This window comes from Homo sapiens, chromosome 6 (genome assembly GCF_000001405.40).
Source record: "Homo sapiens chromosome 6, GRCh38.p14 Primary Assembly".
Taxonomy (NCBI): domain Eukaryota; kingdom Metazoa; phylum Chordata; class Mammalia; order Primates; family Hominidae; genus Homo; species Homo sapiens.
Window position 1 is genome coordinate 7,662,290 of NC_000006.12, and position 495,467 is coordinate 8,157,756.

Sequence of the window (495,467 nt, forward strand, 5' to 3'; positions counted from 1 at the left end):
CCTAGAGACTCCGCCAAAAGGCTCTTAGAACTGATAAACAACTTCAGTAAAGTTTCAGGATACAAAAATCATTGTACAAAACTCAGTTGCATTTCTATACTAATAACATTCAAGCTTAAAGCCAAATTGAGAATGCAATCCCATTTACAACAGCTGCAGAAAAATAATAAAATATCTAGGAATACATTTAACAGGGAGGTTAAAGTGTTATACAAGGACAAACACAAAACACTGCTGAAAGAAATCGTAGATGATACAAATGAAAAAACATTCCACACTCATGGTTTGGAAGAATTCATATCATAAAAATAGCCATACTGCTCTAAGCAATTTACAGGTTCAGTGCTATTCCTATCAAACTACAGGCATCATTTTTCACAAAACTAGAAAAAACTATTCTAAAATTCACATGGAACCAAAAAAAAAGCCTGAATAGCCAAAGCAATTTTAAGCAAAAGAACAAAGCCAGAGGCGTCACACTCCCTGACTTCAAACTATATTATGAGGCTATAGTAATCAAAACAGTATAGTACAAATGGACATGTAGACCAATGGAACAGAATAGAGAACCCAGAAATAAAGCCACGTACCCATAGCCATCTGATGTTTGACAAAATCAACAAAAAGAAGCAATGAGGAAAGGACTTCCTATTCAATAAATGGTACTGGGATAGCTGGCTAGCCATATGCAGAAGAATGAAACTGGACCCCTACTTTTCACCATTTACAAAAATTAACTGAAGATGAATTAAATATTTACATATAAGACCTCAAACTATAAGAATCCTAGAAGAAAACCTAGGAAACACCATTCTGGACATCAGCCTTAGGAAATAACTTACAACTAAGTCCTCAAAAGCAATTGAAACACAACCAAAAATTGACAAATAGGATGTAATTAAACTAAAGAGCTTCTGCACAGCAAAAGAAACTATCAAAGAATAAACAGGCTGGGCGTGGTGTTTCCTGCCTGTAATCCCAGCATTTTGGGAGGCCAAAATGGGTGGATCACTTGAGGTCAGGAGTACAAGACCAGCCCCTGGCCAACATGGTGAAACCCCATCTGTACTAAAAGTACAAAAATCAGCTGGGCATGGTGGCAGATGCCTGTAGTCCCAGCTACTTGGGAGGCTGAGGCAGGAGAATTGCTTGAACCCAAGAGGTGGAGGTTGCAGTGACCTGAGATTGTGCCACTGCACTCCAGCCTGGGCAACAGTGTGATTCCATCAAAAAAAAAAAAAAAGGGTAAAACAGACAACCTACAGAATGGGAGAAAATATTTGCAAACTATGCATCTGACAAAGGTCTTACATCCAGAATCTATAAGGAACTTAAACAATTGATCAAGCAAAAACCAAATAACCCCACTTAAAAATGGGCAAAAGACATGGACAGACACTTCTCAAAAGAAGACATACAAGCAGCCAACAAACATATTTAAAAATGCTCATCACTAATCATCAGAGAAATGCAAATCAAAACCACAATGAGATACCATCTCTTACCACTCAGAGTGGCTATTACTAAAAAATAAAAAGATAACAGATGCTGGTGAGGCTGTAGAGAAACAGGAACACTTAATACACTGTTGGTGGGAATGCACATTAGTTCCGCCACTGTGGAAAAAGCAGTTTGGAGATTTCTCAAAGAACTTAAAACATAAACCACTTGAAACTTAAACATAAACCATTTAATCATTTAAAACTTAAACTATTTGACCCAGCAATCCCATTACTGGGTATATATCCAAAGGAAAATAAATCATTCTACCAAAAAGACACATACAATCACATGTTCATTGCAGCACTATTCACAATAGCAAAGATGGAATTAACCTAGGAGTCCATCAATGGTGGACTGGATAAAGAAAATGTGGTACATATACACCGTGGAATACTATGCAGCCATAAAAAATAATGAAATTCATTAAAAAGAATGAAATCATGTCCTTTGCAGAAACATGGATGCTGTTAGAGGCCATGATCCTAAAGGAATTTAATGCAGGCACAGAAAACCAAATACTGCCTGTTCTCACTTATAAATTGAAGCTAAACATTGGGTATGCATGGACATAAAGATAGCAACAGGCCAGGTGAGGTGGCTCATGCCTGCAATCCCAGAACTTTGGAAGGCCAAGGTGGGAGGATTCCTTGAACTCAGGAGTTCAAGACCAGGCTGGACAAGATAGCAAGACGCCATCTCTACAAAAAATAAAAAATTAGCTAGGCATGGTAGTTCACACCTGTGGTCCCAGCTACTAAGGAGGCTGAGGTGGGAAGATCGCTTGAGCCCAAGAGGCTGAGTCTGCAGTGAGCTGCAATTGCAGCACTGCATTTTAGCATGGATGAGAAAGTGAGACTCTGTCTCAAAAAAAAAAAAAAAAAAAAAAGATGGAAACAAATAGGCTACTAGAGAAAGAAGGGAGAGAGGAGGGCAAGGGTTGAAAAACTAACTATTGGGTACTGTGCTCCGTACCTGGGTGATGGGATCAATTGTACCCCAAACCTCAGCATCATGCAATATACCCAGGTAGCAAACCTGCACATGTACCCTCTGAATCTAAAATAAAAGTTGGAAGAAAAAAACTTCAAAGCAGCAGCCCTATTTAACATTCTCCCCAGCGTGTATGAGGGCTCCAATCCCTCCACATCCTCACCGACGCTTGTTATTGTCTGTCTTTTTGAGTACAGTCTCCTAGCAAGTGTGATGTGGTCTCTCATTGTGGTTTTGATTTGCATTTCTCTAATAACTAATGATATTGAGCATCTTTTCATGTGTACATTGACCAGGCCATTTGTATATCTTTTTTTTTGGAGAAATGTCTATTCGAATCCTTTGGTCATTTCAAATTTGGGCTGTTTTCTATTATTCAGTTGTAAGAGTTTTTATGTACACATAGAAGTTTTTAGATACAAGTCTCTTATCAGATATATGATTTGCAATTTTTTTTCTCATCCTATGGGTTGCTTTTTCACTTTCTCAATGGAGTCATTTGGTATGCAGAAGGTTTTAATTTTGATGAAGCCCAATTTATCTATTTTTTTCTTTTGTCATTTGTGCTTTTGATGTCATATCTAAGAAGCCATTGCCTACTAAATTTATGTTTTCTCTGAGAGTTTTGTAGTTTTAGATCTTACATTTAGGTCTGTGTTGCATTTTGCCTTAATTTTTGTATATGGTGTGGGGCAAGAGTCCCACTTGGTTCATTTGAATGTGGATTTCCAGTTGTCCGGCACCATTTGCTGAAAAGACTATTGTTGCACCATGTAACTGTCTTGGTCACACTTAACTTTTATTGGCCAGTTTTATCATTTTCAGCTTTTCATTATCTTTTTTTCCAGAATTGAACTGACCTTGGGAATAACCATCCGATTCCATTGTCCTTATAGTTACGATTTCATCCAAATTTCTTAAACAATATCAATGCAAAAATTCTAAAATATTAGCAAAGGGTATTCAGCAGCACATTAAAGAGAATACAACCAATTCAGGATCATAGGAATGCAATTTATCATGTACTTAAAAAATTCTGATTAGTATTTTTGTTGAAATTATAGTAAGCTCTTTTTATTTTTTTTGAGATGGAGTCTTGCTCTGTTGCCCAGGCTGGACTGTAGTGGTGCGATCTCAGCTCACTGCAACCTCCGCCTCCTGGGTTCAAGCAATTTTCCCTGCCTCAGCCTCCCGAGTAGCTGGGATTACAGGTCACCCCAGCTACTTTTTTGTATTTTTAGTAGAGACGGGGTTTTGCCATTTTGGCCACCACACCCAGCTAATTTTTTGTATTTTTAGTAGAGACGGGGTTTTGCCATTTTGGCCAGGCTTGTCTTGAACTCCTGACCTCAGGTGATCCACCTGCCTCGGCCTCCCAAAGTGCTAGGATTACAGGTGTGAACCACTGTGCCCAGCCGAAATTATAGTAACTGTATAGATTCATTTGGGGATAATTGATATTTAATAAAATTAGGGCTTCTTGTTCCAAAACAGTGTATCTTTTCTCATCTGTTCAAATCTTACTTGACAAATTTTGCTTATATATATCTAATATCTTTGACATTACTAATTTAGATCCAAAACTATAAAACTATAGATGAAAAGAAAAGAGTAAACCTTTTGAACTTGGCTTAGGCAATGGTTTTTTATTTCATGTTTAATTATAGACATGTATATATTCTGAGAAATGTGATTTTGTCATTGTGGGAGCATCTTAGAGTGTACTCACACAAACCTAGATGGTACAGCCTATTACTTTCCTAGGCTGTATGGTATAGCCTATTGCTCCTAGGCTATAAACCTGTACAGCATGTGACTATACTGAAGACTGTAAGCAATGGGAACACAACATTAAGTGTTTGTGTATGTAAACATATCTAAACATAGAAAAGGTAGGATAAAAATATGGTATTAAAATCTTATGGGACCACCATTGTATATGTGGCCCATTATCAGCCGAAATGCCATTATGTGGTGTATAACTGTATTGGAAAATAGAATTTTCTTCCGACTTTTTCTGGACTGGTCTCTTTGTATGTAATTAGCCACCTTCTGTAATATTTTTGTGTTGTTTGTTATATGTTTCAATTGATTTGCTCCTGTTTTATAGCAAGATCATATCATGCGTGATTACATTAATAGACTTCCTGATACTAATTTTTTTTCCATCAATATTCCTATGTGTGATTGGCCTGGAGTTTTCTTCTATTATCTTAAACAGATTTTTATATGAATGCAGGGAAACTTCATTTACAAAAAAGAATTGGGATGTTGTCTTATTTGTACTTGCTCCAAAAAGTTTAAATAGGTTTGGGGGTTATTTAATCCTTACAGATTTAGGTCTCTGTGAGGCCATCTGAGCTTTTCTGGGTGTGTATATGTGTGTGCACACACCCCAGTTTGGTTAGCTCTTTGACAGATGTCTTAATTCCTCTTACGGTAATTAGTCTGTCATTTTTTTCTCTTCTGAGGTTGGTTTCACAATTTACACTTTCCTAGAAAAATCACCTATTAGAAATGTGCATGCACTGAGTCGAGCACACACCTGCACTGGCCTTCACTGGTATGCCACCACGTGCGCCTCTGGTGAAAGCTTCACTGACTTAGTGGCTATCTTGGACCCGGGACGATCTGTGCTCCTCCTGCTGCTACCTACAGTGGGGTCCTCATTGGCAGCTGGGCAGGAGGTGATCCAGCTCCAAATTCCCATCTCAGCATCAATGTTTTTTGGTTATCAGACCCTCCTTTAAATGCACGGGAGTCAGTATACCTTTAAAATAACACCGGCTGGTGCTGCTTCTTCTCTCCCCCTCATTTGGCTTCCTTAGAGTGGAAGCAGGGCGGGAGCCTTAGACAGTGTAAGATGGCTCTAGTTTACCTGATTAGTCCTGTGAGCTGGCACAGGTTCTCCCCGGGGTCTGTATTTGGGGGTGGTGGGGGCAGTAGAGCTGATCATCTCATCTCACTCTGGACACGCTTGGGAACTATGCAGGAGGTAGAAATCCTAAGACTGAGCTCATCATGGCAATCCCATTCTCCTCGTAGGTGGCTGGTTCAAGGGAGGGCATGTATCCCTATTCTGGCCAATGGGACTTGAGAAGATGTCCTTGGGGCGACTTCTGCACAATGATCAGCAGCCCCTGTTCTGTCTACACAATGTGTCAGTGGTTGCTACAGCCATCTTGCAGCCAGTCTCAGGATGAAACCAACACATGAAGCCATGAAAATCACAGAAATGAGCTGACGTCCTGATGGGCCTAGAGCTGCCCTCCTTGGGTGCTTCTTATGTGACATATTAAGCCCCTTATTAGTTGTATCAATGCCAATTAGGATTTTCTACCACTTGCAGCTGAAGACATCCTAAGGACTATACTTGTAAGTGGATTCTAAGTGCAGCTATTTCTGTTTCAGATTCAGCTAGGTCACCACTATAGCAGATGCCCACTTCTCTGACCCGCCGAAGGAAGATCGCTATGTGGGAATTGTAAAAGAGATTTCCAAAAAGCAGTTTTGTAACTTTTGGCCACGTGTCTATCCAAGAGTATCAAAGAGTTGAGGCAGTTATCCAGGAGGTCTGAAATCACAGAAGGTGTTTGGAGAGCGTGCTTAGCACTCTGTGACTTCTGCTCACACTTCGTGGGGAAGGGATGGAGATGCCTCCTCCCTTTCCCTCACTTCCAGGCCAGGGAGGGGAGCTTTAATGGGATCTCAAGGAGCTAGACATTTAATTCACAGAGCCGAAGGGGCATGGTGGACTGATGTTTTATTCATGCCTAAAAATTCTAAAGGGTATGAGAATGTGATTGTGGATGGCCTGGACTCATGGACAGAGTTCCACAGAGCAGGTATGTACCTGGCCTTGTGATAGCTCCTGTGGGGTTACTTTAGATGCTGCCTCATATGGGCTGAATTGTGCTCCCTCCATCACTAAATTCATGCGTCGAAGCCCTAAACCCTAGAACTTCAGAATGTGACTGTTTGGAGATAGGGTCTTTAAAGAGGTAATTAGGTTAAAAAGAGGTCATTAGGGTGGGTCATAATTTAATATGACTGGTGTCCTTACAACAAGAGGGAAATCAGGACACAGAAATGTGCATGCACAGTGGGAAGACCATGTGAAGACATGGAAAGAAGACAAGCTAAGGTGTATTAGCTTGGGCTGCAATAACAGAATAGCACAGACTGCATGACTTCAACAACAGAAGTGTATTTTCTCACAGTTCTGGAGGCTGGAAGTCCAAGATCAAGGTGACAGCTGAGTTGGTTTCTGGTGAGATATCTCCTCCTGTCCTGCAGATGACTGCCTTCTCACTGTGTCCTCATTTGGCCTTTTCTCTTTGTTGTGTGGAGATAGAGAGAGCCCTGGTGTCTCTTCCTCTTCTTATAAGGAAACCAGTCTTATTGGATTAGGGCCCCATACATATAACCTTGTTTAGCCTTAATTACCTCCACAAAGGGCCTGTCTCCAAACACAGTCACATTGCGGGTTAGAGCTGCAACCTATGAATTTTGAAGGGGTAAAATTCAGTCCAAGGCTCAGCCTGGTGGCTCACATTTGTAATCCCAGCACTTTGGGAGGCCTAGGCAAGAGGATCCCTTGAGGCCAGGAGTTCAAGACCAGCCTTGACAACAGAGCAAGACCCTATCTCTCCAAAAAAAAAAAAAAAAAAAAAAAAAAAAAAAAGTTTCTTTGTGTCTGGTTAATTAATTTAAAAATAAAATGAAAAAAATGTAGCCGGGTGTGCTGGCACAGTTGTAGTCCCAGCTACTCGGGAAGCTGAGATGGGAGGATCGCTTCAGCCCAGGAGCTAGAGGCTGCAGTGAGCTATGATTGCACCACTGCACTCCAGCCTGGGCAACAGAGCAAGACTCTATCTCTAAACAAAAACACAAACACAAAAACAAAACATAGAAGAAAACACCAATGCAGTATCACAGAAGGTAAGAGTAGGGCACATTTTTATGCTACCCCGAGGCAGGGATTCTCAAATGTGGACATGGCTAACATTTGGGGAGATTATTCTTTGTGCTGGGGGCAGCTCTGCGTTGTAGGATGTTTAGCAGCTTCCCTGGCCTCTTCCCACTAGACGCCGTAGCACACTCCACTCTACCCAGTTATAACAACCAACTATATCTCTGGACATTACCAAATGTCCTCCTGGGGGCAGAATTGCCCCTGGTTGACAGCCACTGTTTTAAGGAGGCAGAGGTTAAGAAACAGAGGTTTGGGCTTTACTTTTAACTCCATGTTTTTGCAGTGTGTCAATTTTTTGCAGAATACAAGTATTTCTTCTGTTTAAAAAATTAGGAAAAAAAGGAGTAATAATTTGGTCAAATGCTGTAAGCATTTGCAGGTGGCCCAGAGGTGCTGTTGGTGACCTGTGGCATGTTCAGAGGTATGGTGGGGAGATGACACCAGGTGACCAGGATTCAAAAGGGCCGGGAGAGAGAGGAAGCTGAGGTGGTGGAGGCCCAGCATTCGACAAGGAGAGAGGCGAGGAAAAAGCAGAAATAAATGAGTGATCATAAAGCTTCTCAAATACTACCATTTTCCCTAATTTTAAAATCCCAAAGAAAGGCTTTTCTCAATTTGCTTTATATAAGACAATTTTGGAAACATCTGAAGTTTGGCAGCAATTCCAGGAGAATTTGGCTCTGCAAATCCCAGTAGCTAATTGTACTACTGTTTGCCAGGGCCACAGACTAGGGTCGTTACACAGGACTTTATTTCTTCCCCGTTCCGGAGGCTGGAAGTCCAAGATCCAGGTGCCGGGAGGCTGGAAGTCCAAGATCCAGGTGCCGGGAGGCTGGAAGTCCAAGATCCAGGTGCTGGCAGGGTTGGTTCCTCCTGGGGCCACTCTCCTGAGCTGTAGATGCCATCTTCTCCCTGTGTCCCCACCTGGTCCTCCCTCTGTGTGTCTCCGGGTCCTAATTTCCTTTTCTTATAAGGACACCAGTGAGATTAGATTAAGTCCCACCCTAATGGCCTCACTTTCACTTAATTACCTCTTTTAGGGCTCCATCTTCAAATAGAGTCAAATTCTGAGGCACTGAAGGTTAAGATTTCAGCATATGAATTTTGGGGGGACATAATTCAGCCAATTGCACTAGTGACCATCTCAGGGGTCTGTAGAGCCAGCTGGTTCCCTACAACCAGTGCTCCCCATCTCCATTACAGGAGCCACTGCAGGTAGCCCCAGGTCATGGTGGCCACCACGGACCACTGCCTTCAGCACCCTCCCTCCCTCCTCCATCTCTTCTGTCATCCCCCACAGTGACACACACATTACTCTCGTGGATCCTAAATGTGAATCGACTGCTCCTCATTCATCCTGGGTGTACCCAACATCTTCGAGTCATCTCAGGGCCACTCCTATTTGTTGCTTCGATCTTTGGCTACTTGAACTTAAAGGGGTCAAATAAACAGACTTCAAAGCCATGGTGCATATAATAACGTTTGGAATTCAGGATGTAGACAGGGAACCTCCCTAAATGTCACAATTCTCTTAGCCCTATAGTAAGGCATGCCCCACATTAGAAAATAACAGCTCAGAGGAGGTTTTTCCCTGGGGATAGCTATGTCTCTAGGAAAATGTCCCATTCACGATGAGTCACCGCTGAGAGAGCATCAGCTCATGTTTTTGGTAATTTACTAATAAAATGGTATCTCTATTAAATACATATATAGAAAGGTAAAAATAGATTGAGCATTTTCTAAATAGCTCTGGCTCAAGGTAAGGTGGTGAAGGAGTTGTTAGTTCTTTTGGAGCAAAATAAAGCTGCTCTTCCTTCATCCCCAACCACACTTCAACTTCATCCTAGGACAAACAAGAAATCCTCCAAAGAAAGAAAATGAAAATGCTGTTCTTGACTGGATTGCTTCAGAAATATGCTTGGACTTGAGAGTTCCAGCTTTTCTGGGATTCATTCTTACAGAGTCTAACCCTTGTGGTTTTTTGGTAGGAGGCAATTTCTGTGCTGGTTATGATTTGAAGGAGCTGGCCCACAGCTCAACCTTGCTTAAATTGGAACAAGATGTCACCAGTGGTCTTGCTCCCATAGTAGGTACTAGAAAATAGATTCTTGATGGATGAATTTGAGGCCATTCCGGGAGACTCTTGTTAGTTTCCATGACTAGAAATGACACCACCATTCTGTCATTGCGTTTCAAGTGCCTTGTACCACGCAGGGAGTGTGAGTTGTAGTGGGTGGTTTTTTTTTTCTTTTCAATTTTTTTTTATTTCAAGCAATGAAGGTAATGGCAAAGAATTTTTCATAAAAACAAGTGACAAATTTCACTCGAGTTACTGACACATAGAAGGAAAAAATTAGTTTTTGCTTTGAAGCTAACCAGAAACAAATGGGACTGTTTCTCCAAAGGAAAAGTTGGAGTTTAGTTATGATACATCCCCTCCCAGAAATCTAGGAAATTATACATACTGTACCCTCTGTTTATAAGAATATGAATAACATGATTGTGTGCACAGGGTCAATTGCAGTTCAGATGAGAATTTACCGCTGCTGAGCTGCAAATGGATAAAGACAGAGAGAGCTGCTGTTAACCCCTTATTAACACAGCCCAAATGCCTTTCTTTAAAGGAAAACTTAGACCAAAAGCTCCTTGAGGCCAGGAAAGATGTCTTCAATATCTTTAGATATTTCCCCACCTCCAGTGCGGGTCCCGGTGGTTGGCACACAGTAGCTGTTCAAGTGAATGAACGAATCACTTTTGATCAAAAGAAGAAGCAGGGCTTGTTTTTCAAATTGAGAAATGGGAGTGGTTGTATTGTAGCTGCATTGTTGAGTCTCCTGTGTGCCACGTGATCCAGCAGGAGAATCATAACCGGGCTGAGCCCACTCTCTCCCATGCTGACAGTGCTCTTAGCAGCCGCGGCCACAACACGACCTCAGTGACAGCAGCCACGGCGGGCCAGGATCTGTGCTAAGGGTTTTCCATGCCTCCGTTGCACGTACCCTAACAACCACCCAAGGAGGGGGTGTTGTCTTTGTATCCCAGAACGGTTAAGCAGCTTACTTGGGATCACACAGTAAGTAGCGTGGCAAGAACTTGCACTCAAGCTTGTCTGAGTCCAAGAGCCACCCCAGCACACTGCTCACCATGGTCTTCCCAAAGGGATCGGGCTTATTCAGAAAGCCGATCAATTGGAAGGACCACGTAGTCACCGTAGAAGAGCTTGGGAAGAGTGTCAGGCAGTCTCAGGGGTATTTAGGGTCTCCAGGGTCCACTCCCTGGCATTCCTGGAGGGCTCTAGTGAAAGCGTGATTATCCCGGGCAGCCTTCAGCAGTGGAACAGCAGGGAACGCCAGGGTTAGGAAAAGCCGTGGGAGGGAGGAAGAAGCTGGAAGGGAGGGCATGCCCGCCTGAAGCCTGAGTAGCCTCGGGGTGTGCAGGGGTGGGGAGTGGTGTTTTGGACGCCGGCCTGGCCCCACCCTGCTGACTGCCCCTGTGGGAGGAGGGTGGGGCCGTGAAGGGAGGGTTGTTTATAAGCACCTCTGGCCTTTGAAAAACACCAGCTGATGGCGCCACTTCCTTCGCTTCTAGTGTAAGGCCCCTCGGAGTCAGTGTCACTCCAGCCACCTGCAGTCCCCAGCCCGGGCTGGGGCGGAAACGCAGGGCAGCAGAATGAGCGCGGGTTTTGAAATCCAGCTGTGATTTGGACCAGCTGTGGGCAGATTACTTAATAGCTCTGTATCCTTCTTGGGAGTAATAATACCCACCTTATGCAGTTCTTGTGAGAATCAAAATGAGTCCAAGCATGTGAAATATTTAATGCCTGGCATTTGAGAAATGTTCAATAGTAGTTTCTATTCCAAACTCGCCCATCCTCAGCCCACAGTCAGGGTGGCTGTTCCCCATTGTAACCCTCTTGAGTGCATTACTGATATGCTCTAGGGTATGCTTGAGAGAGGATATGGGAATTTTCCTTCCACTCTTCACCTAGGTTTTTACATATGATCCTTATTTGTGGAGTGGTAGCAGTAAATCCTTGAGGGCATGCATGCCCACGGTTCCGCTCCATGTTTATTAAAGACCTACTATGTGCAGACACTGCTGGGGACAGAAAAATGAATATGACATAGCCCTGCCCTCAAGAACCTTATAGTCCAGCTGAAGAGATAGACATACAAATAAGCAATTTAAATATTAGGCGTTAAATGCTGTGATGATGGTGTGTACAGAATGCTAAGACAGCACAGAGGAAGGACAATGAGCATAATCTTGGAGCTGAAGATAATGTCCCCAGGAGGGTACGGTCTGAGATGAGTCTTAAAGGAGCCAGGAGAAGTTAGCCAAGGTGGTGACCTTGGACTTATCCAATGAACTAAGCTGGAACCGCATTTCCCAGAATTCCCTTCCCTGTGTGGCTCTGGGCTCAGACTGACCCCATGAGAAATGTGCACGAGGTCTGGAGGGTAGAAGGAAGGCAGCAGCTGTGTAGATGTTCCTTGTGTCAATGTGGAGCCGGGTAGCTCACGCTTGTTTTTGCAGATCCACAGACTTCCCTTGTTGAGGTGAGGCAGCGCCTTCGACGTCTCTGACTCCTAGGCCAGGTGTGTGTCTAGCTCCGTGATGGAAGGTGCCAGCTTCCCTTGTAAGTGACCAGCATGGGCTCTGCTTCACCCTTCCGGGCTCCCAGCTTACCCAGGTGAGTTCTGGTTTGCTCTGGCTCTCCCCACTTCAAGCCTCTTTCCTTCCTAACTTCCTGCCCTGCTGACTTCAGGCCCAGAGCCAGATGCAGAAACAACAGATGTGTGTAAACTGTTGAACCAGCTCCTACGATTGCATGGGTGGGGGTGGGGAGTCAAATCCTGTAATAAATCCTTTGTTTGAGATCACATTGAATGATTCTACTTCTCTGGTTGAATCTCTTTTTTTTTTTTTTTGAGACAGAGTCTCGCTCTTGTCACCCAGGCTGGAGTGCAATGGTGCGATCTCAGCTCGCTGCAACCTCTGCCTCCCAGGTTCAAGTGATTCTCCTGCCTCAGTCCCCCAAATAGCTGGGATTACAGGCACCTGCCACCATGCCTGGCTACTTTTTGTATTTTTAGTAGAGACAGGGTTTCACCATGTTGGCCAGGCTGGTCTCGAACTCCTGACTTCAGGTGATCCACCCATTTTAGCCTCCCAAAGTGCTGGGATTACAGGCATGAGCCACTGCCCCCGGCCCTCTGGTTGAATCTTGATGGATGGACCAGTTAAGGATGGCTGAGGAAAAAGGTCCACACAGGAGGAATAGAACGAGCAGAGTTATGAAAGGTGGGGCTCATGCAGGGAACCACAGGTGGCTTGGCATTTCTAGAAACAGAATGAGAAGCAGAGAGAGCAAGAAGACGCTAGAGAGGGAGGAAATGGCTGGGCCGTGGAGGAACTGAATGGCATACTGAACGTTTGGCCAGTGCAAGATACAGCTGAATGAAGGAGGCTTCTGTATGCGTGGCGATGCTGCTGTGAAGTTTACGTGACCTGTTACGGTATTTGCTGTTCTCTGAATAATGTTCCACATGACAAATTTACTTCAGAATACAGTCCTTTTAAAAATGTTGATTCCTTTCTACAGTCAGATAGCAAGAATTAGGTGATATATTCTATCAGGACAGGGTAGGTTATACTGTCTAATAAATAAACCACCTATTTCAGTGGCTTCGTGATAAAGGGTTTGTCTTCCTCATGTCATGCTGGGCAGATGTTTTTCTTTGGTGACTCTTTATCAAGCAGTGTCTCAGGGCCCCAGGGTCCTTTTATCTCGTGACATTGCAAACTTAAATGTGTGGCCTTTGAGACTGCCAAGAAAATGAGATCGCAGATTGTGGACAATCTTGCCGGTCGGGGTGGGGTGGGTCACCGCTGGGCCTGAGTGTGGCTTCTGTAACTTCCAACAGGTCCTCACAAGTAGCACCCAGTCACCCGTCCCTAACTGCTAGCAGGCTGGGGAATGTGGGCTGGGAAAAGGAAAATAAAATGAGATCTGATAAATACATAGCATTGTATCTGCCGCTATTATCAGTTTGGAAGCTTTTCTTTACGGCTCCATCCCAGTAAAACAGTAACGGTGCTGGTGCATAGTTGAAATGTGTAGGCTTCCTTTTCCATTACACCATTTAGATCTTCTGTCCTTATTTCCATGCTTTTAGGTATTCAAAGACAAAAAACAACTTGAATTTTTCACATCACAAGTGAGTGCTTCTATTCTTCCATTTTAAACTACTCCTCTACTTCTATCTAGACGGGTGGCCCTAGCTTAACAAAGAACCTTTATATGAAAACACATGGTTGAAGGTTCTCTTTTTTCTTTTCTTTTCTTTTTTAATTGAGACAGAGTCTTGCTCTGTTGCCCAGGCTGGAGTGTGGTGGCATGATCTTGGCTCACTGAAACCTCCACCTCCTGGGTTCAAGCGATCCTCTTGCCTCAGCCTCCCACGTAGCTGGGATTACAAGTGCGTGCCACCACACCTAGCTAATTTTTGTATTTTTAGTAGAGACGGGGTTTCACCATGTTGGCCAGGCTGGTCTCGAACTCCTGATCTGAAGTGATCCGCCCATCTCGGCCTCCCAAAGTGCTGGGATTACAGGCGTGAGCCACTGCACCTGGCCCCAAGATTCTCTTTCTAGAATGCTTTTCTTTTGTGCCCTGGGATGAATACTTGGGTTCCAGGATTGTTTGGATTACAGAATATTAGCTAATGAAAATGTAGAGTGGTTGCTTTTCATAATTATGCAAATATAGAGAGCAAAGAAGTTACAGGTGACCAAGCGCATCATCATCACCCTTCCTATGTCTGTTTGTCTTGAGTCTCCCCAGTCACAACTCATTTACAGGGAGGCCAGCACAGGCAGGATATTACTGGTGTTTTGATTCATGGTTTAGAATGTATTTCCCCTTAGACATAGGGTTACAAACAATGATTAGGTGTATCTGAAAGAGAACCACAAGTCTTATCATCTTCAGGCACATGATGGATTAAGCAGGTGAAATAAAACCATTTGTTACATTAACTGTGGCAATTGTATTACAAGTTCCAGACAAAGAACCTAAACTTTTGGAAAAGGTGCTTTATTTATTTATTTTTTTCAATTTCCAAGAGGTTCTAATTGCAGATTTTCAGGCCATAATGTTTCAAAGATCAAAACAATAATGTAAAATGCTTTGAATTATAAGATATTACACAAAAGATAATTCTGTTCTAATTTTTTGTAGAGAACCTCAGATTGAGCATTGTGATATTGTGATGGTTAATTTCATGTGTCAGCTTGGCTAGGCCACGGTACCCAGAGAGTTGGTCAAACAGCAGTCTAGATGTTGTTGTGAAGGTGTTTCATAAATAGATTAACATTTAAATCAGTAAAGTATGATTAAAGCAGGTGACTGTCCATGACATGGGTGGGCCTCATCCTATGAGTTGAAGTCCTTAGGAGAAAAGACTGAGGTTCCCCGAGGAAGAAGGATTTCTGTCTCTAGGCTGTCTTCAGACTCAAGCTGCACTGTTATTTCCTTTCTGGGTCTCCAGCCTGCTGGCCTTCCCTGCAGGCTTCAGACTTGCTAGACCCCGCAGCAGCGTGAGTCAATTCCTTAAAGTTATCTATCCATTATCTATCTATCTATCTATCTATCTATCTATCTATCTATCTATCTATCTAAATATCATCTATCTATCTAACTATCTACCTACCTACCTATCTATCTATCCATCCACCTATCTACCTATCATTTTCCTACATTCTATTGGTTCTGTTTTTCTGGGGAATCGAAATAGAGACATATTTTCGAGCAAAGGAAAACAGCCAATATTTACTAATTTGCATCTAAAAATATTAAAAATTGTGCATCCACATACAAAATGTTCTTTGAGAAACACAAATCCAATTGATGACGGAATTTGTTATTTCTTTGTCGTCAGCCATCTTCCATCTTCTCCTATTTTCTATAAGTCCTTTCTGGGGTCCCCCCTGCCCCCCACTTCTGGGTTCTTTGCTTGAGCGCACAGCAGGCAAACACTTTTCGATGGGAGAACCCATAGTCCAGTAATGAATTTAGGACTGTTCACTTTCAAATCTATGGAGAGGATTATTCTCACTTCCTCCTAACTCTTATTTCACCTCTGATAAGGAATTCAGTTCACGTTAGGTACACATTCAGTACCTTCCCAGAGACAAAGGAAATTGGTGCTAACAAATATTAAATAGCATTTAGGACACAAGCCAGTGGAAGAAATGAAAATTTAAAATATGACTGACACCGTCTCTGACCTACCCCTCTCCATCCAAGTTTGGCTGGACTCCTGACGCTCTGTGTGATGTTCCATACTTGGGATATGGTTGGATATTTGAACAAGTAAGGTTGCACAAAGAATAAAATGTCAGCTTTCTGAAGGTGATTTGTATTGTGTGAGGTCATACCTCCTAATGAGGTACGTAGGAGAAACAATGTCCTGTGAAGAACTAACGCTGCTCATGTAGCTGTCCTTGTGGTGTGTCAAAAAGCGCTCATGTCTGTTGAAAGAGTCCAAATGAAACAAAAGTAAGAAACAGTGAAGAATTACACATAATAGAGGTCAACTTGCAGATGTCCAGTCTAGGATACATTTTAGGAAGCGTTCCATTCTTTTCCTTATTATGTTGGAAGACAATAAATCTGAGAAGATTAAAAATGAGGGGATGTGGGGGAGGCTAGATTAGGAGTTCAAATCATTCTTGCTACTCCTTCTCTTTCCTTGTTTTAGAAGCTGGGAAGATAGTGTATATCTTCTAAATTGAAATGGCCCATCATAAACCTCATAATGTTAGAAATTCAAGTCCTATTTATCATCCACATTAAAGACAAAAGATATCGAGTATGCAGCTGTCACTTGGGCCAGTGTTAAAGAAGTTAAAAGTAAAAGCAGACGGCAATGTAGGCATTGACTTGTGTTTCAGAAGGCACAGGAAAGAACAATTAGGGGAATAAAAATGAAATTTGCCTATACAGAAGAAATATGGTTAGTTAAACCATAAACACTGAGTAACACTGAATCAGGGAATGAGGATCTCTAAGGTCCCATGCAGCCTTGCAGTGCGGGATCTTGGGAGAATGACAGTCTACTTTCTGCTTTCCTACAGATAACTGTTTCAATTTTTTTTTTCTTTTTTTTTTTTGAGACAGAGTCTTGCTCTGTTTCCCGAGCTGGAGTGCAGTGGTGTAATCTCAGCTCACTGCAGCCTCCACCTCCCAGGCTCAAGCAATTCTCCTGTTTCAGCCTCCCGAGTACCTGGGACTACAGGCTCATGCCAGCACGCCCAGCTAATTTTTATATTTTTAGTAGAGATGTGGTTTCACCATGTTGGCCAGGCTGGCCCCGAACTCCTGACCTCAGGTGATCTGCCTGCCTCGGCCTCCTAAAGTGCTGGGATTACAGGCGTGAGCCACCGTGCCCAGCCAACTGTTTCAATTCACATGTTTGTAAGGCAGGAGATATCCAGGGGTTCTTCTGGGTTCCCACCCCTGGAGCGCAGTGCCTGGGACCCAGGAGGCTCTCCATATATTGCTGAGAAATCAATTCCTCAATAGATATTCTAAAATTAACATATCAAGGTTGTGCCTTAATACGCAATAGGATTGTCAGAATTAAGTCCTAGGGAACTTGTTCTTAGTCTCAGGTTTTTGCCTCTAATTGTGCGTCCTTGGGCAAGTCAGTAATCTCCCCAGGACTCAGTCTCCTCATCCGCACAATGAGGAGTGTCAATTAGATGGTCTTTATATTGTCTCTGGTACAAGCATTCTATGACTCTGTGAAATTAGCTTAGGTTACCCAAAGCTTAAACCACATAAATCCTACTTTACAATTCAATCCAGTTCAACCATAAACATTTAAACAAATATTTATTAAGTACCGCCTATGTGCAAGACACACCATCATCTGCCTGAGGTACGTGAGGATGAAGGCTGCCATCCGCTCTTGTCCTCAAGGAGCCTACCCTCAGCAAGGGTGGAAGACAGGACATGAAGTGAGTACTGGAAGGTTCCAGAACTCCTCCAGGGCAGCACTGTGTCCTTCGTATTGGGATGGTCATGTTCTTAGAACTGGGGGAGGGGCTGTGAGCTAAAAAAAAGGAAAGTCGAATGACATTCAAAGGGTAGTGAATTCACCTATGGCCAGAGCAGGAGCAGAACTTCTCCACGGAGGGAAGCTCAGTGTGTGTTCGGGAAAGAGCAAGCGTTACTCTCGAGCTGAATTACAGGGCATGTGTGGAGAAAAAGGGAAGGGAAGATGGAAATGGTAAGTGTTGGCAATTTGCAGAGGGTCTTGAAAAATGCAGAACACAGAGACTGTACTAAATTGCTGTAAACGTTTCCCAGGAAGGGCAGGAGAGGATGTTACATGACAGATCAATCAGACAACAGACGGAGGGGGATGGGGGCATATCCATTCAGTTAGACAGAACTTGGGGATGGCTGGGGATAGGACAGCTTCCTTACTCTTGACCTGGTTCAGCCACAGGGTCATGCTGTAAAAATAGCAAATGGTGATGAATGTGTTACTGGAAAGGGGTCCAGACCCAGACCCCAAGAAGGGGTTCTTGAATGTCACGCTAGAAAGAATTCGGGGTGAGTCTATAGAATAAAGCAAAAGCAAGTTTATTAGAGAAGTAAAGAGACAAAAGAATGGCTATTTCATACACAGAACAGCACTAAGGGCTGATTGACTGAGTACGTTTATGGTTATTTCTTGATTATATGTTTTATGAGTTTTCTGGGAAAGGAGCAGGCAAGTCTCGGAACTGATGGTTCTTCCCCTTTTTAGACCATATAGGGTAACTTCTGGATGTTGCCATGGCATTTGTAAACTGTGAGGGTGCTGGTGAGAGTGTCTTTTAGCATGCGAATGCATTATAATTAGCATATAATGAGCAGTGAAGATGACCAGAGGTCACTTTTATCACCATCTTGGTTTCAGTGGGTTTTGGCCTGCTTCTTCACCGCTGTTTTATCAGCAGGGTCTTTATGACCTGTATCTTGCGATACCAGTCCTGCTGACCTATCTCATCCCGTGACTAAGTATGCCTGGGAATGCAGCCCAGCAGGTCTCAACCTTATTTTACCCAGCCCCCTTTCAAGATGGAGTCACTCTGTTTTGAACGTCTCTGACAAAGGCGGTGATGGGACGGAGCTGCTACGCAGACCCTGTGCTTCTGAAGGTGTTTCCTCGTTTTGCTAGGGTCTCCCCTGGAAGTGGTTTTCCAAGCCTGTTATTGATGCAGCCTGTTGGGGGGAAATTCGGCTCTCCTCCTGGCTGATTGCCCATTGCTGGGATTTTGACCATCCAGCAGCGGTTTGGGACACGTCGGGGTGAAATGGCTCTGAAGGGAGTGGCCGTTGATGATCCTTTTTTTAATTTTGTTTTTTTGTTTTTTGTTTTTGTTTTTTTGGCTCCAGCAGGACATATCACATCATAAGGCAGTGTTGGAAATGGGAGAGCCAGGATTATCTCTGGCTTTAATTGTTAACTTAATTGCTTTTTCATTTTTTGGCTAGCCTAGATGGTGAAGCAAATGGAGTCGAAACATATATTCTTTGCCATTTATTAGAATGGCGATAATGAAACGTTCATTACTATTAGACCAGAAAGATAATGCTACAAGGAATTTCATCTCCTGGTTTCTTTATTTCTTTTTAACCTGCCTCCTGCCTGATTTGTTCTTTGTTTGTTTGTTTTAAGCAACTCCTAGCATTTTGTATGCCTTTTTGACATGGCAGCCCCAGAAATTTCATATAGCAAGCAAACTTCACGTAGGGCAACAGTCCTGGATAGTGAGACTTACGCTGCAGCACACTGAATAGTACTGGGGAGTGGCTCTGGTAGGGAGACTATGAAAGGTTACCGTCCTCCTGTTCACTCCTGGATGCAGAGCTCCCTGCCAACTCCATCTGTTTAACTGATCCCTCCTTCTTTTCTATTTTTGTTTTTGGGCAATTGACCCACTGAATGGCCTTTCCTCATCTTGCCGCTTTCTTCCTCAGGATTTTTGTTCTCTTGTTGATCTTTGGCAAAGTCTCTGTGTATATGTTTGAGTTTTTATCCAAAGATTTCTTTTTTCCTGCCTTTTTTATACCGTATTTTCATTTACATTACAAAGGAGCTTGCCCTTTTGCCGATTAAACAATGGATCATTCATACTTCAGTTTTAGATGTTTGGATATCTCGACACACATGTAAGAACAGATGTTTTCATGCAAGTATGACTGTCAAAGTTAATTCAGCTTTATTTGCAACTGCTATTTTAATAAAATTTGGATTTTTTTTCGACTGTCACTCCTTCCCACTTGTGGCATTTTACTTATTTGGAAATACAATATTCACTACATAGTAGAATTATATGTTATTCCCTTGTGGTTGATATCTTTGCCTCTAAAGCTGACTTTCTAAGTTTTCAGCATTCTTGAATGTAATGCTTCTGCAGTAGGCAGGAAAGCGCAGTGTACGGTAGTTACAGTCTTCTAAACAGCTGCCCTAGGAATGATGTACCCACAGTTTTCAGTAAGGTTAACATAGTGCTTTATCTGGTGGGTCTCATGCACACACACACATATACCACAATGCAAACCTTATGCTCAAGAAAGAAAAAGTTATGGTGCACAAGAAAACAAAACCGAAGAGATAAAAGGCAGAGCAAAAACCTCCTCAAAGTAGGGTATTTGTTTAAAGTTGCTAAATTACACATTTTGGACCCTAAAAATGTTTGTGAAAAGTGCTCTGAAATTATCAGACCACAGTACTCCTTTTGAGTCTGAAAAACATCTTGAGGTTGGGTGACATGGTGCATGGCAGCTGGGCTAGCCAAAGAAGGATGTGTAGTCAAGAGTGTTGATGGGAGACAAGAGGGTGATGGAGAACTAAGGGTCTGTCCCTGCAGGTTTACAGACTGGGCATGATGGAAGCAAGGGGGTGACAGGGCTCACAAGATGAGCACTTTGGTCAGAGAGAGGAGATGTTGGCTATTTAATGCTTCAAAGGAATCTCAAAGTCTTGTGTGTGACATTGGGTGTGGGTAGAGTTGGCGGGGAGTGAAGTGGAGGTGAAGGTGGCTGGAGCTGAGGTGATGAGGGACCAATGAGGTGGGCAGACTTCTAGATGGTCTGTGTGGATGCTGCTGTCACCCATCATGTTAGCAGCTCAGGATAGAGGGCAGAACTGTGAGCCGAACACTGTGCCTTTTCCCATTGCCTTCCTTAACTAATTGTCAATCCATCATTCATTCAACATTCATTCAAAAATGAATGTGCATTAATTGTGGATCATATGGCATTGTTCATTACTGAAGTTACAAAAATAAATCTGGCCAGGCACGGTGGCTCACATCTGTAATCACAGCACTTTGGGAGGCCAAGGCAGGCGGATCACCTGAGGTCAGGAGTTCAAGACCAGCCTGTCCAAATGGTGAAACTCTGTCTCTGCTAAAAATACAAAAAATTATCTGGGTGTGGTGGTGCATGCCTGTAGTTTCAGCTACAGGCTGGAGGCAGGAGAATCGCTTGAACCTGGGAAGCAGAGGTTGCAGTGAGCTGAGATCACACCATTGCACTCCAGCCTGGGCTACAAGAGCGAAACTCCGTCTCAAAAAAAAGTAAATACATTTAAATAAATAAATAAAATAAATAAATCAGACGCGGTTCCAGAGCATGGAAAGCTTACTGGCTGACTGATAAGGGTGAGCATGTACTAGTTATCTCAACCAGAGCCTGTAAACCCATAGGGCTGCAGGGGCCAGGTGGGGCATGGAAGGATGAAGCCAGCAGGTGGAATAAGGAGGAAACGTTTGGCAACTGTAGTGAACCGGAGAGCTCATAGCTCACTTAAGGCAGGCAGCCATTATCCATGTTGGCGAATCTTTCAATTTAAAAAAGAAAAAGCCAGACACAGTGGCTCATGCCTGTAATCTCAACTAGGCTGAGATAGGAGAATCACTTGAGCCCAGGAGTTTGAGGCTGGAGGGAGCTATGTTCGTGCCACTGCACTGCAGCCTGGGTGATAGAATGAGAGCCCATCTCTTAAAAAAAATAAATTTAAAAATAAAAGAAATGCAGATATCTGGGAATGAAATTTCCCAATTTAAAAACTTTAGCAAGCAATTAAACTAATAAAAATATAGTTAGTATGGGCCAATGGTTTGTGTCTTCTGATTTAAATAACTGGAACTGCAGGCCAACTTCGGTTCTTGTTCTGATTCTACCCCTAACTTGCTAGTCAATCACCTAACATCTCTGACCCCAGTGACCTCTGAAAGGGGCAGGAAGCTGTAGGGCATGAGCTCTAGGGTCTTTCCCAGTTCTCTGATTATAATTTCAGTGTCCAAAGAGACTGCTGATTAATTTCCTTCTGTCAAGAAGGGTGAAAAGTATGGGACCATATCTTTTATGTTTCTTCCTCTGAAATGTGCAGTGTCAACAGAGGGCTGTCACTCTGGGGGAGTTCATTACAGTGACTAATATTGGCCTCACTGGACTCTGAGAAGGAGCTAGGTTTGGAAGCCACCATGATGAACTTCTGTTTTCCTTTCTCTCTCTCATGCTTGTGGTCAAGAAGGGAGGCAAAGGAATTGTTTAGACAGACATATAGTAGAATCCCAGGTCTGTAAGTTAATGATCTTTGTGATTGGGCAAGTCGTTTCCCCTGAGCCTTAGATATCACTGGCTGTAGAGCTAGAAAAGAGAATGTCCTCCCATAAACATGTGGATGCTTCCCTCTTCCAGAGGAGAAACATATCACCATATGTCTATTTGTTTTTTTGTTTTGCCTCGACTGCTAGTAAGTTGACCAGAAAGCAAAATATCTGGAACAAGTTAGTTTAATTCTCTGAAGAATTGCTTTGACTAAATTATAATTGAATGTCATCTCAGTATGTGTGTGTGTTTTCTCCATATTGTCTTCAAAATTGCAGTCAACGGCATTTTTCAAAATGGTTCAGCCTGGTCAACATGACAAAACTCCATCTCTACAAAAAATAGAAAAATTAGCTGGGCATGGTGGCATGTGCCTGTAGTTCCAGCTACTGGGAGACTGATGTAGGAGGATCACCTAAGCCTAGGGAGTTTGAGGCTGCAGTGAGCCATGGTGGTGCCACTGCACTCCAGCCTGGGTGACAGAGGGAGACCCTGTCTCAAAAAACAAACAACAAACAATTAAAATGTTTGCTCAGTATTGCTTACATGGTAAGATAAACAGAGAGCTCCTGTGAAGGAGGCTGGTGGAGTTATTTGGTGGCCGTCTGGCTCCCCGCTGAGCTTTTGTTTTGCTGAGTGAGGTCTGCAGGGGAGCACACTGAGCTGAATTGCTTGGACCAATAAAGAGGATTTGTGGAAGCTGTGTGACGAGTGGAAAAACGGGAGGAAAAGAAACCTAGTTAAGGGCCACTGGAGAAGAAGCCTTGGGATGGATAAGGACAGAGATACCTATTATGCAGTTGGATGAGGTTTGCCATGTGCTATGTGACATTATCCCCTTCTTCATCTCCTCACAAAAAGACACCACTTACCAGTGACTTTTGGTGTTTTTTGATGAGCCAACCTCAAGGCATGCTGGAGATGAACAGAGGCCACCTAAATGGTCCAACCACCCTTGGTTTACACTGAGAGAGGGCTACCATAATATCTTCTTGCCAAATAGTGTTGCCAGGAAACAGTATGTCTTACCAAATAAAAGTATATGCTTCCTTCTGCCTAAAGAGAGCTATGTGATTCATTGAATATTACGTTTGTTTGTTTAGCTTTAGCTAAACAAGGTTAGAACAAGATGTAGTGCTCAATTGTATATCAGATTTCTTTGTTCTCTCTCATATAATTTCTGATCTCTCTTTGCTATGTTTTTTTAAACTGCATATTTTGTATGTTTTCAAGACATCTTATATTTGGGTGTTCTAAGACACCCCAAATGGTTTGTGGAAGCCAAGGAGGGGCTAACCCAGCGCTATGCAATGGAACTTTCTGCGTGATGGAAATGTACTGTATCTGTGCCATCCAATATGGCGGCCACCACCACACGTGGCTCTTGAGCACTTGAAATGTGGCTAGTATGACTGAGAAACTAAATGTTCAACTTTGTTTAATTTTAATTAATTGAAATTTAAGTTTAAATAGCCACCTGTGGATGCCCTGTTGGACAGCACAGTCCTACACCATTTATAAATAAACAAATGCTTCTGAACACCTGGAAAGGGTTTCGTCTCAAGTTCAAATGTTCTTTACGTGATGGATTTATTTAGAAAAATCTTTTTGTGTAATAAGAAACAATTATTTGTATTTGTATAATGAGGAATGATAAGGAAGTTTAAACTCCATTTACTTATAAAAGTAACAAAATTAACCGAGTACTTTATATTCACTGGAGCTTTGGTAGTTTCATTATCAATTTACATTCAAACTTTTACTAAATAACTAAAAATAGGGTTGCCTAACCATCAGAACTAGATGATAGCTCTTATTTTAAATAGGAAGTCTGTGAGAGACAACTTTAAAAAAATAAATTTTAGTTCTATTGCTTGACCTGGGTGGTATTTACCCAGGTGTCCGACTTTATAACTGTTTGTTTAAATGTTCTTACATATCATATGCACTTTTTCTGTATCTGTTAATTTTCACAATAAAATATAAAAATGACAGTCTCTTCCAATTTTAAAAGTATAATGTGTTGAAATTGTAAAAGTATTCATGTCATAGGCTGATTAAGGAAAAATCATAGAAAATCTAGAAATAAACCAAGAACAAATGGGAACTTAGTATATAATATATGTGGCATGTCAAGTTAGTGGAGAGAAATATGAATTTTAACAACTGGTGATGGGAATATTTTTATCTGTTTTATAGAATAACCCTATGCATTGGAATTTATATTTACTGTAATCAGGTTGTTGTTTGAATTTGTTTTTCTTAATTAAAAAAATGGTGTTAAGATACTGTTATAGCTATTAAAGATCAAACTATGCCACTTACATTTACATTTAAGGCCAGGAGCAGTGGCTTACATCTGTAATCGTGGCACGTTGTGAAGCCAAGCCTTGAGGATCCCTTGAGGCCAGGAGTTTGAGACCAGCCTGGGCAACATATAAGATCCTGTCTCTAAAAATTTTTTTTAAAAATAAATTTACATTTACATTCAAATATGTAAGTTAAGAGCAGGCATTGATATCACATTTCCCCAGCAAGTCTGTATTACGTTCAGTTTTAATTAAAACTGAAAAAAGTAAAAGATCTCCAAAGACTATAAAGTTGGAATGTGGCATCATATGAAAGTGATTTTACAAACCTAAATTTAAATTATCCCTTTGTTAATCTTAAAAAATGTTTTTCAGCTGTTACCTGCAAATTTTTTTCTTACTTAATTTTAATCTCGTTAGGTTGATATTCTTACTTTAATTAATTATGAACCCCAAATTAATTCTAGATAGAAAAGTGTTTACACAGAAGAAAGTGAAGTCCTAAGAAAAAAAAAGGAAATATTGGTGAGAACTTTTGAATAATCTTTGAGTGGAAAACAGCTTTCTACCATACTACCAAACTCAGGAACCACAGTGGAAAATAATCATAAATTTGACTATAGACTTAAAAAAACTCGTTGTAGCAGGAATCTTCATAAAGTAAAAGCACAAACAAATGTATTTACAACATAATGGCAATAAACAGTCTGATTTCCATAAACTGTACAAAAAGTTCTTTTAAATTTGTTTTTAAAATAATAGAAAAATGGGAAAGGGAATTCATATATGAAGAAATACAAATGGCTAATGAATATTAAATACTCAGTATCAATTATTAAAGAAAATCAGATTAAAGCTTTACTTTTGAAAATAAGTTAATTATTTACAAGGAAGTGTAATACTTTCAATCAACCAGCCGAATTATTTTATCTCTTCCTGAATTTTCAACTTGCCATGCATACCTTTAGCAGAATCTTCAGGAAACGATTTCTGTGAAAATGACCCCTTCAGCAATTAGAATGACTAAAAAAGAGAAAAGATGATCTTATAGGTTCACAAGGGTGCAGAGCAACTGGAAGTCTCATTCATTGCTGGTGGGAACGCAAACAGCTCAACGACTTTGGAAAACACTTTGGCAGTATCTTGTGAAGTTAAACACACATTTTCCACACAATGCAGCAATCCCACTCCTAGGTGTTTACCCAAGAGAACTGGGAACTTTTGTTCATATAAAAATTGTGCGTGAATGTTTCTAGCATATTTATTCACATTCATCAAAAGCTGGGAACAACCCAAATATCTTCAACTGTTGAGTGGGTAAACAAACCGTGGTATGTCCAAATAATGGAATACTGCTCAGGACTAAAAGGGAACAAATTACTGATTAATGTAACAACATAGATAAATTTCATACTAAGTGACAGAAGCCAAACTTAAAAGACACATTTTGTACAATTCTGTTTACATGACATCCTGGAAAACACAAAATTATAGGAACAGATCAGTGGTTGCCAGGAGTCCAACATGGGGGCTTGGGTTGATTACAAAAGGGCAGTGTGAGGAAATTTGGGGGGTGATGGAACTGTTCTGTCTTGATTATGGTGGTCTAACTGCACGCACTTGTCAGATTCACAGAAATACACATCAGAGAAGTTAATTGTATTGTACATAAATTAAGTGAATTTAGAATTTATGTCTTTCTAAATTATTGTATTAGATTGAGAGCAAAACAGGTTGTTATTTCTCCATTTTTTGACTTAGATTTGATTATCTTTGTTCCTTTTTTTCTGAAGTAGACTTCTACATTGATGTATAACATACATATAAAAGTGCACAGATCATACCTGTAAAGCTTGATGAACTATTACAACTGTCATGTGTTTAACCAACTGCCACCCAGATCAAGAGACAGGCTGGGCACAGTGGCTCACTCCTGGAATCCCAGCACTTTGGGAGATGGCGGTGGGAGGATTACTCGAGACCACGAGTTTGTGACCAGCCTGGGCAACACAGAGAGACCTTGTCTCTACAAAATACAAAAATTAGCTGGGCATCGTGACACATGTGTGTGGTCCCAGCTACTCGGGAGGCTGAGATGGGAAGATCGCTTGAGCTCAGGGAGGTCGAGGCTGCAGTGAGCTGCAATTGCGCCACTGCACTCCAGCCTGGGTGACAGAATAAGACCCTGTCTCAAAAACCAGACCAAAAAAGACAAAAAAAAATAGGACATTACCAGAAGCCCCTCCCTCACCCCCTTAATCTTCCAGAACCAGTATTCTGACTTCCAACACTAGAGATTATGTCTGTTTTTGAACTTGGTGCAGATAAAATCATACAGTATTGAATATTGCACTCTTGATAGGTTTACTTATATTTCAGGTTAGTTTTGTGTGTAAAGCAGCATAGATATACCAAATAACAATAAGGAGACTAGACTGGTCAAGCACTATGATTACTTCTAGGTCTCAAATGAAGTCTGAGAGTTGAGAGAACTCTGACATATTTTTTGTTTGAAATACATTTTTGGCCAACAAAATAGCCTTTTTGTTGTTGTTGTTTAAAGCTAATCTGAATGCATTTGGGAAATGCACACCATACTGTTTCTTTCTGATCTCCAGAAATCTATTTTTCTCCAGTATTATTTTTCGTAGTATGGGTAGACATCAGTCTTAAAATTGGCCTGACACCCTGATCCTGTCATACGATACATCCTTGGTACTTCACCCAGTGATGATCTATGAACTTTTCCTGCTTTGTTCTTTGGAGATCAGGCTTGACTTTTGCTCGGTTATATTTAAAGCTGTGGGGAGAAGAGACTTCTTGAAAAATATGGTACTGAAGCCTGCTGTAAACTTGAATATTTGGAAACCTCTAGTAAAAGTAAATCCATATGGCAAGTCGGGTCCCAGCTTGATTCCTGCATAATTGGGTCCAAGATCCTTCATGAACTTGTGTGAGTGTGTGCGCACAATCTTGTATATGCTCTTTGTTGTGGAAGTCAGTTATGCTGGTTTTTGTTTTTGTTATTCTTTCCAGTGAGAGAACCTGGAGTATCAGTTCTGAGTTTCAGGGTTGGGGCAGGTTTTATTTTCTTAACAGTAACCAAGCCACAAAAGGGAAAAACAAAACAATCTCTGACAATCAAAAAATGTCTTGAAAAATAATATCAATAACAAATACTAACTTTTAAGAGATCAACAAATTCAAAACCTAAATTAAATATTACACCCTTGGATTCTTTTTACAAGCCTGATGGACCGGAGTCAGCCCCAACCACATAGCTCAAGTGAAGGATGCCCTCAAGCTGGGTGTGACCAGCGGGGCCACCAAACCATGGATTCCTTGGTTATTGTAACTCAAAAATAAAAGACTGGCCTTTGTGAATAGGGCTCAGCCAGAAGATTCTTCATTGTATTCACTCATTTCCTCTCTCCACCTTTTGTTGTTAGAATTCCAACTCTAACACTTCTCACTCTTCACAGTGAGAGATTTAATGCAAAAAACTTTTTTTTTCTGTTGTTTATTGTTGTTAGTTTCCAAGTTGAGATCTTGGCAAGATTCACTGATGAAATTATAAACTACCCCTATGGGACTCAATACAAGTTGGCACTAAGGGTCTACAAATAAAGTCATAGAATGTTAGTGTTGGAAGTCTAATCGGTTTCATTCTGCAAAGGAGTGACTGGGCTCAAAGAAGGTACATGGCTCGCCTAAGGTTCCATAGGTAATTAGTGGTGGAGGAGGACCAGTATCTTGGAAGCCTCCAATTTTCCAGTCAAGCACTCTTTTCCTGTTTTATTTTTCATTCTCCCAGAATGTACTTAGGTGGGTTGGATTGTTGCAGTTGGAAGCATGTGCGTTGGAGTCGTGTCTCAGGGATTTTAGTTAAGATGTTTAGTTAAAGGGATTTATTGGATCCTGTAACTGAATAGTCTGAGGGAGGGTGAACTTTGGGATTTGGTTTGATTTGGCAGCTTCATGACATCTTCCAAGACAAGGCTTCTCTTTCACCTTTCCATTTAGCCTTCATGGTGTCATCTCTTTGTGGTTAATATATGGCTGTCAGTAACTCTCTGGTCTTCATGCTTCTTCATGAGGACCCAGTGAGTGCAGCGGTCATTCTGGAAGCTTCCAGAAGACCTCATCAACTCTTTCTCCACATCCCACTGGCTTCCATGGCAGATGGGCCCATTTCTGAAACTTCAGCTGCAGTTGGGGGATCAGGTTATACTGATTAACTTAAGCCTGAGTAAATGTATTGTTCTGAAATCAGTCCCCTTCTCCTGAAGCATGTGAATGGGACTAAGAAGTGTGAATAACAGTGAAATCAAGGTAGTTGCCAAGAAAGGGAAAATACATGTCAGGAGGCAACTCAATGTCTACAATAGTTGTAAGTATCAGAAATCAACTCGAACTAGCTTAAACAAGGGTGGGAATTTATTACACAGATGCAGGTGTGTCTCATAGAGCCTGAGGCCAGGGAAGCTGCCGGGTATGGGGGGAGGGGTGGGAGTCAAGAACCAGAGAACCATCAGGAACCCAGATCATCACTCTGCCCTGCCCTCCCTGCTCCTTTTTCCCCCTTCCCTCTCCTCCCTTCCCCTCCTTCCTCTGTCCACTGACTAGCTGTCTCAGAATTCTTTTTTTCCTTCTTTGAATTTTTTTTTTTTTTTGAGACGGAGTTTCGCGCTTTTTGCCTAGGCTGGAGTGCAATGGCACGATCTCGGCTCACCGCAACCTCTGTCTCCCAGGTTCAAGTGATCCTCCTGCCTCAGCCTCTGAGTAGCTGGAACTACAGGCACCCAGCACTACCCCTGGCTAAGATTTTGTATGTTTAGTAGAGACGGGGTTTCACCATATTGGTCAGGCTGGTCTCGAACTCCTGACCTCAGGTGATCCGCCTGCCTCGGCCTCACAAAGTGCTGGGATTACAGGCATGAGCCACCACGCCCGGCCGCTGTCTCAGATTTCTGATTCCTCATTCCTATTTGGCCAGCCTGGGTCAGGTGTCCACCTTGGGATGAGCAGAATGCACTAACACAGATAAGGCTGCCTGCCAGGCCCCTCCGTGTGGTGAGATGACGGCCTGGTAAGCACGTAGTTCTTAGAGCATTGAGGCTAAGATGGCCCCCACTGAAGGCACCGTGAAAAGGGGATTTTCAGCCCTGGGTCATGATCCTGCTCCAAGGTGCTCCGTCGTTCTGGGTTGCAGCCTATTGGGGAAATGCCTCCATGGGCGAGACATCTGTTGCCAGTGCCACCCCCAGCTCCTCCCATGGTCCTCAGGTGTGGAGTGTGAAGGGAAAGATGTCAGGAGGGGGAGAAGCAGATGACATGGGTAAGAGGAGAATTCTTACTTCTACGTGGCTCCAACGGAAATTTGCAGCCATAAAACCCAAAGGAGGTATTTGCTGAATCACAGGCACATTTTTCTGGCGTTGAAAGCTGAACTGGGCAAGGACGTTAATGAGAACTAGTCCACAATGATCTCTTTCAAACCCGAATCTCTGTGCTGGTGATCTCCACAGGAGCCAGGGAGCCGCCTCCCCGAGACGAGATAGCACATTCCCAAGCTTCTCAGACTCAGGTGCCCGCTCTCTGTTGACTCTCTGCATCCCCACCCTTTCCTCCGGGAGGGTGACTCATGGTGCTGGGGCGGCAGTGTCTGAGGTCTGAGAGCAAAGTCAGAGATGACTCTTTTGGGGGCTTGAAACTGTCTATTGCAGCGAGGAGTCCTTTCGGTCTCACCCTTGAGGGTGCATCTATCAGAGCTTTTGTCTGTTTTACAACTTCCTCCTAAACCTAGAACAATGGATTTAGAAAAGGGCAGGAAATCTATGCCTGTCTACTCCAGGGAAGGGGGCGTGAGTAGCATGGTTGGTGCCTTTTAGGTTAGGTCATTTAATACAGGCTGGGGCTAGTGGGTTTGAAAACTGGAAAATTTCAGGAGGGTCTCACCCCAAGTGCCCTCAAACTTCCCACAGGAGCAGGATCATTTTGAGACTAGCAAAATGTATATAGGAGAGAAAAAAAAGTAAAATAATAATAATAATAATAATAACAATAATAATAATAATAATAAAGTATATAGGGTAAGTGGCTCAGGTTAGCCAAAAGTTAAGGGCTTATAAGAAAATGAAAAACCACAAGGAAGACCTCATTAAAGAGTGAGGTTTTATTAAGGAATTTGGCTTTAGTGCTAAAACCCGAAGGAGTTTGACAGAAGAGGAGGAAAAAGATGGGATTGATGACTGACATTGTTAAGCATAAACTATGGATTTATGGATTGGATACCAAGAGCAACAGCTGTGCAGTAACTTTTAATAGTACCTCGGACTTTACAACACTCTTTTTTCACATTCGCAATATTTTATCCTCAAAGCCACATTCTGAGGCAGGCATTATCTCCATCTTGTGGATGAATAAAATGAGGCTTGATAAGGTAAGTACTTTGTTTCAAGTCTCCTACCTGGTCAGCTTTGGAGCTGGGATACAGATTCAGGTCTTCTAATGCGTTATCCATCCTAATACTCTGTCATTCATCACAATTAAGAAAGCCCTTCAGTCTTCATTATCCCACTCTATTTTCACGACACAATAGCACAGGTATGTTTATATCTCTTCCGGCTAAACGGCAATGATATTTACCAGGTAGTGACTCCTTATTCCTTATGACGTGTCAGGCTGTGCACTGAGTTCTCCACAAGTATGATCTCCTTTGACTCCTACCACAATTCCATGATCCTTCCTTTTAAAGGTGGGGAAACTGAGGCCTGGAGAGGCTGGGAAATTTGCCCAAAGCTGCCCAGCTGTGGAGTGTTGCAGCCTGAGTTCTCACTCCAGACCCATTGGTCATTAGTTAGGTCTGCCGAGTTAGGTCTACACAGGATGGTACTGAACCTTGAGTCAAGGTTTCCGAGTCTTCCTACATCCAGCTTATTGGATTACACTTTTTTTTTTTTTTTAAAGATACAGGGCCTTGCTCATTTGCCTAGGCTAGAGTGCAGTGGGGCAATCATAGTTCACTGCAGCATCCAACTCCTTGGTTCAAGCCATCCTCCCTTGTCAGCCTCCAGAGTAGCTAAGAGTACAGGTGCACACCACCATGCCCAGTTAATTTTTTAATTTTTTTTTTGTAGAAACGGAGGGGGGGGTCTTGCTTTGTTGCTCAGACTGGTCTTGAACTCTTGACCTCAAGTGATCCTCCCACTGCACCCATCAGAATTATACTCATTTAATGGACACTTACTGAGTTCCTCTTTCGTGCTGGGTATGTTGCTAAGTGATAAGGAGGAAAATTAGCACAGAAGGTGCTTCTGTGCTCCTAGAGCTCTCGGAATAACGGTGAAGTGCCACAGCAACGTTCACACTGTGTGACATTCACACTAAGTGTGACAGTGGTGTGTGTGGAGTCCTGGGTGCCCGGGGTCACCGGCACACCGCTATGTGGAAGCATGTTTCTGAGAGGCAAAGGCGTCGTCATAGTCAGGGCCTGCTTGCACACTGGGTACAGGAGGCACAGTGCCGAGGGCCCATGGTACTTGGAGGAATCCACAAAAGGGTTTTTCTTTCTTTCAAAATCAGAACAAAAGTAAATTTTTAGGCCAAAGGCTTGGTCTTCATATGTCAGATTCATTATATTTGTCTATGCCAATGTGGCTGCAAATTATAATTTATACATGTACACTATTTCCTTTTTTTGGTGGAGGAAAGGTCTAGGAAGACAGAAATGCCCAACGGCCCAGTAGAGTCCTAATGCACCCCTGATGATAGTAATTTATTGGGAGGCAAACTCCTGCCTGGATTCTGGACCTGGTTTCATTCTGTGCTGTGGGACAGGTGACATGGGCTACATGCTCCTTCAGTCCAACTTCCAGGTTCATCAGGGTATTTACCTTCAGGCAGTGCAAAGGCAGCACTCAGAGACAGCAATTTTTTTTTTTTCTTTGAGACAGGGTCTCACTCCATCACCCAGGCTGACATAGGAAGACACAGCCTTTGGCCTAAAAATTTACTTTTTTTCTTCTGATTTTGAAAGAAATAAAAACACTTTTTGGACTCCTCCAAGTACCGTGGGCCCTCAGCACTGTGCCTCCTGCACCCATTGGGTATAGCGCAGGAGTACAGTGGCGCTATCTTGGCTCACTTCAGCCTCAACCTCCTGGGCTCAAGGAATCCTCCCACCTCAACTTCCTGAGTAGCTGGGACCACAGGTAAGCACCACCATGCCTGGCTAATTTTTTGTATTTTTAGTAGAGACGGGGTTTTGCCATGTTGCCCAGGCTGGTCTTGAACTCCTGGGCTCAAGCGATCCTCCCGCCTCAGCATCCCAAAGTGCTAGGATTATAGGCATGAGCGACGGCACCTAGCCGAGAGCAATTTTTAATAGCAACAATGATGGTAATGATGGTAGCTCCATACCAAGTGCTAGGCACTGCGCTGAGAGCATTCCAGTCATTATCTTTTCAGCACTTGCTAGGTTTCGGGTGTTTTCCTAATATTTCACAGCTGCATTGGGCTCTACTGCAGGGCCTGGCTTTGTGCATGGGGGTTGAGAAGGAGAGCCTGGTATACCTATTGTCATCTGATAATAATATAGGGTATATAGAGAGATATGTAGTATATATACTCTGTATAGAGAAGATATATATATATAGTATATATAATATATAGTCAGATGACTATATATAAATATATTTATATAATAAATATAAATATATATCTATATAGAATAGATGACAATACATACAAATATATATATTTGTGTATATATGTATATATAGAGAGAATCAGATGACAATATATACATATATATATAGGTATGTTTTTAATTAGAAACAGGGTTTCACCATGTTGTACAAGCTGGTCTTGAACTCTTGGGCTCAGGCAATCCTCCTATCCCAGCGTTCCAAAGTGCTGGAATTGTAGGCACGAGCAACCACGCACAACTGGCCCCCTTCTCATTCTTAAAATATTTTTAAAAATCTTAAAAAGCACTTTTTCCTTGTAAGAACTCTACTCACAGTTTTTATTATTATTTTTTTTCTCAATGGCAGGACATCTTATGGGCGTGTCTTGGAGGCTTTAGCTGGTAGGAGTTGGGCAAGGAAGAGAGAGAAAGGCACTCAAAGCAAACACTTCCCAGGTGTTGATAATAATCTGGATGCTGGGACCTGCACAGGTTGATTGTGGAGGTTCCTGAGGAAGTCCGCTTGGAAAGGGTGGAACTTAGAGGTCTGCCATAGCGAGCCGACTGTCTCACTTTAGAACATCTGAAGGCTGTTTCACACAAGACAAAACGAAGCACCTGAATGCCTTCGTCCTGAGCACCCACTAGCCTGGGCTCTGTGGACTTGCTCTCATGCTTGCATTTCCCTGCAGGTGTTCCATTCAGAGACGCCCAAGACCTGAGGCCGCTTGGGTTCATTGGCCTATTGATGGCCTTGGATCTGTCTTGCCAGAGCACCTCCACAGTGTTTTGGAAACATGTGGGTTGGGATTGACCAAAGCTGACGTGACTAATGGCAAAGTGACCACGGTTTGGGTCAACGTTCTCTGACCATGAAAAGAAGAATCGTTGTCTGTCCTTGCTAGGAACCGCACATGTGCCAAGTTTATTTGTAATGTGTTGCTGGGGATATTCCTACCAATAATGAATAATTAAGCCCAGAATTCATTTTTGGGTCTTTGTTGGGTTTTTCTTTTCTTTTTTCTTTCTTTTCGTGACTCAACCATTAGCTTGTGTGGCAAATATAAAACTGAAATCTGGTAGTCACCCACTACTTAAAACACCTTTAATGGCTTCCTTCTTTTCTTAAGAGAAAGGCTTAAAATAATTGATCAGTGGCGCCCAGTCCCTAGGTAGTCTCTGTCCTACCCAGCTCTCCAGCCTCACTCCTGGCCCTGTACCCACTCTGGCCTCTGCTTTGTCCCTTGGACTACCCAGATCTTCTAGTTCCACAAATGCACCCATGCTCTCCTGCGCAGGGTCTCCCCATCAGAAAAGAGCAGTCCTCCACCTAGATGGCTCTTCCTCCCTCTTCACTCCCAATTAATTCTGTCTCACCCTTTAAATCTCTGCTCAGATATTCCTTGTTTGGAGATACCTTTCTTAACCTCCTTGGTTACGTGGTTAGGTTCAACCCTCTTAACCTTATGTTCTTTTTTTTTTTTTTTTTTTGAGACGGGGTCTTGCTCTGTCACCCAGGCTGGAGTGCAATGGTGTGCTCTCGACTCACTGCAACCTCTGCCTCCCAGGTTCAAGCGATTCTCTTGCCTCAGCTTCCTGAGTAGCTGGGATCACAGGCGCGTGCCACCACACTCAGCTAATTTTATATTTTTAGTAGAGACGAGGTTTCACCATGTTGGCAAGGCTGGTCTTGAAATCCTGACCCCAGGTGATCCGCCAGTCTCGGCCTCCCACAGCGCTGGGATTACAGGCATAAACCACTGTGCCAGGCCCCTTACGTTCTATTAAAGTGTGTTGTTCCCCTTTATTGGAACCTTTATCCCAATTGTTTTGTCAACACAAAATTGGAGTGTTTATCCCAATTGTTTTATCAAACTTATTTTGTGATTCTTTGATTCACGTCAGTCTTTCCTACTAAATCCCCTGCCACAAGGGCAAGCACTGTGTCTGGTGCCACTGACTACTGTCATCCTATAGGATGATAGGCATTTAATCAATATTTGTCCAATAAGTGACAAAATGACAAAATGAACAAATGACAAAAATGAATGAAAGATCGATTAGGGCAAACCAAACCCTCGTTGAGAGATTACAAAACAAAAAATTACTTGAATATACAAGTCATTTATTTAGAGAAAAATAGGGTTATCACCATGATACCTAAATTAGTCATAGAACACACAGAGTTTTCTGGTGGGGAGGGGAGAATCCCATAACCAAGCAGCCTCACATACAAGATGATAGATGGCTATTATGTATTTTTTCCTTCTCTGTATTTTTCTTCACGGAAGCAAATGGAACTTTCCAAATATCACTGTAGGATTGGAAAAAGTGAAGCAGTCCGTAGTGCCATTTTGGGGGAAGGAGGGGGAAGAAGGGGAAAGGAGTCTGAAAAGCGTTTATGTTTGCTAATGGAAGTCAGATGTAGTACTCATTTTATGTTACTTAAGCAACGTGCTACATTTTCTCCATTAGTGGTCTTGTCAGGCATAGGATGTTTACAGGAAGTTGCACTAAGATAAGTGTGTCCTTTAAATTCTGTATCTTTCAGACCTTAGCAGTCTGCTGACTCCAGCTTTCAGCAGAGCAGAAACAACGCCTTGGGAAGACTTAAAACAACTTTGAATAAGAACCTGCTTGAGAAAGATTTGCCTTACAAGCTAAATGTTACATTTCCACTCAACAGAAAGGTACTGCTGTGTGGCCGTAAAAAGCTGGCCAAAACCCTGTAACCTTTGCAGTTAGTCATGTTATTTTTGGTTCATGCCAACATGGATCACAGCTGTGACTCAACAGAGCCACTGAAGCAAGAATTCAAAGAGTTTAAAGAACAGCAAACTCAGAAATGACTTTTTTTTTCTTATGGTGTCATTACGCAACATTTCTTGTCGTTTACCTTTTCTAATTTACCAACTCCATACAGATGAGCTCAGTCGTTGTTTGGCAATTGAAAATCTGAGTTGCGTCAGCACACTTCCCCAAATCCCACTGCAGGCGGAGGATGATGAAGCTTTCCTTTCTGGGGTGTTTGTTTTACGTAAGTAGTGACTTACTTTTCAGAGGTAAAAAAAAAAAAAAAATCTGTGTTGATATATGTCTCCCTCAAACCAAAAATAGGACTGGGGATTGATTTAAACGTTTGCAGTTCCCCATTTGAAGATGACAGAAAGCCCATATCGACTGGTTCTGCCTTTGTTTTTGTTTTTCACTAATTTATATTCACAAAATGAAGCCATAAGCTTAGACCTCACCGAATGGAAAACAGGCATGGACTTCAGCAGGCAATATATTAGCATATTTATCAACATCCTTTAGATTTTTGCTTTCATTTTTTAAATTACCATGTAAACTTGAAGATAACCCCAGTTTTCCCATTTGTGGGAACATAAGAAAGGGAGATGAAAAAAAATAATATTTGTCCCTTATCTATGAAGTGCTTTTATTTTTTAAATTTTTTTTATTACCTGAAGAACTACATTATCGTCAATATGAAGTGCTGTTTTTTTAAGCATTATGATTAGACTTAAGGATTCTAAGGACTAAAGTATTAAGGTGTTTTTTGTTGTTATTTGCTAATCATTAATCAACTGTTTTACCTGATTAATTTTCTCTTTGGGAAAATAGATTGAGATTGTGATCTGGGAGACCAAAGTAGACATTACTTTATCAATGAAGAAGGACCTTAAGGTTAACGAAACAAAAAGTTGGCCAGGTGAGGTGGCTCACGCCTGTAATCCCAGCACTTTGGGAGGCAGAGGTGGGTGGATCACGAGGTCAGGAGTTCAACACAATCCTGGCCAACATGGTGAAACCCCGTCTCTACTAAAAATACAAAATTAGCTGGGTACGGAGGCACACACCTGCAGTCCCAGCTACTCAGGAGGCTGAGGCAGGAGAATTGCTTGTACCTAGGAGGCGGAGGTTGCAGTGAGCTGAGATCATGCCAGTGCACTCCAGCCTGTGTGATGGAGCAAGACTCCGTCTCAAAAAAAAAAAAAAAGAAAAAAAAATTTTACCTATGGATTGAGAGCTTAGGGCCCAGCTGGCCTTGCGAATTTCTAAATTCCTGTAAGAAAATCCACACTCTTGCTAAACTCCCTAACAATAGGAGCTATTGGGCAAATTATCCTAACTCCAATTTGCAATCCAGACCACTACTATTCTGATTGGACAGAGGACAGGCCTTACAAACATTCTTTTCTGATGAGCAATTGCAGACCTTAAGCCAGTTTCAGCCAGCTTATAGAGGCTGCACACACACTGTCTTTGTGTCCTATAGTTCACCTTTTGCCCCAAAGTGAATATGGGATGTATATTACATGTTTGTTTATTCATTGCTCCTGTGCTTGGCTCTCCTCATAAATATGTATAGCTTCTACCCCAAACCTGCTGAATACGTATGACTCTATTGTGTAATACAGACTCTCAGAGGAATGAGACCCAACCTGTCCTTCCCCTGTTTGAAGAGAGAGCATCTTTGGTCCATGCTGGAGACTTTCTCTTCCAGCTTGCAACTGATATCACCAATAAAGCTCTTCTTTCTACTATTTAGTCATCCTGGTGGTCTTTTGGATTATAAGTTTTTGTGTCCCATAGTTATACCCATTGCTTAAGCTTGCCATATAGAAAATGCCATTCATAGACACAGCTCTTCATTTGAGTACTTAAAGGTAAGTTTAAAATGTGGAAACAGGCTGGGCACAGTGGCTCACGCCTGTAATCACAGCACTTTGGGAGGCTGAGGCTGGTGGATCACCTGAGGTCAGGAGTTCAAGATCAGCCTGGCCAACGTGGTGAAAACCCATCTCTACCAAAAATACAAAAATTAGCTGGGCATGGTGGCACGCACCTGTAATCCCAGCTACTCAGCAGGCTGAGGCAGAAGAATCACTTGAACCTGGGAGTCGAAGATGGCAGTGAGCTGAGATCATGCCATTGCACTCCAGCCTGGGTGACAGAGCGAGAATCCATCTCAAAAAAAAAAAAAAAAAAAAAAAAAGTGGAAACACCATTTTGGAGGTTTTCTTTCAATAACAAAGATGTTGCCCAAAAGGAAATACATTTCTACGATACCCTTTGGGTGTGACAGGGAATTTTATACACCTCCATAAGGAAAGTGTATAACATTCTTGGGAGCTACCTTCAAGCATTTACTGTACAGGGAAAATGGAAGATGGTCTACTGAATGAGTGTCTCACTGTGGATTGGTCCAGGAACCAGTTCAGCACATGGTAGCAGCTATTCCTTTTTAAAGTAAACTGATGGAACTTTTGTTTCCTTTTGTTTCCTGAAACCTTTTGTTTCCTGATTCTCTTGTTTTTGGCAAATTCTTACTTGAAAATATTTTTGAACTAGAATGTTTTGAGCTCGGAGAACCTGCAGAAACCATCTTATTTATGGATGCAGAAGGTAGCACAGAAAGGTTAAGGAACTTACCTAAAGTTACACAGCTAATTTGTGGCAAAAGTGGGATTCACTTCCAGGTTTAGTATGTCATTTGAATCACGTCATAACCTGCTTTGGAGAACAAATTGATCTAAAGAATTGACTGTTCCAAAGAATTTGGTTTATAAATCTTAAAATCATTTAGATCACAAAATGTCATGAGAGAAAACACTGAGAATATAGAGAAATGTTCAGAATATTAGAACAAATTGAAGTTGTACCTATTTCAAGAAAAATAAAATCTTTCCTATATCTTTATGTGTATAATGATTTTTAGATTATTTTTTAAATTGCCAAAATTCAATTTGGCAAAGCAGTGAACTTTGAAACACATGTTAATAAACTGAAGTTTTATTTACTGATTTTCTATAAACAAATAAACACTGAAATGTTATCTATAATAATGAATATTCTTGTGTTCCTGGAACACATTGAAATATTGTGTTGTAATAAAATAAAAATTACAGTGCTGTAGAGGTTAGCATTGGAGGTTAACGTATTATTTCGATGTATAAAATATAGTATTGAACAAAACAGACATAAATCAGCATATGGTGGGATTCCATTCATATGAAATGCAAAAATGGGTGTATTAGTCTGTTCTCACATGGCTATAAGGAGATACCTGAACCTGGATAATTTATAAAGAAAAAAGGTTTAATTGGCTCACAGTTTTGTAGGCTGTACAGGAAGCATGGCTGAGGAGGCCTCAGGAAACTTACAATCATGGTGGACGGTGAAGGGGAAGCAGGCTTATCTTATATGGACAGAGAAGGAGGAAGAGAGTGAAGTGGGAGGTGCTACCCACTTTTAAACCACCAGATCTTCTGAGAACTCACTGTCACGAGAAGAGCAAATTGGGAAATCTGCCCCTTTGATCCAGTCATCTCCCACGAGGCCCCTCCTCCAACACTGGGGATTTCAGCTCAACATGAGATTTGGGCAGGGATGAAAATCCAAACCCTAACAATGGGCAAAACCAATTTAGACTGTTACAAGTCAGGATGGTGGCTGTTCTTGGGATGGGTTCCCGGAATTGCTGGAACTGGGTGTGAGGGGCTGGTCATGTTTCTTGATCTAGGTTCTGGTTACATATGTGTGTTCAGTTTGTGAAAGTTTATCAAATTGTGCATTACTACCTATGTAGTTTTCTGAATATATATTATACTTCAATAAAATGTTTTAAAAATATGTATATCATATATCATTTCATCTTAGAAACAGAACACGTTAATAAGTGACTAGTTTTTGGAAGAAATTATTATAGCATAAGTTTTAAAAAAAGATGTTGGGGTGGGGTTTTTAACTTTCCATAATGCTGTAAAGTTTGCAACACTCACACAGTCATAGAACAAATAGAACTTTGACTTTGGTTTCAAAATTTATGCAGCTGCCTCCATATACTTTTGACAGTTTAATCACATATTTAACAGTTACAAAGCATGTTTTAGACATCAAGAGGATACATGGAGATGGTGGTAGGGCTTATATACCCATGGTCGTGTAAAACAGGAAAAATGTCAGCAAAAATAAACTATTATGCTGGTCTATTGAGTGACTTTGTCAGCTTTATAAAGGAATGAATATATAGTGTTGAAGGATAATCTTTCTGAATTAGTAAGTTATTTTTTAAAAAGCACATCTAAATCAATACCTTATTTTAGAAGAAATGTAATGTTAGGCATACTAACATGTATAAAACATAGTTTTTGAAAGAAACAGCTGATACCCTTTAAAGCTTACAGAAGACTAGAAATAATCTGACTTCCAAATGCTCCCCTCTTTGGTTGAAGCAGGAATATTCTATGAGGCATTTAAGGGAAGAGAAGCAGGGATTGTGAGTAAAAAGGGTGTGGACAATTTCCTCAAGTGAAACTTGCTTGGATAATCGGTGGCTGAACTAAAAAATTCACTTATTTAGACTTTTTACCAGTTTCATAACTAAGTTCTTCTCCAAGGGAGGCTGATGTATATTTATGTAACCATATTTTAGGGCTTAAAAAGTTCACAATTTAAAAAGACTCCTGCAAGGAAACAGGCCCTATTTTTTCTCCCAAATACCCTGAACTTTGGAGCTAGATAGCTTCTTAGTCTAACTGTTACAAAGGAATCCTTTTGTTTAAGATTTTTGTTCATTCGACTTTTGATATTTCTTGCTTTTGTCAACAAGTTAAATTCTATGTGAATTCATATCCCAGTATGATGTTCTCAATAAGCTGATCCAATTATTGCATCAAAAATGCTCCTTTTAAAAAATAGAGACCTGTCTCAATTTCTTCTCAATGGAGTGTGCAGTGTGTATTTCTAAATGAATTGAAAAAATAGATGTCAAGTAGAAGCAGGTGGCTGCTACATATTTTTGCAGTACTTAAGCAACTAATTGGCTTATTTCTTTTTAAGAAAAACTGATGAGGAAAACATCCTTTTCTAAAGAATTAAACAGCATCATCATCATATTATGTTTACTTAGCACTTTCCAGTTTGCAAAGCATGTTTCCTATTTTTGTCGTTATTCAATCATCACAATAATTCCATTAGTACTAGTTAGGTATGATTGTTACTCCTGTTTTACAAATGAGAAAACTCTGACTCAGAGGGCAGAGCCAGGGCTGTCTGCCTGTGTGTTTAGCTGGGTGACATCCTTTCCACGACATCATAGGGACCTGTGATCAGAAAAAGGAAGAATTTTTTTCTAACTTTTTTTTCTGAAAACAAGAATTTTTGCAAACGATATGATAGAATATAATTGAATTTTAAAATTAGACAAGGTTTTTCAAAATAATTATTCACTTTATTCAGCAAATTAATTTTATTTCAAAATAGTAATTTCTTTTATTCGACAGGTATTTGTTCAGTAACTCCTGGGAGCCACAAATAATTCTGGGTTCTGGGGTGAAAATGCGCGTGGTATAAGTTGTATGGAAGGTATCATCTGCCCTCTTGAAGGTTATGGAGTTCTCAGCAAGATGCCCATTAAACAATCACACACAAATGGATAAATGTTTAAATCGATGGTACATACTAAAACAAACTTTGGAGGGAGCTGTGAGAGTTGATTACCTGGGAACTCAATTTAGACAGGGAAGGCCTCTTGAAGGAAGTGGCATTTAAGCCTTGAAGTAGGATACAGCTGGGTGAAGGGTTGGGGAGGCGAGGGAAGAGCATTCTAGATGGAGCAAACAAAGTGTGCCAAGTGCCTGAGGCAGAGACATTGGGACCTCTAGGAGATGGAAGCAGCCCAGATGTTAAAAGAGCACAGCGGATGATGAATGATTTTGAGGCTGCTGAATGTGGGGAGGCTATTAACATTTTTTGAGGAGCGGTACAGTTTACATTTTAAGACCATCATGCCTGCTGCTGGAAAAAGGAGGGGCGAGGAGTTGGAAGAAGGGATAGGATAGACCTGGAAGAGGAGGACTCCCTCAAAACCATGCCATGAGAAGCTTCCAAAGCAGCTCTTGGACCTGACAACGGGGGGCCAGTGATGACCCCACAGGGTGTGGGGTGGAAGCTAGTTGGGGTGAGTTGACCTGGAGACACTACTGGCAGACCCACTTAATAGGAATTTAGTTGTCAAGGGAACGGGAAAGATGGAGAGGGTGTTGGACGGTCTGAATGGTTATGTTCCTCCCTAATTCATCTGTTGAAATCCTAACCCCCAAGGTGATAATATTAAAAGATGGGGTCTTTGGGAGGTGCTTAGGTTGCAAGAGAGAGCCCTTGAGTGGGACTAGTAACCTTATAAAACAGGCCCAAGGCAACTTGTTTGTCCCTTCCACCGTGTGTGCTGGCCGTGAGAAGATGGCGGTCTACGAACCAGGAAGCAGGTCCTCGCCAGACACCGAGGCGTCCGCTGGTGCCCTGATCTTAGACCTCCTACCCTTCAGAACTGTGAGTTTCTGTTGTTTAGAAACCACCCAAGTCTAGGATATTTTGTTTTTTATTTGTTTTTTTGAGACGGAGTTTCGCTTTTGTTGCCCAGGCTGGATTGCAGTGGCACGATCTCGGCTCACTGCAACCTCTGCCCCTTGGGTTCAAGCAATTCTCCTGCCTCAACCTCCCTAGTAGCTGGGATTACAGGTGCCCGCCACCACGCCTAGCTAATTCTTTTTTTTTTTTTTTTTGTATTTTTAGTAGAGACGGGGTTTCACCATGTTGGCCAGGCTGGTCTCGAACTCCTGAGCTCAGGAGATCCACCCACCTCAGCCTCCCAAAGTGCTGGGATTATAGGCGTGGGCTACTGCACCCAGCTCTAGGATATTTTTGTTATAGCAGCCTGAACAGACTAAAGACAGGGTGTACATAGGGCAGGGAATTGAAGGAAAGTGGTGGTGGTGGTGTTTTCTCGTTTTTTTGTTTTGTTTTGTTTTGTTTTTTTGGGATGAGATCTTGCTCTGTTGCTCAGACTGGAGTGCAGTGGCACGATCATGGCTCACTGCAGCCTCGACCTCCAGGACTCAAGTGATTCTCCCACCTCAGCCTCCCGAGTAGCTGGGACCACAGGTGTGTGCCACCACACCTGGCTAAGTTTTTGGTTTTATTTATTTTTTGTAGAGACAGGGTCTCCCTCTGTTGCCCAGCCTGGCTTTAAACTCCTGGGCTTAAGCCATCCTCCTACCTCAGGCTCCTAAAGTGCTGGGATTACAGGCCTGAGCCACCATGCCTGGCCTGAAGGGACGATCTTGAAAGTGGAGCACGCTGAAGTATCTGGGCACAATAATGAAAGTCATTCATCAGTGAAGGAGAGATTGATGATGGTGGCAGTGGTGGTGTGTGAGAAAAAGAATCTCAGACAGACATACACTGTCAGCTAATCAAAGAAGGAAAGCCCTTGGGCAGTCACAAGAAGATGTGGCCAGAATGCATGCAGAGCATTTTACACTGTTTTACGCTGCTCCTGGGATAAGAGAGACACTTCCATTGTGGTAACAAGAAGGAAAGGCGGAGAAGATGGGTTTACAGATTTGGTTTGGGAAGATGAAGACATTTCATTCCAATGGTTGTTTTTTTTCCCCTGCCTTTAGGAAGCATGAAGTGGGGTCAGAGTGAAGGGCAAGAGGAGAGCTGGGGTTGGGCAGACTGAGGCTGTCTGGATCGATGATATGGCCTTAGTGTGGAGATGAAGAGAGAGCTTGCTAGGCAGTGTCCTTGGAAATGGGTGAAGATGATCTTGACACCAGTCCCCGTACTGGGTATTTTTCCTCAGCAGCATTTAGCCCTGCAGTGTATGGGGTTCATCTAGTTTTGGGAGACTATTGGAAGAGTTATTGGTTGATTCAGATGATTAATAATTGAATTGGGCATGCTTTCTGAAATGCTTACGATTTCTATCAAAATATTCGATGTGAATATGATGCCACAAGGGGAACCCCTGGAATCCATGGCACTTCCACAGCACTGACATGGCCTTCCTGGCTTCTGTATTTCTTTTATTGGTAGCAAAGGTAGAGACGGAGACAAAGAACTGGAATTTAGACGTTGGAGATTTAGTTTCTGGCTGCTAAATTCCACTGCAGTGTTACATAGTTCAGAAGGCTGGTAAGTAAAGTACAGTGAGTCCCATGACCAGTTTAGAAGTGTGCCTCTCTGGAACTCACCGTCATCTCAGAGCACACAGCTGCAGGAAGCTCACAGAGTCACTCTCAGGTCACTTCTCTGAGTTAAAGTGGAACCACCTGCCCACCCCTTGCCCACACACACCTTCCTTCCTTGACCCTGCACCCCTCCGGCTTTCTTATCTCTTTCTTTCCTTCACAGCAGGCCTTCTACTTCTTCTGCCTCTCTCTTTCTTCCCTTTCCGTGAACTCTTCGGCGCCTTAAATGCCAGCTTCTACCTCTCTGCAGCTGCACCCCCCGGGCTCTCAAATGACCTTCTGGTGGCTACAGCCGGTGGAAACTCTCCAACTGCCATCTTACTTGATTTGTCCTGTATTATTTCCACTGCGCTCTCTCCTGCTTGGTGAATTCTATGGGCCTATTCTCTCCTTAGTTTCCCACCTATCTCAATGGCAAATTCTTCTTAGTCTCTTTTGTGGGTTCCTCTTCCTCCTCTCACTCCTAAAACATCATAGGTCCCTCGAAACTCTGTCCTGAGTCAAATTCATGTCTCCAGCCAGGCTGACCCTGAGGGCTATTCCTGTCTAACTAGGCAGCTCCATGTGTGTGTGTTCTATAAAGGCCTCAAACTTCATATGTTCAAAGTTGACCTCATCATCTTCTGCTGAACTCTGTTTTTGCAAATGTCACTGCTGTTCACCAGGTTCCTCAAGTCAGAAACCAATGGATCATTGTCAATTTCTCCTTCTCTATTTTCCTGTACATCTAATTAATCACAAAGCCTCATCCAGTGTGTATCTTAAACACCCCTCACCTCTGTTTGCTTCCCACAACACAACTGCCATCACTCTAGTACAGGGGCTTCTCCCCTCTCATCTGAAACATTAGTAACACCCTTCTTTCCTTCCCTCCTGTTTCTAGATTCATCTCCATAATCTACCCGCCACAATGTCAATAGAATCACCTTTCTAGCATGCAGATTGTCTTGTCACCTCTTTGCAAGAAATTCTTCAGTGACTCTGTCTCACCTATGGCACATAATTTTTACCCTTTTAGAAGGACACAGAGGTGTCTTTACAACCAGGCCTACACTTGGGACCCAGGTCTTGGAGCCCTTGCCAATGAAGCATTTTGATCTACTTCTCAATAACCATGATCTTGCATGCCTCTTGGTCTCTGCATATGCCGTTCCCATCCCCTGGAATATCCTCCCATGCTTGTTTGTCACACTTGGTGAAACATTTGCCATTTTCCTGGCTCGGTACCTGGAGGTCCAAAATGGAGGCTAGAGAGACAATAAGTACCAGAAACTGCCCACATTTAGAGTCAGACACTCCATCAAGGATTACTAAAGAGTCTGCACAATTTCCTTACAACCCTCAGCCATGACTCTTATCCTTCCCTGTGTTCCCAAGGAGGGTAGAGAGAGGGAATCACTGGAGTCAGTTGTCACTGGCCTGGTGGGGGAATGCATGGCTTTTCCACTTCCTCACCATGGGGTAGGGAGGGCTGTTGCCCTTAAAGCCGAGTGTGTGTGGTGAGCAGCAAGAGAATCACTTGCAGAGATGAATCACAAGAAGGGAAGGCCGGTGTCACGCTCCCTGACTGCATGCCCATGAAGCTGGAAACCTATTGGCCCACTCTTGTGCTGCCAAAGAGCAGAGGGGAGCCTGGGGAAGGGATTCCTGGGGGAGCCTGACATGTGTCGTGGGAGTTTAGGAGTACACATGTATGTATGTAGAAATGGATGCCTCCTCTGCCTGGAACTCTAAGGCATGAGTCTTTCTGGAATAGCCCTTGCCAGGAAAGGGAGTAAGAAACACACAGTTTAGTGTGTTTTATCAAGCTTGCCCAACCCATGGGCCACATGCGGCCCAGGACAGGTTTGCCTGCAGCCCAACACAAATTCATAAACTCTCTTAAAACATTATAAGATTTGTTTATGAATTTGTTTAAACTTATCATCTATCGTTAGTGTCGTTAGTGTTAGTATATCTTTTTTTTTTTTTTGGTGAGACAGAGTCTCACTCTGTTGCCCAGGCTGGAGTGCAGTGGCGCTATCTCGGCTCACTGCAAGCTCCGCCTCCTGGGTTCACGCCATTCTCCTGCCTCAGCCTCCGAGTAGCTGGGACTACAGGCGCCAGCCACCATGCCCGGCTAATTTCATGTATTTTTAGTAGAGACGGGGTTTCACCGTGTTAGCCAGGATGGCCTCGATCTCCTGACCTCGTGATCTGCCCGCCTTGGCCTCCCAAAGTGCTGGAATTACAGGCGTGAGCCACTGCGCCCAGCCCAGTGTTAGTATATCTTATGTGTGGCCCAAGACAATTTCTTCCAGTGTGGCCCAGGGAAGCCAAAAGATTGGACACCCCTGCTTTAAATGAAGAGATCTCATTTCAGTTCTCTTTGGCCTTCGGGGTACGTGGAAAATGACTTCAGAGACTTCTATGGGTATTGAGCACAGAAGTTAGGTGAGAAACAGAAAGGAGAGTAATTAGGAGACATCTGAGGCAAAAACAGGACCAACTTTGAGAGGAGATTGAGAGTATGGGCCACTGTCAGAACCAGACACATGGCTGCCCCTTTCTGAAGGGGTCATCAAGGATGGGGAAGGCAGAGGTGAGCCTGAACTCGCCCCCTAAAACCACACATGCTGCGTTTGTAGAGACCACCATATCAGTAGAGGGCACCAGCATCAGATTGAACCAGAGTGGACCAGAGATGCATCCCATCACCATCACTAGTGGGACAACAGATGCTCAGCATAGCCTCAGGTTTCCTGTATGTTTCCTCCAGTCTTCATCCTTGCCAGAGGCAGACTCAGGAGAGGGAGGAGAAGCAGGTGTTCCATGACTAGATCACACTCTTCTGTCCAAGTCAAGGTGCTGGCATGGGAGGGTACAGAACGGAAGAAGAGGTTTAAATTGCACATGTGTGCATGTGCCCTACACCCATACAAACACACACACAGAGTTTTAGGCATCAAGAAAGGACTTGGAAAGATAAAATTAAATGATTCTGGTGCTTGAGAGTTTCTATAGGCCAACCTATCCTAGGCTTTCTTAAATCAGAACATACTGATATGATAAAATGATACAAAATTAGCAAGGACACACAGGATATTTTGCAAACTTGGACTAATGTAGTGAAATACTGGCTCACTGACTAGTTAATTCCTCTAAGAAATCATTCCAAATGTATTCATATCTGTGTTAGTTCTTTCAGGCTGCTATGACAGAATACCATAAACTGGGTAGCTTATAAACAATAGAAATATATTTCTCAGAGTTCTTGGGGCTGGGAATTCCAAGATCAAGGCACCAGCAGATTTTTGTCTAATAAGGGTTTGCATTTATCTAATGAGGATCATAGATGACACCTTCTAGCTGTGTCCTAAATTGGTCCAAGGAGTGAATGAGCTCCCCCGGGCCTATCTTACAAGGGCACTAATCCCATTTATGAGGACTCTGCTCTCATAACTGATCACCTCCCAAAAGGCCTCACTCCCAATTACCTTGGAGGTTAGGATTTTAACATAAAAATTTGGGGGGAACATGAACATTCAGACCATAGCAATATCCATTTAAACATAAGAGATATTAAAGGAAGAATAACATATCAAAAGGGTTGAAATTTTGAACAAGATATCTAATATAAATCAATGATCATCAAATCAAAATCAAGGTGTACCTCAAGGCAATAGTAAATTAAGAAACATTTATATTCACCAGTAAGCAGATGGAACGCTGTGGATTCATGCACCAGCCGATCAAACTCAGTGATTCCCAGCATTTTCTGATGAATCACAGCATTTTTTAAAGGCAGGCTATCAAGAATTAAGAAACACACAACTTTATAATGCAGTTAAATATTTTTCTTATAGTTGTACTTTAAATGCCTTCTAGAGAAAATAAAAGTAGTGTGAGATTGTTGCTTTGTTTTGGCAGAATTTTAAAAAATAACTTAAGGAGCTGTACTATTCTGTGAGATACCCTCTGTGACCCATTGTGTGGTTTATAGCACTGATTACCCAAGTCGTGGCCCAAACAATGGGTTTGGGATATTCCTTCAAAATCGTAGTCAGATGTTTTAATGAAGAAATCAGACGGTTAAATAGTATGGACTTTTAAACTGAAAGCGAGTGGCAACTTACTAAATCTTCCCCAATGTGTTAAGAGATGGGAAATAGGGATTTGAGAGAGAGTACAGTTGAATGCACAGATTGGAGAAAAATATAACATGATTTACATTTTGACCCCCCCAAGTTAATACTTCTAAATAAACCAGTTATTTAATACTGTTTGTCAATAGTTCTTTAGTTAACTGAATTTCTTGTTGTTCAAGATTTCTGTTCTTTGCTTTTTCCTCTATATTAGTTTTCTATTGCTGTATAACTAATCACCCCAAAATCTGACAGCTTAAAACAACAAGCATGTATTATCTCATGGTGTCTGAGAGTCAAGAATTTGGATGCAGCTCAGCTGAGATTCTAGGACTCCACGTCTCGCATGAGTTTATGGTCAAAGTGCCAGCTTGGGCTGCAGTCTTATCTGAAGACTCAAGTGAAGGGAGATCTCTTCCAAGCTCCCTCATGTGGTTGTTGGCAGGATTCAGTTCCTCATGAGTTGTTGGGCTGAGGGCCTCAGCTCCATGCTGACTGTTGGCTAAAGGTCTCCCTCTGTAATAGGTGGGCCTCTCTACAGGGCAGCTCACAACACTGTGGCTAGCTTCCTTCAGAATGAGTGAGTGAGAAAGTGCCAAAGAGAAAAGTCACATTTTTTTCATAACCTAATCTCAAAAGGGACATCCCATCACTCCTACCATGTTCTATTCATTAGAAGTGAGTTAGCACATCCAGCCCACACTCAAGAGGAGGAGACTGCACAAATTCATGAATAACAGAAGGTGGGGATCACCGCAGGTCATCCTAGTGGCTACTAAATCCTCTCTCCCATACCACTCCCTTCCCTCCACTCTTTTCTCCATAACTCCCAGTCTCACCCAGTGACCTGGCCTCTTACTCTTTAAGAATAGGAGGTAAGGTTTTCTTTTATCTGTTTCCAACTAAGTCTCAAATCTTCTTTATCTTCAGCCATTATCTTCTTTCCTGTTGTTATCACTGACAAATTGCCCTTCTTTCTGCCCTCACCTATCACAAATAAAAATGTCCCTAGGCCTCCTTGTTCTCCTTGAGCCATCATCTCATTATTCTGCTCCCTTGTACGTAAACCTCTTTGAGCAAGTTGCCTTTACATGTTCTCTCAACACCTCAATTCCCATTCACTGATTTGCCTTAATCATGCTTCTGCCTCATCACTTCATTGAAATTAGTTTTGTCAAGATCACCGATGATTTCTATGTTGCTGTATCCAAAGAGCATTCATCTGTCCTTGATGACATTCAACATGATTGGCCGTTTCTTTCCTTCTCTCTTGGTTTCCATGACACCACACTTATGTGGCTACATATTTTTTTTCTAATGACTCTGGTCCCTCCCTTCTAGACTCTTTTGTTGGCTTCCCTTCTATCCACGTTCTAAATATTGGTATTTTTCAGGGCTCAGCCTGTGTCTTCCCTCTTTCCACAAGTGATCTCATTCATTTCTGGGGTTTTAAGAACCACTTAGATGTGGATGAACCTGAAGTTAACTTATTCAGCCAATACATCCTCTGAACTATAGAATGGGTTCTTTAACTGTTTACTTGATAACTCCATTTGGATATCTGAAAGGGACCTCAGACTGAATGTCTATAATAGAACTTCCGGGTTTTCTAACTTCCCTCTCCCTAACTTGTTTCTAGAATTCCCTGCCTCCATAAATGGAGCTACCAGCCAACTTGTTTGCTCAAGTATAAATCCTTGGTTCCTCCTCTTCCTCAATCTTCGATTCCAATCTATCCACCAAGTCCTGTAATTTCCCTATTTTCTAAATATATGTCCAATATATTCCACTATTTCCGTCCTAATCTAAGCCATCTTCTGTCACCTGGCTCACTAGAGTAGCTCTCCATTGACATTCCTGCTTTTATGCTCTGCAAAGAAGCCAATTAAATAGTTTAAAATAATTTATTGGCTTATATTTCTCTTGGTGAAAACCCTTTGGTGCCACCCCTCTATCCTTTGAAAATCTAAATTTCTCAAGGTCACATATGATACGTCTCTTGCTGATCATGCCAGCCTCAGATCACCCCCATTCACCCTGCACTTACTATGTGTTAGCTATATTAGCTTTCAGCAGTTCTGAAGCCCACCAAGTCTCTATCATTTCCAGGCCTTTGCACATGCTATTCCTTCAGCTTGAAATGCGTTGCCTCCTTATTTCCCCATGGCTGGCTCATGCATTTACCAAAATAAGTAATGTTAGATTTATTCATTGTTTATTTATTGCTCACCTCATTAGACTGTAAACCCCATAAAGACAGAGACCAAGTATGCTCTGTTCACACTTGTATACCCAGCACCAAGCACTTAAAAAGTATTCAAAAAATATTTGAGTAGCCAAACAATCTCACAGTCTCACATTCATGCTCCAGGTCTCAATTCAAATCTGCCTCTTTAACAACCTTCCCAGCCCATGAAGCCTTCCCAGATTCCTTCCCAGACTGACCCACGGATTCCCCTCTCCTATATGTTATTTATATATTTTATGTGCCTCCACTGGAGCAGTTGCTATGGTGTTGAGAGTTCCTTGTACGTCCCTCTCCATGATAGCCTGTAAACTCATTGAGGTCAGGGGCCTTATCTTTTCATCACTAAAACCCCAGGCCTGCTTTATAGTGCCTGGGGTCCACCCAGCAAGTGCTCCACGCATGTTTGCCTAATGGTGTTCTGAGGGTCCTTGACAGCAGCCCTCTTCTGGCCCTTGGATGAGAAGAAGGAAACTCTTTTCCTGGCTCAGGCATGAAACCCAGGCCCCTGACTGCTGCCAGCTGCCTCCCTCTGGAACCTGCCGCAACCTGAAGCCAAGTCTGAGCTTCTCTGGGAAGTGCCCCTTTGAGGCCCTGAGATTTTGCTGAGTGAAACATACTTACAGTAGGAAAGAACATAGTCTTACAAAGAATGTTTCTTGAGCGTCTCTGCTAAAAGGTAAGAGAAAATGACCTAGGGCAAAGGTAATTATTGTAAATGGTTGACATGGGGCACACACTTTCCTAAACTTGTAAGTGATAATAACATCACTTTATTAATTGGATTCAAGTAGCATCTTTCTTTTCCTTTGGTTCATTTCAGATGACAGGGACAGACCCCACTCTTTCCTTAGCAAAGTGTGCCCTGGTGACCGCAGCCCCATCCTTCTGGCATCATCTGGAAGAGCTCCCTTTAACCAATGCTGGGGAGTCTGAATTTGAAGCAGGTGTATGAATGCATTTGAAAGAATCTCTTCCAGATGCCAGAAGATTCAGTTCTGGAGAAGGACGTGAAGGAAAATTATGAGAACAAGTGTCCTATTCACATGCTAGGAAAATAAATGTTTTACTAATCCTTAAATAACATTTTACTCTGAGGTGTATTGGCAAATTTCAGTTTTATTTCGGTATGAAAGTCTCATTTTTAGGAGTGTGATTTATACACATTTAAGCAGTAGAGGTGACTCCTAAAATTAGCTTCTGTCATCCCATGCTAATGTCTGTATGGGAAGAGAATAATATAATTTTAAAGTCCTGACATTTTTGTTATGTTTAGTGGATAATTTACTATTTATTATCATTGGATACAATGTAGTTTAATCATTAAAAATGCACACACTTTCCTACGTTTCGCAGCCTTCTCATGGTAGAGGAAGTATGCCATCAGAAAGATGGCCTATGTGTTCTGTTTCTCTACTCAAGGCTTAATGAATAAAATTCCATCATTAAACAAATATTTGTTTAGCACCTTTTTGTGTGCCAGGCACTGTGCTATGTGCTGGGATACAACAGAGCTTACAGTCTGGATTTTTGGCTAGATGGAAAGTGGGGTGTGGTGGATTCTCACCTGTACAAATCAGACTGGATATCTGAGGAGTGACTTAAAAGTTAGCTATGTGTTACCTGTTCTACCCCATTCATTCGTTTATAGAGTAAACTCACAAGCCTCCATAGCAAATTTGGGAAAATAATACCATCTAAAAGCCCAAACAGTAGTTTCTACTTATATGGAATATACCATATGGATCTTATTGGAGTAGATTTGGCATATTGAATGTATTTTATTCAAGTAAAAGGAAAAATCAGCATGTACTCATCAATGCAGAGAAATAGTGACTGCATTCATTACATAGTCATTAGAGGAAACTGTCCTGGGACTAAAATTTTACTGCAATTAATAATATGATCTGTAGATAGTAAATTCTCCCTGGACAGTAAATTATCTGGGTATTTAGAAGTTGACTCCAGGGAAGCCCCTCATCCCTGAGGGCCTGACTCCCCTCTCCTATCAAAAGACACCTGGTGGCCTGGGCTGGGGAAGGCCCTTCTGTCTCTTCAGGCAGCACCAGCAGGAATCAGTGGGAACCCCAACAGCAGCAGAGAAACCAAGCAGACCAAGATAACAACACAAAGCCTCAGGAAATTAAATTGCCTTTGGAACCATCACCCACAAAATTAGGCCAGGACCTGCATGCAGAACCTAAAAAGGACAACTGCCTGATAAAATACAATATGTAAATATAACTCCGAGACTGTTAACATGATAGACAAAACATCCAGGATACAATAAAAAATCACCTTCATACCAAGAACCAAAACTTCCCAACTTAAATGAGTAAAGACAATCAACTCTTCACATCATTAAGTCATCAAGGAAATGCAAATTAAAACAACAATGAGACACCACTACATCCCTGTTAAAATGGCCAAAATTCAAACAATGACAACACCAAAAGCTGATGAGGATGTGGAGCAACAGGAACTCTTACTTATTGCTGCCAACCACTGTGACAGACAGTTTGATGGTTTCTTACACAACTAAACATTCTCCTACCATATGATCTAGCAATCACACTTCTTGGTTTTTATCCAAAGGTGCTGAAAATTTATATCCACACAAAAACTTGCACATAGATGTTTATAGCAGCTTTATTCCTAACTGCCAAAACTTGGAGTCAATCAAGATGTCCTTCACTAGATAAATGAATAAATAAACTATGGTACATCCAAAAAATGAAATATTATTCAGTGCTAAAAAAATGAGCTATAAAGCCATGAAAAAACATGGAGGAAACTTAAATGCATATTACTAAGTGAGAGAAGCCAATCTGAAAAGACTATACACTGTATTGTTCCAATTAGATGACCTTCTGGAAAGGCAAAATTATGGAGACAGTAAAAAGATCAGTGGTTGTCAGATGGTGGGGAGGAGGGAAGGGTGAATGGGTGGAGCACAGAGAAGTTTTAGAGCAGTGAAACTACTCTGTGTTATACTATAATGGTGGATACATGTCATTACACATTTGTCCAAATCCGTAGACTGTCCAACACCAAGAATAAACCCTAATATAACTACGGCCGTTAGGTGATTATGATGTGTCAGTGTAGGTTACTCAGTTGTAACTTCTGGTGCAGGATGTTGATGATGGAAGAGAGTATACATGTAGGGGAGGCAGGGAGTATATGGGAACTCTCTGCACCTTCCTCTCAATTTTTCTATAAACATAAATACTCTAAAGAATAAAGTTTAAAAAAAGACAATCATCTGACGTCAACACCAAGAACAATCAGATGTAGGCGTTATCCCACATTATCCAAATCATCAGGAATTTTAATGCAGCTGTCATAAAAATGCTTCCACATTTAATTACAAATTGTCTTCACACAAATGAAAAAGTAGAAAATCTCGGCAAAGAAACAGAAGCGATTAAAAAAATTGAAATTATGGGGGGGAGGGGAGAGGGACAGAATTAGGAGATATAGCTAATGATAAATGACGAGTTAATGGGTGCAGCACACCAGCATGGCACATGTATACATATGTAACTAACCTGCACATTGTGCACATGTACCCTAAAACTTAAAGTATAATAATAATAATAAAAAAATGGAAATTATAGAACTGAAAAAAATATAATTACAGAAGGAAAAAAATCTTCTGGATAGGCTCAATCATAGAGTGGGACGACAGAGAACAGAATCAGCGCACTTCAGAACATATCAATAGAATTCGTCCAATCAGAAAAACACAGAGAAAATAGATGGGAGGGGCAGTGTGTGTTGAGGGGAATCAATAGAAACTCAGGAATGTAGAACAATAACACAAGATGCAACAATTTACTGTCAGAGTCTCAGGAGGAGAGGAGCAAGAGAATCAGACTCAAAGAGTATTTGAATAAATAATGGCTGAAAACTCCACATTTTTTGAAAAACACACACGTACATGTTCAGGAAGCTGAGCAAATCCTGAACGAAATAAACCCAAAGAAATCCACGTGAAGACACATCATAATTAAACTTCTGGGAACTAAAAGTAAAGAAGTCTTGAAAGCAGCCAGGGAGAAACAATTCGTTACTTCCTAGGGAAAAACAATTAGAATGATGGTAGATTTCTCATCTGAAACCATGGCGGCCAAACAAAGTGGCACAACATTTTCAAGAACTGAAAGAAAAGAACTGTCAACTGCAAATTCTATATCCAGTGAAGCTATCCTTCAAGAATGAAGGAGAAATAAGCTAATTCTTAGACAAAAGAAAACTAAAAGACTTTGTTGCTGGTGTACCTACCCTTAAAGAATGGCTAAAGAGGCCGGGCGCGGTGGCTCACGCCTGTAATCCCAGCACTTTGGGAGGCCGAGGCGGGCGGATCACGAGGTCAGGAGATCGAGACCATTCTGGCTAACACGGTGAAACCCCGTCTCTACTAAAAATACAAAAAATTAGCCGGGCGTGGTAGCGGGCGCCTGTAGTCCCAGCTACTCGGGAGGCTGAGGCAGGAGAATGGCGTGAACCCGGGAGGCGGAGCTTGCAGTGAGCCGAGATCGCGCCACTGCACTCCAGCCTGGGCGACAGAGCGAGACTCCGTCTCAAAAAAAAAAAAAAAAAAAAAAAAAAAAAAAAAAAAAAAAAGAATGGCTAAAGAGAATTCTTCATCCAGAAAGAAAATGATAAAAGAAAGACTCTTGGAGCATCAGGACGGAAGGAGGAAGAATTTAAAGGGCAGAAATATTGGTACATACAATCGAATATGAATTTCCTCTTGAGTTTTAGAAATCATATTTAGGCCAGGCATGATGGCTCATGTCTGTAATCCCAGTACTTTAGGAAGCCAAGTTTGGGCAAATCACCTGAGCCCAGGAGTTTGAAACCAGCCTGGGCAACATGGCAAAACCCCATCTCTACAACAAATACAAAAATTAGCCAGGTGTGGTGGTGCATGCCTATAGTCTCAGCTACTAGGGAGGCTGAGGTGGGAGGATAGCTTGAGCCTGGGAGGTCGAGGCTGCAGTGAGCCATGAGCATGCCACTTCACTCCAGCCTGAGCGACAGAGAGAGACCCTGTCTCAAAAAAAAAAAAATCATATTTGATGATTGAAGCAAAAATATAACACCATCTTATATGCAAGACAATGAGATAATAATATTCAATAGTGGGAAAGTAAAGGGAACTAAGTGAATTGAACCTCAACTGAGGTAGAAATATGTAGAAATATGTTGATACCAATAGACTGTGATAAGTCACAAATGCATATTTTAGTAACCTGAGCAACCAGTATGAAAGCTATACAAAAAGATAACTAAAAAATGCTATCAATCAGTCAATCAAAGTGGAATCCTAAAAACAACGTGCAAGTAACTTACAGGAAGGCGAGAAAAGTTGACATGAAATTTAACATCTTTAGGTAATCCCATAATTTTGAGTTAAAAATGAATTATGGAAAAACTCAACACTAAGTGGCTTGAGACAATGTGTAAGGAAACAGTAAATTGGGAGCTAAGAAGCTTGGCTTTAGTAATAATTGATTTAATATAGATTAATAAATTCAATCCTGAGTAAAAACTTAGCGATATAATTTTGTCATTACTAATCTAATTGGAATAAAGGCATGTATTACTTTTTTTTTTTTGAGACAGAATCTCACTTGTGTTACCCAGGCTGGAGTGCAATGCTGTGATCTCAGCTCACTGCAACCTCCGCCTTCCAGGTTTCAGCAATTCTCCTGCCTCAGCCTCCCAAGTAGCGGGATTACAGATGCCCACCACCACACCCGGCTAATTTTTGTAATTTTAGTAGAGACAGGGTTTCACCATGTTGGCCAGGCCGGTCTTGAATTCCTGACCTCAGGTGATCTGCCTGCCTTGGCCTCCCAAAGTGCTGGTATTACAGGTGTGAGCCACCGTGCCTGGCCCAAGCATGTATTACTTTCTACAGCAAAGGAGGTAACTGAGCTTGAATTATTACATCTTAAGATTAAAGCTACAAGAATGTTTTTTTAAAAAATTAGCTTTAATTTTAGCATAATTTTAAATCTACAGAGAAATTGCAAAGATAGTACAGAGAGTTCCTGTATATCTTACACCCAGTGTCTCCTATTATTATAACATGACATTTTACATCATAATTAATGAATCAACATTAATATAGCATTACTAAGTAAACTCCATACTTTATTTCAATTTGATTAGCTTTTTCTTAAAGTTCTTATTTTTCCTTCAATAACTCATCCAGGATACCACATTTATAGGAGTCCTTTGAAAATGAATACTTAACTATCCTGGCTAACATGGTGAAACCCCATCTCTACTAAAAATACAAAAAATTAGCCGGGTGTGGTGGCGGGCACCTGTAGTCCCAGCTACTTGAGAGGCTGAGGCAGAAGAATGGTATGAATCCAGGAGGCGGAGGTTGCAGCGAGCCGAGATCGCACTACTGCACTCCAGCCTGGGCGACAGAGCGAGACTCCGTCTCAAAAAAAAAAAAAAAAAAAAAATAGAAAATGAATACTTAATGGCTAAACTTCATATCTTGGAAGAAATTTTATGTTCAGAGATGGAGCTATTATGTTACTACAGAGGGAATCTTGTGGGAAGGCTATTAGGGGACTTGTCTTGAAGCTGTTCTTTCCCGGCAAGCCCTCTGTTTATTATGAGTATTATGAGTGGTTTTTTGTAGTGTGGGTGCTGATGCCAAAGCTCCTCCAAGCCACTTTTTGGCATGGTCAGCATATTAACCCACAGTCATTAGTGCATGAACACGATCTTCCTCAGCCATAGTAAATTCACACTACTACCCCAGGCTTTGTGCAGTGGGAGGGACCTCTACAGAAGGAGAAGTTGTTGCATGGCTTGTTTTTCCATGCAACATGCACATCCTCTTATCATCGGGGTTTGCCTTCAAATGTGTCCAGAATCCAACTACTTTTCTGTACCTTCACTATTTCCATATGAGGTCCCCTACGAGCCGTTATCATTTTTTGTCTGAGCATAAACGGTTTCCTGACTAGTGTCCCTGATTCTGCCCTGGCAACTCCATAGTCTGTTCTCAACACAGTGACCTGAGAGACTCTTAAAATTTAAGTTGGCTCCTGTCACTTCTCGCTCGAAACCATCTAACAGCCCTCCCATCTCACACTTGTTTGTTGTTGTTCTCATACTTATTTTTTTAAACCAAAGTTTTTATTGCAAAGTAACATACGTACAGAAAGCGTACAGAGCCTCTGTGTAGCACTCATGAAATGATTAAAATTGACTACACCTGTATAACCACCACCCAGGTAAGGAAATAGACCAACTGTTGGGAAACCCCACGTGCTGTCATTCAATCAATACTCCCACTTGTCTCTCCAAAGGGAACCACTACGCTGTCTTCTAGATTAGGTAAGCCTGTTTTTGAATTTTGTGGAAATAGAATTACAGTATGTGTTGTTTCTTATCTGGCTTCTTTTCCTCACTGTTATGTTTGTGAGATTTTTCCATGTTGTGCCATCTCACGCTTTTTTAAAAGCCCAAATCTCCTCCAAGGTGTCTGGCGTCCAGAACTCTATAGCACCTTGGCCCCAATTCCCACCCTCCCTTGGCTTTCTGATCCAATTTCCTACTGTTATTCCCTCTCATGTCCTCTGTTCTAGCCTCATTGGCCTTCTTGTTCTTCTCAAACTCACCAGGCATGCCCCTGCCACAGGGCCTTTGCACTTACCATTTCTACTGCCTAGAGAGCTCTGTCTGAAGGTATCCCCATGGCTGGCTCCACAGACTCTGTCAGGTCTCTGCTCAAGTGCTGTCTTCTCTGTCAGGAGGTGATGCCTTACCTGACCATCCACACACTCCCTAGCCCCCTCCCCTGTTTGAATTTTCTCCGCAGCACTTACCACCCTACTATATATGTGTTAGTTTCCCATTGTTGTCAAAACAAAATATCACACATTTAGTGGCTTAAAACAACACAAGTTCATTGTCTCAGGGTCCCACAGATTGGAAGACCAGTAGGCTAGGCTCCCTTCTTCGTTCTGGGTCTCACCAGGCTGACATCAAGATGTCACCTGCCCTGGCTCTTATCTGGAGGCTCTAAGTAAGAATCTGCTTCTAGGCTTATTCAGGTTGTTGAAAGAATTCAGAATTAAGACGGGGGTTGCTATTTTCTTGCTGGCTTCCAGAGGTTGCCTGTATTCCCTGGCCTGTGGCCTCTTCCCCTTCAAAACCAGGGGCAAAAATCATGAGGGCCAACATCCTGCCTACCACAGTATACATTCCTAGTTATTTTGTTTACTATCCATTTCCCCATCTAGAATCTATGTGGACAGGGATTTCTGTTTGGTATCCCAAAACCTAGACCACTGCCTGGCACATAGGCATGGAAAGATGTGTTGAATGAATGAATGAAGACTGGGTAATTAGCCTTTCTCTTCTTTTTAAAAAGCTGTCAGTGACTTTCATTTTAACCTGATTTTACCACCAGTGTGCTTTTCCCTGGCTCCACATGCCACTGGTTACGGCTTTGCTAGTTAAGGGGATTACTAACAGGATAATGTCATATTTTTATGTTACCTCCTAGTGACACAGAGACACATCCTGGACAGGAGGTACAGAGTGGGGTCACAAAATGGACTGAAGCTCAGAGGCCAGCACAGGCCAGGGAGCCTCATGCACCCCAGTTAACTAAGTGTCCAATCATTTCTTGGAATAAAACTCTTCAGGGATAGTAAAACTAGTCATGGAAATGTGTTAAGCATTGTTTTGCTCAGAAAAAAAATTGAAGACTTAGTCTGCACATGTTAATTACTCAATGAAAATTTCACAAACGATTTAATCATCTGGATGTCTCGAAATATTCTGTTGCTTAATATTATGTAGACAGCCTAAATCCTAGGGTCATAGAGATCTGAGCTTGTGTGAAAAGCTTGAAACACGTACAAGTAACAGATTTGCTATTTGGGTTATGGTGTGGAAAAAAATCTCTGGAAACAGATTTATGTATTAGTTTTTCACTTTGCCACCAGATGTCCTTCATGAGTAGGAAAATATGATGACTTGAATGATATTTTGAAGTGTGAATGCCCAGCATTTTTGAGTAGACAGTGAAAGCGGAGTGTGACTGAATGTAAATGTTACCACAGACTTTTGGATGAGACAGGTCTTTTGAAGGCTGTCTTACAGGTGTAGCTTTCAGAAGCAATACTTATTTCACTTGCAAATTTTCATTTCTCATACTTTACAACCATTTATCTATTTTCTTTTCACTCAACTCTAAATCGATATTTTAAAAATTTGATCGAATTATTATACTTTGAAATTAACATTAAGAAGTACTCAGGTCCTTATGCTAATAGTAAAGATAAAAAGTTGGTCTTTGGAGTGGAACGTCTCAATAATTCAAGGAGGCTAGACCTCAGTCTTTTAAACATGACAGCTACACAGTTTACAAGATTTTTTTTTTTTTTTTTTGAGACAGGGTCTTGCTGTCACCCAGGCTGGAGTGCAGTGGTGTGATCTGGTGATCTGGGCTCACTGTAACCTCCACCTCCCTGGCTCAAGCGATCCTCCCACCTCAACCTCCTGAGGAGCTGGAACTACAGGCGTGCACCACCACACCCGGCTAATTTTTGTATTTTTTTTTTTTTTTTTTTTTTGTAGAAACAAGGTCTTACTAGGTTGCCCAGCCTGATCTCGAGCTCCTGGGCTCAAGTGATCTGCCTGCCTCAGCCTCTCAAAGTGTTGCTATTACATACCTGGCCAAGATATTTTTATTAAGTTAATTCTAAAAGCAGCAACTTACATCTTCAGGAAATGCAGTTGAAAGGGACCAATGTAAAATTTAATATAAAATCCAAGACTGAAGTTGCAGTTTATTGCTAATAAGGTAATATAGAATATGTGTTTAATATGTCAAATTAATAAACAGCATGTTTACAAAATAGAAGCTATTTGGTCAAGTGTGTTATAAATGTATAACAGAAACCCTCAGAATATATAAGGAACAAGGACAACTACAGGTTTAAAGGATTTGTTGCGTGAATTACATGGTGCCTTAATAAACACTTGGAGACAGAATTCCCGTCCTATTCCCACTATCACTGGAAGTATGGGATGAACCTGTGCTTTCTGGTGAGGGCTCCTCATTTCTTCATTAAGTGGGGCAGGGAGATGGGACAGGCAACGTATTGCCAGAAAACTGAAGGCCATCTGCATGAAATGTCAGCCAAGCAACCAGATGTTTGATTGGATTGGCTCCCACATCCGGCTTCTTGATCGAATTCCTCCTCTTTCCACCCAGATGTTTTAGAAACACAGAGAACTTCATGAAGCTTGTTCCGGGCCCGCAGAGGAAGGGGCGGTAATATTTTGGTGTCCTGCAGGGGGCGAAGTTACCTCTAATTTTATCAAGTCGGTTCATACATTCCAGCGGACTTCAAAGCCCAGATCTGCTCCTGTCCCTCCAACTCCACCCACCCCATGCCTCCTCCTCTTGAATCACATGTGGACGTTGTCTAGCTCCCTGTCCTGAGGCTTCCAGGGGAGCACTCGGGCTGTCTAATGGGGAAGGGTCCCAGAAGCAGGGAGTAGACAAGGTGGGGGTTAGGGGATTTTTATCCACCTAGAGGTCCAACTGGCTTGGAGAAAGAGTAGTCCCAATTTCAAGGTTATTAAAATCCTAGAACTGTATCTCTTCCTGTCCCCTTTGTCCCAATGGATACAAGGGCTTGCCTGCATGTGTCCCGCAAACATGATGTGCACATGTTGGGAGCCATAGTGGACAGAAGAGGAGCACATCCTCAGTTGGATGTCACTGTCCTTATGATCATTGTAATGTCTCACTGCACAGTTTTTTTAGGAGCTTCTTCTGGCTCTTAAGGGAGATGTGCGTTCTCATGTTCATCACCTGGAGGTACTCTCGACACCTCCTCATTCTAGCCCCATTCGACAGAAACTGAGAATCCATCTTGGTGGAGTGAGGAGCCTGCAACAGACCTGAATCAGAGTTGCTGCTCAGATGTTTAGTTGATAGTCACTTTAGACTCATGTCACATGAACCCATCTACTTCTTAGTGTCTAAGGAAAGGGAGAGATGGCGTGCGTGTGTGTGCATGTGTGTGTGTGTCTTCTGCACTAGGTCCACCCCATAGATGCATACACAAGTTGAGTATCCCTTATCCAAAGTGCTTGGGACCAGAAGTATTTCAAATTTCAGATTTTTAGATTTTGGAATATTTGCATATACATAATGAGATACCTTAGGGATGGGATCCAAGTCTAAACATGAAATTCATTTATGTTTCGTATATATCTCATATACATAGTCTGAAGGTAATTTAATACAATATTTCAAATGATTTTGTGGATGAAAATTTTGACTGTGTTTTGACCATGTCCCATCCTATGAGGTCAGGTGTGGAATTTTCCATCTGAGGCATCATGTCAGCTCTCAGAAATCTTTAGATTTTGGAGCATTTTGGATGTCAGATTTTTGGGTTAGGGATGCTCAACCTCTACAATAGGTGGGTCACCCCTCGATTTTGTGTTTTAAATGACATAGCCCCACCAAGGTGCCCTCATCCATGCTTGAAATGTTGAGTTTCCTGTGTCTTCCCCACTGCCCTCGTAGGTAGAAAGTCTTTTACTCTGCCTGCATCTCACCAGAAGTCTTATGAGGAAGGTGCAACTAGGTTTAAAAAAGGAGGCTCTTGGCAGGAAGCCTAGGTGTATTTGCTGGAATTTCAGATCTTCTGAGCAGAGCTCTTGGCTGCTGTGGGGCACTGCAGTGAATTTATGTCCCTAACATGTTCCCTACAGAAAAAAGAAGTGACAGGGCTCTTGAATTCTGAGGGTCCGGGCATCCCAGACAAAGTATCGTATTATCTTTTCGGATGGAAGAAATCCCTGTAGAGATGGTTAAAGACTGGCATTCACATAAGTTTTGTGCCCTGAAATTCATAGCTATCAGATATTTGTAGAAATAAAGACTCTTCTAAATGACCACTTGTGTCTGGGCCAAGGCAGAACTAGAAAGAAGGACTCAGTGGGTAGTTGGAGTCAGTGGTGGTCTCTATTTACCCATGAGAAATAGATTCTTGGAAATAGGATAGGAATGCTTATAAGATTTGGACCAACAGAAAGCCTATGATCTCATAAATTCATGAATCCCACAGTCTATAATCTATTTGACTTCACTCTCAAATGCCTAGGACCATTTGGACTAAGGCTGGCAAGTCAGAAAATTGCAGTTTTTATTTTCAACTCCACACAATTTTCACCAAGTAAAAAACCTTCATGTTTTACGTGAATTTGCTTCTACGATCCATAGATGACTGGATGTTCTCGGGCGGGGTAAAGGCAAATGAATTTGTGTCCTCATTGGCAAATGGTGTTGGTGGTGGTGTTATCTTGTCTAAAATCCACAGGAACCTGTGTTTCAGGACCCTGTCTATTGTCCTGACCATTCAGAATGCATGCCAAGCCCCTGCTCTTCCTGGAGTTATCTTTATCACCTCTCCTCAAGTTTTATCTTGCACCATATAAGTCACATTGTATTTCAATATTAAAATGCAACATTAATAGATAAGCTGGAGAATCAAGACATTTCCAAGAAGACAGGGGACGCCTTTTCTAATATATCGTCTGATTACACCCTCTTTCTTTTGGGTGCTAGCTTAAGAAGCCAAACCAAAGCACAAATGAACAGAGAAGTCAACACATCCGACCCCAAACCCTCAGGACGCTGGCTTGGGTTACATGTGGCCCTCTCTGTGGTCAGTTTGTGAGTAGCCTCCCCGGAGGGTGTGTCCCAACTTCCAGCAGCTGCCGTGGAAAGCCACGTGTCCGCTAAACGCCTACATTACATCAATAAGAGAAACTAAGGAAGGGATGGAAAAGCTATCATTTTTCTTTTCTTCCTCAGTTCTGGCAGTATAGTGATTTAATCGCTGTTATTATTTTTATTTAGTTAAAGCATCAACTTAGGCCTTTTAAATGATGGTAAAAGAGAAAGCTTCAGATCGGGGTATTGGTCAGATCATTCTTACTAGCGATGACCTCTTCGCCTTTGGCACCTCGCGGCTCTTCGCATGCCTCCAAGAATTCCCGGGTCTTGAAACCTACGCGCGGCGGAGGCGACGCCTCTCGGGAGAGGGAGGGTGAAAGAAGGGGCGGGGCTATTTAAATAGCCCGCGAGCTTCGCGTCCCCATTGGCTGCCAGCCTGTCGGTTACCGCGGGGCGGGGAGTCCCGGGGCTGGAGTGAGGTACCTGAGCCGGGCGCGCAGCAGAAAGCCCACGTTGGCCGCTGCGGGGAGCGCGGCGTGGAGAGGCGGGAGACCGAATTCCGGCGCCGCCGCCGCGGCCGCTGCTCGGTGCACTAGCCCCCTTCCTTCCCATCCTTTCTGCGAGCGGGTTTGCTGGGCAGCCGGGCGACCGCCGAACGGAAAGCAAGATCCTCGCCGCCTCCGCTTGAGGAGGCGTGCGGCGCGCGGAGATTTTGAGTGGGAGCGACGGTGCCCGAGAGCTCAGGGGCGCGGAGTTCGTGAGCGAGAAGGAAGTTAAACCTCGCGGAATAGACTGGCATTTCGGGACGCCTTGTCGCCGCAGCCTGGGCCCTGCAACGGGGTAAACTTCATGGTGGCCCTGCGATCTGGGGAGGGGCGTGCGCCACGGTGATGCCGGGCATCTCCCGCAGCTCGTGAGCGGCCCCGCTCCCCGCTGCCCCGGGTCCCACTCAGTCGCCAGGGAGAGCGCGGGGCAGCGCACGTGTGCGGCCAGCGAGGCCCAGAGTGACCGCGCCGCGACTCGCAGGAGCCAGGGCGCAGGCTGCAGTGCAGCCCGGACTCAGACGCACCTGGCCTGGACCGCGCGCCTCTAGAGACCTGCGCGAGGCTGTGAGGCTCCCCTTCCTCCCCTCCAAGCGGTTCTCCTGGTGATCGCCCCTTCGCCACCTCTCTAGCCTGGGCAACTGGGGGCGCCCCGGACGACCATGAGAGATAAGGACTGAGGGCCAGGAAGGGGAAGCGAGCCCGCCGAGAGGTGGCGGGGACTGCTCACGCCAAGGGCCACAGCGGCCGCGCTCCGGCCTCGCTCCGCCGCTCCACGCCTCGCGGGATCCGCGGGGGCAGCCCGGCCGGGCGGGGATGCCGGGGCTGGGGCGGAGGGCGCAGTGGCTGTGCTGGTGGTGGGGGCTGCTGTGCAGCTGCTGCGGGCCCCCGCCGCTGCGGCCGCCCTTGCCCGCTGCCGCGGCCGCCGCCGCCGGGGGGCAGCTGCTGGGGGACGGCGGGAGCCCCGGCCGCACGGAGCAGCCGCCGCCGTCGCCGCAGTCCTCCTCGGGCTTCCTGTACCGGCGGCTCAAGACGCAGGAGAAGCGGGAGATGCAGAAGGAGATCTTGTCGGTGCTGGGGCTCCCGCACCGGCCCCGGCCCCTGCACGGCCTCCAACAGCCGCAGCCCCCGGCGCTCCGGCAGCAGGAGGAGCAGCAGCAGCAGCAGCAGCTGCCTCGCGGAGAGCCCCCTCCCGGGCGACTGAAGTCCGCGCCCCTCTTCATGCTGGATCTGTACAACGCCCTGTCCGCCGACAACGACGAGGACGGGGCGTCGGAGGGGGAGAGGCAGCAGTCCTGGCCCCACGAAGCAGCCAGCTCGTCCCAGCGTCGGCAGCCGCCCCCGGGCGCCGCGCACCCGCTCAACCGCAAGAGCCTTCTGGCCCCCGGATCTGGCAGCGGCGGCGCGTCCCCACTGACCAGCGCGCAGGACAGCGCCTTCCTCAACGACGCGGACATGGTCATGAGCTTTGTGAACCTGGGTAAGGATTTGGGGTAACGTAATGACGAGAACATTTCCCCCTTTTCAGTGTCCCGGGCCCAGGGGATGGAGTGAGGGGGTGGAGGAGCTCCCGGCGCGCGGGTCCCGCCTGGTGCGCCAGAGAACGCGGGGACAGGCAGGCTGTGCTCCCGCCACCTGCGCGGCGGTGGGCGGCACATGCGCTCCCCCGCGCCGCGGGCAGGGCTGCGCGCCGAGGCCCCCAGAGGCGGCTGGCCGGCCGGGCCGCGGGGCTCCGGGAGCGCTGTCCCCAGCGGGCGTGTATTTGCGGACTCCCTGAGCACGTTCCGCGCTTTTTTTCACTTCTGCCCAGCTCTGGCCAGGTTAACTCAACTGCAGCAGGAGAGTCCAGCCCGAGTGTGGCCATCCTGGGAAGAGGGCTCTTCAGTACGATTTTCCCCTCTAAACTGCCGCCTTTTGCCCCCTAACTTGGAGTGCAGTTTTCCCACCGAGACTTTTAGGGAATCCGACAGCGGCTGGGAACTTTGAAAACTTGGCATGAGTATGTTTAGAGGTATCCACGGCACTAGGGGAGGTTGCAGAGGGAAGTCCCAAAAGGACCGCGGAAGGCGCTCGGATCCCGGCCGGGCGGGGCTCGCTTCTGTTTGGGGCGGGATGAAAGCTCAACTGGGGTAATCCATCCTGTGCCCCGGCTCACATGCCCTTGGCCATTGTCCCCAAAGGCTGAACCTTTGATCAATGCAGCCCAAGCTGCACGGGCAGAGAAAGGGTGCGGGGTAGGGGCCGGGGTTGGGCGCTGAGCTCCTCTGAACCGGTTGCCAGGCAACAGAATGGAAATTCACGGGCGGCTAAATGGAGCTCCGCCACAAATGTTCTGTGGCAAACCCGGACCCAGTCACATCGCCCTTTCTCCCCCCTCCCACCCCACTGAGTTTTCTCATCTGTAAATGAGAAGGGTGCAGAGAAGACTCTTTTCTTCGGAGTCAGTGCCTCCGGTTTGCACTGCTTTTCATTCATAAGCTGACTTAGTTTAGCGCAGACATAGGATGGAGGGACGCGCTGTCAGCGGACAGATCATGGGTGCACTGGCTACGCCCGGGATGGTTGCAGCTGCGCGGCGGGGTGGGGCTTCACGGGCCTCCTTCCCATGTGAGACGGTGGTTGTGCCCAGGCCCTGAAGTGGGTGAGCAGACACTCGCCAAAGGAGCACACGGGTCTCCCAGCCACGTCAAAGACGCTCATCTTTTAACGGCATTACTTACTGGAATGATTCCCGCGTAGACTATCTGGGTGATTTCTTTACCAGCCTATCTATGATTCCCAACTCCACTGAGCTTTGAGGGAGAGAACATGGGGGGTAAGAGCCAAGGGAGGGTGTGGAGGCAGGGCGATTGGCATCCAAGTGGTGCAGAAATCCTCCTGGGAAATTCGTGAAACAGAATCTCACAGGAGTCCAGGCTCAGGGCCTGCCAATCTGGCTGCTTGCACTGCCCGGGGTTCTGATTGGACAAGAATTTTCACAATTTATTGGAACCAAATCCAAGGTTGAGCCACCTCCAGGAAGCATTCTAAGGAAATTCTCATGCCAGTCAATAAAATTTGTAGTGGGTGGGGGCCAGGGTGGCAGAGGACCAGCGCTGTTCCTTATTCTAACTTTTCTGCTGCTTCTGACTTAGTAAATTCCTCCCCTTGCTCTCTTCCTCTCCTCTCCTTCCACCCTCACCCCCCGCCCCCACCCCGCCTCCAGGTTTCCTGGCAGCTCTGGGGAAATGTTTTATTGCCTCTTGGGGGTAGTCCTAACCTGGACAAAGGGGAGGAAGACTGGCGCTCCTGGCTACTTCACAGAGAATCGTGTTACAGTCCCTGGGAAAACAATTCCTGGGCTTGAACCGAGGTTCTCAGCATTAGCTGCCCTGTAGTATCACCCGGGGGACTTAGAGTTCTAGGGTTATTAGGGCCGCTTCGTGGGCCCAGATCAGTTAGGTCAGAATCTTTTGAGGGTGGGGCACAGGCATCATTTTTTTTAAGTACCTTAGGTTTTTCTAATATGCTACCGTGGTCAGGAAACACTGGCACAGGAGATCCCAATGTCTGAAGGAAATGGATACATTGTCCCAGTAAGAGATGAAGAGCAAAGCTTTCAAACATTGCTACACATTAGAATCACGTGGGTGTTACGTGGGAGGTAGGGGGGAACGCCTTAAAAAAACCCAGATGCCCAGGTGGCACTCCATATCAAATCAGAATGTGTGGAGGTGGAAACCAGGTAGCAGTATTTTTTTGTTCAAAAATAAAGAGGATCTCCCAACGTTGCCCAGGCTGGACTCAAAACTCCTGGCCTCAAGCAATCCCCCTGCCTCAGCCTCCTGAGTTGCTGGGAAGATAGAAGTGTGCCACCATGCCCAGCAGTGTCATTGTTTTGTCAAGATCTCAGGTGATGTCAGTGTTTGGAAACCACTGCCTTAGATGGTATTTGAAATTTCAAGAGCTGGGCCTAAGGCGAATTTGTAAAGTATAGTCATATTTACTGTATTTAGTGACCCTCCAAATTCCCCTTATTCCTTGCTTCTCTGACTTTTCGTGGGCTACAGGGACACACTGCCTCTGAGTCACACTGCTTAAAGCTGGCTGTCAGCTAATCCTTGCTAGGGTGATGGTTTAACATAGTATCTCCCTAGGGATATTGACATTTTTCGTAAAGGATTTTGAAAGATCTAAAAAAATCCCCTAAAAATTTTTAAGAGAACTCACCCAGTAGTGCAATTCCAGGCCCCAAGACAGGCTGACACAGAACTGAAAGAGAATTCTAGGATGGGAATTCTATCCCAAGCCCCTCATATTCCTATCACTGGGCTCCTTGTACAAGTTATAGCTACTGTAGGTCCACTTCTGGACTCTATACTGATAGTGTGAAGAGAAAACCTTTTGCGGGTAAGTAGAATCCAAGCAGCAAGCCATGCCACCTGCCAATGAAGCAATTCTATTTCATCTTAATCCATGTAGCAATAGGAAAGGGGTATTTCATCATCAGAGGCTAGAATGGGGTAAAATCTGATTGCCATGACTCTGAACATAGGAAGGACAGTTCATTTGAACAAAGTTATTGCGTACCAATGTTGGATTCTCTATATAGGGATACTAGAGAATTACAGATTTCCTAATTGCTGTCAATGCCATGTTAACTGCCACATTACCTGACTCATCTATTAAAGAATCTACAGAAAGATAAACATGACAGCGCTGCGTTTTAAAGTACGCTTATACCTACTAGGTTAAGTAAATTACACACTGGAAGTACAAGGGAAAGTATTACATAGTTGTAAACATCCGACTTCCCTGGGACTGGGGGAATAATTTACTCATGAAATACATTTGAAACACCCCGAGCCTTGTAAGCCAGCCGGACTATCAGGAAGTGTGAATCAACAGGATAAATTTCTCTCTCATAGCGCAAGTGCTGGTCATCCAACCAGCTCATTGTTGTTTATGTTGACTGTTTCAAACTCTTTCTGGGTGAATAGGCTGGGATGTGTCACCTTCTAAATGCTAACCGTCTGCTGCCTGGGCTGCTGGTGTGCAGAGTGCCTGGGTGAGCGAGCTCGTGAACTTGCATTCACTCAGGGCCACAGATGCCATTTTCTATTTGTTTTCTAATGCTAAAAATGTCTTGGCAGCCTAGTCAGCATCCCTGCCAATTTGGTGACCTTGGAGAGGTATCCTTCAGGTCTTAGCTTAAAATTCACCTAAGAGAGACCTTCTCTGCCACTCTATATAAACTGGTCATGCCTCCATCCCACCCACTTCTGTACCATGACAGCACTCTGCTTATTTCCTTCCTTGTACTTATCACAAGTTTTTCTTTTTTCTTGTTAAATTTGCTTACTCATTTGTTTGTCTCCCCTGTAGGATGTCAGCCTCCAAAGGCGGAAACCACGCTAACCCACCACAGTAGCCCAAGTGCCTAACATAATGCTGACCACATGGAAGATGCTTTGAAAAGGCTGAATTAGTGAACATATAGACATAGCCCATGCTTCAAATTCATATTTCACTGATTTGGAAGATTTGATTATTTAGAAAGGGTATACCTGATTTTTATTGAGTAAAATGTTTACAGTGAAGACATTTAGGACAGGGAGGTTCACAGTATTTGAGGTAAATCATCGTGCTTTATTAATACACCTTTTTTATTAGTCACCCATATGTATATTAATTTGTAATATGCATTACATTTGAGAGTAGTAAAAACATTTAATTAAATATCTGCATTTCAGATTTCACTTGTTTATTTGAATTCACGAGGTATTTATCTCCAAATGCTAGGATTAAATGGCAATTTAAAAAACTCAAATTGTGTTCAGAAAAGGGAATCAGTATATATTAGTACAAGCAGCAAGAAACTTGTGCTAAAAATACTGGCAATTTTCTGAACAAAATTACTCTTGGGAAACATAAATAAGAAGAAAAATGGAATACTCCCTACTTGTATTTGTAACTAGATATAATGCGCTATCTCTTTCTCCTAAACATAGCATCAGTAGTACTGTTTTTCATTTAAGCTACCTGTACTTAAGAAGATTTTTGTTAGCAGAAAATAAATCCATGCCTGCAAGCTACTCACAGCAAAAACAGTTTGGAGAATTTGGTTGCAAGAGTGTGATTCAAAGAAGCAGTAGATGTTCTTCTAAAGAGATTACAAAGAGTAAATTTGAAATTCAGTGGCATTTCAACAAAAAAAAGTTGTACAAAGTGTTCTTAAACTAAGATCAAAGGGCAAGCAGATACTATTGTTCAGACCTCAGATGGTGTTTCCTCTGGGTGTCCTTCTAAGAATGGGTATAAATCCTTTTTAAATGTGCTGAATCATGGTTAGTTCCTCTATTTGAGAGCTTACCTCTGATCAGCTTGGAGGAGGGCTTCCCTGGGATAAGAATCTGTTTAAATACAAAAACAATGCTCAGTGCTTGCTTTAGCATATAATTTGTTGCCTCTCTGTGTCTTCAGAGAGTAACTACTTTATATGTTGGATTTCAAATTGATATTTTACTTGACTATGAATACTGGCTAAATACTGGCTATCAAATGTAGTATATCAAACGTAGTATATCAAACGTAGCAAACTAAAAGATAGCAGCTCTGCTGTCTTTGCCTCACTCCTATTTACGAAGGTGAGTTAGACAAGGAAAATGAAGAGGGTACAATGTCTTGCATCATGAAGCAGCTTTCTGTAACTTTTTCACAAACCAATCCTTCACTTTCTGCTTCCCATCTTATATCAAAAATGAACTATTCTAGGGAATGATTTTTTTTTTTTTTTAAGACAGTATCTTTTTCTGTCACCCAGGCTGGAGTGCAGTGGCGAGATCTCGGCTCACTGCAACCTCTCCGTCTCCTGGGTTCAATCAATTCTCCTGTGTCAGCCTCCAGAGTAGCTGGGATTACAGGTCTCCGCCACCACACCTGGCTAATATTTTTTTTTTGTATTTTTAGTGGAGCTGGGGTTTCACCATGTTGGCCAGGCTAGTCTCAAACTCCTGACATCAAGTGATCTGCCTGCCTTGGCCACCCAAAGTGCTGGGATTACAGGCTCACGCCACTGCGTCCGGCCAGGAATGACTATTGTTTAACTTAGCACAACGTCGTTACAGTTTTAATTTTTCTACTTCGATCTTTATTCTATTTTTCTTCCTCTTCTGTTCAGAATTTTAGTCATTTTGCCATCTTTGGTGCTTCCAGTAGTGGGAAGAAAAGTAGACAATATTTTAATTAGACAATTTTGTTTTTCACTAGTTTTCATAAATATATGAGTAAAAGGAGTAGAAATCACCGCAGAAACTCCCTAAGATAGGAATAGACAATTTACCAAGGCCCCATTCACGTAAACAGCTGTTACACATTAACCATCCTGTCCCCCCCTCCCTAGGCCACAGCATAACCCAGCCATGTGCCCAGCAGCTGGGCTGCTCCAGCCGCAGGGTGTCACCTGGGGGGCAGATATAGGGCATAGCTGGCATCTTCTCTTGTGTTCCCCGCAAGGAACCAGTGCATTATGTTGTTCTTATTTCCCTGTTTTCATCACGACAGCGGAGTTAACTTTATTCAAATACACTTTCTTTTCTGATCATACCCTTACCTTCTCTTCAACACCCTCACTCCCATCTCTGATCCAGCTTTTACCCACTGGAAACGTGTGAGTCGGAAAACGGCACTAGTCTCTCCTGGAATATATGAAAGTGGTGATAGTTGTATGAAGGGGAAGGAAAGCCATCACCACTTCGGTGAAAATTAGAGTTAACTCTAATTTTTCAGTGCCATTAACCTCTGAAGTTTCGAGAGTACCAGAAATTCTCAGAACCTGCATTCCCCCTGTTCACCTTTTACTACAAGCATTAGAAATCAGTAACACATTGTGGGTCACTGAAATTTATCAGATTTTGTGTTCAGTCACTAGTGTTTTGAAGATTTTGTTGTCTATACTTTTTTTCCAATGTGAATATGTAGTATTTCAGCACCCTATGCATAAAGTTAAGGGTCTGAAGCCAGGCTGGGAACACAGCTACCATCCCTAACATGGTTTTTCTGGGGACACGTATGCCCCAGCAACAGAAAACCCATTTGGGGTTTATTGGTTAAATGAGTTTGGGATAACTGGTGAATGTATGTTCGCCATAGATCATAGAATTTAGAGCTTGAAAAGTTCTCGCATATCATCTAATCTGTTTGTTCGCAGTTAAATTTGTTAGATGTTTTCACCACCATTTTCTCTTTACTGCTGTTACCTCTTAAGATTGAGGGACAATCCATGAAAACACACAGAGATCCTAGTGCATCAGAGCAATAGGGCTGTTGGCCAGGCTGGAGTGGATAATGAAGGAGAAATTACAAAAGCAGGCAAGAGCACAACCCTGGAAGAGCCGAGGAAACCCAAATCTGGAATTGTTGGGGTTTTCTCTTAGTGGATAGCATCTTCTCCAAGAACTCTACTTTTAGAAAAGAAAATGCTATGTATATCTATAAATGTCCAAAGGACTGTTGACTCCAAAGAATTGTTTTCTGCTCCGAAATTGAGTTGAAAACCACGTTGCTCTGAGTGGCATTGTTCCACTGATATCCACTGATTCTCTTCCTGCCCTTCCCATCTCCATTATTAAGGAGATTGGGACCATAATAGAGATGATATCTAAATTACATCAGTTAATTCCTTGATGGGTCCCCACGGTCTCGTTATCTCAAGCACAGTCCCAGATGACTGGGTCGAAGAATCTCCTTCAAACATTTTTGCAGGATGAGGTTCTGGTTCCAAGTGGGAGAGCCTTCCTGACTTTCAGATTTATAGGCATACGCCCTTGATGACTGATCCTCCTGCTGGCCAGGTCAGGATTGTCCTAGGCCTAAAATGTCCTTGCCACACAGTGCCGATTATATGTTCAGATTGTTTTCATATCACCAAAGAGCTCAGCTGGCCACGGGGGGAAGTGGAGTGGAGTGGATTCACAGGGCGCAGAAAACAGTGCCCCTCGGAGGCAGAGCCCCGGAGCCCGCTCCACCCTGACCTCCGATATCCGCCACGGGCCTTATTATCACTCTCCTGCCGCTTGCCCTTTCACCGTCCAGAACGTCTGCGTTTGTTGATTGTTGTTGCTGTGTTTACAGTCCTGTTGGTTTCCTGTACGTGAACATGGGCTGGAAAAAAAATTCTGATTTGTGTCTCAGCAGAGCATGAGTGAACCATATCATTGGTAAGAGCTGATTAGGCCAGGAGATTTCTTATAATATTAGCCTTGCTTATTCTCTGAGACCAGTTATTTTCCCTCCCTCCTTTTGAATCTATGAATTACATTTAAATAGTCCAAAGACTGAGTTTTGTAAACTACAAAATTAAGGACTAAAAGTTTTTACTTAATTTTGATTTTTATTCAGATTTTATTTGTAGACTCCCATATCGGAATAAGTTAACAACGGAGAAGCTGTACATTTTTTAGAAAGAGAGGGTTTTTTTTTAAGATCAGTTTGAGGTTCACAGCAAAACTGAGCAAAATTTTGCAGAGATTTCCCAGGTACCCCCTGCCCCACAGGTGCACAGACTCCTCCATTATCACCCAGCAGAATTTGGTATCTTTGTTGCAATTGATGAACTTATATGGACACATCATTGTCACCTAAAGTCTGTAGTTACATCCCGGTTCACTCGTAGTGTTGCAGATTCTGTGGATTTGGACAAATGTGTAATGATGTTATCCACCGCTATAGTATCATGCCGAGGAGTTGTGAAACTACTCTGCCCTACAAATCCTCTGTGGAGAAGCTGTACATTAAACAAGGAAAAACAAGTCAATGAAAGTATAAAAATTCAAAATACGCAGAGTTCGGGGAAAGAATTATAAAATACCTCAGTTGAAGAATATTTTGTTTCTGGGGTTTTACTAAAGTGGTCCCTAAGGAAGTAATTTTGATAGTCTATGACAATGTGGGATTTATTTTATAGTGCTTCTATGTGTTGACAACAAATCCATCAGAAATCTTTCTTTTTTCTTTCTTTGTTTTTAAGTCTAGGAGTTTAAAAATCTTTTTTCCTCCGCATAGTTTGACTGAGGTGTCTGTCACCATAGTACCTAGACAATCCCTCAGGCAGAGATATGAGTGATTAAATTTCTCCCTGGCTTGTGCCCTGTTTGATCCATGCTAGGCAGGATTTGGGGGAGTAAAATAAAGAAGCCTGAAGAATGAACAAGAATTATAGGAATTTTGTGCTTGTGAATTATTAAAATTTGGGGGGGTTATTAGGGGAGAGGTTAAATATTTTTCCTTTCTGAAAACTTACATTAAAACTTAATGTGACTTTAGAATTGAGAAACTGACAAAATATCGTACTGGCCCTAAGGGCAGGATCAGAGGACTTTAAAAGGCTTCCTCAGGAGAGACTATTTAGATCAGAGTAAAACTAAATTAACAGAGACTCCATCAATTCAGAGGTCTTTGTAAGTGATATATCGAATAGGCTTATTTGCCTTTGGACTGTTTTCTATGACAAAGCTACACAGGTTAATGGTAAATAAATATGAGAATACAATAATGGAGACAGAAATGTGGTAACTGAAGAGCAGTTCGTTTGAGGGATATTAGGGGTTTGTGTTTATTCCTTTACAAATATTGTGCAGGTGAGACATTTAGTGAATTCTCTCCATCTCTCTTCACGTCAGTTACTCATTGTAGTGGGGTATTACTGAATTCCAGCTAATTTGCCCGCCCGTTATCTCCCACCCTATTCTGCTCCCTTACAGAGGAAACCTCTTAAAAATGGGGAAGAGGGCCGGGCGCAGTGGCTCACACCTGTAATCCCAGCACTTTGGGAGGCCGAGGACGGTGGATCACTTGAGGTCAGGAGTTCAAGACCGGCCTGGCCAACATGGCAAAACCCTGTCTCTACTAAAAATACAAAAACTAGCCAGGCGTGGGAGCACACCTGTAATCCCAGCTACTTGGGAGGCTGAAGCAGGAGAATCGCTTGAACCCGGGAGGCAGAGATTTCAGTGAGCCAGGACTGCACCACTGCACTCCAGCCGGAGTGACAAAGCGAGACTCCATCTCAAAAAAAAAAAAGAGCTTGGGGCCATGGCACTGTCACTGGGCTTGAGAAATTCAGCCTTGTCTCATAACATCTGACTTAGGATGTCCTGTGGTTTAATACTTCTCTGTGGGAGGATAGGTGTTTAATGGAGCAAAAAGAGAAGTGATATCCATGGGCAGGACTAAGGTGTATGAAGGGAAGAGTAAGAAAGCCATAGGTGCCTGGAGCCAAAGATATCTGGAGAGTTGCCTTTCCCCCCATGGAGAAAGGCCATGCATGGAGCAGGCCTTTGCATTTTTATGGGGTCTGTTTAGGGCAGAGCCTTCTAACACCAACTCTTGATTTGTTGAGATTGTTTGACCCTGTTGTTATGCATGCACATACCTGTCATCGTAGGATGATCCCACGTAGCTGCAGGGGTGAAGGAGGTATCCAGTGGATGTTAGAGTCCCTTTCTGTCTTGCTTTCCCTTTTTTTTTTTCTCTTCTTTTCCTCCCATTAATAAAATTGGCAACTCCATTGCACTTATTTCCACTTTCGTATGTGCTCTTACCTATAGTTTTGGAGCCTTTGCTATGGATCTAGCAGAGCAGATTATACACGTCCATGGAGTCTGGGAGTTTTCTACCACAGAAATGACTCATTTTCACCCACTGCAATGGTTAAGTAGCTGGTTTTCTTGACAGTGCTGGAAGATGCTTATGATCGGTTTATTATAGAGGAAAGAGAACTGGATTAATATCCAGGAGGCTTGAATTTGGGCTCTAGTTCTTAGTATTATTCTTTTTTGTAATATTTTCTTCTTTTTTTTTTCTTCTTTTTTGTAATATCTTGTTCAAGCCACTTAACCAAATTTCTAGGTCTCCTTCCTTGTCTGGAAACTGTATTGGCTAGATCAGCATTTTTCAAAAAGTTACTACTTTTCCAAAATGTTCTGCAAGAAAAGGCCGTAGAAGCACTTTCTATTCTATTCCTCTCTTTGAGGTTTACAAATCTTTCTCCTGTTAATGCCCTGACAAGGCCAGAAGTAAAGAAGCCTGCTAACTTGGTTCAGCAGAGTTTGAACTGACTTTTACTCTCTAACCCCTTTTGGCTGAAACCCCCTTGTGTCAGACCCAGGCCTCTCTGCCCCCACACCCACTCCTGAACCTTCTCCTGTTGTCCTCATAGATCAGGGGAGGGACCCTAGGAGGCTGCGTTTCCAGCTGCTCTGCTCTTCTGTGGCTCCAGCTCTCTCTGGTCCCCATCTTATGCTAGGGACCCCTTGGCTCTCCTCCCTCCTTCATAAGAGGGAACGTGGCTTCCTGCAGTTGCCAATCCATGGGCTGCCTCACCACGACCTGCTTGGCCGTGTAGCCCTCCCGCTTCTGTGCCACCAGATCCCTGCATTAAATCCCCTCTGTTGTAAACTCTTGCAGAAGGTTCTCTGTTCCAGGTTGGACCCTCATTGCTAAAGGCTCTTAATTCCCTGGAACACAGTTGAGAAACCCCAGGCTAGATAATTCCCAAGACGATTCTTTTTAAATTTTTTGGTAATGCAGCTTAATTTGACACATTGACGTATAAGGAACAGCTTAAAGTGTACAGTTCGATAAACTTAGACATAGGTAGGCATGGCTGCAACCATCATGGCAGGGAAGATGGTGAACACATTCTGAGCTACACTTTAAAGCATCTCCTGTGCTAGGGAATGAAATCATCACTCCCAACACACAGGAAGTGCTGTGCAAAGTCCCATCTTTCATCGACACCTTGGCTCTTCTTGCTTTTCTCTTACGGGCTTTGTACATCCTTAAGAATGGAATTTGCTGAAGATCCTCATGGCTTGTTTTCTTGGATCAGAGAACCATGGGGTCAAATCTTCATAGGGTCAAGCCTGCTCTTGGCAACTGTGATTGACCTTTACCCTATGTCTCACTTTCCACATTGATTTTGGGAAATAATAATAAAAATAGGCAGACTTCTTTTCTAATTTTGGAAGCAAGTGTCTGGGGGTAGTTTTGCGTTGTGGTGACCCTGTCAGCATTTTGTTTCTAAAGACTGTAATTTAGAAGATTTGATCCTGCCGGAACACAGCACAAAGATGCTTCCCTGTGTTTCTGTTTTAAATTTGGGCAATTTGGGTAGGGCACAAATCCAAGAACTCTAGGAAAGTAGACTCCAATTTACCCCTGACATTTTCCCTATGCTCATCCTTCTCCAAATATTCTGGAAGCTTAAATAGAAACTGCATTTTTTTCTGCACAAAAATACAAGTACTGTATTTCTTTATGGCCTTTTGCCTTAAAGAATGGCTGATGTCACTTATTATCCTATTATCTCAGCAAGGCAAATACTTACACTTTTACAGCTGCAGATACATAAAAGTTCTTACTTTTACAGTAAGAACTAGTAGATAGTAAGATAGGGGAGAATTTGGAGGTTTTTGGAGAAAACTAATATTTAGAGCAATGTTAACTGAATGTTCCAAATAGCACCCAGTCATGTAATAGAACAGTTTTGTGAAATAACTGTCCCCTACCTGCCCACCATTTGGGGAGGTTACTCTTTCCTTCCCACTGTCTTCTCTGCCCTTGTGGTCTGACTTCCATCCCCATCCATCTGCTGAAAGTGTTTCGTTGAAGGCAGCTAATGACTGTCCTGAGTCTTCATCCTCCTTTCCAAAAGCCTTGATCATGTTGACGATGCTTTTTTCCCTACTGGGCTATTTTTTAGCGCTTCTAAAAAATCCTCTCCTTAGTTTCTACAACACTGCCTGCTCACTCTTGGTTCCTTTCCTGTCTTGAAGACTGCTGCTGTATTTGGGGATATTTTCTGAAATACAACAAAAGATTCAGAAGGGTTGGCCTGTGGCATGAGACCTGCACACTGGGCTGAGACAGGACACAGGCAGGGAGCTGGGCATAGGGAGGAGGTCACACCCAGTTGCAGGAGTAAAGAGAGAACATGTGGCCATAGGTCAGGATGATGGGCAGGTACCAGGCTCCCAGGTGACCTGCCACCAAGGCTCGGTGGCCTGGTGGTAGCTGTTGGGTTCAGAAAGTCAGATGCATCTGCAGAGATGTCCCCCAGCTGTGAGTGCCTCCTCACGTGTTTGCCTTCTCTCTTATGACCCATCTGTTCAGAGCATGCGCCAAGTGTGGTCCCATCCCAGACTCATGCAGCACAGCTTTTCTCAAACTTTGTGCAACAACCACTTGTTTTTCAAATTTTTTAGTTTTTGTGGACCCATACTTTTGGGTCCACGAAAATTCATTACAAGTGCATTCGTAGAAAAATGACATGGAAAAAAACCCAAAATATGTTCAAAATCAAGCCTCAACTTTTAATCATTAGATTCCATTTGTAGAAAGTTGTCAGTCAGCTTGCTGTTAAACCATCTAAACACTCCATTTCTGTACTCTCATTGCAAGCTGGTAACAAAGTTTGTGGATCAGCACAGATCTATTAACAAGCAGCTTCTTGGACCCCACCCTGACTCGGGGGATTTGGGTGTGGGAATCTGCACTTCGACAAGCGGTGACTGAGGTTTGGGAACCACAGTGCTAGTTACTCAGGCTTAACTTCAATCTTTGCCCTCTCGCCCACATCAAGTCAGTTGCCAGGCTTAGTGATCCTGCTTTTGAAATCTCTTACTCCCATCTTCCCATCATCTTTTCCATCTATCCCTAAGTTCCCTGCAGAAGGTCTTTATAATCGTTGGCCTTGACTTTTGCACTGGTCTCTCTGCTGTGAATCCCTCCCTGCATCCCTGACAGGCTGGCTTTTCTGTGGTGCAGGTGTGATCTGTTAGTCCTCCTCCATCACCTTCATTGGCTCCTGTGGCCACTAGATTAAGCTGATGTCTCTGAGGTCCACCCTGTCCATCTCTTCTACTCATCTTTCCATATGCTGTTATCCAGCCAGCACACTCTGCTCTGTGATTTTGCCTATTTACCTGGTGAAACTGCCCACTGCCACATTCTCAATTCTGTTTTTTAAACCCCAGTTCAAATGCCATCTCGTTAAGAAAGGCTTTCTGAAATTTGCTTACCCATGTGCCATGGCTCTTTAGAAGAACATTTGGGGCCAAATGACAGGGGACTTGTCCTATGCAGAGAGGCATGGAGCAGCATTCTTTATTATCATTATTATTATTATTATTTTTGTAGAGACAGGGCCTCTCTGTCACCCAGGCTGGAATGCAGTGGTGCGATTATAGGTCACTGCAACCTTGAACTCCTGGGCTCAAGTGATCCTCCCACCTCAGCCTCTTGAGTAGCTGGACTACTAGGCGTGTACCACCATGCCTGGCTAGTTGTTTTAATTTTTTGTAGAGATGGGGTCTCATTATGTTGCCCAGACTAGTCTCAAACTCCTGGGCTCAAGTGATCCTCCCACCTCAGCCTCTTGAGTAGCTGGACTACTAGGCGTGTACCACCATGCCTGGCTAGTTGTTTTAATTTTTTGTAGAGATGGGGTCTCATTATGTTGCCCAGACTAGTCTCAAACTCCTGGGCTCAAGCGATCCTCCTGCTTTGGCCTCCAAAAGTGCTGGGCTTACAGGCATGAGCCACCAGACCCAGCCTAGAGCAGCATTCTAATTTCTGATGCCTGTTTGCAGCTGAGCTGCATGAGGCTTCAACGAAGGAGTTGGAGGTCTGAAGTTCCAGCGTTGGCTCTGCTACCCCTCAGCTGTGGGATTTGGTGAATCACCTTCAACACTGACTTCTCTGATTCCTATCCTATTAAAATGTTTTATTCATCTTTGACACATCCCTCCTCCCCCCAAGTGCCTAGCATGGTGCCTTTCCTTCATCGATACCCAATAAGTGCACATTGAATAAATGTCAGTTTCTCAAAAATAAAACTGGTGTATGCCGTCTCCTTCCATTCTCTCATTACAAATAACATCAAGCATTTGAACGAGAGAATTACAAACTGTGAAGCATGTGTGCTATTATAAGAAATGCTTATTAAGTTCTGTATGTGGCAGTGGTTATAAAAAGGGAAAAGAGAAGTTACCTTCTTGCAGGGTTTATGTTCTGTGACTTTCTAAATTTTTTTAAAGGCTTTGGGAAGAAGAAATATTATTTTCCTTCTATCTGATGTCATTATGACTTTAATAAGTATGAATACAAGTCAGAAAGACATGCCGCTGAGTCTCAATTTAAATTTCCTGGTTGTGCCAGGCAGAAAGCTTCGAGCTTTCATGCATGCAAGGAGGCACGACTCTTCACGCAGGTGCCGTTGCAGAATACTTATCTTGTCAGCTTCCACTTCAGGCTGGTAGGCTTGGCATACATTGTGAAGGTGTTAGACATTCTGTTTACATAAGGACTGAGGGGTGACATAATGTCTATTGAAGCAAAGTCACTTAGCTCCCCGCTAGGCAACAGGGAGCATTTAAAAACTGAAAACTGATCAAAGCCATGGGCAGGATTGAGATACCTTTACCCAGGGGGCGGGTGGTCTCTTGGTTCGTTGCCCGAAACAGATGTGCATTATTGCTTCACTGTATTTCCAGACCATTGGTGAAATGAATCAGGCAGAATTAAACCCTGAGTGGCCAATCCGGAGAGCCTGCTTAAGTGGGCACAAGTGTGTCCAAATAGGTTGGAAAAAATGTCAAATCAGAGTAGGCGCATACAAGATGTGATGTTTCTCTTTTTATAGACTGCTATAAAAGTTGTTTAAAATTAAACAACCCTTCAGTACTTAAATTATGTATAATGAGACAGGTAGGTCCTGGAACAGAGATCTTTCCCCCCCTTCTTATCCCACTTAAATTTTGCACTCCCTACCAGAGTATGTGAGATATAAACACTTTCATTTCCAGGATATAGTGTAGTCTTAGGATGGAGCAAAGGGAGAGAGAGAGATGGCTTGACATAGACCACAGAAGTAGCAAATATCTTTCACATTTTATTCCATGAACTTCAAGGATGTAGCCAAGGGAAAAATGAAAATAATTTCAGATGCATCTGTCCTATCAAGTGGTAATCTTCTGTATTTTACACTTCCAAAATATATGTAGATATAGAGGAAGGTGTATTCTATAGTGTATACTCCCTCTACCCCCCTCCCAAATAAGTAGTTTATTGCTGTTTTGCTTTTTATTTTGGGGGGCTGTATTTAGGAACGAACAATAGTATATAATGTTGCATTATTCAGGGTTGACAAGGTTAATGTGTCTTGACAATCGAAATATCTGTGCCCTTTTTTTCCATTTGGCCGGCTTCTGTTAGAATCATTTATCTTGTGCCTGTAGGATGCAATCTAACTGGGGCACTGCTATTCTCCTCTCAGTGTTGGATGACATGAGATGCTCTTTTCTGAAGCCAATGGATTGGGCATCTCTGATTTCTTGTTCACCTAGAGGACTTTGTTTTCAGGGCAGGATAAATGCTTGTTTATTCTCATGCATGCATGCTCTCCCTCCCTCTCTCATTGAACGTGATGTTTTCGTGGCCCCTTGGTGCTTGAGACCTGGCTCATAGGAAGCTGAACTCAGAATCAAAACTTCTCCTGAGGTGCCACCTAGCATCACTAACCCCAGAGATGACCGGGGTAGCCCTGTTAACACTACACAAATAAAATATGTCACCAGAACATTTCACTGAGATGAGGAATTTATTTCCATGATTCTCTAAGGTTCAACTATAGTACATGCTGCTTTTTCCTACTGGGCAGCAAACATGTTTTACTAAACTCTTACCTAAGTGCTTTCTGTTTACAATTCCACAATGAATTCCTGTCTTCCTTCATGTTGATTTCTACAAATATTGTGATTTACTTCCACACCTTTTTGAGGAAGCAAATTCCAAGTTGTGATGCATCTTTTAACTTTTATCAGCATTTTATTGTGAACAAAATTTCAACATATGGAAAAAGGGGAAGGTTTTACAGCAAATATCTGTATACCCTCCACTTAGATTCTATGATTAACATTTACTGTATCTGCTTTATCAGGTATCTATTCTGTTTATCCATCCATTTTCCCATTCAGCTGTCCATCTTTTTTCTTTTTTGATACATTTCAAAGTAAAGTTGCAGACATCACCGGACACGGTTGCTCACGCTTGTAATCCCAGCACTTGGGGAGGCCGAGGGGGGCGGATCACCTGAGGTCAGGACTTTGGTCTCAAACATGAAGCCTTGTCTCTACCAAAAATACAAAAATTAGCCTGGTGTGGTGGCGGGTGCCTGTAGTCCCAGCTACTCGGGAGGTTGAGGCAGGAGAATCACTTGAACCCAGGAGGCCGAGGTTGCAGTGAGCTGAGATCGCACCACTGCACTTCACTCTGGGCAACAGAGTGAGACTCCATCTCAAAACAAAAAGTTGCAGACATCAGTACACTGCTTTCTAAATAATTCTGCTTGCCTGCCATTAAAGTTCAATGTTTATAGATTTTTGAGGTAAAATTTCTATACAATGAAATGCACATTTCTTAAGCATACCATTTGATGAGTTTTGGTGTGTGTATACACCACTGTAACCCAAACCTCTGTCAAGATACAGAACATTACTAGAAAGTTCCCTCAGGCTGCTTGTTATCTGCCCTGAGCATGGGTGGTCCAGGAGTCACCCAGAATTTAGGACCATAACTCTCTTCATCTTTCCTTTCTGAGGTTCCCTTCCTTTCTGGGATGCCCCAGATCTGTTCTCTGATTCTCCGGGCAGAAAGGCTGTTGGTTTCCTGTTGGCATTCCTGCTGGCCAGCCTGGTGCAGACCAGGCCCTCCCTTTAAGCCAGAAGTCATGAAATTGGGAAATACATACAGTGCTGTTTCCCGCCTCCAGTATCAGTGCCCAGAATGTGCCTAGTTTTGGTCAATCTCCAGTGCCTTCAGGTAGCTGGGTGTTATTTTTTAAAAATCATTTTTGCCAGAGTTTATGTTTCTAATCTGTGGGAGGGTCAGTCCAATAGGATCGTATTGGCCATTGCCAGAAATGGAACTCTGTTCATTGTTTTAATAATTTTCTGTGTGTGGAATGCCCAAAAGATCTATTTATAAAAGGATTTCAAATAGCCTATGAAGGAAAAAGTGTATAGGTCCTGTTGCTGCATTGTGTTATGTTCTGGGAGATGCAGTGACAGTGTGTCTCTAAAAAAATGGCATCTAAGGACTACTTGACACACCCTGAACAAAGAGTCTCACTCTGTCACCCAGGCTGGAGTGCAGTGGTGCAATCATGGCTCAAGGCGGCCTCAAACTCCTGGGCTCAAGCGATCCTCCCACCCTAGCCTCCTGAGTAGCTGGGGCTACAGGCGTATACCACCACACTCAGCTATTTCTTTTTTTGTAGACATGGGGTCTCACTATGTTGCCCAGGCTGGTGCCTTAATTCCTGGCCTCAAGGGATCCTCCTACCTTGTCTTTCCAAGGCACTGAGATTACAGGCGTGAGCCACCATGCTCAGCCTTGAATAAAAGGTTTTTAAACTCAGGGAGTGTCTTCAGTGTTAGACATGACAGAGTTAATTTGGTTGTCCAGTGTTTATTGGTCCCTTTCAAGGCACTGTGGTGAGTACTGGCTGCAGTAGGGAGGGGGCAGGATGAGGATACAAATGACAGGAAGATGTGGCAGCTGGCTTGAGGGAAGGAGGAGATGCACAGACAGCTGGCCCAAACAGAGCATGATGGTATCTATGATAGAGGTGAAAAAAAAAAGAGGCCGGGTGTGGTGGTGCCTGCCTGTAATCCCAGCTATTCGGGAGGCTGAGACAGGAGAATCACTTGAACCCAGGAGGCGGAGGTTGCAGTGGGCCGAGATTGCGTCACTACATTCCAGCCTAGGTGGCAAGAGCAAAACTGTCTCAAGAAAAAAAGAGAGAGAGAGAATATTGAGGGAGCACCAAGGAAGGTATGGTTAAGTTCAGGGTACATGACATTCAGGCTGAGCGTGGAAAGAGAATTTGGATTTCCCTTGGTAGGTATAGAGGCAAAGGCATTCCCGCCGGAGGAATGCATCAGGGGCAGTGTTGATTCGATGGTGCTGCGGGAGCCCTGAGAGGTCCGAGGTGCCTGAATCCGAGCGTGAGTGGCTACTGGTGCTGGCACAGTACTCGGCAGGGGAAGAGATTGCAAAGGTAGGCTGACGCCAGATGCTGAGGGATAATGAAGCCAGTCTAAGGAGTTTGGACTTTATTTTGTAGGCAATGAGGAACTATTTACAACTTTTTAGTAAGACTGTGGAATGACTGATGTGTGCTTTGGGAGATATTCCTGGCTGCAGTGTGGAAGAGGCCTGAAATGGGAGACGAACTGGGGCATTTTTGCAATTGTCTAGGTAACATCCCCCCTCCCGTTTAATCTGTATTTACAGCATTTGAGGGTCTTTTTGAAATTTTAAAATAGTTTACATTTTTTCTTTCCTGCAATTAAATTTAGACTGTTTAACCAAGAGGGGCAATTAGGTGACAAATTTGTGAATTGCACCCAAGAGATGAAAACTTGTGGAAAAAGTACTAATTCCAGTAACTAAAATCTGAAAGGTTACGATTTAAATAGACATTTAAATAGACTTAACCCGATCCTCCTGGAACTCTTTCCCTCATTCCTCCTTACAATTAAAAACACACCTTTGTGAGCTGGTTGCTTAGAATTAGGAGTGTCATCTGCCGTCACGGTGCAGACGGTATTCGCGTCTTTGAAGCTAGTTGGCCCACGGGAAACTTCATCAGTGAGCTGGGCCTTGTTCACAGGTGCTCAGCCACCTGAAATGACCAGATTGAAATCCAGCTTCATTTTCCACCTGGTTTGTCTCCACTCTGTTGGCCAACTCACACCTGTTCCAGGTAGCGTGAGAGAGAGCTGTCATCTCCTGGGGGTGGGGATTGGTCAGTGCCAGTTCAAACCGGTGACACACTCTCCTCCTTTCTACCTTCTGAACGAATCCCATAAGGCCTGGCTCTTAAGAAAGTTTTATTTACCGAGGACAATCCGCAAAACTTCATTACCTCGGTTCACAAAAACAAGGGCAGCCCTGCGTATGGGAGATGATTTAGAGAAGTTTAGATGTTCGATGTCAGTGTTTGCGGTAGGCAGGATTCCAGCCCCGTGGGCTTCGCCTCCTGGTGTTACATCTGTGAATATGCCACCTTATATGGCAAAAGGGAATTATGGTTGCTGAGCAGCTGGCCTTAAAATAGGGAGATTATCCTGGATTATTAATCACATAGGCCCTTATAAACACAGAAGAGGAAGGCAGAAGAATCAGAGGGATTTGATGGAAGAAGAGGCAAGAGGGACTCGAAACATGAGCACCTTTGAAGATGGAGGAAGGGGTCCCCAGGCCGAGGAATGCAGTGGCCTCTGGAAGCTGGGAAGGGCCCTGAGCTGACAGCCAGCAAAGAAATGGGGAGCCCAGCTCTGTACTTGTGAGGAGCTGGATTCTGCCAACAACCTGAATGAGCAAGGAAACATATCCTCCCTCTTCCCTCCAGATAGGAGCACAGTCCTGCTGACACCTGGTTTTCAGCACAGGGAGACCCCTGTTGGACATTTTTTTCTTTTTCAGACAAGGTCTTGCTCTGTTGCCCAGACTGGAGTGCAGCGGTACAATAATGGCTCACTGTAGCCTCAACATCCCGGGCTCAAGCGATCCTCTCGCCTCAGCCTCCCCAGTAGCTGAGAGTACAGGCATGCACTACCTTGACTAGCTAATTTTTTTTTTTTTGTAGAGATGGGGTTTCTCCATGTTGCCCAGGCTGGTCATGAACTCCTGGCCTCAAGCGATCCTCCTGCCTCAGCCTCCCAAAGTGCTGGGATTATAGGCGTGAGCCACTGTGCCAGGCTATGGACTTCTAACCTGCAGGCCTGTGAGAGAATACATTTGTGTTGTTCTGAGCTGCTCAGTTTCTGAAGGCAGCAATAAGAAATGAATACAGTGTTATTTATACAGGGCTTTGTTCCCTTGGAACCTTTTAAATTGGAGTGATCTGGGATGCTGGCATTTGATTGGCAGGTGCTGGAGTCAGACTGTGTTTGAATATGGGCCTTACCCCTTAGAGAGTGTTTGGTTTTCGGTGAGTTTTCCTCTCTGTGCTCCAGTTTAGCACTGTGAAATGGAAATAATAAATGCATTGGGTTCTCAGGGTGGTTGGGAGGATTGAGATAATACATGTAAAGAGCCTAGCCCAGTGGTTGGTACCTCTTAAGTACTCAGTAGTTAGAAGCTTTTATTAGAGTTGTTTGCAATAAGGGGCCATTAAAAAGATCTTCCTGTTCCATACCTGTCATACTATTTCAGACATCATTCTCTTATGCTAAGAGCAGGAAACCATCAAAAAGAAAACTGGAACAGTTTAGGCAGTGCTTACTGGGTTTCTGAGGTCTAGAAAGCACTTATATATGATGGACCCTCTGGCACTTGAGCAGCTCATGCTTATGAGAGAAACCTACGAGGCTGAAGCATTATGTCAATGCAGGGGAAAATGAAGTAGAACCCTTGGGGGCTATGCCAGTTTGGAGGACCACAAATACCCCGTGAATAAGCTCAGTTCCTACAGTCAGCTTCTGACTGGGGCGGAGATGTTTCCCATTATTAAGCTTACCGAGGTGAATGATCAAGATTCATTGCCAGTGTCCAGATAATCATCATGTCCTGAGAAATATTTCCAATTCCTTAGTCGTGCAATTTCAGAATGTCATGCTCCCATAATTTCCATAGTCCTCTAATGCTCTTGCATCTCACCATACCCCCATCTCTAGGATTGTGAATTTCCTGCTATGTTATGATGATGTCCTAATCCTGGAATCAGTAGAGGATGAATCTGTCAAAGCAAAAAATCGAGAAATCCTGTATTATTTAGCAGCATCAGGTGTCTTGGTAAAAGAGGAAAGACCTGTAGTACCACCATTTTGATCTTCCACATTGATGCTACTAGTATTCTACCCTTCAGGACAAGAGCTTAGCGCTTTCCTGCAGATTTCCATTGTCCACAGTGTGTTTCATCTACAAAAGGCAATCACTGATGAACCCTTGTACCTCCACCGGGGAGGGGTGGAGATCAGGATTCCACGTCACCAATATGATTTGCAGAGTATGAAGCTGTGCTTAGCTCGGATTGCCAGTATCAGGAAAATTCAGTATTTTTCTAACCAACTGTTGTTTTATCTTATGAATATTGAGACTCTTATAAATGAACATGTTTCTATATTCTTTGGTCACTTCAAAAGTCAGATCAACCTCTCTTTATCATATGGTATTTAGTATCCTATATTAACTGTATCTTATTTTCTTGCCCCATTTTCCCTTCATTCCTATTTCCACATATGTTCAATGTTTATTCCATAAAATGGTATTTCTATAAGTTGTCTCAGATCTATTTTCAGAACGAGGCAGGAGCAAAACGAATTACTGCTCAAAATCAATAATAAATGGTCAAAGGAACTATAGCCTGTTGTCATGGGAGCCAGTAGGTCCCACACCTATCTCTATGGTCATGCCTTTGGGACTCTCCTCTGAGGATGAGCCTACACCCTGTATTATGTCACCATATGTGTGGGGCTGGAGTCTTTTGCCAAGTGGTTATGTGTCAGGCACAGCCCTGAGTGCAGACGGGACACCGTGACATTGCCTGGTTGATTCATTGTGAAGGCATCACTACCAGGTTTGACTTGACATTTAACTTTCTTAAAGTATGGTTCATGGATAATGAGCATCAGAATCAATGGAGGGGCTTACTCCCAGAGATTTCAATTTAGTATGTCTGATCTGGGACCAAGGAATCCGCATTTTAAGAAGCATCCCAGATGGTTTTTAATCAAGTGGTTCATGGGCCAGATTTTGAGAAGTACTGCCTTAAAGGGTTGGTAGGATTTAAAGAGGCAGAGGTGTGCACTTCAGAGTATAGAACGGGTGGAAACAGAGGCACAGATTCTGGCAATGGGCACAGTGGGTGAGACAGGATGCTTAAGGGTGGGTGCCATGAACCCTGAGGGTGCTTTTACTCACTGTCAATGCCATTTGTAGATCTACATCAACATTGAAACATTCAACGTCAACATTTGAGCGTGCTAGCTCAAACATTTAACATGTTGTGTGCCCTTGAACATCTGCGTGCCTACTGTGTGCTGGCTGATTTGCCAGGTGCCAAGGATCCTGAAATACTAAGGCCACATTCGTCTAAGAGCATGCTGTTCCAAAGGAGAGGCTGACGTGTAGATACATGGAACTTCCGAACTGCAGAGGTACCATGATAGAGATATGTTTGGGGGAGTATCAATGAGGAAACGATAAGGGCAGGATGAGGAAGCAGAGGAGATCTGAAACTGAAAGCCGAGCAGATATTTTTATTCTTTGGAGTTTCTGAAATTGTGCAGTGCAGTGTTTTAGCTTAACATTCTCACAGTGACTTTTGCAATAACGATAACTTATTTTTATTGGATGGTTTGCTTGTGTGTTACCTGTCTTTTTGCTGCTTAATTAAATGACCTATATAAATATAGCAGCCATGACTAGGTGTATCTTGAGATTTTTCCAGCTGGTTCTGGAACTTGAAATTTTTTTTAAAAAAGTTAAAAGTCCTCTTTGACTTTTTATTCCCTAGTCTTAAAAACAAAATGACCTTTATTTGAAAGATTTAAAATGGCAAGATTTTAAATAACTTGGCTATTTTTTATTTCTTTTTAAGTCAGGTTTCCATGGTCATCAAACACTTTATGACTAAATATAAGATAACTTCCTCACTCTTGTCCACTTCTGCCCCATTCTGAGATGTTTGAGCTGTAATTCTGCCCACCTTGCTTCTTGTCCTGAACTGTATTAGCAGTGATGTTGGATGGATCCATCTCAGGATACAGCTTAAGTGACTCTAATTTAGAGTGAGAGCTAAAATTCTCAACCTACTTATCCTTGGCTACAACCCAAAGTTTCAAATGTTGTTGGATTACTCTCTTCCCGGCCATATTAAGCTCAGTGCCTTTGATGTAGCTTCAAGGCAGACTTGACCAAGTGGTATTGCCTCCCGCTGATATTTAGGTGGAAGCCAACACTATAAAAATGAACGTTTTACTAAGAGTACTCGCTCTACTACCTGCAAACCCAGCCAGTTGCTCTGCCAAATTGGTCAAAGAAAGAACTGGCTTGAGAATTGCAAAGTGTGTTCCTCTGGCAAAGAAATGGAGCTCAGATCAATCTCATGGGGCTCCCTAACTAAAATGTAGTAGACATGTCAAACACTTTAATTGGAAACTTCCCAAAAATACCCATCCCAAATGCTTAGTTTATTATAAAAGCAATTTTGTTAAGAAATGAATAACAAGGATGAATCTTTGATATCTTTTTAAGCCTTACTTTATTCTTCCACTAGCCCATGCACCTGAATTTCTAGGATACAATACCTAACAGTGCAGCAGATATTTCAGAGTATATAATTGGGTTGACACATATATTTTCTGCCTCGGCATTCTCTATAAGGTTGCAGAAAGATCTGGCGATCTGGATTACACAGAAACATCATTAAATTATATTTACAAATCTCTATGGAACAACCGTAGCATGTTAAGACCTATAATGGCCACAGAATTAGACATGGCTTCTGTCCAGTGGAGTCACTTCATTGGGCCAATTACAGATGAACTGGCAATCAGAAGATGCCCAGGGATCTCCTTAGCCTAATTTTCTTAGTTAGAATGTAAGATGTTTTCTTTGTTAGTCAAGTGAGACTGTTTTTCAAGAAGTCTAATCTGGACCTCTGAGTAATTGATGACATAAAATGATGCAGAATCTCAGAAGTTATTTAATGGTGTACCTTTGAATGGTGTATACATCTCCTTCAGCACAATTCTAAGCTGGGGTCCTTTAAGAGCTGCTTAAACGCTTCCAGCTACAGGAAACTCACTACTTCACAAACACACTTCATTTGAATTTTGTACTGTGATAGTTGATAGCTTTCTACTCAGTGGAATAATTTTCTACCTCCTTAAAACTTATTGGTCCTTGGTCATCCTTCTAGAGCAGGAGTTGGAACATTTTTCTTAAAGGGCGAAATGGTAAATATTTTCAGCTTTGCAGGTGTGATCTTTGTCTCAGCTACTCAACTCTGTCATGGCAGTGTGGAAGCAATACTTCAACAAACAGACATGGCTGTATTCCATTGAAACGTTATTTATAAAACTAGGTGGCTGGCTCATGAGCTGTAGCTTGGTGACTCTCATTTTAGACCTGTGTAATCTAGGTCCTGAAAATGAATTACTCAAACTCTTAATTCCAGGTGGGTTCCCTGACATATAAGGGGCACTTGCTCTCCCTTTGTATAGGCTTGATGAGTGAACTAAGAAAGTCTATCTAATGCCATTCAACTAATCTTATCAAAGTTTTTAAAGTCCTAGTAGAAATGCATTTGTAACTGGAATTATCTGTGGTTCTAAATACGTACCTCATGTTATTATGGAGTTCAACATAGGTTTTTTTTTTTTTTTTTTGCTTTTTAGAAGGAGGTCATTTTAATGCTATATAATTTGTTGTGTGTGCCAGAAAGCCATAACTTCAGGAAGGTGCTTTTAGTGTTCCATCATTGAGCTTTCTGGGATGGGAGGTGGCAATCTGGAGGTGAGAAAGATACAGGTGAACAAAAATCTTTGCCCTAAAAGTGTAGACTATTTTTATGGTTCTGAATACAGCCCTCCTTTCAGATCCGTGGATTATAATTTAGATATCAGCACAGAATAGCTATCTGAAGCATTGCTCATGTGTTTTCCCCCTTTTCTCTTGGCTCTTCTGTAGGGCTGTGGTAGTGCCAGCTTATTATCTGCTGGGCATAATAAACACCTACACCTAGCCTCCAGGGATCAAGAAACTGGGTCAGCCAGGAGTCAGCCTATCATGCTGCAGAAGCTGGTAATATTAAGCCCAGAACCAGCCTCATTTTAAGATTTTACATTATATAATGGTAAGAGCAATGCTGATGTTAAAAAAAAAATACTGGTTGGAGTCCAAAGTAATTTTAGACATTAAAGAAAGGTTTCAGAACATTTTAAGTAATGTTTATTAAAGCTAGCCCTGACCTCAATCAAGCACCTGCTACTTAATTGATCAAATGGTCACTGGTAAGCCCTGTCTCTTCTAAAGTGACTTCGCCCCAAGTCATCCACTGACCTTTGCTCAGCACTTTCTCCAGAGACGAGAGAGTGCACAAGAGGAAATGAAAAAACAGATTTGGTGGGAATTGTTGTTCCTGGTTGAAATGAAATGTATGTATCCCTGCTACCCAAATGTGGTCTGTGGACCAGCAGCAGCTGCCCCACTAGGGAGCGTGTCAGAAATGCAGCATCCCAGGCACCTTTAGATTAGAAACCTGCATTTACAAGACCCCTAGGTGATTCATAGGCACAGTAAGGTTCGAGAAGCACTGATCCAACCCACAGCCCTCCTTCTGCACAGCGGTAACCCAGCAGGGCCATCTTTGTTTCAGAAGCACCCATATTACAAAGAGCTTGAGTTATTCTGGGGAGGTAAGGTAAAGGAGAGAAGTCATACTTCAATGGCAGTGAGACTTTGCCTAGAAATCTACAAAATAACATTACTCTGAGTGCTAGAACTGTAAGTACTTCCATCACTCTGCTATACAGCCTTTTCTAAATAAGCATTAAAGGATATAGGTTTTCGTCTAACATCAATTTTTTTTGATATGTTGTGCTTTCTATTTGCATTCAGCTCAAAATATTTTTAAAATTCCCCTCGTGATTTCTTCTTTGACCTGTGGATTATTTAGAAGTATGCTGTTTAATTTCGAAATATTTGGGGATTTACTGATTTCTAGTTTAATTCCGTTGTAATGAGAGAACACTGTATGATATCAATCATTTTTAATTTTGGTCTTATTTTAGGGCCATAATATGGTTGATCTTGGTGGATGCTTCCTGTGCCCTTCAAAAGAATATGTGTTCTGTTGTTATTGGGTAGAGTGTTCAATAAATGGCGGTTAGGTCAAGTTAGTTGATAGTGTTGTTCTTTATTGTCTTTTTTTCTTTCTTTCTTTTTGAAACAGAGTCTTCATGTGTCATCCAGGCTGCAGTGCAGTGGTGCAATCACAGCTCACTGCAGCCTCTCCCTCCTGGGCTCAAGCGATCCTCCCATCTCAGCCTCCCGAGTAGCTGGGACTACAGGCACGTGCCACCATGCCTAATTTTTGTGTCTTTGGAAAGATCAGGTCTCTCCATGTTGCCTAGGTCTCAAACTCCTGAGCTCAAGCGATCTGCCCTCCTCGGCTTCCCAAAGCGCTGGGATTAGAGGCATGAGCCACCACGCCCAGCCCAAATCTTTACTGGCTTTCTTTGTACTTGCTCTATCAATTACTGGATGTTGAAATCTCCAACTATAATTAAGGATTTGTCTACTTCTTTTTTCAGTTCTGTCATTTATTTTTCCCCTTCCTGTGTTTTGAAGCCCTGTTCCTGGGAAATCCACATTTAGGACTGTTATGTCTCTGGATGAACTTGATTATTCTCTTTGTCCTTGATAATAGTCTTTGTTCAGTAGTCATCTTTGTCTGAAATTAATATGACCACTCTAGCTTTCTTTTCATTTGTGTGCACACGGCATAATGTTCTAACCTTTTTTGTTGTTGTTGTTTGTTTGTTTGAGACAGAGTCTCGCTCTATTGCCCAGGCTGGAGTGCAGTGGTGCGATCTCGGCTCACTGCAAGCTCCGCCCCCCAGGTTCAAGCCATTCTCCTACCTCAGCCCCCTGAGTAGCTGGGATTACAGGCACTTGCCACCACGCCCGGCTAATTTTTTTGTATTTTTAGTAGAGACCGGGTTTCACCGTGTTCTCCAGGATGATCTCCATCTCATGACCTCGTGATCTGCCTGCCTTGGCCTCCCAAAGTGCTGGGATTACAGGCGTGAGCCACCGCGCCCGGACTAATTTTCTAACCTTTTTAACTTTTAACTTATCTGTGTCTTTAGTCTTTATATATAAAGTGGGTTTCTCATAAATAACATAGAGTTAGGTCTTGTTTATTTCTTGAAGCAACCTAACAATTTCTGCCTTTTAATTGGTGTGTTTAGAATATTTACATTTAATGTGATTATTGATGTGTCTGGGTGTAAATCTACCATCTTGCTATTTGTTTTCTATTTGTCCCATCTGTTCTTTGTTCCCTTCCCCCCTTTTTCTGCCTTCTTTTGGATTGTGTATTTTTTGTGATTTTATTTTATTTCCACTACTGGTTTAGACCTTTATGTTTTATTTATTTTTAGTAGTTGCTCTAAGGTTTATAGTATATGTGCTTAACTTACCACAGTCTGTTTTTAAATATTTTACCACTTCACGTAGAATGTAAGAATTTTACAACAGTATACTTCAATTTCCTTCTTCTGTTCTTTGTACTATTGTTTTCATATATTTTATTTCTGTTTATGTTACAAAGCCCATAATACCCTGTTAGTGTTTGCATCAAGCAGTCAATCACGTTTTAAATAAATTAAAAATGAGAAAAAGTCTCTTACGTATACCCACCTATTTACCATTTCTCACACTCTTTATTCCTTTTTGTAGATCAACATTTTTTTTTAATCTAGAATCATGTTCCTTCTGCTTGAAGAACTTCTGTTAACTTTTCATGTAATACTTGTCTACTGGTGATAAATCCCCTCAGCTTTTATTTATCTGAAAAAATTCTCTATCTGTGTTGTGGAAAGATATTCACTGGGTCTATAATTTGAGATTGACAGTATTTATTTCCCTTGCAGCACTTTATAGACAGTGTTTTACTGACTTCTACCCTGGATGGCCTGATGACATCTTGGTTCCTTTGTACATAAATTGTCTTCTGTTATATGGCTGATTTTTAAGATTTTCTCTTTATCACTGGTTTTCAGAAATGGTTTTATCATGTGCCTTGGTGTTGTTTTATTTAGGTTTCTTCTGCTTGAGGCTCTTTGAGTTTCTATCTGTGAGTTTATAGTTTTATTTAAATTCAGAAAAATTTGGTCATTACTTCTTCAAGTCACTTTTTGGCTTTCCTCTTTCGTCACCTCCTTCTGGGTTTCAAATTACCCATAGGCTGGACTTCTTTATATCTCACGCTTCAGTGTTTTGTTTTGTTTTGTTTCCTCTCTGTGTTGTCTCATTTGGGCAAGTTTCTATTGCTAAGACATCAAGTTCACTAATATTTTCTTTTTCAGTATCTAAACTGCTGTTAATACCATCTAATGCATTTTTCATTTGACTAAAAGTTTCATTTACTTATTTTGTGTGTCTTTCATGTATTTCCTTCTCATGCTCATGCTTTTCTTTGTATTCTTGAGCATATATTTATGATTTATAATACCAATTGTAAGGTCCTTTCCTTAGTCATTCTATCACCTCTGTTATTTCTGAGTCTGTTTTTATGGATTGATTTTTCTTTTAGTTATGAGTTATTTTCCTACATCTTCAAATGCTCACTAATTTTTGAGCATGCAAAGATGCTGTGTGCTGGATTTTGTTATATTCCTTTTTAAAAAGTGAGCACGCAAAGATGCTGTGTGCTGGATTTTGTTATATTCCTTTTTAAAAAGTTAGATTTTATTCTTCTGTGCAACGAAGTAACTTGCAGATCAATTTGATCCTTTTGAACTTTGCTTTCAAGCTTTGTTATGGTGGATTCAGACAGGCCTTTATTTTAGGATTAATTTATCCCCTCCTAAGACACATTCTTTTAAGAACTCTACCTAATACTCCATATATTATGAGGTGACTACATTCTGGTTCTCCAGCACGCAAACTTTCCCCAGCCTTGTGTAAACTGGTAATTTTTTTTCCTGCTGCTTTCCCATAGTTCTTTCCTTGCCTTGGAGGTTTTCTTTGTACACAAGCAGTTCAGAACTCAGCCAAAGGTTAGAGAAGACCCCTCTGTAGATCTTTGGAGCGCTCTCTCTATGTAGCACTCTCTTTTCCAGTATTTAGCCCTGAAAATTTAGATGCCTTGGCCTTCCCAAACTCCAATCTCTGTCTTCTAAACTCAATGAGATTGTTGGACCCTATTTGGTAGCCCTCTCCCTGGGCTGCCACGTAAACATATAAGTATCCTTCCATTTGTAAAATACATAGCATAGTGTGTTAGTTTCCTAAATCCGCCACAAGTGGATGACTTTAAACAACAAAGTTTATTCTCTCATAGTTCAGGAGGCTAGAAGTCTGAAACCAAGGTGTCAGCAGGCAGTGCTCCCCCTGAAGACTCTAGGAAGGATTTTGTTCATGCCTTTCTCTGAGCTTCTGGTGTTGCTGGCAATCCTTGTCTTGTAGAAGCATCACTTCCATCTCTACCTCGGCCATCATAGGACATTCTCCCTATGCCTGCTTATGTGTCTCTTTTTCTTCCCTTATGAGGACATTAGTCAGATTGGATTAAGGGCCCACCCTACTCCAGTATGACCTCATCTTAATTATATCAACAAGGATGCTATTTCCAAATAATGTCACATTCTGAGGTTCTGGGAAGGACGTGAATTTTGGGGGGACACTATTCAACCTAGTACCTATGGCAACTGTGAGTCCCAAAGTTGCTTTGATCCCTTGATAAGGAAATTCTTTATGCTGAGATAAGACTAGTTTCAGATATGCTGCCTGCATCATTTCCAGACTGCTCTCCCTACGTCTCTGCACCCTACCTGGTAATCTGTGAGTGTTCTTTCATAATTATACAATGTATCCACAGCTTCATCTTCATAGATCAGGAATGCCCATTTCCTTGCAGGTTCCCTGTCTATTCCTGAACTTCAGGGCAGTGAGAAAATTCCATCTTGTGTGCCACTGAATGCCCTTCGTAGCTTCAGTCATAACTGTTCATCATCACTCTCTCACCCTGCTAAAATGCCCACTCTGAAAGTTTGTCTATTTCAGAATCTTGCCTCTAATTATCTTCACAAGTTTCCTTTGTGATGCACTGCCCTAGAAGTGGCTCATTTTCCATATCAAAGTTCTGCAGATGAGAAACAGAATTATAGTAGATTACTCTTGCTAGTAGAGAAGAATGCCCCTGCATGGGGAAGATGCCAATCAAACATAACATTTTCCGCAAACGTTTTGCATATTGCCTTATGTTATAGTCCAGCTTCTTTCTGGAAAGATGACAGTCCATACGGGCCCCAGCATCTTTGTGAATTCGTACTGAGAATGTGAATTCGCAGATTGAGTAGCCACCAGACTTAGACAAGTGATCTCCCAGCTATCCAGGCAAGGAGCTGGATAAAGAGATGATGATGGTCACCAAGGTCAGAAATAACTGGCAGAATCAGGAATAGATTCAGTGAGTTTTGGCTCACAACTCACCACCAGGCATTTTTTTTCAAGACAAAGAAATCCATCTGGGTTTCTGTTGGGTCCTTGCAGGACCTGACTAGATTTGTGTTTGGAAAATTGCCATACCAACAACTACGGTTTGCAACCAAGCCTATTTAAAACAAGATCAACAAAACCCCTCTCTTCCCTACAGTGCCTTGTGGTATTTGAGTGTTAATTTTGACTTCTTTTGAATAGCTGTGGTGGCAGTGGCTAAAGGGTGAAGCTTTAAGATGCCTTAGAGGATCAGTCATAGAAGGCGGCTTGCCAAGCCTGACACCGAAGAAAAACGCAGCCCTTGGGTCCGGCTGTGCCTCGCAATTCTGGCATCCAGTCTTTTCTCTGACCCAACCACAAACCCCTTCACCCTCTCTCCACCCCCTTCCACATGCTCACACGCACATGAGGTGCAGCCACTGTCCCCTTCTCTGTGTGCTCCCTTGTCCACGGATGCATTTGTGGTTGGAGGGGAGTCGGTGCAGCCATGGTAGAATAGAGGTCCTCGTGTAAGACTAACATGAGTGGTCTATTTACTCATCTGTGCTGCCCACTAGACCAAGAGCTCCTAAGAGCAGAGACTGTCTTATTCTTGTTTATATCTTCAATGTCCAGCACAGTGTCTGCTCAGGACAGCCATTGAATTATCTCCTGAATGGTTAGATGGTATAAGGAAGGCTTCCCTTAAAGAATATCTTGCCGCTGTCTTGGGATTTGACATTCAATGAATCAGGAGATGATTCTTGAAGTTTCATATCCGTTAAGTTCCTCATTACCATATATGTATGTATGTATGCTTGATACTAGTAATATCATCAATCTTACCAGGAACGTGGTGTCCCCAGGAAGGTCATACATTGCCACAGAATCTGGCCAAATGGTTCCTTGAGCAGTTCCACGTGGAGGGGACGTCTGTGCACATGAGTAGATAAAAAATGCAAGCAATGTTGTTGAAAGTTAGAACTCAGCTTTTTTCCCCTTGAGGTCCTCGGCCACCACTCAGCTGCTGAAATCCAGAACACTTTGGTTCTAGTCCTGGTTCTGACATGAATGCCCTGGTGACCTTCGATTCACTTAACCTTTCCAGACCCTAGTTTTGCCTCATCAGCAAAACACATGCTCTTTAAGGCCCTTATAACCCTAAACTCTTGCCTTGAACCTGCTTTGAGTTTTAAGTAATGAACACATGAGACTAAACAAATCAGATTTTAAAAGCTTGAGTGAAATAAAAGAATTTAAAAAAAAGAAGTGAATTTTAAAGACTAATTTCTTTCTTCTTCTTTTTTTTTTTTTTTTTTTTTTTTGGAGACTGAATCTCACTCTGTTGCCCAGGCTGGAGTGCGGTGGCACAATCTCAACTCACTGCGGCCTCTGCCTCCCAGGTTCAAGCAGTTCTCCTGCCTTAGCCTCCCAAGTAGCTGGGATTACAGGTGCCAGCCACCATGCCTGGCTAATTTTTGTATTTTTAGTAGAGATGGGGTTTCACCACATTGGCCAGGCTAGTCTCAGAACTCCTGACCTCAGGTGATCTGCCTACCTTGGCCTCCCAAAGTGCTGGGATTACAGGTGTGAGCCACTACACCTGGCCTCTTTCTTAATTTTATCTAAGAAAGCAGAATTTCACATCTTAATTTTTATTTTTCAACTTTTTTTTTTTTTTTTTTTTTAGATACAAGATCTCGCTCTGTCACCCAGGCTGGAGTACAGCGATTATAGCTTACTGCAGCCTCGAACTCCTGGCTTCAAGTAATCCTCCCACCCCAGTCTCCCAAATTGCTGGGATTATAGGAATGAGCCAGTGTACCTGACCTTCAAGTATATTTTTTGAGGTGGTATGATAGACTAGTGAAATTAAAACAGGAACTGTGAAATTATAATTTATTTGTTCCTTTTCCTAAATACCTTTGTCAGTCTGCATGTGAATTAAAGTAATTATTTACTTTATATCAGAGTAGAGCAAGGAACACCGTCTTTCCACCTTGACTTTGCTGCTCTGGGTGACTTTGGGCAAGTAGTTTAGCTCTCTTGGACCATAGTTTTACTTATTTATTTATTTATTTGTTTCTTTGAGACAGAGTCTTACTCTGTCACCCAGGCTGGAGTGCAGTGGTGCAGTCTCAGCTCTCTGCAACCTTCACCTCCCGGGTTCCAGCAATTCTCCCTGCCTCAGCCTCCCAAGTAGCTGGGATTACAGACGCCTGCCACCACACCCAGCTAATTTTTGTATTTTTAGTAGAGATGGGGTTTCACCATGTTAGCCAGGCTGGTCTCAAACTTCTGACCTCAGGTGATCTGCCTGCCTTAGCCTCCCAAAGTGCGGGGATTACAGGCGTGAGCCACCGTGCCTGGCTGGACCGTAGTGTTTTAACATGTGAAAGTAGATGTCTGGTGAATAAAAGTTAAAGTAAAGTTTTGAATGCATCAAAAACGTCTCTTTGAAATAAGTGCTGTTATGCGGAGCCTCCAAAATGAGTTTTCTTCACCTCGTGCTGTAATTAGTGAGTAGAAAGTCTCCAGTTAATTTTGTAAAATATAAGCCATTACGGACATTGTTCTTTCTCCCTGGATTAACAACTCCAGCAGATCTGAATGGCAATAGCACATATTAGTTGAACGAGGGTCAGTTTGGCCTTTGCCTTATATTCGGCATTATCGTTACAATGCGATACAATATCCTCTTCAAGATTCAAGCTTTCTTCTCTTATTTTATGCTTTTCTATGTCACATTTCTCCAAGACTATCTTTGGATTACTTATACACACAGCTGTTTTATGAGACTCTGTTGGAGCTTATGAGTCAGATTACTGTTACCAAAATGTTTGTGAAATCACTTCTTAAGTCATATATTTGCATCATGTACAACCTGTTTGACAATCAAAACATTATGCCCTTCAGCACTTGGCTGGTTATGATAGTAAGTTTTCCAGTAGAGTGTTCCAGCAGAATATAATTGGGCAGTAGACAGAAGGAGCACAGTATATTATTTTAACATAGAATTCCAAGTGCATTTCTCTTCTTGTAAGATTGAGAAGGACACATAATATTCTGTAATAGACTCAGGGTGATCAATTAATAGCATAGAGAAATTCCAGTGCAGCTGGGGCATTACCAAGTGCAGCCCTGGAGCCAACAGGGGTGGATGGAAGGATGGAATGGCCGGAACACAAGACGCAGACATGGCCACTGACACAGCACTGCCTGTCTGTGTTGGTCAGTATCTCAGGCACCTGCTGACACTGGCTGTTCTTTACCTGCTCTTGGCCAACCTTCAAGGCCCATCTCAAATGGTGGCTCCTTCAAAAAGGCTTCATTGATATCTTCAGAGTAGACTTAGAGACTCCCTTTCCTCAAAGTCTTTACGGCATTTTCTTTGTACTTTCTGATCGCTCAGTTGTCATTTGTCATTTGTTATTGTCTCATTGCCCCCACTTGTCCGTAACTTCCTTGAGGACAAGGAATGTGTCTTACTCCCCTTGGATTTCTTTTCTTTTCTTTTTTTGAGACGGAGTCTGACTCTGTTGCCCAGGCTGGAGTGTAGTGGTGTGATCTCAGCTCACTGCAGTGGCGTGATCTCAGCTCACTGCAACCTCCACTTTCTGAGCTCGAGCAATTCTCCTGCCTCAGCCTCCCGAGTAGCTGGGATTACAGGCGCCCGCCACCATGTCTGGCTAATTTTTGTATTTTTAGTAGAAATGGGGTTTCACCATGGTGGCCAGGCTGGTCTCGAACTCCTGACCTCAAATGATCCACCTACCTCAGCCTCCCAAAGTGCTGGCATTACAGGTCTGAGCCACTGCACCTGGCCAACCTTGGATTTCTTAAAAGGAAGGGGTTGTATCTTGATTAAGGTGTGAGTGGTCAAATGTCAATGCAGTGTTATTATATGTCATTTTTCAAAGGACACATCCAAATTCAGCCAGTGACATCCTGGGTTGACACTTGAAGGTCTGCTTTAATGATCTTGAAGGTTTGCTTTAATGATCTTGAAGGTTTGCTTTAATAGTCTTTCGCAGTAGTCCTGGGCACTGACTTTTGCTAAGGCATGACGTGGGGGAATTCAAACTTTTATGCAGTCAGCCTTGCCCTCTTGGAGTTTATGATATTATCAGGGACAATATACAAATATATAACATATATACATATGTCCTAAGTGCTAGCTGAGTAAAACGGCACATAAATTCTATAGAAATATAAGCTTCATCCCCAGCTTACTAAATAAATATTCTTTCTAGCTCTGAACATAATTGCATCTGTAACAATCCTTATATTCTGATTAAATAAAAAGATGCAACTCAATGTGCATGTCTGAGTGTGTGTCCACGCATTTTAAGTGTTTTTCCAGTGCCCATAATATGTCTTATCAACATATTGATTTTCTGTCCATATTCTCGCAGTTCTTCTCCAGGGGATAGGAGTATGTTGCTAGAGGGGATCTTAATAGTTGGCTTGATGTTTAAGCCGCCGTGCGACGCAGATGTGCAGCCAGCTGAAGTCCGTTTTGCAATGACGGTATCCTGGGAGTCTGGAGGAGAAACCTTTTAACGACTGTGAGATGTAGCCACAGCCCATAAAACATGGCCGTGCGGCAGGCGCCCAGCTCTCCACCTGACCTGTAAACTCCTATGCGCCTTTGCATCCCCACACTCTGCTTTGCAGATACTCTTATGAATTCTGCAAGTCTTGGTAAATAGGTTAGCTTTTAGAAACCTGTGTTTTAAAGTACAAAGCATGCATCTCAGATGCGAGTTTAGAACTTGGAGAAAGTTCTCCCGTGTTTTCAGCCTCCACTGTCTGCAGCCAACCCCAGGGGAGGAATAGTATGGAAGAGAACTCAAAGAAATGAAAGCACAACATACCCCTTTACTTTGAAACAAGAGGCCTGTAAGTATTCATGTAAAAAGTCATGGTAAAATTCTGTGTTCTTACAGAATGATGATCCTCTTATTTTCAAAGTTGTGGGGAGGCACTCTTATGGGAATAAAAAGACTCCAAAAACAAAACAAGAAGAAAAAGTATTTTTCTACACAGAAAAACTTCAAGAAAACATCCCATCGCCTTTTATGTCCTAGGCTTTTATCCTTATTCTTTTAAAACACCCATTAAAAAGAAAGAGGCTGGCGGGTTTCATGCTAAAAGCTATTTGCTACAGGGGACAATTTGCCAGATATGAAAGTGTGGTTTGTGGGTGTTGACATTCGGGTTTGTCCTATCATGGCTGGGCAGAACCTCTGATGGACTCCACTGGACTATTTACTGGGCTGACCCCTCTGAGAAGTGGGGACACTGCCCCTCCATTTTAAGGAAATGGCAGGCTCAGATGGTGAATGCAGGTGCAGTCCTTGGCCCTGCTAAAAGGAAAGAAAAAAAAATCTATAGAATGTGGAGCAAATAATACAAGTTTGCCCTCCATGGTGACCTTCTCTCTGCCCACCCTCTTGGCTCACATCAATGGCAAGTTATAATTGGACTACAAGGACCAATATATTGTGTAGTCTAGAGGGGAAAATGCCAAAAGAAAAACTCCGTTGGATCAAGCGTATGTGTCCTGCGTTCATTTCTAGGTCTGTAAACAAACACAGCTGTTGAGTGAAGGATCCGTCTTCAGAAATGGTGAAAAAACAGCCATGCCCTGCCAGTGAGAGCGCAGCAGGGGAGAGTTGTTCCAGGGCTTGGGAGGAGCAGGCGAGGCGCAGCAGGGCCGGGACCATGTGTCTCCTCCGTATTCCAGGAGAGGCCATTCTGTGTTTTCAGCTGAGGCTGTTGGAGCATGGAGAATGATGAGTGTGGGAAGATTGGGAGGGAAGAGGATTCTGAAATTTCATCTGCTTTCCTCAAATTAAACCTTTGTTTAACATACAAGACCTTGGCTGCCTTTTTCTGGAGGTGGTGGAAGGGAACTTGTATCTTTTTCTCGACTAATTTTAAAATAATCTGCAACTTGGAGCAAAAGACATTAGAAACTCACGGGTCCAGCAGCTTGTATTTATATCAGTTATTGCTAATTTATATCAATTACTGCTAAGCTGAAGTTTTGGGCCTCACTCCTGTCTCTTTTCTCTCTCTACAGCTAAAACTTAGGTAATATCTATATTGTGTAGAGAACGTGCTACTGCGATGGACCTGCCATTTGCACATCAGATGTTCGTTCTGATGGTGTTATATGGAGGTCAGATTTCTGCACCATGATGGACCTCTGGCTTTTGGTTGCCTCCCAGTCCCCAATTCTTTTTATTAAAAAAATTTTTTTAGGGGCAGGGTCTCGCTATGTTGCCCATGCCGGATTCAAACTCTTGGACTCAAGACGTCCTCCCATCTCAGCCTCTGGAGTAGCTGGGACTACAGGTATGCGCCCCCATGTCCGGCTGCCCTTCACATTTTTATTACCGGAAGTGCAGGTCCCTCAGCAGTAGCTGATGCAGGACGAGGCCCAAGGGAGAGTAGGGGAGTGAGGTCGAGGAGGGATTTACTTTATGCCTGGAGATCTTCTTAGCTTGGCAGTTGATGGCTTGAGGCTTCCCTTCATGCCTTCATTTATATAATAGACATTTTCATAATACTCTGTGCAGGTAATTCGTTGACTTCCTGGCCAAATTTTTTCTCGATAGTGGGAGACTGGTCGAAAGTTTGAACTTTGGCTTTTTGCAGTTGTATTCCTCCCTGCTCCCACTTGCAGTGTCGTTTTGAGTGAATCACTGCCCAGGCATGGACCATTCCCGAGACTTGTAGGCCTCGAGTTTCCCAGTGATTGGTTGATACTTCTGCCTTCTGATTGGTTGGGTGAGTTGGCTGGTGCAGGGATGCTGATGAGCCCAGGATTGTGGATTTATTCCCCCAAAAGTTTAAATTAGTTTCCCAGAGAGGGGGAAACCCCAGTTTGACCACATTTATTATTTTATTTGCTGCCTCAGGATTGTAGGAGGGACAATGTAATAATGTAATAATCTAATAATTGGACCAACTCAGCAGTACAGGTAAAGAACAAAAGATTCCCCTCAAAAACAAAACAATACAAAGCTAGGTCAATCCTTGCTTGGTGCAGTTAGGTACCTTGCCCCGTGACCACACCTGATATTAATAAGGGATGCGTAAGTGTATCAAAAACACACATTAACCAAGGTACATTTCTCGCCATGTCAGCAGCATCATCTCCCAGGGGGAGGGACCACCCTGATTCCTGCTTCTCTATCACTAATTGGCTTGACGCTCTTTTAGCACATGCTGGTAGACGGCAAGCATGTTTCTTGTGGCTGCTGTCACAAATTACCACAAACCTAGTGGCTTACAACAATCCACGGTTATTCTCTCACAGCTGTGTAAAGCAGAGGTCTGGCATGAGCCTCACTGGATTAAGATCAAGGTGCCGGCAGGGCCGTGTTCCTTCTGGAGGCTCTAGGGGAGAATCCATTTCCTCGCTGTTTCCAGTTCCTAGTAACCGCTTGCATTCCTTGGCTTGTGATACCCTCCTTCAAGTTCAGATTTCTCTCCGTTACTCCCACTTCCATCACCACATTTCCTTCTCTGACTCTCCTGCCTCCTGCATTCCCTTTGTGGGCCCAGCTGAATAATCCAGATCCTTTCTCCATCTCAAAAATCTTACCTTAAGCATTCCTGGAAGATATTCACAGCTTCCAGGGATCAGGATGAGGACATCTTTTTTTGAGCGGCAGGGAAATGGCCTTTCTCCATCGGCCACAATAAACTTAATGTCTTCACAATGACTCACAGTTTTTAAAGGGGAGATTCTTTCTGCATTTAGTGTGTGCTTCCAGTTTTTTTTTGTTTGTTTTTTATTTGGCAGATGGAAGAAAGATCCTATGAATGTTGAGGACTGTATCTTGTCTGCTGATTTTCTGAGTGGCTTTGCAATCTACCTCTAATAATGAGCTAAATAAAGTGGATTATAAGAAATCACTAGGCTGGGTGTGGTGGCTTACACCTGTAGTCCCAACATTTTGGGAGGCTGAAGTGGAAGGATTGCTTGAGACCAGGAGTTTGAAAACCAGCCTGGGCAACATAGTGGGACCCTGTCTCTACAAAAATGTTTTTAAAAAATTAACCAGATGTGGTGGTGCACACCTGTAGTCCTAGCTACTTGGGAGGCTGAGGCAGGAGAATCACTTGAACCTGGAAGATCAAGGCTGCAGTGAGCCAAGATCGTGCCACTGCACTCCAGCCTGGGCATCAGAGTGAGATCTTGTCTCATAAAAAATAAAATAAATAAATAAAAAGAAAACACTAATTAGAAGGTATGTAATTCATAGACAATTTCCTTGCTCCTAAGTGTAGACTTGTTTTAAAGAATAGCCTACATCATTAAATAAAATCAGTTATATATTTTGAAGGCCTATCTTCTATGTCTTCATGGTACATGTGAAGACATTTTAGCTATCATTCCTATCCTATTGGTGAATTTATTGCTCTATTTCAAAAAAGTCAAACAAAATCAAAAAGAATCAAATACCTTCAGACACTTAGGATTGGCCCAGTAAGGTATAAATCAAATGGATATGGAATAGTATAATTTTTATTTTTATTTTTTATTTATTTATTTATTTTTTTAAATGATAGTTTGTTTGTTTTTTTTTTTTGAGACGGAGTCTCGCTCTGTCACCCAGGCTGGGGTGCAGTGGCGCGATCTCGGTGCACTGCAAGCTCCACCTCCCGGGTTCACGCCATTCTCCTGCCTCAGCTCTCCGAGTAGCTGGGACTACAGGTGCCGGCCACCACACCCGGCTAATTTTTTGTATTTTTAGGAGAGACGGGGTTTCACCGCGGTCTCGATCTCCTGACCTCGTGATCCACCCGCCTTGGCCTCCCAAAGTGCTGGGATTACAAGCATGAGTCACAGCGCCTGGCGGAATAGTATAATTTTTAAAGATGTTTTATGCTTATTGTGCTTTTTATAAAAGATAGCAACAATCTTCCAATGAGGTCATTCATTTCTGTTGGTACAGTTAGAATGTGTGTCTCTGGGTTGGTCTCTTTGAGTTTCTTTTGGCATAGAGCAGTATTCTCACCCTGCATGATCATCAGAGCACCTGAGATGCTTCGTAAAGTGTAGGTCTGAGCCCCACCACGGAGATTTGGATACAGTAGGTTATGAGGGGGGAGCGTCGAGCTTCTCAGGAAACCTAGTTCTCAGCTGTTTTTCTCCAGATACAAATCTGTAACTTTTTGTATTTATCTTAGGGTGAAGCTTTCATACTGTGAGCTCATTCAAGCCAGAGATAATTTCTTATCCAGGAACCAGTTGGCAAATCTTTTGTACCTGCAGTTAGTCCTACTTATTTTAATTTCCTGATTTGATAATTCCAACAGCCCTGCTACGTCTGAGTCTGCTTTTGGTGCTTGCTGTGTCTCTTGTGTTTTTTGCTCTTAGTGTGCCTTGTAATTTTTGTTGAGAGCTGGACATGATATCCTAGGTGAAAGGAACTGCTGTAGCTAGGCCTTTGGTGAAGTGGAGGTAAGGTGTTGTGGAGGGGAAGCCCTCTGTGGTCTATGATTAGGTCTGGGTCTCTAATGAGCCTGTGCCCTGGTCTCAGCTTTTTTCTTTAATGACCCTGTGCCCTGGGCTCAGTGGGTCTCAGGTTTTTTTCTCCCCGCTTGGGTGGGACAGGATGGCTGGAGATAGGTATTTTCCTTCTCTTCCTGGGGAGGCAAGAGCGGGCAGGAAGTGCGCATGTCCCTTCCTCCAGGTGGTTTTGGCTCTGGTTTATTAGTTTTTCCTGAGGGCAGGCCTTGTTAAGAAGAACGGAGTGCTCTGGTGTATTGCAAACCATTCCCTTTCCTCTCCCACTGTGAAGTATGAAAGGATTTTTCTCCCACATTCACTTGGAGGACCTGGTCCAGCTCCTGGAAGTAAAACTTGTGAAAGCATGCCCCTCCCATGACTGGGTCGCCCTGGAGTTTTTCACTCTCAGTCTTGTCCACGCTGAGCCTCCAGCAATTCGCCACTTAGGATTCAAGGTTTCTCTGGCGTTGGTTCCTTTGGAGGTTTCTGCTCTGGTAAGTTTGAGTCTTTGTTTTGCCCTGGGCAGAGTGGGGTCCTCTGGGTGTTTCCAGGCCATGGGTTCTGGTCTCTTTGCTTCTATGTCCCAAGGCTGTCTTCTGGTATTTGCCACCTGCTTCTGAGCATGGGTCTCAAGCCTCGAAATGGCCTCACCTCAGCGTCCTCAACATATGTGTTCACCATTCTTATTTTTGCCCCGTTCTTATTGACTGTAGTGGTTCCTCTGAAAAAAAGTCGCTCCACCCAGCCTGGCATCTTTTTCTCACTTCTGTCCAGTCTGCACAGGGACGCAAGGTGTTCCTCTTTATTTCAACAGCTTTCTAAGAGTGCCGATTTAATCAATCCTGCATCATTACTTTGAGCGGGAAAGGAACATTTCTCCCTCTCTTGAATTCCCCTAACACTTTGTGGCTTTCTTGTTGTACTCATCACAGCTTGCCATGATCTGTCATATATTATAGTTACGTGTGTCCTTTTCTACCACTTTATGAACTATAAAACCAGGAGGCCAGAGACTGAACCTTAACCAATTGCTGTTACTTCCAGGGCCAGAAATGATATATTGCAGTCAACTTGCATAACAGCTTTACTGACTAGATACAACAGTTCAAAAGGAGTATACGCTTCTCCCCAAAACTAAGCACATTCACTGAGTATGTGACGTGTTAATATGCTACTGCAGGTAGGAAAAACAAAACCCAAAGCAAAAAAGTTTTGCAAATGTCCCAGGTAATTTCTAAATGAGACTGGCTAAAGGTAGGGGAATTGAGCTAGCTGTTGGGAAGGACAAAGTGGAACTACACCGATCAGCTCTTCAGAGCCCAGACTTACCAAAATGATGAGCAACCTGAGAATTGTTTCAGCCAGTGCCTCCCAAACTTTGTTGGAATCACCTGGAGAGCTTTGAAAAGCCCAAGTTACACCCCATCCAAATCAGGATGCCTGGGGGGGTGGGAGTTTGGCATCAGCATGTTTAAAAAGCTCCCCAGGTGATTCTAGCATGCAGCAGAGTTTGCTATCGCCTGGCTTTTGCATCAGATGCATTGAGTAGGGGTCGAGTTCTGCACAGGTGTATTTGACCTTACGCCCTTGTTAAGACCTCTGCAGTGTTTTTGTTTTTCAGCATTTTCTGGCCTTTGAATTTAAAACTTGAAAGACTTAACTGGAAGGATCACACGTAAATCAAGCATAGGAAAACCCTTATGATAGTTGCCTTAGGGTTTTGGAATTTCAGGGGGAAGAAACAATTTAGAAAAACAATTCTTGTTACAATGTGCAAATTGTAATTTCACAATTATTTTTAAAAGTCAAACGACAATCTATGATGTAAAGAGGTTGATCTTGAATTTTTGAGTCCTACCGCATGTCTGCAAATGCAGATAGTTTTTCTTTCCAATATTCCTAACTTGTCTTTTCATTGTCTAGAACCTTGTCAAATAGATCATAATGACAACAGGCATCCTTGAAAACAGTGACTTGTGTAAACAGATTTTCTAATGTTGAGTCATTCTTGCATCAAAAACCCTTAGTCATCATATATAATTATTTTAGTAGACTACTATTTTAGCATCTTTGGATGTAGTCAGATGAGGTTGCCTATGTCCCCTCCTCCAACACCACCCCCCTGCACCTCCCCTCGCCCCCTTTTTAAATGCTGCTTGTCAGGTTTTGATATCACGGTTATATAACCACTTGTAAACTTCAAGAATGAGCTTGGAAACTGCCTTTTTCCTTTTTTAAAAAAATGCAGTGGAGCATTTTAAATGATACAGTGTAAGATTTATTTAAAATGGGAAAATAAGCCACATCCTGTTTTTAAGCGGTTGAACATACTTTCAAGTGAATTGATATCTAAATGCTTCTTCAGTGATGTGAATACAGCTTACATCATTGTTAAATACTAGGTCCTGGTGGTTTGGTTCAAATAATAGTGAAAGAAAAATCCCTTAAGGAATGACTGGAACCACATGTAACAATTGGTTCTGTCTCTGGGCCTTGTGACCTACCCGGTAAAGATTGCATAGTCTCGGGACTGGGAGTTTTTTTCACGATTTGTCTTCATCTGAGTCCTGGACATAGGTTGGGACTGGAACAAAACCTCAGTTGGAGGGATTCTGGATTAACAGATGTAAATATGTGTACTTGGAGTCATTACTGTCAATTTGACATCCCTGTTGATTTTATGGTATTACCCACACCCGGCCCTAAAAGCGCTCCTTGTTTTCTGAACCTTTTGATTCTGTACATCACCTGGGGTGCTCGTAAGGATTCCTGAGCTCCTTTCCAGATTTACTAACTCAGAAGTTCTAGGAAAGGGGGCTGGGAAATCTGTGCAGTCAGCAGTTACACCAGGTGATCCCTATTATTTGAAGTTCATCACAGCAGTGACTCCTAACCTTGCCTTGCATTACAATCACTTGGAGTGTTAAGAATCTTGATGCCCAGGCCTCCCTTATTGAGTGAATCCATCTCTGTAGGTGGGGCCTGGGCATCAGGATTTTGTAAACATTCTGCCAGCATTGAGAGTCATTGAGTTTCAGCATTCTTAGGAACTGAGTGGTATTATTTGAGATAATTGTCAATTCCTTGGCTCGTTGGAAATTCAAGACTGGGTATAACTGAGTAGAATCTGTGTTTTTGCTTGTAACAGAAATGAGACTGAGATCCTCTTTCTGCTCTGATTTTTATTTTTTACCTCCTCTTCTCTCGGATTTAATTCTACTTAAAATCATACTGGTCAGTTAAGCCGCTGCAGAATAACAGATATGTACCTGACACGTAGTAAATGTTTGATAAACGTTAATTACTGTTACTGGAATCCAGATGTCAGCTGGGCTTGTCCAGCTCCTTAAGCTGACTGCATTGAATCTCCAGTCCATGTCCTCAGAGCATCTGCTAATTTGATGTTTGTGGGACTCTACCGGCCTCTGCCTTGGTGTCTGCTGCTGTGCCTAGAGTTGTTCTGCACTGAGTTGACCCAGATGTGAAATCACCCCTCCTTCACACAAAACCCTCATAATAATACCATGTGTATATAGCACCCACATAAGGTAATTGCTGTCATTATCCCCACTTTGCAGATGAGGAAACTGAGGCAGAGAAGTTACATAACGTTTTTCCTAGATTATCCAGTAAGTGCGTGGTGGAGCGGACATTAAGCCCAGGCATATTGACCCCACAGCCTGTGTTGAGGTTTCATGGTCGTATTTGCTGGCCTCTCAGCAGCATTCTACTGAAGACTTAGGCAGGGCATGGAGGGGTGTTACACAGGGTGGTGCAGGGCAGGCTGTATAGCAGAAACCCAAAACTGCGCATCAGCCATTCCTTTCCTTAGAAGTCCTTTTAGGTCGGATGCGGTGGCTCATGCCTGTAATCCCAGCACTTTGGGAGGCCGAGGCGGGTGGATCACCTGAGGTCAGGAGTTTGAGACCAGCCTGGCTAACATGGTGAAACCCTGTCTCTACTAAAAATACAAAAATTAGCCAGGCGTGATGGTGGGTGCCTGTAATCCCAGCTACTTGGGAGGCTGAGGCAGAGAGAATTGCTTGAACCTGGGAGGTGGAGGTTGCAGTGAGCCGAGATTGTGCGATTGCACTCCAGCCTGGGCGACAGAGCAAGCCTGCCTCAAAAAAAAAAACCAAAAAAACAAAAAAAAACAAACCCAAAAAAACCCTTTTAGCTTTCATGCTTCAACCTCTTAGGGTCATCCTTGGGAACCCCACACTCCCCTCCCTCTATTTTACAGACCACTCTGCTCTCAATGTGCATAACCAAACTCATTCAGGTCCTAAGCCAACAGAGTGGCCTCCAGTTAACGAGACACCCTGTGTCTTCTTGTCATTGTTCACGGAAAAGGCATAGTCCTGTTCGTTACTTTTCTTGCTTTCTCACATACAGAATTATACCTGTTGGGATCTTTTCGTTGGTGAATTCAGAACCTGTCTTAAAGGCCCACGGCCCAATCTGTCAGTAATGAATTTATTTATTTATGATGAAATTATAAGGACTGAGGGGGACCAGACCACTCTAGTCAAACAGCCAGAACACTCTCTCCCTGTAGATGGGGCCAAAGCAAGCCAAATCCCAAACTCAATGCCAGTTTGTTGATTTACAGTGAGAATGACAACTGCCAATGGGACCGAGTACCATGCCTTTCTGCCATTGCATCCTCTCCCTCAGGGCCAGTGCTATGGGGGTAAAATTATAACCAAGAGCTGGTTAGGCAAAACCAGAACCAGGATGCAAGAATCAATGAGACTTCCAAAATTTGGATTTCTTCTCAGAATCCATGAGGCTAAGTCTCCTCTCCCCCTGGACACCGCTTGGGGAGAACATGTCCTGTCTTTGTCTCTGGACCCTTCTATCTAAGGTCCCATGGCTGGCAGGTGACAGATTCCCCTCCCCTAGTTGGTGTTCCCATTCTCACATTTCTTCTTTAGCTATTTTACTGAACATTTGATCTGATTACTTTCATGCTTGACAGGACTGGGACCCAATCTATCTCCTTGTGGTGCTTTAATTTGTCTTAATTGAGTTCATTAGGCGTTGATTTTAAAATGCAATTTTCTGAGGGCAATTTTCTCTTATTTCCAGAGTCTTGGAGGGGACTCTTCCAAGGCCCTCCAAGGGCCCTATGTGCCATTAACAGTCAGGAAAATGGCAGAAGAAAAATGCTTAGATGAACGTAGCAGATGCTCTGTTACGAAATTTTGCCCAACTGATGCCTGATGCTGTTTCTGTAGTGCTGTTTCTTGTACCTGCTCCCAAATGGTGCACCTAACACCCCAGTGTGACCCTCCCTCTGCCCTTCATCTCCATGTACACACATGTATACACAGCCCAGGAGAACTAGTTCTGTAGATTATGCCGTTTTAGGCAAAGCCAGATGAGTTCCCATATTCCAAAAGGAATTAGGGAAGGGCCAGAAGAGCAGAGAACACCTGTTGTTAAGTGTTCATTCGCCCCGGTGCATTTTCCTAGTGAAGGTGGTTAGGCAGGGTTCTAGGGAGAGACTGGAAGGCAGAGGTCACTGTGGAGAGTATCCTATAGACAAGATCAGAAATAGGGGAAGGGATAAGCCAGTCTCTATGTCATGCATAAACATAGGCTCAGAAAGGATATGCAAATGACTCATACAATAGCAGAATGTGCACAGTAGCTCTGTTTCCATTCAACGTATTTTCTTTCAGAAAAAGCATCCAAAAGTTTTAAAAGGAAAGGGATAAAGAAAAATGTGAACAATGGTTAAATTTAAGCACAGGACTTAAAAATTTAAATATTCTAAGGGAAGCCTTCTAGCTTAATTGAATCATGTACATGGGGCCTTTTCAGAAACAGCTCACTAGATTGCTTGGGATTTCCACGCGTTTACTACCTGACTTTTGGTCATCTTGTTTAGGCTAGGGTTAATGGGACAGGTTCTCTTCCTCATTTCTCCCTCTTCTGAGTGAGCCTATTTTCCTAGGCTGTTTGGAGTTTTTGGATAATGGCATTTTATCCACTTGGTCGTTATTCCCTGGGAATGTATGAAAGGGCCAGGAGCCCTGAACATCTTTGACCATCACCTCTGTTATTTCCAGAGAGACGTGGTCATTCCAGCCTCACCTGCCGGAGGAGGTATAGTCCTGGGCCAAGGTGGGAGTGGACTGCAGTTAGCAGTGGCACCTGGACTTCACGAAACGGGTCTTAGAGGCTAGAATAAGGTGTTTTTCGATGAAGAGAGACACATGGAACTCAATCCACGGCAGGGTTTGGGTGGCTCCCTCAGCCTGGTGGCAGAGAAAATTCTCAGGTTGCTTGCTCTCATTCCTGCTTTCTGCCTTCCACCCAAGAAAGCATAGCAGGCTGGCTGTGGTGGCTCACGCCGGTAATCCCAACACTCTGGGAGGCTGAGGAGGGTGGATTACTTGAGGTCAGGAGTTTGAGACCATCCTGACCAACATGTCGAAGCCCCGTCTCTACTAAAACTACAAAAACTAGCTGGGCATGGTGCTGGGCACCTGTAATCCCAGCTACTCAGAAGGCTGAGGCAGGAGAATCACTTGAACCCCTGGGAGGCAGAGGTTGCAGTGAGCCAAGATCGCGCCACTGCACTCCAGCCTGGGCGACAGAGGGAGACTCTGTCTCAAAACAAAACAAAAATTAGCCAGGTGTGGTGGCACATTCCTTAGTCCTAGCTACTCGAGAGGTTGAAGCCCCACTTGAAGCCAAGAGGCGGAGGTTGTAGTGAGCCCAGATCGTGCCACTGCACTCCAGCCTGGATGACAGAGTGAGACTCCGTCAAAAAAAAGATCAACACAATACATTTTCCTGGACCCTCAGCTTTCCTTCCTTATTGAAACAAACATGGATATTGCCTTAGTTCTTTTTTGGTTGCTATAACAATGCCACAGGCTTGGCAATTATAAAGAAAAGAAAATTGTTTGACTTACAATTCTGGAGGCTGGGATGTTCAAGAGCATGGCACCATCATCTGTTTGGCATCTGATGAGGGCCTTCTTGTTGTATTATTTCATGGCAGAAGGTGGAATGGCAAGAGAACACTCAAAGGAGAAACAGAGAGGAAGGGGGCTGAACTTACTCTTTTATCAAAAACCTACTCCTGAGTTCACTGACCTACTCCCACAATAATGGCATTAATCCATTCATGAAGGCAGATCCCTCGTGACCTAATCACCTCTTAAAGGTCCCGCCTCTCAACAGTGTTGCGTTGGGGATTAAGTCTCCAACACATGAACTTTGGGGGACACCTTCAAACCATAGCAGCTATATTGAGGAATACAATGGAAATTAAGATGAATGTTTGAGATAAGGCACAAGGTGTTAACAAAATTGTGGACTTTTGGCTAAGCTGGAGATCTCTAGGATATATAAATTCTCTCTCCTTTGCTCCAAGGATGATGACCTTGGTAGTGAATGTTGAAGGTCACAGAGCTGCTGAAGTGGTCCTGAATGGCTGTGGAGACCAAGCTTTTATTTTGGAAAGATACAGAACACCCATGGTGTTCACCATGAGCTTGTGACTTAAAAAAGAATCTCCTGCATGCTCTCAAAGCATCATGCAGATTTTGGTTTTTATCCATAATACATCCCTGTTTATTGTAATGTAAGAATAATGTTTGTAATTATCTCCTAGTGATTAAAATAGGAGGAAGATGTGCTCATTAGTCTGTGTGTCCGCCTGCCTGTTGTCAAGTAGTCAAGGGACCGGGTTCATGTCCCCAGTTGTAGAATGTGGTAAGGTCAGCTCTCTGATTCTGTTACCCTATCCCTTGCTTGCTTCCCAAGTCAAAATTTCTTTTTCTTCCAGGCGTCTGGGGTCAGGTTAGTTCTTCTTGATTGTTGGAGATAAATTTGCTGATGTTCTTCATCAACTCCAATGACTTAGTTCAGTATTTATAATCTATTTTCTGTGATTCCAAAACTAAACATTTGGGGTAGCAACGAATATACCATTCTCTACCTTCTAAGAAGAAATTATGTTTGTTTTCAAATAACTTTACTTCGCACTCATTCTACTTACATTAGAATGAAACAGCACTTCCTCTACGTCCATACCACCCTGAATGCACTTGATCTCGTTAGAATGAAACAGCACTTCAAGTACACTTTCTGTGCTTTTCTTTAATTAAAACAACTAAAACACTAGATGATGTTTGTTTTATAAGCAAGAGAGAGAGTAGAAGGTAAATTTTGCAGCACTTGGAAATTGTTTGACTTCTTAGGGGCAGTTACCTAAGTTGAAGCAGAATTTAGAGCTGAGTTAAAGAATTTAGTCACTGAGATAGTTGCCCAAGTTATACATGCAGACGTTGAGCTCAGAACTTCCATCACTGCCTCCCTTCCCTCAGTTTTCTCACTTTGGCCCAAGGGCTTTATCTAGTTGATCCTGGACTGGAACATTTAAAGGAGATTTTATAGAGACTTTGATTTAATAAAAGATGAATCAACAGTAACATGAAGCAAAGTTGTCTGGCTTAGATGTATAGCTTCTTTCATGGGTCTCCAATAAAAAGGTTGGTTCCCAACAAATCTTTTATTTAGTTGGCAAGTCATGTGCCCATTTCCAGTCTTCTAGGAGGAAGAACCTCATGGTGTCAGTCAACCATCTAGTCATTAGGGTGGCTTCCTCAGAGTCACTGGTTCTCTAAAACTTGTTCCTATGTGTGTCATTCCCCAACTTTACTATTGGTAGTTGTCAAATTAAGAGAGTATTAGGTACGAATACTTGTGTTTGTGTGTAAGAGACAGGGTCTTGCTCTATCACCTAGGCTTGAGTGCAGTGGTGCAATCATGATTCACTGCAACCTTGAACTCCTGGCCTCAAACAATTTTCCCACGTCAGTGCCCCAACCAGCTGGGATCACAGGCAGATAGTATTTTAACATTTTTATTGATATGGGAAGCTGCTTAGCTCTGTACCCCAGTTTACCTTACAATAATAGCAATGAAGAAAAGGTGAGAAGATATAAAAGAAGACATATAGTAGGGTGAGAATTGGATTCTTAAAAATACTGCTCAGTCTGGCTACAACTCAACTATCTACGCCCAAATGTTTTCTTTGAAGATCAAGCACCTACATTACTACAATATGGGGAGGACATAATGAGAAACTTTGTGGTATAGAGCTGAGAATGGCTCCTAAGCCTTCTAAATCACAGCCCTTAGGGCTCCCATGGGGAAGTGGAGTTCATATGCCATGATCTAGCAAGGATATCTTCCACCTGAGAAGGTCATCCTTGGAACTGGCAGGTGCCTTCTGGATCTGTGCATGTGGTGAGGGGAAGGAGGTCAGAGGTGCTGGCTGAGTCATTCGGATTAGCCCTAGTGGTGGCAGGTGGCCTTCATGTGTGTTTCAGCTGCCAGACCTTAACAGACGTGCACATTCAGGCACATACTTCAAACGGGCAGCCTTCAAGGCAAGGGAGAGGGGCGTGGATACACTTTTATGCACTGTGGTTTTCAAAATGTTACAAGTAATACATGAATACTTTCTTCCAAGTATTCTAAAGCTCCCTCAGAGTACCTCTGTGTCAGTGGAATGCCCCCCTCTGGCTCCAGTATGGGGACTGGAGAATCGAAGATACAGAGGAAATTGAACTCCCTTGAGGCCAGTTGGGTAAGAAGGAAGTGCCATGTTTCTTAGAAGACTTCTGGTGTTTGTAGATTTGAGAAGGGAGGTGGGAGAGGACTTAGGTGAATATTAAAACAAACACATAAACCAAATGAAGACCTCTATCTTTCCGGCATCACTAATAAAAAAAAAAAAGGGAGAAAAAGCTGAAAGTAAAGCATAAAACCCCAGTAAACACATCAGAACTACCAAATTAGTCCTCTGCACAAACACACCTTTATATTTAGAGCTGGAACCACTTTGGGAGTGACCTTTCTCGGAGGTTGCTGGCTTGGGCGGCAGTGGGACTCTCCCAAGCGACAAACACTCTTTAGAGCCCCCGTCCGGGACACCACTGTATACATTAGTTCATGTTTTCTTTGGCTTAAGGAATAGTGATGGCATTGCCCTTCTGTTTTTCCCCCTTTCCCAAAATGAGTGCTAATAACTTTTATATAAGGAACATTACCTGTTCGTTCAGAAGTCTGGTTACATACTCCCAGGCAGAAGTGCATCTCCCTGGAGAGGGAGACTGTGCCATTTGGAAATTATTTTAAATTACTGTTTACTGACTGTCGGCGACCATCAGAGCACAGTAGGAAACTTTGTAGGGAGAGGTGTGTCATAAAAGGCGTGACGTATCTTTTACACCCTCCTCTCAAAGCAGTGGGTGTACACAGGATAAATGCACGTTGTAGAAAAAGAAGTGTGTATGGGTGCAGAACTTTAAAACAAATATTACTAACAGCTCACATGTATTGAGGGTACTTGTTCCAAACATCGTACTCTGTTCTTTAAAAGTGCTCTCTCATCGAATTTCCTCAATCCTTGAGGTAGTTGCTGTTATTCCTATTTTAGAGATAAGGAGACTGAGGTTTTAAAGAAGTTCAGTGCCTTGCCCGAAGTCACACAGCCAGCAATGGCAGAGTCCACATGTGTTGTGTCTGACTCCAAATCCCGTCTCTTGGCCACAAGAGGATTCTGCCTCTTTCTAACTGAGCACATATGGGGAGCTGCTTCCTAGACATTGTTTCTGTGGTGGTAAACTTTGGAGTTTCAAAAACCGAGGCACAGGGTAGACTTGAAGGAGAAACTGGAACTGTGTCATAATTTTAGGGTTTCAGACCTAGAAAAGAGTTTGGGATTATCTGGTCTTCACCTTCACTGTTTTTGCTGGAGTCTGTATGAAGTGACTTCTGAAAGTCACTAAATGAGTCAGTGGCGGAACTGGAATCGAGTCTGGACACCAGACACCACCTTTCTGCCATTTGGCCTTCATCCTTCCCATTCCCGGAGGGCACTGTCTATCATTTCTGTTACCTCTATTCATCATTTGATGTTTACTCATCTGGCCTCACTGATTATTTTCTCCAGTATTCGTATCCTATTTCTCCAACAAGATTATACACTGAGGACAGGTGCTGTGCAACTTCTTTTTCACCAAGCTCACAGTCCACTGCCTCAAACAGGTAGGCATTCAAATCCTGTGATTTTAGTGTTGCATTAGGTGTGCCATACAACTGTGCCTTTCGGGAAGCAGTGTTTCTAGACTTGGCTCTGGATCCTGAGGGTCTCCCCAAGGAGCCGAGTAGGAGGACCCATTCTTGCCCTGTGGCCCAGGCTATAGCCCAGCAAATATTTGTGGTGGGTGCCCAAGAAATCCAGTACGTTATTGAAGTGTCCCCAGTGCCAGGCAACCATGGTGCCCTCTGGGGGATGCTCAAGTTATCAGCTCCACTCTACACCTGGGTGGATTTAAGCTCTAGTAAGATTTTAATTTGTAAACTTATTTATTTTTTTTTTTAAATTTCTTGAGATGGAGTCTCGCTCTGTTTGCACATCCCAGGCTGGAGTGCAGTGGTGTGATCTTGGCTCACTTCAACCTCCACCTCCCAGGTTCAAGTGATTCTCCTACCTCAGCCTCCCGAGTAGCTGGGATTACAGGCGCCCACCACCACGCCCAGGCTAATTTTTATATATTTGGTAGAGACGGGGTTTCACCATGTTGGCCAGGCTGGTCTTGAACTCCTGGCCTCAAGTGATCTGCCTGCCTCGGCCTCCCAAAGTGCTGGGATTACAGGCGTGAGCCACTGAGCCCAGCCAATAGTGCACTTATTAAGAATGATAATAAAAATGCCATTACTCTTACATAGAACATTCTCTTGGCCCAAGTGTTCTCAGGTGCACTATTTCATTTCATCTGTACTGAGCTCTCATGAGGCCATTATTCTTATTTTAGAGACAAGAAAACCAAAGTGAAGGGGGAGAGGGGTACTCAAATAGCAAAGAGATGCCATCTGAGGTCAGGAAGGGATTGATGAGAAACAGCCTTTTCCTGGTACCTCCTTGGGGCTTGCTGTGTCTTTTTGTGGTGTCTGGTGAGTGTGTTTGGGTGTGTATGGGCTTTCTTCCCTGAAACCACAGGCCACCTTTGGGAAACCAATTTACAGCTCCGGTTCACCTCACTGTACCTTACTCCATGGGCTGTGTGGTTGAGGATGTGTTTGAGTTAAGTAGGCTCTAGATAGCACACACACTCATTTATTTCCGTGCTTCCCTCACTTCACTGTAGTGCTCATTTGTCCAGGCTTATTCTAGGGAAGCAGGAATAAATGTTCTCGCACTTGTGTTGTGTTTCTGTGATCAGTTTAATTCTGCATCTCCTAGTGGGTGTTAGACTGTTCACCCACCACAGTGGCACCTCTAATTCTTTTTAAAAAGCAAGGGAGGCTGGGCACGGTGGCTCATGCATGTAATCCCAGAACTTTGGAAGGCCGAGGCGGGTGGATCACCTGAGGTCAGGAGCCCAAGACCAGCCTGGCCAACATGGTGAAACCCCATCTCTACTGAAAATACAAAAAATTAGCCGGATGTGGTGGCTGGCCCCTGTAATCCCAGCTGCTCGGGAGGCTGAGGCAGAAGAATTGCTTGAACCCGGGAGGCGGAGGTTGTAGTGAGCCGAGATCGCGCCATTGCACTCCAGCCTGGACAACAAGAGTGAAATTCCATCGCAAAAAAAAAAAGCAAGGGAGACTCTTCAAACTTAAATTTCTTTTAATCCTTGACTTAATATACATTTTTTTTATATGTCCCCCAGACAGCTTCTAACTTAGTAAGGGATCAATATATATTTGTTAAATGTGACACAGACAATTCTATTTTTATTTTATTGTTATTATTATCATTATTATTTTGAGACAGTCTCACTCTGTTGCCCAGACTGGAGTGCAGTGGTGCAGTCTCAGCTCACTGCAGTGTTGATCTCGGGGCTCAAGCCATCCTCCCCGTTCAGCCTCCCAAGTAGCTGGGACTACAGGCACCCCCTACCACACCTGGCTAATTTTTGTATTTTTTGTAGAGATGGAGTTTCAACATGTTGCCCAGGCTGGTCTCAAACTCCTGAGCTCAAGCAATCCTCCTGCCTTGGCCTCCCAAAGTGCTGGGATTACAGGCATGAGCCACTGCGCCCAGCTAACAACTCTTTTTTCAATCTGTACCTCTTAACGACTTCCTAGTCCACACAGTACAGTGCATCGTGTTGCTGTCCTTTATTTGCCCTAACACTATCATTAAAGCTATGTCCATGGTTACTTCTTGTTCCCTCTTATTGAATATTTAGTATTCAGTAGCCAAGAGACTGTTTATATTCTGCTTAATCCTCACCAAATTTCTGCAAAATAAGTAGTATCGTTACTTTTATTACCACTTTACAGATAAGGAAGCCAAGGCACAGAAAGATTGAGTGATGTGCTAAAGTTCACATGGCCAGTAAATGACAAAACCCATGCTCGTTCATACGTACCATGCCACTGTCTCTGTCAGCTTCAAGGTGTGCTTCTTGGGGATGTGGGCTGAGGCTTAGTGAGCTCGTCTATTTTTGCTGTGTTTGTACAGATTCAGCCTCAGCAAGCACACAGCAGGCCTGGCTGTGGGAGGCAGTGTGGTTTAGAGCAAAGAGTATGATGGCCTTTAGCATTTGTTAGTCTGGCTTTGGCTTGTACTCTGTCACTCACCGCCTCACCACATTATTTAATTGAGTCTCTCTCCATTCATTCATTGTTTCATCCCCGTGTTCACTGAGTGCCTATTGAGTGTCCGGAACTATGCCCAGTGATACACTTAAATAAAAAACAGACATGGTTATCAATCAAGTGATCATAGTTCTGAGTATAATGACAAACTGAGTGAAGTTCCCTGAACGAGCAAAAGCCAGTAAGGAAGACTGGGAGGTCTGGGAAGGTTTCCTGGAACAAATGGCGCTTGGTCAGAGGCCCCATGTCAGTGGGGGAATATGAAACTCTTGGAGAACTGAAAAGATAGGTGAGAAGTGCGAGGTCTTTCAGGCCATATTCAGGGTCTCCACCTTCTTTCCAAGAGCTGTGAGTAGTCATGAAACGGTTTTAAGCAACTGTGGTGAGGATGGTAGGGGCTGCCTTGATCACACTTGGAAGGGATGGAGTGGACACAGGGGCCCCATTTAGGAAGTTTTTAGTAGCTGGGTTGAGAAATGGTGGTGGCTTGAATGGCAGAGGAGGTGGAGAGAAGCAAATGAACTTGAGAGAGATTCAGGGGGCAAACTGCCAACAAGACATGGCGATGGATAAGATGTGAAGGAGTGCCAGAGGGGGAGGCAAGATGCACAGGCTTCCAGCTTGCCAACCTGGAAGGGAGGGTACCTTCTTCATTGAGATAGGGAACTCTAGGAAGCCCCCCACACCAGATTGGTGGAGGGAGATTGTAACTGGGGCATGCTCGTGTTGAGTTTGAGGTGTTTTTGAGACATCAGAGGGGGATTGTTGAATAGGCTTTGGTTGACAGAGTTCTGGAGGCTGAAAGAGAGGTGGGGTAGGGATAGGACTTGGTGCTCTGTGTGTACAAAGTAACTGAAGCAGCCCAGGCACGGTGGCACATGCCTGTAATCCCAGCACTTTGGAAGGCTGAGGCGGGCAGATTACCTGAGGTCAGAAGTTTGAGACCAGCCTGGCCAACATGGTGAAACCCTGTCTCTACTAGCAATATAAAACAGGCCAGGTGAGGTGGCCCACGCCTGCAGTCCCAGCTACCTGGGGGGCAGGAGAATTGCTTGAACCGGGAGGCAGAGGTTGTAGTGCGCTAAGATGGCGTGACTGTACTCTAGCCTGGGTGACAGAACAAGATTCCATCTCAAAAAAAGAAAAAAGAGAAAGAAAAAAAAGTATAGATGAACTTGCCCAGGAAAGGAGTATAGAGCAGACGAGACAGCCCAGGACTGAGTTTGCAGAAGAAACTAAAAGGGAGCAGCCAGAGAGATAAGAGGAAAACCGGAGTTCTGAGAAAGGGCTTGTCAAGAGGAAAGGCAATTAACAGTTTAAAATACTGCTGCTGAGATCTCGGTAATATGAGATCCTAAAATATGAGAACTGAAACTTGGTTATTGAACTTTGCAACATGGCGGTCACTGATCATTGAGATCCATTTGGTAGAGAGATCTAGGCAAGAGTCAAATAGGAAAGGGTCAGAGTAAAAATAAGAGATAGGGAAATGCAGACATAGGGGCAAGACAGCTTTTATGAAATCTGGCTGTGAAGGAGAGGAGAGAGAAAGGGTTTGCACTGGAGAGGATGCACAGCAAAGAAGCGTTTGTGGCATTTGTATGATTAGAGAAGGTGAGATCTGAGTGTATGTAAATACTCCCCGGGAAGGAACCAGTGGAGACAGAGGAGCTCACTCTCCAGGAGAGAGAATGGATGATTGAAAAGGTAAAGTGGAACTATCTTCTCCATAAGACTGTTGTGAAAATTAAATGAGATAACATGTAAAGTTATCCGGAGCAGTTGCTGTTCCTGTCCTCTATGACGCTGTATATTTTTATTGGGTCGCTTCAAAGGTTCCATTTTTCTGGGTCTGAAAAGTCTTAACTATTTTTTATTCCTCTTTGCCACTTATTTTCTTTCTATAGAAACATGCTTTCTTTTCATTTAATTAGGTCCATTTTAATAAAGGGTATAGGAGTTTACAACTCAAAACAATTCGTAAGAACTATCAGATACGTACGATAAATCACGCCAAGGGCGCAATAACGTAAATCCAGTGGTCTGCAAATCAGAGGCATTGTAAAAATTGTTAAGATTGACTTTCATGTCTTCCCCCTCCTTTCTCTTGTTCACAGCCCGAGATTATGTACATATTGTTTTCTGAGGCCTGATGACCTCAATACTCCTTCTGGCTGGGGAGACCTCCTCATTCAGTCCATTCCAAATAGTCAGCAGAGGGAGTTCACCTCTTCTTCATGGAATGAGCATGGTCCTTGTCCTTTATTATTTGGTTTCTGTCTCCTAGCAAATGACATTAAAACATTTTGCAGGCCTTGTGGAATTCTGGTCACTGTTGCCCTCCAAATGCCACACATGAGCCCTCAGGATGAGCCCTACAGAGTTTCATCCTTGTAGATAGGAAGATGTGTATTTGGGAACGAGGCTAAAGCCATGGCCGATTTCCCCAACATGCTTTCTATTTCTATTTTCGTTAATCTTTTTAAGTTCAATTTTTAAAATCATCTAAATGAATCTAAACATTCTTTAGCAATTTGCTTAAATCATCTTGTATATTATATAGAAATGTTAGATGCATTTATTTCTAGCCTGCTTACTCTGTATTTCACATAGGAACCAAAAATAGTCTTTCCTTCTTCCCAGTTTCCTTTTGTGATTGTTGACATTTTTTTACGTTTCATCATTAAATTTATGACTTATCTTCTTGTACCTCTGCCCTTCTTATTATCTAAGTCCATCCTATCTATTTTTAAGGAATATGAAAGTATGAAAGTAATCTTCAGTACCAGTTCTTTCCAAATGAATCGACTGTCTTTTCATGGTGCTCGATGGGTCTGTGTGTAGGCGTCTGAGTGTGTGTAGGCGTCTGAGTGTGTGTAGGCATCTGAGTGTGTGTTCGGATCACGTGATAGTAAAGTGTTCACAGTGTTATCACAAGTGTTATTGCAAAATAAAGCTTCTCTGTGCCAGGATAAATTTTTTAAAAATTCATGTCTCAATTCAGATATTTTTTCCAGAGTTGCTTTAAAAAAAAATTAACACATTTGGCAAAATTCATTTTTTCTTGCAAACTCCTTTGAACTTTAAATGACAATGTTTTATATGAGCAAGGGGGAAGATCAAACACAAAAGAGAAGGAAGTGTAGTAAGTTGATCTTGGACCATACTTTGAAGTGGTCTGTTTTCTCAGTAGGATGCTAACCTACAGCTAATAGGAGCAGCTGAGGAAAGGAGGGACCAGCTGTCCCCAAGGAGCTTGGCAGCCTTCTACCTTGGGATTGCACAGTCACCTCCTCCTTGCTGGGGCTGCAGAGTTTACGCTGAGGAAGTGAAAGAAGGTTGTGTGTTTATTACAGTTTGAGGTGTACTTTTCACTCCAGGAAGGGGAAGCCCCTAGAACTTTTCCCATTTGGCAAGGGGTAACCAATGCTTGCAAACCAAGAAGTGTAGTCATGGAGATGAGAAAGTTTAGATGAATTCTGATCTCCCAGCCCCAAGCACCTGTTCCAGGTAGCTAGACGCAGGGGGCCCCTCAAGGTTGAAGGTGTATGGTAGTACACCAGATAGCTTTTATGGTGGTCCGCTTTTAGCATTTTATAAAAAGTGACTAGTACTTGTCTTCTACCCACTAGTGTCATAAGAAGCAAAGAAGATAGCGGGTCTACTAAGTTGGATGTTCTTCAAATAGATGATATTTTAAAGTGCAAGGAATTATTGCTGTAATTAATATAGCTGGGAGTGTGGTGGCTAATTTGCTTGTTTCTCTCAATTTCTTTTCATGTGTCATAACTGAGTGCTTGTTTGTAGCTTCCTTTGTAAATCAGAAGAGTTATTTGGTGTTAGAAACTCAGAATTGTCAGACACAGTAAGATTGGTTGTGTTTTATTATAGGATTTAATGTCAAGCCTGTCATTTTGAGTGATGAGAAACTGGGAAAGGCGTCCTTCACTGACATAGTAGGAGAAGGAGGCACTTTTGTTTTCAACTCCAATTTGGTCTGAAGCTATTAAAGGAATAAATGGAGGTCGTGCAACATGTTGATTTTAGACTCTTCCCATGTCTGCTGCTAGAAGGAACGTGAGGAGCAGCTTAGTATTTTGTTGTGTCTTGCAGACTTCTTTTGCCTTAAAAAAAAGTCTGTTTATGGAGGGAGAGGACATGGCTGAAAAAACACTTGTACATAAAACAGCTGTTAAGCGAATCTCCACACACTGAGATCAAGAGAACGTGAAGAAATATGTCCTTCCAAGGACCCTTTTGCCAACTTGGAGCCTCCTTCAGAAAATAAATACAGCCACGCTACAAGTTTCTGGTAACTTAGTTACTGAAAAATAAATTGAGCTACTTAGACCCTTGAACCTTTATTAAAAAAAAAAATCTCTGAATTCTATTGCAGTGATGCAAATGAAGCCAGAGAAACTATGCAGAATGTTTCTTTGCCCTTGTATTAACGAATGTGCCCCTGAAGAGTCTTGAAAATGCAGGAGGCAGAAGCCCCGGCCTCCTAGTAGAGGGAAAGCACGTACACGCGTCTTTGGTCTCTAAGCTCCATCTGCAATAAGGAAAGATTTCCTGATAGTGAAGTTTTCTCTGGATTTTTTTTTCCTTCTCCGTGACTTGCTGTGGTAAAGGACAGTTGTGCTCAGTGGCTTCCAGAAAAGCTGGACGTCCCACCATGATGGCACATCTGGGCACACCACACCTCTCCTCTCTACTACTGGGAACACTGGAGAGGACTGACTGCCTGTGGCATATGCTTTGTGCTTGGAGTGTTGCTTATGAAAGATGAGGCCCCTTTAAAACCTCATGCTCACACTTAGAGAATTCTGGTCGTGTGCTACAGATGTTTTACAGTTTATTTCCAAACAGCTGCTTTTCCCTTCTTTAGTCTGTTTTTTTTTTTTTTTTTTTTTAAATAAAATCCCTCTGGAAACCTTTCAGCTCACATCCTTGGCAATGCTTCCTTAGTACAAGTCCTTGCATTCTATGCCATGACATTCTCCCAACCAGCACCTGTTACTACAGGCAGGCCATCGACTTAGCTGTTCTGTGAGTTAGAAGTACTATTGTGTATGTGGATCAGAACTGTAGATTCAATCAGCCTAGAACAGACAGCCCCCAGTGACAAGCCCTCCCTAGCACTTCATGAGAATACACAGAAAGAAGAAGGAAAAACTTGACTTATAATGTATGTCTCCCTCGGAACATCAGGTAGAAAAGCCCCATGCAGGTGACTCAATCCAGGGTCAAAGCAGGGAGGGTTTCCCTGAGGGCACAGCAATTTGACAAGTTTGTCCCATTTCAAACTTCCCCAGCAGCCAGCTGTCAATAATATCTTTGACCTTCAGAGGTAGGAAGAGCAGGAATAATTAAGATCCACAGATGATCCCCGAATCCTGGTAATGATTTTCACATCCTTCTTTCTCATGATCCTTTTCCCCAGAGCTGCCATTTCTCTAAACTAAAGTGACGAGTGTAAGTTCAGCCTCCTTTAGTTTCTTTTCCAATAATCTTCTGATAAAGATATTAGGAAGAAGTAAAAGTCCAATTGAAGAGGGCAGTATCAGGGAGGGAACAGAAGTAAAGAGTTTGGGAGATCATTCCTTGAATAACTAAGTGTTGATCGGCTCTTGGGAAAATGTGTTGATTTGTCTTCTGGCCAGTTGTACATATGCAGATACACCATCTGTACTGAAAAATATGCGTGAACTTCTCTGGAAGCGCCTGAGTGAGTCAGTGTCTGAAAAGGAGCTACACCTCTAAAACAGTTATCAAGTATTTAGGGATGAGGTGCTGCAAAGCCAAGAGAGTGAAAACAATCCTTAAAGGCGTGTTTGGCCAGCTCTCAAAAATCTTAGACAGTTGCAACACAGTCCTTGGCTCAGACACTGGATTTTTCCCATTCATGTACTTTTTTGACAGATGAATTGTTGCAGGCTGCAAAAAAAGCTCGAAGAGGAATCTGTTAGACTCCTCACTCAGAGCAGGGATCTATTTGCTTGCAATCCTGTTAGCAAACCAAGGTGCCATTTGCTTTGTGTGGTGTGCTACTTGGCCACTTTTTCTTAGCCGTGGCTGCTCTGTCTGAAACGGTCATGGTCTCATTCAGCTCTAGCATATTTGCGTGTTAGGTTGGCATGAAGATTCTCAATTTAGTAAATGCTAGACACTAGTATAACTTCCCTGAATTCCTGCCTCTCAACTCCTATGGAATGTTTATGGCTTTCATTATAGTAATAACAAGATTTCTTGCACAAAAACTCACTTGACCTTGGCACTTTCTTTCTAGAGCCATCCTTCCTTTTTGCTGATAGGTGGGTTTGCATTTATTTTTGGCATGACTTTTTCACCTTCTGAATTGCTGACTATGGTAGATTGATTTTTTTTTTTAAAGAAACGCAAGTCATTTTGATGAAACGATCAACCCAGCCTGATATAACTTTAAGTATAGTTTCACACCACATGTAATAAATGTGACCCTTTAGAGATATTAGAAACTGATGATGAATGTTTAGTTACAAGAATAGTTCAGACCCTCAGGTATGGGTATTCTTTGCACAACTCTGGAATATATTTCTTGAATCACTGGAAGAAGATGGAGTCCTTGGAAACATGTTGTCAGGGGCTCAATTACCTTTAGACCTTTAAGTGTTCTTGGCCAAAGGCTTGGTAGTAATTATTTGAGGGCATTAGTGATAGACCACATGTTAAGGCTGTAGCTGAAACCAAGAGTCATCATATGCATCCTGTATGGAAAGAACTGGGGATCATACTTCAGTCTTTCCAGCCAAACTATGTGTATACCATCACTAACTTAAGAAACACAGTGTATGCTATTGTGTGCTGGTACACAATGGGGAAAATGACTGGCTGCCTTCAAATCCTGTCTTCTATGTCTAGGCTCAACAACGGGGGACCCCTCTGTATGTTTTTATGCCGAGAACTAAAGAATTTTAAAAATAAACTTGGATAGTTTTAAAGGGTGTAATATCCTATGAATTGTAACACTGTATATATGCTTTAAGTGTATTATCAAAGAGTCAAAGTTATGGACTTTTCTCCTTCATACTTGGAAAATGTTCATCATTGTAAAACAAATGGCAGCAAAACCAGTCCTTAGGATGAAGCAAATCAGAAGGAGTGACTTTGTTTTTAAAATTTAAGTAAATGTGTTAACATGTCATTTCAAATAATCATCTTGCTTCTGAACTAAAATTCCTAAGATACGTAGATAGAAAAGGCAGTGAGTTTGTCACCTGGTAGAAATAAGATCCCTCCCACCCCTTATTCCATCCTATCTCTGTTTTTTTTTTTTTTTTTAAAGTGTTCTGTGCTTTGCTCTCCAAGGTGCTTCCTCAGGAATGCATTGTCAAATTACTCCTTGTATTTGGCAACCCAAGGAGCTTTTTCCTCCAGCTTTATTGAAGTATAGTTGACAACTAATTGTATGTGTTTAAGGTATACAACTTGATGATTGGCCTATGTATACATTGTAAGATATCCAGTACAATCAAGTAACATATCCATCACCTCGGTGTTGTTAACTATAGTCAGCATGCTGTATGCTAGACCTTCAGAACTCGTTCATCTCGCACAGCAGGGATTCTGTACCCCTAGCCCTACGTCTCCCCAAAGGCTTTACTACACTGGTCAGTAAAGGGGAGGAGGAAACGAGAACTGAATGAGCAATCTCAGGCTAATCGGTTTCAGGAAGGAGTTCATATGGAAACTGAGGTTCTGGAAATGTAATCTACTTTTAAGAATCAACCACACCTGTGCCTCCTCCAGAAAATCTTTGTAGTGCATGACTCTTACCAGGCGTATATGTAGAGGAAAAGGTCAAAGAAAAACATTTCCAAAGATACTGTGAAAAATAAAATTGTATTTTATCATAGAATTATAAAAGGTATAACTGGGGAAGTTTAAACATGGGTAGAAAAATGGAAAGAAGAATGAGACCCATGAGACGGTAATTCACATGAATCATTGATGTGAAAATATGTGGATGATATTGAGGGGCAGATGGACAGACAGGTTGGCAGGTGCTCCTGGAGTCTCATGGAGAGGGGGTCACTTGCTCCCAAGCAGCCAGTTCCAAAGTGTCTTGACGGCTTCCTTTCTGGAAGTACTCGGGGCTGGTTAGTAATTATTTCCCAGCTTATGGGATTTCTTAGACTCTCCCTGGCTGGCCTTTTAAAAATGAATGACCCTCCTATCCTTTCAAGATGAAGCAGGCTCTTTAGGCCCTCTGATACCCCTTGCCAGCCCACACTGAGCCTGTGGGACCTAGAGACAGGCAGCTTTTCACACCTTCTGGATTGCTGATTATGGTAGACTGATTTTTTTTTAAATAAAATCAAGTCATTTTGATGAAATGACCAACTCAGCCTGATATAACTGGGTCTGCTGCAGGAGCAGGCTGGCTGGGTTCTGTGTCCAAAGACCTGGGCCTGCTCTGTTGCTCCTTCTCAGGGTTGCCAGTGCTGCTTGGCACTGTTCAGTGTCTGTGGAGGTGTTGTCTAGGGCTGTTCCCTCTGTCCATTTTCTGTGAGCAATACATGCCCCCTGCTCCTTTCCAGAAACCACTTGTATTTTACTAATTGCTACAGTCAGCTTTCTGAACGTGGGCCGCTTATTTTGATACTGGCTTGAGAACACACACAAGGCTGGGTGCAGTGGCTCACGCCCGTAACCCTCACACTTTGGGATGCGGAAGCAGGCGGATCTCTTTAGTCCGGGAGTTTGAGACCAGCCTGGGCATCATGGTGAAACTCCATCTCTACCAAAAAAAATACAGAAATTACCCAGGCATAGTGGCACACTTCTGTAGTCCCAGCTACTTGGGAGGTTGAGGTGGGGGGATGACCTGGGCCCTGGAGGTGGAGGTTTCAGTGAGCTGAGATCGCACTGCACTCCAGCCAGGGTGACACAGTGAGACCCTGTCTCAAAAAAAAAAAAAAAAAAAAAAAAAAAAAAAAGACACACACATATACAGCTGTTCTTGTTGGGGTGTGTGTATATTAAGTTTGTTTTCAAGTAAGCTTCTCTGCCTCCTGCCCTTCTACTGGTTGATAATTTTTCTAGTATCTATCAGGGACAGCAGGTTGATGGTGTTGGCAGAGTTTGTCCGTAGCATCATGGTCCTTGAGGCTTTTGTAGTACAAACAAAACAGAATACCACACAACTACCAGTTCTCTCACTCCATAGGACATCGCCACATGGCCCAATACTCCTTCTTGCAGGTCTGTCCTTGTCACACGGAGGATTCTAACATGATTGACTCTGTTGGGTCAATTTCTACTCCCAGCTCTTCTAGCCTCACAAATCCACTTATCTCCCTTTCCATTTGCATGTTCGAGTCCACCCTTTCTGTAGGCTCCTTCCCATGAGCATTTATACACGCTTGAGTCTGTCTGACAGAAACCTCCCTTGGCCCCTTCACCCTAAAGCACATGTGTTCTCTCCCCTCTCCTCCGACAAAATCCAAAAGTATGGTCTACACTCATACTTCCCTTCCTTCTCTTCTGCTCCCCTTGACTCCCTTGCCTCTGGTTTACCCCACCAGAGGGTGGAGGGGGCATGGTCACTTGTATGAGAGGATGGCAAAGTTCCTTCTTTCTTAAAATATGTGACTTCTCCATCATCCCAGAGCAAATCACATCCTGTTCCACTACTTATTTAACTAATGTCAACGACTTTGGACGATCCTAAAGCATTTTCAGTAGACCTCTGAGTCCCTCCTCTGTGTTTGCGTCCACTCCCACTGCTTCGGTGAGATGGATCAGTGACTCTCTCATTGCCACATCTTCTTCCTGTGGGGAGCAGCATCTTCCCCTAGCTTCTGTGCCACCCTATCTCTGTCTGTCACCTCTACAGTCACTGCCTCTGGCCCCTTAAATGTTAGTGTTTTTCAGGCACTGTCCTTGGCCCTCTCTGCTTCTCCATCTTCATGGCAACCTCACCTCCTCCCAGCGCTTCAGTTGGTCCTTGAGCTGCTGCCCCTTAACCCAGAATTCTGTCTCTGGAACTTTTGACTCTCCTAATGGCGCTCTGAACATCACTACCTGGAAGTCCCAGAAGCCCCTCAAATTCAGCATGTAGGAAACTTATTTCATTGTGACCCCCATGCCTGCCACTCTTTCTGTGTTCCCTCTCCAGCGAATGACGTTGCCATGTACTCAGCTTCCTAAGCCAGCAAAAAGGGCTTTATCTTAGATTCCTTCCTACCTGTTGTCTTATCCCCAGTTTCAATGGCCAAATCACATCCATTCTACCTCAGTATATTTTATATCCGTCTACTTATTTTTATCCTTTGCCACCCTTTGCCTCCTACTTAAGAATCAAAAACCCTGTAAGACTTCCTTGACCTCATAAGAACAGGTTAGATTCTTGTATCAGTCAGAGAAACAGGACCAATTGGATGGATGGATGGATGGATGGATGGATGGATGGATGGATGGATGGAAACTTATTTTAAGGAATTAATCTTGAGGCTGACAATTCAAAATCCATAACTGCGGGAGGAGGGTGCTAACAATTCTGAATCTGTAGGGCAGGCTGTAAACTCAGGCGGGAGGTGATGCCAAAGTGTCGAGGTGGAATCTCTTCTTACCTGGGAAACCTCCGTTTTTGCTCTGAAAGCCTTCAACTGGGTGGATAACACCCACATTATCAAGGGTGGTCTCCTTTGCTTAAAGTTAACTGATTGAGGATATTAACCTCATCTATAAAACACCTTCACAGCAACACCTAGATTAGTGTTTGATTACATAACTGGGGACCGTACCCTTGCTCAGTTGACACGTAAAACTGACCCTCACAGTTCTCCCTCTGGGTGGATATTCCCACACCACACATCTTCTAAACAGTATTTTACTATATTGAAGTGGGCTGTGTACTCACCTGTGTCCCCCACTGGACTGCAGGCAGGTATTATGTCTTGTCCACCTAATGGCTGCATAAAATAGGAATACACACAGACATACCCGACTCAAACAGATACAAACACATAGACAGGCACACAGGCATACCCAGATGCGTCTACATATCTGAAAGTGAATGAATGAATGTTCTTAGCCTTCTGTTTTTTCATGGATGGTCTGTAGGAAGCAACATTCCAACAAGGCAGAGCCAGTAACAGAGGATGCTTGATGGCAGGGAATGGTTGTCAGATATGAAAAATGTTTCAATGGGCCCTACAACCAACATGTGGAAGTTTACTCTAGCCTAGGTCTTGATTCAGCCATAGCAGACAAACTGCAAGAGGGAAACCAAAGACAAGATGAACCCCTTTGCAGCTGAGTGTTTCATACTCAAGGGTCTAGTAACATAAACTAACTGTTGTCTACCATGTATCAGATGCTCAAATATAGTTACGTGTTTTTTTCATTATGTAGCAACTGTGCATCTTCATGTCACAAACTTGCAAGAAATAGAATTTCTTTATTATCTTATAAATTGGTTTGTCTCACTTGTCCCACTTCTGCCTGATGGGAGAAACTTGATATACAGTTAATGCCAGGAAAACTCAGTCGATTAAGAGTTTTTTTCAGGTAAGTCTTAATATTCCTGTAGATGAATGGATAAACAAACTGGCACATCCAGACGATGGGCTATTCTTCAGCACTAAAAAGAAATGAGCTTTCAAGCTACAGAGGAATATAGAGTTTGCTCTACATATTGTTAACTAAAGAAGCCAAACTGAAAAGGTTACATACTATATAGTTCCAACTGTACGACATTCTGGGAAAGGCAAAACTGTAGAGACAGTAAAAACATTAGTGGTGGCCAAGGGTTTGGGGGAAGGAGGGATGAATAGATGGAGCCCACATGATTTTTAGCACAGTAAAAATACTGTATGATACTACAATGGTAGATGCATGTCATTATACGGTTGCCCAAACCCATAGACTATACAACACCGAGAGTGAACTCTAATGTCAACTGTGGACCTTGGGTGATAATGATGTGTCCGTGTAGGTCCACCGATGATAACTAATGTACCACTTTGGTGCAGGATGTTGATATGGGGGAGGCTGTGCTTGGTGGGAGGCAGACAGGGGGCATATGAGAACTCTCTGTACCTTGTGCTCAGCATAGCTGTAAACCCAAAAGTGCTCTAAAAGATAAAGCCTATTAAAAAACAAAGTCTTATTAGTCCTCCTCCATGGGGTTGCTTTTCATTTATGGGGAGTTCACATGGCTTCAAAGAAGTGAGAGGCGTGTGACCATCCTCAGTCGCCATGATTCCAGATATCCACGGGCTGTCAGTCTTCTCATCTTGTCCCCAGGCACTGCCTTCCCTCAACCCTGATGCCTGCTGATGTGTCTGTGTTTCTGCCTGAGCCCCAGCCACCTAGTCCAGGCTCGCATCTGCTGCTTTCATACTGCATGGCATTTTCAGAGCTGCCAGCTGCCTATTCCCCAGCACAGGATCCACAGGCCTATCTGGGAGTTCTGTTGCTCTCATTCGCAAGCTCTGTCCATGGGTAAGGCTCGTACTCAGAGGCCTGTGGCACTGATGCTCTTCACTCTTGCTCCTTATGGCCCCTTGACTTGGAGATTCTTTTTGTGTCTGGGAAGGAGTGGAGGGAGGTACACCTGGCTCAGCATGTGTTCTGTCAAACCTATTACTTATCAAGGGTCTTGACTCTTGAAACTTGAAAGCCAAAAGTTGGGCCATTTGGTTCTCTTGTTCTGCTGTAAGGATTTCTGTCTGGAATAATGGGTTGCTTCATGTCTAGTAGCCCAAATAGAAAAGTGTCATGGGGTAACAACAAGAATGTACACTTTGGGAGAGGCCAAGGCAGGAGGATCCCTTGAGCCTAACAGTTCTAGACCAGCCTGGCAACATAGCCTCTCTACTAAAAATTTTTTTAAAAATAGCTGGGTGTGGTGGCTCATGCCTTTAGACCCAGCTCCTCCAGAGGCTGAGGCAGAAGGATTGCCTGAGTCCAGGAGTTCCAGGTTGCAGTGAGTTGTGATAGTACCACAGCACTCCAGGCTGGGTGACAGAATGAAACCCTGTCCCAAAAGAAAAAAAAAAAAAAAAAGGAGAAGAAGAATGTAAAGGGTATGGGAAAGTAATATGTTAGTTGATACCTTACAATAAATTTGCCACATTTACAACCTTAGGAGATCGTATTCTCAGCCCTAGGTTGAAGGTGAGGAAATGTGAGGCAGGGAGTTGGAAGAGCCTTCACTTGCCCAGGGTCGTAAGTGATAGGACAGGGATTTGGACACAGGTTGGTCTGACTTCACTGTGCCATACTGCTCATAAGAAGAGAACATGGAGGAAGGATCACTTTCTAAGGGATACCCAACAGTGTGAAAAGACCCATTTATAGTATTTCTGAATCCTGGAAAGGCTCTCCCTATTCTATAGAGAAATTTTCCAAGACCTCAGGATTCCAGTACTATCCATGGGAACACAGGAGTCCTTGACAGGAAACATTTATGTTTTTCCAGTTTATTAAACTGCAAAATAACAGCCACCCAGTTAAGGAAGGAAAGCATGTTGAACATCTCTTTGCCAGGCACGGGAGATAAAGCTCCTGCTGTGTTCTGGGTTTTACAGACATAAAGGAAATGAAGCATAGTCCCCATGTCTGTAACCTTTCATGGGGAGAAACACAAGGGCAGACAATTTTCATTCATCCCCACTCTTGAGATTTTGAAAGAGGCATGTGCAAGGGCAGCCAGAACCACAAGGAAGGACCCTGGCCTGGTCTGAGATGGTCAGTGTGGGTTTTTGAAGGACAGAGTCAAGTCCTAAGAAGAAGGAATTGGCCTGGGAAGATGATCTAGAGAGTGTGACTGGGGAGTGCTCCAGGCTGAGGGGATGGAGGAACAAAGCAAGGCAGTGGTAAAACAGCCCTGTTAGTTCAGGGATCCCCAAGGCAGAGGGATGTGGCTGGACAGAGAGGCAAGGTCCTGGCTACAAAGGGCTAGTTTGTCATGAAGCCACTTAGATTCAACCCCACAGCTGATGACAAGCCATTGAGGGAGTTTAATCAGGAGCGATGTGACCAGACTTGTGTTTTTAGGTACACTGCTGGGTGGCAACGAAGAGAGTGCATGGGATAGAACTTGGAGAAGGAGGGCCATCACATTGTCCAGCAGAGAGATGAGGGCCTGGGCTAAGGTAGGGATGGAACAGAAGGAGAGCAGAAGACAAAGCCAGAAAACCCCGGGGAAGTCAAATGAGTGGGACTTAGTGCTGATTGGAAAGGGGAGAGCAATGGTAGGGAATGAGGTGTTGAAGGTGACTCCTGGGCACCCATCTTGAATGTATGGGTGGATGGAGGCGCCTCTAAATGAGAGAGTGAGGAGCAAAAGTAGATTTGGGGGAAAACATGATGAGTTCAGTTTGACATATGTTGAATTTGAGGTATCCTTGGGAGATAGCAAGTACGCAGTTGGAGTCAAATCTATCATTTGTAAGAAAGGTGATAGAGATTTAGGATTGGAAGTCTATAGCCTGGAGTAAGAGTTAACACCATGAGGGCAGATGAGATTGCCCAGGGAGAGCACCCAGGGTGAAAATGAAATAGTTCTTGAGATAGACAAAGAAGCAAGCAGTGAAGAGGATCCTGGGGAGGAGGTTGGACACAATCAGACATCTATGGAATCTCAAAAATGGAGGAGGCCAGTGGGATCAGTAATGTCACATTCTGCAGAGAAGTCCTTAAAAAGAAGAGTGCCATCTGGATTGCCAGAGGGAACACATTGGTGGCCCAAGGGAGGAATGTTTTGGCAGATTTTATGAGGATGAAGCCAAACTGCCACCCTCGTGGCCAAGATGGCCTTGATCCTGTCGCAGGAAAGTCCCTTCTGTGCTTGGTAGAAGAATAGTACTTTTTTCACCCTGTTCCCCACACTGTTGCATTAAGCATGCTAAATAGCATCACCCCCTTCCTCATCTATAGGAATATTAATTTTAGGCTTTGTCTTGCTGTCACAATATTTTAACTAATTTTTCCTAAGTTCTTATCAGGTACATAATGGACATTCTAATTAGAAAAAAACCATCCGTATGCCCTAAACCTTACCTCTGAGGGTATCTTCATAGTGAAGAAGTTTCTATTTTGCCAGAAAAAAAGCGATACTTATAAAATAAATGTTTTCTCTTTTACTACTTAGTAGAACCAATACATAATGGAATTTTAGTTTCATTTCATAAAATATTTACTCTGTAAGCAAATTAAAGTGACTTTTTTTAAACAAAAGAAGGTTGCTGTATTCACCATTGAATCAAATCTTTAGATTTCCAAATTAGTGAACTAATTCTGTGAAATAATCATCTTATTCAAAGCTATTCAAATCTTTCTGGATAATTCGTTCTGTTTCCCAGGTATCGGCACAATCATAGGCTCATAAACAGAACTCCAATGCGTTGTTTCTGTTTCTCTTTGTCATGTGATTTAGGGTTTATTTTTGTTTGTCAATTTAAATTCTAAGAATCTAGATCTCAGTGTCTCCTTGAAAGAATACTTTATTAAGTACTACCTATTTGTAATATGTTTCAATGTAGACTAACCAACCCAATAATGAGTATTTGGTAAAGCAATAGGAAACTTTGCAGTAACTACAACAAATATACGTCATCATACTCTTTGTGGAGATGACACGCTGGAAATTTCAGGTGGTGCTTATTTTTAAATGTATGCTCTATTTAATGTGTCCCTAAGTTCTCAGTCTCCAAAATAAATCTAACACGGGCAGCACCCCCCTCCCATCCGCCACACAAAACATGAGCTGTTACACATCCCGAGTAATGAAGTGTATAGTCGCTTCAGCTTTCTCTTGGCATCCGAGGCTAAGGAGCTAATATTCTAAGAGGTGATGTATTTTAATCCTAATAAGCACCTAAGAATTCATTGAGTGAAAAGTTAAGGTTAGCAATCAACCTTGGCAAACTGATGCTTATAAATTATACCAATGTGAAATTGTGTTTGAGGTGAGAAACAAGAGTGGGTGCTGAGAGGGAGTAATAAACCATCCAACTGCAAATGGCGACATTTCATCACACCACTGTTCTCATTGGACATTATTCACAAGCATACTTTTGATTTATTTTTCTCAGTGGGTCTGTAAATCTCTTTCTTGGAGTGCAAATTGCATGAGTAGTAAGTTCCATGTGCCAGGAGATGGCTTGGTTCATCTCTTAGACCTTGACTTTATTAATAACAGCAACAAAAAGAAGAGACCGATACAAGTTATAGAGAACCTCAAAATGAAAAGCAAATTTATTCTAGATTCTACCTTTTTGTTTTATGTGTGTTTTTCTTTTACTAAACAATCTTATCTGGTAATTTGTTCCATCATGATGCTTTGAGAAACATAGAAACTGGTTATTGAAAAGATCAGATGTATACGTTGATTTTTGTAAAGATCAGATGTCCTTCCCCTAAGATAGGGTGACTTCTACTGCCATTGTGTTGTAGATCTTGTGCCTGTCATTCTTTCCCTTAAGCTAAATATGCTCTAGTACTCTCTCTAAGTCTAATCTTATAGTCTGTTAACTAGTTGACTTGTTTGGTGGGGTGTGAAGTACCAAGGAGACCAAGTCTTGGATTTAATGATGACAAAAGTCAACCTATATTCCACATATGTCCTTATTTCTGTAGAGTCCATTAGGCTTCTTGTATTTGAAGGCCACAGGGTATACCTTTAGGCCACTCAGCCAAGTTCTTGCCATGAGTCACAAAGCAGAACCAGATGTAAGACCAGAGGGTGAGGACTTCGAGCCCAGCGGGGACCACAGGGATGGTCTGGACCACTTTCCTCACCTTACTGATGGTGAACTGAAGCCAAAAGAGGTCAAGTCCCTGTTCGCAGTCATGCAGCCCCTTAGAGTTGGCTCTGGGTGACCACCCTTCCAGTCCAGCACTGTTTCTGATACAGTGCGCATGAGCATCTCAGCAAGTATCTCACATCATTTTTGCAAATGAGCAAAACCACACTAATTTAGGGTTCGTGTTCTACCTGTTCCCAACAGTCTGCTTCCTACTTCCAATGCCAGTGACACTTTGCCAGTCCCATTCATCTTGGGGACAATCCTCAGATGTTCCTTCCACACTCACTCACTCGGCACTGCTGCTTGCCACACACTGTGCTTTGGTTGCAGGAACAAGGACAGACCTCCACCTGTTGAGAAAAACTATTTCAAAATAATCCTTGCCACCACACCACATGTAGCATAAGGAAAATTATAAAGTAATTCCCTTAGACTTAGACTTTGTAATAACCAGCTCAGGAACCAGAGAAACCCCTGCTAGGGTTAGAGGTGACTTTATTTCACAGATTCCATGGCCAGACGCCAGAGTGATACAGAGAAACTCGGAACGTGGTCACCAGTGGGCCTTCTGGCAGGCCTAGGGAGATTGGATCATCTCATTACATCATTTTTAATTATTACCTCTTGACCTCACTCACTTTCTCTCACCACATCATGTACTGGTTTTAATTGGTCAGTAGCCGAAGAGTAACAAGCTTACTCGAAATTTCCAACATAGAACATGAAAACTTTGGCTACTGCGAATTCCAAGGTTTTGGATGGCAAAAATCTGGCAATGACTCCAAAGGAGGGAGAGAGGAGAGAGCAGCTTGTTCAATGGAATAACCTCATTTTAAGGCTGGAGTGCCAAGCTAATTTGTTAAAATTACTATACTCCTTTCTCAATTATCCATCTCAAGGTTTATTTATGTTGTGGATTTGTGATGGTCGCCACATCTCAGCCAATCAAAGTAGGGGACAGGGTCAGGTGCGAAATCAGTAATTCTGTATAAAGTAGAATTCAGAAAACTGCTAGTCACTTGGATTAATTCAGGGAAGTCCTGTTCAGATTATTGAAAAGATCAAAGTTATGATTTCTTTTTTTGAAGAAGGGCTATTTGATTCCAACTGAATGTTAGTGTGCCAGTTATTTAACTCTTCTGGGCCTTCCTTATAAATAAGGAGTATAGACAATGATGAAATTAAGGTCTCTTCTAGGCAGGCATCCTATAAGATTAGAACTATTACTTTGAAATACCTACAGCAACTGGTAATGAGCTGGCAGAGTAGTCCTCACCGCTCAGCTTACTTTAATAAATAAGCAGCCATGATTTATAGTTGACAAGAGCACCAGCCAAAATCTATTCTCCTTGACTTATAGTTACACTGATTATAAAAAAAAAAAAAAAGATAATGTCTCTGGTGCTTAAAAGCATATTATCATAGAGTCTTTAAAACTTGAAAGGATTTTGATTTTATTCTCTACTCTCATTCACAGTTGAGCCTGTGCCCTGACCTAGGTGTCATCTGCATTTGCTTAAGGAACCGATCACTTATTGATAGGTGCAAATGTTGAAGGGTCAGGTGTCATCAATAAGCATACATTCCAAAATCATGAAGTCCTGAATTGATGAAGTTCTACTGCACGGTTCTTTTGGAGTTGTTTATATTAACTTTATCAGGATATCTTCTCTCATCCAAAAGAGATGAGTGTTATTACGATAAAGGAAGGGGTGTGTGTGTGTGTGTGTGTGTGTGTGTGTGTGTGTGTGTGTGATCTAAAAGAAGCCACCCTGGCATATGATTTCTTCCCTCCTCACATACCCACTTCCAAACATGTCAGATTTACTGCAATCCTTTATCTCAGATGCCTGTACTATAAAGTGGGATAATCCTTATCTTTGCTACTTCACAGTGAGTAGTGGAGACAAATGAGATAGTAAATAGGAGCATTCTTTGAACTCTTATGGAGAGAGCTTTTAAATACAGACTTTAAAAAAGAGTCAGATAATTCCAGTGGAAAATTTTGTAGATAATCAATAATGTCCATAAAATGTTACATTAGACCTCACATCTCCTTCACAGAATGGCCTTTGTCCCTGTAGCCTGAGTGTCTCACAAAATCTCTAACATTTATATCCTGAAAAAGCTCTTCTTCTGTCCCTCCCCTGCCCATGGTGTCTGGGAGGCCCAGTCTAAACCATGTCTGGGTGGCAAGGTCTTTGTTTTCTTCTTATTAAGCTCTGGGGGTTTGATTGTAGCTCTCCCCTACTATAAAAGCACCTTTCTTTTCCTCTAGGGTTTGGGGATGGATTGATATATTTACTTCTAGTTATCCTGGGGTTCCTTTTATTATTCTGTCTTATTTCCATATGCAGGAGCATGATAGAAGTATTTATTGGACTTTGTTTTACAAACCAACCAATAAATTGATTCATTAAAACTTCATTAATTTAAGGAAATTATATTTAACCCACATTTTCTAGGGTTCTAGGGCCAATGATTTGTCATTTGAACTGGCTAGGGTTAGGTTTTCAGGCTGTGGTCATAAAATAAAGCGGGGGGAGGGGGGGGCACATGTCCTTGACCTTGGCTCCAGTCAGTCAAGTTGGTCAGTGCCACCATGTGTACTTCCATGAGAGCTTGCTGCAGGTACCTAAGTTTTTCAGAACTGAGACTGTTCTCATCTGGCCACTTAATTTGGAGGAAGATATGTATCTCAGTTCCAGAATGTAGTAACGAAGGCAAAAATGAAGCAAAATATTTCTAAATTGATGCTCTCTCCTGCACAAATGAATAGTATTCGTTCACTTTGGGTGGCTTGGCATCAACTTTTTAAGACAGCATTTATTAACTTGAACCGAATCCTCTTAAAAATTTTCTTGCATAATTTCCAAACTGCTTTGTTTACTGTTTTCTTGAAGACCAGTCCTCTTGTTTTTGGCATTGGCTGATACTATTGGACTTCAATCCAGTGCTTCATCGCTGAGCGGTGACGCACTGAGAAACTCGATAGAGAAGCACCTGCAGTTAGTGACGCTCGGGTGGACTCTGCCAGGCTGGATCTGAATAAATCCTTAAGAGCAAACCCAGGTGAACAGGAAATCATTTCCTTCTGGTCAACATTGAGCTCTGAGATCCATAGTGATCAAATGCTGAGGTCCAGGACAGTTGGGTGCTGCCAAGTCACGTTTCATCCACAGGCTTGGCATCACCTTGTGACCTCAGTGGGTTCTGTGAAATAGCTCAGGGGCTGAAGAAGTCTGTCCAGATAATAGAGTAGTGTCAGAGAAAAAATTTCCCACCACTTTTCCCTCCCAGTCTGGGAGATGTGTGCCAAATTGGGGTGGGTGGGAAGCTGAAGTGGCTTGCAGAATGCAGCATGAACACAGATGCCTTCTGCCTCTTTGCAAGGTTTATGGAGAACTGAGACATGGGGGTGCTGCTCATGATTTAGTGGGCTCCTGAGCCACAGTAGACACAACAGATGTTGTTCTTGTTGGCAGAAGCAACGGCCTGATATCAAGCAATATGGGGTGCAGATGGTCCTATACTACAATTGATGAATCCGGTCAGCTTGCTCTAGGTCAGGGAGACATAGGCACTGCCCAGAAATTCATAGAAGGCCCCTTCTGTCAGGGAGATGTGGAGTGCCCCCAGCCAGACAGAGATCCAGAGGGTACATTCCAAATCTGCTTCCTGAACACAGAGGACCTGCCAACAGGCCATTTAGAAGGCATTTGGTGGAATGCTCAAGAGAAATGCAGCCTGGATGAGAACCTTATGTGAGCCATTTAATTTGCTACCTAACTCAGTTCATCTCTTTGTGTCTGTTATTAAAGAAAAAGCTCTAAAGAAAAGCTTACAGATATTTTGGATTTAAGAGAAGAGTATGATTGATTATATAACGGAGCCCAATGGGAAGAGTGTCTTATTTGATGTTTTCCCTCATTCAATCATTAAATGTTAATTGAGGACCTCTGTTCTCAGCACCAGCTATGATGGTAATGAAACAGGTATGATCCCTCACCTCTCCCTTGAGGCCCATTCAGTCATATGATGGAGCAGCATTCAGAGACCAATGATGGGCCCAATAGCTGTTCTTTATTGAACTGTTTCCCAGACGTTGTAATCCTCACAAGTAAGGGGTTTCTAATAAGGCAGTCAAAATTAATGGAACAGGCCCACCGTTCAGCATGACACTAGATTTGTGGCGGGATTGAGTGAGGACAACACTATTTGATGGGCTTGCATCAGGGAGGGAGGAAGACAGGGCAGTCACTTGATGAGGAGGGATGGGTGCTGCCATCAGCAACAACCTATGCACCTTCTGAGCAGGTCACTGAAAGGAGAGGAAGGTGGCAGTGTCCTTGGATGGACTGAGACTTGTCCTTTGATTGTCACCTGACAGTGAAGGGTTTCCTCATCCCAGAGAGACATTCTTAGGCAATTGCCTTCTTTCCAGATGGTGAGACTGAGTAGGTCTGGGGCCCATCTGGCCTTCTGGCTTAGAGCTGAATATGCGGTAGGGAAGGAGGGGGTCAGACACTCATTTATTCGTTCACCGAATGCTCATAGAATGCCTGCTCCCTGCAGGTGCTGTGGGATACAACAGATGCTAAGAGAGATATGGTTGCTATACAGATGAACCTTTCTTTCCAAGGAGGGAGACAAAAGCAAATCAACCTGGGAAGAAAAACACTTGAAGTTGTGATGGGTGCTAGGAAGGAAGCCTGCAGAGGCTTGAATGGGAAAATAGTAGACTCGGGATGGGGTTGGCCAGGGCAGGTCCCTTCCTCCCAGGGAAGAGTGGCGCAGGCAGAGGGAGCAGCGTACATCCACCTCAAGGTAGAAAGACCGTGACTGGCTCAAGCTTGGCTAGAGCATCCGTGGTCAAGAGCAGTGGGACAGGTTGGGGAGGGAGGTGACGGCCAGATCATTGAGAGTTTTAGCTTCCTTGAAAAAAAGTCTGGGTTTGGTCCAACTCAAATCCACTGAAGGGTTTGAGCATAGCTGTGATGTCATCCTAGACACCACTACCACATTAATGGTCTCTGTGGGTTATGATACAACACTCAAATCTTAGGGGATTCCCCACTGCCTTCTCGTTGGCATCAGCTTGTCTTAATCTTTCATTTCTTCCCATCCTGCACCTTAAGCTCTAACCTAATGGCAACCTCTACTCCCTACACATTCACAGTCTACTTCAAGCCTTTGTCCATGCCACTGTCTCCACCTACAGAAAACTCCCCACCCTGCAAGGCCTGGTTCACGTGGCATCCCCTTCACCATGCCTCTCTTTTGTAGTTTTCTCGGCCCAGATGTGATCGCCCTTCTCTGCCAGCCCTTTGTAACTTATGAATACCGCTATATTTCATTGATTTCAAGATGCACCATTTTTTTTTCACATTTAACTTGCGAAATCAGGTCGGGCCTAACAATTGCTAGTGTATTGTTTAATTGGCCATGCTTTTCCTCTCTTAGCAGTTACATAAATGAACGCTGCATTTTACTATCACTGGCATATTAGATTGGATGAAATATGGTAATTAATTTTTACCAGGTACTACAGTAATCAATATAATTGCATTTTCCCCTCTTGAAATCAGATCTCTGAGCATAGGAGCACATGGTCCCCCTTTCAGTATCCCAAGGTAAGCACACTTTTTGACATGCAAAGTTGGTGCCCTCCAATGAATATAAAATGCTAAATGAGAGGAAAATGTGCAGGAAACAATAAGGGATTTGTTCCAGCTGGATCTGACACACTAAATTGGAGCATTATAAGAGATGGAAATGTCTAGAGTGGGATGAGTGACCCGTTTAGTAGTAAGCCCAAATGTCAAGCTAAGGAATTCTGATCTCTCAAGGATTATCCCACACTGTAAATTGCAGGCAAAGCCATCGGGTAGGAAATTAAAGCAGAGGTTAAAGTAACTTTTTTTTTTTTAAACTCTCACTTAAAACTTACATATTTTTAAAAATTACCTCCTCTTCTCATTAGCCATCTGGCCATGCAAACTGGCTTTCACACTCCTTTCTTTCTTTCTTTCCTTTGCTTTTTTCTTTATTATTCAGTAGAGGTGCTGGTTTATACATAGTGATTGTCAGGACAGAGTTTTCAGGCAGCTCTATGACTATTGGGACCAGTCGCCAAAGTCCTTCATTTAAATGACCAATTTCACATTCAGTCTGGACTTCAATGGGGATGAAGATTTTAGAACCCGAAGACACATGGGTAATGCTGGAAGTCTTTTTCTCTTTCCCTATGAATGGAAAATTCATTCATTCATTTAGCAAACATCTGGTGTCTTTTACGTGCCAGTCACAGTGCTGGGTTTGAAGAATACACAGATAAAAATATGCTCGGTCCCTTCACATAGCTTCTATTCTAAACACAAGGAGAGTTTGTTAGTAGATTATTTCTACAGTGTCATGTATAGATGTATAGACTACCTTCTGTACTGGATTGGTTTAAATTAGATGATTTCCATGATGGGACTAGAGGATTTTAAGAATATTTTCCAACGCTTTCTACAACTGATTTTTTTTTTTCTTAGTGTATTAAAAAACACAGCCATTGCACAGAAATAATCTCCCACTTTCCAACCAACCTGATGCTTGTAAACTCCCTCTCAGGTCACACCAGAGGGACGAAATCATTTATAGAAAGCAAATTACTATTAAATCCTAAGCAATTTTATTGTTGAAAGTTTAACCCTATTTATATAATACTGTCATTGATGTGATGTAAATTTCTTTGCCCATTTCAATGTTTTGTCCCTAGTCTACAGATTCTATTAGATCCAGTAGACAGTGACGTGAAGGATTATGAATCCTCCCTGAGGTCTTTTCCGTGTAAAAGAGCTCTGTTGGTTGCTCATCTTTCATCTTTTCAGTGCAGCCAGAATAATCGCTGAGCTCACTGTCCGTATCTTATACAATGCGGACTTCATAAATGTTATCTTTTGGATTACAGAGCTGCACACTGACACACAGGTATGTGAAGAGATCTGTATCTATTCAACACACACACGATTATTATCTTGGTTGTAGTCACCTTAAAAAGTAGAATGAAATTTGTGTTATTTTAATGAGAGATACTGAGATGCTGCTATTCTTTGTGGTTTTCTATTAGGTTCATTTAAAGAAGCAAGCCTGTCCTGCTGTCTTATTTTAATGGTTTAGGACGGATGGAATTTTAATTGTATAGATGCAGCAGATCCTTTGGAAGGAAACCGGATCTACCCCATTAGAGTTTCATAGAGGTTTCAGATAACAGAAATGAATGTGAATCAACTAGCGCCTATTTCATTATGACTGGGGAAAACAAACAGTGTCAATATTTGGTACAAGAGCTCTTCCGTTTTAAAAGAGCAACTTGTAAGAGCCATGTAAGGCAAAATAAAACCTCACAAAGAGAATTCTGAGGGTCGGTAGAGATGATAAAATACTCTAGCACAGAAATCAAAAGACCATTAAAATCTTAAATATGCCATGATTTGAAAAACGTCCCAGTGAGGCTTCCCACAGTAAGCGAGGTCATCATAGAAGGCACGTTTGAATCTGTTTATCTCGGGTTGGAATGACACATGACTGCAGCCACATTCAGGCTCATTACTGCTGAAGTGTGAAGTGTCCACTTGGAAAGAATGCATTCTTTCACACATAAAGATTGCTGCATTCTGAGATGTGGGGTCAGCAATGTGGTTGGATGTTTTTTAGGAGATTAACATCGAACATATTTTCTACAAAGCCTGCTCAACAAGTTAACCACTTGGTGCCAGCCTCCTGGGGGCCCCGACATGGGGCAAGCACTGCTCTGGGGATTTCCAGCATCCTGAGACTTTCCCTCACCCTCACACATAGCAGATCAGGGTCTTCAAGTGCAGGTGACACATACATTGTGATCCACCTCAACCTGATGAAATTGATTTCTCTTAGTACCTATTGCTTCTACATGTGAATAGGCAATCTATAAGTTACATTCCCTGTGTCCCATTTTTAGGATTACTAACCAGCTGATTGCCCATGTGAGGACATCTTTATGAGTGTTTGCATTATCCTGGTGAGAATTTATGTAGCTCTTCTAATGTGTAAATTGCTAAACTTTTTCTTCCCCTACCTGAAATTTTGACTTACATGTGTATGGCTTTTGTAATTGCGTGAATGTATTCTATTGGCTATTGATGGTTTCTCTGATTCTAGGAAACACATACTTCTGCTGATCCTGACAACCAGAAAAAACAAAAACAAAAACAAAAAAAAACAAGTGATTTAAACAAAGCAAGTACAAAGTCATTACAGAGATTTCTTTTTTTTTTAGTATGGACTATTCTTAGTTATCTTTTTCTTTTCTTGGGTTGGATAATTTTAAATATTTTATACATCCTAATGAAATTAATATTTTCCACTTAAAATAGCTTATCTTGTTGAACTGTGATTGGATTGCTAAATAATTTTTAAAAGAAGATTAAAGTTTCATGCCTTGTCAAGAGGCCAATTAATGTAGCACAGCTAGGCAGGTAGGAAAGAAAAACTTCACCTGTCACAAGATAGGAATGTGTTGGTTGATACTCCCTGTCTTCCTTTGAAATCATACCATCGAAATGAAAGTTGTCCCTAGTTTTAATAACCTCCTGACAAGAGGATTCCACTGTTTCTCTGCTATCCCATTTCAATATTTAACAACTTTCTAAAAGTCTGAGCATCTCTTGCTTCAGATTGTCAATTTTTCTGTTATTGTTAGGAAACAGAGGGTCATTCTCTTACGTAATACTCTCCTTATGATTGTGGTCGGGGAAGAGAATGGTGCCCCACAGGAATCTTAGACCTCCTGTTCTATCTCCATCCTTTCGATATACAAAGGGCAGCAGTTCTCAAAGTGTGGTCCATGGACCAGCAGCATCAGCATCTCCTGGGACCTCGTTGTTTTTTGTTTGTTTGTTTTTGTTTTGTTTGTTTGAGACAGATTTTTGCTCTTGTTGCCCAGGCTGGAGTGCAGTGACGCACTCTCTGCTTATTGGAACCTCCACCTTCCAGTTTCAAGTGATTCTCCTGCCTCAGCCTCCAGAGTAGCACAGGCCACCACACCCGGCTGATTTTTGCATTTTTAGTAGAGACGGGGTTTCACCATGTTGGCCAGACTGGTCTCGAACTCCTGACCTAGTGATCCGCCCACCTTGGCCTCCCAAAGTGCTGGGATCACAGGCCTGAGCCCACGCGCCCGGCCGGGACCTTGTTTAACATGCACATTTTGGGGCTCCATCCCAGACCTACCAATTCAGAAACTCCAGGAGCGGGTCCCAGCAATTTGTGTTTCTACTGGCCCTCCAGGTGGTTCTAATGCATGCTAAGTTTGAAAACCCTTGTTATGTTGGAGGTTAGAGTCAGTCAGAAAGAAGACAGAGCAATTCAAACTACCCAAAGAGGAATGGACAGCCTTCACCTTCCATTACACTTCAGGTACACTTTGAAGACAACCAAAGAATGCAGACATTGGCCTGCAAATGCCTGTGCCTGCAATTGATTGCAGTTCTTTTTGTATTACTAACGGGAAGTCTTTACTTTTTTTTTTTTTTTTTTTTTTTTTGAGACGGAGTCTTGCTCTGTTGCCCAGGCTGGAGTGCAGTGGCACGATCTCAGCTCACTGCAATCTCCACTTCGCGGGTTCACGCCATTCTCCTGCCTCAGCCTCCCAAGTAGCTGGGACTACAGGCACCCGCCACCACACCCGGCTAATTTTTTGTGTTTTTAGTAGAGATGGGGTTTCACCGTGTTAGCCAGGATGGTCTTGATTTCCTGACCTTGTGATCTGCCCACCTCGGCCTCCCAAAGTGCTGGGATTACAGGCGTGAGCCACCGCGCCCGGCCTTAAATGTTAAAAGGAAAGAAAATATGCATATAAAGAGATTGCACTTAAAATTAGTCAGCTTGTACTTTGGTTGGTAGAAAACAAACTTCTGCAAAATCTGAAGATTTACTGATAGGTGGATGAGGAAGTATTTCTGAAATGTGTTAACCACTCATTTCATTTACCAGAAACTGCTCAGAGCCTCTTGGGGGGGCGATCATTGCAAACTTAACAAAACCAATCGCCTGACATTTCTGCATTGCACATAACTTCTTAAGACTGCCAGTTCTGAATTGTCCATTTTAAACTTTGCATTTATTCTTAGGACATGGGAAGTCTAAAGAAGATTTGGATGTTCCCCGAAACGCTTTCCTTCTTCATTTCCAACTAGCACCAAACTTTTGTCTGATTTTATTTACCTTCAAAAAGTTAGGCTGGGCACAGTGGCTCATGCCTATAATTCCAGTGCTTTGGGAGGCTGAGGTGTGAGGATTGCTTGAGTACAGGAGTTTGAGACCAGCCTGGGTAACATGACAAGATCATGTCTCAAACAAAAAATTTAAAAATTAGCCAGTGTGGTGGCATGCTTTTGTGATCCTAGCTACTCAGGAGGCTAAAGCAGAAGGATTGCTTGAGCCCAGGAGGTGGAGGCTGCATTGAGCTATGATAGTGGAACTGCACTCCAGCCTGGGCAACAGAACAAGACCCTGTCTCTAAAAAAAAAAAAAAAAAAAAAAAATTGGTGAACATTCACCTACTCTGATCAGAGGCATCCGCTTCCCGTGAGCACTTCTGTGCCTTGAGGATCCTGAGCACATGTGATCATAAGGAAAATTTAGGGCTAATTTTTAAAAACATAGGGGTTTGGTGAGGGCTCCATTTCTTCCAATGGGCGTATAGTACCCCCCACCCCCCCCCAAAAAAAAAACGCTTTTTAAACATGTTGACTAAAAAATGTAAAAGTGATAACTTCCTTTAAAAACTTTGGGCTGGAGTTTATTTAAGTGGAACTTTCTGGTAGCTTTTTGCAACCTGTAATAAACTCATTGGAATGAGTGGGAAATAGATATCATGTGTTTCCTGAGCCTTCCTTGGATCCGTGGCCAGGAAAAAAAGCTGCTGTTCAAGGGGTTAATGGTGTCCAAACCTTATTTATATTTGTGTGATTAGGGATGTGCAAAATGTGCCTCTTGCACTCAATCCAGGTTTGTGGAAGATTAGCTGTTCTAAACAGAAATGGAAGAACAGCCCAGAAGAATTGTAAAAAGAATGCGTAGCATGAGCAACAGGATTTTTTTTTTCCTGTGTGTGGCTATGTAGAGGCGGAAAAGGATGAAATGCGGTTTAAAAATTAAATGCAGACTAACTGCTTTCCTCCTCTGAAGAATGCCAGAAAACATTTAATCCAGGAGATACTCCTGACCATTGACCACATTCCACCCACCACCATTCAGTCGGAAGCTTCAGACTCCGTAAAATAGGCGAACATGGTTATTACTGCAAATGCTATTTGTTGATTTTTTAGGGTCGACAGCCCAATGGCTGAACAGTGCATGATTGAGTATGAATTCATACTGCGTTCAGCTTGCAAAAAAGACTTGCTATGTACAAAGTAGCCTCATCGGTTTGAATGCTTAGGAATTTTTCTAGGGAACAAAACATTATCAAAGACAGCAAAATTAAGGGAAACTGAGTGAGATTATTAAAATAGATCATATTAATGCCAAAATCTCTTGTACAAAGAGACCACTTATATATTTATTCACTGAGCAAATATTCATTGTTACCTATTCTGCACAGCTAGAGAATGTTAGCTCAAAGTTTTCAAACCATTTTTTTAAAACAAAGATGTTTATATATCCTCTACAGATTCCTAAAGTTGGATCTTATTTTCTTGGTTAATTGTATGTATTGATGGGGAAAATTTTTTAAAGTCATATTCAAATAGATTTCTTTGATTCGCTGGAGAATAAGAATTGGACATTTGCTCCAGGCCAATTGTTCATCTTATCGATAAATACAAAATGATGTCACTCAAGTTGTGGGATAACCCCCCAACCCACCCTCAAAGTTTAAGAAAACAGCTACGTAGATAGCATTATGGAATTCTTAAAGCTCCGAGGGGTATGAGAAGACATCAGTTCAATATCTTGAATTTGCAAAAGAGCTCACTGAGGCCCAGTAATCTTAGCTCAAGTGACTTTCCCAAGGCTCCAGAGGCAGCTGGTGGCAGAGCCAATCCCGGCAGCCATGGTCGGTCTTTTCTTGTGTTTCCCTCCAGGTCTTCTGCGTGCATTAAACTCTTACAGAGGTACTGACTTGGTTCCAGACATGTACCTGTACATGGGAAGTCCCTGTACTTGGGTAGCTCATGGTATTCATATTTGTCTTAGATCTTTCTTCCTTGGATATTACAAAGTGGAAGCTTATGAAGTGTGAAAATTAACCAAAGGATCTTAGAATCCTTCAGATTATTTTGAGTCATTCACTATACTTAATAATTGCATTCATTGTATTTTACTAAAACTATGTGTATGAAGCATGAAAATACATTTGTTCTTGAAAGAAGGGAACACTCAAAGTATATGGTACATTTGGCTCTTTCTTATCTTGCTTCTCTGCTACCTAGGCCAACACTGATTCTTGGCGATGGGGTCTCTGAGAGGAAACATCCTTAGCTACACGATCCTGTGGGTATGACAACAGTGGAGTCAGTTGGGGCTGTGATTCAAACCCCGCCACAGCCATACTTTGAAGCCTGGGTCTGAAACTGGGCCCTCATTGAAGTATCTTCAATGTGTAGGGCCTGATAGGTACCCCCATGTGGCCCCCAGGGCCCCCACCATGGCCTGATAGGTGCCCCATTACCTCAGGACAGCTCATGCTTTGGGACGAATCAGTCCCACTTGGTAAATCTCAAGGCTCATACTCAAGGGCATCAAAGGCCAGTGTGTAAATTGGGGCTATTCTCGTCTTGAGAAGGCATCCACCTGTCACTGTGTCACAGGCTGCTGACACCTCTCAGCCTACATTCTCAGTGACTGTAGCAATGATTCCCAGGTGAACAGAGCTGCTCCCCCAGGCCCCCTTGCTTCTGGCCCCAGAAGTCCAGGACACCTCTCCTAGGTGCACGGCTTCCCAAGCTCCTCTGGGGGTCTTGGGTTGGGATATACTTGCTTGGGGGAGAAAATGGGAGACTATCTAGAAGGAAGGTCTGATTTGGAGGGATGTAGCGCTGGCATGGTAGTTGCTATGTCCGCCTTTCGACTGGTTGCTATGGGGTTGAGCCCCAGTTCGGGCAAATGTATGTTCCCGGAGAAAAGCATTTTCAGTCGGCAATTCCTGACCCACCCTTTGAAATGACTTGATTCAGATACTGTTTATGAAGCACTTTCCGTTCTGAAATGGGGCCTAAGTTCAGGGTAGTGTTCTTTTCTGCTGTTTCATTTGACTGTAACGGGAGTTACACAAGTAACACAGGGTATAATTTGACCTAATTGATTCCAGGCCTCTTCATTGTCGCTCTAACATCTTCCTCCCTTTATTAAATTCACATCAGTTCACATTTCCCTTCGTTAAACTTCCAGTTAAACTCTTGCAGAGATGAGAATGCTTTCTGCAGATAACTTCAGTAATGGAAGCACCTAATTTTCTGTTTGGGTGATAAAAAGCCTCTGGTGATGAAAATATTTACTTTAAAAAACTGGGATTCTTAACTAAGTGAAAAATATATATATGAAAATTACTGTTCTGCAAATAGTTAGAACAGGGTAGCGCCTCTGCTCATAGCTTTGTATCAACATAGGCAGGTGTTCAAATGGAGAGAGCAGGGTGGGGGGCCCAAAGCGAGGAGACTGAGTTTCCAAATTCAACATTTAGCTGTTTTGGGTTAGGGTTGAGTTAGATCAAGGCTTGTACATTTTATATACTTTGACAGAATTGTGTTATTGGATTGAGAAAAATGGAAGGACTTTAGGGAGAGGGAGTAATCAGTGAATCCATCTGCGTGTTCTCAGAACTCAGTGAATTAATTCCATATAATAACTATTTTAAATTTTCAGTCTTAGAAAAAGGTTCCTTTGGTTTGCTTGAAGAATACTATCCATTCCAGTTCTTAGGAACATTGGCCTAGACACATTTGAAATTCAGTAGACTTTGGGCAACTGAAATTTACAAGATTAAACTATTACAAACTAGAAGAAAATAAAGGTGATGGTTTTAACTGGTCTCTCAATGGAGAAAAGCTTTCTGGCTATAAGTAATAGGAGACTGTATAATGTACATGTACACATGTAGATACATTTCTTACACATACAGTATATGTAAAGAAATACCCAGATATTAGATGACATAAAATTTTCAGACACATGTCAAAATATAAACAAAATTAAACATATACACATTAACCCTCTGGTATATTTGTTGCAAATATGATAGACAATAAATATGGCAAAGACCTATTCTTATATAAAAAGCCCATATAAATCAAGAAGAAAAATATCAAAGTTGAATGTAAAATATGTAGAACACATGAAAAAGAAACTGAGAAAGAACTATAAGTGCCTGTGGTGTATTTTCAACAGCTCTGTGAATTTCATTATTATGTTTCTGAAAGTGCCGTGGTGACCTCACCCACATGATTGACATGGTGTCCCATTTGTGAGGACACACACCAGGATCTCCCCCAGGTCTGGGCTTTTCCTGGGCTACCTTTCTCTGAGTTCTGTAACTGGCCACGTATCTGTGTTTTCAGTGATTTCTACAAAGGTGAGGAAAAAAAAAACATGCTGGGTCAGGTGTGATGGCTTCTGCCTGTAATTCCAGCACTGGAGGCTGAGGCAGGTATTCAAGATCAGCCTGAGCAACATGGCAAAGCCCTGTCTCTACAAAAAAAAAAAAAAAAAAAAAAATATATATATATATATATATATATATATATATATATATATAAAATTAGTGGGCATGGTAGTAGATAAGGGATCTTCATGACACATAATTTGTATATCTCTGATTGTGTTTTCTCTCTTTAGTTTCTCATTTATTTTTATGATGATATATTATTTGATTTTTATAAAACACCTCCAATACTTTGTGGAATGACATGGGTTTTAAGTAAATCATTACATAAAAATATATTTGAGGCCAGATATGATGGCGTATACCTGTAATCCCAGCACTTTTGGAGGCCAAGGCAAGAGGTTGCTTAACCCTAGGAATCTGAGACCAGCCTGGGCAACATAGTGAGATCCCTGTCTCTACAAAAAAAAAAAAAAAAAAAAAAACTATTTAAAAAACTAGCTGAGCATGGTGGCATGTGCCTGTAGTCTCAGCTACTAGGGAGGCTGAGGTGGGAGAATCATTTGAGCCCAGGAGTTCAAGGGTCCAGTGAGCTGTGATCACACCACTGCGCTCCAGCCAGGGTGACAGAGTGTGACCCTGTCTCAAAAAAAAAAAAAAAAAAAAAAAAAAACCCACCAAACCCAGTATAGAAAATATATATTTGAAAATTTCTATAGATACTCCATAGCATCTCCTTGCAATTTATTAATTTATCTTTATAATTCCCTTGATTTTGAATACCTGAGTTGGAAACAGTCACTGTATAAGTAGCCACCTAAAGAGTGACCCCCTCACCCCTACTGCCCCATCAGTCACTCCCTTTTCTGATTTCCTCTACGGAGGGAAAGCCCAGCTGTTCTTAGATGTTGCGACCACTGGTGGCCAGCTTGGGGACATCCAGGTAGTCCAATCCTTCCTTTCAGGTTGTTGGAAGAATTCAGTTTTGCAGTCATAGGACCGAGGTGCCCCTTTTCTTGCTGACTGTCAGCCAGGGCTGCTCTCAGATCCTAGAAGCTGCCTGTATTTCTCACCAAGTGGCCCTTTCCATCTTCATAGCCAATAACAGCTCATTATGCCTGGGATCCCTCTGCCTCTCTCTTCTGTTACCAGCTAGAGAAAACTATGTGCTTTTAAAGAGCTGCTGAGATTCAATTAGGCCCACATGGGCAATCTCCCTTCTGATTGTACTCAAAGTCAACTGATTAGTAACCTTAATTATATCTGCAGAATCCCTATTGCCACGTAACTTAATCAGGACATGACATCTCATCATGTTTATACTCCTGGGAATTAGGGCAAGAAATCTTAGGAGTCCATTTTAGAAATTTGCTTAAAACAGCCAGATGTCAAAAACTCTTAGCTTCTCTTCATTCATAAGGTTGTATTTCTTCCACTCCCCGATTTCTGTCTTCCTGTTGTTTGCAGACTTTTGCTGTTCTTTAGTTTGAGTGTTTTTTTTCTTCTTTCACATACAGTGTACAATATCCTTTTAAATCTTATCCTTTGTTACAGTCTCTGAATTCTTCACTAATAACTGTAGGAAGTATCTCTCTCTACCTTTCTCTTCCTCTCATTCTCACTCTTCAAGCCATTGGCAGGAGACATGTAATGATGTGAGGGTCAGGAGGCCAATACACCAGTTCCTGTTCTGTCCCTACATTAAGTATGTAGCTTGATCTTAGTGTCTTGGTCTCCTCAATCAGTAATAACTAATAATTATCTCTATTTAAATGAAAACACATGGACACAAGGAGGGGAACATCACATACCGGGGCCTGTCGGGGTGAGGCAGGGGAGGGGGAGAGCATTAGGACAAATACCTAATGCATGCAGGGCTTAAAACCTAGGTGACAGGTTGGTAGGTGCAGCAAACCACCGTGGCACATGTATACCTATGTAACAAAAGTGCACATTCTGCACATGTATCCCAGAACTTAAAGTAAAATAATAATAATTTTCTCTGTTTAGAGGATAAAATGAGCCTATTTAAATGTCTTTCAAAATATTCAAATTGTGTGATGCTAAGTTCCTAAATCACCTCTTGTAAGATTATTCTTCCTTTTCTGGGATCCCTTCTCTCATGATATGCCCAAGAATTCCTGGGACTTAAAGGGTCAGCCTTGGTTTCTCTTACCAAGCTATTAGAGTCATTACTCAAAATACCTCCTAGAAGCTGAGGACTCCAGACCTCTACCGAGTGCTGTGGCACCTAAACACTGATGAACTTGGAGATATTTTTGGATGTGCCGCAACTGCCTCTATGTGTGCAGAATAGCAGGGTGACTAAGAGCAAGAACTTCTGAATAAAAAATATCTGGGCTTGAATCCTGGCTCTGCCACTGATAAGCTTTAAGAATTGGAGCAAGTTTCACATCAGTAAATTAGGATAATAATTGGGATTGAGAGAAATAAATCAGATGTTTATAAAAAGCTTATCACTGTGCTTGGCACATAATAAATGTTTAATAAATAGTACCTACTGTTACTTTTGCTAAGTTACTTTTGCTAAGAATTAACATGGCAGTGGCAAAACCTTAGTCTTGGTTGAAATTACAGTATTATGAAAACATTTTGGAGGTTAAAATGATCATAGAAGGATCACACAGTTGAATTACAAATTCAAAAAGTTTTAAATACTAAAATTTAAAAATACAAAATACCAAATTTTAAAAAATAGAGAACACACACTGTAATTAGACCCCTAAGAAGGGAAGAAAATGGCTTAATTCATTCCCGTTATAATTAACAGTGGGCGTTTAACAGTAAAGATGTGCTTCGTGTTAACATTTTCCTTTGTCTCCAGTTGCTGGACTTCCTAATACAACCCATTTATCCAAAAATAGAGCAAGAGGAAACAGAACATAGTAGCATTGTAGAAATAAATAGTCGTTCTGGCTGGAAACCAAATGGTTGGCAGGGGCATTTTACTAATCACTGGTGTATTGATATGGCCTAAGCTGTGCTTGTTGGCAAAATTGTTACAGTCTGACTTGGTGACTCTTTAGGATGGGGTTGTAATTTTATTTTAGAATATTTCACACAGTAAAGGACTAAGGAAGTCCGGTCTCCTAGGTTGCAAAGCCATCAGTTAGTAGGTTAGAAAATTGCTGGAGAGGCTTGTGTGTGTACTTACACCATTGTTCAGCATTAATTGAGTATGTATTCTGACAAATGGATTAAGAAGGGAGCAGGAAATAGTGGAAACAGAGAAATACATAGAAGTAGTGGAAGAGAATGGAGTTTACATTTGTGTAACTTGTGGGCTCTTCGTTTAATCCCCTCCGTAATCCACAGAACAGATATCCTCCCTGTTTTAAAGGTAAGCAGCTTGGGGGTCAAAAAAACTCTTCAAGGTCATGCTCATTGATAAGTGGTAGAGCTGGAATTTAAACCCAGGTCTGTGTGACCACAAATGCCATGTATTTTCCACTGATTTGACTTTAGATTTGAAGCAGAAGTAAAATTGGGAAAGTATCAGTACATTCAGCCATGGCATCACCAGTAGGGGAGATGAAGTTAAAGCAAAATTTGAGAGAATCCCTTCTGGTGGAAGGGCTCTCAGTTAAAGCCCCATCCATAATTGCTTTCTGTTCATGTTGACCTTTATTTTAGACTAATGGTTTGTTTATTAATTAAACTGTGAAAACTAGTTTTACTTGATTAAAGTGCACAGCAGAGTATACTTTGTTTTGGTAGTGATTGTTTTTTCTTCTATTTTTTAACCCTTTAATGTCAGTTTTCCCTTGGAGGGATAATATATTAGATTAAAAAAAAACACTATGACATTAGGGGAAAATAGTATAGAATGCTACGTAGGCAGAAGTTATTACTCTACTGTTTTTCATATGGCTTATTAGCTGGTCGTTCTTTTTTATTGTGGCAATATTTCAGTTACTAAGATCAGATCCTTCAGTTAACCAGGGTTGTCTGTTGTTCTGAACTCTACTTGGAAAAGAAAGAGATCAATAAACTCAGAAACAAAGGCAAACAAAGATACACGTCCTCACCTTCTCATCACCAGTCCACTCGAGAGAAACCAGCTTTCAAAACATTCAGTCTATTTTTTCAATACCTTGCTTTTTAACTTTACAATTTGTAACATGCTTTTAAGTGTGTTAATGAGCTCCTTTGATTATCATGTTTTTTTAATGTGAGAAAAAATAGGCATATGCTGTTCTTCCCAGGTCTTCTGGTGTTCAAAGTTCTATCAACTAAACAACACTGGACTTCTTATCTTTTCAGTGGATGCTTATGTGGAGGTGGTGCAGGATGCTCAATTATTAAAAAATGATGTGATTATATATTAAGGTCAAAAACTGCCTGATGCACATATACACCATGGAATACTATGCAACCATAAAAAAGGATGAGTTCATGTCCTTTGTAGGGACATGGATGAGGCTAGAAACCATCATTCTGAGAAACTATCACAAGGACAGAAAACCAAACACCGCATGTTCTCACTCATAGGTGGGAATTGAACAATGAGAACACTTGGACACAGGGCGGGGAACATCACACACGGGGGCCTGTCGTGGCGTGGGGGGTGGGGGGAGGGATAGCATTAGGAGATATACCTAATGTAAATGATGAGTTAATGGGTGCAGCACACCAACATGGCACATGTATACATATGTAACAAACCTGCACATTGTGCACATGTACCCTAGAACTTAAAGTATAATTAAAAAAAAAAACTGCCTGATGTTTTAAAGCTGAATTGAAAGTGTATTTTTAAATTTAGATTTGGCCTTTTGCTAACCAAGATATTAGATTATCTAGAACATCTCCAGTAATGATAGAAATGTAGTGTTGCGAAGGGCTTTGGGAATCATCTTGTACAAATGCCTCACATTGCAAAGTGAGAAAACTGAGGTTTGTGGATGGCAAGCCATCAGTCAGCTTGTCTGGGATGTCATGTTGTGGGCCCAACAGGTGGGTAAATTTAGATCAGGTCACACATTTTTTAAAAACACATTTATAATTGGACTGGATACTTGAAAACTTTTAAAAAGCATAAAATAGACCAAATCCATGGCTTAGACTGTTTTGTTCTGCTGATTTTTCTCAGAATTTACAAAATACAGAGGATTGCAGCAGATCAAAAATAAGCAAATACATACGAATTAGAGCCGGAGAAGCTTTCCAGATTTCCTGATCTTACTGCCCTACAAGTATGAAAAAGCGTTTCTAAACATGTCTTTTTTTAATGTCAAGATGAGCGTGGCAACCTCGTGTTTGTTTTATACTTTTGGACATTTTATATTCCACTCTGCTAAAGGGGACTTGGGGTGAAAAAACAGAAAAGATTTTGGAATCTTTAATACTCCCTGTAGAATCATGTTATTTAACTTACGGCCACAACTTGTGGAATATTTCAGCACTTGTAATTCTGATTTGAAAAGTGTTTTTGTTTTTTCCTTCCAACTTGCTAGCAGCTGTAGGCAGTAACTGACATCTTTATATAAGTTGCACATTGTCGACATAGATAACTGGACAAGTTCTTTAGAGTGGCCTGGCACTTTTAGAGGTTTCTTTTCCTGCTAGACGGTGTTTAATCATGAAACAGCCCCTAGAGGGAAGTGCTTCTAGCTGTCTCCATCACAAACAAAGCCAGCACATTGGCTCAAACCAAGGGGCCTCCTCCAGAGCCTGAGGTCCTGGAGCCTTGCCCCGTAGCCCTTGCTTTCAAATGAACAGGGGATGTGTAGCCACCTACAATCTGACGTCAACTGTCAGGTCACACGCCTCATGCCTAGGTCAGAGGTACATCACTTTTAGACACGTTGATACTATCAAGAGAAAGGAAAAGACCATCAGGATCTGGGGAAGGGAGATCTTTTTGAGCCAATGATTGCATTTTATAAACACGTGAAATTGGCAAGACATTCTTTCCAGATTTCACAGAGGGATATCCCATGTCCAACCAGGGTAAGACATGAGGACATGAGTAATTAGAAGGAGAAACATTGTTCATAATGACAAGGTGGAATGTGAAAATTGGCTGGAGCAGAAAGGGGGAAAAAGACAAGCTGCAATGTGAGATTTAGGCACACAGACAGGCGTGTGGTGTCTTTGTGTGTGAGTACATATGTGAGTGTGTGACTGTTCACGCGTGCACATGTGACCTCTAGCCTACCAGATCATGTGAGGCTTTATTGAAGAGATGTTCTGTGACAGTAGGGTGACCAATTTGTCCTAGTCTTACCAGTCTGTCCCAGTTTTAGCAGCTGGAGAGGATGATCGGTTGAAATTCAAACCTGAGTATACTGGGTATAATTGCATATATACTTCATTGTCTCCACAATGAGTTTGTGTAACTTGTAGGTTACACAAATTGCTGGCTGAAGTTCATCCAGGTCAATTTATGTGCTAATGTTTTAGGGATTGCATGGCTGATAACAGTATTTTTTTTTACTATCAGATCCAGAAAACAATTGAATTTGAATTTGGCAAACGGAGATAAACAGGGAGAAGGAGAAGTAAAAAAGGGATGTAAGGGGAGAGAAAGGAAGAAAGGGAAGGGGAAAAGGCCTCTAAGCCTCACTGGGAAGGTCCTGGTAATGTCACTGAACCAACATGAGCCCAACCACAGGAACCAAGAATCTGCTCTGGAAATCCTGCTTAGTTGTATTTAAGTTTTTTTCCCTCCAGTTACCATTTTCTTCCAAAACTCGGCATGTAAGTGAAGATGGTCTTTAAATCCCAGATGTTGTTTTTCCATCTTCCAGCTGGAGTTGAGGTAATATTGTGATATTCAAACAGAAACAGAAGCTGCATTTTTTGGGTTATTTTTTCTAGCAGCATTACCATAAATTGGACTGCAGTGAGTAATCTTTTAATCAGATGGAAAGAGGCATTCCAAATATGTTTCTAGTCATCTGAGAGTATTTAACAACTTCTTTAAGAAATAAAGTTAAGCGTTGGTGAAAGTGGGGATATTGGTGGTCTGTTTAAGTGAAATACTTTTAAACTTTTTGTTTTAAATAATGTAGGTGTGTTTTATTACAAATAGAATGTACTTAGTATGAAGAATTTATAAAATAGAGATAACCAAAAATAAGACAATAGAAATTATTCATACTCCATCATCCAGCTAACTACAATTTTGTTTCAGCCTTTTAAAAAGTATGTGTATATACCTTTTAAAATGTGTGTGCATATACAAATGACATCACCCCATACATGTGATTTTGTAAGTAGATTTTTAAAGGTTTGCTCTCTTTTGTTTTGAGATTGCTTTGGGTATTGCAGCATTCCTAATACAGGACTAAGACTTTCACCTCAAGATGATAGATCCCCACCCAGGTGCATTGGTGGTGGTTTGGGAAGCTGTGACCAAAACTCCACAAACCTCGCAAATCGAAAGCTCTGAGAAAAGTGTTTTTCTGGCTCTCGGGACTTGCTGATGACTGCGCATTGGCTCTTTTTGCTTCACGTGACCCCTTCTGTCCCCACCAAAGGGAGTTCTGCCTGGGGACCTTTCTAGCGCTCCAGTTGCCTTATGGCCTGGGAGCCCTCAGCATCTTTCTGTCTGCCTGCCTGGAGGAAATTAGGTGGGGACAGTGAACTAGAGCCTGGCCCAGCTGCTCATTCCCCGAGGCAGGTGAGCATGCCCTGGGTGGAAGCCTGCAGCACATTTTTCTAGGAGCTGAGTTGCTCGTTCTTCATCTTTCCCTTATCCCCTAGCACGTGTGTCTTAGGCAGCAGTCCCAACCTTTTTGACACCAGGGACCAGTTTTGTAGAAGATCATTTTTCCATGGACCAGGTGGGGAGGGGGGTGGTTTGGGATGAAACTGTTCTACCTCAGATCACCAGGCATTAGATCCTCAGAAGGAGCACGCGATCTAGATCGCTTGTGTGCCCGGTTCACAATAGGGTTTGTGCTCCTATGAGAAGCTAGTGCCAAGGCTAATCTGACAGGAGGTGGAGCTCAGGCGGAAATGCTCATCGCCAGCCATGCACCTTCTGCTGTGCGGCCCAATCCCTAACAGGGCACAGGCCAGTGCCTCGGGTCTGCAGCCCTGGGGTTGGGGACCCCTCTTCTATGGGACATCATTCTGCCTGTTGTGGGCTGTTTCTCCAGTGGTCCCTTTCTTCCAGGGCAACTTCAGCCTTCTTGAGCTGAATATGACACCAGCCTTTTAAAAGCTTTCCACCTTGTTCTATCCAGGTCTGGCAGTTTGACCCAAGAACTGTGGGGATTGGGGCCCTAAAGGACTCTCCTGTCCCCACCCAGGGGTGGCTTCACCTAGGCTGAGTGGCAGAACTGATGTTTGCTTCTGGGTTCTTGCATTGTGCCCATGACTGCTGAGCCTTGGGCCAACTCTTTTGTCATCTCTGCTCTCAGAATTACTCAACTGAGCTGGTCATGGTTGCTCACACCTGTAATCCCCGCACTTTGGGAGGCTGAGGCAGGAGGATCACTTGAGGCCGGGAGGGCAGCATCGTGAAACCCCATCTCTACAAAAAAACTTAAAAAATAATAAAAGAAAAATTAAGGAATGACTCCTGTAGTTATCAGTAGGCATCATAGTGTAATGATGACTGTGTGGGTTTGGGATCATGTCCCAGTTCTGCCCTCATCAATCACATGACCTTGAGTAAGTTACTTTCTTCTTTGAGAGTCAGTTTTCTCCCAAACTGCAGTGGGTATAGTAATGGTGACTACCATGTGTGGTGATTATAAAGATGCAGTAAGATCGTGCACGTATGCCACTTTGCAAACCATTTGGCTTACTGTCAGGAGTCAATATATTCATTCTTAAGCAAGACATTCTCCACTGTCTAAGACTATTCAACACAAGGCACACTGAAAAGGTCTATACAGAGGGACTTTGGCTGTTCGGAATGTGAAGGGGAAAGTTGCAGGGAATGAGATTTAACCTAAAATAGGGCTTACGGTTATGAATTTTAACTATCCACATTCCCTCTACCCAGTGAAACCATCAACTGACTGCACGTTGCCATGGACTGCAGGAGGGACTTTTTTTTTTTTGAGACAGAGTTTTGGTCTTGTTGCCCAGGCTAGAGTGCAATGACACGATCTCGGCTGACTGCAACCTCCGCCTCCCAGGTTCAAGCAATTCTCCTGCCTCAGCCTCCCGAGTAGCTGGGGTTACAGTCATGCGCCAGCATGCCCAGCTAATTTTGTATTTTTAGTAGAGATGGAGTTTCACCATGTCGGTCAGGCTGGTCTCGAACTCCTGACCTCATGTGATCTGCCCGCCTTGGCCTCCCAAAGTGTTGGGATTACAGGCGTGAGCCACCGCACCTGGGAAGGACTTTTAAGCAGCCCTAGCATTTGAAATGGGACGTGGTCTGCAGAGACGGGGTGCATTTCTTTTCTCTGTCATCTTTGTGCAGTTGCCTTTGTTCACTGGATCAGGTCCCTGAAAATCTTCTTTCCCCTCTTCCCTCCTCATGCCTGCAGCCCAGTTCCGGAACCACCTTGTCTGGCACTGATTGCAGCCAGCAGTGGTGCCACCTCACTGCTCTATTTCTGTGGGTTTTATTTCTATCCTGGGAGCGTGTGTACAAATACCTTCTTCCCCTCCCTCAAGCCCACCCTGGCTCTGAGGTCTCCATCCTCTTCTTATGGTGCTATCGAAACCCAGATGCTCTCCTTTTTCTCACTACCTTTTAGATTCTCCATCCTAATTGTTGGGAACAGCAGTACAAAATGAGGGAAAATGATACAAGTGACCAAAAGGGTGATGAGACTTTCAAAAACCTGAGTTCCAGAAGGCACCAGCGTCAGCAATTCAGAGTGTTTTGGATCTTAAGCCATAGCAACTAGTGGAAACCTTGTGGAAACCTCAGCAGGACCCCCCATGCTACAGTAGGATTGGTGCTGGTTGTGTGTGTGTGTGTGTGTGTGTGTGTGTGTGTGTGTGTGTGTGTACACACTGGTAAATAGGGCTCTTTTATTTCTAGCACTGGTCTATTCCGAAGTTTCCGAATATAGAATTACATATTACAGCAGGGCTGCTTAGCATTCTTGTAACATTCTGAACCCCAAGATTTTCTGTGTTATATTCTCCCAGATCCCTCACTTTCTTTTTCCATGGAAAATGTTCTGAGTTGGGGGATTGCAGTTACCACCACGACACGTCCCAAACATTTCCTGAGCATCTCCTGCAGATGATGATGAGGCTGACCGAATTGTGGACTCTGCTTTGTTCCAAGGCAGTGGACAAACAAATTACACCTTCCACTTACAGAATATTGTACTGATACTTCTTGAAATGCTTGCACGTATATTACTTCATTTTAGCATTGGACAGCTCTTTGAGACAGATGAGTCGTTATTACCTCCCTTTAGCCAATGAAGACAATAAATTTGAGAAGGTTACTCAAAGAATTATTGACTATCAGCTATGTGACATATGGGATATTAAAAGGCACCACACGAACTTCTTGCACTCATGAAACGTGCATTCTAGTGGAAGAGGTAACAATAAATTAATAAATTCAATGTAATGCCAGATAGTGACCAATGCTATGGAGACATGTATTTTAAAAAGCAGGCATTTTAAGAAGATGGAATATGACCAGACACGCTGTGTTAGGTGGGCAGGTCTACCTAACACAGAAGGTCTCTCTGAGGAGATGATATGTGAGCAGAGATGTGACAAGGGGAGAGAGAAAGCTGTGTGGCTGTCTGGGGTAAGAGCATCTGCACTGAGGAAATAGCATGTGCAAAGGTCCTGTGGCAGGAGACTGGCTGGGGCCTTCAGCGTTTCCCTGCTGAGAAGCTGCATCAGTAGAATGAAGCTAGGTCAGAGAGCAAGCCAGGGCCCTACGTGGGTTAGGCTTTGTGCACCACCCTAATGATTGTGAAAAATACCCTGAAAAGGTTTTTGCTCTGAGGAGGAGGACTTTTGAGGGTTACCTACTGGGAATGATATCATCTGGTTTATATTTTAAAAGGATCCTTCTGGCCACTGTGTAGAGAATAGGCTGGAGGGGCAAAGTAGAACGAAAAAGGCATGTTAGGTGGCTGTTGCAGTGGTTTAGATAACAGATGGTGATGGTTTAGTCCACAGTGTTAGTGGTGGAGGTGGTGAGCAGATTGGGTACTGATAGATTTTGAAGACAGGGCAGGCAGGGTTTGCTGGTGTCATGGAGGCAGGTGTCCAAGAAAGGCAGGAGTCAGGGGGACCCTGAGCTCAGAAGAATTCAAGAAGTCATAGTCATGTTGTGGTTGGCTGAAGATAGATCTAGACTTTCTGACTGGCCCAGATCTCCCGGCGATCTTTCCAGGGCCACTTTGAGAAAAGGCAGTGAGTAGCAGGGGTCTCCGTCCGGCTTGGCACGTTCTCCTTGAGGCCATTGTGAGTCCTCTAAGAAGGGACTCTGTCTCTGTCAACCCACCTTTGACCACAGACCTTTACTGATCCTTTCTGATTGATAAACAATAGAGGGAGGAGGTTGTGTGATCTTTTAGTTTATCTCAAGGATATCAAAGGGGAGGGGAAGCCCTAACTGAATATCTAGCTAAATAGGAGATACCATTCAGTCTATTTGTAGTGTATTTTAAAGCCTGTTTCATGTGCAAATGTGAACTACACAGAGGTAATCTGATAATCCCAAAAGGGTAATCTGATAATTCCAAAAGGGTAATCTGATAATCCCAAAAGCTTATTAACATACCTTGTAGATAATAGATATCCAGTTAGTATTTGTTGCATTTGGTGATTTGTGGTTGAATATTGAGTGTTGGTATTTTCTAGAACCTTACATTCAATTCTCTTCCCTATATTTGTGGTTAGAGTCACACTTCACTTTCAGATGGAATGAGTGTCAGTGTTTCCAGTATTTTCCAGATGAGGAAACTGAGATGGGAAAAAGGGAAAAGGTAGGCGTTTAACAAAGGCATTTCATACCACTGGCTTATTGTCGATGAAACAGGCAGAAGAATCTTCCTGCTGTATCCCAGACATTCACTATCGGGATTCACACCCTGTTGTATCATTGAAAAACGCGCAGACTTCAGCTGGATGAGGTGCTCATGCCTGCAATCCCAGCACTTTGAGAGGCCGAGGCCAGAGGGTTGCTTGAGGCCAGGAGTTCGAGACCAGTCTCGGCAACATTGTGAGACCCCATTTCTACAAAAAATATTTTGAAAACTAGCTGGGTATGGTGGCACACACCTCTAGTTCCAGGAGTTCAAGCTTACGTGAGCTGTAATCACATCACTGTGCTCCAGTCTGCTCAACAGAGCAAGACCCTATCTCTAAAAGAAAAGAAAAAGAGAAAGGAAAGAAACAATGAATGAAAATGTGTAGACTTTAATTCACACTGACCTTCTAAGTTTTTCTTAGGCCTTTATTGACATTGTTATGTCACAACAAAATCTGGCCATCTCTGAGAACTTATAAAACTTTAGTGGTTTTAGGCCAGGCGTGGTGGATCACACCTGTCATCCCAGCACTTTGGGAGGCTGAGGCGGGCGGATCACCTGAGGTCAGGAATTCGAGACCAGCCTGACCAATATGGTGAAACCCCATCTCTACTAAAAATACAAAATTAGCCAGGCATGGTGGCGCATGCCTGTAATCACTGCTACTCGGGAGGCTGAGGCAGGAGAGCCACTTGAACCCGGGAGGCAGAGATTGCAGTGAGTCGAGATTGTGTCATTGCGCTCCAGCCTGGGCAACAAGAGTGAAAGTCCATCTCGAAAAAAAAAAAACAAAAACCAAAAAAAAAACTTTAGTGTTTTTCAGAGACATAGTGTTTCCCCAAGTTGTCATTTGAAGTACACACCCCTTCTTCCAACCACATGGGCGTCAGCAACTCCACTGTGATCAAAAGGCAGCCTGTCTGACAGAATATTCCCCAGTCTTCTTCCCTATCGGCATTTTGAGGCAGGGACACACTACAGCAAAATCAGTCCAGACCCTTATATAAAATAACTCTTCCGTCCACCACAGTGGCCAATATTTCCTTTTCCTACCTTGGCCCTGCCTGATCACACACACCAGCTCTGCAGCCAGAGGACCCCTCATGGGTGAAGTGGGCTCCGGGTACCCTGTGAGTTGAGACCACGGTCCCCCAGGAGCATGCAGTGGTGCCTGAGGGTGGTTGGCAGTGGTGATGGCTGTGTTATGTGTCCTTCTCTCTCTGTCTGCGAGTCTGGTTGGGTGGACTTTGTCCTTGGTTCAAAAAGCTCTCAGGGATCAGCTCCCTGTTCTCTTACTCACAGGTCGCTTCTAGTCAAGTTTCTTCTGCTGTAGGATTCACGTTCACTTTCTCCTGTTCTGACTGTCCTCTGTGGCATACACCTTTGATGTATTGATCTCCCAGGTGGCTTCCTAATCCTCAGGGTGCTGCAGAGGTCAGAGGGGCAGTGTGACCACACACCTGGAGGGGCCTGGGGAAGTGCCTTTTGTCAGCCCAGGTTTGAATGACCTGCAGGCTAATTATGTTACTTACGACTTATGTTGCACTGGGCTCCTTAATGCCAACCTCTGGGCGTTTGAAGGTTATAAAAAGAGAAAAATCAAAACTCAGACCATCAGTTGCGCTGATTACTAATTGCTTTGGTGGGAGATTTTGTGGGAAAGACACTAATAGTCAAAGGTGGTTTGAACAATCACCTGTGACTTAACCTCATTCCGACTTTTCTTTTGACTACTTATTGCCAGCACCAGACAGGAAGAGCAAAAGGCAGAGCAAAGCGTCTGCTGCAGGTGAATCAAGATGTAGCATGATCTTGTCCCAAATATGCATAGCCACACAGTCACCTCTCATGGGAGCACAGTCCTGTGTGTTTGCCTATCCACGCTGCATGGCTGATTCCTTTCTTGATATATGCTTCCTGTCTTTTGTAGGGGGAGGTGCTCTTTGGCATCTCCAGACAGACCCCTCTCCACTCCTCTCCTATCTCTTGTCTTCTTTTGCACTATGAGCCATGATGTTTTAGAATTTCCATGCCTCGTTGAGGCTGGAATTTGGTACAGATCCACCACAACCCAGCATCAACCTGGAAACCAATGCAGCTCTCCTTGGAGGCTTGCTGCCCGTATCTACAGCTTTCTTCACTTTTTCCCCAACCTGCGGAAAGGCCTTTTTGTTGATCTCATCAATCTGTGATTTGAGATCTTGAAAGAACCAAGATCTTGTGACTTGGCAGGGGGAGCCACCCGCCATGTAGCCCCACCCTGTGCCCTCCCTGACCCCGTCGCCCCCTGTGCGGACCTGCTGCGCTTCAGGGGAAAACAGCACGTTAAGTGAGCAGTTTAGCTTGGACTGAATCCGGAGGCAAATCAAGTAACTTTATACTGAGATACTCTCTCCATTGTGTTCTCAGGAAGATGAAGTGAATCACCAGAGCAAAGAATGTGCTCTCTGGTGCTACACCAATAATAAAGTACAATGTTTTGAATTAGAGGAGGGAGAGAGAGTAACTGAGAAACCTTTGGCTGGTCACTTTATTGTTCCTTGTGGCTCCCCCTTCCCTTCCCTCAGATATATACTTGGATAAGAATTTCCTTCTCCAGCCCAGTATTTCCTAAACTCAATCCTGCAGTAAAATGACAAGGCCGTGTTAGACATGGAAATTATTGCAGAGCAACAAATCCAAGATTGTTATTTCACCAAAGGCCCCAGGAAGTGGAGATGAAGAACTGTGAGAGCATAAGCCTCCAGCTCAACCCAAATGTGTTTTTCTTGCCCCACTTGTTAATTAGTAAATCAAAACCAAATGAAAAATGCAAATAAGTGCATGCCACAAATCTGTCATACTTGAATGTTTCCCACTTTATTTCTGTCTTTCTGACTTTATCCTGTCCATCATTCTCGTCATCTGTGAGTAAAAGCACCCAAAAGCACCTTGGTAGATTGGCGTCAATTTGGGTCTTATACATAAAACTGCCTGACAAATGACAGCGTTCAGGTAGGGATTATTTAGTTAACACAGAAGTTATGTGATTTATATTTTTTAAGAACAGAAAGATGGGAGTGATAAGGCACTATTTTTCCCACTCTTTTTTAAGTTTCTTACAGGTGTTTTCTGTTTTTGTTTTGTTTTGTTTCTAAATCATACATTCAAATGCTTGAGCCTGGTGAATTTTTTGTTAGCTTGCTTGTTTTTGGTCATTTAGGAAGCATTGCCTATTCAGATAGACATTTACAATCAAATAGGGCTGAACACACCAGCACAGCTGTTGCTCAGAAGGGACCAGGAGGGCTGGTTGCCCCAGAAAAGGAAAGATATTCTCCAAGAACAGTCCTGGGAGAAGCATTTTGTTGTGTTTTTGCAAGGACGTGGGGATCCAAGTTTTGTCTATTAAAGGAAAGGAATGGCCCTGTTCTGTTTGTGTGTTCAGAGCGCACGGCTGTGCTCAGAGATGTTCGTGCACCCTGCGGTGGTATTTTTCCATTCTCTTGTTTAGAACCCCTGGGCATTTAGACACATGTCCTGCACACAGCTCAGCATCTGTGATCACATGGTGGTTTAGAACTGAGGTCTTGGTTCTAAACCAAGGAAAGATTCAAGTGTCTGTCCCTTGCTGCTTCCAGGCCAGGCCAGCCAGCTCTTGAGAAGTGTGGCTCCTTCAGGTCCGGATGGGTGGCTCCCTCATTCAACAGACATATACTGGACACCTGCTATGTGCAGGTACTGTTTCGAGCACTTGGACTGCATGACGCAACAAAACAAAACTCCTTGCCTTCCCTTGTGGGGCATACATTGGAGGGGAGTTTAGCCCTCAGCAGGAGCATGCCTGTTTTCTTTCTCACTGGCTACCGTTTCGGTGTTGTTGAGGTGAAGAGGGACAGCCATGTGCAGATGCCCCCGATTAGGGACATGTTCTGACCACGGCTGCCCAGGGCTCAGGCCAGCCTGGGCCCATCACGCGGACCAGAGGTTGGACGGAACCATGAGAAAAGACTCTCCCCGTGTCCCAGGGCTTGGCACAGTGGTGCTGTGCCGCGAATAATAGGTCATCTGATGCGGTATAATTTAATAGGAATATGAATCCCCAGTAACCCGGGGAACCAAAGCAAGGAATTGGCCTCTCAGTTACTTTTAACTTTCAAAACTTGAACATTTCCTTAAACCAAATAGCCCCATCGTCATGGTCAGAAGTCCACTGTGGAGAAAGGCAGGATTTAGTGTTTATTTAAGCTGCCACCCCATGAGAGAAACTGTTGCCCAGTGGAGTTTGACTCTCAATTTTTCAAGGAATGATTTTCCATTTTGTGGATTTTTTATGTATGTCTTCTCTCTCTCTCTGTCTTTCCTTCCTTCCTTCCCTACCTCCCTCCAGAAATGTTGATGGGAGCAGGAAAATTTATTGGCCAGGTAAGGGTGTATATGAAGAAAAACCTTGATGGTAGGGATCCTGATAAGTAAGGCTCTTAAAAAGACTGCAGTTAGCCAGGCACAGTGGCTCACACCTGTAACCCCAGCACTTTGGGAGGCTGAGTCAGGAGGGTTGCTTGAGGCTGGGAGTTCAAGACCAGCCTAGGCAATGTAGTGGGACCCCATCTTTACAAAAAAATAAAAAACATTAGCTATGCATGGCAGTGTTTGCCTGTAGTCCTAGCTACTCAGGAGGCCAAGGCAGGAGGATTGCTTGGGCCCAGGAGGTCGAGGCTGCAGTGATCTGTGATTGCACCACTGCACTCCAGCCTCGGCAACAGAGGGAGACACTGTCTCAAATAAAAATGCACCATCTGGTGCCATGTAGCACTGTTGGGCGTCTGCAGAGCATTTTGGTCACAGGGTCTTCTTTGCCTCCCGCCTCTTCATATGTAGATGTTACTACGCCACAAGCAGAGGGAGGTTGGTCACCAAATCCGGAAACATGGGCAAACCCACAATAAATGGGTTATTGATACTACATTCCAGTATACAGTAAGATACTCTTGTCTTTGTTTCCAGATTTTATGGCCACTCTGTAGAAGCTTCAAGGGACTGAAAATAAGTCATTTGATGCAGCTAAAAAGAGACATTGCTGCCTTTTGATCTCACATCTTCAGCCTGACGGTCCTGTGTTCTCTTCATATCAGACTCCTGACTTTCAGAAAAGAGCCAATCACCATTTGACTAGGGCTCATCACTTTTCAACTTTTTCAGGATTTCTTTTGGCAAGAGCACCCCCCCTCTCTCTCATGTGAGCTCACTCTCTCCTCTCTCTCATATCCGTGCTCCTCTTCCTACAGTGCTGACCTCTGAGGTATCCTTTTTTCTTTTGACTCTCATCAGTCTACAACCTCTGTCTATTTCTCCTTCTCTTAGTCTCTCTGTGACTCCCCTGGATTAAACCTTGTTTCTGCTCAGACTCAGCAAATATTCATTGTGAGCCTACTATGTGCCAGGTGCTGTGCTGGGCTTATCACTCAGTATTCACTGATTTCCCCAGCCTCTTTCTGCTCAGAGGTCCTACATAGCCTTGGGGTGAGGGTGTTTAGCTAATCCCCTTGTGTTTGGGGTGGGCCGTAAATGAGCTCTGATGGACCATCCTCAGCCCCTCCAGAATGACCTCTGAGGAATCAATGGCTGAGAAGGAGAGATGGAGAGTGTATTAGTCCATTTTCAAATTGCTGTGAAGAAATACCCAAGGCTGGATAATTTACAAAGAAAAAGAGGTTTAATGGACTCACAGTTCCACATGACTGGGGAGGTCTCACAATCATGATGGAAGACAGAGGTACACCTTATATGGCGGCAATCAAGAAAGAGCATGTGCAGGGGAAATGCCCTTTATGAAATCATCAGATCTCATGAGACTTATTCACTATCACAAGAACAGCACGGGAAAACCCACCCCCACGATTCAACTGTCTCCCACCAGGTACCTCCCACAACACATGGGGATTATGGGAGCTACAGTTCAAGATGAGATTTGGGTGGGGACACAGCCAAACCTTATCAAAGAGGAAGAGCAAAAGAGAATGGAAGAGGTATATGCCCCAAAGAACTGAAAACACGTACTCACATACAAGTACATGCATGTTCATAGAAGCACTATTCACAATAGCCAAAAGGTGGAAAGAGTCCAAATGTCCATCGATGGATGAATGGATAAACAAAATGTGGCATGTATCCATACAATGGAATGTCATTCAGCCATAAATAAGGATGGAGTGCAGACACACGCTACAACATGGATGCACCTTGAAAACATGATGCTAAATGAAGCCAGTCACAAAGGATCACATGTTGTGTGATTGTTTTCATGTGAAATATCCAAAATAGGCAGATCCAGAGAGGCAGAACACAGAATGATGGTTGTTACCAAGGCCGCGGGGGAGGAGGAAATGGGGAGCTTTTGCTTCATGGGCTTTGTGTAGAGGCGATGAAAATGTTTTGGAATCATTTAGAGGTAGTGGATGCACAACATTATGCATGTACTAAAACGCCACTGAATTGTCCACTTCAAAATGGTGAATTTTATGTTATGTAAATTTTACCTCAATTGAAAAGAATGAAAGATAAAGGAAGGAATGTGTTAGGGGTCTATTGCTTTGAATTAAGGATGCAATTTAGAAATCTGGCCTGACTTTCCTATGCATGGTGACCTTGTGATGTGGCTTGAGTATAATTGAAGTAATTTGAGTAGATTAATTTCCTTCCTTGGCTTCTTAAAATTTAACGTGCTTGAAGTTTGCATCCTGAATTTAGAATGCAAAGCAGTATGTGGATGAGTATTCTGGGCCAATAGTGCTGCTGCTTAAAACAACAAACCCAGACAGATGTGTTCAGCAGGTTCTCCAGCTTAGCTGTTTGCATCTTGGAGAACTGTTCCTGGGTCCTGGGGAAAGACCACTGGGGGTGGGGTCAGAAGCCTGAGTTCTGTTCTGCCTCCTTATGCCCATGGAGGATACTGCAGAGCTCAGGAAAGAGCACGAAGCAGGACCCAGCCCTGGCTCACACGTGCATTCAACACACATTCTTGGGCACCATGTACTAAGCCTTCTATGGGATATATGAAGGTGAACATGACATGGACCCTGCCTTTGAGAGGCTTGCAGCCCAGCAGGTTAAGGTAGACACGCAAACAGCTGATCGTTTTGGTATAAGGTAGGGGTTTGATGCTGAAGATCTTCATGGGACCTTATAGAGGTCTAGAGTTGAGGGTACTAAAACTACCTGGGGGTGAGGTTTGGTGGAAGAAGGCAACTAAGGAAAGCTTCCTGGATTCAATCTTAAAGGAAGATTTAAAATATTGCTGAATTACTGCAATAGACCGAATGTTTGTTTCCACGCCCCTGCAAATTCATATCTTGAAACCTAACCCCCAAGGTGATGGTATTAGGAGGTGGGGCCTTTGGGAGGTGATTAAGCCCTCATGAATGAGATTAGTGCCCTTATTAAAGAGACCCCAGAGAGCTGCCTCACTGCTTCCACCATGTGAGGGCACAGCGAGAAGACAGCCATCTATGAACCAGGGAAGAGGCCCTCATCAGCACCTTGGTCTTAGACTTCCAGCCCCTAGAACTGTGAGAAATACATTTGTGTTGTTTGTGAGCCACCTAGTCTATATTTTGTTACAGCAGCCCAAATGGACTAAGACAATTACCCATTGCGTATTGCAAGTAGGTGGTTAGAGGAGCAGCAAAACAGGAACTGTTAAAACTGAGTGAAAACATGCTTACGAAGAGTTTGTTTGTTATTTTGCACCAAAGCATTAATAATTAGATATAAGAACACTGATGTACCTACCCTTGTTTTATGGCTTTAATTATCTAGGATGACGTAGGGGCACCAAGCCTTTTCAAAATTTGGGTTCTGTAACAGTCTCAATCCAGGAAGTAAGAGAAGGAAAGCTCACTTCCAGGGCAAGTATATTGTATGAGGAAGGCGAAGTCACGAGATCCTGGGCAGTGTGGTGGGACAAATAGAGCAATTTAAGACCTTCAAAGGTAGAGTTTAAGGTGGAAAAGGGTGAGGGACGAGGGTGGGAGGTGGCTGTGGGGTACAGGCTGAAGGGCTCTTGGCAGGCCTGTTACAAGTCAGACTTGTGGCCCTGGTACTAGCTGCAGTGTGGAGAGAGTGGATGGACATGGGGCAAAATGCGAGGCAGTGGGACTGAGGCTCTGCATGAGGGCAGTGGTAGTGAAGGGAGTGGGACCCACTGGGTTTGAGACACTTCTAGAATGATGCTGTCCAGTAGAACTCTCTGAGATGATGGAAGCATCCAACGGTGTGCTCTCCAATACAGGAGCCACCAGACACTTGTGACTCTTGAACACTTTCAACGTGACTGATGTGACAGGAACCAAATTTTACATTTTAATTTATTTAAATTTAAATAGCTCCCCGTGCCTGTAGCTTCTATATTGGACAGTATAGTTCTAGAAAGTAAAAGCAACAAGAGTTGATGATTAATTGGGCAATTTAGGGTGGCAGGGTAGACAGAGCTAGAGACAGAGGGGCAGGTTAATTGTAGAGGGGGGAAAGATGAGTACCACTGTGTGCATGTTGGCTCCAAGTGCGAGAGACATCTGGGGGAAGAAGTATGCCCAGCAGTAAGAAACGCAAGCCTCTTTGGAGAACGCTGGGCTGGAGATAGAAATTTGAGAGCTTTCACTGTTAACTATGATAGGTGAGATCATAAAACTGAGTAGCACAGGGAAGCCACTTCACTGCTTTTGGCCTCAGATTCCTGTTGATTTGATGGTGGTCATAATATTTGCTCTGCCTACCTTCTGGGACTGTTCTGAAAAATTCAGATGGGATTACGTGCATGAAAATGCTTTGTAAACTCTTCAGACATTAGGCAGAGTTTATAACGTCTTTAGGAGTGAGAGGAATGTGTCCCACATGTTATTTTCCAAACATGAAAGATAAAGACTTCAAATTCTGGAAGTATTGCAGAGTAGATCATCTGCAGGGCCTCCTGCTAAAAAACGACAAGATCCAGGATAAACAAAAGCAAACTTGCCTAAAGTATGAGTGTCACGGGCTCAGGGACAGCTTTCAGGACTCCCCTGTGGGAGTTTCCATGAGCAAACAAACATAAAAGTTGGGTTTCTGTGAATGCAAAGACCAACACTAGCGCTGATCCTGAGACCAGCTTGGGGTCTGGGACAGGGTAGTGGGGAGCTGTCCCTGAGGTTCCCACATTAAGCCGGGACTGTCAAAGGGAGAGAAAGTGGTTCTGGCTGGTGGTGTTCCTCACAAGAACAAATGCTTTTTTTTTTTTTTTTTTTTAGGAAAAAAAAGTAACCCAATTTAAATATTCAGGATGAATTTCAATTAAAAACTACCAAAAAATCAAAAATCTTCAAACACACAAGGAAATACACCACCAAAATGTGTATCATCAGAGTGAATCATCAGAGTGACGGGAGAGTAATTTCAGTCCCCCAAGAATTTCACATATTGGAGAACAGGCACCAAGTTAGAAAATGCAAGACAATAATATAGAAATACAGAAAGAATGATAGTATAATAAATAATAGTAAATATATGACAATTTACCATTGAAAATGACAGCACAAACCAAACAAAAAGGGAGCAATTTGAATTTTTTTTTTTTAAAATCATTGAGGTGGAAAAACTAGGGTGTGGTGACATGCACCTGGTGACATGTAGTCCTAGCTACTTGGGAGGCTGAGGTAGGATCACTTGAGCCCAGGAGTTCGAGACCAGCCTGGGCAAAATAGCGAGGTGCCAACCCAAAAAAAATAAGAACAAATAAACAAAACTCACTAATAGATTATTTAAACTGCACATTAAACAGTGAAGGAGAGAACTGGTAAATGTGTAAATAGAAGATATTACCTAAATCTAGTCCAGAGATCGGGAGATAAATGGTGTAAAATCAGTAGCTAAGAGATGTGGACATTAGAAAGTCTAATATATACCTAATTGTCATTTTTGAAGGAAACTCTAAAACAAATGGCAGAGAGGCCATAATTGATGAGTGACTGGCTGAGAATTTTCCAGGACTGATGGGAGCTAGGAACCCACAGACAGATGAACTACGACGGCATCTGAGCCGGGCAGAATGAATAAAAAGAAACACACAAGTAGGCACAAAACACTGTAGCAAATGCAGTGTACCAGAAGACAATGGCATTGTCAATGGGACCACAGAACCCAGATCACCCGGGAAGGAATGCTTTGTTTGTTTGTTTGTTTTTGAGACGGAGTCTTGCTCTGTCACCCAGGCTGGAGTGCAGTGGCACCATCTCGGCTCACTGCCAGCTCCGCCTCCCGGGTTCACGCCATTCTCCTGCCTCAGCCTCCCGAGTAGCTGGGACTACAGACACCCGCCACCAGGCCCGGCTAATTTTTTGTATTTTTAGTAGAGATGGGGTTAGCCAGGATGGTCTCGATCTCCTGACCTTGTGATCCGCCCAAAGTGCTGAGATTAGAGGCGTGAGCCACCGTGCCCGGCCAGGAATGCTGAGTCTGAAGGAATGAATACAGGCTGAGAGTTGTTCTTAGTCAAGTGGAGGATATTGTGCCTGTTGTTCCTCTGCAGTGGAAATCAGGTGTGGGAGGATCTTTTGTTCTCTCTTTAAGCTGGCCTATCTGTGTTTTGACTGGAGATGTAGCAGTTTTTCTCAAGTGTGAAAAAAGGCATGTTGTGTAGATTGATTTTTACTAAATGTGGTCTGATTGCTTCTTTAAGGCAGCCCTTGTAAGGGGGCAAAAATGCGGTTATTTGACATTAATGGAACTCTATCAAGGCTGTGATCATTCATTTGAAATCTTTCTTCCCAACGCATGTTTATTGACTGAAGTGCCTGAGTGTGCTCTCATAGAAGCCAAGGTCCACTACTAATTTCCATAATGAGACATGTATAGTGGTAGCTACTGAGCATCTCCCCAATTTTTTTTTTTCTTTTTTTGAGATGGAGTCTTGCTCTGTCACCCAGGCTGGAGTGCAGTGGCGTGATCTCGGCTCCCTGCAACCTCTGCCTCCCGGGTTCAAGCTATTCTCCTGCCTCAGCCTCGCGAGTAGCCGGGACTACAGGCATGTGCCACCAAGCCCTTCTGACTAACTTTTGTATTTTTAATAGAGGCAAGGTTTCCCCGTGTTGGCCAGGCCGGTCTCAAACTCCTGACCTCAGGTGATCTGCCCACGGCCTCCCAAAGTGCTGGAATTACCCGTGTGAGCCACTGCGCCCGGCCTATCTCCCCAGTTTAAAGTGAAATTAATACCTATATTTGGGTATGAAAATGGTTTTAACATGATTTTTTTTTTAAAAAAAAATGACTATTAACCCTTTGTGCTAATAATATGTAGGTGCCTAGTGTCCTAAAGCTCTTTACGATACATGTACTGGATATCTTCTTAAAAAGTCATTTGGAATAAAAGGGTAGCCCCAGAGAGTTTTATTGTGGCAACGGAGGATTTCTGGATCTGGATTTGGGTGGTGGTAACATGGATCTATACATGTGATAAGGGGTCATAGAATAATACACATACGTACTCAAACAGTGCTTGTGAAAACTGGTGAAATCAGAGTGGGTGTGGTCTAGTAAATGTATTGAGCCAATGTCAGTTTCCTGGTTTTGATCTTGTACTTCAGTTATGTAAAATGTTACTATGGGGGGAAGCTGGGTGAAGGGTGCATGGGGCTTCTCTACTGTTTTTTCAACTACTTGTGGGACTTTAATTATTTACAACACAAAATAAAGTTTAAAAATGTCATTTGGAGCATGGCAACCAGAAAAAATAGATTATTCTTGATATTTGTGATTCTTATAGAATATGAATACAAATACTTAGAAATATTTGATGAACCCTGGAGGGTAAAGTCTTTTGTTTCACCTTGGTCAAAAGTGAATTGGAAAGTTTAGCTCAGTCTTTGTATTACAATTCAAGGTTATATGCTTGCAACATGAAAGTCAAAAGGCCGCTGTCGTTACAACCCTTGGAAGTCCAGCCAGAAATGTCCTTGTTGCCTAAAATTAAATAAGCTTGTGCCATAGAATGAAAAATTGCTTACATTAGTCAATGGAATGACCATGTTTCAAAAAAAATTTCAAGTTTGGTGTGTAACTGTAAATGGAAACGTGAAATATTTGGAAAATGTAGGATTTATTGGGAATTATTGTAATTGCCTTAACTAATCTAGACTAAATTAACCAGAGAGTAAGTCCAGTTAGTGAGAGAATAATGAATATGTGATTACTTTTAAAGTAAATATGTTAAATCGATTGCTCTGTTCTTTTTCCTCTCTGTTGTTCCCCTTTTTATTTTATCTTTTGTGTTTGTAGTTTGAGATAGGCAGTGTCTTTGTTTTTCTCTGGACAATTTTAATTGAAATAATTCAGACTTAGATACCATTCAGAAAAGATATATATTAAAATATCTTTATTAGCATCAAACAAAGCAGTAGTGAGAAAAAAAGAAAAATCTTTAGTAAGATCAAGGAAAAGTGAACGTACAAATTCGGATGAAAAAGGAGAAACAACCATAGATAGAGCAGAGATGAAATAATGAGAGGATTCTATGAAAAATGTTATGGTAATAGTTCGCTGCAACCTGGATGGGGTTGGAGACCATTATTCTAAGTGAAGTGACTCAGGAATGGAAAACCAAATATTGTATGTTCTCACTTATAAGTGGGAGCTAAGCTATGAGGATGCAAAGTCAAAGAATGACACAATGGACTTTGAGGACTCGGGGGAAGACTGAGGGGGGCTTAGGCATAAAAGACCACATATTGGGTTCAGTGTACACTGCTTGGGCGATGGGTGCACCAAAATCTCCGAACCCACCACTAAAAAACTTACCCATATAACCAAACACGACTTGTTCCCCCAAAAGTATTGAAATAAAATAAAATAAAATTTAAAACAAATTATGGCAATAAACTTGAAAAATTAAAAATGGACAGACCTCTAGAAAACAGACTTAAAAAGAAATAGGTTCAATATTTCTATGTTTAAAGGAAAATGAGTAATTTAAAATGTCCCCCAAAAGAAAACACCAGAATCAAATGACTCTACAGATAAGTCTGCCAGATTTTCAGGAAGTATATTACTTCTTGAAAAGAAGGAGCTGAAAGGCTCCCCAGCTTATTCCAAGAGAAAGTGCAGTAGTTCCCCCTTATCCACGGTTTCCGTATCCACAGTTTCGGTTTCCACAGTTTGCTCTTGAGGTCTGAAAACAGTTGAGTATAGTATAGTAAGATATTTTGAAAAAGAGAGAGAGACCATCTTCATATAACTTTTATTATAGTATATTGTTGTATTTGTTTTATTATCATTAATCTTACTATGCCTAATTTATAAATTTAAATTTATTTTCCTAGGTATGCACGTATAGGAAGAAACATAGTGCATATAGGGTTGGCACTATTCACGGTTTCAGGCATCCATTGGGGCCCTTGGAAGGTATCCCCCTCGGATAAGAGGGGAAAATTGTATAACTTGAAACCACACAATGCCATAGGAAATGAGAACATCGCCAGTCTCACTTACGAACTCACACATAAAAATTCCAAATAGTAAATATATGAAAGCAACCCTCTAAACTTTCTCATTAGGTCCAATGCTTTGCAATGTGTCTCTTCTTTTCCTATTATTTAATCTTAATAGTACCGAACTGGACTCCAACATCAGACTGAAAGTCAGAGTCCTTGCCGCTCTCCTGATTTTAAAGGCAGTGATGTGAATGTATCACCATTAAGAATGTCCTTAGCTGGCTGGGCGCGGTGGCTCACGCCTGTAATCCCAGCACTTTGGGAGGCCGAGGCGGGTGGATCACGAGGTCAGGAGATCGAGACCATCCTGGCTAATACGGTGAAACCTCGTCTCTACTAAAAATACAAAAAATTAGCCTGGCGTGGTGGCAGGCGCCTGGAGTCCCAGCTACTCGGGAGGCTGAGGCAGGAGAATGGCGTCAACCCGGGAGGTGGAGTTTGCAGTGAGCCGAGATCGCGCCACTGCACTCCAGCCTGGGTGACAGAGCGAGACTCTGTCTCAAAAAAAAAAAAAAAAAAAAAGACTGTCCTTAGCTGTAGGGATCTTTTTAATATACACTCATTATCAGGTTAATGGAGTTCTTTCTATGCCTGGTTTGCTAGTTTAAAAGAGACTTAAGAGGTAGAATAATCAAGTGTCATGAGTGAACACTGGCTCCTGATTTCAACACACAAAATTTAGACAGTTTTTTAGATATTTGAGGAAATCTGATCACTTTAACAATTTTATTATTATTTTACAGAGACAGGGTCTCACTCTGTTGCCCAGGCTGGAGCGCAGTGGTGTAATCATAGCTCATTGCAGCCTCACACTCCTGGGCTCAAGCAGTCCTCCTGCCTTGGCCTCCCAAGGGGCCGGGACTACAGGCAATGCCACTGCACCTGGCTGCTTTAACAGTTTTTAAGTGTACGGTTCAGTGGCATTAAGGACATTCACATTGATTGTGCCACTATCACCACTTCCTCTCCAGAACTTTTTCTTCTTCCCAAGCTGACTATTTGGGTACTTACTAAACCTGAACTTCCCATTCCCCTCTCCCATAGCCCCTGGTATACCATTCTCCTTTCTATCTCTATGGATTTGACTAGGCTTGCTACCTCATATAAGTGGAATTATACAGTATTTGTCCTTTTGTGGGTGGCACATTTCACTTCACACAATGTCCTCGGGGTTCATGTGGTACCATGTGTCAGAATTTCCTTCCGTTTTAAGGTTGAAGAGTATTCCATCATAGGTCTGTACCACATTGTGTTTACCCATTCATCCGTCAGTGGACATGTGGGTTGCTTCCAGCTTTTGGCTATTGTGAATAATGCTGCCATGAACATGAGTGTACAAATATCCGTTCAAGGCCCTGCTTTTAATGCTTTTGCATATATATCCAGAAAGATAATTGCTGGATCAATGCTAATTTTATGTTTGTTTGAGGAATTGCCACACTATTTGCTACAGTGCTGCACCATTTTGCATTCCCATCAGCAAAGCACAAGGGTTCTAGTTTCTCTAAATCTTTATCAACACTTGTCAGAAAATGCCCATACTTTTAATACATCTCTATGAAGTAGGGCTGAAGAAGGAGAGGAGTTACTGGTCACCATTGCCTGCACAGCGGCCATGCCCACCTATGATACATGAGCCATTCACCCGCTGACAGGCAGACGACCCTCCACACAGGCTGCCTTGCTCTTAACCATAACCAGGCCTACATTTTCCATGTGAGCCTGCCTGTACAACTTCATCATGTCTCTAAAAAGGAAAGGAAAGGAGGAGAACCGAACAGTGTATGATTTAGTGATACACACATGCAGTAGAATTGTTAGGTTTTAAAGGGCAGGGGAGTGATAAACATTATTCCTGATGTGAGGTACCTTTGGAGAGAAGCAGTTGAAGAGGATCAGGAAAGAATACAACAGTCTCAGTCACTTTCTGGTTTTCAGGTTGGGTGATGGTTTCCTTGGTGCTTTACTATTATGCTTCATTACCTCCGTAAATTGCATACATCCTTTTGTATGTATAATTACATAATTTACATTTTAAATCTTAAACCAGTGACTTTTATTCCTTAAGGCTTTTGTTCCTATGTGTTGGCCAAAGGTCTAGGACAGGTGAGAAATTTCCACTGGGATGGTCTGAGGCAGAAAGGAGAGAAGGAAGTGAGTTTTATAAAGCTTCGTTTGTTCAGTATGTCTTCCCTATTTTATTTAGTATTAAAAAGACTTTTAGAAATGCAGTGGTAGAGTTAGAGCATGCAGTTTGTTGTTTTGTTTTTATTGTCCTTAACAATGGCAAGCAGAAGAAGCAGATAGCCTTGTGTAAGGTCATTATCATTTCAAAAACTGTCTTGACTGGTCCTTGAAATTTAAAAATTCTAGGAATTATTGCCTCAGAGAACACAGCGCCGCATTCAGGAGCCAGCCACCAAGGCTGATGCTCAGTGAGATTTTGCTTACTGGCCTTTCACAGAATGCCTCACTCGAATTGAAAAAGCTAATTTAGAGGGAGCAGCCGTCAGTCCTATCTGTAGACTCGTGAATAAATTTGAATTACTCAGCAAAGACATACTCCAAGCTCCGAGGACCTGGATTCTCAAATAACAGCCAATGATTATCACAGCTAACATTGATTGGGTATTGACTCCGTGGCTTTGGCTATTTTGTATAGATTGTGTCACCTAATCTTTAGAAATGTTATTATTTCAATTTACCTGATACTGAAACTTTATTATTTAACTCAGCATCATATAGGTAAGAAAAAAGCTAGAATTCAACACCAGCGTCTCAGTTTGACATGTCACCAACACTCTTAACTACGACTTAATTGTGACTGCATCTGGCCCCATCATCAGTAAGCCAAATGCTAATGGGTATAAAGTAGGTACTGAGGGCTGAATTTGGAACTCAGCCCTCTCCCTTTCTCTCCCATTCATATTTCTTGAACTGTCTGGCATTTGAGGAGTCTTGACTCATATAGCTTGAATTGCTGCGCTCATTGGAAACATTACTGTTTTACCATTGTGGCGTTCAGGTGCACATACAGGCAGTAACCTAATTGTATTTATTTCTTATATCCCTATGAGACATTAGCAAACAAACTGTGTACATTCAATCGCAGGCAAAAGAGTGGGGGGAACGGAGGAGTTCTGAGCAAACTTCAGTGATCAGTGGCTGAGGTATGATGAGGAGAGTGAGGAAGGTGGTACAGCTTTGAGGTAAAAGGCACAGGAGCAGCTTAGAAGACCAGACGGTAATGGGATGGGCGTGAGAGTTTAAAAGGTTGTGGGTGGCAATCAGAGGCTCGTGGATGACACTAAGGAAGCCGTGCATCTTTTCTAAGAAGGATAAAGGAAAAGAAAGTTCAGAGTACTTCATGATATTGTTGTTTTGGTAGAGGAAAAATTGGAAAATCCACATATGAGGCAATGGGTTCTATTTTACATTGTAATAAAAGGAATGCTTTGAACTGTGCTTCTGTTTTCTCATTTTTAGATTTTTTATCTCCTCACATCTTCAAATCTGTGAGCATTTGCCAAGATTCTTCCTTAGTCGTACATATGGGCTCCCAGCATTGCACAACACTTATCCTTAAAAGTTACATGCAATTTATCCCCTTCCTGGCATGGTCAGACTTCCCTTTTCTCTCCTCCCTCCTCTTTTCCTCCCATCCCCCTTTCCCTTGTTGTGTTAGTTGCCTATTACCGTGTGACAAATCCCCCAAAACATAGTGGTTTAAAACAACAACGAGTTACCATCTCTCACAGTCTTGTGGAATGACCAGGTTCAACTAGGTGGTTCTTTCAAGGCCTCTTGTGCAGCTGCAACCAGGTGGTGGCTGGGGCTGAGTCATGCAAAGGACATCCAAGATGGCATCTTCATAACACTTCTGGTGCCTCAGCTGAGGTGCTTGGGGACAGGCTGGACAGTTTGTGTGTTCTGTCTCTCTCTTCTCCCACCCACCCCCATCTCTGTTCTCCTCTCCCACCCCTCTGTGTAGCTTCTCTACATGGCTAGCTTGGGCTTCCTCACAACATGGAAGTTTCAGGGTAGTCACACTTCTTAGATGACAGCTGTCTTTCCTCAGACAAGCATTCCAAGAAGTCTAAGTGGAAGGAAGTTCAAAGCTTATGACCCAGCCTTGGAAGTCACTCAGCACCACTGTTGAAGACTTTCGTTCTGTTGGTCCAAAACAGGTCATACAGCCAGCCACAGAGCCAGCTCAGAGCCACCCGAAGGGAGCAGACCACCCACGGGCATAGATGCTGGGAGATGTGGTTTATTGGGAATGGCATACCTCTCAGAAGACCAGCTACCACATTTCTCCTTTGTTAAAAATGTCTGTTTCTCTGCTCCTTATAACTGAAATATCTTAAAGTTACTGTCTTATGTCTTATTTCTTATATTTTTTCTAAGGAAGTTTATTGAAAGACTTCTTTGAAGAATTCTTACACATGCTCTCCAGCGAATCTTAAAATATTATTTTCATTTAGTAATATTACAATTAGGCCTCCAAAAAGCTCTATAGAGAAAAGCTGTGTGACTGTTTTTTAGAAAGTCTCTTTGGAAAATCAGATTTGATTCACTTTTTAACCAACGATGATAACATATCAAACTTAAAAGGCAGATCGGTTTTAGGGAAAAGTGATACACCGTCCTGTGTGGGTGTCCTTGAGTGAACTTCCCAACAATATTGCTTTTCATGCGTAGCCACTAATTAGAAAACCTGCTCTCTTGTTGGGGCTAAACTGTGGTTTACTTTTCTGGTTGGACTTCTTCTTGCTTATATTCAAGCTTTTACAGAAGCCAAAGCTTATTCTTTTTTAACCCTCAAAATAAAAAAAAAAAAGAACTCGAATCTAAAAAATGTGTTGTGTAATTACATGGCAGTTTCAGAAATTCTTTTTAAAAAATCTTGTACCTATAGATGGCTTAACTTAGCTTCTGCAAATGCCATTGAGGACTTAGATTCTTCTGGGGAGTTAGCTCTTTTTTTTCTTTTCTTTTCTTTCTTTTTTTTTTTTTTAAGAAGCTAAATCTCCAAAGCTTTTCTCTGGTAATTATGAAAAACAACATGTGTAAGAGAAAGTGGGAAGTTGGAGGTGGCTAATAATTTGATATTTTTTCTACCCACAAACCTTGGGAAAACTCTGCTATAAGGATTAATTTGCTCATGAGATTTCACTTTGGTTGCCATTAAGGAAAAACGAACAGGAACAGCAAGGCAGAAGTGTTTCTTGACTCTGGGGAAAAGAGTCAAGGGTTTATGGTGGGAAACAGAGCACTCCTTTTTTCCTTTTACAGCAATTATAAGTGAGGCATCTGAAGTTTGATATCACTTTTCTCACACAGGACTTTGTATAGACACCTAAAATCTGACTGAAAAATCATCAGTAATTGCAATTTCTCATTTGTCTTCATGCGGGAAAAAGATTTTATTTTAAAAACGTATTTTTTCTAGCTTCATTGTGGTGTAATTGACAAATATTGTATGTATTTAAGGGGTACAACGTGATTTGATATACTAATACATATACATTATGACATGATTACCACTATCAAGCTAATTAATGTGTTTATCACCTCACAGAGACACGGCTTTATTTTTTTTGTGGTGAGATTGTCCCAGTTCCTGGTAACCTCCATTCTATTTTCTGCTTCTGTGAGTTCCACTTTTTTAGATTCTGCATATGAGTGAGGTCGTGCAGTGATTGTCTTTCTATGCTTTGCTTATTTCACTTCACATAACATCCTCCAGGTTCATCCATGTTGCAAGTGGCAGAAGCTCTCCCTTTTTTAAGACCAAATACAAATGCATTTATGCACATACCACGTTTTCTTCATTCATCTTTCAGTGCACAATAGGTTGATTCCATATTAAAAAACCTTTTAGATTCTATCCTTTCCCCCCAGTTTTTTTTTTTTTTCAATGTAAACCATGAGAAAATAGCAGTGGCTCTGCTCTGTTGGTGATTTCCTTCCACATCTTTGTGGCATCTACATGCAGATTAAATGGGGGTTCCAGCAACTTCCCAGTGTGGAGAGTCCCCCACTGCTCAGAGTCGTGGAGCCTTCAGGTTCTACCAGTAGGAGGAAGGCATAAATATTTCCACTGAACAGGCAAAATGTGAAGACCCTTTACACTTCAGGCCCAGGCAAAATGCTTTGCCCACCCCCCTTCCCCACCCGCAGCCATCCCCACCAATGTTCAGCTCAGGGCTGCCCTTGGTTATGTCAACTGCTGATGGTGACACGTGAACCAGCCTGAGGAGGGAAGAGTAGCCGGGAGGAGAGGGGGCCAGGAGGACATAACGGGGCCAGGATGGGCGGACGGGTTCTTCTTCATTGCTTCATTAATTCTCACACCTTTTTCTGTGAAGTCATACTCTTCCCATTTTTGCAGATGAGAAAACTTTAACGCAAGAGTTTTCATAACTTGCTCTCATGCAAATTCATTCAAATAAGTATATAAGCAGAAGTATTTAAACTAAATAAAATCTAAGAATTTTGCTTCATCTTGGGTAACATGAAGGATTTTCATCTCCTCCTCATGGGCCAGCCAGTGGTCTGTTCACTACCCGATCCCCGTAGTAAGCCGTGGGTAATTGGTAATCCACCTATGAAGTCAAACGGGGAAACTGGTGAGGTAAGCCCGTGGCACTTAGTCAAGTAACAATAGTTGTCACTCTCTCTTGTTTAATCTTATAGTGGAGTACGACAAGGAGTTCTCCCCTCGTCAGCGACACCACAAAGAGTTCAAGTTCAACTTATCCCAGATTCCTGAGGGTGAGGTGGTGACGGCTGCAGAATTCCGCATCTACAAGGACTGTGTTATGGGGAGTTTTAAAAACCAAACTTTTCTTATCAGCATTTATCAAGTCTTACAGGAGCATCAGCACAGGTATGAAGGCTCGAGAAAGCCCCAAAGGTGGGGCTGGCCCCTGTTTCCCACCTTTTGTCATGACAATAACCCCAGCTATGTCTGTGCAGGGTGACCTGGAGTTCAGGGGCAGCATGTGAGTACGATGAGGTGGGTGTTGTAAATGGGAGTGTTTAGCTGGTGAGATCTTTTGCTATTTGATTTTCCAAATAGCTATCTTTTCCTAAGAAAGCTAGTGAATGTATTTATTATAAGCATCTTTTGTGATCAGATAACTCCATAATTTATTAGGGTTAAAATGTTCCCACTATTGATTAGTCCTCATTTTGAATGATAGGTGAGAGTGGCTAAAATAAATTCATACATTAAAAGTATATGATGCTTGTAAGTGATAATAATTCCAGTGAATACAAGGCAGTGTATTTGTGCACATAAGATACACATACACACATGTATCTTTGAGTAAGCTTGTGTGTGATGTATTTTTTTTTTTTATCACTTGGATACAAGGGAGCAGTAGACTTTTTCCATGTCTGTATTACTCTCGTTTCCTAAAACAAGGCCAGACCATTTTACAAAAGAACTGCAGTGAAGCATGTGCATGGAGCTGCCTAGCAATACAGAAAAACTTCCATGGAACAATTGCTGGAGGACTGGAAGGGCTGAGGGATGAAGTTTTATAGTCGTTAGTACAGAAGAAGCCAATACACAGAAGCCAATGACCTCGAATTTTGCTTAGTATTTAGGGGTCAGTTTAGTAAGTCAGTGAGAATCAAGGCCTTTATGCATAGTAGAATAGTGTTACCGTGTAGCTCTTAGTGTGTACAAGGTGGAAATTAAGCAGGTGATATGACGGTCTGGCAATTATATGGCAGCTACAAGGATAAAAATGAAGGGAAGTGAACATATGGGGGAGGGAACTCCATGCTTCCAGACTCCGTAAGGGATTTGTCAGATTTGGTTTTATAAACCAAGTCCAGGTTCCCACTTTTGGTCTTGTGAGTCTATTGATTTCCCAAGAATTTCCAAAGGCTTAAGAATGACTTTGGTTTTTCCTGAATGTATTGATCTGTGTGTGGGTCTGTCACAAATACACACACCTGAACTCATAAGCAACATTAATTTGTCCGTGAAAGGTTCATTTTTGTTTTGAAAGCACCGCCAGCATCCAGCCCTTGTGCATATTTAGGTCTGTAATGGGGAAACACAGAAGGAGGAAGGACAGATGCCATGCTTTGGGACATTTCATGGTATGAACATACATGCTGATAGTTGTAGGTAATTCATAGCTAGGAGAGCTAAATAATGAGTAAAATACATCCATTGTGGTATCTTTATAATGGGTCACAATTTTGGAACAAAAGGGAAGTTTTCTGATATCTGATTCTCACTCCTAAATAAAAATATATTCAGTGGCTATACTACTGAGGGCCTCTTTTGAAAAGTACATTTTTTGTTGCTAGATTTTTGTCTGTTGATACTTCAGAGATAATTGGTATTCACTGACTCTTTGGAACTGTTTTAGCCATTGATTTTCAGTCTGCCTAATTATTTATTTCATTATGTTTCTCTGGTTAGAATAACCTACTGGTATCTTTTTGGCTCAGAAATATATTGGGAATATATGTTTTTCTCCGTCCTGCAGGAAAACCTTTACAGTGAAAACCCTAGGCTGGGAGTTAAGTGACTGGCATTTAAAAAAATTGTTATTTGTTTTAAAAAAGAGAGAGAGAAAGTTAGCAGAACATTTGTAAGGTTTATACTGAACTCCAGCCAAAAAAGAACAGCTGCCCTGTGCTTAGGATGGTGGTGTCATACTTCCTCGAGGCCAGCAGTGAGTTTGGAAAATAAAATCCTGAATGGTCCCAACCTTTGATGACTCTCTATCAAAGCGGAGAGTTGTAGTTTCTTTGCCTTCTAGGATGGGAGCATTTGGCACCTGCATGTGTTTCGTTGTTGTGCATAGGAAAGGGGAAATTCTGGGAGAACTGGGAGAGTTTCATGCTTTTGAAGGGCTCCAGTTTGGCCAGGAAGAGATTTTCTTTTCTTATCTGTGGGCCAGGAGCCCAGGCCTCCTGCCGCCTCCTAGCGTTCTTCCAGAGGCCTCCAGATTCAGCTGCAGGACTCCTTTCGGGGGAAGGTTTGATCTCCCCATCTGTACCATCTTGGGGTGTCTTGGCTGAAAACAATTCTCCAGGCTTGTGAAGAAATGTATTTGTCTAATCTGTGTTTAAGTGAAATTTGTAGTAGTTGATGGATTAACTCCATTTAACAAGGGTTTGTGTTGCAAAATAGTTGACCTCCTTGAAAAATTAAAAACAGAGTCAGGGTTTTAAATGCTGAGTCACACACTCAGCTGGGGTGGCAGAAGTTGTGTGTCAGCCTTCTGATATTAAAGACAGTTAGGAAGCCTGACCCAGGGAGGGTCAGGGAAGATTCTTGCAAGATGGGCTTTTGCTGTGAACTCTGCACAAACATGTTCCTTTGACTGAAAAGAAATGACGGGACCAGGTAAGTTTAAAAAGAAAAAAGGTGGCTACTTGAATAGACGGTACTTTTAGTAAGAACAAGCAAACACTTGATACTTTACTCAAAAGTTGAGAATAAGCCCTTAGATGGAGTCTAAGTCATGGAAGATTTGATTGAAGCAACTCATAGATTAGAATGGAATCAGCAACCTAATAGGGAAACAGTTTTTGCAAAAATTACATTGGCAAGGGAAATCTGACTTAACTGACTCCATCTTGCTTCTACTTGGCTAAATTGCTCTTGCTCATTCTTGTGCAGAGGCCATAGTGGTCCTTTCCTTGAATGGATCCCCTTCATGTTTAAAAATTGAAACTATATTTGTAAAGAGGTCACAAGGTTAGAATTATGGAAGGGGGTCAAGCTTTGCTAAAGAATAGGCATAAACAGTGACTTGCCATTGATCAGCTTACTTGTCTATAAGTTGCTGACTGCCCCAGAATCATGTAACTGGGGTTCACAAAGTGTATGACTTCCCCAACTACACCTATAGATAACATCACTATTGTGAAAGCTAAAGAACTTGTCTTTGAGATATTTTTCAGAGTTAGCATTTCAGCAGACCACGAGATACCACCTGGTCCTGAGATTCCTTCCTAGGAACTGACTCAGCTATGTGAAGACAGTTTTAGACACCCCTGTGATTTCATCCTCGGTCAGTCAGTGATTTCAGTTCCCCAGCTCCCTGCCTGTCAAAGTACCCTAAAAACTCTAGCCTCCAAATTCTCGGGGAGGCATATTTGAGAAATACCTCCTGTCGTACTAGTTGGCTGGTCCTATGATTATTGACCTCTTTCTTTGCTGTAATACCTGCTGTTTTCAGTGCATTGGCTTTTCTGGGCAGTGGGCAAGAAGAACCCATCAGGCTGCAACAATAGTCTGCATCATTAAGCTTGAGTAACACATGATGCCTTTGCGCTTTATTTATTTTTAGAAGTTTACTTCATGGTATTGCATGGTGTTTAAAAGATGACTTTGGTATTAAAATTTGGTGTTATAAATCATTGTGTCCTTGTGATGATGCAGGTAAAAAAAATTGCATTCATATAGTAGTTACAGTTTGGAAAAGGCCTTCTCTTATATTTTCTCATTAGGGTTTTACCATGACCTTATCAGATAGACAGGGCAGGCATGTTATCCTTGAGAGAACAAAGTATGGCACATACGAATTTTGCCAAGACCAAATAATTCCTAAACTATTGTCTGCTATGCTTCCTAAAAGTCACTTCAATTATGTGGGTACAGTCTCAAGATAAAGACGAAGTACCGGAAAGAGGTAAGCAACCTCCTTATGACACATCCTCACACCTCCATGTCCTTAGGTTTGAAGCAGACACCCCAAGAATGCTTCTGTTTGAATGGCAAATGTTTTCATAGGTAGTGAAGATCTGTGTCTGTTAGAATTCAGACTCTGGTACTTTGATGTCTAAGGCCTTCCTACAGAAAACCTTTGCAAAACTTTGTTGATCTCTTGACCAACCACTGATCTATTAACAGTTTTTCTAGAGGAGGGGAATAGAAGGGAAGAAAGATTGGAATAAATTTACACAAAAGTATTATATATTTGTCAGTTTACTTCTTTACTATTTTTTCTGTATTGCATGCATACTAAGCTGACTTCACACCGGGAGTATAGACTGCTCTGAATGACTTCTGACCTTTCATAGTCACCTATGGTAGCATCATGAGTACATGCTTTTCACAACATGCACTCATGATCTTTGTTCTGTAGCACCTTTATATGAATAGTGACATTTTGAGGTCTTTAGAGAATATCATTTTCTTCTACGTTTTTTACTTGGTTAAAGGCATACTTTTACTGTTGTAATTGAATTTTGTATACCTAGAAGTCAAAGAGCATCTCTTGAAAGCCAACCAGAAATTTTAACAGACACGTTCAATATCTGAACCGTGGTCCTGTTTGGTCCATGAAGATCGGCCACACTTGTCTCTGCTAGTTTTGAAATTCCGTGTTCTGCTCTCTGTGTTTTGGCATTTGCATTGCTCGGCAGTGATGGTCTATATTCTGTGTGTATGATAACTTTTCTTCTCCATGTTCTATCATGGTACAATCTTTTGGGAGACATTTGAAGAATTACCAAATTTAAAATTTATGTTCCATTTAAGCAATATCCCAGGTTACTCCTCTGTTTAGAAATAGGCAAGGATGTTTTTTGTCATTTGATTTTAGAGTTTGGTTTATATATTCATCGTAACTTCAGAATCCTTAGGCTTTGAAGAAATGCATCTTAAAATCAAGGAGGGAAATGCTGCTCTGTAGTTGGTTTCCATGTTTTTGTTTTTTGTTTGTTTGTTCGTTTTTGAGGCAGAGTCTCGCTCTGTTGCCCATGCTGGAGTGCAGTGGTGCGATCTCGGCTCACTGCAAGCTCCACCTCCTGGGTTCAAGCCATTCTCTTGCCTCAGCCTCCCGAGTAGCTGGGACTACAGGCGCCCGCCACCATGCCTGGCTAATTTTGGTTTTCATGTTTTTAATACATTTTTATTGAAGTTAAAGCTACATATAAAATTTACCATCTTTACTATTTTTAAGTGTGTAGTTCAGTGGTAATAAACATATATTCTTTTCTTCCCCCTTCATCCCTCCCTCCTTACTAAAACAGGAAGATTTCCTCAGGCAAGCACAGGAGGCTGCTGTTGGAGTCTCCAGGAACAATCCCAGACTGAACTATTGCTTTAATTTTTGACAGAATTCACAAAATCTTACCTATTTTACAGACAGAATATAATTGTCCCAGGAGAGAAAAGGGTAAAAACACATTTTCCAGAATTTTTAGTTTGATACTGCACTCTGAACCATTCACAGAGATCGGGAACACAGGAATAAGCAGAGTTCAGATTTGCACGTTTGAGTCATGGTATGAGTACCCGAGACGATGTGAGATGTAGAAGTTTTGAGCTCAGCAGAATGAGCTAAACTACAGTAGGAGATTGTTGAGACCACAGGGCGAACCACTGAAGTAGGTCACATAGACCAGATGTGTAAGAATAGAAAACCTAATTGACCCTGTACCATTTATTGAAAATACTATCTTTTTCTCATGTGCTTTAGTGGCAACTTTCTCATAAATTAGGTGACTATATATGTGTGAGTCCATTTTTTGGATCTTCTGTTCCCTGGGTTAATTTTTCTCTTCTTGCACCAATACTCCACTGTCTTAATTCCTTCAGTTTTATAATAAGGCTTGATATCTGATGTGTAACCTCAAAATTGTTCTTGAGACTTTCTTGGCTATTAATGGCCCTTCACATTCCCATGTAAATTTTAAAATCAGTTTGTTTCCACAAAAAATAAAAACAAACTTGCTGGGCTTCTGATTGGAATTGCACTAAATCTAGAGATCAATTTGGGAAGGATTTACATCTCATCGATAATGAGGATTTCAGTTCAAGAAAGTGGTATTTACTTAGGCCTTCTTTAATAACTCTCAGTAATATAGTTTTTTGTATGTCTTGAACATTTTTATTAGATTAATTTTAGGTATTGAAGTTTCTGATGCTGTTGTAAATGGTATTAATAGTTTTTTAAAAATTCAGTGCCAAATTGGTTTTTGCTCACATATAGCATACCATTGATTTTAATTTGTATCCAGCAACCTTGCAAATTTACATGTTAATTCGAATAGTTTTTCTGCATGGCCTTTTGGAATTTCTGTGAATATAATCTATAAATACTAGTTTTATTTTTTCCTTTTCAATTCTATTTTTTATTTCTCTTTTTCTTGCTTTATTGTGCTGGCTGGGACGTCCAGTACAATGTTGAAATTGTTCAGATTTCCATCAGATTTTTAAATCTCAGGTAAAGATTTAATATTTCATCATTAAGAATGATGATTGCTCTAAATATTTTTGTAGATAACTCTTCAGTAGATAAAGGAAATTCTTCTCTATTTCTAGTATTCTAAGAGTTTTTTAACATTAGGAATGGGCATGGATTTATCAAATGTTTTTTTTTAATTTTGGGACAATCATATAATTTTTCTCCTTTATAATGTTATGTGTCTGCCATATTAAATGACTTTTAAATGTTAAACTAACCTCATATCCCTGGAACAAGTTCAACTTGTGCTTTATTATTCTTTTTATATAAGGCTGGATTCAAAGACCATATCTGATAACTTTGCTATCTGGATCACCTATGGGTCTATTTCCACTACCTGTTTGTTCCCTTGATTTTTCCTTGTTTGGTTTTATTTCCTGGCAAGACTGCTAATTTTCTATTTATGAAATTCTGGACATTAAGAAAAAAGTTCTAGATACTGTTATCTCCTTCCAGACTAGATTCAATGTTCTTCTGTAAGGCAGACAAAATATGGCCAAATCACCTTTTTCTTTTTGTTCCAGGTTAGGCAGGGTTTAAGGATGTATTAAGGCTTATCTGTTTATGGTTTTCCCTTTCTCCTAGAGTTTAGCCCTTTCAGCTAAAAGTCTAGGATGCTGGGCACAGCGGCTCACATCTATAAATTCAGCACTTTGAGAGGCCAAGGTGGGAGGATTGCCTGAGCCTAGGAGTTCAGGACTGGCCTGGGAAACATAAAGAGACCCTGTCTCTACAAAAATAAAAATTAAAAAATTAGCCAGGCTGGTGGCTCATGCCTTTAGTCCCAGCTCCTCAGGAGGCTGAGGTAGGAGGATTGCTTGAGCCTGGGAGGTTGAGGCTGCAGTGAGCTATGATTGCACCACTGCGCTCTATGCTGGGCAACAAAGCAAGAACTTGTCTCAAAAAATTTTTTTTAATTTTAAAAATCTTAGAAAAATAAAAAACCATAAAAGTCTGGAATGTTTACAAGAGCCCCTCTTCCTTGGTGGACTCTGTACTCGATTTTTTAGCTCCTCAGCACTGTGAGACTGCCAAACCCTCTGCTTTGCTTTTGAGCCTCTAAACAGTTTCTTTCTACTTGTTTTCTCAACTCCTCGTCCCATATAAACACAGCTTAATATCTGGTAAATACCTCAAGTGGAAATGTTGGAGTTCAAGGAGGCCAGGACTTGAAGAGCCAGAGTCCTAGAGGAAAGGGACTACACAGAAGTGACCCAGGCTTCTATGAGATCACTTTTATGAGCTCATTTCCATGCAGCCCCCTTTTTTTCTGGGACTTTAGCTCTTCTCACGCACTAGCTGCCTTGAATTTTGATTTTCTCCCCAGCTGGTGATACTGCGTAAAGCTCTAGGCCGCTACCAATTGCTGCTTGGTGTCTGTGCCTCGTACTAGAAATTATCAAATGCCCTGAAAGGAAAAGGCAGCAGCAAACACAAGGCTCACCTTAATGCATTTCCTTTCTCCCTGAGGTCTTGACCCATCTAGTGTTGCCTTGCTTGGTTGCTCTAAGAGAACTTCAAACAAGTGTGTTTTTTAGTTAATTCAGTATTTTTTTTAGTGGGAATGTTAGTTTGATACATCATGACCAGAAGCTTAAGTCTTTGAAGTATAGTGTGTTTTATCATTTTCATTTGGAAATCTTTTTAATGAATCCCGACAAATGTTGACATTTGATTCAGTAATGAAATGGCATAGTCCTGGAAACAAGATCGGGACCCAATGTTGATCCATTTCCAGGATGGAGGAGAGTGGTTTCTTTAGAAAAACATTACCTATGGACTGATTGCTCTATAAAATCTGTTGGATTTTCAGTGTTGCCTGCTGAAATGAAGACAAAAGTTCACCCTTTTTAGATACCTGAGACGGGTTTCTTTTTTGAAGAGAAGGGCAAATTTGAGAAAGCCAGGATGGGAGAACACTATATTATAGTTTGGGCAGAAGAAAACCAAAGCCTTTTATCCCTGTGCCCAGCCACACCTTTTTCTCTTTCTGTGTCTGGCTTTCACAGGCATGATCCTTAGGGACTCCTGAAATCTTACTGCTGACTTGATAATCTCTGGCTCCCTCTGTGTGGGCCTCGAGAGGCAAGCAGTGAGCTTTTCAGTATTTGTTCCTTTGCCCCTGAAAAAGGGATAATACAAGTGACCCATGGTTCAGGTTATGTAACTGGTTAGTTTCATCTTCCTAGTCAAGGGCATATGACTTATACCTAGAACGGTCTACTTGGGGAGAAAAAAAAAAAGACTGCTCAAGGAGCCATCAGACCTTCTTGTTCCTCAGCCTATGTTCTGTTCTTGGTAAGGCACAGGGTAGAAGAGAATGTTATGGAGAGGAATTAAAGTTATAAAGAATCATATACACTCAAAAGAATGCTAAAACATTTTATGCTGGCGGGAAGAGCCAGTGGGTGGTGGGCAGGAGACGCTGTTCTTTGGGAACTGCTTATCTACTTGGTAAACATGAAGAGAAAAGAAAATAGGTTTTTATTTCTGGAAACTATGCCTTATATATTTATCATTCATGCCTCGAAACAGATCGCTTTGGTTACGTGTGTCTCCATACTATGTTGTCCAGCTTTGTGGGAGGCAGGCCATGCCGGTGGTTAAGATTACTTTGTAACCCCATAAATAGGTACATCTACTATATATACCCATAAAAACTAAAAATAAAAAACTTTTTTAAAAGATTACTTTGTAAAACATCTTTTTAAAAAAAAAAAATCAATAGCACTTTTACTGTTTCATTTCCCCACCTTGGACGGGAATGTGGAAATGTAGGGTTGGTGATGAGAACTAAAACATGTAATATTTGCATGTCACATGTTTAAAAGGTAGCGGGGGCTGGGTGCAGTGGCTCACGCCTGTGATCCCAGCACTTGGCGAGGCCGGGGCAGGCGGGTCATTTGAGGTCGGAAGCTTAAGACCAGCCTGACCAACAGGGTGAACCCCCGTCTCTACTAAAATACAAAACTTAGTCAGGCGTGGTGGCGTGCACCTGTAATCTCAGCTACTCAGGAGGCTGAGGCAGGAGAATCACTTGAACCCAGGAGGCGGAGGTTGCAGTGAGCCAAGATGACGCACTCCAGCCTGGGTGACAGAGCAAGACTCTCTCTCAAAAATAAATAAACAGACAAACTAACTAAATAAAAATAACAGGTGACAAACTCCGCACTTGATCACTAGTGAAGATTAGAGTATACCCCAGTGTATGGAAGCATTGTTGTGTTTATGTGGCCAAAGAGAGCAGACTGGGTAGCCGTCAGTTTGTATAAAGTTTCCATCCTCTTTCCCCCTCTTACCCTGCCTTGGACATATAGAACCAAGACTTCTAATAACACTGATACTTTGGACTCGATCTCACCTGCAGTTCTGTTTATTAGCCTAATTCGATGACACCCTGAGGGTCATGCCCATCCATAAGACACACTGACTTGTGGAGCAGCCTACATTTGGTTTGCACTGTTTTAGGGAGAGGAGCAAGAAATCTTGAGAGCAGATAGCTTTCAACTCTAAGTTCACAAAACAGGCACAGGTAGTCCTGCTCATATTTCATGGAGAGGTAGTCTGGCTTTAGGTCCTTGGCTCACAAAGTATGGTTCTTAGACCAGCAGCATCAGCATCACGTGGGAACCTGTTAGAAATGCAGATTCTCAGGCCCCTCCCCAAGCTTACTGAGTCAGAAGCCCTAGGGGTGAGGGGCAGCAATCCATGTGTTAAGCCCCCGCAGGGGATTCTGATGCAGGCTACACTTGAGAACCACTGATAAAAGAGCACGTACAACACATGAGCCAAACTGCCTGGGTTCAAATTCCAGCTCTGCCCTTGCTGGCTGTGTGACCATGTGCAAGCCACTTAATCTCAATCTCTCTCTCTCTCTCTTTTTTTTTTTTTTTTTTTTTTTTTTTGAGATGAGTTGTGCTCTGTCGCTCAGGCTGGGGTGCAGTGGCACAATCTCAGCTCACTGCAACCTGCACCTCCCAGGCTCAAGAGATCCTCCCACCTCAGCCCATGCCCAGCTAAATTTTTTATTTTTTGTAGAGGCAGGGTTTTGCCATGTTGCCCAGTCTGGTCTCGAACCCCTGGGCTCAAGTGATCTACCTGCCTCAGCCTCCCACGGTGCTGGGATTACAGGTGTGAGCCACCATGCCCTGCCCACTTAATCTCTTTGTGCCTCAGTTTCTTCATCTATAAACCTGTAACAGCATTAATAGTATTTACCTCTTACGGTTGTTGTGAGGCATTAATATATGTGAGAGTACCTAGAACAGTCGCATAGTAAACACCATGTTAAGGTTTGCTATGTTAATATTCTAACAGCAAAGTGATTTATATTGGTTTTTTAAAGACGAAATAGCCCCTACAGAATCAAGGTGCATTTGATATTTGAAACGTCTCTTCATACCATGCTAGCCATTGGGTGAAAATTGAGTAATATCAAAGACTGTAAAAAAAAAAAAAAAAAAAAAAAATGCAAGTGTAGCCAAATAATGTTCATTCATCTTTGTTACTCAAATTTGTATGTGTACATGTATGCAGCAGTTTACTCTTTTTTGTAGTACTTTATTTTCAAATATATGATGCCTTTTCTATCTTTCTAATGGTAAAAGTTTAAACATAATCTATACTGTACTTTACGTAAGGAAAAAGTAAAAAGCATGAGCTTGACTCCTTAATTTTCTAAAATGAAAATGGATTTTTTTTACTTTCATTCTATTTGAAAAATGAATTTTTCTTATTGCAGAAAGTCAGTTCCTCCATGTATGAATGTTGTTTTGTATTTTAATGTAACATCAAGTCCAGACGTACAAATGCAAAGGAATGTGTTATGGAGAAATAAAGAACAAGACCACAGAATCACCTTACTGAGTATTTCATAAATCTGCTTACTTTGAATATATAAATGCCAGTTTATCAAGAGCATTTTTTTTTTTTTTTTTTTGAGACGGAGTCTCGCTCTGTCGCCCAGGCTGGAGTGCAGTGGCGGGATCTCGGCTCACTGCAAGCTCCGCCTCCCGGGTTCACGCCATTCTCCTGCCTCAGCCTCCCAAGTAGCTGGGACTACAGGCGCCCGCCACTACGCCCGGCTAATTTTTTGTATTTTTAGTAGAGATGGGGTTTCACCGTTTTAGCCGGGATGGTCTCGATCTCCTGACCTCGTGATCCGCCCGCCTCGGCCTCCCAAAGTGCTGGGATTACAGGCGTGAGCCACCGCGCCCGGCCTCAAGAGCATTTTTCTATCAAAATGGTTAGTAGTAAACACTGTTGTACTTTGACCCCGGCATTGTGACCTTGATGGGTGTGTGGTTTGTCAGGAAAGGGTCGAAGCCTGTCCACCAGGAGCTCAGGCACCTCCTGCCCTTGTCCGAGGGCAAAGGAGAGAAAGGCCTGCTGTATTTTGGCAATGGTGCTCTCTGTCAGCCCAGTGGTGTATCACTGATGTGAGCATGTGCCTTGGAGGCTGTGTGATGGGAGGGATATGCAGGGATAAATCTTGCCCACAAACACCAATTCTACTAGTCTTTATGAGTGGCTTTCTGATTCATCAACTCTAAAGCCAGGGTGAATTTTTGAAATTTTCCAGAAATATCTTACTAGCATATTAATTTGTTAAGAACCTCATTTGCCCAGGATGACCACAATGTGAGGAATATCACGCTCTGAGGTTGGAATAACATTGAGAAGAGTAACACTGTTACATCCTTGAAGATTGGAAGCGTATTCATCATGCAAATGTAGGGTCTGAGTTAGTTGAGAACAAAATAGTCAATAACTGCATTAAAAATTATCTTCCCTTGTTTCAAGATTTTCTTTCGTGGTTTGCCACCTTGAGAGTATGTCACCTCAATAGGAAGGTCCAAGTAATCTAGGCATGGTGATGATTTTGGCCAGTCTCTAGGATTCTTTATCAGTGACACACATTTTAGGTGAGAACATCTCTTCTGAACTCTGCCAAAGTGAGATTTAGAAGGGAAAGCTTATTTTTCACGTGGCAAAATCAGATGCATCTTCTTCGAGGCTACACTTTTACAGTCCGCAGACTAGGAAGGCCATGTATCCCTGAGGAAACATTAGTACATGTGGGTCAGACCAGAACCGTTTTAGTGATTTGTCATCAACAGCATCTCTTCAATATCTGAGTTGTTGGAAGCTTTGAGGGTGAGCCCATAAAGTTGTGTCTTAAAGCTTCATTCCTTTTTCAAGTTCCTCTCCCTCGTGGTGTGAACATATTAGTGATGTTCTCATGCTGGGCGCAGCATATTCTGCTTGGAAGGAGCAGAGCAAGATTGGGAGGGTCACTGGGGCTCCACCACTATGCCACCATCTACAGCTGACACCAGCCACCTCGGGCGCCTTCCTGCACGCACTCTCATACCTACCTGACCCTGATGGGGGAGGCCCACTGGTGATCGATTTATTTATTTATTTAGACAGGGTCTCACTCTGTCGTCCAGGCTGGAGTGCAGAGGTGCGATCATGGCTCACTGCAGCCTCCACTTCCCCGGACTCAGGTGATCCTCTCGCCTCAGCTTCCCGAGTAGTTGGGACTACAGGAGTACACTATCATGCCTGGCAAATTTTTGTATTTTTTTGTAGAGGTAGGGTTTCGCCATGTTTCCCAGGCTGGTCTCAAATTTCTGGCCTCCAGCAATCCTCCTGCCTCAGCCTCCCAAAGTTCTAGTATTACAGGCATGAGCCACCACACCCAGCCTTCCCAACCGGTGATTTTTAACCTGTGCCTGTCCTGTGTATCTTATTGTATTTTCTGTATCCAGCTGACTTTAGCATTTGTATGTGGTAGACTTTGGTCCCTTACTTTATTCTGAGCCCTTGGACAGTACTTTCAGCCTCTGCCCTGTCTGCTTCATGACTCTACTTTTTAGATATGTGACGGCTAAGGACCTGGGCCCTGATTAAATTCCATTTGCCCCACTTAACAGCCATGTGACCTTGAGACTCTCTCTGGGGGCTCAGCTGTAGAAGAGATGACATAGGTCCTGCCTTTTCTGGCTGTCCTGAGGAATAAAGGCTGTTGACACAGTCAATATTCGCTGTTCCTCTGTCCCACTTGGCCCAATCATCTTAAGTCCATGCTCTGCCTCACTTCCCTTCCAGAGGCCCCGAGCATCCTAGATCTAAACATTGAAGTCCAAGCCTTCCTCGCTGCCATAGGACCACATAGAGTTTTCATCTTTCAAGGCTCGGCCACTAGACTGCACTTGTTGACCTCACAAGCTTCTTAAGCAGTGAGAACAGTCAGTGTTCTCATTGTACGATTACAAAAGTGTGCCACAGAACAACGCAAATTCATGGGGCCCCAGAGTGACTCGGTAGCAGAGTCGGGATGGAAACTGGGCTCTCCACATCCACGAATCTGCACTGACCCCGTAGGTGCAATTGCTTCATGTCATGATGGGTAATCCTCATCTTCCGCCTTTGCCCCAAGTTTAACTTTTGATTCATGTTCTCCCTCTTTAATTCATTCCTTCTCTTTCTGCTCTTCTCTGTTTTCCTCCTCCTCCTTGGATGATGTGCGTCTGCCTCATTCCCCACATTCTCTTGGACGAGGCTGCCATTTTCTTTATCACAGACCCTGATCTTTAAAAATAAAAGCTCATTCTGCCAGCTGTGCTACCCTCACGCTTTGAACTGTATTTCTCTGTATCCTTATTATAAGTCTTTAAAATGTAGGTGCCTAATCTAGTCATCAGAGGTAACTCGGCATGTGCTCACGGGCCCCGCCTTGAGGGCAGCCTTACCCCCGAGATTCCCACTGGGTCTTGGTGCTAGAGAGTGCCAGCCACATTCTGCCCGTGACACCGATGTGTGCCGTGCTTCCTCTGGGACCGGGGCTACTTTCCCACAGTGCTGTCTGTACTGTCTGTGTTATTGCTGGATAAGGGTCTTCTGTGACCTTCCAGAACAGAATTGATGTCCTCTTACATCTGACTTCAAAGCCTTGGCCTTCCAGTCTCTGCTTGCTGTTTTCCATGGACACCCCCCGCACCCCCCGCAATCTCCCTGCTCACAGTTGTTACCTCAGTGATGGGGGGTAATTTGTCAACAGGGGATGTGACACATCCACATCAGAGAGAGCTTTCAACTGGGCAGGCCAGAATGTGGCCTCCCGCAGACTCTGTTAAGCAGCTGAGTAAATGACTTTTAACTGTGCCTACTGTTTATACTTGGGAAAGACGACAATAGAGTTCCCTTCTCACTTTAAGTGGCCATGGAGGCAGGAGAAACTGTTCGCTCCTCCTCTGAGAAATCTAACCATTTGAACTTGATGTTTCACTGGCCTCGTAAGTATTTGATGGATTAAAGATGAAGTTCATTCATTCATCACAGGTCGTCTTTGGTAATCATCTCAATGAGACAGTATGTTATTATGGAAAGCTCTTTGAATCCAAAACTAGGTCCTGTTTTTTCACTTGCTAGCTTGAGATCTTGACCACATATGACGGTAGCCTTGTGTCTGAGTCTCAGGTTCCCCAGCTGTAAGGTGGAGACCGTGACACTCTGCCTGGCTTTTAGGATTGGTGTAAGGACCAAACAAAGAGAAGTAGATGAAAGCACTTTGTAACTTATGTAAATGTATGCTTATCTTAAACTTAGTATTTAATTTTAGTCGTTTTTCTATCTCTGTAAGATATTGCAGCAAAATATTTCCAATACCAGGAGCTTTGAGTCTTTCCATGGCCAAAATATAGCCCTCCCTGTCATGGGAATCCCAGGCCATCTCATTCTAGTGGCCATGGGATGGATACGCAGATTCAGATTGTCCCTAAAGATGACCATCTCCTGGCACTGACCTATCATAAAATGCAGGTGAGCAGAAGGAGACCCTCACACCGTCATCCCACAGCCCCTTGATTATGTTAGTTCAAAACTGTGAAAAAGTCAGTCTTCCCTGAAGGGCCTAATGGAAGGAATGGATTCTCTGACTTTGCCTCAAAGAACCCCAGCTGTAGCTCACCACTGTGCTGGGATGAACTTTAAAATCACTCAGCATCCACCCTCGGCTACACAGTCCATATGGGGAAGGACTGGGTACTCACTGCAGACCATTCAGAGGCCTTAATTAAAATAGTAGATGATTACTTAGGCATGCGATGTGGCTTCTTGTTTCTCCTTATTTCATAGGAACAAACGAGAAGATTTTCAGTCCCAATTTCAAAACAAGAAAAAATGAGCAAAGCCCAGTTTATAAATGCTCATATGGATCCTGATTTTTATCTTTTCTCAATCCTGTTTCTCGCTGTCTCCTACTTTCCCTGTTTTTAGAGCTTATTAGCCATAAAGTAAGCTAGTCACTAATAGTATCATAAATAAATTTTTAAAACATAATAGAAGTATTAAAATGTAAATGCCACTGCACTACAGCCTAGGTGACAGAGTGAGACCCAGTCTCAAAAAAAAAAAAATAAAAAAGTTTTTTAAAAAATCATTTATTTGTAATTTATCCTAATTCGCAAAAAGATCTGTCATAAGCAGCACTAGCAAGATTTTTGGTAAAGTTGAGAGGGTCTGCCGTGTCGGGGTGAAAGCTGATTTCTATGAAGCGCCTTATCAGATGTGCCTGTCTCTCCTAATTGTGTCATGCCTGTGTCCTGGGTGGTACCACGCCTTTCAGGGCTATGGCAAGTCACTGTGCTTGTGCCTCACAGGTAGATGTGATCTGACTCGGGCATGTTTTATCCTGACGCTGAGACAGGAAAGAGTGGGAAGGAGCTTCAGGCAGTGCGCTATTTACCAGGCCATTTTTTCTTTCTTTCAGAGACTCTGACCTGTTTTTGTTGGACACCCGTGTAGTATGGGCCTCAGAAGAAGGCTGGCTGGAATTTGACATCACGGCCACTAGCAATCTGTGGGTTGTGACTCCACAGCATAACATGGGGCTTCAGCTGAGCGTGGTGACAAGGGATGGTAAGTTATTATCCGCAAGCCTCCAACGTCCAGCAAGTCATCAGTTTCACACATTTCCCTTACAGCAGTTGTGATAGAACCGTGGGCAACAGGCAAGTCCTCAGCTTCAGGATGGCCTCATTTACTGATCCCCCATGACTTGCATTGAGAACCAAAACCTTTCCCGGAGGCCTCCTAGACAGGAATTGAAAACAGGCTTGGGCAACTTGGAGACAGGAGAGTGGTAATGTTTCCAAGAGGATGGCGATGGGAGGACAGCTTTTCTAGGCAGAGGCAGGTTGCGGGGGATGCAGCGAGTAAGAGAGAGGCAGGCGCATCTGTTTAAATCCTGACGGATGAACAGGTTTGCAGTACCCACTCCTCCTGCAGCATCAGAGCCAGCAGCTTGAGGTCCCCACTGCTGATCTGTCCACCAGGGAGGGCAGGGTAACTGCAGATTCATAATCTAGCAGAAACAGGAGAGCCCAGGAGTTCACGCCACTCCTTCATGTGATTCTGAAACTTTGAAAGGAGTGCTTTGATTCTGCCAAAAGATGCCATCCCATGGGTGCCAGGCAAGGTTTGGGGATACATGATCTTCTTCTTCACACTCATTCTTAAGGATTAGCACTTAGGAAACTAGGAAGTATCCCTTAACTGTTGTAGCTACAGGAACAAGTTTCTGTGGAATAAAGAGATGCATGCTTTGATTTGCATTAAAGGAGTCCACGTCCACCCCCGAGCCGCAGGCCTGGTGGGCAGAGACGGCCCTTACGACAAGCAGCCCTTCATGGTGGCTTTCTTCAAAGTGAGTGAGGTGCACGTGCGCACCACCAGGTCAGCCTCCAGCCGGCGCCGACAACAGAGTCGTAATCGCTCTACCCAGTCCCAGGACGTGGCGCGGGTCTCCAGTGCTTCAGGTGGGTTTGTGGGGAGCCTGTGTTTCCAGAAAGCCTTGTTGGCCTCAGTGAGAACAAAAGTTGTGTCCACAGTCTCAGATGTCGGGCAGCTTCTGCACAGCAAATCCAAAGGCAAATAGGTGTCATATGCATGATGGTACCTTGTACAGTCGCAGAACATCTGCGTGGGTTCTGAGGGCCCTCAGCCTGGAACACTTGTTACCTGAAGACTCAGGCTGCCCGCATCATGACTGCCTGTTGATCCAGACAAGCATCTTTCTGTTTGGTTACATTTCTCCAACTCTTTTTTAAATTCCCATCAAAACCCTGGGAGCACCTAGATTCTTTTTTCTAGTTGCGTTATGCTGGGGGGTTATGATGTGCAAGCGAACTTGGTACAGTTGTGTAATATGAACTTGTATTTGTCAGTGCTCTTGGCTGGAAGGGAAGGAAGGTCAACTCAGCCCTCTAGGATGGATTTCTTTGGCTCATTTAATGGAGAGGTTGAGGGTTTTTTTGTTGTTGTTGTTTGTTTTTGGGAGACAGAGTCTCCCTCTGTCGCCCAGGCTGGAGTGCAGTGGCACGGTCTCGGCTCACTGCAAGCTCCGCCTCCTGGGTTCATGCCATTCTTCTGCCTCAGCCTCCCGAGTAGCTGGGACTACAAGTGCCTGCCACCACGCCTGGCTAATTTTTTGTATTTTTAGTAAAGACAGGATTTCACCATGTTGACCAGGATGGTCTCGATCTCCTGACCTCGTGATCCACCCACCTTGGCCTCCCAAAGTGCTGGGATTACAGGCATGAGCCACTGCGCCTGGCCAGGGGTTCTGTCTTTAGGCATGGCTGGATCCATGGGCTCAGATGATAATCAGGAATCTCTCTCTTTTTCTGTTTTTCTATTTTTCTTTGTTGGTGGAATTCTTAGTAAAACTATCTCTATATGGTGGCCAGGAAGGCAACCAGTGGTTCCAGGATTTTTGTTACCCTTGGCAACCTCAACCTCAGACAGAGCCCTTCTTCAGCAGAAATCCAGGGCACGACTCCGGTTGGCTTGGCTGGGGTTGCGTCCTCCAACCTGAAGCACACTGCTGGGTGGGGAGTGCTCTGATTGGCCAGACCTGAACTGTGTGCTCACCCGGGAGCTAAGGAATAAGGTGAGTCCCATTCTGCTCAGAACAGACACATTCAAAGGGCAAGAGAGAGAAACCAGCTCTGCTACCTGAGTGTCAGCTGAGTGGTCCTTCAGAAGTGTTCTCCCTGGCAGGGTGCAGTGGCTCATGCCTATAATCCTCACACTATGGGAGGCTGAGGCGGGCGGATTACTTGAGGTTGGGAGTTCGAGACCAGCCTGGCCAACGTGGTGAAACCCCATCCCTACTAAAAATACAAAAAATTAGCTGGGTGTGGTGGCATGTGCCTGTAATCCCAGCTACTTGGGAGGCTGAAGCAGGAGAATCACTTGAACCCAGGAGGTGGAGGTTGCAGTGAGCCAAGATTAAGATTATGCCTGAGTGACAGAGCGAGACTCCATCGAAAAAAAAAAAAAAAAAGTTCTCCCCAGTGTGTTTTTAGGAAGTGGCATGGAAGTCCACCCATGGAAGCCCAGAGGAAGGGAGAGTGGATGTTCCCTCCCCACAGCCAGTCCCGTAGCTAGTTAGGATTGAATGGAAACCCAGACACTTCTGACTCTAATGCCAGTGCTTGCAAATTCTGGGGTCCTTTGGCTATTTAAATAGCTTGAGAATCAACCATAAAGGTGAAGATTGGCAGTGGGATTTGCAGCCAGAGAACTTGTTTCCCTGGTTGCTACCCTGTGATTTTGGACACATTTAATCTGTTTCAGCTTCCATTTACTCATCTGTAAGATGGGGATGATGAATGCCTTGCAGATTTGCTGGAATTAAATGAAAAGCATCAAAATCTGGCTCATAATAGCACTCAAAGATTATTTATATGCCATTGTAGGAAGTAGGTTCTCAGGGCATATGTTGGGATCCCTGGAAAACAAGTAAAATAATTCTGGAAGATGCATTAATTCTTCCAGGTAATTGTACAGAAATGTCATTTTTGGTGGCCAAACATGTTGGGAAGAGTTAATGCAACTTCCCAAAGTACCTATTTCTTCTTTGGGAAGCAGTGTCTCCATTTTGTGTTCCGACTTAAATCAACCATCTATTTTACCAGTAACTTGGATGTGGAGCTTGAGGATCCACCGCCCAGCGTGATGTGACATTTTGCTTCTTGTCATCCTGGTGTTTCTCGGAAGCATTGCTCACAGCATGGGTGTTCCTGTATTCACCACTAGAAACAGTCAGGGTTGGGGTTTTTGAAAAAGAGAAGAAATGCTTGCTTTCCTTTATTCACTTCAGAGGCAGCCTGCTGAACAGAGTTAATAATCTCAGTGTTTTCCTTCGGGCTATGATGATGAAGTCTGCCAATGGTAGGCTTCAATTTATTAATGGAAGTCTGCCAATGGTAGGCTTCAATTTATTAATGAACTGTGGTCAGTTTGGTGCTGGGACCTCAGACACAGAGGCATCTCTTGAAATGTTGATTGCTTTTTAAAATTAAAACTTCACTTGATTTTATTCAGTACCCCCCACCCAATGCACACACTAATGTTTTTAAATTGAGAAAAGATGTTGTGTCTGATTTTGATTTTAGCAATATCAACCAATTATTATTTTCCAAGTCCCTTTCAACTTTTTTCAATTTGATGAGTTTAAATTAAATATGGATATTCAAGTTGATCTAATTAGTAATAGGTGCAAATATCTCTGTTTTTCAGTGGTCTCCCCCCGCCCACCTCCCAAGCCAGTACTTCCAAATTTGCTTTGTCCCTTTCAGTAGTACAAAGGCAAAAGGGTTCATACGAAATCTCTCCGGTCTCACCTATTTAAAGGCCCCCAAGAAAGAATGACGATGAAGGATGCTCCCTCCTTCTCATTCTCTTCAAAGATCCTCTAAGTGATCTGGGAAATTGCTCATGTCTGGCCCACTGAAGCGCTTCTTTATATTTTTGGCTCTTTCTTCCTTATCTATTCTTCCATTAATGGGAGTGGACATGCTGAGGAAGAGATTCCCAGAAAAGATTTCCAGAGAGATGGCCTGCTACCTGGAGAAATGGCCTGTCTGGTGTTCCTCTCCCTCGGGGTCTCTGTGAGGCCAGATGTTGCTGGGCCTTCATGAACCAGGTAGACATTACAGTAACAGAAAAGTGGTGTACTCTGGCGTGACTGCAGGCAGACTTTCTGCTTGTAAATCTTTTGGAAGTTGGAAGGAAAAGATTGCATTGTCTCTGCTGCCCCCTTCTTCCATGGCGTGCTCCCAGGGAGTTGATAGTTCTCCACCAAAACAACCACCACCAGAAGCAGCCCACCAGGGATCGTCCTACATCTGGGTAAAGAAGTTAGCATTCATTCATCAAATTGCCTGTCATCAGGGTGAAACGTGGCAAGGAAATAAGAGGCTATTTTTGGAATTGTGCTGTCAGTGCCTGAGACGGCAAGACTAGTGCACAGCAGTGGAGAGGCCAGGAGCCCCACCACCCACCAAAATCTACTCAAACATTTGTACTTGGCTTTCAAGCTGGACTTTCCAAACATGTGCACTGGATAGTGGTTTGGATCGACGTCTCCCTGGATGGCTTTCACTTGCCCTTGCTTCTCTGCAGCTGGCTGCTCTAAATGAAGGCTGGATGTTGGTTGGCTCTGTTATACTTCTCCAGGGGCTTGGATAGCCTCTGCATGGTATCATTTATTGTTTTTACACATGTTTGACTAGTCCTGGTCCTAGCCGTCTTTGCCCCATTGGGGATTTTAACCAATCTACCAATTCTTTTTCAGCCTCCATTTCTTACCAGCCTGCTGCTCTTGCAACACCTGTCCTCAGGTTCTATAGCTCCAGTTTGGTGGTCTCCTTCTACTTGTTATCATTCACTCTCTTTTATGGTAGCTCTCACTTGGGGTTCACTATTTTATCTTCTGGGGGACTGTGATACCACTTGGCCAATCCATGACAAGGTCCATGAACAAATGGCCTTGAAGTTCCATTGGGTGATTCTAAATTTTCATTTGGCTAATTTTCCGGATCTTTCCAAGACCTCTTTTGAGAGGGTGTAGCTAAAGCAATTTCAGGTCAGCTGGTAAGTCTGAAGTCTGCTCTGCTGCTGCTGCTGTGAGGCAGAATTGGTCTTTGTTTTGATAGATGAGTTTGGAAACATTATCTGCACTTTAATGATCCATGTGAAATTGGAGTAGTCTCTTTCAGTCTTGATGTTTATGTTGTCACTACCCAGCTCTGCCAACCATCTATGACCCAGCAGCCTCTTGAGACACTGTCTGTCCTTTGGAATGAGTCTGCCATTGTATCAATGCCACCTATTAGCATTTCTTTTTTGTTTGTTTGTTTTTAAGACAGTTTCACTCTTGTTGGCCAGACTGGAGTGCAATGGTGCCATCTCAGCTCACTGCAACCTCCTCCTCCCGGGTTCAAGCGATTCTCCTGCCTCAGCCTCCCAAGTAGCTGGGATCACAGGCATGCACCACTACTCCTGGATAATTTTGTATTTTTTTAGTAGAGACGGAGTTTCACCATGTTGGTCAGGCTGGTCTCAAACTCCTGACCTCAAGTGATCCACTTGCCTCGGCCTCCCAAAGTGTTGGGATTACAGGTATGAGCCACCACATCTGGCCAGCATTTTGTAGAGTAAGTTCTCCTTCCCTCCTTTTCCCACCCCCAAACATGTATCTTTAAGGACCTTGGGGGAAATTGTGGCTCTAGTACATTCAGGGATACTCCTGACCTTCTTCTTGATAGTTTATATTTTCTGTCCTTTAAGCTTCCCGGTTGGGACTATTCAATAGGCTTTCAGCGTAAATTAACCAGGAGTCATCTCTTGCAAAACAGCTGTTTGAGTAGTTTATTATAACTGTGCAATCTTGTGCTATACATTTCAAGGAAATCCAGTCCAGACTGGGGGTCTCATTGTTACAGTGTCCTCACTACTTCACCATTGGCTTCCATGGATTGGGGATAGCCAGAGCTGACTGGGTCGGTCCACCATGGACATTCAAAGCTTGGGAAGAATAGACACAGGTCAAGACTGTGAACTAGCAGTTTCTAGTTCTCCAGGAAAGTTGGGAATTGTGATTTGTCATTGTGATCTTAAACTTTTAGGGCCTGCAGCTTGGCTTGCAGATGTCTTAAGTAGAGTTTGGTTCAGGGCTTCCTATATGAAATCAAACCTTAATTCTCCATAGACATGGAGGACAGTCATGGCAAATAGTGATCTAAAAGTTAGAATCACCAAAAAAAAGTTAGAATCAAAAGCTTCACTTCTATCATGCACAACTCTTGTTCGAGGATAATGGCTATCAAAGAGTGGAACAGACTGGAAAGTTCCCTTCTACCTCCTCCCAAGGTTCACTCCTTGCAAATGTGCAAATGGCAACAATTCTAAAAGGCAATAAGAAGAAGCTTATGCAGGTACCGTGAGATGCCTAAGTCATTCCCAATCATTGCCAACCCTGGGAGGGCACTGGGGCCAGGAGACTCAGTCTAGGAAGTGGCAGAGAGTATAGAAGGTGCTTAGAGCACAGAGGGTCTTAGAGCTAAGTTTTTAAAGGAAATCTTTGTCTATTTGCAGGACAGTTCCATATTCTTTTAGAATCAAGACAAAGGCTGAAAAGAGACCAAAGTCCCACCCAGATTAAATGGGGCCTTATGAGATCCTGAAATCTCCTGGAGCAACCAAAAAATAGGGCCTCACTGTTGCTTCTCAATGTTGACCATCCAAATTATAAACAAAATCTAGACTCTGATCAAACTGTCCACCCCCACCCCAGCCCTATCAACTGTTAGGAGATTATTGACACCAGAAATCAAAACCCCAGTGTGGTCCCTGGCCTCCCGTAGTGTCGGTGACACAAGGAGCTGGCACCTGCTGCGCGTTCTTCAATGGCTGTATTGATTCTGCTGGGCGAGTGGGAGCGAGAGGCTTGTTTTGGATAAGATGGGGCCGATAAGGCCCAGAGATATGGAAAGAGCGGCCAGGCCCATGAAGACAGAGGTGCCACTTTAACGACCTCTATGTGGCCCTCACCCTTGTCATTCTAGGAGAGAAGGGAAATTAAAGTAGTGAATTATTCCCTCTAAAAAACAAGTTTCCTTTGGGAAGAGTCTGTAGCCTGAGCTCAGGAAAGCTGGGAAATACATGTGGAGCATGCCGCTTTGTCCAGTCCCCTGCCATGCTGGTATTTTCTTGGCTCTGTGTGACCTGCTGAGCGGGGACACCCGGCTGAGCTGGCAGGGCCTGCGGGGTCAGCCCAGGGCAGCCGAGTGGCCCCTCTGCAGAAGCCCTGGTGAGGAGACGACTCCCTGCCCACCTCTCTCCCTCTCCCTCCCCACCTCTCTCCCTCTCCCTCCTTCTCACCTGCTTTCTGTGGTGTCCCTGACATTCTCTCTCCCCTGCCTTTGTTTCCCTTCTCCCTGTCTTGCCCTTTGTTTCGCTGTCCTCCTCTACTGAAGTTGCAAAGCACAGCAGGCAGGGTCACTGGGACCCAGGCTGGCTCTGGCTGCCGTGACTCAGGCGCACCCCCCCTGGGAGCCCACAGGCTTGCTGCAGCGCCCTAGCCCCGTCATACTCACAGCAGCAGCTGCGTGGTGGCCCTCCAGCCCCGCGGTGCAGCCTCCCCGCACAATGCCTGCCTGAGAGTCAGGATGGTGGCTGCGCCCTTCCCTTCTCCTCTGGGTCTCATACCTATGGGCCTCTCCTGGCCTCCAGTGCCAGGGAAGCCTGCCTGTCACTGGCCCATCATGGCATATAGGGATTGAGCTTCAGAGCTAACCAACAGTGGGCTCCTTTGCACTTCGCTGTGTGCGTGGCTCTTCAGGAGGGCCAGATAAAAAGGATGCTGGATGGAATTAACCCAGATGTTATGCTTAGTGTGGGGTATGACCCCTGCATTGGGGGTATAGGCAATGTATACAGTGCATGTGCCGCTGCCTGGGGACATGGCTTCTGTGAGGAAGTCCCAGCCCAGCTAGCCGCCTTCTGTTGGGGCCAAGGGTGCCCTGTCCTCACTGCACTGGATGAGAGAGCTATTCTGCAGTTTTCAGTTTGCCTTGGGACGATTAGGATGCCCTGCCCCGTCACTGTCACATGGGCCCCGGCAGCCTTCCCATTTGTTTTCTCCTGTAGATGGAATGTCTCCTCAGTCATCACAGGGGAGACCAGGACTTAAGGTCGGGGAGCAGAGGCTATCAGCAAGGAAGCTGATTGTCAGGTCCAAGGCCTAGCAACTGAGATGAGAACTCCCCACCAGAACTGAGCAGACTGTAGGAGCTCAGCAGAGCCTGTGTGGAACGTGCACCTGCAACAGGAGGAGCAAGGGCAGGAAGATGCTAGAGGACAGAGAAAGGGGATCAGCCAGAGGCGTGTGTGCTGGGAGCTGCAGCATGTACCCCTGATGGCCCCCAGGAAGGGAGCTATGGCCCCTCCACCACCACCCTCAGAACAGGACTCTCAGATGTGAAAGCTCAGTTGTGTCTCAAGGACAAGAAGACTCCATCACTGTGTCCTCCCTCCCATCCGCTGGACTCCAGAAAAATGCACCTCCATATGGCTCCTTTCAAGTTAGCCCCCAACCCCTCCCAGGTGTACTGGCCCCCAGGTAACATGGAGGAATGACAGATAATGAAAGACACACCTGGGGCTTGGGAGAGGGATTTCAGAGCCATGGCTGGACCTGATGCTTTATTCCGAGGTGAATTCTGGATTGGAACACCCCGGTCTCTTATGGTAGAAAATGGCAGGCACTTCCACATGGTCCCGCCATCGGGAATGGATGGGACACTTCTACCTGTTTCTCTACCACTGATTGCATCGTGCAGAAGGCCTAAATGAGATGCAAGCCTCCCTTTGGCAAAGTATTGGAAAAATGAAGGCAACGTATTGGAAACATAAAGGCTTCATAAAGACACGCTTTGGGCACCACAGCTGGGACCTCTCTGCCCAACTCTGTTCTCCTTCTGAGGGGGATGGTGCCTGTCTCTGCCACCTTCTTTTCCACTACAGATCATGGAGAGTCTTGCTGAAGAACCTTCCTTAGGGGAAACAGGCATGTCTGTCTTGGATCTTTTTTTTAAAAAACAACAACAACAACAAAAAAAAACGGGTCTCACTCTGTTGCCAGACTGGAGTGCAGTGGCACAATCTCAGCTCACTGCAACCTCTGCCTCCCGGGTTCAAGCAATTCTCCTGCCTCGGCCTCCCGAGTAGCTGGGACTACAGGCATGTGCCATCATGCCCCTCTAATTTTTTGTATTTTTAGTAGAGACAGGGTTTCACCATGTTGGTCAGGCTGGTCTCAAACTCCTGACCTCAAACAATCCACCTGCCTCAGCCTCCCAAAGTGCTGGGATTACAGGCGTGAGCCACCGCGCCCGGCCTGTCTTGGATCTTTAGAGTTCATCTCCATCCCCGAAGGGAGTTGTAGAAGCTTCCTGTATCATGGGCCCCACTTGCCTGTCCCACACTGTGAGAGGAAACCCATTTACATCTCATGTCCAAAGCCATTTTTTTCCTACAAATAGTTTTGTGTGTGTGTGTGTGTATTGAGGGGTTATAAAGGAAAGCAGAATATTTTATCATGGTTTTTGCTTCAGTGGCTTTAGGACAAATTAGAACTCAACTCTGGTGCTAGAAAAGAAAAATCTCCACTTAAAACCCATGTTCAAATATCTGTAATGTTCATTTGGAGAAGAGAGGAAGGATTTGGGCTTTTTAATACTAATTGTACCTGAAGGTTTCCCTGCGGAAGCAGTTTATTAAATGGGACTGAAAGCCGCGCTGCTAAAGGCAATTAACATCTGATACATTCTCAAAGCTCAGAAATCTTTGGTGAGAGGAATGTTTCTGCCTGTGTAAGAGCAGGCCAGGGAGTTACCTTCTGCTTATGGAAGGAATTCGTCCTGGGGGGGCTTTTATGATTGTTGGATTTTGTCATCTGTGTCACCTGATCACTCAACAGTTTTTTGCCCAAACCCACCTATGGCTGGGCCCTGCTTGTCCAAGTTGCCCTGGATGAGCACCTGGGGCCTTGTCTTGAGGGGGAAAATTGCCTCTGGGCGGCTGGTGCCCCTGCCCTTGAGGGGGACCAGATTTCACTGTGTATTCAACTTTGAAAAAGCCAGAGCCCTTGAAAATGTCTCTCAGGACCAATATTGGGCCTTGACTGCAGCTGTGTCTGGGGATGCTGGGGAGCCTTGGGGTCCCAAGACAGACTTTGTGTCTCAGCAGGGCAGTAGCGCTACCTGTGTGTGAGCCTCTTGTCTAGAGGGCAGCAGTTCCAATTCTGGTGTCACAGGCGCATGTGGACAGCCAGGGGCCTGATCTCAGTGGCTCTGACTCATGGGTCTGGGATTGAGCTGAGAACCCCGCACTTTAGAGAAACTCCCTGATGATCCCCAGTATTCGGCACAGGCCACCTACAAGTCACACACTGAGAGCTTCTGTCCTGGCGGCGGGGGTGGTGGGGGAGGCTCCTCTGTCTTGGGTCAGCTTCTCTGGTTTTTGGTTTGTCGCCTCTCTCTAGCTGTCTCACTTCCTTTCTCTGCCCTGCCCTTGACTGGTGAATCCACTGGGGCAAAGCTGTGTTACCTCTCTTTGTCCCACTGGAGTGACCATGTTCCTGTTGAATTGTCACCACATACATTTCCACTGGCCCTCTTCAGCCCATTCATCAAAACCAATACCAGGGGCAGTGGGAGTGAGGGGAAAGTTTTTTCTGTAATCTGTAATCTGTCAATCTGTTTAAAAAAAAAAAAAAAAGTGTGTCAGTATAATTCCATGCAGAACCCAGGGTACTGACCCTGAGTGGCAGACACAAGTATTCCAAGGAGCATCAACCTTCATAAATATTTATACGTTCTTTGCCAGCACTTAACATGGAATTATAAGGAAATTTAAGCATGGCCTGAGAGTATCTGTAGGAAGAAAAACAGGAGAGTTGAATTCCTCCTTTTCCTCTCTCTGGCCCTGATCCTTACTTAATGACAAAAATGCCAGTGTCTGGCGCTAAAAGAAATAGCTGTTCTTCCAGAGAAGGTTCTCTTTGTTGAGCATTGAGAGAGTCAAATCAACAGCAGGTTCACAGAAACCCAGAACTGCTGGTGAAGTTAGAAGCAAAGCCCTTTGACTATGTCATCTTGGTTCCATCCAGCAGAAAAAGAAACTGGAAATCCAGACATGAAGTGGTGGTCTCTGCCTGTGTTCTGCCAGCAATTCTTCAACACCAATTAAGTGTCTTGCAATTCAATCCAATTCTTTTTTTTTCTTTTTTTTTTTTTTTTGAGACAGGGTCTTGCTTTCTCGCCCAGGCTGGAGTATGGTGGCATAATCAGGGCTCATTGCAGCTTCAATCTCCAGGGATCAAGCAGTCCTCCCACCTTAGCCTCCCAAATAGCCGAGACCACAGGCACACACCACTATGTCCAGCTAATTTTATATCTTGTAGAGACAGGGTCTGTGTTGCCCAGGCTGATCTCAAACTCATGGGTTCAAACAGTCTTCCCACCTTAGCCTCCAATAGTGCTGGGATTACAGGCATGAGGCGCCACATCTGGCCTCAGTTCAATTCTGATGCCACCTGGAGTTAGCACAGGCCCAAGTGAAAGGGCAAGGTCCCCAAGGAGACTGCTGTCATTTCAGACACCAGGCACAAGTGAGGTCCACAGGGCAGCCATGCTTCTGTCTGTCTTGCCTACAAATTTGGGAGTTCACATTACCGCCCTTCATGTTTGATAATTTGCTGGAACAATTCACAGAACTCAAGAAAGTGCTATACTTACAATCATAGGTTTATTATAAGAGGTATGACTCAGGACCAGCCAAATGAAGAGACTCTTAGGCAAGGTCAAGGGGATAGGCATGGGTGGTTGGAGCTTCCACACCCTTTTGGGTGCACCGTCCTCTTGAAACATCAGTATGTTCACCAACCTGGAAGCTCCACTGAGCCTCAGTGTCTGGAGTTTTTATGTGGGGTTTAATTGCTCTGCACAATTGAATCATTGGTCACATGATTGAACTCCATCTCCAGCCCCCCAGAGGCCAGGCTAAGCCAAAGTTCCAACCCCCTAATCCTGTGCTTGGCTTTTTTGGTAACTAGCCCCCATCCTGAAGCTAATGAGGTCCTAGAGAGTGTGTGGGGTTCACCGTGTACAATCTAGGGCCTCAGGAGCATAACAAAGACACTCAGGAAAATCCAAGGGTTGTCAAAGCTTGGTGCCAGGAACTGGGGACAAAGACCAGAGATATATTTATTATTTTCACACTGCCCATGTCTGCTTGACCTGGGAAAGAAAGTTGTTTGTAGAAATCTTTGCTTTTTACATGACCAAATGATGCCAAGATGGTCTTCATGGAGATTTTGGTCCCTAGCACGAGACGGTATTTTGGAGGAAGCTTACTTCACAAGCAGAATGAGGTTGGATGGGGAAAATCCCAGGCTAAGACTGTAAGTTGTGTGATCATGCAGTTTATCATCTAATCTAACCCAGGACACCTTTAGGAGCGCAGGGCGTTAGGACCTTGGGGTCTTCAGGAGACTCCCCTGCTGCACCCAGCTGGCAGGAGAGGAAAGAGTGAGTGGAAGGCTGATGGGGTAGGGGGCAGGTGGTTAGGAGGGCCAGGCCTGGCAGCACCACACATCCCTTCTTCCCCACATTCATGGGCAGAATCCAGGCACATGGCCACAGCTAACTGCAGTGGGAAATGTCATCTGGCTGTGTGCTCAGGAGGTTGATAGAGGATGTGGGTTGCTAATAAACACATCACAGCCGCCACATGGTTGTTCCTGGAATAGGTGAAGCAGGCTGCTTCCTCAGGGCCTTCACATTGTCATTCCCACTCTAGGAAATTCTCTCACCCCAGATGGCCTCATGCCTCACTCCCAAGGCTCCTCTTTTGCTTAGAAGATACCTTAACAGAAAGACAAGGCCAGGCGAGGTGGCTCACGCCTGTAATCCCAGCACCTTGGGAGGCTAAAGCAGGAAGATCACTTGAGCCCAGGAGTTCAGGACCAGCCTAGGCAACACAGAGAAACACCATCTATACAAAGTATTTAAAGAATTGGCCAGGTGTGTGATGTACACCCAGCTACTCGGAAGGCTGAGGTGGGAGCATCACTTGAGCCCAGGAGTTGGAGGCTGCAGTGAGCCATGATCACACCACTGCACTCCAGCCTGGGCAATGGAGTGAGACCCTGTCTCAAAAATTTCTTAAAAACCCACAAAAACAAAAAAATCCAGACAAGCTTGTCAACGCTATGTGAGATAGCACACTTGCCACCCTGTACTCTCTATGCCCTAACTATTGAATAATAATTTAGCTAGTCCGGGTTTTTACTAGTCAGAATTTTCCAGAGAGACAGAATCAATAGGATATATGGAGATATATATATATATAGGAGGAGATTTATTATGGGAATTGACTCAGGCAATTACGGAGGCCAAGAAGTCACATGAGCTGCTGTCTGCAAGCTGGAGAACCAGGAAAGCTGGTGGTGTAATTCAGTCTTGAGTCCAAAGGCTTGAGAACCAGGTGAGCCAGTGGTGTAAGTCCTAGTTGGAAGTCAAAGCCCTGAGTACTGGGGAGGGCTGCTGGTATAAGTCCTGAAGTGCAAAGCCCTGGGAACTGGGAGCTCTGATGTCCCAGGGCAAGAGAAGACAATGACCCAGCTCGATAAAAGAGAATTTGCCCTTCCTCTGTCTTTTTGTTCTCTCTGGGCCCTGAACCGAGGAGATGATACCTATCCGTGTTGGTGAGGGCAGGTCTATTTTACTCAGTCTACTGACTCAAATACTTATTTCTTCCAGAAATACCTTCACAGATACACCCCAAAATAATGTCTTAACAGTTGCCAGACTCAGTAGCTTACACCTATAATCTCAGCACTTTGGGAGGCCAAGGCAGGAGGCTTGCTTGAGGCTAGGAGTTCAAGACCAGCCTCGGCAACATAGCAAGTCCCCATCTCTGCATTAAAAGTTAGCTTGTGGTGGCCCGTTCTTGTAGTCCCAGCTGCTTGGGAGGCTGAGTGGGAGGATTGCTTGAGCCCAGGAGGTCAAGTCTGCAGTGAGCCATGATTGTGCCACTGTGCTCCAGCTTGCGTGACAGAGCAAAACCCCATTGCAGAAAAAAAAGTTTTATCAGCTACTTGGGCATTCCATAGTCCAATCAAGTTGACACAAAATTAACTATCACAGTGCTCTAGATTGCATGCAGTAGAAGCAGACTGTAATGAGAGAGAAAAGCGTACCAGGGAACTTACCCAATCAACAAAAAGGCTGGAGACTTAATTCAGGAAATCAAGGCTCAGATCTAGTCATGGAACAATGTGCTTTGGATCCCTCCAATGTGGTCATCACCCTAGACACTGGCTGCCGTACTACCCATTCTTGATGTCACCTTTGAGTCACTCCCTCAGGTTATACACTGCAGGGTGGAGACATTTGATTGGCTTTGATGAAGTCATGAGTCCGTACTTCAGATGCTAGGGGACAAAGAGGGGAGCTATCTGTCGTGGGAAATGGGGCTCTGAGTCCCACCTATCTAGGCATTCCCCCACATGCGAAGTGTTGCCAAAAGCTGGGTAGCAAAAGCAGTAAATATCCACTACAGCTGGGTATGGCATTCTAGGTTTGATGGCATCATTTTCATATTATTTAATTTTTTAATGTGTATTTTTGTTAAGTTTGCTATCCATTTTGTGTTTCTTAGTAATTTTCTTTTTATCTCTGGATTACTTTTAAGAATTTATGTGTTTGATATAATTTCACTACATGTGGCTAGATAAGAATTTATCTGATCCTCTTGGAACTCTTTGGGCCTTTTCAACTTAAAGATGTTTGCCTTTCTTTAGTTGTAGAAAATTCCCAGTCATTATGTCTTCAAATACTACTACTCCCTATTACTGCCTTCCGAAATTCCTATTAGAAATTTGTTGGACTTTTCATTCTCTCTTCCATGTCTCTTTACAAAGAGACAGTCATGTATTTTGGCCATTTGATTCTGTGCTATATTTGAAGAGATTTCAAATATACTGTTGAATTCTTTAATTCTGTCTTCAGTTATGTGTAATTTGATGATTATCTGTTTAATGTATAACTAATCTGTTAAGTAATCTGTTTAATCTGTTAATTAGACAACTAATGTTTAACCTGTTTAATCTGATCTTTAGTTATATCTAATCTGATTTCATTGTTATTTTCAATGGTTATGGTTTTTATAAAGTTCTATTTGACTCTTTTTACATCTACCTGTTCTTTTTTCATGTTTTTTCCCCATAATTTTGTTTTAAGGTTTCTAGTCCTTCTTTTCTTCCTTCCATTATTTTAGGTATTCTTCCTTTTTTTTCCTCTAGTTTTTGTTTTTAGTTTTGTTATTGTTTTGTTTTGTTTTGGTATTCTTCCTTTAGAGCTTAGTTCAGATGACTCTTATCCACAGTCTCTGGGGTCCTCTGGGTCTTCCCTTGCATTCCAGCCATCCTCTTGAGAGACTTTGTGTGGCTGATTCATTTTTGTTCAGGGGTTCTTTTCAGTAGGAAGTTTCTGTCTTATGGTGATAGTTGGTTGATTGTTTTTACTGAGAGAGTCCTTGTCCTGCATTGTGAAAATTTCCCTCCAGGGCTTCTCTGGGGTCCTTAAAGTTAAAGGCAGGGTGGTTCTGTTGGGTAACATAGGCAGGTGGAGAGGATAAATAAATTTAGAATTATAAACCACCTAAAAAAGTTGCCCCATCTCTTCTCCCAGTATAGGCCACTGGCCTGAGTCACTGTCTCTTTTCCTTAAAAAATCATGAAATCTGGTGGGGCATGGTGGCTCACACCTGTAATCTCAGCACTCTGGGAGGCTGAGATGGGCAGATCACTTAAGGTCAGTAGTTCGAGACCAGCCTGGCCAATGTGTTGAAACCCCATCTCTACTAAAAATACAAAAAATTAGCTGGGCATGGTGGCTCGCGCCTGTAGTCCCAGCTACTCGGGAGACTGAGGCAGGAGAATCGCTTGAACCCAGGAGGCAGAGGTTGCAGTGAGCCGAGCTCGTGCCATTGCACTTCAGTCTGGGTAACAGAGCAAGACTCTGTCTCAAAAGAAAAAAAAAAAAATTAATGAAATCTGCACGCTCTCTCCTGCTTCAGAGCCAGGAAGACTGGGAGTTAGAAGTTAGAAAATCAAGTTCAAACAGGCTTTCAACAATTAGGTGACTTACTGGCTTATGTAGTTGAAAAGGGAAGGGATAGCCTGCAAATGACCTAGGCTCTTACACCCACTGACATCCCACATTAGATGACCTTTCTCTAAAGCCTTCTCCTTGCCTTTTCTCTCTCCGTCGTTTCTCGAACTCTCCAACACAACTCCAGATGGATTAATCCTTTCGAATCACAGCGGGAAATGCTGCTCTGCAGCTCAGAACCCTGCAAAGGCTCACTTTGTGCCTCTGGTGGGAAGTCCGAAGCATTGTGGTTGGCAGCCTAGGCCATTCATTTCTCCAGCTTTATCTCATCCGACCCTGCTTGACACATCCTTAAATCCATTCCAGCAGAACTCCTCTCTCTTCCTCTCACTCCCACTCTGAACTGTCCCTTCTCTGAAGGGACATTTGCCTATGGCCCTTGCCTGTGTGATATTTGCCTATGGCCTTTGCCCGTAGCATCCATGTTCTGGTTTGTATTGGAGTTATTTGTGTGTCTGTTTTACACCACCCCTTCATTCACTGAGTTCTTGGAGGGAGGAAAGCCATGTCTGACTTACCGTCTATTGGCCGTGGTGCCAGGCAGAAGGCATGTCACGTAAGAGTCGCTCCAGTGGGCCTCAGTGAATTGGGGCACCCCCAGTGCTCTTGCTGGTGATTCAGTTAAGCCAGGCTAGTGGCCCCTGTGCTGCACAGGGTGGGTACATGCACTTCAGCAGAGTCTCCTGAGGAACCCCTGGCTTAGTGTTATTGCATCAGCACACAAGAGCTCAACCCTGGCAGTGAGGTGGGAGTACAGCCAGAGAGAGCATTGCCCCTGCGTGGTGTCTCCCTCTCCCCCGTTCCTGGGCCTCCTGGTTTGGCCCCACTCCACCATTACTCTTCCTTCAGGATACTCTTCTGGCCCGGCAGCTGTCTTGAAAGCCCCTGTGCAGTTTCAAAATGCTCCCTGTTTGGACTGCAGCAAATCCTGCCTAGTAGCGTTGTCTGATCATGTGAATGTGATGCCTTCCCGGTCTGGCGCCTCTGGGGTGTACTGGGCAAGTCGGCCCACGCCTCCATAGGCCTTGCATGCAGCAGGGCTCACAACACACCTCTGTTGCTTAAGGGTGTCCATTCAAGTCACCCTGCTCCCAGTACTGACCCCAGGGTAGACAAAACGGATTCCGTAAGACATTCAAGCCAACAGTCAGGAACCTGATGTAGCTGTTGGGTGACCATACTTGTATCTAGGAGGCTATCCTGAGCCTAGCACAGAGCCTGGCATGTGGTAAACTCTCTATGAAGGAATTAATGAGTTGATGGGTGCATCTTTTGATGGGTGCATCTTTTGATCTCCTCCAACAGATTACAACAGCAGTGAATTGAAAACAGCCTGCAGGAAGCATGAGCTGTATGTGAGTTTCCAAGACCTGGGATGGCAGGTGAGTTCTCTGGACACGGGGGATAAAGGTCCTTTCTCAGCAGTTTACTCTCATCTGAATGGTGGCAGCCATTACCAAACACCCAGAGCTTGATTGAAGGCTGAGCTGCTTCCTTCTGTGGAAGTCCTGAGGAGCCCTCCCAAATGCTCAGGCTCCTGGAGTAAGGCAGAGGAAGCTTAGTCTGTGGGGCACCAGGCGCTCCAACACCTTCCTAGGGTGCCTGAGCTCTGTGATCCCTCAAAAATCAATAGCCACATTTCCCAATATTCTCACCTCATCCTTTCAAAGCCCATAGGACATACATTTATTTGGGCATTTAAACAAATTTTAATTGAGACAGGGTTGGAAAAAAATTACCTAATGGTTAACATCTCCAATGGCTGCAAACCAGCTCACCAAACGATGCAGAAGAGCACACGTTTGCCTCGTACCTGAGAACCATCACTAGTTTGTAAGAAAGGCAGCAACTTTAATCACAGGTGGTGAGCGATAAAAGGTAGCTTCCATATGCAGGTGGCACTACTTCCGCAGGAGCACCGTGGGCTCCTGGAGAGGCTTGCTTGGGTCCAAGCACATATTGCTGGCAACCTACGTGCTTCCAGGTAGCAGCTGAGGCCCTGTGGGCCTCTGCAAGGAGCGAGGGTTCTGGGGTCAGATGGACCAGGTTCACTTCCCAGCATTGCCACTTGAATGTGAACTTGGACAAATTCCTAAGCCTTCCTGCGTCTGTATCCTTGCCTGTGCAATGTGAAAAATACCTTTTCACAGCATTCCTGAAAAGCACAAATAGTGTGAGAAGTGCATGCTCATCTTTTGTTGCTTCCTTTGCATGAAATTAAGGACTGGATCATTGCACCCAAGGGCTATGCTGCCAATTACTGTGATGGAGAATGCTCCTTCCCACTCAACGCACACATGAATGCAACCAACCACGCGATTGTGCAGACCTTGGTGAGCTCTCGGAGACTTTGTTTTGTAAGTGGGAGTAAGCCAAGACCAGGTGTCATTTCTAAGGTACCTTCTCCCCTTCTGTTTTGGAACAGGTTCACCTTATGAACCCCGAGTATGTCCCCAAACCGTGCTGTGCGCCAACTAAGCTAAATGCCATCTCGGTTCTTTACTTTGATGACAACTCCAATGTCATTCTGAAAAAATACAGGAATATGGTTGTAAGAGCTTGTGGATGCCACTAACTCGAAACCAGATGCTGGGGACACACATTCTGCCTTGGATTCCTAGATTACATCTGCCTTAAAAAAACACGGAAGCACAGTTGGAGGTGGGACGATGAGACTTTGAAACTATCTCATGCCAGTGCCTTATTACCCAGGAAGATTTTAAAGGACCTCATTAATAATTTGCTCACTTGGTAAATGACGTGAGTAGTTGTTGGTCTGTAGCAAGCTGAGTTTGGATGTCTGTAGCATAAGGTCTGGTAACTGCAGAAACATAACCGTGAAGCTCTTCCTACCCTCCTCCCCCAAAAACCCACCAAAATTAGTTTTAGCTGTAGATCAAGCTATTTGGGGTGTTTGTTAGTAAATAGGGAAAATAATCTCAAAGGAGTTAAATGTATTCTTGGCTAAAGGATCAGCTGGTTCAGTACTGTCTATCAAAGGTAGATTTTACAGAGAACAGAAATCGGGGAAGTGGGGGGAACGCCTCTGTTCAGTTCATTCCCAGAAGTCCACAGGACGCACAGCCCAGGCCACAGCCAGGGCTCCACGGGGCGCCCTTGTCTCAGTCATTGCTGTTGTATGTTCGTGCTGGAGTTTTGTTGGTGTGAAAATACACTTATTTCAGCCAAAACATACCATTTCTACACCTCAATCCTCCATTTGCTGTACTCTTTGCTAGTACCAAAAGTAGACTGATTACACTGAGGTGAGGCTACAAGGGGTGTGTAACCGTGTAACACGTGAAGGCAATGCTCACCTCTTCTTTACCAGAACGGTTCTTTGACCAGCACATTAACTTCTGGACTGCCGGCTCTAGTACCTTTTCAGTAAAGTGGTTCTCTGCCTTTTTACTATACAGCATACCACGCCACAGGGTTAGAACCAACGAAGAAAATAAAATGAGGGTGCCCAGCTTATAAGAATGGTGTTAGGGGGATGAGCATGCTGTTTATGAACGGAAATCATGATTTCCCTTGTAGAAAGTGAGGCTCAGATTAAATTTTAGAATATTTTCTAAATGTCTTTTTCACAATCATGTACTGGGAAGGCAATTTCATACTAAACTGATTAAATAATACATTTATAATCTACAACTGTTTGCACTTACAGCTTTTTTTGTAAATATAAACTATAATTTATTGTCTATTTTATATCTGTTTTGCTGTAACATTGAAGGAAAGACCAGACTTTTAAAAAAAAAGAGTTTATTTAGAAAGTATCATAGTGTAAACAAACAAATTGTACCACTTTGATTTTCTTGGAATACAAGACTCGTGATGCAAAGCTGAAGTTGTGTGTACAAGACTCTTGACAGTTGTGCTTCTCTAGGAGGTTGGGTTTTTTTAAAAAAAGAATTATCTGTGAACCATACGTGATTAATAAAGATTTCCTTTAAGGCAGAGGCTGGTCGAGATGCTGCTGTTATCTTCTGCCTCAGACAGACAGTATAAGTGGTCTTGTTTCTAAGATTCCTACCACCAGTTACTTTGGGCCAAGTATCCACATCCCCTTGCGTATGGGAGGTGGGTGAAGAGTGTTGGATGCAAAGTGGTTATTATGGGAAGTAGCTCGATGGTAAAAGGACAAACACCTATCTATCTTAGAGCTTAAGCCTGTATGTGCTTATTCCCAAGGGAGATAGAGGTGTTTAATCACAAGGACAGCATGAGTTAGAGGACACTGGCATCAACAGCTGCCACAGCCGTGCACACCAGGGCCAGAGCAGCCCACTGACATCTGTCTTTGGTCTTGAGATCAAATGCATCCCATTCTTCATACATTAGAAGGTCGACCTCCTTGAAGCAGACCAAGTATAGCAAGCCTCTAAAAGGACTACTGAGAAACAGAATCAGAAACTCTAGAACTCTAGTTAGGGCCCTTCAGCAGGGCTGCAGAGCCTCCCTGGATACCCAGGCCTGGGAAAGCCTGTCTGGTCTTGTCACCCCAGGTGACAAATACAACTGGAATCTTTCAATGAGTTAATGAGATACTGAGAATGAGCCTCGTGGAATTTTCCATGCCTACCCTTTCTAAGGAAGACATCCAACAGTTCATGTGGGCTCTGGCTTCGTGTTAACATGAGGAACTAAAGACATGTTTCACCCCGTGAGAAACAGAAGGATCCCCTGAACAGTAACTGATTTGACAAGTATCGACACATAAAGTTATGGCATCAGCATTCTCTTACTCAGGCACGGTCAGAAGTAACGCTGCTTTCATCACGGCTAACCTCTCACACTGAGAGAAGTATTCACAGCAACAGAAGCTCCAGCAGCGGCCGTGAAGGTATCTTCCAGAGGTGTGGGTTTTTGCATTTCAATCTGCTCCATGCTACGGACCAACACAGTATTGAGTCAACTGTGACCTTAAGATCAGAGGAACGTCAATACTGCCACAAGGCCACCTTTCCAGAACTCGTGGGCAGGTAAACTATGCTTTGGATGTGCTTTCTTTCACCAAAATCACTCAACTCAGGAGCCACAAATAGTCCAGCAATTTCATTTCCCTCAACGCTATTTTAGTCTCAAAGGAAACCATGTAAATTTCATCAAGAGAAGGTCAAAGGGGATATATCGCCACTGAAAATGTTTACACAGTGACCATGAGTTACACATTTACTTAGAGAAACTTAACTTAATAAAGAATCTGTAGAGTGTGTTGGCTTGGAAAACACACACACAAAGAAGATACCTCACGCTTAGTATGTTCTGCTTTCTGAACAGCCACCACTGGGAACCCAGTGGCCTCTGTGGGACTGAACTCCTAAACGCAGGGTGCGGGAGCTGGGCAGGAGAGGTGACCTCCAACTGTGTTCCTAAAGTTCGTCTTTCGCTTGGCTCAGGACAAAGCGGTGTAACGAGTCAAGGTCTCTGCCTCCACTGTGCTCACTGACTTTCTTCCCTCCTCGGAAAAGCAATAACGTGGGGTAGCCTCGTACCTTAAAACAAAAAAGAAAAAAGTTTGCAAACCAGCGGTCCAGATCACATGCAAATTGCTTCCTAAATAAAACCAGATACACTCCTACCGTTGTGGCTGGAAAAATTCTGTGGCTAATTTTTAAAGGTGTATATTCCATTAAAACAGGAGCAGACTACTGTTTAGAAAGCACAGCCGTGGGGCTGTGTGTTCACTTCTGAATTCAAAATGACATCATTAAAGATCAGCCTCAAAGGAACGACTTTACCCTAAAGCAGACGCTTTCAGTCTTTACTGTGCACACGATCACCTGCGGATCTGCTGAAGGTGCAGATTTGGATTGAGCAGGCCTGGGAGTCTGCATTTCCAATGACCTCCCTGGCGATGCCCTGGTGGTCTGCAGACCAGACCATGAGAGCAAGATCCTCTTGAGGATACATGTTTCAGTGGCAACTCGTTTCTAAGAATTTTAGGGCACAAAAAACAACTGGTATCTTTTAATGATAAGGAAACTATGTCTGGGTTACGTCTATTCTCCATCTAAAGGGCTCCAAAAGTGTCTGAATAACAAAGAAGAAAAAAAATGACAAATCTTCCAGGCCATCAGACTGTGCTAACAGCTTGGAATGAAGGCAGTAGTTAACCCAAGCACAGGACCGACTTGCTGGCATGGCCCTTTCAGAAAGGAGGTTATGTTGAAATGATTCTTAGATTCAGCCACTGCATTTTATAATGCTGGCTTATGTGTGAAAAATGAGCGACTCGGGTATTTATGGCAAAGGCTACAGACCACTGGTCAATCATCAAGAGTCGCGGTGTGGGAAGCCCCACAGTCTATGGCGTGGGGTCTGTTACTTCACGGCCTTGTTACTCAGACAGCAAGGCCTGAAAACCTGCACTGAAACATGGATACTAACTACAAAGCGGGCGAAGAAGAATGCCTTCCCTTTGAGAGAGGATCTCTTTTGCTTCTCCAAACAAACAACTCAAAGGGACATAAAAACCACATTGTTGAGAAGATGAGAGCAGAGTGAGTTATCGTGGTTGAGGCACAGTTCCCTTGGGATCTGCCCCCATACTGAGAGCTCCCATAAGCATCCATCCAAGTACCCACCGAATACTTGCTGCAGATATTCCGTTCAGCAGTGCAGTCTACTTCGGCGATCTTGACCCCCGCCAGACCAGGGAATTCCTTTTTAGAGAGTTCCTCCCAAGTAGGAGCCAGAGTCTTACAATGACCACACCTAAGACGAGAAAAATGGCAGCTTCGTTGAAATCCTGGGTCGAGATCATTCACCTACACTCTGCTGCCAAGACAAGCTCTGTTTCTTCTGTATGGGACAGTCAACAATTGCCTAGAAATTTGTAAAATACCAAATTCTCCCACTGGGTGCACATTAACTCTTCCTCCTCCTATCCCAAATGAAGAACCCAAAAGTTGATCCAAGGTAGACTTTCAGATAATGTGACAGAAGCAAGCCAGTCTCAAAACAAGTTGAGATTCTGAGACCATTTCCATGCCATGGTGAACTGTGCTAACTGGTTTATGAAAGCACAGGAGCAGAGGAACAGGGAACAGGGCAGATGCCACACAATTTCTAAAAGGTCACTTGAATGCCAAAGACATTTTAGATTTGATTGCTTATGGTCTCACAATTTCAAAACCATTTTAAGGCCTCCTTGGTACTTCAGCGATGTGGGGTGAGCATCAAGGCCATGATTAAGTTTGGTTCAAACCCTCCCTTCTACCCGACTCTGTTCCCTTGTCTCTTCTGACCCCCTCCTGCCGTATGGATGGCTCCCCTTCAGCCAAAGGGGATCCTCCTTTTTGATACTTGATCTGTGGAGCTTTAGGTTTTTAAATGTTGCAAATGATTTGAAAGGCATTGCTATGGTTCGTTCAAGTCCTGTGCTTATTAACTTTTTACCCCTATGGTTAGTTTCTCAGGAACATGTGGAGTGTAACAAACAAGAAAAGTGACGCCTTTATCATGTTTAGATAAACAATCTACTGTTGTCCTAACACTCTGCTTTTCCAAATGGATTGTTTTATTTGTGAAGACAAAAAGTTACTCCCATTTTTCAGCTGAGGGAACTGGGGTTCAAAGGAATTAAAGGACATCCAAGTTTACTATACAGTCATTCACGGTAAGTCTTAGAACCAAGGTTGTCTGGATCTCACACTACCTGCAATCCATTTCTGCTCTGGTCTCCAAGACCACGTGGCATGCAGGTTCAGGAAACTGCGTAGCATACTGAATGGCTCTAACAGACTCTACTGGATTTCTCTACAAAAGAAATCCGAGTACTTAAAAGAACCGAGGAGCAAAGCTACATCATGACACTCATTGTTTAGCCAAAAAGAAAAGCCATCTATTTGGAAAAGTGCAGATACCACAAAACTGAATATGGCCATCATAATTTGCCTCCATTTTTATGTTTTCTCCAAAGTTGATATAACTTTAGCCTCATTCTCCATATATAATCAAAGTTGATATAACTGTAGCCTCATTCTCCATATATAATTAAGGCCATTGAAGTTTAAAATATTTGAATATAGGAGCATGATAACGGTTCCTTATTTCCTACAACATGACCTACATATAAATGTAACATGTGCCCAACATTGAGTCTGGAGGGGTGGCAGATGAGCTGAAAAACATGATGTGACTTAGTACACATGGACAAAGTAGTTTCTAATTAAACAGCCACTTACCATGGAGCATAAAACTTGATGAAGGTTATTCCTTCTGCAATGGTGTCATCGAAGTTATTTTCAGTGAGTGCCAACACAGTGCCCTTCAAGGGAGGAAAAAGCCACAGTTCAAGTACATCCCTTAAAGTTGAGCAGGGCCATGCTTTGGGATTGCAGATACACGAATCAGTAATTTTTTAAAAATGCAGTTACGTAGGCTCCAAGGTCACACAGAAATACCTACACAATCTGCATTTCATAGGCTACACACAAAGGGAGGCTGGCAGCCTCTGAAGGGCAGAGAGATCAATGCAAGTCCCTGGGTCCCAAGCCTGGGAGATGTGGTGAGGAGGTGGCTGGACACTGTACAGGGGATGAAGGTGGGGAGGGGGACTGTCTTTTGGGGATGAGGCAGGTTGAAAACTCTCCAGGGCGCTGTGGTGTGGACCAGGCAGCCCTGGGTGTCTGACACTTGAGTCTGCACCTCTAAGCCTGGAGTCTCCAGGATACCCACTGAAGTCTCATCCTCAGCCGCTTTTCTCACTGGCCACCCTATTCTCCTAGCACCCTTTGTGACATCCTCTCTATGCAACAGAAAGAACCTAGTTACAATAGCAAAGGCAATGATACCTGTTTTACATTGAACATAAAAATGGAAAGCAGCCTGTTCTAAGTCAATGTGAAAAACGCTGATGGAAGCTCTGGCTGGAGAATTTAAGGGAAAGGTGCTACATGGTAGTCTGCTTTAAAGCCATTCTCCCTTGACAGTTCTTTACAGAATGACGTCTATGTGTTTCTCCAAAAATGGATCTGCGATTCTCTCCTGAGAGCAGGAATGGGATGATTTATCACGTGGCTAAGTGTACCAGGGCTGCTCCATTTGAGTCTGGCATCGAGTAACATGTCAGTGACGGAGGCCAAGGGGGCCACTGTGGAACACTACCATCTTTATGTCCAGAAACATGACGCCACACGCACTGAAAAGACCCACTTCATGGTGGAAAACTGCATTATAAATAGAAATGGTGCTGCGATGAAAACATCCGTGGTATATAATTATACTCAATTTGGGATGACCTTTGTAACCACCATGACACATACACTCCTCTAACATAAGTGGTCCTGACAACTACAAAATCAGCTGTTTACTTCTTCAACCAAAACGTCAACTTTTAAACAACACTCAGGCCATCCCCGACCTACAAGAGCCCAACTAGGGACAGGGTTGTAGGGGTGAGGAGGCCTGGTGTGGCCCCACCAGGGAGGAGGGGTTGGTGGCCCCACTGGTTTTTCCAAATCCAAACTCCTGGCCTTCAGGCATGACTTCTACCTGAAGAGGATGACACGGGCACTCTCGTCCAGTGCAGACCTCCTGCCGCAGCCCCAGGCTCATGGTTGGAACTGCCACTGGACACTGCCACCTACACAGCCGAAAGCCTTGAAGATCAACACCTTGAAAACCAAGCTCATCCCTTTCCTCGAGCTCTGGCCCCGCCCCTGTGCTGGGTACCATCCTCCACCAGATATGCGGGAATCAGACTCGCCTCGGACCCTCCCTCCCTCTCCGCGCTGCACAGCGGCTGGACTCCTTATGCTGGCTTTCTCCTCCTCGCCATCGCACAGTCACGGCTGCAGCATGAGGGAACGCATCATCTTTAAAGGCCTAATAGAGCAGCTTCCCACCTCCAGCACACGTGCATGCCGGTCATTTTCCTACAACTCCAATCTGCACAGAGCCTCCATGGGCTCCCTGTCAATATGGGATACAGTTCCTAATCCTTGGCCAGCTGCCCACAGACTCTCAACTCCAGCTCCTCTCTCACTCTCAGGGATCCTACACCACACCCTGACCTGTCTCCCACTGTGTTCCCCCAGCCCCAGCTCTGGCCCTGCAGAAATGCCGGCTGATTCTCGGGTTGTGCCTCTCCTGGTGCAGCCCCTCAGTGGCAGCCCTGCCCAGCCTATCTGTCCAGCACAGATCCCGTCAATCAGCTCCTTAGGGACACTTCTTGCCCATTTGCCCCCACTTCTCTCTAGCAGCCAAGCCCTGCACACATTTCTGCCCCAGCCCCCTGCCATTGGCTTGTGTGTCTTCTCACCATTTGCCTCAGAGACCTGTATGCTTCAGAGGCAGGAAACCGGTCTTATTTTTATTCCCTGGTGGCCTAGAACAGTGCCTGTGACATAACAAGGGCTTCATAAAGCAGAACAAATGAATCTGAAACCTCCTGCTACCTGAGTGAAGGAAGGAAGCCCCTCAGTGCATCAGGACTGCCTAGGCAGGTTACAGCTACAGTCACTGGCCTGATCGCTGCGGATGCCCTCTTGGCTACAGGTCTTCTAGGGGCCTTTACAACGGGTAAAGGAAAATGCCCGGAGCAAGGTCAGGAATAGAATCAGGGCCCCGGGGCCAGCAGTCGAGATTTCATAGCAGAAACATGCCCAGCAGAGTCATTCTTTAAAATGAATGAAGCGGAAAGGAAGGATTCTCTAGAGATTTTTGACACCAAATATTGTCTTGGGATTTGTCTCACATCCATTTCATGTTTTCAAAAGGAAAGCTTTTGTTTGCATTCGCCCCTGAAAGCATGTGAAAGTCGATGAAAAATACGTGTTGAAAACGCAACTGGAGCCAACCATCAGATGACTGTGTCCCCAAACTGTCATTTTGTCCAAAGCATTTGAGGAGGCCTCTGAGGGTGGGGAGGTGGGGGGCCGGGGGCCACGGGCCACTTATGGGGATCCCGACTCCAGCAGGCACCCACCTTGTCAGCCTCGGGCTCAGCTGCCAGCACCGGGGCCTCTGAGGGCGTGACGGTCTCCGTCGCTCCAGTCTCTGTGCGCTGCAGCTGCGACTCCACGTACTCCCTCAGTGACTCCAAATCCCGCTTTCCCTTGTACTGATCCACCTGGCCAAGACACGGGCACGCGGCTGAGTGAGTCCACTGAGGTGTTCTGAATCACTTAAGCCTTCCTGCAACCCCTGCTTGCCCGGGTCAGAGCTCCCAGATGTCTTAGCGGTGGTGCAAAGTCTGCATGTTCATATTTAGACGGGAATGTAGAGAGGATAACTGAATGCCTCGGCTTTGGTGAGAGAACTGTACAGGCCCCTCTTCCCTCCACGGGGTTACACATCACAGAAGTCTGGGGCAGAGGCCTGCCAGCAAGCCGTTGTGCTGATGGGGAACTCTGAGCTGCTGACCATCGGCCAGGGAAGGAGGGAGGGAGGCAGGCAGAACCGGACCAAGTGCAAGCCTTAGCTCTGTTCAAAGGCCTGAAGGTTTGTGTTTACAACCAGAGCACAGTTACCCTGTGACTGTAAGATGTGGGTTATTCTAGTGATAACCTGGGCCACTGAAATGTTTCAAGGTTCATCTCCACAACCCAAATCTTATCAATTAAGAGAAAGACGTTTGTTTCATTATACACATTTCTCCAAACCAGTGCCCTAACAATCAAGATTGGCAATTCACTGTGCCCATTAAACCACTCAGTAGCTCAGCCTGATGGGGTTAAGAGATGAAGAATTCTCAGTACTAAGAAGTGCAGACGTACCTTTTTCCCATCTCGGAACCAGAGAAGAGTGGGATAGCCACGAACCTGGTTTCCGGAGCAGAGTTCATAGTGCTGTGTACAATCAACCTGAGAATAAAAGCAGATCAACTTCCCAGTCAGTTTCTTCATGAACCTTCTTGCTAATGGGGCTACTGGACACTTTGTACGTTACAAATATTCTTTTCAAAATCCACATTCTGTAGCAACTCTGCCAGCAAGGTGCAGTTTTTGAAGAGAATGTTCCTGAAAGCTATGCTAAAACATACCTGAGCTAAAAGGAGTAAAGGAAAGACTTTAGAGGCAAGATTTATTGTATTAATAGCTCAGTTAAACATGCCGGTTTTTAGGAAGCAACATTTTAACTCGAGCAAGTAAAGTCAGCACCTGGTAGCTTGAGTCAGGGCCCTGGCTTGACATTTGGTGGTGGTGGGAGGGGGGTTAGCCTGGCTGTCGGTGACTGGGACCCAGACCAGTTCACATGCCAGCTTAGAATTTACTCTCATGCTGAAGCTTAGAGGGTTTTAAAATCAACAGGGAGCAAGAAGTGAATTTTAAACAGGAGTAGTTGGTATATAATAAAGGTAAGACTGCAAAGATGTCAAGATTATAATCCGTCCTTAATTTTATAAACTTAATTTACCAACAAGCACAGCTCTTCAAGCTTTTTCTTTCATTTAAATCTCATAAAGCTGCTGCTTGCCCAACATTTTCATGAAACATCTTGTTCTAAGTCATTGCTTTCTTTTTTATTTTCTACCAGCACTAAAATAGGCAGGACTAAGTTGTTATTCACTATGTCAGCAAACGGGGGTAAAAATACTATTTCAACACCTAAGACCCGTCAGAGAGCAGCTAAGGTGCGGAACTGAAGTACAAGAGGCCTCAGCCCAAGGTCGGGAGAGGACAAGCATTTTTAAGGGTCCAGTGTAACCCAGCCACATGTGCCAGGGATGAAGGGCTTCAGCGTGGTCACCTGGGCTTGTGTCTGCTCACGCCTAGGTCTGCTAGGATCCTCTATGGATATAAACCTAAAAGAATCTCCCATAAAATTTCATACAATAATTAAGTAAGGATACAAGGAATGGGGTAAGACAGTAGACAAGATTATTTTATAATTACTTCCCCGAAATGTTCAATAAATATAAACTGATAATAACATGTATAATTAGTATATATTATCGTAAGCGTTTAAGAGGCAACAGTGAAATATCCATTTAACTGACAACAAAAGTGATTACAATTTACCAAGCATCTGCCCCATGCTAAGCATCACACTAAGCAGTGTACTTTCATCTGCCCAGACACCACACAGTAGATCTTAGCTCAGTTTTGCAAAGGGGGAGACCGAGGCGTGGAGAGGTTTTTCCCAAGGTCAGCCAGCCAGGTCTACCCAACCCCCAAGTTTATGCTTTTGACCATCTCACCATCCCAAGTAGATCATCCTGTTAACCATCATTCAGTCCTAGACACGCAGCATTACTTTTGGATACAAATCAGCCCCATGGCAAGGTAGAAAAATGAGATTTTTAAGAAAGGAAATCTATGCATGGTGTCTGGTGGGTGCTGGAAAGTGTAGAAGAATAAAAGTGATGTCCCTGGAGCTACACTGGATATTTCCAGAAAATCCAGTTACACAGAAGTTGTCAGACACCACTCTTGGCTTCTCTGTATAAAGTAGGAAATGCTGGAAAGAATCCCAGGCACAGTGCAAACTGAGGGAGGGTCTTCTGCGTGCTTGGGGGAGCACAGAGCCAGGGTCCTTTTAGAGAGAGCTCTTGGGTGAGGTCGAACGTGGACGGTCTCCAAGTTCGTCCAGTGAACATTCTACAAGGCTCTACCCCATCTCTTTGCAGAACGGGCTCTGGGGCTGCCAATTCAGATTTGGCCATCTCTTCAAAATAAACAAAGCAGCCGAGGCCATAATTTATCTCTAGGCTGTGGAAAAGCCAGCAAAACTCAAAATCAGACTGCCATCTGTGAAGGTGAAATGAATTATCAAGTGGCACACTAAATGGAATTAATAAATCAAGTTTGCGACTTTGCACACGGAATGAATAATGGGCCACTCTGCTAATTAATCCAGCCCAAAGCAGTCCATTTCCAGTTTAATAAGGGCTTTCACTCACCTTGCCAATCTTGACAGTTTCGGAATGTTCAAGGCCCAGAGCCAGCTGCTCCCAGGTTGGAGCCAGGGCTTTGCAGTGACCACACCACGGAGCGAAGAACTTGATAAAGTGGTCGCCTGGAGTGGAGAGCCAAGGCAGAGACGGGGGAAAGAGGAACTGTAATTTATGTCAGACCTCACTAGAGAGTTAATTGAAGAATCAGATCTTTGTCCTGCTTAGCAAATCTTAGTTCGGCATGAGCACTTTAATTGGTACAAAGGGACTCCATCAAATGTGTTTCTGTTCATGACTTCATAACAATACTCAAAACCAAATTTGTCATCTTTGATGGACAATCAGCAATCAACTCATTATTTGGAAAACTGTAATAAAAGGAAAGAATCAGGCATTTCTCCCACCTCTCCTATATGCACTGTACCGCTGAATAACCAGGTGATAAATGAGGGTGAGTTTCTCTTGGTTAAAAAATGAAGGGACGCTTGAATGAGCCTCGGCACTTGGCAGCCCTAAGGAATGGACGGACCCAGGCTCTGCCTGTCATGGTCGACCACATCCCAAAGAGAGACAACTGGACGTTCTGTGCCCCCACCAGCTATGAGGTCTTCTTGTGCCCCCAAAAAACATCACACTGAAACTGATTTTGTCCCCAGACCCAACTACCAATTTCCAGGAAACAGAGAAATCAGGGAAACATGTAGACCACACTACGGGGACACAATTAGCAAAGTCTGGACCACGGGGAGCTCTACAGGTCAAACCACCTATGTCTTCAGCAAGAAAGATAAAGAGATGTCTGGAGAACATGCAGGTTAAAAGAGCCTTAAAAGATATATAAACACATACACATATAGAACTATAGTGCTCAGGAATGTGCACTTCAGTGCACATAAAGGAGTTGATATGGTTTGGCTGTGTCCCCACCCAAATCTCATCTTGAATTCCCACATGTCGTGGGAGGGACCAGGTAGGAGGTAACTGAGTCACGGGGACAGGTCTTTCCCATGCTGGTCTCGTGATAGTGAATAAGTCTCATGAGATCTGATGGTTTTAAAAACGGGAGTTTCCCTACACAAGCTCTTTTTGCCTGCTGATATCCATATAAGATGTGACTTGCTCCTCCTTGCCTTCCACCATGATTGTGAGGCTTCGCCAGCCACGTGGAACTGTGAGTTCTCCATTAAACCTCTTTCCTTTGTAAATTGCCCAGTCTCGGGTGTGTATTCATCAGCAGTGAAAACGGACTAATACAAGTGGTTTCCACAAATGTCAGGCAAGTGCCTTCTTGGAGAAGGGAGGGCGGGCTGTGCCCTGCATGGGACACGGGAAGCTGGCAGTTTTATTTCTTGAACTGGACAGTAGTTACAGTGTGACCACGCTATAAAAATTCATTAAGCCCTACATTTGTTTTCTCGATCTGTATTATATTTTATCATAAAAAAAAGTTTAAAAAATGAAACATCACCCCCTTGGCTACGGGGAAAAAAACAAACAAACCCTCACAGCATCATTATTTGGACACAGAAGGTGTTTAGCTGTTCTACCCTGACATTGGGCTGATACCAAACTGAAAGCAGGCTGTGGCCGGGGAGAGAACTAACCAGTGGCATGTGGCCTGGCGTCTGAGCAGGACTCTGCCACACTAAGGCTCACAGCTACTGTCTCATCAGCACAGCAACAATGCACTTGAAGAAAATGGTGAAAAACTTCCTTTAAAAGTTAACAACTTCCATTAAAAAATGTGCAAAGCTGAAACCATGTGCAGGTGCACAGTAGATCCTGCACTGTAAGGTGGAGACAGGCTCTCTGGGAACCTAATCAGAGTACTGATGGGAAGCCAGCAAGGGCAGGAAGCCACCATGGTACCTACACGACACAGCTGTGTGGCAGTGACCCACTTAGGGAGGCGCTGGCTAGGCCTGCCGGAGTCGGTCTGTCCTGCCGGAGTCGGTCCGTAACAGGTGATTTGGGAAACACACCCTGCTCAGAGCCCAAGACAATCCCAGCTGAAAATGCATTCCCGTAGCGGAAAGCATGCTAGAGTTCTGCCGTCAGGGCGCTGGTATGGATGAAATAACTTTTAGCAAAAGTGGGAAAAGGCTGAAGGCCTCACGATAAGTTACTGTGGACAGTAAGTGTGGTGGGGGAGGGGCTCTGACTCCCAGCAGGCACAAGTCACAAGGCCAGAGGCAATCCAAGCCATTTCTCACGTTTCCAACCCAGTCTTCTAAGGGGATTTCTCTCCATGGTAGCATTTGGTAATGGGAGCCGGCCAGGAAGCCAAAATTGCTTTCAAGTCATTCGGTGTTGGGCCAAGTTTTCTGAAACACATCTATGTGTGAATAAAGGGAGACTTATGTATTCACACTGGAAATTTTATGGGGATCATTCTGATATTAGGAGACCATTTGCAAAAAATGGGATGTGGTATAGAAAGATCTTTTAAGTGTAAAGAGTAACTAATTTGATTCATGTTATAACGGTGTCATTAAATTCTGGGTTTTGTTTGGTTGTTTTCTGAGACAGGATCTCACTCTGTCACCCAGGCTGGAGTACAGTGGCATGATCACAGCTCACTGCAGCCTTGACCTTCCAGGCTCAAGTGATCTTCCCACCTCAGCTTCAGGAGTGCGCTTACCATACCCAGCCTTTTTTTTTTTTTTAATCTTCTGTAGAGACAAGGTCTTGCTTAGGCTGATCTCGAACTCCTGGGCTCAAGTAGTCATCCCACCTTGTTCTCCCCAAGTGCTGGGATGATAGGCATGAGCCACTGTGCCCAATCTAAATTCTGTTTAGACAGAGAGAAGCTTTTGTTTCTGCCTGAGGTCATTAAGCATATGATTATCATTAATACACAGGCATACTTCCGAGATACTGTGGGTTTGGTTCCAGACCACTGCAATAAAGATAATATCACAATAAAACAAGTCACACAAATTTTTTGGTTCCCTAGTGAATATCAAAGTTATGTTTACACTATAGTCTATGAAATGTGCTACAGCATTACTTCTTTAAAAACAATGTACCTTAATTAAAAAATATTTTATTGCTAAAAAGATGCTGACAGAGGGATACAAAGTAAGCACAAGCTGCTGGAAAAACCGCTAGACCTGCCAGATGCTGGGCTGCCAAAATCCTCAATCCGTAAAAAAATGCAGTATCTCCAAAGTGCAATAAAGTAAAGAGCAATCAAGCGAGGTGAGTCTGTCAATAAACACTCTTAGCCAAGGATGCACTGTCCAGCTAGTGTGCGGGTCACGTGTGCTTAGCATTAGACTCGGCGTTTCTATAAGGGCACAGACAAAAGGAGAACTCATGTTTTAGAGGAGGTGCACTGAACAACGGTCCCAACAGCTCCTCTAGAGTGACCCTTTGTCAGTGCCACTGATGCTGCTATCTAAGAGCCCTTGAGTAGCAGGAAGGAAAAGCCCAGCACGCCAAGGAATAATAGTGATTCTCTGAAGCTGGCATCAGGACGTCCCCCTTACCTTGTGCAACGTGCAGCTCAAAGTTGCTTGCTGAGAGCTCATACAGCCCTTGCTTGAGCTCGGGGGCACTGGGCGGTTCCACTTCCGGCTCTGGTGTCTAACAGGAGGAAATAAAACAGTCATGGGTGTGTCAGTGGAGACACAGGGAAACCATCCAGGAGGTGACTGTGTCTGTGGGGAACCGCCTGCAGATGCCTCCCTCACCCAACAACCTGGAACCCTTGTACGATGCTGCTGTGCTGAGTGAGGCCAGGTCAGGAACTGATCTCGTCAAGCCCTCTGGAAGCTTCAGCAAAAAGCCCCCTCGTCAGCCTCACCCTCAGTGAAAGCTCTAGGTCTGAGTCTCCAGGGCAGCCAAGTGATAGCTGTCCCTACCCCAAAACCCAACCAAACAAAGCAGACAATGCAAAGGACAGTCTTACCCTATACCCTGTCCTCTTCTTTGAAACGTACTTGGATACTTCACAAAGAATACAAAATACAACGCCCAATGGACGTATTCTGAAGGGGTCAGCACTTGCAGACACCAGAGTGCCCAGCGCAGTGGCTCGTGCCTGTAACCCTAGCATTTTGGGAGGCTGAGGCAAGAGGACTGCTTGAGCCCAGCAGTTCAAGACCAGCCTAGGTGACAGCCTAGCATTTTGGGAGGCTGAGGCAAGAGGACTGCTTGAGCCCAGCAGTTCAAGACCAGCCTAGGCAACAGAGTGAGACCCCATCGCTACAAAAAAAAAATTTTATTTACCTGAGCATGGTGACGTGCGCCTGTGGTCCCAGCTACTTGGGAGGCTGAGGTGGGAGGATCACTTGATCCCAGGGGGTGGAGGCTGCAGTGAGCTGAGAACATGCCACTGCACTCCTGCCTGGGCAACAGAGTGAGACTCTTCCTCAAAAAACACACAAACAGACACGAGGGTAGCAAAATGGACAAAGCTGAGAATGAGAAACTCAGGGACCAGGAAGGCCTGGTTATCCTTACTTTACACAAATGACAGGGAAAACTGTGAGGAAGACACAACTGTGGAAGACTGATCAGAGAGAAAAGGAGGTGATGAGAAGGAAAATGCAGGTGAATGAAAGGCAACAGAGAGAAAACCATGGCATGAACATAAGCTGCACCTTCAAGAAAGAATGTAATTCATATGACTAAGTCTCATACAGAAAGAGGGGGAAAGGGGCTTTTCAAAAGATGCTTCTGCCAGGACCCAAGCAGACAGCAATGTGTGCAGCTGTCTAGTCACAATCCTACATTTCTCAACTTTTCAGACCAGGTACAGCTGTGGCTTCCAACCAAAGTAACCAGAAATGAGGGAAAGATAATGGAATCAGTGTTCTGCTGCAGACACATTAAGTGTATATTACTCAGCTTTTATCTGGGGGTTCATATTCCTATTAAAAAGAATATCCAAGCTAAGTTGTTAAAGGCTTTAAAGGTGCTGACAGTTCAAAGCTGTGCAGGGCTGGAATCATAAAGAACCACAAAGTTTCCCTTCTGCTGCCAGCGCGTCAAGACTTTCAAAGTGCTAAATACCCACACAAAACAATGCCCAAGGGAAGAATGGCTAAGTGAACAGTCAATGGGTGCACATAAGGTGAAATAAAATACCGTGTGCCACTCTCCATGAGATGTTCAAGGGCCTTTCAGTATGAAGTGTTCATTTATGGCACATGCGGGGCCTCTAGTTGCTTCCTGGGTTCCTGGCAGACTCCAGAGCAGTCCCCCGGCATGGGAACACCACAGTGCATCCCAGAAACAGGTCACGTCTTGCCCTACAGTGGCAGCATAAGCTGATATGGTGCTTAAGAAACCTGGCTATATTCATCAAGAGCCATAAAAATGATCTTTTTTTTTATTCTTGGCCTTATAATTTTATGTCTGGGAATACTATATTCTAAAAATATCACTCAAAAGAAGGGGGGGTGGAAAGTCCTTTACAAAGATAAACTTGTTCCCTACATCATTACTGATGATGGAAAAGGTATAAATAACCTAAATATCCACTGACAGAATTAGAGTTGAATTATGGCAAATCCACATGATAAAATAATATAAGACATGATCAACATAAAGACCACATAAATATATAAAATCATTAATGAGATGAAACATGTTTGTATAACTGTTCAAGAAAAAATACAGAAGCAAACATGGAAATACAAAAATTGCAGTAGAATGTACAAAGTGACAAATTGTCTTTTGAGTTTCTTGAATATTGCCACAACACTTAAAAAAATCTAAATTTATCCCACGTGAATATTAAAAAATGTATGTACTAAGTTACTTAGGTATACAGATAAAGAACTTTTTTTAAAGTTTTCACTTAAAAAGCTAAGAGAATTCTGGTTTGCAGTATAAAGTGTATATACTTAAACTTTTCCACAATAAGGCGCATTGTCATTGTTTCTGGCAATTATCTGGGGCCTGCTATTGCTGGAGACACTAAAATATGGCAAGTTGGTGACTGTGGTTCTGGGGTGGCATGGGGGGATTACACGCGGCCATCCTGCTCCCACACTGAGGAGACAGAAAGTCCCTTGCAGAGCCTGGACGCAGCCTCTCAGCCCTTTCCAACCTGCAGGTGAGGCCGCCACCTCCACTAAGGGAAATGGGCCATGAGATGAGGTCTTTCTGCCGTCCTGATACTGGCTGCTGGTTTCTTGAATAAAGCCATCATAGAAGACTGGCTTTTTTGGTGAAATTTATTTGAGGCTATTAACTCCTCCTTAAAATTGGTTTGCTACCATCCAATATATGTGTCCCCACAAAGAGAATATTTTCACAAAGGAAACAATGTCCAATTGAAAACTATGAAAGTCACACCTGCTCATTCAGCTTTCTTGCCAGGACAAAGATGCAAATTTCCTGAGAGGTCTGTGGTTCTTTTAGCTAAAGTTAGGTAAGTCTCTGGTTCAACGACATAACATCACACACCAACAGTCTCCACCATACAGTTCAGAGAGTTTTTTTTTTTTTTCCACGATAGTTTTTGCTCTGTTGCATAGGCTGGAGTGCAGTGGCATGATCTCGCCTCACTGCAACCTCTGCCTCCTGGGTTCAAGTGATTCTCCTGCCTCAGCCTCCCAAGTAGCTGGGATTACAGGCACCTACCACCTGGCTAATTTTTGTATTTTTAGCAGAGACGACGTTTCACCATGTTGGCCAGGCTGGTCTTGAACTCTTGACCTTGGGTGATCCACCCGCCTCAGCCTCCCAAAGTGCTAGGATTACAGGCATGAGCCACCACACCCAGCCGAGTTGAGAGAGTCTTTGCAGGTGAGGGATGGAAGCACTGAATCAGCAGCCAAGTTTCTGATTAGGTCATCAGAGAAGATGGGGCAGAGCGGAAGAGCCGCACAGACACACTGGAAACTGGCAACAGTAAGCGGCAAAGCTCCAAAAGGACCACCACAGACCACCTTCAAATCAGTGGGCGCTTAGCTGATACAAGAAGGTAGTCTTAGGTATTTGTTGAAATTGAAATTACAAAGACTTCAGATGCTCTTCCTAGCTCATCAGGATCCTACAGTGTAGGAACACGAGTGTTTTTCCAGTCCCTCTCCAACACAGCAGCATGACCCACCAGGTCTACCCGGCATCCAGGGACCTGAGCACTCGGCATTAATCAGAAGGCACCACCCACAAAGGAACACTTAACCAGTGGTTTATGATCATGATGATTTATAAAAAAGTGAAGACTTCCAACATCAACTGGGGAGGGGGAGGATTATAAATCCTTTTTAGTACATAATATTCTAAGAGTCTACAATCTCCTGATATTAGCCTTAGTAAGGGAAGTGCATTAAGACACAGAGTATTAATGGTACAAAATGATGTTATAAGCAAAGCCCATTAGAGACTCGGGGACTGAGCACCGAGAAGAAAAGGAAGGATCCACCCTACGGGTACAGCTGTCGGGCTAGGCCCGAGCCAGAGGGCTGCAGGTGGTGGAGGGCAAAGGTCGGGGGGATGGGAGGAGGCTCCAGTGCTGGCTTGGATAGGAGATTCTAGGCTGGGCCCAGCCCTGACCCCAGGTGGTCCAGAGTCAGTCTCTGATGCTGGGGTACAGTTGTGAACTGTATTACCTGTGACAGTGGCAGGGTGGCAGTGTTAACAAAGAGTAAGTGCTTATCTGTGAGGCCACACAAGTGACTTCCCTGAAGACTGACTACAGCCAAACAAGGCGCAGGGTGGTGGGGAAGACAAACACCAAAATGGTGGTAACTGCTGAAACTCAGGGTTTAGCCTTCTCTTGACTTTTGTGCACATTTAGGTATTTCCACACCAAAAAGTTTCTGTAAAAGTTCATCTTTACCTGTAATACCAATAAGCTCCAAAAAAAGTAGAGTTGCTTTAAAATGGCAGCCTTAATCATTAACCTCAACTGGCCTCTGCCCCGTTACATATTACCCCAAAGATGTAGGCAGGGAGAGAGGGAGGGAGGGAGGGAGGGAGGGAAGGAGGTAGACACTCACCACTGGCTCCTCGTTCAGTGTCTGCAGCATCCAGTTTTCCAGTGTCTGGAAGTCCCGAGGACCCTGGTACTTCACAGCTTCTTGGCCTGGCTTGAAAAGCTTTAAGCTGAAAGAATAACAAAGGATTAGACAGAGCAAAAAGAAAGTTGTCTTATCAGAGAGCAAACTCATTTAGTGAAACAATCAGAAAATGAGCTGTCAAGGGGCTGCAGCCAGGCATGTATCTGCTCCTCTCTGATAAAAAGGAAACAAACATAACGTTCCAGGAGATAATACATTCAGTTAATCCTAAACTTTCAGAAGTTTCTGGTTTTATTCAAGGAAAACTAAAATGAGGTGAAAACTTCCAGCCCGCTGCTGTGACTGAGGCCTCAAAAGCTACAGTACTCAGTGCTCCTCTGCAGCAGCCTCGGGCCTTCCCTGCAAGCTACTGTTATGCTTTCCCGGCTTCAGCAGTTGTTGTCTGTGTTCAAATTAGGACTGGAGCAGACACGGTGTTGTTTTGCAATTAAGGTATTCTTCCAGGCCACCTGGCAGGTATTCAACTCTTACAAGGCCTGAATATCCAGTTACTGTGAGAATTCAAGTTTCCAGCTATAAGAACATCCTTGACATTGACTGATGCTGTCCATTCACCTTCCCATAGAGAAGGAATCTTTTCTTTTTCCTACAAATGTTGGCCTCTGAAGGAATCTGCAGAGAGGATACGGGAGTAGGTCCTTTAACCATAAGCAAAAGACATCACCAGAGGATGAAATTAACACTCAGTTCCTGTATCCCTCCAGCAGTCACGGGAAAACGTGCTCTAATACTCTAGATAAAAATTCATAGAAGGTGTCAAGGATAGGCAAAAATGTGACTACCAATAGAAGAAAAAAGAAATACAGAGTACCATTTGTTAGCAAGCCTGCTCATCTAAACACCCCTGCCACTTCTACAGCGCGTATGTGGATTTTGTGAGTAAATGCCCAATGTACGGTATCAGAATTGTAAGACGGCAACATATGTAAAATCTGACATGAAGGTTTGAATAGTGTCTTAGTTCAACGGCTGTAACAGAAGACCACAGATTGGGTGTCTTAGAAACAACAGAATCTATTTCGCCTAGCTCTAGAGACTGGGAAGTCTGAGATCAAGGTGCCAGCAGAGTCAGTGTCTGGTGAGGGCTTTCTGGTTCACAGATGGTGTCTTCTTGCTGTGCCCTCACATGGCAAAAGGGGAAACAGAACTCTCTGGGGCCTCTTTCATAAGGTATGCAACCCTATTCATGAGAGCTCCACCCTAATAACCTGCTCCCTCTCAAAGGCCCCACCTCCTATTGCCAGCATTGGGGATTAGGATTTCCCCTATGAATGCTGGGGTACACACACATTCAGTCCAAAAAAAAATGGCTAATTCTCCTTAAAATGAAGTCACATGGCTAGATTAGGCTTTGAAATTAGTATCAGCATACTGGCCTTACCCAGAACCTAAGATGGTATGATGGGGCATAGGTAGGGTCCCTAATGTGTCTCCAGTGCAGAATATACACCCAGCTTCCTCAGCAGCTCAGACTCTCATAACCACAAAAAACAGCCAAAACTTAACTAGATTTGGCCAGTACACCGGCTACGTCACGAAGTTCAACATGATAAGCAACTGCAACATCTGCGGTATCAAAGATGATTGCCCTCACCTAGCCTGGCACCTCCCCAGGCTCCCACAAGGTGTGTTCCGCACCTGGAAACAGAAACTGCTTCCTGCACGGCTCTGCCTCCCGCTAACGCTCTTCAGGAAGGGAAATGGGTGGATCCTCAAGACATCAGAAAGGACCAGGGACGGTCACACTTGTGTCTTTGCTAAAAGTAAAATACAGTAAGACCTAGCCTATGATTTTTTTGTAATTTGCTATTCATTTGCAAAACAAATAATTTAAAAAAAACCATCTTCTTGTTGTTGGACTGATAATCGTTCTAACCTGCCCAGGAAGTCTGAGATTCTTCCTCGGTAAGTTCACAGAGCCCAGGGACAGAGCGGACACTTCTGGTCCAGACCTTGCAGTGAGTTTGGGACATCTGACTTCAATTCTCACTGTCGACAGGGGTGAGGGAGGTGATGGAGACTGGGCCACAGGGTACAAGCCCAAACAAAGTATTGCCCCAGATTTCCGCTATTACCAAGCCTCCACATGGGCATTTGAGTCTCCTTTTTCAAGGAGACTGCAGGGAGAAAATCCCCATGTAGGTACTGCCTTGGCAAACAGCATGATGAAAGTTCTACTACCGTAGACAGTGTTATCAGTTGAACTGTGTCCTGCAAGACAGATCTGTGTAAGTCATAACCATCAATCTCAGAAGGTGACCTTATTTAGAATAAGGTCTTTACAGAGATATTCAAGTTAAAATGAGGTCACTAGGATGGGCCCCAATCTAGCATGACTGGTGTCCTTGTAAGAAGGGTTTGGACACAGAGAGACACACACACACAGAGAGAGAAGGGCATGTGAGGACAGAGGACGGCAGTGATGCATCTACAAGCCAAGGAACGCCAAAGATGACCAGGAAACCAACAGGAGCCAGGACGAGGCAAGGGAGGATTCCCCTACAGGTTTCAGAGGGAGCATGACCCTGCTGGCTCCTTGATTTAGGACCTCTGGCCTCCAGGACTGCAGAGAATACATTTCTATTGTTTCTGGCCACCCGGTTTGTGGAACTTTGTTACAGCAGCCTAGGAAACTAACACAGGTAGTTCCCCCCGTCAGTCCTGCCCTGCTGTAATGATTCATGACTGGCCCAACAGGAAGACCTCAAAACATTTTCCTGAGCACAGCCAGCCATCTCTAGGGAGCGTGGGAGCCCAAACTCCCTGCCCCTCCAATCCTTTACTCCAGTTACACTTGCCAGGAAAGAATAACGTGAAAGCTCATGTCCTGACACATGCCTGGACTCAGGCAGGTACAGTCGTCACCTGCCTCGGGCCTCACAACCACTCTATGGGATGGGCACTTGTCTTAGAGGAGTCAAAGCTCGCTCAAGTCAATCTACAGATGCCCCAGTGCGACCACATTGCACACAGCACATTCCACCTCCTGCATTCTCGGGGGGAAAATAATCTGTTCTTGGAGCTTCTGCAGGGCAGTGATGGTCACAGAGGTTCCTTCCCAAACTGTGTTCAGTGTGGTGTACGTTCATTTTTGTTCTTTTTAATAACACAAAACCAGCCATGGTTTACTTGGGGAGACCAGCTCTTCTCATTAAAAATCTAAACACATGATCCAACATGGGCCTTTTTAAATTTGTGACTTTTTACATTTGTGACTTTTTAAATTTGTGATGGTTTTTGGTGAATACCAACTATGGAGTAGCTGATATTGCAGCTGACAGCTGTTATGGCCAGGCTGAGGTGGAAGCCTTCACTTCCTTCTCTGAAGCCCCATAACACATACCACTCTCAGCTCCATTACAGGTCCTGTGTCACCTTCCCTGTGGCATGGTGTGTGATGCACATAGTCTCAGGCCACAGATGGTCAGCAGGTTAAGAGGAAAGACACCACAGCCAGCTCACCCCTGCTGCCCCTGAACTTTGAAAGCAACAGTTTCTCAACAGGTAAGCATTCACCTCCTCGCCCTCATCTCTGCTCACTACCTGCTTCTTTGGGATGCTCTTGATCCATACTTTCAATGCAATACTATAAAGCATAGAATAGTTAATGCTTTTACGTAGATACAGATAGTAAGCAATTTTATCTCCATTGATCTGATTTAAAGTAAACCCAAATTATGGCACTTACATTAGCAAGCAGTCACCAAAGACCAAGAATTCCAGGGTCCTTTGTGGAAACGCCCACATTTCCAAATGGTAGGGAAAACCCTAACATGTATTGGGTGTGCTCAGATTGGTGTCTGCACACATTCCATGTAAGTCCTGTAACAATGTTTGGGGGATCACCTTACTTACAGGTTAAGTGATGAGGTCAGAGCTGGGTGGTAAGTAAATGGTAGAGCTGGGATTTGACTACGACTTCTAGGTTCAAGCCTGGAGATCCCTCCACTTTTCTGCCTCCCAGGTTTGAATATAAGCTCCAATTTTTTGCTTTATTGATGGACCCCTATATTATTCAATTAAGCAATAAATTGTATAGAATTGACTTCATTCCTCAATTGAAACAAACAGCAAGGAAGTGACCGTGGCAATCCCTCCACCTCCTTCAGAAACAGCTTCTTCTCTTTTTTGAAGAACTGCTTTTCCCTCCAACACTTGGCACATGGTGTGAATGGGCATGTGTCTTGCTATAAGCTCCTGTTTCCCTGGCCACAGTGACTATTCCTGGAACGAACATTCCAGCCAAGCAGGGCCAGTCAGTGGTGGGCCCTTCTGTGCAAACAGAGATACAGGCCTGGAAAGCCGTCATCTCAAGGGAGGTGCAGGAGAAACAGACCCCAGGCCCCTGGAGCTGGCTCTCAGAGGTTCCTCCACAGCCTTTTAAATAGTCCTTTCTTTCTGTTTAATAAGAGAACAATTCTATTTCTAGAATTGAGAACATTTCAATTTCTATTTCTTATAACCAAAAAAATTCTTAACTGTCAAGGAAGTAAGTATCATCGTCTGTCAGACTCTATACTTTCTTTCCAACAGGAACAGCCCTGTGGGAGTCACACGGGAAGGAACTATAGGAAGGGTGTTTGCGAATAAGTCACCAGCAAAAGCAAGCCAAAACTGATGACAGTCCATGCACACTGTGTAAAATGTACCGGTGAACATCTAGCATGGCGGGACCGTCATTTTTCTCTTGCAAACACATTCTCTTATAAACAGGAAAACCCAACACTGATGAATTAAAGGTTATCCAAGTATAAAAGCCATCTAAAACAGACACAGCATTAAATGCAGTTTCTCCCTAATGACAGGGACTGCCTGCTTAAATTTAGTATCTCTTCACACCTTTACCAAAAGTTTAACTAGGACTTTCTTTGTAGCCAGGAGCCACCTAGGAAGTGTGCCCCCTTCCTTCCAACTTACGTGGGGTATCCTCGCACCCCCTGGGCGGAGCACACGTCGGAGTGGGCCGTGCAGTCCACTTTAGCCACATAGACTTTGGCATCTTCCATGCTGTTGTATTTGTCTCCCAGGTCATTCCAAGTCGGCTGCAGCCGCTGGCAGTGTCCACACCTGGAACAAGGCAAGAGTACAAGCACATTGAGTATCAGGTCACAGGGCAGCTGGCCCACAACTTCAGCTCTGTCCAGGGGACAATGGGGCTCTCAGTCCTTTCTTTACACCATTGCAGATGGCAGCTCCTGGACCAGTACTCCAGGACCTCTCTCCCCTGCTCCCATCCCTCCAGAGTCACTGCCCTGTTCTCAGCATGAAATCTTGGCCTTGTTCCAGTATTAAACTTAGCAAAGTGTTGTTCTGGATCCTAGTTGTTCTGGCCCTGCTGACCTCCCGCTTGACTTCTATCCCAGAGTCCACCCTCCTTCCCTTGTGGCCTACTCCTGAGCCCTACTGCAGCATCTGCAGTGTTCCCAAAGGACTATAGCTTGGCTTGGCCCTGGGACACATTCTCTCTGACACTTCGTCCCTAAACTCCACCTAGCTAAATCTATCTGCCCTTCAGGTTTAGTTTGGGTGTCACTTCCTCTAGCAAGTTGGCCCTGACTCCCCGGGCTGTTCAGCACCCATTCTCTTCTCCTGCCCTTCTGGAAAGCCTCTCTACTCCTCCCTTGGACAGTAGCTTAGCACTTCCTGCTGTATCTGCTACTTTTATTCGTCAAGTCTCCTCCACTATATAACCAAATGGCTACAAACATAAGGCAATCTCAAAATTTAATCACCTGCAATTTTCTCCAATGAGAAGGGGAAAAAAAAAGTTTGTGGCCACCTATACTTCTAGGGTTGAAGTAAGCAAATGTCTATTCTTAGTATTCATTGTATGAATTCAGTTATGTATAAATATTTTAAAATCACCCATCATTTAAAATAGTATCTTAACTAGGCTTCTTGCCATGCTTCACATTTCATGAGGATATCAGCATCTTTCCCAACACTAGACCTTAAGTCATACAGCTGACCACAGCTCTTGCTGTGTTCTCTGGACAGTATGTCTACAGTGCCATACTCGAATTTTGAATGAGACAACCCTAGAAACTTTATCCCAGGTTTCAACTACAATCCCATAGCATTATGACACATGGGTTTGTTTGCTATTTAATATGGCAGGAACACACTGATGCCTACAATGTAACCACTTTGCTGTATCGCTTTTTAAAATGCTTTTTTTTTAAACACACTTGCTTATATGAACACTCAACGCTTAGAATTGTGACTTCTTCCTCAAAATAATTTAATAATCTGTTAAATCTCCTTTTATTTTCTGACAGATTACCTCAAAAATAAGCATTTAAGTCGGTAGCAGTGGCTCATGCCTGTAATCCCAGCACTTTGGGAGGCCAAGGCAGGAGAGCTGCTTGAGCCCAGGGGTTCAAGACTGGCCTGGGCAACACAGTGAGACCCCCATCTACAAAAAATTTTAAAAAATTAGCCTGGTGTGGTGGCACACACCTGCAGTCCTAGCTACCTGGGAGGCTGAGGCAGAGGGATCACTTGAGGCCAGAAGTTTGAGGCTGCAGCGAGCTATGATCACACCACTGCACTCCAGCCTGGGTGACAGAGATTTTGTCTCTTAAGAAAAAAAGGATTTAAGCCGGGTGTGGTGGCTCACACCTATAATCCCAGCACTTTGGGAAGCCGAAGCAAGCGGATCACAAGGTCAGGAGTTCGAGACCAGCCTGACCAACAAGGTGAAGCCCCATCTCTACTAAAAATACAAAAATTAGCTGGGCATGGTGGCACACGCCTGTAATCTCAGCTACTCAGGAGGCTGAGGCAGGAGAATCGCTTGAACCCGGGAGGCGGAGGTTGCAGTGAGCCGAGACCATGCTATTGCACTCCAGCCTGGGCGATAGAGCAAGACTCCATCTCAAAAAAAAAAAAAAAAAAAAAAGAAAAACAGACTTAAAGGTAGCACTGAAAAAGTCTGCTTCAAGTTAATGTGTCTTCCCTAAACAGCACTTTCTTGGCCAGCTAAGAGAATCCCTGCTTTATGAGATACTCAGATACAAAAAAAAAAGCACAATGAAACTATACATGCAGATTTAACTTCTGTAGATTCAACAAAGTGAGTTTATGTGGCGGGGGAGAAGGAAACAAGAAAAAAAAAAAGGCAATTCCCACAGAACCCTGAAGTGTGTGCAAGCTGGGAGATGTGAGGTTTTTGTTCCTCAGCAGGCCTTGGTTCCTACATGCTTCTCATGGCATGAGCATCTCTCCGACTACATTAAGTGTGACCCTGCTGTCTAAAGGCACAGGTTTGAGAACTAGTCCATTTGGTGTTTAACCAAAGAAGCCATGATAGTTCTAATGCTGGAGGAAACGCTGGCAGTGGGGACTGACTGACTGACTGGGGCGGTGTCCAACAAGGCACCTTCCTAAGGGACTGTCAAGGGCAGTTCTGACCTTCAGGGGACTTTGATCAGATATGCTCATTCTGGAACTTTAGAACTCCTCTGCAATCTTGACAAGGTTTTGTTTTGCTACTGCTTTTTTTTTCCCTTTTTTTTTTTTGAGAAAACACAAGATTAGATTAAGAATGAGAATAAACAATAAATAAGTTTGTGGTGCGCTAAATCAAAACTGACCATTCTGGGCCATCACCAAGTTGGGCGTGCCCTTGCTCCTGGCTGTGATGGGGCCACAGGTGCTATCTAGTCGGCCCTGCGGCTACAGCACCCAACTCTGAGACAGGCAGCTGCACTCAGAAGGTAGCCTGTGGCCAAGAAGTAGAGCAAAGCTACCTGGTCCAAATCTTGACCTCACTGTCACCAGGTTCAGGGTGACTCACAAACTGGCCATACAGAAGTTGTGACCTGATGTTGGCAAAAAATCTACAGCAGCAGGATAACCCTGCAGAAGCCAAGTGCAGGGCAAAAATACACAGATTGATGTTTTTGTTACAGGGGCCCCAGCCCCTTAATCACACGTGGGCTTTCACCACTCCACGGCAGCTGAAACTGGAAAAAGGTATGTGTGTGTTGAGGGGGAGTCCACTGAGTCTTCTATCTGAGCTCCAAACGCTCAGCTCACCACTCCAGGACCTCCTTCCCTCTCCTGCATAGACCCCTCCAGAGTCACCACCTTGCTCTCAGCCTTACAACTTACCAAAGTGTTGTGCCAGGTATTGTTGGTCCTACTTGATCTTGCCCCTGCTGACCTCCCATTTGACTCGCCGCCCACTCAGCCTCCTTTCCTGGCAGCCTATTCGTGAGCCCTACTGCAGTATCTGCAGTTTTCTGAAAGGGCCCTCTTAAAAGTCCAACTTAAACACCATCATAGAAACCCACATATCTCTGTTTAAGTATTTGTAGTAGACTATCAAGAAGTCAACAAATATGCCAGGTGCGGTGGCTTACGCCTGTAATCCCAGCACTTTGGGAGGAAGAGGCGGGCAGAACACGAGGTCAAGAGATCGAGACAATCCTGGCCAACATGGTGAAACCCCATCTCTACTAAAAATACAAAAATTAGCTGGGCGTGGTGGCACGCACCTGTAGTCCCAGCTTCTCAGGAGGCTGAGGCAGGAGAATCGCTTAAACCCAGGAGGTGGAGGTTGCAGTAAATCAAGATTGCGCTACTGCACTCCAGCCTGGCAACAGAGCAAGACTCCATCTCAAAAAAAAAAAAAAAAAAAAAAAGTAACAACATAAAGCTAATTATTCTGGAAGCATCCAGCTAAATGTCTACAAGCCACATATAATGGAAAAGGAATTTACTTAATACCAAGTGCCCAGATGTGCCAGTTTTCTCTCACTCAGCCCAGGACTAGCTGGTATTTATTGCAAAGATTCTAAACTTAAAATTCCTTTGGCACTGTGGGGACTTATTACATCTGCATGTCAGTTTTTCTTTAAAAAAAAAAAAAAAGTAAAGAATGGGATGCGATGGCTCATGCCTGTAATCTCAGTACTTTGGGAGGCCAGGGCAGAAGTACTGATTGAGGCCAGGAGTTTGAGACCAGCCCCGGCAACATAGCGAGACCCTGTTTCTACCAACTACAACAAAAACAACAACAACAAAATAAGCTGGGTGTGATGACCTGCGCCTGTAGTCACAGCTACTTCAGAGGCTGAGGCAGGAGAATCACTTGAGCCCAGGAGTTAGAGGCTACAGTGAGCTGCGGCTGCGTACCACTGGTTTCAGGCTGGGTAACAGAGCAAGATCCCATCTCTAAAATAAATAAATAATGAAGAAAGAAAAAAGAAAACCCATCGACAGATGTATTCCACTGAAATAGGCTCCAATTAAGTAGTACACTTAATTGAAATAGTTGCTGAGAATACTCCCGAACAAAGAGAAACTGTTAATACTGCCTGATTGTTTTATGTTACAAAGTAATTTCTAAACCATTGGAGTTGTAAAAATTCGAGTCAGTTGGTTCTTAGGAATGTGAAACATAATGTACTTCATATACACATTGTTAATAAACCCACAGTGGCCCTAAAAGTTGATTTAACTCCAAATGAACTGAAACGCAGTAATAGCCTGAATACAAGGTTAAGAGAAAAACGTTTCTCCCAGTTTGAAAGGTACAATTTCTGAACTGGCCATTTTTCTTAGGGTACCTTTTCTCTATGCCTCCCTACATCCCTTTCCCAAGTGAGCCTCTACTGAGCTCTGGGGAAGAATACCAAGTTCTGCAACAAGAACCTGCAGGCTATTCCAACCTCTCAAAGGTCTTGTGTCCTAAAATTATGGCTTTCTGCTCTGGCCTGTGGTCACTTCCCTTCCTCGGGGCATCCCGGCACTGGCAGGAAAGCTGTGCACATGCTTGTGTGAATGACAGGAAGCTCTTCCGTGGGATGAGTGCCAGGGTAGGGTCTCTCAGGTCAGCAGCGAGGCCCACACCAAAGCCTCGCCCAGAGAACCAAAGCAAGAGGGACCATCTGCTCAACGGAGGGGCTTTTCCGATCTCACACATAACAAGTGACCTGGACCCGAGAGAGCAGCAGGGAGGTGACAGGACAGCCTGGAGTTGAGGACCAGTGGGCTCCGTTCAGAGATTACATCCACCCTGAGCTGCAGGGGGGCGGAGGGGTTCCAGAATTCGCACTACCTTGGTCTTCCCGGGGTAGCTCAGCAACCCTCCTCTGCCCGGACCACTCCTTCCTATCCCACAAAAGACGCACAAAGTGGGAAACCACACCTTCCTGGGTTCTATTTTTCAGTTAAAGCCTCTGGAAGGGGACGTGCCCGCAGTCTGTCCCAGCCGACCCCGGTGGCCGCGGCAGCAGCAAGGCCGCTCTGGTGAGTGCACGTGGCCCACGGGCAGGCCGCGCGTCCGGCCGGCACAGGAAGTTTGGGGCGCTGGGCAGGGACCGCGGGGTGACATTTGGACTCCCGGCTGCCCGAAAGGGCGACGACCCCACCTTCCCCTCCCTCGGTGCCGAGGTGCAAGAGGCGGTTGAATTCAGGAGCGCGGCGCAGGGCGGGCTTTTCCCGGCTGTCCCCTAGGGGTCCGCCCCCTCCTCCCGCACCGCCCCGGCCGCCGAGCGCCACGTCAGCCGCCAGTGCCCGGCCCGCTGAGCTCACGCCTCCCGACCCGGAGCCCCAAGCCCTCGGTCCCCTGCAGTCCCCGGCTCCCGGCCCCGAGCCGCGGCGCCCGCGCCCCCCGCTCCCCGCCAGCCGGAGCCCCGAACCCGCAGGGTCCCCGCGCTCCCGGCCCCGCGCCCCCAGTATTACACCCCGCACCCCTGAGCCCCGAGCCCCGCGCCCGTAGCACGCACGCCGCAGACCAGAGCCGTCGGCGTCCACGTGGCCCCGGGACCCCCCGCCCGCGGCGCCCAAGCGCCCCACGCCCCGCGAAGCGCCAAGTGCGGGGCAGGGCGCCGGCCTGCGCGGCGTTACCAGGGCGCGAAGAACATGACGAAGTGCGCGGCGCTCTGGATCCCGTGCGTGAACATGTCGGCCGTGTACAGGTGCTTGCTGTGCGGGTCCTGTCCGTCCTCGCCGTCTGCCGCGGGGGGCCCGTCCGCCGCCGCCGCCGCCGCCTCCTGGGCCCGGGCGCCCCAGCGCCCGCCGCCGCCATGGCCCAGCAGCAGCAGCAGCAGCGCAGTCAGGGCCGCCGGCCGGGCCAGCAGCGGGAGGAGGCGTCCTGGGCGCGCGGGCATCGCGGCGGGGCTGGGCGCGCTCTCGCCGCGGCCTCCGGTCCCCTCGCAGCGCCCGCCCCGCGCCCCGCCCCGGAGAGGCCGCGCCCCTTCCTCTCCCCGCCCGCCCGCGCCGGCGCGCGACCGCTACCCGCCCGAGCCCCGGCTCCGCGCACCGGCAGGGAAGGGCTGGAGCGAGGGACCGAGTCTGGGAGAGCCTTCCGAGTCCGGCCTCCTGCCTTCCCGCCATGGGACGGCTCGCCCCAATCCCGCGAGGCTCCTGCGCCTCCGCAACCCAGGCCCGCACCCCTTTCCCCAGGGGCCCGCTCTGCTCAGAGCGGCGGTGAACACACGAAGTAACGATGAGGCCAGCGGGAAGCCACGGAGGGGCAGGTCAGCCTCGGCTAATCTCAGCTCACACAAGCACCCCGCGATTTCAGGCCAAAGGAAGGAGAGAGCTGCTGTCAGCAGAATATAGGAAATCGGGCAAAAGACGGTGGGGTTTGCACCTGAATTAGTTAGATTCTTGGCCAGAGCTCAACTGTGATTCTCGACCTGGGCTCAGAGGGGTGATGAAACCCGCTTCCCAAGTGAACCCCTTGCTGGTTACCCCTGCCCGGCCTCAACTCAGGGATGAAGAGGAAAGAAAGTCAAAGCGGCCTCTTCTAGACAAGAAGGCACCTAGCAGGACTGACTGGGGTCCTACTGTGCCCTCATTTATGCCGGTTACTAAAATGAATGACAGCACGCCTGCTATGGCTGAACTCAGCCTGTGGAATGGCCCGAAGGCATCCCTGCCCAGCGACTCATAACTCGCACCTGCACACACACCTTACAGCAGATGGTAATCGAAAGCTCCAGCCCTACCCCGGGGATCTGAAGCTAAATTAGAATCACCGGGTTGCTCTCCGGGATCCTGCCTGCTCTTTGATTATCCTCAATCCAGGAAGCCCCAGGTAGTTAACTCCTGGCTTGGCAACAGGGGACGCGCCCACTGTCTCACCTGTCATTATTCTGCTCCCGCCTTAGGCCCAGCCACTTATGAACCTTTAACCATGGGTTGCCAAACACCAAAACCATCAATCTCCCTCCAAAGTCTGTTCTTCCAGCCACTTAAGCTTGAAACATGGGAGGCATCTTGTATTGCTCGCTCTTTTCCCGTGTGTCTCAAAATTCAACCGCATTTCCTGTAACCATGATTTCCTTCCAGCATTCTCAGTGTTCATACCCTGAACGGAGACTAAGCCTGGCCTATTGCAGTAGCTTTCTAAGAGTCTCTTTCATTCACATGGCTGGAAAATTAATTTTCCTAAAGCCTGCCTTTGACCAAGACAGTTTGCTGCTTAAACTTGGACCAAAACGCCACCACTGTCCCCATGGCCTTGGCCGATGGGGTGAAATAGTCATGCCTGGGGCAGCCATTCAAGGCCTTCCGTGATGTGGTTGCATCATGCTTTGTGTCCCTGTGAAACTCACTCAACACTAGAAATCCAGGGATTCTCTCCAATAACTGTTATTGCCAAACTCTAATCCCTGTGTTCTCCAACACCTCAAACCTCCCAAACCCTTCCACGGTGCTGTTGGGAAATTCCCACAAGCATCGCCATACACTCTTACAGCATCAGTGTCTTTCGTTTTTAACTGAAACACAGTTCTAGGAGCTCTCTCAAGTGTTGGCTGCTCATTCTTTCACACCTGGAGTCCCTCAGAGCCAGGAAGTAAAGCTGATGCCTTCCTGGTTCCCCATTGCTCCTTCCAAATCCTACAAAACCTTCAGTACTCCTTAAATTGATGCCACTGGGCATGGCACCCTCTTCCCTGCCAGTTCCTGTCATTCTTCCACATCACTCTTCCTGGTTCAGTGAAGACTTTGGTTCCTGGCTCACAGTGTTCCTGGCCACCCCTTTCCTGTCTTTCATTCCTGGCATCTTCAGCATCCAGGTGGATGCTCCATCTACCTTTCCCTCAGTAACTCACACCCAAAAGGGAGACCCTAGCACTTGTCATCACCAGCATCTGCACCATCTCCAAAATCTGAAGGCATCCACTCTGCCCAGCACCTCCTCGACTGTTTGCTCAAGAAACCCATTTCTGCAATGCTTCTTTCTCATCATGACCTCTGAGCTACCCACCCCACCATCTTCTACAATCCCCTCGCAGCCCAACAGACTGCTATGTCTTCTCTTGCCTCTTGGCCAAGTTACAGCCCATGGAGTCTCACCCTTCACTTCCTGCCCTGCCACATTCTCCCCACAGATGCTGGTGAGCTTTGTCTCTCTGGGTTCCCTGTGCCTTCAACCAGGTAGCCAGACTCTGCTGGAGAAAAATCGCACAGTCAAGCCGCATGTCTCCTTCACACTGGTAAAAATAAGCCTTAAATTCCTCCTCACCCCTGCCCTAAAACTGACTACCTCTGCCTAGGCAGTGTGCTGCCCCACTCTCTGAGATGCTTCCATACTTCCACTGACACTGCTCCTCCTCTCCTCTCCCCACCCCACCCTGTCAGTCGCCATCCTCTCAGCTGCCAGCTTTATCTCATGTTTCTGAGAAAAATGAAGCCAAAAGCATGAGCTCCCTTATCCCTCCCCCGCCAAATCTACACACCCCTGCACAGGCGCCTTTCCCTCTGCCCACAAAGGAGCAAGTCAGTATATCCCTGCCTAGCAAAGCCCAGTCCTCCAGAATAATGCCCCTCACGGATAACCAGGTCCTAATTCCTGAAACATCTGATTGTTTCTTTATATGGCAGAAGGCTTTGCAGGTGTGATTAAATTAAGGGTCGTGAGCTGGAGAGATTACCCTGGATTATCTCGGTGGGTCCTAAATGTGATCACAAGTGTCCTCATAACAGAGGGGCAGTAGGAAATTTGACTACACAGCCGGAGGCGACGTAACAAAAGCAGAAAGAGATTTGAAGATGTTAAACTGCTGGTTTGGAAGATGAAGGGGCCAAGAGCCAGGAAAAGCAGCTCTAGATGCTGGAAAAAGCAAGGAAATAGACTCCCCCTCAGAGCCTCTGGAGGGACCTGCAGTCCTGTGGACAATTTATAGTCCAGTGCAACTGGTTTTGGACTTCTGACCTCCAAAACTGTAAGAGAATAAACGTACGTGGTTTTATGCCACCAAGAGTGTGGTGTTACAGCAGCCCTAGGAATCTCATATGCCCTCCCTGCTCCCTGCTCAAAGGCTTTGTTCTTCAGCTCCTCTCTTTCTCTCCTGCACAAGTTACTCATCACTCCTTCCTACTGGACCATTTTCATCAGTGTATAAGCAAAAAAAAAAAAAAAATTATCTGTATTTCACTTTCCATTCATCCTTCAGCTCATGCCACTCTGACTCTCAAACCTGCCACACACCAAGTCTTCTCAAAGTCACTGAAGATGTCCACATTGACAAGTCAAATGAACACTTTATGTTCCTCATCTTCCTGGGCTTCTCAGCAGCGTTGGTACAACTGCCATTGGCCCCATCTGCATCCACCGTCCTTTCTGCTTCTCTGATCTACCTCCTACCATCCCCACGTCACTCCTCAGTCTCTTCAACCCAACCTTTGATGTCAGTTTTCAGCGCTCAGCCTCCAACCCACTTTTGTTTCTCTGCATCACTCCCTAGGTGATCTCATCCATAGCCATGGCTTTAACACCATCTATATGCTGCTGCCAAAGTGTACATTTGCAGCCGAGGCCTCTCTCTGAGCTCTCACTATCTACAGGATGCCTCCTCTTGTTTGTCCTGCAGGTGTGCTGAAGCTGACCTTGTGCTTCCCTGCAGCAATCTGCTTGTCCTCCGATTTCCCCTCCTCAGTAAATAGTTCTTCCTCGCTGTTGCACAAACCAGAAACCTGAGTTGCAAACTTTGTCTCAGACTCCTGGCCTCAAGTGATCTGCCTGCCTCAGGCTCCCAGAGTGCTGGGATTACAGGTGTGAGCCACCACCCCCGACCTCTGAGTTGTAAACTTTGTTACCCTTTTTCTTTATTGCAGTGCCTTGATCCCCGCCTCCTACTCGATCTCCCCATCAGCAAGTCCAATCATTGCCATCTCTGAGCCACAGCTCCCACTGACTGATATCTCTCCACTGCTGCCATATCCTTCTCTTCCTGTCTGCTACAGTAGCCTCCTGAATGTTGTTTCCACTCTTAAGTCCTTCCCATCCATCCTTCATCCAGCAGCTAGAATTGAATCGTGTCACTCCTTTGCTTAACTTCCTTCAGGGGCTTCCCTTCACATACAGTCAAATTCCAGCTCTTTGCCTTGGCTTGCAAGGGCCTTCAGGAAAGATGCAATCTCAACCCATACCACTCTGCCCTCTGCTCGCCTAGATTCTAGCCATTAGGGATGATTCTAGATACCCTCCCAGCATTCCCCTTCTCAGGCCCTTGTGTGTGGTGCCCTGTGCTTGTTCCCTTCCTGTCTTCTGTGACTGGACTCCCTGCACCCTCAGGTCTCTTGCCCCCACGCCACCTCCTCAGTGCCTGGCGATTGCCTTTCCACATTGACAAGTCAAAGCCCCTCTCTGCAGCAGCCTCCCTCTGCCCACTGAGCTCTCACCAGTGCCATGCTGTTTAATTTCTGCATAACACTTTTTGTCATTTGATGCCATTTTGTTGCAGACTTAGCTGGTTAAGGTGGCCGTCTTCTCCATCAATAAGCTCCCCGAAGGCCAGGGGCTATTTGCCACATTCACTTCTCTCTCCCTAGCACCCAAATGCCTGGATACAGTTGAGGCTCAACAAGTGTTGGATGAAGGAACCCCTCTTTCTAACCACATCTCTTTCCCAGGCTCCACCAAAACAAACTGACTCACTGTGCCTGGCACCTTCTCTCACATGCGGCCTTTCCTGCATGACCCGGCCACCCCTCCACACAGGCTGCTCAGCGTCACTTCCTCTGAACTCCCAGCCCTCCCAAGGGACTGACATGTTGCTTCATATGGTAGCAGCCACACATGGTCCTGCTTAGATTCCCATCGCCAAGCAGCGTGGCTTCCAGCTCAGAAAGCCTAAAAGTGAAGATACAACTGAATTTGTGTACAGCGATGAAATAATACAATGTTCTCAGTAAAAAATTCCCTGACCTCCAGCTGGGGTTAGGCTTCCTGCACTAATATCTTGTCCTTTCTCCCCATATCCCTTCACAGAAGGGTAATTATTTGGTTGTGTGAATTTTGTTTAGCCTCGGACTTTCCCTCTAAACTGTAAGCCCCATGGCCTGAGAGGTGTTTACGTGATGTCTGGTACACAGCAGGCATTTAATACCTGATATGGTTTGGCTGTGTCCCCACCCAAATTTCATCTTGAATTGTAACTCCCACAATTCCCATGTGTTGTGGGAGGAACCCGGTGGGAGGTGATTGAATCATGGGGACAAGGTCTTTCCTGCACTGTTCTCATGATAGTGAATGAGTCTCATGAGATCTGATGGTTTTAAAAAGGGGAGACTTCCTTCATAAGCTCTCTTCTCTTGTCTGCTGCCATGTGAGACGTGCCTTTCACCTGCCATGATTGGGATGCCTCCCCGGCCACTTGGAATTATAAGTCCAGTAAACCTCTTTCTTTTGGAAATTGCCCAATCTCAGGTATGTCTTTATCAGCAGCGCAAAAACAGACTAATACGATACCTGTTTGTTGAATGAATGCATGAAGGAATGGATGAAAAGTCACATTTGTCTACCCTCAGAGGATGGCTTGCTTGAGAGAGACCCCCCTCAAAATCATGGCCTTTCCCAAGCAGAAAAGGCAATAGGTATGTTGGTCTGTATTGTTAGAAGTTAGTACTACTTCTAGCAAAATAGTATTGCTACACTGCCTTCTTTTTTTGAGACAGATTCTTACTCTGTCACCCAGGCTGGAGTGCAATGGCATGCTCTTGGCTCACTGCAACCTCTGCCTCCTGGGTTCAAGCAATTCTCCTGCCTTAGCCTCCTGAGTAGTTGGGACTACAGGCACCTGCCACCACACCCGGCTAATTTTTGTATTTTTAGTAGAGACGGGGTTTCACTATGTTGGCCAGGCTGGTCTCAATCTCCTAACCTCGTGATCCACTCACCTCGGCCTCCCAAAGTGCTGGGATTACAGGCGTGAGCCACCACGCCCGGTCTACGCTGCCTTCTTATTGCAAATCCACAGCCTTCAAGGAGCTGCACTCCCTTCCGACAGCAGCCCTGTAGGTGCATGGCAAAGCCTCTCGTTGGAAGCTGTCCTCATCCCAGGGAGCACATAAGAACTGACATGGGAGGAATGGCTACTGAATGGGAAAAATACAGCTTTTGTTTTCCACCTCCAGAGGATAACACAAGACCCAAATGTGTTGTAACATTGTCAAGACAACCCCAGGACATTCAGAAACTGAAATGCCACCATTTGAACCACTTTAACAGGTGCATCCTGAGTTATTATTGGGCGAACAGTACTGCTTTTAGGAGGTACTGAAAGCATTTACATCCTGTTGTTCTAATTTGGTCAGAACACCTTGGTAGGTGCCTCTAAAGAAGAAGAAAAACTGTGTTTTTCTTGATGAGCTCATGTGACCATTCAAATGTGATTGTTGAGAGGTGGAGAAAAAGCTAGAGGATTGCTCTCATCAGAGAAAATCTAAAGAAAAAGACCAAAGTGAATTCCCAGGCTGGAGTCACACAGGGAGTAGAGCTGTTTTCAGTGTATTGAAATGGTTAATGGAAAGGTCATATTTACTCACTACTCTCACAAGCTCCTTGGGCAACACAGCCTACTAAACAATTAATAAGCACCAAAAACCCACATTACATTATAACATAACAGATTCGGGTATTTGGCAGATAAAAGCTTTCAAAATCCATGTGGGATCTGTGAGGTCTCGGGGGTAGGGGGGAGGAGAATAAAGAGAGTTTCTTTGTTGACTGGATCATGACCACTAAGCTGAATGATCTGTGCTGTTTCTCAAAGTGCACAGAACACTCACTCCAGCTCCCAGGAGCTCATTCAGTCTGTGCAAGTGCTGGCTCTTCTCGTTCATGCCCCTGTCATTCTCCCAGCTCTTTGTCTGCTAGATGCTATTACAGGAGTTCTTATTTTTCCCAGAGTCCCCAGGTGCGGGGCCGATAGGCTGATCCAGAAGCTGATGCTCACCAGCACCTGGACTTCATAACAGGAGAGAAGACTTCTCCCTGATGCAGGTTGCTCACTGAGTTGTTCCACTCCTCTCTCAGCTGCGCTGGCCTGCAGTGATGGCCTTGGCCTTGGATCTGTGGCATTCCACACGGGCATGGGGACATGCCTCTCACAGCACTTAGGGGCCAGCTCTTCATAGCTGCCTGAATTTCAGAACACTATTCCAAGTTCAGAATCCAGGAAAATGTTTATCCTACCTGGGGGTTCTCAATTCTGGCTGCACATTGCAATCATCTAGGTCTTGAAAGCAATACTGATGGCTTTGTCCTACTTCCTAGGGTTGAGAATTCCTGGGATTAGAGGAGACACAGCCAGGATCTCAGTCCCTGGTGCGCCTGTGGCGGACTGTAGCAGGGCTCTGAGAGCACAGATGTGGAGCAGACCACCAAAGGAACGCTGATGTTTGCTGGAAGTTAATAGGTGTTTTCTTAAGAGAAGAGCTCTGACTGAGACATGTTTGAGGAACACTTGGTTAGGGTTAGGGTTAGGAGATAGAGAAGCCAGGAACAATGCCCAAATTAGACCACAATACTGCTCAAATTAGATCACAATACTGCTCAAATTAGATCACAATACTGCCACCACTGCTACCACCTCGACATGCAGATTCCTCCTATCCCACCTCTGGTACAGGACACTATATGTGACCATGGGAACCTCTGCAACCGCTGCCCTGCAGGATGGACTTTGCATGACCCCTGCTTCTTCGCAAAACTAGCTTCCAATGGAAGCCTCACTGCAGTAGGGCTCAATGGTCTATGCTCTATCCTAACTTGTGGCGGTTAGGTCAGAGGCTCCACAAATGCAGGAAAGGTGTCCAGTGAAGCTGGGCAGCCTGAAAGAATGTCAACTGTTGATACATTGAGTCCTTTTTTTTTTTTTTTTTTGGAGACAGAATTTCACTCTATTTCTCAGGCTGGAGTGCAGTGGTGCAACCTTGACTCACTGCAACTTCTGTCTCCTGGATGCAAGCGATTCTCATGCCTCAGCCATTGAAATAGCTGGGATTACAGGCGCCCACCACCACACCAAGCTAATTTTTGTATTTTTAGTAGAGACAGGATTTCACCATGTTGGCCAGGCTGGCCTCAAACTCTTGGCCTCAGGTGATCTGCACACCTCAGCCTCCCAAAGTGCTGAGATTACAGGCATGAGCCACCACACCTGGCCAACACACTGTGCCTTGAAGACTACTTAAGAATTGGCTGGATGAAGTGCTAATGGAAGAAGAAAGAAAAAGATAGAAACCTATTTCCTAAATGATTTATCAGAGATTTTTATTTGCGATTGCACCATCTGAATTCCTAAAAGTATCCTATGCAGTATTTCCCAACTTATTTGATTGTGGACTCCTTTTTATTTGTGGTGTCTCTTGTGTTGTTAATCCTCTGCAGAACACTCTGTGAAGTATTATATATAGAAGCTTGGGTCGTATTTCACATGGAAGGATCAATGTCTGGTTTCCTTTGCTTATTATAGCTGCAACATCTCCTCTTCCATTGTGTGCATTTAATTGCAAGAGAATTCACTCAACAAATATTTATTGGATCTAGTCTGTGTCAGGCACGTTTTTAGGTGCTGAGGATCAGCAACAACTGAAATAGACAAAAACCCTAGTCCTAATGAACTTCCATTGTAGGTGGGGAAACAGCCAATACGTAAGATATAGAAGATAAACACTATGTTAGCCAGTGGTAGAAGCCCAGAAGAAAACAAGGCAAGGAAGGGGGTATGAAGTGTCAAGGTTCAGATGGGATGTCAGGGTTTGGATAGGCTTATTGGGGACATGGCTTTCAAGTAAAGACGTGAGGGAGTAACACATGTGAATATCTGGTTCCAGCCGAGGGATCAGCAACTGCAAAGGACTTAGAGCGAATGAATAAGAAGGCAGTACAGAATGAGAACACTGGCTTTTACGAATGAGAAGGGAAGTCATCGGAGGGTTTTCAGAAGAAACACGACAGGATCTGGCTTCCAATTATTTCTACAGCATGGCTCTGAGAGCTGTAGCGAGGAATGCGAAGGGGGCAAGGATAGAAGGGAGGCGACCACTCCGGGAGCAATTACAACCATCCCAGCACAAGATACTGGTGACTCACGCTAAGGCGGAGGTGGGAGGGTGATGAGAAGCAGGTTCCGGGTCTCTTTTGATGTATGTGCCAACAGGATTTGCTGACTCAGCAGATGTGGGCTGAGGGTGGTGAGAGAAAGAGAGGAGCTAAGGATGACACTGAGGCGTTCAGCCAGAGTGGCTAGGAGCACTGAGTTGTTATAATCTGAGATGGGAAACAGGTTTTGGGAAAGAGTTGCTCAATGTTGAACATACTACAATGGGGAAGTCTGCAGATACACAGAGTGGGCAGATGGCTATTCAAGTCCAGGGCAGAGATGCAGGCCAGATATAAATTTGAGAGTCGTTAGCATTTGATGGTATTTAAAGCCCTGGGACAGGAGGAGATCCCTGTGGGAGTGAGTGCAGAGGAGGGAAGAGGTTTAAGGGCTGAGTCCTGGGGCATCTCACTGTTTTGAAGACCAGGAGATTAGGAGGAATGGGCAAAAGAGACTGGCATGGAGTAGTCAGGAAGGCAGGAAGAAAACCTGATTACTGCTGTCCACAGGCCCAGAGTAGAAATGTTTCAAAAGACGGAAGGAAAAGCTGTTTTGAATCTGCTGATATATCATGGTTTGCCCCCAGACAATCCCAGTTTACACCTACTGACATGATCTAGTCATTACTCACAGCCATTCCCCCTCCCACGTGTCTCAGTTTGGAAGGTACATTGACAGGGCATCCTGCTGACAGTTCAGGTGTAATGATCCCTAAGCACTCACCTTTAGATTTGGAGACTTTGGTAATAGTAGTTTTGGTGAACAGGTGGTAGTAAAAACCCAACTGGAGTGGCTTCAAGAGGGAGAAGAAAGGAATTACAAACAATGAATGTGAACAACTCTTCAGGAGAACTTGTCACATAAAGCAAAGGAAAAGAATACAATAGTAACTAAAGGAGAGAGAGGGGCCCAGAGGGTTTTGTTGTTGTTGTTTTTAACATGAAAGACAAGTCAACATGGTTGATTGTTTGATGATCCAGAAATAAAGAAAACATTGGTTGCCACAGGAGACAGAGGGAGAATTTCTGGAGTAGTGGCCTGAGGGAGTGCAGGAGGATGTTGCCTATGAGTAGGGGCAGACGTTGGCTTTCCAAGGAGCCCCAGTGGTTGTCTGTGATAAGAGGAGGGCAGGCACAGTGGGTGGGCACAGATCCAGAGAGGTGGGTCCAGGTGGCTAATGGTGGGAGCTGGCACCTGTCCCCTCCAGTGGCTTCTGTTTTCCACTGTAATAGAAAGCAGTATCATGGGCTGACACTGAAGATAGGGGAAGTGCTGGAGGTTTGGGGAGGGCAGTGAAGGTCTGAAATAGAGGTCACAGTGAGAACGGGAGAGGGAAAACAAGGCAGTTTGGTATTAATGCCTGGTGGCCTTGAGGCTCCACTTGATGTCAATTTGACATACCCGGATTTTCTCCAGGTACGTTCTGCTGTGTGGTTCAGTCACACAGTAGACAGTTGGATTTAGTCAGGCCTATGATTTAGCTAAGTGAGGAAACAAAGGCAGAGGGCGGCAACAGAGCGAGAGTGTATGTAGGGGAGAAATGATAACACTTGACTATGGAATTTAAGCAGGGGAAATTATAAAACATTTATCTTAAGAAGTTGTAATACTCAGCCTTGTATACACACAGTACACAAGTTCGTTATCTCTTTGACATGTTGATAACTTCCAGTGGGTCACGTGTCAGTTCATTTATTGAGAAGTCCTATTCCACGCCTTCCTCTCTATGTCTAATATGGCCATGTGGCTCAGGCCTTCACCTCCTCCTTCACGGATTATCTCCACAGAGTCTTGGCCATGACTCCTGATTCCATGTGCTCCCATCCAAACAATGTGCAATTGTTTTGGCCAGGATCATCTTGAGACAACAGCTTTATCATCTCACTGCTCTGTCCCAAAATAAAGAATAGCTCTGTATTTCCAATTATATCATATCACAAGTCCTCTGCCCGGCTTCTGTAGCTCCCTCTACTTTTGCAAACTTGTCTCTGACATTGCATAACTCTGCTCCAGACAGGCTTGCTTTCCTATTGTCCCTGCCACATGTTGTATCATTTCCAACTCTCTTCCTTTGCTCATGCTGTGCTTTCTGCTTGAAATGCTCTCCTCTCTGCTTTCAAAATCCTATCCATTATACATGGCAGACAGCAATAGTGGTTGGTACAGGAGGAGAGGTAGGATTGGAGTGGGCCAGGAGTAAAGACACACAGAGACATATATATATATATATATATATATATATATATATATATATATATATATATGTATCTATCTATATATATGTATATATACATATACATACACACACACACACACACACACACACACACATATATATATATACACATTGACCCTTGAACGATGTGGGAGTTAGGGGCATTGACCCCCACACACTCGAAAGTCCATGTATAACTTTTGACTCCCCAAAATGTAACTACTAATAGCCTAATATTGATCAGAAGCCTTACAGTTAACATAAACAGTCAAATAACACACATTTTGTAGGTTACATGTGTTATATACTGTATTCTTCCAATAAAGTAAGCCAGAGAAAAGAAAATATTAAGAAAATCATACAGAAGGAAAACACATTTGCACCACTGTGCTGTATTTATCAATACCGTAAGTTTATGTCATCTGTTTACAAGATGCCTCATCTGTCTGAAATGGCAGCAACCACAGCTGCAGACCTCAGTGCATATCAAACAATTCAACTTTTTTCTTGTAATGTCATGACTTTTCTCTGCTTCCTGGGAACCCTTCCAGCATCCCTAGTGGTGCTTTGTATGGGTCCCCTGGTATTATTCCAGGTTTTGGTATTGCAACAAACACAATGAAAAATACATGAGAACCATAAGATCACTTTTTGCTGTGATATGCAATTTCCTGAAGAGAGGAACTGCTTGAAGGGAGATGATGAGCATCACACAGCATTTGAAGCTGATACTCACAACACTTGAGCTCACTGCAATAGCTACAGGAGGTGGCTGCAAAATTATTATAGTAGTACAGTACATGCTACAGTTAATTTAATGCAGTTATGATTTAATACTGCATCTTTCTGTTTGTTTATATGTCTCTTGACTGAGAATGGTGCCATGTATGGTCTGTAAGTGTTTACATGCATGAGTTTTGATATATTTTAACTTTTTATAATAGCTTTGTGTATATTTTATGGTAGTAAATGATAAAATAGAATCTACATATATTTTATATATTCGTGACATACCTAGTTTTTTCTTAATTGTTAAGCATTTCTAGGTTATGTGCATATAACTAACATTTACATTTGAATTTTTGCAATAAGCTTGTCTTCATACCACTTCTGTAATTTTGTCATTGAAGAGTTTAAATGTAATTTTTAAAGGACTCTTCCTAGTTGCTATTTGGCAGTAGGTATTTTAAATTTATATAAGTATACCTTTTGACCCAGCAATAGGTCCAGGACCTTATCCTTGGGAGATAACTTCACAATTTCATTGCAGCATTGTTTATAATAGCAAACCATGGGAAGCAAACTGCTACCCCTCAGGAAAGCACTGAGTAAATTAAAAATGACATAGGTAGACCATGTGCAACATGCACAGTGGTGTATTTTAGTGGTTCATGGTGCAGCCTCTGCCATCAGACTACTGAGAGGCTTGAATGTCAGCACTACTCCTTCTGGCTGTATAACTTCAGGTGATTAAAATGTTCTGTGCTTAAATTTCTTCATCGGTTAGAGACTTTAGGGATTTTTTTTTTTTTGTAAAGAAGAGATAAACTATTTGAAACCATGTCTGGTTCCATGTAGAGTGTAGAAAGCAGGAAAAATTATTCCCCTACCCTAATAACAGAAAAATAAACTACAAACAAAACAAAACAAAAAGACCGGATATACTACAACACGATAACTTTTCATGAACTCATCAAAGAGCTGAGGGCATGGGGCAACCAAATATCCTTAAATCCAAGAAAAGTCAGGCTTCTCCAAGGAAAGATGGAGCACCCTCACTGATTTCTCTGTAGCAGAGACCAGGAGGAAGAGATGCTGGGACTGTACAAGTGGGTAAGAAGAATTTGGCTAAACTTTACGATTAAGAGCAAAAGCCAAGTGTGGGCTGGCACAAGAGTATAGCACCCCTGAGAACTCCACACACAAAGGGAGTTTGCACTCACATTCAGGACCTTCTACTGGGCCTCCACTGGATGCTCATGAGAAAGTCTGGAAGCAGAGCAATGAGACCAAGGGAACCTCCTTTGGTGGTGTGGACCTGAAGAATGGGAGTGGTTGTTGTTGTAGGAAATTCACAAAATCCTGACTGAACTCTCTTCTCCTATAAATATAGTTTAGGTTTCCAGGGCACTGGCAAAGTTGGGGGAGCTTGGAAAAAGGTAAAAAGAAAAGAAGTAACATCCTCTACCCCTGGAGAAGGGGAAGGAAAGAGTTCTGGGTCAAGGATCATATATATGACAATATGAATAGGGGTCTCCAACATGTGGGGGAGGGGCGAGGAACTGTCCTATTCAAGACCCAGCACAGATATGAGGCAGTTTGGCAGTCACTGGGAAGAAGAGCAGGATCACTGAGAAAGTCCCATTCCTAAGACCTAGGCAGACAGACTTGCCTAAGACTGAAGCTGGATCTGGACAAGAGAGAATCTCCCTTCCCTGTCTCCACCACCAAGCAAGCACCAAGTAACGAGCAACAGCAGTCTACTTCTGGGGAGAAGGCAAGAGCATGGAGATAGGCCTCCCAGTCTTTGTCACAGACAAACTGGTAAGACTGAAAATTGAGGGTGAAGCAGGAGCTCTGAGAAAAATATCCTGGAACCCCAGCCTCCACCCTAAGCACAAAGTAATGCTAGAAAAATTAAAGTCAGTGATGTACTGAAGGTCACCATAGCAACAACAAAATTCAAACCCACCTCAATTACTAAGTAGGTTTACTCAGGAGGATGTAATATCTCATAATATAGCATTGCCAACACTAATAGGCTAGCACAGGAGGCATGCCCATTTGCAGAAATAAATACTATTTACCATAGTGTTGGTTTTTCTATACCTGATGCCCAACATTCAATCAAAAATTAGAAGACATACATGGAAAACAAGATAAAAACAACCAAAGTCAAGAGACAATGCAATCAACACAACCAGACTCAGGAAGAACCCAGATATTAAAGCTATCAGATGAGGAATTTAAAATAACTATAATTCATATGTTAGATGCTCTAGGGGGAAAGTGTCAGCATGCATTAAGAGATGAACATTTTCAGCAAATAGATGGAAACTGTAAGAAAAAGTCAAATGAAAATACTAGGGGATTTAAAAAATATATTAAAAACACTTTTTTAAAAAAGAAAATACTAGGGGAAAGAAAACCATTGTGACTTAGCTGACTCTTCAGTACACTTGAGAGAACCAAGAAAAGAATCAATAAACTTGAAGATAGGATATTAGAAATTACCCAACCAAAACACAGAGAAAACAGTTAAAAACACACACACACACACACACACACACAGAACATTGAAGAGCTGTGGAACAATATCAAACGATCTAACAATGAGTGGTTACAATCCCAGAAGAGAGATATAATTGTTCAAAGAAATATTTACAAGGAAATTTTCAAAATTAACAAAATACATCAAACCACAGATCCAAGGAGTTCAGAGAATCCCAAGCAGAAAAATGACAAACAAATAACAACAGCAGCAAGACGGCTGAATAGGAACAGCTCCAGTCTGCAGCTCCCAGCGTGATCGACGCAGAAGATGGGTTATTTCTGCAATTGCAGCTGAGGTACCTGGTTCATCTCATTGAGACTGGTTGGACAGTGGGTGCAGCCAACGGAGGGCGAGCTGAAGCAGGGTGGGGCATCACCTCACCTGGAAGTGCAAGGGGTTGGGGGATTTCCCTTTCCTAGCCAAGGGAAGCTGTGACAGACTACCTGGAAAAACAGGACACTCCCGCCCAAATACCGTGCTTTTCCAATGGTCTTAGCAAACGGCACACCAGGAGATTATATCCTGCGCCTGGCTTGGTGCGTCCCACACCCACAGAGCCTTGCTTACTGCTAGCACAGAGTCTGAGTTGGAACTGCGAGGCTGCAGCCTGGCTGGGGGAGGGGCATCTGCCATTGCTGAGGCTTGAGTAGGTAAGAAAAAGTCAAATGAAAAGTGGCTGGGAAGCTTGAACTGGGCGGAGACCACCACAGCTCAACAAGGCCTACTGCCTCTAGACTCTACCTCTGTGGGCAGGGCATAGCTGAACAAAAGGCAGCAGACAACTTCTGCAGACTTAAACGTCCCTGTCTCACAGCTCTGAAGAGAGCAGTGTTCTCCCAGCATGGCGTTTGAGTTCTGAGAATGGACAGACTGCCTCCTCAAGTGGGTCCCTGACCCCCGTGTAGCCTAACTGGGAGACACACCTCCCAGTAGGGCCTGACAGATACCTCATATAGGCGGCTGCCCCTCTGGGATGAAGCTTCCAGAGGAAGGATCAGGCAGCAATATTTGCTGTTCTGCAGCCTCCACTTGTGATACCCAGGATGGACCTCCAGCAAACTCCAACAGACCTGCAGCTGAGGGACCTGACTATTAGAAGGAAAACTAACAAACAGAAAAGAATAGCATCAACATCAACAAAAAGGTCTTCTACACCAGAACTCCATCTGTAGGTCACCAACATCAAAGACCAAAGGTAGATAAAACCACAAACATGGGGAGAAACCAGAACAGAAAAGCTGAAAATTCTAAAATCAGAGTGCCTCTTCTCCTCCAAAGGATCGCAGCTCCTCACCAGCAACGGAACAAAGCTGGACGGAGAATGACTTTGATGAGTTGACAGAAGTAGGCTTCAGAAGGTCGGTAATAACAAACTCCTCCAAGCTAAAGGAGGATGTTCGAACCCATTGCAAGGAAGCTAAAAATCTTGAAAAAAGATTACATGAATGGCTAACTAGAATCAACAGTGTAGAGAAGACCTTAAATGACCTGAAGCTGAAATCCATGGCACGAGAACTTCATGACACATGCACAAGCTTCAATAGCCGATTTGATCAAGTGGAAGAAAGGGTGTCAGCGATTGAGGATCAAACCAATGAAATAAAGTGAGAAGACAGGTTAGAGAAAAAAGAGTAAAAAGAAACAAACCAAGCCTCCAAGAAATATGGGACTATGTGAGAAGACCAAATCTACATTTGATTGGTGTACCTGAAAGTAATGGGGAGAATGGAACCAAGTTGGAAAACACTCTGCAGGATATTATCCAGGAGAACTTCCCCAACCTAGCAAGGCAGGCCAACATTCAAATTCAGGAAATACGGAGAACACCACAAAGATACTCCTCGAGAAAAGCAACCCCAAGACACATAATTGTCAGATTCACCAAGGTTGAAATGAAGGAAAAAGTGTTAAGGGCAGCCAGAGAGAAAGGTCAGGTTACCCACAAAGGGAAGCCCATCAGACTAACAGCTGATCTCTTGGCAGAAACTCTACAAGCCAGAAGAGAGTGGGGGCCAATATTCAACATTCTTAAAGAAAAGAATTTTCAACCCAGAATTTCATATCTAGCCAAACTAAGCTTCATAAATGAAGGATAAATAAAATCCTTTACAGACAAGCAAATGCTGAGGATTTTGTCACCACCAGGCCTGCCTTACAAGGGCTCCTAAAGGAAGCACTAAACATGGAAAGAAACAATTGGTACCAGCCACTGCAAAAACATGCCAAATTGTAAAGACCATTGATGCTATGAAGAAACTGCGTCAATTAACAGGCAAAATAACCAGTGAACATCATAATGACAGGATAGACTTCACACATAACAATATTAACCTTAAATGTAAATGGGCTAAATGCTCCAATTAAAAGACACAGACTGGCAAATTGAATAAAGAGTCAAGACCCATCAGTGTGCTGTATTCAGGACACCCATCTCACGTGCAAAGACGCACGTAGGCTCAAAATAAAGGAATGGAGGAAGATCTACCAAGCAAATGGAAAGCAAAAAAAAAAAAAAAAAAAAAAAGGAGGGGTTGCAATCCTAGTCTCTGATAAAACAGACTTTCAACCAACAAAGATCAAAAGAGACAAAGAAGGCCATTACATAATGGTAAAGGGATCAATTCAACAAAAAGTTAACTATCCTAAATATATATGCACCCAATACAGGAGCACCCAGATTCATAAAGCAAGTTCTGATAGACCTACAAAGAGACTTAGACTCCCACACAATAATAATGGGAGACTTTAACACCCCACTGTCAATATTAAACAGATCAATAAGACAGAAGGTTAACAAGGATATCCAGGACCTGAACTCAGCTCTGCAACAAGCAGACCTAATAGACATCTACAGACTCTCCACCCCAAATTAACAGAATGTACATTCTTCTCAGCACCACATCACACTTATTCTAAAACTGACCACATAGTTGGAAGTAAAGCACTCCTCAGCAAACGTAAAAGAACAGAAATCACAACAAACTGTCTCTCAGACCACAGTGCAATCAAATTAGAACTCAGGATTAAGAAACTCACTCAAAACTGCACAACTACATGGAAACTGAACAACTTGCTCCTGAATGACTACTGGGTAAATAACAAAATGAAGACAGAAATAAAGATGTTCTTTGAAACCAATGAGAACAAAGACACAACATACCAGAATCTCTGGGACATATTTAAAGCAGTGTGTAGAGGGAAATGTATAGCACTAAATGCCTACAAGAGAAAGCAGGAAAGATCTAAAATTGACATCCTAACATAACAATTAAAAGGACTAGAGAGGCAAGAGCAAACAAATTCAAAAGCTAGCAGAAGGCAAGATATAACTAAGATCAGTGCAGAACTGAAAGAGATAGAAACACAGAAAACCCTTCAAAAAATTAATGAATTCAGGAGCCGGTTTTTTAAAAAGATCAACAAAATTGATAAAACGCTAGCAAGACTAATAAAGAAGAAAAGAGAGAAGAATCAAACAGACGCAATAAAAAATGATAAAAGGGATATCACCACCGATCCCACAGAAATACAAACTACCATCAGAGAATACTATAAACACCTCTATGCAAATAAACTAGAAAATCTGGAAGAAATGGATAAATTCCTGGACACATACACCCTCCCAAGACTAAACCAGGAAGAAGCTGAATCTCTGAATAGAACAATAACAGGCTCTGAAATTGAGGCAATAATTAATAGCCTACCAACCAAAAAAAGTCCAGGACCAGATGGATTCACAGCTGAATTCTACCAGAGGTACAAAGAGGAGCTGATACCATTCCTTCTGAAACTATTACAATCAATAGAAAAAGAGAGAATCCTCCTTAACTCACTTTATGAGGCCAACATCATCCTGATACCAAAGACTGGCAGAGACACAACAAAAAAAGAGAATTTTACACCAATATCCCTGATGAACATCAATGCGAAAATCCTCAATAAAATACTGGCAAACAGAATCCAGCAGCACATCAAAAAGCTTATCCACCATGATCAAGTTGCTTCATCCCTGGGATGCAAGGCTGGTTCAACATATGCAAATCAATAAACATAATCTATCACATAAACAGAACCAATGCCAAAAACCACATGATTGTCTCAATAGATGCAGAGAAGGCCTTCAACAAAATTCAACAGCCCTTCATGCTAAAAACTCTCAATAAACTAGGTATTGATGGGACACATCTCAAAATAATAAGAGCTATTTATGACAAACCCACAGCCAATATCATACTGAAAGGGCAAAAACTGGAAGCATTCCCTTTGAAAACTGGCACAAGACAGGGATGCCCTCTCTCACTGCTCCTACTCAACATAGTGTTGGAAATTCTGGCCAGGGCAATCAGGCAAGAGAAAGAAATAAAGGGTATTCAATTAGGAAATGAGGAAGTCAAATTGTCCCTGTTTGCAGATGACATGATTGTATATTTAGAAAACCCCAAAATCTCCTTAAGCTGATAAGCAACTTCAGCAAAGTCTCAGGATACAAAATCAATGTGCAAAAGTCACAAGCATTCATATCCACCATTAACAGACAGAGAGCCAAATCATGAGTGAACTCCCATTCACAATTGCTACAAAGAGAATAAAATACCTAGGAATCCAACTTACAAGGGATGTGAAGAACCTCTTCAAGGAGAAATAAAAACCACTGCTCAATGAAATAAAAGAGGACACAAACAAATGGAAGAATATTCCATGCTCACGGATAGGAAGAAACAATATCATGAAAATGGCCATACTGCCCAAAGTAATTTATAGATTAAATGCCATCCCCATCAAGCTACCAATGACTTTCTTCACAGAATTGGAAAAAACTACTTTAAACTTCATATGGAACCAAAAAAGAGCCCGCATTGCCAAGACAATTCTATGCACAAAGAATGAAGCTGGAGGCATCACGCTACCTGACTTCAAACTATACTACAAGGCTGCAGTAACCAAAACAGCATGGTACTGGTACCAAAACAGATATATAGACCAATGGAACAGAACAGAGGCCTCAGAAATATTGCCACACATCTACAACCATCTGATCTTTGACAAACCTGACAAAAACAAGCAATATGGAAAGGATTCCCTATTTAATAAATGGTGCTGGGAAAACTGGCTAGCCATATGTAGGAAGCTGAAACTGGATCCCTTCCTTACACCTTATACAAAAATTAATTCAAGATGGATTAAAGACTTAAGTGTTAGACTTAAAACCATAAAAACCCTAGAAGAAAACCTAGGCAATACCATTCAGGACATAAGCATGGGCAAGGACTTCATGACTAAAACACCAAAAGCAATGGCAACAAAAGCCAAAATTGACAAATGGGATCTAATTAAACTAAAGAGCTTCTGCGCAGCAAAAGAAACTACCATCAGAGTGAACAGGCAACCTACAGAATGGGAGAAAAATTTTGCAATCTACCCATCTGACAAAGGGCTAATATCCAGAATCTACAAAGAACTCAAACAAATTTACAAGAGAAAAACAAACAACGCCATCAAAAAGTGGGCAAAGGATATGAACAGACACTTCTCAAAAGAAGACATCTATGCAGCCAACAGACGCATGAAAAATGCTCATCATCACTGGTCATCAGAGAAGTGCAAATCAAAACCACAATGAGATACCATCTCACACCAGTTAGAATGGCAATCATTAAAAAGTCAGGAAACAGCAGATGCTGGAGAGGATGTGGAGAAATAGGAATGGTTTTACACTGTTAGTGGGAGTGTAAATTAGTTCAACCATTGTGGAAGGCAGTGTGGCGATTCCTCAAGGATCTAGAACTAGAATTACCATTTGACCCAGCAATCTAATTACTTGGTATATATCCAAAGGATTATAAATCATGCTACTATAAAGACACATGCACATGTATGTTTATTGTGGGACTATTCACAATAGCACAGACTTGGAACCAACCCAAATGTCCATCAATGATAGACTGGATTAAGAAAATGTGGCACATACCCACCATGGAATACTATGCAGCCATAAAAAAAGATGAGTTCATGTCCTGTGCAGGGACATGGATGAAGCTGGAAACCATCATTCTCAGCAAACTATCACAAGGACAGAAAACCAAACACTGCATGTGCTCACTCGTAGGTGGGAACTGAACAATGAGAACACATGGACACAGGAAGGGGAACATCACACACCAGGGTCTGTCAGGGCGGTGGGGTGCTGGGGGAGGGATAGCATTAGGAGAAATACCTAATGTAAATGACGAGTTAATGGGTGTAGCACACCAACATGGCACATGTATACCTATGTATCAAACCTGTACGTTGTACACATGTACCCTAGAACTTAAAGTATATATACAAAAAAAAAGGCTTAGGGTAAAGTAAAAAAATAAATAAATAACAACAACAACAAAATATATACCTAGGCACATCTTATTCAATAGGTAGGTTTTAAAAATGTATGCATAGCATGGTGTCATTTGTAAAAACTAATTGGTCTGTGTTTTGGAAAGATGATCATCAGAACATTTACAATGATTCTTTGTGTATAATGATTCTTTGTGTGTAATGATGTTTCTGCTTTGTATTTTCTATTTTCTTTATATTAAAGATGAGTAATAAAACTATTTTCAGTGACAAAAATCTGCCTACTTCTTTGAATAGGGAGAGTTTATCCCATTTACATTTGTTTTCACAAATAATGTGTTCTGATTCATTCTTCATTTTTTATTTCTTTATTTTTTATATTATATAAATTTTCTTCCTTTGAAATAGTTTTTTATATAGCTAATTTGTAATTTGGCATCATTCACCTTTAAAAGCTTCAAGAACATCATTGAATATATATGTCTACCAATTCCAAGAATACAACATCCCAAGATTAAGAACTCTATTGAATATCTTTGAACTAGACGACACAATAGGCTCATTTTATTTCCTGTCACCTACCCTTTCTTCCTCTCTGTTTATGTTAGATTTTGGACAATATTTATTTTCAAGTTACTATTTTATGTTATTGTGAAGTAGGTTCACTGTGCACTGGTTCCCAACTTGCCTGAGTCCAGTGAGACAGAACATGCTCACATGCAGCAAGTTATACGAAGTGAGTTTATTACTTGCAGATAGGCAGCAAGAGGCAACATAAGCCTAGGCTCCCTTGTGAGCTGGTCTCCCAGGGCTCAGGAAAGCTGCTTGGAGAGATGGAGTCTTGAAGCTACATGCTTCACTTGCACCGCAGCTGAGGGGCCCTGAAAGGCAGCCCTCCCTGGATTATATATCTCAGGGGCAATGTGTCATACTAGGCTAAAGCTTTGAAAGACATCCTGCTTCTAGGGAGAGAGGCACAAAGCCTGGGCTGTCCTGGGCAGTTCCTCCATAACTCAAGGTGTTACAGTCTCTAGGAGGGACAGGAGCAAGGCCCAGGCTGCTTCAGGCAGTTCCCTCCATCTCAGAATACTGCATTCTCAGCACATTCTACAATTATTCTTGAGAACCATAAGCAAAAAGCGAAGAAGGTTGGGTTAATCCAAAGCCACCAGAAGAATTGCCCTGCAATTATATTAACATACATGTAGACCTTCAATATACATTTATTAATATTTGATTCTATGGTTACTTAAGTTAAATGTTCACTACAGTCCTCAACTATGACTTCACTGTTTTGAGGGTTTTACAGTGTGATTAATTACTTGGTTTACTACAGCAGTCCTTCTCAAACCTTAATATGCATATAAATCACATGGAGATCTTGATAGATTGCAGGTTCTGATTCATAGGTCTGGGGTGAAGCCTGAGTTTCTGGTTTTCTAACAAGCTCCCAGGTGATGAGATGCTGTTGCGCCGTGGTCCACAGTTTGAGCAGCAAGAGGTTACTTCTCTGAGAGCTCTTCCCTCCATGAATAATACATGGACTATTTATTCATGAGCCCTTGAATCTTTGAAAAGCTTTCTCTGTTCTTGACAGGTGAAAACCAGCTTGGCTATGTAAGGAACTTTGGGTCACAAAGTTTCTCCCTCAGAATTCTACAAATGTTGGTTGCTTCACTGATTTTAGCATCTATATTATTTGAGACCAATCTATATTTCCCTTTCCAATCTCTCTCTCTCTTTTTTTTTTTTTTTTTTGGTGTATGACCTTGTTTCAGGATGTTCTTTATTTATAAATAAATTTCAACTTTGATCAGGGTATGTTCAGTGTTTGACTCTCTTCATTTTGCCCAGTACCCAGTGAGCTATTTTAATGGAAATATTTAGGTTTCTAGGACTTTTATATGTCTTTAAATATTAATTTTTATTCCATTTGTTCTGGTGTTTTCTTCATAAATACCAATTATCCACATGTTTTATCTCCATCATATGGCCATGAAATACCCCATATTCTTTTCTCCTTTTTTTGGCATTAGTTTTTTGCATTATGGCATATATTTTTTTTCTCTGGGCTCTCTTCTGTATGACTGAAATAGTTCTTGGCAGGGTTGATTCTGCTCTACTGGTTCTGATGCATTTTGAAACTTTAGTGTTATCTGTACAGCTCTAAAACACTTCTTCAGTGCCCCCTTACTTCCCTTTATGGTTCTGCTTACGTCTCAACTGAATCTTCTGTTGACATGTCCTCTCACGGTTCATCTTACTTTAGGGAGATCATATTTCTAGAATGCCGTGGAGAGTAAAAAGCAGATGCTGTCTGAAATTTATTTTTTGCCAACAATATTTTTCAAAAATAGACTTCAAAAATATTTCAAAAATATTCCAGGAGTCTGGAATCTCTGAATCTTACTGGTGGGATGTCATGATAAAGAATCTTTTCCTAGACACCATGTTAGTTTTGTTCTTGCTTACTGATTATCGTTAATCCGTCGATCCGTTTGAGGACAGCGGACAGCATTTGAGCCACAGGCTGTGCCGCGTAGGGAACTTTGTGTCATTGCCCCTCTGTTCATAGTGAAGCCACTCTGCCTAGTAGCAGGCTTGTTGTGGCCAGGCCTCCAATCTGGCACATATGTATCTACCTGTTCAGCCTCGTTTTTCTATATAGCTTTCACTGTGTCAACAAAGACTGGCCTTTCTGTGAGCCCCCATCCAGGGATGCTGCTCCCACCAGGACCAGCAGCTTCTTGTTCAGTGTGGGGGGTCCTCTCTCTGCAGCCTCCCGCACAGTTTTACCAGGCTGCTCATCACCACAGTTAGGATCATCTTTACACTGGGAAAAGCGTAAGTTCCTCTCCCCAGAGCCACAGAACCACAGTTCTTCACTAATTGCAGTCATCTGGACCTCTGAGTTCCTGCATTGACCCCCAAAACAGGGATCCTGGCAGTCCACATACCTAGACTCCCTTCACCTGGAGCTTTCCAGGTATCTTAGTTCATTCGGGCTGCTGTAACAATACCACCAGACTGGGTGGCTTAGAAACAACAGAAAGTTATTGCTCACAGTTTTGGAGGCTGGGAAGTCCAAGGTCAAGGTGCTGGTAGATTCAGTTTCTAGGGAGGTCTTCTTGCTGTTTCACAGATGGTGCCTTCTTACTGTGTCCTCACATAGTGAAAAGGGGAAGGCAGCTCTCTGGCCTCTATTATAAGGGCACTAATCCCATTCACAAGCACTCCACCCTCATGATCTCACCACCTCCCAAAGACTCACCTCCTAATACCAGCACACTGGTGATTAGGTTTCAACATATGAATTTGGTAGGGACACAAACATTCAGACCATAGCCCCAGGTGAGTTTCGCAGCCCACTCTTTCCTCCAGAACTCTGCCCTCCAAGCCTAGAGATTCACAGGGAACAGAACTTTGCCCATCACTTCCCGGGAGGCTGTGTCATCCCTCAAGGTGGGACTTCTTTCTGCCGTTTTAATGATTTTCTTCCTTAGATTTCTGTATAAGTAGAGGCTTTTGCTAAATTTACTTTTCTTAGGTTATTTATGTAGAATTGGTTGTGGAATTAGTGTTTAGAAATAAATTGTGTCCCCAACCCAAACATCTTTACCTGAGAGACCAGAACATCTTTTTCAAATGAAAGAGCAGGCCGGGCATGGTGGCTCATGCCTGTAATCCCAGCACTTTGGGAGGCCAAGGCAGGTGGATTGCCTGAGGTCAGGAGTTCAAGACCAGTCTGGCCAACACAGTGAAACCCCATCTCTACTAAAAATACAAAAAAATTAGACAGGCGTGGTGGCATGCACCTGTAATCCCAGCTACTCGGGAGGCTGGGGCAGGGGAATTGCTTGAGCCAGGGGGGTGGAGGTTGCAGTGAGCCAAGATTGTGCCACTGCACTCCAGCCTGGGTGACACAATGAGACTCTGTCTCAAAATGAAAAAGTAAAAAAGCATAATTATCTTAGGTGTGGTGATTACAACGGTTTTTTTTCCCTTCCTTTTCTCTTAAACTATATGAACCTTCCAAATTGCACATTCTAAACCTGAAAATTTAGAATTTTTATTATTTTTGCATTGTAGAGTATATGGACTGTAAACTGGACACTGCCTTCACAATTAATCTATTTGTAAATTTATTTGCTTTAAATTAAGAAGTTTGAGCAAACTTTAATACCTTCACTAACCAGTGAAAGACTCCACAGTCCCTATTGTATTTTATTTAATAAATAGCTGATTTAGAAATATCCTACCACTTATTATATGTACACTAATTCAGAGTAAATTAACACCTGTCTCTGAAAAAAGGCAACTTCTCAGTGCTTGACATTCAAATGTCTAAAGATGCATCAGTTTATTCCTTTTTACTTCCGAAGGATACTGCATCACTCAACACATCTATTTCACTTAATGCACATATCCAAACTTTCTTTGTTTGAGTCAAAATTTCTGGTACCAAAGACAATAAAATTAATTTCAAAGTTACTTATAAACAGAATCTCTTATGAAAAACTTACAAAAATATTTTTAAAAATTTAACAAGTATATTTTCTCTTCTTCTCTCTTTGCTGTTTAGTGAAGTTATAACTCCATAGAAATAAAAATCTTTTTTTAGAGAATTTTAGTCCATATTTCTTTTTTTCTTTTTCTTTCTTTCTTTCTTTCTTTTTTTTTTTTTTTGAGACAGAGTTTCTCTCTTGTTGCCCAGGCTAGAGTACAATGGTGCAGTCTCGGCTCACTGCAACCTCTGCCTCCTGGGTTCAAGTGATTCTCCTGCCTTAGCCTCCCAAATAGCTGGTATTCCAGGTGCCCACCACCACGCCCAACTAATTTTTGTATTTTTAGTAGAGACAGATTTCCATCAGCTGGCCAGGCTGGTCTCAAACTCCTGACCTCAGATGATCCGCCACTGGTCTCCTGAAGTCCTAGGATTACAGGTATGAGCCACCGCACCCAGCCTTTATTCCATATTTCATCTCCTGTGGCTATGTCTTTGTTATCTTCTTTATCTTCTCTTTTTAATCCATATGTGTAAACATAAAAGGTTAAGAAACTTTAACAACTGATTGCATTCAGGTAACAAAATCAATGTAATATCCTAAGTCTTCAGACTTACTAATAATGGGAGAACTGTGAAGCCAAGTTCATAAAAAATCAGGTCTTGGATACCTAGTATTTACTCAGTTGTGCCTCCTTGCTCAGTGTTTAAACACAGAAGAATCTACAGCCTCACACACCTAGGTCAGACATAATATAAAATATACCACATGCATTTAATGATGGACAAACCTCAGTGATGTAAGTATAATTTTTCTGCTCAATTAAAAAAACTCTCTGCAATTTTTCATAAACATAAATGTGATTTTTGTTGCTCCAGCCAAACCCTGACACCCACAGCAGCAACCTCCCTTTTGTATCAAAGGAAGAGTCGTGGGGTTCTGAGGTGTGTTGTGTTGCTATGTTCAGCCGAGCAGCTCCAGGGACCCCACCAGAAAGAGCTACTCGTCGGCAGTGGTAGCAGCTACCACTGCTCACATCTGTGTCACTGAGGCTGGAGTCTGGAATTTCTGAGTTACAGGGCTGTCTCTGCCAAAGACTTGCTGGCAAAGTTTTTTGTCTGCAAAATAGACACAATAATGAGGACCTCATAAGGACTTTAAGAAGTGCCCTACACCCTGGAAACTTCTGTTGGCAGAAGTGAAGGGAGAAATTAACTCTTCCCCTAGGAAAAAAAATTTTCCATAGCAGTTCTAAACTTTGTCCCTTGTGTAGGACGATAAGCAGTTTTTAAATGCAAATAAGGCTAGTGATGGAATTTTACAGTCGAGCTCTAAAGACAAACCCAAATGGTGTCATCCTTGATATTCTTTTTTTTTTTTTTTAATTGAGACAGAGTCTCACTCTGTTGCCCAGGCTGGAGTGCAGTGGTGCAATCCCGGCTCACTGCAACCTCCGCCTCCCAGGTTCAAGAAATTCTTCTGCCTCAGCTTCCAGAGTAGCTGGAATTACAGGTGCGCACCACCACACCAGGCTAATTTTTTTATTTTTAGTAGAGACGGGGTTTCAACATGTTGGCCAGGCTGGTCTGGAACTCAAATGATCCGCTGGCCTCAGCCTCCCAAAGTTGCTGGATTACAGGCCTGAGCCACGCACCTGGCCCGAGATTCTCGAGTGGTCCTTCCTAGTCACACCATGGCAATCCTGTCCGGTGAGGCCAAAAGCGTGCCTGAGTTTAGCTGCAGGAGACACGGACTCTGAAGATGCTCTCTGTTATGGGCTATGTTGTGCCCCTCCCAAATTCAAAAGTAGAAGTCCTAACCCCCAGGACCTCAGGTTTTCTACAGAGATAATTAAGTTAAAGGGAGACAATTAGGGTGGGTGGGTCCTCAGCCAGTATGACTGGTGTCCTTACAAGTAGGGGATTAGGACACAGAATCACAGGGGGAAGACCACATGGGGACATGGGGAGAAGATGTCATCTACAAGCCAAGGAGAGAGGCCTCAGGAGAAACCAACCCTGGTGTTTGAGCTACCCAGTCTCGCGTACTTTGTTATGGCAGCCCCAGCAAAGTAAACCACCTCCAAATCTTCCCTCACTTGGCAATACCGAGCCTCCGAATATCCTTCCATTTTGGAAGGAGACGTGAATCCCAGGAATGAATCATTGCTGGCTCCAACTAGATGGCTTCTGCCTAGGGATACACGGCTCTTTGAAGGAGGCGCCTTTTTTTGTTGTTGTTGTTTGAGACGGAGTCTCACTCTGTCCCCCAGGCTGGAGTGCAGTGGCACGGAGGCACCTTTTTTCTGCTGTCCTGGTGAACTTCCTCTTTTTATTCCCCTCTCTGCACTTTTTTAACACAACACAAGACAAGACCGAGGAGCTAAGAGAGCTCCAGCACTGTCCTGCTGTCCAGAAGGAGAACAACCTGAAGTCCTGAACTGCTCAGAACTCTCTGCCGGTGACTCTCCAGTATGTGTCTCAGAGGTCCAAGTGACACACTTTTTACACAAAGTATAGTAAAGCCATTTCTGGTAGCCACCAACTAGGCACATTCTGTGAGTTAGGCAGTTTTTGCCATTTGTAGAATAAAGGAAGTAAACCTTCCTTTGGTTCACATTTTAATCCACAGTCAGTCATGTCAGCCTTTCCTGTTCATCTAGGAAACATCTTGTCAGCTGACACTTATTCCAACATCAGGAAGCTTCTTCTGCTTTGCACTGTGAGCTGACAGTATCTGCTTATTATATACTGTTGTTACATTTATTTGATGGGATGCTTCTCCAGATGTGGAATTATTCATTGTCAAAGGTGCTCAGCCTTGCAGATCTTGATAGTGGTTATAGTAAATGTTGTCTTCAGATTGGGAAATAATCACTTGGTCCCCCATAGTTATCAGCTGGTGATATAAGTGCCCCCCAGCCTTGTGGACTAAGGGGAATTTGCATGGCAGGCCGGCGTTTGCTCCATGGGCTGTCAGGAGCACTTCTACCCAAGCTCACACTGGGCCTCCACGCAGGAACAAGACTCCTGACAGGGGCTCTACTGACAGGGCCCAGTCACAGCACCCACGCCTGATCTCTCAGGGCCTCCGGAGCTCCTGAACTTCTCTCTGACTCACTTGCAGCAGCAACAATTTTGACATTATATTTTTGATATTACTTTTAAACAAGCAAACCAATTAGAATGTGCTTTGAGGATTTACTAAGCTCACAGCAAAATCTGTTTTGTTTTCACAGCTGTGCTCACACGCTTGAATGATGCCATTTCGAGGGAGATAGCATGATGTAATGTTGACGACAGCACAATTGTCATCCTGCTAAAGAGTATTGTGAACTCAATGGAAACGAAAAGTGAGGCTTTCATCTGTAAGCTTAGATCCCATTTATGGCAATCATCTCAACCTCTGCGCAGGGCTCACAGTGGAAATTACTACAAGCTGCCGAACACAGATGACATCATCTTGCCACCCACAAATGTTATGGGTTTGACAGCCCAGAAGATGGCATCCCCTGGGAGGAATACAGCTCTAACTAAGTTGACAAGTTTTGTGTGTTTGAGAGGAAATAGTTTCATAAAAGTTGTTCTCCTCTCCGTTTTCTCTTTGGGTTTGGCAACTGCCACTACAATGAAATTATGGTCACGACAAGGAGCCATTAGCTTTCCCCAGAGCCATGAGCCACAGCTCCCTCTGCGTGGAACGATGTGAGTTTGCAGCCCTTTCCTGTTAGAGCTTTCACAACTTGGAGCTCTGGAGGCTGAGATTTAAACCAGTGCCTATGCTATTGTGCTGTTACTCCTTTGCACTTCTCTCTGCTGTACTGCTAATCACCAGGGCTTTTCAGTTAGGCCACCAGAGCTCACGCATGCCACACAGCTACTGAAGTTGTCATGGATCATAAAGACAGTGTTTCCTGACTGCTAATTCTGCAACTGCTCTCCTGTGTTTGATGGAAGGCTGGACATTTTTTTTTTTTAATGCTCAAATTATCTTCCATTAAAGGACACACACCTTCTTTACATGACCTGGAGCTGTTTCTACCTGCAGCTCTGGAGTCACGGTCATCCCAGATATGCTATTATATCCATATTATGGAACCATGGCTTTCTAGTAATCATAAAAGTGGAAATAAAAGAAAAAGAGGCAGATTCCACAGAAAACAAAAAGAAAAAAGAAGAAAGAGAGAGAGAAAGAAAATGAGAGAGAAGAAAAAAGAAACGAAGAGAAAGAATGAAAGAAAGAAGAAAGAGAAAGAAGAAAGAAAGAAAGAAAGAAAGAAAGAAAGAAAGAGAGAGAGAGAGAAAGAAAGAAAGAAAGAAAGAAAGAATGAACGGAAGGAAGGAAGGAAGGGGCGGCGGGCAATAATAGAAGCACTAAAGTCATAAGCCACCCTGGATATAAATAAGGCACCAAGAGATAAAAAAAAAAATTATCTGGTCTCTTATTTATTAAATCTCAGCACTTGGTCTGGCCAAAATAGGGTTAGTGGAAAAACTGGTTTTAATTACATTTTAATCATCAGTGTCTTTCTTCACTATCCACAACTCTATTGGTGGCTTTAAGACCAATGTATTTCAATATCAACCACCCCCCAAAATGGGGCTTAGGGGCAACTGGCATTTCTGAACCCCCGCACTAAGTCTTCTCTGCCACAGCGCCACCTCTGGTAAGGAAGACTATCGACTCGCCATAGTTTGGAATGACTGGGCGGGCGCTGTTCCCCCAATCTTTACACCTTCAGTGTGTCTCATCACCCTGGGGAATATTTGGGGAATGCTGAATCCACAGGATCCCTTACTGCTCACAGAAAGAGTGTCAACAACACAATGTACTATTTAGAAAGAAAAAGGACTGAAAATATTGAGCCTTTAAACAATCTTCTCTCCCTCCTTGCTGCATGCAGAATGGATTCCGTCACCTTCCGGGCCCGGCCCTGGGCTCTCACCCATCTTTGTGATCTGATTATCATCCTGTTACAGCAGTGAACTCAATATACCTTGTGTTAAATTAAAATAGAAGTGTTTTCCCCACTACAATGCAAATTCCTTGGGAGCAGCAATCACCACTTGCTAGTCTTTATATTCCCATACAAAGAAACTTAGTCCATTTTCTGTTGCTTATAACAGAATACCTGAAACTGGGTAATTTATAGAGAAAGGGAATTTATTTCTTACAGTTATAAAAGCTGAGAAGTCTAAGGTCAAGGTGCTGCATCTGGTGAGGGCCTTCTTGCTGGTGGGGACTCTCTGCAGAATCCCGAGGCAACACAAGTCATCATGTAGTGAGGGGGCTGAGTGTGCTAGCTTACATCTCTCTTCTTCTGATAAAGCCATCAGTACCGCTCCTATGACAACCCAATTAGTCTATTAACCCACTGATCCATTAATCCATGAATGGATTAACCCATTTATGAGGGCAGAGCCCTCATGACCCAATAACCTCTTAAAGGCCCCACCTCTCAGTACTGCCACCTTAGAGATTAAGTTTCAACGTAATCTCAATAGAAGAGACAAACATGCAAACCATAGCAGAACCTGCTCAGTAAATGTTTGTTGTACTGAATTATGCTCTCGAAAATATTACCAGATCTGAGGCTCATAGATTTAGCCTGAATAAATCTACTGGCTCATAAATTTACCCTGAATAAAACTACTAGAGCATGTGTTTTATTCATGAACTTAATATCCATATTCAGGTACGCACCATTCCTTATATAAAATCTGGTATATCAGAATTTTAAGATTTTCAAAAGTTAGTTCCTGTATATTACATAGCATGTTAACACTGTGTACATTTACAAAAAGTGTAAGTACAGAAATAAAAACTAGCCTCACATTAGCGAAGATTATGTTTTATGATCAAATAAGCTTGCTGAAAATGTATGAAAAAAAGTCTTTGCTTTCAAAACTTTTTGGATTTCAGAATAATGAAGAATTGTGGAACTACAGCGGAAGAAAAAATGAGTTACTTCTTTTACATTAAACTTCTATAACTGATTTAATCTTCCTTAAAAAACATCCTATTTTATTTCTGTACACTTTCATTTTAAAATTACAAGTAATCTATTAAAACATGCTCATTACTTAAAATTCTACCAATGGAGATAAAGCAAAGTCCTCTTAGATGGCCCCCCTTCTCACCTCAATTTTCTTTCCACAGGAATCCCTTGGCCTCCTGGTTGCTCCACAGGCACTCATCAAGGCACGGAGCAACACCTTGTGTTTATAAAGTCCCCTCGCAAAGCACCCTCACCTCATCTTCCCCCATGACCTGTCCTCACTGCATTCCTTGGAGGTCTATAAAGCAAATTGTGTTATTCTCCATGTTGAGAGATGAGAAAAATTAGAGTTAAGCACATCAAGATTCTTGCTTCCTGTGATAGTGCTAACAAGTGGAAAAGAAGGAAATAGAACCCAAATATTCTGACCTTCAGCATTCTTTATGTTTTCTGTCATCACAACCCCAAATTCTGCTATCATGTGTATTCCCAATACCATGTCTGCAGCCAGGGGTCATTGGTGTATAAACAACTTTTCATCTAAAAGGGTGATATGGGTTGGCTCTGTGTCCCCACCCAAATCTCATCTTGTAGCTCCCATAATTCCCACATGTTGTGGGAGAGACCCAGTGGGAGATGATCGAATCATGGAGGTGGGTTTTTCCCATGCTGCTCTCTTGATAGTGAACGGGTCTCATAAGATCTGATGGTTTTAAAAACAGGAGTTTCTCTGCACAAGCTTGCTCTTTGCCTGCTGCCATCCACATAAGATGTGACTTTGCTCCTCCTCACCTTCCACCATGATTGTGAGGCTTCCCCAGCCACGTGGAACTGTGAGTCCAATTAAACCTCTTTTTTTTTTATTATTATACTTTAAGTTTTAGGGTACATGTGCACAACGTGCAGGTTTGTTACATATGAATACATGTGCCATGTTGGTGTGCTGCATCCATTAACTCATCATTTACATTAGGTATATCTCCTAATGCTATCCCTCCCCCTTCCCCCACCCCACAACAGGCCCCGGTGTGTGATGTTCTCCTTCCTGTGTCCAAGTGTTCTCATTGTTCAATTCCCACCTATAAGTGAGAACATGTGGTGTTTGGTTTTTCGTCCTTGCGATAGTTTGCTGAGAATGATGGTTTCCAGCTTCATCCATGTCCCTATAAAGGACATGAACTCACCATTTTTTATGGCTGCATAGTATTCCATGGTGTATATGTGCCACATTTTCTTAATCCAGTCTATCATTGTTGGACATTTGGGTTGGTTCCAAGTCTTTGCTATTGTGAATAGTGCCACAATAAACATACATGTGCATGTGTCTTTATAGCAGCATGATTTATAATCCTTTGGGTATATACTCAGTAATGGGATGGCTGGGTCAAATGGTATTTCTAGTTCTAGATCCCTGAGGAATCACCACACTGACTTCCACAATGGTTGAACTAGTTTACAGTCCCACCAACAGTGTAAAAGTGTTCCTATTTCTCCACATCCTCTCCAGCACCTGTTGTTTCCTGACTTTTTAATGATCACCATTCTAACTGGTGTGAGATGGTATCTCATTGTGGTTTTGATTTGCATTTCTCTGATGGCCAGTGATGATGAGCATTTTTTCATGTGTCTTTTGGCTTCATAAATGTCTTCTTTTGAGAAGTGTCTGTTCATATCCTTCACCCACTTTTTGATGGGGTTGTTTTTTTTCTTGTGAATTTGTTTGAGTTCTTTGTAGATTCTGGATATTAGCCCTTTGTCAGATGAGTAGATTGCAAAAATTTTCTCCCATTCTGTAGGTTGCCTGTTCACTCTGATGGTAGTTTCTTTTGCCGTGCAGAAGCTCTTTAGTTTAATTAGATCCCATTTGTCAATTTTGGATTTTGTTGCCATTGCTTTTGGTATTTCAGACATGAAGTCCTTGCTCACACCTATGTCCTGAATGGTATTGCCTAGGTTTTCTTCTAGGGTTTTTATGGTTTTAGATCTAACATTTAAGTCTTTAATCCATCTTGAATTAATTTTTGTATAAGGTGTAAGGAAGGGATCCAGTTTCAGCTTTCTATATATGGCTAGCCAGTTTTCCCAGCACCATTTATTAAATAGGGAATCCTTTCCCCATTTCTTGTTTTTGTCAGGTTTGTCAAAGATCAGATGGTTGTAGATATGTGGCATTATTTCTGAGGGCTCCGTTCTGTTCCATTGGTCTATATATCTGTTTTGGTACCAGTACCATGCTGTTTTGGTTACTGCAGCCTTGTAGTATAGTTTTAAGTCAGGTAGCGTGATGCCTCCAGCTTTGTTCTTTTGGCTTAGGATTGACTTGGTAATGCAGACTCTTTTTTAGTTCTTTAAAGTAGTTTTTTTCCAATTCTGTGAAGAAAGTCATTGGTAGCTTGATGGGGATGGCATTGAATCTATAAATTACCTTGGGCAGTATGGCCATTTTCATGATATTGATTCTTCCTACCCATGAGCATGGAATGTTCTTCCATTTGTTTATATCCTCTTTTATTTCCTTGAGCAGTGGTTTGTAGTTCTCCTTGAAGAGGTCCTTCACATCCCTTGTAAGTTGGATTCCTAGGTATTTTATTCTCTTTGAAGCAATTGTGAATGGGAGTTCACTCATAATTTGGCTCTCTGTTTGTCTGTTATTGGTGTATAAGAATGCTTGTGAATTTTGCACATTGATTTTTGTATCCTGAGACTTTGCTGAAGTTGCTTATCAGCTTAAGGAGATTTTGGGCTGAGACAATGGGGTTTTCTAGATATACAATCTTGTCATCTGCAAACAGGGACAAATTGACTTCCTCATTTCCTAATTGAATACCCTTTATTTCCTTCTCCTGCCTGATTGCCCTGGCCAGAACTTCCAACACTATGTTGAATAGGAGTGGTGAGAGAGGGCATCCCTGTCTTGTGCCAGTTTTCAAAGGGAATGCTTCCAGTTTTTGCCCATTCAGTATGATATTGGCTGTGGGTTTGTCATAGATAGCTCTTATTATTTTGAGATGTGTCCCATCAATACCTAGTTTATTGAGAGTTTTTAGCATGAAGGGCTGTTGAATTTTGTCAAAGGCCTTTTCTGCATCTATTGAGATAATCATGTGGTTTTTGTCATTGGTTCTGTCTATATGCTGGATTACGTTTATTGATTTGTGTATGTTGAACCAGCCTTGCATCCCAGGGATAAAGGCCACTTGATCATGGTGGATAAGCTTTTTGATGTGCTGCTGGATTCGGTTTGCCAGTATTTTATTGAGGATTTTTGCATCGATGTTCATCAGGGATATTGGTATAAAATTCTCTTTTTTTGTTGTGTCTCTGCCAGGCTTTGGTATCAGGATGATGCTGGCCTCATGAAATGAGTTAGGGAGGATTCCCTCTTTTTCTATTGATTGGAATAGTTTCAGAAGGAATGGTACCAGCTCCTCCTTGTACCTCTGGTAGAATTCGGCTGTGAATCCATCTGGTCCTGGACTTTTTTTGGTTGGTAAGCTATTAATTATTGCCTCAATTGCAGAGCCTGTTATTGGTCTATTCAGAGATTCAACTTCTTCCTGGTTTAGTCTTGGGAGGGTGTATGTTTCAAAGAATTTATCCATTTCTTCTAGATTTTCAAGTTCATTTGCATAGAAGTGTTTATAGTATTCTCTGATGGTAGTTTGTATTTCTGTGGGATCGGTGGTGATATCCCCTTTATCATTTTTTTATTGCGTCTATTTGATTCTTCTCTCTTTTCTTCTTTATTAGTCTTGCTAGCAGTCTATCAATTTTGTTAATCTTTTCAAAAAACCAGCTCCTGGATTCATTGATTTTTTCAAGGGTTTTTTGTGTCTCTATTTCCTTCAGTTCTTCTCTGATCTTAGTTATTTCTTGCCTTCTGCTAGCTTTTGAATGTGATTGCTCTTGCTTCCCTAGTTCTTTTAATTGTGATGTTACGGTGTCGATTTTAGATCTTTCTTGCTTTCTCTTGTGGGCATTTAGTGCTATATATTTCCCTCTACACACTGCTTTAAATGTGTCCCAGAGATTCTGGTATGTTGTGTCTTTGCTCTCGTTGGTTTCAAAGAACATCTTTATTTCTGCCTTCATTTTGTTATGTACCCAGTAGTCATTCAGGGGCAGGTTGCTCAGTCTCCATGTAGTTGAATGGTTTTGAGTGAGTTTCTTAATCCTGAGTTCTAGTTTAATTGCACTGTGGTCTGAGAGACAGTTTGTTATAATTTCTGTTCTTTTACATTTGCTGAGGAGTGCTTTACTTCCAACTATGTGGTCAATTTTGGAATAAGTGCAGTGTGGTGCTGAGAAGAATGTGTATTCTGTTGATTTGGGGTGGAGAGTTCCGTAGATGTCTATTAGGTCTGCTTGGTGCAGAGCTGAGTTCAATTCCTGGATATCCTTGTGAATTTTCTGTCTCATCGATCTGTCTAATGTTGACAGTGGGGTGTTAAAGTCTCCCATTATTATTGTGTGGGAGTCTAATTCTCTTTGTAGGTCTCTAAGGACTTGTTTTATGAATCTCGGTGCTCCTGTATTGGGTGCATATATATTTAGGATAGTTAGCTCTTCTTGTTGAATTGATCCCTTTACCATTATGTAATGGCCTTCTTTGTCTCTTTTGATCTTTGTTGGTTGAAAGTCTGTTTTATCAGAGACTAGGATTGCAACCCCTGTCTTTTTTCGTTTTCCATTTTCTTGGTAGATCTTCCTCCATCCCTTTATTTTGAGCCTACGTGTGTCTCTGCACGTGAGATGGGTTTCCTGAATACAGCACACTGATGGGTCTTGACTCTTTATCCAATTTGCCAGTCTGTGTCTTTTAATTGGAGCATTTAGCCCATTTACATTTAAGGTTAATATTGTTATGTGTGAATTTGATCCTGTCATTATGATGTTAGCTGGTTATTTTGCTCGTTAGTTGATGCAGTTTCTTCCTAGCCTTGATGGTCTTTACAATTTGGCATGTTTTTGCAGTGGCTGGTACCAGTTGTTCCTTTCCATGTTTAGTGCTTCCTTCAGGAGCTCTTGTAGGGCAGGCCTGGTGGTGACAAAATGTCTCAGCATTTGCTTGTCTGTAAAGGATTTTATTTCTCCTTCACTTATGAAGCTTAGTTTGGCTGGATATGAAATTCTGGGTTGAAAATTCTTTTCTTTAAGAATGTTGAATATTGGCCCCCACTCTCTTCTGGCTTGTAGAGTTTCTGCCAAGAGATCAGCTGTTAGTCTGATGGGCTTCCTTTTGTGGGTAACCTGACCTTTCTCTCTGGCTGCCCTTAACATTTTTTCCTTCATTTCAACTTTGGTGAATCTGACAATTATGTGTCTTGGAGTTGCTCTTCTCGAGGAGTATCTTTGTGGCATTCTCTGTATTTCCTGAATTTGAATGTTGCCCTGCGTTGCTAGATTGGGGAAGTTCTCCTGGATAATATCCTGCAGAGTGTTTTCCAACTTGGGTCCATTCTCCCTGTCACTTTCAGGTACACCAATCAGATGTAGATTTGGTCTTTTCACATAGTCCCATATTTCTTGGAGGCTTTGTTCATTTCTTTTTCTTCTTTTTTCTCTAAACTTCTCTTCTCGCATCATTTCATTCATTTGATCTTCCATCGCTGATAAACTTTCTTCCAGTTGATCGAATCGGCTACTGAAGCTTGTGCATTTGTCATGTAGTTCTCGTGCCATGGTTTTCAGCTCCATCAGGTCCTTTAGGGACTTCTCTGCATTGGTTATTCTAGTTAGCCATTCGTCTAATCTTTTTTCAAGGTTTTTAACTTCTTTGCCATGGGTTCGAACTTCCTCCTTTAGCTCGGAGAAGTTTGATCATCTGAAGCCTTCTTCCCTCAACTTGTCAAAGTGATTCTCCTTCCAGCTTTGTTCCATTGCTGGTGAGGAGCTGCGATCCTTTGGAGGAGGAGAGGCACTCTGATTTTTAGAATTTTCAGTTTTTCTGTTCTGTTTTTTCCCCATCTTTGTGGATTTATCTACGTTTGGTCTTTGATGATGGTGACGTACAGATGGGATTCTGGTGTGGATGTCCTTTCTGTTTGTTAGTTTTCCTTCTAATAGTCAGAACCCTCAGCTGCAGGTCTGTTGGAGTTTGCCAGACGTCCACTCTAGATCCTGTTTGCCTGGGTGTCAGCAGCAGAGGCTGCAGAACAGTGAATATTGGTGAACAATGTTGCTGCCTGATCGTTCCTCTGGAGGTTTTGTCTCAGAGGAATACCCGGCCATGTGAGGTGTCAGTCTGCCCCTACTCGGGGTTGCCTCCCAGTTAGGCTACTCAGGGGTCAGGGACCCACTTGAGGAGGCAGTCTGTCCGTTCTCAGATTTCAAGCTGCATGCTGGGAGAACCACTACTGTCTTCGAAGCTGTCAGACAGGGACACTTAAGTCTGCAGAGGTTTCTGCTGCCTTTTGTTTGGCTATGCCCTGCCCCCAGAGGTGGAGTCTACAGAGGCAGGCAGGCCTCCTTGAGCTGCGGTGGGCTCCACCCAGTTCGAGCTTCCTGGCCGCTTTGTTTACCTACTCAAGCCTCAGCAATGGCAGGTGCCCCTCCGCCAGCCTCGCTGCTGCCTTGCAGTTTGATCTCAGACTGCTGTGCTAGCAATGAGCGAGGCTCTGTGGGTGTAGGACCCCCTGAGCCATGCATGGGATATAATCTCCTGGTGTGCCGTTTGCTAAGACCACTGGGAAAGCGCAGTATTAGGGTGGGAGTGACCCGATTTTCCAGGTGCCATCTGTCACCCCCTTCCTTGGCTAGCAAAGGGAATTCCCTGACCCCTTGCGCTTCCCAGGTGAGGAGATGCCTCACCCTGCTTCGGCTCACACTCGGTGCACTGCACCCACTGTCCGACAGTCCCCAGTGAGATGAACCCGGTACCTCAGTTGGAAATGCAGAAATCATTCGTCTTCTGTGTCGCTCATGCTGGGAGCTGTAGACTGGAGCTGTTCCTATTCGGCCATCTTGGAACCCAACCTCTTTCTTTTGTAAATTGTCCAGTCTCGGGTATGTCTTTATCAGCACATAAAAACAGGCTAATACAAAGGAGGTCTTCTCAGATCAATGTAGGCCAAGTTATACAGGTGTGCTGGGGACCTCCCTGCTTCCCCCACCCCTTTCCCGATTTAGCCTGGGAGCTTCACAAATTCCTGGGAGTTCCAAAACACTTCACCAACAGAGATTTGCCAGATTTCAATAACAACCCATCCTATCCCTCAGCCACCCCTTAACTGGACAGTCCGTTAGTGCTAAAGTCACCTTTGCATTCTCACAAATGTGTGCAATTTACCAATTTTGGTTCTCCAAAATCACCTTTCTCAGGATCATATTTGTATTATGACTTTCAACAAAGAGTGCACATACCTTCACATATTGTCTGTTTGTTTGTCTTTAAACTGAATTCTAAGAGGAAGGAGGAGGCACTCTTATTCTTCTGCTATAGATAAGCTACATAAGCTTCCATGGCTTATAGTCTGTGTTTTCACATTCCAGAAACACATCTGCTTGGCAATACAGAAAAGCCTTTCCCATTCAAGAAAGAAGTTTTCTAAACATATTCTGAAGCATAAACATCTTCAAATATAACATCTTTGAGGCAAGCAGAGAAAGTTCCCGGGAACAAAGGGTTATCATGAGAGATGAGAGCTTATTTTATTAATCCGGTATCACATACAGTCTGTTTAAAAGAGATTAGTACTTATTAAGTGAATCTGGTATCAGTAGCTGCCCTAAATAGAACACATTATTTGGCAAGAGCTCTTAAGGAACTTGTCCTACCTACACAAAAGCAAAGAAAGAGTAGTATTAGCCATAGTGTTCTTAGGAAATGGTTTCTCATTTTAATTATCTGTATTTTAGAATAAGTGCAATGGTGTAGAGTATTTGAATAAGCTATTTGCCGTCATCAAAAGTAATCAATCCCTTGCAATCATTTTGCTTTTTTTAGAATGGATAATCACTTTCTTATACAATAGGGGTGACTTTTAAAAAATCTTTTATTAAAATATTTTAGCTTTTTCTTGGAGGAGATGAGGATAGAAAAGGACAGGTAGCTTTTTCACTGGCAATTTATTTTATTTTATTTTATTTATTTATTTTGTTTTGAGATGGAGTCTCACTCTGTCACCAGGCTGGAGTGCAGTGTTGCGATCTCGGCTCACTGCAACCTCTGCCTCCCAGGTTCAAGCGATCCTCCTGCCCCAGTCCCCTTGTAGCTGGGATCATAGGCACGTGGCACCATGCCCAGCTAATTTTTGTATTTTTAGTAGAGATGGGGTTTTGCCATGTTGGCCAGGCTGGTCTCAAACTCCTGACCTCAGGTGATCCACCTGCCTCGGCCTCCCAAAGTGCTGGGATTACAGGCGTGAGCCACCGTGCCTGGCCTCATTGGGAATTTTAGAAGAAGCACTACTGTATATAATTTGGTGTGTTCTAGAAAACATTGTTATAATTCTATTACTAGACCAACTCTTATTCAACTAGAAATGATGGAGAAAATTATTGTTTTAAAATATTCCCAAACATTATTAGTTCTTTGCTTAAATCCCATCTTTAAATAGGAATGGGTTTCACTTTCTCCTGTCTCTGATCATTCTTAGCACTAAGCAGGGCTAACAAGGATTTAAATGGCAGATGAAAGAAGGGAGGTCTGAAGAGGTAAACTGAGGCCTGGTCAGAGCAGCAGGGTTGGTTTGACAGAAAGGAGCCAGATTTGGGAAACTCCCAAGTGACGTCAATAAACGACAGTGACCAGGTGGGGTTGAGGGAAAGGAAGGGGCTAAGCAGTATTCTGAAGTTTCTAGATTGAAAGCCACTCTGAATAAATAACTTAGCTTTACTCAGGAAGATGGGAAAGAGGGAAAAGGAAAAAGGCAAGTGAGAAGCGAAAGGACAGAAGAAAGTTGTGTGGGAGGCTTGAGTGATGGAGCTGAGAGTGGGCGCTCTGACTTGGAGAGTCCCTAGTTCCACAACTGAAGGGTGCAATGTTTTGTCCAGTCAGCTCTGAGCCCATCCATCGAACTCCTCACTAATTCTCAGAGCTCCTTCTCTCCTCTCCATCCTCGGCATCCGTGGCCTTGGTTGGGGGCCTTCAGCTTCCCTTGCCTGACTTTCCAGCTACATCCTTCCCCTAACCGATCTCCTACCATTCAGTCTTACCTACTGCCAATCCTTTAAATTCTAATTCCAATTTCATACCATCACAGCATTGCTAAAAACTGATCAAGGCCCAACTGCTCCAGAATAAAACCCAAATTCCCAATCTCCAACCTCTGCCTCTTTTGGCTCTTCCTACTCCCAGCCATTCATTGTCAGTCCCAAGATACTGAAGTCCTCCAGGTTCTCTGAGCCGGGATGGTTCTTTTTCTCTCATTTCCAGTTCTTTTTGCAGGCTGCTGTCTGTCTACAACACCCCTTTCTTGTATGGCCAGCTCCTTCTGTGGGACTCAGTTGTTGACTTCCTCCAGGAATGGTCCCTGATCTTCTGGCCTCACTGTCGGGCAGACACTTTTCTGCTCTCTATCTCTTCACACCACTGGGAGACTATTTCATTGTCACCTGTTGATTGTCTATCTCCCTCCCGACAGCAGAAGCTCAGAAATAGCATAGATTATGTTTTCTTCATTTTTAAAAATTTTTGTAGAGACAGGGGTCTCACTATGTTGCTCAGGCTAGTCTTGAACTCCTGGGCTCAAGGGGTCCTCCCCGCTCAGCCTCCCAAAGCTCTGGGATTACAAGCATGAGCCACCGCATCGGGCCCTTCATTTTTGTTTCCCCAAGGCTAACACAATTCTGCCACTCTCCATAAAGATTTGTGAATTAAAGACAAAGGTGGCATTGTTTCCATTTCAAGGGGAAAAAGGCTCTTGCATGAGGGTGGAAAAGCTGCTTCTAGTTTACTACTTGTCCTTTTCCTTGTTAAGAAACAGCAATGAGGGGCAGGCAGGTGGCCCACCCCGTCTGCCCTTACATGGGAGAATAGCAGGCAGCTTTCACCTGAACGTGCCACAAAGGAGGGCTATGCGCAAGGGAGAGCCAGGTTTTAGGAAGCTGCTCACCCACCCCCATTTTAAAATTCTATCTTCCTTCAATTACCCAAATGTTTCTTGGAACTCTTAGTTATAATATAGTCAAGTATGGGTATATTTTACGGAGAGACCCTGAAAGGAAATCCATCAGAGACTGGAGAACTGTTCAGCAGGGGCACTTTGCAGCAGCACTGGGTATATTCAGCAGCATAAAATTTCCTACCATCCAGCCACCCAATAGGAATCTAGAGGAACTGAAAGAAAGGCAAACACCAAAAATATTAGTAAAAAATAATAAGAATTTGGAAAACCTGTATCTACCTTTCCCATGTATCTTGAAAACTGTTAGTAAAGATGTCTTTTTTTTTTTTGAGAGTGGGTCGCCCAGAATGGAGTGCAGTGGCGCAATAGTGGGTCACTGCAATCTCCAACTCTCCGGCTCAGTCAATCCTCCCACCTCAGCCTCCCAAGTAGCTGGGACTCCAGGCATGTGCCACTACGCTGGGCTGATTTTAAAATTTTTTGTAGAGATGGGGTTTTGCCAGGTTGCCCATGGCTGGTCTGGAATTCTTGGGCTCAAGCGATCCTCCCACTTCAGCCTCCCAAAGTGCTGGGATTACAGGCGTGAGTCACCGTGCTCTGCCTAGTAAAGATGTCTTTAAACATGGAAGCATTATAAATAACTAAAGCAACTTTAACTGCCGTTTTAAAGTTGAATGCTTAATTGCCACTGAAAAGAGCACAAGGAAGACTTTTTTCCAAGTTACTATCATCCTTTAACAGAAAAAAATTCTTTGTAAGGACTTGTAGCATATAGTAAGTGCTTGATACATGACTGACAAATGTTCTTGCTGAATATACATAAATAAAATATTGCTTTCAGTATTATATAGAGGGTATATATATGCTATAAACAACAGTAAGAATAAGTTTAGGACTACTAAATATTATTAAATATTAAATATAATCACTTAATCTATATTACATGTTGATAGTTCACACCACCCAGGTCATAGTTCATTTAATGGAATAGCATTTTTTTTTGAAAGTTAGTGAGAAAATAAGTTTATGCTTATTTTATCATCAATAACTTTCTTTATAAAATTGTAGGTATATTCTAACATATGATACAATTAGGGAAGTACAAATCATAGTAAAGAAGTAGACAAATTGGGAAAAGTCACATTTTTAATGAAAAACCTATTTGAAAAGCCATATCAATATTTATAACTCAATGTACAATACTGAGAGTTGAAATATTTTACCAAGAATTATATTCCCTTGGGCCCAGCTAAATCTACAGAAGCTGGAAAAGTGTCCTACTTCAAATTAAATTCATGATTTTATTTCTGCCTCAAGGCCAAAAAAAAAATCATTTTTAAGCCACAGGCTTTTAAACCACAGTCAAAGGACATGTATTGAATGCCATACATTGATGGCACTAGTTTTTTTAGCCTTAAAAATATTGTTACCCAAGAAAATATTCCTGGCTGACGCTAATTGATTTTTTTAAATGTGTAGGTACCAATATGAATTCAGGAAGCCCATTATAAATGACTCATGAGTAATAGGATATGGAACAAAATAAGACTCTCAGCTAGCATCCAAGGCAGACCAAAGTAAATACTCAACTACTTTCCCACCTTCTTAACTAACAGAGGAAATATGATTATTTCAATTTAGATAAGTTCACCAATGTACAGATGATATTTACCTTTTTTATTACAGCTTGATTCTGCAAAGAAGAAGGAACTACTATTGTTAGTCATCTACCAGTTAATTCCTTTTTTGAAGAACCCATAAATGAGTCTAATTGTTTATTAAAAAGGTAGGGAAAGGTACTCAAATATGCTTGGTTATAATTAGTTTGTTTTTTTTTTAACCTGCATTCTTGGTATTTTTGTGAAAACAATTGTTTTAAGTTTCCAATTACACTATATCATTTTCTCAAAGGGACAAAACAAAGTCATAAATATGGTAGCATATTTCAGAATAAAATCCAAATCATGAGGCCGGGTGCTATGGCTTGCACCTGTAATCCCAGCACTTTGGGAGGCTGAGGCAGGAGGATCCTTTGAGCCCAGGAGTTTGAGACCAGCCTGGGCAACATGGCAAGACCTCATCTCTACAAATAATAAAAAAATAAACTGGGCGTGGTGGTGCCCATTTGTGGTCCCAGCTGCTCAGGAGGCTGAGGTGGGAGGATTATTTGAGCCCAGGCATTTGAGAGCATGATGGTGCCACTGCACTCCAGCCTGGGTGATAAAGCAAGCCCCTGTCTAAATCAACCAACCAACCAATCAATCAATCCAAATTATGAGAGAACTGGAAATCATGAGTCATACAGAGGCTTGAGGTCAAATCTGCCTTTACCAGTATTCTTCCTGTTCTTCCTTTTGTCTCTCTAGAAGGAATTTTTACAGTTCTTCCATATTTACCCAAGACTATCATTTTCCTTGGTCTTAAAGATGAATTTCCTTTTGAGTTAAGGGAATATTAGAGTTGACCTCTTTAGTTTTTTATTTTTACTTTTTTTTTTAAGAGATGGGGTCTTGCTGCGTCGTGCAGTTTGGAGTGGAGTGGTGCAATCATAGCTCACCGTAACCTCAAACTCCTGGGCTCATGCAATCCTGTGTCTCAACCTCCCAAAGCACTGGGATTACAGGCATAAGTCACCATGCCCTGGAATTGACCTCTTTAATGTCCTCACTGCTTGATATGAACACTGCATATGATCTTGGTATTTTACCCATTGTTGCTGGACAGCAAGGACACATAGAGGATCTACATGCTCTCTTTGGTGTCAATGTTGAGAGTATCCAGAACCTTCTGGGGACTTTTCCAGGGATGGTAGTGGATACTGTATGTCTCAAGATGCCCACAGCTCCCAAAGGCATAAGGTCCCAAGATGTGATCTCCACATTCAGATATCCCCACACTGCCAGCTACACTTACTTCTCCTCCTAATCTTTCTTGATAATTCCTTAGCCACGTGTCTCAGAGCTTGCATGTTATGGTGAAGGAAGGGGCCTATGTAGAAAAATGTTGCGGTGTGGGTTTTAAACTATAAAAACGTTCATTAGGCATTTAAGCCTATAAAAACTTAATAGAATTATTCCTTTGAGCTGAAAAAAAGGCAACTGCATGGCCTCCCTGAGTGTTTTAAGTAGGTATCATGAGCCCAATAAAGCGTTCCACCATTTTGCCAGTCAGATGAGTTCCCAGCAACTCAGAATTTGTGGCTGCTGCAGAGGCAGCTCATGAGTGATGTCATTCACTCTGTGTACTAAATTAACTGATTGTTTACACTACTGAAAAATACCAGATAATCATTAAATCCATTTTCTTGTGGACATATAAACACTGAATACAAGAAGAATATCTCTTGTAATATCTAGTAATAGGCTAAAAATTGCCCAAGTCCTGGTGTTCAGAACTCTTTCTAAGAATCGATCCAACAAAAACAATCTTGGAGGCCGGGCACGGAGTCTCATGCCTGTAATCCCAGCACGTTGGGAGGCTGAGGCGGGCAGATCACCTGAGGTCAGGAGTTTGAGACCAGCCTGGACAACATGGTGAAACCCTGTCTCTACTAAAAATACAAAAAATCAGCCGGGTGTGGTGGCACACACCTGTAATCCCAGCTACTTAGGAGGCTGAGGCAGAAGAATCGCTTGAGCCCAGGGAGGCGGAGGTTGCAGTGAGACAAGATCGTGCCATTGCACTCCAGCCTGGGGCACACAGAAAGACTCCGTCTCAAAAAAAAAAAAAAAAAATTCTTGGAGGTAACAAAATATTTTCTTCCTTGTTGGGTTTTGTTTTGTTTGTTATTGCAAACAGTACATGTCATCAACAGTATTTATTATAATAGCAAAAAAAAGTTCAAAAAATAAAAAATTTGATTAAATACATTTATTTAAAATATTATGCAGTTACTTAAAGTGGTATCTTAGTAGAGTATTTAATGAAAAAAAAGTGTCGCACAATTTATTAATTTAAAAACTGCCAGGAAACACATCAGAGCCTGAGCCCATTAATTACATGAGACATTGCATGTGAGAGGCTTATATCATGCTGAGATGTTACTGTTGCTCATGCACATAAATGTTTATTATTGTAGATTATAAAAGGCTGGAAGGCATATACTGAAACAACAGTGGTGGTGTCTGAATGATAGGATTATGAATAATTTTATTTTCTTCTTTTTGGTTTGTGTATTCTAAATTTTCTACAATGAATATGTAAAACTAAAACACTAATGAAAATGACTACTCCTCAGGACTGTATTTTTATACAGGATGCCCAACTGAGATTCCTTTTTAAAAGTACTTGGAGCTGCTGAGCGTGGTGGCTCACACCTGTAATCCCAGCCCCTTGGGAGGCCGAGGCAGGCAGATCACCTGAGCCCAGGAGTTCGAGACCAGCCTGGCCAACATGGTGAAACCCGTCTCTACTAAAAATACAAAAATTAGCTAGGCATAGTGGTGCATGTCTGTAGTCCCAGCTACTCGGGAGGCTGAGGCACGATAATTGCTTGAACCCAGGTGGTGGAGGTTGCAGTGAGCCGAGATCATGCCACGGACTCCAGCCTGGGTGACAGAGCGAGACTCCATCCCCCCCACAAAAAAAAAAAAGGACTTGGAGCTAATTTATATATATCAGTGTGTGTGTGTGTGTGTGTGTGTGTGTGTGTGTGTACTTGGATCTAATTTATATATATCTGTGTGTGTATACACACACACACACAGATATATATAAATTAGCTCCAAGTACTTTTTTTATACATACTGTTTTTACACATACTTTTACAGTGTGTGTACATATATACACACACAGATATATAATATATATAAATTATAATGTTTATTAGAAATAAAGTTTCAGAATAGATATTTACCATTTATCTTGCAAAGGCAAGATAAATAAGTTTGATATTTTTAATAAGAAGGAAAAAATAAAAAGCTTACTTGTAGAATGTGTGAGAATATTTGAATTTCATATGGCATCAGATTACTGTTTTCCTCTCAAAAAAGTCTGTATCTTCTGAACAAACTAAACCGCATATTAATCACATTACAAATTTTTTGAGGGCCGGAATTATTTCTTATTGGCTTTTGTATTCTAAGAACTTGGTCCCAAACAAATACTCTATATTGATCAAATGAATATGTTAACAAAGACTTAAATACGTTTTAGACAATCTAATTTTCCTACTACGTAACTATTAAAATACCCTCATCTACATTAAGAAACATTTATCTCTAGAAAAAAACTTGTAAGTTGGACAAACCAAGAGGATAGACTGTGTAATGGAATATTATTCAGCCTTAAAAAAGGAAAGAATCCTGTCATTTATAATAACGTGGATAAACTTGGAGGATGATATACCAAGTGAAATAAGCCAGACACAGAAAGACAAATATTGCAAGATATCACTTTTATGTGGAATCTAAAAAAAGTCAAACTTAAGAAAACAGAGAAAGGTCATTTCCAGGGGCTGGGGGAGGGCGGAGTAAATGGGGAGAGGTTGACGGAAGGGTATGAACTTCCAGTTAATGAGTAAGTCCTAGAGCTCTAGTGTGCAGCATGGTGACTACACTCAATAATACTGCACTGTGTACTTGAAATTCACTAAGAGACTGACCTAAAGTGTTCTCACCACACATACAGAGAATAACTATCTCAGGTGATGGGTATGTTAATTAGCTTGTTTGTGGCAATTATTACATAAGATATACTTACATCAAAACACCATGTTTTACACTTTAATTTTCTTTTCTTTTTTTTTTTTTTTTTTTTTGAGACGGAGTCTCACTCTGTTGCCCAGGCTGGAGTGCACTGGCACAAGCTCAGCTCACTGTAACCTCTGCCTCCTGGGTTCAAGCGATTCTCCAGCCTGGGCCTCCTGAGTAGCTGGGATTACAGGTGTGCACCACCATGCCCAGCTAATTTTTGTATTTTTAGTAAAGATGGGGTTTCACCATGTTGACCAGGCTGGTCTCGAACTCCTGACCTTGTGATCTGCCCGCCTCGGCCTCCCAAAGTGCTAGGATTACAGGCGTGAGCCACCCCATCTGGCCAATTTTCTATTTTTCAATCATATCTTAATAAGCCTGGGGGGGAAAGGATAGTATTTAGAAAGTGGCTTCTATGGGCTGTTTACCACTGTCTCCTTCTATGGAACCAAGAATATAATTGTATAATAGAAGTTTAAATGCTTTGGCTTTGGGTGAATTGGCCAAAGGTAATGCTTGTGACCACAGGTTAGAGTGTTTCCTCTAAACCACGAGAACTGACCTGAAAGGAAACAGACAGGGAATCCTTAGTCTGTAACCAACTGAACCAGCCAAGCAAGCTCACCAGTGCCTGTCAGCCTCAGTGGCTGAGAACTACTATGTGTCAGGTCATTGAGATAACCTGCAACTTGCCCACAATAGAAGGATGGGGCCACTTTTTACTCTCCTTTTTATTTTATTTTTTAAAGTTTTTTTTTTTTTTGAGATGGAGTTTCGCTCTGTCACCCAGGCTGGAGTGCAATGGTGCGATCTCAGCTCACTGCAACCTCCGCCCCCCAGGTTCAAGCGATTCTCCTGCCTCAGCCTCCCGAGTAGCCGGGATTACAGGCGTCGGCCACCATGCCCGGCTAATTTTTGTATTTTTAGTAGAGATGGGGTTTCGCCACATTGGCCAGGCTGGTCTCCAACTCCTGACCTTAGGTGATCCACCTGCCTCAGCCTCCCAAAGTGCTAGGATTACAGGCATAAGCCACCGTGCTCGGCCTCTGCTTTTTAAATGACAATGGTTTTGGGGACCGTATGTTCCTTGAGTGAAACATTCCTTATAAGCAGCCTACACCATTCACCGCCACGTAGTTGTGGATTTTAGCATCCTTCCATGTGCACAGGCTTCTCCTGCCTTCAGGAGTTCACATCTGAGTGGAATCTACCCCGGTAGGTCCCCGGAAAGGTTCAAAAGCTCCTCTCAGAGCAGGAAGTTATCAACTCCGTAATTTCCCAGGCTAATTTTACAGACTAGTCTTAGGAAGCGCTTGATGTTGACAGCGACCATGTGGCTTTCTTACTGAAAACCCAAGTGCCCAGTAAATAAGCTCAACTACAAAGTAAAGAAGAAACGTGGTGCTCAATTCCAATGATTCAAAAGTTTAACCATTGCTTTTAGGAGTTAATCACTCAATGACATATTTCCTTTCCTAAATAAACATTGACTTTTTGACATCTGGTGTTGGATCTCTTATGTATATGGGTATGGCTCAGTTCCTGGAGAGAGTAGAGATAGTGACACAGAATGGGCCATCAGGCCACACCTCAGTGTACTTGCCACTAGGACGTTAATAAGGGATGCACAGTAGTGTCACAGATTCCAGCCCTGCAAGTAGGGCCACGAGAGGAAAAGTGGTTGCTCTTTGTTTCATCGTCAATATTCAATATAAGAAAAATGAGCTGGGCATGGTGGCTTATGCCTGTAATCCCAGCACTTAGGGAGGCCGAGGTGGGTGGAGTTTGAGACCAGCCTGGCCAACATGGCGCAACTCTGTCTCCACTAAAAATACAAAAATTAGCTGGGCATGGTGGCAGATGCCTGTAATCCCAGCTACTCAGGAGACTGAGGCAGGAGAATCACCTGAGCCTGGGAGGCGGAGGATGCAGTGAGCCGAGATCGCACCACTGCACTCCAGCCTAAGTGACTGACAGAGACAGACATTGTCTCAAAAAAAAAAAAAAAAAAGATAAATGGTTCTTAAACATGAGAATGGCAGGGGAAGTTGGAAAGTTTTGTTGTAGTGAATACAGATTTGATTTGGTTACTCCACGAGAGTCATTTTAGCACCAAGTATATTAAATGATGACATGAAGAAGAGCTTCATATGCTGAAGAGACAACTGACAACCCGAACTTCCACAGGTTCTCACCTTCTGTGGCTTATTATAGCTCATTTTCCTTTCAGATCTTACAATCTCCCACTTTAGGAACTGAAATTCTTCGGAATTTCCTGTGATTATGTTTTCTAGTGTTACGGGAAGGAAAGTTATCTTTAGGGTTAGACAACATGTAAAGTTGAATACTGAATTCAACAGAGATCTTAAAATACAAGTCCAGGAATGAAAGGGATTAAGAATGTACACTGTGTATAGTTAATGTAGACTATAACTAGGTTCATAAAACAATTGTAAAAATTGTCTTTGAAGAGAAAGTTTATTAACTTCATTTTAATATTCACAATACAGATTTGAGACATTTTATGGGAGAAAAACCACAAAGTTCTAATCCTCCTTAAGAACTAGGATGTGTCTCTTCATTGCTCACAGGCTGCGAATTAAGCTTTCAATTCATTCAACAGTGAGTACCTACTATGTGCCAAAAAATGTTGCCAGCAGTGGGAATGTTCCAGAGAATGCCCTTGTTCCCATGGGGTTTACAACCTAGTGAGTGAGACAGTTAATGTACAATAAAGAAATAAGTACAAGATCTTTATACAAGATTATAAGATTAGGCAGTGCCGAATGTTAAAAGCAAAATAAAACAGGGCAGCATACATTTATCTAGTATAGTTGCTGCTTTGGCATCCATTTTGGGCCTGCGGTAAGTTATTGAAACCCAGTCGTACCCTATCACCTTTGGTCTAGTTAAAATGTTCCCTCCCTGTGTGGTTGTTTGTGAAACAGCCTGCTTGCTCTTCACCCCACAGCTGCTGACCACAGTAAAACCTAATGATCAACACCAGAGTGATGTAAGTTCCCCCTTTTGCACATTTTTAAATTTAACTAATTAATTAATTTGTTTGTTTGTTTTTTGAGATGGAGTCTGGCTCTGTCACCCAGGCTGGAATGCAGTGCTGCAATCTCGGCTCACTGCAACTTCCGCCTCCCAGGTTCAAGCAATTCATCTGCCTCAGCCTCCCAAGTAGCTGGGATTACAGGCGTGCACCACCACGCGCTACTATTTTTTTTTTTTTTTTTGGTATTTTTAGTAGAGACGGGGTTTCACTTTGTTAGCCAGGCTGATCTCGAACTCCTGACCCCAAGTGATCCACCAGCCTCGGTCTCACAAAGTGCTGGGATTAGAGGCATGAGTCGCCGTGCCCAACCACACGTTTTTTTAAATTAGCCAATCCACAACCCCCATGGGAAACCCTAAGGGATAAGGTCCACGGATCTTAATAAAGGCATAATCCCACAGGTCCTCTCTCTCTCTCGCTCTCCCCTCTCTCCCTTACTCCCCACTCCCTCTCCCTGGTTGAGCTCTCTGACACCCCTGGACTTTTCCTTAGCCTCCTGTTGGCAGCTCTGACCTTTCCGGGATCTGTAAGTTATACAGTTCTTCTGTTTCAGCCATTTTGGTTTCATTCCCTCATTTTGTCTCACTTGATGGACACAGGTGAACCTAGCTCCCCCACCCCACGCTGTTAGGGCTCTCCCAGAGAGTGGCTTCTTGGTTTTTGGCGTGTGTGTGTGTGTGTGTGTGTGTGTGTGTGTGTGTGCCGCAGTCTCGCTCTGTCACCCAGGCTGGAGTGCAGCGGCGCGATCTCGGCTCACTGCAGCCTCCGCCTCCCGGGTTCACGCCATTCTCCTGCCTCAGCCTCCCGAGTAGCTGGGACTACAGGCGCCCGCCACCACGCCCGGCTAAATTTTTGTGTTTTTGGTAGAGACGGGTTTTCACCGTGTTAGCCAGGATGGTCTGGATCTCTTGACCTCGTGATCCGCCCACCTCGGCCTCCCAAAGTGCTGGAATTACAGGTGTGAGCCACCGCGCCCGGCCAGGTTTTGGCCACTCTCAAAAGTGGAGACCTCAAAACCAAATTAGAAAGAACCACGGCGATGGAACTCACGACACAGGGTAACGGGATAAAGAGAGAAAGGGAGACACTTCAACATCCCTGTATTAGCCTTGACGGCTCAATTCATCAAAAAATACAGATTGAATATATAAGAAATACATATAAAAATGAAAAATATAATTAAAAGTACACATTATTTCATCATAACTTAAAAAATTAAAAGCTAATTAAAAATTTTTGGTTAAAAAGCTATTTAGAAAATGTTTAAAAACTCAATAAGTGGTTAAAGGAGAAAATTAACACTATAGTTACAATTATTTAGAAAAAATATGAGAAAATGTAAGTAAAATTATAGGAGACAAATTTTGCTCCTTGAGGCAAAGATTTTCACAGATTTCCCAAAAATAACATAAAAATCACTTACCATAAAAGAAAAATTTGATAAATTGGACTTCATCAAAATTAAAAACTTTTGCTCTTCAAAATAAACTGTTTTTTGGGGAGCTGAAGGAAATGTGCATTATCTTGATTGTGATGATGGCTTCAATGGTGTATACATGTCAAAACTCATCAAATTGTACACCTTAAACATATGTAATTTATTGTGGTCAACTATGTGTCAATAAAGTTGCAATGAAGAATTGGAAATAAAGAATTGGCAACTAAATACTTTTTTTTTTTTTTGAGACAGGGTCTCGCGCGGTCACCCAGGCTGGAGTGCAGTGATGCCATCATGGCTCACTGCAACCTCTGCCTCCCGGCTCAATTGATCCTCCCCTTCAAACTCCCCAATAGCTGGGACTACAGGTACTTGCCACCATGCCTGGCTAAATTTTGCTCAGTACAACTTTTTAAAACATGAACTAATTGTTGAGAAAATTAAAAGGCAAGCCATCAACCAGGAGAAAATATTTGTAATTAATGAGTCTGGCAAAGCACTTAAATTTAGAAAATATAAATAACTCTTACTATTCAACGATGGAACAAACAACACACAACCACACAGCCCATAAACTAAAGAGATCGGCACTACCCCCCGAAATGTACAAATGACCAAAAATAACATGAAAAGATGCTCACTATCTTTAGTCATCAGAGAAATGCAACTTAAAACCACAAAGAGATACCATTATACCGAACCGAGAACAGCTAAAAATAAAAAGACTACTAATAATCTCATTTATATACAGAATCTAAAACAAAAACCAACTCATAGAAACAGAGAGGAGAATGGTGGTTGGCAGGAGTTGTGGGTGGGGAAATGGGGAGATGTTGGTCAAAGGGTACAGAGTTTCACTTACAAAATGAGTAAGTTGGCCAGGTGCAGTGGCTCACACCTGCAATCCCAGCACTTTGGGAGGCCAAGGCAGGCAGATCACCTGAAACCAGGAGTTCAAGATCAGCCTGACCAACATGGTGAAACCCCATCTCTACTAAAAATACAAAAATTAGCTGGGTATAGTGGTGCACGCCTGTAATCCCAGCTACGTGGGAGGCTGAGGCAGAGAATCGCTTGAACCCAGGAGGCGAAGGTTGCAGTGAGCCAAGATCACAAGATCACGTCACTGCACTCCAGTGACTCTATCCCAAAAAAACAAAGCAAGTTCTAGAGACCTAATGTACAGCACAGTAACTGTAGTTAATAATAATGCATTATATGCCCGTAATTTGCTAAGAGAGGAGGTCTTAAGTATTCTCACTGCACGAGCACGCACGCACACACACACCCCCAAAAAGGTAACTATCTGAGGTGATGAATATGTTAATTAGCTTGTGATAATCATTTCACAATGTATACATGTATCAAAAATCATGTTGTACAACTTGAATTATATAATTTTTTATAAATTATACCTCAATAAAGTTAAAAAAACAAGGTTCAAGTTATAAAACATAGATATGTATAAGGATGTGAATATGTATATAAGCAATCAATATAGGAAAAATACATATACACAAATATATGCACATATACATTTCCTATTGAAAAGATGATGGCACCACATCCCTCTGTCTTGTCAAGGCAGTGCTTAGTTAAGAACACACCCCATCTACCACCAGGCAATTCAGTAAAAACAATGAGTGCTTTGTTTTTATGATGAGAAGGTAATGTATATAGTCTGCCACAATAATTTTCTGCTGTCTGCTTTTTTCATACTTAACAACTACTCTGATAACTCTTTCTAGAACATTCTCAGAATTAGCTCTAACCAAGCTCTAGCCCAAATGCCACTTTTACCTCTCAAATAAACTGCTTTTCCTACAGCCTGGACATCAAAAAAGTCCAAATAAGTGACCAAGAAATGGAAGAACACTTTTGAGTGACTGAGGAAGGGAAGAAATTAAATGAGCCAAGTCAGAACTCTCTGTAGGGTGAAGGTGAATGGGAAGCGTTGGGAAAAATCATTAGCACTTTTATGAAATGTATACATTTAAGATTATTTGTTGTTTTTGCCAGACTCCTTCCAGGCAAAGCATACATTTATAAATGTTTAAGTGTATTTTTTTTAAGTTCATTGCAGCTATAGAAATTGTTCCATAATGTGGAAGCCCCTGCCAAGTTTCCAGCTCTCAATTTCCCGAGATGTATAATTATATTATTATTATTATTATTATTTTTTGAGTTGGAGTCTCACTCTGTTGCCCAGGCTGGAGTGCAGTGGCGCGATCTCGGCCTACTGCAAGCTCTGCCTCCCAGGTTCACACTATTCTCCTGCCTCAGCCTTCCGAGTAGCTGGGACTACAGGCGTGTGCCACCACACCTGGCTAATTTTTTTGTATTTTTAGTAGAGACGGGGTTTCACCGTTTTGGCCGGGATGGTCTCGATCTCCTGACCTTGTGATCCACCCACCTCGGCCTCCCAAAGTGCTGGGATTACAGGTGTGAGCCACCGCACCCGGCCAGAATTATATTATTATATTATTTCGATTAAATGATTTGACTCTGTTTCTTCTGTATTAATGTTGATGTATCTTTCAGTGCATACTTGATACTTAAAAAAAAGAAAGACTACCAATACCAAGTGTTGGCAAGGATGTGGAGCAACTGAAACTCTCCTGTACCACTGGTGGGGATATAAAATAAAACATCCATTTTGGAAACGTTTGGCAGTTTCTTACAAAGTTAAGGATGCACTTAACATATCATTTAGCAAATCTGCCCCCAGGATTTTGCAAAAAAGAGATGAAAACACATCCACAAAAGACTTGTCTATGAATATTCACAGCAGCTTAATTCAAAATAGCCAAAAGGTGGGAAACAACTCAAACATCTATCAGTGAGTGAATGAATACACAAGTTGTGGTATGTTCATACAGTAATAAGATGCTACTCAGCAATAACAATAAAAGAACTGTTGATATACAGAACAACATAGATGAATCTCAAAAACAGGCTGAGTGAAAGAGGTCAGATACAAAGATTCCACTTACGTATGCATGATTCTACTTCTAGCAGCTTTCTGGATGGATGGAAATGTTCTGTACCTCGACTAGGGTGCTGGTACGTGGATTTATACATTTGTCAATACTCATCAAACTCTTAAGTGTACACATCTTATTGTACATAAATTATACCTCAATAAAGTTTATTTAAAAACACAAAAAGCAGCCATTCTGTTGCAGCTCATTGTGTAGGAAAGACATGTACACAATTTTGATGTGCTTATATTAATTACAGTGCAAACCGTGTTAAGAGCGCAAGCATGAAGAATATAAGTACACACCTTCATATAGCCACATCCACAGATTTTCACTTGATATATTGACTTTAAAAACATTTTGAGTCTTTGCTTAAAATTTTTCAGATACTCAAAATGGATAAAACTGGAAGACAGGTTAGGTTTTGGTTATTTTAACTATTAGTAAATCCACAAATAATTTATATTAGGCACCTGCTATGGTCTGAACATTTGTGTGCCCCCAAAATTCCTGTGTTGAAGCCTAATCCCCAGTGTGATGGCATTAAGAGGTGATTAGGTCATGAGGGGGATTAGTGCCCTCATGAATGAGACTAGGGCCCTTACAGAAGAGGGGGCTTGTTTGCCCTTGTATCGTATGAGGGCACAGCAAAAAGCCACCATCTGCAAACACTACTCTCACCAGACACTCAATCTGCTAGTCCCTTGACCTTGGACTTCCAGCCTCCAGAACTGTGAGAAATAAATTTGTGTTGTTTATAAGCCACCCAGTTTATGGCATTTTGTTGTAGCACCCAAACTTACTAAGATTAACACCATAATAAAAACCAAAAACGTGGCTGCAGGATGTCACGGTGGCTGGGAAGGTGGATTCTAATACTGGGTCCACCATACTGGCTGCACGGCCTTGGGCCAGCTATGAAATCATTCTGAGCTGTAGCTTCCTACTTTGTAAGTTTGTGAGGGCTAAATTAAATGAGAAAACCTATGTAATGCTTTTAAAACAGTGGCTGTTGGCCAGGTGTGGTGGCTCACACCTGTAATCCCAGCACTTTGGGAGGCCGAGGTGGGTGGATCATTTGAGATCAGGAGTTCGACACTAGCCTGGCCAACATGGTGAGACCCCGCCTCTACTGAAAATACAAAAATTAGCCAGGCTTGGTGGTGGGCACCTGTAATCCCAGCTACTCAGGAGGCTGGGGCAGGAGAATCTCTTGAAACTGGGAGGTGGAGGTTGCAGTGAGCCAAGATCATGCCACTGCACTCCAGCCTGGGTGACAGAGCGAGACTCTGTCCAACCCCCCGCCACCAGAAAAACAGTGGCTGTTATTAAATAAGCCCTCAACATAAATATGTAATGCTATTACTGTTGTCTCGGGACATTTGGATGAGTTCTGTCTGGGAAGGCAGATACTCCTAGTACAGTCCTATGCCTGCCCTTCCTGAGTTTGCAAGTACAGAGAAAAATACACAGGAATTACCACCCCCCATCAAATATATATATTCAGATCCACACACGCACCATCAATGTCTTTAGGAATACATAACAGGAGTACCATACAGCTAAACTTCTCAGGTGGGAGTATCACCTAGTGGATACCATCCCAGTATTCCCATCAGAGGAAAAGGGGCCAAAAGGGATCAGGATTGAAGGGAAGAGGGAGGTTGAAAGCAAATGAGAGGGCACTGAAAGAAGAGGGTTGGAGCATCACAATTTGAGAGACAGAGACAAATTAGAATTCAGAAGGAGGACAAGCAGGTTGGTGAGGGAATTTGAAAAAACTTGATATAAAAATCTTCACTGAAATCAGTGTGTTCCATCTAGGGATATGACACATGAAAGATTCTGTAGCCTCTCTACTCGCTATGCCTCCCATCAGGCGCACAAATATTTCCAGTGCATAGAGAGAAATTTCAGCCCAATAAAAGAAAGAACTCTCTAATAGCCAGAAGTGTCCAACATTGGAACCAGGAGCCCCAGGAGTGAATGAACCTGCAACACTGGTGGGGGGCTCTACCCGGAGCCTTAAGTCCCTGTTGATAGAGCAGTCTTGGGAATTGCTGGCTTGTTTATTTCTACTTCTTGCACTGATACTATTCTCTTGAGTGTAATACGTTTTCTACAGGCAACTTTTCATTATCTACGAGCAGGCTATTCCTGATGAGTGGTTAATGAAGTCTTTATAGAGCAGGCGATACCCTAGTAGTATAGCTAGGGTAGTGTTCTGGCTTGGGAGGCAATTCCTGTTGACTTTCTAACTTCCTGTGTGAATTCATCGGGGTATAGCTATCAGTTTGGCAGGAGCTTGAAGGAGAAACACCTGAAAGGAATCCCAGCTTATCCTTAGGATACGCCCCTGGGAATGCTCTGTATATTTCTATTTCTCTCCACTTCCATTTTTCAGTGTAACAAGTGAGATGGGGAAGATGGGAGAGACAGTCTTGCCAGGCCATACGAAGTGATGGCCCGGTATGGCATGGGGAGTGGTGAGCACAAGGTGAGTGGAAGGAACAGAACAGGAAGTGAGAATGAAATTTTGGAACTTCTAGACAAAAACATTTGCATACAAGTATTTTATAATCTATTAAATTAAGTTGGATTAAACACATTATTCTGATGTATCAATGCAGATGACTAGAAATGGACGTACGTGTATTTCAGATGAGTTACTATTAAGGACTACGACAAAAGTGTATCTTTAAGCCACAGTTGAGACTTAAAAAAAATCTGTTTATAAAATATTCTGAGCAAGGTGCCTTTGGTGCTGAACATACTCATATTTGGTGTCAGCCCGAAAGTGATTATTTTCCCCTTGCATGACTTAATAGTAAGGCATTCAGTCACCTAGAGGCTGCTTATAAAAAAGCAGCAAATGCCTGCGGAGCGCTCCTGGCCCCCCAGCATTCTTCCCAGGTCACTGTCACTGCGGTGCTGGTGTGCTCCCCACCAAGATGCCCGAAAGCAGAAGGCCTCACGGAGGGCAGCCAGGCTGCCTGTGACCTGTGTGCCATAAAAAGAGACTCACTCACCACCCTACATAAACAGAGGGAGGTTTAGTTAGGAAGCGAGAGAGAAGGGGAGGGAGAGGGAAAGGGAGGCAGTGAGAGGCTGAGCTGTGGAATGTAAAGGAGCAGCATCAAAAAGGCTCAGTCCTGAGCTATCACTTCAGCAGGAAACTCGTATGGCCCCCAGAAGCTCTTCTGGGGACACTCAGGGGACCAGTGTCCCCAAAAGAGCTTCTGGGGGCCATATAAGGGGAGGATGTAGTAACTTGATCATGTGGTCTTATCACACTGGCCCCCAGAAAGGATGTCAGGGCTCTCAGGGCAGAAGGCTTTCCTGATGTGAATAGCAAACTCAAGCTGGACAAATTTTGGCCCAATTTCTCTGATTTCAGAACTTGACTTAAGATCTAATGCTGCCTCCTCAGAGAGGCCTTTTCTTTCCGATCTAAGCTACACACCGCCTCCCATCATTCTCTATCACCTTAGCCTAACATTGTTTTTATAGCCTTTATCACAATCTAAAGTTATCTTGTATATCTGTTTACTTATCTGTTGCCTCAGCCTCTAGGCTGGGATTTTGCAGAGGATGGGTGCCATGTTTTGTTAAACACTGCTCTGTCCTGATGCTAGAACAGTACCTGGCCTGGAAGAGGCACTCGAGACTGGATAAATGAATAAACAAAGGCTCAAATGAGTGAATGGATGCACTAAAGAAGTAGGCCAGGAAATGTTGCTTTGAGGGATGTATGGAATAGATGAACAAAGAAAAAAAAGAAAGAAAAGAAAAGGAAAAAAGAGATCAGCTTGTTTGTAACCTGCAACCACCTACTGCCTGCCAAGTCTTCCTGCCACTCCCATGCTACCCAGCCACCCTCCAGGTTTAAATGCAAAAACCTGCTTTGCAAGATATCTAGTGGCAGTTTGTTGAGGACCCAGGGAGCAGTTCCCTCAAACACTACTACTGGTGATCTTAGATTCAGGAGGGCTGAGGATGACTAAATTTGTATTTGCAATTCAACCATAATCTAGCCCAGAAATTCTTGACATACTGGAATCTCTGGGAGAAAGGACAAGTAAAGAAGTATATAGAGCTTAACATGACCCAGATTCTAACTGCTTTGTTTGCTTTGGGACTTTTAACACTTTTTAAGCAGAAGTATGTTCAAAAAGGTTAGAAAGTAATCTAAATAATGCAGTCAGCAGTCAGACAAGATTTATAGAAAATCTTAATAAGAAGAGAGAGTCAAGGGTTAATCTAAAACTTGGAGCTCTAATGTCCAGGAGGGCAGTGGTTTTTATTGATCATGGGGAACTGGGGAAGCTAATTTGGGACATGACACTAAGCATAACTTGAAATTTGCTGAAGTTCAGATGATAGCAAGATATGCTGCAAGATTGCAGTAGCCTGTAAGTAAGCCAGTAGAAAGGTAAGAGTTAGAGCCACTAATAAGAACCTTATACAAAATCTGTATAATGTGGTATAATGGAGACCATAGATCTAGTTTTCATTCCCTGTTCCTGGGGCAGAACTTCAAAAGCCCTTGGAACTTCCTGAATGACAGGAATTATTATGCTAATGAGGTGATCCATGGTGGCCCCTAGGTAGCTTCAAGATGGGGGCTGGTCACCAGAAAGACCAACTGTGTGATTACAGTGTTGGAATTCTTAGCCAGTCCAACCTCCAGGGAGAGGAGGGGACAGGTAGAGACTGAGTTCAATCTTGTGGCCAGTGATTTAATCAATCATGTCTATATGATAAGGCCCCAGTAAAATCTCTGGACACCGAGGCTCAGTAGAGCTTCCTGGTTGGTGAACAACTCAGTGATATCCTGGGAGGGTGATGTGCTCAGATTCCATGGAGGAGGGCATGGACACTCTCCATCTGGGACCTTCCCAGACCTTACTCTATAAGTCTCTTCCATTTGGCTGATCTTGAGTTGTATCCTTTATAATGAGACTGTAATCATAAGTATAGTGGTCTCCTGAGCTCCCACTCTTACCATGTGAGATGCCTGCTCCCCCTTCACCTTCCACCATCACTGTAAGCTTCCTGAAGTTTCCCCAGAAGCTGAGCAGATGCCCGGTGCCACGCTTCCTGTACGGCCTGCACAACCATAAGCCAATACACTTCTTTTCTTTATAAAATTACCCAGGATCAGTTATTTCTTCATAGCAATGCAAGAATGGCCTAATGCAAAGAGCCTGTACACATTGCTTGTATATGCACATATGCATTACACAATAGTTGCCAGGATATATAGGGAATTTCAGAGGCCTACCTTCAAGTGGGAACATTATTGAATTTTATATTTTATTTCTTACCATTCTGAGTCATTAACTGTCAGTAATTAAGGAATTCTAAATGTTATAATGGATAATAATTTTGCTTACACCTTATTCAAGAAATGTAGAGTAGGATGATCACTCTTGTATGTGACATTAAGTATATGTATCACAGCCACTTAATCAAAACTAAAAAAAATCTAATCTTTAAACTTTAATATGTGAAATTACAGGCTCTGAGGAAATCTAGAAAAATTACATCTCTGTTTAATTCTTGAAACTCTTTATTCCTTTAATTTTAAGATGTCACTAATTTTAAGATGATGACAGACTTTGGGGGAGCTGGGGAGAAAAGGAACACCTGCTCATGAAATACAGATGCTCCTCGACTTACAATGGGGTTACATCCCAATAAACCCATAGTAAGTTGAAAATACCAGATGTTGAAAATGCATTTAATACACCTAACCTACCAAACATCATAGCTTGGCGTAGCCTACCTTAAGCATGTCCAAATACTTACCTTATCCTACAGTTGGGCAAAAATCTTCTGGCAATGCAATACACTGTTGAGTATTAGTTGTTTAGCCTTGTGATTGCATGGCTGATTGGTAGCTGTAGCTCACTGGTGCTGCCCAGCATCCAGAGAGATTACCGTACTGAATACTCTACAGAATATGGTATTGCTAGTCCAGGGAAAGAGCAAACTTCAAAATTTGAAGTACAGTTTCCACTGAATGCATATCACTTTCACACCACTGTAAAATTGAAAAATCATTAAATTGAACCATCATAAGTCAGGGATATTTATACAGTGAAGTATAAATATCCACTGTAAGATATTATTCCGCTTCAGCAAAGGGAGCATGTAAAAAAATTGAGTGCACCTTATATTTCAGAAAATACAGTAATATGGTAGGAATTCAGATTGTCTTTACTTCTTTTTAACTTTCAGATGATTTGCCTTAAATGTGTTGAATGTAATCACTTTTACCTTACACAATTTTCTTTTCCAAAAATATGATGGTCTGAAAGCAGAACTGTATTTATAATAAAATGTCCAGATTGGGGGTAAAGTGGCTGAGATAAGACAAGGGCCAATTTCATTCTACAATAAGCAGTCTGAAAAATTTTTAAAAATACTTAATTTTCTATATTAACTGAATTTTGGAAGGCAGTTTTTCACTAACCACATCTTAATACATTATAGACTAACAGAAACCAGCTTTTTCTCATATATACATGTAAAGTGCAGGCCTTCTATGGAGCAAGGAGACTTTATTCTCCCATTGGGCACCATTTTACTGTGTGGAGAAAATCACTGAGAAAAAGACACCGTCATCAAGCCTATACAGTATCAGCTTAATGGACATGAAAATACGGGGAAACAGGAATAATGTCAAAGGATGTAAATACTCAGAGTGATTCACATACAGAAGCGGGTGGCAAAGAACAGAAACACCGAGGCCTCTCAGGGCAGCAGCTCATGGAACGGCCCCTGATCCCGATGCAGCAAGGGATGGATGGTGGGTCGCTTTGCCAGCAGCCACCTGCAACCCTAGGGCTTCTAGACAATGGCATCACGTCCCATCTGTACCCTAGATGGCTGGCCCAAAGGACGCAGTATCCACAAAATTCATGATTATATTTTTATGGCTCTGTGAATGAAAATTCCCTCATAACAAGTAAGTCAATCTTCTCTCTTTCTGATCTTGAACTTTCTTTGGGTTATCTATGTGAATTTAGCAAACCACCCAGTGCAAGAAACGGCGCTATTGAGTTCAGATGGTGAATCACAGCCTTGCTTAGACCAAGAGACTAAGAACGCTACAAGCAAAGTGTGCGGTCCTTACCCAAGCCTAAGCAATCTAGCTAAGCTTCGCCTTAACTTGCTAGAAACATGCTGAAAATAGGTTGTATGATCGGGCTTTGATCGAAGTAAGACTTCCACTCTGATGAGGTCCCTCTCTTCAGGAGGTTTAAGTCACCAACATTTAAAAACAAACCTATCCACGTATTATGAAAAAAGGGTGTTGTAAAATCTGAAGTGAAGAACATTCTGCCTTTCAGTAGATGACCTAATTAATACAATACCATGATAGATGCCTGATAAATACTTCTGGAGATGATGCTGATTATTTTATAATGCTGTCCAAAAGTGAGTAGGTGTTAGGTCAAGGGAAAAAATATATAGCCGTCCCTTGGTGTCGGTGGGGGATTGGTTCCAGGACCTCCAGTGGATACCAAAATCTGTGGATGTTCAAATCCCTTAGAGAAAATGGCACCATATTTGCATAAAATCTATGCACATCCTCCTGATATCCATTAAAAATCTCTAGATTACTTTTAATACTTAATACAATCTAAATGCTACGCAAATAGTTGTTATGCTGCATTGATTCTTATATGTGTTATTATTTGTTGTTGTATTGTTATTTTTAATTGTTTTTTTCTGAAATTTTTTTTCTTCTCCAGACAGAGTCTTGCTCTGTCGCCCAGGCTGGAATGCAATGGCGCAATCTCAGCTTACTGCAACCTCCACCTCCCAGGTTCAAGAAATTCTCCTGCCTCAGCCTCCCAAGTAGCTGGGATTACAGGCACGCATCACCATGCCAGGCTAATTTTTGTATTTTTAGTAGAGACAAGGTTTCACCGTGTAGGCCAGGTTGGTCTTGAACTCCTGACCTCGTGATTCGCTCACCTCGGCCTCCCAAAGTGCTGGGATTACAGGCATGAGCCACTGCGCCTGGCCTTTTCTGAATATTTTTGATCCACAGTTGGTTGAATCTGCAGGTGGGAAGCCTAAGGGTAGGGAGGGCCGACAGTACTGTATTTATAAATGGTGTAATTAAGTTACTTAGTACTGACATGGGAGCTTTCATGTTGAATTGTAAGTCATTATGTAAATATTAACTATGTATCAAAATTCTTATAACAAAGCAGGCTATGGCATTTGCTTTGAGTCACTGTTGAAGAACAAGCTCTGTGACTTTGGAAAATGATGAAACAGAACTCATCTTCCTTACTCCCCACTGTCCTTGAGTTAATAATGGTTAATAACACTGACATTGCCATTCAGGACTTACATTGTACTTCAGCAGTTAAGTGATTTATAGTACAATACTGAGCTTGTAATGAAAACAATCACTATTTTAGTTATTATAAAAAATGTCTATGAGACCATGAAAGGCATTTTTATCACAAGTTTACAACAGAATCTTTCAAAGGTGATGGCTACCTGTGCATCTAATGACTTGGGCTAAAGAAGCCTGCAAAGCAGTGTAGCCATCTCTACATCTAAATGGTGCAGGGCAGGTGAGCCCCAAAGTGGGACTTAGCCCACGAGGGTTCTTGGCTTTGCCCAGGAAAGAATTCAAGGGCATGCTGGAGGTAGACAAAAACAGCTTAACTGAAGCAGCAGTGTTATACCTCCATGACTGCTCCTGCAGATCTGGGCAACCCCATAAGCAGAGAGGAGCAGCTCAGGGCAGCTTTGCAGTCGTATTTATACCCACTTTTAATTATATACAGACTAAGGGATGGTTTATGCAGAAATTTCTAGGAAAGGGTTAGTAACTTTTGGGTCATCGGATCATTGCCATGGAAAGGAGCGATAACGCCCGGGTGTTGACATGGCAATGGTAAACTGACATGGCACACTGGTGGGCACGCCTTATGGAAAGCTGCTTCCACCCTGGTCCTGTTGTAGCTAGTCCTTAATTTGGTCCAGTGTCTGAGCCCCGTCTCCAGAGTTGAGTCCCACCTCCTACCTCATAAAGGCAAGGTTAGTGAGTGGAACAGTTAACACTAGTTTCAGAGGCTCTTTAGGCAGCTCAGAACAAGCAGGTCCAGTCCTAGGCTATTCTCAGTTGCCTCTCTAGGTTATCAACGCCATCCTTTGAGAGTCAAGGATGTGTCAACCATCGAGAGAATGACTTATGTGACAATCAAACCCTCATCCTGTCAGATAATCATGCATTTTTTTTTTCCAAGGGCAATGGAAAGTGAGCAAACTCTTCAAGATGAGTTGATTGCATTAGTCTTTTTAAAAAAGTTAAGTACTCTTAAGACGACGGCAAGGAGTGGGGGGAAAAGTTAAGTACTCTTTACGTGACCCAGGAGTAAACGAGATCCTTTTGGCAAACCTCAGAATGTTGGATGGTGTTGACGGCATGGACTGGGCAACCGGGAAACCATGTGCTAACTGGCTGCTTCATCCCTTTTTCCTTTTCTGCGTCTGCCAGGTGGGGCCCTGAGTTCGGAGCACGTCTGGCTCTCTGCGGCATCCTGCCTGTTATCTCTGTCTGGCAAACAACCACTCCGTGCTCCCAGAACTTCGGAGCCTTCCAGGGCACTGGGGATGAGTCATTCTCAGCTCACTGTGCCAAAGGTCTTTTTGGCCGAGGGACTGAGGAAGACCATTGTTGTGGCTGGCTGTTATCTCTCGAGCCGACTCCACTTGGCAGAGGCACAAGTCCATCTCTCTGGTGTGGAACAAGGCGCTGGGCTCTAGATGAGTCAACACGCTAATAAACAAGAGGCATGGAGGAAATAGCAGCCAGTCTTGAAAACAAAAAAAAAGAAACATTTTGAAGTGTACTGGATGCCGAGATGTTTGTCCTCCATGGTGCAATCCTGCTTTATCTCACTCCACAGCCTTCCTATCAAAGAAATGGGGAAGTTAATAGTTTATCAAATGTGAATCGGCTGTAGTGTTTATGCATAACTTACATAGCACGGAAAGTATTTTTTGGTGCTGGGGGTACTGTTTTCTTTCATTGCAAATTTATATCTTTGTCATTCATCTCCCTTTTTGTCAGACTACATATTTTAGGAAGTCTTCTGTCTACCAAGAGGTTTATTGTCTCCTGAACTTATCCCCATGCCATCAGGGAAACCACCCCGACGGTGGCTCGGCAGTTCCCGGAGTGAGATAAAAAACAGCAAGCTTTCCCCTAATGTAGACAGAGAAGCAGGATGGAAACCCTGCTCTGGGGAAGGTCCTGTCTCTGAAGCAGAAGACCAGGGCAGAGGGAGAGCATGCTGTACCACACATGTGTTCCCTGCAAGCACAGCGTGGTGCTGTCAAGTAAACACTGGCCACAGCAACCAAGCAGCAGCAAAGCCCTGCCTCTCAGCACCTGCGTGGGTCACTGTGATGGCTCACACCAGGTGCACCAACACCTCACTCTGGTGATTTAGCAGGAACCCACAGATTCCACATGAGGCGGGAGCTCAACTGTTGAAAACACAGTGTGTCGCCATTAGGATTCTTGGGGAAATGCAGGTGGAGGAAGCCAACTCTAGTCCCAGGGCAACTTTTGCTTCCAGAGATCCCAAATGCACAAGAGTGTTCCCTAAGCTTGCTCTGGATGGAACGCAAGGGACACAGGACTTCCTAGGGTGACTCACAGACACCTTGTAATAATCCTGTGTTGACAGTCATAAGAAGGTGACCGTACCTCTGTTTCCTCCAGAAAATCCTGGTTTTGTCCTACTGTATGTATTAGTGACACCCACTTTCATGCTCAAAAGGTGTTTTCATGTGGATGACAAATGCTCCTCTTGTCAGTCCACTCCCTCATGGAACTAACGATCAGCTTCACTGATGCCACAGCTGCACTATTAGGGCCACTTTCCACCTGCACTTTGTTTCAGCAAATGCCTGTTAAGCACCCGTGGGGCATCCCTTTGCCTCCCACTGTGCTTGGCAAACAGGACAACATGAATAGATGGTCCTCACCACAAGCCTTAGTCTAGTCAGAGAGACAGACACCTCAATAGATGACTACACAGCCCTGTGTTAAATGTGACAGCAGAGGCACGCACAAAATAGGACCGCAGTGTCTCCCCTCAACGTCAGTTTACCATCCGCTCACTTGGAGAGTTATCTAGGGGATGTCCCAGCTTGCAAGTGGGGACAGCAGTGCTGGCATCAGCAGTGTGAGCAGACAGAAACTCAGAAAGCCATGGAGTAGGCGTGTTTCTTGCTGTGCTTTGGGAAGCGTCATCAGCATCTGGAGAGCAGAGTGTAAACGGGGACACAGAAGTGCTCACTTTTTCCCCTAAAGATATGCACAATTTTGTAATTTAAATATTTACTTCTGTTAGTGCTTAGCTACTACAGAATGCAAAATAAATCCACTCTAAAGAAGCTAAGATCCAGGTGTCTTAGTCAATTTAAGCTGCTATGACAGGAAACTATGATTTGGGTGGCTTATAGAATACAGAAATTTATTGCTTACAGTTCTGGAGGCTGGGAAGTCCAAGATCAAGGCCCTGGCAGATTTGGTATCTGGTGAGGGCTGCTTTGTGGTTTACAGATGGCACCTTCTCACTGTGTCCTCATGTGGTGGAAGGGGGAAGGCAGCTCTCTTTTATAAGGGCATTAATCCCATTCATGAGGTCTCCACCCTTGTAATCTAATTATCTTCCAAAGGCCCTACCTCCTCATACTGTCACCTTGGGGCTTAGGGTTTTTCTTTCCTTTTCTTTTTTTTTTTTTTTTTTGAGATAGAGTCTCATTCTGTTGGCCAGGCTGGAGTGCAGTGGTGCGAACTCAGGTCACTGCAACCTCTGCCTCCTGTGTTTAAGCGATTCTCCTGTCTCAGCCTCCCAAGTAGCTAGGTCTACAGCCATGCGCCACCATGCCTGGCTAATTTTTGTATTTTCAGTAGAGACAGGGTTTCACCATGTTGGGCAGGCTAGTCTCGAACTCCTGACCTCAGGTGATCCACCCATGTTGGCCTCCCAAAGTGCTGGGATTACAGGTGTGAGCCACCTCTCCTGGCCAGGGGCTTAGGATTTCAACTTGTGAATGCAACATGTGACCAAGAGACTAATGACAAAACTGCTACAATCAAAGCATGCAGTCCTTACCCAAGCCTAAAGAATCTAGCTAAACCTTACCCTAGCCAGCCAAAAACTCGCTGAAAGTATGTGTATGACAGTCAGTGAACATGACTTTGATCGAGGTAAGACTCACACTCTGATGAGGTCCCTCTCTTCAGGGGATTTAAATTACCAACATGTCAAAACAAACCTATCCACATATTGCAGAAAAAGGGATGCAAATATTCAGACCATAGCACTAGGCATGGAGTTTAGGATTAGAAAGGAAAACTTCTGCTGATTCTATTTTTACCCATGTCCACTGGAGGCAGACCCTCCTCTCAGCAGTCTTTAGCACTGATGCAAAATTTGTAAAGTATTGAGTTTTCTCATTATCTTTTGAGTGGCTGCGTGGACATGCCTGCATTTTTAAGCTTTGTTCATTTCATGCACTTTCTACGTAGAACATCTGATATGGTTTGGCTCCATGTCCCCACTCAAATCTCATGTTGAAATGTAATCCCCAATGCTGGAGGTAGGGCCTGGCAGGAGGTGATTGGATCATGGGGGTGGTTTCTCATGGTTTAACACCACAGGGCCCTTAGTGCTTTTGTTGCAATAGTGAGTGCTCATGAGATCTGGTTGTTTAAAAGTGTGTGGCACCTCCCCCTTCTCTCTCTTGCTCCTGTTCTGGCCATGTAAGACATGCCTGCTCCCGCTTTGCCTTCTGCCATAATCGTAAGTTTCCTGAGGCTTCCCCAGAAGCTGAGTGGATGCCAGCATCATGCTCTGTGCAACTGTGGGCCAATTAAGCCTCTTTTCTTGATCAATTACCCAGTCTCAGGTATTTCTTTACAGCAATGCGAGAACAGACTAATACAACATCCCTCTCCCTCTTTTTCACTTGTTGAAAGGTGCCAATCCAAAGAACAAACAGAGAGGGAGACTCTCTAAAAGACAATTACGTTTATTTGGGAATAGGGCGTTGTAATGGGAATATGCACGCCATAGTCAAGTGTGTGCGAATTCAGGGAGATTAATTTAAAAGGCTTTTAAAGGAAAATGAGGATTACATAATTGTTTTGAGATAATTATCCATGGCTACAAGGATTAATAGCAAGGATAGTGCCAGTCTGAGGCTAGACAGGCAGTTGCTAGGCAGACGTCTTCACAGAAGTGTTTTTGTGTGTGTTAGGGTTGCAAGGGCCTTTGTACAAGGTTGTGGTTTTTGCAAAGTCTTTTGTGGTAGTTCTTGTTATCAGGCATTCATGCATGAGTGCCCTGCATTCATGGCCTTCCTCAGCTCTATTTGTCAGGGCTTTTAACACAAATGACTCCATTTTGATCCTGACAACTTTCACAATGGCAAATCATGAGACCAATTCACAGGTCGACTCCTTAAAAAAAACCAATCCCTGATCCCACGAGGCAGGACTGGTCCTAATCTTATTCTGTATATTAATCCTTGATAGCACTTGTAATCTGTTAGTGAATTGTCTATAAGTCATTGTCCACAGTTAGACTCTGAATTCTTGGAAGCCAAGCACTGTTTCTGATTCATTTTTCTAATTCTAGCATTTAACATAGAGTTCAGTAAATATTAAACACGAGTTTGGATAAACATAATCATAGTTTTAAAAAGTGCACAGCGCAATGAATTATCCAGAGAGAATATACCTGTGTAACTATCACCCACGTCAAGAGTTAGAAAACTAGCAGCACCCCAGAAGCGCCACCTTGACCCATCTTCCAATCCCTGCATGCTTCCATCTCTTCAAGGTAGCTGCTATTTTGTCTTCTACCACTACCAGGTATTAGTTTTACTATTTTAAGCATTATATAAAGGAAACCATATAGTATATTTAATTTTACATTCAACTTCTTTCACTCAATATTATGTTATATATTATCTATCTATATATATATATTTATATTATTGTAGGCAGCTGAGTTAGTTCATTTTGGGAGGCTGTATAGTATTCCATTGGATGAATACACCACAATTTATCTACTTGACTCCTGTTGGATATTTATTTCCAATTTGAGGCTTTTATATATTATGCTCTTATAAAGTCTTATATGTGTTTTATAATATACATGGACACAATTTCTGTTAGAAATGAATTTTCCAGGTCTTTGGGCACAGCTCTGTTCAGCTTTAGTAGATAATGCAAAACATTTTTTTCAAAATGTTATGCCAGTTTATACTCCCAACTGTACTATGTATGTTCCCATTGCTGTGGATTTTGACCAACACTTGATATTATCAGTCTTTTAAATTATAGACACTCTGGCATGTGTGGTATGTGTGTATGTCTGTGTAATAGTATTACATTGTGGTTTTAATCTGTTTTCCCCATGATTAGTGAGCTTGAGAACTTTTTAACATTTTTATTGGCCATTTGGATACTCTCTTTTATGAGTTTCCTGTTCAAATCTGTGTTGCTCATAATTTCTATTAGGCTTTCTGGCCTTTTATTTGATTTTCAAATGGTAATCCAATCTTGGATTCATAAAATAATCCAGACTTATTTGTGATGTATTATTCTTTTCTTGATGCATTACTACATTGTTTTTTAATATTTTGTTCAGTTTTTGCATCTATGTTCATAATGGCATTGTCTATAATTTTTCTTTCTAGTAATACAATTGTCATAATCTGATGCTAACTTATTCTGGTCCCATAATAATACAACCCCAAATTGGGATGTATTTTTTCTTTTAATCTCTGGAATAATTTGTGTAAGATTACTATGGTAGGCAGTCTCTAAGATCATATCCCAAAAATTCTATTATCCTGGTATTCATGCCCTTGTGTAATAACCCCCCTTTAGTGTGGGCCAGATTTAGTGACTCATTTCTAAGAATATAATCTATCAGGGATGAAGGGATGTCACCTTCAAGATTAGGGTACAAAAAGACTGTAGCTTCAGTCTTCAGTGCTCACCATCCCTTGCTCAGTCTGAGGAAGCCATCTGTCATGTTGTGAACAGCCTTATGGAGAGACCCACATGGTAAGAAACTGAGTAAGGTCTCTGGCCAACAGCAAAGGAAGAAGTAACACCTTCAGTCAACAGCCTGTGAAAAACTGAAGCCTGTCAACAACCACATAAGTGAGCTTGGAAGTACACACTTTACCAATCAAACTTTCAGATAAGACTGCAGCCCCAGCCAAGAGCTTCCCTGTGGAAAAACCTTGGATCAGAGTCATCTGGGTAGGCCACACCTGGATTCCTGACCCATAGAAACTGTGAGATAATAAATGTTGTTTAAAGTTACTAAGTTTTGGGATACTGTGTTTTGCAGCAATAATCAATATAATTACCATTATTTTTCTTTTAAATGTTTGAAAGAATTCACTGGTAAAATCATTTAATCTTGGAGTCTTCTTTATGGACAGACCTTTAATTACATATTTAGTTTAATAATTATAGTACTATTTAGATTTTCCATTTCTTTCACTTAGTTTTGTTAAGTTTTATTTTTCTAGGAATTTGTCCATTTCTCTACATTTTCACATTTACCGGCATAGAGTTGTGTCTAAAATCTTACTATCTTTATGATAATTAAGATTCTCATTGTAAGATCTGTAGGATCTGAAGTATGTTCCCTTCCACATTCTTGATACTGGTTATTTATGCCATCACTTTTTCCTGCACCAGTCTTACCAGGAGCTTGTCAATGTTATTAGTCTTTTCAAAGAAACCACTTTTGGCTTTGTAAGTCCTCTCTATTTTTATTAATTTATTTCATCTATTTATCCTTTTCTTCTACTTTCTTTAGGTTTACTTTGCTGTTTTTCCCTAAAGCATTTCCTTTCCAAATTTATTTTTTGTAAATTTAAATTTTAAACTTATTTTTGTAATTTTTTGTAAATTTAAATGTACAGTTAAAACATTCTTAAAGTTTATTTAAAATCATACATTTTCCTTGAAGCATGGATTTAGTTGCATCCCCAAAATTTCAATGTCATACTGTAATCCTTTTTCAGTTTGCAATATCTTCTAACCTCCGCTGTGATTTCTCCTTGGCCCAGGACTTATGTAGAGGTATATTTGAGTTTTTTCTAGTAATATTTTACTTAATGATTTCTAGCTTAATTCTACTGTCATCAGAACATACTCTGTATAATCTTAACATTTTGAAATTAGTTGAGTCTTGTTTTATGGCCCAGCATGGGATCACGTTTTATACATATTCCTGTGTACTTAAAAATTATTTGCATTATGAACATTATGTAATAGTAAGTACACTGTTCTGTATATGCCAATTTGAATTAAGCTTGTTAATTGTCTTGTTCAAAGCTTCTATATTTAAAGTGCTTTTTCTATCAATTATTGAGGAAGCTATGTTATTTGCTGAAAATTTAGAATTCTTATACCTTATTGTTGAAGTAAATATTTAATTATTATGAAGTATCTCTTTTTATGTCTAGGAATACCTGTTACCTCAGTGAACTTTCTCTGATATTAATCTTTGTGATGTGATATTAAATTACACCAGTTTTATTTTCATTAGTGTTTGTACACTATATCTTTTCCATTCATTTACTTTCCATCTTTCTGTGTTCTCAAAATTTAAATGTGTCTCTTCTAAAGCATAAAATTGTTTTAAAAATAAATTCAGGCTGGGCACGGTGGCTCATGCCTGTAATCCCAGAACTTTGGGAGGCCAAGGCAGACAGATCACCTGAGGTTGGGAGTTCGAGACCAGCCTGACCAACACGGAGAAACCCCATCTCTACTAAAAATACAAAATTAGCTGGGCGTGGTGGCGCATGCCTGTAATCCCAACTACTTGGGAGGCTGAGGCAGGAGAATCGCTTGAACCCAGAGGGCGGAGGTTGTGGTGAGCAGACATCATGCCGTTGCACTCTAGCCTGGGCAACAAGCGTGAAACTCCATCTCAAAAAAAAAAATTAAAATAAATAAATAAATCCAGCTATTAATATTTTAATAAAAGCATTTAGTTGCTATGTAGTTAACGTATGTCTTGATATATTGGGGTTTACATCCTCCTAGGCTTCATGCTTCTCTTGCCTATTCTAGTTCCTTCTCCTGTACCTCCTCCCCCCTTCCATTTTGCTTTCTTTTTGAATTAACTTGGTATTTTAAAATAATTTTCTCCCGTTAATTTGGCATTTTACAATCTTTAATTACTTTTTAGTTACAGAAATTACAGCATTCAGGCCAGGCATGGTGGCTCATGCCTGTAATCCCAGCACTTTGGGAGGCCAAGGTGGGCAGATCACTTGAGTCCAGGAATTTGAGACCAGCCTGGCCAACGTGGTGAAACCCATCTCTACTGAAAACCCAAAAATTAGCCAGGTGTGGTGGCGGGCGCCTGTAATCCCAGCTACTTGGAGGCTGAGGCAGGTGAATCGCTTGAATTTGGGAGGCAGAGGTTGCAGTGAGCCGAGATCAGACCACTGCACTCCAGCCTGGGCAACAGAGCAAGACTCCTACTCAAAAAAAAAAAAAAATTAATTTTAAAAAACGAAGCTAACATCATTAACACTTTTACTTCAAAATGCAAAGGACTTTATAATACTTTAATTTTGTTTAGATCCTTCATTTCTGTTGAGACTTTAAACAATTATGTTTTTAAACTCCAAAGCATAGCATTAATATCATTTTTTGAAGAACAACATTCATTTGGATTTACTCATTTATTTACCCCATTTCTCTCGCTCTCCATTTCATCCCCCATCTCTAAAAAATTAGAGTCACTTTTCTCTTGCCTGAGAATGTTCTTTGGTGTTCCCTTTATTACAAAGATGCCTCTGGTAAATTCTCTCAGTTGTTGTTTACCTGAAAATGCCTTTGTTTCCTTGTCAATCTTGGTAGTTCTTTTTGCTAGGGATAGAATTCCAAAATTCAAAGATTTTATTCTTCTGTCTTCTATTATTTCTGTAAAGAAGTTAGCTGTCAGTCTTATGATTCATTCTATGAGGATAATCTCTCCTCACCTACCACCTCACTTTCTTTGCTTTAAATTTTCTGTCTGCCTTTCAGCAGAATTTTACTATCATTTTTGTTTTTATTTATCTTACTTGAGGATTACAATGACTCTTAAAACTATGACTTTAAGTCTTTCATCAATTTTGAAAAATTCTCAGCCATTATCCCTTGAAATGTTGCTTCTGTCTCATTTTCTCTCTCCTTTCCTTCCAGGACTAAATGTTACATTCTTTCACTGTATTCCCTATCTTTTCTTTTTTATGTATTTTCTTTGTTTTCTTCCTGTCTTTTTTTTTTTTTTTTTTTTTTTTTTGAGATGGAGCCTTGCTCTGTCGCGTAGGCTAGAGTGCCATGGAGCAATCTTGGCTCACTGCAACCTCTGCCTCCCAGGTTCTAGCGATTTTCCTGCCTCAGCCTCCAGAGTAGCTGAGATTACAGGTGCCTGCCACCACGCCTGGCTAATTTTTGTATTTTCAGTAGAGACAGGGTTTCACCATGTTGGCTAGGCTGGTCTCAAATTCCAACCTTCGGTGATCCACCCACCTCAGCCTCCCAAAGTGCTGGGATTACAGGCATGAGTCACCACGCCCAGCCTCTTTTATGTATTTTCTAAACTTTTATTTTTCTATGCTTCATTCTAGATATTTTCTTCAGATTTTCCTACTCCACTCCTTCTCTCTTTAGCTGTCTCTAATCTGCCATAAATCTTATCCATTGAGTTTTTCTTTTATCATAATTTTTAGTTGTAGAACTTTGTTCTTTTATAGCATTTCTAGTTCTCTGCTTAAGTTGCCAATCTTGTCATTTATTTCTTTAAATATATTAATCAGTGTTACTTTAAAATCTGTATAAGAGAATGATATTACTGAGATATGGCAGGATCCCCTGTGAGTCCATTTCTATTGTCTATCATTTCTCTTGGTATTCAGTCACATTGTCTTGACTCCTTATGTACATAATAATGACTGCCTGAATTCTGGACATTACACATAAAAAATGAGAGAGAATTTAAGGGCTAGGACAATGTTATTAATATATTTCTCCAAAGAGGAATATAAATTTGCTCTTTATAGACATCTAGGGATATTACCCATCTCAATTATCTTGATCCCACCAGGGATTGAGGTGATTCGCAGCTGAATTGCAGTGTCTGTGAGGAACGGTCTATTTCTATACACATTTACTCCCATGCTATATAGCCTTTCAGGGTCTCAATCCGAAGTTTTGGGAAGTTTAGCAGACAATTGCTGTATCAGACCCCAAACTCAGTTTTTTGTTCCCTAATCCACTGAGTTTGTCAAAAACTCTGCTAAGCTTATCAGACTCTCAGCTACCTCTAATGGAACATGCAGAGGTCCCTAAGGAAACAGTGGGCCCAAATGCTCACCTCTCTGTACTTCTTTCTTTTCCCAGATCTCAGTACTATAATTATTCACTAACTTCTTAGGACTCCAATGTATCCGACCAAATTTTTAAAAAAATTTGTTCTCTGAGGGAGGTTGGTTTAAATGGACTATTCTGCCATAAACAAAAGCCAATCCCCATTTATAAATATTTTATTATCACAAATACTTGTCCATTCATGGTAGTATGCTGGGGGCATAGCAGCACACATAATAAATTTCATATAAATAAAGTGTACAATTTTTCTGTCTCATTAGAGAACATATTTGCGGCATTATTTGTTAGCATGTCATTATCATAGGTTTTGACAGGATGGTAGGGAATAAATATTATTCCTTAATTCCATAGGTTTTAGAGTATGGAGGGATCATGTAAATTTACCTAAACTCCTCCCTTCCCATTTCATAGAGGCAGCAATAGAGCCCCAGGGATGTTGAGTGACTTATCCAAGATCAAACAATCAGCTAGTGGCACAAGCAGATTCTTAAATCAGTTATCACACTTCTAGAGCGCTGAGGTCTTTCTTCCATAACACACTGGTGTTGTTTGAGAAAGCTTCTATACATGAATTGGAGTTTCAAGTATGTTTCTGATACTAAGAGAGAAGTGAGGCTAGAGGACCCGAGATGATAGGGCATTCGAGTCATTAGGTGCAACTTGAAAAAAAAAAAAAAAGGCTTAGGTAGGAATGGGTTGATCACGTAAATAAACTGATGGATCGGCTGGGCACAGTGGCTCACGCCTGTAATCCCAGAACTTTGGGAGGCCGAAGAGGGCGGATCACCTGAGTTCGGGAGTTCGAGACCAGCCTGACCAACATGGTGAAACCCCCATCTCTACTAAAAATACAAAATTAGCTAGGGCGTGGTGGCGCGTGCCTGTAATCCCAGCTACTTGGGAGGCTGAGGCAGGAGAATCGCTTGAACCCGGGAGATGAAGGTTGCGGTGACCTGAGATCGTGCCACAGCACTCTAGCCTGGGCAACAAGAGGGAAACTCCGTCTCAAAAAAAAAAAAAGAAAAAAAGAAAAAAAGAAGGAAACTGACGGATCGAAGCGGCTGGGTTGGGCGGTAAACAGGCCGTGGGTAGGGAGGACAGAGAGGCGGCGTTCGCTCCTCTGGGACTTTTCACGCCTCGTTTTGTTTTTTTTCTTCAGATGTGGCTTTTTCCTGACGCAGGGTCCAAGCAGTCAGCTTGAGCTTACTCTTCTGTGAAAGCGGAAAGTCTCCTCTGAGGAAAGCGGTTGAACTTGTGGAGGGCGTGCGAGACGGGCGTTCTCCCCCATGCCAGGCGAATGGTGCGGCCTTGAGCTGGTCCAGCAGCCGGCTCGATGACAGGTCTGAGGGAGGCCCCAGAGGCGGCGGGAAGGTGGCCCGCAGAACGCGGGTTCTGTAAAGACACGTGGAGAAGATTCGATTCCGAGAACAGGAAGAGGCGGATGGAAAGACAGCCAGGCGGCTGCCGGGAAGGGGGCTGCCAAGATGGCGTCGGCCTCCTCCCAACCGTCGTTGGCGGTCGGTTTTTCATCCTTTGATCCCGGGGCCCCTTCCTGTACCGCGTCCTCAGCATCTGGAATCTTGAGCCCCACGGCATCTGAGGTGCCTTATGCCTCTGGCATGCCCATCAAGAAAACAGGCCATCGAGGTGTCGATTCCTCAGGAGAGACAACATATAAAAAGACAACCTCAACAGCCTTGAAAGGTGCCATCCAGTTAGGCATTACTTACACTGTGGGGAGCCTGAGTACCAAACCAGAGCGTGATGTCCTCATGCAAGATTTCTACGTGGTGGAGAGTATCTTCTTCCCCAGTGAAGGGAGCAACCTGACCCCTGCTCATCACTACAATGCCTTCCGTTTCAAGACCTATGCGCCGGTTGCCTTCCGCTACTTTCGGGAGCTATTTGGTATCCCGCCCGATGATTACTTGTGCTCCCTCTGCAGTGAGCCGCTGATTGAACTCTGTAGCTCTGGAGCTAGTGGTTCCCTGTTCTATGTGTCCAGCGACGATGAACTCATTATTAAGACACTCCAACATAAAGAGGCGGAGTTTCTGCAGAAGCTGCTTCCAGGATACTACTTGAACCTCAGCCAGAACCCTCGGACTTTGCTGCCTAAATTCTTTGGACTGTACTGTGTGCAGACAGGTGGCAAGAACATTCGGATTGTGGTGATGAACAATCTTTTACCAAGATCCGTCAAAATGCATATCAAATATGACCTCAAAGGCTCAACCTACAAACGCCGGGCTTCCCAGAAAGAGCGAGAGAAGCCTCTTCCCACATTTAAAGATCTAGACTTCTTACAAGACATCCCTGATGGTCTTTTTTTGGATGCTGACACGTACAATGCTCTCTGTAAGACCCTGCAGCGTGACTGTTTGGTGCTGCAGAGCTTCAAGATAATGGACTATAGCCTCTGGCTGTCAATCCACAATATAGATCATGCACAACGAGAGCCCTTAAGCAGCGACACTCTTCAAGTGTCAATCGACACTCAAAGACTGGCTCCCCAAAAGGCTCTGTATTCCACAGCCATGGAATTCATCCAGGGAGAGGCTCGGCTGGGCGACACCATGGAGGCCGATGACCATATGGGTGGCATCCCTGCTCAGAATAGTAAAGGGGAAAGGCTTCTGCTTTATATTGGCATCATTGACATTCTACAGTCTTACACGTTTCTTAAGAAGTTGGAGCACTCTTGGAAAGCCGTGGTACATGATGGGGACGCTGTCTCAGTGCATCGCCCAGGCTTCTACGCTGAACGGTTCCAGCACTTCATGTGCAACGCAGTATTTAAGAAGATCCCCTTGAAGCCTTCTCCTTCCAAAAAGTTTCGGTCTGGCTTATCTTTCTCTCTGCATACGGGCTCCAGTGGCAACTCCTGCATTACTTACCAGCCATTGGTCTCTGAGGAACACAAGTCACAAGTGATAAAGGTGCAAGTGGAGCCAGGTGTTCACCTTGGTCGTTCTGATGTTTTACCTCAGACCTCAGAATCCACCTTTGGAGGAAATCAGTGAGGGCTCACTATTACTGACCACAGTTTCTCACCTGTAGTTGGAAAGACTTTGCATATGCTAACTACAAGTATAACCTTGGAAAAACTTGAATGTACAGAGTCAGAGTTCACCCATTAAGCGCAAAGCCTCAGAAGACCTGGAACAAGATTCTGCTTCTCTGTGATCCCAAGATGTCAGCCCTTGCCCCAGCAATGTTGAATTTTCTTCTACTTGGTCATCAAAAAAGGAGTGTAAAAGAAGCGAGGTGCACTCTCCATCTTCTTCCTGAAGAAGAGCCTCCTATTCTTCTCTGTCCTCATAAATGGGCATTAGTGCCTTGGACAGTTGAGGACCACTCCATCCTCTCCACAGCATCCCCTCCACTCCAGAGTTGGGTGGCACGGATTTTCAACTGGCTAACCTTGGTTTCCACAACTGAATTTTTTTCAGACCCCCATTCTTCATGCTGGAAATGAGATTACTGGACTTGGCAGTTTTCTTTCCCCTCATCTTTCACCAGGAACTGGACTCTTCATTTCCTCAGGACAGACTAGCTGCCACATTATCCCCACCTTAGTTCTTTCTCTCTGATCCCTGGAAGAAAACCCCTGTAATCTCTGTATAGGTTTTTGGGGGATAAGGGTGTTTAACCACCTCCCAACTTTGTTTTTTTTTTTTTCCTGAAAAAAGGAAAAAGCGCACAGCACCAAATTTCAAGCCAGTTTCAGATCAAAAATCCAGAAGTGTTGACGAGATGCCTATCCGTAGGGTTCCCTCAGAAGAGCCACGGTGTTTGTGAAGGGAAAAGTAGTGATTGCTCTGCCAGAAGCAGCTCCTCTTTAAACTCCTCATCTCTTGATGAATTTCTTAAGGCTGAAGGAATGGAGAGAGTGGGACGTGGGGTAATCTTTACCACTTTTGTTAAAACATGAGGCAGCCATGGGTTGGGAGATCATAGCCCTTCCTGGGCAGAATCCTATTCACTGCCAGGCTATAATGATTATTACTGTTTTGCAATTTGAAATATATTCTGGTTGCTTTTCTAAATATGAAGACTTACCAAATGAATTTTAGATCATTCTCCAAAGGAGATTTTTTTGCTCTTCCCATCTTTTCCAACAGTGTTCTCCTGTTTGTGGTGCTAAGGTGAAGAGGGGACACCTCTGTCTGTTTAACAGGCAGTCCGTATCTGTGAGGCCAGCAAATATTTTCTTAAATTCATGGGGAGACAGTGGATTCTTGCCTCGGTGAGGTCATTGCTATGCCATATGTCCTACCCCCGTCTTCATGCAGAGAAGTTGGAAATGGGGGCTACATATGCCCTCTCCTCCCCACCTACAAGAGTTGTGGTTTTCCATCTGATCCTTCCACTGTTGTCAGGAGAAGAAGGGGGCCTGGTATCTCAGGCATATTGTTGAATTCCTGTTCTATCCCTTCTCTATCCCACCCTGCCTTGACAGTAGGTTAGCCCATACCCCAAATAACTTTCTATATTAGACACCCCCAGCCAGTTTCTGGCTGCCTGTCTTTGCTGCCATGTTCTTTTTTACAAGAAGGAAAGAAACAATTCTTGCTATTTTTTTCATAATTTACTATTTATGATGTATTTAAGTGTTTTATTAAGGACAGAGTTCTGTAAGGGGTGGGAGAGAATATTTGAGGGAGGGCTGGGTCTTAGGGAAAGGAATAGGGAATCAACATTTTAATGAAGTGTCTCTATTTGCTTCTACTTTGTATCATTCGGAAAAGGCAAATGCAATATAAAAGTGATATATGGTTTTAATGTAATAAACTTTTATCAGTTATTTAGAAAAAGAAAAGAAACCGATGGATCATTTTGACAACAATGAAGAAAGGAGACAGGAACAAGGAAAAGTTGAGGTTATCCTGTAAAGCATCTTAAAGCAGAAAGCAAGGCTCTTAGTTTGTAATTTAATACACCTGACTGTAATAATTGTAAAACAAGGCAGGAGTCAAGGAAGGGAGGCAGCTGACGATGCCATGTGTCTGTCAGCATAAGGCAAAGGCAGAGCGAGGTGAAAAGGCATGACCAGGAAAGATGACATGCATTGTCATAAATAAATGCAGAGAGAAATAATTTTTTTTTGTGAAAACGAACGGACCCATATACTTTATAAACACAGGGTACCACTTATTCTTCAAACTATCTAAACTAGTCATGGATGAGTTTTCAATGTTTTTATATGAGTTCTTTCATGAGTCCAAAATACTATTTCTTACATTGTGTCTTTCCATAACTTATCTGCCAATAAAGATACCTGCTAGGGCACCAGGAGCTTTAATGAGAGGCTTCTTTAATGTTATGTTACTAGCATGACTTCTGAGACACATTTATTCATCCACTCATATACTAAAGCACTCATTTGAGAAGCACTTATTAAAATTTATGCTAGAACTAAGGAAACAGATAAAAGACACAATCCCTGATGCCAAGAAGTTGCCTGCCTTGCTGATGGAATTTCCTAGTACCCCATGTTATTCTTGGCTGTGCAAAAATTAGATTTTTAAACTTTTATTATTGTCTAAAATTATGGGTTATACCATTTAGAGAAAAAAGCCTCACTACTGTTGCAGGTTGAGGTTACCATTGGGATATTAGGTATCAACACAGGCCCCATGACAGGATTTGAGTAAAAACCGTAGCCTTTGCATAATGACAAGTCTGTGTCACTTTTCCTAAAACTGTGTGAAAACAGAAAAATTACATCTTCTTCTTTTTTTTTTTTTTTTTTTTTTGAGACTAGTCTTGGTCTTGTTGTCCAGGCTGGAGTGCAATGGCATAGTCTCGACTCACTGCAACCTCCACCTCCTAGGTTCAAGAGATTATCCTGCCTCAGCCCCCCAAGTAGCTGGGATTACAAGCGCGCACCACCAGGCCCGGCTAATTTTTTGCATTTTTAGTAGAGATGGGGTTTCACCATGTTGGCCAGGCTGGTCTTGAACTCCTGACCTCAGGTGATCCACCCTCCTTGGCCTCCCAAAGTGCTGAGATTACAGGCGTGAGCCACCATGCCCGGCTAATTATATCTTCTTATTGCTTTCAAAGATCTTAATGACAATAAAGAGAGCCAACGCTCCATCCCAGAAGGAAGAAAATGACCATGTCACTTCTGAATGTTTGCTAGGATGCTAAAGTAAAAATGGGCTGAGGATATAAGAAATGCTAAAGTTCAGGTGGCATTGTTGCTTATAAGTCAATGAAAATTAAGTCACATTAAACATTCAGTTCCTTAGACACATTAGCCACATTCCGAGTACTCAATAGTTACATACGGCTAGTGGCTACCATATTGGACAACACAGATAAAGAACACTTCCCCCACTGCAGAAAGTTCTACTGGACAATGCTGGAAGTGAAATGGGTCTCCTAAAAAGCTTCAAAGGTAAGGTTGTACATGGTGTCGATGAGTTTGAGTAGCAAAGAAATTATTTTAAAATTATAATTAAATGTAATAAGAGATATTTTTAAAAATTCTGTTGGAACTTTTAAAGACATAATTTAGCCAAACAAAAATGATACAAATTTTCTCCTGGAACTTTGGGTGTTTGGGTGACTGTTTTGAATCTTGTCTGTGGGACAAGCAAGAGGCCGTGCCCCTGTGTGTGGCCACCAGATGGACCTGGGATCACTGACTGTGTTGTCTTGGAGTCATCCAGCTGTTGGCTGACAGAAAAGGGAAGGGCATTCACCCTGCATGCATATACATGCACACAGACATACCCTGCCTGCCTGTTGCCAGCTTCCATAACATGGGGGAGAAACTTTTAAAAAAGAAGGTCCTCTCATTTATGTGACTAAAGTTTTGCCTTTGAACTAGTCACATGGAGAAACAGAATGGCCTCATCTGCAGTAGATTTTAGTTAATGCAATTTATCTGGCTCATGTTGACATACTATACTATTCTACACTCTACTTACTTGCTCAAATCGAAGTCAATTTGATACATCCTACTCTTGATCTTAAAATATAAGACAGTAAATGGGTGCAGTATTTCTTGGGTTATTTGGATGAATGAGACCTAGAACAATATGAAACCTGTTACTGGGGCCTAAATGAGATTGGTCAGTGCTGGTTTCTTTTATGTCTTCTGTCTACCCCCTGGTGGAGGGATTCATTACTAGTCAGAGCCAAAGAAGGAAAGAGAAAGAGAAAAAAGCATGAATTATTTCCTGAACATCTATTCAGTCCCTCAATAATCTTGGGTTTGTTGTTTATACGAGAGTGCCAGCTCAACGGGAGAAGAGCTGAAACCCATTATTTCCCTTTGAACATGTTCTTCACCGGGAATGGCAGGAGGAGCAGAGCAGCAGGAGGGCTGTCCTGCCAAAACGCTGAACTTGGAACTGAAGGGGCCATCGCTCTGGGTGCAAAAAAAGAGTTCTGAGCTTTGCTGCTCTGGCAGGCCTGGAATCCTTCCCTTGGCTGTGGATAATACCTAATGATTCAGAGGAAGTACTGTCAACTCTTCAAAGCAGACCTAGCTAATTGTGTAATGTTATTCTGAGGCACTGGGAGAAGCCAAAAAAGAAGGGAGGCTGGGGAGAAATTCCTTCCTTTGCAATGATCAGCTTACATCCTGCACCATCAGATTTGATTATCCTTATCTTTTCTTGCATAACTACAAATGTTATGACTGGTCATAGTGACCAGACTTCCAAAAAAAAATCCAGCCACAGTATTTGACTCTATGACTGCCTCTGGCGGTAAATTCCTTAGACTAGCTACATGCTGTGCAAAAAGCTATTTCCTTTGATTTATTCATTTCCCAGTTCTTAACTCCATCAGGTGCCCCCTTGATCTCACATTAGAGAATGAGGCAAAAAAAGAAAAGGAAAAAAGAAGTCTGTTCATTTTGCCTTATCTCCTTGCAGTTAGGAAATGTAAATATCCACTAACCTCTTTTGCTCATATTGCACAGTAATTTTTAAAATTAACTCCTTTTAACTAGCTCTTTTTTTTAATTGAATAAGTAATACAAGGACCTGATTAAAAGATTTAGGCACTACAGGCTGGGTGCAGTGGCTCACGCCTGTAATCCCAGCACTTTGGGAGGCTGAGGCTAGCAGATCACGAGGTCAGATCGAGACCATCCTGGCTAACACAGTGAAACCCCATCTCTACTAAAAATACAAAAAATTAGCTGGGCGCGGTGGCGGGTGCCTGTAGTCCCAGCTACTCGGGAGGCTGAAGCCGGTGAATGGCGTGAACCTGGGAGATGGAGTTTGCAGTGAGCCGAGATCGCACCACTGCACTCCAGCCTGGGCGATAGAGCGAGACTCCATCTCGAAAAAAAAAAAAAGATTTAGGCACTACAATAAATAGAAAAAGGAAAAGTAAGTATCCCTCCCATTGCAGACCTGCAGACCCTTGATTCCTCAGACCCTACCCTGAGGCAGTCATCAGTACCAGCTGCTGGTATACACTCTAGAAATATCCAAATGCAAGCATGTGTGCATTTTCTCCTTTTAAAATGTATCTTTCTTTTTCACATAATAACATCTTGGAGATCATTCCATATTATCATGTTTAGTGCTAACCCATCCTTTTTCATGGCTGCATAGTATTCCCATTCAAATATACCACACAATTGATTAACCAGTTCCATATTAATGGATATTTATGTTGTTTCTAGTATTTTTCTCATATGAAAAGCTACAACAAAGACCTCTGTACACATCTTAACAAGTATGTGCCATACCTTGTTAAGCACATACCAGCCAGTATGTGCATTTTAAATGTTGATAGATATTTTCAGATCGCCCTCCAAAGAGGTTACATCAATTTATACTCTCCTTTGAGAGTATGTAGGAGTATGTAGGAGTCCTCTTCCTCACTTCTTTGCTAACATATATATTAACTATAACAAATAACTAATAATATTTTACAATCTTCCATCATATGACTGTTCTGCCTGAAAAACCACACAAGATGCAGTGACCTCTACGTAACCATCAGGTCCTGACATTAAGCCTTTTGCCCAGTCTCCTGTAACACCACTCTCACCTGTATAAGCCCTAACATCTAATAGGGAAAACAAGCAAGATGAAAAAAAACAAAGAAAACGGGTTACATAAACTAACGAACCAGCGCCACCTACACGTCCCTGGGCTTCTGTACCACCAAATTCGTGAACTAGCCAATTTGCACCTATAACTGTTTGTGTATGTGTTTTGGGGGATGGAGTTACCAAAAGATTCCTAAAACGGTCTGCGATTGCTACTTAAAAAAGATAAGCATCAGTGATCTATGTAATTAAAAAGAGAGCAAGAGAAAATTAAAATTGGAGGGCTGGATGCAGTGGCTCACGCTTGTCATCGCAGCACTTTGGGAAGCCGAGGTGGGAGGATTGCTTGAGGCCAGGAGTTCAAGAGCAGTCTGGGCAACACAGCAAGACCCCTGTCTCTACACAAAAATAAATTAGCTGGGTGTCATGGCATGTGCCTGCAGTCCCAGCTACTTGGAAGGCTGCAGCAGGAGGATCGCTTAAGGCCAGGAATTCAAGGCTGCAATGAGCTATGATCACACCACCGCACTCTAGCCCAGGCAACAGAGCAAGACCTTGTCTCTAAAAACAAAAAAGAAGGAAAAAAAAAACTGCATAAAAATCCAAATCCCTGATTTTATGGCTTAATGTAGATAAACTAAGTATTACGGTATACTTAACTACTAATATGTAAAATAATGAAATGACTCTAGGGCAGTGATTCTCCGATTTTGGACTAGAAACATTTCTAAAACAAAACCTGCGACCCAAAGTGGTCTTTGTCAAAGTTCTCTTACTTCAGATAGAGACATTAACCAAAAAATAGCTACCATGATCTGTCATCATTTCATAAGGCAATTTCAATACCAAAAAGTAGAAAAGCTATAACATGATAGTAAAAGGCAGTTCCTTAAGGTGGATAAATTTAACTCTATCTCAAGTTCACTGCTCTAACCCTCATGTTCTCATTTCACCATCCAGTCTGAGAATCCAAATGACACACACGGGAAAACTCTGTCCTGTAGGATCACTGTCCGTGGACTGGCATTTGAAAACTACTGCTATCAGGAACCTTTGCTTAAATTCATAAAGGCCAGGGATTCTTGCCTCTGTCTTGTATTTTATGTGTGTAGTTTAGAAATCTAGAGGAGACAGCCCCTAATTTTCAGTTCTGGATTTGCCGCTAATTAACTTCAGTTACTGAATCCTTCTATGAACTTCAGTTCTTAATATCAGATAAGAATAACACCTTTCCTGTCTATTTCACAGGACTGACAGGTTCAAAGAAATTCAATATGTGAGCAAGTTTTTTTGTAAACTATCATGCTTAATATAATGATTAAGTACTAACATTTATCAAGCATTTTTAAAGTGCCAGATGCTGTTCTAAATGCTTCCCAAATGGTATCCCGTCCAGCCTTTTTGGCAGCCAAGTAAGGAAACTGAGGCTCAGAGAGGATAAAGAATATGCCAAGTTCATACAGTTAGTGAGGAATAAGGTCAGGAATGGACCCCATGACTGTCTGGTTGCAATTCCATTTTTTTTTTGTTTTTTGTTTTTTGAGACAGGATCTCTCTCTGTTGCCCAGGCTGGAGTGCACTGGTACAATCTCGGTTCACTGTAATCTCCGACTCCTGGGTTCAAGCAATTCTCCTGCCTCAGCCTCCCTAGTAGCTGAGACTACAGGCACCCGCCACTGCACCTGGCTAATTTTTGTATTTTTAGTAGAGAAGGGGTTTTGCCATGTTGGCCAGGCTGCTCGCGAACTCCTGACCTCAGATGATCCATCCGCCTTGGCCTCCTGAAGTGCTGGGATTACAGGCATGAGCCACCACACAAGGCCTAATTCCATATTCTTAATCATTCTGATATACTCTTTCGTAATTAGTGATATAATTATATCATTGCAATTCTCGTATGCTACTGGCTGAATACTGTAGCTACTGGCTGAACATGCAATATTAATTAACAATTTGTCAGACTCAGGCCCTTCTAAGTCAGCAAGACCTCCAGATGATAGCTTTCAGCTTAATAAACAAAGGATTTGCTCAGGATCCATTCAGCTAATAGATGCCACTTTTTATGTTCAGATATTAACCTCTGTAGATAATTACATGCCCTAGCAGGTAGAGTGCTAGTCTACATTGCTAAGAAAAACGATTGGGCATTATTGCGCTCAAGCTGGAAACATGTCATTGGGTAAAGATGTAAAAAAAATAGGAGGAAAATGAGATATACAATCAGAAATGTCAAGCCTTTTGAGAAGTGTAATGAATTTGCTAAATCTTTAGTAAATTGTACACATGCATTAAAACAGTATATGAGGCTTGCTGAGCTGAAAACTTACACCTTAAGTGACTCTGTGGTACACTATATTTTTCTCATACATTTTATTTTGTGATTTATTTAGAATAAAACATCACCTACTTTTTATTTTACAGAAGGCAGAATCGTTTTTAGTTAACATTGGCTTTCAGCTTTAGCATGTCTACAGCAGAGAAATACATTGTGGCATTAGTGCCAGGGCAGGGGCTGCTAGTAGAAACGGCAGCATCCAGAGTCCAGCAGCCGTGTGTGGTGGCACGGCCAGCACCAGCATCCTCCATGTGCGTCCTTTCTTTGGACGTTCTGGTTTTGCTCCCCGCAGCACAAGACTACATTACCTCATACTTTACTTGGCAGTTTCCCAAGTAAACTTCCAGCACCCCCACCCTTCCCCTCTTTGCCGCCTAGAGCAATGCTTTCATCATGCTATTCTCCGTCTAGGAACTAGCTGGCTTTCCTGGTCTCTGTGGCATCTGGTCTGAAGTTCTCCCTTCAAGGTCCTACATAATTAGCTTCCATCTGCTTTAGCCAATTAATTTTTCATGACTTCATCAACCCAACCCTACTTCAGGCATGCAGGGGACGTCACCTTTCTTTAGCAGACAAAATGCTTATTCTTATTCTCCCATCTGGAATTTTCTACCTGCTCCCTCTACAGGGTAATATACTACAAAGAATGTAGACTTTGGAGTCAGACAAGATGTCGCTATGACTCTCAGTCAGATTATCTGTCTCTCTTTCTATATATATTTAAACACATACTGAGTGGTTACAGCATATGAAAAACTGTGTGAAGTTCTTTGTCTCATTAAGTAATTTATTCATCACTCTATACCTGTGAGGTCACTATTATTAAGTTCCCGGTTTACAGATGAAACAATGGAAGCACAAGGAGACGAAGGGCAGCCAGTCAGTGAGGAGCTGAGATTCAAATCTAAAACTGCCTGGAATTCAGAGCCAATCGTCTTAACCATGACTTAGGAGCATCTCACTAGTTGTATAAACTTGAGCAAACTGCTTAACCTCTCCAGTCTTTAATATTCTCAGTATAAACAGGGATATAAATGTCTACTCAGCAGGATTAATGAGATTATGTGTATAAAGTTGCTATCAAAGAGTCTGGCATTCAAAAGAGGCTCCACAAATGTTTCTGTCTTGTCTCTTTTCTGCCCATTTACATTCCATTCATCTTTTACATCCTGCCTCTTCCATGAAGCCTCTTTGGAAGACGCAATGACCTATTTCAGCCTACAGTGATTTCTTCCTCCTGTAAAATCCAAGCGTTCTAAAATGTAGTTTTAAACTGTTTCCCAACTATTTCATTTAACTTAGCCTTTGCTTCCTCAACAAAAGTTTTTTTACAGGGCAGTAATCACATATTATATACCTCATTTACACTCCCTGTAATTAGCCAAGTACTGGATACATGTTGACTGGCCTAGTGATACAGTCCCTGCATGCAGTCTAAGACAGATGTTGCTTTAGAAAAATTTCATTCTATATTTAACAATGCTTATAAAAAAGTATATGGCAAATATAAATTCATAATCTATCACTTGTCCAGTATAAGTAACAATGAATTAAAAATTCACAGACTTGAATTTAACTTTCCTACCTGTGTAAGTCTGTGCTATGCCTAGTCATTGAAGACTAACAGACAATTGGTATTTGCTTACCAAGCTATACTATATCTTGCCAAATTTCAATATTACCAAGAAAATAATGACCATTCCAGAAAACATTAATAACACTTATCCTTAAATATAAACAGCAGCCCATTAGGGCTTAAGTGCGTCACAGACAGCTTCATCGAGTTGAGTATTCATGGCTGGCGATTTCCCTCTGAGGTAGCTATGAAGACTAGTAAGGTAACTGGAATTTATAGAATTGGGTAACTAGTGTGTTAAGCCAATCCTGGGAGTGAGCCAAGATAAGAAAGCCAAAAATGATTCCACTGCTATAAACTAAAGCCAAACAATGAAGACAACTGATTTAAGACTCCAGACACTGTTCATTCTCAAGTTCTTAACTAGGCCTAGACCACTGAAATCTGGCTCCAAAATATTCCACGGAATGAACGATGTGCCAAGGCCTATGCCTGGCCCTCCTCCACCCAGGACTGCTTTCCCCACACCGCAGGCTGCACAGCCCCACTCGCTGTCCCTTGGGGCATGGTGGCACAAACCCTACTTCTGCTTTTAGCTTTTGTCACTGACTCTTCTTCAAGAGGTAATTTGACCCATTACCTTTTTAATAAAACAAATTGACTCATTCCACCTATAGCTTCTCAATTTGAGTCTCCTGGCTTGAAAAGAGCCAGTGGGAATCAAGGAACAATGAGAAAGGTAATGGATTTTCTAACATGGATGTGTGGCCAACCACATCGTTCGGCCAGGCAGTGGCCAGGCCAAATGGAAAGATGCCTTAAAGAAAGAAAACCTCAATTTAGCGATTTCCATAATTTATGAGGAATTGGTAAATTTCTGATACAATCAGAAATAAGCATTTTTATTTTTTAATTGTTTTGTGGAGATGGGGTCTCACTATGTTGCTCAGGCTGGTCTCAAACTCTTGGGCTCAAGTAATCCTGCCTTGGCCTCCTGAGGCTAGAGCCACCATATCCGGCTGCCTGAAATAAGTAGTTTTAAATGCCAGTTTCACACTATACTTGTAAAAGTTATACATTTCACTAGAGCAAATGTCAAACAAGTTGATTTTGAGGCGGAATGAAGAGACACGACATCGATACCTAAGCTTCCACACAGGGAAGAGGATTTACGAAGACCCAGAAAGCCAGACAGAGAATGGTCTATCTTTCCGGGAAAAATGCCCAGAGGCAGCCGATGAAACCCCCTAAGTAATGCTGCAGTGTCTCAAGTCCCTCTTCAATCTGCTCAGTGTTCCTCCCTGTGACTCTTATATCCAATTTATTACACCTTTCACTCATGGGGGAGGATATGTCAACACAGAGGCAAATGCAAACATTCAGATGAAATGTAAAACACAACCTAGTTTCCAAACAGCTTTCTAGTTGGCCTTGTACAGGCTCAACAGCCAGATGACTATTCTCAATTTTTTTCTCATCCCTGATTAAATACAGTACCGACTTCCTTTCAAATGAGAATTCCAGAAAGCAATGTCTAAACATTAGCAATCTTCCTAATTGTTATTCTTTGCCATGGGTACCATCAGGCTACCTTGGTGATGTTTAGATTGCTAAGGATTATAAAGATGCCTCTTCATAGGAGTATCTACCAATCCACATTCAAGGGGCCCAAAAAACTCTCACACTACCCCAAAACATGTTTTGCTGAAATAGATATTCATTCTTCTTTTTTTTTTTTGAGACGGAGTCTTGCTCTGTTGCCAGGCTGGAGTGCAATGGCACGATCTGGGCTCACTGCAACCTCCGCCTCCCAGGTTCAAGCAATTCTCCTGCCTCAGCCTCCCAAGTAACTGGGGCTACAGGCATGTACCACCACGCCTGGCTAATTTTTTGTATTTTTAGTAGAGACGGGGTTTCACCATGTTAGCCAGGATGGTCTCAATCTCCTGACCTCGTGATCTGCCTGCCTCGGCCTCCCAAAGTGCTGGGATTATAGGCGTGAGCCACCGCACCTGGCCAATATTCATTCTTTCTAAAAGTTTGCATTTCTTATCTGGAAAGTCTGAAACAGAAGTCCCAAATTCTCTTTAGGAGTAAAAGGAAAACAATGTTGTAAAATAAGAATAGTTCAATAAACTGCAAGTAATCTCTGGGATGCTTCCCAAAAGTGTACAAAAAGGAACCCAGGGCCATCATCTCCCAAGAGGCTGTAAGGCAGTACAAAGACAAACAGCTCACCATGGCCAGAGCCCCTGTCAATAGCGCCGAGTGCTTGGTAATTTATTACCTCTGGTCCCTGGACTGCAGTGAAGGAAACTGGAATGTCATACCTTCATTCACAACACTGTCTCATGGAATTATTTTTTCCGGATTCCTTGGGAAGTTAAAGTATTTGAGAAGAATATCAGGAACTGTTGTTTCAGCCTGTTTTGTGAGTAGATAATTGCCTTCCAACTCCATTATTTCAGGAAATGATGTGTGCGGCATTGTTCCTAGATGAGGGGAGCAATGTGTTTTAGCAAGACCCATACATGCATATGAAAACAAAACAAAACAAAAGGCATGCAGTCTAAGTCACTTCACTCAACTCAGACTTTTAAAATCTGGTCTCTAGATAAGAGGCTGGCCCCAGACAACCTACCCACATACCAATAACATTCTTTTGAAAGGGTGTAAGCAAAATTTGTTTTAAGAAGTGAGAAATTTTTACCAAAATTACTAAATGTGGTAATAAATAACTTCGACAAATTAAGTGCTATCAAAATGGGTTCAGCAGAGACCTATTTGAAAGGCTAAATTTTTCTCTGATTTGGGTCTGAGTCAAAGACCAGCATGGGAACTAGAAGTAAAACACATTTCATCCTGAAAAATACCTTTGATTCCATGGAATATATTAGCTGATCTTCCTGAAATGTGACATCATTTGTGGTACCAGCTGTATGGGTGTGCCATCTAAGGATTTACTAAACTAGTATTTCTTTGGTTTAATATGTATTTTAAGACCACAGAAAAAAGTCTAATCCAACTAAGTGGTCCAAGGGGAACTGTTATGGACTTCATTCTAAGAAGCTTAAATTTCTTATGATCATGACCTGTTGACCTTTTAATGGATGGATTACACAGAGCAAATTCCCAAATGGACATCTAGAATTGATGATAATGATAATCATTGTTATAAAGGAAACATTAAATATAGCACATGTGAGGTTCTATTTTACATATATTAACTCATTTAATCCTCAAAACAAACTTACGAGGTTAAGTATTGGTCTTTTTACCACCCGTATTTTACAGGTGGGGAAACTGAGGCACAGATATTGAGGTTTGAGATGCCTATTAGGCATCTCAGTGCAGATGTTAATCAGGTGGTCAAATATGTGAGGAAAAAAACAGGGCTGGAGATACAAATTGGGGAGTTGATAGTTAATCATCCTAAGACTGGCTGCAGGGAAGTATCTGCAGGGAAGAGATAGCTGGAGGTCTGGCCTTGAGGCATATCAATAATTAGAGGTTGGAAAGAGGAGGAACACCCAGAGAGGCAGAAAGCAAACCAGGAATAGCTGGTCATCAAAAAGCCAAGTGAAGAAAGTGTTTCTAGAAGGAGAGAGTAATCGATTGTACCTACTGCCGTTGAAAAATAAGGTGAAAACTCAGGACCATTGGATTTGGCCCAATGGAGGTGGCTGGTGGTTTCAGGGGAGGAGTGGTACTGAAAGCCAAGCTGGAAAGGGTTCAAGGGAGAATACAGAATGCGGTAAGTGGACACAGCAGCAAATACTGGCAGCTCCTTCCAGGCATTTTGCTATAAACGTGAGCAGATAAATGGAGCAGTAGCTAAAGGGAAAATGGGGAGCATAGGGAAGGCTTCTTGGGGTTAGGTGGCAGTTTATAACGCATTTATAATATGCTGAATTAATGATTTTGCATAATCTAAATTTTCTTCATCTTCTGAAAAAAATAAAATTAGTTTGATAATTAATGTTCAAAACATGCATTTCTGTTCTGCACACATTTAATCCATGTTTTGTTTTGCAAGAAGCAGGATAGGTTACACATCGTTGTCTACACTTGGTTCAGCCAGTCAGTCAGCCTCAGCAATGAGTGTTCCAGGTTACTTTTCAGTTGCTATAGCCTGCAATTTTGCTATCCCTAACACTGTAAGTGTTAGGAACTTGCAGAGGGAACTTGCTTTTTTCTTCATGAAAATTTAGTCTAGATGCTCCTAGGTGGGCAATGGAGGGGGAAACGTCCACATGGAGAGTAGTAACTAGACCTCACGGGACAACATCTACCTTCTTTGAGATTTCTCCCTGCCACCACCACTATCCAATACTTTTGGTGTTGAGGGACAGTGCCTTGCTTAACTTCCTCTACATAGCTGAGATCATGTTGGAACATTTAAACGAAGTTTCATGGAGAATTTGGGGGTTACAACATGGAAATGGCCACACAATACAATATAGAGAATCTGGTTTACAAAACATAACTCACTCATCTCTGGTTCAGGTGCTCCTACAAAGATGACTGCGTGACCTGTAGTCCACTTCTGTGAGGCAGAGGTTATCTGTAACCCCTGCCCACTGTGGAGGGAGAGAGAGAAGAAAGAAAAGGGGTAGGGGGAGAGAGAGGGTGAGAGAGGTAGGTTCTCACACCCACCTAGTCCTCTTTAAGAACGCACCACTTTCTCAGGTGATTAACATTAGTAAGGTCTATTCATTTCAGGACTTAAGTATAGTCTTATTCTGTGGCCTTAATTAGTCTTATTCTGTGGCCTACATAAGATTTTAACACAGTAAACCCAACATCCATATAAGACACACACACATACACACACACACCCCAGATACAGAAGAGAAGAGGGATTTTGTTATGCTCTCATGATTGCAGATACCACTGGGACCTGGGATCTCCAAGTGGGAGCCGAATTCACTTCATAAGATACCTAGGTCTGTGATAGCCAGGGGCCAGTCGGGGCAAGAAGGAAGGGATGAAAATAAACCCTTGGGGACTGCTCTGCACTTTCACTAGTCATTTGTTCAGCCCTAGTGTAATCCCGTAGGCAGCAACCTCAGAGCCGATTTACCCCACAGAACGTCCCGCGCTAAGGAAACCAAGAACAAAATGTTACAGGAGCTCGTTTAATCTGCACAAGGAGATGCTTTTATCCAGTGATGCGTTTAGGGAACCATCAGTGTCACCTAAGCACTCTTAAAGCTGTGTGTGTGTCTAGTGGTGATGGAAAGGGGTGCTTCTCATCTGCTTCTCCTTATTGTCAAAAACCTTAGTAAAAACCTCAGAATCTCTTCAACACCAGATAAAAGGGAAACTGTGAGGCTTTTTCTGAAAGTGAGTTGAAGAACAAACTGTTTTGAGGCAAGGCAGCAAGTAAACAGAAAGGGAAGCAGGCCAGTGGGAGGTTGGGGCTGCAGCCGCAGAGGGAATGGTCCTAAACAGCAGATACCTCCTTCAGGGACCGGGAGCTAAGAGATTCTGCTTTGCTTTCCCACCTGGCAATATGACTTTCAGAGCTGCAGCCAAATGGGGTACATCCCAGGTCCCACAAGTCAAGGCTCTGAATACCGTTCTTTAAAAAAAAAAATCATCAAATATAGTGGCTCATTATTAGCTTAGAGCATTACGTATCACTACTGGTACTATGGTATTTTGAGGCATGATACCGTGTTTGTGGGCCAGCTAAAAGCCTAATCACCATGTACATCATTGTTTCTATTGGGAGATGCATTCCAAGTCCCAAACAAATGATCTAAATGAGGTTTTGGGGGAAAATACTGTTAACGGGGGTAACTTTTTTCCAAAAAGGTAAAATTTCAAGTTTCTACTTTGCAGTATATAGCTTACTTTAAAAGCTTAAGCCTTTCCAGAGAGAAATAGCAATTATTATAAACCAGGTGATGACAGACTATTGACAAGCCTGACAGTTTTGATTAAAAACAATGAAACACATTCATCTAGTCTTTATTTCTTCATATTCAATTATTGTAAAACACAAATGCAATGTAAATAGCAAGGATAACTCAAATCTTCCTTAACCAAACTAACTCATGGTCAGCCTTGTAATACAGCAAGAACTTCCCTTTTCTTTTCTCTTTATTTCAATAGTTGTTGGGGAACTGGAGAAGTTCTTTAGTGGTGGTTTCTGAGATTTTGGTGCACCCATCACCTGAGCAGTGTACACTGCACCCAATGTGTAGTCTTCTATCTCTCACCCCTTTACATCCTTCCTCCCGAGCCCCCAAAATCCATGATATCATTCTTATGCCTTTGCATCCTCATAGCCCCCACGAACTCCCCTTTTTAATATGTGGTCAGCACATGTCCTATGCATGGGATATAAAACAGCATAAAACATTCTTTTCCTTGAATAATTCAGTCTTCTGGGAAAGGAAATGGGAAATCCTTAAATAGAGGTAGCTGCTTAATAAAACCTGATGTATTTTCGCACTGATTATAAAAAGCAAAATACTTACCTAAAAGACAAAGGCCATTTAATAACTTTCTTGATTTCCTACTTATAGTAATGGTGTTCTCAAAAGCAAAAATTCAGTCACTTTGGGCTAAGAATTACAATTTTACATAAAAGAGAAATAGAGATTATCTAAATCTGAAGCCATGCCAGTAATTGTCATAAGTAACACAAACAGTCCATAGACATATCTATATATGGATGTTAAAAATTCCCATAATCTTAACTTCCAAGCCAAGATCTTCATCTCTATCCCTGCCCTGTCTAGACTAGAAATTGCTATTTTCAGCTACTTTCTAAAAAAAAAATCCTAATGCAGGCTAATAATTTCCTCAACCTATCAGTCATACATCTGAGTCCACAGAGTAACCTTCCTGTAACACTTTCATCGTGCCACTTACAGTAAGAGTCCCATTACCTACAGGATAAGCACAAATTATTAAAGTTGGAAATGATGTGAAAACCATCTATGTGATGTGTTTAAAGTCTCTGTACAAATTTAGTGATGGAAGCATGACCAAAATGCAAGTCTTCTCTCATTTCCAATTTCCAGTGCACTTTCCAATTTCCAGACTGATCCACTACTGCTTCAACATCAAAGAAGTCTATGGATTATTGTCTAAATTTCCCAAAAGTATGTCCACCTGTGTTTTTGATAAACAAGGGCAGAAACCAAGCTTTAGTCAGCTTCTTAGCCCTAGTTCCTGGAACACAGGTGCTTACTGAACTAGACTGAGCTGGAAAGATTCTGCCATCCTTTTCATAACGCAAATCCTATTGCATTCAAGTTTTATCTTTACTACAAATGATTCCCTGACCACAACTCACAAAGACAGTTCCTACTTGGGACTCACTTATTTTAGTCATACGCTGCCTGCTTAGCATATCATAGTCTTTGATGTGGTATTATGTAACGTTACGGTCTTGGTTTTCTACTTTATTGTTACATGTGCACAACTCAATTATAAATTCCTTTAAGATAGAGTGCTATTTCTGACTATCTGCCTTTTGGAATATAATCCTGACACAGAACAATGCTCATATGTTTATTAAATCCTACTCTGGCTTCCATGCTAGGTGGGGAAAAAAATACTGACAACTAGCTCTTAAATTTCTATTTTCGACCAATTGCTATATTTTTGTGCCTTTAAACATTAACTTAAAAATTATAACTGCCTTAATTTGGAGGAATGAACCAAGAGTTTTTTTCTTTTCTTTTCTTCCTTTTTTTTTTTTTTTTTTGGAGGTGGAGTCTCGCTCTGTCACCCAGCCTGGAGTGTAATGGCACGATCTCGGTTCACTGCAACCTCCCACCTCCTGGGTTCAAGCGATTCTCCTGCCTCAGCCTCTTGAGTAGTTGGGACTACAGGTGCGCGCCACCATGCCCAACTAACTCTTTTTTGGTATTTTTAGTAGAGACAGGGTTTCGCCACATTGGCCAGGTTGGAACTCCTGACCTCAAGTGATCCACCTGCCTCGGCCTCCCAAACCGCTGGGACTACACGCGTGAGCCACAGCGCCTGGCCAAGTTTTTCAAAACCCATATAAAAACATTATTAGGAATGTTCTGTTTCTTAATTTGGCTTTGGTTATACAAGGTGTAACTTAATGATTTTTGTACCATTCTATACTTCAACATAGCCCAAATATAAAGGGATTTTTACTCTACTTTTATTGCTAATAAAACAGCACATCACTTACATAATGGAAGACTGTATGTTTATGACATGAAGAAAGCGAGAAAAAAATACAATTCTCCTAAAAATACAGCAATCCTAAAAAAAAAAAAATACAGCATTCCTAACCATCATGGAACTCATAGGCTTTTCCTACATTTTGGTATTTTTATTCAGCTATATAACTTACATTTATTATCTCCTAAATATCTTTGTCCATAGATGGTATGCACCCATCCACATAAAACTGTTCAGGGGGGGAAAACATGTTATCACAGTGACACCTGCTGGTGTTCAGCTATACATTTTATATTCTAAGTGAAGGACAGATTTTTTGGTGTCAAAATTTTTCTTAATAAAATTTAATATTAATGTTTCCCACTTAAATAACTTGTATAATTGTTAAAACCAAATCTCTGTAATACACAACTGGCCACCTAAGATTTTTATTTTGTGACAATTATCTTACTGTAATTTTATTAACTATTTTCTTTAAAAAGACACTTTCCAAACAAAGCAGCTTAAGTATTCAGATGACATGAAGTTTTTTAAAAAGTGAATTAACTTGTGGTTTTCTTTTCAAATTCTCTATAAATTCTATTTTAAGGGAAACTATTACATTAAATCAACATTTACAGAATATTTTCTCTGAATGATAAATGTTAGCAATATAAACAATTTCACAAAAGTCAAAAATCAGGTCTATGTAGAGAAAATTTTAAGCACAACACAGATAACCTCGTACACTGACTTCTATTATGGTAAAACCTCACACTCATAAATGGTGATAATACTTGCAATGGAGGCTAACTTTCAATGCCTGCCAGGTCTCAACCAAACTTTTCTTTTTTAAAGTTAAAAGGGGAAAACAATTGCTCCAAGGAATGATGGAATGCACATATCCTCATTCATTTCAAGTTTTAAAAAAATACAGTACTGACCACATGGTCTGCAGAGTGGACCTGCTGGCCACAGGGCACTGACGCAAACGGCTGGATCTTGTGTACACACTCTCTCCTCTCTTGCTATCAGTAAATGCTGCACCACTTGAGCTTGGTGTTGTCTGTTCTAAATGTCCTTGAATCATGCACTGGCCTCTTCCCAGGGTGGCACTTTACTGGCCTCTTCCCAGGGTGGCACTTTCTATCTTAATCTTACCTACATTCATGTTATATTCTTTTTCTTTTTTCCTATTTTTTTTTTAGAGACAAAGTCTCACCATGTTGCCCAGGCTGGTCTTGAATTCCTGGCCTCAAGTGATCCTCCTGCCCCAGCCTCCCAAAGTGCTGGGATTACAGGTGTGAGCCACTGTGCTTGGCTCCTTTTTTAAATTGATAAATAATTGTATATATTTATTAGGTACAATGTGATGGGTTGATATATGCATACATTGTGGAATGATCCAATCAGGCTAATTAACATATCTATCATCTCATGTTATATTTTAACCTATGGCAAAGCCTGACCACACAGCGAATGATGAAATAATAGTAAATACCTTTAATGATTCAGAATATTTTAGAGCAGAATTTCACATATTGACTTATTAATGTTTGTAGTACATCAGACTATCATTTTAGAAAGCGATGTAATGATAAAGAAAAATTTTTGGATCCATCTGTACTATGGATTTTCATGGTATCACTTATGGATTTTTTTAAAAACCATGAAAGTATTATTTAGTCTATCTGATGTGTTGTTGCTAGCTCAACATTGGGTGGGCAAAACACTATATTCCTTGTATTTCTGTGCTGTTTTGCTCTTCCTCTAAAAGAATATAATGGGTATTTCTTGGTTATAATGATGAAATAAGATTAAACTACATATAAGGCACTTAAAAAGTAGGCTCTAAGTTATGTTATACAAATATGAGTACTGTATTTACTTACCTTAAATTAATTTGGACTATTTCTTCAGAGATAATTTGAAGCTTGAGTTTTTGTGAGGATCAAATGTTAGCGTACTTACTAACTTACTGCTCTTTGAAGTGTATCACATCTGAAAATCCAAGTTTGTTTTCTCTTGCTTATGGAACATAAATAGGAAAATACCAGAGGAAATGCTGTTTTGCTATCATTGCCAGACCAGTCACAAGAAAGCATTATTTGTAGCAGTTAAGATTCAAAAATGAACAGAGGGCTGGGCACGGTGGTTTATGCCTATAATCCCAGCACTTTGGGAGGCCGAGGTGGGTGGATCACCTGAGGTCAGGTGTTTGAGACCAGCCTGGCGTTTAAGAAAGAACCAAACGACTCTTCTGAAAATAAAAATGTATAATAACTTTAACATGGTAAAACCTCATCTCTCCTAAAAATACAAAAATTAGCTGGGTGTGGAGGCAGGCACTTGTAATCCCAGCTACCTGGGAGGCTGAGGCAGGAGAATCGCTTGAATCCAGGAGGCGCAGGTTGCAGTGAGCCAAGGTTGCGCCATTGCACTCCAGCCTGGGCAACAAGAGCGAAACTCCGTCTCAAAAAAAAAAAAAGAAAAAAGAAAGAGCAGAATGAGGAAGAGCAGGCAGTAGGTGATACGCTATGACTGATTTCCATTCTCCATTCATTCTATGACCTTGATTTGCACCAAGTCAATAAAATATTAACATTTTATTGGGGTTGAAAATTATGAAATAATTACAAAACCTTTCTGAAAGTCTAAGAACAAACTACTAGAAAATATATCGTCTGTAATGGGAGCTTCAAATATTTTGACTGAATTAATGTTTAAAATATTTTTCTGGTATTTTTCATCCTGAGAGACTTACAGCCCCAAATGGCAAAAAATAAATAAATAAATAAATAAAAATAAAAAGCCTCCCGGGTACAATTTCAGGAAAGGCAGACATTATGCTAAATTCCAAAGCAATAAAACCCGCTACCTTTTCATTTGCAATGGCAACCAGAAAACCCATGCACAGTAGGAAACTGTTCAAACAGTACATGGAAATGTTCAGATACAAAGTTTATGTATTATAAAAGCAAAGAAGAGAATTCACTATGTATCTTGGAGGCATCTGTGACTCCTCCAGATTTTCATGGCACTTTGGGTTTAATAGCACAGATCAAGCCCCCTCTATTTTCATGCCCATAATAGTAGCCTGAGACATTTTCACAAAGCACAATAATGTCCTAAAGATTAAAAATTCCAAAATCAGGTATTCAGGTAAGAGTTACGCAGGTTTAGAACACTACTGAACTCTTATTTGCCTTCATTAGCTCATAAACAGTAAAAGATCAATCCAATAGAAGCAATAGAGACAATCATATTAGTTCATGGATAACAGGAAATAATCTAATATAAAAGATTTAGTGTAATATTGAAAAAGTAAAAAGGTATCGTTTACACTAGAATATGGGCGTGTTCTTTTTTGGAGAATATGATAAAATCACCATGTACTTGTATAACATGCCATTTCTGTACAGAGAAATCTGTCTGGCCACTGAACACCAGAAATGCTAGAAAAAAATTTAAACTTTATTTATTATTCTTGACTGAATTTATGGCAAATTAGTGAAAACAACTGAAGGCAGCTCAGGAGACTGGGACATTCTATAGGGTAATTCAGCTCTGGATAACTGCCCTAAAGGCATCCCCATCCCTGCAGCCTAGGAAGGCCCCAGTTGTTAGGAGCCATACCTGCGTGAGGGACAGGAATCAAAGTGAGGGACTTTCTCAGTCTTCTCCACCTGCCATAACAAAATACCACAAGCTTGGTGGCTTAAATAAAAATTAATTTTCTTAAAGATGTGCTGGCAAGAAGTCTAAGGCCAAGGTCCTGAAAAATGTGGTTCCTATGAGGCGCCTCTTCCTGGCTTGCAGATGGCTGCCTTCCTGCTGTGATCTCAGGACTTTTCCTCTATGTGCAGGAAGAGCTCTGGGGTCTCTCTTCTCCGCCCTATGACCTCATTTAACCTTAATTACCTCTTTAAAGGCCCTGTCTCCAAATACCGTCACAATGTGGTTACAGCTTTACTTGATGAATTCAGGGGAGACAAAATTCAGTCCATAACAGGGACTGAGCTGGATGAGCAGGAGGACTTGTAAAGCCTCAGAGGACACTGTCCTCAGGAGTGAACTAGGAAAACACCTAAATTTACCCTTCTTCATTATTCAAGAAGAGATATAAAGGAAGAAAAACGTCTCCTCTGGGAATGCCTCAACGAAGCCAACAGTCACAGGTGTTTAGGGCTGAAATCCACATTTTGTGAGTGCGTATACATACACACATGTGTGTGTGGGTGCAAAAGCTTAAGGAGTAGAAAAGGGAGAGACAGGGAATCCAAGATGAAAACTGATTTTGAAGTGGTCTGTGGTTTGTAGTGTCACAATAAACAAATTGGTGCTGCAGGGAAAAAAAATCTTCTCTGTAGGACTATATTTGAAATTAAAAAAAAAAATCTCCCAAAAGAAAGTTCAGAGGAATGCAAACTTAAAATAAAAAATGACTGATCACATTAGGAAACTCGTCACCATAAACTTGTTTCAGCAAAAACAAGCAACAAACTATAAATCTGGATCCACAAAAAATACTGAAATTACCACGTACAGAATGTAAAATAAGTACTTTTAATATGTTTAAAGAAAAGAAAAAGAAGGAATAATGGAACCATCCCAGACAACCCAGGAAAGTTTAAGAAAGAACCAAACAACTCTTTTGAAAATAAAAAAAATAATAACTATAATTAACAACAGATGGGTAAAATAGGTTAGAGATAGAGTGAAGACAGTATTAATGAAATAGATTTAAAGAAATTATCCAGAATTCAACACCTAGAGACAGAGAGATGGGAAATATAAAACAGGGATTAAGAGATATGGAGAGGACAGTGAGATCATAAAACAGAAGTCTTAATTTTATTTCCTAAAGGAGAGAATAGAGAGAATGAGGGAGATACAATATTCAAAGAGACAGTAGCTGGGAATTTTTCAGAATTTATGAAAAGTACCAATTCTCAGATTCAGGAATCTCAATCAATCCCAACAGGACAATGAAAAGAAATATACAGCTAAACATACTGTAGCATGGCCACATTTGACTGTAGAACACCAAAGATAAAGATCTTAAATATGACCTGAGAAAGAAGGCAGATTAGCTACAAATACTGATCAGACTGACAACTGTCATTTCAGAAGCAGCAATGGAAGCAAGAAGACAGTAGAATATTATTTGAGAAAACAGCTGTCAACCTATAATCGTATACCTAGCTAACTTTCAAGGATAATAAAATAGCAAACTTCTAGGTAAATCTACATAAACACTGACTATACAAAATAACTACTTTTGTAGTAAAATCGAGATAGAACTAGAATTCTAGACAACAATTTGTAAGTTGAAGAGATAAATCAGACTTTGTACAAAAATCTCTAAAGAATAGGAAGAGAGTAAAGATGTTAATTTTAGATTCTGTTAACTACGCAAGTTAAATTTCCTACTAAGCACTTCATTAAAAGTTAATTTTTACATATAAATAAAATACATATCAAAACTGATTTGGAAACTGGGAAATGTTTAACTTTGAAAGCAGCAGAAGAAAAGTAGATGGAAAAATGAAACAAAACAAACTCAAGCTGAAAGAAGTCAAGAAACAGAAAAGGTGGGACAAAAAGCACAAAATAAGATGATACAAATAAATCTTAATATATCAGTAACTTTGACAAATGTAAATGGATTGAACTCCTTAGTTGACAAATGATCAGAAAGAAAGAAAAACATCCAGCCACACAGTTTTTTTTTTTTTTAAGACAGAGTCTCGCTCTGTAACCAAGGCTGGAGTGCAGTGGCGCAATCTCGGCTCACTGCAACCTCTGCCTCCTGGGCTCAAGCAATTCTCCTGCCTCAGCCTCCTGAGTAGCTGGGACTACAGGTGCACACCACCACGCCCAGCTAATTTTTGTATTTTTAGTAGAGATGGGATTTCACCATGTTGGCCAGGATGGTCTCAATCTCCTGACCTCGTGATCTGCCCGCCTCGCCCTCCCAAAGTGCTGGGATTACAGGCGTGAGCCACCGTCCCCGGCCCCAGTCACACAGTTTTTAAAGGGCATATCTAAAACATAACAGCAAGGTTTAACAGAAGGATGAAAAAAGATATATCCTATAAATCCAGCTAGCTGGCATAATCCATATAAATATAATATATAGTTTATGTATTTTTATATTTATGTATATATTTATAATTATTTATTTATAACAAGACTTCAAAATATATAAAAATATATAAAACTAAAATTGACAGAATTACAGGGAGAAATTGGTAAGTTCACTAGAATAGAAAATTTCAACACATCTCAGAGTCTGAGAGATCAAGTAGAAGACAAAAGAATAGTAAAATGGAAAAAATTTGAACTACAAAATTAACAACTTTGGTCTAATGGACATCCAACAACTAAAAAACAAGCATACTTTTCAAGCAATCATGAAACATTTACAAAAACAGGTTATAATCTAGGTCATAAAGCAAATCTCAACAAATATTAACAGATCAGTCTTAACATGTACCTATTTTCTGTCCACAATTCAAATTCAATTAAAACAGGAATCAATAAACACAGAATTTAAAAATATACACGCTAGGAAATGGGAAAAAAAAGCCTCATACATATGTTAGTCGAGAAAGAAATCATAATTAAAAATTAAAAATACATAGAACTTAACAAATCTTTCTATGGTGCTTTAAAATTATAAAACATTATTTCATTTGATCATTGCAATAATCCTATGAGCTACATAGAACCCACAATATCTCTGCTCAACAGCACAAACACAGCAGAAATGTTACAAACTGGCTAGGCACAGTGGCTCATGCCTGTAATCCCAGCACTTTGGGAGGCTGAAGTGGGCAGATCACTTGAGGTCAAGAGTTCGAGACCAGCCTGGCCAACATGGTGAAACCCCTTCTCTACTAAAAATATAAAAATTAGCTGGGCATGGTTGTACATGCCTGTAATATCAGCTACTCAGGAGGCTGAGGAACAAGAATTGCTTGAACCCAGGAGGCAAAGTTTGCAGTGAGCCGAGATCGCGCCACTGCACTCCAGCCTGGGTGACACAGTGAGACTCTGTCGCGCAAAAAAAAAAAAAAAAAAGGAAAGAAATGTTACAAATTATGTAGTTATTAAAATTGTTTTTTACATATAAATAAAATATATATAAAAAGTGATTTGGCAACTAGGAAACAGAAGCAAAAGCGTTCACCACTAAAAATATCAAAAGGAAGGTAAATAAACCAACTCTTATAGAAGCTATGTCGAATATCAAAAGGAAGGTAAATAAACCAACTCTTATAGAAGCTATGTTGAATAGTTAAAAATGTTACAAGAAACAATTGAGTATCTTAATGTCTAAAGCTCAAAAAGCCCATCAATTCATTTTGGTTTAGGAAGTCCCTTAGGTATTTATGGAATAATAAACAAACTTATAGGGTAAAGTATTTATTATTCACATGAGATGAACACAAACTATCAGAAATCTTTGCTATACAAGTTGGGTAGCCACAGTTAAGAATATATTCCCTTCACACACACAATCTTAATTTCTTGGTTACAGCATTCGTTCAATGATGTGTTGGCAATTAATCGCATTCCAAAAAGTGTCTACGGTACAAAGGGAATTTTCATTTAAGGCTCCCCTCCCTTTTCATGTGTGGGATATTTTTGGAAGTATTTCTTTTTCCATCCACTGAATTAAGAAAATTCCAACATGCCTTGGTGTCAGCAAGTGCGCTTTTTAGTCCAGGTACCAGCAAATGATTGATGAGCCTGTCAAGCCTACAGTAGCGGATAGAGAAAGTTGGCAGAAGTTCAGTGTTATTGAAAAAAATCTCAAATACTTATTTCATCTCCTCTATTAACTTTAATCACATTTTCAACATGCAGCCAAGAATGAAGCTTTGACAGTAAGCCATACATTTACACAGGCAGGCATTGTCAATTTTCTGCAGTCGCCACACTGAGATAACACAAGAGAGCTGGATATTTTCTTTCTTGTGCCTTTCTTTACTAAAGAGCAATAAAAAATATGTGAAAGATTTATCCATACCTCAAATTTGTTTACCATAAATCTCGAAATTATTGCATTTACTTTTGCTTGGTTTATGGCAAATAAAAAATCAACTTAGTTCTTCAGTTAGATTTTTTTTTTGTTGAGATGGAGTCTCACTCTGTCACCCAAGCTGGAGTGCAGTGGTGCCATCTCAGCTCACCGCAACCTCCGCCTCCTGAGTTCAGGTGATTCTCGTGCCTCAGACTCCTGAGTAGCTGGGATTACAAGCGTGCACCAACATGCCGGGCTAATTTTTGTATTTTTAGTAGAGACGGGGTTTCACCATGTTGGCCAGGCTAGGCTTGAACTCCTGACTTCAAATGATCCGCCTGCCTCGGCCTCCCAAAGTGTTGAGATTACAGGTGTGAGCCACTGCACCCAGCCTCAAATTAGACTGTTAAATGCAGGTTTTTAAAGATCACAGTGATGACAGAACTGGTACATGTTTCATCATAATATACCTGCTTATGAGAACAGACATTAACACTAAAAAGGATTTACATTTAACATGGACCATTTGCTGTGTGGGCAAACACTTCTGGTTCATTCAAAGCCAGGAACTTTATATGGTTCCAGAGGGACTCTCTGGCAGATTTTGTTGATTACTCATTAAACAGTCGAAACATGTATAGACATTATTTATCTTATAAAGCTTACCCACAGCAAAACAGACACAAAAATGAGGTAAATACTATGGGCAAGATTATAGCTCTTGGAAAAACTAAATGTCAAAATATATTTTTGGTAAGCTTTTCCTTCTAAGCATGCTTTAAAAAGCTGAAAATAGTAAGTGCTGGAAGGCCACAAAACTTAACATGTGTCTTCCCATCCACGGAAGCCCATGGCATTATGCTGCACTGTAAAATATGCAACGCTTCCCAAGAGGCAGCTCAAACACCAGCGTGGCCATCTTTGCCACAGCAGAGACAATGTGTTCACTCTCACCTCTCTGAAATGTGATCTCTGCTCCAAGGACAGCTGGCTTTTTTTTTTGTCTACATTACTCATGCAGTAACACTTTATACATCCTTCCAACAGCCAAGGAGGCTATGACAGGTAGCTTCTATACCTTCCCATTAAGCCACAATAATAAACTATTGTTAACCCTGTATAGAAATGAATGAAATTATCTTTCTAAGAAGTCTATACCTACAGTTCTCTGAGCTAATCAATGGAAAAGATGATCAATTCTGACTAACAAAGAGTATATTGATTCCATTTTCCTTCCTACTCCTCTTCATTCAAATAATCATATATAGGCACTTAAAGCTGGAAAAATGTGGCACCCTTCTTTAAATATCCAATCAGAATGCCAGTAGAAACTTCTTTCTTCTGATATAAGAGTGCCACTGAATATATTGCTAAGCTTGAAGCAGAGGCTAAACGGTCTGGTGGGAATAGTTTTCAGGAGAGAGGTGAACATCTTCTCATTAGTTTGTGATTGTTGTGGTTCAAGTTCTTAAAAGGTTGAAAATTTCGCTAGGTCCTTCTCCATCTCAGCATATTGTTCTTTAAGCCTTTCCATGGCTTTTCTGTGCTCTTCATCCACTTCAGCCCTTTTGTTGGGTTGCTCCTTCATGAAGTTGTCCCACTGGAGCATATGCTGTTTCTCACTAGCTACTAAGTGGTCACTATGAATCTGAGAAAAGAAAATTAGAAAGTCACACGACATTTTCCAGACAATTATTTCATAACGTTATCTCTTGATACTTGGTTACCGTAACAATCAGCTGGTAAGTCACAAGGAAAAAGTTGTGTTATAATATCCAAAAAAAGATGACACATTAGAAACATCTAAGGCTTCTCTCATTAAAATTAAACATGGATATTCTCATTTCTTAAATTTTAAAAGTGGGCTGGGCACAGTGGCTAATGCCTGTAATCCCAGCATTCTGGGAGGCCGAAGCCGGTGGATCACCTCAAGTAAGGAGTTTGAGACCAGCCTGGCCAACATGGCAAAACTCCGTCTCTACTAAAAATACAAAAATTAGCTGGGCGTGGTGGCACATGGCTGTAGTTCCAGCTACTCGGGAGGCTGAGGTGGAAGAATCGCCTGAACCCAGAAGGCAGAGGTTGCAGTGAGCTGAGATGGCACCACTGCACTCTAGCCTGGGTGACAGAGTGAGACTCCGTCTCAAAAAAAAAAAAATTTTTTTTAAAGCGTCTAGTATCTTCACATGATAAAATCAAACACAATCCAAGTATTTTTTCATATTTCTATTTCTCCTCAAATCCCATTTCACTGCAGATATTTTAAAACCAATTTTAAAAAAATATATGCTAAAAGAATCATTGCTGTAAGAAATCAAAATGTCTTACATAAAATATTTTTAAGTGCATTAGAAAGAATCATAAATTATTAGTCACTAGAAGAGAACTCGAGAAATCTCTTCTGGGATGGGCAGAGTGGCTCGCACCTGTAATCCCAGCATTTTGGGAAGCTGAGGCGGGCAGATCACCTGAGGTCAGGAGTTCAAGTCCAGTCTGGCCAACATGGCAGAACCCCGTCTCTACTAAAAATATAAAAATTAGCCGGTGTGGTGGCGTGCACCTGTGATCCCAGGGCCTGTGATCCCAGCTACTCGGGAAACTGAGGCGGAAGAACTGCTTGAACCCAGGAGACAGAGGTTGCAGTGAGATGAGCACGCCATTGCACTCCAGCCTGGGTGACAGTGATACTCTATCTCAAAAAAAAAAAAAAAAAAAGAAATCTCCTCTGGGTCAGTTCTAGTCCTTAAAGCAAATCAACATCTCAAACATCTGTGTCAAATGTCTCAGTTCTTGAGATGTTCCTTAATATTGCTATATAAGGATGAAAGGTTTTTTCTTTTTCTTTCTAGCACCACAGTAATATAGATAAAATGCTGTATAAATAAAAAAGGTATGAATTTAGTTTTCTCCCCCCTTCCAAAGTACAATTTCAATGATTAACTTTGAATACGTACAATAAAAATCTAAATAGAGTATGAAAAAATAACTTTATATCCCTATTTCAACTATTCTACATGTATGTCATTAGCAGTTAAGTTTTGATACAGATTAGGTTCTATTAAACAAACAAAAACTGGGATATGCAAACTAGAAAAACCTAGAAGTTCGAATTGCTTGAACCTGAGAGGCGGAGGTTGCAGTGAGCCGAGACTGCACCACTGAACTCCAGCCTGGGTAACAGAGCGAGACTCCGTCTCAAAAACAAACACACACACACACACACACACCTACAAAGCACCCGAAGTCACTGTTAATTTTGGCATGTTAATTCCAGCACTTGAATGAAAAAGGGACACGCAGCGTACTCAGATGCTGGTTAACTCAGATGTCAGCCACCAGAAAAACAGCTACTAGGAAAAAGAGACCATCTTCAGGCTGTTCATCACGTTCTTCCTGTTCTATTTTCTCTCTCATTTGGGTCAGGATGACAAACAGGATGAAGGGCTGAATAAGCCAATGTGCTCTAAGTACCCATGAAATGCAAACTTCTGCTAGTTGTTTTGCATAGCTACTTCTAAAAGCCTCTCCTTTAAGACGACATTATTCTCATTTTACAGACAAAGAAATTAAGGCTTAAGGACACTTTTATCCTCCATGGTCACTCACCTAATAGCTTGGTTGTAGATTCAAATTTAGGTCTTTCTGACACCCAAACCTACGCCTTTTCTATCACAGAGTGCAAATCAGATCTTTCCAGAGGAAGTTTTACGTAGGTAGCTAAAAATCCCTTTCACAAGACAAACGGTCTTCTGAGAGTCTTTTTGCTAGGCTGATCTGAAGCTCCCCAGCACCAAGACTGTTCAACTTCAGACTCACGTCAACTTCTTTCCAATTGAAAATTCTTGGTCGAACATTCTTCTAAAATGTCAGTCAAACTTTGCTCTAAAATATGTCCTACGGACACTTGGGATCTGAACAGATATTACAGTGGTAGGGAGAGAGGATTAGGGAGGAGTTTACTCATCCAATAAATTGGTTAAACAGGTTAAACAAAATCCAATGCGTTACTTTTTAACTTTTCAGCCTTATAGATTAGAACTCTCCAAAAGATGCATGAAGAGTTTATTAAATCTTCTGATGGAACTTTTGCAAAAACTGTTACAGTCTAAGAGAAAAGCCACAGTCAGACTAGAAAAAGAAAAAATGCAGATAAACTTCATCAAAATGATATTTAGCTTTAGTTGTGTTTTAATAAATACAGAGAATGTTAAACATGCATACTCAGATGTTATTTAATTTGTTCATTTCTTTGTAAATGGAAAGTCATCATTGGCTCAGCTGACCTTGTGATGTGGATCACCAGGCAACAGCCCGTGTTCCCCTTCCCAACCAGAACGCATTTTATCCAGTACAGCCCAATAAAGAAAAACGGAGCTTTGGCAGGCATACCAACCTCGCTTCAAATTCTGGTCTACCTGTCACTAGTTGCATGATGCTGAGCAACTTAAAGTTTCTTTAACTTTAAAATGAGGAAAATAAATACTCCGCATCCATAAATAATATTTATAAAGACTACAGGTAGAACATGTCAAGTTCCTAGCTCAGTGCCTGAGGAACTTAATAAAAGGTAAATATTATACAAATCACAAGCGAAGCATCTAGAAGGCAGATCACTCCACTTTTATCCCCTTGCCATTTCAGTTTCTGTTCTTTAATTTTAATAATTTACTTTTAGCAACAGATTATTGTAATAATTCAAACAATAGAGACAACTCAAGAGCAAGAGACTTTCCCCTCCATTCCTAGATTCAATTTAATCCTGGATGTAACCATTATTAACCATTTGGCTACAAGAACAGTCTTTAAGACGCTGCAATATATTAGTGAATAAGATACTGCCAAAGATCAGTATTTCTATTGTGTAGTTTCAGAATATTATGAATAAAGACAAACATATTCAAGTAGCCTGTTCACATCAGGCATATCGCTTATTGGCCTTGTAGGCCGAGTGAAAATAAGCTAAAAGATGACAACTTCCAAATCCAAATAAAAATCTAGTTTTGCTCCCTTATCAAGAAGTTCTTACAGTCACTCCACGCTATCGTTTCCTAGTTTCCCACTTGTAATAGTAACTGCTAGGCATTCTTACTTTTTTTTTTTTTTTTGAGATGGAGTTTCCCTCCTGTTGCCCAGGCTGGAGTGCAATGGCACAATCTTAGCTCACTGCAACCTCTGCCTCCCGGGTTCAAGCAATTCTCATGCCTCAGCCTCTCAAGTAGCTGGGATTACAGGCAACCACCACCACACCTGGACAATTTTTGTATTTTTAGTAAAGACAAGGTTTCACCACACTGGCCAGGCTGGTCTTGAACTCCTGACCTCAGGTGATCCGCCCACCTCCGCCTCCCAAAGTGCTGGGATTACAGGCATGAGCCACCGGCGCCCGGCCCATTCTTACATTCTTTACAACAATCAGTAAAGAAAAAAGGGGGGGGGGGCGCCTATACATTCATGTATTGACAATACTGCAGTCTTTACATACAAATAAAACCCAGCTACCTGGAAATAACATTTATCTGAACCTTAGTTGAGAATGTGCTAAGACCTTTAAGTCATGCAAACGAAGAAGATGCTACAAAGTCCATTTACAAATACTGCACATGAAAAGCCCTTCTGATTCCGAGCCTACTTGACCTACATTACATACAATTCTAACCAGCTTAGTTAACTGGTTTCTAAGACGACACCCTATGAAAAAGTCACAAGTTAGAAAATGAAAAGGCTGATAATAAGGGAAGAATAACAGGCATCAGCCTTATAGCAAAAGAGGAGGCAGATACAAAAACTTAAAACACACAGTATCTGAGGGCAGTTGGTACAGAAACATAGCACAGTGTCTCTCTTTCTCATTCCCTAATGACATCACCATATTCACCATAATATAAAATCTGATATTCTCAGTAACGCCTGATTCCTACAAAATTATTCTGTAACATTTAATAAATTTTTTAAATAACATAAAAGTATAGAATATCTTTTTAAAGATTTCCATCCAAAGTAATCAAAGTCATGGTGACAGAAGACAAGAAGACCCTTCGAGACATGGAGACCTACAACATCTCCATTAAGGAGATGCCCCTCAATACTGCTGACCTCGTCTGAGAGGCTGTTCTGCTACCTGGCCCCAGCTAGGGGCAGAGGAGCAGCAGGTGTGGGGGTATGGCATGGACATCTTGTCGCTTTTTTCTCTGAACAAATACCACTTTCTAAGGCAAAAGAAGTTAACTGTGAACATGTCAGACACCCTTTTCTTTGGGGTAGGCTCTTGCCCTAGGGGCCAGTTCTTCTCCCCCAAAACACTAATTCATTTCCCTAAGCTAGTTACCTCCAGATTCCAGAGGCTCTCCCCACCCCAGCTGAGTTTCTCTGGAAATCATTCAAGGGACTATGTCACTCAACTTCATTTGCTGGAACAAATCTGGAGGGAGAGCCCCTAAAACTTCTGAGTGAGGCTGCCCAGCAGATTGTACCCATGTAGGGGAAGCAGAGGAGAGAAAATGGTAGCCATTTTTACACTGGCATTGTTTTGTATAGTATTTATTGATTCAAGAAACATAAAATTCTGAATAAAATGACTTGGAAACTGCCCTTTAAAAATAAAGAAATTAGAAAAACAACAAAAAAAGTGGCTAAAGTTATAAGAGCATTGTGCTTAAAGAAGATGAAAACCTTGGCTTTTACATAGAATTACCATACAAAGCAGCAATTCTACTGTTGGGCATATATCCAAAAAAATTAAAAGTAGGAACCTGAACAGCTATTTGTACACCCATGTTTACAGCAATGTTATGCATAATAGCCAAAGGTGGGAGAACCTAAACGTCCATAGACAGATGAACAGATAAACAGAATACAGTCTACACATACAATGGAATATTATTCAGCCTTAAAAAAGAAGAAAATTCTGACACATGCTACGGCATGGACGAATCTCGATGACATTACACTAAAGAAACAGGCCAGTCAGAAAAGAGACAAATGTTATATGAGTCTACTTACACGATGAACCTAGAGCAGTCAAATTCATAGAGCTGGAAAGTAGAATGGTGGTTTCCAGGGGTGGAGAGAAAGGGGAATGAGGAGTTACCGTTTACTGGGTACAGAGTTTCAGTTTTGCAATATGAACGAGTTCTGTGGGCCGGGTGCGGTGGCTCACGCCTGTAATTCCAGCACTTTGGGAAGCTGAGGTGGGTGGATCACCTGAGGTCAGGAGTTCGAGACCAGCCTGGCCAACATGGCGAAACCCTGTCTTTACTGAAAATACAAAAATTAGCTGGGCATGATGGCGGGCACCTGTTGTCCCAGCTACTCGGTAGGCTGAGGTGGGAGAATCCCTTGAACCTGGGAGGCAGAGGTTGCAGTGAGCCGAGATCGCACCACTGCACTCCACCCTGGGTGACAAAAGCAAAACTCCATCTCAAAAAAATAGTAATAAATAAATTTAGAAAAAAAAAGTTCCGTGGATGGATGGTGGTGATGGTTGAACAACAATGTGAATATAGATAATGCCACTGAAATGTACATTTTAAAATGGTTATGAAGGTAAATGTTATATTATATGAATTTTGCCACAATAAAAAAAATTTAAATCAAGTTTCAGTGGGCTCTTCTTAAATGAAATCAATTGCACTCTTCAAGATAAACTTAGAAAATACCAACTTTAAAAGAAAATGAAGAGAATTTATTAATAACCTATAACCACATACCAAAAGTAATGAACTATAATGGTGTTATCTCTTTCTACTTAGTAAAATGTATACATTAAGTTACAACAGAGAAAGAAATAATAAACCGGCACGCATGCAGGCACACACTCACTGCTCTCCACCAATTAAAGATAATTTGAAATAGAGATAATTTGAAATAGAAACCAATCCTGAAGATCGGCATCTAGAACCAGGTCTATAAAAGAAGTCTGGATTACAAAATAAAACCACACTTCTGCAGAGATTCGTCTAAGTCAGTGATTTTCAATGGGGGGCAGGGGAGGGCATTTTACACCCCTCTTCCCCAGGAGATTGTTGGTTATTATAACACAGGTTGTGGGGAGGTGCTACTGGCATCTAGTAGGCAGAGGTCAAGGATGCTGCTAAACATCCTGCAATGCACAGGACAGCACCCACAATAAGGAATTATCAGGTCCAAAGTGCCAACAGTGCTGAGGTTGAGAAAACCTGGTCTACGGGAAAACTCTGAAAAACCCAACTAAGGTGTAAAAGGTCTTTTAGAGCATCTGCCAGTAATATGCATGCCATTAATTTTATATATGCCTTACAGAGACATAGGAAAAACTATTTCCTTTGATAAGGAGTGTCAGTATAACAACTGCCAAAAATGATTTTATATAGAACAATATGTACCTATATGTTACTCTATTTTCAAACTCTATTTTTTTTTTCTTTTTTTTTTTTCTTTTTTTTTTGAGACGGAGTCTCGCTCTGTCGCCCAGGCTGGAGTGCAGTGGCGGGATCTCGGCTCACTGCAAGCTCCGCCTCCCGGGTTCACGCCATTCTCCTGCCTCAGCCTCCCAAGTAGCTGGGACTACAGGCGCCCGCCACTACGCCCGGCTAATTTTTTGTATTTTTAGTAGAGACGGGGTTTCACCGTTTTAGCCGGGATGGTCTCGATCTCCTGACCTCGTGATCCGCCCGCCTCGGCCTCCCAAAGTGCTGGGATTACAGGCGTGAGCCACCGCGCCCGGCCTCAAACTCTATTTAAAACAATGTACAAGCCATGTGAACTTGTTGCTCTCATGAAAGTAATCATAAAGACAGATAACTGGATCTAATAAATATTTGTGGACAAGGTGAATTAAAAGCATTCATATTTACTTCATAATTACTTCCAGTCTGGTTGAATAGGGCTTCAAAAGTTGACACCACCTGTGCATGAACCTAAATTTAAATTATTGACAGATATTATTAACCATCTCATCTCCACCGGTGGCATATTTTTAAGAGCCAGTGAATTTTATAAGGCAATAATATTTTCATTTCACTATTCCTATTGCTAATACCCAAAATGCAACTTTGTACTAGTGGTAGTTTTGAAGACATGTCAAATAACTAGGGAATGTGCATTTATTGTTCTTCTGAATGTACTTTTAGATATCAATTGTGGGAAATATGATTTGTATGAATGACGTTTATCAGTTTACTTCCTACAGAAATCCACAAATTGTCTTGACATAAAAGAATTAATGAACTCAAGACCAGCCTGACCAACATGGTGAAACCCCGTTTCTACTAAAAACACAAAAATTAGCCGTGTGTGGTGGCGTGCGCCTGTAATCCCAGCTACTTAGGAGGCTGAGGCAGGAGAATCACTTGAACCCGGGAGGCAGAGATTGCAGTGAGCTGAGATCGTGCCACTGCACTCCATCCTGGGTGACGGAGTGAGACTCCATCTCAAAAAAAAAAAAGAATTAATGAGTAATGGCAATAGTCTATTTTATCTCATTACTACTCCCATCTTTGTTCTGAGAACCTTTCAAATATACAAAATGTATGCAATAGTATAACCAAGGGCAACAATTAACATTAGGTTGTAAAATGCAGCTACAGGTCAGGTCTTTTGCTTTGTTTACATTGGCTAGATGAGAAATTAAACTTTACCTTTATGACATACGTGTGTGTGCGTGCACATGTGTATATGTGCACATGTGTATATGTGCACATGTGTATGTGTGGGGTTTGAAACCTCTGCCATGTCACAGATTCAGAAGAAGCTACATATGGCAGTAAAACAGAAAAAGAAAAAGAAAAAAGAAATAAAGACAGGACTAAAAGTTTATTGCTCCAATAAGAATGTAAAGAATTTTTACTTTGAGCAGAGAAGTGGATCTGTTTATGACTTTAAGTTGGTTAATTTATTAAATTATCTTCAGAAAAGAAAATTAGGGTAACAAATCTAAGTCTGCTTACAAACTTAAGTCTCACAGACTTACCAACTTCTGGTGAAACAACATTTCAGTATATTTTAAAATACTAATTTTTAATATATATTCTATAAAAATTAGTTTGAAAATATCCCCAGACATAATATCTATAAGAAATGTCCTTCAGGCCAGACACAGTGGCTCACGCCTGTAATCCCAGCACTTTGGGAGGCCGAGGCGGGTGGATCATCCGAGGTCAGGAGTTCGAGACCAGCCTGGCCAACATGGCAAATCCCTGTCTCTACTAAAAATACAAAAATTAGCTAGGATTATAGGTGTAATCCCAGCTACTTGGGAAGCTGAGGCAGGAGAATAGCTTGAACCTGGGAGGCAGCGATTGCAGTGAGCCACTGCACCACTGCCCTCCAGCCTGGGTGACGGAGTGAGACTCCATCTCAAAAAAAAAAAAAAAAAAAAAGAAATGTACTTCATATTAAATATTAAAATATTCTTATTTCTTGTGGCCACTGCTTTTTAAACCATGGGACAGACAGCACTTTTCAATTTGCAAAATCATCAATGGGAAGGATTCTCAAGTGCTTCACAGACTCTAACAGACTACAGCAGGGATCTTACCCACACGGTGACCGCTCGCATCTTAAACAAACAGTGAGCTGGCAGGAAAAAAATGCTGCCCTACATTTTGATAGTAAGATAACAATTTTCAAAGTCATTTCAAATAATTTTTATAATGCAATTTACCCATCAATCTATCAGATAAGTAGAATAGATCATTAGTTTGCAAACGAGGAGCTGGAAGCTCAAGGATTTGTCCAAGGGCTTATAGCTAGCTAGTACAGGGAAGCAACACCAGACATAAAAGAAGCCAGGTATTTCTTACCCAATCTGGTCATCTTCCTACTATACACAGGGCTAATACACCACATGTAGAAATACTTCAAAGTGACAAGAGAAACTCTTCAAATTATAATTTAAGTTCCTTCTGCTCAAGGTCAGGCTTGAATGCCATTATCTTCCTAATAAATTACACTTTATTTGCCAAGATCCCAAAAAGTTCTTAGTAATGATCATAGTTCTTACTTTATCCTCTATTATTATAGTGTTAGTGCTTTGGGACTCCAAGACTTTTAGCTCCTTAAGTGTAGGAACAGCCCTAAAGTTAACAAAATCGATCATCCCCTGTGGCACCTAGCAAAGTAGAGGAATTAAAAATATATCTGCTGTCCAGCCTGGCATGGTCCACTTACGTCCCCAGCCCTGCCTGCCTTTCCAGCACTCTCTGCACGCTGTGCAAGCACCCCATCCTGACACAAACTTCCCTGACCACAGCTCTGCCTTGCCACTTCATCCAGGAGCTCAGCTGTGGCCCTGCTTCCTGACTGGCCTGCGGGGTCCCACTATCCTTGGGCAGCATTCCCATCTGTCTTAAATGTCAAGTCCTTTCAATTATCACATTGTTGAATTTTCAAAATTTACATCAACATTTAGATTTGAGCAGAGGGTACAGAAACTGAAACTCTGAGAAGGTTCATTCCATTATATTTTTATACAGTGACAGATGTGAACTATTATTGTGGATTAACCACAACACATTCCAGATAAATGGAGACAGTAACATTTGTCGATACACACACATACAAGCAAAAGGGCATTATTTTCAGTGACTTAGTCTTTTCAATGTTTCTTAATAAGTGTAAGATGTATATTCATTAGTTTAGAGCAATGAATAAGTTACAAAAACACTTTATGAAAATTGCAAGTGAATACCACCAAATTATCACAGGAACTTAAATTCTTGTGCTATTTTTCCACATCTGAATTTAGTTAACATATAATTCAAATAAGCAAAGCACTGCCCAGCAAATGATTCAAATACTCCTATGGCTATTCATTAAATAACCTACACAGGCATGAATGCTTCCCTTTCTAGAAGAAATATACAGAATATACTCAATACTTCAGGCTCAGAGGAAAGATTTATATCTCCAATCTGGTGGTTATTTGTTGTTCCATGTAAAAGTCCTAATTTCTCTCTCCTCCAGGAGACAAATACCACTTTCAGGGAAAAGATGGAAATGTTGAAAAGGAAAAAAGAGAGTTCTGCAATTTCAATTATAAAAATATTGATGGTATGACCACACCTCCTCAACACATCTTCAATGAATCAGCCATTTTAAAATATGTAAAACTCACTGCATTCAGAGAATTTTCTGATCAAAAGCAATTGCTAATAATATGATAATAAAGATGCAAGAATTATATGCCTCATTATCTAAATGATCTTTTACCTTTTTTCGTTCCTGTTCCCTCTGTTGGAGTCTACAGACTGAGTCATTAGCTGCTTGCACTGAAATGAAAAAGACATGGGTTTTCAGTCAGCAGACCATGTTCAAGGAAACACATACCTGGGGGAGGAGTGTGTGTGGAGAGTACATGAATTGTTTTAGATCTCAAAAAACTATGCAAAGAACTGATATTATTTTGGTGGTGGTGGGATGGCCAGAAGGGGAAAATAAGTTTTGCCAATATATTCAGGATGTCATAATTAGAACAACCATAATTCTTGAGCTTTGAGCTACAAGCTGAAGGGCATTTAAATACTAACTCCAATGACAGATTGTCTACAGCTCTCTCACTGCAGTACCTGGTAACCACATCACTTCAACAACTTTCTACTATTCTTGCCTGTGCTCTCTTGACTTCTAATTTATCCTGGCTGCCAGTGCAAGATTCAACTTCCTCTGGACCATCTCCATTAAGTCATTTCTCTTTCTTAAGAACTGCTAGTAATAATTATTGTAATTATTTATTATTTACTAAGTGCCAAGATCTATGTATTATCCCTCTTAATCCCACTTTCCTATCAGGAAATGATCACTATTCCATTTTACAGATGACAAAACTGAGGTACAGAGAGGTGACGCTGTCAATCAAGGAGGTTATAAAACTAATAAGTACAGGAAACAGGATTTGAAGTCAGATCTTTCTGGCTGTAAAGACTTGGCTCTTACTATCAACACTCTACCGCCTCTTTAATTATTTCATCAATGAAACCAGTTGTAATTCTTCAGTTATTTAAACCTTTTCACCGCCAGATGCATTTTCTGTTCATAAATGTTCTTACTTACTTTATCCAAATAAAGACATGTAGTGTGCAGGTTAAGAGTGAGCCTTAGTCAAATTTGGCACTCAGTTGTGTGAATGATCTTGGGCATGTTTGCTCGCTCAATTATTCATTTGACAAATGTTTACTGAGCATGTGCTTTGTGCCAGGCACTGTTCTTGTTGGTCCTCCTATCTCTCAGCAACTTAGTTCCTCATCTGTAAAATGAACATAACAACTAATAACAGGGCTTCAGAAGTGACATAAAATTTAAATGAGAACACAGTACATACTATGCTTAAAAGTAAATCATTTCAATATTAATAATGATAACCACTTAGAGTAGTTCTTCATATAAAATAAGCAGTCAGGCCGGGCACGGTGGCTCACGCCTGTAATCCCAGCACTCTGGGAGGCCGTGGCGGGCAGATCACCTGAAGTCAGGAGTTCGAGACTAGCCTGACCAACATGGTGAAACTCTGTCTCTACTAAAAATACAAAAATTAGCTGGGAATAGTGGCACATGCCTGTAGTCCCAGCTACTCGGGAGGCTGAGCCAAGACAATCGCTCGAACCTGGTGCAGTGAGCCAAGATCGTGCCACTGCACTCCAGCCTGGGCAACAGAGCGAGACTCCATCTCAAAAAAAAAAAAAAAAATACAATAAGCAATCAAGAACTGCTCATTGTCACCAATATTCTATTTATTGTACTATCCCTAAAGAAAATCCTTTCCTTATTTCTTTCCACTAATTAAACTGTTTTGTTTCAAAAGCCCAGTTCAAGGTTTACTGTCTTCACAAAGCCCTCCTGATTAGTCCCTTCCCTCTGAGGATTTTCCCTATTTGAAATTCCTTAATCAGGTGTGTGTGTATCCTACCATTTATTAATATCTTGCCTTTGCTGAAATTGGAGGTTTGTCTAATTGTTTTACAATTATGTCTTCCTACCCCACCCCAATCCGGCCCCAACTAGGTCACAAGTTCCACAATAGGGCAGGGACTGTGATTTCTCTTTCAGAGAAATGTTAGGCCTCTCCCTCTGGGAATATGGTAAAAGAGAAGAATTTTGTTTTCAAAAAGTTGTGTTTTTATCAGTAACCATTAATTTTAGCTATATCAAAGATAATATTTAAGTATTGAAAATTAGGTTCCCAATCATTGATTTTTAAAAAAGAAAATATTTAAAAAAAAAAAAACAGGAGTTGATTAGCTCTGCCTTCTTTCTGTGGCATATTAACATGACATCATCTTTCCCAAGCAGTGCTTCTATCATTTCCTGCGTTGTTTTTTTCCCCCACTGGCTCTGAGAACATAACTTAAAATCCATTTGGCAGTTGTTAGGAGCTTCATCACTTTCAGAAGATTCTGAGCCTAACCTAAAAAAAGAGTTACAGGCTTCTGCCACTTACTTTGTCATCTGTTATGTCCTTTAAAATTCTAATCAGAACACATCTGACAAAGGTGCACTTTTGTTCCTCATCAGGATTGTTATGTTTAGACAGAATATCCACTTTTAGAAATTACAGTCCCTTTGAAGCAATTCACCTTTTAACTCTTTAGGCACACAACGGAAAAGGTTTACTTTCTGAATTTATGAAATTTGCTTTTCTAAAGTCAAAGACAATCACCAGACTGCACCAAACATTCCCTTTTTGAACAATTAGTGACACCAAGAAGGCCCATTTCTCTGAACCTTCCTATCACATCTGCAACACTTACTGGTTGTAACTCAGTACGAAGTCATTTCCCCTGTTATCTCAGTGTTTTAGGAGACTATATTGACTTAAAAAAAAAAGTCAAGAATTTATCAAGTGCTTTTTCTCTTAACCAAAAGATTATTCAAGTAGATTTGTGCCGCATACCACAGTTAACAATGTTCTATTTTCCTCACATAAAAAAGAAACAAATTCATTCTATCATGGTGTCTATAAGTAAACCTCAAATACACACGTAAGAAAATAATTTCACAACTTGCAGTTCCAAAATGCGGATATAGAAGCGAGCTAGCTTCACTCTCCACAACAGAAAACCAAAATCAGGTATACAGTGCCGGCAATACCCCAGAACTCAAACATGAGGATAAGACAGTTCTCAGGGCCACAGAGAAATGAAAACACTCTGAGGAGACAGGAACAGAATTGGACTTCCATCTCTGTAACATTCCTTCCCCAACCTGCCTTGGCACCAAGCACATGGGAAATCTCCCTGACTCATGGTTTCTATGCTAAAAGAGGGATCATGCTGGATGATCTGCTTCCCCATCATCTTGGGCTCCCTGGCAGGAGAAGTGTCCCTGCCTTAACCCATGGAAAGCATTTGTGATACCCGAGGGCAGACATATCCTCAAGGACAGCCAGAAAAAAAGGAGAGAGGTGCCACTTCCACCCCCAGTCTTTCAGAAACTCTGCTCTGTAACTCAGCCAAAGGAGACACCAAATCAAAGTGGCTACTCAGCACCACCACACTGCACGAGGTTCGTTCCCCAGGTCCCCTGGGAACAGAGGCTGCCTAGCCAGCCTTCCCACACTAACGAGATATCCCTTTGCGGACCTCCCCCATTCAAGATGAGTGGCATTCTGATCGTTTACTAGAACTAAGGCAGACTTGGGTTTAAGGTGCAGTCTAGTGCTGAAAAGAAGCAGTGATCTAGTGAAAGAAAAAAAGAAATCTGCAGGTAAAATACAAAGACTCTCTAAGCAAATGTATCCAATAAAAACAGAAACAAGACAGAGGAGATGGGAATAAATAACTAATGCTTCAATGCCAAGACGCAGATGTACATCCACAAGAAACAACAGCAAACAAGGAATGAAGACCTCCCTAAACAGACAAAGCAAAGAACCAGTCAGTGAATGACCTCAGTGAGATGGCAATATATGAACTCTCTGACCAACAATGCAAAATAGCAGTTCTAAGGAAACTCAGTGATCTCCAGGATAACACAGAAAAAAAATTCAGAAATTTAACAAAGAGATTAGAACAATTTTTTTTCTTTTGAGATGGGGTCTCACTCTGTTGCCCAAGCTGCAGTGCAGTGGCACAATCTCGGCATACCACAACCCCTGCCTCCTGGGTTCAAGCGATTCTCCTGCCTCAGCCTCCTGAGTAGATGGGACTACAGGCATGCACCACCACGCCCGGCTAATTTTTGTATTCTTAATAGAGACAGGGTTTTACCATGTTGGTCAGGCTGGTCTTGAACTCCTGACCTCGTGATCCACCCACCTCGGCCTCCCAAAGTGCTGGGATTACAGGCGTGAGCCACCACGCCTGGCCAGATTAAAATAATTTTTAAAAATCAAACAGAAATCTTGGAACTGGGAAATACATTTGCTGAACTGAAAAATCCATTACAGACTCTCAACAGTAGAATGAATCAAGCAGAGGAGAGTCAGTGAGCTCAAGAAAGGCCAGGTACAGTGGCTCACTCCTGTAATCCCAACACTTTGGGATGCCAAGGCGGGTGGATCACTTGACGTCAGGAGTTCGAGACCAGCCTGAACAACATGGTGAAACCCCCTTTCTACTAAAAATAGAAAAATTAGCTGGGTATTGTGGCAGGCGCCTGTAATCCCAGCTAGTCCGGAGGCTGAGGCAGGAGAATGGCTTGAACCCAGAAGACAGAGGTTGCAGTGAGCCAAGATCACGCCACTGCACTCCAGCCTGAGCAACAGACCAACAGTCAAAAAAAAAAAATCACATGATCATCTCAATACACTCAGAAAAGGCAACTGACAAAATCCAGCATCACTTTATGATTAAAATCCTCAGCAAAACCGGTATAGAAGGGACATACCCTAAGGTAGTAAAAGCCATCTACGACAAACCCACAGCCAACATTATACTGAATGGGAAAACTTGAAAGCACTCTCCCTGAGAACCGGAACAAGACAAGAATACCTACTTTCACCATTTCTATTCAACATAGTACTGGAAGTTCTAGCCAGAGCAGTCAGACAACAGAAAGAAATAAAGGGCATCCAAATCGGTAAAGAGGAAGTAAAATTGTCACTAGTCACTGATGATATTATCGTATACCTAAAAAACCCTTAAGACTCATCCAAAAAGCTCCTATAACTGGTAAATGAATTCAGAAAGTTTCAGGATACAAAATCAATGTACACAAATCAGGAGCACTGCTATACACCAATAGAAACCAAGCTGAGAATCAAATTAAAGAGCTCAACCCCTTTTAGAATAGCTGCAAAAAAAGCAAAATACTTGGGCCTAACCAAGGAGGTGAAAGACCTCTACAAGGAAAACTACAAAACATGACTGAAAGAAATCACAGACGACACATATGGAAATACATCCCATGCTCATGGATGGGTAGAATAAATATTGTGAAATGTCCATAATGCCAAAAGCAATCTACAAATTCAATGCAATTCCCATCAAAATACCATTATCAATATTCACAGCACTAGAAAAAAAAATTCTAAAATTCAGATGGTACCAAAAAAGAGCCCACATAGCCAAAGCAAGATTAAGCAAAAATAACTAACCTGAGGTCATCACACTACCTGACTTCAAACTACACTACAAGGCTATAGTCACCAAAACAGCATGGAACTGGCATAAAAATAGGCGCATAGACCAATGGAACAGAATAGAGAACCCAAAAAGAAAGCCAAATACTTACAGCCAACTGATATTTGACAAAGCCAACAAAAACATAAACTAGAGAAAGGACACCCTATTCAACCAATGTTGCTGGAATAATTGGCATGCCACATGTAGAAGAATGAAACTGGATCCTCATCTCTCACCTTATGTAAAAATCAACTCAAGATGGATCAAAGACATAAATCTAAGACCTAAAACCATAAGAGTTCTAGAAGATGACATTGGAAAAACCCTTCTAGACATTGGCTCGAGCAGAGACTTCATGACCAAGAACCCAAAAGCAAATACAACAAAAACAAAGACAAATAGATGGGACTCAATTAAACTAAAAAGCTTCTGCACAGCAAAAGAAATAATCAGCAAACAGACAACACACAGGGTGGGAGAAAATCTTCGCAAACTATGCATCCCACAAAAGACTAATATGCAGAGTCTACAAAGAATTCAAACAAATCAGCAAGAGAAAAACAATGCCATCAAAAATGGGCTAAGGATGTGAATAGACAATTCTCAAAAGAAGATATACAAATGGCCAACAAACATATGAAAAATGCTCAATATCAATAATTTTAGGGATATGCAAAGCAAAACCAGAATTCGATAAGACCTTACTCCTGCAAGAATGGCCATAATTTAAAAAATTTAAAAAAAAATTGATGGAATGTATCTCAAAATAATAAGAGCTATTTATGACAAACTCACAGCCAGTATCATACTGAATGGGCAAAAACTGGAAGCATTCCCTTTGAAAACGGGCACAAGACAAGGACGCCCTCTCTCACCACTCCTATTCAATGTAGTGTTGAAAGTTCTGGTCAGGGCAATCAGGCACGAGAAAGAAATAAAGGGTATTCAATTAGGAAAACAGGAAGTCAAATTGTCCCTGTTTGCAGATGACATGATTGTATATTTAGAAAACCCCATCGTCTCAGCCCAAAATCTCCTTAAGCTGATAAGCAACTTCAGCAAAGTCTCAGGATACAAAATCAATGTACAAAAATCACAAGCATTCCTATACAGCATTAACAGACAAACAGAGAGCCAAATCATGAGTGAACTCCCATTCACAATTGCTACAAAGAGAATAAAATACCTAGGAATCCAACGTATAAGGGATGTGAAGGACCTCTTCAAGGAGAACTACAAACCACTGCTTGCCAAAATAAAAGAAGACACAAACAAATGGAAGAATACTCCATGCTCATGGATAGGAAGAATCAATATCGTGAAAATGGCCATACTGCCCAAGGTAATTTATAGATTCAATGCTATCACCATTAAGCTACCAATGACCTTCTTCACAGAACTGGAAAAAACTACTTTAAACTTCATATGGAACCAAAAAAGAGCCTGCATTGCCAAGACAATCCTAAGCAAAAAGAACAAAGCTGGAGCTATCAAGCTACCTGACTTAAAACTATACTACAAGGCTACAGTAACCAAAACAGCATGGTACTGGTACCAAAACAGATATACAGACCAATGGAACAGGACAGACGCCTCAGAAATAATGCCACACATCTACAACCATCTGATCTTTGACAAACCTGAAAAAAACAAGCAATATGGAAAGGATTCCCTATTTAATAAATGGTGCTGGGAAAACTGGCTAGCCATATGTAGGAAGCTGAAACTGGATCCCTTCCTTACACCTTATACAAAAATTAATTCAAGATGGATTAAAGACTTAAACGTTAGACCTAAAACCATAAAAACCCTAGAAGAAAACCTAGGCAATACCATTCAGGACATAGGCATGGACAAGGACTTCATGGCTAAAACACCAAAAGCAATGGCAACAAAAGCCAAAATAGACAAATGGGATCTAATTAAACTAAAGAGCTTCTGCACAGCAAAAGAAACTACCATCAGAGTGAACAGGCAACCTACAGAATGGGAGAAAATTTTTGCAATCTACCCATCTGACAAAAGGCTAATATCCAGAATCTACAAAGAACTCAAAAAAATTTACAAGAGAAAAACAAACAACGCCATCAAAAAGTGGGCAAAGGATATGAACAGACACTTCTCAAAAGAAGACATCTGTGCAGCCAACAGACACATGAAAAAATGCTCATCGTCACTGGTCATCAAAGAAATGCAAATCAAAACCACAATGAGATGCCATCTCACACCAGTTAGAATGGCAATCATTAAAAAGTCAGGAAACAACAGACGCTGGAAAGGATGTGGAGAAACAGGATCGCTTTTACACTGTTCGTGGGAGTGTAAATTGGTTCAACCATTGTGGAAGACAGTGTGGTGATTCCTCAAGGATCTAGAACTAGAATTACCATTTGACCCAGCAATCCCATTACTGGGTATGTACCCAAAGGATTATAAATCATGCTACTATAAAGACATATGCACACGTATGTTTATTGCAGCACTATTCACAATAGCAAAGACTTGGAACCAACCCAAATGTCCATCAATGATAGACTGGATTAAGAAAATGTGGCACATATACACTATGGAATACTATGCAGCCATAAAAAAGGATGAGTTTATGTCCTTTGCAGGGGCATGGATGAAGCTGGAAACCATCATTCTCAGCAAACTATCACAAGGACAGAAAACCAAACACTGCATGTTCTCACTAATAGGTGGGAATTGACAATGAGCCCCCTTGGACACAGGGCAGGGAACATCACATGCTGGGGCCTGTCGGCGGGTGGAGGGCTGGGGAAGGGATAGCATTAGGAGAAATACCTAACGTAAATGAGTTGATGGGTACAGCAAACCAACATGGCACATATATACCTATGTATCAAACCTGCATGTTGTGCACATGTACCCTAGAACTTAAAGTATAATAATAATAAAAAAAGAATTGATGTTGGTGTGGATGTGGTGAAAGGGGAACGCTTTTACACTGCTGGTGGGAATGTAAACTAGTACAACCACTGTGGAAGACAGTGTGGAGATTCCTTAAAGAACTAACAGTAGATCTACCATTTGATCCAGCAATCCCACTACTGGGTATCTACCCAGAGGAAAAGAAGTCATTATATGAAAAAGACACTTGCACATGCATGTTTACAGCAGCACAATTCTCAACTGCAAAAATATGGAACCAGCCCAAATGCCCATCAATCAACAAGTGGATAAAGAAAATGTGATATATACATATATATACACATATGCATACACACACACACACACATACACATATACACACACACCATGGAATACTATTCAGCCATAAAAAGGAATGAAATAATGACATTCACAGCAACCTGGATGGAATTACAGACCATTATTCTAAGTAAAGTAACTCAGGAATAGAAAACCAAACGTCGTTATGTTCTCGCTTATAAGTGGGAGCTAAGCTATGAGGACACAAAAGCATAATAATAATACAGTGAACTTTGGGGACTCAGGGGGAAGGATAGGAGGGAGGTAAAGGATAAAAGACTACACATTGGGTACAGTGTACACCAAAATCTCAGAAATCACCACTTAAGAACTTATCCATATACCCAGACACCACTGTTCCCCAAAAGCCTATTAAAATTTTCAAAAAGGAATAAAAATCTTTTTTTTTTTTTTAAAAAAAAGGCATAGAGTGGCTGAATAAATAAGACCCACCTCTATACTGCCTACGAGAAAGGCACTTCACCTATAAAGACATGCAAGTTCTATGTGCTAATGAAAAGAACGTGTATTCTGCAGCAGTTGGGTGAAATGTTCAGTAAATGTTAGTTGGGTCTTACATTTCCACGCAACCAGAAAAAGATATTCCATGCAACTGGAGACCAAAAAGAGCAGGAGTAACTATACTTACATCAAATAAAACAGACTACAAATCAAAGACTGCAAAAAGAGACAAAGAAGGTCACTATATAATCATACAGGGGTCAATTCAGCAAGAGGGTTGTAACAATTATAAATATCTATGTACTTAACACTGGAACTCCCAAGTACATACAGGAAACATTAATAGATCTAAAGGGAGAGATAGAATGCAATAGCCGCAGGAGACTTCAACATCCCATTCTTAGTAATGGACAGATCATCCAGACAGAAAATCAACAGAGAAACATTGGAGAGTTCAACTACAAACTCGACCAGGCCTTAATGACACTTACAGAACCTTCATCCAACTGCAGCAGGTTACACGTTCTTTTCATCAGCACACAGAACATTCTCTGGAACAGATCATATCTTAGGCCACAAAACAAGTCTTAACAAATTCAGAAAAGATAGAGATCATTATCAGGTATATTTTCTGACCATAATGGAATAAAATTAAAAATCAGTAACAAGAGGAAACTTGGAAAATACACACACACAACATGCTCCTGAACAACCAATGAGTCAGGGAAGAAATTAAGAAGGAAATTTAAAAATTTCTTGAAACAAATAAAATGAAAATACAACATACCCAAATCTATGGGATACAGCAAAAACAGTACCAACAGGGAAATTTATAGCAGCAAAAGCCTGTATCAGAAAAATAGAAAGACTTCAAATAAACAACCTAACAAGGAACAAAAAATTAGGAGAAGGAAAGAAATAATAGAGACCAGAGCAGAAATAAATAAAATTGAGGCTAAAAACATCAGAGTCATTAAACTATTATCAACAACTATACGCCAACAAATTGGAAAACCTAGAAGAAATAAATTCCTAAATACATACAAGCTACCAAGTACAAACCATGAGGGAACAGAAAGCCTCAACAAACTAATAATGAATAACAAGGTTGAAGCCATGATAAAGTCTCCTATCGAAGAAAAGCCCAGGACTTAATGGCTTCTTTGCTGAATTCCAGCAAACATTTAAAGAAGAATTAACACCAATTCTACTCAAGTTCTTCAAAAAACCTGAAGAGGAGAGAATATCCCCAACTCATTCTACAAGGCCAGCATTACCTCAATATCAAAATCAGACAAAGACAAAAGAATTAAAAAAGAGAAAACTACAGGCAATATCACTAATGAATGTAAAGGCAAAAATCCTCAACAAAATAGTAGCAAACCAAATTCAACAACATGTTAAAAAGATCATTCACCATGATCAAGCAGGATTTATCCCAGGAATGGCAGGATGGTTCAACATATGCAAATCTATAAATAACCCATATGGTAACCTCAACAGATGCTAAAAAAGCATTTGATAAAATCCAACTTTCCTTTATGATAAAAACTCTCAACAAACTGGGTATAAAAAGAACATAGCTCAAAATAGCTGTGGGCAAACCCACAGCTAACATCATACTGAATGAGGAAAAATTGAGAGCCTTTCCTATAAGATCCAGAACAAGAAAAGGATGCTCACATTCACCACTTTTATTCAACATAATACTGAAAGTACTGCCAGGGCAATTAGGCAAGAAATAAGGGCACACGAATTGGAAAGGTATTAAGTCAAATTAGCTTTGTTTGCAGATCACATGATCTTATATTTAGAAAAACCTATTGACTCACCAAAAAGCTCTTGGAACTAATAAATGTATTCAGTAAAGTTGCAGGATACAAAATCAACATACAAAATCCATAGCATTTATATATGCCAACAGCAAGCAATCTGAAAAAGAAACCAAGAAAGCAACCCTATTTACAATAGCTACAAAGAACATAAAATACCTAGCAATCAACTGAACCAAAGAAGTAAAAGATCTATACAAGGAAAACTATAAAACTTTGATGAAAAAAATTGAAGAGGGCACACAAAAATGGAAAGATATCCATGCTCTGTAACTGGAAGAATGCCATTAAAGTGACAATAATACCCAAAGCAATTTACAGGCTCAATGCAATCCCTATCAAAATACCAACGACATTTTTCATAGAAACAGGAAAAATAAATCCTAAAATTTATACAGAATCACGAAAGACCCTGAATAGCCAAAGCAATTTTGAGCAAAAAGAACAAAGCTGGAGGCATCACACTACCTGATTACAAAGCATATTATTAATACAAAGCTATAGTAACCAAATCAGCATGATACCAGCATAAAAACACACAGGCCATGCATGGCACAGAATCAATAACCCAGATATAAACTCACACATTTATAGCCAGCTCATTTTCAACAAAGGCACCAAGAACATACAATGGGGAAAGGACAGGCTCTTCGATAACCAGTGCTGGGAAAACTGGATATCAGTATGACTGGGAAAACTGGATATCCATATGAAGAAGAATGAAACTAAACCTCTGTCTCTCACCATCCACAAAAATCAAATAAAAATGGATTAAAGACTTAAATCTAAGACCTGAAACTGTGAAATTACTAGAAGAAAGCCTAGGGGGAAACACTCCAGGACATTGGTCTGGGCAAAGACTTTTTTCTGTAAGACCTCAAAAGTAAGGCAACCAAAGCAAAAACAGACAAATGGGGTTACATCAAGCTAAAACGCTTCCGTGACGCAAAGAAAATAATCAGCAAGTTGAAGAGACAACCCACAGGAGGAGAAAGCATTAGCAAACTATTCATCTGACAACAGATTAATAACCAGAATATATAAGGAGCTCAAACAACAATATAGCAAAAATCCCAAAGAATCCAATTTTAAAAATAGGCAAAGATCTATTTCAAAAGAGACATTTCTCAAAAGACATAAAATGGCCAACAGGAATATGAAAAAAGTGCCCAAGATCACTAATTATCAGAGAAATGCAAATCAGACCACAATGAAATAGCATCTCTAGTTAAAATGGCTTTTAATTAATTAATTAATTAATTATTGACGGAGTCTCACTCTGTTGCCCAGGCTGGAGTGCCGTGGCGCTATCTTGGCTCACTGCAAGCTCTGTCTCCCGGGTTCACGCCATTCTCCTGCCTCAGCCTCCTGAGTAGCTGGGACTACAGGCACCCGCCACCATGCCTGGCTACTTCTTTGTATTTTTAGTAGAGACAGGGTTTCACTGTGTTAGCCAGGATGGTCTTGATCTCCTGACCTCATGATCCACCCGCCTCGGCCTCCCAAAGTGCTGGGATTACAGGCGTGGGCCACCACACCCAGCCAAAATGGCTTTTATTAAAAAGATGAAGAATAATGGATACTGGCGAGGATGTGGAGAAAAGGGAACTCTCGTATACTATTGGTCAGAATATAAATTAGTACAACCACTATGGAGAACAGTTTGGAGGTTCCTCAAAAAACTAAAAATAGAACTACCATATGATCCAGCAATTCCACAATACTGGGTATATATCTAAAAGAAAAGGAGAGAGACATCTGCACTTACGTGTTTATTGAAGCACTAGCCAAAATATGGAACCAACCTAAATTCCCATGAATGGGTAAGGAAATGTGGTATATATACACAATGGAATATTATTCAGCCATAAAAATGAATGAAATCCCATCATCTGCAGCCACATGGACAGAACTAGATGTTATTATGTTAAGTGAAATAAGCCAAGCACAGAAAGACAAATATTGCATGCTCTCACTCGTATGTGAGAGCTAAAGAAATGGATCTCATGAATATAGAGAGTAGACTGGTAGTTACCAGAGGCCAGGAAGTATAGTGAGGAGGAGGGCATGAGGAAAGGTTGATTAATGGATATAAATATATGGTCTGATGGAAGAAATAAGACCTAGTATTTGATATATCAGTAGGGTGACTATAGCTTACAATAACCTATTATATAATTCAAAATAGCTAGAAGAGAATAATTTGAATGTTTTTAACAAAAAGAAAGGACAAATATTTAAGGTGATGAATATGTGAATTACACTAATTTGGTCTTTCCAAATTATATGAAAGCATTAAATTACCATAAGTACCCCCAAAATACGTACATTATACAATAATACAAAAGTAAAGTTATTTTTAAAAAGCTAAGTCAATGTAGTATTAGCTTTAAAAAAAAAAAGAAAATAATTTCAGCTTGGCATTAGGAACAGATTTTGGCCGAATGCTCACTCATTCATTTCAATGAACAAATTACTAGTGAGTGGCTATAAAGTAGCAGGCACTGTTCTAGGTGCCTGAGATACCACAGTGAACAACAACAACAAAAGTCCTGAGCTTACAGGACTCAAATTTTAGTTGGGAAGACAGGGGTATGGGACCAGGCTAAAACCACAAATATGGAATTTAATTATTAATTGGTATACAGATGATATTGAAAGGCGTGATTCTGTATAAGCTCACCAAGCGAGTTTAAACAAGAAAGCAGTTGCGGAACCAAGCCTCCGAGCACCACATGGTGAAAAGTCGTGAAGTTAAGTGGGAACTAACAAAGTAGACTGAGAAGGAGGAGCCTGTGTTGTAGGAGGCAATCCAAGAAAAAGTGATAATCCAGGAATAAAGGCAGACTTTTCTTACTACCTTTTCAAAGATATACAGAAGTAACATCCTGAAGTGGAACTTGAGCTCTGGAGGCAGAAGAGCTAGGCTTGGATGGTAGTTCCTCCAATTATTATTGGAGAATCTAGAGTGTTCAACCATTATAAATTTCGGTTTTCTCAACTGTAAGGTGGGGAAGATGATAAACATTTATCTTACTGGGTTATGATTAAAAAAATGAAAAAATACAGGTGAAAATTCTAACTAGTAAAGTGCTATATAAATTCGTTTGTATTTTTAATTACAGTCTGTTCTTAAAGATTTCTAGGTAAAGATGGCAGAATGAAGTAAAATCACACAAACTTAGTCCTTTAAATGCCTCTCAAAATAAATAGTTTTTTAAAAGTAAAAAAACTTCACCATTTACTAAACAGTAAAGAATTATAATTGCATACTATAAACTTTGAAAAGTAGCAGCCAAAAATAGGAACACAGATTGTAGTCAAGAACCGAGATTCCTGGCTGGGCACAGTGGCTCACGCCTGTAATCCCAGCACTTGGGAGGCCGAGGCAGGTGGATCACGAGTCAAGAGATCAAGACCACCTTGGCCAACATGGTGAAACCCCATCTCTACTAAAAATACAAAAATTAGCCAGGCATGGTGAGACGCACCTGTAGTCTCAGCTACTCAGGAGGCTGAGGCACAAGAACCACTTGAATCTGGGAGGCCGAGGTTGTAGTGAGCTGAGATTGCACCACTGCACTCCAGCCTGGGACACAGAGTGAGACTGTGCCTCCAAAAAAAAAAAAAAATTTGTAAAAATAGGTGAAAACTGTTTTGACTTTCTCACATACTAAACAGATTGTCTCGTGTACCACAGATGCACACATCTCACTTTGGAGATTAATGCTGTTTGGAGATTAATTAATGGCAACACACATTAATCACTAGAAAACCACTTTCTCTGTAACTGAGCTTCCCTCTCCCTCTCCACCTCCCCCCATAATACCCAAGAAAATACATTTTGGTGTAGCATTCATTTGAAATGAAAAGCAATTAAAAAAGAATTGCTGACTCACATCTCTGGAGAACCTGGCTGAGGCTGTCCCGCATTGTGTCTCTACATTTGGGAAGAGTATGTTCATTTGTTTCATGGATCATGTTCTTCAAATTTTCAAGAACTCGCATTTCTCGAAGACCACGTTTTTCCTATTAAAAGAAAGTAGATGACTAATAAATATGGTGTCTTTTCCTTTTTTTTTTTTTTTTTTGAAATGGAGTCTCGCTCTGTCGCCCAGACTGGAGTGCGGTGGTGTGATCTCAGCTCACTGCAACCTCCGCCTCCTGGGTTCAAGTGAGTCTCCTGCCTCAGCCTCCCAAGTAGCTGGGACTACAGGCTCCCGCCATCACATCCAGCTAATTTTTTGTGTTTTTAGTAGAGATGGGGTTTCACTGTGTTAGCTAGGATGGTCTCGATCTCCTGACCTTGTGATCCGCCCACCTCGGCCTCCCAAAGTGCTGGGATTATAATCGTGAGCCACTGCGCCCGGCCATATTGTGTCTTAAATCTTAGTAATTACTTTCTTTCTTTCTTTCTTTTTTTTTGAGATGCAGTCTCGCCCTGTCGCCCAGACTGGAGTGCGGTGGCGCTCTCTCTGCTCACTGCAAGCTCCGCCCGCTGGGTTCCCGTCATTCTCCTGCCTCAGCCTGCCGAGTAGCTGGGAATACAGGCGCCCGCCACTACCCCCGGCTAATTTTGTATATATTTAATAGAGACGGGGTTTCACCGTGTTAGCCAGGATGGTCTCTATCTCCTGACCTCGTGATCCACCCGCCTCGGCCTCCCAAAGTGCTGGGATTACAGGCGTGAGCCACCGCGCCCGGCCTAAATCTTAGTAATTACTTTCTAAGATATCCACCCAGGTTTTGGTTGTTAGGTTATGACTTATTACTGAAAATTTATGCAGCTTTCTTCTAATTATTTGGCAATAAATGCCTCATAACCCAGAGGCATTTTTAAAATTATGAAATGCTCCAAAAGTTGCAATATGAGCAATATTTTTATAGCAATGTTAAAAAATTGGCAAGAGAAATACTAAAAGAACCAGAAAAATGGTCCAGATTGCCACATATTTTATTAGAAGGAAATTAAACACTCCGATCTGATCTTAAATTTCATTTTGTCATTCTAACTATCATATAGCTTCTGTTATTATGTGCTATATTTTTTATCTGATTCCCTTTCTTTTCTCAAAATAAAAATGGGTAGTAAAAGTAATATGTAGATACTTCCCTATATAGAAAAGAACACTGAAGGCCTGAGGCTATTATCATTAGAAAGGCCTCCTCATAAGGTTGGCCCTGGCTGGGGGCTGGAAACTTGACTAGTAAACAGTTTCCTCCGTTGGTATAAAACCCTTCCATAAATTATAAAAGTGGTTCACTGTGCCTAAATGGTTTACACCAAGCTTGTCCAACCCACGGCAGACGGGCTGCAAGCAGCCCAAGACGGCTTTGAATGCAGCCCAACACAAATTATAAAACTTCCTTAAAACATTATGAGATTTTTTTGTGATTTTTTTTCTTTTTTAGCTCATCAGCTATTGTTACTGTTAGTCTATTTTATGTGTGGCCCAACACAATTCTTCTTCTTCCATTGTAGATCAGGGAAGCAAAAAGACTGGACACCCCTGGTTTACACAAACAATGTGATTAATGTTGAATACCTCTTTCCTTCTGGAAGTCTGAAAATGCTGTATGTGCTAGGCAGAGGATGCCTCCTTGACCAGCCCCCAATAAAACCCCTGGACTCCTAGGCTCAGGCAAGCTTCCCTGTAAGATTACACTTTACATGTGTTGTCACAACTTGTCACAAGGGGAATTCAGTGCATCCTGTGTGACTCCACTGGGGGACGACTCTTGGAAGCTTCTACCTGGGTTCCTCCAGACTGCTTCCCAAGCACCTTTTCCCTTTGCTGACACTGCTTTGTATTCTTTTGCCATAAAAGAGCTTGCCACAAGTATGGCCATATACTGACTCCTGTGAGTTCTTCTAGTGAATCACTGAACTTGCAGGTGGTTTTAGGAACCCCGAAAACATCTCCATTCCAGAAAATAGAGCAAAACCACCCTCCCTGCCCAAAATGAGGGTGGGTTATACTTAGTAACTTGCTTTCAAAGAATAGAACAGGGAAAGGGAAAAATATTAACATTATAGTAGAGAAAACTAGCAACATGATACTAGAGAAAACTAGCCAATGCAATAATACCTCAACCAAGCCAAGAAGGTTCATATTATCAGTGGTATCGTGTTGATAGCATGCACCCACTGATGTAATGCGATAAGGGTACTTCATCTCTGTGGTATTCTTTCCCAATACCCATAACCCCAGTCTAGTCATGAGAAAAACAACAGACAAACCCAGATTGGATACCTAGCCAGTACTCAAGACTTATGCAAAGGTCATAAAAAATAAGGAAAGGCGGAGGAACTGTCACAGACCAAAGACTAAGGTGGCATGATCATTCAATGCAATGTGGTACCCCAGATGAGATTCTGGAACAGAAAGGGGACTGTAATAGAAAAACTGGTAAAATTCAAATAAAGTCTGGTGTTTCATTGACAGTAATGTATCAATGTTGGTTTCTTAGCTTTTACAAATGCAGCATGGTAATGTAAGAAATAAAATAATGAAAGAAATTGGGTGAGGTGTTGATATGGTTTGGCTGTGTCCCCACCCAAGTCTCAACTTGAATTGTATCTCCCAGAATTCCCACATGTTGTGGGAGGGACCTAGGGGGAGGTAATTGAATCATGGGGGCCCGTCTTTCCCATACTATTCTCCTGATAGTGAATAAGTCTCTGATGGGCTTATCAGGGGTTTCCACTTTTGCTTCTTCCTCATTTTCTCTTGCTACCACCATGTTAAGAAGTGCCTTTCAGGCCAGGCGCGATGGCTCACGCCTGTAATCCCAGCACTTTGGGAAGCTGAGGTGGGCGGATCATGAGGTTAGGAGTTTGAGACAAGCCTGGCCAACACGGTGAAACCCCATCTCTACTAAAGATACAAAAAAATTAGCCAGGCGTGGTGGTGCATGCCTGTAATCCTAGCTACTCAGGAGGCTGAGGCAGGAGAATCGCTTGAACCTGGGAGGTGGGGGTTACAGTGAGCCAAGATTGTGCCACTGCTCTCCAGCCTGGGCGACAGAGCAAGACTCTGTCTCAAAAAAAAAAAAAAAAAAAAAGAAGGAAGTGTCTTTCGCCTCCCACCATGATTCTGAGGCCTCCCCACCCATGTGGAACTGTAAGTCCAATTAAACCTCTTTTTCTTTCCAGTCTTGGGTATGTCTTTATCAGTAGAGTGAAAACAGACTAATACAGTAAATTGGTACCAGTAGAGTGGGGCGTGGCTGAAAAGATAGAAGAAAATGTGGAAGCAACTTTGGAAATGAGTAACAGGCAAAGGTTGGAACAGTTTGGAGGGCTCAGAAGAAGACAGGAAAATGTAAGAAAGTTTGGGACTTCCTAGAGACTTGCTGAATGGCTTTGACAAAAATGCTGATGGTGATATGAACAATAAGGTCCAGGCTGAGGTGGTCTCAGATGGACATGAGGAACTTGTTGGGAACTGGAGCAAAGGTGACTCTTGTTATGCTTTAGCAAAGAGACTGGTGGCATTTTTTCCTTGCGCTAGAGATCTGTGGAACTTTGAACTTGAGAGAGATCATTGAGAGTATCTGGTGGAAGAAATTTCTAAGGAGCAAAGCATTCAAGAGGTGACTTGGGTGCTGTGAAAGGCATTCAGTTTTATAAGGTAAGCGGAGCATAAAAGTTTGGAAAATCTGTAGCCTGACAATGCAAAAGAAAAGAAAATTTCATTTTCTGAGGAGAAATCCAAGCCGGCTGCAGAAATTTGCATAAGTAACAAGGAGCCAAATGTCAATCCCCAAGACAATGGGGAAAATGTCTCCAGAGCATGTCAGAGGTCTTCATGGCTGTCCCTCCCATCACAGGCCCAGAGGCCTAGGGGTAAAAAGTGGTTTGTGGGCTAGGTCCATGGCCTCCATGCTGTGTGCAGCCTAGGGACTTGGTGCCCCATGTCCCAGCCACTCCAGCAGTGGCTGAAAGGGGCCGACATACAGCTTGGGCTGTGAATTCAGAGGGTGGAAGCCCCAGGCTTTGGCAGCTTCCAAGTAATGTTGAGCCTGTGGTGCACAGAAGTCAAGAATGGAGGTTTGGGAACCTCTGCCTAGATTTCAGAAGATGTAAGGAAATGCCTGGGTGTCCAGGCAAAAGTTTGCTGCAGGAGTGGGGCCCTCATGGAGAACCTCTGCTAGGGCAGTGCAGAAGGGAAATGTGGGGTCGGAGCCCCCACACAGAGTCCCTACTGGGGCACTGCCTAGCGGAGTTGTGGGAAGAGGACCACCGTCCTCCAGACCCCAGAATGGTAGATCCACCGACAGCTTGCACCATGCACCTGGAAAAGCCACAGACACTCAATGCCAGCCTATGAAAGAAGCTAGGAGGGAGGCTGTACCCTGCAAAGCAACAGGGCTGGAGCCTCCCAAGACCATAGGAATCCACCTCTCGCATCAGTGTGGCCTGAATGTGAGACCTGGAGTCAAAGGGGATCATTTTGGAGTTTTAAAATTTGATTGCCCCACTGGATTTCGGACTTGCATGGGCACTGTAATCCCTTTGTTTTGGCACATTTCTCTCATTTGGAACGGCTGTATTTACCCAATACCTGTAACCCCATTGTATCTAGGAAGTAACTATCTCGCTTTTGATTTTGCAGGCTTACAGGTGAAAGGGACTTGCCTTGTCTCAGAGGAGACTTTGGACTGTGGACTTTTGGGATTAATGCTGAAATGAGTTAAGACTTTGGGGGACTGCTGGGAAGGCATGATTGGTTTTGAAATGTGAGGACGTGAGATTTGGAGGGGCCAAAGGTGGAATTATATGGTTTGGCTCTGTCCCCACCCAAATCTCAACTTGAATTGTATCTCCCAGAACTCCCACGTGTTGTGGGAAGAACCCAGGGGGAGGTAATTGAATCATGGGGCCAGTCTTTCCCATACTATTCTCATGACAGTGAATAAGTCTCATGAGATCTGATGGGCTTATCAGGGGTTTCTGCTTTTGCTTCTTTCTCATTTTCACTTGCTGCCACCATGTAAGAAGTGCCTTTCGCCAGCCACCATGATTCTGAGTCCTCCCCAGCCATGTGGAACTGTTTAAGTCCAATTACACCTCTTTTTCTTCCCAATCTTGGGTATGCCTTTATAAGCAGCATGAAAATGGACTAACACAGGGGTACATGGGAATTATCTGTACTATCTTTGCAATTTTTCTACAAATCTAAAATTAAAATAAGAAGTTACTAAAAAAAAGAGTGGTAAACTTGACTATGAAAAAATAATAGACTAGATATGTTACTGAGGTTTTTTATTTTTTTTGAGCCATTCTTATAAGGCCAGTTTCTGACTTTTTCTAATTTTCCCATAATAAAATATTAACAACTTATACAAAAGTTGTGAGAGAATAATATAACAAACTCTCATATACTCCAAGCTTCAACAATTCTCATGACTGATTTTTTTCCCCTCCACAATGTTCCATACCTCATTCCCTCTAGATTATTTTGAAGCAAATCCTAGAAAGTATATCATTTCAACTGTTAAATATTTCAACCTGTATCTTTTTTTTTGTTTGCTGTTGTAGAGACAGGGTCTTGTTCTGTCGCTGAGATCACACTACTGCTGGAGTGCAGTGGTGTGATCATGGCTCACTGCAGCCTTGAACTCCTGGGCTCAAGCAATCCTCCTGTCTCAGCCTCCCAATAGCTGGGAGGACAGGTGCACACCACCACACCTGGCTCATTTTTCTTTTTTAAAAATTTTTTGTAGAGACAGGCTCTCACTTTGTTGTCCAGGCTGGCCTCAAACTCCTGAGCTCAAGCAATACTCCCACCCTGGACTCCTGAAGTCCTGGAATTACACGCATGAGCCACCATGCTTGATCTCAACATATATTAATATCTTTAAAACAAGAGACTTGCCTTAAACAAACAATAAGACCACCTCTCTCTCTCTCTCTCTCACACACACACACACACACACACACACACACACACACACAGTCAACAGTAATTTTTTTTTTTTTTGAGACAAGGTCTGGCTCTGTTTTCTAGGCTGGAGTGCAGTGGCACAATCTTGGCTCACTGCAACCTCTGCCTCCCTGGCTCAAGCAATCCTCCTACCTCAGCCTTCCAAGTAGCTGGGGCTACAGGCGCACATTATGACACTTGGCTAATTTTTGTATTTTTTATAGAGACAGGGTTGTCCCATCTCTCTATAAAAGACATTTGTTGACCACGCCTGGCCAACAATTTTTTAATATCAAAGTAGTGTTCACATTCCCTCAAATGTCCTATAAATGTTTTTTATCCCCCAGTTTGTTTGAACCACAACCTAAACGAGTTTTATATACTGCAATTGATTAATATGTTTCTTAAGTCCTTTTTAACCAATAGATTTCCCCTTTCACTTTTTTCCCTTGCAATTTGTTGGAAAAAAGTGAGTCATTTGTTCTGCACAGTTTCCCACAGTCTGTTGTTTGCTGAATGAATCCCCATGGTGTAATTTAACATACTCCTTTGTCTGTTCTCTTTCCTGTAAATTAGTCGTTAGAACTAAAGCCCTGATCAAATTCAGGGTTCTGTTTTTTGTTTGCAAGAATTTTTCAGACATGGGTTGTATACTCTCAACAGCATCTTGGTAGCATTCTGTCTTTGTTTACTAGCAGAAATACTCTATGAGGAGAAACTGCCCCCAACAACAACTTGGTTACTCTGAGTAATGTTCACATACAAAAGGCAAGACAGAACACTTGATTCTTTCTCCCGTATTTACCAGTTTCAAAAATAATGAGTTGGCTCCCTAGTATCCACTAAAGGTGATTAGAAAGGTTTTTTGTTTGTTTGTACATATCCCTATGACTCATAGATTTAGAGATATTTGAAGTTTTTCAATCCATTGCAGTATTTCTCATAGGACAAACGCAAGGCCTTTTGCACCAGATAATTGGTACTCAGATTATCCCAGCTTTGTCCAGTGGGAGCCTATTCAAGCTGGCTCTGGAATGCTTCAGACAAAACTCTAGTATTTTGTAGTAGCTCATTTGCTTTCTGGCATGATCTGATGCTCCAGGTTCATCCTCTCCATCTCCTGCTCTGGACTTGGAATGAGCAGGTGTCTAACCTCCCACTGGGATGTAGAAATGGAATTCGGAGACTGAGCACTAAGGCTGCTCACTTTTATTGGGTTGGTCATTGTTTCTAACTTTTCAGCGGAGAAGGCTAGGAAATATGTATTTTTTTAAAAAATAGATATATCTTGAGTTCATACTGATAGTCAAACTTAAATTAAAGACCACAGAATTTCTAATTACCCTCTTCTGTCTTATCTGTTTCTTTCCAGTTATCAAAACACCAACATAATTGTTTGTTTTATCGCTGATTCAGTCAAGTCATAATACCAATACTAGCATCAACAAAATGATTACTAAAATAAGAAATTTAATATATATTTTTTAACTTTTTCTTTTGAAGGTATATTTCACTAGGATGTAAAGTCAAATCATTGTGCCTTGAAATTATGTGGAAGAGTTGGCTGGGCACGGTGGCTCACGCCTGTAATCCCAGCACTTTGGGAGGCTGAGGTGGGCGGATCACCTGAGGTCAGGAGTTCAAGACCAACCTGGCCAACATGGTGAAACCCCATCTCTACTAAAAATACAAAAATTAGCTGGGCATGGTGGTGTACGCCTGTAATACCAGCTACTCAGGAGGCTGAGGCAGGAGAATCACTTGAACCCAGGGTGGCAGAAGCTGCAGTGAGTCGAGATCACACCACTTCACTCCAGCCTAGGTGAAAGAGACTCCGCCTCAAAAGAAAGAAAAGAAAGGAAAGAAAGAAGAGGAGGGGAGGGGAGAGGAAGGGAGGGGAGGGGAGGGGGGAAAGAAAGAGGCCAGGTACAGTGGTTCATGCCTGTAATCCCAGCACTTTGGGAGGCCGAGATGGGCAGATCACATGAGGTCAGGAGTTCGAGACCAGCCTGGCCAACATGGTGAAACCCCATCTCTACTAAAAATACAAACATTAGCCGGGCGTGGTGGCAGGCACCTGTAATCCCAACTACTCGGGAGGCTGAGGCAGGAGAATCGCTTGAACTTGGGAGATGGAGGCTGCAGTGAGCCGCGATCGCGCCATTGCACTCCAGCCTGGGGGACAAGAGCAAGACTTCGTCTCAAAAAAAAAAAGAAAGGAAAGAAAGAACGTGGAACAATTTCTCTCTGAGTAGCAATGTCACCATCCAAAAACACAGGCTTTTTTCTGTAAATTTTACTTGATTTTTAGGAATTGCTCTTTAAATTTAAAATTTAAATTATGTAAAACATTTATATGGCTCCAAAACTATATCTGTAAAACAAAATACATTCAAAGAAGTGTAGCTTCTACTCCTATCCTTTGCACCCTATCTCCTCCATAGCTTTCCCTTTAGGTAATTATTAACAACTTATCCAACCACTGTTTTAAGTACATACATGCATATATAAATGCATACATGTCAATGTGTATATAATTATGTATATACTTTTTTTTTTTTGAGATAGGGTCTCACTCTGTTGCCCAGGCTGGAGTAGAGTGGTGTGATTCTGGCTCATTGCAACCTCCGCTTCCTGGGCTCAAGCGATCCTCCCGCCTCAGCCCCCAAGTAGCTGAGAGAACAGGCACAAGCCACTATGCCCGACCAATTTTTGTATTCTTTGTAGAGACGGGGTTTCATCATGTTGCCCAGGGCTGGTCTCAAGCTCCTGAGCTCAAGCGATCCACCCACCTCAGCCTCCCAAAGTGCTGGGATTACAGGTGTGAGCCACTGTGTCCGGTGGATGTATATACTTCTAAGTGTACGCAAGCATACCTCACTTTACTATGCTTTGCAGATACTATGTTTTTTACAAATTGAAGGTTTGTGGCAACGCTGTTTCAAGCAAGTCTATTGGTGCCATATTTCCATCAGCATGAGCTCACCTTGTGTCCCTTTGTCACATTTGGGTAATTCTCATAAAATTTCACAAGTTTTCATTATTATTACACCTGTAAGGGTGATCTGTGATCAGTGATCTTTGATGTTACTGTTGTCATAGTTTTGGGGCGCCACAAACCACAATCACATAAGACCATGAACTTAATCTATGAATGTTGGGTCTGTTCTCATTGCTCACTGACTGGCCATTCCCCCATCTCTTTCCCTCTCCTTGGGCCTCCGTATTCCCTGTGACACACTGAAATTAGGCCAATTAATAACCCCACATGGCCTCTAAGTGTTCAAGTAAATAAAGAGTCATAAATCTCTGACTTTAATCCAAAACTAGAAATGATTACACTTAGTGAAGAATGCATGTTGAAAGCCAAGGCAGGATGAACGCGAGGCCTTTTGCACCAGATATTTAGCCAAGATGAGAATGGAAAAGAAACTTTTTTTTTTTTTTTTATTGAGACAGAGTCTCACTCTGTCACCCAGGATGGAGTGCGGCGGTGTGATCTCGGCTCACCGCAACCTCTGCCGCCCAGGTTCAGGCAATTCTCATGCCTCGGCCTCCCAAGTAGCTGGGACTACAGCCAAGTGCCACAATGCCTGGCTAATATTTTTGTATTTTTAGTAGAGACGGGGTTTCGCCATGTTGGCCAGGCTGGTCTTGAACTCCTGACTTCAGGTGATCTGCCCGCCTCGGCCTCCCAAAGTGCTGGGATTACAGGCATGAGCAACTGTGCCCAGTGGAAAAGGAAGATTCTTGAAGGAAATTAAAAATGTTATTCCATTGGGAGGCCGAGGTGGGCAGATCACAAGGTCAAGAGATCGAGACCATCTTGGCCAACATGGTGAAACCCTGTCTCTACTAAAAATACAAAAATCAGCTGAGCAGGGTGGTGCACACCTGTAGTCCCAGCTACTCAGGAGGCTGAGGCAGGAGAATTGCTTGAACCTGGGAGGTGGAGGCTGCAGTGAGCCGAGACTGCGCCACTGAACTCCAGCCTGGTGACAGTGAGATTCCATCTCAAAAAAAAAAAAAAGTTATTCTAGTGAACACACGAATGATAAGAAAGTGAAACAGCCTTATTGCTGATAGGGAGAAAGTTTGAGTGGTCTGGACAGAAGATGAAACCAGCCACAACATTTTCTTAAGCCAAAGCCTAATTGAGAGGAAGGCCCTAACTCTATTCAATCCTATGAAGGTTGAGAGAGGTGAGGAAGCTGCAGAAGGAAGGTTTGAAGCCAAGCCAGCAGAGGTTGGTTCATGAGATTTAAGGAAAGACACCATCTCCATAACATACAAGTGCAAGGTGAAGCAACAAATGCTAACGTAGACTGCAAGATCTAGCTACGATCATTGCTGAAGTAGCTACACTAAACAACAGACTTCCAATGTATATGAAACTGCCTGCTATTAGCAGAAAACGCCATCTAGGACTTTCATAGCTAGAGAGAAGTCAATGCCTGGCTTCAGAGCTTCAAAGGACAAGCTAACTCTCTTGTTAGGGGTTAATGCAGCTGGTGACTTGAAGTTGAAGCCGGTGCTCACATACCATTCCAAAAATCCTAGGGTCATAAAGAATTATGCTAGATCTACTCTGCCTGTGCTTTATAAAAGGAACAACAAAGCCTGGATGACAGCACATCTGTTTACAGTATGGTTTACTGAAGCCCACTGTTGAGACCTACTGCTCAGAAAAAAAGACTCCTCTCAAAATATCACTGCTCAATGACAATACACCTGGTTACCTGATGGAGATAGACAAGAAGATGCGTGTTGTTATTATGTCTGCTGATAGAACATCCATGCCTTTTTTTTTTTTTTTTTTTTTGAGACGGAGTCTTGCCACCCAGGCTGGAGTGCAGGGTGCGATCTCGGCTCACTGCAAGCTCCGCCTCCCGGGTTCACGCCATTCTCCTGCCTCAGCCTCCCAAGTAGCTGGGATTACAGGCGCCCGCCACCACGCCCGGCTAATTTTTTTGTATTTTTAGTAGGGACGGGGTTTCACCGTGTTAGCCAGGATGGTCTCGATCTCCTGACCTTGTGATCCACCCGCCTCGGCCTCCCAAAGTGCTGGGATTACAGGCGTGAGCCACCGCGCCCGAGGTACAACATTCATTCTACAGCGCATGGATTAAGAAATCATTTCAACTTTCAAGACTTATTATTTAAGAAATAGATTTCTTAATAGCTGCCACAGACAGCGATTTCACTGATGGATCTGGACAAAGTAAATTGAAGACCTTCTGGAAAGGATTCACCATTCTAGATGCCATTAAGAACATTAATGATTCATGGGAAGAGGTCAAAGTATCAACATTAACAGGAGTTTGGAAGAAGTTGATTCCAACCCTCATGGGTGACTTTGAGCAGTTCTAGACTTCAGCTGAGGAAGCCATTATAGATGGGGTGGAAAAAGCAAAACAACTAGAATTAGAAGTGGAGCCTGAAGGCCAGGTGCGGTGGCTCACGCCTGTAATCCCAGCACTTTGGGAGGCTCAGGCTGGCAGATCACGAGGTCAGGAGATCGAGATCATCCTGGCTAACATGGTGAAACCCTGTCTCTACTAAAAAAACACAAAAAAATTAGCCGGGCACAGTGGCGGGTGCCTGTAGTCTCAGCTACTTGGGAGGCTGAGGGAGGAGAACGGCGTGAGCCCAGGAGGCGGAGCTTGCAGTGAGCCAAGACTGCACCACTGCACCACTCCAGCCCGGGCAACAGAGCGAGACTCTGTCAAAAAAAAAAAAAAGAAGTGGAGCCTGAAGATGTGACTGAATTGCTGCATCTTATAATAATACTTGAACAGATGAGGATCTGCTTCTTATGGATGAGCAAAGAATGCAGTTCCTTGAGATGGAATCTACTCCTGGTGAAATTAGGCCAATTAACAACCCTACAATGGCCTCTACGTGTTCAAGTAAAGGAAGAGTCGCACAACTCCCACTTTAATCAAAAGCTAGAAATGATTACACTTAGAAAGACATGTTGAAAATGCTGTGAACACGACTGAGATGACAATAAAAGGTTTAGAATATTATATAGACTTAGTTAATAAAGCAGCAGCAGCAGGGTTTGAGAAGAATGAAATTTCGAAAAAACTTCGACTGTGGGTAAAACGCTACCAAGCAGCATTTTATGCTACAGACAAATCTTTGTAGAAGGAAGAGTCAATTGATGTGGGAAACTTCATTGTTGTCTTATTTTAAGAAATTGCCACAGCCACCCCAACCTTCTGCAACCACCACCCTGATCAGTCAGTCAGCAGCCATTAACATCGAAATAAGATTCTCCATTAGCAAAAAGATTATGACTTGCTGAAGGCTGAGATTATTAGCAGCCTTAGCAAGAAAGTATTTTTAAATTAAGGTATGTATATTGCTTTTTAGACATAATGCTACTGCAAACTTAATAGACTACAGGATAGTGTAAACATACTTTTCTATTAATTGGGCACCCAAGAAATTTGTTTAACTTGCTTTATTGCAATATTCACGTCATTGCAGAGGCCTGTAACCAAACCCACAATATTTCTGAAATATACCAATATATTGTACATACTTTTAAATTCCCTTTCTTAAACAGAAACGTGATATAGACTTTTCTTATTTCATGAGTCAAATTCACACACACATACATAATATATATATAAAATCTTTCTCTGTGTGGTCTTTGTTCTCTCTTTTTGGTGTATCTTCCAGTTATTTAGAAAAGTTGGTGTTCTTGTTCTCACAGTTATGTTTACACTAACACAGATCAAGGACCCTTAACTCGAAAATCCAAAATCTGAAATGCTCCAAAATCTGAAACTTTTTGAATGCTAACATGATGCTCAAAGAAAATGCTTATTGGGACATTTTGGATTTTGGAATTTTTGATTAGGGACACCCAACCTACACTTTATATGATAACTTTGTATATAACACCTTCACTTTTTTGGTGACTGTTTATTGGTTTCCTACTTATTAGCAATATTAATATTAGGTGATAATCTTCTCTTTTCCCAGCTTTTCCCTCCTTTTTGGGATCCAATTTGAAACAGCATCCTTTTACTTCCAGTTAATATTTACAAGGCAATCAATAAGGAAATCCTACTTTTCACATACACTCACCATCTCCTTCTATTTTCTGATAGTTACACTACATCTTCACCGTCAGAACACACAGCCACTGGATATTACACTGTCTGCCTTTAACTATGGTTTAGTCTTCATTCTGTAAGTAAATATATATTGAATGCTTACCCACTGTTGTTAGGTAGAAGTCTCTCTAATCATTTTGGTTGGCTGAAATTCATTCTGTTGTGTAACAGATTCCTTAGGAAAGGCTCATTGGAACAATCATCCCAGAGTCCTTGCATGACCTAATAGTGTGTGGTTCCTGTACCTGGGGGTCAATTTGGCTGGATATAAAGCCCCTGGCTGTTATTCCATTGCCTTCTGGCATGAGACAGATATATCTGTTAACAACTGCGTTTTCTTGCCCTTATGAAGGACTTAGCCATTTTGTCTGGATGCCCAGAGGACTCTTTTTCTATAAAGTCTAAGAGATTTATTGGTAACTATCTTAGCGTTGTCTGTTCTGGGTTAATTTTCCCTGAATGTAGTAGTGTGCCCTTCAATATAATTTTAGTATTTTACTTCAAGAAAGTTTTTTTGACTTCTAGTTTTTGTATTTATATTTGCTCTATTACATCGCTTTGGTCTTTTTTCTAGTGGCTCATTATCACACATATTTCAATTTTTCATTCCAATTTTCAACTTCACTTAAGGACTCTTCAGTTGTTTATTCACTCATGTTCCTTTTAGTTTAGTTTTCATTTATGAAATATTTTTAAATTTCTTTTTCCTGAATTCTTTCACCTGACCTTTTATTTTTGCTAATTATTTTACCTGATCATTTCTGAGTTTTTCCTTTTATGAGTTATATCGTTCTTTCCTTGCTTCTACAATTTTCTTATGCTCCCAGAGCTCATGTTAAAATACTAGGTTAGGCTGGGCATGGTGGCTCACGCCTGTAATCCCAGCACTTTGGGAAGCCGAGGCGGGTGGATCACCTGAGGTCATGAGTTTTTGAGACCAGCCTGGCCAACGTGGTGAAACCCTGTCTCTATTAAAAAATACAAAAATCAGCCAGGTGTGGTGGCGTGTGCCTGCAATTCCAGCTACTTGGGAGGCTGAAGCAGGAGAATCACTGGAACCCAGAAGGTGGAGGTTGTAGTGAGCCGAGATTGTACCACTGCATTCCAGCCCGGGAGAAGAGTAAGACTCTGTCTCAAAAAATATATACAATAAAATACTAGGTTATAGTTCTATTTTTTGTGTGGTCAAATCTTTCTTATTTCCTCGAGGAATATTATTCTGTTCTTTATCCTCTAATCAATTGTGTGGGATTTGACTCTTGCTCGACTTTAAGTGAAATTAGTTTTCCACTATTTTTAGAAGGGAGGGGTGGTGAGAATAGCCTTTTTAACTTTAGAGTTGTATAACTCCCTTTTTCGTTTCACAAAGTATTCAGTTTCCTACAATTTTTCTACAGTGTAAAACATTATTGTGAAAGGGTGTTTTGGTTTGGGAGTTCCAAAGCCCCTGACTGCTTCAGCACCATTAGGTTTTCCTACAGCCCCCTAGCACCTACTCCTAAGTTGGAGCCTGTGAAGTCCCCTCCCAGTTTCTGCTGCTGTTCTCCAAATGGCCCACTGCTATAGTTTGAATGTATCCCCCAAAACTGTGTGCTGGAAATATAATGCCCAATGCCACAGTGTTGGGAGGTGGGGTCTGGGCCTAACGAGAGGTGATTAGTTCATGAGGGCTGTGCCCTCATGAATGGATTAAGGCCATCATCAAAAGAATGGTTTCCTTTATAAGTAGACAAGTTCAGCCCCCTTCTCTTTCTCTCTTAACTTTTCTTACCTTCTGCCTCCCACCATAGGATGACATAGTCAGAAGGCACTCACCAGACGAAGCCCCTTTGATAACTTCCCAGCCTCCAGAACTGTGAGCCAAATACATTTCTCCTCATTATAAATTACTCAGTTTCAGGTATTCTGTTAGAGCATCACGCAACAGACTAAAACACCCATCAGGCTTCCCAGATCTATCTGGTGGGAATTTTGAGGTTGTCTAGCACTCAAGGCTCTCGCAAGTCCCTCTGCATTCTTTCCACTCCCTCTGGCAGTTCTGATACCACAGAAGCCTTTTAGCTGTTGGTGACTTGGCCATTGGTATCATGGGTACCCTGTTGCCTGGTTTTATTACAGATGTAGATTGGGTTTGCTGTGCTAATTGCTCTGTTTTTAGACATATTCAAGGGGGAAAAAAAACAAAACATAAAACTATGCCCCCGCCACTGCCACCTTCTCCAGATGGTATTGTAATCTGGAAGAATCGAGAGAGTAGTGGAAACTATTTCAATGCTTATGGCACAGACTCATTTACATGTACAAGAAAATGGTCTCTCAGTTCAAAGACAAACACAACTAAGAACAGAGAGTGGAGCTATGCAGCTCCATTCAGGGGACAGGTTATTATTCTGGGGCCTATAAATGGGCTTTGGGGTTCCAGGGTGCTCCTGAAATTGTAGTCAAATTGAAGACATGTTCTCTATGCATTTTTCTGGGGAAAAAAATTCTTAAAGGAGTCCGTGACCTACTAAGAGAACTACTTATTTAAAGGGTTATTTATTGTAGCAGGCAAACGGGTAGTTACACACAGTAAGTGAATTAGTAGCCATAGCTCTCTAACAACCCATTAATAATCAATTTAAAAGACAAAAAAAGGCCTGGCGTGGTGGCTCACGCCTGTAATCCCAGCACTTTGGGAGGCCGAGGCAGTTGGATCACCTGAGGTCAGGAGTTCAAGACCAGCCTGGCCAACATGGTGAAACCCTGTTCTCTACTAAAAAAATACAAAATTAGCTGGACATGGTGGTATATGCCTGTAATCCCAGCTACTTGGGAGGCTGAGGCCGGAGAATCGCTTGAATCTGGGAGGGGGAGGTTACAGTGAGTCGAGATCGCACCATTGTACTCCAGCCTGGGCAACAAGAGTGAAACTCCGTCTCAAAAAAAAGAAAAGAAAAAAAGAAAAGACAAAAAAACCCCAAAAAACCCATGACACTATTATACAAAAAAGACGTTAGAAAGTCTCTTCCCTTAAACTCACCATCTGGTGTGCGTTTGTTTTTATGCTGATATTTTTAACTGAGGGGTAACTGTTCGCACTTATCACACAAGGAAGAATATACTAACATTTGTTTATTTATATATGTATATTGTTTCTGGCATGAAAATTCTCAGAGCAAAGCTCAGCACTCATAAAGCTTGGTTTCTGATGTAATCTGATAGCATTAGAGAGAAAATGAGAGACTGACATAATTTAAATTTTTCTTTCAGTCACCAGATTTAAAACCATACGGTGTCTACACATACTTCTCATGTGTTATATGGAACAGACACTCTGATAAAATGATGTTTTAACCTGACAGTGTCTCTAGTAATCTAACCAAAAACAAGGAATCAGGAGATCAAGTGAAATTCCTGTGCTGCCTTTGGAGGAATTTTCTCTTGATCAATTTAACCCACATTAGAATTAATTAAAACAATCCCACTCAACTCTTATAATTATTGCACTATTAAATACTTTTCTTTTTGTCTCTAATTTTAACCAACATTTGCTTCATTTTTCCTAACACTTATTTTTCTTTCAGTCCAAACATCACCCATTCTATGAAAATTTCCCTGAGCTCTCTTAGAAGTTGTTTCTCGAGTTGTTTCCTCTTCTGAGCTCTCAAGTCTTTCGTGCTTATAACAATTACACCATGATGACTCTTTGTTTACATGCCTTTCTTCTCCCTAGATGGTAAACTTCACGGAGGTAGGAATTGTTTCCTATTTATTTGTACATGTCTTGTATGACTGGTACCTCTGCCTCCATTCCCTTCTCTCTTGCTATCAACACCTAAATTTTATTTGGAGTGGTAACATGCCTATAACAGAGACTGCTAGCTATTTCCTAACTGCCTTCCTTTTTGCTACATGAAATGCACATGTAATGGCTGGAGGTCCAAAAGCCACCTTGTAGGCCGAGCATGGTGGCTCATGCTTATAATCCCAGTACTTTTGGAGACTGGGGTAGGAGGATCAATTGAGCCCAGGAGTTTGAGTCCAGCATGGGCAACACAGTGAGACCCTGTCTCTATGAAAAAAAAAAAAAAAAAAAAAAAAAAAAAAAAAATAGCCGGCCATGGCATTGTAATCTGGAAGAATCAAGAGAGAGTAGTGGAAACTATTTCATTCCTTATGGCAGAGACTAATTTACATGTACAAGAGAATGGTCTCTTAGTTCAAAGACAAACACAAGTAAGAACAGAGAAGGGAGCTATGCAGCTCCATTCAGAGGACGGGTTACTGTGGTCCCAGCTACTTGGGAGGCTGAAGTAAGAAGACTGCTTGAACCCAGCAGGTTGAGGCTGCAGTAAGCCATGATCGTGCCACTGCACTCCAGGTTGGGTTACAGAGCGTGACCCTGTCTCAAAACAAAACAAAAAAAATGCCACCTTGTAAGCATATGGACAAAGGCAACATCCTAGGGGGATAGAAGGTAAAACTGGAAGAAAAAGCTGACGTTATAGGGCCACCATTCCAGCCCTAAGCTAACTCTAAACTCTGCATATTGTGATAGAAAATTAATCACTTGTTAAATCCACTATTTTTCAGATATCTGTCACTATTAACTAAACACATTCCTTACTGATATACATAGGTATTCAATAACTGTTCCATAAAGCATTGCATGAATAAAGTTTGCTAAAAACTAAATAAGGAACTTATACAGGACTATATACTCTATAAGCATGTCTAAATACTTGTTGACCACCATCAGTCTCTGCTCTGCTCCACCTGAGAAAGGCCATAACAGTTCCTCCAAGGCTAGAAAGACAGTGGCACAGAGGACAATGCCTTTACCCACTGATACTATTACATTAATACTCACTGGAAGGATTCCACCTGAAAGGTGAGATCCTTATGAATCTCTGTCCATAATGTTCATTGGAATCAAGGGAAAAAGAGTTTGTATAAAGTCAGGAGACAGACAGTCATCTGTCCTTAAATATTAATGAAAACAAAAAGAGAGCTTAAAATAGCCTAAGAGGACTTCAATAATTTAAGTAATGCTGCCACCATGTGGTACTTACTCCCTTCTTTTACAAATAAAATTTTATAAAGAAAAAGGTAATTGTTGCCATATACCTTAAGTTTTTTAAACATATAAACAACTTTAGTTTTAAGTGCTAGCCAGTTTTTCTTAAAGTAACCTACATTCAAATGATACAGAAAAGATGAAACTTCCAGGAGGTACCAGCAGCTCTGCTTTGCCACTCTATCTAACCAAAGACCACATTTATTAATTATCTGATATCATTGTTTCGGCCATGATAGAAAAGAAGTACAAATAATGCAGATGTATATTCAAACCTAAAGCCTCTGAAACATGTTGAGCTTTTTCCTTCTAATTTGAGATGAGAGTTATAACAGACAGAAAAGGCATTTGAGCCTGAAGTTGTGTGCTACACTAAACCCTCAGGAAGGCCAAATGGGGAGGGAAGACCAATTGGTCTTGTGTTGGTCACTGTGTGAAAAGACTGGATCAAGTACTTTTCAAGAAAAGCAACTCAAACTTAGCTGATAAAATGTTCTTGAGCCCTTCAGAGACCATTCTTCAATAATAAAGACCATTCTTCAAAGCACCGTAAGAACGAAGGGTGGGACTATGTCTGTCTTATTCACTGGCATATCATTACTTCCTGATATTATGCCTCACATAAAATAAGTGCTCAACACATTTTGTTTGACTTTATATAACCAGCTGTTACTATAAGCTGTTCTGACCTGTTAAATTTGTGGTAATTTATTACATAGACTTAGAAAATGAATACAGTGCCATATAGAGAAGTAAATTAGGGTGACATGATAGAGTGTACTGGTTACTGCTTTGGATTAAAGGGCTGGAGGTGATACTTAACCTGCAATCTAAACCAAAAATAATGAGCCATGCGAAAAATGAGAAGTAGCAGCATCTTAGGAAGATGGAATTGCTGATGCTGTAACAATCGTGATGTGTTAAAGAAAAAGAAAGGAAGAATTGTGGCTGAAACACAAGGAGGGAAGAGTTGTGTACAATAAAGTCTGAAAGACAAGTAGAGGTCAGAGATCATCTAGGATTTTTAAGTAGAGCCAAGGAGCTGGAGTGCGCTTTCCATGTAAAGAAAAGCCAAAGTAGGAGGAGGCTAAGCAAGGGTGTGGTACAACAGGATTTGCAGACCATTTGGCTACTGTGTGAGAAAGGTTATTTCACAGAGATAAGACTGAAATTAAGGAGACCAGGTAGGGGCCTACTGCAGGTGGCCGGGTGAGGGCTGACGGTGAGCTGGGTTGGGATAGGGGTAGTGGCAAGAAAGATAAGTAGAAAGATTTAAGATATGTTTTAGAGGTAGATTTGCTGATAATGTGGTTGCTGAAGTGAAGTAAAAAGAAGAAAATATAACTCCCACATTTAAGAACTAAATCCACACTCTATACATGTAAAACTCAATACAATTTTAAAAACATATTTATACAACACACTGTAAAAATCTTATAGCAAGTTTGTATAGAAATTTCCACTTTCTTCTTTTTTTATTTTTTTGAGACAGAGTCTTGCTCCATCGCCAGGGCTGGAGTGCAATGGCGCGTTCTCGGCTCACTGCAACCTCCACCTCCTGGGTTCAAGAGATTCTCCTGCCTCAGCTTCCCGAGTAGCTGGGACTACAGGCACATGCCACCATGCCCGGCTAATTTTTGTATTTTTTTAAGTAGAGATGGAGTTTTGCCATGTTGGCCAGGCTGGTCTCAAACTCCTGACCTCAAGTGATCTGCCCACCTCGGCCTCCCAAAGTGCTGGGATAAATTGAGCCACCTCGCCTGGCCTCCACTTTCTTCTTACTAAGGAATTGGTAACCATCTTTACACAGCACGGTAAAGGAATAGTCTCTGGATAATTTTCTGTGTCTCCCACATTATTCTTATTCCTAATAAGAATAATAAATAATGATGACAAATAAATAAATAAAATATCAAAAAGATAAAAAAGACTTAAAAATTTTTTTTAAATGATGACGATGTGGTATAATCAGATTGTGGGAACTTACTGCTTAACGAACAATGAACCTATTATACACGTTAAGATGTTAACTAAACCAATTACACACGCTAATTAACATGTTAACTGAACCAATTACACATGTTACTTAACATGTATAATTAACTTGGCTATGTACCTAGTTAATTCCTAGGTCCCAGACAATATTCTAAAATGCACAGATCCTGGGAAGTATGATGCAGTTTATGAGTCACAGCATCTTTTGCACCCAGAAATGCTTATCTAATGCAACAGCTCTGGGCCTCTATCTTTAATAAGCCCTCAACTGGGTTTATTAAAAGGTACTCTCCTTTTGGCATGTTTGCACATCCTGACTGGTCAGTATCATTTGCAAAAATCTGAAACTTACACAGAATCACAAAATTGTTTGTGCAACACCATTTACCATCCCAACAGCAGTTTGAGAAGTTACTGCTTAAAGCACAATAAACCAATTATACATGTACAAAACTACAGTAATAGGAAACAAGATGGCATGTTCATGCATCACTGTCGCTGGAACATAGTATGTAAGGTAGAGTAGCAGGTGGTTATGCTAGAAAAGCAGGAGCCAGGTCACAGAACAATGCTTGGACTTTATCCTGTGGACAGAAATAGTATCAAAGGTTTTAAAAAGTGAAATAATGTTAGATTCCTCTGGCAGCAGGGTGAAAACTGGATTTGACTTCGTTGATAAAGCAGGCAAACCTGTCAGAAAGAATCGACATTTATGAGGTAAACATCTAGGTAACGTCTAAAAGATGGGGTCACTGAATGTGGAACCTGTAAGAAAGGAAATAGCCAAGGATAATCCTTAAGTTTTAATTTGACTGCTTGCATAATTGGTGATGTCTCAATTGAGGAAAAAATTACAGAAAATGAGTCTGAAAAACTCAGACCCATCAATCTCTAAAATCCCTTTTTTTCCCCCACTATATCTCATTTTATAGATTAAAAAAACCTCAGATCAACAGACATTAAATACCCTAGAGCAGGCACCAGAACTTATGTATCCTGCTGTTTAGTATGGAACTTATCCCATTAAAAACAACAATTTTTACGTCTTCATCATTTTTACTTTGTATATTTTATGAACACATGAACTAAAATCCGATTTTAAAACTGGGGAATTTCTCTTCTGTATAATAACACACTAACAATTAGGGAAGTACTTTTATAAAATAAGTTTAAATACTCACTTCAAATTCTTTTACAAAATAACGAGTTTCACCTTGAATAACTGGTCTGTGATCCAAAAGCCTTGAATGAATTTCTCCAAGATCTATAAAGATAAAATGAAATTCAGGGTTAATCCATGCTAAATGGCATAATCTCTAGCTTGTTTTACTCTCTCCCTTCCCCACTAAGAGATGAAGGTTAAAATCCAGTTTAGACTATGGACTAAGAAGAAATCTCATCCACTGCCAGTGGATGTGTACACTGATACAACTACTTTTGAGAACAATCTTTCAGTATTCAATAAAGTTGCAGACATGTATACCTAGCATTTTCATGCCTAGGTATGTACCCTGGAAAACTCTTGCACAAATGAGTAAGGCCATTTATACATATTTATTACAGCATAGGTGTAATATCAAAAGAAAAAACGCAAAACACCTTAACCATACTCATACAATGGAATTCTATCAATCACCAAGTAAAAATAAATACATCAGAGTTACACTTATCAACATAAATATAAAAAATAATACGTATTTTATAATAAATATAATAAAAAAGCAAGTTTCAGAAGGATTAAAGCAATTTACATAAAACTTTAAAATATTCAAAATATTTCCTTTTGGGATATAGACAGAAGCAACAAAACTATAAAGAAATGCACAAGAATAATAAACACCAAATTCTGGATAGTGGCTACCTTGAGACGAGGGAGGGGAACTAGTGCAATTAGAGCAAGACACAGTGGGGCTTTTAGTAATTTATTTATTAAGGTGGGTGGTGAATGTTCATTGTAAGTCTCTTTTTCATAAGTCTGAAAAAGTCATTAAGAAAAGGTCTGAATTTAAGTCTTTTGGTGAGTCAGTTTATTATTCTTCTTAGTTACAACTATGTAGTTTAAAATGTAAGTCTCAAAATTCCTTGAGAAATTAAATCTAAGACAATGTATTATTCATATTCATTCACTGGCAATGTTCCCCAAATTTTTCATTTTTGCAGACATACGATGGGCAGGTTTCAATTCTCTATTTTAATGAATTTTATTAGTACATATCTTCTTAAGCATGTCAAGTAGAAAAAATAATACAAGCACTGTATATAAGCACTTTATATCTGGTATATATAAAGCACTACAACTCAACTGTCAAAGACTTTCACGCAGCAAACAGCGTTGTGAGCTTTAGGAGTCAAACCTAAAGCAGATTCTGTGAGAATCTAGGTTGTAACCTTCTCCCAGCTCAAAGCACACAGAACACATGGACATTTCTGAACGTGAATGGTTCTTTACAGTGCTATAGAGCGCCTTCGTAAGTGTATCTCACTTACTCCTCGCACGACCAGGAACAGATCGGGTAGGAGAGTGAGTAAAGCCAGTGACCCGAAGTCACTCAACTCCTAAGCGACTGCCTCCCGCCTCCCAGGTCCAATGCCCTTTCCACTACACGTCGGTGGCGAGGCTGCCCAAAGGCTCTGCGCCCAGGGGTCCTGAGCTTGCGGAATGGACGGGGGCGGGCCTGATGGCTCAGGCTGCGACAGAGGAAAGCGGGGAAACACGAAGAGTTGGGCTGGTTGGTTGTGGTGGGACGCATTTGGCGCGGGGAAAAAGGCGGGGACCGACCACGACTCCCCCACCCGCACAAACGCACGCGCGCCAGCCCGGGACCCGGGGGTCGGCCCGGGTCAGAGGGCGCCGCCTGGGAGATGAGGCTGTGCTGGGATCCACCAGGAACTATAGCCCTGACACTCCGTACCCTTGATAATGAGGTGCGCTGAGCCCGCAGTCCCCAGGGAGTCCCTCTTCTTGCTGCCACCGCCCGGGGCGGCCTCACAACCCACAGGGGTCTCTGTCCCTCCGCCACTCATCCCGACCAGTTCCGCCCACCCGCGGCCACGCTGCGCCTGCGCAAACCCGGCCGCCCTCTTACAAGGCGCGCCCGGGTTTTTTTTGTGTGTGTGTCATTACAGGGCGCCGGAGAAATTTAATCTACCCAGCGGGCGGTTCCGGAAAGGCGCCTGCCGTGTAGTCAGGCTGTGAACTGGCAGAAGCTCTTGCCGCCATGCTGGATCAGGGCGGATGCTGCTAGAATAGGAAGGTGCTTGAACTTTGGAGCTAAACTCAGAGCCCTGGTTATTTGGCTCAAAGCTGGTGCATTCCAGTACAGTTGTCCTCCCATATCTGCTGAGAATACATTCCAAGACCCCCAGTAGATTCCTGAAACTGCATATAGTACTGAACCATGTATATACTATGTTTTTTCCTGTATATACATATGATAAAGTTTATAAATTAGGCACAGTAAGAGATGAACAATTAGAACAATTTAATAAAAGTTATGTGAATGTAGTCTCTCTCCCAAAATATCTTATTGTACCGTCCTGCGGGTAATGAAACCACAGAAAGTGAAACCTCAGATAAGGGGGGACTACTGTATAGCAAAGCCAATTAGCTGGGGGCTGTTTCCCTACTATGCCATGAGTGTGGCTGACTATTCCTGCCTTTCTTTTTAGACACCTGTTTCCTAGAATGCTTCTCTTGCTCCCTCTTTCTGTTCAAGTCAGTAAACTCACGTTGTATAATAAAGAATTTGACTGGACTTTGACTCTGGTTCCTGGGAGGTACCCTCAATCCTTAGAATTTCCCAAGTGATAGAAGTGTCTTTGTTATTCATGGTGGGCCTCTGGAAATACACCTGAGTTTATGCTAATGAGATGGCTCATGGAGGGCCCAAGATGATTTCAGAATGGAGGCTGGCCACACCAGAAGGGCCGGCCAACCATGAGGGCTTAGGCTTTGAGTCACATAAGCAGGCCCACCTCTGGGGAGCAGATTGGGGCTGGAGACTGAGTTCAGCCATGTGGCCAGTGATTTAACCAACTATGCCTACATAATGGAACCCCAGTGAGTACTCTGGATGTGGAAGCTCAGGTGAGCTTACTGGTCGATAATCATTCATCAAAGTGTCAGGAGGGGGAAGCGTTCCTGAGGACACGTAAGCTTCTATTTGGGAAATCTCCCACATCTCGCCCTATACATCTCTTCATTTGGCTGGTCCTGATATGTGTCCTTTATAATAAAACTGTAATAGCAAGGAAAGCACTTTCTTGAGTTCTATGAGTCATTCTGTGAAACCTGAGGGAGTAAAGCGAATAGCAATGAAACATCATGTGTAGAGAGAAGCTGCGTGGGTGAGAACTGAGGCACCCTAGCAGACAGTGCTCAGGCCCTGGGCATATGACAGAGACAGCTGGTCAGAAGTGCAGGTGGCCTGGGAACCCCAAAGCTTGTGGCAGGTGTCTGAAGGGGAGTCTTGAGGAGGACCATGCTTTGACCTCTGAAGTCTGTGCTAACTTCGGATAGCACTGCAGTTTAACAAACACTTACATGGCACTTGCTACATGCCAGGTAATACTGTAAGTGGTCTACAAATTTGCATTCATTTAATCCTCATGGCCGGCCTTTGAAGTAGTTATTATTAATGTCCTCATTTACAGACGAGGAGGCTGAGGCACAGAGAGGTTAAATGACTGCCTGACTTGTATGTGGCAGAAACAACTGCCTCTGTGTCTCTGTGTATGTGTTTAAGCATAGGTGGTGGGTGAAGAGAGAGTGGGGAAGGGAGATTTGGAGAGAAGGGAGAGAGAAGCCATATTAACTTTAACAGGCCACATGGGCTTTTCATTTTTTCATTCAAAAACATTTAACAAATACGTTATTGAGCAGCTGCTACGTGCCCAGCATAGTGCTAGGAGCTAAGACACAGTGGTGAACAAGACTAATGCAGCCTTTTCCTTTCCTCATGCAGCCTGCAGGGGAGCCAACACTGAATAAGTACACAATTACTTTTCTGCAAGTCTGTTGCTTGTAGCCTGTGAATATGTGTTCTAGCCATTTGATTATACACTATTAAGTTGTATTGTTCTCTGGGATGGTGAGGTCCAGCATATGCCTCTGTTCTCTCTCCGCTTTTATATAAATCTTTACACTGCGGCTCAGACAGCTAGGAGACTGAGAAGCAACATTGGCAGTGCCATTTCGCCTGGCACATTCAGCTGCTATGAGTGTGTCCTTGGTCTTTGACCCATGAAATCTCAAGAGTTTTGAGGCTAAAATGGGACTCTTATCCTTTCCCTGAAGGTCTTGTATTGTCTCTTATTGTCTCTGGATTGACAAGACTTTCCCTGTATTTTTAAATGAAATTTTTATTGAGGTATTTGTAGCTTCTCATGCAGTTGTAAGAAATAATAGAGTTTCCTTTTACACTTTGCCTAGTTTCCCCCAGTGGTAACATTTTGCAAATGCTAATGTTACAACCAGGATATTGACATTGATACAATCCACCAATGTTATTCAGATTTCACCAGTTTTCCTTGTATTCATTGTGTGTGTATATGTTTAAGTTTATGCAATTTTATTACATGTAGATTTATGCATCTATCATCACAGTCAGCATACTGACCAGTTCTGATGCCATAAGGATCTCGTTAAGGTTCCTGTTTATAACCACATTTACCTTCCTCCCTGTCCCCACCCTGACTTCTGGCAACCTATCATCTGTCCTCTATTTCTAAAAACTTTTTCACCTCAAAAATATTATAGAAATGAAATCATACATTAAGTACCTTTATGTTTTTAAGAATAGCTGTACTCACATCATAACCTCTATACAAGATTGGAGAATCAATATCATATACAAATATAAGCATGGGATTGTAAAGGGATTTTTCCAATTACTGTGCTTTTTGAGACTCAAGACATCTAAATCATGGAGATATTGTCAATTTAGTAGAAGTAAAGTTCTGACTTTGGGGGAAATTTTTTGCTGTAATCCCATGTTGAATCTTTTGAAAATTAAAAAATAAATGAGTTATTACATGTATACCAAGAATAAAATTATAATTTATTCCTTAGTATAAGCCCATCAAGGGGAACCATAATTGGCACAGGGTGGGAGATAGAGGGACTCCTAAGTTTATTTTGTGTTCTATCACATCCACTCCATGAGATTTCCTCTGCAACATCTTTTATTGACATTATTTCTTATTTTTGTTTGTCTAACCTATTTTAGAAATGGGTTAAAAAATTAAAAAATGCAAAAACTGATTAAAGCAAAGGAGGAGAAAAGAGTAGGTGGTCTTGCTGGGCGTGGTGGCTCATGCCTGTAATCCCAGCACTTTGGGAGGCTGAGACGGGCGGATCGCCTGAGGTCGGGAGTTCGAGACCAGCCTGACCAACATGGAGAAACCCCGTCTCTACTAAAAATACAAAATTAGCTGGGCATGGTGGCACATGCCTGTAATCCCAGCTACTTGGGAGGCTGAGGCAGGAGAATCGCTTGAACCCGGGAGGCGGAGGTTGCGGTGACATGAGATTGCACCATTGCTCTCCAGCCTGGACAATAAGAGCGAAACTGTCTCAAAACAAAAACAAAAAAAGAGTAGGTGGTCTTTTGGGTGAGGTACTAAATATTACTGTGTAGCAATCTCATAACATTTTGGAAATGCGGCCGGGTGCGGTGGCTCACACCTGTAATCCCAGCACTTTGGGAGGCTGAGGTGGGTGGATCACCTGAGATCAGGAGTTCAAGACCAGCCTGACCAACATGGTGAAACCCCATCTCTACTAAAAATACAAAAAATTTTAGTATTAGCACCGGGTGTGGTGGCAAACACCTGTAATCCCAGCTATTTGGGAGGCTGAGGCAGGAGAATCACTTGAACCTGGGAGGCGGAGGTTGCAGTGAGCTAAGATTGCACCATTGCACTCCAGCCTGAGCAACAGAGCAAGACTCTATCTCAAAAAAAAAAAAAAAGTTTTGGAAATGCTTAGGGCACACTGGACATGAAAGCCAGTTTAGTGTGAAGTAGCACACTTTGTATTAGCATTAGCGGTCTTCTAGGCTGAAGCAATTTTATAATCCAGTGCTGAATCTTCCTGTACCAAATGCTGCTAGTTCCCCCTAGAGAAGCTTCTGGTGTAGCTCCATCATTTGGAGAACACGCAGGGCTTACTGCAAGAGCCACTAGAAAGTAACTGCTCCGGTGACAAAGCCAACCCATTGGAACACAGAATGCATTCCATCCACCACCCTGGGCACACCTTCATTAAACTGGACTCAGCTGTGCAAAAAGACAAAAGCATGAGTTGTTGTGTGCATGCAGCTAGCTCTACGTATGCCTGTCACCTAAGCTTTGGACACGTGTAGTACAGTGGTTCTCATGGTATGGTCATCACAGCAGCAGTATTAGACTCCTCCTGAATCAGAAACTCAAATTGGATCCCAGAAATCTGTGGTTTGAGAAGCCCCAGGTGATTCCCACGCATGCTAAGTCTGCGAACCAGTGCTTTATTGCAATGTCTATTACCTGTTTCCTCAGCATCTGATAATGAGAGTCAATGATAGAGTTCTTTTATCCAAGTGACAGGGTTCAAACCAAATGGTGAAAATGGTCAGGAACTGGAAACTTCATGAGGTCAAAGAGTTTAAAACTTCTAAGGGTTTTTATGACAAGGTATGTGTGTTGCAGAAGGTCAGGAAAAATGGGGATGGGGGAGAAGGAGAACTTACATTACATGAACAGACTAGTTTATCGACTGCACCAAAGAAGCTTTGGAATTTGTAATCAGGTGGCTGGAAGTTTCTCATCTTGCTCAAAGCAAGCCTGTGGCCTTATTGTTTAGAGCTATGCCTTGTCAAATTGGTCGTATGGCTACTGTATTTCAAGCTTAACTTGGACAGACAGGCCTGCGAGGCACAAATTTCTCAAGCAGATGAAGGTGGGGAGAACAAAAATTATCCACTGCAAGACTTCGAGGACAGATGACACCCAGCAGGAATGGCAAGCCAAATCTGCAGGAGCCATAATACAATTGGCTAGCCCTAGGGACCTGGCCTCTTTGAAGTGGAAGAGACAGCACGAATGAGCCATTAAATTAACTCACTGTGCTGGAAAAGATGCAATGCTTTCATTACCCCCAAAGAAACAAAAGTTTAAAAGATTAAAATATTCCTAAAGGAATCATGATAATGGAAGCAGAAATCCTTGAGATAACAGCAAAAAAATGGCCAGCATCTCAAATTCTCCTGCCTTCCTGCCTACCTTCTTTTGGCCTCCCTTCCTTAAGTGAAAGATGAGTTTTGCTAGATTAGGTAGCAGTTGGAATTAGTTTTATTTGCTAGCAGTATTGGGAATAAAGGCAAAGCCTGCAGGAATGTGGGCGCCAGCAACAAGTAATCATTATTGCAGAATCAAATTCCTCATCTCATCTCTGATATGCCTCTGTGTAACCCTAGAGCTGGGCTTCACGGTGTTATAAATCCAGCATACAAGACACAGAGCAGTGGGATGTGGAGCCCCTTGTGTATCTAAAAGCTCTGCCCAGCAAGAGAGATATATGACGGTAACTTTCTCCCCATTGCTTTTGCAATAAAATTCACCCAGTGCTCCAGGAAGAGTTAGGAATGTAATTCCACTTCAATAAATCAAGACTAAAATTAAGATGGCCAGATATGTAGCAGCCTGCTCAGGTGTATGGAGAATTTGAAATTTAGTGCCCTGGTAATGGGCAGTAGCAGATTATCTAATTATACAGAGAAAGAAGAAATACTGCTCTCTGGGGTAAAAAGCTAAATGCTCTAATCCATTAAACTACCACAGCCCTGCCAAAGCTAGATTCATATTAAAGTTCATGCAACATCTGACTTTTTAAAAAGGAATTAAGTCAAATGTTAGAAAAAAATATAAATGAAAAAGCTGTAGTTCACAATAATTCTAATTTGACCACTTGTCAAATAGTGTATTTTATCTTTGGGTGTGATGTACATGTACCTGATTATAATAGAGCTCTATTCCGTCGTAACAATATAACCGCTTAAATTTTTATCAACATATCTTGAAGCTATTCTGGGCAGACTTGCTATTCTGAATGGAATTTCAGCAGGGCTCTCATGAATTACATTTTTTTTTTTTTGAGTCGGAGTTTTGCTCTTGTTCCCCAGGCTGGAGTGCAGTGGTGCGATCTCGGCTCACTGCAACCTCTGCCTCCTGGGTTCAAGCGATTCTCCTGCCTCAGCCTCCCGAATAGCTGGGATTACACACATGCACCACCACACCTGGCTAATTTTGTATTTTTGCTAGAGACAAGGTTTCTTCACGTTGATCAGGCTGGTTGTGAACTCCCGACCTCAGGTGCTCTGCCCACTTTGGCTTCCTGAAGTGCTGGGATTACAGGCGTGAGCCACCGCGCCTGGCCACGAATTACATTTTTAAGGGGGCACTGACAGTATGATGCGCTGGCAGTGGATGATCGTTCACATTCATTCCACTCCTCCCTTCCTGCCTTCTTCATCCCTGTGGGAGATCTAATGTGCCTATTACTGACTGTGGTTAACCGTGGGCTCAGGTATAATTGGGTGGGGTAAGTGGGAGTTTACCAGTACTGCTAGCAAATAAACTACTACATATCTGGCCATCTTAATTTTAGGTGTAACTGGGAGTAACCATGAGAATTCCTATATATCTGCTAAAAGCCTTAGTGAATAATCTTTTTGCTGAACTGGGGGTGGGAGATGGGGTGTTTAACTGGGAAGTCGGGTCATGGATGGATGATTATGTCATTCTTGGAGCTATGTCACCTTTTCTACCATATTGTGATAGTCATTGCTTGGGAAGAGACTCACAACTGCAGAACTACACAAAATACTTCATGATCTCTTGGATGCTTGGGTATAAGCATGGCTGTGGTTGTTTGACATTGTTCCCATTCTATAATTTCTATTTGTTTTAAAACTCGTTTTTATTCTAATTAATGAAAAAGCTCACAGACGTTTGACTGAAGAGTGATTCTTCCCTACTTGGAATTTTTGGTCTGTTCCTAAAAGTTTCACATGGAATAGGGACATGTGTCTAATCAGGGGAGTTGAATCAAATCCAGTGAACATGGCAACAGATGGTCTTCTAACCCTGAAATCATACAGTTCCCACTTCAGTCATGGTCTAACCAAGGTGGTGGTTAGCATGTGGGTTAGTCTCTGCCTCCTCTCTAGCTCCTAAATTAACATGAGATCATATTAATGTTGTAAAATTCCCATACAGAGCTCAGAACATATTAAATACTCAGTAAATGATATCTAATTATTTACTTTCAAACAATGCTGAGTGGCTGGCAGCCTCCCAAAGAGTGCTCTATATACCGTTTCAGGAATGTGTTCACAGACCATTGGATTGTAAACTTTATGAGGGCAGGGACGTGACTGCGTTATCTGCAGGGCCTAGCAGAGTTCTGTTACACAGTATGACCTAAATAATATTTAGATTATCATTGACTGGTCAGTGCTGTAGGCTTCTCGGAATTACAGAAAGAAAATCCTTGGAAAGGGGCTTTCACTTTTCAGAAGGAAGAGCATTCACAAAGATAGCTGCACTCTCTTCTAGACAGGTCGCATCAATCTTTGTTTTTTTTTTTTTTTTTTTTTTTGAGACGGAGTCTCGCTCTGTCGCCCAGGCTGGAGTGCAGTGGGGGGATCTCAGCTGACTGCAAGCTCCGCCTCCCGGGTTCACACCATTCTCCTGCCTCAGCCTCCTGAGTAGCTGGGACTACAGGCACCTGCCACCACACCCGGCTAATATTTTTGTATTTTTAGTAGAGACGGGGTTTCACCGTGTAAGCCAGGATGGTCTCAATCTCCTGACCTCGTGATCTGCCCGCCTCGGCCTCCCAAAGTGCTGGGATTACAGGCGTGAGCCACCGTGCCCAGCTAATCAATCTTTGTTTTTAAGAGACAGGGTCTCACTCTGTTGCCCAGGCTGGGATCCAGTGACACAATCATAGCTCACTGTAATCTCAAATCCTGGGCTCAAGTGATCCTCTTGCTTCAGCCTCCCAAAGCACTGGGATTACAGGTGTGAGCCACCACACCTGGCTCATTGATCTATTAGAAACAAAATAAGAAAGACAGCATGGTCCTTTTTTCCAACAGCTTGAAAAGTGTGAGAACCAGAGACTTTTTTTTTTTTTTTTTTTTGAGATGGAGTCTTGCACTTTCACCAGGGTTGGAGTACAGTGGCGCGACCTCAGCTCAGTGCAACCTCCGCCTCCTGGGTTCAAGTAATTCTCCTGCCTCAGCCTCCCAAGTAGCTGCAATTACAGGTGCCTGCCACTATGCCCAGCTAATTTTTTGTATTTTTAGTAGAGATGGGGTTTCACCATGTTGGCCAGGCTGGTCTTGAACACCTGACCTTGTGATTCATCTGCCTCATCCTCCCAAAGTGCTGGGATTACAGGCATGAGAGACTTTTAAACTGGTAAGTAATGTAAATTCATGTTTTATCAAAATCCCAGGATGCTCTGCCACCATTTTTATCTCAGGCTCACATGTTGAGCAAGTTGGTACCTCAGGGATGATTGGCAGGTAGGAAAAGTCTTAATAATTTGGCTTTATGATTTTACAATCTTCCATAGCAGTTTGACCTTTACTCATAACTTTCTACATATTAGGCACAGTGCTGAGTAATTTTTATATATTCCCACTGCAAATTAAATGAGATCAGTTGTCTTTACCCCTATTTCATATGAGGAATTCCATGTGCAGTGACTTGAGCAAGGTCTCATAATTAATACATGATGAGGCTGGTGTGCTCGACTCCACTGCTTCCCCACCCCCAAATGATTTAATGCTGTAATTCACATATTACAACATTCACCATTTGAAGTGTACAAGTTAGAAGTTTTCCGTATATTCCCAGAGTGGTGCAACCATCTCATTTATTCTTAAAATTATGTACCCATTTATTTTATCTAATACCTAGGGCAGGTTTTTTCTAGGTTGGTAAAAACTGATTCCACAAGTTAATTAAGCAGAATTTTATGGCACTCCATGTAGAGTAGTTTACAGGTAAGTTTGAGCCAGACATTTGTGTTTGAATCTCAGTTCCTTGATCTCAGTTCCTTGTATGATGTTGGGTTAGTTCCCTACCTCTGTGTGCCTCAGCTTCCTTATCTGCAAAAGGGGATAAAAAAGGAGTTAATTCACTTAAAGCACTTAGAATAGTGCCTGATACACACTAAATGCTCAATAAATGTTATCTATTATTGTTGTTATTAAAAGTTTTAACAGATATTTTAAAAAGTATTAACAGATCTTCATAACTGAATACTACAGAATCGTAAAATTAGCTCTGAATCATGAAAATTAAATTGTCAGTGAAATGTGGTCAGTGGAAATTGTATTATATCCCAATTCTTTGCAAATTGATGATCCATGTGATGTCAGCAATGTATTAACAAAATATCTTATACAATTGATCATTTGGCACTCAGAAGGCATTTTCCCATTTAAGCATTACTCACTGTGACAGAGATAGCTGGTTGCCTATGCAGTATCCCTTTTCCTTCTTTTCTCATTGACAGAGCAGAGCTTTATTCTGGGTGCCCTCCGACTACACATCTGGCCTCCTCCCAGCTGGAGTGGCCAAAATTGTAAATCAATACAGCCAAACAGGGCTTCCAGGAAAGGCCCTTCAGGGGAATTGATAAGGTTGGGAGAGAAGCCTTTTGCTGTCCCCCTCTTGCTGTTTCTTTGGGTCTTAATCAGACTTGATGTCTGGAGTTCTGACGTTAATACTGGACCATACGTTGAACTTAAGAATGGAAACCACTCGTTCAGCATGGAGTAGCAAAAACAGGAGCTGGATGCTTCACACCAAAGGTGGGCTAATTTCCTAACTTCTTTTACATGAGAAAAAAACAACCCACCCTGATGTTACTGGGCCTTTCTGCAATATACAGCTGTACTGATAACATATACGTGTAATTTACACTTATACTTTTCTCAGTCAGCTCAAAAGGAATGTACTGAGCTCAGTCAGCTCAGTACATTCTTTTACCAGATTGAGCACCGACTGTGGTGTGCCAATGATTGTTCTGAGGGCTGGATAAGCAAGGGAAAATATAGTCTCTGCTCTCAAGAAATTACTAAGCCCGGCGGAAGAAACAGATAATCAAAAACAGTACAATGATGCCAGTGCCAGAATCAGGGGCCAGGGGTGGGACAGACTTGACTTCCATGAGGACATTGACAAAGCAGAATACTGAAGAGGTTACCAAGTGAGAAGGAAAGGGCATTTCAGGCAAGTGCCTGACAGAAATGACCCAAGAAGCACAGTAGAAATTCTACAAGGAAATGAATTGTTTTGATCTGGATGCTGAGAATATGATCTAACACTTGGCTGCAGAAGCCAGGTCTTCATCTTTCGACCATCCCTTCATCCTCCAAGATCTAAGTTAGTTGCGAGAAGTCCTGGTACTTGGTGGTACCAAGTAATACCTGTTCCATCAATGTTGTGCACAATAAAGAATTGCCTAGCTGACTGAGGGATTCAGAGGAGTAAGACACAGGAAGAAGCGGGAAGAGGGGTCGCTTGACAAAGAGGTGGTTTCCCTCTCTGGCCTCCCGCTCTTTCCTCACTGCTGACCTAAAATGAAGGAAAAGAGTGAAATAGTTGGGATGAGAATGCTTGGTGGCCTATTTCCTGTTGCCTCTATCTGTCCTGCTTCAATCCTCCTGCTGAATGGGGGGAGAAGACAGAAGTGTTGGGGCTAGGTGTAATTTGCAGCAGTGAATCATGATGTGGCATGCTTATAGCAGACCGAGTGGTTAGCATGAAAGGTACACAGACTTGACCTACCCCTGTAAGACACATAACAACTCCCATAATTAATTTGAACCCTGTAGTCTCCGAACATACAAATACAAATTTACAGTTTTTAATTTAAAGACCATGTCACAAAACTAAAAATACTCCTGAGGGCAATGAATTGTGAAATACATCACGTAAAAACTGTCTTGATCTGTTATAATATACAGGAAGATGTGAAAGAGTGTGGGTTCCTTTCTAGACCACCACAATAAAGTATGACAACAAAGTGAGTTGCACAAATTTTTCAGTTCCCCTGTCCATAGAAAAGTTACGTTTATACTCTACTGGAGTCTATTCGGTGTACAACAGCATTATGTCTAAAACCACAATGTATGCACCTTAACTAAAAAAAATTTTATTGCTAAAAACAGCATTAATGATCATCTGGACCTTTAGGAAGTCAATCTTCTTGCTGGTGGAGGGTTTTGCCTCCATGTCAATGGCTCCTCATTGATCAGGGTGGTGGTTGCTGGAGGTTGGGGTGGCTGTGTCAATCTCTTAAGACAACAATAAAGTTTGCCACATTAATCGACTCTTCCTTTCAAAAGACATTTCTCTGTAGCATGCAATGCTATTTGATGGCATTTCAACCAAAGTAGAACTTCTTTCAAAATTGAAGTCAATCCTCTCCAACCCTGCAGCTGCTTTGTCAACTAAGCTTATGTAATAGTCTAAATCCTTTGTTCTCATCTCTACAGTGTTCACAGCATCATCACTAGGAATAAAGTCCACCTTAAGAAACCACTTTCTTTGTTCACCCATAAAAAGCAACTCCTCATATGTTGAAGTTTTATCAAGACTGCGGCAATTCAGTACCATCTTCAGGCTCTGCTTCTAATTTTACTTCTCTTGTTATTTCCACCACATCCGTAGTTGTTTCCTCCACTTAAGTCTTGAACTCCCTCAAAGTCATCCTTTAGAGTTGAAACCAACTTCTTCCAAAGTGCTGTTAATGTTATATTTTGACCTCTTCCCGTGAATCACAAATGTTCCTAATGGCATCTAGAATGCTGAAATGCTTTCCAGGTTTTCAATTTACTTTGCCTACTCCATCAGAGAAATCACTATCTATGGCAGCTATAGCCTTACAAAATGTATTTCTTTCTTTCTCTCTGTCTCAATTTCTTTCTTTGAGAGGGAGTCTCGCTCCGTTGCCCAGGCTGGAGTGCAGTGGCTTGATCTCGGCTCACTGCAAGCTCCGCCTCCCGGGTTCATGCTATTCTCCTGTCTCAGCCTCTGGAGTAGCTGGGACTACAGGCGCCCACCACCACGCCCGGCTAATTTTTTGTATTTTTAGTACAGACGGGGTTTCACCGTGTTAGCCAGGATGGTCTAAATCTCCTGACCTCGTGATCTGCCCGCCTCGGCCTCCCAAAGTGCTGGGATTACAGGCATGAGCCACCACGCCCGGCCTACAAAATATATTTCTTAAGTAGTAAGACTTGAAAGTTGAAATTATTCCTTAATCCATGGGCTGTAGAATGAATGTTGTGTTAGCAGGCATGAAAACACTGTATTTATCTCCTTTTTATCTCCATCAGAGCTCTAAGGGTAACCAGGTGTATTGTCATTGAGCAGTAATATTTTGAAAGGAGGCTTTTTTCTGAGCAGTAGGTCTCAACAGTCGGCTTCAGTAAACCATACTGTAAACAGATGTGCTGTCACCCAGGCTTTGTTGTTCCTTTTATAAAGCACAGACAGAGTAGATGTAGCATGATTTTTTTTGTTTTTGTTTTTGTTTTTTTTTTTTTGAGATGGAGTCTCGCGCTGTCGCCCAGGCTGGAGTGCAGTGGCAGCGATCTCGGCTCACTGCAAGCTCCGCCTCCCGGGTTCACGCCATTCTCCTGCCTCAGCTTCCCGAGTAGCTGGGACTACAGGCGCCCGCCACCACACCCAGCTAATTTTCTGTATTTCTAGTAGAGATGGGGTTTCACCGTGTTAGCCAGGATTGTCTCGATCTCCTGACCTCGTGATCCGCCCGCCTTGGCCTCCCAAAGTGCTGGGATTACAAGCATGAGTCACTGCCCCTGGCAAGATTTAGCATAATTCTCAAGGGCCCTAGGATTTTTGGAATGGTACATGAGCACTGGCTTCAACTTCAAGTCACCAGCTGCATTAGCCCCATATTTAATAAGAAAGTCAGTTGGTCCTTTGAAGCTCTGAAGCCAGGCACTGACTTCTCTCGAGCCATGGAAGTCCTAGGTGGCATCTTCTGTTAATAGGCTGTTTCATATACACTGAAAATCTGTTGTTTAGTGTAGCCACCTTCACCCATGATCTTAGCTAGATCTTGCAGTCTACGTTAGCACTTGCTGCTTCACCTTGCACTTGTGTTATGGAGATGGTGTCTTTCCTCAAATCTCATGAACCAATCTCTGCTGGCTTGGTTTCAAACCTTTCTTCTGCAGTTTCCTCACCTTTCTCAACCTTCATAGAATCGAAGAGAGTTAGGGTCTTCCCCTGGATTAAGAGAATGTTGTGGCTGGTTTCATCTTCTATCCAGACCACTCAAACTTTCTCCCTACCAGCAATAAGGCTGTTTCGCTTTCCTATCATCTGTGTGTTCACTGGAGTAGCACTTTTATTTATTGATTTATTTTGAGACAGGGGCTCACTCTGTTGCCCAGGCTGGAGTGCAGTGGCACAATCACGGCTCACTGCAACCTCAACCTCCCAGGCTCAGGTGATCCTCCCACCTCAGCCTCCCAAGTAGCTGGGACTACAGGCACTCCACCATGCCTAATTTTTGTAGAGACGGGGCTTTGTCATGTTTCCCAAGCTGGTCTTGAACTCTTGGGCTCAAGTGATCCATTTACCTCCACATCTCAAAGTGCTGGGATTATAGGCATGAGCCACCACACCCAGCCAGCACTTTTAATTTCCTTAAAACTTTTCCTTTGCATTCAAGTTGGCTGTTTGGTGCAAGAGGCCTAGCTTTCAGCCTGTTTTGGTTTTGACATGCATTCCTCAAGAAGCTTAATCATTTCTAGAGAGAGATGTGCAACTCCTCCTTTCACCTGAGCACTTAGGGGCTACTGTAAGGTTATTAAGTGGCCTAATTTCAATACTCTTGTGTCTCGAGGAAGAGGGAAGCCCAAGGAAAAGGAAAGAAGGGGAACGGCTGGTCAGTGGAGCAGTCAGAACACACACAACATTTATTAAGTCTGAAGTCTTATATGGGCATGGCTTGTGGCACCCCAAAAATAATAACAATAGTAACAAAGATCACGGGACACAGATCAGTTAACAGAGAGAGTAATGAAAAAAATTCAAAATAATGTGAGAATTACCAAAATGTGACACAGAGACATGAAGCAAGCACAAGCCGACGGAAAAATGGTGCCAATAGTCTCGCTCGAAGCAGGGTTGCCACAAACCTTCCATGTGTTGAAGATGAAGATGCAGTAAAATGAGGCATGCCTGTGCCCACACACCTGGCCTGTGAAGTCTCCTGACTCAGTCACTTCAGAGACAAACATGGGGGCCTGTTACAATCCTCATTTTCTTATAAACAAAACAATCATGATTTGCCTGGAGAAGAGAAAGGAAACTAACCTTACTGATTGCCAAGAGCTACATACTAGGCTTTTTTCTTCATGTTGTCTACTTTAATCCTAATTTAGCATTATCTTTTTATTTTTAGAAAGTAAGAAAATATGATTGACTGCTTTGTTTAAAGTTCTGCTAGAACTTTGAAGGGTCCACTGGTCAGACTCAGCATCAACACCAAAACATTAAGTAGCATTAAACGGGAAAGCCCCCGAAGACCCCATTTTTCTCATTATTTGTAAAGATAAGGTCTTTAGCTCTATGATAACTATTATTTATTCAACCAGCAAGTTATAAAATATACAGATCTTTTAATAAAGTGCCTCTGTTCTTCACACAGCACTTTAACAGTAGTCTTTCCATGAGAGTTGGCTTTCAGTTTAAAAAAATCTAGTAATTAAAAATTCAAAATTAGTGGGACAGTAAGACTTTCCCATCTCTTTTTTATTTTCCTCCTTACAGGAGGAAGAATTTCCCATCTCTTTTTGGCCACTGCATATTACAATAAGCCCAACAACAAAAAAGAATCATTAACTCAAGAGGAATGTATCTTACTCCAGTTTCCCGTAGGGCAGTTCAGTAGTTAGTTTCACCCCAATGAGTACTGACTACAGAAAGAAAGAAACAACGAAAAAATATTTTTTCAACCACATTTACTAGCTCACATAAATATTTTAAAACAAATCCATCTGTCTTCCCTTTTGGCTTCCTTGGCACAATTTATCAGTTCTTAACAAACTACCATAAATATCCATAAGGGGAAAATGAATTTTAGAATATGAAAGAGAGGTTAATAAATAGCCAAATATGTCAACCATTGAAATGACCACCAATTTTAAGATTAAGCCCGATTTGCAACTTTTATTGAAATAAATGTCATCTACTAAAAACAAGGTTAATTTATAACTGGATCTCAACTTGTTTAATAGCAATTGAATTTTGACATAAAAATTGCAAAACTTCAGCTAAAGAACAAATAAAACATTCAGACACAAGTTTACACTTCAAAAATTCTATCAACTTCAACAAATAATGAATGACTGTATATTAATTTACATTAGTCCTGTGGTCTAGAGTACATTTTCCATTTAAAACATTTTTAATAGATCTTCTGTATGGCATGGACAGCTTCTAGTGGGAATTAGTATATAGTCTGTTCTTGATGAAGACAACACTAGACAGATGTTGCCTGATGCCTGGATAATGCTGAATGTGACAAAACCAGCGAGACACATTAAGATATTTCTCCTTTTCTTGAACTGTCAGGTCAACCTAAGTAGAGATTAAAAACATACACACACAACACAGATGTTACATAAGCACAACTGTTAATATCACTTAAGTAGGAGATAGAAGTTGAAAAACAACAACATCAATCCCCCAAGAGCTCTCAAAAGCCAACATATTCAGATAGGAGTAAAAGTTTCAGCCCAGTGAACACTGACTTATAAAGGTTCTTCGTGTTCAATGTTATGTTCAGTACAAAACCTGATGTCCTTCCTGCGAAATACCAAGTTTTCAACAAATGCAAAATTTACATTAACTGAGGATTTGGAGGTCAAATAATTTGTTTTTTACTTCATTGGAAAGGAAGATAGATTAAGATACAGTTCTTTCTCTGGTATTCTTTAGTAAACCTAAAAAAAGGAAATGATCCATTTCAAGTCAATATTGCTTAATATAAGGAGGGGCTACTTCCAGTGGTGTGTGACTCAGATGAAGGAGGCTGAGTAAATGCATGAGAACAGACCTTCATAATTCTGTTTGCAATAAAGCTGAACTCAATCTTTTAGTGAATGGAGCAGTTCACCCAATTTGCTATCAAGCTACAAGAATGCTCAGAGATTTGGTTAGAGAGAGACGTGATACAAACTGCAGGTGCTTATCATTTCACTGGGCTCAAATTCCAAAATAGGTGACTCAAAGACTTTTCTCTAAGATAAACTTTAGAATTATTGAGAGTTATCAGGTAAAGAGAAAACCAGTAGGGCAGTAACTTGCAGCCATGACCCCATGAATGGGTGGTGTCGTTCCTTCTCCTAAGTCACATTTACTTAACAGATAGTGCAAGTCTCTATAATGCTGACAGGAGTGTTTGCAGAAAGAAATAACTCAGCCACCCTACAAGCGCTACAAACCCCCCAGCAGCCTGCTTGTTGGGAGACATTTTTAGTGAGATGAATGTCCTTTGCTTTTCAGCATTTAGCACATACCTGTTCTGCAGACAAGCATTCTGCTAAGTTACCAGATCACCAAAGGTGAAGGATAAATCACTCCACATGCAGTAATTATTACAGAATACAAAAGGATATTAACAATAAAATTAAAAAGTAGGCAGTATTTTCTCATTAAATGTTTATTTGGACTCGTATTTGTTGGCTTGATTTACTTAAGTTGTTACCAGGGAGAATCTTCACTGCTTCTGTTTCAGAAAAATTTAAGTTTCAGGTTTTAGTGATACATACTTAAGTCCTACACACAAGCTGCTCTAGCACATTATAAAAACATATTCATCTTGTTTAAGGTTGTGTCTACTTAGAAAGATGTTACTACAACTGTCTCACCTATAACATAGTCAGTCCATGGCACAGAGATAAATAACACATCAGTCAAGAAAACTGGTCAAGTATGTCTTTTTTAACGTAAAAGTTTAATTTTTATTATGAAAATTCATGGTTTCACATGAAAGAATTACATTAGGCTAACTGGTAGATTCAAACTGAAAGGAGCATCTACCTGTCAGGTGTGTTTTCATAGGCAGCACTTAATCTGTGGAATAAACTGAGCATCAGTCTATATTTCAAAAATATTTTGAAAAATATTTTGTAAAAGAGCATTTTGTTCTTTTTCTAAATCTTTACCATATATAAACCTCAGCAAGGACTTCAAAAGAAAATGTACGATTTATTAAAAGCTCAACCAGTAATAAAAAGAGCTGCAAATCTAACAAGAAATGGGAGCTTTCTTACCAAAAATGAATAAATGAATGAATAAAATTCAAAATCAACTTCGACAAATCTCTTTGCTGATAGTTAAAGCAAACAGATGTAACAATAAGTTTTACTCCAACTTGATTTCATGTCAGCTGCTGAAATATATGATGATTCAAATCTGACCTCTTTCTTACCATTTTAGTCCTTTCATCGCTCTTTCATTTCAGATAATTCTCCACTCAGCCATTTGGTAAAGCATTTCCAAACAATAGAGTACTAATGCTTGTTTATGTTCAAGTTGTTCACCCAGATTTTAAACTAGGTAAAAAGGGCAATGTTATGTGTGATATTTGTATTTCAGAACAGCATTTGGTGTCACTGAGGACTAGTATAAGTTGCTTACAGGCCTATTATTTAAAGAAATACTAACATACAGAACACAGCAAAATAAATATTCTCCAACTTAAACATTTTACATTTGGAGTCTCTAGAGTCAGGATTATCAACAGACTCACAGTAAAAAATAGTTTTTATTCCAAGAGCTCCTAAAGCTTCTAAAAATTCCTAATTTATTCCAATGATTTATTTATTATTATTATTTTTTGAGACAGAGTCTTACTCTGTTGCCCAGACTGGAGGGCAGTGGCGCGATCTGGGCTCACTGCAACCTCCACTTCCTGGGTTCAAGCGATTCTCCTGCCTCAGCCTCCTGAGTAGCTGGGACTACAGTCACATACCACCACACCTGGCTAATTTTTTGTACTTTTAGTAGAGACGTGGTTTTGCCATGTTGGCCAGGCTGGTCTCGAACTCCTGGCCTCAAGTGATCCACCAGCCTCGGTCTCCCAAAGTGCCTGGATTACAGGCATGAGCCACTGCACCCAACCCCCTATTCTAATAATTTTTAACTAGATGATCCATTTGACAATATTTTTAGATGATCTATTTTAAGAATGTACATTTATTCATTTTTCCCTCAGGAAACTTTTGCCAGAAACTCACAGAGTTTTTCAAAAAGGATGAGGTTACGGTTACCACTTTCACCTCTTTTTACAGTTTAAACTTTGGAACTTGTCCCTTTGAGTCTGAGATAATTATGAATGACCTTGACTTGTTAACTCTGCTACTTTTTTGGAAGACATTCCCTATATAAACTTACTGTAAACAAAGAAATGAACAGATTTCTCCCCTCACCAAATTTACAGATTTTAAAAACATTTCTGATGGGATCTCCCAGACTATTTCACTTACAACACTGGTTTTCCACCATCCCTTTCTAGCTCAAGTTCTTTTTCCTTTCTTACAACAGGAAACAATGCAATTGTTCTAGTTGCCATTTCCTGCTTCATGTTGATCTGCATGCCAGTGTGTCTATAGTGGTGCTTGGCTCTTTCTGCCTAATAATTCCTTTTAATTTATATTGGCACTCTATCATGACTTTGAACTTTAAAGCCAAGCAGATAATATTCTGAATCACTAATTTTCCATGAAGTCATGTGAGAAACACTTTAAGTGAACCGTTCCGGATCAGGGTGACACGCTGCTTTGCTACCTTTCCAACTGGCACCACGTTGCCGCCTTTGGGACATTCTTTAGGGCCAGTGCTCCTGGACTATTTTGCAGTTAATTCTTTTATTTTTCCTTTCCTTATAAAAGAACCACATGCCTCCAATGGTGCTCCAAACTTCAGAACAAAAGTATTTCAGTTGATAGCAATCTTACAGTCAAGCAGCACATAATATTACAAAGGATTTTAATAATCTTGAGTAACAGTCTGTTCACAGGGATGACTATCTCCTAGTGAAATCACTTTAAGAAAGCAGTGAGTCACTGGTGTTATAATAAACAGCCACACTAACAGGCAGTATAACAAAGGAAAGGCAACATAATATTCCTCAAACGGAGTTAAGATAGACCAGATCTTAGAATAACTCAGCCATGACTAAAATTGGGCTCACAATGAAACAAAATACAGTGGAATTATCTGATGACTCGAAGGTTCCTTGACTGCTGTTTTGTACACTGTGCTGATTACATATTCCGTATTGAATAACGTGAACAAACAAATTAAGGAATGCACGAGGACAAAAATAAATAATATTGCCAAAGCAAACAAAGCACGAAGACCTGGTAAATATCAGCAGGTGGCCAATCTGCACCTCACACCCACCCTACCTTAACACCTAGAAATCATTTATTCCACATCTGTATGTATTTGTACCCAACTTAACTGGAATGTCATTTAACACCACAGTGCAATTCTGCCATTGTGTAGGTTTTAGTCTGTGAGGCCTGTTCCTTGAGAAGGTGTTTATTTCTCTGATTACTTTGCCTGCACTTGGACTAGAGTGGGAGAGATACTTTGACTCATGATAGGAACCCAAAAGGATGGTCAACAGTGATTTACATATTAATCTATTCAATTTCACTTTGAAAAAGATAAGGATATCTTTAATCATAACATCCTGGTCACTATATATGAAGATGACATACATTCCAAAATACAAAATGTAAACACATACAGAATGCTAAATATTATTAATGTAACCCTAACTTTAACATGCTGTACTGAATGAAACACTTCTAACCTGCCTAAAAACCAAGTACCCTCCAGTGCACTTAGACTCGTAATTAAATAACTTTGCAGCTAGTGCTATGAATATTTTGCACTATAGGATTATGACCTTATTCATTCTGCTGGCAAAGGAATTCCAAACAAGTTCCCTCCTTTTCCGAGTATTTCTTTTCCCTACTGCAAAACCTGCATAAGCTAGAGGAAAAGAAAATTTAATTAAACACTTGGTTTATGAGTTACACTTCAGTATCATCTTTTTTATTTTTAATTAGATGTAGAAATACTCTCCTTCTTAATGACAGCCCGATGCTACAGCAAGCAAGATCTTGTGGGTCTGAACAGACGTTCACTAGCCTGCTGGCTGTCATCACAAAGGACGACTGATGATATTTTTCCTAATATAAAGCTTAAAAAGTTAAATGTCAAACCATATGTCACATTTAAATATATATTTCGTAAAAAGCCAACAAGTTTGTTATTGTGGTTTTCAGATAGAAATTGTTCTTGGAGCCCTGTTGGGTAGCCATGCTCACAGCAGCACAGTCTCACTAAAATGAAGTACAGACTCCCTCAAGTTCAAAGACTGTGTTTAGGCTGCCACCAGGAGAGAGATGCTTAGATACCTTAGCAGCAAATCCTCTTTACCTTGCAGGCTTTTTTTGTTTTGAAATGAGGTAAGTTGTGCCTCATGATCATTTTAAATTCGAAAAGCTACTAAAACATATTGAACCTAGCATGGAATAAAAGAAGGTGGTAATCAATGTACTTCAGCTCCAATAAACTTTCTCCACATTTAAATAACATTACTTATATTACACTTTCACTACAGAGATAAAAAATCTGAAATAGGAACTATAAATAGGTACCAGTTGTTAAATATTGCTTTTATTTATTTTTTTAAGACAGGTCTCACTCTGTTGCCCAGGCTGGAATGCAGTGGTGCAATCATGACTCACTGTGGCCTTGACCTCCCTGGGCTCAGAAGATCCTCCTACCTCATTCCCCCAAGTAGCTGGGACTACAGTCACAGAGCTACCACGCCTGGTTAATGGTTTTTTTTTTTTTTAAATAGAGACGGGTTTTGCCCTGTTGCCTAGGCTGGTCTTGAACTCCTGGGCTCAAGCTATCTACCTGCCTCAGCTTCCCAAAGTGCTGGGATTACAGGCATGAGCCATCATGCCCAGCCTTAATATTGCTAATCTCAATAAGCATTTAGCTGCACAAGGCACTGTTTTAAAAGCCAAGAGGGGATGAACAGAAATAAGACAAATCCTCTTTGGTCTCTTATTTTGTGTAAATTGAATCATATTCTTTGTAAGTATGGGGAATATTCATTCTACTTCACTCCTGTTGTCCCAATGTAATTATTAATAGGCCTCCTTTCACAGCCAAGTGTTTTGGATGAGAAATCATGTGGTCGCCCTATTTACAAAGAATATTTGTAATCAAACTTATCATAAGCTTTCCAAAACAATGAAAATTCCCTTAGACAGCCAAGGCCATCCAAATCTTCAGATATTTTTCTGACAATTTTCTGATTCTGTATTCTACTTATCTGCCTCATGCATTAATAACATAATATTCTGACCAGAGATTAGCACTGGATTCCATTTTCTCTACTTCATTAATTGCTTTCATGTAAAACAGTCTAATTTCTTCAATAAGATTAATATGCCCCTGAAAATAGTTTTATACTTCTGTTGTCTCCCTCTCAAGTATGGCATAGTGGGCATACACAGTGGGCTCTCAATAAATCATTTAAAACTCATAATAGTTTTACATTAAATTAAGGATCATTCTAAGCCATTACAATAATGTTACAGAATTTAACATAATCACTGAGGGATCTTTGAGGAACAATTCAGAATAAAGTCAAGTAAATTCAAACTGAGGGATTATAGCTTGAGTAGGGAACTAATAACTGTATCCTGCATTATTACGGTACGTTTGCGGGGTGAGGGGAAACTAAAAGGAATCCACTTCTATGACTGTCATGAAGCCCAGGAGTTCTGGAGGGAACTGCATTCCATTCTGAATTTTCTGGTTACAATCCCTGTCTTCTCTCTTCAACCTCAACTGAAAACCCATACTCAAGAGGCCTCAATCTGTGCCCTCTTATTCTTGGCAAATGGCAAAACCAACTATGTAGGAGGCTTTTTCAGAGGAGAAAACGACTTTGTTTTTCCAAAAGACAAACCCTCCACTTTGCTTTATGAGGCAGATAGCAGCCCCAAACCATGGATAGGTTGGGGCCTGCGCAGACCTCAATTATTACGGTATTTTACAGTTTATAAGACAAAGAGCTTCCCCACACATTAAGACACTTCAGTCAGAAGATCTGAAAGTTTGGCCCTTCCAAAAACTGAGCGCCGTGCCTTTAAACCACTCAAGTTTCCTAAGCATTAGTTTCTTTCTCTGTAAAAGAAGGCCAATAACACTGGTCCTATTTCCTTCTTAGTGATGAGGTACAGTGAGAAAGTATAGAGGAAACTCCTTGAAAAGCATAGAGAAATACGTTTAAAAATTTATTCAGTGTTTATGGAGGGGTGACCACCTACACATGCCAGGAATTACCTCAGACAATGGTGTTACAAATATGTGTCGCTACAATCATTGAGTCAAACAGCTTATAATTTAGAGAGATTTTCAAAGAATTACAGTAAGAGTGAAATGAGCTAGACCCGAAGTGTACATGAGGTACAAACACACACAGAGGAAGGAGCACCTCAATGTGGTTTAGGCGCCTGAGAGAGATGCAGCCGAGGAATGAGTGGGAACCGAGAGATACTTGGGAAATGCAAATGAAGTGGAGAGGAAGGGAAGGGCTGGGACCAGGGAACAAAAGAGAAGAGTAATGCAAGGATGCTGGGTAGAAACAGCCCAGCATACAGCAGGCTCTGGGGCACATGTTGTGGCTGAGAGAATGACGGGAAGGAGGATAGCAAGGGAGGCAGGAGTCAGATGAATTAAGACAGGGTTTCACTCTTGTCGCCCAAGCTGGAGTGCCTTGGTGCGATCTCTGCTCAGGGCAACCTCTTCCTCCTGGGTTCAAGCAATTCTCCTGCCTCAGCCTCTGGAGTAGCTGGGATTTCAGGCATGCGCCACCACGCCTGGCTGATTTTTGTAGTTTTACTAGAGATGGGGTTTCACCATGTTGGCCAGGCTGGTCTCGAACTCCTGACCTCAGGTGATCCACCTGCCTTGGCCTCCCAAAGTGCTGGGATTACAGGCGTGAGCCACCGCGCCCAGCTAAGTTTTGTATTTTTAGTAGAGATGGGGTTTCGCCATGTTGGCCAGGCTGGTCTCAAACTCCTGACCTCAAGTGATCTGCCCGCCTTGGCCTCCCAAAGTGCTGGGATTACAGGGGTGAGCTACTGTGCCTGTCTGAGTTGATTATTTTGAGAAAGAAAAAGACACGGTCATGAGAAAGACTGCTCCAGGGGCCACCAAGCTCATCTCTTACAGTCCATCCTCTTTAGATGAACAAAAGATTCTAAATACTGGAACTTGGGCAATGTCATTGGATCACAGGAAAAGACACATGTGAGAGGCATTTAGGAGCTGGAAATCAGGATCTGATTGACTGGATGCATGAGGTGCACAATGCACAAAAACACATGAGTTCTTTTTTTTCCACAGGGGGAAGATGGGTGTTGGGGTGATGGGGAGTTGAGCCAAGCTTGTAGGCAGAGAGATGGTCATAACAAAGCACATATTCTGGGGCCAAAGTGTCTGGTTTCTGGACCTCGTTCCACCACTTACTTGGGCAATCTCAAAGAAAACACTTGACCTCTCTACGCCTCAGTTATCTCATCTGTAAAATGGGGCTATTATTAGTGCCTACCCTATATGGCTGTTATTAGGATTAAATGAGTCAACATTTGTACAGCATGAAGAACAGTGCCAAGAACATAGTGAGTATCATGTCATCGTTCATGAACAAATTTAAAATAAAGAGACTGATCATGTAGGTAGTGGACAAGATTGAAGGAAAAAAAAGGAAATACAATCTGGAGCAAGATCCAGAAAAGGGGCAGGAGGCAGAGAGGAGATTCAGGTAAGAGGCCAGATGAATGGTGATATGGTTTGGCTGTGTACCCACCCACATCTCATTTTGAAATGTAACTTCCACAATTCCCACATGTCACAGGAGGAACCTGGTGGGAGGTAATTGAATCATGGGGGTAGGTCTTCCCTGTGCTGTTCTTGTGATAGTGAATAAGTCTCATGAGATCTGATGGTTTTATAAGTGGGAGTTCCCCTGCACAAGCCCTCTCTGCCTGCTGCCATCCATGTAAGACATGACTTGCTCCGACTTGCTCCTCCTTGCCTTCCACCATGATTGTGAGGCTTCCCCAGCCACTGTTAAGTCCATTAAACCCTTTTTCCTGTATATATATTACCCAGTCTCAAGTATGTCTTTATCAGCAGCGTGAAAATGGACTAATACAAATGGTTTGGCCTAGGAAAAAGGCAAGGCTGAGACCAGGAAAAGGAGACAAGATAAGACAAGGATGCACAATCAGGCAGGCTGGAAGATGAAGGGATTCAGATGAACAGCCTCCATTTTTCTAGCCGAATAATGGAGGAAGGCTCGGTGATAAGGACTAAAGATAAAGGAGGAGGGAGAAGGAAGGGGCTTAAGGAAGGAAGTAAAGGTTTGGAAGTATCCCTGGGAGAAAAAAAAAAAAGGAACTGAGCCAGTATGAGAGCCCAGCTGCAAATGGATAGTAAACATTTTTAGTGGCAGTAATCTACAGTGTTGTAATTTCTCCAGTAGAGCTCAGCTTGGATCTTGGATGTAAGAATGAAGACATTTATTTGGACTGGCCAAGAGCCGGGAACTTACAGGGAAAGGGTGGTGACTGTAGGGTAAAGCAAAGGAGCTGAAGATACTAAGAGGACGTAGCTGAAGTTACACAAAAGGGGGTCAGGTTGGGTGGGGAAGAAAGTATACAGATTTGGAAAAGAGGAGTCAAATTACATCAGACAGAAATTAGACACTAAGAGATCAAAAGAGCTAAGATAAGCGGTGTATTAGTCAGGGTTCTCTAGAGGGACAGAATTAATGGAATACATAAATATATAAAGGGGAGTTTATTAAGTATTAACTCACACAATCACAAGGTCCCACAACAGGCCATCTTCAGGCTGAGGAGCAAGGAGAGCCAGTCCGAGTTCCAAAACTGAAGAACTTGGGAGTCTGATGTTTGAGGGCAGAAAGCATCCAGCACGGGAGAAAGACGTAGGCTGGGAGGCTAAGCCAGTCTAATCTTTTCATGTTTTTCTGCCTGCTTTATGTTTGCTGGCAGCTGATCAGATGGTGCCCACCCAGATTAAGGTTGGGTCTGCCTTCCCCAGCCCACTGACTCAAGTGTTAATCTCCTTTGGCAACACCGTCACAGACACACCCAGGATTAATACTTTGCGTCTTCAATACAATCAAGTTGACGCTCAGTATTAACCATCACAAGTGGTTACACAGAAGATGGGGTACTGGAGTTAAGATCTAGAGGTGGAATGGTAGGAATATGGGGCCCAGGGGATGATGACAAAACCTAAAGTGTGGCTGGAGAAGTCACTGCTGAAGAAGGGCAGAAGCATAGGAAAAAAATCAAGGTCAAGGAAAAGGAAGCAACTGAAAGGAATTCCTTTCATTTTTATCTGATAAGCTGAAAATGCAAATCTGATTTAAATTCAAGACAAAGTTTTTTTAAATTTTATTATTATTATACTTTAAGTTTTAGGGTACATGTGCACAACGTGCAGGTTTGTTACAAAAGGCACCTTGTATAAAGGAATTCCTTTCATTTTTATTTGATAAGCCAAAAATGCAAATCTGATTTAAATTCAAGACAAAGTTTTAAAAATCATTCTCAACACTACAGAAAAAAAGCCAGTAACTATACAAATACTCACTATAAAGCGATGAAGTCCATAGTACAATAGTATATCTGCTAATGTAAAGTTATACCCTGTAAGGTAGACTTTATCTTCAAGATATGAATTAAGATCCTAGAAAAAAGAAAAAACAAATAAATATTAATGTAAAAAACAGTAATAATAAAGTTAATTATCATATCATGACTTAAAAGATTTAGGCTACTAGAAAACAAAATATTGCCATTTAATAAATTTACTCTTTGACATTAATATTCATTCAAAATCACAAATAATACGCCAGTCACCTCATTTTAAAAAAATTGGCTAAACATTACTAGTCTTAAATAAACAAGAAAACATTAGAAAATGATATTCAAAGTGCCATCTATGATCATGTTAAAGTCTAGCTTTTTGTTTTTGGAAACATTTTGTTACTCATGCTCATTAGTTACACTTATTTTTTCCATTAAAATACAAAAATTCCCCAACAATTTCAATCTCTTTAGAGAATTCTAAGAAACTCTATATCCATGAAACAATAATTCACCCATTTCCCCTTGCCTCTAGGTCCTGGCAACCACGATTCTACCTTGTTTCTATGAATGTGACTACTTTAGATACCTCATATAAGTGCAGTCATAGACTATATGTACTTTTGTGACTGGCTTGTTTCACTGAATGTAAAGTTCCTCCATGTAGCATGCAGCACATGTCAGGATTTCCTTCTTTTTTAGGGCTGCATAATATTCCACTGTATGTACAGATCATATTTTATCGATTCCTGTGTCTATAGACATAGTTGTTTCCACTTCTTGGCTACTGTAATGCTGCTGTGAACAGGAGCGTACAAACATCTCTTCAAAACCATGCTTTGAATTCTTTTGGGTATATACTTACAAGTACAATTGCTGGACCATATGGTAATTCCATTAATTTCTTGAGGAAGTGCTATTCCTGCTTTTCATAGCAGTTGCACATTTTACATTCCCACCAACAATGCACAAGGGTTACAATTTCTTCATATCCTCACCAACACATGTTGTGTTGCTCTGTGGGATTTTTTTTGGTAGTAGCCATCCTAATGGGTGTGAGATGATATCTCACTGTAAACATGATCTACATTTCCCTAATGATTAGTGATTCCAGCATCTTTTCATATGCTTGCTGGCCACTGGTATATCTTCTTTGGCTAAATGTATACTAAAGTCCTTTGCCACTTTTGAAATCAGGATATTGGGTTTGTTTGTTGCTGAGCTGTAGGAGTTCTTCACATATTCTGAATATTAACCCCTTAACAAACATATGATTTACAAATATTTTCTCCTACTCTATGGGCTGCCTTTTCACTCTGTTGTCTCCTTTGATTGTGTCCAGAAATGTTTAATTTTGACATAGTCCAATTTATCTATTTTTACTTTTGTTAGAGGTATTTTCTGGCAGAACAGCATGAATACGTCAATTTCCTGAGATGGAAAATGTTGGCTTCTCTTAAAATTAACACTTAATTTAGCAGAACAGGAATTTACATTGAATTATAGTCAATTAAGTGAAACAACAGATTCATAAAACCTTCAGAGAAAGGTTTTGTAAATGAGTTATATGAACTATTATTAAATATTCTTTGAGGCTCCTCTAAGGACTAGATATAAAAAACTGTCCAGTGATGAACAGCATTTATTCTAGAAGAATTCCTTAAACTATAGAGAGGGCATTTTGTTCCGATTCTCAAATCACATCTGTCTTAGTCCACTTGGGCAACTATAATAGAATACATAGACTGGGTGGCATGTAAACAAAAGAGATTTATTCCTCACAGTTCTGGAGGCTGGAAGTCTAAGATGAAGGTGATGGCAGATGCAGTGTCTGGTAAGGGCTTGCTTCCTGGTTCACAGGCAGCTGTCTTTTCACTTGGTGGAAGGGGTGAGGTCTCTCTCAGGCCTTTTATTAGGGCAATAATTCCATTCATGAAGGCTCTGCCTCCAGGACCTAATCACCCCCAAAGACCCCACCTCCTAACTCCATAACTTTGGGGGTTAGAATTTTAACATATAAATTTGGGGAGGGGGAGTCAACCATTCAGACCATAGCAACATCCCAAAGTATCTGGAATATAGTGGTTCAGCAATCAGTAAAAAATGTTTGCAGAATATAGTGGTTCAGCAATCAATAAAAAATGTTTGCAGAATTGAATTTAATCTCTTTGAGTTTGCAAACAAAGTTAACATGATACATACTCAACATGAAGATAATGATGAAGACCTTTATGATAATCTACTTCCACTTAATAAAGAGTAAACACATTTTCTCTGACGATTTTCATTTAAAGACAGTCAGTCATTTTCAAAATGGTATATGAATATGAGCCCCTAAAGGTGGTACAGATAAGAACATAAAGGAATATGGACACAAATGAGACAGGCATGGAAGAATCAAAATAAAATTTGGCTGGAAAGGGTAGAATGTATTGGTATATTAGGGACTACCACTTAAATTTTATGGTACTCTGTTGAATGGAGATGATTTCTCTCCAAATATCTTCAGAGAAATCAACTTTGAGAAAGTACAAGAAATAAAATATCTTCATTAAATTTCAAATAAAATAAATACATCTTCATTTAATTTCAAGAAGTATTTAAAGACCTGAAACAATAACAGTTTTGTATATTTTTTCCAAAAACAGAATCTATATCCGTGTTTTGTGTTTTAGTGATAAAGACTGCTTTTTTTTTTTTTTTTTTTTTTTGAGATGGAGTCTCACTCTGTTGCCCAGGCTGGAGTACAGTGGCGTGATCTGGGCTCACCACAACCTCTGCCTCCAGGGTTCAAGCGATTCTCCTGCCTCAGCCTCCTGAGTAGCTGGGACTACAGGCACACAACATGACTGGCTAATTTTTTGTATTTTTAGTGGAGACAGCGGTTTCACTATGTTGGCCAGGCTGGTCTCAAACTCCTGACCTCGTGATCAGCCTGCCTCGGCCTCCCAAAGTGCTGGGATTACAGGCGTGAGCCACCGTGCCCGGCCAAGACTCTTAAAAATGTAGTTTTTATAAACTATGATTAGGTAATATTTTCTGGGTTCATGATATAAATAAAATCTTTACTACCAAAAGACAGAGTTTCACACACATTCAAAATATTCACAGATGAGAACTAATTATGTCTGACATTCGCTTCCTTTTTTTTTTTTTTTTTTTACAATTCTTTCTGATGCCATTGTCAAACTGTTAAATACTTCCCCTACAATTCCACCTGATTTTTCTTTTTCCTTCCATCTATTAAATTTTCTAATAATACAAAAAAGTTGAAAAAGCAGTAAAATAAACAACTATATACCCTCCATCTAGACTCAACAAATGTTAGTGTTTTGTAATGCCTGCTTTTTGAAATTATATACTACCTTATTTATGAGGCATTTAAACTTAGCATTGTGGTTTTATGGTTTTACCACTGAAATGGCACTTTGACAAATAAGAATTAAACCCTTTCATAATATCCTAAAAGGAAGAGTTTTAAAAATAAATAATAAAAACCTATACAGCCCAGTACAAACACAGGCAAGGAATACATGTAAGTGAATTTTTAAAAATAATAAAATAGCTAATAAGCAGTATGAAAACGACACATTAATAATTGTATTAAAAAAAAAAGCAAATAATTTTTTTTTTTGAGACACAGCCTCGCTCTGTTGCCCAGACTGGAGTACAGTGGAGTGACCCTGGCTCACTGCAACCTCCGCCTCCCAGGTTCAAGTGATTCTCCTGCCTCAGCCTCCTGAGTAGCTGGGACTACAGGTGCGTGCCATCACGCCCAGCTAATTTTTCTGTTTTTAGCAGAGATGGGGGTTCCACCATGTTGGCCAGGCTGATCTCGGACTCCTAACCTCAAGTGATCTGCCTGCCTCGGCCTTCCAAAGTGCTGGGATTTCAGGCGTGAGCCACCGCATGCGGCCTCAAACGAATAATTTTTAAATTTTCTTGTTTTGGTAATTAAATTGGGGTAGTGAAGGAGAAAGAGGTAATACCATGTTAGTTTTGTGGAAGAGGCCACTCTTATATGCTATGATACTATAATAATGTACTTTTCTGGAGGACAAATGAGCAACATAGCTTTAAAAATATATAGCTTTTAGCCTAGCAGTTTCTCTTGCAGGAATTTAGCCTAAGGACGCCGGGTGCGGTGGCTCACTCCTGTAATCCCAACACTTCAGGAGGCCGAGGCGGGTGGACCACTTGAGGTTAGGAATTCGAGATCAGCCTGGCCAACATGCTGAAACCCCATCTCTACTAAAAATACAAAAAAAATTAGCTGGGTGTGGTGGCATACACCTGTAATCCCAGCTACTTGGGAGGCTGAGGCAGGAGAATTGCTTGAACCTGGAAGGCAGAGGTTGCAGCCTGTGTGACAGAGCAAGACTCTATTTAAAAAAAAAAAAAAAAAATTAGGCTAAGGAAACAAATGGGAATGTGCTCAAGTATTTAGCAACAATCTAGTAACTACCCAGGGATAGATAATTTAAATTGTGGTACAATTACAGCTTAAACCTTGAACAACGCAGGTTGGAATTGCACAGGTCCACTTAAACACAAATTTTCTTCTACCTCTGTCACCCAAGAGAGTAAGACAAACCCGTGCTCTTCTTCCTCCTCCTTAGCCTACTCAATGTGAAGTGAAGACTATGAGGATAAAGAGCTATATGACAATCCACTTCCACTTTATGAATAGTAAACGTATTCCCTCCGCCTTATGATTTTCTTAATAATATTCTTTTCTCTAGCTTACTTTAAGAATACGGTATATAATACACATAAAATACAAAATATGTATTAACTGACTTTATGTTACAGGTAAGGCTTGCAGTTAACAGTAGGCTATTAGCAATTGAGTTTTTGGGGAATCAAAATTATACATGGATTTTCAACTGCTCAGGGTGTCATTGCCCTGCACTGTTTAAGGGTCAACTATATATGATGCAACGCTAACATGTTATTAAAAGGAGAGTGTAAGTGAATACTTGTTGATGTAAAAAGGTGTTGACAACACATTGTCGGTGAACAAAAAAACAGTTTACTGGCCAGGCGAGGTGACTCACGCCAGTAATCCCAGCACTTTGGGAGGCTGAGGTGGGCGGATCATTTGAGGTCAGGAGTTCGAGACCAGCCTGGCCAACATGATGAAACCCTATCTCTACTAAAAACACAAAAAAACGAGCCATGCGTGGTGGTGCACACCTGTAATCCCATTTACTCGGGAGGCTGAGGCACGAGAATCACTTGAACCCAGGAGGCGGAGGTTGCAGTGAGCCAAGATTACGCCATTGCATTCCAGCCTGGGTGACAGAGTGAGAACCTGTGACAAAAAAATAAAAAGAAACAAAACAAAACAAAACCAACAGGTTACCATGCCCAGTAGGTGCCTGTTTTTTTTTTTTTTTAATACATGCACACATATATACAAAAGGAAAAAAAAGGCATAGAAAAAACACAAAAGGGGTTTAATAAATATCTGATGGCCAAACATAAGCATTAATAGTTCTCTCTTGTTGGTGGGACTATGGATGTTTCAAATGTCCTCCATTTGCTTATTTCTACTTCCTAAATTCTGTAATATTTACTGCTTTTAAAATAAAAACAATACTGTCTTAAAATAGCAAAACAAAACAAATCAACCCTTTTCTCATCTGTGCATGTGGCCAAAATCACATTGCAATCCACTCTATGTACAATCGGTCTCACCCACCAGTCTGAGTTCTATAAGGGCAGAAACTGTGTCTAATGCACCACCAGCCCTTAGAACTGCATCCTGGTGCACTGCAAGCGTTTATATAGTAGGTGCAGATGAGCAAACTGCGGTCAGACAAGGAAGACAATGCAAATTGTCCAGCTCCACATATATTTCAAAAACAAGAACATCTTAAATCAGAGGCTCCCAATTAAATATTTACATGTCTCAGAGATAACACTTTGGAAGTTATTTCTATGCTTCTAATACCACATCTATTAATATAACTTTTGAATCTTATAAACCCAATTCATTGAAATTCTGTTCCTATCTTTCGGAATCAAGTACTTCATTACTATCCTTTCCCTTGGAAAACTGTAAAAGATGGTTGTGTTCACTTGTTATTTGCCTGAAATCTCACATTCACTTGGAGGGAGGATATGACTGCTTCCCCCTGGAAATGCTGTGAATAGTAGGGGCACAAGAGAAGGGTCCCTGTGAATGACCAATATGGTATTAAGAATAAATGGTTGATCACAACAGACATACAAAGGGCCAAGTTCTGAAACTGACTTTGTACCAGTTCTCTTGATGGCATCTATCAAGAACACAGTTTGAGCCATTTTCCCCAAAGTGATAAAGGAAGACCTTTCTTGTACAACTTACATTGCCAGGATATAACAATCAGAATAAAATTAAGAAACAGAAGGAATTCCTACAGTGATATGCTGTTGTCTGAATAATCTCTAGGTTTCTTTCAAATTTAAAGCTTCAACAAAATCTTAAAATCTGCCTTCTTTTTATATAAATAAATTAACAAAAATAACTTCATTTGGAATTTTTTTTTATTCTTGGTAACTCTGAAGCTATATCCAGTAGATTATTTTATTATTTGATGCCTTTGAAAATAAAAATTTAAAGCAATGATTCTCAAAACAGGGAAAGGTGAGCTTTCCCAGATCAGACAGTTTTTTTCAAACTAAACCCTAAAAGATTCTGCTTCTCTCTTGCCTCTGAGAAAGTACTTTACCCCTTAGAGAATCGGGATTGTCGAGTGGGGCATCACATCAAAAAAACAAAAAAAGTCATATAATACTGTAATTATTGACTATGACAAGGGTCCTGAAGGAAAAGCACAGGGTGCTGTGACTGCATATAGAACAAAGAACCTCATCCAGCTGAGAGAGAAGTAGTCAAGGAAGTTTCCAAGGCAGCATATCTTGGAGGGGCTGGTGGGGGGAACAGAGTCTGTTCCAGGCAGAGGGAATAACAGATGCAAACTACTGAGGCAGAAGGAAAGAGGTGAAGAAGGCCAACAGCTACAGCTTTTTAATCTCAGGGGAAAGAGATTTCTGATTAACAGTTCATGCATTTCAGCCTATAAGAGAAGTCACGATACCTTCAACAGTGTGTGGATGTCATTTTTACTGGAGTGCCCATCTACTTGAGTGACCCTGTATTCTAACCACTGCTGAACGATTGCTTTTTCTTCTGCAGTACTCCCCAGCAAATATTCTTTGTTGGCTTGCTTGACTAGATGAGCTGCTATAGTAGTCAATCCTGTTAGACTTGGACCATTGTTTGTCTGAAGAACTGGAATCTTAAAAAGAAAAAAAAGTTCACAGAATTTAAAAAACAAGGACCACATCATGATTATAACTTCTAAGTAACCACGAAATCCCTCAAGTGTTTTTTGAAATAATCCTGGATTTTACTCTAAGATACTAAATTACATACAAATGAAAGTCTAGAAAATAACAGTTAAATAATTTACAATTTGTTAACAGATGCTTGATGATGAAACTGGTAATAACATTGCAAAAATCCGTATAATATTACTACAATAATCAGTATAATATTACTACAATAATTTTAAACTATGTACAATGAGAGAAAATGGAAACTCTAATTATACTGTATTAATTTCAATCAAGTTTACCTGCACCCTATTATATAGCAAAGTGAACATACTTAAATAAACCTGACTTCATGTTTCCCCTATTACGACAGCAATATAAAGGATCAGGTTTGCTTGCTTATAAGAAATTGACAATTAATTTAAATTTTATTGATACACAAATAAGGACAATGCATTATGAGAAATGTAAAAGAAAATGGAAAGTATTACCTAATGGGAAGACTGACCAAACACAAATAACAAGTATACAATCTCAATGACTTAAGTAAATGAAAAAAGAATTGTTTTTTTGGGAAGACTGCTGCTCTTCTTAGCAATGAAATAGAAATAGTATCTTTTTTTTTTTTCATTTGAGACGGAATCGCACTCTGTCACCCAAGCTGGAGTGCAGTGGCATGGTCTCGGCTCACTGCAACCTCTGCCTCCCGGGTTCAACCGATTCTCCCACCTCAGCCTCCCAAGTATCTGGGACTACAGGCACGTGCCACCACACCCGGAAGTTTTTTGTATTTTTAGTAGAGACGGGGTTTCACTATGTTGGTCAGGCTGGTCTGGAACTCTTGACCTCGTGATCCACCCACCTCGGCCTCCCAAAGTGCTAGGATTACAAGCGTGAGCCACCGCGCCCGGCCGAAATACTATCTTGTTCTCTATAGTGATTTATACTTTGCAAGGCATTTTCATACATCTACATCAACACGACTTGGTGAAGTATACAAGGAGATTAATACTCTACAGGATACAGATTCAAAGTAAGGAGGTAACTTCAAAGTAAAGGAGGTAAAATTCTTTTCACTTTCCATTCACTATTCATAGCTCCTTGACTTCTCACTTTTGTCTTAAATTCAAATGAAACCACAAGCTCTAAGATCACCAATAAATTAAATGTATTGAAAGAAAACAGTATGGAACCCTCCGAAGGGTGCCAGTAATGTTCTACTCCTTGACTGGGTGGTTACCTGAGTGTGTGAACTTGGTGGTAACATCAACATGTGTGTACTGAATGTATGGTATATTTTGAGGAAAAAAGAGAAATCAAGGGACTCACAACTGCTGGGCGGAGGGGACACAACCAACTCTAAAGAGAATTATTTGTAAAAATAAATTATCCACAACCCAAGCATGCTCTCAAAAAAATTCCCAGTTACGTTCTCATCTAATCATTACATCTTCTAAGATAAGGTAAGTCATCTCATCCTCATTTTACAGATAATAAAAACCAAGGTTGCTTGGTTTGCAATGGCAGAGCCAGGGTTTGAATAAAGTCCTATTGGCTTAAACGTCCATTTTCTTTCCTTTACATACCCTAAAATACACAATTCTTATGAGACACATACTATTTTCACATTCATTTTAAGGTTCCATAGTCTTCAAAGTAATGACTTTTAATGGCTGCATATGCAATAGCGTGCAATGCATAATGATATTCTGGTCAACGATGTTCTGGATGGCATATCCAATGGTGCTCCCTTAAGATTATAATCAAGTATTTTTACTGTACCTTTTCTATGTTTCAGTATATTGAGATGCATAAATACTTACCATTGTGTTACAACTGCCTACATTATTCAGTACAGTAACATGCGGTACAGGTTTGTAGCCTGAAGGAGCAATAGGCTATATCATATACCTACTATTTGTGAAGTAGGATAAACTATCTAGGTTTAAGAACACTCTAAGGCTGGGCGCAGTGGCTCACGCCTGTAATCCCAGCACTTTGGGAGGCTGAGGTGGGCGGATCACCTGAGGTCGGGAGTATGAGACTAGCCTAACCAACACGGAGAAACCCCGTCTCTACTAAAAATACAAAAATTAGCCGGGCGTGGTGGCACATGCCTGTAATCCCTGCTACACGGGAGGCTGAGGCAGGAGAATCCCTTGAATCCGGGAGGCAGAGGTTGCAGTGAGCCGAGATCGCACCATTGCACTCCAGCCCGGGCAACAAGAGTGAAGCTCCGCCTCAAAAACACACACACACACACACACACACACACACACACACACACAAAAAAAAAACAGAACCCTCTATAATGTTCACACATGATGAAACTGCCTAACAATGCATTTCTTGAAATGTATCCTTGTCTTTAAATAACACGTGACTGTATGTCAATGTGTTGATGTACCATAATTTAAAGAATCAATATCCTAGATAAGGATCTCTGAACTGCTTTCAATTTTTAAACTATGATTGGTAATGTTGCAGAGAATGCCTTATTGCTGGCTCACTGCTGTCAGCTGTCTTCTCAAAAAATGGCTGAATCTTATCACATATGGCCAACCCTTTCCCCATACAAGTAAACAGAAACTTTCACTAGCTGCTAACTGCTAAAATGCTTTAATTAAAATTAAATTAAAAACCACACTCTGAACTCGGAAGTCTTCACAGTTGGGCCTCAAACTGTAATTTGGGGTTTACCTTGCATTGCATCATTCCTCATATTGGTTTACTTACTGCCCTAAACTTCCCAATCCTTCATAATTTATTGGTTTTACACATCTTTCAAAGCATAATCCCTTAAATGCCAGCTCTTCCATGAGTTTATACATCCACTTTTATAGTCAGAATTAACTTCCTTTTTCACACTCCTCAACAGTGTTTTGCTCCATATGGAGTCCTAATTAGGGAAAAGAAGTCAGGTTGAGGGGACCAAGGGAAAGCAAAAAGAGAAGGGCGATAAGCTACAAGTCTGCCTTTCTTCATGGTCCAGGACACAGCCCTTCTGCACAAATAACTCAACAATCTTTCCATGTCCAGCTATCACCGGACCTTCGGCTGATAGAAAACTCAAGTTAGCTCACTGCAACCTTGGTGTTATCAGTACTGCACAAACCCCTCTTCAGCACACAACTGAAGTACTATTCCGTAAAATCCCCAGCCAGCCTTTGTTTCCTTGCAGTTAGCTCCTCTCTTACTAACTTGCCTGTTGCACTCTTGCAACATATTTTCATACTTTCTCTAATAAATCTGCTTTTCTTTACGTACAGCTGTCCTGGTAAATTCTTACCCTGGCGCCACCAGCCCCAGAGAGTTGCTGCTCACCCACGACAGTCCATGAAGTGCTTACTATGTTGTGCTTTAAATTATTTGCTGATGATTGTTTCTCATACTAGATAATACTCATATCTTGGCAATGGTCCCTAAAAAATATAAACTAGGCCAGGCACAGTGGTTCACGCCTGTAATCCCAGCACTTTAGGAGGCCAGGGCATGTGGATCACCTGAGGTCACCAGTTCAAGACCAGCCTGGCCAACATGGTGCAACCCGGTCTCTACTAAAAATACAAAAATTAGCTGAGCGTGGTGGCGAACACCTGTAACCCCAGCTACTTGGGAGGCTGAAGCAGAAGAATCGCTTGAACCCGGGAGGCAGAGGTTGCAGTGATCCGAGATCATGCCATGGCACTACAGCCTGGGCGACACAGTGAGACTTTGTCTCAAAAAAAAAAAAAAAAAAATATATATATATATATATATATATATATATATATATATATGGCACTCTTCCAATTTAAACGGTTGCAATGTTTGTCCACTCGGCCATATATATTATATTTATACTACATATATATTATATAATATATACACTAAGCTAGGGAGTAGGGGCCGAAGGGACGGAATTATCACTGGGGCAGAGGAAACACCAAAAGAAGGCCACTTTGGCTCCAACGCCTACTCTGCCACCAATCACAGGGCTGATCTTAGGCTGAACACTTAACCTTTCTAGGCTTCAGGTTAACTTAAATAAAAACTATACTACTACTTTCTAGACAAGATCTTCACATGGACCAAATGAAGAAGAGAAAAAATTAAAGACAAAAACCAAACATCATTTGGAAAAAATCTCAAAGGAGCAAAAAAAACATATATCCAAAGTAGTCTTCCTACAACCAATTTCCTTCTCTAATACATTCCTTCTACGACAAACAACTATAAAACACAAACGTTCTAACAGTGCCTAACCAGGCAATCTCATACCTTGTGATGTTTCCCGCATTCACTGTGGGTCGTAACACTTAAACTGATAATCCAAGGCTTTAGAAACGCCTTCCCCGAATCCCCTAGATTGGGCCAAGACTCCTTAGGTGTTCTCTCTGCCATTTATGGTGCAACGTGGCACTCTTCCAATTTAAATGGTTGCAATGTTTGTCCACCTGGCCAAAAAGCAAGCTGCCTGAGAGGAGGAAGCATGTTCCCCTAAATCATCATTGTATTCCCCAGACCCAGCACGGTGCTACCTGGCACCCTGTTAGCTATAACGGAGTCGCTGCGCAATAACTGAATGAAAGGTGCGATTACGGGAAAAAAAAAAAAGCCAGTTACTGAATACATTCCAGGTTGGTCTAAGAGCCCTGTGAGGACCCTCCTCCAACTGGTTTTGTTTCCTCATAATGGGATGATGACAATTTCCCAGGAGGTGAAGTTCAGGCCAAGCCCAACCTGAGCTGGTTAACCCCTCCCTCCAGGAGGTAGGATGGCAGGGGCCGAGGCCCAGAGGCGCCAGCCGGCTAGCGGCGCAGACACGTGGGGAGCTGGGTAGCAGCATCCTCACTCCGCCCGTATCTGGTGGCCGGCCCGGGTCCTGCCAGGGCTCGGCAGGCCCCGCTCCCGTCCACCTCTTCCCCTCCGCGCCGCCTCTCCTTCTCACCTGTCGCTCGCCCTGAGCACTGTATTTATTCCCCTTACTCAGTCCCAGGGACTTCTCCAGTAGCGACAACTCTGCGGCCGCCGCCATCTTCCGGCCGTAGCTCCTGGCAGACGCGAGACCTGCAGAACAAGAACCTCCCGCATTGGTGGAAACAGAAGTCCCACTCCTGCAAACTTCAGCGGCGATTGGCTGAACGGAAGGGGCGTGGAGAGCGCGCGCCAAAGCACAGGAGGCGGGGCCGGTGGAAGGGGCGGGGCTGAGGGCGGGGTGTGAGACAGGTGGAGAAGTGATGGTAAATTTCCACTCGAACTGTTGGGGAGCTAGTTACTGGTAGAAAGGCCCCAAGGCCGGGCTTCGGTGGCTGCAGTAGACTGGATCTGGATCTCTAAATGGCAATCTATTGACATGGCTGCCAGCGGTAACTCGTTAACTCATTTGCTAGTCTAAGAGAATTTATATATGATGGGAACTGAAATTTGCCTTAGTTTGGTTCAGGAATCTGTAAATTTGAACAATCAAATTGAATAGCAAAAAGTTCACAGTCCATTAGGAGTTTCTAACGTGTAGCATAATTCATGAGGATTTTAATTGTGTTGTAGTGGTGAATTCGAAAAACTGGTTTTTCTACTGTTGATCTACAGCTCAACACTAGCAGTAGAATTATACATTTAAAGATTATTCACAGAACACGGAGTATGTCAGATAGGGGTCAAATAATTACAGCTCAAGGAAATAAGCCATTAATGGCATTAATGATCTTTTTTTGCAGTACCAGAAGGCTGGTTACATAATTTATGAAGTTTTGGTATATAAATAAACAAGGTGCATAACTTTGCCCCACTAACTTGCTACATTCTTGTATCTTCAAAAAAGAAAGAAAGGAAGAAAGAAAGAAAATTAGTAGTATATGTTGAATATTTCCAAAAGATTTGTGAAAATACAAAATATTTTCCACTTTGAAGAATGAATAAACAAAGTGTGTATTAGTCTGAGAGAAATAGAACAATCCTACAAGGTAACTCATCATTGAATCAGAAATATCAAAGTTTAGTGGGGAATGTTGTTACTGTGTTACACCTTCCCTATCCCAGAATACTTAATGAGTTTACTCTGTCAGCAGAAGTAAACATAAGGAAAAGAAACTTTTGCCAAATCAACATAACAAAATACAAAAGAAATTTCAGTATAAGTGGATTGTTAGGCACTAAATTATCTGTTTTACTTTCCATATTCAGATAATGGAATGACTATTCTACTACTTTTTAAAAGACCAACCCTCTAAGATAATTCACATATCCATTTTCAGGGTTTAGGTACACTTTTTGCTTGTAATAAAACATTTTTTAAAAAAATTAACATTTATCCAATGCCAATGGGTGGTATATTGAAAATAAGGTTTGGCCTTTGCATAATTATAGAAATATCAAATTAAAAAAGAAATCCCTAAAAAACTGAAAGCAGAACAAAGCATATTGTACATCAAATTGATGACATCATCACCCAGTGTGGACCTCTTTTAAGTGACTTTATAGCACAGTCATTTAATTGTATACTCTTAGTAAGATATGCTTTAAGGACAAAATTCATGAAAACCTGTTTTTGGTTCTTTTTGTTTGTTGGTTTGGTTAGCATCTTGGCAGTGTCAGCATTGGTATGGTGCTGTATATGTACTGTGGAATAAAGCAAAGATGCAATCATGTGGTGTTGCTGGAAAGTTGGGTGTTTGGTGTTGCCCAAAAGAGGAGTTGTAAGGTAGATGAGGTTAAATCAAAACTTTCTGGTCCTGAATTTGAATTGTAATATCAATATGAACTTATGACGCTTTTATCTTAAGGAAAATGAAAAGTATTTCCTACCTAGCTCTGTTTACTTAAAAGGCCTAGAAACAAGGACAACTCAGTAGCAATGAGCACCCCAGCACCCAGATTCTGGTTTCAAATACTATTTCCCACAAAAAGAAATGGGGGCTCTTTGGAGACCGGCTGAATCCAAACCTTGCGGGGAGATCAGTCTGGACCATCTAGTTATAGTAGAAAGAAAAGAAAGTATCTAAGAGTAATGAGGGGAGTCAAAGGGTAGGATCAGATCACTTGAGGGTCAATAATAGTCATTACAAGCTGAGAGTCGATAAGAATAATTGCAATGAATTGAAACATGTTGAATATGTTTAAGTCTATGAGTTCATAATGATACTAAAAAAAAAACAAGAACAAAATCAAAATAACCCTCATTCGTTACCTTTGGAGGATACTAGAGATCCAATTCATTATTTTGAAAAAGGATAAAGAAAACACATGAAGAAACCAATATATTTTTTCATGATTATCCTATGTAAACTGTATCTCAGGGAAACTAAACTCTAATGAGGAAAAATGTCTTTATAGAATTCTAACTAATAAAAACAGAACAATAGAATATTATTGTTTTGCAGCTACGGATATAATAATGAATCTAGGTGACAATTATCAATAGCTATTCACATCATAAAAACAGAGACAAACAGACATAAATTGCTTCTGAGAGAGGTGTACATCATCACCCAGTCTTGCCAATCGAATCTGAATTTGACCAAGCCTTTTGATCTAACAGCCAATTTACAAGAAATAATAGCAGGAAAGAGGATCATGTTAAATGATGTCATGGAGATGCAATGAGCAAATTCTAGATCATGAAAACTATAGGACAAATGATCCAGTTGTTTCAACAAGTAAATTGCAAAGCAAAAAGAAGAGGCAGAGAGAAGTGAACCTGTAAGTTGAAAGCATTATAAGGGAACTGTCAACCAATTGCAATATATAAATCTTTTTTTCAAGTCTGGTTCCAACTAATAAACTGTTAATTTTTTTAAGTGGATTGTCACATCATGATTGTGGCAAATGTCTACTACATTCCATTTTATATACTATGGGTATTAAATTCCATGCCCAAATTCACATAACTAATAGATCTGTGCATGAATCATCTGGGGATTTAAAAAAAAATCCATGCCATACTGGAGATTCTGATTCACTTTATCCGGGGTGGGACTGGGTGCTATTATTATTATTTTTTTAATCCTCAGCTGAGTCTAATATGTGGCCAGGGTTGAAACCCCCTATGGCAGATGCAGAATTTCAACTCTGCTTCCTGGCTTTTAAATCCACACTGTTCTGATTTTCTAATGTCTCCTTTCTCTGTTGTTACGGTGAGCAGGTGCAAGCTTTACTTCACTTAACATTAGACATAAGAAAGAGGAGAAAGCTTATATTTTATTAGAAATAATCAATAAATGTATTTTTAGATGATCTACATATTTGATCTGAAATATCTATATCAACACAGCCTTACTCATAATAAAAGTAACTTGATGAATTGATTTTGTCAAATAGAACACTTCTCTAATCTGCTATTATCATAGTCAAGTTTTAAATCCACAGTACCTTAGGATATAAATTAAATGTCAAATGAAATTAATTTGGCAAGTGGAACATAAACTGGATGGCTTTTCTTTTTGGAGCATGCCTGACAGCTTTCTGTATGTCATATGGGCATCTGTTAAAATGAGCTGCATATGCCAGAAACTGTTACTGTATCAGATTGCTCTTAGCAGTGCCATCATCTGCAAATTTTCAGTTTTAGAAGAGTTTAACTTTCTATTTCAGAATATGATAGGGTTTTAAACTTAGGTGTGAATGATATTAAATATGTGGTAAATGAAGTGATGCAGGTGCTATGCATGCATTTTGTTCTCTCTATAGATACCTCTCATATCTATGTATGTCTTGCACTTACCACGCTTGTTTATTGAGCCATTACTATGCACCAGGCACTGTACAATGCACTGGGGACACATTGATGAACAACTCCCATCAAACTTAGAGTATCTTGAGAGGAAAGACACTAGAACAATTTTGCGATAAGGCAAAGATCAGGAAGTGGAAGGCATGATAAGAATGCAGAGAAGGCACCTGGCCAGGCGCGGTGGCTCACACCTGTAATCCCAGCACTTTGGGAGGCTGAGTTGGGTAGATCACGAGGTCAGGAGTTCAAGACCAGCCTGGTCAAGATGGTGAAACCCCATCTCTACTAAAAATACAAAAATTAGCCAGCTGTGGTGGTGGTGGGCACCTGTAATCCCAGCTCCTCAGGAGGGTGAGGCAGAGAATTGCTTGAACCTGGGAGGTGGAGGTTGCAGTGAGCCAAGATTGTGCCACTGTACTCCAGCCCGAGCAACAGAGTGAGACTCCATCTCAAAAAAAAAGATTGCTTCCAAGAGGTCATGGTGTTCAAGTTGAGACTTGAAGGATGAACAAGAGTTGGTCAGGTGAGTGGTGGGGTGGAAAACTGAGGGAGAGTTCTGAGCAATGGGAATTGCATATGCAAAGGCTGCAAAGTGGAAGAGAGCATGATTCTTTGGAGTAACTGTTCAGGCTAGACCGGTAAGCAGATGCTGGATTGGAAGGGTCCTTGAACGATGCCTCTAAAAATTTTTAGAGGCCTCTGGGCATCCTTTATTTTTGATGGTTAATTTTATGTGTCACCTTGACTGGGCTTCAGGATGCCTGGATATCTGGTAATACATCATTTCTGGGTGTGTCTGTCAGGGTGTTTCCAGAAATGATGAGCATTTAAGTTGGTGGACTGAATGAAGATGATCACCCTCACCAGCGTGGGTGGGCATCATCCCGTCTGTGAGGACCTGGATAAAACAAAAGTATGAGGGAAGGTGATATTTACTCCTGACCTGACTGCTGAGCTGGAACACTGATCTTCTCTTGCCCATGGTGCTCCTGGTTCTCAAGTCTTCAAACTCAGATGGGAATCTTTACCATTGCTGTCCAGCTCCCAGGCTTTTGAATGGTACCACCATGTATTAGTCCATTTTCACGCTGCTGATAAAGACATACCTGAGACTGGGCAATTTACAAGAGGAAGAGGTTTATGGGACTTACGATTCTGCGTGGCTGGAGAGCCTTCACAATCATGGTGGAAGGTGTAAGGCACATCTCATGTGGCGGCAGACAAGAGAAGAGAACTTGTGCAGGGAAGCTCCCATTTTTAAAACCATCACATCTCATGAGACTTATTCACTGTCATGAGACCAGCATGGGAAAGACACACCCCTATGATTCAATAACCTCCAACCAGGTTCCTCCCACAACACGTGGGAATTGTGAGAGTTACAATTCAAGATGAGATTTGGGTGGGGACACAGCCAAACCATATCACAGCATCTTTCCTGGGTCTCTAACTTCCAGACAGCAGATCACTGGACTTCTCAGCCTCCATAATTGTGTGAGCCAATTCTTATCTACAATCATTTATATACACCTATCTCTATGCGGAGGACAGAGTCTTGCTATGTCACCCAGGCTGGAGTGCAATGGTGTGATCTCATCTCACTGCAAACTCTGCCTCCCAGGTTCAAGCGATTCTCCTACCTCAGACTCCTGAGTAGCTGGGATTATAGGCACGCACCACCACGCCCAGCTAATTTTTTGTATTTTTTAGTAGAGACAGGGTTTCACCATGTTGGCCAGGCTGGTCTTGAACTCCTGACCTCGTGATCCACCCACCTTGGCCTTCCAAAGTGCTGGGATTACAGGTGTGAGCCACCATGCCTGGCCTCAGGTGATCTTTCTTAGCTGCCAATCTATTTGGTCACTCCTTCCAGAAAACATGCCTGTGGCTCTTCATGGCACTTAGAATTTAGTCCAGCCTCCTTTATCTGGGAGCTAAGGTCCTTTATAACCTGACCTCTGTTGACTTTTTCATGCTCACTTCTAGACACTTCCTGCCTGGCATTTTTTGCCCCAGCCTTGGCCATCTCCTCACAGCTCCTGGGAGCCCAAAATATTCTCTTGCCTCTGGGCCTTTCTGTCTCTGGTTCACTCCAGCAGGAATGCCCCGCTTCCTCTCTTAGGGCTGAATTTGAGCACTCATAACAGCCTTGGGAATGCTCCTGCCACAAGACAGACCCCACTGTGCTGAGGCTACCTTCTTGGTATCTGCCTGCCCTGGCCGGCATGCTGACTGAGCACACAGACTGCATCCTGTTTATTACTGAGTCATCGCACCAGGCACCAGCCTTGGAACAGAGTGATCACTGGATACATTCATTTGCCGAATGAATAAAGAATCATGCAAACATATGGAATGATGTGGAAAGCTAGGTCAATGGGTCAAAACAAGTAACATGAGAACTGTGAGGATATTACACAGTCTCATCTTTAAGCAAACATTAAACACCAAAAATTAAAAATCCCTTATCTGACGGTTGACCAGTGCAAATGAAAATGACTCAAAACTACAAGTCAGGAATGGACAACCAATGTACTGAAAGAAAAATCATTTTCTTTCGCTAGTCTCCCAAACATTCATTGATCCCCCAAACCACCTTCTCTGGGCTCAGGAAGTGGCCATTTATTACATTATCACCATCATCATCGCCATCGTCCTCATTCTCCTCCCTCTCGGCATCCGGCTGTCAAACACTTACTGATCACTGCTCTGTGCTGGACTCTGTTCTAAGCTCTTGTATTAACTCATGAATTATCACACCAGCCTTTGAAGCAGATACCATTGTTATCCCCATTTTATAGATGAGGAAATTGAGGCTCCAAGAAGTGTAAGAAAATGAATCTTCAGAGCATTACAGATAGAGAAATACCTTAGAAAAGAACAAAGTATCCCCCAGATTTTGAGTCCTGCCCCGACATCCTCTCTATAGCCTCCTAATTCTCCGACTCAGCGGCGACTCAATTTAGAACTCCAGGCTCATCTTGGGGGACTCCAGTTCATCAAGGCTTGGGTGGATCTTGGCTTGAGAGCCATGCTGGGGACCCTGCTGCACAGTGTCACTGAGATTGTTGCAGAGGAGGTGTGAGAGAGGAGCTGTCAGCACAGCTCCAACCACAGCCCTGGGGACAATGACAGCAGAGTCACAGGATTTTTAGCAGCAGAACGTCTTCTCCACACTCCCTGGAGGAAGGCTCAAGGGCGGAGCATGTCCTCGGTGCCACCCTTCAGGTGAAGAGTCAGCCTGGGGCCAGCATGCTGGTGACAGGCTAATTCTTTCTGTTCAAGAGCAGCACAGGCCATTGAAGGGACATGTGCCCCGAGAACTACTTCCTTTCAGACTCTGCTCAGGGTCACCTTCTCTCTGCAGACTTTCCTAATCCCTTCCTATCCTCACCCCCAACCCAGGCAGCGCTGGTCACTCTGTGTTTTGGGTTCTGCTGAACCCTGTATTTGCTCCCTACAAAGAAATTTGCCATACTTCATTGCACCTATTTATTCACATTTTGGACTCTTCCAAATAGACTCTAAATCACTTGAGATGCAACTGACACAGAGTAGGCATTCAATAATATTTCTAGAATGAGTGAATGAAGGTTAATGAATAGTAATCATTGGGGCAAAATATTAGAGGGACAGAGGAGTGTTGAAAGAGAATGGGGCTGGGTGCGGTGGCTCATGCCTGTAATCCTAGCACTTTGGGAGGCTGAGGCAGGTGGATCATTTGAGGTCAGGAGTTCGAGGCCAGCCTGGCCAACATAGTGAAACCTTGTCTCCACTAAAAATACAAAAGTTAGCTGGACATTGTGGCTCACGCCTGTAATCCCAGCTACTTGGGGGACTGAGGCACGAGAATCACTTGAACCCTGGAGGCAGAGGTTGTAGTGAGCTGAGATTATGCCACTGCACTCCAGCCTGGACAACAGAGTGATACCCTGTCTCAACAACAACAGCAACAACAACAAAAAAAAAAAAAAAAAGAAAGAAAGAAGATGGGTTTTAGAATGGTGCAAAGGTAGCTGGGCATGGTTTCATGCACCTGTGGTCCCAGCTACTTGGGAGGCTGAGGCAGGAGCCCAGGAGATTAAGGCTGCAGTGAGCTATGGTTGTGGTTGTGAATAGCCACTGCACTCTAGCCTGGCCAACAGAGCAAGACTTTGTCCTAAAAAACAAAAACAACAACAAAAAACCCAAGAAACAAAACAAACAAAGAATAGAAAGGAAGAAAAAAAAAAGAAAGAGAAACAAAGCTATATATAGGCTCAAGGACTAGCCATCCACATGCTGATGTTGAAGGGCCCCACGTGTTCCCATCTGTGACGGGGACTATTGGTTTCCTACCCAAAGCTATTTTCGTCTCCTTTTTACCATATAATAGAGCACAGCTTCAGTAATACTGCCAGGAAGTATAGGGGCAAAGCTTGTAAAACGAAGGTTGATAACTTTGGTCCCAAGTTGGTAACTTATTCTCTCATGGCCTTTCTCTGCTAATAATTTTTAAAATGGCTTTTAAAGAGTTATCTTAGAATCTTTTGTAAACTTCAGTTCACTTTAGACTTTTTCTTTCTCTATAACATTCATGTATGTATTAGTTATAGTTGTCTTGATAACAAGTAGTTCCACTGTCTCAGAGGCTTAGCACATAGAACACTCATGCCATGGTTCAATGTGGGTCTCTGATTGCCAGTCACTTGGGAACTCAGACTTCCAGTCTAGTGATTTCATCATCCTCTAAGGCTTCAAAGTCCCTTTCTGGGCCCTAGGCTCTTGTCATTTGAACTATAGATGAGGCAAGAGGGAGACCGTTGAGGACTACACTAGGTATTATGGGCTAGGTCTGAAAATGTTGCACATCATTTCTGTCCAGATCTCATTGGCTGAAACTCAGTCAGGAAGACACACCTGGCTAAAGGGAGGCTGAGTGAAGTGATCTGATCCGTCAGTCTGCTTGTTATTCTGCACCTGTGCCCCAGTTTTATTCCCATTCTCCTTGGCCCTGCTCTTTGACACAGAAGACTGAGTCTGTGGATGACATTACCCAGAGTCTCCTACCTTCTGGCTTCCAGATAGGTTCAGTGTGAGAGGCACAGTTAAGAGATTGGAGAGCATGAGTTTGGAGTATTTATTGCCTTTCTCCCTTCCTGCATTTGGCTGTGCAGTAGAGTCTGACTCCGTTTGTGATGTTTGACTGTTCACAGCATTTAGGCCTCCATCCACCCTTGCCCTGCCCACCATCATACATCTGGGACTTCATGTAAGGAACTCCCCACCCCAAGCTCCTGACCTCTTGATGTTTGAACCCCACAGCTTCATGACAGCTTGCACCTGCCCTTCCCCAGAAGTGCTCTGTGTGTTAGTAATAGACTTTCTTTCTTACCCTCTTGGTGCATGAAGGAGGGTCATTAGTCTCCATATCTGATCTATTGATTGGGAGGAAGTCTGTACCCTATTGGTGGAATGACCAGAAAACAGGCTGTGTTATCTGAGAGCAGTTGGTAACCTAGAAGTGGTAATGGCTTTCTATTCTCGCTAGTCCCTGGGCACCTCAACTTCCCGGATTGATTTTCTTAATCCTTTCCATGCTTCTATATCTAGTCCTTTCTTTAGAGCCTCTTGAAACATCAGAGTTAGATTCTGTTTCCTGCAGGAAACCTGATGGATATGGGAAGAAGAGGGAAGTGGTCTGGTGAGCATTTAGTCAGTTGCTGCAACATTATGATCAGTGCCAATTTTTAAGTTTAATCCTTGGCTTTCAGCGAATGTGGATATATATGGTCAACATTATTTGTCTTATATAAATGCACTAGCATATATAATACATATACTGATGAAAGTAGATGGACTTTTATGAGGAACTTTAGTAGATGAGGGTCTTTTTCACATTGAAAAATTTTGCTTTCAGGCTTTTTTTGAGATTAAAATGGCATTTGAACATTGGGATGAAGACTACTCATCTGAAACTGGGCTTTGGCTAACTGGGCACAAACATGCTTTATATAAATTTTCACTGTAGGGTCCAAAGTAGTTCTTTTTTTATTTTTTTATTTTTTGGGGACAGGGTCTTACTCTGTGGCCCAGGCTGGAGTGCAGTGTCACAGTCTCGGCTCAGTGCAGCCTCTGCCTCCCAAGTTCAAGCAATTCTTCCACCTCAGCCTCCCGAGTAGCTGGGATTACAGGGCCATGCCACCACACCCAGCTAATTTTTGCATTTTTAGTAGAGACGGGGTTTCACCATGTTGTCCAGGCTGATCTCGAACTCCTGACCTCAGGTGATCCAGCCCCCCCCAAACCCCCTTCAGGCTCCCAAAGTGTGGGATTACAGGCATGAGCCACCACTCTCAGCCGGCCCAAAGTAATTTTCAGTGAAGGGGTACTGCTGTAAAAATGAGTCTGCAAACTAGATGCCCTTCCTCCTCCAATTCATCCTGCTGAGATGCACATAGATGTGTGTGTCTTAGAATCAGCTGATGCTGGGAATAGGTCCCTTGTTATTAAGGAGGAAGATGCCAAGGGAGTCAGGAGGAGAGAGGTGTGTTCCTACAGTGCTGCGTGGAATTCTGCAGATGACCTAGCTGCTCCTGTCTTACTGTCAGTTTCTGCAGTCAAATCAGGCAGTTGTAACTTGCGTTTCTCTACTTTCTTTGATTTCATATCAAGCATCCTGCAAATTGGTGGGCATTTTTCAAATTCCCTTAAAGTTTGTGAACAAGCATCTCCAAGGAGCACTTGCCATCTCTGTGCCTGATTTGTGTATGCTCACTGGCTTGCAGCTTTTCCCAGGTTCTCTGGTGTTAAATTAATAACAAATGATGTAGAGCTGACAGGCAGGTGAAACTGGGGAGAACCATGATATTAAAAAAAAATCTCAGTCTATTATGTAGCACAATGTGCAACACTTCGTCAGATTTTGCCTGCAGGTATCTTAATTTTGCTTAAATATTTTGCTCATATCTTTTTAACCCAGAAGATGGGAACGTAGCCCTTAACATCTCTCAAGCAGACTGTGTAGCATATGTTAGTGTGATACAGAATACCAAACTCTGCCAGCTATTTGGCATTCTTTGAAAAGGCACTAGATAAAATAAAAATAAAGAAGATAAAAATACTTTCATGGTGGAGGAATTGTCTGATTCCCACTCGAAGTTATAAGGCGCATATTTTGGATCAATATAAACATTATTTTCTCACAGACAGAGCTATCCAACTGTGACTGCCTCAAAGTTAGAGTACTCTTTGTCATTGCAAGTATTTAAGAAATTGGAGATCATCTGCCAAGATTCTTTGGAAATGATTCGTTGCAAGTATGCAAAATATTGGAAGAATACTTTGCAGTTTTAAACTACATACATTCAATCTGCTTTACATATTAAATTTCAATGTAATCTTTTAAAAATACTATGGAAAATTAATATACACACAAGTAGGGATAATAACATAATGAACCCTTATTACTGATTACCCAATTTCAGCAATGAGAACATTTATTTTAAAGAACAGTGCCACTGCTAAAAACAAATTTAGAAGCTTCTGGATTGGATGATGCCTGAAGTCCCCCAAATTCTATTTTATGGGCAATATAAGGGTCAGCCAAAAAGTGAACACCACTCAATGTCCATCATCTGATAATGAATAAACATAGTATGTCCATACAAGAGTAGATGTAGCATAATTTTTTTTTTTTTGAGACGGAGTCTCGCTCTGTCACCCAGGCTGGAGTGCAGTGGTGCCATCTCGGCTCACTGCAAGCTCTGCCTCCCGGGTTCATGCCGTTCTCCTGCCTCAGCCTCCTGAGTAGCTGGGACTACAGGCGCCTGCCACCTCGCCCGGCTAATTTTTTGCATTTTTAGTAGAGACGGGTTTTCACCGTATTAGCCAGGATGGTCTCGATCTCCTGAACTCGTGATCCGTCTGCCTTGGCATCCCAAAGTGCTGGGATTACAGGCGTGAGCCACCGCACCCGGCCATTGTCTGCTTCTTATGCTACGAAGTGTAGGTCCGTTTTTTAAAATATCCTCCCCATGCATTCAAATTTGTCTCCCCCAGTTCTGCAGCTATTTTTTTTTTGAAAGGCTCATTACTGAGCAAACATCTCTTTACGACCCACCTCTGTAAATCCCTCAATGAATGACCAACTTTGAAATGACTTCATGAGGTTCTCAGCTAAAGTAAATTATCAGCTGCACTATCTGGGGAGAAGAGACTAAGGGGAAAGGAGTGACTTTATTTTTTAGTAATACATGACTCAAAACGTCGACTATTCGTTATATCACCCCTACCCATGCATGGCTTGCTTCTGGGGTCTCTGAAATAGAATGAATTAATATTTTCATTTAGTTTTATTCTTGAAAGGGTGAGTTTCTCCACACACAGCATGGCTTTGTCTTCTGGAGAGAGGCAATAAATAAACAAACAGTAAATAATTTAAATGATTCCGTAGTGATAAGTGCTGTTGAGAAAATAAAAGAGATTTATATCAGGAGGTGGGTTCAGGAAAGGTCTCTCTAAAAAGGTGGCACTTGAAATGAGGCCTAAATGACATGAAAGAACCTCTGAGAAGGTTTCTGTGGTGCAGCAAGTACAAGATTCTGAAGCACAACAGATTTTGATTGAAAAGGGGTTGAAGAGAACTTGGTGAATAGAGAGGGGGAGAGATAGGGGATGAGGTCAGAGTGATGTGTAAGGACCAGGACATCAGGGGCCATGATGGGGTCTTTGGGTTTTATTTCAAATACTCTGGGGAGCCTTCAGAAGCTTTAAGCAGGGACATGATGTAATTTGCTGTACACTTTCAAAGATCATACTGGTAGTCATGTGAAGAAAGGATGGTGGGGCAGAATGAATGGCTGCAGGGAAATGAATTTGCCAGCCATTCACGGGGTTCAGGTGTGGGATTACGGCAGCCTGGTCTATCACTTAGGATTAGGATTGTGATACTAATGGCGGATTACGTAATAAACTCAACTATATTGGCTTCATCAAAGGGGTTTTTCACACAAGAAGAAGTCTATTGATGGCAGTCCATGGCAGTCCTTGGCTGCTCTTTTGTGCCTTTAGAGCCCAGGCTCTTTCTGTTTTCAGCCTCTGTCATTCCAACATGTTGCTCTTGTTCTCATGGTTGACAGATGGCTGCTGTACCTCCATTGCATGTGCCTTTTTAGGCCAAGAGGGCAAAAGGGAAAAGGCACTTCCCTTTTATCAGGAAAATATTGTACTGGTTATGGTTATCTGCAGAAAACTGAATTTACTCCAGCAATACTACTGCAATCCTACTTGGCCCCTGTGATGTTCAAGGCCAGATGCTAAAGCTTCATCACCGCTGCTCTTGGAAGATCCAGATCAGGCTGAGTTCTCAGCACAGCTAACTCCCCTGTTCTCTTCTTCTTGCCTAGTAATGGAACCCCTGATTGATACATGGACCCATGACTGTCCACAAGAAAGACTACATTTCCCAACTCCCATGCATCTAGGTGAGGCATATGGCTCGGTTCTGGTTAGTGGGATTTAGGCCAAAGTGTCATGTGAATGAGCCCTCCCTTGTCTGACCTTCTTCCTTTTGCTGACTGGAAAGCAGATGTGATGGCTTGAGCTGCAACAGCCATCTTGGACGATGAGGAGGAAGCCATACATGAATGTGGCAGAAAAACAAGAGAAGAAGCTCGGCTCACTCATGACTATAGAGTTGCCAAATCTTGCTTTCTTCAAGAAAAGTGTCTAAATGACTTTCTTCCTAGCCTTCAGTGAGAATCCAAAAACCTCTATTGTTAGGAAAACCCCCAGGAAGGGCAGAAAGCAACTGAAACCTAGCTCCCCTCCTCACCCCTGTCCCTGCTCCCCAAAGACTAAAGGTTGGATGGGCCTGGGTGATATGATGACATATGCCAATCTCGATCACGTGCCAGATGCCTCCATGTCAATCTTCTGGCTTCCCTGGGTCACACTGGAAGAAGGATTGTCCTGGGCCACATATAAAATACATGAACACTAACAATAGCTGATGAGCTAAAAAAAAAAAAAAAGAAATTGCGGCCGGGCGTGGTGGCTCATGCCTGTAATACCAGCACTTTGGGGGGCCGCGGTGGGCGGATCATGACGTCAGGAGATCGAGACCTTCCTGGCTAATACAGTGAAACCCCGTCTCTACTAAAAATACAAAAAGTTAGCCAGGTGTGGTAACGGGCGGGCGCCTGTAGTCCCAGCTACTTGGGAGGCTGAGGCAAGAGAATGGCGTGAACCCGGGAGGTGGAGCTTGCAGTGAGCCGAGATCGCGTCACTGCACTCCAGCCTGGGCGACAGAGCGAGACGCCGTCTAAAAGAAAAAAAAAAAAGAAAAAGAAATTGCAAAAAAACTCATAAGTTTTAAGAAAGTTTACGAATTTGATTTGAGCCACGTGTAATGCTGTCCCAATGCATCCTCGGGGCCGTAGGTCGGGCAAGCTTTTTCTACGTAACCAAGAAATAAAATTTGTTTTGCTTATGCCATTTAGTTTTGTGTGTGTGCGTGTGTGTGTTTTTTCTGCCACATATATAGCTAAATCTAGTCCTGATTATGTCAAAGGTTTTATTTGAATGTTTTTGTCCACCTGGCAAAATCTTATTTATTCTTCAACACTCATCTCAGTATAAACTCTGTAACTACTTTTTTGTCTTCTCCATGATAGAACTATTCACTCTCCTATTTCTTGTTTAAAGCGTTGTTTGCAGCCATCTTTTCCAGCACATTTTTTTTTTTTCAGACGGAGTCTTATTCTGTTGTCCAGGCTGGAGTGCAATGGCACGATCTTGGCTCACTGCAACCTCTGCCTCCTGGGTTCAAGTGATTCTCTTGCCTCAGCCCCCTGAGGAGCTGGGATTACAGGCATGCACTACCATGTCCAGTTATTTTTTGTGTGTTTTAAGTAGAGACGGGGTTTCATCATGTTGGCCAGGCTGGTCTTGGACTCCTGAACTCAGGTGGTCCACCCGCCTCGGCCTCCCAAAGTGCTGGGATTACAGGTGTGAGCCACCATGCCCAGCCTCCAGCACATCTTATATTATGTTATATTAATGGCTTATATCATGTCATCTTTGCCTGTCAGTGAACTACATGAGGATAGAGATTGTTATTTACCTGTGTATATCTGGTCTTATAACAGTGCCAGATAAATGGTAGATATCCAAAGTTAACCTGAACTTTTAATTTTTTCTTTTTTGAGACAGGGTCTTGCTCTGTCCCTCAGGCTAGAGTGCAGTGGTGCCATCACGGCTCACTGCAGCCTCGACCTTCTGGCCTCAAGTAATCCTCCCACCTGGCCTCTCAGGTAGCTGGGACTACAGGTGCATGCCACTGTGTCTGGCTAATTTTTAATTTTTTTTTGTAGATATGAACTCTCACTATGTTGCCCAGGCTGGTCTTGAACCCCTGGGCTCAAGTGATCCTCCTGCCTTGGCCTCCCAAAGTGCTGGGGTTATAGGTGTGAGCCACCATGCTAGGCCTGAACTTTTAATTTTTGATTTTTGTCTTTTTCACATTTCAATCATGGTTGTATGGTTTTGATTTTTTCTTTCTTCTGGTGCGGATTACTGGGGGAATCTGTAAGCTTTATGCAAGAGAAAAAAGTTGCCGTTTTCATACAGATCAATGACATTTTGCAAAATTTATTTGTAAAATTACCCAGAAGTGGAAGTCTTACAGTGTCATTTCTATCACATGCTGTTCACCGAGGCTGCCCGAATTTAAAAAGAAAGGGAATAGATTCTACCTCTTGAAAGAGTGGTGGCGGCCAGGCGCAGTGGCTCACGCCTGTAATCCCAGCACTTTGGGAGGCCGAGGTGGGTGAATCACTTGAGGTCAGGAGTTCCAGACCAGCCTGACCAACATGGTGAAACCCCATCTCTATTAAAAATACAAAATTAGCCGGGCGTGGTGACAGGTGCCTGTAATCCCAGATACTCTCAAGCAGGAGACTTGCTTGAACCCAGGAGGCAGAGGTTGCAGCGAGCCGAGATCGTGCCATTGCACTCCAGCCTGGGCGACGAGAGTGAAACTCCATCTCAAAAAAAAAAAAAGAAAATGAAAATGAAAAAGAAAGAGTGGTGGCAAGATTCTGGAAGGGCACACGGGACTACAATTATTGTTGCAGCCATTTTTGAAAAATGCAATCTGCTACCATCTACCTTCTGGCCACAACAATGCATATCCCTCACACATTCAAAATACATTTGCCCTAAAGCTTCATCCCATTTGGACTTCTGGCTGTGACTCAAGGTCTAGAATCCCAGCACCTAAATCAGGTCCAAGTGAGGATGAGGTTCTTCAAATATTGTTCCTCTCAAACAACTCCTTGAGAACTGTTCCTTTTGATTGGAAGACCAGTAACTAGAGTGACGCATTATCTGGGTCTCACTTTCTCAACATGCAATGGTGGGATAGGCATAGAATGGCCACTATAGATACTCCTGTTCAAAAAGAGTGAAGGGACCCCCTTAAAAGAAGTATCTAAGTTTAGAGGGTTTACATGTAATCCAACCTTAGCCATCTTACTTTTTTTCCTTCAGGAAACGTTTCTAACTTGGTTTTTTATCTAGCCCTCAGTTGAAATCCTAAGATCTCCATTTTCAGGGAAACTCCTGTCTAGAGCAACAGCAGAAAGTAACTGAAATCTGCCTCCTCCCCTCGCCCCATCTCACCTCCCCAAAGACTAAAGGCTGGGTCAGGTTGGGTGAAAACCAAGGAAGTGGAGGATAGATAATTTTTGAATTAAGACTTCTTTGAGGGAAGGAAATGTCCTTGTAATGCGCTGGTGAAAGAGAGAACTGGCTGGATGTGGTGGCTCACGGCTGTAATCCCAGCACTTTGGGAGGTTGAGGCGGGTGGATCACCTGAGGTCAGGAGTTCAAGACCAGCCTAGCCAACATAGCCAACATGGTCTCTACCAAAAATACAAAAATTAGTCGGGTGTGGTGGCACACGCCTGTGGTCCCAGCTACTCGGGAGGCTGAGGTAGAAGAATCGCTAGAACCTGGGAGGTGGCAGTTGCAGTGAGCCAAGATCACACCACTGCACGCCAGCCTGGGCAACAGAGTGAGACTCCGTCTCAAGAAAAAAAAAAAGAGAGAGAGAGAGAACTAAAGTGAACTTTAGTCATTATGGGGCTTTAAGCTTCCTCACCACGGAGGTAAGGTCTTAACGACATTCTTTCCAAAGTAGCTGTCTGATTTGAAGGCACTGTAAAATCTATGGGCTGAAACTCACCTTTCACCTGGATGCAGAGATGTGAGGGAGGTGTTACCTTATCTCAGTGTTAGACTCACAGGAAAGTACTTCTCTGGCAGGGGAGTGGGCAGGTGTGGGGTTCTGCAGTTGCAGGTTTTGGGGTATGGTGAGGAGACTTCATCCAGTTGGACAGATAGTGGATCTGGATCACTTGGAAAGGATGGTGAGGCTTCCTTCGGCTTACTAGCAAGACAAAAATGATGGCTGCCGTGTGAAAGGATGTCTTTGTGACTAAGACGTGTTGACAGCACACTATGAGGGAGACATGTACATTATCTTGATTGCGATGACGATTTCACAGTTGCCCCATATCCAATTGTCCAATTTAAGTACTGTATTTTTGTATGTCAATTATGTCAATAGAACTGTTTTCTAAAATGTGAAAAGAAGAAAAGGGTAAGGGCACACAGCAGTTATAGGCACACAACTCTGAAATTCAGCATGTGTTGCCAGTTCCGTGATTAGGGCTCAAGCCTAATGTCTAGGTTGGACACTAGGCCTTAGGATTCACTGTGGCTCTTGGCTCCATCCTCTGAAATCCTTTTTTTTTTTTTTTTTTTCATAAAATGTGGCCCCTGCATGCACTTGAGCAATTTTCTCACTCTGTTTCCTACTCACAGAAATTTGAGGTTTTAAAAGCTTCATTTTATTTTTTTTAACTATCTATCCCTTTTATTTCAAGTAATGGAATTCCTTTGAAAGTGTTGTATTTTATTGTGTGAATCAATTTGTAATTCATTCCATTAGAAAAGCCAGAAATCTCTTCCCAAATATCTCTAGCTTAGACTCCCTGTAAGGCAGCTGAGGGACAATGACGTGAAGACTCATTTACGGGGACTTTTTTTCTGTTTGGAAGGGGCAATGCCTTCTGAGACCATAACACATGGTTTGACAGTCACATCCTTGGCTTCATCTTTAGTTCATGCTTTCCTGATAGTGCTCTGGAATTTATTTTATTTATTTTTTATTTTTATTTTTTTTTGTGTGTGTGTAGGGGAGGGTAAGTCTGGAAGGCGTTTCTTACTTTTTGTATTTTTTGTATTGTTTGCTATCTGGAAAGCCAGGGAAGGAAAACAGTTTTATTTTTAAACCTAGCAAGACCTAGTTCCTTTATATTAACAATTCTTTCTTTACTTTATTTAGTTTAGTTTGTTTCTCTACTTACATTTTACTGTAGTGGCAAACAGAGCCAGGCAGCACCTTCACCACTTTGCTTGGAAATCTCCTTAGCTGATGTATTAGTTCATTCTTATGTTGCTATAAAGAACTACCTGAGACTGGATAATTTATGAAGAAAAAGAGGTTTAATTGGCTCATGGTTCTGCAGGCTGTGTAGGAAGCATGGCTGAGGAGGCCTCAGGAAACTTACAATCATGGTAGAAGGGGAAGGGGAAGCAGGCACGTCCTACCTGGCTGGACCAGGAGGAAGAGAGAGAGAAGGGGGAAGAGCTACACACTTTTAAACAACTAGATCTTGTGAGAATTTATTCACTATCATCAGAACAGCAAGGGGGAAGTCCGCCCTCATAATCTAATTACCTCCCACCAGGCCCCACCTCCAGCACTGGGGATAACAATTTGACATGAGATTTGGGTGGAGACACAAGTCCAAACCATATCAGTTAGATTATCCCTTTCAGAATAACGTTTTCTTTTCTTTTCTTTATATTTTTGAGACAGAGTCTTTCTCTGTTGCCCAGGCTGGAGTGCAGTGGCATGATCTCAGCTCACTGCAACCTCCACTTCCCAGGCTCAAGCGATTCTCTCACCTCAGCCTCCTGAGTAGCCAGGACTACTGGGGTGTGCAACCACAGCTGGCGAATTTTTCTATTTTTTATAGAGATTAGGTCTCTCACCATATTGTCCAAGCTGATTTTGAACTCCTGGGCTCAAGTGAGCCTCTCACTTCAGCCTCCCAAAGTGCTAGGATTACAAGCATGAGTCACAGGGCTTGTCACCCAATGACATTTTCTATTTCCATGTTCTCATAGTGCTGTAGTTTAGATATTTCTCTCCTCTGAATCTCACGTTGAAATTCGACCCCCAGGGTTGAAGGTGGGGCCTCAACAGCGGTGACTGGGTCATGGGGCAGATCCCTCATGAATAGATGAATGCCCTTCCTTGGAGGTGAGTGAGTTCTCACTCTGTCAGGTACTGAGAGAGCTGGTTGTTAAAAAAAGGCTGGCACCTCCCTCTTTCTCTCTCGCTCATTCTCTCGCCATGTGCCTGCTGCCCACACTGGCTTTCCTTCACCTTCTGCCACCAGTGGAACAGCTTGAGCCCCTCACCAGAGGCAAATGCTGGCATCATGCTTCTTGTATCCCTTGCAGAATCGTGAGCCAAATAAAACATTTTTTTTTGAGAGTATCTGTCGCCCAGGCTGGAGTGCAGTGGTGCAGTCTCAACACACTGCAGCCTCCGCCTCCCGGGTTCAAGCGATTCTCCTGCCTCAGCCTCACAAGTAGCTGGGATTGCAGGCGTACGCTACCATGCCCAGCTAATTTTGTGTGTGTGTGTGTATTTTTAGTAGAGACGGGGTTTCACCATGTTGGCCAGGCTGGTCTCAAATTCCTGGCCTCAAGTGATCCACCCACCTTGGCCTCCCAAAGTGCTGGGATTACAGGCGTGAGCCAATGTGCCTGGCCGAAACATTTTTCTTTATAAATGACCTACTCTCAGGTATTCCTTTACAGCAGCACAAAATGGACTAAGACACACAGGCAACAGTGTTATTATATTTTTTGCTACTAAATAACAAGGATCCCCTTTCCTTCCTCTAGCTTCTGGTAACATTTTCTTAACTTTTTTATGAGCCCTCTATTACAACCTTTTAGAGGCCATATTCAATTCTACTAATGGTCTCTTCATGGTCCTTAGGACTTCTACCGACCACTGGAACATTAAGCCACTAGTATATATTCTAGGATCTTACTAGAACAGCAGCCCACTTCCAGGTAACAAAATCTGTTGATTTTTCTTTTGAGACGGAGTTTTGCTCTTGTCCAGGCTGGAGTGCTGTGGTGCAATCTCAGCTCGCTGCAACCTGCACCTCTGGGTTCAAGCGTTTCTCCTGCCTCAGCCTCCCAAGTAGCTGGGATTACAGGCACCTGCAACCAAGCCCCGCTAATTTTTGTATTTTTGGTAGAGACAGAGTTTCACCATGTTGGCCAGGCTGGTCTGGAACTCCTGACCTTAGGTGATCCACCTGCCTCAGCCTCCCAAAGTGCTGGGATTACAAGTGTTAGTCAGTGTGCCCGGCCCAAAATCTGTTTTTCACTTATCTATGTAGTCCGTAGCACAGCACCTGGTAGACAGTGGATTGTTGATGTGGAATTATATTTTTCAGTTCTTTATTTTTGTCTTTTTTCACGTTTTAAATGATGGGCCTAGGTAGTTATGGTTATTTTCATTTTTTTCTTATTAGATGGGGTCCAGTGGGGAATCTTAAAGCTTTCTGCATGAAAACAGAGTAGTAGTTTCTACAACAGATCAATGACATTTTGAAAAATTTTTCTTTTAAAATTACTTGAGCACACAATTTGAGACACTGTAATTTGTTTTTACTCCACAGGGACATTGACAGGGGCCAGGTAATAGTTTATAAAACAAACACAAAGACCAAAGTCATTTGAAATTCAGACTGATTTTCTATCTTTTTTTGGGGGAGATAAGGGGAGGTTGTTGAAAAAGATAAACCTTTCATTCATTTTTATTTAGGGCCATTCTTGCCAGCAAGGGAAATTTAATCCATTCCAACCACCAAATCATTGACCGTACATTTATTCATTAAAGTAATCAATCAGTAGGAACAGGGTTTTCTTTCTTTTAATATATTAAATGGTAAAAATGATGGGCTCATAAAAGTGTCTAGGAATTTTCATTTCTTATCTTAGGTCAGCTGTCTGCAACAGTGTAATCCCAACTGTGGGACTTTGACATAGCTTGCCTGCTTTTTCAGTTGTTTTATGAGCACACGTGCCATTTGTCCATATATGTAGCTTCCCATATGCCGCCGTGCAAGAAGAGAGTGCTGGCAGCAGTAATTCCGACTAAGGGCACAAGAGAGAACAGAAGCATCAGAATTGGCACATATCTGGAGACAAACACTGGCACCCTGGTCAGTAGTTGATGCATTCCTCCACCTGTCCCTGCAACTGCTCAGTCCTGGTGTCTATGACTGACAAGCCCTGTGGTCTGTCCTCTGTCATGGACACTGGCAGGAACACATCCACTCATAGCCTTTGAATTCAAAAGCAGATACTAAATGAATGTGATCACACAACTATTAGTTTTCTGTCATCATAAATAATTTATGAGGAAGGTCTTTGTTATTTTTTAAGATGGTTGATATTTTAAAGAAAATAGCACATTTGGCCAGGCGCGGTGGCTGATGCCTGTAATCCCAGCACTTTGGGAGGCTGAGGCAGGTGGATTGCCTGAGATCGGGAGTTCAAGACCAGCCTGACCAACTTGCAGAAACCCTGTCTCTCCTGAAAATACAAAATTAGCCGGGCATGGTGGTGGGTACCTGTAATCCCAGCTACTAAGGAGGCTGAGGCAGGAGAATCACTTGAACCCAGGAGCTCACTTGCGGTGAGCTGAGATTGCGCCACTGCACTCCAGCCTGGGCAACAAGAGTGAAATTCCATCTTTTAAAAAAATGGCACATTTAAACAGTTTTTTTTTGCTGCGCAACTTGCACACAGAAAAGTGTGTCAATTGTAAACATACAGATCAACATTTCACAAATAGAACACACCTGCGTAACCAGCACCCAGATCAAAAAGCGCCCTCTCATGCACCCCTTTCTAATCCTTCCAGTTACTGATCTGAAAAGTAACCACCACCTTGACTTCAAATACCATAGATTGGTTTTACCTGTTGCTAAAACTTTATATAAACAAAGTCATATGGTAAGTAGCCTTTTTAAAGCATTTATTTTTGAAGCTTTGTTCAGGCATGATGTTGTACAATACATTCCATATATTTAGAGGATACAATTTGATGAGTTTTGACATATGAATACACCCATGAAACCATCACCACAATCAAGATAATGAACATATCCATCACTCCCAAAGTTTCCTTATCTACCCTCTCCCTGCCCCTCCTCTACTCTCCCCAGGCCACCACTGATCTGCTTCTGTCACCATAAATCAGTTTGCATTTTCTAGAATTTGATGGAAGTGGAATCATAAGGAATGTACTCTTTTTTTGGTCTTTCACTCCCTATAATTATTTTGAGATGTACCCATGCTATTTTGTGTATCAGTAGTTTTTTTTTTTTTTTATCGCTCTTTAGCATTCTGTTGTTTGGACACATCACAATTTCTTTATCCACTCCTCTGTTAGTAAGTACTTTTTTGCATGTGGCTTCCTTTGCTTAACATTATGCTTGTGAGATTCGTTCTTAGTAGGACATTTATGGAAGAAAAGGGAAAGTTACTGAGTAACATACCAAGGGATAAAACTCTGCACCAGAGAAGATGAATCAATCTACATTTGTGAGGTCATGGTCAACCTTAAGTCATTCACATATTAGTTCAAATCATTTATTGAGCATCTACTTTGTACAAGATATGTGAGAGAGTGAGCATATAGTGAAAGGGTAGATTGTATTACTGTTCCTACTTGTTTTCTGCCTTCCCTTGTAAGAAGATGATATATCCCTGTCTCCAGCCATGTGGCTTGCAGTGCATCCCTAACTGAGGGTTATACTTTTCTGCCCTACTTATGTCAGGGGTGGGTATTTGACTTACTGTGGCTGAGGAAATGTGAGAAGAAGCTTGAAGAGCTGTTGGGTGGTTTGGCCTTAACCCTTTTTTCTCTGCCACAAGATCATTATGCCCCCACATGGGGGTTGAGGTGGGGGTTCTTCAACCTGTATTTGAAAGAAGGCACACAGATCAGAACCACTGCTGACCTGTGGCTGATACAGATAGTGAGCAGGAAATCTTTGTTGTAGGCAGTAGTTACAAAGAAGAGCTTGGTCACTCCACACATGAGAAAATAAATTCTTAAATTATTCAATAATTAGTTGTGTTTTGATGGTAATACAACATGCCAATGCGCTTAAATTTTTTATTTTATTTTATTTATTTATATTTTTTGAGACAGAGTCTTGCTTTGATGGCCAGGCTGGAGTGCGGTGGTGCAATCTTGGCTCACTGCAACCTCTACCTCCTGGGCTCAAGCCATCCTCACACTTCACCCCCTTCCTGAGTAGCTGGGATCATAAGCACATGCCACCATGGCTGGATAATTTTTGTATCTTTTTCCAGAGACAGTGTCTCGCTATGTTGCCCAAGCTGGTCTCAAACTCCTGGCTTAAGCGATCTCCCACCTAAGCCTCCCAAAGTGCTGGGAGTACAGGTGTGAGCCACTGCACCTGACAGCCCTTTAAATTTTTAAGACTTTTTCAGTTTTAATCATCCCCTCCATTCTTCCTTTACCAATATATTTTCTTTACCTTTAAAAGCAAGTTTACCTTTAATTAAGAAATAAATAATTTCCTGCATGCCTCATTTATCTCATTTAATACTTGATTGCCTACAAGTGACCAAAAACATATGAAAAATGTTTAACACCAGTAATCATCAGAGAGATTCAAATCAAGACTACCAGGAGATACTATCTCACACCAGTCAGAATGGCTATTATTAAAAAGTCAGAAAATACCAGATGCTGGTGAGGTTACAGAGAAAAGGGAATGCTTATACACTCCTTGTGGGAATATAAATTAGTTCAGCCTTTGTGGGAAGCAGTATGGAGAATTCTTTCTAAAGCTAGAATTACCATTCAACCCAGCAATCCCATTACTGGGTATATACCCAAAGGTAAATATATGTACCCCAAAAGAGACCTGCACGTGTGTGTTTATCATAGTGCTATTCACAATAGCAAAGACATAGAATCAATCCAGGTGTCCATCAATGGTGGACTGGAGAAAGGAAATGTGGTACATAGACAGTATGGAATACTACATAGCCATAAACAAGAATGAAATCATGTCCTTTGCGGCAACATGGATGTAGCTGGAGGCCATTATCCTAGGTGAACCAATGCAGAAACAGAAAACCATATACCACATGTTCTTACTTATAAGTAGGAGCTAAACATTTGGTATACACAAACACATAGATGAGAACAATAAACACTGGAGATTCCAAAAAGGGGAAGGGGGAGGGCAAGGATTGAAAAACTACCTATAGGGAACTATGCTCACTACCTGGATGATGAGATCAGTCATACCCCAAACCTCAGCATCCCGAAATATACTCGTGTTACGAACATGCACATGTCCCCCCGGATCTAAAAAACCAAGAACTTAGTCATCTGGTTTCTTCCTCAGGATACTAGGAGGTTTTAGGGCATGCATGGTGGTGTATGCCTGTAATTCCAGCTACTTGGGAGGCAGAGGCGAGAGGATCACTAGAGCCCAGGAGTTCAAGGCCAGCCTGGGCAACAGAGGGAGATCCCATCTTTTAAAAAATATACTAGGAGGTTTTAGACTGTTTCTTGGGATCTAATGAATCCAATGATCCCAACAATTTTCCCCAATCCCCTCTCTACCCTTCTCAGGGTATGAGCATGATACTCTCCATTTTTCTTTCCCCTACCTGTCAACCTCCTGTTCCTGCATTCATCTACTTGAATCACAGACTCTCCCATAATGTTAGGACAGTGGGCCTGGTGCAGTAGCTCACACCTGTAATCCCAGCACTTTGGGAGGCTGATGTGGAAGGATCCCTTGAGACCGGGAGTTCAAGATCAGCTTGGGCAACATAGAAAACCCCGTCTCTACAAAAAATACAAAAATTAGCTGGGTGTGGTGATGCACACCTATAGTCCCAGCTGCTTGAAAGGCTGAGGTGGGAGGATCACCTGAGCCTGGGTTGTCAAGGCTGCAGTGAACTAAGATCACGCCACTGCACTACAGCTTGGGTGACAAAATGAGACTCTGTCTCCAAAAAAAAAAAAAAAAAGCAAAACACAGGGTTAAGATACTATCAGCACCTTGTCAAAATTCCTACCAAAAGGCCTTCCTCTGTTAAGCCAGTGAAGGAGGAGGTCTGGACTAAGATCAACTCAACTATATTTTCTTATGACCACACTACTGAATGGTTAATTTTCTTGTATTATTAGTTTACACAGGGCCTAGGCTAACTGGCATAGCTGTGCACCTCTCTAAAAGGAGTCTTTTATGTCTTAACATTGTCTGAGAATCCACCTCATCTACACTGTGCTGCAGTCTCTATCTTATATTGTACAATTAAAATTTACTCATGAACTATGGAAGTCATGCTCTTTATTTGGGCTCATGATCATACTTGTTGTCTCTGGAAGGTTTAAAAATTCCCATTTCTGAAAGCTTAGTTCCAAACTTGCACTGACTACCAACTACTAATATTACCTGTTTGAAGGAATCATTATAAAATACTCTTTGAGAATGTAGCTTATGTGTAGGTGTTGGAAAAATACATTTACCTGGTGATTCTTGGCTATAGTTGGCTTCAGGTGTGGTTGGATGTGCAGTGATTTTGTGTACTTGAGGCCCTCTATCTTTTTTTTTTTTCTTTTTTTTGAGATGGAATCTCACTCTGTCACCCAGGCTGGAGTCAGTGGCACGATCTCGGCCCACTGCAACCTCCGCCTCTAGGGTTCAAGCGATTCTCCTGCCTCAGCCTCCTGAGTAACTGGGACTACAGGTGCCCGCCACCATGCCTGGCTAATTTTTTTGTATTTTTAGTAGAGACGGGGTTTCACTATATTGGCCAGGCTGGTCTGGAACTCCTGACCTCGTGGTCTGCCCACCTCAGCCTCCCAAAGTGCTGGGATTATAGGCATGAGCCACTGCGCCTGGCCCGAGGCCCTCTATCTTTGTTCTACCCTTAGCTGGGACCCAAGAGCAGCATGGCAGATGGGGAAAAGCCTGGTATCAAAGCCCAGGCTCCCTGTGGCATTCCCTTCCCTACCACATACTAGGAGTGTAGCCTGGATGAAGCTACTTCACATCTCTGTGTTCCAGCGTTTCAACTGTAAAATGGACTATTTCTAAAATAGTACTACACACCTGTAAAGTTAGTCATGAGGGCTAAAGGAGTTAATGTAAGTAGAGCACTTAGAACAGAGCCTGGCACCTAAGAAAGCGCTGTAGAAATGTTAGCATTATTAGTGGGCTGGATCAACCCACTCTGTCCCTCCATGGGGTGAGCATCCTGTTGGGATCTGCTGGGGCATTCCTGTCTGCAAATGGAATTGTGAGGTGGTTCAGTGAAGCTGCAGTTTCATTTAATTCCTGAAAAGGACTGGCACCAGGCCACTTTGAGCAGTGAAGTTGGTCTTCAGTAGTATTTGGTTCTTCCCATCAGTTTTTGAGTCTTATTCTTCTCTTTGTCCCAGTTGGCCAATGTCTTGCTGATCCAGATCCTGACAACAATGACAATGGGATGGGTCCACGCCTATCAGAACCAACACATACATAGTTCCAGTTTCTCATTATACTTTTTTTTTTTTTTTTTTTGAGGCAGAGTCTTCCTGTGTCGCCCAGGCTGGAGTGCAATGGTGCAATCTTGGCTCACTGCAACCTCTGCCTCCCAGGTTCAAGCAATTCTCTTGCCTCAGCCTCCCGAGTAGCTTGGACTACAGGCGCGTGCCACCACACCCGGCTAATTTTTTGTATTTTTAGTAGAGATGGGGTTTCACCGTGTTAGCCAGGATGTTTCATTTTACTTTAAATGTATCCAACCAAAGATCCATCCATCCACCCACCCACCCACTCACCCATCCATCCATCTATCGGTCCATCCGACAAACATTTATGGAGCAACTCCTACCTGCTAGGCAAATTCGAGGCATTGGGAAATGCTAGGAAATGGCATCATTTCTGTCTTCAAGAAGCTTGACATTGATATTGGGTTAATCCACAGGAAATGACACGAAATGCCGAGAAGTCTGGCATTTTGATAGGCTGCTAAGAGAGATATTTATGTCTTTTTCAGGGGCTATTTCAAAACCTTTACATGGTAACACGAAAAGCACCCTCTACTTATTTAAAGACATGATTTCTTATACAGGTATTTAAAAAGAGCATGAAGCTGGGACATTCTAAGAGCCAAGAAGTTAGGAAGGCAGTGAAAGGGGAGTAGGTATCGTGGATAAAAGTTAGAAGTTTAGGTAAAAATTGTGTGTCATAAGCTCTGCAGCTGGGACTTACCTGTCCTGCCCAAAACGAGCCAATAGTTGTGCACCAAGGCTCCTCAGCACAGCATGAGGACGAGGTGATGATCAGATCCTTCTTTCTGGCTGCAGGACCCAGGGTGCTATTGCTGCAGCTGGCGAGGATGATCACAGCACTGTCCAGACATCTCCAATGAGTAAGGCACCTGTCCGATGGTGCTGCAATGCTCATTCTATTTCCAGCAAGTTATTAGAAAAATGTGCGTAATCATTGTGTAAAATGCCAGCAGAGTTACCTTTGTGTGGTTTTTCTCACTTGAGATCTCAAAGTCAAGTCAAAATTCTTGAGGGGCTGTCCTTGTCCTTGGTAGCTGGATTCCCATCTCATTCAGTCCAATGTCTCCCACTACTTTCCAATGTGCAGCTTGGTTCTGTCAAGCTGCTCTCATTCTTCCTCACTAAAAATGACCGAATTCCCTTGGCCAGGTGTGGTAGCTCACACCTGTAATCCCAGCACTTTGGGAGGCCGAGGCGGGTGGATCATGAGATCATGAGATCAGGAGTTGGCGACCAGCCTGACCAACATGATGAAACCCTGCCTCTACTAAAAATACAAAAATTAGCCTGCAATCCCAGCTACTCAGGAGGCTGAGGCAGGAGAATTGCTTGAACCCAGGAGGTGGAGGTGAGCCAAGATCATGCCACTGCACTCCAGTTTGGGCAACAGAGTGAGACTCTGTCTCAAAAAAACAAAACAAAACAAAACAAAACAACCTCATTTCCACCTCGAGGCTTTCACTCCCCCTTCTCCCCCTTGATTAGTTACTTCTTTTTCCTTTCTCCCATACTTTTCTGGCTCCACTTAAAACTTCTTCAGTGAAGCATTCCAGAATTGCTTCACATCCTTTAATAACCTCTATTTCCCCCTGTGAATTTCCAGGCTACTGTGCACATAATTTGGATTACACAATTTAGTCTTTGATTACATATTGCATTGCAACGCTGGCTAGTTATTTTATGTGCTGGTGTGGTTAACTGATCGAGTAGGAAGCTTCCTGCTCCTTTCCTGCACATGTCCCGGCACCCAGCACAGTGCTGAGGATATAGTAGGTATCCAACGTTTGTACCAGTACATCTAGTATATACATTATTGCAGGTATGGATCCCAGCTTTTCAAAGTCTGAAGCTTATACAATTTGAAGAAGCCTTTTCCTGAAAGGAAAAGAAAAAGACTACAAGATGACGAATAAAAAATCAGGAGCCAAAATGAATATTTCGTGAATACATCGCCAAGGCCGCATTTTGGGGAAGAAGTCTTCACAGGAGAGAGACTCTGGAGCTCCAGCAGCTCTGAAATGGACAAATCTAGAGGTGTTTTTGGTCTTCACAATCCGTCTTCTCCATCTGTCACATACAAACTGAACATCAGGCCTCATTCTCTCTCCCAATGGCGAACCTTCCCTACCTTGGTAAACTGGCAAGGACCTCCCCTGATTTAGTCTGCGCCAGCTCATAGGACTGGGTGTGTAATTGCTAGGGAGGAAAATGGTGGTTGACAATTAAGCATCAACAGTGTCATTGATCTTTTGGGGAAGAGAAGAGGAGCTTGTAACAGCCAAAGTATCTACACATTTTTGTATTGTGTATTTATTCTATAAATGTATTTATGCCTTATATGGCATATGTCATTTAAACTGGAACAGGCAGAGTGTCAAGAGGCCAGGGCTGTATATTTATCATCTGAGCACGGTGCAGGGGGCTGAGCCATTTCCTCTCCATCTAAGCTGTTTTTTGGAATCTGACCAGCTGGTGTCACTATGGGACCGTGAATACAGGCATCTTCAGAGCTCTAGGAGTAGAAGAATTTTGGATTGGCGTTGTGGCCCTGGGAAAGGTAACCTTCCTCCCACCCAGCACGAGCCTCCGCCCGACCTCCTCTCTCCCTGTGCCTGCATAGTTTATAAAATTGAGAACTAGCGGACGGATTTAATTTTGATGGAGAATTACCTGTAGGCAAGAGGGCAATCAAACCCATACTGTTAAGGGGCGGGGGGACAAAGGTAATGAATCTGTTCTGTACGTTTAGCAAATGGAGAGTGTCAGGCTAATAATCCGTCAGCTCCTTTTTCCTATGCAATAAGCTTCCGTTACATCTTGTTAGGTACTACGAACTCAGCACTATCTATAAGGGGCTGATTAACCAAGCAGTGCCTTTTCCAAGCTTCTCATTTCCTGTGTCCTTTCTGCCACCTGCCCTTCATCTATTTGGACCATCAAGGAGTCCCAGGTGAAAAGGGGATTTCAAATCAGTCTCTCAGTCACCAAGTTTTAGCAAATTATGGAGGTTTGGTATGGGAGAAGCTCGAGAATAAAAGCTGAGAAGTGCTTTGGAATTCACTGCAGGTAGAAGGCATCTCTGCCTGCGTTTCCTGTCACTACTGCGAATCATGTACAGTCTTTCATGGACCACGGGGGATCAGATAAAGCTCTCCGAGTTTAAATTTCGTTAAAAGAAGAGTCCTGCTGACCCAGGGTCGTTAACTGGCTATCCCCAGTTTGCCAAGGCTGCCATAATGAAGTACCACAGACCGAGCGGTGTCAACAGCAGACATTTATTTCCTGACAGTTCTGGAGGCTGGAAGTCCAAGAGGAAGGTGCAGGCAGGGCTGGGTTCTGGTGAGGCCTCTGTCCTTGTCTTGTAGATGGCACCTTCTCACTCTGTCCTCATGTGGTCTTACCTTTGTGTGCTCCCATCCCTGCTACCCCTTCCATGTCCACATTTCCTCTTCTTACAAAGACACAAGTTAGCTTCGATTAGGGCTCACCCCACTGGCCTCATTTAACCTAATCACCTCTTTAAAGGCTCTGTCTTCAAATACATCTCATTCTGAGGTACTAGGGGTTAGGGCTTCAACATAAGAATTTGGGGGAAACATAATTTAACCTCTACCCCTGTCCCCATCCCTTCACTGGTCTGGATTGAAGTTGACCAGCTTGAGATGCTGATTATCTGACTGAAATGTGTCTCCTTGGCTTTTATTTTATTTTATTATTATTTTTTGAGACAGGGTCTGGCTCTGTCACCCAGGCTGGAGTGCAGTGATGCGATCTCGGCTCACTGCAGCCTCTACCTCCTGGATTCAAGTGATTCTCGTGCCTCAGCCTCCTGAGTAGCTGGGACCACAAGTGTGCACCACCACGCCTGGCTAACTTTTTGTAATTTTTGTAGAGATGAGGTTTTGCCATGTTGCCCAGGCTGGTTTCAAACTCCTAGGCTCAACCAATTCACCTGCCTCAGCCTCCCAAAATGCTGGCATTCCCTTCAGCTTTTACGTGCCATTCTGAGTAGCATGGTTCATACTTGCCAACAGCCCATGATCCTCCTCTTCAGAACCATGAGAACATAAAGAATTTCTTCTTGATGCCCAGAGACCCTTCCTGAAGACCACAGAACCTGGGAGGACAGAGGGACCTGTTCAGGTGACAGGACCTAGGGCCTTGCCCAGGGTTCCTAAAGAGTTTTTGATTGATCCCAGGGTTCCCTAGCTTGGTCTTCTTTCTTTTGTCTTCAGGCTTTTGCTGGAGTGCACTGGTGCGATCTCAGCTCCCGCAACCTCTGCCTCCTGGGTTCAAGCAATTCTCATGCCTCAGCCTCCCGAGTAGCTGAGATTACAAATATGTGCCACCACACCCGACTAATTTTTGTATTTTTAGTAGACATGGAGTTTCATCATGTTAGCCAGGCTGGTCTTGACCTCCTGGCCTCAAAAGATCTGCCCACCTCAGCCTCCCAATGTGCTGGGATTACAGGTGCGAGCCACCGCGACCAGTCTTCAGGCTTTAGATATGCATTTTAAAGAAATTTTTCTGCCAAGATGTTGTAAAGTTAACGTATTGAAAATAAAGTTGATGCAAAAATAATTGAATTCACAATGTATTTTTGCTATGCAGTACAGAAAGCTTTCACCTTTTACCACATAAAAATAAAGCAATACAAATTAAAATAATGTGCAGATATATGCTCTTATCAAATTAGCAAGTAATAATGTTCATGCTAGAAAATTTAGAAAGTATAAATAAACAAAAGGAAGAAAAATCAATTATATATAGCTCTTAATATAGGGTTATTTATCTCTACTTCTTTTTAGGTATAAACATATTTTACAAAAAAAAAGAGAGAAAGATTATACTATATACTGCTTTTTTTTTTTTTTTTTTTTTTTGCTGGATGGAGTCTTGCTTTGTCGCCCAAGCTGGAGAGCAGTAGTGCCAACCTCCGCCTCCCATGTTCAAGTGATTCTCTCACCTCAGCTGCCCGAGTAGCTGGGATTACAAGCATGCACCACCACATCCAGCTAATTTTTGTATTTTTAGTGGAGATGGGGTTTCGCCATGTTGGCCAGGTTGGTCTTGAACTCCTGACCTCAGGTGATCCACCCGCCTTGGCCTCTCAAAGTGCTGGGATTATAGGTGTGAGCCACTGTGCCTGTCCACCGCTTTTTAACAAAGAGAAAAAAATTAACTAAACCACCCCCCAACCAAATTAGCAACTTAATGGAATTAATGAATCCAGTTGTGTATACAATAAATGTTGCTTGCCTACCATACCAGCACTGTTCTAGGGCTGGAGACATGGGGGTGAACAAAATAGACAAAGTCTCTTGCACTCACATTCTAGTGGAGAGACATAAACAACAAGTAGCAAATCAATATGTGCAGCATATCATGGATTCCAAATGCATACACATTTTTAGAGCATCTCTGATACTGGGATGCATCTTAGGGTCACTGTTGGTCTGTAATGGTCACTGCCTGAAAAGTGTGACATCGAAAACTTCAGGATAGGTGTCAAGAGCATGGAAGACAATCCCAGAGACAATATGGCCCACCCTTTTAGTGTCTATGAACAAATGGTTCTGGGGTGGAAGTCGGGGCAGCAATGAATTAGCAGAATGTAGCAACCTCCTGGAAGCGGCAGTTAAGTCGTGCTGCACTGCATTGTGCATAGCTGGCCAGGAGGCCAGCACCGGTGGCTTTATGGTCTCTTATGAATTTATTTTAAGAAATGCTGCAAAACCAATGATCTTAAGCTACCTAAGATGACATTGTTTGGCAAAATGTAAACATAAGACAGCTGTAAGTCAAAAAATGAGTCACATGAGTGGGATTCTGTGAGAAAGTTTTAAGAATATCTTTTTTTTTTTTTTTTTTTTTTTTAGGTGACGGAGTTTCGTTCTTGTCACCCAGGCTGGAGTCAGTGTCGCGATCTCCACCCACTGCAACCTCCACCTCCCAGGTTCAAGCAATTCTCCTGCCTCAGCCTCCCGAGTAGCTGGGATTATAGGCATGCACCACCACGCCTGGCTAATTTTTGTATTTTTAGTAGAGATGGGTTTTCACCATGTTGGCCAGGCTGGTCTCGAACTCCTGACCTCTGGTGATCCACCCGCTTTGGCCTCCCAAAGTGCTGGGATTAGACGCGTGAGCCACTGCACCCGGCCTGTTTTAGGAATATCTTAACTGATCTATTTCATGTCTTCAAAATGCATGCACAGAGGTGATACATGATAAAATCTATCCCCAGTCAGGTCTAGAAAAGCTCTTTTAATGAGCATAAAGTGATTGTCTATGCAGTAAGAAAGCATGGTGTCCTTGTTGAGTTAGTAGTGGTTTTTCTCTTAGTGGTATATAAAACGTGGCAGCGTGTCACAACCCACAGTGTCTTAGATTTTCTGAAATATGGTGGTCCATTAGGCAGTGATAAGTGGCTCAGATAAATTTAAGGTAAACTTGGAAGCAACCAGCTGGACAAATTGATTTGCATGGTGGGATGTGGAACTCAGCTGGTTCACTGCAGAACCAGGAGCAGCTGTGTTTTCATCCTGGCTCTCCTGTGAAGTTCCTGGGTGATTCTGGGGAAATCCTTTAATTTCTCCCAGTCTTAGCTTCCTCATCGGCCAAATGATGCAATCCTGCTTATTTGGTAGGGGGTGAAATTGATGGTCAGGTGATTTATGGGTAACAAAGGTTACCTAAGATCATCCTGAGGGTCTGTGCTTGGTGCTGGGAGTATAGCACTGAAGAAGGCAGAGATGGTACCACTCCTTCAGGGGATAACATTTGATGACATACCGATCCAGTTTCTCTCGTATCCAGGGGACATTTTCTGGTTCTTTCTGCTTTCTCTGCCCAACTAATAAAAAGTAGTGTGCAATGTGTCAGGAAGTGTGTGAGCATTTTTCATCACTCATTTAAGCCATGTTTGAAAGAAATAAGTGGACACAATTAAATTGATTTTTAAGACCTGAGAATTGTTTGATTCATTTAACATTTGTATTGGGCCTTGGCAAAACTGTAAAACAAAAAGAAGTTGACCTTCAGAAGGCCAAATATCATTTTGGATAAATTTCCTCTTAGTGTTGTGGATATAACCTTTTAAGGAACTAGTGCCTCTAATTCCTTCACCCCGTCCTTTTCCTACTCTCCCTCCATCTACATATTTGTGTTTTCTTTTTCTTTTTCTTTTCTTTTCTTTTTTTTTTTTGAGATAGAGTCTTGTTCTGTTGCCTGGGTTGGAGTGCAATGATGCCATCTTGGCTCACTGCAACCTCTGCCTCCCATGTTCAAGCGATTCTGTTGCCTCAGCTTCCCGAGTAGCTGGGATTACAGGTGCCCACCACACCCAGCTAATTTTCATGTTTTTTAGCAGAGATGGGGTTTTACCATGTCGGCCAAGCAGGTCTCAAATTCCTGACCTCAAGTGATCTGCCTGCCTCAGCCTCCCAAAGTGCTGGCATTACAAGCACGAGCCACTGTGTCAGGCCCATTTGTGTTTTCAAATTTTGCTTTTGGGAGCTAGCTTATACTAAGTGGTAAATGACTAATAAAAGTCTTGAAGTGCAACCCTTCTGAAATGTTTGCATTTTAACTGGGATCAGTGCTTTGAGGTAAAAAATATATATATTCTAAACATGGATTTCAGGTCATAATCCTTAAATAAATAACTTGATTTCCATCCACCTCCCCCATCATCCTTCTCCCCTCCTGAGGGCTGTGTAGGAATACTTAAACCATCACAGTTATGATTGCTTACTTTGCTTTCAATTAAGGTTGCTTCTATTTAGGAGGAAGTTTTGTTGTTTTTGTTGTTGTTCTATTTGTTTCTTATTACGGTTAATTATCAAATATCTCTGAAACTCAAACACATTTTTAAGGAAAACCTCTTCCTTAACTCTTAACAGCAAAGGCCCTATGTCTAACCCCAGAGAGTTATATTTTACATTTAATTTATTTGAGTGCCTCTTATCTATGTGTTGGAATATGCCCTTGCATTTTTTTTAAAAAGTAAGAATAATACAAATGTAAAATAACATACTTTATTGATATTCCTAATTCTCATGTCTGATTCATTTTATTTAAGGAAAAAAATTGTGATTCCTTGATTTAACCATAAGAGTGGCCTTTTTTTGAGTTTAAAAGAATTTCTCTCTCTCTTTGCTATTAACACCGTCTGACAGAATTTTAGCCAACAAGCAGCGCCTGTCATCTTGAACAGTGACGGATGTTTGTTATAGCCCAGGCTTGACTAATATTATCTGTGCAACTATGTTTTTATCATCAAGTCAGCCTAATTTGATGTGAGTTTTGGGAAAGAATGTTCTCAACACTGAACAACGACCAAATAAAACCACTTTTATTTGGTTAACCAAGGTTTAATCAATAAACACATCAGCATTAAATTTGCTGCACTGCCCTGTGTTGTAACGTGGTTGTTCCCTCTCTCTGGTTATGTATTTTGTCACTTATGGAATGGAAGTTCACTGTGCATAGCAGTTCTGGCACTTGGGAAACAGAGGCACATGGATAAAGGCCTCTTTTTTAGCTTGAATTCTAGGGACATTTAGCCAGGTTCTGTCTTTGCTCTATGGGCTTCAGTAAAGAGCAGTGGTTGAGAGAAATAGCCTGTCTTTGCTGATCCTGCAGCTGAAGAGGGATGACAGCAGGGAGAAAGGAATCAAGAACTGCCTTTCCTGTGGAAACACTAACCATTTCAACAGCATGAGCGTCACAGTGCAATCCGGATGGAAGAAGCCATTGCGTTAACTGATAACGATCCACCTCCGTTCTCTTCAAAGTGATTTCTTTTTCCTCTTGGACTCCCATCAGGGAGCAAAGAGTGAAGGGACTTCAGGTTCATTTAATGTTTACTATGCCTCAAGCGTTTCCTTTGATGTCAGTATCATTCCTCTCATTTTACAACTGAGGAAATACTGGGCTCAAAAGGGTTAAATCACTTGTCCAAGGTCACATAGATGTCAATAGAAGAACTAAGTTTTTGATTCCTAAAATATATATAATTTTCAAATTATTATATATATTATTATGTACATATAAAATTATGTATATAATTTTCTAATATACATATTAGAAAATTGCACTACTTATTTGTATAGATAACAGTCCATATTTGTAGAACTTTAAATCTTGTATTATAGGCCTTTTTTTTTCTTTTTTGAGACAGAGTCTCGCTCTGTCACCAGGCTGGAGTGCAGTGGCATGGTCTTGGCTCACTGCAACCTCTGCCTCCCTGGTTCAAGCAATTCTCCTGCCTCAGCCTCCCGAGTAGCTGGGACTACAGGTGCACACCACCACACCCGGCTAATTTTTGTATTTTTAGTAGAGATGGGGTTTCACCATGTTGGCCAGGATGGTCTCGATCTCCTGACTTCGTGATCCACCTGCCTCGGTCTCCCAAAGTGCTGGGGTTATAGGTGGTATTATAGGATTTAAAAAAAAAAAACAAAAAACCTTACATGCCTTAAAGGTAGAAGCTACCATTAGAAACTTTTGGAAAAGTGGAAGACGAGTGGCCTTTGTAATTAAACATAACTGGGCTTGAAGCCCTCAGCTAGCGGTGCGGCATTGTGTGACAATGATTTTCCCTCCCCCAACCTCATATTCTTCATTCATAACAGGAGAATGCTTCCACTGAGAAATTGTGGACACTCTATAAATGTTACCTTGGGATAATTCTAAACATGTCACATGCATTGATCACAATGAAGGAACTTTTTTTAAGTATGTTCAATATTTCTTTAAGGTGTTATTTAATTAATCCCCACACTTCTGTAATGTTCATGTATGAAATTTGGGCAGAGAAGTCGAGTTGATAATATGCCCTATTAATAAAACAGGGTCAAATTTAATAGACTAGAATGTAAAGATGGGAAAAAATTGTAGTTTTCCTTATTGTTTTTAGTTGAACGTGCATAAGTCAGCCTCCATTCTCATAGATGACAGAAAGACACATTTGACAAGTAAAGATAATGGTCTTTTTCTCTTTAAAATCATCCCTTCCAGATAAATTGGTTCAATTAATAAACTTCAGATTCCCTTTCAGGGTCTTTCCTCCCACTCATCCTTCCCACAATGTCACCTGAATGAAAGGAGAAGCTCATGAATTTCTGGGGAGTTGAGACGCCCTCTCCTTCCTGGTCACTTTGTACCCTGCACAGGGACCTGCTTAAGTGTGTTAGGTCCTGTGTGGCATCCTCCTGGTGCCTGCTGGGGAATTCTGTTCTCCCGAACTCTGAGATGTCTTTGGACAGACCCCAGACCTCCTCAGGCCATTGGTTCCCTCGGCACTTTCATATGAGAGTCTGTTGAGGGAAGCAGGGTAGTTAGGCAGTGAGTACACAGCATAACATGCTACGATGGAGGAAGCACTCCGTGTCAGGAACACCATCTCTATGAAAATGGAAGGTCCAAAAACAGTCATTACTTTGCTTTTGCCGGAACCCAGGTGACTTCCAGCATCAATGTAGAAATCAGGGGTGCTGAACCCAGACTCTGCTTTCTGAGAAATCTTCCTGGGAAAACTGGCTCTCGAGCTGCAAGCTGAAGGAGGTACAGGAGGCAGCTGGCCAGACCAAGGGTTTTGGGAGTTGGGGATGGAAAGGAGGAGCGCACGTGTGAATCAGAGACTCTAGCATGTGAGAGGGCCCTGAGGGAAGCTTTTTTGAGAAACCGAAAGGTGGGGGCTGGTGTGGTGGCTCACGCCTGTAGTCCCAGCACTTTGAGAGCCCAAGGCGGGCAGATGGCTTGAACCCTGGAGTTGGAGACCAGCCTGGGCAACACGGTGAAACACCATCTCTACAAAAAATTTAAAAATTAGCTGGGCAGGGTGGCATGTGCCAGGAGTCTCAGCTACCTGGGAGGCTGAGGTGGGAGGATCGCCTGAGCCCAGGAAGTCAAGGCTGCAGTGAGCCATGATTGTTCCACTGCTCCACTCCAGCCTGGGTGACAGAGCAAGACTCTGTCTCAAAAAAAAAAAAAAAAAAAAAAAAAAAGAAAGAAGGGTGGGGTACCATGTGTGTGGGTGGAGCTGGAAGCGTCATGCAACCAGGCTGAAGGAGGAAGCTGGGATCAAGTTAAGAAGGGCCTTCGTAACCATGGTAACATTGGTCACCATAGCCAGTCACTGTCAAGAGCACTGGGAAGCCACAGAAGTCTTGGAAGCAAAGGAATGACACGATCCCCTTTGTGGGAAGATGACTGAGCTGTAGGTACACGATGGATCTGAGGGCCTGTTGGAAGAGTCTAGGGATTTATTAGAAGAAAGATATGATTAGCTTAACAAAATCTCATTTTTATGGCACGGGTTGGTATCCAAGATCATGAAAAAGAATTCCCATTTTTTTTTTCTGAAAACATGGAAATCAACAACATACACTAAAATATTATCAGAAGAGTACTCTATTTTAACATATGGATAATTTTATATTCTATATATTCCATATAATATATTTTAAAATCCATGGCTCTTTCCATCCACACTCCATTGAAAATAAATTATGAAATTATTGAAAAATAAATTATGATACTAAAAAACTCAATGAATAATAACTTAAAGATTAAAATGCATACATTTAAAATCTTGTCAACTGGTCCATTACTGTAGGAGCTCTTATTAAGGTTCACATATATGCACCATCTTTCCCGGGCTCAGATCATAATCCCCCATGTTCATGTGACGTGTTTTAGACAATAAAAATGTTCAGAAGAGACATGTGATGCTGTAAGACACTGAGATTTGGGGGACAGTTTGCTACCCTAGCATAACCTGGTCTATTCTGGTGAATGTAACTCTATTACATCATAAAATAATATACCAAACATGGAATTTTAAAGTATCTCAATCTCTTATACAAATGGAAAATCTGAAAACAGTAGTTAACTTGCTTTGGCTGGCACCCAGGTGACTTCTTGATGAAAATGAATGCTTCCTAGTCTTTTAGGTGTGCCAGCGATGGGAAAACTGAGAATGATGAGGAAGCGAAGGAAAAAAAGAAGAGAAGTCTTCCTCCAGACGTGGCTTGGGAGCTTCCCATTATCTCTTCCATCTCCCTTCCCCAGCATCCTATCTCAATCTCATTAAGCTTAGCAGGAGACACATTGGAAGAATTTCCCTTGAAGAAATATTACTTGTTACTTTCCAATAAGTGGACTAAATGGATTTAGCACCTGGGCAGTTTGTGCTAAGATGCTTATCAGCCCGAGCTGATCTGTTCACAAGTTCTGAGCACTATGCGGGGGGATATCCAAATCCTGTTTACAGGTGCTTGAATGACACAACCGTGAACAATAATTTCAGTGAAAGTGTGCAAAAGTCGAGCCACCAAAATGCATCTTTTTTTATAGTACTGTATCAGTAATTTTGCCCTATTTAAGTCATTATAACATTTAAATTCTGGCATCTCATTGTATCAAAATGCTTTGGATGCCTGTTCATTAAAATTCTCTGCATGTTATTCATCAGTATCGTAAATGAGTTGGTTCTTGGTAGTGATGTTAACATGCTTCACCTTTATTCTGTGTTCTTTTATTCCTTTCCCTGTATCGATGTGTTGCAAGGCTTTGTCTCTAAAATGCTAATAGAATTGTTACTGGAGGAAGCAGCAGCTACAGAAACAGGCTCTGATCTTTTGGTGCAGCTCTAGTTCCTACACCAGCAACAATTGAAAAATTAGAAAGCAAGCTCTGCACAACTGATGACTTGATAAGCAAAGTGCAAAGACAGGCACAAAACAGGCCAAAACATTTGCTGCTTCAAGAATAGAAAAGAAAAATAATAATACAAAAAAAATAGTAAAGATTTGGGATTGGGGTTTTTCACCTAAGGAGAAAAGCTTTGTCTTTTCTGCAGATTTCACCAGTCACTGACATTATAAGCGAATAGTGACATTTAGTAAAATGGTAAATGAAGGGAATCAAATTTACGGTTGCATGTTACTTATGACTATGTAGATTATAAGGGGAGGTTGTATGGTTTCCTTAGGTTCTTTGGAGGGAAGTCTACAGTCAAGTTTATGAAATGGAAATATGGCCCACGAGGAATAACCTCTCCTACAGCACAGGGAGGCCTGTTTCCTACTAGAAACCTTCTTCCTGTTTTTCACGTTTTTAGTCATTTTATCTAACTATTCATTTATTGTGCCCAAAATTATTTGAAGCAGTTTATGAATATTTGGCTTTTAGATTGAAAAAAAAAACCTACATGGTCATGAAATGTAAATTATTATTGAAAGTCCTAACTTTCCAGATTCATTCCTACCCTACTAAGCTTTAGCCACTCAATTTACGTACAGGGATACATTTTTATTTTATTTATTTATTTTTTGGAGACAAGGTCTCACTCTGTCGCTCGGGCTGGAGTGCAATGGTGCGATCTCGGCTCACTGCAAACTGTGCCTCCTGGGTTCAAGCCATTCTCCAGACTCAGCCTCCCGAGTAGCTGGGATTAAAGGTGTGTACCACCACACCAGTGATTTTTTTGTATTTTTAGTAGAGACTAGGTTTCACTATGTTGGCCAGGCTGGTTTCAAACTCCTGGCCTCAGGAGATCCACCACCTCTGCTTCCCAAAGTGCTGGGATTATAGTCATGAGTCACCGTGCCCCGCCCAGAGATACATTAAATATCTCTTATTAATATCATCGGTGTTTGTCTAGGGTTATCATCCACAAATGAAGCAAGCCAACCACCACCTTCAAAAGGCAGGATGTCTTACAATTGATTCATTATAAAAAAAAATTTAAATAAATAAAAATAAAAATAAAAAAATAAAAAAATAGGCAAGTTGCTAACTGGAGTAACATCAAACATGTTCTAAAAAAGGCTCAAAATCCCTAAGATTTATTTTATTATCCAAGTAGTAGAACGAGACAAATTTTCTGCACCTCTCTTCTAAGGAAACCAAACAATGTTCTTTACATCGTTGCATCCCAGTTGGAGTGGCTGAAGATTTTCATACTTCTCTTTGTTATGTAGCATCAAAGATGAGACACTGGTCACTGCTTGAGATAAAATACCCAGGATATGGTTTTGGTTTATGCAGAGACACAAAGTTGTGTTACTTGTGCTTCTCCCGGCTGCGGGGGATCTCCAGGTCATCTTTCTGTGCTGAAGAGACAACACAGTTACTGCATTCAGGTTTATGTTTTTAAATCTGCTTTTCCTGAGATAACTCTATGTGACTGTCAACGCTTCTAATGGAGTTTGAAGCCCGGCCATATTAAACCAGGGAGCCATCGTGTCATGCTGGCCTCCGTGAGTGCACAGTCCCTGTCCAAGCCGATGTGGCATTAGACAGCCTTCCAAGTTCTGGGCTCAAGCTTTGGATGTACAATCATGTTTCCTTTGGAAAATGATTTTTTTTATGGCTGAAATAAGATTGATTTTCCTTCTGTATGTTAGTTGCGCTTGTAAAAACAGCTTTAACCAAATTTTAGGGTCATTCTAACATGTCATTTCTACAATTAAAAGTGTTAACTATTTTGCAGATGAACACTTCCTTCATCATGTGTCCTTCCCTTCCTACATAAAAGCAAATAGAATCTTTTTTCTTTTTTAGATGGAGTTTCGCTCTTGTTGCCCAGGCTGGAGTGCAGTAGCACGACCTCAGCTCACTGCCAGCTCCGCTTCCCAGGTTAAAGTGATTCTCCTGCCTCAGCCTCCACAGTAGCTGGGATTACAGGCGCCCGCCACCACACCCCCCTAATTTCTTGTATTTTTAGCAGAGACAGGGTTTCACCATGTTGACCAGGCTGGTCTTGAACTCCTGACCTCAGGTGATCCTCCCACCTCTGCCTCCCAAAGTGCTGGGATTACAGGCATGAGCCACCATGCCTGGCTGCAAACAGAATCTTTATATGTTCTCTAGAGAAAAGGTCAGAGGCTCTGTCTGGGTATGTGTGTGTTTTCCGGAACATTCTTTTTCATAGCAGTCTCTGTGAACTTCCAGATTTATATAGCCTGTAAAGGTGAAAGCAAATGTAAAGAACATTGTTTGGTTTCCTTAGAAGAGAGGTGCAGAAAATGTGTTTAGTTCTATTACTTGGATAATAAAACAAATCTTACGGATTTTGAGCCTTTTTTAGAACATGGTCTATGTTACTCCAGTTAGCAACTTGCCTATTTTTTTATTTTTATATTTATTTATTTATTTATTTATTTATTTATTTTGCAGTTTGGTACAGGAAAGTTTATACAGTTTGGTGTTAGAATAGACAAAGCAAAAATTTCCTCCTTTTTTTGAGGCCCAGTTCCTCAAAAGAAGTAATATGAGCTGCCTCACAATATTTTTGTGAGGGTTAAATGAGATAATGCGTGAAAAAAATAGCATCATGTCAAACATAAAATAGTCACTCCATAAATATTCATTGCTTTTCATTTCATTCTCTGACATTCTCTTTCCTTAAGGAAAATCTTACATTAGACTTATAGTCAATGAGACAGAATGAATGAAGGATGGAAAAAGGAAGGGAGAAAGAAAGAGAGGAGGCCGGGCACAGTGGCTTACACCTGTAATCCTACCACTTTGGGAGGCCAAGACGGGTGGATCACCTGAAGTTAGGAGTTCAAGACCAGTCTGGCCAACATGGTGAAACCCCATCTCTACTAAAAATACAAAAGATTAGCCAGGCATGGTGGCGGGTGCCTGTAATTCCAGCTACTTAGGAGGCTGAGGTAAGAGAGTCGGTTGAACCCAGGAGGTGGAGGTTGCAGTGAGCTGAGATCGCAGCATTGCACTCCAGCCTGGGCAACAAGAGTGAAATGTCATCTCAAAAAAAAAAAAAAAAGAGAGAGAGAGAGAGATTGGAATAAACAATAAAGGAATGGTATCAACATCACATGAAAACCAGTTCAGAAGCATAATTTTAGTTAAAATGGTCACTTGGTATCATGCTAACCAAAGTAATTGATTCAGCCTTTAAGGAAAAATTGGTTGTATAACATTTACTCAGCACCTACTAAGTACAAAGCACTGGGTTAGGCAGTAGGTATTAAAAGGTGAGCAGGTGGATTCCAGACCTCTAGGAGCTCAAGTACTATGGAGAAATAGACACAAAAATCAATAGCTCCAATACAATATGCCAAATTCTGTAACAGAGAAAAGGCTGCACATGGGTGATGCACTTACACTGAAAGGATTACTTCGATTTAGAGCCATGAGCTCCGATCGTCTCTAGAATATTACAGATATTTTGATACAATGCTTTTCCCTTGTGAGAACTCCTTGTCATTGGATGGACAGTTAGGATAATTTGTTGCTCAGACTCAACTTATTTTGGCTTCTGTAAAAATTATCTGAGTAGTGAGGCAAAACACTTGAGTATTAGGGAAAGCCATAGACATCAATTTCCTCAAGGGGTAAGAAGTTTTATCATTTGTGTTTTCGTCTGTAGCAAAAAATACAAATGCATAAAAGCTCAGGACCCAGATGAAGCATTTCACCACCTGGGCCTCTAAAATAAGTTGGCAGCTCCAACGAGAAGGTGTAGGTTGAAAAGAGGTCCCTGTCCCTCACAGCTTTAAGCAGACCTGACAGTTTCTTATTGAGAGAGAGAATGTTCCTTAGTTGACATGAAAAGTTTTGATGACACACCACCCTAATTATCCCCTACCCTCTGGAAGAGCTGAATCCACAACCCAATTCTGGGTGACATGTTTTTGCCCTTCTTGCTATTATCAGTCTCCACTAACTGATCATCACGTCATGTTAACCTGCAAATACAAACTCCTGAGCCATTTAATGAGACCTTGATCTATGGCCAACTTGAGGCCCTCCTTGCCCATCTCTTCCTCCATTGAAGAGCAACATCAAATAATGCTTCCAATAAAATTGACGCGTCTTTGTTAGAGATGTCAGGTTTAGGGGTGTCTGGCCTCTGAAGCTGGCTAATGCATGAGTCCTTTTCTAGACAAGGTAGAGGGCTCATTGGAGTGATTAGAGCAATTATTCAGGGTTACCTGTCATATGTAATCAGCTCTGGCCCATGTGGTGGGAAGAGGTGACCTAGACCTGCCTTTTCAGACCAACTATTGCTATTGGATGGCATCTTTGCCTTCAGCATCTCCTTAGATATGCTCAAGTTCCAAACATCTATCGGCAAAACTTAACTTTCTTGCATTTTTAAAAATTCTATTTTAATAGCCCTCTTACTCAGAGGAGGTCATCTGAGGCTTGTTATGATTTATTTTTCTTCTGCAATTTCTCTTTTATCCTACCTGACATATTTTATTGCTAAATTTCCCGTGTGATAAAGCAAGAGTCCTTCTGAGTTAAGGAAAACTTCTTACTTCCTTTCATCTCATCAAATCATCCTGAAGAGCAGATAAAAGCCTTTTAGTGAAACCTGGTATTACTGAAGAAGGAAAGAAATTCTAAAACCACAGAAAATGGCTTATATCTGGTGCAGAAGTTTTTGATGAGGTAGACTTTATTGTTAATCATTATGAGCCTTATCATCATCATTATCATCATCATCATCTTCACTGGCATTAATTTTTGTTTTCACCTCCATTAGGTACTTGTGTGTATGCGAGTAGCACTAGAAATGCCATAACAATGGAATCATATGTCCACAGTTCTACCTCTTTGAGCCATGCAATTTAAGGCAAGTAAATTTAAACATGCATTAAAAGTAACACATTACATTTTGAGTAAAAAACAAACAAGAGCTTGGATTGTAAAAATAATTGAAACATTGCCTTTATGTATAACATTTTATTTTTTTAAGTGTGAGAAGTGAAGGAAAACCACAAATGCTATGTATGTCATCCAGGAGAATGTTTTTACCCCCTCCTTTAATTTCTCAGAGGGAGAATTAGGACAGAGGTGGGACATTATATTATGAATTACTTTAGAAAAGGGAAATCAAAGTCTTGTGTGATAGGGCATTTCAGCCATATTACCACCAAGTAAAATTAGGTATCTTGGTAATTTTTATAAAAGTGAGATTATTTTCTTTGGCTAAGGCTGAACAGCAGTCATGATAAGATTGGGATAGCATCTCCTTGTGATCAGAAATACCCTTGATATATGACAAAGTATGTGACTCAATCTGGGTCAGTGAAAATTTTCTCTCCCCCTGATTTCTATTCATTATAAGTACAAACTCACTCTAGAACTCTGTGGGAACTCCTCTTCTTTGTGGCCCAGAAATAGCATTTAATAGTTACTTGTTATCATTTCCAAATCAACACATTTCCAAGCAGAATCAAAGCAATATCCTCTGCCAGGATGGATCCAGGAAAATGGTAACCACTCATGAGAGCCATTGTTCCTTTTGTTCTTCTTGCCACAGGTAGCTTTTTGGAGCACCAACCTGCTTTCCCATCCTTGTCGGACACATGTTGCCATTGGGAAGTATTTTTTTCCAACTAAAGTTGTCTCAAGTGTTATTTGGGGCTTGGGAGGGTGGGGTGGTCCCTCTGAATTCCATAGTATTTACTGCCTTACAAAACAGATATTACCTATTATTATTATTTTTCATTTTCTGCATGAGTTCTGTCTACCTAACCACACATTATGTCTTTTCAGACAGATGTGAGCTGGTAGAAGTCATGTAATCTCACTGAGCTTCAGAGTCCCCATTTATAATGTGGGGGATAGTAATATTATCTTCCTGATCCACTTCACAGGCTGTTTTGACACGAAGCATGAGATAATACATGTTGAATGAATGAATGAATGAAAATATGTTGAAAAGTATAACGTACTGTGCAAATTTAAGTCCACAGGTGCCTAGAATAATAGATATCTTCAACATGACCTAGCCCAGTGCTATTGTTTCAACGGTGAGGAAACTGGAGTCCCTGCAGGCAGTCACAGAGCACCTTAGTGCAGCTGAGCCTGTGTTCAGGTCTCTAGACTCTCAGCCTGGTGCTCTCAGTTCTCTACCATGTTGCTTCTTTCATTAAGCAGGGCCTTCCATGTGATGGGCACCAAGTAACTGTTTGATTATTACCAGAGGCAGCATAACCAGAGGCAGCACAGCCTGGTCTCCCTCTGGGGTGTGAAAAACTGACACTACATCCTTTCTTGAAAGCAGAAGGTGACAGAAAGGTAATGAGAGTGTTGGTGCCTGTAGGAGGGATGGGAGAAGCAGAGCTTTGAAGGATGAAAAGGAGTACCAAAGAGTCTGGCTAGGCCTATGGAGATGACCTTTGCTGATGTACATTTTCCAGGTTGGTTACAGGTAGCTTAAGGTGGGGAAACCTTATGGGGATTTATGCTTGGATGGGAAGCTCACTTTCCCCCTTCTAGTAGTACTCTGCCTTCCATGTGTGACCACTCATGCCTGCTATCCAATGGGTGACTCATTTCTAATAGGAACTACCTGCAGGCATAGGACTCAGGTTGAGAAGTTGCTTCCAAACAGCAAGGTCATTATCAGTCTCAGATCCAGTTCATGGATCTGGCACACCATAGCGGGAGAGAGATCAGAATTCACAGATCTGGAGAGGTAGCCATTTCGAACATCAAGCTTGTTGGGGAGAGATGGGAACCAGAGGGGCTATTGACAAATGAGCACAGATCTGTAACAGTCAAGATACGGACTGGGATGCAACTGGGTCAATGTGGCAGTTCTGGACCAAACTTCACACAGGTTGAGAAACTGCAGGCATTCCTTTTACATGAAGCTTGCTGTTCATTGCTGCACTGGGCTGGCTAATGGGTCACGCTGGCATCCTTTCTAAAGCTTTGGTTGGTACTTGTGTTAGTCCATGTTGCATTGCTATAAAGGATACCTGAAGCTGGGCAATTTATTAACAAAAGAGGTTTATTTGGCCCAGGGTTCTGCAGATCATACAGAAAGCATGGCGCCAGCACCTGCTTCTGCTGAGGGCCTCAGGGAGCTTTTAACCATAGGGGAAGGTGAAGGGGGAGCAGGCATGACACGTGGTGAGAGGGGTAGCAAGAGAGAGAGGAGGAGGCATGCCAGACTCTATCGACCATGAACTATCGTTCATGAACTCTCAGGAACTAATAGAGCAGAAACTCATTCTTTTTTTTTGATGGCATTTCACTCTTGTTGTCCAGGCTGGAGAGCAATGGCGCAATCTTGGCTCACTGCAACCTCCGCCTCCCAGGTTCAAGTGATTCTCCTGTCTCAGTCTCCTGAGTAGCTGGGATTACAGGCATGTGCCACTACGCCTGACTAATTTTGTATTTTTTAGTAGAGATGGGGTTTCTCCATGTTGGTCAGGCTGGTCTCGAACTCCCGACCTCAGGTGATCCACCCGCCTCAGCCTCCCAAAATGTTGGGATTACAGGCGTGAGCCACCACGCCTGGCCAGAAACTCATTCTTTGCTGCAGGGATGGCACCAAGCCATTCATGAGGGATCCTCCTCCACGACCCAAATGCCACTCACCAGGCCCCACTTCCAACATTAGGGTCAAATTTCAACATGAGATTTGGAGGGGACAAACATCTGAACTATATCAGCATTTAAAAAAACTAGGAGGAGAGGATGGAAATGCAGTCAAGCTATGCCTACCATACTTCTCCTTGAAGTATTGCTGTAGGAAGCCAAGCCAGTGTCTCATTTCAGGTGGTTGAGTCATCTGTGCTTTTCACACCTCAGTCAGAATACAGCTGCTCCTTCTTTGCCACCCATGATAAAAAGGAAAATATTTATTTGAGCAATCAGGGTGTTCAATTTCTTCCAGTACCCTAGAAGTAACTGAAGCAATGCAATTATTCTTGAAGAAGACAAAAGAAACTGCTGCCAGACATCTTAAATTAAAGACGCAGTGCAAAACCTTACTGTTATATGTCTGAATGCTGTACTGAATGGCAAACTCACATACTAAAAAGATTTAAAAACGCTTATGGTAGCAGAGTTGTTCACTTCTATTCTTGATCCAGCTGCTGGTGAAGTCTTGAAGAGACAGAATTATTCTCTTAATATTTTGACACTTGTATTCAAAGTCTATTTGAATTAGCAGGTTTTGAAAAATGACATGTTTGCTTCTGTGGTTGAAGGAAAAAAATCTAGGTCAATGATAACCTCACTTCAACCTTCTCACTTTGAAATGGGTGCGTTCCCTCTCATTGCTGATGAGTGGTCAAAGTACCCCCAGGCACACAGCCTTATTCACTGCCATCACTTCTCACAGGAGCAGAATGATAATACTTGTAAATAGAGGTGTTGCGCAGGCACATGGATTAATGCTCTTACTGGCTGGCCTAATAGGTTCATCAATTAGCAAAATGATCCTATGCTACCACTCAAAACTAAGAAAACTTAGGTACAACTGCCTCTCACCAATTCACTGTACTTGGAAACATCCCCTTAAAGGTCTGGTGGGGGAGAAAGACTCTCCTGGTTCATTAGTAGGAAGGAAATCCAAATCAAGTGTGAATGACGGAAGCAGTGCCAGTAATCTTGCAAGTGGTGTGATTGCTCTGTGTGATATTTCAAAACCTCCTCCGAAGGGAAAAATCAAGATGATCGGGCCAGTCAGCTTCACACCAAACTGGCCTGGAGAATGACAGCCTTTTCATTGTCAAACAGTTCAAGAATGTCTCTGTGTGATATTGATGTGGCATCTATTTTCAAACTGTAATCCAGTAGCTCTGGCATGCAGGGTTTTGTATTTCTGCAAACTCTTTTGGGTTTTCTATTTCTACAATGTTTGCCTGAGCTAACATTTCTCATGAACAGAAAATTGAAATTTTAAAAAGCAATTATAGATGGTGTGAAATATAAAGACACCAGGGACATTGTATTCGGGATTTTTCAGAGAAACAGAGCCAGTAGGGGGTGTGTGTGTGTGTGTGTGTGTGTGTGTGTGTGTGTGTGTGTGTGAAAGAAAAATGCTTATGTGATGATGAAGGCTGACAAGACCCTAAGTCCTAAGATGTGCAGTTGTCATGCTGGAGACCAGGAGAGCTGATGGTACAGTGCCAGTCTGGGTCCAAAGGCCTGAGAAAGAGACGCAGTCTCAGTTTGAGTCCATAGGCAGGAAAAAACTGATGTACCAGTTTGAAGGCAGTCAGGTAGCAGGAATTCTCTCTTACCTGAGGGACCTCAGCCTTTTTGATCTATTGAGGCCTTTGACTGATTGAATGAGGTCCACCCACATTTGGGAGGGCAGTCTACTTTTCTCAGTCTCCTGATTCAAATGTTAATCTCATCTAGAAAGTCCCTCACAGGAATATCCTGAACAATGTTTGACCAAATATCTTGGCACCCTGTGGCCCAGTCAAGTTGACACATAAAAGTAACCATGATAGATTTTGACTGAGTTCGAAACTGGAAGCCAGTAGATCTGTGAGGTTAGGTATTTTTTTTGAAAAGCTGATTAGTAAAATTCCTGTAATGCCCTGCTGTCTCTTCACCCTTCTAATCTTCCCTGTCATGGGCAGGTAAGCTGCACGTCACTCAGATAATGGCTAATTGCTCAGCTGCTTGCTGGCCCTTTGGTTGTAGAGTATGATATCCTCATATGCAAAGTGGTGCTTATACCCCCTGCCTTTATGGCCTGTAGGAATTCCTTGAGGATCACTTGCTGACCAGGAATCAGGTAGCCTGGCTTTTGGTTTGGGTTTGGCTTCTGATGTGTTGTGTGCTCATGCAAATTATTTGAGCTTCAGTTTTTCTTTTCTTTTTTTGAGACAGGGTTCACTTTGTGATAGAGTGCAGTGGTGTGATCTTGGTTCACTGCAGCCTCCGCATTTTGGGCTCAAGCAATCCTCCCACCTCAGCCTCTGGAGTAGCTAGTATCACAGGAACAAACTACCATTTTTTTTTTTCCTTTTTGTGTAGAGACAGAGTTTCACCATGTTGCCCAGGCTGGTCTCAAACTCCTGGGCTCAAGTGATCCACCTGTCTTGGCCTCCCAAAGTGTTGGGATTAAAGGCATCAGCCACCACGCCCAGACCATTTTTCTTATTTGTAAAATAATCCATGTGATCTCAAAGATCCCTTCCAAGTTTCAAACCTTGAAATTAATAAATGACTTGGAAACTACACAGAGAACTTGCCTGTACATGAGTAATCTGGGTATGCGGATAAAATCTTTTACTTTGAATTCCTAGTCAAAATGTGGACCTAAAACACACAAAAGAGTAGGATGAGAGGAAAACTTACTTCTTACTGCTGTTTATTCTTTATTTTTATTTGATTAGTGTCTTATGTTTGAAGGATATTTGAGTTCTTTTAACTTTTTGATATCTAGAAATGATGAGTTGCTTATTTCCACATTTGGAATGAATTTTATTCCAGGTAATTACTTCAGATGATTGCTCCTATTATTTTGTTTTGGTCCTCTGCCTAAAACATGCCTTAAAGATTTTTCAAAAATAAAATTATTTCTTTCCACAGCAATAAAAGTACATTTTGTGGTAATACTTGACATGCTATGTGCTAATACAGATTCTCTTTGATTTATGATGAGGTTATGTCTTGGCAAACCCATTTTAAGTTGAAAATATTGAAAGTAGAAAATGCAGTTAATACACCTAACCTATTGAACGTTGTAGCTCAGGCTATCCTACCTTAAATATATTCAGAACATCAGTATGAGGGAGTATCGTATTGCATGTCACTAGCCAGGGAAAAGACCAAAATTTAAAATTTGAAGTATGGTTTCTGCTGAAAAATCTTACTGCTTTTGCACCACGGTAAAGTCGAAAAATCCTGAGTCAAACCACCATAAATCAGGGACCGTCTGTAATTGTCAGCTTATGACTTGTAAGTTCTAGGTTTCATAGCTCAAGGCTGGAAGCCAACCTTGTCTTTTCATCAGTCAGTTTTGAATCCAATGGCAATTATGTACCAAGAAGACATTCAAGAACGTTAACTTACACTTTGTGTACTTTTCTATAAAATGAAACTTTAGCATAAATTACAGTTGGATTTATAGTACATGGGATAGAAGATACACTTCCTATTGCTGTCTTCTTTTGTAGAGAAGGCAAATAGCCTACTGCATAGTGATAAGACTGCTAACCTCCTAACTTCACATTTGAAACTCAATTTCCATCTGTTTTAGTTCCACACCGTGTGTCAACGACAGAGTTGGAGGCTATTGATCAAGATCCTTGTGGACCCACCCACACATTCTACATAGAATCATGACTGACAAAGTGACATGCTATGTGTTTTCAAAATGACATAGAGATTGAAAATGGAAAAGTTAAATATAAATCTTCATGGAAGTTTCAGTAATTTTTAATAATTTGTTCTTTTGTGGCATGCATATGTGAATGATATATTTGTCCTAGAGCAATAGGAATTCATTTCCCCACATCTGTAATATCTGCAGTAAGCTAAATTAAAAATGCATTTGTACTTGTACAGTTAAATGATCATATTTAATGAAATGTCAGAGATGAATCTTAGCAAATAGTCAGGAAATTATTTCAGGGAGTGCAGCATTTCATTACTAGCAGTCAGAGAAAAGCAAAGTGATTAAACAAATGGTTTACTGCTCTAAGGTGGTGGCTGCCCAAAAAGAATAGAATGCCAGTGTGTGGAGGTGAGAGACAAATGCTGCCTTTTCTGTGTCCACCGTCTCTCTGCTCTGGTCCCCCTCTACACGATGGAATCCTGAGTCTGATAGTAGCTCAGAGTAGGGGCTTTGGAGACTTTTCTCATGCAATGAGGGAAATAGCCATTAGGAAATGACTATGGTGTATGGGAATCACCTCACATGAGGTCCAGGACCAGGCTTTAGCAAGGCGTAGGCAGATGAGTTGAGTAGGAGTCTCAGATTAATTGAATGAGGACTGGAAGGAGCTGGTTGAAGATCAATGGATATTTAGCCTCCAGATCTTTACCCATGGGGGACAATTGGATGTGGGTGGCAAGCAACATGGAACTGGGAAGAGACAGGAGATTAGTAGCTGTGCTGTGGGTAAGAACAGAGTGGAAGAGGATAGGCAGGTAGGTAGCAGGCAGCAAGCAGGCACAGAGGAGAAGGAGAATCAAGCGGATAGGAGGGAGGTTAAAGGGAGGACACTGGTCATTTGAAAAGGCAGAGTGCAGCTAGTTTATTTGTTACCAATGTAAAGTCACGCCCCACACAAATCTCACACAAGCAACTTGAATCATCAAATCATCAACTGTTTTGGTTGGTGTTATGGGTTGTATGGTGTCCTCTATGAGTATATGTTTAAGTCCTAACTCCTAGTACCTCAGGATGTAAACTTATTGGGAAATAGGTTGCTACAGATTTAATTATTAGGTTTGTGCAAATATAATTGAGGTTTTTGCCATTAAAAATAATGGCAAAAACTGTTATTAACCTAATAGGAAGAGTTCCTACTGAAGTAGAGTAGAATCTCTATCCAGTGTGCCTGGTGTCTTTAGAAGATGATGTGGCCGGGCGCGGTGGCTCACGCCTGTTATCCCAGCACGTTGGGAGGCCGAGGTGGGTGGATCACCTGAGGTCAGGAGTTCGAGACTAGCCTGGCCAATATGGTGAAACCCTGTCTCTACTAAAAATACAAAAATTAGCCGGGTGTGGTGGTGTGCACCTGTAGTCCTGGCTACTCGGGGGACCAAGACAGGAGAATCACTTGAACCCAGGAGGTGGAAGTTGCAGTTAGCCAAGATCGTGTCACGTCACTCCAGCCTGGGGGATAGAGTGAGACTCTGTCTCCAGAAAAAAACCAAAAACAAAAACAAAAAACAAGATGATGTGACAGAGGCAGAAGAGGCAGAGAGTGGAAGGATACAACTGCAAGTCAGGGAGCTCCAGAGATTGACAGCCACCAATACAAGCTGGAAAGAGACAAGAAGTCTTCCCTAGAGCCCTCAGAGACAGCATGGCCTTGCTGACACCTTGATCTCAGACCCTTCCAGAGCTGTGAAACAATAAGCTTTGTTGTTTTAAGCCACCCAATTTGTGGTATTTTCTTACAGTGACCCTAGGAACCTAATACAGTTGGTAAAACCCAATTCTGAATGGCCAAATCAATAAGGCATATTTCTCAGTCTTCTGAATTGTTTCTTAAGGAAATTCCATTACTTTTCATTTAAATTTTTGGTACTGTCATCCAGGGCTAGGGTGAGAGGAGTAAGGCACTTGCCTCAGCTGCAAAATTTAAGGAGCTGCCAAAAACCTCGGTAATTAAGAGAATATTTCAGGACAATATTTTAAAAAATTAAAATTTATGCAAAAAATTATGATGAAGAGAATATGAGCATTTTAAATACAGGATCACTATTATTGATTTTTTTCTCTTGAGTCTGTATGGCCTGGTATCGCATTGTCAACATCTAAATAACATAAGTATGTTTAAAATACATATAGTGAAAGACATAGAGGCAAACATATTCATATAAGATATATTCTATATTCCAATTTTATCTTAGGAAGACACCCAAAAAAGATGACAAGGTAAAAGCAAGGTGACTTGGGTTGAATTCACTTTTCCCCATGTGAGAACTCAGATTGTATTGACAGTGGGAAGACCAGATCAGCAACATTGGGTTACAAGGAGAGCCCAGGTAAGCATTGTTTAAACATGAAATCTGCATAAAAAAGGCAAGCTGCTATAATCGCAGTAGCAAAGGGAATTAGATTCTTTGGCCTTTACCACATGATAGTAAATGACAGCATAATAAATAAAGCAAAAATGATTTCTGACTTATACTTTTCACATCATATCCCGGAGGCACTTTGCTATTGTTACAAGTATATTAAATGTAGGTCTGATTATTTCTCAGAAGGAGCTGACAAGAGACATAGTCTGGTACATGGAGCTTCTGGCCTATGTTTGGTGGTTAATATTTACTGGCTTCATACTTCTCCTGAAGCTAAGGGGAGATCAATGATAGAGCTAGGAGAGACCAAAAGTGGAATGCCTTTTCACACATGTAATGCACATTAACTTTCTTCAGTTGCTTAAAGATGTTGTTGAGTGTTTGCCTAACATGTGAAGTTGGTTATTAGCTATTCTCTTATCCTGGAAAAGTGCAAGTATCACTCCAGTGGCCAATGGAGAGGGCTTAGATATGGATTCTATGACTAGGAGAAAATGGATAAGATGGACATAGATGAAACATGGGGATCTATGTTACTGAAAAAAAATTTTATTGACTTGTTTTTTGGTGTATATAGTTCTATATATTTTAACACATGTATACATTCATATAACCATCACCACAATCATATGAAAACTGCTTTATAAACCCTCAAACTCCCACATATGACTTCTTTATAGTCACATTCTCTAAAACTTTTGTCTTTTCTTTGCAGAATGCTCTGTAAATATTGATTATTTTAGCTGTCATGTTTAGGTATTTAATTTATTTTGAGTTAATTTTTGGAGATAGTATAAAGTAAACATCCAATTTCATTCTTTACATCTGGATATCTGTTTTCCTGGCACTATTTGTTGAAAAGATTGTCTTTTCCCCATTAAATGGACTTGGCACCCTTGTTAAACATAACTAAACCATGTATGTGGGAGTTATTTTTCTGGGCTCTTTGTTCTGTTCTATTGGTCTATATATCTGTCTTTACTCCAGTACCACACTGTTAGGATTTTTGTAACTTTGTAGTAGGCTTTGAAATCAGGAAGTGTGAGACTTCCAATTTTGTTCTTCCTTTTAAAGACTGCTTTGACTGTCATTCAAGCTTTCTTGAGATTCCATATGAATTTTAAAACGCAAATTTCTGTTTTTGCATAAAACATCATTGGGATTTTGACAGAGATTGTATTAAATTTATAAGTTGCTTTGAATAGTATAGACATCTTAAAATATGACTTCCATAATATAGGTTGTCTTTTCACTTATTTATACTTTCTTTTATTTTTCATCAACGTTTTATATTTTTAGTGTATATGTTTTTTGCCTTGTTAAATAAAAAAATATTTAATGATACTTGCTAAAGCCTGGTAAAAAACACTTCATTCAGGACCATCACAATAAGTATCGGGACCAGTGCAATGAGATTTGTAGTCGGGGAGAGGGACTGTGTTTCTAGAAATTTTTCCACTTCATCTAGGTTTTCCAGTTTGTTGGTATACAATTATTTATAGTACACTTATAATTCTTTTTATTTCTGTAAAATTGAATTAATGTCTCCTTTTCTGTTTCTTATTTTAGTTATTTGATACTTCTCTCTTACTTTTAGCCAATATAGCTAAATCTTTGTCAATTTTGTTGATCTTTTCAAAGAACAAACTCTTGGTTTTGTTGATTATCTCTATTGTTTTTCTGTCCCCTATTTTATTTATCTCTGCTCTAATCTTTATTATTTACTTGGTAATGTAGGCTTTGGGTTTAATGAGATTGTTGATTTGAGATCTTCTTTTTTAGTGTAAGCATTTATAGCTATAACTTCCCTCTTATTATTGCTTTTGCCCTAGCTCATCAATTTTGATATGTTGTGTTTTCATTTTTATTTATTTCAAGATATTTTCTAATTTCACTTGTGATTTATTCTTTGACTCATTGCTTGTTTAAGAGTATGTTGTTTAATTTCCACAGATTTGTGAATTTTTCAGTTTTCCTTCTGCTGTTGATTTGTAGTGTCATCGTATTGTATTGGAAAAGATAGTTTGTTTGATTTCAATCTTTTATAATTTATTAAGACATATTTATGCTCTAGCCCATGGTGTATCCTGAAGAATTCCCCATGTGCACCTGAGAAAAATGTGTATTTTGCTGTGTGGGGTGGAGTGCTCTGTATATTTTAGGTCTAGTTGGTGCATAGTGTTATTCAAGTTAAGGGAAGTTTAAAATTTTCCTATGAAGGGTTAACTTGAGCCTTTAAAACAAACTGATAATAGAGTAACAGAAAAAA

The 495,467-nt window shown here is 42.3% G+C and overlaps 4 protein-coding genes, 3 long non-coding RNA genes, 1 other non-coding gene and 1 pseudogene across 14 annotated transcripts, besides 28 other annotated features; 3 read left to right on the plus strand and 6 right to left on the minus strand.

Moving 5' to 3' along the window:
* The first annotated feature begins 10,359 nt into the window (after positions 1-10,359).
* Positions 10,360-37,693, plus strand: LOC105374906 (uncharacterized). Of its 2 annotated transcripts, XR_926437.4 has the most exons (4): positions 10,360-10,541; positions 12,005-12,161; positions 35,698-35,836; positions 36,070-37,693. It is a non-coding gene; the product is annotated as an uncharacterized LOC105374906 (long non-coding RNA). The 2 variants fall into 2 exon arrangements; XR_926436.4 differs by having other exon boundaries at positions 35,698-37,693.
* Positions 22,489-23,059: an enhancer, noted in NCBI's record as "NANOG hESC enhancer chr6:7685011-7685581 (GRCh37/hg19 assembly coordinates)". NCBI's record gives its function as "activates a minimal SCP1, AML or CMV promoter by ChIP-STARR-seq in naive and primed H9 embryonic stem cells {active_cell/tissue: H9 hESC(naive and primed)}" and the evidence as "EXISTENCE:reporter gene assay evidence [ECO:0000049][PMID:30033119]".
* Positions 33,774-33,938: a silencer, noted in NCBI's record as "fragment chr6:7696296-7696460 (GRCh37/hg19 assembly coordinates)". NCBI's record gives its function as "represses an EF-1alpha promoter that drives an FKBP-Casp9 reporter gene in an ReSE screen in phorbol 12-myristate 13-acetate-treated (for megakaryocytic differentiation) K562 erythroleukemia cells {active_cell/tissue: K562(+PMA)}" and the evidence as "EXISTENCE:reporter gene assay evidence [ECO:0000049][PMID:32094911]".
* Positions 35,987-36,281: an enhancer, noted in NCBI's record as "tiled region #4297; HepG2 Activating DNase unmatched - State 4:PromP, and K562 Activating DNase matched - State 5:Enh". NCBI's record gives its function as "activates a minimal TATA promoter and a strong SV40 promoter by Sharpr-MPRA in HepG2 and K562 cells {active_cell/tissue: HepG2 | K562}" and the evidence as "EXISTENCE:reporter gene assay evidence [ECO:0000049][PMID:27701403]".
* Positions 60,986-61,045: an enhancer, noted in NCBI's record as "active region_23951". NCBI's record gives its function as "activates an Ori minimal core promoter by ATAC-STARR-seq in GM12878 lymphoblastoid cells {active_cell/tissue: GM12878}" and the evidence as "EXISTENCE:reporter gene assay evidence [ECO:0000049][PMID:35858748]".
* BMP6 (bone morphogenetic protein 6) lies at positions 63,810-219,439 on the plus strand. The gene is made up of 7 exons (NM_001718.6): positions 63,810-65,330; positions 182,851-183,043; positions 199,162-199,310; positions 200,012-200,209; positions 216,785-216,861; positions 217,702-217,812; positions 217,905-219,439. The coding sequence occupies exons 1-7, from the start codon at positions 64,667-64,669 to the stop codon at positions 218,052-218,054; spliced, it is 1,542 nt and encodes a 513-aa protein (NP_001709.1). The 5' UTR covers positions 63,810-64,666; the 3' UTR covers positions 218,055-219,439.
* Positions 72,336-72,836: an enhancer, noted in NCBI's record as "H3K4me1 hESC enhancer chr6:7734858-7735358 (GRCh37/hg19 assembly coordinates)". NCBI's record gives its function as "activates a minimal SCP1, AML or CMV promoter by ChIP-STARR-seq in primed H9 embryonic stem cells {active_cell/tissue: H9 hESC(primed)}" and the evidence as "EXISTENCE:reporter gene assay evidence [ECO:0000049][PMID:30033119]".
* Positions 72,837-73,337: an enhancer, noted in NCBI's record as "H3K4me1 hESC enhancer chr6:7735359-7735859 (GRCh37/hg19 assembly coordinates)". NCBI's record gives its function as "activates a minimal SCP1, AML or CMV promoter by ChIP-STARR-seq in primed H9 embryonic stem cells {active_cell/tissue: H9 hESC(primed)}" and the evidence as "EXISTENCE:reporter gene assay evidence [ECO:0000049][PMID:30033119]".
* Positions 101,261-102,460: an enhancer, noted in NCBI's record as "BRD4-independent group 4 enhancer chr6:7763783-7764982 (GRCh37/hg19 assembly coordinates)". NCBI's record gives its function as "activates an origin of replication core promoter dependent on BRD2, P300/CBP, MED14 and CDK7 cofactors, and independent of BRD4, by STARR-seq in HCT116 cells {active_cell/tissue: HCT116}" and the evidence as "EXISTENCE:reporter gene assay evidence [ECO:0000049][PMID:35650434]".
* BLOC1S5-TXNDC5 (BLOC1S5-TXNDC5 readthrough (NMD candidate)) lies at positions 218,961-402,125 on the minus strand. The gene is made up of 13 exons (NR_037616.1): positions 401,976-402,125; positions 400,245-400,327; positions 378,850-378,979; positions 364,078-364,136; positions 242,285-242,434; positions 237,287-237,392; positions 232,817-232,913; positions 229,332-229,447; positions 227,206-227,292; positions 226,416-226,559; positions 223,672-223,754; positions 222,070-222,199; positions 218,961-220,977 (listed from the first exon to the last, which is right to left on the minus strand). It is a non-coding gene; the product is annotated as a BLOC1S5-TXNDC5 readthrough (NMD candidate) (long non-coding RNA).
* TXNDC5 (thioredoxin domain containing 5) lies at positions 219,228-248,499 on the minus strand. 2 transcript variants are annotated; one of them, NM_030810.5, is made up of 10 exons: positions 248,225-248,499; positions 242,285-242,434; positions 237,287-237,392; positions 232,817-232,913; positions 229,332-229,447; positions 227,206-227,292; positions 226,416-226,559; positions 223,672-223,754; positions 222,070-222,199; positions 219,228-220,977 (listed from the first exon to the last, which is right to left on the minus strand). In NM_030810.5, the coding sequence occupies exons 1-10, from the start codon at positions 248,485-248,487 to the stop codon at positions 220,855-220,857; spliced, it is 1,299 nt and encodes a 432-aa protein (NP_110437.2). In that variant the 5' UTR covers positions 248,488-248,499; the 3' UTR covers positions 219,228-220,854. The 2 variants fall into 2 exon arrangements, with proteins under 2 accessions (NP_110437.2, NP_001139021.1); NM_001145549.4 differs by lacking the exon at positions 248,225-248,499 and adding an exon at positions 247,524-247,788.
* Positions 219,777-220,976: an enhancer, noted in NCBI's record as "MED14-independent group 3 enhancer chr6:7882299-7883498 (GRCh37/hg19 assembly coordinates)". NCBI's record gives its function as "activates an origin of replication core promoter dependent on BRD2, BRD4, P300/CBP and CDK7 cofactors, and independent of MED14, by STARR-seq in HCT116 cells {active_cell/tissue: HCT116}" and the evidence as "EXISTENCE:reporter gene assay evidence [ECO:0000049][PMID:35650434]".
* Positions 247,574-247,663: a silencer, noted in NCBI's record as "silent region_16891". NCBI's record gives its function as "represses an Ori minimal core promoter by ATAC-STARR-seq in GM12878 lymphoblastoid cells {active_cell/tissue: GM12878}" and the evidence as "EXISTENCE:reporter gene assay evidence [ECO:0000049][PMID:35858748]".
* Positions 247,864-247,983: a silencer, noted in NCBI's record as "silent region_16892". NCBI's record gives its function as "represses an Ori minimal core promoter by ATAC-STARR-seq in GM12878 lymphoblastoid cells {active_cell/tissue: GM12878}" and the evidence as "EXISTENCE:reporter gene assay evidence [ECO:0000049][PMID:35858748]".
* Positions 248,354-248,783: a silencer, noted in NCBI's record as "silent region_16893". NCBI's record gives its function as "represses an Ori minimal core promoter by ATAC-STARR-seq in GM12878 lymphoblastoid cells {active_cell/tissue: GM12878}" and the evidence as "EXISTENCE:reporter gene assay evidence [ECO:0000049][PMID:35858748]".
* Positions 250,624-250,773: an enhancer, noted in NCBI's record as "active region_23952". NCBI's record gives its function as "activates an Ori minimal core promoter by ATAC-STARR-seq in GM12878 lymphoblastoid cells {active_cell/tissue: GM12878}" and the evidence as "EXISTENCE:reporter gene assay evidence [ECO:0000049][PMID:35858748]".
* Positions 257,271-258,470: an enhancer, noted in NCBI's record as "P300/CBP strongly-dependent group 1 enhancer chr6:7919793-7920992 (GRCh37/hg19 assembly coordinates)". NCBI's record gives its function as "activates an origin of replication core promoter dependent on BRD2, BRD4, P300/CBP, MED14 and CDK7 cofactors, with strong dependence on P300/CBP, by STARR-seq in HCT116 cells {active_cell/tissue: HCT116}" and the evidence as "EXISTENCE:reporter gene assay evidence [ECO:0000049][PMID:35650434]".
* Positions 276,575-276,644: an enhancer, noted in NCBI's record as "active region_23953". NCBI's record gives its function as "activates an Ori minimal core promoter by ATAC-STARR-seq in GM12878 lymphoblastoid cells {active_cell/tissue: GM12878}" and the evidence as "EXISTENCE:reporter gene assay evidence [ECO:0000049][PMID:35858748]".
* Positions 301,393-301,442: an enhancer, noted in NCBI's record as "active region_23954". NCBI's record gives its function as "activates an Ori minimal core promoter by ATAC-STARR-seq in GM12878 lymphoblastoid cells {active_cell/tissue: GM12878}" and the evidence as "EXISTENCE:reporter gene assay evidence [ECO:0000049][PMID:35858748]".
* Positions 313,628-313,757: a silencer, noted in NCBI's record as "silent region_16894". NCBI's record gives its function as "represses an Ori minimal core promoter by ATAC-STARR-seq in GM12878 lymphoblastoid cells {active_cell/tissue: GM12878}" and the evidence as "EXISTENCE:reporter gene assay evidence [ECO:0000049][PMID:35858748]".
* Positions 323,655-324,156: an enhancer, noted in NCBI's record as "H3K27ac-H3K4me1 hESC enhancer chr6:7986177-7986678 (GRCh37/hg19 assembly coordinates)". NCBI's record gives its function as "activates a minimal SCP1, AML or CMV promoter by ChIP-STARR-seq in naive H9 embryonic stem cells {active_cell/tissue: H9 hESC(naive)}" and the evidence as "EXISTENCE:reporter gene assay evidence [ECO:0000049][PMID:30033119]".
* Positions 323,813-328,055, plus strand: PIP5K1P1 (phosphatidylinositol-4-phosphate 5-kinase type 1 pseudogene 1; annotated as a pseudogene). Its single transcript, NR_027712.1, has one exon. The product of NR_027712.1 is annotated as a phosphatidylinositol-4-phosphate 5-kinase type 1 pseudogene 1 (transcript).
* Positions 349,762-349,970: a silencer, noted in NCBI's record as "fragment chr6:8012284-8012492 (GRCh37/hg19 assembly coordinates)". NCBI's record gives its function as "represses an EF-1alpha promoter that drives an FKBP-Casp9 reporter gene in an ReSE screen in K562 erythroleukemia cells {active_cell/tissue: K562}" and the evidence as "EXISTENCE:reporter gene assay evidence [ECO:0000049][PMID:32094911]".
* Positions 351,278-402,125, minus strand: BLOC1S5 (biogenesis of lysosomal organelles complex 1 subunit 5). Of its 3 annotated transcripts, NM_001199322.1 has the most exons (6): positions 401,976-402,125; positions 400,245-400,327; positions 391,981-392,083; positions 378,850-378,979; positions 364,078-364,136; positions 351,278-353,539 (listed from the first exon to the last, which is right to left on the minus strand). In NM_001199322.1, the coding sequence occupies exons 3-6, from the start codon at positions 391,981-391,983 to the stop codon at positions 353,360-353,362; spliced, it is 372 nt and encodes a 123-aa protein (NP_001186251.1). In that variant the 5' UTR covers positions 391,984-392,083; positions 400,245-400,327; positions 401,976-402,125; the 3' UTR covers positions 351,278-353,359. The 3 variants fall into 3 exon arrangements, with proteins under 3 accessions (NP_001186251.1, NP_958437.1, NP_001186252.1); NM_201280.3 differs by lacking the exon at positions 391,981-392,083 and having other exon boundaries at positions 401,976-402,100; NM_001199323.1 differs by lacking the exons at positions 378,850-378,979; positions 391,981-392,083.
* EEF1E1-BLOC1S5 (EEF1E1-BLOC1S5 readthrough (NMD candidate)) lies at positions 351,278-440,306 on the minus strand. The gene is made up of 7 exons (NR_037618.1): positions 440,146-440,306; positions 434,978-435,178; positions 427,897-427,992; positions 400,245-400,327; positions 378,850-378,979; positions 364,078-364,136; positions 351,278-353,539 (listed from the first exon to the last, which is right to left on the minus strand). It is a non-coding gene; the product is annotated as an EEF1E1-BLOC1S5 readthrough (NMD candidate) (long non-coding RNA).
* Positions 368,814-369,014: a silencer, noted in NCBI's record as "peak5648 fragment used in MPRA reporter construct". NCBI's record gives its function as "represses an SCP1 promoter by STARR-seq MPRAs in K562 erythroleukemia cells {active_cell/tissue: K562}" and the evidence as "EXISTENCE:reporter gene assay evidence [ECO:0000049][PMID:32103011]".
* Positions 401,308-401,934: an enhancer, noted in NCBI's record as "H3K27ac hESC enhancer chr6:8063830-8064456 (GRCh37/hg19 assembly coordinates)". NCBI's record gives its function as "activates a minimal SCP1, AML or CMV promoter by ChIP-STARR-seq in primed H9 embryonic stem cells {active_cell/tissue: H9 hESC(primed)}" and the evidence as "EXISTENCE:reporter gene assay evidence [ECO:0000049][PMID:30033119]".
* Positions 401,544-401,733: an enhancer, noted in NCBI's record as "active region_23955". NCBI's record gives its function as "activates an Ori minimal core promoter by ATAC-STARR-seq in GM12878 lymphoblastoid cells {active_cell/tissue: GM12878}" and the evidence as "EXISTENCE:reporter gene assay evidence [ECO:0000049][PMID:35858748]".
* Positions 403,424-403,523: an enhancer, noted in NCBI's record as "active region_23956". NCBI's record gives its function as "activates an Ori minimal core promoter by ATAC-STARR-seq in GM12878 lymphoblastoid cells {active_cell/tissue: GM12878}" and the evidence as "EXISTENCE:reporter gene assay evidence [ECO:0000049][PMID:35858748]".
* Positions 403,534-403,683: an enhancer, noted in NCBI's record as "active region_23957". NCBI's record gives its function as "activates an Ori minimal core promoter by ATAC-STARR-seq in GM12878 lymphoblastoid cells {active_cell/tissue: GM12878}" and the evidence as "EXISTENCE:reporter gene assay evidence [ECO:0000049][PMID:35858748]".
* On the minus strand, positions 411,071-440,259 carry EEF1E1 (eukaryotic translation elongation factor 1 epsilon 1). Of its 2 annotated transcripts, none has more exons than NM_001135650.2 (4): positions 440,146-440,259; positions 434,978-435,178; positions 427,897-427,992; positions 411,071-411,221 (listed from the first exon to the last, which is right to left on the minus strand). In NM_001135650.2, exons 1-4 carry the CDS (start codon positions 440,230-440,232, stop codon positions 411,186-411,188), a joined length of 420 nt encoding a protein of 139 aa, NP_001129122.1. In that variant the 5' UTR covers positions 440,233-440,259; the 3' UTR covers positions 411,071-411,185. The 2 variants fall into 2 exon arrangements, with proteins under 2 accessions (NP_001129122.1, NP_004271.1); NM_004280.5 differs by lacking the exon at positions 411,071-411,221 and adding an exon at positions 417,106-417,741.
* Positions 424,119-424,244, minus strand: SCARNA27 (small Cajal body-specific RNA 27). Its single transcript, NR_003703.1, has one exon.
* Positions 439,658-439,843: a silencer, noted in NCBI's record as "fragment chr6:8102180-8102365 (GRCh37/hg19 assembly coordinates)". NCBI's record gives its function as "represses an EF-1alpha promoter that drives an FKBP-Casp9 reporter gene in an ReSE screen in K562 erythroleukemia cells {active_cell/tissue: K562}" and the evidence as "EXISTENCE:reporter gene assay evidence [ECO:0000049][PMID:32094911]".
* Positions 440,052-440,171: a silencer, noted in NCBI's record as "silent region_16895". NCBI's record gives its function as "represses an Ori minimal core promoter by ATAC-STARR-seq in GM12878 lymphoblastoid cells {active_cell/tissue: GM12878}" and the evidence as "EXISTENCE:reporter gene assay evidence [ECO:0000049][PMID:35858748]".
* Positions 440,312-440,511: a silencer, noted in NCBI's record as "silent region_16896". NCBI's record gives its function as "represses an Ori minimal core promoter by ATAC-STARR-seq in GM12878 lymphoblastoid cells {active_cell/tissue: GM12878}" and the evidence as "EXISTENCE:reporter gene assay evidence [ECO:0000049][PMID:35858748]".
* Positions 446,844-447,036: a silencer, noted in NCBI's record as "fragment chr6:8109366-8109558 (GRCh37/hg19 assembly coordinates)". NCBI's record gives its function as "represses an EF-1alpha promoter that drives an FKBP-Casp9 reporter gene in an ReSE screen in phorbol 12-myristate 13-acetate-treated (for megakaryocytic differentiation) K562 erythroleukemia cells {active_cell/tissue: K562(+PMA)}" and the evidence as "EXISTENCE:reporter gene assay evidence [ECO:0000049][PMID:32094911]".
* Positions 469,053-469,102: an enhancer, noted in NCBI's record as "active region_23958". NCBI's record gives its function as "activates an Ori minimal core promoter by ATAC-STARR-seq in GM12878 lymphoblastoid cells {active_cell/tissue: GM12878}" and the evidence as "EXISTENCE:reporter gene assay evidence [ECO:0000049][PMID:35858748]".

Excerpts from the sequence above, each read along its gene's own strand:
- BMP6 (NM_001718.6), top strand. The coding sequence starts at position 64,667 with ATGCCGGGGCTGGGGCGGAGGGCGCAGTGGCTGTGCTGGTGGTGGGGG. Across the intron at positions 183,044-199,161 it reads TTACAGGAGCATCAGCACAG|AGACTCTGACCTGTTTTTGT; the intron begins GTATGAAGGCTC and ends TCTTTCTTTCAG. Across the intron at positions 217,813-217,904 it reads ACGCGATTGTGCAGACCTTG|GTTCACCTTATGAACCCCGA; the intron begins GTGAGCTCTCGG and ends GTTTTGGAACAG.
- TXNDC5 (NM_030810.5), bottom strand. The coding sequence starts at position 248,487 with ATGCCCGCGCGCCCAGGACGCCTCCTCCCGCTGCTGGCCCGGCCGGCG. Across the intron at positions 227,293-229,331 it reads AAACTGTCAAGATTGGCAAG|GTTGATTGTACACAGCACTA; the intron begins GTGAGTGAAAGC and ends TTTTATTCTCAG. Across the intron at positions 220,978-222,069 it reads ATATCTGCAGCAAGTATTCG|GTACGAGGCTACCCCACGTT; the intron begins GTGGGTACTTGG and ends TTTTGTTTTAAG.
- BLOC1S5 (NM_201280.3), bottom strand. The coding sequence starts at position 402,087 with ATGAGTGGCGGAGGGACAGAGACCCCTGTGGGTTGTGAGGCCGCCCCG. Across the intron at positions 378,980-400,244 it reads ATTTTGTAAAAGAATTTGAA|GAAAAACGTGGTCTTCGAGA; the intron begins GTGAGTATTTAA and ends TTCTTTTAATAG. Across the intron at positions 364,137-378,849 it reads CAGCCAGGTTCTCCAGAGAT|TGCAAGCAGCTAATGACTCA; the intron begins GTGAGTCAGCAA and ends TTTTCATTTCAG.
- EEF1E1 (NM_004280.5), bottom strand. The coding sequence starts at position 440,232 with ATGGCGGCGGCCGCAGAGTTGTCGCTACTGGAGAAGTCCCTGGGACTG. Across the intron at positions 435,179-440,145 it reads GTGCTCAGGGCGAGCGACAG|ATTCCAGTTCTTCAGACAAA; the intron begins GTGAGAAGGAGA and ends TTTCTTTTTAAG. Across the intron at positions 427,993-434,977 it reads ACATCCACACACTGTTGAAG|GATCTTAATTCATATCTTGA; the intron begins GTATCGTGACTT and ends TCTTTTTTCTAG.